Here is a 576,716-nt window from a genome sequence, read left to right on the forward strand (position 1 = left end):
TTCGCTCTCCAAAATAAAAACGGGGCGAGATAAAAAAGATAAGGCTGCAGCCCGCACCATCTTTATTTAATGTGACAATTTAAAGTGCAGCGTCATAAACTAGCTTTATGAGTTTTACAGACGGAAAATTTGTTCTGTTACATTGTACTCTGTTAGTTGTAGCGTTCTGCTTTTTGTTTTTAAAATTGAGTTTTTGTAATTTGATGTTTGTCTGTTTGTTTTTAGGTCTGTGGTATTGTGGTTTCAATTAATCATGTGTTTAAATTTTGATTTTGTTTTTTTTTTCACTTCTTAAATATATGAAATTAACTAAGACAGATCAGTGATCAAATCTTGTTGGTGACTAACCCCCACACTCAGAGACATTTAATGATTACTTAAGTCACTCCTTAGTGACGGATTCTCAAAGAAAGCCTTAAGTAACCATTAAATGTCTCTAAGTGCGTCCATAAGTATTAGGCCGAAATGCTTGCTGACTCTAGTCGACTCTAGTAATTCAATACATTAAAATAAAAATCATAAAAGATAAAAACCATGGCTGTCGGGATCATTGACTAATAATTGCACACACAGTATTCAAATACGAAAAAAACCGAGGGCTTTCCAAACGAAAGCAATTATACCCCGAATTGAATAATCCTATCACTACACATGCTAACTATTACATTAATAGAATTTATGATCGGTAACGTAATAATATAAAACCATCGTGCATATTTAAAATTCAAATCAAGCCAATCCGAATAGAATATAAATTTTCAATTTTATATTAGAGAATACAGAAATCACGTTTTAGGCCGGAAATTAAAAGCCAATAGCCTGAAAACGTGTTCTACGGACAATCGCACTCTGCCACTGAAAAAAAAGTTCGGTACATGCGTGATTGGGCCGCGACTCGCTGGGTTCAGTAGCGTTAAAATGTATATTCATTAAAGCGCGCTGGCTATGAAGTGTAGACCCTAGTATTTGTACGGATATGGTTAATTTCTTAATGTTTCAATGATTTAAAGGTGGTATTTTTTTTATTTTTCTCACCATTACTTTGAGCTGAGTAAACAAACTTTACTGTTTGGTTTGGTCAAAAAACAGGTATTCAGTACTCAGCTTCTAAACATACGATAAAACATCTATCCAAGTTTTTTTTTAATCCATAGAAAAAAACGGCATACCTATTTCATAATGTATATGTCTATGGGCCCTAGTTGCGTGAAATTAATAAAAAAGAATGGAACGGAAACTTAATTTATCTCCCTGATAGAAATAATTTATATCCAAAGAAGTTTTAGTTAGCCCTTAGTTTCTTTCATAGAAAGAATTTTAGTTCTCTAATACCTCGCAACTACCGAACCCTAAAAATACGATGTTAGCTGGGGACATCACAGGAAATGAAATGGTCTGGTTGACCGAAGCACACAGACATGTTAGACTCAATATGGCTGAAGGCGTATGAATTATTCTGAAAATGCCGTATTTTTTTCTCTATATATTCCCTTTTTGTTTTGTAAGACCGGATTTTTGGTATGTTTAGCAAGGCTTCGTGTAATTTCGTTTTCCTGACAAATCAGTCTAAAGACTGGTCTAAATTGTGGTTTTGTTTGATAGCCTTAAGCATGTCTGGTAATGGGTGTTAGGGGCCTTTTTTTTTATCGACGTAAAATCATCAAATGACCCTCCCGCTGTGGGTTAGCAGCGGTGAGTGTCGAACTCTTACTGACTAAAATCGTCGTGTTCCGTCATAGGCCTTTTATGTACCAGGGCCGCGGTATCTCTTTCGAACAACCCGCAGCCCCGGCAGTGCCTTGCCCTGCTGGGCCCGCTGGGGTTGCTGACGTCTCTTTGAGGAGCGCGTGGAACAACGCGCGCCGTCGACACGGGTCTGTCGTCTAGGAAGACAGAGGGACGATGAGCCACCCGAACTCACCGCCCACAGACCCACGCCTACGGTGGCCGGGAGTCATCTCGCGACACCCGGCGCCCATGGTGTCTACCTGGTCCAGCGCGGCGGCCGGGATGAGAGGTGCGAACTCTCTGGCGTTCCGCCTCCTCCTTCTCGAGCATGACCGCTTCGCAGAAGGAGGCGACGGCATCCCATTCCCTCTCGCCCCGGACCATGGCCTGAACCAGGGCCGGACGCGAGAGGTCGCCGCCGCCCAAAGCCTCGACGAGGACCCGGCGGTGCCCTTCCCATGCGGGGCACACCTGGACTGTGTGGTCCACCGTGTTCTCGGGGCTGTCCGCACAATGGTGACACCCGGGCGCCTCCTCACGACCGATGCGGTGCAGGTACCTCCCGAAACAACCGTGTCCGGTGAGGACCTGCGTCATGCGGTACGTGAGGGCGCCGTGACTCCTCCCGAGCCACTCCTCAAAGAGGGGACTTACCGCCACGATGGTGGCGTGCCCGGTGTTAGGGGCCTGTGTTAGCTTCAAAGCATTTACAGTGTATTAGATCCTTCAGCAGTTCTGGGAACCCAGCAAAGCATAGATTTGAACTTTAGCATGGTAAATGAGGATCAATGGTTCTATTAGTATTAGTCTGTAATCTGTGGTACGTAAAGGCAATATGTAGGTAATTCTCTATAGATCCTCTATGGAATACATAAACTATTCTACTACATTATGAGATTGGGTTAACCCCTCAATTATTAACCAATAACTCCCAACACAATGATGAAATTATTCCTTCCAAACCATTCGACCGTCCAATAATCGATACACAATAAATTACTCGAATACTTAACAAAAACCGTATAAATATTTGTGCAAGAAACCCTAATCGATTGTCGGTTCGAAGGTGGCTATTGTACGGAGAGCGATCGACGGCAGTTTCATTACATCCCACAGTCTAGCCCCTGTATAATTAATCAACGCTAGTGATGTTACGTGATCGATCGGTATGAACGATGCGGAATAATGTAGTTCGATATTGCAGGCAGTGGTGTGGAAAAAGTCAGAGGGACTGGTTGTAATTTGTTATGATTAAACCGGCCCCTGGAAGCTGATGTTTGTATTTAAAAAATATATATTTATTTGGTAAAATACAAGTATGTGGGTAAGCTTATCTATTAAACGAATCAATTGACTTTTTAATATTGAGGTACTTAGTAAAGTATTTTTCGTGCCTAAAATGATAAACAATACAACAGTCTTTTTTTCTCTGTATTGTCTGAGCGTCATCCTCAATTACGTCCCTAGTAGCCTTGGACCCCGGATTTCCTGTATTTTCTCCTCCACATAAAACAAAGGCTCTTGATTTCGGCACAACACGTAGTCAGAAACACACTTCAAAAACTTAATCTAGGCGCCATATTCATAAAAAAACTAGCGGCACGCTAAGTGCTTCGCTAGTTATTAAAATGAAAAAAATAAATAGCCACTTGACCGGTTATGTGCAAAATTCAAATAAACCTACTAAATATTCCAAACAAAGCCTAAACATTTGATGATTTTTAGATCAGATAGGTGATCCCATTCTTGAGTTACAATATTACAACGAAAAATTACATTAATTTTTAAATTCTTAGATAAATCGATAAAATACACCATGTCCCCTCACTATTGCGGTCGTGTGACTGGCTTCGGCACGTGTTAACTATGAACAAAAGATTGGGATAACCCCATTTATCTCGAGCGTCTCCCGTATGCTCGTACAAATTAAACACACATGAAATTCAGGTTATGACACGAAGGGCTGAATTAGAATTTCGTCACTATCTGCTCTGGAATCTTTGCTATAGACTTGCTTTATGCTTTTAGCCTAGCCGTTTTATGTGCCTGTCTTTTATCCCTTGATTAGTGTGACGGCTTTCAGGCTATCTGGAAATCTCGTTTTCAGTTTTCAGGTCAGTTTATAAACGGAGTAACTCTTCATATTTTTAGTTAAGCTTTGGTTTCCTAGGAAAGCGGTGCCGTCATATAGCGGCCGTAATACAGCGGTGAAAGACGTCACCAGAACGTTGTCTATGTAAACAAAATGGGGCGGTTTCCTAGAGAGCGGTAACTGACGCCGTAACTTCAAAAAGCGGTGCCGCCATTTGCATGACGGCCGTCTTGACGGTGTCAGATAGTTTGGTGAACGTTTTATTGAAAGCGGTGAAGCTGTTTTAATACGTATTTGTGTTTTTTTTTTCGGAACAACGTCAAAAATTTGTTACAACTCTTGGAGCAGCGAGGACGACGAAATTTTAATAGATTTCGTTCGTAACCACGAAGCAATATATAATATAAAAAGTAAAGATTATAGAAAAAGTCAACTAAAACAGAATTGGTGTTGTGAAATTTGAGAAATATTAAATAAAACAGGTTAGTAAGTATTATACAACTAACAAAAAGTTCATGACGGTGTGTTAAAACGGCCATGGAACTTTCCACATGTCATCACCGTAAAGACGACCGTCTATTTGCGTTCGTAATATGACGGCCGCTATATGACGGCACCGTTTTCCTAGGAAACCCAAGCTTAAACCTTGAAGTATCTTGTATACCTGGTGATATCTAATGTCATATTAATTTCTATTAGACGTACCTAATCTTTATGTCAATATCTTGCCTGAGAACGGACTTACCTGGCCTACTTTTATCCTAGTGTGGAAAGTGGTTCCCTCAGGATGAAGATAGAATCTTGGGCAGCGAGAAGTGAATACAATATTTTGGATATTCTATGTGACCGACCAAAATATTATTGAAGCGTCATTTTCATCGACCGCTGAAATATTTATCCCCCAAACAAAATACAAATATGAATGATATTGAATACGAAAGTAATTGCAAAATATCTTCCGATCTTACATCGATACCATGAAAGTTCAGAGACCTGATTCCCAAACAAGAGCGATGAACTAGAAAAAATGAATATGTGGGTAGTTTATTTATCCAAGGGGCCCTGTATGAGGGTGTGTAAGCTATTTATAGCTTAGCATCGCCAGGTGACACCTGGGGCAGATGCTCGTCTCGATAAGTAATAAGATTTATCTTTATCCGATGATAAAGGAGTTTTGTTTTTTGTTCTTGAGATTTGAAACATCTGGTTACCTAGTTGAGTAGGTACCTGAAAACAGAGCACCTTCCGAGATTATTTTATATAGGTGTAATTACAAAATTATCGAGAATACAGTATTTGTTTTTTTTTTCTATGTAACAATTTCCCAACAAATAAAAAAAAATAGGTATCCAGCTGGGCACGCCTAATCTCTACAGATAGCTATTTAGTTTTGTATGTCAGTTTTTTACAGACAGAAATCTCTTAAAATATTTACATTCGGGACTTTTTTATGTTTAACAATTACTTAACTTAAATCACTAGTTTTGAGAGAACTACAAGTTTTGATATAAGCGCCATCTACCGCTTTGAAACGTAACTTCAATGGCCTCTAGAATCCCTGTCTCGTTCCGCTTGATGTAGCTTCAAGCGTGTTTGTATTCCACATCGTGTTTTATAGAGAGTCTTAAAAGTTCAGCGTGAGCTGAATAGATGGCGCTGTTTATTATAAGATGCGTATTTTGAATTTACTTTCGCGGAAATTAACACATTCAGATACATACTCGTTTTTGAAATTAAAATTCATTTCCGCTTTTCTTACCTGAACCACTTGAATATTTTTAGATATTTAATGAATTGTTTTTCTTTTGTTTCAGATCGCCCTGAACAACGAACGAATAATTCCTCCAAAATTAGTCAGATCAAGTTCCTAGTAGATTAGTCTAGTATAAAATGTACAATTCCAATGAGTTTCTGCATAGCGCTGGCGTTAGCCGGCACATGCAAGCGACTGGTGAGACCCCGTCGCAAAAGACGAGCATGAAACGGCGATCATGCGAAGTCCCCTTAGGCGATATATCATCTAACAATTTTAAAGTCTCGTTAGGGGACCTAAGTTCTAGTGAAGGACCTAGTTACGACTGTAGGTCCCTCCGTTCGGTAAAATCCGAAGATGCCCGATCGGTTCGGAGCTACCGACCAATAGATAGCCGTAGTGTCAAGAATTTTAGGTCCTCATTAGCTGATATTTCTGCGTACTCCTTGTCGAGACCTCCAAGCTATGATCAGCTGTCGCGTAGGTCTTTAGTTGAGGGTCCAGAAGGTCAGGGTATCACGTCCAGCATCGAAGGCGTGCTGTGGTCTGATGAAGAGGAAACGGAGTACTTCTACCATGAGAATATCACTTCGGCTTGGAATCAAGGTAAGTGACAAAAACTCATGTTTTAATGTGATAGAACTGTTTATTCAATAGCTCTATCAATGTGATATGCATAAACTGAATGAGCATAATTAGATACAAGTAGTAGTATGCATAACAAGTTAGAGGTAAACAAATGAATGTAAACTTCACTACTAAATTCATTGATTAGTTTTTGGAAATAATCAGTCATAGTTAGGTACATAGGAAGTTCATTGTTTCAATTTACTTATCAGCGGCACTTGGCGAAAACAGACAAAGACTGATGAAACTCTGCCTTTTTCTTTCATCACATAATTAATGATTTCCCAACATCCAATACAACAAAAGCAGTTGAACCAAAAATCAATACTAATGCACAAAGTAATTTCGTACAGACAGACAACCATAAGGAAATGTACCTAAAAATAACCAAAGCAACCGCGGACCATACCTTGAAGTTCGTTGACCGGTCGAGTTCGGTGATCAATGTTCAACATTACCATAATTACGGGCTCTGTAATGCATCGTGTAATACTGTATCGATATCAGTAAACATTTGATTTGAATCGTGGAAGAGGAGTTTCTTGATATGTACTACTGGTCTTTCTTAGCTAGATTGAAAACGTAATTCATTTGTAAGACTTTGACAAGACCATGCTAGATAAATGGATACGTCCATTAGTAAAATGAGGTAAAGAGTCGGTGACAAACTTTCACGCATAGTACCCACTGAGGGATCATTATTTAAGACAATCCCAGTCACGGTAGGTACTTAAATACAATATCTATGATATTTAAAGTACATCTCGTATAGTCTGAAGATTTTTGTGACCGTTCAATTGGAGCTTAAGCCTTAATTTATTTCTAAATTTATTTCAAAATTTATTTCTTACTCAATAAGTCGCCTGCTTTTTACCACTAAGTAACGGATGCAGCCACCATAATTTAAAAGAAAGGGCATCCTTTTTCCATTGAAAATGATTATGGACAAGTAACACTAGTTTTTATTTTTGGAATCCTGATGATACTTTCTGTTGAACTTCCGACCACATCGCAATCGATGGTTCACCACATTAATTTTTAAGGGTAACAGTATTATGGAAGTAAGAGATATTGCTTGCATTGGAGAAATGAAATTTTATGAAGGGTTAGGCTAAAATCATCAGGTAAAATTGTCTACAATACAACGGTCAAGGGACAACATGCCGATCTAATTTTTGTCTGAGCATAGATATCGATGGATGCTGGCCAATTTTTTTCTGTTCTTTTGGAAAACTAGAGGCTAAACATAACATAGTAGTTGACTTCCTATGGCTTAGATAATGATGATAATGAATAGCAGATAATTATCCATGTTTGTCCTCTCAAGCCATCTGAACATCTATCACAAATCAGACAAAGACTCATCTCAAAACCAACTGACTAAAAGTATAATATCGATCAACTATCAAACCATCCATCAATAAACATCAAAAAAATACCTTTAACCTTGTTCCAAAAACATTTTAAAAATAATAACGAGGATGACCAAAATACGGGTTCCCACCAAACACGTCTGATGCCTCCTGACGTTTCTGGCTATCATTTTATGATTTTGCATGGTGTTTTTACCAAATTATACCGGTGTTCACGTTTTCGGGTCTTCCGAATGAAGCGAAAATATCTCTCGGCATATAAGTGGGACCGATTATAAGAACCTGTTTGACTCTGTTTTGTTTATTTATCTTAAAGTTAAGTAGTTCGTGGGTTGTCAGGATTTAGGAGCTGGATTGTTAAAAGTGTGCTTTATTGCCAAATAACTTTGCTGATCTAAAGTCCTGTGACGTCATGCGCAATGCGTTTTGTTATTAGATTTTGAGTACGATGTGGTTAATAATAGTTAACTTCAGACCAAGATATCTTAACCTAAACAATGTTTGGGTGTTGTAAAATACCTCGGGATAGCCACCCACACACATAATAAAGCCTTGAATCCTCTAATTGAAACTATAACTACTCAACAAAGCAAGAAGAAAACAACAATCGATTAAAGTTTAAACGATTAATCCGAGAACCCATTAACATGCAGGATATCGATTAACTGAATCGGAAGATTTTTAACCCTTTGAACTCTTTATCTTAATAACATCATACACAGATTCAGATAAGATGATCCATATTTTACGAAAATCTGTTTCGAGAAAACGTATTGTATGTAACATGGGTCATTAGCAAGATTTTATGAATCGAGATAAAATCTATCGGATACTCTTAAACGACAATAATTAGATGCTTTAATGGTTTCCTGGATCATCAACTTATTCCGTTAAAGTATTACCTATACTTATATCACAAATATAGCTTGTCCTCTTTAATATTTGTAGGAGATCAATTTATTGAATGCATTAGATTTTTTCTTCTTTATACAGTGTATTCTCTCTATGGTTTTTACTGACTATGTCAGGAGGATTAAATTTTTGGGTGCTTTTTGGAACAAATTGAAATGTTTAACAATGATCATTCTTTTGTAAATTTTATACACTTCTTAATTTTTTTTTCTACTGTTTCTATTCTGGTAGGAAAATGAAGGTGACCAATTAAAATGTTTTACTCAAATATCATCCAATACCGGCGAAAACATTGAAATACAATAAGCTTCACAATATGTTACTGCCTAAAATAACAATCGATGTTACTTCTCCTAAGTCACAAAGTGAAACAAAAAAATATCGAATACATAGAAAACCTGCTACCTACAGATAGCCTTTTGAAATCACATATAGAGCTCTATAAACTACTACCGGCTTCCTGCAGATTGTATCTTGATAGATGAACGGAGTCGCGGGACAAGCACTAATTGAGGACCTAGTAATGAGACTGCTCCAAGTCAACTTTCTTGTTCGAATGAGTTTTTATCAGTGCGATAGTTATGTCATTTTGTAGTTCAAGTTTTGTGACAGGAATGTTTGTATTTTATGAGAAAATTACTCTTCGAAATATGCAGCTTACAGCTCTAAAAAAATTACCTCAAATAAAGTAAGTAGTCTTGCGATTTAAAACCTGTAACTCGTACTTGTGGTTTTCAGTTCCATCATTCTCGCCTTTAAATTGAATTTAGGCTTAAATTAAAAGGGTTATTTTGTAACTCGGTAAATACAATATCTACGTTACTGTGAGTGACTTACATACAAACAGCAAAATGGGGGTATCATATTCTTACTGACTAAAACCAACAGCAAGCCATTTATGTACCAGGGCCGCGGTTTCAAACAATCCCGCAGTCCAGCGAAAGACCTTAAGTTACAATTTCTCCTTCAAAAACTAGTCCAATGCTCATAACAAGCTACATCAAGGCAATAAGCCTACATCAATCCAAGCTAATTTCTAACAGAAAGAAATCAAACCACATAAAGTACAACTAACCACGGGTGGTCTCAATAAATTTCTTATAAAAAGTCGCTCTATAAGTAATAGGGTACTAAAAACTAGCATATGAATTAACTGCGTAGTACAAGTTAAACGCACTAGACTTGGTAGAACGTAGAAAAAGTAATAGCTGGATGGCCGCTACCATTTGCTCGTAAAGGACTTTATGAGTGGTAAAATAAAGCGTGAACTTCAAAATGGAGATAATGTTTTATATTAAGTAGACATAAAATTGCATAGTAACTAATACTTTTAAGTTATAGACGCACAGTTCCATCGATTGCGGTCAATCCTCGCAAATGTGATCGGTTATCGTCTCAAGCTCCTGCGCGTTTCGGAAGGCACGTTTCATTGGTGGGTTCCGGTTCTTATTTGAATATCTATCTTTAACAATCGTCACAAACGTCGAACATCTGTATCAAAGAACAGCCTGGAAGACTGACAACTAATTTTACCAGGGGGTATCACGTTGCCCAGACAACTGGATTCAGTAATAATGGAAGCCGACCCCAACATAGTTCAGAAAAGGCTAGGCAGATGATGAGTACTGAACATCTAGTAATCTCACAACCAATAGAGATCTAATTGGCGCAAGAGAGTGAGTCGCAGCTTGACAGATAAATCGGAATTAATGAGACCATTGGTAGTTAATTGAACGTTGTTCGGTCCACCAGTTGCTTGAGAAAATTGTACTGTAATTGTGTTTGACGTTAATAAGGAAAGTGGCTGGTTAAAGGGAAATGGGAGAAAAGCTTATGAGGTTGTTTTTTCGTCATTAGCTTAGATTTTTCCTACTAAACTTATGTTGGCTTACTTAGCCTGCGGTTGAGTATTTAATTATTGTTAAACCGACTTTCCATACAGGAGAAAGTCAGATGTTTATATTTTTGTATTAGCTGTGTTGGCGATACTCAGGTGGTAGAAATAAAATAGCGGACTGTATTCTATGGTAGGTTCGTATATTGGATTGTAAGAACGCGCGCCTATGGTCCGTGTCATATGTGAGACTGGTGGTGGTGCGTTGCTGCGTGGGCGACGGCTACTCGCGGCTACTCGCGATCCTCGCACGGTCGTCGCGGTGGCCCACGGTGCGATGATGTGTGCGTTGTTTGTCACCAACATACCCCGGGTTGAAGTAGACAGGAAGGCTGCTGGTTCAACAACCAGTTTCTGGAAGGGGACAAATGTTATTAAACGCCCTTCGAATGATGGTTCCTCCTTTGATCCTTATATCGGCGACTCGAGCGACTTGATCCTGAGTTCCTGGGAAAACGGCCACACAGCGACCCAAGGCCCAACGTAGGGGAGGAAGCGCTTTATCCTTTATAAGGACTAAAGAACCCAATTTGAGTTCGCTTGATGCAGTAGGCCACTTTGTCTTTTGCTGTAGAGTGGTAACATACTCGTTGGAGAATCGTTTCCAAAAATGTTGCTTGACGAACTCGATTCGTTTGTACCGTTCAAGACTTGTTATCCTTTCTGTCAACTGTGGATGTGGAACGGACACAAGTGATCGTCCTATTAGGAAGTGTGCGGGTGTTAAAGGTGTGAAGTCTGTAGGATCAGAGTTTAAGGCAGTTATAGGACGTGAATTTAGAATGGCTTCCACCTGAGTCAGACAAGTGTGCATTTCTTCATACGTGAAATGCGTAAGTTGGAGAAGCCTACGAAGATGATATTTTGTGGAACGGACTGCAGATTCAGCCATACCGTTGAAATGGGGTGTGTAGCTCGGAATGAAGAGGAACTCTATTCCCTCTTGAGCGACTGCGGAACTGATTTGGGAACTTGAGTCCTGTAAGAAACGGTGTAACTCGTTACATGTACCTACAAAATTTGTCCCGTTGTCTGAGGTTATACTTTGAGGCTTTCCCCGACGAGCCACAAACCGATTTAAAGCGGCCATGTATCCCTCTTTAGTCAAATCTGTGACGAGTTCCAAGTGCACGGCCCTTGTAGCTAAGCAGACAAAAATGGACAAGTAAGATTTTATCAGTTGGCAACCTCGACCTTTACGGTTGGCTATCATGATCGGGCCAGCATAATCCACAGAACAATGTAAAAAGGGAAATTCCAGTTTAGTTCTGGATTCAGGTAACTGTCCCATAATGGGCTGGACATTGGTGGCTTTAAATCTGAAACATTTTATGCAACTTCTTGTTATAAATTTAGACAGATTCCTTCCTCCCAAAGGCCAATAAGTTTGACGAATACTAGACAGCAATAACTGAGGTCCAGCATGTAGAAGTTTCAAGTGATGCATGTGAAATATAATTTTTGTTAAATGATGTTTTCCACATAATAAAATGGGGTGTTTTGTGTCATAGCTATAAGGTGAGTTATCAAGTCTACCGCCTACTCTCATGATATTATTTGAATCGATGAATGGGGTCAATGATATTAATTTATTTTTCTTCGACAATGAATGACCCGATTTTAAGATAAGATATTCATTAGGGAACATTTCTAACTGAGCAATATGTATAATAAAATTAAATGACCGCTGCAATTCTTCACAAGAAAGATGATCGCGAAATCTGTTTGTTTTAGTTTTACAGTTATGAATAAATCTGTATATATAGGCTATAACTCTTTGTAAACGTGTAAATTGTGAATATTTAAGTATAAGTTTTGTAAATAGTTTATTATCATCGTCGTTTTTGTTAACGTTGTTATTTATAATAAGACAAGGTTGGAGATCCGGTAGGTCACGTTTCTGGGTCTCATTAGGCATTTGTGGCCAACTATGCTCTGATTTGAGTAGAAACGACGGGCCCGACCACCACAACGAGGCGTCGCTGATCACATCAGCCCTCACCCCGCGAGAAACGAGATCTGCCGGGTTTTCCTTGGACGGCACGTAGCTCCACGTGTGACCACTAGTGCTTTCCTTGATTTCATTAACACGATTACGTACAAATTGATTAAGTTGAACTGAAGGGGTGGACAACCACCCTAACACGATCGTGGAATCGCACCAAAAGCGACACATGGTTATGTTTAACTTAAGTGAGGTTTGCACCTTTGTACACAGTCTTGCACCTAATAACGCCCCACATAGCTCAAGACGTGGGATAGTTGTGGGTTTAATTGGCGCAATCTTGTTTTTTGATACTAAGAGCTGAACACGCACAATCCCTGAGTTACACACAGACCTGATATAGACGCATGCACCATACGCACTTTGCGAAGCATCTGTGAATACATGGATTTCAATGTTTACACAAAGATCACTAAGAATCCAACGAGGTATTTGTAACTTATTAAGACAGGGTAATGTGTTAGCAAAAGAAGACCAGAGCTGTAATATATCTGACGGCACTTCTTCGTCCCAAGAGCATTTATTGACCCATAATTTTTGCATAATTAACTTGGCTTCGACAACGCATGGCCCAACAAGGCCTAATGGGTCGAATATTTGGCTTATAACTGAAAGTATATGGCGCTTGGTAACCTTCTCATGAAGTTCAATATTAATTGAAAAAGATAAGGTATCCTGCTGACAAAGCCAGTACAAACCTAACGTTTTTGATGTTGTGTTTAAGTTGTTTTCTGATAGATCTAAAACTGTATTTGAATCGATAACTTGACCTAAAAATAGCTCTTTAATAACTAATGTGTTATTCGATTTCCACTTGCGAATATTAAATTTTGCCGAGTTTAAGGTGGCTGTTATTCCTTTACATAAATCTATCGCCTCGCTTACAGTACTGGCCCCACTTAACAAATCGTCACAATAAAAATCGTGAGCTATACTATATTTGACGCTATTATCGCTGACTGTGGATGCCAGGCTACTCAGACACTTTGTCGCAAGGTATGGCGCTGAAGCGGTTCCTTGACAAACTGTATTTAGTGTATAAGTCTTTAAACGATGCGATGGATCAAACCTAAATACAATTTGCTGTAAGGAGCGTTGACTAGGAACAACATTGATAGATCTAAACATTTTTTCAACGTCTGCCGATACTACAATTTTATGTTGGCGGAATCTGAGGAGAATCGATAAAAGATCGTCTTGGACTGTAGGACCGACCATCTGAATTTCATTGAAGGAAATTCCTGAAGTGGTGACGGCAGAAGCGTCGAAGACGGTACGCAACTTTGTCGTCGTGCTTGACTCCCGAAGTACGCCATGATGAGGAAGGTAGTAGTTGACATTGTCACTGTATGGAAAAAGAACTTTATTTTCAGTCATGTGGCCTAATTGCTCGTATTCCTTCATGAAGCTCAAATATTTCTCCTTGAATATTGGTTCTCGTTCAAATTTTCGTTCCAGCGATAAAAACCGTCGCTTCGCCATCTCAAAGGAATCGCCTAAGACCTGCGGATCTTGCTTGAGAGGAATGGTGACGACAAAGCGACCATCGTTATTTCGAGAAGTGTTAACGGTAAAACTCTTCTCACACGCACGTTCCTCCGCGGATTGAGAATGCTCAAGAGAAACACTATCTACTTCCCAAAAACGAGTGAGATCAATATCAAGTTGACCTTGAGTAAGAAGACATTGACTGAACGTATCTTTCGGACTCGAGATGTGACCAGTGACTATCCATCCTAGCTCGAACTACGTAAAATAGGTTGATGCTTGCCTAGGCTAATCCTTTTGTTACCTAGAATATCCCAGAAGATATCCGCCCCGATAAGAATATCGACCTTAGAAGGTATATTATAAGTGGGGTCAGATAAACATAAGCCAGCAGGTATTTGAATATGTCGTGTGTCAATGTATGTGATTGGTACTGCTGTGGTGACGTTGGTAAACACATAACAATCAATGTTAGTCCTATAGCTAGTATTCATTGACTCAATTGTGAGGTTGCAAGACTGTGTACTATGGGAAACATGATTATTAAAACCTGATACCGTGGAGCTCACGTTCCGCCTCGGCAAACCCAGCTTACTGCAGAAAGCTTCGGAAACGATATTTATTCCACTACCGTTGTCCAAGATCACCCTGGCGGTGTGTTTGTTGCCCTTGCCGTCAACCACCTTCACCAACGCTGTGGAAAGGAAAACACGCATCGGAGTAGTAACCGGTAGGACATCAGATGTCAATACAATGTCTTTTGAAGATGTAGATAACGAATCACGAGAAGCAGATTGCTCAGATTTTTCTAAGTGTAAAGAGTGTTGTGCTTTTCATTGCAATACTTGCAGTGTGATAAAAACATTTCTTGGGTACGTGACCGAAGCGCAAACAGTTTAAGCACACCTTAAACTCTTTTACTTTGAAATCCGAGATTCTACAGGAAGACTTCTAAACGATTCGCAATTGAACAGCTGATGTGAGTCATCGTCACACAATGGACATGATTTACGTTTATAAATTTTATTGTTATTAGTGCTACTATTATTATTTATTACTAAACTTTTGCTTTTACGGGTTCTAATTTTAATTTATTATTTTTATTATTCTCTTCTAAAGTTTCTAAGATGTTGGCTCTTTGACTTAAAAATGTTATGAACTGCGATAGGGTTGGGGAGGAACTCAATGTATTTCTATGTTCTTCCCACTCTCGACCCGTCACACTATCAAGTTTGGTTGCCATCATATAAATTATAATTGTGTCCCAGATCGGTTCATTCAATGATGCGAGAGCCCTAATGTTTTTGTTAGTTACATCAATAAGATTTTGAATCGACTTACTTGATTCTGACCGAATGGGTTCTATGTTAAACAAAGCCTGTAAATGATTATTCACTAGTAAGCGGTTATTATCAAAACGTTCACATAATAACTCCCATGCAATTTTATAGTTGTCACTTTTAAAGTCGATGTTTTTAATAATCAGAGCAGCATTTCCTTGAAGAGAAGCCCGTAAATAATGGAATTTATTAATGTTATCTATGCAATCACTGTTGTGTATGAGAGAGAGGAATGTGTCTTTAAATTCGAGCCAGTCTTGATAGCCACCGCTGAAATGTGGTAAGTCAATTTTAGGTAGCCTAACCAAATTTCTCACTCGCCCACCTGATTCTGCGTCGCTGAACTCCGCCACAGATTCACTGGCCTTCTCCCCGGCAGCAAGTAGTTTCTTGGCTCGGGCCACAAGCGTATAGTAGTCGTTGTCAAACTGCACACGCTCCGCAGGAACCTCATCGACTGGTGGCTCGTCAGATAAGACCTCGATCTCAGTCTGTAAACTGTCGAATTCCTCGTATAAGGGCTCAATTTTTCGTAAACGGCACTGTAAATCTATGATTTGTAACTCCGTTAAGGATTTAGAAGTTTCAATTAATTTAAGATGGTTGGCAAAAATAGTAAGCTTAGATTTTATAGCTGAGCGTTTTCTAATTATAGTTATAAGTTCAGACATGATAACAAAGTAAAACTCAACTCGATACTGGCAACAGCTGATTTAAACTAACGAGCTACTTGATGCACCGTTGTCACGATATTATTATGCAAGCAAAAAAATAAACTCGTTTGCTAGGCTTAATGACTATGCATTTCGATTTGAAGTAAACAAGATGATTCATACAACAAGCATTCAACGCTTGAGTTTTACGACTATGGGTAATTAGCACACAAAGCCCCGAACAAAGAAATTGACGATGTAATAAACAGCTAAATATTATTATAGATAGCAAACGCATGTAATATTTAATGAATAGTAACGAATGAAGAATGCACAAAGCACTGACTCAAGTTTTAGCAAAAATGGTAACAATGAAATTGAGAAAGGAGAATAAGAATTCTAATAGAATTGAGAAGATGGAATAAGAGAAATAAATAGGAACGAACTCACAAGATGTCTTATCCTTTGTTCACAGTGACTTGACGGTTTATTCGTCCTTTAAATATCCTTCCTTGACCTTCTCCAAAGTCGTCGCGTATTGGCCGGCGCGTGCGACTAGTAGTGCTTGATTTCTTGACACGGAATATTCTCCAAAAAAGCCTCAAGACGTCCTTAAAATCCTTCTTCACGGAGAGAGGACCACTTTTGTTGGCGATACTCAGGTGGTAGAAATAAAATAGCGGACTGTATTCTATGGTAGGTTCGTATATTGGATTGTAAGAACGCGCGCCTATGGTCCGTGTCATATGTGAGACTGGTGGTGGTGCGTTGCTGCGTGGGCGACGGCTACTCGCGGCGCCTCGTCCCCCGATCCCCGCACGGTCGTCGCGGTGGCCCACGGTGCGATGATGTGTGCGTTGTTTGTCACCAACAAGCTGTTACTCGCGGTTTTACCTCCAAAAAGTAGATGTACATTATATAATAAGATATATAGGTAACTTTAAAAATAAAATCCATTCAGAGGGCTGAAGCGTTCTTACTTCTTCAACTTGAGCATTTATAATTAATATTCAAGCAAAAATAAGCTTCCATAAGTACAGCACATACAATAAATGCTATATAGACACTTCTAAATTTTACTACGTATTTCAGAACCTGGAAGTCAGAAGGCCACCCATATTTTGACAATGGTTACCACAATATTTTTCCACTTTACAAAAAGGTCAAAAACAATTAATCTGCCAATCATTTCCGCCAAAACAAATGATTCCTTATCTTTGTTTTAAAGTTGATTAATGATAGTGCTAAGTGAGATTAATTTGGCCAATCCTTAATTAACGAGCTAGCCAAATAAGGTGCTGTAATTGCATCAAACAGAAGGTCTCTATATTCGAAGTATTTTGCAAATATTGAGCACAATAATTAATCTATGTAGCTAGGTATCAACCAATTGACTGCTGTTTATTCTTGAATTTTAAAAGAGTAATTCAGAAATTCTTCTTTTTTTTGCTGGAAAGATTTGACATATTATTTGTTTATACCGAAGGTCATCATCATCACCTGCCTAGTCTTTTCCCAACTGTGATGATCCGGATAGACTGGCAGCCGACCCCATCATAGTTGGGAAAGATGCCGCTGAGTACCAGTGTTTTATAAGGAACGATTGCCTATCTAACCTCCTTAACCCTGTAATTCGGGCATACCGAATTACGTAGAATACACTGAACTTGTATGTTTGATATTAGATTATATCATTTAGCTAACTATTTATACTGATACCATTTAAATAAACTTGAAAATAAACAATCATGAGTTTTCAAAATGCGCATGGATTTCAAGTAAAACAAAAATTCAACTGCGAAACACCACGCAGCTCAGTAAAATTCATAACTTTAAAACGCAACTTAAATTCGTTTTCATATTTACAACACATAATTTGGGATTCCATTTAAAGTGTTAATTAAGCTCGAAAGATATCTTGAAAACGTTGTAATAAACTACATTTTGCAATAGACTCTGGCAAGATAAAGATTGAACAAACTGTAATCCGATATTGGTTGACCAAAATAAGAAAACATGAAGTGAGATGTGTATCTGGATGTTGGTACTAACGTGTGCTTAATCTTATTTATGCAGTGCTGACATTGTATCCTGCCTATAAAAAAGTCTTGAAGCAAATGGTACCTATATCATACAATAAAAGTTTCGAAAACATTTTACATCGATCAAAGCTGGACACACTTTTTTCTCCTTTGATGAAAAGGTTAAGTGTCAAAGTTTTCGTAGTGAAAAGATAATACCTGTGTTATTAACTTGTGTAAAAACTAAGCCTTCATAAAAGCTGATTACTACTTGAAAATGAGTTCAAAAACCAAACTCAAAAACGTGTATTGAAATTAGGCTGACAGATTAGCACTTTTCGAACTTCAAAACCAAAAGACAGCTTCCAAAACGCCCACCTTTCACACTTCGTATGTGTTTTTGCTAAGAAGAAGAAGGGGCGCTACAAACTCCCCAGCAACTATCTCTCTAGTGCTATATTAATAAAAAAATCTGTTTTATTTTCCAAAAAAAACGTACTGCAATATTTTCTTCTACTCAATGAAAAGTTTACTCAAATCGCAATTTACCACGCAAGAACTTTCGACATAAACGCAAAACAAATTAATCTGATCTACATAACCACAGGCTTTCACATACTAAAATCAAAACTTAATATTCCAGAAAGTATTTACTTGATCATGCATCCAGTTATTATAAGCACACACGGCACTATATATGCAAATTAGGAGAAAATGATGCAGCTAATACTAGGACTTACCCTTTGATTAAGTGCACTAGCGGTAACCGTGGCAACCTGAATAAGGTTACATTAGTTTTGCTTATCTTCAGAGCCTCATTGACCTAGTGGGCGCGGCTTCAAATGTTAGGTTCTATTGATAAGACACGTTGCGTTCGATGGAAATTGCAAAAGATGCCAGATAGACAAAAGTGACGATGGCAACCGTAATTTCATAAAAACAAATTCGAGTGCACCAAAATTGAAGTTGTTTTGGCACTGTACTACACCGATCTAGAGAATCCCTTAAAAAACTGTGTATTTTAGATACATATTTACCGTAGTACACAAAAACATTCAAATCCATCGTTATTCTTTGATTTTTATTTAACAAAGTGAAGGGCCAGAAGCGGACACACTATTCATTGCCTGCTTACTTATGCAGCTTTTAGCTTCCAAATTTTTCAACAAACTTAAACTCTTCAAAGATTTACCTTTCAATACCGTCACAAATGGCTTCTAGCCGATGCTAACTCAAAATAATAGATGCTCTTGAGCAACTTTCCGGCAGGTTTCCTCACTCAAACAAAACCGTTCTCCAAGAGTTTACCATATGAAAACCTCTTTACATCAACGGCGTTTGCAATATAATATTAGCATACGCCAAAGCTGATAAAGCCACTGAGGAAAGAATGTTAACAGATATGCCATAAGGAAGGTAGGTCAGGCGCCTTCTTGTAGGTCAAGTGGGCGTGATCTAACTAGAACTAACGAAGGGTTCGGGCTCCTTGTCAAATCAAGATCAATCTGTCAAAATTTTATGATTTTATTTTGACAATAATGTTCGTGCTGTGAGCTCCAAAAAATGGCATAGCCAGTAACGTTCCTCGTCCCTTGAACACCCACTTTTTGGCGAACTACTTTCTTAGAAGATTTTGCGCTATGACATCTCCGCTAGTCATTTTGTTCTCCATGGTTAAAACCAATCAAGATTTTCACTAGTCTCTTCGCTTTCAACGTGTACAGGTGTTGGTAGCTGTCAATTGGCTATTAGTGCTGAAATCTTTTGATATACGACGGTATAAAGATTTGAATTTCAAATTAGGTGTTCGACTGACAAAATGGTGGCTCAAAATGTTTGGCGTGAGATTTGTATGGGGGGTACCTGTATAAGAAGAAAACTACGGGTACCTATAGGTATTTTCGAAGGAAATTCACTTGAAAGTACCTATCAGTGAATTATTCAATTCAATTTATAAATTAAGTAATAGCGATGAGTAAAAATTAATCATTCAAGAATCCCATGCCTTTATGGAATGGTTGAACAACAATGCTATTAATTTCTCCTCATTTAGAAAAGTACTTTCATTTATACAAACCTACCTAAATAAAATATCACAAGTAGCGGAATATAAAGAGAGAGCCTTTTAAAAATTCTTATTTTTATAACATACTCAAATATTTAACAAACTAATTTATTTTATCACAATTAGCTTTACTTCAGTAATAAACCAATAAACCTTCGTACAATATAAAGCTAGAGTCGATCTCAGGCCGACGCCAGTAGCTTTCATGTCCGCTTTCCCAACAGCACTGCTATAAATAATAACATTCACACGGTACACGCATTTAAATAAATACGTATCAACTTTCCCGGGCACCACTAGTGTTTGGTTAGAATCGATTTTAAAATCGATTTGGAAATATGAAGGATAATTTAAATTTCAAATCAAGATGGTCATGTCTTACGAGGTGTTAAAGCTAGTGATATGAGAACTGGCAGACGTACTATCGATAGAAACTCTAAATCGATTTTTGGTGTGTGGAAATGTGCGATAATTTTTCCTTCTTTATCGTCTAGAAGTGAAGATTAACATGAAATTGCATTAGTTCAAGCTTCGCAATCTCAGAAGCGTATCTGAAAACTGGGTCGGGATAACAATAGGCACTAAAATATGTTGACTAATTTCTGCTTTCCCTAGTAAATCCCTCGTAATTTCGTAAGCGTTTGCGTAAACGAAATCCCTTGTAAATACAAGTTTTCTGTAAGACGCCATCAATACTCGCTTGTTTATACTTTAAATCGGATTAAACTGCTTTGCATTCGGCCTATATTTTCCCAACCCACTTCAAAGTTCTGCGCAACGGTTCCAATCAATCATCTCAACCATTGATAGCTCTATATAACAGTGTGCCATATCGAGTAAAATTGAAATCGACTTAATCGCCAACTAATCATCGATCACGAGTAACGAGTCTATCGATGCATTTTATCGATTATGACAGGATCGATTTATCACGACTTGCATCTTGTCCCTTTACTAGTATGTGCAGAAATTCACGGAGTAAGGAATGATGAGCGGAGATGCCATAGTGCAGGAAAGTCAGGTGCCTTCTAATAGTTCAAATTCGTACGGTAGGCATAACCAAAACGATCAGTAAAGTTAAGACTGAACTAACGAGGCATTCGGGTTCTTTTATTTCTTTAATTTTTTCTTTGATTTTTAGTACTACAAAAAAATATGGTCGTTTCTAAAGAAGTCGCATAAGGGCGAAAACAGTAACGTTCCTTGTCCCCGAACACTCGCATTTTGGAGCTCACCGCTTAGGCAATTTTCCATTATGGCACCTCCGCTAGTCATTTTGTTCTCTACGGTAGAAATTACAGAAGTACTCGCGTCCTGCTCTCACATGGAAACGCGTTTGATGACATTAGAAACATACTACATACATAGTTATGTTAGCGTCAAGTATTTATTAGTTGAAGTTATTTCTAATTGCTGCTAGACTTTATAGGAATGGGGAATTCGTAATTAAGTTTTCTTGCAGTTTATTTGCTAATTAATGTGGGGAATGGATAGTGTTGTTTGTTCCGTGTTTGAAATGAAGATGTACTTACTTTCTTTATGTCGCGTTAATTGTTCATTAAATTGTGCTCGGTAAAAAGGAAAGCAAGATAATTGTAAAATGTCGTAACGTTAGTGATGTAACATTATATTATTTGAACGAAAAGTCTTATATAGGTACGGAAATCATAGAACAATAACAATCATACTAGGTATTCATTTTCACATTCGAAAATAAATCGAAGAAAAGAAAACATACTTAATTTTTTTGATAGTGTTTTAATTACCTTCTTGTGAATTTATTGACTTGCAAATAAATATAAGCCATATTAAACTAACCAAAACTTAAAGAATTTCAATCATCCAAAAATACAACCTGAGCGCCATTAAATTAACGCACTTTGAGCAAAAAATACAATAATTTTTCAATTTATTACTTCGTGGACTCGCAAAAAATTTAATGAATTTATCCGAACCATGCCTCTGTGCAGGTCGACAAATTAACAAAGACATTAATATATCAAGAAATGAGACAGGGGGAAGCACAAAAAATGACTACCGTTATGCAAGACAAATAAGTTGATTCAATCTTAGTGACTGCAGTTAGGGTAAAGGGGACGGTTATGAGCATATTATAGTAACTTTATATTTTTCAATTTTAAATATTGATATTATTTGATAAATTGTACTATGTGATACAGTTACTTAATATTCATCATCATCATTATTTCAGAGATAGCATATTTACAACTGAACGTAGGCCTCCATAAGGTTCATATTTCAAAAAAATCCAGTAAGAAGTGGCCTGGATGCAGTTCTTTAGAGTACATAATAACCATTACTGTCTAATCAGTCAACTCCTCAATATTAAAAAGACAGCTGAGCTGTTTAACTAAGATTTTCTCAAGATAAATGCATTAAACATAAAATAACAGAATAATAAACAAAAGATCTTCAGCGAACACTAAACGACTATTCCGTAATGTCACAATACAAATGCATATCTATGCAAATTTTAACTGTAAGGTAAGACATACCCGTTGACAATAGACAAGAGTTTTTTTGCGAAACCTAACCAAACAATGGTTTTGCTTAACACATGCATGCATATGATTGTGCATAACTTCGCACATTGCTCATGAATTGAAAAGCTTAAGTTAAATGGGATAAGCAGTATTGAATCTTACGTAAATAGTCCTAACTCGTTAGTTATCGGCTCATGGTATAGATGGCACCACTCGTGCGGTTACTTTTAAATCGTTATTTCGTGAAAACCTGTTGCATACATTTTTCCGAGATAAATTTGTTCAGTGTTTTTTCAAAAAAACTGTATTAAAAATTAAAATAATCTTCAGAAAAAGTTATTTTAACATTTAATGCATTTTTCAATAACTTACATAGACTTTTATTAAAATGACATTAAAATTCACCAAGATAAAATCAAGCATGAAGAAAACAAAATAAAAAATACAGCTGCCTACAGGTGCACTTACCTTACGAAACCAAAAATAACCACAATTATAATCGGTCTCAAAGTTTAATCAACAGAACTTTCGCATTGCTTTCTCCCGCGAATCAATTACTTATCCCTTTACTTAATCTTAGAACGAATTCAAGTTATACATAAGTTACACTTTGATTAAGTATGGTTTTTAACTTACTTTTGATATAAATAATATTAATGTCGTGTTTAATCGGCTACCTGCTGGTAAATTAATGTAATGATTGTGTAATTATGAAGAAACAAAATACTTTTGATAATAACTTGTGCAATACTTTATTGTAAGTCATATCACATTTGAGAAATTTAAAATTCTGTAATGCCAAAACTATTGCTAAACAAGCTATTGAAGAAAACAGTTAACTTCGTCTATATCGAAACTAGCTTAACAATATTTGATAATGTGTAGACATAAAACAAAAATAACTAGATACTGAAAAGCATCGTAACAAAACACCGGCCATAGAAGGAAATCTCTCAGCAAACGAATACTTGTAAAAGCTCAAACTTTTCATCCATTTCCTTATTTCATACAGTTTAAATGTACTACACAAAACATTTAAGACTATTGCAACACCCATAGAAATTCATGTAACACATTAATTTGACAGTTCTTCTTTGTTTGTTCGTCTATTACTTGCAATAGGATTGCGCAAGACAATAACTGAACTAATATAATAAATGTGTACAGAGCGTGAATTGAATGAATTGTTTCACGCCTCTCATGTTAATTTATAAAGTTACTAGCCTCCATCCGCGGCTTCACCCGCATTGAATTCAGTTAAATCACATTTCCAAGAGAACTCTTCAAAAATCTAGGATAAAAACTATCCCATATTCTTTTTCAATGACAACTCTATCTCTGTACTAAATGTTACTAAAATCAGTTCAGTGGCTTACACGTGAAAGCGTAACAGACAGCCAGACAGAGTTACTTTCGAATTTATAATATTGTAGAGATTTTGTTTTGTTGGTACTGGACTAAGCTTACCTGCATACTAAAGACTAAATAGTTGACCGACTGTTGGCCCGATAGTTATAAAAAAAATATTATTTTAAGAAAGTTGTGAAAACAATCAAAGTTTTTAGTCGATACCGGTCAAATACCTGCAAGTTAACTTTCTCGATGCGTAAATTATCATACAGTTTTACCTAATTCTAGAACTGTTTATTTCATAAAGGCTGTCATCGGCACTTAGTCGTACTATAAACGCGCTCACTTGCGAAATAGTAAACGTCATTATCCGGAAAAATGAATGAACGTGCTATATTCTAATCATGTCATGTAGCATACGACTCTTTACTTCAGCCAGGTTATAATTACGTATCGAGCGTGTAAACGTACAAAACTCAGAATCAGCACTCTGATCGTTGTTACATATACATACATCTCCGTACTTATCAAGCGTCTGGTTACACTGTCGGCCAACTAAAAAGTCTGCTGTGTACTCTTAGATTTATTAAAGTCATTTAAAACATTTCATTTGAAGGAATATTATGGCATGTTTTTGTGTAAAGGAATAATACAGATCAGGAAATGAAACATTTGCCAATTTATTCCGTTAAGCATCAATACTCTGTTCTTTGAAGATTCAATTTATTATTCTGTGTAGGTAGTATTGATTTTACTCTGTAAATTGTTTAACTGTATGAAAGGTTAGTCAACGTGGACTGCCATTAATGGTGATCAGTTAGCTAGTTGAAATAAGGTCTATTTATTTATTTATTTTATTATGAATTCCAACAAGAAATACACACAACTACATACATAAAAATATACTAACACAACCATGCTATATGTTTACTCACTTATAGGAATCCAAATCATGACATAATATAAAAACCAAAAAGTGACATATAAACCAAATATTTATCGGCACGGATATTGAGCCCTGACCTTCACCTGCGTAGAAGCGATTTATTGGTATTACTACCTTATGTGTACAGTGCGCAAAGCGGTCCCCACTCTTCCGCCGAGAGCTCAATATCCGTGCCGGCAACTATACAAGGTTTGAACTAGCAACTCTACGGCTAAAATTGGCGATCCACAATGACCAGTCCTATCGTAATTAGGTTAAATTGTGATCATTCCAAAATGCTCCAAAAATTACCTAACTATTAATAACTTGAGCAATACAAAAAATCATCTAATACATCTTAAGAGCTATTTACCCAAACGTTGTTGTACTCATCTTTCAGCAGACATAAATAAACAGCTCTTCATTTAGGTTAGAATGTTAACCTAGTTCAAAAACGCTTAAATTGCTAGCCCCAAAAAGGTGTAACTATAACAATGAAGCAACTTACCGTAGCTGGCTGTGATTGAGCGGATCATACGCTTGTATCAACAGAAACAAACGGGAGTTCTATATACAGAGCACCTGAGGGCTTGGCTAGGGTAACTATAGTTTAAAGTTAGGAGAAGCAAGCCCTTTGGTGTCTGCTGTCAATTTAAAAAACAAGACATGGATTGCTCTTTTATACATCATCCGGCATGACATAGACAATCCTCACTTTTTTTAAAATGAATAAGGGTAAAGATATAAAATAACATAATTTTGATCCTGGCCTGGATTTTTGGAAGGTAACTTATTAATATTAGGATAATTTAAGAGGGTTTTTAATTGAAGCTTTTTTCAGACCAGTGGGACAGTTCAAGACATTAAAATATGCTCTTGGGCATTTTATATTGTACCTACTCATTTCTTTTTACATATACCGGTCAAGTATGGGCATTTTTTGGGGTTTAGAGACTAATTCCAAGAAACGAAAGGCAACCTTTGACATGACAAAACAACAAGTCTAGTATTTTCGCTATAAACAAATTCCTGCAACCCTTTCCGCCATGGCAACCCTACAGTCCTATCACAGTTATTGGAAAGGCAATGTTCAAGCCAGATGCGCACGCGCAAGTAACGGACGTAAATATTTACACTTTTTCTTCAGCTTCCGTGATGTAATTAAAGTTAAAATAGTTTACTTCTAAGGTAGTTTTGTTTAATATTATACCTTTATGAAGATGAGGAAATCTTTGTAATATAGGACTTGGGTTACGGGGGATGTTTGTCAGTTGTACCAAATGATTTATGTTAAATAAACTTGAGTTAATGTATTTTTAGAAACTTCTTTGTGTGATGGAAATCATAAATTATGTTTTTGTTGTTTACAGGTAAGCAAAGTGTGGATTTAGACTTGAATATACCTCGACGATCGTGTAAGAAGAAGAAATATGTCTGAGTGAGTTTGATCCTCAATTATTATTAAAGTTATGTATCAACTTTCCAGGTAGTGAAAATTTAGCATATGTTATCAAATGTTTACCATAAGTTCCTGAAGGTCCTGAAGAGTCGTCTTGGGATTTTGATTCAGGACTAAGGGACTCTTATTACTTTGCCAAATAAAATCCTCTGATAAGGGACATCCTACTTCGATTACTAGAGCAAAAACCTTTACTATAGTACAAACAAAAAATTATAACATCAGAGCTCTAAGAACCACAGTCCAGATCATGGTTAGGAATGCCCATATCATCACGGAAGCCATTGAGCCATTATAAATTCTATAACGGCGTGTACTGACCGCTGCTCTTGATAAATTCAATGATTTACCACTAATCCTGCTTACTACGCTATCACACTTTCCGATCGTGCCATCGGCTGTTACAGATTAGAGATCTGATATAGAAATGGTGGGCAGAACTTTATTTTAGTTGTTGTTTAAGTATTTTTGGTTTATTAATGCCCGATATATGATTGATGAATAGGGACTTAGATATGTGTAAAGTAAAGATTGATTGAGTTTAAGCAAATGATAGAATTTCTTCAAATGTACCAATAAATAGGTCCTCTTATATTCATCACCTGTGGATACCCCATCCAGAAACCTGGACAACTTCAGACATCATAATAATGCACTCGATAAACGTAAAGATGATGAAGACATAAGCCAAATGCCAAAACCAAATCTTCAAAAAGTACAAGACAAATTGACTTCTACAAGTCATTACTTACACACATCAATCATGCAAATCACATTCGACATTTGCTTTCATAAAACTTACACGTATCAATGTTCAGTGAGTGTAAAAACAAGATCAAGTTCTTTCATTCAATTTGAAAGCTCGTAGATCAATTACTAGTGATTGAATATCTTCATGACAGATTATACTGACAGGTTGCTTATGTACTTCCTAATCTAGTCTAGTAACAGGCTTTTAATAATGTTCTACATTACCCTTTTTGGTAACCTTATTGAAATCTCTATCACTTTTGACTTTCATTTCATCCCCTATATTATATTGATCAATTTTAGGGCATTAAGTGTTAGAAACATGAGTACTAGTTTTAGCGTGTACAGACAAACTCATCAGATTGAAATATGTTTAAGACTGTACTATCTAAAACATTGTATTATTCAAGACAATACAAATAAGACAAGTAAAAACACAAAATATAAAACGAACCTCAACTCCCTTCATAATATTTCATGTTCATACCAGAATGGTTGCAAAACATATTAAGTTCATTCCTTAACATTTATGGGAAAGCACACACGAGCGAGTGATTCATTCAAACATAGCTACTGAACTTGTCTGAAAGAACAACAATGGAACAGGTTGCTGCTGTTTATAGCAAACAATTTACTTATTAGACGAGAGAAAAATTGAGCCACTAAGATGTGCTTGTGAGATCGACTCAAATCATCAAACGTTTGGTGGGAATTATTGATTCAATCCTCCTCCTCAATTCCTCTTGATCTTAATGGCCATCGATTATGGCATTCTACTTTCATCTGTTGATTTATCTTGACCTTACCGTTGGTTTTTTTTTTCGTATAAATTAACTACATAATTTTAGCAGTCTCATCTTCTGCAAATTACGTCTCAATTAACTGATTTTGACCTAGATATTTTTGTAATCGAATACCATCGATAAAAAATAACAAAACATCGGGTTAAATATCAATTTTGAAACATACCTGGAACCAGCAGCATTTTAGGATCCCACAAGCAAGTTTTTGCGTCCAACCGATGAGTCACAGAGTCAACGCACGGAACCCAACCGCGCGCCTTTGATGGCGCTTTTTACTTTAAACCTTTTTTGCAAACCCCAGACGAGATGAATTCAATATTATTTACATGAATAAATTCCTCGTTTATTTCTACGCTGATGGGATCAGTATTGGTTTCTTCAAAGTTATTGATTTTAATACAGTCATCGTGCAGGAAATTGGGTCATTTTATTGATACGTCTAAGTGCGTTTCTTTAAAAGTGTTCTTTCTGGCATTATTTTTCAAGAGCATTTTAACTTTTTCCTTTTCATATATCGTGTTTGAGAATATTTTACTATCATGAACTCTTTGCAAGCTTTTAAGCTCAGTTACCTAACAATGTTGGAGGTTTGACCTTCAATCAATTCGTTCTTATTTGAATTTGGTAAACGGGCATTCTGCTTTAGTTAAGATATTTTTTAAAGCGGCCTTTATGAAATTAGAAACGCTTTTGTGTAAAGTAGTTACGTATTAAGCCAGAAGTAATAAAATCTATTAGACACTTAAACAAGGTGGTTAACTAACTTAACTATAAAACACTAACAAACGCAGCAATATTCTTAAATCAATCGTAGATTTTAATTACAGTTAATTAATTTCACTAGAAAGTGCTATTAATGCTTTACAATCTTTTGTCTTAGTGATTGTTCGTTAAGAGAAAGACTAATCATAGCCTAGACTAGCTTACATTGCTAAATGAATTAAATGTTCCGTTTAAGAAGTCCACTTTCTTTTGAAACAATAAGATTTAAATATAATGTTTAAGTTGTCACAAAAGAAGAAGTATTGAATAAAGAATTCGAAAATGTAATTAATGTAGATTCAACTATAGCTGAGACCAGAATGAGTAATTTGCTATATCAATCTAAAGTCAAGGGTACAAAAGTAGGTTTCAATTATATTGAAAGACAAGTCAATAATTTGACGTGTGAGTAAGTTAACGTTGCTTCACCTAATTCAGTTGCAAGGAGGTATACCGTTACAAACAGCATCGAAGACGAGAATATAAAATATAAATAAATCTCACTTTAATCACGATGTTTTCCTTCACCGTTAGCCTCCGATGTCCGAGGTACAACCTAGAAAGATGTTACTATATGGTTTTGAAGTCGCCACTACGTTTAATACTTGCGAATGAAGATATTATATAAAATTTATTAGTACAATAATGATGAAAAGTAAAATCTGTAGTTCTTTTTTTAATGGTTAGATTGAGTCATCTTCATCATCATCGTCCTACCCTATTCCTATTTTTACACGCTTTTTATTAACTTCACCTGTATGTTTGTATGTTTGTAACCGACTTCTTTGGGCGCGATTTTGACCCACTTTAAACGTCCAGATTTCATTCAAACTTTGTAGATTTATTGAGGACCGATGACAATACACTAATTTGATAAAATTATTAGATTTTTAACCGACTTCCCAAAAAGGAGGAGATTTCACATACACATCGATTACTCCGAGGTTTATAGACCGATTTACGTGATTCTTTTTTTGTTCGACTCGGAATAGCTGCCAGTTGGTCCCATAGTCATCAGGTCAGGATCTGATGATGGAAACCCTGAGAAATCGAGGGCAACCTTCGAAAGTTGTAGGCATACATAGGGTAAAAACTTGACACTCAGGTGTACGCCTAAAAGCACTATTCTAACTGTGAAGATTTGGAGCTGACCTGATGATGGAGACCAGAGAGGGTCGAGGGAACTCGACAACTGAATTTGAAACTACCTCGTGTTTGGGCTTAAATTATTTGTATTGACAAGAGCTTTGCAACAGTGAAGGTTTGGAGCTGACCTGATGATGGAGACCAGAGAAAGTCGAGGGAACTCGACAACTGAATATGTAAACTACCTCGTGTTTGGGCTTAAATTATTTGTATTGACAAGACCTTTGCAACAGTGAAGGTTTGGAGCTGGCCTGATGATGGAGACCAGAGAAAGTCGAGGGAACTCGACAACTGAATATGTAAAATACCTCGTTTGGACTTATATTCTTTGTATTGATGAGAACTTCCTACTTGTATGGATAGTGACAACTATTCGTATCACTGAAAAGCTTTAAATAAAAAACTTTTTTACAAAAAAATTAAACCGACTTCCCAAAACACTAAAAAGCAAAAAAAAATAATTTTAAGTGCATCGGCCTAGAAGTCGGTGGCAAAATTAACTTAGTAACATCCATTAGACACCGACTTCTAGGGTTTTCAATTTGCAAAATATGATTTTTGTTAATTTATATAATTTACATCTACAGTCGATAAGGCAGGACTCGATGTTAATTTTTATTTCCAATAATATTATCTTTAGCCGTTTTCTCTAATATTGACAAATTTTTGTATACTAAAGAGAATTTTAATTCTAAAAAACAAGTAATAGTTTTAAAACAAACTAAAAGTAGAAAATAAATAATAGTTTAAAAAACTAAAAACACGCTTTTTATAGAAAACCGAACTAAAAAAAGGAAAATAAATTTTAATGAATTTAAATTAAGAAAATAATGTTAAAAATTTCAATGAATATAAATTAATAATAGTGTGAATACAAAAAAAAATATTTAAAAAAAGCGTGGGGTGCTTTTTAAGATATTATCGAAATGAAAATCACTCTACTCATATCTGTCAATAAAATATTTATAACTATTGACACCATGCACCCCACGCTTTTTTAAATATTTTTTTTTTTGTATTCACACTATTATTAATTTATATTCATTGAAATTTTTAACATTATTTTCTTAATTTAAATTCATTAAAATTTATTTTCCTTTTTTTAGTTCGGTTTTCTATAAAAAGCGTGTTTTTTAAGTTTTTTTTAAACTATTATTTATTATGACGTTGACTTCTCTGTCTGATGTTATCAAGCTTACCTGGTTCTGGTCAATTCATGATACTTTATCTACTTTCACAACTACTACCAACATATATTAATTAAACAGCTCCTAGTTTATAATTACTGCTATAATATAAAGTGAGTACTAGGTAAGTGCTTATCATTTTATGCGAATGTAAAATCCAATGGGATCAATAAAAAGCAATGTATTTACTTAGAGGTTGCTACTACATACACTTGATCATGTTATTTGTTAGTTTATGAGAATTATAACGGCACCTGACCACTTGAAAGTGTCACACTACATCAACTCGTGTATGCAACTTACTGTGTGAAAAATACCCTAAATAAACTATAAATAGAATCACAGTCGATTAAACATCTAAAGCTCAAAAGATCCAAAAACTACAATAATAGCAACAATGTTAATAATGAAGTCGAACAAAATCTTAACTTGCGAGTTCGTCACATAAATCCGATAAAAAAGCAACAAAAGGATCTTTTTGTTTACGAAAAAAATCTATGGGAAAGAAGCGAGGGCCGAACGCCTAAAAATGTTAGGAGCGCGGCTCTCCCGGTACGGGAGCGGAATTTTAAACAGGACTCTTTTAAGGTAACGTCGGGGATGCCTTAGGCTTCGATGAAAAACTTCCAGACGGTGAATCAGAACTTCGTCTGAGCCTCAAAATTGCTGGCATTATTGTTTTCGATATAAATAAAGATGGGCGTGATGGTATGAAAGATGTAGAAGACGATACTGCAGTGATTTAGTTCCAGTGGACTTGATTTAAAGAGGTTTGTGTTATCTTACTGCAACACCTGCAACATTATGTAGATTTAGTTAGATTTCAATGGTAACAAAATTATTCTCTTAGTGAATGAATTTACCAAAGGACGATAAAACACCCAAACAAATATTCCAGTTCAGGCTAAAAGGATAATAAGTCTAGCTGTACTTGAATACAAATAATAGGCTGAAAATAGACAAAGTTAACGGTTTGACTAAAGTAGAACAGATAATTTGCTAGATACAACAAGTGGTACAGATAGTCTCAGACTCAAATTAATTTGTTCATGTTTTTTTTTTGAAATTAATATCTGTCTTGTAGAGTAGAGGTCGGAGCACCTGCTAACAAGCCAATTAAAAACAGATAAAATAATGTAACTCAATATTTATCATACTCTTGTTAACAAATACCGTACCCAATCCTACAGAGATTCAAATCTGTAATTTGCGCTCTACTTACTGACAAAGTCTGCACTTTCAGAACTGGATCAGTTTCATATGCATACTCTCATAAAATTAAAATTTTCACTCGTAATTTTCATAAACGTGCTACCTGTAATCTGATCTTGCACAATTTTCTTCAGCATGAAGACATAATTACGTGCAAAAACACCGCACAGAGATTCCCTTGAAAGACAACGTTTTTAAACTCACATAATGCACAGGTAATTCGCGCCTACTTACATTTTAAATCATGTGCAGCTTTTATAAATTGTTCAGGTTTTCCATCGTCAATTTTATTACGTAGAATACGCCCAACATCTGTATAAGAATGGGTCATTTACATAATGATGTATAATGACAAGTGTTTGAGCCCATTAAAATAAAATGCGCCTTTTACGATCGATTTGGATCGATATAGTTCTGAAGTGTCCACCGATTGCTTTAATGAAGTCTATATAAATATCGATCTGGATTTCTTTGGAAAGCATACATTTCGCTGTCGTGTTAATTTAAAAATTATGTAACGTGACATTACGAACAATGGAGCACCTGTCAACGAAAGTGGGCCAATATTAATAAACACTTGAGACTTTATTGAATGAGGAGTTTTGTACCAGCATTAACACATAAAGCTCACTGATTACGTCCGATCCTTTTAATTATATTTTGAAAGGCTTTACCAGTCCAATGTGGCCACGAATGAAAACATATCGTTAAACGATTTCGTATGCCTACTTACAGCTGGACTGATTGTGAAAGTTAATTAGTCTGATGTTCCATTAAAGTGCTGATTAACAATAGTTTTTACACAGCTTTACCATTATTAACAGTGATCTAATTTATATTCTTTATGAATTTCTTTAAGCAATAAAACAACAAATTCAATCTGCTTAATAACCACAAAACAATATTTACTCCATGGTCATTCCAATTTTAACCATCTGAAATTAGTTTTGTGCTTAAATATGTTTGCAGTTCATCATATTCATTTTGTTTCTGTGTTCTTGTGCTATACGACCGAAAATCCAAAACCTTCAATTACAAAATTGTTGTTTACCTGACTCGGACTTTCACTGTCGGGGATCAGTTTGTCATTCTTGAATCACTCACGATGATTAATGGTGCACAAAATTATAAGGTGGTCGCGTCTGTCGAAATTGGTCGGGGAGTCATAGGGCCTTGGACCATAAAAATAAAAAAGCATGCTGGTGTGGGAACATCCTTTCCTTTATACATTACGTGAGTTTTGCCCTTTTTTTGATCGCCCGATCGTGAGGAAGCACCCTCGATCCGATCAAAGTTTTATAACCCACTCACCAATTTTATGGTTTTAATTTCAATCAGGACTGATAAGTTTTTCGATTTTGATACAGTTTAAAAGAAATTCGAAACGGATAGCGAACCCGCTTTTAAATTTGAATACAAAACGGTATTGTTAATTTCAAAGGAAGGGTGGTATTATTACTATAGTTTTGGCGCATGCGGACAGAACAATACACATTCTCGAGGGAGGGACTACCGACCCCTTTCGCAAGTAATAATTCGTGTACACCATTATCGCACAGATTGTTTGTATGTTGGTTTTATTTTATAAAACAAATTGGAATACATAATTAATTGTGCTTTTAACTCCGAAGCAGTCTTATAAACAAAGAATTATTGCGTACTCAATGTCAATAAAAGATAAGGCTAAATAAGGAACAAAATATACAAAACAATATAGAGTATGTACGTATAATCAGATTATCATGCAGGTCAGTCCGTTCAGCATGAATCTAGGCGCACATGTCGGCCCCGCGCGCAGCGTCATTCGCGTCGGTGAGACGCCGCACGACAGACGTCAGCGCGCGCGCCGTTACCGTTAAATTCAAATTTCAAACTTAACAGACCAAAATCGTGACATTATTGGAAATAAGAAAACAAAGAAAGTGTGTGATAAACCTGAAACATATATTGATTTTGTGAGTGAATTCTGTGATAACTTGGTTATTTAATCCAGTACTGGTGTGCATATAGAGACAAGTGGTTGTGACCTTCTGTGTTGTAAAAAAGGAGTTTGTTCTCAAACTTGTATGCAAAAGTGATGGAAATATGAATTCGAAAAAATTGGAATGTTTTGACGACGATGATTCCGTGGATGATAAGCCGAGTCTCAGCTTTTTAGGTAAGTTAGACATAAGTACATACGATATTACCTTATTTATGTATACAGGAATAGTTTCATTGATAGCTTCTGATATTTATGAGGTTAACTATTGATATGAATATCGTAGAAATTGAGTGTCAGTGATAAAGTATGGGGTTAGGAATGCTATTAGTAAACGTCGTATCTAGGGAACTTTACTGCAGAAATCATGACTTCGTAATATACATTATTATCTTTAGATTAGATTTCCACGTCAGTAATTTGAAAACCCATTTATGAATACCATAATTGGGTGTTGTCTGTTTCCAATTTGAATTTGATTTAGTTGATTTGAAGGGGTACCTATGTCAAAATGACAGACACTCTATAAATCGAGGAACGTGCAATCCTTTTGGAATGGTTGATTAAGATAACCTCCAGAGTGTAATTTAATGCAATAAGTAACGGTTCCAGTTTCCTCACGAGTTGAACAAGTATGTACGTATATCGTGTACAAGTGATATACTAAAAAGATCGTGTCTCGCAATTAACCTTCGCAGTGTCCAACGACTGCAATTATGATCCCCCTCCATTGAATCTGTTCTAGGCATGTATGAGTTTGTGTTTCATAAAAATAAGTTTCAACTCACGAACACTGCCATAGTTTAAGGAAACGTCCTACTTTTTGTTGAGGACTATTAAGTATCATTAACTTTTTCGATATCACAAATTCGTCTAACTGTTAGAGTTAATACCTACACATAATTGCTTCGAAGATGGGTTTGATCAAAAATTTCTCAATTCATCATCTTTGGACATCACCATAAGAGAAATTGCGAGATGATTTCCCAATATTTCGTAATGTCCTCTGAATCTGGATTTTGTGGGGGTGTATTGACTCATAGACAAATGTAGCCACGTATCCTGGTATGAGTCAAGTCCACTGAAGGTTCATAACCCACGCCCATAACTTTGCCTGTTCGCAACTGAAGAGTTTATGTAGGTAGTGCAAGTGAAACACAATATTCCTTGACAACGAGAAATTGTGGATGCATCTAGAAAGGACCAAAAGAGCAAAAAACTTCGAGACATCACGACCTGAAATTAATACGGTTAAAAGAAATTGTAATGCAAACGAGGTTTATAATTTCAAAGTGAAAATATCTGTGTATGGATTTTGATTGCTTTTTAAGTAGCCAGTGGTTTTAAGATCGTGTTTTTGTATTTTTAATGTTGAAGAATGTAATTTTATATCCGATTTAGGATTATTAGCTTTCAAATCCTGGTAATCAATAGAGACATTTGCATAGAGTGTCGTTGACACCTCGAATTTGTGATGCGAGACAAAAATTAATTAGACTAAAACGATAGATAATCTTTATACCTATATTGACGATCTAATTTCTGGACCAAGATCTTTCAAAGTAATCTCGACTTAAAGTCCAGGCCATAGAGTTGATTGCTATTGAAGGATGTTTCCACAAGTAGTTTGTATTTACAAATGATCCTAATAATAGAATCAGCTACCTCCATTTGATTGTTTGGTTAAAACATGACTTGCTGCTGAGCTTTTACATAAGTTGCGGTAAATTAAAAATACTGAAAAAATACAACAATAAAATACCTGTTCATCGATTAACATTAATGTTTTCAACTGTTACGTTGTCAATGACCTCAAAAATAAAATAAATGTACATTAAAATGGAAGCAAAACAGTCGTAAAATCTGCATTAAATGCAGTTATAATGCCTATTTTTACGACTTGGTCTGTATCATCACTTAAATGTTAGATCACTACGTCAATATCTCCAAGGTCCATTAAATTGATTACTTTTATCAATTCAAAGAAGTTAGAATTAAGTATTGCTGTTATCTGATTGTCAAAAATGTTCTTATCTCAGATTATCTGCAAGTTAAATTTTGAAGTTCTGTTTCATACAACTTAAGTTGTAAATGAGATAGATAAGGATCTGCCAAATACTCGATAGTTGAAAAAATATAGCTCTTTGATTCAATAACTTTGGTTTTTACCGTTAGTGTCTATAAATGGTATAAATTCCAATATCACCTACATACTTATGGCTCTATCTTTATCGCTATATCTTTTGCCATCTCTTTTAATCTTATGGATTGTACGAATCGTTCCCATCTCGGTAAGATGTGGTCGTATGACTCGTATGTCGTTGATACCTATACAATCTTCCCAAAAACAAGATATTTTCTTCTGATGTCAACGGCGGTCAAGTGGTCCAATTTGTTCTACAACATGGGACCAATTAAATTTATAACTGGATGTTCCTGTTCTGTAGACAAACTAACTGGCTTAGCCATTGGCGATTAATTTAATTTAAGTAATAGTCATTGATTCAAAGCCATTTAGTTTAACGGTAATTATCAATAAGGAGGTAGTAAAGTTTTATTTACGTTGTCTTGTATTATCCTTAGGCGCCTTTGCGGTGCTTTGTTTCATAGCGTTAATATGCAAATGAATTTTACTGATTTTGTTATTCATGTTATGAGATATGAAATATACTGCGCTATCAACATTTATATTACTTTGACTACTAATTGCTCTTAACACAACGTAAATAATATTGATAGTACCGTAGGCTTCTTGGGGGTTCTGAATGGAATGAAATAAACAAATCAATTTACAGGTGAAAACAAATTTATCTAGACGAGGTCAAATGTTAATGCACTAAACCAGTTTGGAGATCAACATATGCATAAAAAGTTAACTGGGTCAACAAAGATTGAGATAATATTTAAATTTGGAACAATTAAAAGACCATGAGGTCTAGTCTAGGAGGCGTCTGATTAAAATAAACATTTTTTTTTTCAAAAGAACTACTTTACCAAACGGTCATGGTCACTTGTGTTTTAACGGATTAAGATAAAGTCATAGTCTAACAAAGTTGTATCTTGTTGGTAATGAGTAGTAGAGGAAGGTATAGAACACTTGTTGATCCAGAAATGGTCTTAAATTGATGATTTTCAGTCCACTTGGAACTTTAAATATGTCTGGACTTTGTTCAACGGCAACATTTAAATTCAAAGCTTTACGTTTCTTATCAATGTCGGCATAATCCGTACCTTTATTATGGGCCTTAACTCTTACATCATACGTATCAAATTTCATTGTATTCTTAACTCGTGTTTGTGCCCCATTTTTTGCTAGACTCAATTCAAAGTTTCGTTGAAACACCTGTACATGTTTTTGCATATAAACAACAGTTAGTAAGATTTAGATGATCGACACCTCTAAAAAGTAATTTGTCATGATCAGTCTGAAGGTGACGTAATAGTCATTGTGGAGTCACTTTGCAATGACCTTGAATCAACAATGCACGGAAGTATTGTTATGGAGTTGAACAACTTTTATTAATTATGATCTTATACTGTTATATACGATTTTGGTAGATTATATTTTGTTACATGAAAGTAGAAGAAACGTATTGAAAAGTAGGATAACAGAGGACACCAATGGTGTTGCTACAACAGAACAACAACAAACAAGTATTTTAGTGTCTAGGTAAAACACAAACCTGTATAGCCTAATAAATTAACACTTTCCATAAAAACAGTTATAAAGCCACAAATTAATTCATAACTGCACAACTTGTTCTAACACATCACAATAGCAATCATCATCTATTTTCGTAACTAAATTCGAATATTCTAAACTGGGCCTAAGATAGCTCCTGTCGGCACTCCTCAAAGCTTAATTGCTAGTTCGAAGATAGCAGAGGCTAGTTTAAATACCTCGATAGGTACTTGGACCTCCACTCTCTCTACGTATCTCCGTCATGGTTGACGTGCCGAGATATGCATGTAAAGGGTGAAAGTTTCAGACCTGACGTTGAGGGGTGAGTGTACTTTCAAACGAAATAAATCTGCAGTTTTAATTACCGTATTGCGTAGGACTGTGGTCGATTGGATTTACTTTTCTTATCGGGAAAGGTTTCACATCAAGTTAATTGTTTTATTAATTTGTCACTTAGAGACAGGTACACAATTTGTTCAAATAAAACTCCTCCAAATATACTCTTAAAATTGAATTTGGATAATTGATTTAACTAAGGCATTTGAATGGGTTACGAACTGTTGTTAAATGATAAAGTAGGGCAAATCGCCAAGTCCTTGTGAAGCTTATCTTAATTCGATTTAAATGTTTCTGTTTTGTTTTAGCTGCTTATCATTTTACAATAGTTGTAAAATTTCTTTTGGAAATTGACTTTTAAAGAGCTGATAACATACTGAGTCGCAATTGAGTATAGTTACTTACCATAAACAGTTTACTGTAAGTGCTTTCTATAAATGGAACTAGCTGTGTGACATTAATTCATTACACTCAGAAATGATATTCAATCATACGCAAGTACACCATAAAATATTTAGTTTATGTACTGTTTAACCTCTCACGGTGAATTTCTTTACGTTCAGAATCGATTACAGTCTCATTTCCCATAATCCATTGAATGGAATCGAATAATATGTTTATAGTATCGATTTATAATAAGCTCTTTAATTCCCACCCGTTTGACAGATTCTTTACAAGATTATCTAATGTAATACTTTTGGTGTAATCGTTTGAGACGGTCTTACCCACGGTATTAAAACGGTGGGTAGATATTACTTGTGCTTGATACTTTTTATGTCGACGTTTACATAGACGTTTTTACTGCCTTTTGTTTTTGGTGTTAATAAAAAAGCTGCAACATGTGTTTCTTATTCATCAAGTTTAAGTTTAATTGACTGCAATTTGACTCGAGTTACTTAAAACAAAGGTGTATTAGCATTTCGTGGTTCTTCATCCAATTTTAAGACTTTACCAATTATTTTACTACTTGGATACTTTACAAAATCATCATTCAGAATGAATATTTGAATACCATTTAGTATTTGCAAAACCAACGCTTATTGCGTATAACATCCGTTCGAGCCCTATTCACTTTCACCGAGATCTTAAACCTACTTGTTATTGTAAAGTAATAAAATATTTAACTTTGCCTTGTTATTACCTAAAACAATTTTAACAGTTTCCTTGTCTTTGAGTGGTGTACTTATATGAGCTGTTTGTCTTTGGGTGTTGAATTTAACAGTCAACTGATGATGTAGGCTACTGTGTTGTTCAGCCTACGTTCACTTGTATTGTTAGTAAGCTCAAGTACTTTAGATATTATATTCATAACTGGTCTTTCTTCACTCTAGGGATCATCCAAAGTTCTATTCTATTCTTAGTTTTCTAAAGACGAATTCTCTTGGGAAACTGTGTTGTCACCATTTAAATTAATAGAAAACGTGTGATCTTTTCTTAATCCGCAAATTGTTTTTTTATAGCTTGGGTATAAGATTGCATAGGAATTTTCAAATTTGATTAACGGTTTGTTTCATCCATAGAAGATTAGCCTGATTAAAAATTGTACGGTACAGAAAAGCTTGTAATCCCACGGATTGCTATGGCTATGGGAAAATTGTTTTCTCAGTTTTGATGGGTAACAAAATAACTGTACAATCCCATAGACTTTGAAATTTGGAAAGCTACGAATTTATTTTTATCTATTAAACAGTTTCATTCAAATTCTTCCTTTCATCCTTTAATACGCAATGATATATTCCATATTTATTCCCCCAGATCCCGTTGAGCTTCCTTAAGCCTTCGTAATCCGTAAACACATAAAGCCAGGAACACATTGGAGCATAAGCATCCAGTGTGGTCCATCGCTTATCAACAAAAGGACTATTGAGTCGTGTGCCCTGCCCTTAGGGGCCGGTATCCTTGGAAATTTTTTCACGCGTCTAATGAAGTAGCGTTAACTTTGACTTTTCTACCTGGCAGTAAGAATAAAAGGACTTGTGTTTTTATCTACAAAAGGAGAATAGTTTTGACTCTGGTTTTGAAAACACTATTAAAAGCATCAGCTTACTTTGTGTTAGCCGACTTATTGGACAAGATTAATGCAAAAACACAAATTACAGATTAGTTGTCGAATTTGCTTAGGATATGAGAATCCTGTTCCCAATAAAGCCCCTGAGGCCAAACCACTGATTTACAACTATCATAGATTTACACTTCTTAATTTGGATCATTAAAATGCAAACATCTAGAGTCTTAATCAAATATTTAAATTGGAATACAAAACTAGACATTCGGATGTTTGTTTAAATCCATGTCGGTATTTAAATAATTACTTTACTATGGTTATAAAACATTTGCATAAAAAAATATTTGCTGTCTAATTCAATTTTCTGTATCAATTCTTAACAAAATCATTTCCTCAACGTGACTGCTTTCTCGTATTAATTATTGGTTTTGTAGAACTAGTAAATCTGGTTCGTTTATGTTTATTTTTATCTTCAAAATCACCTTTAATTTCGTTTTCTAGGTTACTATAATCTATAATGTCTTCATCGACCTTTTTCACACTAAAATCAGTCTTAAAATCTTTCGATATATCACTCTCATTAGCACTGCATATTCTCATGGAGTAAACATTAATTGGCCCAACGATATTTCGAATGCTAATACGTTACAGAACAGTATTGTTGACATTAACTGTGTAATGTCAATATTGCACCAGCTAAGAGTTACCTAACCTACTATTACGATAAAGCTAACATTCTGATCCTCTTACTTTCTGTTATATTCTACACTAACATCATTTTCGTCAGAGTTGTATCTAAAGGTTATAATTTAGTTTATTTTAAAGTCGAAAACTCTAATGTCATCAAAGCTTTATTTAGAATTCTTGCTAGAGCGCGGTTTTGACTGCTTTTTAGAAATCGATGACAGCTATATACATACATACATAGTTCTTACTAAAATCACATATATTTAGTACACTTAATTCATAAAAGCTTTCATGTCCATGAACACTAACTTAGCGATAATTTCTTTTACGATCAATATAAACATAATAAACTACAATGTAATTAATACCCTAGGGTATATTCAACTTTTTAGTTCTTATTTTATTGAAAGCACTACATTTAAAAGCGGTCAAGCCAGTACATAAAATATGAGTTCTTTTAAAGCAGTAGAACCTTCTGTTAATGTTCCATCAATTCTGATAGCTATGCTAACAGATAGGGGTAAAAACAAAAGAGGGATCGCGCCTAAACAAATGGAAGAGGGTCCTTCTAATTTGTTCAGTTAATATTTGTCCAACTTTACATCTACGCTTCTTAAAATAGATAATGGATTTTAGAAAGGCTACTTTTTAAGGGAAATAAAATCAAGTTTTGTTGAAATCATAAGTGGTAGTTGATAATTATCTATAAGATCTGCAATATAGAATCATGTCTTCCTTCATAAAAGTGTTACTGATAAACATCCGAGCATCTCAAACGATACTCATCTAAACGACGGCCAAGTAATTAAACTATAAAATTAATCTAATGAAAAGGAAGCCAATAAAATTGCTCTGCCCGATAATAATTTCCACTGGCAACTACCTGATAAAGACGCCGTACATGGTACCGATCTAAGGACAGGTAGTCATGTAGCAGAGGTCCCGCGCTGACCTTAGCAAATACAAATAGAAAGTTTAATCGAAGTCTGACAGTTAATGTATGGTATTAGAAATATTGTATATTGTGGAACGGTAGTTTTGTCTCTAATTAGGCAATAAAGTGTGCCTCTGTTACTGCTTTAGTTGGTGCTTTCACTGTTGTCAACTTAACTTAGTTTGAGAACTTGCGCTTGTTCGTACTGATTGCTTTACTTGAGATTATACTAGTATTACCTTTATCATATTTTTATTTTAATATCCTGTAATAGCTTAGTCTACATTATCATCTTTATTATTTTCATTATCATAATCTTATAGTTCTTAAGGTCTGCTGCCAGCGATACTAGTATCGTGACAACCAATTGTATTATAATATTCAGTAAACTCTTTATACTAAATCGAGTCTATTCGTGCCAGATGACAAGAAGGTCAATCCAATATTTCTTTTATTCCTAAGCCACCATGAAAGATACTGTTATAAAATTATATTAAGAAACGTTTCTATATTTCACTATTATTACCAGTATTTTCAATACAGTTAGATCGGTATTGGGTTTTTTATCTCTCTATTTTTGAATCCGGATCTATATTTTAGTGCACATTTTTATTTATGTTAATTAATTCATCTCTGTTTACATCATCTGATGATATAGATGCACTCATGTCTAATAAACAGTCTTAATTTACAGTTTTATGCAAAATATTATCATATATTTTATGGGGTGTTTATTTGTAGCTTATGTATTTGAATTTTAATAAAGGCTTGTGATGTAAATTTGAGTTTTTAACCTATTAAATTTAGGTCAATGTTTTAATGTTATTATTTTTCACTTCGTATTTTAGTCTTTATGCTTTTAAATACCAAGATTTTCTATGGGAAAAGACTTCAGCAGAACATATTCATCGAGCTAATCTACAAAAGGCGTGGCCCTAGAGAAATCGTGGCGCCACAACACACACAAATAAAAGTGTAAACGCTATTCATGGTCAAAGTCATATTCTGGAATTTCAACTCATTTTGGTCAACTGACCCAAATAAGTCAGACGGTACATCATGCCACAGACACCTATACAAATAAATCTACGTGACGCTTTTAGGGTCCCAAAACGAAATAAACACCCACCATCTTCGGCCTCTTCATTTGCTTTTTATATTAGCATTTCTAAAGAGTGGACTGCACTTTGGAATTATAAAAAGCTATGAACATCTATAGTGTATGCTTCATCACGAATCTCGTTGAAAGCATTTAATTTAAATCTTCTATCACTATCAAGTCTATTTACCATCAAACCAGGTAAGTCTTGGAAAGTTACGATTTCAATCAGTGTCGCCATTTTTTCTCAGCACTAAAGGATGTGTACGGTGGATAACAAGTTTGCTGAGAAGTTTCTCAGATCGAGTTCAACTTTATTACCATGCTCGTCTGGGATTGAAAAACCAGGAATATTACTTATCATTCCGCGAAATTTATGAGTCATAAGATTGTAGACTATAGTCTGCATCGCGTCTCGGCTTTAATTGAAATATTTTATTCAGATTAGCTTTATCAGGGCTTTCTTCAGTGTTCGTTCTTTGCAACTTGCAACCTGTCAATGCAAGTGGTTTTAGAAATATTATGTGAAATACTTTTAGATAAGTGTGAGTAGAAAAGTTTAAAAAAAACTACTTTATTCTCATTTGATGTGGATGATATTTACGATGGCAACACGAAAATCAAGAAGCGTAGTAAAAACACACAATATTCATATTACATATTTAATAACGGTTACAATATGATCCATATGACAGCAATCCAAGAAATAAAAATCCAATTGCCAGGCTGCAATCAACATTTCCAATTAACACAAAATTACAAAAAGTTTAACAATTAAAAATAAAATTTAACAGTAAAAGTCACATTTACAACGTAGCTAATTGAATCGAGATCTTTGAAGCCACGGGAGTCCCGTGGGCGTACGGAATTGATCTCTCACTCTTTTACTCATGTGGTGTTAAAGTGAGATAGCAGTAGGGTCTATTATTGTATGGGGACAGCAGCAGGTTTGAATAAGGGTTGCCATGCTTTGTGTGGACTTTTGTAAATCAAAGCAAGACCATATTTCGTCACCCTTGGTAGTATGCCTTCTAAATATTTTTTAAGCCGCAATACTTTTACACAACTTAAAAAGCTTCTATGATATTTACCTCCTTAAAAAGGATATATTTTGCATTTTGAACATGTTGCATTTACAATAAAAATGGAAAACACAAATTAACAGAAAACTCGAAATCTTAATAAGCTTAAAATGTCCTTACTATCTTTGAGCAGATACATGGTCACCCTAACCAGGATGCCTCGCGTCGGTTACTGGTTATAACAACACAGAAGTAAGGCCCGGTATGGTTCTTTTGTCGCCAAGTTTTATGTGACATGTTTATTGCTTTCCTCATTATGTATAGCCTCTATGATTGGAATTTAGTGCTAAAATTATCTTTAAAGAAAAAAACATATTTCTACATATGTATAGACTTCTTCAAGTAGGACTGAACCCACTTAGAGCAATCATCTAACAGAAGTGACAAATATAGAAGCAACTCAGTTCCTTTATTTGCTTCAAATGTCGTTCTTTCTCTAACTCCAATCTTTGATAACAAAAACGAATCGAGTAGTCTTATATTACCTGTCGATACTATAAAAGGTTACGAATAAAAAAGGGCTCGAAACAGCCATCTGCCATAGTTTTGTGTTTCTAACACCGCTAATTGAAAAGGGTCTTTTGAATTCGAGAAATTGTAATTATCACTTTGATAGAGGATTTTATAGTGATGAAATTGAATTTAGGTGTTTGGGTATCAGTCTTATTATTATTTGTTCTATTTTACACGGTAAAGCTTACATCTACGTATAGATAGGTTAAGTACTACAGTCGGTTTCATTTGATTTCATTTAAACCAGTTAACGCTTTGGCAAAATTGTAGGCGCACTAATTTGCCCGATTAGGTTATTCACCCGACCTGGATTTCTAATGTACACATATTAGGCACTGCCTTTGTTTTTACTTTTAAATCGCTTGGCTAAACCCATGCGCCGTCTCATTTAAACAATATTGACTGAACCAATGAGCCGGAAAAGGGCGTGGATGAGGAAGAAAGTGAGCAACTACACAAAGAAAATGAAATAATAATCTATAATGCTGGTTATTTATACTTAACTTCCGACAAGCCTAACCACTGGCCACCACTGTGTCTGCTGACCCAAATTAAACCATCAGATACATGCACCTTTCATTACCATGGGAGACTATAATTTAGAAAGCATTAAAATCTTCAGATTAGAGCTTGTAAATCCCATCCCTCCAAAATGTGAAATACCGACCATATTGCAAATGCTATAAGGTTGAATATCTATTATGTTTGTAAAGCAATTTGTCTCATCGAAGTCCTGTAGTAACGAAATTTATTACTAAGAATTAACTATTGATTACCAGGAATGGTTTGCGTTTAAACTAACAATTTATAACGAACAATCTTTGTTCTGTATGACTGCTCTATTAATAGAAATATTTTTAATGATATACCTCAGTTGCATTATGATTTATTTTTGAAGGCTTTTTCTTTTAATTGGACTTTTAGCCAATAAATCGAAGGTATTATTTTATATTTGCTTTAATGTTTTTTCTAAACATATAAGATATAAGGATCATTGGTAACCAACAAATCTACCTTCGCCGTAAATAATTTTTACTATTTTTAAAAGAGTTTTTTCCCTTAATGAATTAATGTAATTGGTAATTAATCTTTTTTGTCATTCTTATTTTGTTATTTTTTTATAGTATGTACAGTTAATTAGATTGCCAACCATTAAATTGTTTTATTATCTGTTGCTGCTGTTGCGACATTTTCAGTACTTCGGTCAGTTAATTACGTTTTGCGAAGGGCAATCATGTTTTTCACACCAATGCCATGCTTAGAAAAAACTCTAATTACTTTTGTTACGCCCTTAAGAAATTAAAGATATTTTGTCATTTAGGTATAGACAAGGTTACTGGAAGAGATTTGTCATAGAATACATATCTGGTACTGAACCTTTCACATTCAATTATACTTAACATAATTTTAAAGCCGTTAACTAACAAAAGTAGGCTTATGCCGCCTCCGCAAAAAATATAAGAAATTATGTGTGCCCTCACCATTGATTTCTGCTTTACCGTTAATCCCTCTTTATCAAAACTTTCATTCACATTACTGCATGACTAAGAAATTCTGTGAAAGAAAATTTGCAAATCATCTAAATCGTAAACCGATGATGGTTTGTGCAAAATTATCAATTCTTGAATCCCAAGTACCACGAATAAAAAAACACAATGTAATTTTATACCATGTCTGTCAAAGATAATCGCACAGAAAAAAACAACTTTCGACGCAATAATAATCTAAGATGAATGTGAAGTAAATATGGAAGTAAAAAATAATATTTATAGGCAAGATAGCAAAAAAGAACAGGCTCGAATGAATGAAAATAAAACACTATTACTTAACCAAGTAAGAGCTATAAATAACGTTAAAGGCAGAATTTCTCACAACCCGATATTACTCGACGCATGTGTACGCACTCCATCATATTCTACACCCTGAGGCTGCGCAAACGCAAAGAGGTCGATCGTGCTCCAATAAGTATTATTATGAAGATTTATTTTTTTCTGCGTCGCTATCATTTAGGTTCAAGAGCCCTGTTGGGTAAGGTCTGACGTAAACGCAACACCTGTTGTGTAGGTAATAAAGAGTAACCTTCATTAATTTAGCTTTTATGACCATTATACCATTCAGCTTAAAGTTTGTCAGTGTAAAAGTTAATTCAACTGTGACTGACTGTGAATGACATTGTATAGCTTAAGCTTTGTTAACAGTTATCATCGGTTCCAAATATCTCTTGGTCTAAGCTAGCCTAACGCATCTCTGTTATACTGTTAATTACAAAACTTGTGAGATTTTCTAGAAAACGATCTTACCATGACATTATTTTGCACCTTCCAATCCAATGATTGGTTAACACATAATTGATTTAAGTATCTGTAAAGTTCTGATGCGTGCAGTATTTATACGTCTTTTGGGTCATGTTACCTTAAAAGGTAAGGATGCATGTTCTTTAAACACATGAGAGACCTTTTCTGTTGGATTACCTTAAACATTTGCAACTAAATAAGCGTTTCCACTTTCTTGTTTAGATTATTATGTGTTGGGTGACACGTGGGTGTGAGAACAAATTTTACAAATGTGGGAAGTTGTATCGTCGTATCTCTTGAAGATTTGTATGGAATTGATTGATTCGTGTTGTTTTTTTTATTGGTGAAGTTGATTGATGTTTCCTCGTCACCTAGAGTTAATCTGCCCACAGATTCTTCACCTACGGTATAAACTAAGTATTAAAATAAAGGAGGCAGGTTTCCGAACAAAACATATTGTTTTCGTTGAACGAGGTAGACTAAAAGTTGTCGCCTTTGTCCTGTCATGTAATTCAGGTAACATGTGCAATCCTCATTTCATACACTGTTGAGGCCAGTTAAGACAACCGCCACATAAGTTTCAAAATTCGTGCCGAAACGCAATAATTCATTTCCACAGCTTCAAGTATTAATGTTACATTATTGTTAATTTAATAAATTTCTCTTCAACAAGACTGCGTTGAGTTTATTAATGTTTGCAACCAGCATTCCTTGCTTTCCATACTTGGATTCAATCTACTGGGATGAGAGCTAGCGTTTTAACACAAAGTGAAATTTGTTCCTCAGTAGTATCTCTAGGTTATTATTATATGCAAACGTCTGGTATATTTGCTTCTATATTGTCTACAAAAGATTCCTTTTCATTATACACTTCAAGTTTATTAATAGAAACTGTTTTGTTTAATAGGTCTGGTGTTATCTGAGTTATCATAGTGTTGTCTGCTTTCCCTTAGTTAAAGCAAGTTTTCATATTGCTATCACGCTGCGGTGTTGCCACCCTTGCACTTTGATAATTTCATAGATAAGTATCACATTTTAAGTTTATGGAAGAGCGAATACTGTTAGCTACTATATACCGCTTGTTACATGTGGTAGCTTCTGTCTGACAATCAGCCTATTACGGATATAGGTTAATTCGACGGTCATCCATCACTAGGTTGACATTTACGACTTAAGCGGGGAGATAAACTGTTGTATTCTAATTTTATATTTACTCTGTTTTTTCTGCTGATGGCGAAGTGGTTATTTCCGTTACAACCATTTCTACAAGCTTTATAATTTAGGCAGTTAAAATATATCTGGTAAAGATAGCAATATTTGCTTGAAAGTGGTAGCTCTATCGGCTATAATAAAGTGCTTCATATAATATTTTATCGCGTGGATTTATTTATTTTAAGTATGGTTCTACTAGTTTTAATTGTCTTCGCTACGGGAGGCAATCTGAAGCCACAAGGTTTCTAATTGGTTTGAATGTGAGGTGTATAGGAATTTTAAGCGTGGGGGGAAGAACTAATTAACAAAGTTGCAAATATATTTAGTAATTATAATAGCTTAGAACTTCAAAAACCATGTTGTATCATCAAAATGAATTTGTATTAAACAGGTTAAATACCAGACTGAGTTTCAAAGAGCAGTAATACTGGTAGGCAGTTACAGTATTAGTAGCTAAATAATTGAAAGCTACATTCATCATCACATAAAACACAATGCTACCTGATCATAAACATACTTTTTAACCACGAAGGAGAAGTTAGACGTCTCTCACTACAACAACGGCTTTTGTAAATCACTGACTACAACCCACTTCTCCAATCTCTGATGAACACCCATAAAAACAAAAACAAATCAACAATACAAAGTCCCGATTCCCATGATGCAAATTCTTTGTCAACCATTAAGTCAACGCTACGTCCGTTATTTGAAATAATTCCTCATTGTAACAAAGTCGTGTCTTCCAATACTATCGAACATCCAGATGGTACGATACGCAGCGTAATAAATTGGCTGCTGACTATCTGAATGCATACCGTTAACGAGTTATAGATAAAGTTGCTTTCACACGAACGAATCGTCGCAGCGATAGTTTAATTAATTTTCAAATTGCTGTTTTAGAGTCTAATTGGGTTGGGATTGTTTAAATTGGAGCAGTTGAGAAATGATTAATTAGAGAGCTGAATATACTTGTCATTGTTAATGTAGTTAGTAGCATTAGCAAGGTTATAATTATGTTGTTTGAAATTGTTATCATTTCATAATTAATCAACATTTTAATCATAGTTCTCAACATCAGCATTTTAATTAAGATGGTCAAGAAGCATTTCAAACTTTAATTTGACTCACGTTAACATAAAACTATAATTATCATCTAGTGAGAACACAATAAACCTTACTTTTCCATGACAATGAAAATTAATGTAAAAGTACTTATCATTAGCTGCGCCTACAACAAAGCCTTTATGAACAATAAAATTAAAATCGCATCAGCTTTCCAACCGGTGTGTAAGCCAGTTAAAGCTATATCGAAATATAAATTATTTTCCAAGACCTTTAGTAGAGAAATCCAGCAATAAGTATAAAATAAAGCTTCCACCCTTCAATTTCGCTTGACTTTCACTATCATATTGCATAGAGTTGTGGTTCAATACGTATTTCTGTCTTATGCCTTCTGGACCCATAATATCGGTAGTAAAATTGTTATGTGGAATTGTATACTTCCACGTAGTTCTACGAATAATAGATATTTCTGAATATCTTCCTACTGTAAGGTTTTTATGATCATCGATTTCGATCTTAGTGGTTTCAAAAGCTTGCTCTTATTCTCCGTCTATTGTTGCAACTGCACTAGCTCTTTCTTCATTATCTCGCTCACAAATATTAACAGCATTGCCATTACCGACCAATCGTTTTCCGTATTTAATGCTAACTTTATTTTATTCATCTTCATGTGTTTTCGCTGTCTTCATTCTAATCCTATCAGAAACTCTTATGTTAGCTTTAAAATTGACTTGTCTTAAGCTAGTAACAAATTGTCGACCTATCACTTCTTATATTGCGATATACCGCAATGCAATAGATAGAAGTATAATCTCAATCGATCAAGCTTACATGCAGTTACAAGTTGATTTCGTAATAGTTATCTACAAATAGAACTAGACTGCTTATCAGTACTTTGAAGTTTTATTTCCTGCGCTTATCTGCCGTTGGAATGTTTTTAGGTCTTGTTGTATGTCCGTGTTTGATCTTATTCGTTTCTTAATTTGTTTGTAAAATAAATAAATCATTCTATTATTTTTAATTTTCTTGCCACAACACTGAAATCATCGTCACCGTTATTCTGAATGAACATAATTTTGTAGAATTAGAATACGATTCATCAAAATAAGGTTATGTTATAGACATTCCATCTAAAATAAATGATCAAATTATAATTCAATAATTGACAAACATCATTAAATCAAGAATGTTGATTTTATTATAAGTGAAATACATAAAACTGACATGAACAGATATTATAGGCCTAGTATGTTTTAACATCAAAAGCTTGCTATTTCTGGAAAATTAATCTTCTAGGGACAGTTTACCAAAATCAAAAGTTTTTTTTGCAATAAACTTCTGCAAACTGAACCCGTTGATTTTACTCGGTAAACTGGAATATTTTGAGTACATTCATAGTTTAAACAATGCTATTTCTAGGCGTGTCAATAACAATTACAGTCACGTGGAACAATGCTTAAATTCAAACAAACATTCGTTTCAATGATTGATATCAATCGATTTAGTGACCAGTTATATAATTCCTACAATCCATAATGTCAAACTAGGTCTGAAATGAAAACTTGAATCCAAGAGAACTTAGTGCTATTAAGTTAAACTATAGTGTAGTACGAAAGGAGAGAATTAATAAAAAGAAAGATAATAAAGAAAGTTAACACGTTAATTCGCAGCTTTTTTATTGTCTTTTCTTTACCAAATAAGAAAACGTTAAACCTGAAGATAATTCCCGTGTAATTGCGTAAAAGGTTTTGCAAAAACTTGTACATATAATACTAACAATTTCACATACAAAAACTGTCATTATAATCAATTAAAGTGAAACGTTAATGGTCACAGCGGTCTTCGTCCAAGACTTTCTAGGCACCAATTAACATTGCCTACTTGTGTCTAGATTGTAAGTGAAGATACGTAAGATGAGCTATCGTGAAATTGAAATATCTGTACCTGAATGTTTGAAGCCTGTTTTCGCTCCGATACAAGTATGACCGGCGATAGCAATATTAGTTTGTCGCAAATAAGGTGAGGTTATAAACGTATATGGTGTTTTGTTGTTCGACTTTCTAGTAAGCAGGTCATACAGGATACGAGTCTAAGATATGCAAAAAAAAGCAAGTGAAAAACTGTGACTGTGACAGACGAAGTTTCCCATTTTAAAAAGGATAACTGTGCCAATTAAGCTTGGTGAAGCAACAAATATTTATTTTAACTGAAGCTGACGATAACATAGTGAATGATAACGGTAAAGATGATTATGTAAAACCAACAAATACTACTAATTCAATCTTTCCTACAAAGTCAACGTAGGCTTCAAACTGAGCTTTTATCAAGGTCGTTAAAATAAATAACAATAAAACATCTGATTACCATAATAAAGTGAGTCAATCGTATTTTTCAAAAAGTCTTGATGGCCTTAAGTTACCAAATAAAAACGGCAATTTGTTTTCCTTAAAAATAAACAAATTGGTACTCAATTATCTGAAGACTTATTTACATGTTTTAATTTGGTAAGGTATGTACATACGTATCTTGATTTATTGGGTTAAATGTCGATATAATTATTTAATTGAAGAAGTTTTACAAAATTGTTTTAGCGTAAATGGAGCCATACATCAATAAAGAACTGTTTAAAATACCTTGAGAATATTATTTCATTCATATGAGAAAAAAACTTTGTCAAAATTTACATGTCCAATGTTCTGCAAGTATTTCAATCTCTCTTCTAGAATTTCATTACAATATTTTTTCCTTTATTTATACCTAAGAAAAACATAAATAATTTATAATTTCCCATGATTTATGAGAGAGCAAACTAGATTGCCAGCAACTATTAGGTACGCGGTGATTGATTGAATTGGCACGCGATAATGGACCTTCGTGAAATGTACTAGAATCGTAAAAGCCTAACCTAAAGTACAAGAAACAACTAAGTTTTAACTTAAGACCAAAAAAATGATTGCAATGAAGCTAGCCTAAATATGAACCCTAATTTAAGTGATGGATATAAGATAACAATAATTGAGATACAAACAGATAACTTTATGCAAATGAATCCAAAGCATCGTAACCTTACATCATACACTACAAACATCGTTTCACTAAAGATTGTGGAAAGCTAACGGCAATGTCTAAGCGTAACACCGGAAACTTGCCATAAAAGGGATTGAGATATACATTTACTAATAAACGAACAAACAGACCCTTATAAGCAAATTAACATAGAGCCACGATAAAACTGTGGCAGAAACCGTTGGTCTTCTCTCAAGGAATTATAAGATAAAGAAGAAGTAATTTGGTACATTATCCGTAGATTAATCTCATCTGCTTCACTTCCTACGCAATGTCGAAGTCTGGTAAGGTAATGTATTGCTGCACGCTAGTGGGCGATGGGTCAGTTACCTTTTTTACATGCACATCTTTGACCTCTAACCCAACACTATCTACATCAACAGATTGAGTGGTTTCAATACTGTTAAGATGTACTTCTACATCGACGATTTTATTACTCAAATTTATGTTCCCGTCATCAGATTTTGTGAAAATCCTAATGCTGGTATAAACAGCTTTGAATTTAATTTGTTGGAATAAATCGAAAGCTAGAACGTTTTCTAATCGTAAAGACAGCGCCAGACCTACGGACCATTGAATCTCGAGAATCTAGATTTAATTGAGCAAGCTAATTATATTGAATGCTGTGGTCTAGATAAAATCTTTCATGGGAATGAAGTCATCTTACATAGATGGTTTAGATTAGCCTGGATGGATTTAAACTTGAGTTGAATTTTGCTCCGATGGAATCAAGAGTTTAGAATTACAAAATATTGTTTAGCACTATCATGTAATTGCAAGCTTAGATTGAATTTACTCGCAGTAAAATAGCATCACAAGATGTCAAATTTATGTGTATGTACCCCAATTCTTTTTAACTATGTTCAATTTTGATGACCAAAATACTATAAAAACGATAAACACACGATACAAATGACAATCCAAAACAGTCATCGAATTCGATATAACTTTATTACGAGTTTAATTCTAAGAAATACAATGAAGACTGTATACTTGATACTATAAAGATAACACATGATACTGTAAAACAGAAAGATATAAAGAACAACATTCAGCACGAGTTTAGTTCTTAGAAACTTTAGATTTTTTCATTTTCTTGTTTCTAAACTACTGATGGCACTGCAGATTATAATTTTGATGTGTATCACTGCTTTCTCACGATTGTCTAGTCGTCATGTAAGTTTCATTCCTCTCAGATCATTACACACGTATAACATTGTGACCTTTCCGTGTTTCTGTTGCATAAAAGCTTCATTTTCTTTTATATTTTTGACATCAATTGCTAACCAGCTCCGTAACGTTGGCAGATTTCTCAGGGATATACAGATACAAGTAGATAACAATGTACATGATACAGGTAAATGTGGTCATAATTGTGATGACATCAGGACGTGTCATAATATTTCACTTTCAAAGTAAATAAGCGTTTTAACATAAGATACACGGTAATGGCTAATAATGTTTCTTGAAATTTTAATGCTAACCATCGTTTGTGTAATGGTCTTTCCTTTTTTGGTTATAGCAAACACTTTCGTGTCTATGTCAATATCTTTATAGTTTAAATTAATTGCACCAATACTAAAAGATTCAGTGACTAGACTTTATTGGTATATACGTTTACTGTAAGAAATGATAACAATGAAAAGTAACAAGATGTAACATTAAACACGAACACAGAAGACACGTAAACAATTTACATTGCAACAGAATAAATGATGACATCAGACATAAAACAAAAATAAGAGACTTTAACAATCCCCTTTATAATAGCAACAAAACAGAAAATCTTGAATAGCATACCAACCAGTTTCTAGAAGAAATTCGCTACTTCAAGCATTGTGGTTAAAAAATTCAAAAGCAAATTACCATTGGGGATAATTCATGAGGCATTCTTACCCATAAATGGCTAGCAGAAAGTGATACCAAACGGTTTGCACCAAATAAGGTATTACGATCCAGTTTCTAAAGCAAAATGCGAATTAATGTGAACAGATAGTTGGACAAAATTGAAGATGGCTGTTGGGTAATATGTTGCAATATTGTTAGTTTTCGAGTGGGCTTGCATTGTCTTGAAATCCGTTAAGATTCTCTTCTGAATTGATTGCCGCGTTAAACTTCATTACATTGCTATGCTTTGATTTTACAATTAAAATAAACCCAATCTTTTAAAAACAATTCTCTATTCATATTGAAAGTTCTTGTTAAATTGTTAGTTTTTCAAGTACAGCTCGACTCTCTAGAACATTTCAAAATTACAATTCATCTTCATACTGAAAGCACCATATTTAATAATTTACGATATAATTTACGATTTACGATATCCACGCTTACCCGAATCTCCCCACATTTCTCATAGCCATCCATCACTTTTTATATTACTCTCATATCAGTTATCTGTACCGGATCAAACTATGTCAATGTTATTGTTTGGTTCGTGATCTTAAGCGGCATGAAGTTTACTAATCGTGTTATGGTTTGCTTGAAAATCTTTATTATTATTCTACTCTTCGGCTTATTTAGTTTTAGCTCTAAAATCGTCCAGTGATTTAGTTGATCCTGTACCGTTTATGCATTTACATCGTAAATCAACAAACGCCTTTGAGTGATGTCATTTTGTATGCTTAGAGCATATCGCTCAAAACCATCATTAATTGTGGCATTTAAATAACGCCTTTACGTACAATAATAACTACTTCTAGTTACGGTCACAAGTCATTTACATAGTTTGACATTTGTCTCTGTATGGAATGGTAAATAAGGTCTGCATGTACAGCATCATCCACTTCATTCAAAGTTGCTCTAATTTTGGTTTCAAAATGATTAATGTCAGTAACATCAGCATAAAAGCAGGATGTTTCACAGGAAGTTATTCCAACGTTTAGAAGTCACACCAAGTTAACTTTTTTGACCCCTTGTCGACCGACTGACCCTGAGCTGGCCTTACAAGTAACACTAGTTGATAAGAAGCGAACATGCTCACATTTTTTCTTGCTTCATTTTATCATTATTTTGAATGCAATAATTCGTCATGGTTAATATTCGTTTCTTTAATGAATTATAATTTTTAGCCTCTATAGTTGATTTGAAGTTTAGTTCAATCTCCAAGATAAAATTTCCCGCATATTTTAAGAAAACAACAGTCAACGTTTCTAGTCTATTTGTCATTAATATTAATAGAACAATTGTTATTACGTAAAACTGACCACCTGGTGTTTGCATCACAATAATTGTTCAAGTGATTGATACAGCCATTACTGGGCTTAAGTTTTATGAGGTACATGATCTGTCGGGTTTGGTTTCTACTTGTTAATATACGCTTGTTTAATAGCCTTGCTATAGCTTGTATCGTACTATACACGTATGTATGAGAAATGATACATGATAAATGCAAAACTGTCTCTTAGAGTATCCGGTTAGTTAAGAAGCTTCTAACCATAGTCAATAAGTTGCCATAAAATTACAACCCATACAGTGACTCGGAACCTCACATAATCATTTTCAAAGAGTACCAATCTATCGGGAAGATTAAACTGATGCAGTTACCAGCTCTCTTTGTAGACAAGTAGCTGTCAACTTAAACGTAAGAGTAATAAAATGAAGTAGATTTTATGCAATTTTCTATCAAAGAAGATTTAAAAATGACGGATTCCAGAAAACAGCATTCAGGTTTCATACTCAACGAGTTGAAGTGATCAAAGATATGCATGGGCACTTCTCATACCCTTCGTGCATAAACAGCGTCATAATATTATAACGAACAGAATGCAGTAAAGCCAGCCTGTCTGCCAATATTGCTCAATATAATTTAGTTTTCAATTGAGTTATGAATTATTTAAAACAAGCAGCAGTTGTGGTAATTCAATGGAGACAGGTAATGTGCCAATTTTGTGTTGCGAACTTGTGATTGGATGAATGATTGAACTGACAGCATAATGTTGGCTGATGTGTGTTTGTTTGTGCTTTATTTATGTTCAAAATGCCTTGTTTTCTGATTGGTCTAGTTTTCTTAAAGAATCGACGACATTTGTTCGGGGTACATAACTTCAGAATTGTCTGAAGTTATGTACCTTGTATTTTACACATAACTGCTTCATGTATGTTGAGACTAAGTAATACTGAGTTTTCTAGTCAGATTCTTACAATGTATGACACAATATGAAGCCCAGGGTCAATCAGAATTATAAAGACAAGGCTATCAATGGTAATGATGATGATTATCATAATGATTTACGTGCAAAACTCTTGCGACCTCGCTTATTTTTGAATTCATGGGCTTGGCAAAACATCAATTGTGTTTAAAAAGAACATAACTGTACACCAGATAAGAGAGAAGAAAATACTGAAGATACAAAATCTAAATAAGAAGAGGGATTAAAAATAATGTATTCATCAATCTAATAATGGACTTAATAATCTGACGGAAGGTCAGCAGGTTAAATAACTATCGAACATAAATAAAATATCTCATAAAACCGTTAATTTTAAAACATCTGCTAACAAAGACGCATAAGCCGATTACGTCAGTATCTAAGCTTGTAACGAGATAAACTTTATCTCTAAATTAAATTGCTGTTCTTGCATAATTATGCATCATTGAATTATTCCATTGCGCATATAGTCTACTAGAATAGATATTGAATAAATGTAACACGATCCGTGTTAACTGTTTTAATGAAAATGAGCCATTTGTGAGTAAATTCCAACATATTATTCATTTGGATTATGTTCCACACATTGTCACACATTTAATTGTCTTTAGAAGTCTCTTGATTGACATAGGTAATCGTCTTCTCTGATTAAAAATACCAGAACCTTCGATTTTGATATTTCCTATCGTCCCTTTGTGGTTACATTTTCCTCAGTTATAAATTCTTGTTCACCATCTTACAGTTTAGCAAGGATTCGATCTTTAAGGTCTCTGAACTATAGAGCGTTGATATGTTCAAACGTCTGACCCTAAAACTAACACGTGTCTACATATTACGAAAAGCTATTATGAAAGTAATTCAAAGCTTTTGTTACACTAGCAATAAAAATAAACAAGATCCAACTTATTTTTCCACGCTTACAACGGAACAATAACAATGCAACAGCTGTTTGATACAAAGCATGTAACGAGAGGCACTCGTGATTAAATAGGCTTACTTTTGTAACTAACAATCGAAAGATTACAATCGATAAACTGAATGAAACAAAAAATAAGGGATACCCCAAGGTACAAGAAATGAAAGCAAAATTTTAAAGGAACTCCTTATTTAGAAGAGCAAACATTTTCAAGTACAGAAATAAGCAATCAACCAGAACGTTTTCAAAAAAATATTACCAGGCCTTCCAATATTCATTCAGAATTTCCAAATTCGGGTCATATTGTCGACGCAACGAATATTTTTAAAATACAAAATACAAATAAAGAAACCGTTATTACCCCACCCAAAACATATAAGCACTTCAAAAAAACATGAATGAATATGTCATTGACAAGTTCTCAATAAAAAATCGATTCGTTCGTTCATTCATTCATTCATTAACTGACTTTACGCCTACGTGACAATATTTTATTTACACAGGCTGTTTTTGATATGTCCGTCAATATTAACTAGGTAATTGTATTGTTGATTTTGGGTTTCAACCAGTTATTAAAAGTTGGGATAATAGAGTCACTTTCCATACAAGACTTGTGTTACACAACACTGTATTAAGTGACATAAGGTTTTCTTCTCTTATATCTACAGCATTGTTCAAAATCTACTTCTCCCTACGTATTATTATGAAATTTTAGTGTACCAGTGACAATTTGCCTTTTAAAACACCATGTACAAGCTCTGATGTCAGCCAATAAATATTACTTCGATGACGTAATATTTGTTCTCGTTTTGCATAGCTATCAAATCTTGCATGATAACGAGGCCTTTTGTTTATTGATTGTTTATTTTTGTTGCAGGTAATTATTTCAAGTCACACTCTTCAACGGATTTTGCTTCTAAAGGTAGAATAGCATTAAGTTCTTTTTAGTGTTTATTTAGTTCTATATTTAATATGGTATTGCTTTTGCCTGTTAGCGGCGTACTCGCTAGTAATAATAGTTCCTCGTAAGCTTCACGTATTGACAGATTGATAGGCCATTGTATTCGAGTCCGCCAATAAGGAACCTGTTTCCGATACTTAGATTTTAATAGCTCTTTACACGACGTTTGTAAACCCTTTTTAGAAATTTATAACTTACTTAAAGTCAAGTTCCATTTTGTGAACTTGTGATTTTTTTTGTCCATAAATTAGCTTTAGCCAAAGCATTGCTTGGTACGAAACTAGTCAATGATCTGAAAATATCTACAAATCGTTTCCACAAGGCTCCACATTCACAGTAACTTTATTCATAAACAAGAGAAAATTATAATATCCGGAGGTAAAAATAGCAAACAGATAAATAATTATACTTATTTCCTATCTTGCAAATGCTATAGATGTCAACAAGGAAATAGGTTATCAGATACCAATAAAAGATGGGCTATTATGTCAATACTTACGCACGATTATAACCTTTGAACTTAATGCGTGGATTCTAATGGTGCCAACACATTTATACTTCATAGCATATGAGAGATTTTCCTTTACTGTGAAAGGAAGTCTATTTAATTATGAGAGTGATAAATTTTTAAATAACCATTTAATATCATTAGTCGAAGCTTTATGAATGAAATCATCGTCTTCGTTACCTTTGACTTTATTGATTTTTCGGTCAGTTTTTGATGTACACTTACAACTTGTAATTGCACAATTTTCAGAATAAAATAGAAACTAAACTGTTAGTAAAGTTTCATCTTTCTTTATTTCTCTAGTAAGTTTATTATCATCATTAGCAAAAGGATGTTCTGCCTTACAAGGACTGTTGCTTCGTGGAATTGATATCAGACTCATGCAATCTTCAACTTCAAGTACTCGTAACATCCGTCCACTATCTTTTTTAACGCCTCTAACAAGCTCGTAGAATTTCGCACTTTGAACAACGATTATTTGGGTTACCCAACACGGAAGGTTATCGCACAGACAAATTTGTCAATGAGCCGTCTAGAAGATAATTCATTCATAACTTTAATGCGTTAACGTGACTCGTGAATAGATAGTACATTATAAAATATTAACACTAAAACACATTAATTGAATTATTATACAGGAACAGTTTGGTGCACGTGTTAAGTAATTACTTCTGTAATAGTGTCATAAATATCTGTTTTGTAATACCTATCGATAATTTCTCTCGTAAACAAGAAAATATCTTAGAAATTGTTAACGACCACTTTATTGTAATAATCGTGTTTTGTGCAATAAAAGTTTGCTTAGCTAACGAAATGGCCGGTAGTCACACTTTCATTTAGAAGAACAGTAACCTTTCCTTTCGATGGTGTTTTAACTATTGTACTTCTATCATTCGAAAGATCGCCATGAAAATTTCGAGCTCGAGGCAATTAAAGACTGCAATAACAATTCCATTAAACTTTAACTCTCTCTACATTACAATCATCGATCCCATTACTCCATTGCTATTAACAATGCCCTGTGCCTTAGAGCTCGCTCGAAAATACACAATGCACCATACAATTTTAGCGTCAATCTACTCGACAAGCAATCTACCGCATTCTTTATAAGAAAAAGTTATCATGATCCATACAGACGTATGTCAGGCTATCGGAACGGCATTGACTCTCTCTATTGTTGAATATTTTTGAGTACTTATGTACTTTAGGAGTAACGAAGCGGAACGAATTTGTTGTTTGGATTAGATGGATTGCAAAATCGACTGTTCAATGAGCTTTGATATGAGTTATTTATCTTTTAGTTATGTATGCAAATGGCAATATTTTGTTTTGATTATGGTGGCTTCCCAGGAATCTTCCACAAAATACTTTGGGCCAGTCTTTTGATTAAAACCTTACGATGCTCCTTTGATATTCTTTATAAACATTTCTCATCACCTTTCTTTATAAGCATTTCCTGATCACCTTTCAATTAATTTACTTTGCTTTCATAAAGTATTTGTCCGTTTACTAATTCATTCCCTATTTTGCCTGCCAGTAGATTATCATCTGTTAATTCCTGATTAGGATTTTTTTCAAACTAAAACTTTTACTTTAATTTATCCTAACTTCCTTCTTTCTACATTAGCGCTACTTAACCAAAGTTTCACAACAAACTTTACATTCTAGTCTGGAAGGAAAGTCTCAAAACATTTAGCTTTTGCCCGCGAAGTGATTAACACTCAAAGTGGTTCATTTGATCGAAGCCAATGATTAGGAAACAAGTGGTGTTCGGTTAAACGTTGTATCGAGTAGTGGAATAGTCGAGTGGAGCGGAATAGATTCTGATGCAGTTTTTATTTGAAATTAAATAGGTTAGGAAATTTAAGATTAGTGATTTATGTTTGAAAACAAAAATACTGGTGCTTTCTAGGTTTTTTTTTTGTTTGAATAAAGTTTTTCGATAAATTAAATCAAAGATAAAGCTGATACAAATTTTAACTTAGTTAGGTTGATAAGACATTGACACACGCGCTAAAACCTTCAAAAATCCTGGTCACGATTTAGAATATAACACAATATGGGTTAGATACTGAATACCATAAGAATGCCATAGGAACCTATAATTAATTTAAGCATCCATAATTTGGCCAGTTCCGCTCAATTTCTAAACTTGCACCAGCAAGGCCAAGGTTATAAGGTTTGACAAGATTTTAGAATTTAATTGAAATTTTAATTGGACGACGCGAAAGTAGAGGCCCGGGAGTTCAACTGTACAGACTCTGTTTATACACTGTAAATTAGTTTGTACACCAGCTATGGTTAAACACTGTTTATTAAGACGCTTAGAAAACTGAGAAACTACAATGTATAAAGAGATAATTATTTCAATATAAAAATATATTATGTACCTACTATCAACCAATGACATGTGTGAATCTCCGCAAGTTTTCATAGTATAAGTATTACCATACTTCTACATGCCATCGGTTGATAGTAGGTAGGTACTTCAAAATAAATTCACACTATAATCACAGATGCTATAATCGTCGACAGGTAATATTTAGAAACACTGGTAAAAGTGAAATGTATATTAATAATAGAGATTAGGCTCAAGGTGTACAAAAAAATTTGCAACGGTTGCATGTATTAAAATAGCAAAGAACTGTTTATAATAACATGTAATCATAATATGTCAACACACTCTAATTATTTTGCAGTACTGTCAAAATTGGTTTAACCTTGAGTTTTAAGATGCAGATGAAATCGTTGACAATTCTTGTTATATATAATTTATATTCATTATACAATAATGTATACCTAAGGGTACCAACAAATACAAAAAAGACGATATAAAAGTGATAGTTGTAAAGAAAAAGCAATTTATTACTTAACTAGACATTCCATCTCGCAATAAAAAGCTCCCATAACAATACATACATAAAACAATAAAATGCCACCAACAGCTACACTATTAATAAATAACACGACACTTCAATAAAATCGACTGAACAAAACGGCCAAGTGAACGCAAACGCACAGTGGCCGGAAACTATCGCCCACTGGACAAAACATTTATTTTGGCAACTGACAAATTTATTCAGCATTCGGTCAGTAACTAAAGCGAGCTAGTAGTTTCAATGGCAGCATTTCGCAACACAGTGTTTGCAGACAAGCCGGCGTATTTCTACACAAGTATTCATTGATAACCGACGTGGGCGGACTCGCCGTAGTCCACTCCATTCATGAATTGGGCAACGCTTGCCCACGCGGCTAACGGTCCCCTTTAAGACATCGATGCATACAAGTAAATTATGAACTTTAATTAATATGAATTCGTGCTTTACAGAACACGGGAAGCTGTTAATCAATTTCGTGAATTGAAAGGCTTTGAATAGAAGCTTGTTTTAAAGTTTATTTGGTAGTCCGCAGATGTTTTATAAGCTGTAAGTTATTAGGTAGTTAACAAGTGCCAATTTAAATACAAATTACTTGGCTGCGCAACAACCAGAAAACTACCGTGGACATAAAAATTCTAATTAAAATTCTGTTTGAGCTGTACCGAATAATATAATACTGTAATTAGATACGCCATTTTTAATTTACATTTAGTCTTATTAAAATACTTTAACTACAAGAGTTTTTTTGGTATTACGAAAGTATTTATTTAGGCAATGATAAAAAGCTCACTGTTTCGAGTATCACCTAATTAAAATTTAATTAAACATGAATATAACATCAGGTATGCGTTTAATCATAGACAAGAGATCTCGAATCAAAACTTTTTTGTCCGGCAACTTGACACGTTTGTCACCCACGCGGTTTAAAACGACAGTTGACACTATTACAGCTGTCTATGGTGATGTAAATACTGATGTTTGTTTGAATAGTTACAGCAGTTTAATAGTTATACAATGTGTCCCGGGGATAAGTGACCGCCCGAAATTTTTTGAATATTTGTACAAAATTAAGGATAATTTCATTTATATTTTTGAAAAAAATCATTAAAAAAAATTTATTGTCAGGCCTGTTAATAACAGGCTTTGCTCTTTTTTTTCAAATTTCAACTGACTGTATTTTTGCATTTGTTTGAAATAGCAGCAAACATTGTTGTGAGCTATTGTAGGAAATATCATGTAGTTTATTAATAAATTAAAAGAAAGTGATATTAAGGGGGCATTTATTGGACTTATTTTGAAAAAACTGAAAAAAAGGCGTTATTTTCTTTGAATTGTTATTTTCTTTTTTTTCTAATAAATGTTTTATTACATTTTTGTTATGTTTGATAAACTATGATGTCGGCTAGTCAATAAAGAAAAAAGAATTTAAAAAGATGTAAAAACTTAGGAAATATCTTAAAAAAACTGCAGCACGTCACAGTATTTACTGAAAATCATTAAAAAAAAAACAAAGGCGGTAAGTCCCAAATATAAAGGAAATTATCCTTAATTTTGTACAAATATTCAAAAAATTTCGGGCGGTCACTTATCCCCGGGACACATTGTATATTGGAGATCAAATACTTTAGACAATATTCTGATTTTTAGAAGAGATAAAAAATATGCTACCATATAAAAACTTGAGCTTGAATGACTCATACATAGAATGAATCATAATTATTTTTAAATTATTCGTTATTCAAAAAAACTGCTGATTGCCGTGCCGTAACGGTTTTGTGACGTAAGACTTATATAGAGCATGGGTTATGTCATCATTGCTCCAATTAAGGTAAGGAAATGATACTTCCCTCAATTAATCAATCATTTAACTACCTCCCGCAAAGAACATACCAAAGTTACTGTTAAATATACATATGTATATGCTATTGAAAGAGTAATATTTTTATCGAAAGTAAATTCTTAATCTCATTTAGTAAAAGTGACTCTCATAAAAACATAGCTGCTTATTAATTTGCTCAAAATAAACTTCTAACTCCTGAACAGCTGTCCATATAATTATAATCAAGTTCTATAATGTAAAAATGTTGTATCAGCTTTTTTTTCTAGACGTATTATGATTTGTCACACTGTGCCTTGTGGCGATTTTATAATTTATTTGAATAGTTCATTAATCTGTGTATCTTACAACATGCTAATTTTAATACAAGTATGGTTTATAAGGTGATATTTTATAGACAACATTATTTAATCAAATAACTCATTAAGGTGGGTGTATTAATGTTGATCTGAAATCCGTTGAAAAGTATTCAAAAAGCAAGAATAAAAGAAAAGTACTAACGTATTTTTCCAGACGGTTTTACTGCAACTGACAATAAAATGACTCACGTGACCTAACGTTATAGTCAATAGGGTCGTCAAAAATAGTCATTTTTTTCCGACAGACCCAATAATATTAAAACAATTCTATCGTTACGTTCAGTATGAAGTTGTATACCGTTCTGTAATAAATTAAATCATATGAATAATGAATCAGCATGCAGTATTTAGGTCACTAATTAAAGCATCCAACAAACAAACAACTGTATCGTTCAGTGTGCCCTTAATTTTATTGCCATTCATTGAAATGATTTGGTCTAACTAACAAATACTTGTATGACATTTTTCACTGTGAGTGCAGCTAGAGGAAGTGTCAGACTCTTACTGACTAAAACCCACCATGTTCCTTCTTAAGCTCTTTATGTACCAGGGTCGCGTTAACTCTTTCAATAAATCCAGCAGCCTAATACTTGTAGGAGTTACCTTAATATATCAAAAAAGCCCTTGAATTTGACCAGTGACAACCCTACTGACAAACCGTTGGGCAGTCAAGTCCATTGCCATGCAAGCTAACGTTTCCATCGGTGCCTCATTGTCTGCAATCCCCATGGCAAACCAGTTCGGTAAATAGGCCATTGTTCTACGATATCTTAATCCTTTTCCATTGTGAACCTTTATTAGTGGCCCGTGCCGTTTTTTGTTGAAGAATGTGACGTGAATGTGTAGGGCAATGCAGTTTTTGCTCGTGAAGATGGCGAACAAAAAAAACGGTTCGTCAAAATTGATGAATTAATACCAGGGTCTGATAAACAAGACGTTTAAAGGTTAGTAGTTGAAGATAAATATGAAGCTGGACGAAATATAAACGATGAAATTAAATCTGAACATGAAACGAAAATTGCAGCTTACATTAATAATAATCTAAAAGCAACGGGAGCCGATACAAGCACTTAATAAATTGATTTCAACGACGTTCACAGCCGCCGTGTAAGCCACGTAACTTAAATATTAACATTTAACGAAAACACTTTGCCGACATAGATTGTATTAAATTATACAGGTTACAAACTTACAAATACCACTTTCACTGCTGTACACAGTTTCTGCAATCGGGCTACACGAAAACACGATAAGTCACAGTTATCAGTTGTGTATTGAAAATGTACATGAGTTTTTACTCATACAGGAATCAGATTTTAACCTTAATGGGTTCCCTTCTGATAAGGCTTTTGGTCGGGAGTGTCTAATCATTTTCAACTGTAATTATTATGATTGTGATAGTGAAATGATGACCTCATGGTATTTCAAAATGTATGGCATAAATCATTTTCGCAGAAGATACAGCTTCTATGTTAGCTGAATTTAAAACACATGCTTTTATAACAACACACAAGCTTCTGCACTTCTACATGCAAAAAGGTCAAACTAAGAAGGAGGTTTACTTTTATGTATACCTTTTTTTTCATGGCTGCACAAAAGAGTTTTGTTTATGGTATACTAGCTTCCGCCAGCGGCTTCGCCCGCGTGGTGTGTTGATAAAAAGTAGCCTATGTGTTAATCCAGGGTATCACCTATCTACATACCAAATTTCAATAAAATCGGTCCAGCCGTTTTTGCGTGATTGAATAACAAACATACATCCACAATTCTCACAAACTTTCACATTTATATTATAAGTAGGATGTGAAGACTCCAGTCTACATGAGATTCCTTTGATTACTAGTGTTTACATTTTCAAGATGAAGTTTAGCTGTGCTTATATCTTGCTTAAACCATAAAAGCTTTAATTTTTGTTTCGTATTTTTTCATAAAAGTATTTTTCACCATCTCGTGCGCACACGCAAGTTAAATAACGATTGACATTTCGAACAAGTACGATGTCGTAACGGTATTACCGGTCAGAGGTTCGACTCTGATTGGTGTAATAACGATTATTATGCTGTTCATTCAGTAACGTGTAGGTGCAAGTTATATTGCTTAATCTGAGCTTTACTATTGTTTAAAAAACTTGAACATTTAACTTTTATGAACCTTGACATGGTCACTGGCAGTTTTGAAGAAAGGAATAAAAAATAATAATATATTCAGAAGTAACTTAATTTAATTAAAAAATGTCATCCTGAATAGATAAACTGTGTGAAAATATAACCGCATATAGAACGTAACATTAGCATATTTTTAATCTTATTTTATTATATCTCCGAATTTTAACGACTCCGGTCAAAAGGCCTACACTATCTTTGTTTGAGCAATAAATTAATATCAAACTTATAACACTTAATTAAATTAAGATATTCCGCTTAACTGTGGGTGGTCGCTTAGTCGGACTATATATGGATGACAAAAATCTATTTGTAGTTACAGTAAGAGCAAAATTTATAACTGGAACACCAAATAATCATGAATAATTCAAAACACACAATATTGGTAAAATATGCAATGAAAACAGAGACATGAATGTGAAATAAAGCGATGACAAAGATATAGTTTGCAAGCTATCAAATGAATCAGAAAAATCTAAGGATTTGAAACAAAATATTGTAGACACGTGTCTAGACGCTAGTCTAGTACAATATTTTGTTTAATCGTAATCAGTTAATGAGTCTACATCACACGTGTGATTCACTTTATGCAACAATCTATGATTCATCAAACCTTGAGATCGTAATGAAGTAGGATTGACACAAAGAAAGTGAAGGCCAGTAAGTGTATCAACTTATACTCATTTCGTATTCAATATCGTGTTCGTGATCAACTTTGCTGATACATACATGAATATTAATAGAATCAAAAACACTAACTGGTTTGTTTGTTACAAATAACAAATTAGCTATTTGAAAGGCTTCAATCTTCCTAGTTGTTGTATCGTTGATAACTCTTTCATCTGCAGCTATAGGTATTAACTTATATGAGGTCATTGCTATAGGTTCAAACATTAACATCTGTCGTGAGCACTTGAAACAATCTAAAATTTCAGTACCCACGGACATTAAAAAAGTTATTACTCAAATGTTTCCGAGTATTACGTCACTTTCGACCATTCTCAAAACGTTTGGTGATAAAAAAACGGTAGCCATCTGTGCAAACATGCCACTTGAGTCCAAACTGACACGTATAGACCTGTGCAAGCAATTTCTGGGCCAACGAACTTGTGTTTGAGAAAAAAATATGTTCAGTATGTGCAGAAAATGTTTTGTTGTCTTGACAAACTGCTATTAGGTAGCCGGGATATTGTCTTGAAATATTGTTACTGCAATTTCAAAGTGTATCAAGAATGAGACTCAAAGAAATAATGGTATAACCAGTACCATTTGACTTTTATGCTCAACAACGTCCATCTGAGTATGACCAATAAAAAAGGTGGCTACAAATCTCTGATAATAAACATCCAGACTAAACATTTTTATTTTCATTTGGATAAATCTTTCTGAATGCAGTTAGATACCACCATCGGAAGTAATAAGGACCGAGTAAAAAGAAAGTAGGTAATCTTTTTAACGACGTACAAAACAAATGACTCCCCAGAGCCGAATAAGGGACAAAACAAACATCTGTTGAGCAGTACTAAATTATAACAGTGAACAAAGTGATAGAAAAAACTGAACACAATTTCATAGGAATCCCAATAAAAAGCCATGTGATAGCAGACTTCCCTCTTGTGAACACGTGGCGGATAGGAAGGAAGCGTTAATTTAGTCTGATGTCAATGAATGGTGCTCGCTTGTAGTTTTTTCGAACGTACTATAATGGTCCCCTTGTTAGAAGCTTAGTAGAAGATGGATATGTAAATGATGTCATTGAGATTACTGTTACTCTACGGTAAGTTGAAAGGAATACTTTAATATCTATTAATGGACCAACTAAAATAAAATATGAATATATTAGTACTGAAATTGATGTAATAAAAAATGTTTATTGAGCATTTCTATTAAGTGTGCACTTGAGTGTAATGGTGGTCATTTTGTAACGGTTCAATAACATATTTTATATGTCTCATAAAATGCAACCGCTTTGATACGGTAGCGACAAGAATGAATTGATTTTATAAGTTTACATGCATATACAAAGAGCCAAACAAAACAACATTTTATTTAAAGAAAACGAATTTAAAGTAACTGCAATAAATCCTTGAAACTTCCTCTTCGTATCAAGCGACAATAAACCAACGGCTGAGGCATTGACTGGCGATCGAGAGGTCGTGAGTTCAAATCCCAGCCATTGAACTATTGATGGGCTCTCGTCTAACTTTACAACAATGTTAGAAAGTCTGAACACGTTTAACATAAGATCGATTTCAGGAATGGCAATAAAAACTTTAGTATAATTAGTACCAGTTTTATTAAGTACTGTTAATGAAGTGTAGGCTGTAGGCTTGGAATCGTCGGCATTAATCTCACTTGCAATATTCTTACAAGCTAAGCCTCTCACGACCATTGGCTACAAATCATAGTTATACTAGTACATGACTGGTAATAGCCAATGTGGGTATGAAACAAAGGAACTTCCATTTAACTCGACGCTTGTTACACCGTTACGACTACATGATTTGTAATTTTATGAATATTTCAGTGTGTAATGATAAACTTATTTATGGCTCTGTGTTGTGATAAGTTCATATTTAGATACAAAATAAATCTAAGTAAATACAAGTTTCCAAATATTTTTAGGTTGTTTATGAGTGTCAAGTGTTTATAATAAAGTAAAATTGCTTATCGTACGAAAAATCTTCTGTCCAATAAAAATCTACTTTTCTCCATTATATTTTGGTGTATCCGTAAATATAAAAATAATACACATTAACTTTGAACAATTTTACCATTAGCATACAATTTCAGCGCGCATTACACGTCGGTGTAACTGTCCGAACCATTTTATCACACTTCCTATGCAAGTTTGCGGTTCACGCTGCCCTCTAAATTGCCAGTCTGATGCCTCCAATGGTTTTAGAACCACCATTGTTTTATTGTAGCTGTATTTGATGGGATTTAAACATGCGCACGTGCGTTTATGGAAATTTTCGTTTACTTTATGTGAATAATGTTTGAGGTGTTCCTCTGGGTAGTATTTCGGAGCCAGATTTATGAAAAAAATAATTGTTTTACAGCAATTACTTCGAAAATTGAAATCAAAAGTAACAAATTGATAGTGCCGATAAAAAAATATGCAACTCAGTGATAATTATTACAATCTATCAAGATAATGCTGCAAAAGACAAAACAAAGCCACCACACCCAAAAGCAGATTGGATTAAGAGATTTGATTGCAATACGTACCCAAACTAAGAATACAAAACATTACCTTAAAGAAAATATGTTAGTGAAATCTACAATAAATCCGAGGTTGCATGTTGCACTCTGTTGACCTCCTGATGTTATCTTATCAATAGCGATAAAGAAACACACTTTACCTGTTGTAAGTCGCGGAAGACTGAACCGTTCAGTATTGAGTGAAATGTTTGGTTAAAGTAGGGTATAGCTTCTGGGAACTTCACATGTGGGATTGGCTACTTTAGTTTTGGTCATGATATGAAAACTATGTGAGCTGCACTTGCTCACAAATACATTATAACCAGATAAAAAAGGACTGATGAAGAGTGAAATGTATATAGGTTTTGTTGAAACGAAATCAATATTTAAAACATTGAAACCCTTTAAGCAAAATCAACAATCCGACCAATAAAATGTGAAATAACATTTCATCCGAAGCAAAAGACATTATTAAAATTAATGAAAGCCTATAATGTATTCAGAAGATTTTACGATTTTACTCAATCTTTATAACACATATCCCCAACATAAAACAGAAGAAACACAGGTATATGACAAAAATGCCCCCCATTGGCAGAACGATCAATTCTGAAATGTCCTCGAAACTTCACTGTTTATTTTCTCCGCCATTATGCAAAATTTTTAACGCAACCTCATTGAAAAATGAGCCTTTATGCGCTGTAATTAATCTTAATTTTGCTTGTTAACCAAAAACACTTACTGAGGGGAATGACGTAACTAAAATATGAACTTTTGCGAATTGCGAAAATGTCAATTTGCATGCATTACGAGGACATCGTTAGCATTGCATGTGAGAACGATGTTTTAAAGGTAATAAATCATTGACAATTATGTATTTCCTACTGAAGTAAACAATGACACATCATCTTAGTAACTAATAATACAATTCATGCATTCTCTATTTTCATTCTCTATATTTACTTTAACACCTAGTCAATAGGCAGAATACACGTCTAATATATAATTTTTTACGAATATTATAAATCTGAAGATTGTTTGTTTGACAGCTCTAGTAGAAAATGTACAAAGGTATTAGATATCCCATGTGACGGAAGCTATAAAAAACAAATACATCAAACTGATGACTAAGCACCAACCAGACAGAGAGACAGACGTGAACAGCTTTAAGAATAACTTCTCAAAACTGTTCAGCATTGTTCCGTATTCTTAGTTCTATAAACTTGTTGCAAATTCAACATCGCGGCTCTCATGTATAAATCGGATCACATACCCATAGTTTGTCATTGTCGTGACCACAACACTGTTAGGCGAAGTGCAAGCAGAATCAACAACAAGATTATCTGTAACCGAATCAGTGTATTAACACTTATGGTTCTGGCATACAATATCTAGGGTTTGTTTTCTGCATCCTGATATCAGAATGATAGCAGTTTTCATATATCACTGGAGAATATTCTGCTTCTTTGAGTTCTTTGACATTGTGGAATCGTCGGATATACATTTATAAGCTACGTTAGGTTTACAAGAGGCTTTTTCTTATAATATAGTAGTTATGAATGACCAACCTGTGCAAAAACGTGCATTACTAAAATTGTGATCTGTGTCCATATTCTTGAATGTAAATTATAGCTTAACCTAATGTGAGCAATATCTTATAAAACAAGGTTATGCAAAAAACCTGACGTACGAACAAAAGAATTTACATCTTTTACAAGACATAGTTATTTATTCGGAATTTATACGGTCCTAATACAAAAACAGGAAAGAACATCAAGGCCTCGGATTCTAAATTATGATTATCGACCGCTAAAATGGATGATCCAATTTACTTCGGATGTTCCGAACATCGATGGGTGGTCGAAATTTACAAATCCGAATTGCAACCGATAAAAGCTAAATTATTGTTCAAATCCAAAGATAATAATAAAAGGCGCATATGTGCCATTGTTCGTGGGCTTAAGTGGATGTAACGAAAAAGGCAAGGAGATGGGTCACGTGATTAGTGTTTATGTGTCGGATGAAATCTGAGTCGATATGGTGACACCGGGGAATTTAATGACGGTCCAGCAGTTTAGGAATGCCTGTAATGTGAATTGGACGTATTTATGAGACATTATGTTGATGTTACAGGGACGTTTAAAACTATACAGACAGTTGTTGAAATAATTTTGCTAATAGATCAAGTAGACTAATTTATGGACCTTTTAGAAATGTGAATGACATCAGCACCACATTCAGACATATTACAGACAGAATCCAATTTGCCATACAATACATAGACTCAATGCAAACACAACACCATCATCCACATAAACAATAACATGAAAATTCAAAAGGCTATTGTGTGCAATAAATTCGCGAACATGACATATTCTAAAATCATTGTGCTGGAAGTGATAATATTAACCTTGCTCACAGGATGTGTTGACAATGGTACTCGGATGTACGCTTGTTTGATCTCGCGGTGTTTAGTTATGAGTCAGTTGAAATATGCATGGCTGAACATATTTTCAGGCAATTTGATGATTTTGGATGTTGATATAATTGATGGGATCCAATTGTTTATTGGTGTCATCGGTGACTACAGGATCCTGAAAGCTTTCCGATGCCCAGACTTCTATTCATCAATGCTTCTTTAGAATAACCAAATGCCCAAGATTCAAGCCAAGACAAGCCAGATCATAGCCGGTATGCTTATGAGTAATTTAAAATATGCCAAATAATACATTAAGCTACTTGTGGTTCGTATGCAGTAATAGTAGTAAGCTTGACCTATCCAACAAATGAGTCAAATGCATACAAGCGAACAGCCACAATGGTACCTAAGTCAAAATGTCATCTCAGACAAACAAAGATGAACTTACTATTGTTACTCGACTAACTATGTATGTCCGTATGTCACGATATTTATGTATGGCCCGCACCCTCCGGCTATCACTCCTCGATATTAACTTGTCACATGTAATAAGCGTTATCTTTAATAAACAGAAAATGACAAAAGATTATATTGAACATCTTTATTGACTATAGCTTTCAAGTATTCATGTATGAAAGTACAGGAACAAACAGTAGAATTTTGCTAAGGCTGGTTTTGTGCGAATCAATTTGTAGGTATCTTATGTTCTTATTCAGAGTTTTTGTAATTTGCAGTTGACGTTGTGTTCCATTTTGGTTTTCTGTCGGTCCTTCAAAATGTATTTGAATCTTCCAAATAGTAGACCATACGCAGTGGAACAAAACAAAACCTCACAAAACCTCTGTGCCAATTGTAATGTCACTATTGAAATAATTTACCTCTATATAGTAGTGTTAATTTATAAGCATTGATCGATAAAAACTGTCCAACGCCTATCCTATCCTGCCTGTTTTAGGCCAGTACAAATCTTTGCAAAAAATTTTTTTTTGTTGAGATCATAATTTTCCTAGCTGAACTACTGGTAACGTCTCGTGTAATACCTGCCTGTTTGAACTTCTAACAAACTGAATGGGAACAAAATACAAGCAAACACACTTAAAACAAGGAATTCTCTGTAATATCAGTCATTTGTGATAACACTTAAAACATAGATAATGATGTTAGTACCTATCAATGAAGTTAAGTGATGTTTCATTGATGTACTAAACGATTATGATGTAAGTAACGAGAAATCTTCATAGGTATTAATAGGATATGAAATGGGTGAATATAAAGAGCTACTTTATAATATGCCTTTGATACTTCTGAATGGAATTCCAAACTGTTTAAGTCAAGATATTGCTATCAACGCATTCAAAAGTACTCTCGCGTTTTGTGATGACAATACACTTGATTTTATTGAAACTGTAAATCATCTAGTTCTTACAAAAACAACGGGACTGCTGGTAAAAGGAAATTATTTTATATATCATCTAGTTTTTCCTTATCTTTAATGCCAAATAGAATTACCAACTTCTTTCCACCATTTCAAACTTTAGCTTCTTTTATATCTCAACATGTTTCTGCTTTACAAAAACCTGGTAGAACAGCCGGTTAGGTAATCTTACAATCGGTATCGCTGACGGCCCGAGATCTAGTGTTAAGATACCATTTTATCGACCTTAGACACAGCTTCACGTAAACTTGAGCAATTTTTTCCAGTTACTATGTAGAAAGCCCGTTTTAACCCGTGGTATATGTGGATGATGTTCTTCTTGGTCGTTACTGGATATTTTATTTTCTTGTTTAGCATACTGCAAAACTAAAGTGTTGGCCGATAGTTTTTGTTGTGTGGTAGGCTGACTGTTTTTTCTTTCTTTTAAAATAGACGGAAATATTTCTTAGGAATAAAATTTCCTCGTATGAATTCTATTGAATAAATATTGATTGTTAACAATAATATTTAACTATAGGTACTCTAAACAATCAATTATATTGATTCAACGTATTAAGTCGCCCACTTATCTAGGCGCCGGTTTCCGTAAACACCAACTTTATATCAAATCCTCAATTAAACATACCTAATATAAGTATAAACAAACCAATAATTAGAACGGCGTCTATCAATACCGCTATCGAAATATACTAAGACTCCATATGCGATACGATCGCCAAACTAGTTATACATTATCTAGAATCTTCGGTAGGCCATGCAGCTGTTGATGCAAGTGCAGAAATGTACGTTAAGCAACGCGTTATGATAAGATTAGCGGATGTGCGTCGGCGCCGATCCTGACACCTTGGTCACGAAGTTATGATCGCAATCGTAAAGTAACTTTATATTGAGAAACTTTCTTTACATGTAAAAGGAAATGTTCAGATAATTTTTAATTTGTTCCCAGTGCTAAAGTTAAACCCTAGTCATCTTGGAATTGCGGATGTCATAATATTAGATATTTTATTTCCACTATAAACATATCTTGAAACACAAAAACCATTAAAATAAAGTAAGTTTAAACGTTAGAATATAAAAATAATAAATACGGAGTTCAACAATGCACCAAAGATGGTAGATTCCTCAACGAAGTCAAAGAACCCAACAATAAGGTATAATGATGTAATCCAACAGCGAACGAATGCTCCACGGAAACAAATAATTTAATAGACAAACACTATCCCCAATCAGATTTCTTCATAAAACATTTCTATTCTTGAGGCCACAAACTCGTTGAACTAATATTTAAACGGCAAGCTTCAAGCAAAAGATCTTAAACAAAACCTATAAACAGAAATGTTAAACAACAGCCCGACTGAGATAACAGACCGAAGAAAAGGCTAAATCACGATAAACTTGCCGAAACAAGCAAAAATAAACCTTAACAGAACTACATAAGAACTTCATCAGTACACATAACAGTAAAAGGTGTAATTACAATCTGTTTTCCGTCGTATATCATCCATTCTGATAGCTTTCAGTGCTGATTAATTAAATGATAAGTAAAACAACATTGATTCATTAAGTAAATTGGTTTTTAAATTCCTCTCAAGACTACCTTATTAATGTCAAACGGGGTTGGATAAAGAACCGTCAAAAAAGTGGTTCTTGCATAAGTTCATAAGGAAATGAATCATTGGTTGTAAAATGAAAATGCAATTTGCAAATCCTATTCTTAAAGAAGTAGAAGTATCTCTGCAAGATAACCTTATAAGTGTTGCCCTCTTTAATAACACAAACTCAATAGATTCTGATCAAAATATGGCGCCTATAGCGACAGTTTCGTCATAATATAAAGTGTTGATACCATCGAAATTGATAAAGAGTTATTAAGATATGTATCTCATAAAATGTAAACGAAAACAGTGACACATCTAATCGAAAAAAACCGATGACCGTTGATGAATTTAAGTTTCAATATCCTCCTGCCTAAAAATAGCGAGAATATTAATAAATTAACAAGTTATAACATATATACAGACAAAAAGCCGTTACGGTCATAAATCAAATCATTTGAATCAGGAAACTAGAATAAAACAGTCTAAAACCAGCCATCCTTAAACGTAATAACAACCGGATTAGTCACACACGAAACCTAAGAGACTCCAATTTAATAGCAGACAAAACAATATGATTAAAAGCGTGAGAAAGCGAAGACATATACACTAATGGCCAGATAATAATGATGAATTGTGATAAACTCGATAATGTTATTTTTAAGCCAATTAAATTCTTGTCCGAAGCAATAACGGTCATCATTTGAAACAAAAGAACACTGAGAATGGAGACGAAACAGATTAACTCATTGAATATGATAACTTCGATATGATTGCGGTAAAAGATGGATCGAAAAATATAATACATACAGACATCATAAAAACAGAATTTGATAACGATGTAAAAGCTAGTCTAGACGGAAATCTAAATAACAATTTTCCCAAATCAAACAAACATACTAATGGAAACGGAATGAACTAAGTTGATAATCTATATCTATCGAGGCCACCGCTATCTGTTCTATGAAGCAATAATATCAACTTATCATTACATGTACGATATGGAGTCGTTTTACTTGAAAACTTACGTAAAATTTGTGTGACGATATCTTTGTAATCCGATTGACTTGCCCCTTTGTTGTTAATGCTCCTATTATGTCAAAGGAATTGAATTGAAAGGCTCCGAAGGCTCCGAAATGACTGAACCGATTTGAAAAATTACTTTACTGTTAGAAAGCTATACTCTTCCCAAGTAACATAGGCTATATTTTATCCCTTTACGTGCAGTAGTAACCACAGGAATCGGGTAAAAACGGCTAGTGTTGGATAAACATGATGGCTTTGGGGTCGATTTCACACGAGAGTCAATCGGTTAAATAACGGATTAAACTTTTTCTTTCGGAAACGCCGATCAAAGTTGCCGACTGCAGTTTCAAGTAGTTAAAGAGCGGATCTACCAATGTAACCGATAATGAGGAATTTGAAGACCTTATTCAAGACATGAGTATTCTTCAGAAACCAATTGAACCCGTCACTCAAATAGCTGCTAATCCTATAAGAGTAAAATGCGTGATTGTTTGATAATCGGAACATTGATCAGAGTGCTTAGTGCGAGTTTTCGTGAATTTTTTTACGGACTCACATGAGAGCGCGTATACTAAGATTTGTATGCAGTGTTGCCAACTTAGTGGATTTTCCACTAATACTGGTGGTTTAAGTCCCCTATTTAGTGGCGAAATGTTGAAAGTACTGCGGGTCAAGTAGCGAAATGTAAGTTTTGTGGTACAACTTTAAGGAGTTACTATGGAGATTTGAAGTCTCACGGAATGTCAAAAAAGCATCTACAAAACAAAAAGGTGAACGACTACTATATAATTATATTAAGTACTCATTCATTGGTCAAATGCGTAACTAAACAATTTGTGAAACTACTACGCCGATTATAATTTGTGAAGGATTCGGATCGGGTCGGATGAATTGCTAAACAGATGTAATGCTTTGTCTGTTTTAATTTTCTATCGTTGCCGAGTTACATCTTTGGATGATTAAATTGTTTTAGGTTACAATAAAATATAAACAATATTTTTTTAGTGGTGATTTTAAGTGCGGGATAAATTTTTGTTAGTGGTTTTCTGGTGGTTTTAAAAGTTGACTCTGGTGGTAAGCTTCTACAACTGTTGGCAACACTGTTTGTATGGAACAAAAACAGGTTCCAATTTTTGACACTAGGTGGAGCTGTTTTTGTTCCATACAAATCTTAGTATACGCGCTCTCATGTGAGTCCGTAAAAAAATTCACGAAAACTCGCACTAAGCACTGCGATTCTATAAAACTCGATCAACAACTCGCATTTCACTTCGATTCGAAATGTCATTTCATACTTTAGGGGAGGTAGGGGAGGGATGGGCACTTTTTCACAATTTATTGCATAAAAAATCAGATTTTACAGATCATTATCAACTTTTATTGCCATTTCTTATATTCGGCTAGATATAATGAAAGAGCTTTCCTAAAAATTATAATCAGTTTCAACATTACGAGATATTTAAACGGTTTTATTTAGCTCACCCCGTTTGTTTTATTATTTATTCTTGGATCAAATTTAGTAATTCAAATTTCACCCTCTTCCTGTCAACCGATTGGTCTGAAATTTTGTATACACCTTTAATTAAATCCAATATGGCCGCCGGCACAAAATGGCACAGCCCCCTAAATATGGGTATCAAATGAAAGGGCTACACAAGTAGAATACTGTCAGCAACCCCAGCGGGGCGCAACAGGGCCAAGGCCTGCCTGCACGTCGATTCTATAAAATTCGAACAACAACTCGCATTTCACTTCGCTATTCACTCTCACTTCGCATTCGATTCAGAACGACCTTGATTTTGCATTCTGTAAACATCACCTAATCACTTGCGAAGTGAAGTGAGCTCGACATCGACCAATGCTGTGCTAGTGACTTCCCCACTCGACAAAATGTCAACCGAGATTAATCAGTTTTTAATTTTATCAGTTTTGACACAGAATTTTAGCTAAATATGATGTTTTAGTTATAATTTGTTATTGTAAGGAATTTGAGGCAGCTTTTAAGTATAAAATAAACAGAAAAACACTTTAAAACACTTAGAACTTTATTTAAACACTATTTTAAATATAATAGTCTCTAGATCAAGTTGGCAACGGTACCTGAAACAAGATTCTATAAAGGATTTTTCGCGCAGATTTATAACCTCACAAATTTTCACTGACGAAGAAGAGCAAAAATTTACAAATTATACATTACATGGTATGTCCAAGCCTCCCTACCATAGGGAGCATTGGACACTTTTGACTTAGTTTATGAAAAAAAAATCGGTAAAAAAACTTTTAAGTTAAACGGTTTTATCTTATGTGCACTGAAAACTAGAAAATAAAAAATAGTTACTTACCTGTCAACCTACGTAGGTGGTCCCGGTCATATTAGACTAAAATAAAACGTGGGGCCCATTAACTGTTGCTGTAGTACTCTCTTCTAAAGGTATAATAGGTGTGGATTGCATCGACTTACTATAATTGTAACTGGAGATTTTGACAATCAATAATTAATAATAGAAAATACACATACCTTTCATTAGTTTTCTCTTTATAACGATCCGAAACCGCAACAAAATATTTAAGTACTTTTACGAGTGTTTGTTCTTGACAACTCACAGAAATGACAGATAGTCTATGGATGAACACCGTTACCAGTCGGTAACGTAAACTACCCAATAAAAAAAAACAAAACTATGATCAGAAATCAGAATAAAAGGACCCCCCTTTTATTCTGATTTGATCATGTCTCCCAACTGCCCATCTCTCCCTACCTCCCTATAGATAGACAGATTTTGGCAGATCTGTCAAAATCTCGACTTTGATTTAGTTCAACTTGTCAACACGCTCGATAGTGTAGCGCTAGTGTAGTTTGACAATGTCAATCACGAAACTTTAAGGTAGAATTCCGTGGGTCGCGATTGTCGCAGCCGCGCGCGACAAAAGTCAACCTATGAAAATGTATGGCACCGCTGCCGAGGGCCGCGACAGTCGCGCGCGGACGACGAATTTCGTGAGCCGCTCGCGGCCGTACGCTTCTCAACATGGTCTAGCGCTTAATAACATCTATAGAATTTTAGTAAAACCAGAATTAAATTTTTGACAATGCCGCGAGCAGCTTACGAAATTCGTCGGCCGCGCGCGACTGTCACGGGCCTCGGCAACGGTGCCATACATTTTCATAGGTTGACTATTGTCGCGTCCACGGAATTCTACCTTTAGATCGAAGTCGAAGTGAGAGTGATGTCGAAGTGAGTTGTGATATTTTATAGAATCGACATGCTGAGTTTGTTTAACGGAGCCCAATTTCGTGCTTGCTCAGCTTCCTGTGTAAGTAAACAGGATCGGTAAGTAACGCGATTGTGACTTCGGTTAAGTTTGTTTGTGTCCCGATAAACTGTTAAGACTGGTTCACTGATTTCCTAACATCTGACTATTTTGAATTTATATATGTAGCTGTTAGATCGTCATATCGTAAATATGTAGCCTAAAATTTTCGAGACAAATAAATAATTCATGAAAAAGTGACTTGTTTGTTGATAATCATATTGAGTCACGGGTAAAGATAAGATTAATCTTTCCGAATTCGAAACCAATGAATAGTCACAAGCGCCCAACGGGTGTAGCACTTCTATCCATATCTGATCAAATAAGTAAAAGTTTGAATAGAAACCTTTGAACAAACGCTACAGAAGTCTTTCTTAATAATCAATTTAAAATGCAAACAAATGCAGCTTCTAGCAACAGTCACATCATCAACACCTTCAAAGTATTTATCGCTGTTACTAATGATAAACAAAACGATATGCACACCATTATCGTTCCTTATCATTCAAATTGGCGGTCATTCGATGGCGCCAGTCTGTAAATATACGATATAAAGATTATTGATACTTAGATAACCTGCGTTGTTCTTTACACATAGACAGCTGTTTCTGGATCTGATAAAGGCGTTGTATTAAATGTATTGGAGCAACGGGTGGTCGACAGCCATGACATGTTATTGATATTAGTAGTACTGGTGCTATTCACACTTATAGACCGGGTTCTTAGTCCTACGCTTGCTGTAAAATTGCGATTAGAATTTGCTTAACCTTACCTGATTTGAATATCTGATTTGCCATCGGCACTTAGACAAGTGTGTCGTATCTACACAAATGCCTGAATTTTAAAATCTTCATGTAAATTAAGAAATGTGGTTAATAGTTTTGTTATTTTGTCTATCTCCTTTTTAGGTCAACCTTACATTGAGTTTGACGATAGTAGCTCCAAAACATTTGGAATTTGCACAATCGCTGTGTGTAATCTTCTTACTCATTCCTAATTTGTAATAGTTCCTTATGTGGTGCAATCTTTCAAATTCCTGTCTATAGTTAGAGCTCTATGTTTCTCTTCACTGATCTAATTGAAATCATCTCTTCCATTAACATTTGATTGAATTTATTCTCATTGCACATATGCTAACCCGCACATAGCTGCTCATAATTATCACTGCTCGTAAAATGATATCCTGTAGCGCCCAATTAATTACGTTAAAACCAACATATCTTTATCTATGTCAATTTTAAATGTCAGACCTATTTAAACATTCATAAGGTTCAAAATGTAAAGCAACATACTTTGTTGGATGCCTTAGTAACATTGTTAACGTGCCATCAAATGCAGTCTGATGTAATCAATTGTTTCTTATTACCTAAGGCATAAAGTCTAAAATTGGTGATGTTTTCGTTTGAAAAACGTAAATATTTTATTGTTTTTGTAATGAATGTTTTCTTAAGACATTCCTGTCCATAAATAGTATGAGCATAATGTAGCAGGCGCCGGGCGAATGTCTACCTACATACGAGCATATTATCTTTAAGGTAATGTTTTCAATAAATTAAAGGGACTGCGAATAATTATCGCTTTGCTTCTCAGGGTAATTAATTTTGTCATTTTAACGCTGATCGAAAAGTCGTTCGGGTGTCCTTTTCTGACAAATTGTAAACCCGAATTTGCATTATATGGATCGAGCCTTAATGCTCACTGCGCCCAATTATTTTAATTACCGATAAATCAATGATTTTGGACTTTCTTTTTAACTAGATGTCATCGGTTATGCAAAGTACCTGATGTTGTATAAGCAATATTTGTATTACGAGATGGTGGTTGTCTCATACAGCCTTTTTTTCCTTTACCAATTTTAGCAATTTTAAGTTCATACTATGGACCAAAGCTACATCCAATTCCTGTCAAGCGTTTTAGTCAAACCAGTAGTATCAATATCGGTAGATTAGTAACTACTATTCATAATCCCACATGAAGATTTAGCGATCAAAGAATACAATTTCCTCAAAGCTATCGAAGAACTTTCAGTACTTGAACTCAAGTGATAAATTCTAACAGCCGTGTATATAGCTAATCATTTTCCCTTATTTATTAGGAAATGCTGATGAAACTTTAATGACCAGATTCCAATTACTAACGATGTTCAGTTTATACTGTTTTTCATTGTGTGACACTAAATAAAATCGGGTTTAGAGGCCTTTGTTGTTAGCCGAAGATTACGGATTCACGGTAGAATTGTGAACATTATTTAGGTCGTAGTAGCACGGTTTACATACAACCCAATTTCAATAATGCCGACAAATTCCATATAAAATTGGCAGGTTCCATAACATTTGAAACTTATGCGAAAGACAACGTACATAGCAGTTTTCTCAGGACGCAAGATCATAAAAAAATGGACACGGTTGTTGACCGATAGAGTCTAGGTGACTCATTGCCAATAACATAGTTATGACTTTCCTGATAAAGGAACTTAAAATAAAATGCTAGAAAGACTCAAAGTATGTGAAACAAAGAACTTAGTGGACGTTATCATAACTTGCGTAAGCACCGGTCGTGCCTATTACTGAGTTACATGCTTTGATTACACCGGCACCTTTATATTCTTATCGGTTAATACTAAAAATATGAAAATACTACTTGATAAAAAATGGCGCCTAGTAATACTAGGAATGTTCTATGACTTCATTATTAGTTTACCTTCCTACAAGTATTGATTTCGTTTGCTTATTTTAACGTATACATTTATCTAAAAACTGCTATCTACTCTTGTACATTTCATATCGTGAAATTTCACGTCATAAACGACAGCAGCAACTTCATTTCCACATTTATAATTATCAATAAAATATTCAGATCTCATAAAAGTTACATTATTATCACCAGGTGCAGCTTCTGAATCTTAAAATATAACACGTCTTACGTTAATCTTTACATATCTCAAAAAGGGGTCCATAAAACCATTAGTATGTCATAAACCCAAAACGGCTTTTACATAAGAATGAAAACTTTCATTTGACATTTCGCAAATATTAGAAAACCTCATTCATACTCTTCTATATACATAACCACGTGTGTTTGTTTTTTTGTTTAGAGTCCTCAGTTCACGCGTGCTCGCGAATCTGAGCTTGAATATATTTCTAAATCCATGTCTGCTTAGCACCGGAAGATTAAATCATTTGTGCAAATACCCCTTCTGTCAGTCAAGTTTGCTGAAGAAAATAAGTTCTTAAAACGCAGAATTCTCAATCCATATAAGAAAATACAGATAGTAGCCAATGATGAGATCAGAATAAGGCTGAAAGTTCAAAAAATTATGAATCTGTAAGAAGTACTGATCTAGTTTTATTCAAATTATTGATATATATGAAACAAATATCGTCCAGTTAAAGTTAGTTTTGCAATATCCAATATTAGCCAAAGTGTTTCAATAAGACCAAAGGTTACAAGAGATACCAAAAACCCTACCGTAGACAAGAAAGTGTGAACCAATCCAGTTACAACTATAAATCTATTTACAACCAGGTAGTTTATTACCAACGTGACTACAACGCTACCTATCGTCACGCCCTTTACTTAAACACGTTCATTTGAGCTAAGCGTGCAGTAGTCTTCATAGACAGTTTCACAAGGACCAGAGTGATTAATTGTATGCTATTTGAAAGAGATTGGTACATGAACTCGTGACTTTACGATACCCTAAACGTTTATGGGTTTACACTGATTTGATTTTGGTTCAATATAATATGTAAATTGGGCAGTGCAAGCAACTTATCCAATGGTTGGTTTTGAAGTTTTCATGTTGGTGGTTGGTTTTTCTACTATGTGGTCTATATCATATCTTCTATATTTTATCAATATGGTAGCTCTTCCATCGAATTCATAGTATCTGAATGCTATTCACATATACAATAGCTCAGTAAAACTGCTGATCAATAATCTCGATATCTACATAACCTTCAAGCTCATTACAGTTTTTAATCTTACAAAGTATATTATGCAAGCAAATCATATCTACAAACAAAGCCCCAATGTTATAATTATGTAAGTCCATACACAAAGCTCATACAATCTACTGGTTATGCAAAATCTTAACCGCAATGGTATGTTGTTCTTCGAAACCCTTGTTCTTTGTTTTTTTATTGTTTTTGCAACCGTGATCGTAATTCTTAATCAAAACTTCTTTGTTGAACTCGCGGTTTCCACTGTGAAGTTGAGGGTTCTTGTGGTTATTTGCATCTCTATGTTCTTTGATATGGTTTTTGTAAAAAGTATTCTGATTGCCTTTACCGGCCTTTTCTGGTCACCTCATATTCTCTGTGAAAGATCTTGAAATCACTTTTGAACAATAGAAAGAAAGGAAGGAAAGTAAAACCTTTAGGATACTTAGATACCAACTATTTTAACTAAGCTTGAACTTAAGAGACTTGAAAGAGATGGAACTTAAATGACCTTTTACAATCCATTGCCATAATTTACAGTTTTAGTTTTGTCAATTTCAAAGGCACTCTATCAATTTCCAACTCTATTGTGCATCAGAATTTGAGTCAACCGTCTTACAAAATGATCCTTAACTCAATCGATAGTGTCATTGAATTTCTTGGTAATTTCGATATCATCATTTTTAGCAATTTAGTCACGAACTTTTTTTTGATTTCTACTCATAGATTCTTCGTTTTAAATGTTAATGTCTATTGTTTTTTGTTCACAGGTATGTACTATCGGTGTAATAGCAATCTGTTTTGTAAGTAATACGGGACATATTTTTGCGTAAAACCGGAATGTTAATGCGCTTAGAGGTAAGTAGCTTAGCATAATATTTAATGGTTTAGCTGTTGGTATTTGTAATCAAGGTGTTTCTTTCATTTGTATGTCCCGTATATTATTTACTTTAGGTTTAGTGAAAAAGAGGGTTTCTGAGTTATTTGTTTACCTTTTAATCACATAAATTATAAAAGTATATTGTACGTGACTACTCCTTCCTGAAGGTGTTGATTATTTTATATAGAAAATAGAAGAACCCACGAGAATAGTTACCAAAACACTAACGTTTCATAGAACCGAATTAAAGCCCCTTCTATTTGTCCTGGAATAAGTTACTTTGTAATCTCAACTTTATTCCCTCCTATCACTGACCTTTACTTTCATCGTAAAGATCTTATTCCTGAGAAATAAGGTCTAAAATAGAATGCACTCTACGAGTATATTTGCTAGCAGAGTTTATGTTATTTGCTGTTGATAAGTTAATTTGGTTTACGGTGACTTGGCCTCTAACGTAAAGTTTGAAGTGTCAAGCAACCTAACCGTCTTTTGAATTTCTTGTATGTGATGGATATTTTTTAAAGTCAATCTCAGCTTTACAGTAAGTCTTGGTGTAAGTTTACCCGTCTTTGTTGTCTCCCTTTTAACTTAAAAGGAAAGACAAGTCTCTGTTGACTGTTAAGTAGCAACTGCAGGATTCCTTGTTTCCAGTCGTATACAAATAGCCATTGCCAAACATCCAGTCCAATTTTGGTCGTCTTGAAATAAACATGATCTGATCCAGTCTTGTGGCTCGATCTCCAGATTTATTTCTTCTTAACAACGCTTCAAACTTTCGAGCTAACTAGAACTAGGGCTGCTAATCTTAATAAAAATAGTTACAGATTTAGCATAAACTTGAAATGAATGATCGTCTACAATATTATCGTCGTATTCCTTATCTAGGTCTTCGAAAGCGATTTCCATTACTCCAGAATCGAATTAACATTTAATAATGAAGTGTGCGAACAGATCAGATCATAAATCTTCTCCGTTGGGGAGTCAGCACAGGTCGTGACTATAATGGCATCCACGTTCGTGTTGCTGGTAATTTATTATCCAACACTTTTAAGCCGTAATTGTAAGTAAATGATTCTTTGTGTACTTCACACTCTTTGTTTTTATGCGAAAGTTAATCGATTGATGTTGAATTTTATTGACAAAGCAATTTATCTTAAGTGTCATAAAGTACATACTTATCCGTTACTGTACTTCTCTTCACTTAACTTTATTAAGTAACTTTATAGTTTGCACTACCTTAAAGTTAGAATCTAACACCTGTTTCAATTTGATGATCGATTTCTTAATTCTCCAAAATGGAAAACGAAATGGTTCCATATCCACACCGTTACGAAATAAGCTCATTCGTTAATCATGTGTGAAAAGAAATCTTCAAAGAATAGCATTATTAGTTGTTAAACTAATAGCATTGTAAAACTTAATAGAGGAAATCGATCCAGTTCCGTGGGCGAACATAAATCAAAGGCAAGTTTAAAAGCACAGTAAAAGCTAGTAAAGCAATCAACCTCTTTGTTTAATTGACGGAATATATTTTATTGCCAGTACTAACTTCTTCATTTTCTTTTCTTTCGGAGAGGCGGAAATAATATTTCCTCTCATCGTTTAAGACTAACACTTTGTCTAACTTTGTATTTCTTCAAAAAGATATTCACTTAGCACAGAAACCATATCTAATTTATTATCACCAACATTTTCCTTACAAGCTTCTCAATCCTTAATATAATCGTCTACATACAAAACCTCCTTATCATCAATTGAATCATCTTCCAACAATTAATTGTATAGCTAATATAGAAAGCTAATTACTTCGTTGACAGGCGATGACATTATCATAAAATTATTCAACTAAATACCTTCACGGTTCGCGGACAGAAAACAATCATATCTCAGATCGAGACCAATGGCTGAGTTTAGTGACCCAGCTGTAATATATAACATAAGTGTTTTTTTATTAGCTAGTGAAGATATATCATGTTTTTCGACGTCTCATTTTCCTGTAGCAAAATTTGAAGCAAATGATACAATGAAATCATTTATAGATGATGATACGCTGGCCAAAGGTGTTAGTGAAATTAGCCTAAGGAAGTGTTAACACTGATTAAAAATGACTCTTGTAATAAACAATGAGTCGCTTAAACAGCTAGACTTTCAGTAAAACTTTCGCGTAATTTAAGACTTCCAAATAAAGAAATACAATTTACCTACTAAACATAGACAGAATGTTCTTTAGTTCAAATTATGTCTCCATTCAATTCCATTCCATTACTATCACAAAGGCATTCAGTGGTTCGAGAATTTAAGGACTCTGAAATAGCTTTAAAAGATTTCTAAAATACGTTCAGGGAGAGTCGAAAAGTCTTAAATTCTTATCTCAAGGTGGATACGTAATAAATTGTCATGAGTTTCTATTCCACATTCCGCGAGTACAATAGTAGGCCTTTAACCTTTATATCTGTCGACGATAAGCAGCTGACACCCTCAATACTTATCATTTCTAGATCTGTATATAGGCACTAAGTATGTAACGACGTGCATAAGTTCTGAGTTCAATATGGCTTTCCAGCAGGTAGCTTGCCCTACAATACAGAGCATTAGATTGCGGAACAAATTCATAACGTGAGTGCCTTTACACCTGATGTATAAAATATTATTCTAATATCGGTTTGAACACTTTGAGAAAACTGTTAATTTACAAGAATAGGAATCGTGACGTTTGAGAATCTAGAACATCGTTCACCATCATCAAGAACATATCACAAGTTTCTATCTGAAACCGTCATAGTTCAAGTAAAAAAGCCAACTCGTGCCGCGATCTCACATCATCTAGTCCACGTATTTAAATCGGCCATCTTAATAGGCCGTACCACAGCTTTCACAAGCTCGACGATAAACAAAATCACAACAACGCAGACATGAATCCGCATAAATTCCCTTGCATTCAATACGAAATGTACGTTATATCTGATCAGAGGTTGTCAATGCGAAAATGGCGGAGCACAAACAATATCGGGACCGGTAAATGCCATCGGACGCACTGCGGGCGTGGTTCGCTGGACGGGGAGAAATCGAAAAACGTACAACCATTTTGTTATACACAATGTATAATTTAGATATCGTCTTAACGGTCAATGGTGGATTAGTCACGTTTTGCGATCGAGATGCTTCTGTGACCTCTACTCTCTTATATGGGCTTGTAGACATGCAAATGGGTGGAACGATACAATAGTTTGGCTATTGTCAATGAGTATCGTTTATTGGAATTTATGAAGCAATAAACACTCGAAATTAGTGGCTAGGCCTCGAATATGGTCGAAGTGTCTGCGATCTATAATAAAGTTTGCCATATATTTCTGTCAATTGATTTGTTAATATTTCTTAGCATGTTATGTGTGGGTCTTTTCTTTATCGCTTTTCCCCTGTGTATTGAATGAACCCAAGTAGGCAGGTTGATTTAATGCGCCTATAACCATAATAACACGGCGCAACAATGTCGTTGACTTTGAAAATGGCAATGTGAATGAATTGTTACAGGGTTATGGAACATAATTTTAAAGCTGAGAGTATTGTTAAGGCGTTCTTGTTATTTCTTAATTGAATATATCTCGATGAAATAATGCGAACAATTGTAATAAAAAATGCTGTCTGGTTTTGCTTGCTTGGATTTATTTTTTTGTCTCCTTTCTTTGTGTAAACGCATCCTACAAAAGAATACAATATTTCTTATTGTTCTTACCACTGTAAATTGCATTTCAAAATAATCTTTTCCTACAATCTACGAATTCAGTGAGTACTATGTTTCCTCATCCTGTGTTCCATAGATTTTAAAATCTAAAAACAGTTAACTAATGAGAACTTTTTGTAGGAACTACGAGTCAGTCACTTTCAATTTTGGTTAATTGATTCTCGTCTAGATAAGCGACGTGTCGGCTATAAGAAAGCGATCCATATCGCGTACACGATGTTACAAAGTTGTGTCGTGTGGCCAGTTTTTGTTTAACACCGGTACTTTGTAAACAAGTAGAAGTAGTTTATTTTTTTGGCCTTTATAATTTCAGATTTTCTTCAAAGCTAGTCTGGTCTTCGAAAGCTTCTATAGAGATTCAGAATTCCTTGAAATCAGTGGTTTATTTTGACCTAAAAGTTGGCTTTGAGAGCGAATCTTAATTTTTGAATACTAGGGAAATCCAAATTCCTATGTGAACCACTGCATATCTTGGCAGCTGTGACAGGGATATAGAGATTCCAAGGCCACTTGCATCTAAACTGAGTTTACCCTATATTAAGAATACTCTGTCCTATTATATTTAACTAAGTACCGTTAGCTGATAGAATAAGATAGACAGACAGACTTTTGCTTTCCCTCCAAAAACACCATATCATTATCATATTTTCTATCTTTTCCAAAAACGTTGCATCAAGTGAACCTATTACTAAATCCGAGGAGTTTTAAAAAGAATCAGAAGGAACAACAGCAAGCTTTCTCAAAACTTATCTGTCCATCAAAGCAACGGCTGCAATAAAACAAACTGGAATATATTAAGATGATGAACTGCATTCAGTTTTGAGAGCAACACATAAGACTCACGGAGTCACGAAAGTAAGAGCACGATTTATGGTTCCATAATGAGCTGTGACTTTGTGACAAACGTGGGCCAAGAATTAGGCCTTACTGTTGTTTCATTGATGATTTTAATGGACACAGGAAATGAGGTGAAAAGTCTGATAGTTCTGAAATCTAGGAGAGAGCAAATTCCCATTTTGAAGTCACTGGGTCAAATTGATGGAAGACTAAAATACTTCCATAGTTGATATCGCCACACAAAGCTTTAAAGCAAGCTTCATTACTCGTATTAAGTCAATAAACCAAGTTTAATGTAAAAATACATAGAGGAATTAAAATTGATAGAGAAAAATATACAATTTCTAAATTTGATTGATTTTGTACTACAAATGGTACAGAACTATAAAACGAAACATTATTTTATTCTGACGAAGATAAAGATTTCAAAGATAGAAAGCTTAGCTAATCAAATACGACGCAACTAACTAAACAACCAATTCTAATGACAGTAGCAACGTCTACCTATAGTCTGAGACCGGTAAAGCTCAAAGCCACGACATAATGTGTTGCATTTAATGATAATGATCGCGCATAAATTGCACCGTGTTGCTAATTCATCGCCCACGAAGTACACAGGCGTTTCCTAAGTCGTGATGATTGAATGGACTTGCCTATCACTTACTATAGGTCAAGCAAGTGACGTAGAAGGTGCAAAAATTGATGAACTTAAGGACCAAGCTTTAGCAAGATTTATACTACTGTTGTAAGATATAACAGATTTTAATAGCGGAAAGCATATGATAGGCCGAAAAAGGGCATACAAAACTGAGTCTTTAAACTTGCCCGAATGCTCTCATTTAACAAATGCGATTGATAAAACTTGATTTTGAATTATATAGTTTTTACCACTTACAGTATTTACTGCTTTATCTTTAATGCTTGATTTCTATTAGCCAATAATCTTCCTCAATTCCCAAGCATCGAAATAATCTCACCATATAAACGGTTCATTGAATATTTTTTCATCTTGTTTACACATGAGAGATTCTTCCACCTTCCTTTTGAAGAACTCGATGTACCAAATAAAGACTGGTCTACATTGACGTATTAGTGGACTAACGTTACTTAATGACTACTTAGCTTAGGAAAAGAGTTCCCGTTCTACCAATATGGCAGAGGATTTAATGTTATTGATTCCTAAGGTTAGTTTGTGGTGGGTCTTTTATTGTTTAATAAGCTGGTAATGGTGGAGTTTTTAGGTGTTTATGGGCAAAAGACGCTGCAGGTGGTGTGATATCTGACCTCTTTAGCCTTATCAGTGTTTAACGCTTAGGACTAAAATGGTGACGTATTGTTATTATATTTTGTTTTAAAATTTTATAGCAAGTAAATGCCTCATTGCATCTCCAAGCTAGACTGCAACATTATCTGTCGAAATGATAATACATTTCCGAAATCCAAACAACTTGACCTTCCCTATAACAGATGTACACATCCAACCAGCTATCTGATTTTGCTATACAATCAATACTTTCTTTGAACTAACAATGCTTCCCAAATAAACTTTATTGCCAAGCATAAACATACGAATTGTTACCTCAAATTCCATGAGGCATAATTAGAGCCTTGCTAATTACTATTTCCCATGTTCAAAGTCGAGGCTCATTAGATGCTCAATTAAGTACTGAATACCGTTACCCGATAGTCGCTATCAGATGCTATTGCAATGACATTGATTCGCATTGATTTATATTTTCTTGCTGTAGGAAGTTATGTTTTGATTAACTTGCTAATTAGAGGATTTTCTGTATCGAGTATAATAACTGATTGAGACTGTAGAGGCTGCGAAATCAATGCCTTGACATAATTTCGTGGTTGCAGTAACTAGTTAAGTATTACATGTATAAATAAAAACATATTTTAATAGTAGGGTTTAGTCGCACAATAATTTAACTGTTCAAGGTTATTTTCTAAAATCATAAAAAAATAACACGAATAAAAAGGACGATGACAATATTTTTTTCCGAGGTCATCTAAAACACCAATAAAGCAGATGTTACTCCTGATGGATCACCAATGTCATTCAACATACTCTAAACCTATATAGAACTTTCAAAGCGAACCCGAACATCTAAAACGTGTTTTTGTGTTTCACTCGGCCCAAAAATAGCCCTCAGACAGACAGACAAAAAGTAAAAAATGTATTGACAAACATAGCTGCGGCCATAGGCACTGTTTATATTGGAAACGAGAATACAAACGAACTTAATTTGAATGAACTTGATGGTATTGTCAAGGTTAAAGAAATTTCAGACGCAGCTTAAACTGATACAGAAATAAAAGTAACTTTAGCAAAAAATTATGACGTTATCAAACTGGTTAATGATAATTTCAAAACAGCTGATGTCAATTTGGAAAGGGATTGCGAGAACTGGGCTGAGGCTGCAAAATAAAAGTAATATGGTCGTGAAATGATGGTTTAAACGTCAAGTTTTTGTTTGCCAGTATATATTACCGGCTATTCAAGACTTGGTTGATGTGAATTTGGCCCTCTTTGACTTTGTAACGTCCTGGTGTGCACCTGCTGGCCCCACTTAAGTTTCAATCTGTTCCATTAAATATGAAGATATATTGAGGCGAGATTTACATTTATATTCTTCAGCACTTGGAATGATATTTCAATATTTGTATCGTTAATTTTAATAATTGAGAAAAATAACCAAAAGGAGTTGTTTGTAGAATAATACTGATTCATTTTAAAGATTGCATTTGCAGGTAATTGTGCAAGTAATTACAGGTTACAGTAACAGAATTCATATTAATAACTCAATTCTAAACAACATCTATAATTTTCTGTGTCAATATCAGTTCATCTGTTCTCACGTTTTTGTATTGTAGTTCAAAACATTTAGTTTTAGCTTCAATTATTATTCTTACACCTTTAAAGCTTATTAAGTTATACTGTTTACATTTAATAATTTAGTTTAATTTTATCTCAACTTGCCACCGTTGCATATACACTAAACCAAGGTCTTCTAGATTTTTCACTATATTAACACTTGGACTGGCTTTAGGTACCATTAATATTCCTTTCGATACAATCTCCATTTTTTCGCATTGCAATAAAATGTATAATAGCATCTGAACCACACTAGCCATTTACCAAGCAATTAAAGATATCTCAAGCCTAAACTTTATATACCTATCATACACTAAATCCCTATCCATAAGGGTACTAATGGAAATAACGTTAAGAAAACATTATTACCTGATAAATTTACTCGTAAATCTGTCCGTCTGTGCACTTATCTCGGTAACTAGAGTTTATCAGGCAGCATGTGAAAGCTCGTAGCTAAATGGAATTACCTATTGACCAACTCTTGTAATACATTGGGATAATGTTTGTGTTTGGAATGTGTTACTGCAATTTTGGGTAGGGTTAACACCATTGCAGTTCAGGGTTACGCCATTAAAGTTAAAATAACAGTATTTGAAACTCTGTTTAGAACATAAAGTAGCTATATGATAGGAATGAAAAACTTATGGCTTCCACACGTTACTGAACCCAAAATAATAATTCAATGTAGATCGTATCAAAACTATGAACAGCTTAAAATTTTAAATAACATAATTTTTCATATCTGATACCAAAACGGACGTAGACAACCACAATAAATTCAAAATCATAACAGAAATTATTAAACTAAACAAAAGAACCAGGAAACCACGTTAAAACATGGTGTCTAATTCGTGTCATAATGCTATAAGCCGAACCACTTGTCATGGGTATGGCTTCTAGCGGAACGCCCTTTGCGTTGCCGCATGGGGTCACTACCACCCCAAAGCGTGACTATTGAAACAGGTGTAATGACGAGTCAAGGACAGTAAGCTTTAGGTATCAGGCTACTCATATAATAGGATTTGATCGTTTGAAGCAGTCAACAACGACCTGTTATTGACAATGTGCCAACAACAAGACTTTTTTTGCAGTTACATTCATTTTAAAGTACTCTTATTTATTCACTCACAAGCTAATTGTCATCTTTAAAATGTTCAGTTTTCTATTGTGTTAGCTGTCCGCTCCTATCACATCAATTGCTTTGCCTGCCTTTAGTCATACAGTTCACCAAAGTCATGCGCAAATCTTTATAAGGCGAATTTTCTTTGTTATTATTTAGTTTATTTTGCTGATGACTACATGCTCCTTCAAAATCAGTCAGTAGGACGCCTATCGCGTTAAAACTACCTGAAGCATTTAAATCTGTGTCAACGTGTTCATCAATTAGTCTTGTATCCACATCACTAGATACCTTTCCTTCATACTTATATTTACTATTGGAAGCATCTTATCTAAGTTCAATAAAGTTGCCTTAACTCACATGTAAGGTGCCGCCCCAACTTCAAGATAAAGTGTACAAATATTCATAATCGATCCAGTGACCGTGTATTGAATAATAAATTTATAAGATAGATATCTTTGTAAACGCTTTTGTGTGATGGTGTCTCCACAAACGTGCTCGATTCTGTCTTAGAAAATTTGTCATGTCTTGTCAATTTGTGCTCTTAAAATAAAACGCATATTATAGAAATCTAACGACTTTTAATTAAAATATTGCCGAATCCCAATAGGTTATAGGCCCAGGCACATAACTAGGCATATATTTTAATTATTAGTTCGTTAAGAGCAAGGATTATTTCCGATATAAAAGTGACAGTAAAATGGAGGTTTCAAACGGAATGAAAATCGAGAAGTTTGATGGAAGAAATTTCAAACAATGGAAATTTCAAGTGAAATGCGCATTAAGAGCGAAGGGATTAAATATAGAAAAGGCAAGACCCTTAGAAGCCGGTTCGCAAGTGCAGTGGGATAAAGACGACGGTATGGCCATGTTTATCTTAACCTCTTCGATGGATTTAAACCAGATATCGTTAATAGAAAACTGTGAAACCGCAAAACAAGTGATGACAAAACTAGAAGCTATATATGAACAGAAGTCAGAATACAACAAGATGTTAATTCATGAGCAGTTTTATCAATACTCGTATAGCGCCAGTGACACGATGGCACAGCACGTGTCAAAGGTTGAAAGTTTGGCAAAGCAGCTGCGAGACGGGTGAGAAAATAAGTGACACCGCCATTATGACGAAGATTTTAAGCACGTTGCCGTCAACGTATCGTTCTCTTAGACAAGCATGGTTGTCACTCGATGAAGATCGTCAGACCATACAAACTCTTACGTCGCGTTTAGTTGATGAAGAAGCCAGCCTAGCCAATGAAACGAGTAATAGTAGTGAGAACGCGTTAGTTACGTCAAGAAGAAATTTTAAACCTAGAAATGAGGACAAACAAAGACGTCAGAACCAACGTCAGAACAAAGAACTCACAGATTCGTGTGCTACAATTGTAACAAAGGGGTCATTTCGCAAGAGAATGCAGGATGCCTAAGAAAAGGTACAATGAGAAGAAAACCAACAACATGGCATTCAGCGCAGAAGGTTGCTCATCTGAACATGATGAAGACGCATGGATTTTAGATAGTGGAGCATCGAAGCATATGACCTACAGGAGAGAATACTTCTGCGAGTTGAACGAATCTCAATGCAACAATTCCGTTAAATTGGGCAACAAGCAGAGTATAAAGGTATGTGGCGAAGGAACTGTATTAATAGATAAGAAGGTTAATGGTACATGGGAGAGATGTAGACTTGAGCATGTGTTGTATGTACCTGATTTACGAAGAAATCTGTTTTCTGAAGGTGCAGCTACTAGAAGAGGATATGTCATAGTGAAGAACAATAAGAATGCTATGATAATGAAGAGCAATGTTGTTGTTATGTGTGCACAGTTGCAAGAGAACAATTTATATGAATTGGATATAAAACAATCAAAAAGAATATTGTAATGTTGTGCAAACGGATATAAAAGTTTGGCATGAAAGATTAGGACACTTAAATGTCAAGGAACTTCAAAATATGTCAAAGAATGGTGTGATTCCAGTTACATTGAGCGGTGATCAGAATTTTGTTTGTGAAGCATGTCAATATGGAAAGCAAGCAAGACGCCCCTTCTTGAAATCTACCCGAGGTCCAACACAACCTGGTGAAATTGTGTACAGCGATGTGTGCGGTCCTATAGAAGAACCTTCTGTATCGGGTATGAAGTACTTTGTGCTGTTCAAAGATGGAGCTACAAGCTATCGCCATGTTTACTTTATGAAGCATAAGAGTGAAGTATTTCAATGCTTTCTGAAGTACAATGCCATTGTGAAGAATAGATTTCAGCGTGATTTGCAGATACTACATACAGATAATGGTACTGAATATGTAAACCAAGAATTCACATCTTTTTTGGAGAGTAAAGGGATAACGCATGAACGTACTGCGCCGTATACTCCACAACAGAACGGGAGAGCAGAAAGAGAGATGCGTTCTATCATGGAATCTGCAAGAACAATGTTATATGCAAAGGATATTCCTTTAAACTTGTGGGCAGAAGCTGTTAACTGTGCGGTATATTTGTTGAATAGAAATACATCAAGCCAGACGGGAGATGTTACGCCATTTGAACTGTGGCATGGAGTGAAGCCTAACTTACAACATATCAGAATATTTGGATCAATTGGTTATGTACATGTTCCAAAGGAAAAGCGAAAGAAGCTTGCCAAGAAAAGTGTGAAGATGTTGTTAGTTGGATATGACCACGATAATTATAGAATGTATGATCAAAATACCAAGAAGATTACAATATCACGAGATGTTAAGTTTGATGAATGTAGTATGCTGGAAGAAAGAAAAGATATGTGGAAATGACAGTTGAACAAGAAGAAAAAGAACATTCTACAGTATCTACCCCACTAAATGAAACCCAAACTCAAAATGTTGAACCTGAAGAAATATCATCAGATGAAAGTATGAAGAGTTTAGAAGATATGGATGAAAGTTATGTTCCTCCAAGAGGTATAAATTTGATGCAGGAAGAACCAAGAACCATCTCATTACGTCCTCGTCGAGACAAAAGATTAGAAGCAAATTTCACAGAATATGAACTTCCAAACAGTTATGAAGAAGCTATGAAAAGTCCAAATTCTCATCTGTGGAAGAAAGCTGTAGCTGAAGAGCTTCAATCACATGAAGAAAATCAAACATGGATACTGACCGACAAAAGTGAAAAGAAGCCTGTATCGTGCAAATGGGTGTTTGCTATAAAGAAAAATAGAGATGGAGAAATAGTACGATACAAAGCACGACTGTGTTCACGAGGGTTCACACAAGTCAAGGGCTTGGACTATAATGAGACCTTTTCCCCCACAAGCAGGTACGACTCCATTAGGGTGCTGCTGAGCATCGCTGCTAGAGACGAGCTTCACATCGAGCAGTTTGATGTGAAGACGGCCTTCTTGTACGGTGAGCTCTCTGAGGACATATACATGGAGGTGCCAGAGGGATTGGAAACTCAGCCTTCCAAAGTCTGTAAGTTGATTAAATCTATATATGGTCTTAAACAATCGTCGAGATGTTGGAATGAGAAGTTTAGTTCTTTTCTAACTAGTTATGGTTTCCAACCGTGTCCGTCTGATAATTGTGTTTTTGTAGGATGTTTTAACGATGTCAAAGTAATATTAGTTATTTATGTTGATGACGGATTATTATTATCGAAAAGTAAAGATGTTTTGTCAGATATATTAAAATGGTCTTAAACAAAAGTTTGATATTAAGATTTTAGAATGTAGTTCATTTATTGGTATGGAAATAACTAGAGAAAAAGATTGTATAAGTATAAGTCAGAAACAGTATATTAAAACGATTATAAATAAATTTAATATGTTTGATGCTAAGAGTAGTAGTACTCCTGCTGATGTAAATGTACATTTGTCTAAGAATACAAGTAAAGAGTCTATTAATTTCCCATATAGAAGCAGTGGGAGCTTTGCTATTCTTGTCGTCTGTTTCTAGACCTGACATATCTTATGCTGTAAATGTTGTTAGTAGGTATGTTAATGACCCAGGTCCTTCACATGTTGTAGCTGTGAAAAGAATCTTGCGCTATCTAATTAATTCTAAAGATATGTGTATTGTTTATAAAGGTAATGTTGAATTAGTTGGGTACTCAGATTCTGATTTTGCAGGTGACTTGGACACTAGGAAGTCTAATACAGGTTATTTATTTTTAATGAATGGAGGTCCTGTCACTTGGTCTAGTCGTAGACAAAGTACTGTAGCATTATCCACAACTGAGTCTGAGTACATGGCGGCTAGTGAAGCTGCTAAAGAAATATTATGGCTTAGACAATTTCTATGTGACATCAAAGAACCACAAGAGTCGATTATTTTAAATGTTGATAATCAGAGTGCAATTAAGTTGATTAACAACCCTGTATTTCATAGAAGAAGTAAGCACATAGACATTAAATATAATTTTGTTAGAGAAAATGTGGCAAAGAATGTTGTTGTTATTAAATATGTTGAGAGTTCAAATCAGTTGGCTGATTTCTTAACTAAAGCTTTGCCAGTACAAAAATTTAATACAATTAGAGATAAGGTTTTGAGAATTGTGTAATGTGGTTAGTGTTTGTTAATTAATTAAAAGTTTTGTTTCTAGAGAAAAGTTTTAAGTTGTAGTAACTTATAGTGATGAGTGTAGCCTATAAGTTGTAAGTTGTTTTTGAGATATGTGCCTGATAAATTGTAACGTCTACCTTATAAATTTAAGTGGGAGTATTGAATAATAAATTTATAAGATAGATATCTTTGTAAACGCTTTTGTGTGATGGTGTCTCCACAAACGTGCTCGATTCTGTCTTAGAAAATTTGTCATGTCTTGTCAATTTGTGCTCTTAAAATAAAACGCATATTATAGAAATCTAACGACTTTTAATTAAAATATTGCCGAATCCCAATACCGTGTAAGGTTGACCACACTTTCGTGTTGGTTGTTTTAGGTTGCTCATATGACGTGTTGGTTTTGCTTTTATCTGTTCTTTGTTGGTTGAAATAGGTTACTTATGTTTTGGGGCTTGTAAAGAATTGATGACCAATGATAATATGACTGATACGTTTATTGTTCTATGTTGATCCCCATATGTATCTAAACATGCAATAAAATATTTAATTCTCTTCTTTATGAAGAAAAGAGTAGACCAAATTGATGGCAGTATGTTGTCAGCACTCGTTTATCAAGAAATGATATCAAAATATTCATCATGCGCTTTCGAATTGTCTCTCAATCACTCACCCAGCAGACTGTAATCCACATGCTGAGCCCCGACATCTAACAAGCCCAAGTAAACTACAATAAATGCAAATTCCAACACAAATCTTATAGTAAAACCTCAGAATCTTTATCACTAAACATTTATCACAATTCATCAAATTAATTGCTTTATTAACTACTATAAATCATTACACCGTTATACGGTAGCAGTGGTTATTAGAATTTCTAAGTGAAGATATAAATCATGTGAGTTAAGATTCGGATAACATTGGAAGGCGGAGATTTGATTTTAAAATATTGGAGGACTGCTCCGATATTTCAAAATGTAATCTCTCAACATCGTATTTCATTTGAGATAAGTCGCCTAATGGGTATGTTTCTTGTTGACTTTCTTTCAAGTACAATTTCTTTAACAGAGTGCAGAGTATTGTTCAATTAAAATGTGTGTTTCTGCGATATACAGACTGTTACTACCACTGTTATTACCAACCTACCATTGAGAAACATTTCCATAAGCAATAAAATCATTATTCTTAAGTACATTTATAGCGGTGTACTCCAACAGATTATTAATTTCCTTCCTGGCCAGATCACATCACTGTTTAATATCCGTACCACCATTAAGTTTATCGATAAAATAAAATCCTTTTACATCCAAAACGAATGTTTGGAATTAAAGGCCTGCATCGTACATTTAGTCTGAGTCGATCAAGGCATCGGTCATAACGGAATGCAATTTTATTACGATATGGTATCGATCAGTCATTGCGTCTGATTAATAGTGCCCTACACACATGGCCCCTGGCGGCGTGCCATTCAATTGGGCAAAAGTTTTTATTTATTAACGTTTTAAAACTGGGTGGAGGAAATGTTAAATTGTTGGTCAATGTGGTTTGCTGTGTGGTCTTTGGTCAGAAACATACCTCATGTAAACAGAAGATGATTTATTAGTACATAAAGAAACACCATCGAAATAATAATTTGAAAGTTATGAAAAGGGCTGTAGTGTTTTAGTCAGAGAGATTTTAACATAACTTTCAACATACCCGAACAAGTGGACGACTACCCAGAAACAACCTGACTCATAATGTACAATTTCTATAATGCCACACTCACATTAAACTTCAAGGCAGAAATGCGAACAACAAATCAATCTGTTACAATTAACAATCCGCATCAACAATTCCAACACTGCATAAATGGTTCTCAGAAGCGATCCGCGATTGTAAAACATAATTGTCATAAAGAGATCGTACATGGATAGTAATTGAGCCTATTGAAGTCGTACAATATGCTATGATACGTTCCGCTATTAGACTGGTCAAGACTTGATTTATTACTTGTCGCTGAAGATGTGGAAAGTTCTACATTACGTGTCTACATTGCAAAACGTTTTGTAAACCAAACACAGACTTCATCAACATGCTATACTTTGTAGACGATGATAGAACCGGTGGACAAATGACAGACGGTAGAAATATAAAAAAACTCGTTGTGGTAAAGAAAAAAAACAAGGCTTAGCCAACACGACACCTGCCCCAAAGTATTTTGAAAAGCAAACACCATCAAGGTGCAGTGAGTAACACAAAGAAGGGTACACACAAGCTCAAACAAACGCCTCTCTGTCGTGACGGAGAATTGACGGCTAGAGAGAAAAGGACTTAGAATAGCTGAGAAAAAATATGTGGAAGAGCAATAGACAGACATAAAAGTTTGTGGCCTTAGGCATGTTTCAGGAGCAGCTTTCAACAAAGTCATTCCACTTATTGAAAGGAACTATTCATAAATGGTTCTTGAAAGACTTGCAAGCCATGAAGATGTATCGATGGACGTCTAAACGAGGCTAACATTAGTCATTGCGTCTGCAAACAAAGTTACAGGCAGTTCAAAGTACAAAACGTAAAACTAAAACAATTAAGTGCCTATTTATAAATGCATCTTATTTCATGTCAAAGAAGTATCAATGTCCAAGAGCATATTCATGAAACTAACTTATATTGTTGTCATTATAAATCTTAATAGAGTACAAGGTGATTTTAATAAATGCATCTATGCAGTGGACTTTATTACTTATGGTTTGCTTCATTTTAATGACTCCAAACGTTTGAAAATGTTCCAAAATTGCTAAAAATCTGCAATCCGAAAATATTGCCATTAAGTTGTCTCTGTCACACTCTTTGATTTTTATATAATTTGGACATCAATTATGATTTATTAGCCCTACCAGCAACTATACAATCTATCGATTGTAGAAAAGTTCAAAGTCAATGGAATCATTACATCGGACCACCATGCTAATACTGCATCGAAAGAACGTTGAAGATGTAATTCCTCCCATTAGTCTTGAGGCAATGGTTGTGAAAGTGAAAACATAGGTATAACCAGTAAGATAGAAAAATGAGGACTTAGGCAGCTTAAATATATGTTGTAAGTTTTCATCATTAAAAAAAGTGATGCTAGAGGCTTTGCTGTTCTCAATTTTGAGTACCTACTTATGTGTGTACTTTTTTCAAAGTTTTGTTTTACAACCTTCAAGTGTAATCAAAAAAGTTAACCATCGTAATTAAACTATTATAACCTGACCTTTACATACAAAAATCTATACATATAATAAATCTGTAAAAAAACTGTGTCTGTACATTGAATATATTTAAAAAATAATAATTGGGTGGGGTTTAGAAACAGTAATGGAGCACAAATCCAAAAAAAAATTCTGTCTGTATGTCTGTATGTCTGTATGTCTGTATGTCTGTATGTCTGTTTGTTTGTACACGCTAATCTTCGGAACTACTGGACGGATTTCAATGATTTTTTCTTTGTTGTATCAATATTAAGCCTGGTCAACATATAGGCTATAATTTATCTTCGAAACTTGAAGACCTGATGCAGAACACCAACAGACCAACAAAACTATAAGAGATACAAAAATGGTGCCATGGCAAAAATTGTTTCATATGATGAGCATTTTCAGCTAGGATAATAAATTTTAAGATCTGGAACACCTGATGTGGAACCCCAAGAGCCCAGCTTCTCTGTACCATATACAGGTATGATGTTTTAGCAAAAGTTGTTCAATTTGATAAGCACTTTCTATTGACTTATACAAATTGAAGATCTAAAACACCTGATGTGGAACTCCAGGGGCCCAGCTAGACTATAGCATATAGAGGTGTGACGTTTTAGCAAAAGTTGTTCAATCTGATAAGCACTCTCTGTTGACTTATAAAAATTGAAGATGTAAAACACCTGATGTGGAACCCCAGGAGCCCAGCTAGACTATAGCATATAAAGATATGACGTTTTAGCAAAAGTGGTTCAACCTGATAAGCACTCTCTATTGACGTATATACATCGAAGATCTGGAACACCTGATGTGGAACTTCAGGAGCACACTACACTTCAAATGTATAGAAATGAATGTTATGAAATAGGTGTTATGGTGAACCAAAAAAAGTAATTTGTCCGTCTTTTAGATAATCCTAAAATAATGGACACGTATTTTTTTCTTTTCTCCTTCTCACAAACAAATAATAACGAAGATATAACACGCTTGAATTTTGTGTTAAGTCACTGCTTAGTACAAATTTTACATACCTAGACGTGGCGTCACGAGCCCCCACTCTCCGAATTTGTTGCGTTATATCTCATTATTATTTTGTATCTCTTCCAGACCTCGGGACTACAGAGTTCCGAATTTTTGGGAGGCAAACGTGGGGCCGAAGCCAACACTCTGCAGCCCTTTTGAGACAACTTTAATGAAATGGTGAAACAAAACCGACGATTATTCCTTTATACACCATAGAAATGAACCCAAAGACAATCCCCGGTGGACGTCGTTAAAAAAAGACAATCCCCGGTTCTGTGCTATACCATTGCTAACTGTTGATGAAAACTACTTGGGGTATTGTGATGGGATGCTAATGGACTAGGAACGGGGAAACTACGGGAACTATGGCACCTGCCCATGACAATGTATAAGATACATGTAAAAATGGTGAAATGGAAAAAATGGCAGGTGGAGACTCGCCAGCTCACTTACTGGGCCCCCGGGAATCAGTCACTGAATAGCAAAAAGAGAGCAACAGGGACATGAGCGGCTGAAGTGTGAGGATACCTCGGCGGATTTTAAACGCAGATTACGCGCTCCCTGTGGGTCACTTACCACGAGGCACCTATCCTCCGAGCAGGGCTACGAACCCTGCTCTAGCGACTCCACTCTGGACGGCCAAGCCAAGCCAGAGGCGTGAGACCTACCCCCGTCATGGTTCAGTCCGACCGGCCGGAGATGGGGGACGGTATACTCTCCCTGGAGAACTCAGCATATATTGCCCACCGGGGTCGCTACTCCCCGTTATCAGCCTCAGATGTCCTGCGGTGCTTATATCTCATTATTATTGTCGTTATTATCTCAAGAGCCTTTGTCCCAATTATGTTAGAGTCGACTTCCAGTCACGATGCAACTGAGTATCAGTGTTTTACAAGGAGCGACTGCCTATCTGAGCTCCACAACCCAGTTACCCGCTCAACCCAATACCCCTTAGTAAAACTGGTCAGACTTACTGGCATCTGACTACCCATTACGACTGCCAAGAATGTTCAATGACAGCCGGAACCTACAGTTTAACATCCCCTCCAAATAACGGTCATTGGTATCCAAAATATACGTAGAAAGCACATACGAACTTAGAAAAGTTGCATTGGCAGGTACTTGCCAGACCTGGAAACAAAGACGTACGCTCATACTTGAGAGATTGGTTCTCTACCCACTAAACCACCACGACTTCCACTAAGTCATCACGACTTTGTCATCTCAGTAACATTTAATGTTTTTTAACGTATTAATACGTGTAACATTTTATGTTTCTAATGGCTATGCGTATTCCGTTGTTTTCAAGTCAACGGGCCCTTAAAATTTAATATCACACGGTTCAGATCTTTGATTTTGCTGACCCCGTAGTCGCTGGCATAAGGGACTTTATCCGCGTACGAAGTCGCGGGCAGAAGCTAGTAATTAATAAAATAACAGTTCAATTTGCAGCAGATCTTAATTAGCTTTCATTGCAAGTAGTAATTAGAACAGATATAACAGCTATAAATAAACCTATTTAGAAGATGCTATTGTTATAGAGAAATAAATGATGCAACTTAATGCAATCATCATTAGTGAAAGAAGTCTATAATTAGAAATGAGAAACGAAGACGGTGGTCTTAAAAGAAGTAATAATCTTACGGTTTGTATTTATTGACGTTAAGATTACCATTATAACCATTACATTGAATAAATGCAATCTTTACAGCTATGGTAAAACTGTGAACGTCAATGAAAACACTGCGCAACGAACGGTTCTCATCTGAATATTAAATTCAATAAAAAGGATTACTATAGAAAAAATAAGCTTTAAAAAAAATCTAATAATTATTTCATTTAAATGACGTTAAAAATAAAACATGTTATTTGATTATCAAAACCACAAAATCGTGATGAAATAATTAAAACCTATTCAAGCTTAATAAACTTCCAGAGCAATAAAGGTTTTATTACTATGATTATTCTTGAATCATGTCTTACATTTAGGGCAGTTCTAGATACAGGAGAGCCATTAATACTGAAAACACAAGAGTATCGGTATTAATTATTTTACAACCGGATAAATAAATTAGTGAAGATGTATCCATTGCTCTATCAGTGTCATTTATCCTTTAGTTATTATCATTGATTGACGATGGAATATAAGAAGTAGCATAAATAAAAAACCTACTAATATGTAAAATATTTGATGAAAAAGGAACCCAGCAACCAAAAGAATGTAAGAAAATTGAAACACATAGGGGAAAATATACGTCACCAACACCCAATAGCGCCCTCGTTCAACATATACTGCGAACTTATGCGAGACAGAGTCCCAATGCTGATTTAATAGTCGAAGAAAGCCCAACACAACAGGAAAAGTTTTCAAAAAATAATTTTATAACAGACGGACATGATGAGGAAGAAATAAACAGCATCGAGATCAAGTGCGATTTTAATTTGAAAACAACAAAAAAACCTAAAACACTAATTAGTTATTCGAAGTGATCGGTGAAAGTAAATATGCATAATGTTAACTTAATTAAATTTCTAATAATAGCCACCAAATAGGACATCAGTTGCAATGACTCGACGATTTCAAGTACAAAAAATATGTATGAATTTGCATGAGTTTATTTTGGTAGTAGCAATATCAGACAAGTGATTTTTAATTTCAAATAGCTGTTCCGCTCTTTCACTCATATCCTGAATAAGTTCCGTTTTAATAAGTTCAATAATAAAATTAATTTCAGCAGTGGATATATTTTCAACCTCAATATACGTTCCATAAGTTACATTATTATTATCTCGGTACAAACTATCATAAACATCTTTGTTTTCTACAAAAACAGTTATGATTCATTTAATGTCATTTGCACCGATATCTTCAAAACCAGGACTATTAGTAACATTATCTTGTTTCTTACATTCTACTTGCCTAACGCCTGCCAATATCAATACCTTCAAGAAACTGATGATCCAACTTCCACTTAAAAGTCTATTTATATAGATAACACTCTGTATACTTCTTAGTACATTATACGTTTTCACATTGACGTTAGTCGTGCGATTTTATCGTGCGACATAAATGAAAGACAAGTCCACTGTATCTTGAGGAAACTTTCTAATCTTTGACGGATTCATTACTCATGTTATGCCATTTCAAGTACGTGCTTACTGATTTATGTGCTCCGTGAAGTAAGTGGTCAGCTAATATTTGCATCATGTGGATAAGGTTTTGTGGCAAAATAAACAATTGAAGCTCAAGATTTGAAACTCCAAATTGGTATTGGAATAAGTACGGAATTAATGCTATTGGCATTCAGTCAAATATGCAGGGTCTGAATATTGACATAAACATAGCAAAAAAGGCAAATCGGATGGGGTCCAAGATAGTCAGATGAACAAGGAACTACCGTGAGAAGCAAAAGCCATGAATAATGGAAAACAAATCAAAAAGTTTACACAAGGAAAACCTCGTAAGGAAATCCGCAACTTTTATAATAAATTCTGAACGTATTGTCCATAGAAATGCGACAGTAGCGCCACCTGCGATGCGACATACACATAACGTGCCAAGCATTAATTACTTTGATTGACATTCGATTAAATAACATATGATGTAGTAACGAAAAATAACACGCTTTGAAAATATAAACACGTACATAAAACAATGCTAACATTGTAACAGTGGATGGAATTTACAATCACTTATTAAGAAATACTAATAGCAATAAAGATTTTCTAAAAAGAGACAATTTCTTTTTCAAAAACCAAGATACTTATCGACAGTCGATTAAAGTATCTGAACTCATTTCAATCGCTCCATAAAACCTCATAATTGCTCCTTACAGCAAATAGTCAATTTATCAAGGCTATTAAATTTTTTTTTTACTTTATTTGACCTAACGAAGGCACAAAATCGGTTCTAGAGTCAATAAACGTGATTTACGAGAGGTAATCTCAAAAGCGTTTAGTTAAAAACAAATTGCTTTTCATGCAGGATGTATCGAAGAGAATTTTGTTAAGGAAAATTTTTAATTATTCGTTTCTTTAATGGATTCCCTCGATAGCCGAAGATAATCAGGCTTTATTCCAGTTTTGATCTGAAGAGGAATTTTATTTAACATTGTGTGGGAGTTAAATATAAACGGAGGATACAGTATGAGGTAGTTAGCATTTCAAGTTGTATCACTCAAGTCATCGTTGGCGTATCGAAAGCCATTGGCAATAAAAATGTGAATATTATACGAGATTCTTGTTCGTCCTAGCTTTTCTCAGACAAAAGTTGGAGTACATTTTGATTTGCCAACTATCGTGCAACCATCTTGTAGGTACATGATTCGCTCTCTCAACCATGATATAGCAGGATTTCTTGATAATACTATGATGTTTTCGTAACACTTGAAAATTGTTTTGCAAATGTTTTAAATCCACAGAATTAAGCAAACTTGATCTAAATACACATTTTGCGTTCTTCCGTAACTTAGCGTCAAATATAGCCCATCATTGACCAACATCAACAAAGGATGATTTAGCAAAAATTACATACTCAGACAAAATAGTTCAAAACCTGCCAACTCAACACAACTCGGTCACTTTTGAGTAAAGATTAGCTTATCTTAACCTACTTAAGAAAGTGTCGTAAGCAAATGAACTAAAAATCTATATGAAACGAACGGCAAGGCACAATTACCTTAAACGGTGAAACTTGTCGCGGCGCGGCGCCTGCGTTGCGACCGTGGCGCCGTCTAGTGAGTCATACCGTGAACGTACACATACGCACACGAATTGCATCGTGTTTGCTTATGGTCGCTGGGTTGCATAAAAAGTGACGCGTTGATTCAAGAACTTTAAATTGATGTTGCTCTACTTTTATGATTGACTCGACCAAAATTCGTAAAGCAGACACACTGCAGTGGCATTTATAAATTTTGGTTGGATTATTTGTCATTATCAGATCTGGGTTTTCCGTAACATCAACTGTATACTTAACAAAAGGCTGATGTTTTAATCTTAAACAAGTCTGCTTTTATGACAAATTGCTACTCACGCACCCAAAAGGTTTGAACCAACCCTCGGTCTTAACAAATCATTAATCAAAAATCTTTAAAAGTACATCATTACCAGTCACTTAGTGCTAAAGCTAAACCTTAGTGATTCACACATCCTGTTATACATTTTTATGTCCAGTAGCTGGCAGTTACCGTTACACTGTGCACACAGTGGTTCTTGCTGGAATACGGGCTCAATATTAATGCTCACAGAGTATTGTACAGATGTGAATTTTGTTTTAACAGCTTTTTAAAGTTCAAAGACAAGTTTCCGAAGATCATTAAGTACAAAATCTAGATCTAAAATTGTTGGCAATGATTTCAATGAAGAATAATCTATGCTGTATGGGATAATATCTGTAATGTTGCCCATAAATATCTAACAATATCACAAGTTAATTCAACAGCACCGTAACGCTACCAATATTTGAGCAAATCTGAAAGATGAATTGCTTGACAGCATAAACTCTGGATTCTGAAAGGCAAAAACAAAATTCAAAATACTACTTAAAATGACATAAATACAAACTCCGAGGACATTGATGAATAAACGAACGAAATTGAACCTACAAATCTGCAACACAGCCACAACTTCACCAAAGATCCAGTGCATTCCAACTCGCAACATTTTGAACACAGTGTAGCTGCAATACATCGCCCGCATAACACAAGAGCTTTGCACCGCATCGAATTCAAACAATCAAGGCATGCACGGAAATGCTAATTTTTCAATGCGTGAGCGATCACGCGTGTGGGGTATGCTCTAGTGTTGGCTTAGTGGCAAATAATTCAATTTTGTTATACTGTGGGTAATGATGAGGAAAGATTTAGGGTTCATCGATTTTGTAATTTAATTTCTGTATGTCATTTTATCTTTTCTACTGCTACGGTTTTGTTAGATTCTTCATCGCTACTGATTAATTTGTCTTCCATATCAGTGGTGTCTTTTTCAGTATCGTCGAACTCTAGAACCATTCACAATATCAGAACAGCATTTCACTCTTATACTAAAACTAATTTCTTCAATAAGTAAAATCTCATTTGTACAACAAACTCTTTCCATTTCTCCATCGATCACAGCTTTATCTCATCTTAAATCAACTACAGCTGACACATCTTCGTCCTACAAAAGAGTATTAACATAGCTAAGCCCTTTCGCAAGAACAATAACCTATTTCCATCCACGCTTTAGTGAGCCACTTTACTGATGATGTTAATATAGAACAATTGAATAAGTAGCTTGTGGGCGGCCATCGAAATGCCAAAGGGGCTTTTGCTTTCATTTCACGTTTAAGATTATCCACGATAAACGTAAACCTTGAGGTTGATGGGTAAACCAATTGAAAGAAGTGCATTTTGTTCTATAAAATTAGTTCATGTCTGTAATTGTCTATACTACACTTATGAACGGTCCAATTGAGACGAGGCTAAGACTCAAGGTTTTAAAAAGACACCGCTACAGTTTAGTACTTAATCTCATTATTATTTTGATCATTGCCATCTCCGAGCCTCCAATTCGCTGATACCTCATAACTTCATATATATCTATCCACAACTACTTACCAATATTTATGATCCTCTCACCGTATCAGTAATTATGAATATATGGTAGTAACGTTTAACAACATTTTAGATTTCATTAGTCTGACAGATTTCTAACGCCCACGACGATCATTAAGAGACAGGATACTTTCTTTACTTCACTCTCGTAAGAAACCCGTGTCGAAGTGACACACTTAGAAAACTTAGTACTTGTATAAAATGTACTGATGTACTAGTGTATGTGATTTATATGCTGTGTGTATTGATGTAAAAGTATCACTAAGCGAATAGATTTTGAAGTACCTAATGAAAAAAAAAATTGAGGTGGGCCCAAAATTTTAGCATGGTGAAAATATAATTATCAAAAAAAAAACTAAGAATTATCAATTCTGTATACTTTTTTAATTCCTGGTCAATTTTGGAAGCATGTCTTGTCATTTTTTGCATGTACATGTCAATAATAACGCATTATAATTATTTACAATATTTTTTTAAAATTACTACGCCATCATTATATGTATAAAATCTCAGTCTTTTGAAACATCTTTTTCTTACAACAATTTCCTGCCAATCAGATCAAAACATCCCAATAACTACCTCAAATCGCATAATTCTTTAAATAGCTCTTTCGCAGGTCATTTAACGTCTAAAAATGCAGGCCATTTCCTAAACAGGTAGAAACATGCACACACACTGCATTTTTGAGTGAATCACCTGCATTAATGTGGCACTTATGATTCATATGAGAAATCTCTTGGGTTGTAAAATTTTGATAGCAGTAGTTAGTAATCATAAAGTTTATGTTGATCAAAGGAAATGGCTTATGAGTAGAAAGATTGTAAGAAAGTGTAGTCATCTTTTGTCGCTCTCCCTAGTTTTGTTTTTTTTTGGTGTAATCGGTTATCTAACATCGGAATAATGATGGGTAATACAAATTCTATAGTTATCGATACTGTGATGAATAATAAAATTTTTGTTAATCGACAGTTTGATTGAAATAAGGTTTTTTTTGCATTTCGCAATGCATGAAAATTGTATTAACTTAAAAATGGTTTTTGTAAAACGCTTTTGTAATGGCATACACTTTAAGTAGGTAAATACAAGTAAACACCCATAAAAGGAGATAACATGCAGTTTGACTAATAAGTTTCGGACATTATCACTCGCAATTAATTACTGTCAATCGCAATACACCATCTCTGATCAACCATGTTTATTACACACATTATTTTTCAATAAACCGAACTTTCCAATCGATAAGCCATAAAAATATCGATATATTATCGATAAAAAATAGCAATAAACGTTTAAGTAGCTTTTTTAAGTTACGCAATCTTAATTGTTAGTCGAATTTTATTAATTCTGTGACACCTTGAGAAGTAGGTGTTAACTTATTACCAAATGTCACGTTGTTTTATTTTTTTCACATATTTAAGTTAACCTTATGGTCGCCTTTCACGTAAACGAGTGCGATACCGGTATTAAATATTGTTACTTTACGATGTCGATGTATCGATAATTTCGCAGCACTAAATGTAAAATTTAATGGTTTAGTGTTGTTTTGTGTTCGTGAAATAGGGGTGTAAATTATTAATGTCCTTTATAATGTAACAACTTGTGAAAAGATATTTTGTCTGAAAATTATCTTTTTCATTATAATTTTATCGTCACGACTTTGATATACGTATCTAATTTCATTTTCACAAGTTTCTCCTATGATGAATAAATCTTGAAAGTGTTTACCCATTTCCTAAGTCAGATAGGAGCTTTTACGACTGTAAACAGATCCTAAAGTTAGGAAACTCTGTTGAACCTTAAAATAATCGTATTTATTTACACTGTACAATAACATTCATTGTTTCAATACCTATTATAAATTGGATCTAATAAAAAATAACTCGCATGTACTTACAAAATTGTTGTTACAAAATAATCGTAATTTAATCCAAATCCATTAAAATCAGTTTCAAATACCATTGAATATAAACAGCTAACAACCAATTTAACAGGTTATCTCAAATTTAATGGTTTTAACGACAGAATTAGTTAAAAACTATGGTTTAAATGCCGATAAAGTTGCGGTAATTACAAGGCGATTCGATATTGCTCTTAAGGAAGTCTGGTTTATAACTTCGATTACATGGTATCAATATTCATAGGACATATTGCTACGATACCTTTGAGGTTAGTAATTAAATAGTAATTTGAATGGCTGATCGTAAAAATCAGGAAAGGTAATATGGTGCCTTTTTATATTTATAAGCCTGTTTGGTAGGTGCTGGTTTTTCATTCAAGATAAAGTTAAATAAGAAGTTGAGAAAGGACTTCTTTGGAAGAGATAGGACACTATAACGCAGCGAACCATGTAAAGAAACTGTACTTGTAGTCAATTTATAAAAGAGTGACTACCAATTACCGAGTTAGATTGATAATTTACTCGTCTTTTTGCTACAAAAAAAAAATAGGTTTCATTCTCATAAAACTTACTAAACTACAATTTCTTCAAAAACAATTTTCATAGCTTCGCACTGTATTTTATACGTCAAAGACCCATGTGACATGTCACTACACAGCTTTGTAGATTTTTATCCTGACACAAAAATCCTGTAGGTACACCTCCCTACCACATGACCGATTGTCAGTATTAATATTTACGCAGGTGAGCGTTCGTCTGTTTGTCCAACATTTTAACGGGAGTTACAGACGTCATGTCTTACTTTGTTTTGGAAGAGTAACTTTTCTGGTTTTTGGTAGTACTTTAGTAAAGATGGCCTAATAGTCCCAATTTGTGATTAACTATCGATTTTTCCAGGAGGAGGGTTGAACTTACAACAGATAATTGTTTATTGGTATTCAGCGCACATATTCAGGCTGTTACAGAGTTTTTTTTTCTGTTTATTATAGTCTGTTTGTTCCTATGTATAAAATAAATCCCGATATAACTAATCTTCCGGAGAATTTCTCAGTATTTCCAAAAATATAACTAACATCCCTCACAAGAAGGACACACACAAACAGTTCTGAAAACTATATTATTTATTTATCTTCAACTTTATTGTTTCCTTTTGATAACTACCTAAATATAGCAACGGAAATTAAACATTCATGCCATATCTTCCTGTCCTGTTCCTTTATTTTCTCCGAAAAACCGAAAAAGTTAACATTACCTTTTATATTCGTAGGTATAATTATAATAACAATACCAAAAATATCCCAAAATCTGTACGTCTGTTTATTATAAAGACGATGATAAAAGTATTACCTACTAACAGTCAGCAATAGGTATCAGTTCATGATCACAATAAAATTTTTAAAATACTAGATATTTATTTTTTGTTGTTCCTTAACGTCCAATTACACATTTCGAGAAAGCCTGACTAATATCTGAAATCAACAATGCGGAAGGTGTGGTGATTAATGCTCAATCCTTCTCCATGTGAGAGGAGGCCTGTACCCAGCAGTGGGACGATAAAAAGGCTAATGATGAAGATGCCCAAGTTGTTTCGTTCTGTGGTCGTAACTTTGAGTAGTAGTAATTTTGCAATTTCTATCTTGCTCATGGACTTTTGTTGCTAACCATACATAAACCAGGGTTTGGTCCTTTTGAGTTATTTCTTTGAAACGTTTGGAAATGCGACTTTGAGATGTCATTTTAAATCAAAATTATGGTTCGTTTTGCAGTTGGTAGGATTATTTTTATGGTTCAAATGGCATTTATAAAGGTTGAGTTTTACCTTATGTGAGTTTCCAGAGATCTGACAGAAATTATATGGTGAAGTGTGTTCACTTTTATTATGACTAAGTATACTTTCCGCCAAACTTTGTGTCGTCCCAGAACATTGTACGAATTGCTCGGAAAATAATGTGGTTGCGCATCGCCAGTGAATTTCGTAATAACAGTATTCGAATAAAAAATATATGTATTGGGAAAATAATTAGTGTGTTCTGAAAAACCTCATTATTAATGTCTGTCTATTTTTTGTTACAGGTATGTCACTAACATCTCTTGAAACTTGAAGCTAAGGTTTGAACACTGCATGCTTATTACTGTAATAAAAGTATGTATTACAATAACGAAACTTAATAACAACCCACTAAAAAGTAAAGCAATAAAATTAAAACTTCAATAAAAATCTTTTGAATTCCGATACGATTTCTCAGCACAAAAACCTTTATCACATTCAGGGCCCAAGTTGGAGATTAAGTTTCGCAATATTTATAAATGTTACAAAATTTATATGTTAAACTTTGCACTTAATCGAATATTTATTGCAACAAGCTGAAGTAGATTAAATAGAAGGTTTAGAGCATTGAACCATCTGGAGCCGCCAATTTTGTGCGGGGAAAGGCAAAAATGTTTATAACTCCTAGATGCATTTCCATCATGTTTTAGGTCACGAGTTTTCTCGCATAAACTATAGGTACATTTTTTACGATATGTTTATCTATGCCTAATACCCATAGTAAAAGCTTTGGTTAGTTTGAAAAGACGATTTTATGTGAATGTGAGAAGAGTATATTATTTTATTGATAAAAATTAGATAAAACTTTGCGTACGCACATAGAAGTATAACCGGTAGACTCGTACCTTTAGCAGAATAAGACAGGTAAGACAATGTCGTTTCCAGTTATTTTAAAACTCGAAGATATAAAGCAACCAAGTTTTACTAAAACAGCTTCGCTAGCTAGGTGTGAATAAATACTATTAATAGTGCATATTAACATTACATGTTCTGTAATCTGGTAATGACAGGAAAATGTTCGTGTTAATGCTTGTTATGCCCAAGAAAAGTATTGCCACCTAGTTCGTGAAGGCTAATATAGACAACTCTAGTTAGCATAGATATGGGTATATAACTATTACTTGTAGAAAAAAAACTAAATGTACCTGTTTACTTTTTTATTGAATTAGTGTAAGACATGTGTTTTTGTGTGTTATAGCTAGTTCTCGCGATTTCACCTGCAAACAGTTCCATTATTATCGAACTACTTACCACAATTGAGTAATGGAATAAAATACATAGTACTTTTTGAGTCTCTTCGATTCTCTATTTTCTATCTTTATAATTATCACCTGGGAACTACTTTCTTTACCTGGGTAATGGAATAAAATAGTTGGTTTGGAACATACACACCAATTTTCCGTTATTATAATTTAGTCTTTCTTTTTTATTTAAAAATATTAAAATCGCACCGAATGAGTAGGTACGTAATATGAAGGGCCAATATATTTTTTCGTCACCATTACAAAATATAGTTTGCACATTAAATATGGTTGGTTATTAATGGTGTTTTGTAAAAGCAGTTTATGGGTTTATAAAAACTAAGTTTTACGAGACTGTCATACCATAATATGTCTGAATAGTTACAAAGTTGTGGATTGTTACGTCATTAAAGTTATCATTATTATTGGCAATGTGTTTCGCCTTTTTATTATATTTTCAAAGTTTATTGGTGTGAGTAATAAAATTACTTGTTCATTTGTAAGTCAAAAGGGCATACAGTTTTTTTACTGTCATTAAATAAATTGTTAATGGGTACATAGTCACTTGGCCACTAGCGCAGAAACTTACTAAAAAGTACTATAAATGCGAAAGAAGGCTTTTACATCAAAACTATTCAGAGCTGTATAGGGCCTGAGAAAAGACAAACGTTCTTTTTTATAGTTGTTCCTCCGGGGAGCGGGTGGATGTTGTAACTGTTCTTTCGGATACCAAAATCCCTTTTGACTACTTTAGTATTTAGTATTTACCTACAATGTTTCATAAAATATGAAGGTATCACGAACTAAACAGCTCAAAATAACTGACATCAAATCATCTATTTATTTCATTTCCTTAATTCAATCCGATCATAATGTAGTCCGAATGTAATGTTATACTTTCAATCATTTTCGCATAATCACCCCATTGGAAAATAAACTCTAACTTTAAAGAAACAAAGTTGATAATACTATAGCAAGGTTTATCAATTGTTCAAACCATAGAACTCTCGCGGTACTGTAATTGAATAATTTGCGTCTATCTGGAACAACGCTACCGGGAATTGACATTAAAGAGACAACGCTTAGAAGTTTAATATCAAGTAAAACTGAGAAATAAGATTCAATAGGAAAGTGGATCTTACCTTACTTTCACACATTCAAATAAAAATTGGTAAAGGTTTTGTCATATTACTTAGCTGATCTGAATTTGGCTACTGGTGAAATCTCCGAACCAAACATAATACTGTGTTTATGGCAGACTTCAGAGCAGAGATTCCTTGCCAAAAGGTGTCGTTTTAAACCTTATGTCAGCTAAAAATGAAAAAAAAAAAACAATGATTTATAAGAAAAGAATAGTTGAAATCAGTTGGTAATTTTAAACCAGAAATTATAGCAACCAAACATAAAAAGTATACAAAATCCGAATAAGTTCTTCTCATTTTACTAATTCTGTGTAGAACAATTCTTTTGGCGTTACTTGATCCACAAAGTCACTAGTACCTACAGTTGTATTTCTGTAAATCTTTCTATTACGACTAAATACTTTAGGGATACTTTCTAGTAGAAACTGTACAGTCTAGACCTACACACTTCCTACCGCGTCTGTCTCTTTGAACGAGCTATTTTTATTAATTGAAATGTTATATAAGTAAGATAATACTATTTCCTATATAGTGGGAAAACTTAATTGCTGCCAGAGGACATTTTTGTATAACAGAAAAGGTTTCTAGCAATCTAGTTTGGGGTTGAGCCATTAGACCAGTTTGGTAATAATTTTAACAATTATTAAGGGGTAAAAATACAGCATGAATGTTTGTCGATATAAATGCATGACCTTGCTTGAGATTTTTCTAAGTATTATAATTATAATATAAGTTTTACCAGCTTCTGCCGAAGGTATTTAGAACTTCTCATAGGATAAGTTTTGTTCCTAAATCAAAACATTGATATTCTCTAGTTTCTTAGTTTTCTTTATGACACGCTTTCCTTTCACATAATGCTATTAAACTTATTCCTCTTTAATATAAATATTTGATCAGTTTCTTAAACATTTTCATCTCTCCAATCCATCGCATTGTCCTTTCATGGTAATGCGTCCGTTTTGCTCACATTATTCATAGTACCTTCTTGCGTGTATCTTTAACATACTCTTAACCCAAAGAATGTGCAAACACAAAGCCTGAGGACAAACTATTAACATTTCGCAGTAACTTAATACTATATTGTTAACTTTTCTTGAAACAAATTGAAGATAATCATAAATACTCGCAAGTCCTGAGGGTAGGAAGAAATGGCGTTCGGAATCGTGTTTCCAAGGAATTGAAAATAAGACTTATTTTAAATGTTAAATGGGTTAAAGTAATTAGGAAGGAAAATGTTGTAATTTGGGGCTTTAGTGTCCAAAAAGGGTATTTGTAAAATGCGAAAAAAAAAAGTTGTGGAAAGAATTAAGAAAAATGTTAAAGAAATTCAGTTGTTTTTAATAAGTAAAGAGTAAACGCTACAGATAACAGGTGCATAATACTGTAATGCTAAGCCAAGTATTAATTATATTTTTTTTGTACATTCGCACCACATAATCGTATAATGTAGACATGAATCTTAACGATTACGGGTTTAAAGGACGAAAATACATTAGTAATTAGATTTTTACCTTACAAAATTTTGTTAAAGCTTTAAATTTTAAGGCATTTTAATCGCTTAATTCGTCAATGAAACAACAAAATACTTGTGTTCAATAATTCCAAATTCCCAAATTACGACCTCAATTCATTAATGCAATTTGTTTGAGCGCAACAAATCATAATAATTGACATTCAACACAGCTCCAATTACAAACAAGATATAATAACTCGTTTAGAAATAAATTCCATTGATATTAACTAAGTATATCTTAGAATTTGTATCTCAGTCTGTTTGTCTACCCGTAACTCATAAACAGCTGGCTCGGTAGTGATGCAAATGACGCCTAATAGTCTAGCTGGGACCAACTGTGCTTTAGATTGTTTGACATTTGCAGTAGTTTCTAGTTCACCATCGAAACTTGCTGGAGAGAAAAATGACCTATGTTTCTTAATTTGCTAAAACACACAAGATCTTAATGGTTTTGTTAACTAAAACTGAAATGAGCCTTACTGTATCAAAATAAATTGGTTCTCACCTAAGTCTGCAAACCTAGTCCTAAATTCAAAACAGACTTCAATGACGTAACTAAGAATTCGAATGTAGGCTGATTTCATTAAAGCGGAGATTGTTCGATATAAGATTATACAGGCGTTAAGACAGTATACATTCAGTTCATAACTAAAGTTCAATGAAACGATACAAATAAAGATATGTATGCATCTGATCCTCCTACGTACAACAGAAGGGCCGAATCGTGACTACCTATGATCTAATACATCATTAATAATCTTGAATACATTCATCTAGAGGTATATTGTAAAAACACCTACGTTTTGGAGCGTAATTATAGGGTCTAATATGAAAAGGAATTCCATTGATTCTACGATAGAAAGCGTGGATTCAAAGTACTGATAGAATTAGATGAAATCTTTGAAGTGCTTTTAAAATCACTTTCGTATTGATTTCTTGTTTGTCGTTACGGCTATTGGTATTAAGAGCGTGTACGTCAACCGCGCGCCATTTGGCCTAAAATGGTACTTTTCAAACCACTGTTTCTCAGTAACTACTTATCCTATAACTATGTTATTTTTTAATAACGCAAGGTAATTTCACTGTCTATATAGTTAATTGAACATAAATTTCAATTTGTGTAGTTTAAATACTTAAAACCCCTATAACGTAACAGATGTTTTATAAAATTCCCGTTCAGCGTCTATTTCGAAGCTTAAATTCATGTGAAAACAGTGGCAAATCTAATCATATTTATTTTTTTACTCATAGACGAAATCCCCATGCCTATAGTTAGTTGAAAACATTTTTTGATTTAGGTCTCTATCTTTCAGAAAAAAATATTTTAACAATGTGAAAAATTGTGAATTTCAAATGCTTTTTTTACCTATCTATCTTACTTAATTTAATATAACAATTATTTACTATAGTAATATAACTCTTTCTTTAAAACATAAACTTTATATTATAATTTAATCACTCGTTTTTATTTTTTTATAAATTATTTAAAAACTACTATAAAACGCTGCACGCGAGTCAACTCAAACCAGACCGCCGCAAGGCTTCACAGAGAGAGGACGTGTCGCTCCGTCACATCGCGTAGGGTGAATAACCTCTGTCGTGGATACCGAGAATAGAGTACATTTCAAGCGCGACCAACAAATCTTGATACATTACTATTTTATTTAAAGCTCAATTTTGAAGCATATTTTTTTTATCGATTGAGTTGAAATTTTGTTTGAATGTTCAGTTTTAATGACAATGTATGATTCTATATCCAATATGGCGGTATACCTAAGATGGAGAAAAAAATGTTTTTAATGCATTCCTACGATATGGGTATCAAATGAAAGGGCTTGCTATGAATAACTCGAAAAAAAATGTGTCGCGAGTCTAAATCCAATATGGCGGACTCCTTATGCTAGAAATCACTTATTGCAGATGTCTGTTACCAATCGAGCTATATTTTTTTTTTTCATTTTGGATGTACCCAAATTTTGACTTTTGATCTCGAATAACTTTTGAAGCAATGGTGAACCCAAGCTCTTCACCAATATTTGGCTTTCCGGCAATTGTTGTTATTTGACCACAATTTTTCGGTCTGGATGGACTGGACCATTCATATAAACAATCAATTTTTCAAATCGGTCCAGGCGTCTTTGAGAAATCGAGAACAATCAAATTGAGAACAATCACAAAACAATCTAATTGAAACCTCCTCCTTTCTTTTTTTGAAATCGGTTAAAATACAGAAACTCTTAACATTGTCATTAATCATCAGTCGACTATTTAGTACTGTTGAAAATTGTATGTAATATACAGAAAGTCCTCAAAACCAAGGTTTTCATAGGTGCCCGATTTTTTTGCAAAAGAGTGTAAGTATTAACGACTTATTTTCATGCTTTTATATTTTAGACATCCATAGACTTACACTATTTTCCCGCTATTAACTATTTACTAAATAATATATTTTTTGTTCTACCAATTTCACTCGAAAGGATCAAAATGGTTTGTGTGACTATACGTGAAGTATGATAGGCACGCACACAGCCGCGACGCTAGTCTGCGCGGTTTTTTGCGTTGAATTACCTAAAGTTGACATCGCGCGCCGAGCGTACACGCTCTTAATTGCTATTGATATTTGGATCATCAAAAGAATCGTTTGATTTCCATGTGTATTTCATTTTGTAGTGTTTGTTATCTGTTTTATTGGTGGTAAATCAAAAGATGTTTTTATATTAACAACTTTAACAAAGGCATTGTTTCTAATGAATTACATAGCTGCATATACAGAATTAACATTAGCATTTTCTACTATTACCATCAATGGATTATCCTTAACACCTAGATCAGATAACTCATTTACACAATCACGGTTTTGCATATTAATTCCTGTCTTGACACTATTTTCAAGCATATCAAGTAAATCAGCCTTCGTCAGGCTTCATTGATGCCCAACTGGGTCATGGTCCTCAGTAATCCATGCTGTAAGGCTTCCGTTTATCTGATCATCACACGCTACCCATACGAATCTTATACGCAACTTCGTCATCATATGCAATTGGGAAATTGTTAACATCTACGTAGAATACTAATCAGTGTGCTTCTGTGTGTAGGGTTATAAGCGGATTTTTATTTGGTGTGTTCAAAAGCGTGGGTGCATTCAACTTTTGCATTGAAAATATCAAGTGATATTGTATATTCGTCCTTACTTGGACGTGTAATTGCAAATTCAAGGCAGATTTTTCTTTTGTAAACATGGCATAAAATATCTCTAACTGTACTTACAAAATTATGAGGTTACTTGCCTAGAAATGCCATCAAGAATTCTGCAACAGTGAATCATAAAGTAGATCCTATTGACAGGTCAGGAAAACCCGATGAAGAAGACGAAAGTAAACTGAGCTGACATCATCGGCAATCGAGTTGTATTCGCGAATGGAATACTAATGAGGTGGAACACCCTGTAGTGGCTTCACTGATGCACGACGCTCTGTGACATGTCTTCATGTCATTATTTGTCAGTTGGACATCTATAATTGATAGGAAGCAGTCTTTGTAGACGAAGATTTTTACCTGCATTTGCGTAACTATAAACATTTTGAATGTTTTGTCAGAATTTAAGGTCTTGTAAAGCACTAGTACTCAGCTGAATCAAGTTAGACTGGAAGCCGACCCCAAAATAGTTGGGAAAAAAGGCTCGGAGGATGATGATGACAGAATTTAAGTAGAAATTATGTTTTTTGAAGTTCATCATCTCTTCACAGAATCTGGTCAGCCTGCTCCCTGTGTTGTATTGATTTTGGGATGCCCTTACTATCTAATTAGATGCAGCTGAGCACCGGTGTTTTAAATGTATCTGACCCTTTCAACCCGGTACCTATCGTATGTCTAATATTTTTGAGAGCTATATTCTAATTGGACCCAAACAGTAAGAGAGAAATGGGCTCCCACTGACAGAATAAAAATACACTTCATAGGTACATTTGGATTTGTTAAAAACCTGTCGGTAAATGGACTTGGGTGAAGCTTTTGATTAGTTCGATCACGATCATTAGTACTGAGAGCTACATGACTAAAACATGTTGGGAAATTCGGTAAATGCTACAAGAATACTAAGTTAACGATTGTTTTTATTTTGTATGTAATGTTGTACTTGAAGTGCATTGAACTGGTGGTTTGGGTGGAATAAAGTTTTTTTGGCTTAAAAATAGAATTGGGCCTGAAGAAGAAGGCATACTAACTGACCGCTGCAAGCATAAGTCTCAAATATTTGACAAAAAATTTGGCATATATTGTCATATTATTGTGGATTTAGATTTGTTTATCTATTTTTATTTTTTTATTTAGTGTAAGTTGCTACAAAAATGCACTTAAATATAATACCCACATTAAAGTGCAACAGTAAATACAGTGTTACCGTTAATGCCTACCATGGTCTTGTCAACCCCGCCTATCACTAGTGTTGTACCCGCTCGCTTAATAAGTGTAATCGATAGTCGATACTTGACAAGTAGGCCGCTAGTAAATAAGGTGGGAGCGGTGATATTGCGCCGAGATTCGGTTTCCAAGCTATTAACAAGTAACCAGTTCAATGAGAGATTTTATCGATAAGATGTTTTTTGTAATTTGCATCCTTAATGTAAGATGGCGGCTGGATGTAAAATGTTTGTTAATTGTATAAAATAATAATTTAATTTATTTATTCATTAGGTTTTGTTAAGCTTATGTGGTATAAATATTGATGTATTTGGACTTAATCTGTCGATTAAAACAATAATGGTTCGTAGTTTGTAACCGGTTGGTGTTGACCATTTATGGGCTTGTGTTAATGACTTTGTATGACAAGTGACGGATAATAGCAGTTATAAGATAATGTTGTCATAGCCTCGACTGTGCTACTGTTTGGAATAATTCTAATCTTCATTGTTTCAAGAACACAACTACAAGAACTATTTTCCAACTAACTATAAAACTATTTCTATCTAACTATAAAACTATTTTCCTATGTCACATTTATAGATAAGTTTGGTACTCTGTGTATTGTCTAAAATTACTTAGGTAGGTGTGTTTTTAGTACAATACTTCATTATTTTTTTTTGTAATTTATTACATTCAATGCATTAACTTTTTCACAACATTTGTCACATTAATTTTCTACAAAAATGAGACACAGCGTTTCAAAAACAAATGACGGTACTTTTTGTCAGTACCTACACATAGAAGAAGGCATAAAACAAGTTCCAGTACTTCTGAGAAACATAACAAGACCAGTAAAGCGAGTCGTTTAGTTTTTGCTAGAAAAACTGAATCCCGGTGAAAGGCTAGGATGTATATCTAGATTAGTGCGGCAGAGGAAAAACTGTGGACGGTGGTAATCATGAGAATGGGAAGATGTATGAGGATTTTCATTTTATATGTATGTGTTACTGGTACTCTGCCGTTTTTCCTGCTTGCTAGAAAATATTTTAAGTTTCTCATTGCCTTATCATATTTACGGGTTGTCTGTTTACAAGGTACGTTTGTTTCATAAAAAGAAATTATTTTGGGAGCTGCATACTGTCTGCAGTTTCCACGGAACAACAAATCGTGTCAATTTATAAAATTGATCACCACACACTGCAAACCCGACTGGCGGCTGATAGCTTGAATGACAGTTTTTTTTTAATGTTCATGAATGTAATCAAACTTTTTAGACAGTCTGATATCGGTCGGATACTTCAAAGTTGTATGTACTTAATACGCACACTACTATTCGTACACATACCTATTTCTAAGCCCGGTTAAACTATCAACCAACTATGTTTGCCGTGTGGCTCTTAAACCTACATTATTACCACACGCTCACCATTGATAACAAAATGCTATATTACCCAAACTCTAAGTCTATAATTATTGATCTAGAACAATAGTTCGACAGTTAAGTTTGAACTGTGACCTCTGAAGCCAATCCTTAGTCAACGCCCTTTAGTCTTAAGGCCAAAAATATTGGATTACATATAGAAATTGGACACGTAATTGTGCATTTAAATGGCCCAGTTACTGTTAGTTAAAATATCACGATGTCAGGATCGATTCCCAGGTCAGTAAAACCATTGTATTTAATGTTATTTTCATGAATGTAATTATCTTACAGAACTTAGCTAACTCATGTTAAAAAAAAACAATAAATATTTCTAGAATACTGAAAATAATTTAATTAACTATTTCTACGAACAGGACTAAACAGAGTATAAACCAAAGAATACCATTTACGCTCGAAATATAAGTTAAACATTCCAGCTGACTATTTAAATAAATAACATTGAAGTTCATTAATTCTATTTTTAATTAGTTAAACAAAAAGTAAACAAAATATTTTTATTGAACATTCTTTGATGAGAGTTCACATACGGTTCATTTTGTTGTACAACTTTATATCCTTGACTGACACTTCTGGGTAATAACGTTTGTTTGTTTATGGAGCTAGGAATACATCACCTGTCTTCTAAAAATACTTTTATGTACTAAATTAATGACGGAATAATAAAAATTATAAACAGACACAGTTAACCCAAAATAAACCAATCAGCGTCACGATAACTATTACTTCTCACACACAAATTATAACAAATTATATAATCCAACTCTATTTCGTTTCACTCTGACACACACTCGTTTAATTAAAAACTTTTTCGTTCCATTAATTTTGAAAACGACTCGTTAATTCGAGCGCTCATTTCCTCCCAAACATGGTTAAAAAAGTTGGAGGTAAAAAGTGAGTGTTGACCGTTCTTTACGACCGTATGTCACACATAAAAATGAAGATCGGTATGCTGTGTTCTTAACGACGTGATTTTTTTTTGTTTCTAGTACTGTTTATTGCTCCTGTCAATGATTTCAATGAATGAGTAGAAAAAAGCGTAGTGTCATACTTAAGTTTTTGTTGAAAGAAACTGATATTTTTGATGGTTTGTTGAAGAATATGTGATGTTGTTTAAATACATTAATGGGTTAGCAAATAAAGTATATTTTGCAGTTTGACATTTTTAGAGTTAAGTAGTACCTAAGTATTTAGACTGTAAATACGATATTTACAGTCTACTACAACTATCGGCCGACTAAAAGTTTGCGGTTTTCGGGAACTCTAAAGCTTTGACCAGAAAACAAAGATGTATTTAAATACATGTATTTTTAGCTTAAATAGGGAAAAATTGCGAATAAACTTAAATAAAATAAATACTGAAGAATGCAAAAAGCAAAGACAAGATATTCAACTTAATAAAGCAAAGTAAATATTGTTTGAAGAACAAAAGATGTATTATTAACAATAGAATAAGTGACTCTTAAAATTAGATATTTAAAAGCGATGTCAAACACAGAGTCAATATTTTTACTATAAGACTTTCTTATGCTTTAAAAAGGCCTCTTTTATATGTATTGAGGTTAAAATAATATTCTTATGAGAAAAGCAAAACTCCAATCAAGGCTACAAGTTTTTCGTTTAAAAATTGAACAAGTAGCGAATATTGTAAATTATCTTTTATTGCATACTACTTTCAGACTAGGACATCATAAATCCTATAAGAGTATAAATTACAGGATTATTTTGCATCAAATACCTACATACAATTCTCCAGAAAATCAATCCATTTCAAATTTAAAAACGTTTCATTCCTCAAATGTAATGTATTCTTTTCCTAACATCCCTAACTAAACAACATCAGCCACATAGTAGTTCCCAGCAGATAACACTATGATGTAAACAGTTATTTTTATCGTATCTAATTTCGGGTCGGTTTCCGCGAAACTGCACAACAACACACAGATTGTCAAGAGAAGCCTCCGCGCCGCTGATTCTACACGACCGGTCGTAATTCCACACCTTTAGGGATGGGACAGGAAACTATCGATAAAATGTTGCTTCCAGTTTTTGCGAATAATGCACACTATGAGTTGACTCAATTTCGGTGCGGAATACAGACTATGAAAGTTTGCTGTCATAATTTTTGTTGAGTTTGTGCTTTGGGCTGCAAATATTTGAGTAACATAGGTTAGGTATGCTTTATCGGAACGCGGGAATTGCCACGGGACGCATGTGAAACCGCGGTATAAAATAGAATAGTTTTAAGACACTAAAGTTACGTAAAATAAAATTGTATTTAACTGATCAGAATTCGATAACATAGAAAGCATTCGATATGTTTTCTATTACAGAGTTTATTTTATTGGTTTTTATTCAAGTGATGATACTATCACTCATGTCACTATAAGAGTCACTTAAAAAAGTAACAAAGATTGATATCCCCTCCAAAATAGGACATTACAGATTTATTACGTCAATAAACCTTGACAAATTCCAATTGTAATACTAAATTATATCTTGTTTTACTACAAGATAGATTCAAATGGACTGTTTGTGTGTTTACGTCGCCGTCGGTAATAAAACGAATGAAGTATTGTGTTTTATCGATACTACTAGTTTGTCACTGTTTAGGCTAACAATCGACTCTATTATTATCAACAATAGCTATTAAATTTCAAAATTTCCACCTATCTAGCAAATCGCCATTTTGATCAACATGCATTTTCAACTAGGAATAATAATAATAATTTGTAATTTCTATGATTTACAAGGCGTTAAACGGGCAAGTTTAGCTTATTTGTTTCAACCTGTATAATTCATGAATTATTTACAATATTTTCGAGATTAATGCAATTAAAACAGAATGCAACTCTATCGACAAAATCGCTTAAAATATTTTGTTCTATAACTTTTTGTTTATCGATATCGATGTAAAATTACGTTAATAAAAACTAGTCCATAACTGTCTGGTTATCGATGTTGTAGAACACATCACTAGCAGCCAGACAGGTATTATTAGGTCTTCCTGCTCTCCATTCGCAGGCTAACACGACAATTGTAAGCGTACCCGCTTCCAGACACTAGATGCAATGATTTGTACGCTTTACAGTTAGACTGGTTGATGTTGACTTATGTTAGGTATAGAACTAGGTTGTGGTACTTGAAGTACCGACAGATTTTGTTTGTGTTTGTGTTGTATGAACAACTAGCCTCCGCCGGCGGCTTTGCCCGCGTGGTGTGTTGATAAAAAGTATCTTATGTTCATTCTAGTACCACCAACAAATTGTTACAAAGTTTCATGATGATGGGTTAAATGGCTTTCGCGTGAAAGTGTGGCGTACAATTAACGTACTTTAGCATTTATAATATTAGTATGAAGTAGGGTACTTGAAGTACCAACAGATTTTGTCTGTATTTGTGTTGTAAGAAGTATGAGTAAAACGTTTATGTTGTATGTAGTATGGGTTAAATTGTTGGTACCTACCTATATGTGACTTTGCTTTGTAAATAAGAAGTAGGCTTTTCCATAGTGGACATTGTTGAGGTTTATTTTAAAATGTGGCCTTTTTCATGGGCTAATTTGATGGCCCTTAAGCAAAGAGTTTTCAAAGAGATAGGCACTAGTTCAAATCTCTTTGAAAACTCCTTATACCTATAGATACTTTCTCTTTTTCCGAAGCTTCAAAGAAAATACGATTTAAAGTCGTTAAGAGCGTTAAGATAAATATTATGGTAGCGAAACTAATACCCACTCATTAAATCAAATAACCAAACCCAACGCCATTATTAGCACAAAATAATAACAATCGAATCGAATGGCTAAACATCGATTAAAAAGTATCAAAAACAACACTATTACCCTCAAGCTACACGATAGTATCTAAATAAAACCACACATAATCATACAGAATCGATTATAAGCCTTAAAATGCCCGAAGACAAAAACGAAAGTCAATTCTCAAAAGTAATAATCGTTATGAAATCTCGACTCGCTACTCGATCGTATGAGCTTTATCGAGTACTCGTCGCTTTTCTCCGGTGTGTTGATTAGCTCCGTCTGTGCTAAATATAATAGTATTTCTTACACATAAAAATCGATATAAAGTGTAGTTGTTGACAAGGAATCGAATAGTATCAATTCTAAGTCCTGCTTATCGAATTGAGCTTATACAACGATTACATAGCTGGAATTTCCTTCAAACCATGCACGTACGGATGAAAAAGTCTTCTTTATATTGACGACAACAGACAAATCTTACAAACCAAGTAAAAAGAATAAAGAAAAACTCAAGAAAAATACAAATTCAATTACAAACACGTAGTAAAACGTAAAAACTTTAACCGTCAAGTTTTTACGCGACCGTTTTAACTAAGAAAACTAATTTCGCGATAACAATAGTTCTGTAATGGCTTCCGCGCGATTACGTCAGTGAGGTCGTTGAACTCTGCAATGTTGTTTGAACTTGACAGCTGATCATGTAATTGTGATCTACTGTTCTAAGAAATAATACTCATAGTATACTCAAAAGGCTACTACCGATCTATTCGTTGTTTTGCGGTAAGAAATTGAAATTTGCAAAAATTCATAGTAGCTAATGTCAAAATTCTATCTCTAATCGCGACAACAAGGGATGGATCAGTTATTGAAAGATCGTTAGAAGATGCACATTTTATGAAGATGACAAGTATCGCTTGATTTGATTGCACAGCCTTAAGTTGAAAGGCAATATTTACTAAAATTGTCTTTAAATAAATAGGTCACATACTCGTGTTGCACTAAATACATAAGAATCAGTATTTCCTTGATATTAATCAGAAAACATACGTACTTAAGTGAAAATATCCGAACTGATTCAACCTTCACACTTACCACTTATGAATTTATATGAAACTAGGTATGTACATAGAACAGACATTATGAATTTGAACTCTATTATATGCACTGACGTATGACAGACACACCCCCAATAAAAGTAGCCTTGTCCACAATCAAAAGAGCATAAGTCAATACACTGCATGGCATCAAAATTGACCACATCTCATAGAAGAGTAACAATTAAATCAATTGCTTGTTCGACGATGGCGGGTCCAAATTCCGTGGAGATGTATGTCACGCCAATTGGTTGGGGGCACGGCTGTTTACAGCCAAGTATGTTGTACTTATGTGGTTGTAAGTGTAAGTAGGATTGTATAGGTTTGATTTATTACCTTTATTAGGTTACCTAAAAAGATGGAAAGAGGTTCATTAGTTTGAATTGAATAGTTGAAATTTTGCTGGTTTTTTTTTGGGATATCTGATTATTTTATTTTGTTACTTTTAACTAAATGAAATAGACGTTTCAGTACAGTCAAGTAGGCTTTTTTTTCAATAGAACTTTCAATATGTAGTTATACTATATTGACTTTGCCTTTGTGTCTCTTTCACAGGCTGTTTTAATAAGTAAAGCAATTATAAAATGTGCGAATAGTAATTTTGTGAAGCGCGCTGTTACATAATTATTATGTAGTATTCTCTTTTTTATTGATACTAATAAATCTTCGTATCTAACAAGCCACGTACGGGTTTGAAAGTTTTATTAAGTACTTTTTAATGAACGAAAGTGTAAAAGTTTCACGGTTTTCTTTTAATGGATGAGAAAATTTAATTATGTTCAATAAAAGCGTCGTTTTCAAACTTATACGATTTTTAATTGGTTTCTTAATAAAAAATAAATATTACGGAAAAATATGGTCTGTTTCAAAATATCGTTGTAACATTTACTTTTTAAAATAATTTATGAATTCGGAGCGTTTTAACGGAGGTCCGAACCTACCTGAATCAAGGTCTGATACATAATGTATTTGGAACCGAATCTGTATGGTCTACCTAATTTGTTTACGTAATAGCCCCTACGCAGTTTGAAGGGACAACTAGACGATATAGTTACATCAGTTTTATAATAAATAAGATTTAAAATTGTTGAGTATTTGAACTACTAAATTAAATTTATTAGCTTGTAGCTGGAAACAATTTAATTCCTCTACTATTCAACATGTTTCATAAAAATGATTCCCCTCGCAGTGATACCTTTTCTTTCTCCTTTATTTTTTTAATGTATATTTTTTATATACCTTTTAAAACTTAAGCAACATAAAATCAGCCAATATACTTTTTGAAACAAGAATCTTAAAAAGCCACCCAGTGTTTTCAGACAGCTTTTTTTCCGACAAAAAATCTTCAAAAAAATAACAAAATTATTTTTTACAAAAAAGGCTTTTATAATAAGCGTCAACTTTAAAAAAATTGAAGCAGACACAATCTCACACCTGGTTTCGCTTGTAGAAAGTACACATTGTGTGCCCACTGCCGAGCCTGGGGCCGCGAGTGTTCAGCGTTTTCAATTGCAAACTCACTTGTTGCGAATTGTATGAGCTTTGTACGGTTTTGTTGGTAAGTTTATTTCAACGTATTTTCGTGGTAGTAGTGTTTTTTTTTGTTTTTGTTGTAAGTCAAGGATATTGGATGTATCCTGATCGCATCTCCGCGGTAGGGCAAAATAACAACAAAGGTTTTGGGGCACGGATTTAGGCTTAAAACTGCTGGCAACAGCGGAGTTTTAAAAAAGAAAACATGAACAATTTCGATTAGCTGATTAATACATTTATATTTGACAAATAAAATACTTAATCAATATACCTACACTCAATATTCCTTCTTAAAAAATTGTAACTCAAAAACAAATCCACGGACCGTTTAAACCATTTCATTTGAAATTGAATGTTTTCATCAATTAATTCTTATATACCATAAATAACACACATAATAACATCTTAGTAATCATATAAAAGTAATAATATATGATCATCATACAGTATTGATGATTTAACCGGTTTTTTCGGCTACCGAACTGCGATCGGTTTTTTACCGTAATTATTGAGTATACGGTTTTATAATTAAAGTATTGTAAGATTGATTGAATGTTGGTATGTTAAGTGGTTTTTGTTGCTTAATATTATGACATAGAGTGTTATAATATCTGACTTATTTCTGGTTAAAACGCAATGAATTTTCTCTATAAGGGACAGAATTCCTACAAATATACACGTACAGGATCATTTTGGCCAGAGGTTCATAAGATTGGAATTGAAACCACTCGATGCAATTTCAAACACACTTCATAAACAAAAGGCGCGAAAATTCAATGTTTTAAATACTCCAACATCTTCCAATTAAAGTTCATCTAAATCTAATTGCGTTCAGATACCAAATTTTTATCACCTACATACATTCATTAAAAAATAAGCTCTATTTTGTAAGCATTAGAGATCATATTCGTATAAAGATGTGATCAATATTTCGCTCGCAGACAGTTGTAACCATCCTTGGACTGAACAATCCCGGACACATTCCTGTACACAAAACACAGAATGCATTGTCGTACTAATGAGTTTTTAAAGTCTTTTTAAAGGAATGCCACTTTTAAAACTGGTCGCAACGACCTTTGTGGATTTTAAGATTGGAATTCCGCGCTTAAAAGCGAAAATGTGTTTTAATTTTAAATTTTATGGGTTGAGTTCTTAATTCACAGTTTGTGTTTTGCGAATTGGGTGTGATACAAAGAGGTTGAGGTTTTAATTCGTTTGATTTCCTTATTTCAAACTATTATCATTATTAAGATACTACTCTTTAAAAAACAGACGTTTAACAAAAAGAAAAGATACATAATATGTATTATAAGACATTTCTCACCATGATAAAAACATCTTCATAATAAAATCATTTGTTGACGCGTCATATGAGGCAGCCAACGTAGCAACATACCAAATATTTGTCTAATCATAAATTATTAATATTACACCTTTCCAATCACTCCTCAATAATCCACATAAGTATTTCCAATCATGACATGTTATAAAACCAAATATTATAACCAATTTATATCATAAATAACTCGCTAATATAAATATGTATCAACTTTGTTTAAATTATGTCTAAATATGCAACTTTTAAAGGCCTATAAATATAAAACTTTTGATAGAAATATAACGGATAATAAAATATTGGAATTTATTTGCAAATATTAGGCGTATTTTGACGCCTTTATTTATGACTAGCCGTTTTCCCGCGGTTTCACCCGCGTCCCGTGGGAGCTGCTGCCCGCACCGAGATAAAATATAGCCTATTTTACTCAGAAAGAGTTTAGCTTTTTGACAGTGAAAGAATTTTTCAAATCAGTTCAGTAGTTTCGGAGCCTTAAGGGTACGAACAAACAAAAAATGTTTCCTCTATATATTAGATAGAAAACATGAATCGTCACAGTATGAGATTACACGTTAAAGCATTTTATATGGTAATTACTATAACGACTAGGTTTTTATCATGTTTTTATCTTTATAACTTATGTTTTTCCTAAAGACTGCTTAAATTATGCCTCCGACTTAATTTTCAAGTTATTGATGGCGTTCTAAAACAAAAATGGCATAATTATTGTAACACATCAGGGAAATGTAAATTATCGTTTATCTTTATGTGCTATAAAAATCTTGTTTTTGCTCACCGACACTATTATTGTCAAAATAGATTTTATTTTCTGCCTATTGGTAACATTATTATAGCTGAACTGATTGAGATGAAATTATTCTTTATCCTAGGGTACGAAATCTATATGCCACAACCATATTGTTTTGTGTACTTCTTATTCCATATTCTATTTCTCTTGTTTTGTGTCACCAAATATTTTTTTGTTCTTTCTTCTAAATAATTTTCTTTCCAAGCTTGCATAAAAAAATCTATTTAATCCCTCTTAAATATACAAATACCCACAAAAAGATAAACCATTAAGATACCTTAACATCTAGAACTTTCGAAATATGGCTTCACTAGGAACAGTCTAGATGCCTCCAAGATTGCAATCTACATACACATTGCAAATTATTTAGTCTGAAAATGGCCAAAATACATTTAGCAAGAGTTGGGTAGTTTGGTAACCTAGTTCCTTGTAGGAGACAGGTAAGGATTTATAAATGGCCTCTTCATTTCCTTATTACTTGGGTAAAAGCCTTTGAGCTATTTTGTATGTAGATTTATTTTGGAGGAATACTCTCTGAATTTGTGTAATATGTTGAATAATAATAACAAATCGTTTATTTGCATTAAACATGGTATACAAAGGTGTTCAATAAGAATACAGTAGGTACAAGCATGTTAAGCTTAGATGAACATTGCACATAGCATGAGAGAGGCAGTTAGGTCAATTAAATAATATTAGGTAGTATCCAAACGAAATAAATAAATCGCTGCAATATCATTATGTACCACATTTCATAATCTACGTGTTTTTTTTTTCATCACTAAGTAAATCCTCTTGTTAAACTTTTGGTCTCATTTGAAATACCTGATATGAGTGATTATTACTTCTATATAAATTGAGATAATCAAATCTTTACTAATTTGTATTTTATTTTTGTTACAGGTATGTTCTGCTCTTTACCAGAAGTTCAAAGTAAAACCAGGTTACATTGAAGAACAGTGTAAAAGTAGATATCACTTTACATTTTAATTAAGTCATTCCATTACTTATTATAGTATAATTATTCATGCCAACAAGAATACTTTTTCCAACTTAGAATTATAATTACGGAAATAATAACAGCCTACAACACTATTTATTAGGTGTGAAATATTATTTCATTTTCCGCGTTTGTAATAACTACGTTAACTAGAATAATTTCCGTTTTTAGTAACGTATATGGTTAACAGTTTAACTAGTATGTTAATTTTAAATAGTTTAGTCGTATCTTACCATCTATGAATATCTAGGAGTAGGTACGTTCACACGACGGACAGTTAACCCATTGCTTGGCAATTTTTTTGTTTTTTAGGATAATCGGGATCCCAATCTGAATTTTTTATTCGTTCTGTTACCGGCTAAGTACCTGACCTTTGTAGTATGCGTACCACCATTCATTTTCATACTCGTTTATAAGCCCAAACAAACTATCGGCCGACTAAAAGTTTGTAGTGTGCTGTTCTAAACTATGAGTAAGTATAATGTCGCAGTTATTTTCTTTGTTTGACTATAAAAGGCAAAATTTAATAATAAAATTCAAATTAGATTAATTACAAATAATAAAATATGGTCATTGTATGATTTATGCATGGAATATGGAGCAACTTTTGAAGAACTTATCTGTTTCTTAGTTTGATTTATAAGTAGTAAAAAAATATGTTCTTTTGAAACCATGTATTGCGTAAATATAGCCCGATTTAAAACATATTTATACGTTAGGCGCTATATTTTGGCATCCAGTTTTTTTTTTTTCAAAATGATTTTTTTTTTTACATTTTTATACCTACCATCGTTAAAGATGCGACAGCAAGGAGAAAATATGCTCTGTCTTTTATAACATTATAGCAACGCACATTTTAGGCCCCATGTCTTGTCTTTCATATAAAACCAGCATAAAGCCCCTTGAAAAATAACATTTATCTAGAGAAATATGCACTTCAAAAGTAATTTACCTAAACAGGAAAACTCCCGTATTACACTGCAGACTTTACATACCAGTGACAGTTACGGCATTGAGTCAAACGGACAGTTAAGTGCGTTGAAGCCCTTAACTAGGGTCAACTAAGGGAAATGAGCCATCATGCCACATGCAGATAGGTAGTTCGTAGTAGACCACCGGGACTACCGTTAGTTAACCGTAGTTTTGTGCTGTGGTGGTATTTTTTTAAGATTAATGAAAAAACAGGGGAAAAAATATTGTGATAAATCGAGTTTTTTTTAGATTGTTTTTTTACCACGTACTTTAATACATATTTCGTTTTGTTTGAAATACCTGCGGTATTGTGATAACATTTGGTCTAGGTATACTATCACAGACGTTTTGACTATAGGTAATTGTGTAGATCTTTATTTTATGAAGCTCAATGACCCATCACACGGAAATACTACATGAAGATACATGCAGAAGATAATTATGTATTCCAAAACGGAAAATATATTTCATACACGTTCTTAATACGAATAAAATTAATGATAACAACAGCCTAATTCGACCATTACAACATTGTAAAATCGGTCATAAAATTCGATTTTCGAATAATAATTTATTGGCGAAGGTATTAGGCATTTATACGAAGCCCCCATGCTTCGGGTTTTGATAAACGAGGTCGATGACCAACCCTATCGAACCTCCTTGAATTGAATTTATTTTTTCTTATATAAGTTTGTTATTTCTTATTTATTACGTTTTAAAGTTTTTATTGAATTTTATAAATAGAGCTAGTGATGCTTTTTTATAAATTATACCAACAAAAGTCATAAATAAATTTCAAATATTATTTGCGGACATAAAAAAATAAACATTGTATTCCCGGTACAGATAATTTGCATAATTATAATGAAAGCTAAATCATGGCTTCAGGCAAATCGTAAAAATGTGAACTTAATTGGTAACAACATTACTATTATTATATCAGTTACAAATGACGATGATCTCAACTAAATAAAAAAAAAACAGTAACATAACAAACTTAAGAAAAAACTGTTAAAGTTATTTAAACATTTACTTAAATGTCCAAGATTTTAGTAAAGTTTAAACACTCGTCTGCCTGTAGTAACTATATTTATTTAAATTTTAATGGCTTGGCAAACATAGGTTGTAAACCGGTAGAACATTTTGCGACTATTTGCTACAACCTATCTTCATACTAATTAATAATACCGTTTTTATTGCGAAAATACATTAGCAGTATCTTTTAAACCTACGATGTTAAAATAGTCATGAATGGTAGTGTAATTAAAACCTAATAAATAATCACGCAAATAAATATAAGGCCTAATAAATAAATCTATATAAGGACTCGTGGTAATATTCTAAATTCGAATAAAGCCCCCATTCAATAAAATGATAAAAAAGACTCGTGGTGATATTCTAAATTCAAATAAAGGACAGAGATCAGTCAATAAAAGAGATAAAAGTACAGTTGAAATGGCCAAATATAATTAAATTGTACCAATAAAATTACCATAAAAAATATTAATTCAGCACATAGGTACTTTGGTAGTCGATAACAATTTGTTAAAATAAAGCGGTACCTATATGCATATATTACCATGTTTGGTTTGTTTGGTTGAACCCGCCCATCCCATGAACTAATAAGCCCATTAAAAATGATTCTGCGTTAGATATAGTTTTTTCATTGAAAAAACTAAAGGCTACCCTTTTATCCGCTGTGCAAAGATATTCTCTTAGGACACGAGCGAAGCCGCAGGTAACAGCTAGTTAATCAAATAGTACCGACTTTTAAAGGTAATTTTATTAATAAAATTATGTGTTTCTAGAACATAGCAGGCAATAAAATAAGCGTTTAAGTGATTTATGTGTAGTTCAAGTGTGTGTGTACGTTTGGTGTCATAGCGCATAAAATTCTTACACTTTTTATGTCAAGGAGCTAGAGTTTGATTTATTTGTTAAGGCGTTGGCCAGTAGTTTAGTTATTTTACTGTTAATATTGGTTTTAGGTGTGTTGAAATTAGTTGTAGTCAAGGGAGTTGTTAGATCAAGTTTTTGCTCAGAAGAAATATTTAAGACCCCATAAAAACACCCCCTTTATACCTAGCATAGTTAAAGTAATGGCAATTAATTTAAAAATTATTATTATTCTTGGCAGTCGGATAAATAGAACTTTTAAATCTCTTAATAACACAAAAGGACACTAGAAGTACCTATCTTAAAGAAACTACAATTTTTTTATTCATAACATACTCGAATAGTATTTCTTTTAATTTCGAACCAGTTACGACTCCATACAAGTAACAGAAAAATACAATCCATATTTATGTATGAAATAACTAACATGCCGAAGAACATAATAATTTTTAAATGTCTCAGGAAAAAATACTGAAATATCCATACTAAATAGCAATTTCTCCTAAGGACTATCTTTCTTAGAAGTTCATTAAAAAGTTCCAGCTTGACTGCGTTGGTTGTCCTGAGTTCGATTCCCATGTCTGGCAAAGTATTTTTAAGTTTTTTTTTAATGAGGAGTGGCTTAGCAAAATTGCGTTACTTATTTTTTTTTCTAAAAGCTCTTGCAATGTAAAACTAGGTGGTCACACACATTTTTTTTGCATTTATCAGCAACAGCCTACTTTAATTTGATCATCAGACATAAGGCTTCTTACCCTATATCATATCAACCGATTTATCAACAGTGTTTAATGTATTGATTTCTGTCACTTAAGCGAATATTTGAGTATAGACGGGGAGTCTGCCCGTGACCATGGATGCTGTAAGTAAAGGATCCAAAACATAGAGATTAAATAATAATATGTAATAGTATTACCGATACAAAATGATTAAAAGTAGTTTTATTTAAGTGTTTAATATCCAAGCATGGAAGCCATACTTTGTGATCACGAATGCACATACATACGTCTTTGTGTGTGGGGACGCAACCCTCCCAATAAAAATGCATGACATTAAATCAATTAAAAGTCACTTTTTACCCCAACTAATAATGGACTGAGTCATTACAAAATACCCTTTCTCTTTGACCTTTTAACTTTTTGTCGCCTGACATTTAATTTTTGCTAACTTTATCCCTTACTTAGAGGCAAAGCCACGGCCTTTCAACTGTATTATTTATTAGTATTTATGAGATTATTTATTAATATGGGAAGGGCTCTTTTTATTGCCGTATGTGTCGTCACGTTTGCATTGCAGGGTTGAATGTGCACGTTAATGGGGGGATTAGAAGTGGTTATTGTTTTATGAATTGCTTTCGAAATTTATTCTTTTGTTTCAAGTGCTGTTTGAGATTACCTAATTTCGATTCTATGATAGCTTGAAGGTTATTTCGTATTTTTGTTACTTCGTGGCGCGCATAGGTATCTGTCCAACAATTTAAGTAAGTTTCTTGTTCAAAAACTGTCATCACAAAGTCTGTTTTACAAAAGGTTTTTAGAGTGATGACACAAATATATACATACATACATAATGACGTCATCACCTCACTAACTCGAATGTCAATCAGGAGTGTCAAAATGTGGGCGTGGCTCATTATCGTGTACATTCAATTGTATTTAAAACACGAACAGTGTACGCCATAGATGATGATCATTTACTATCTTATATTAACCCATTTTGAAGACCACACACGTCGAAAGGAAATTTTATGATAATCGATTATGTACTAGTTAATAATGTGTGTTATTGCGGTGTTATTTTATGTAATGGCAGTTTACTTTACATTAGTCTTAATAACTAAAACTTAATGACAGTATCCAATAATAATGTATAGTGAACTTAACTTGGGACATACATTTTAGGTTTCCAAGAATTTTAGAAAATACTGCATTAAAAATGCAATTTACAAGCTTGCTATTATTTTGACTGTTATTCATATATTGAACTGAAGGCTTAAGTTTCAAAATTCAAACAAATACCGATATTAGCTCCTCTTCCAAATTGCCATGCTCTTCCACATTAAAACCTCCTTTTCCCTGTTGAAAAGCTACACTATTCCCAAATAATATAGTCTTATGGATTTTATGGATCAGAAGCGGTATTAATTAAAGAAAGAACTAGTAGCACACAACACCAGTTTTAATCTCTTACAAACGATTTAATTTGAATAAAGAAAAGCAACAATTACACCAACTACTCTTAAACTACTGCTAAAGTACGTAAATCGATACAAAACGATACAGCGAAACGTCCGTTGCATCCGAAAGCTAAGCAACGAATGACCCGAGTCCCACATGCGCGACGCCTTTTATACCCTTCCTCTTGTTTCGAATTTGTGGGTAGGAGAAATATTTAACACGGCCGTTCCTGATTGCGTGGCGTCCTCGACCGCGGCATTTCTCCCATTTGCATCAGATCCTTGCTCATCCGTCACAACCTGGCTTTCATCATTATGTTGATCGTCGCCAATCTCTGAAACATTACAACACACGAGTAACAAAATGACGTAACCACTACGGTTTGAAGCTTATTCAACATGAAACAACTTGTAGGTTACGGTCAACAAAGGTCAATGTCCCAGGCACAAGCGTGCACTCAAGTGCCAGTAACAAGGACCAGAAAGGAGTAATGATTTAAAGTTGAAACAGCTTGAAACCCAAGAGAACATTCAATGCATAACTACAGACAGAATCCGGACTTCCGTCAGTCGTTATACATTGTCAATGACAGAGGCCCTGACGTTTGCTTGTCGTTTTACAAACACATAGAAGAGGCCCTAACGTTTGCGTACTATGAGTTTGTAACAAATTACACGCTTCGCGTCATGAGACAGAGGCCCTAACGTTTGCATGTCCCTTCTTATGACCGCGATCGTGAAACAGAGCAGAGGCCCTAACGTTTGCATGCTCCAAACCGGTAAGTCAACAGAACCAGCAGGAACACCGGCTCAGCAGTGCTCGTGCCGCGACGAGTAGCACCGGAACAGCAGCGTTCGTGCCGCGACCAAGAGCACCGGCACAGCGACGCTCGTGCCGCATTCAGCAGCACCGGCACAGCAACGCTTGTGCCGCGACCAGGAGCACCGGCACAGCGGCGCTCGTACAGCAATCAGCAGCACCGACACAGCAACGCCTGCGCCGCGATCAGGAGCACCGGCACAGCAACGCTTGTACCGCGACCAGGAGCACCGGCACAGCAGCGCTCGTGCCGCGACCAAGAGCACCGGCACAGCAGCGCTAGTGCCACGATACGGCCGCTACACATTCTCGTATACAACTCTGCAAACAAGCACTGACGACATACATTTCGTTCGGCCACTTCTGACCATCAAAATCTGGAAAGCTTTTCGCTCTCAAAGAAATAAATTCAACTTTGAAACTACGTCTCAGAAATATCATTATTACTAATCATGTGTCAGCAATGCTCAAAACACAACTACCATTACGGTTTGATAAGTTACGTGTAGTTAACTTCACTTCAGCTTTTTGCTACACAGAATACTCATAGGTGACAATACCAATGGTTGGTACAATTATTACACATTTTTCCACTTAATACTCCTAACAGCATAATTACTTCCGATGTGTAATCAAAACAATAAAACAGATCACCTGACCTCAATGCATGATATACCAGGTCTACTATCCACTAGCTTTCCGGAGTTCCTTTTGGACCGGAGCTCATTTTGTATAACACATTTTTGTAAATACAACAAAAAGCAAAAAAAAAAACAACCTGTTGGTTATCGGCGATGGCACCTGAGAATCGAACTCAAGTTCTCATACCCTTTCGGTACGTTTTTAATCAATAAGCCACCAAGACGGATTACAAGTCATGTATTACATAAAGGCTAAATAAAACCGGATTGATCTCACCATTTACGTAGAGGTAGGTACATTACAGGATACTTCCCGTAACATCTCGAGCATTGTAGGAGCAAGGCATGTTGTTCACGGACACCACAGCAATACATAGGCAGAAACTCATTCCACCCGAAGCACATGACAGCCCCTACAGCATCGGCATACTAAGCTCAAGCTATTCTCGACTTATTCCACCGGTTCATATCCACTTAATAAAAGTGCACATGAATATAAACTCATTAGCAACCGTGGTCACACCAGAACTTCGCTCACAGTCACGTGTCGACACGACTGGGAGCGACGACAGTAACTGCTTAGTTGGATGCAACGGACTATCGCTACTAGAAGTCATGGGAAATCTACGTTTGATCACTTCTAAACTTGTAAGAATTTGATCAAGGGCGGCGTTATCACGAGACTGATCAAAAGTCCAGTACACACTGATCAACACAGAACTCACTTTTAACCTAATCGAATCAGATGGCAAAAACGGCTAGAAACGCGTGGCAATCTCACTTCTGATCTTATGGATTTTATGGATCAGAAGCGGTATTAATTAAAGAAAGAACTAGTAGCACACAACACCAGTTTTAATCTCTTACAAACGATTTAATTTGAATAAAGAAAAGCAACAATTACACCAACTACTCTTAAACTACTGCTAAAGTACGTAAATCGATACAAAACGATACAGCGAAACGTCCGTTGCATCCGAAAGCTAAGCAACGAATGACCCGAGTCCCACATGCGCGACGCCTTTTATACCCTTCCTCTTGTTTCGAATTTGTGGGTAGGAGAAATATTTAACAATAGGCTATGTTATCTGGGTACGGTAAGATTAAAAAAGTTACCCTGGTACCTTTGTGAAATCGCGAGAAATCAGGCTAGTAAATTCTCCTATCAAAAACTTATATCTAAATAATACAAATAAACAGTGTTACGCAATAATTAATTGCTTAAACCCGTAACTGCGCCTACGCACACCCGAAGGGTTTTACTCCGTATTATGGGATTACTGACACCATGCCGTTATGAACTATGGGAAAACGTGTAATTGAATGTGTATGGACGTTCACGGTGTTGTCACGGTGATCTGTTGATTAGAGAACTTTGGTAATATGATATGGGGTTAATTTTGCTTTATTGGTGACACCTAAATCTAATGAAAACATGCTATTATTGTAAAATATAGTATTGCTGAATAGGTATAATTATCTGTCCTAGTGGAGAGTATTATTCTAGAGACTATCTGGGCACAATTATTTTATCCTTTCACCTTGAACATATTTTATTGGTAAATGATCATTAGCTAGGCTCTTTAATCACTCTTACCAACATTTTGGAAAAGAAAACTTAACTAATGCACACACTAATATAACTTATAACTCTTGAACTATAAATAGGTACTGGAGTCAAGGTTCGCTTAGTTCGGTTTAATAAGTCAATGAACTTGCCCCTTTAATTAATAAATTATGGAAATATATAATTAAATAAATTAATGACGCGAAGACTACTCTTCACCTCGTAAAAAACTATAGTTATAATAAAAACGAATGATATCACTAAACTCATCATTAAAATTAAGATTATAAATCAGAAGAAGTGTGAACTTCAGTGATTTATGTAAAAAAATTAAGAAGTTGGCTTTTTCGCTAATTTATTTGCCACTTTGTAATTAACATGAACAAAACATGTTAATAAATAAAACACTTTGCCTAAAGGCTTGGGAACACAATATGTTAAAACAAAAGACGTTTAAAAATTTAAAGTACCTAAGTTATTCTATCTTGGGTTTCTTCTTTTTTAATCCCAACATGGGAAGAAGTTCCTGTATTAGGATAAAAAATGGCCTATATTACTCGAAGATAGCTTAGCTTCTCGACTGAAATAAACAAAAGCTTCTTCTGTATTATATTAGTATAGAGTATAACCAAATTACCAATGTATCAATATCATGAATACCACATTACATCCATTGGTCACTTAACAGGCCAAATTAGCACGCGTGTTGAGTGGCCACAATCAATGATATGTGAACTGATGGCCGGTTTGTAAGACTGGGTAATACTGGTAGCGATACGCGATTTTAAACTTTCCTTTAGGAATAGGGAAATTGGCTAAAAAATACACCACAGATTGATAATAGAAGAATTAAAAATATTTAAATTATGAAAGAAAAGAAAATGAAAAACAATAAAAGTAGTTAACATAAAAAGTAATTGGCATATTATTTTGAAAGTAACTGAATTGTAAATCCACTAATTATGGGCTTAATTCATACACGAAGGAATGGTGATGAAAAAAACATGGTTTAATTCGAAAAGCGTATCCGCTCGAACATAAGTGTAAATAAAATGTATCGTATTTTTATTATATTGACGTCAGTATTAAATCGCTTACTGTATTACTTCGCCCTTCAACCCAGTATCGTATTTCTCCAAAGAATTTTTATTCCATCTTATCATTTTGGCTTCCGTTTTCGCATTTTAACGAGCCCACAAATTATTATTGAAATTTAAATATTATATTTATTGTTTCAATACAAAACTTAAGACAGCTGATAACGGTAAGTGTCTTAAATAATAACTTTATTAATACAAGTAATAAAATTATGAAATGATTTTATTTTTATGATACAAAAATAAATTGTACATTTTAAGTTGCTTTAGCTGTTAAAAATATAATAAAAGGGTTTTATTTTTATTACGATAAGGTTCATTGAAAAAAATAATTATATAATTTATAGCGAAATGCTTTTTCATAAAACGTTTTTTATTACATTTTGCGTAATATTTTTTTGTTACAAATTAAATACAAAATATGGATTTAAAAATTAAAATTTTATTATCAATTTGACAAAGTCACAGTAATGTAATTTATGAAGCAGAAATCCAAGATGGCGCCTTGTTTCCCGCCTAAAATACATTGAAGATTGCAAATGGCCGTCCAGTTTTTACAGAAACAAATTAAATATCACTTAGTATCGTTTACTGACAAATTCGATTAAGTTTACATCAATATTACTTTAACTTGGTGTTACTTAATACGTACTTAAAGAAGAAAAAGGTTTTTGTTTACGTCGTAAAAACAGCGGGGTGGCCAGCGAATTTTACTGATATTAAATGTTATAACACATTATCATCAGATTGTTTTGATGGGAAAGACAGTAAAAATCAAAGCTGTCCTTTTTCTGAGTTGTTGAGTATCTAGACACACGGCAGTTGTCCGCCAAGTTCGAGCAAAAAAAAGCGACACACCGGCCGTGGGTTATATTACACGAACCATTTCGGGCCAAATTCGACCCCCCTATAACTCAAAATCTATTTTATTTACGCATATCAAATTTTCAGTATCTGTTGAGACCCCCTCACTTATCTAAAATACAAAATTTCATTAATATACCTATTGTAGGTCTTGAGATATTGACGTCAGAAAATCGCTATTTTTACTATACACTCACTGACTGACTGACTGACTCACTCATCAAAAACCTAGACCACTTCCAATGGTCGTATTGACTTGAAATTTGGCATGGAGGTAGGTCTTTATGTCAAGGTAAAGGGAAAAATCTGAAAATGGCCAAGTGTGAGTCAGTTTCAAAATTATGAAGGTGTACATTTATGCTAAGGAACTAAAACGAACTAAATTTATCTATATTTATATAATATATCTTCGAATGGTCGTACCGATCTGGAATTCGTTACAAAGGTTTGTATTTAGTCAAAGTAAAGTAAAAATCTGAAAACGGCCAAGTGTGAGTCACTTTCGAAAATAACGAATGTGTAACTTTGATCCACGAACATAATATATGATAACATGTCATGTCAGACACTTGGTAAATCTAGTCTTCTTTGTAAGAAGCATAGTGCATATTCAAAAATCTGAAAGATAGTATAAATGAGACATTTCCTTAACTAACTTAATCATAAGAAAAAAATAAAATAAACAACCTTACAAAAATAAATGAAATCCCACCCAAAACAAAAATGTGAAATAGGATAATATGGGAATGCTTCGCCTATAAAAGAAGTGAGATCTGAATAAGTACCAAGTTCCATACACATACCTCAGTTAAAAATAGTTACTTTTTAATGATGTTACTTGGCAAGTTTTAATAGAAAATTATATACTTGATTCAGTGCGTTTAGTAGGTTTATAACAAGGTGTGTAAAAACTTGCCATGTAACGTCATTAAAAAGTAACTATTTTTAAATGAGGTATGTGTATGGAACTTGGTACTTATTCAGATCTCACTTCTTTTATAGGCGAAGCATTCCCATATTATCGAACTTGGCAGCCTTTCACATTTTTGTTTTGGGTGGTAAATATTACTTCAAATTGCTCGACAAAGTTTTTAAAAATAATTTTTCGTTGCCTGTACCACGTACCTATATTAATTAAGTGGTACCGATATATGTTTATTAAATGACATTTAAATCGTATAAAAGTGACACGAGTCGAACTTTAAAATCAAGCATCAAATTAAATGTCACGCCTTACATTAGAATAACCCTAAAATGACAGCTCTATTAACCTGTAAACGCTACTGCGAGCTTAAGATATAAAATCGAAATATTATGGCTTTAAAAATACCAATAGGTTCCCGGAATGACCCACAGAATGGTCGAGTTTGATGCTTATCTCTTTGAATTAGTACCCTGGTCCTTTCAAATGTATCTTAAGATACTGCCCCCTAAGGGGATTAAAACAAAAATTATTGATGTGATACAAAAAAGGACCTGAAATTTACTAAGCATTATACCTTCTTTATTCCTTAAGAATTATGTATTAAATAGTGGATTATTTTTAACGTCATCTGGCCCAAATTAACCGACCATAATTGAATGACGTAGGTAATCAAAAATAATCGAGTTCAAAAATTAGAGCAAAAATGAACAATCTTATTAAATGTAAATCACAAATTATTCCTTTAGCAACAAAGTTGAGGCACAAAAATAACGGCGTAATAATATTTTGGGGCACACACATAAACATAAAATTAATGCAAATTATTTGTTAATTTTCAATGAACACCAATGCGTGTTTCGTAAAACCGTTTTGTATTTACGCAAAAAAGTTACAAATATCATAAAGATTCGTGTTGATTACTTTTATGAGGATTCTTTCTTAGAATTTTTCAATAAAACAGTCTGATAACCAGTCTTACCCAGGGCTATTCGGATGCCTGGGCAACAGGGTTGAGTAGGTCGGAAAGGCAGTCGCGCCTTGTAAAACACTGGCACTCAACTGCATTCAGTTAGACTGGAAGCCGACCCCAACATAGTTGGAAAAAGGATCGGGAGATGATGGTACTGAAAGCTTGATAATGTGACTGATTCATATTAAGGGTGAAATATGCACCATTTTAAACTAACAGTGTACTAGCCGCCCTTGGTCAAATCGGCGAAAAGTGGAATCACCGAACGAATTTGAAGAAAATTATGTGTTTAGATTTAATAAACAATTGTTTAGATAATAGACGATTATTTCATCAGTTGCATAAAACCATGATCTCAGATCCTGAGTGGAACGAAGAGAAATATAATACCTTCAACAACAGAAACATTATAATACCTGGCTACTGTTTAATAGTCTCTACTCCATTTAAACTACCCATAAACATGGTGACCTATGCCTCATTTCTAAACAATTTTATCAAATTCCCATAAAGTTTATTACGTAACTATCGGCTGCAATCGTGCAGTAATTGTTAAATTATACAACCTTTGCTCAACGGGTTTGTGTATTACTTGTTTTTATAATAAAGCCCTTTTCAGATTGAGTTGCGAGAGTATTTTGTAAATTGATTTTGTTCAAATTGTGAAAAATTCCAAAAATATTTTCAGCAGATGTCTTGAATTTTTTTTTTACAGTAATACCTATTAAGACGATGATAAAGAATAAGGAATAATCGAATTCAATCATATTTATGCATCAACGACGACTTGTAGCTTATTTAATTCATTATTTCTAAAGTTTTAAGAAAATAAGAAAATGTGCATGCAGGTTACACTCACGAGCATGGCTTTCCCTCTTTTCTGAAATTAAACATTTGTAACTGCCTTACTCAAAATGATCCCATTAGTCTCAATCAAAAATTCGCATCATACCGTCACCAATTCACTTCACCCACACATCAGGCCATTTCTCATGTCTGACAGCTCACAAATGACACGGCTTTTAAAATTTAAATAATGAACACTACTGAAACCATAATTGGCAGTTCTTATCTACCAGAAATAATTCTTTATACCCTTCACATCAGTCAGATTGGCCTTAATTCGGTAATACTATACCATGTTTTTTGTTGTTACAAGAAAAATTGGGACAGTTTTTAATTAGGCTTTAGTGATGGCCATGCTTGGACTCTAATCTCTGTGGTAAGAACAGGTTGCAGTCAGCAAAGAGGAGAGTTTACAGAATGTTTCCCTACGGCCAGCATTGTTAAAACTACTAAAACTAAACTCATGCTAAAGTGGTGATGTGATGTGTATGAAAAGAACGCTGGTTCTCTAAGTTGACTATTCTGCTGTGAATTTAATAGTGACATTTTTAAGCGAATGTCAAAAGTTGACTGTAAGTGACATCACGACAATTAAAACGTAGGTATAAACAAAACTAATGAGCATTCGCGACGGACCAAATCACGGATTTAAAATTTTTATTTAAAGGAAACTGGTACATTGTACTACAAAACCAAACATTGCACAGCGAGACTTCATTCTTAGTCAGCATTATGTAAAACTACCCAAAAACAACAGTAGTTACCCAGCCTTTTGTGTCGCCAAAATTAAGAAAAAAACCTCAGTAAATCTTGGCCTGATAATCGAAATAACGTATGGTAAAACTGGTTGCTGATCAAACAAGACGAGAAACCTAAAAGGAGAAAGACTAATAGCGTGAACCGAAATGAACACGACGCGACGTTGTGGCCGATAATAATTGGGGAAAATAATAGGATGTACGGGTAAGAAGTTTGGAGAGCGTGTTGGCTGATTTGTTGGGCAGTTTATTAAAAGTGCAGAGTGGTTTTGACCTGCAAACCTTATAGTAATTATAATTCTGTTCCAAGAATCGGAAAATCTTTAGCTAGAATTTGAAGCGTTTCAATTTAGGTAAGCTTGTTAGATAGAGGCGGTTCTAAAAGCTCTTTAGTCAGCACATTTTTAAAATTGCGTGAAAGGAAAAACAAAGTATAAATTTTTTTTATTTTCTTTGCGATGGGAGATTAATATATGATTTATACCCCGTTACATTAGACATTGCCAACGTCTTACTTCTAGTATATATGCAAGACATTACAATATAGCATTCCCTTTTTACAGCCTGAAAGCCTGTTCATCCATGTTGTGCATCTTAATACTCTGTTCGTCATTTGAGGAACCCGTGTGTCCCCACTATAATACTTAACATAAACTTTATTGGGTGAAACTTAACTTTTCCCTTAACCGGCGGTTGTCACGAGAGTAACTTAACGTCAACAGCTTAACTGCAGTTAATTGTATGGTTAATTTTAACCAAATAAGAGGTACATCTTGTCACGGTACATTTATCGAGTTCTCGCTGATTGATTGATCATTATCTGATATGTAAATGCGACATGGACATTTTATTGTAAAACTGATGGGCACAAGTTGATACTTACTGTTGGAAGCTTACGCATCTTTTTTTGAGTTTACCAAATATGTAATTTTGTGGGAAAATAAATACAAGCTTTTACAATTAAAACTCGGTATTTTTACAATTTACACTGAAATTAAGTGTTAAATTCTCAAAAAACCTTTCTCTTTTTTCCGTTCAAAATAAATGTAATTTGCCATCTTCTCCAGCTTTGAAAACCAATAATACAAAATATCTAGGCTTATATAGTACAGCAATTGAATGATCAATCCCTTATCGATTACTGAAACACTAACCAAGTCTTAAAAGTAGGTCACAATTGCGTATGCTTATTACCATTAGCCATAAGCACTAGCTTATTGGTAAAACTCAATCTAACTAATCGATCTATTTCATTAAGAATCGACCCAGATTCGAAAACTTCATTTGCAGGAATATAAAACATTGGAATTAAGAACCTTCCTCCTTTTCGAGAAGTCGGTTAAACACTCCTTATTTACTTGCGATATCATAAATTTTTCGATGATAACTTTGGTACCATCTCCACATTCTCGTACTAGTATTAATATTACGCCGCATGACGTCATCAATGTCTTCAAAACTCTTAAGTCAAAAAACACCGGTGATTACTGGGGTATCTCCACTAAACTTTTAAGTAATATCATTGACATTGTTGCTCCCTATCTAGCTGTTACATTCAATAAATGCGTTGATGCGGGTGTATTTCCGGACCTCATGAAACAAAGTAAAGTCGTTCCCTTGTTTAAATCAGGAACCAAGTCGGATATTGGTAACTTTAGACCAATTTCAATTCTACCTGCGTTTAGTAAAATATTTGAAAAGTTAATACTCAAGCAGTTGCTCAGTTATTTTAATGTAAATTGCCTCCTCCATAGTGAACAATATGGCTTTACTAGAGGTCGTTCGACTACTGATGCTGGTGTTGCTCTTTTAAAACATATTTTTAATGCATGGGAAAACTCTCAAAACGCAATTGGAGTCTTTTGCGACCTCTCCAAAGCATTTGATTGCGTTCAACATGACACACTTTTACGCAAGTTACGTTATTACGGCGTTCAAAACGGAGCTTTAAACGTCATAGAATCATATTTAAATCATAGATTGCAATGCGTAGACATCAACGGTGTCAAATCTTCAGGCCTACCAGTTCAATTAGGCGTGCCGCAGGGTTCTATTCTAGGTCCTTTCTTATTCTTAGTGTATATAAATGATTTACCATTCCATTTAAAAAATATATGTGATGTAGTATTATTTGCAGATGATACATCTCTCATTTTCAAAGTTGATAGGAATAGGCAGCAGTTTGATGACGTGAACAATGCACTCTCCTTAGTTACGCACTGGTTTACAGCAAATAATTTAGTTCTTAATGCTAAAAAAACCAAATGTGTTAAGTTCACTTTGCCTAATGTAAAACACTTAGGACCTAAGATAATCCTAAATAATGAAGTTCTTGAAACTGTGAAGTCAACAGTGTTTCTGGGAATAACAGTTGATGCAAAGCTACAGTGGGGCTCACATATATCTAGCCTCGCGGGTAGACTTAGTTCTGCTGCCTACGCCGTCAGAAAAGTAAGACAATTCACTGACGTAGACACAGCTCGACTAGTCTATTTTAGTTATTTTCATTGCGTTATGTCCTACGGTATTCTACTGTGGGGCAAAGCTGCAGATATAGAAAACATTTTCGTATTACAGAAACGAGCTGTTCGTGCAATATATAAGTTAGGTAGCAAGCATTCCTTAAGGGAACTTTTAAAGAAATAGGTATCCTTACTGTGGCATCGCAATTCATCCTTGCTAACATATTATACATTAGGCAGAATATTCATCACTACACCAAGAAAAGTGATGTCCACAGTATCAACACTAGGAACAAGCATAAACTGTGCGTACCCATTCACAGGCTTCACAAGGTACATGGTACATTTATGGGGCTTGGTATTCGATTTTATAATAAACTTCCTCAGTCGTTTTTAGAATTGCCTTTTGATAAATTTAAAGTGCAGGTCAAATCTATTCTGTCGAAGAAAGCTTATTATACAGTTAATGACTACATAAACGATAAAAATAGTTGGTCCTCATGTTAAACACTGGACAGCTTCAAAAGTTATCATTATGAGTTGATGTGATTTATATTATTTTATACGTGACATTTTTTATTTTTATGTATACTGACTAATTACCATCATCGTTCTGTTTTTACGATGAGTTGTTCCTTAATTTTGTAAATGGTCTACTAGCGACTGCGAATCTATTAGTATTAACTGTTTTCTTGTCGTGTAGCTGCAAGTCGTCATGCTCCCTTTGACGGTATTGCTTGCGGTAGCGTCGGTGGTCGGTTGCCTCCCTCAAAATGTGCGAGGGGCGATGGCTGATCCTCGCGTTATGCTCGTGAACGGGTGCTGCTTGTGGTACCAGGTCGTCTTGCTGACTACATATTTGTACACCCGTAATATACCTAATGTATATGATTTTGGTTTGAACGGTAGTCCTAGTTCACCGTTTTCATTGTTTATGTTGTTATTTTCTTTTTGTTTTAATTTTTCATAAAAACTGTTTGACATGTCGGTGGGTGCACCCTAAACTATATCTATCTTCACTGAATGGAGGCTTTATATTTTTTATATTTTTCACTCTCTCTTTTTTTTAATAGATTTCTTTTGTAACTGCTTGAGTAATAGGTATGGGTAAGGTGTGTACTAGCCAACATGATTAACTATTTGAATTGATTTTATATACAAATTTATGTACACAATGTTGTATAGTGATATTTAAATATTTGTATACGGTTCTTCAAACCATACAGACAGAATTGTGTTGTTGGGAGTTTGTTCCACCACTTCTTCTTCCCAGCAAAAACACATAGGAAGTGGTGAAGGGCGGGCGTTTTGGGGGCTGTCTTTTGTATTGACGTTCGAAAAGTGCTGATTTTCAGCCTACTTTGAATAAATGACTTTTGATTTTGATTTTGATTTTGATTAAGTAACAGCCTTAGAGAGTGTTCACTCGGAAATTATTTTTAGGTCCACTGTAAACCTTAAACTCCTACGCATTCTCATAAAATTGACAAGCCAATAAAACAGATATATATCCGCCATAAAACCGATATTAAACAAAGCCTAAGTATTATTACATCAGTACAAATAATCTTTGAGAACTGCCTCATAGGTCTAGCTGTCGCAAGCATGGCTACTGTACACGAGCTCTCGGGTTTGTCGGTTTAAAATTTTTTTCACAAAGCAGCCCGGAGCCTGGAAGTTGGTGATTGATACACCCATGCATCGGAGAGCACGTAAATGTCGGTCCTGCGCCTGATCTCTTTCCGGTAGTGTCGGATTGCCGTCCCATCGGGCTATGAGAGTGAAGGAATAGTGTAATATGTTCTGCGTAGCTGACTAATCTCCTTATATAAGAACAGCATCACAAATGATATTTCAACTTTTGAAGTCTCCTTTCAATATTATTACAATCTATCTTATATTCTTTGAAGGTACATCAATAAAATAGTATTGCGAAAAAGCTTAGTAACATACTCGGGATTCGAACCCGGGACGTTGCGTAAGCGCAGCTGCCATCGGCCAAACCATAAATGGTTATGGTGGTACCTATGGTTGGCAAGTTAATCTAAATATTTATATCTGGCTAACCAGAATTTTAATTTTTAAAAATTAGAAAAATAATTACGCGAGGGATGAATTCGGAAGTCCAATGAGTTCTTTCATGATCATATTAGTTGATTAATTTATAACAAATTCAATTCAGTTATATTTTAACATATGCAGCAATATATCACCAAAAATGGAGACCCGATTTTAAATGGTGATCACAAGATATATAGTACATGCCTAATTCAGAAATTGGGTAGATAATTGCCAAGGAGCTTTTGAACCCCAAAAGTCCAAAAGTCTCTAGGTAGTTTTCTCTTTACTTTCTTAGCAACCAACTCAAGAAATCATATTATTAATACAGACATCAAATACAGACAGTCGCTCAATGGAACTATTAAAAATAAAAGTAATGGATCTGAACATCCTAATACGTTCAACCATCAATCAATTCTCACTTTTAATACCTCTTTCTTTCACAACTTGGTCTTAACTTATATTTTATTAATAACGAGAGCTAACTTAACCCATAACTTAAATGGTATAACCCTAACTGTCACTTGGTATGGCCATTGACATTATATGTAATTCGTATCTCTTAGAGTATGTAACCATCTGGAGGCGCCATATCCTATAATATCTAAAAAAGTCTGCCAATTTCCGAGCTGCATTTTCGACCATTTTGCAAATGAGCTGCTCAACTTTTGCCTAATTGTTGAAATCGGCTTCCAGTGTAGTTTAGATGACCAGTGTTTAACATGGGGCAACTGCCTATCCGTCTTCATCAGATTTTTTAGCTTCAAATACCCATAACGCCTGGAATTTAACGTACCTACCGAAAGGAATACAAGCATAAAATTCACGCACACATGTACATACGAGTACGAGACGGAACCGTCGTAACTTTAGCAGAGTTTTAGCATTGCCGTATCCATTCGGTTGAATTCTCAAAGATATACCTACATACATTGTGTCTGCATCGCATTATTTAGTCAGTATAACATAATTTCTAATGGGAATATGCAACATTTAGATTTTGTACGTGAGCTGGTAAAATTAGCTGTCAGATTATTCTAGAAAGTTCCGCTGGACTCGAAAGGTATGCGCATTTAACCCATATATTATACGAACCACATAGTTTGTCTTGGAGGTATAAAATGAAGATAATACAGTACATACATAAGTACTATCTATAACATTTTGTTATGTTGATCGGTCCAAGAGTGATCTGATTTGAAAAGTTCTCTCAGTGTTTGATGCAGTCCATTTATCGAGGAAGAGTATACATAGGCTGCCATTTAAACATCTTTGGTAGTCGTTACGGGTAGTCAGAAGCCAGAAAGTCTGACAACCAGTCGTACCAAGGGGTATCGGGTTGCCCAGGTAACTGGGTTGAGGAGGTCAGATAGGCAGTCGCTCCTTGTAAAGCCCTGGTACTCAGCTGCATCCGGTTAGACTGGAAGCCGACCCCAACATAGTTGGGAAAAGGCTAGGCAGATGATGTGACAGTCCCAGTAAGACCACATTGAAAACATCAGACGGAAACTAATGTAAACTGATTAGCTATTATATTATTATTAGACATGCTTTCCAGAATAAATCAAGAAACGACAATCTCGCGTAAGTACCTGCCATTTGAAAACTAATCGTGCAACCATAACTTTTCGCCATAAAATTAATGCCAAATTAAACGAAGCGATCTCCAATAAACTGCTAATGTTAAGAGCATGTCATTAGCAACAAAATAAGCCAATAAATAAAATACATTAACAGCTTATAAGTAAGAGAAACCATAGATTTATTTGCTACCAGCATTAACCGATGTTTGAAAGTGACATCTGTTGCCTGTGAGCGCGCAACTTTCCTTTTTAGTTTTTATTACCTAGCGCCGGCTGCTGATTTATAATACTGTAATGCCTCCATTTTGCCTAGTTTACTTTGCATGATTATTATCAGATTATGCCTAGAAGGGTAAGCAAGAGTGTGGCTGTGTAGCCACCGTTTAAGAAGACCTGTTGGTATCTACTGACTTTTTTTTATTATTCACCAGGCAAGCCAAAAAATGAAATAGAACTGCAAATAAAATAGATTATTACTAAGATACCTACATCATATAGTTCTGAAATGTTCCTTCTCTGATTCGGAACACCGCAACAGTCTGTGCTTTCTCGCCCAAAATTTCATCGAGATTATGCCATGTTTATCATTTCTAAATAATCAAAAATATTTTTACCCCATTACCCATTGGCTTAATTCCACTTATGTTTCCAAAATATGAAACCCTCAACCACGGTCCCTAAGACCGACTTACCCAACAAGACGAATTAACGTCAATAACAGAAGCTAGCGAACTATTACCATTGATTATGCGCAATTGTATTCACAATGTACTACATACATCACCCGGGTTTGCTCGCTCGTCGCACTGAGAAAGCGAATGATTTATTACAAGCCTGAATCATAACACGTTGATTTTCTATAGACGTCATTGCTTAATGACGGCTGGATGTAGGTCTTGGTTGCTACGGTTTGGTAAGAGGTATGTTATAATCTGGACTGGGTACCTAGGGTCATGTATTCCTAAACCAAATTCTGCGAAATCTTTGCGAAGAAAGTGTTAGACTTCACACACACAAAATATCTTTGGCAGTCGTTACGGGTAGATAGAAGCCAGTAAGTCTGACAACCAGTCTTAACATCCAACGGAACTGGATTGAAGAGGTGAGATAGGCAGTCGCTTCTCGTAAAGCACTACCACTCAGCTGCATCCGGTTAGGAAAAGGCTAGTCAGATGATGAATTAATTTTTTTATGACTTCTGAGCTCTTAGCCTCATCCTGATAATATAAATTCAGTCCAATGTAAACCATAGATTGGGTATTTTTCTGATCCTATAGAAAGCTGATTTGACTCAATGCTTCTTTTACAAACAATATCCTTTGTATTTCTTTGAATGTTCAAGGATTTGCCTTTCGTTTGCCGTTGACACGACTAATGTCACAATTTTAAGTCCATCCTGTATTTTAATTTCGTGTGCATTCGATTTTATGCTCACGATCTAGACCTTCGATGTTCAGCTGTTTTGTCACGAAGAGTAGCAGACCTATCATGAAGTTTGGTATCAGTTTTCTTAAATTAAAGTGTAGCTAACTAATGCATCCCTAAAGGTTTTATTGGCTTTGTTGGTTCATCGCAGCTTTTGAAAAATTGTTGGTCTATACGAAAACTCTTCCTCTATTCTTCGATATCAGCATTATACTACCCAGAAACTGTTCTAAAGAAAATATTGACCCGATCAAAACGTAAGGAAGGGTCAGTGTTCGAAGGTGGAGAGGTTGCATAATAGAATTTATGATATCTAAACTACTTTTTGTACTACTTTCTGAGGAAAATCAGAGGGCAACTATAGTAGGCCATAATCAAGAGAGTTCTCATTTAAAATCTTTGTACTACCACACATTGTTAATAGCACGGTAACGCCATCTGTTAACAGTCAATATGACATATTATGTATCCATAATTTATCTTGAGCGTGTAGGCTTGTTCGCCTCAATTTAAATATTATAATCAACTTGATTAATCCTAGGTTCTATATCTGACAGTCATATTTCATATTCATTAAGTACAATCATAGAAGTGTAGGTACTTAATGATTGTCGCTTTATTTCTAACGTTATTTTGTTTTTGTTCACAGGTAATTCACGGGATAACCAATTCGTCCATATCAAGAAATTTGGTAACATTTTAATGGTTAAGTCATCAAAACTGAAGCAATTTCCTCCAATTCTAGCTATAGAATGTTGTGTGAAAATTAACATTTAAAGAAATAACTTATATTCACGAAAAATTACATCTTCTTATCGTGCAATTCGTTCTTTAAAAGTGCAATATTAATTCTTCAAAAATAAAACCAAAAGCACACAATACAAGACACTTAGCCAACCTAGACAAAAAGGTGCCTAAAATGTTCTCTGTCAAGCTGAGCGCTGCATGCAAGCTGTCAGTTACCCATGACATTAGGGTTCCGGCATTTAAGCCGCGCCTTATAATGTGTCAAAATTTTAGCGCTTAAATAAATCAAAATGTTTTAAGCGATAGTTTAAGTTTTTATTTTAATTTGTGTGGGATAGGTTAGTAAGTTTTTGTAATGTTAGGCCTTGTTAGGTACGGTGGCCAGGATCATATTTTCAGTCTTTTAAAGAAACTTGGGCACTGAAGTACTGATTAATTTAACTCATGAATTCACAAGCATTGTTTTGCAATAATTTAAAACAGAAAGTTTCTGACAATTGGTAATACGTAGATTGAAAAACTGTAATTTTTGCAAACTATGTAACTATGTCTATATAACGACAACATATGCTCGCAATGTACTGACTGTACATACTGACCAAATAACACTTCCCTATTATTTCCTAAGATACTTTATTATTACAAAATGTATATAGAATAAATAGGTTATAATGGCAATCAGCATGAGCTGGCAGTGAGAATGTGACATTTTGAAGGAGCTCTCAGTTTCATAGAAGATAAGCGTGTGAACTATCTGAAGGGATACTACTTGTTTTAGGTCATCTGTGATTGATACATTTATTTATTTAAGGTCCACCAACAGCAATGTATAACTAAAGAAACAAAAATATTCTTCCTATTACAATTATATCATGATCAGTTATGCTTGCATATCTACACCTTCATACATATATCTCTATCATTGTTGACCCTTTAATTAATACTAGCTGTTCCTAGCGATTCCACAATTGGACACATTATAATCAATAGATATCCATTTAACAGGCAGTCTTTGCACTAACTAGACCATCAAACAGTCGAATTCCCACACTTACGTACTCCTGACCGTGCTTACCTAATAATCTTATATTTCGACTATTACAATCGCCAACATGTAAATATAATTCATAGCCTCAGGTTCCCCAAACTAGACCATCAAACAAGCCTTAATAACTGTCGTATTTGTTCGAGTTCCCACAGTACCCGGATCGTGCTTACTTAATACCGTCCTCACTCACAGAGCGAGCGCGATCCTCTAATTGGTTATTCCACGGACGATTTCTCTCACCCCGGCCCTATTACGTATCATAATGTAATAATTATTGCATTCGGTTCGGTTGCTATTGCTATCCTGTTATCTATAGTATTAGGCTGAACAGTTGATTTGTTTGTTTACTTAAACGCTGACGTCTCGAACGACTGGTCCAATATCAACATTTGTTTCGCGATAGAAAACACATTTATCGAAGCCGGCTAAAGCAATTTTTAACAGGCAAATGGCAAGCAGAAGGTAGTAAATTTGTTTGTCACACTTTCACTGCAAAATGCCTATTACCATTTAGATGAAATTTGGTATGGAAACAACTGTTAAGAGCTACGTTTTATCCAAGTGCGAGAAATAATTCCCTCGAAACGCAAATGAAACCGCGGGTAAGAACTAGTATAGTATATTGCATCGTATCTTCCTGTGGTTATGTAAAAACATAAATTTATTTATGTACACTTTATGGGCTGATAGTAATCTGAAACTGGTGAACTTTACCGTGTAATGAGGTACTTCTACGGTCTTGGTAGAGATAAAGGATTGAGAATGGATGCAATATTGCTGTTTTACGTACTTAAGAGCTACTGACTAATGGAGGTACCCACTTTGAATCTCTGCGGGGTATTTTTTCTGTAGGGCGATCAACTTTGACGCTTCGAAGGTGGCTAGTGTGTTCTTGAAATGTATGTTCAAAATACGATGGCTTTAAATTGAAAACTTTGAAAGGTGTATATCATGATGAAAACTTTACTATGACATTTATTAACCAGAACCATCTTTTAAAACTGCAATAATCACCATTCGAAGCAAACTTAGAGACCTACGCAGCCCAAGAAATAAACTGACTTTTAAAAAGTTCTGTATTATAGTTTTGTCATAGGTTAGATAAATTCATCATAGAAAGTGATTTATTTTCACATTTGGCTCAGTAATATTTTTCATAATCTGGTTGCAACATCAATAAAAACACGCACTTTGCATATACCGGACCAATCTATCACTCGTTCGTGTCAATCATGATGTTAAAGCATAGCGATGCAATGTGGGAATCAATCAGCTAACGACTCAATCAAGGTAGTTCTTTTACTTTTTAATTTATTATACTTTTCCTTAAAGTCTTTCTATAACTTTCGAAGGAATCTTATGACTACTTTGTATAGTCGGTGACGTTTTTTAAGGAGCTTTTGAATTTACTTCGTTTTTTTGCCCATTAAAATTACGAAGGCAATAAAATTCATATCCGCCATGACATGTAATCATTCACTTGCAATCTGCAAAGTGCAAAGTTCGTGTTGGTACCTAGAATTGTTCCTTAATCTTTAATTACTTTGAGAATAAAAAGGATATAGGAAAAGCATTTTCTAGAAAGAAAAAGAACGAGGGTATGTAATGTATTTATCTTTTCGTCGTCAGAGCTTAAAAAGTCCACTGCTGGACAATGATGGGGGGATTTGCCCATACTCATAGGTATTGCTGAGTGCAGTTGGGATACTTTTAGATTTGCAACTTATGTACCTCTTTATTTCCAAATTATTAAATAAAGTTTGAACAGCAACACATTTAATAATTTCGTAAATTAACTGCAGATCTCTTAATCAGTAGGTGCGACATTAATGACAACTAAACCAGCGAGGCAGTTCGGTAATAATATTCCGAAGTCTAGATTTGTTGTAATGATATTTATTATTGGCTATCATTTAACTTCTCTTGCGCAATACAGTGGGCGTCCGAGGCTTGAAAATCATTTATTCAAACTTGGCTGCAAAACAGCACTTTTTGAACGTCAAAGACATGTTAATTTTTTTTTTCTGGAATGCTAGAAAACAAAGCAATCCGCCGCGTGTGTCTTTTCGCATTAAACTCAGAAATCACTGCAAAGATTTTCATGCTATTCTCTGCAATGCATAGAGTGATTCATGAAGGAACACTTATAATATACTTAACCCAGGCATACATAGGACGAGAAGCTTGATTTAAATATTTAACAATTTCCCCTTACAAAACAATCTTGCACGGTTTAAAAATTGATTTTTAAATATCTCCTCAACCTTTGCCATTTAATCCCCTCCAAACTTTCAACTCACAAATTCCCAGACAGTATTTATGAAAAACGTCGTCATAATAAAGTCTGAATGAATATCAGCAAAGTTTGCGATAACCCTGTCAGAGCCGACACTCGATTCATATCGGCCGCTATCTGACGATCTCTGACACAATGGTAGCGTCGGGTGTAGGGCTGCCAAAAATAGTTTAAGATAATTAGTAGTTAGAACAATTCCATCTCAAACTTAGTTCCGCGTCCTGTGGGAACTTCTTCGCAAACTAGTATGGGAAGTCATCTAGAGACTTCTTCGATAAATAGGCTATCTACCACTTTCAGAATTTTCCAATTTTTGCAGCAAGTCCTGAGATGATTGCTTTTAAGCAGACAAACCAACTCTTAAGCTTTGTATGTCAGTCTATGAAATCATAACATGGTGATCAGCCGCATCCTAATAGACTGGAAGCCAACCCCAACATAGTCGATGGCAGATGATGACTCATTCCTGATGTTGCTGCGGGACTGTTCAAAAGGCATGGTACATAAAGGGCTTATGAAGGAACATAGTGGGTTTTTGGTGGGTTTTAGTCAAGACACTCCCTCATGCTGCACCCACAGCGGGAGTAGTCATTTGATGATTTCCCATAAAAGAAAGATGTTGACTCATTACTATAAACAGCTTACCTAATGGATTATATACAACTAGAAAGTGTGAGAAGCTAAACCATAGAATTAATAATACTGGCGATTATGAAAGTCCGTTCGATAGACATCATAAAGTTAAATGTACAAGCACTTTCCTTGCTCGGGTATAATGTTACATAAATACGAAATTTCGCGATAACCCTGTCGCTGGCACGTGTGATACGAATCGGTCGTATCGGCCGATCAGCTGACACCCCGATAGTATCAGGGTTAGGTATTGCCGATTGATTTACTTTAAGCACGATTTTGATATAATTTATTGGTTGGTTATAGATGGCATATTATTCTCCCTTAGTAAGTGATTTAGCTGGAAGTGTCACAAGACACAGATTTCATTATGTTTAGGACATTTTATCATGGTCATGAATCACTGAATCTCGAAATCTTACATACCAGTACTACAATTTGTAGGTAGGTAGGTATATAGGTATCTAATGATAATAGATTTTTATGTTCGTCTGATATTAAGCAAAAACTTTCTCCTCGTGAAAACCAGCTAACCAGTCCCGTGCATTCAGCAAATACATATACAAACTTACATATTTGTCAGGAACGCATAGAAACAAATCTAAATATGGTTTGTACTTTTCAACGACAGTAACACGATTTTTCATTTCATGTAACAAACTTGTATTTTATTCATTAATTTAAAATACATCCTCAATTTTCCATAAACCGATTCTTCCACTCCTTTTTTATTCCGTTTCACTTAGCATCAATAACGCTCAATCGTACCAGTCCATTGCATTGCGATCGACATTGTCGTACATAAAACGTTCGGTTTCACGCTGCGGGGAGTCGCGTGACAGTTGATACCTATCTCTCGTTAGCTCTTGATTATTGACACTATAAAGACGAAATGGCAGGGCTGTCAGGCTGTAGTTTGACATTTAAATATTGAGGTCATTATTAAGTCTACATTTTGTGGGTAAACTATCTAGATTTTAATTTAATTCTTTATTATATTCTAGGCATTAATAAAAACTCAATTGTATCTCACAATCAGACAGTAGTTATATACCATATACAATACATATATAGTATAATACCCATACCTTCCATCACTGATTTAACAGCATTAAAAACATTTTTTAAAAAGTAAGAAAGTAACATCTTTACAAGCTCTACCGTCGACTATATCATCACTTACGATCACGTGATTTACAGACAAAAGCGAATCTTTCTAATAAAATAAAAAAACAATAGAATATAACCTTGTTTTTCCAACATTCCAAACTAATTTAAGTGGCATCCCTAAACCATAGCGTTGCAACAATAACAGTTCGTGCGAATCGTACGAATTTGTCGTCACGATCGTCTGATGCAGATCTTCTGGGAACTTGTAAAGCGTCAGGACTGACAACCACGCTGGACTTCCTTGAATACTATCACTTTTACTAGTTTTGGTTGAATTGGGTAAACGTTTATGGGTAAAACCAGCTTCTAAAGTGAAGGATAAAATTAACAGTGCGTACTCATTTTGAGAATGCGAAAGTAACTCCTTCTGTCTGTTTCTCTGCCACGCTTTGATGACAAAACTACTGAACCGATAAAAATACCGATATTAATTTGGTACACAGATAATCTAGACCCTGAGAATTAACATAAGTTTATTTGTCAGATCACAGAGTACATTTGTGTATACTGCGGGGATAAGCTAAAGCGACAGAAATGTAAGAAAATTATAGCTGTAGTTTTTGAGTTTAACGCGAACAAACCGATGTGGAAAAGGACTAACTACGTTTTATAACTTACAAACGGTTACGAATCTAGAAAAGTTTCCGCCGAATCTTTTGAAAATATAGAGATACGTAACTCCCTCCAACCTATCCCGTTTACATTCGCTAATACTTAACAAACTTTCGAGTCCAGTTAAAATACCGCCAGTCCAGAGTATCGGTTACGCACACAAGATAGTCACGATCGGGAACTGACTCGAATTACGGTTATAGTTTCAGTTAAATTATTATAAGCTGTAAACCGACAAGTTCCGAATACACTTTCACCGGTCTTTCTCTAGAATTGCTCGGTAAATTGGCATTCTTTGTGATTTACTTAGTGTAGGTTTTTTGTTGTTTACACTGTCAAGTATGCCCGGGTAAACGGATTGAGGAGGTCAGGTAGGCAATCACCCTTTGTACCCAAAACACTGGTACGCAGCTGCATCCGGTTAGACTGGAAGCTAACTGGGAAAAGGCTAGGCAGATGATAATGATCAGATGGTAAGGCTATGTTAATTGCCTTTTAGAATAAATATTTACGTAGTATTTGTTTTCTTCTAGTTCATGCATTTATGTCACCATCGCAAAGAAGTTGTACAACCAAACCATCAAAAGCATTGACTATTAGTGATCAAGGCAACGAGGCTCCAAGGCCCATGTTTTTGGAAAGTTTTCTCAAAACACACTCTAACCGCCCACCGCCTAAAAATACAAAATTGATAATATTTTTAGAAGCTCCTCAAGAACCAATATTTGTTGTCCTTAAAACCTCGCCTCCTTACCGGAAACCGTTTACTTTAAAAACAAACCAATTGTAAATACAAGCACTACTTTTTCTTTGCACTATCTGATATTTAAAACCAATATTTAGTTTTATTTTTCCATAATTGGAACAATAGTGCTTGAAAATGCCGCTTTTAAATTAAGAAAGCCAAAAATGGGCAGCGACATTCGTATTGGGTACCCAATTTATTTAAGTAAGTAATATCTTCACGGCTATTTCTTCTACAGTCGACAGAGATGGGAACTAATTAGAAGTACACTAATTTAGTGAGAATAAACCTCAAATAGTGATGCACTTTAATTGAACGTTCCATGCTTTCCCACGTTGAGATGCGTTTTGATGCTGCGTTTGAATTAGGATAGTAATGGAGAGAGTAAATATTCCAGTTGCATTCTACAGACATATTTATTCATCGTGTAACTTTTCAAATATTATCTATAGGTACTAATATAATAAAAAATAATCATTTTTTGAAAATGATACACAATCCCAAAAAAACATAGGCTATATTTTATCGCGGGTCAAACCGCGGGAAAACAGCTAGTCACCATAAAAATATTATCAATTTTCAAAGAGATTATAATACCTATAACAAAGTTACATACAATTATAAGGTTTACGTAATACGGGAAGCTTATTAAACGTGAATAAAATAAACAGCATCGGCTGAAGCTGTGAAAGTCCGCGAAGGAAAGTTAATCGACATTTAAGCACGCACTTAACGTCGATAACTGAGATTTACTTGACGATGGAAAACCATAAATCTATGCAAGTAGCTACTGTACTCGTGTAAGAATTTTCATGTCTTAATTTACTGACTTATACAAACTACTTATACTTTTTTAAATGCTTATACATAGCTTAAGTTATATTTTTTACTGACTTCCAGAAAAGGAGGAGGTTATCGATTCGGATGTTTGTACGCATATAATTTTTCATATTGATTAAAATTTCAGATTATACTGACCATCCATATTTTATTTCAGCCTGAGATTCTAAACTCTATGTTTCAGGGATAATCCCACAGTTTAAGTAGGTTTTAACCCATGAAAACAAATTTGAAAAAAAAAAAAACCAAGTACCTGTATTTCTTTTCGATAAACATTGAATGAAAATCATGAGTCACTCAGTAAAATTAACAGCCACTATTTAAAATATAATGTCAAAACACACCCTTCAAAGTCGTTATAACACCATAATGGCCTTGCTAGAATTAGCATATATATGTACTTTTAAATCATAATCATTTATTTGCTAGGTATGTTCACACACCTAGGTCTGAGTGGAATATAATACAATTTAGATAATATCTTACAGGCTTGGCGCTTATGTCAGTAAGTTATGGCTCCTTAAAGCGTATGTTCTTAGGTAATATTTCCATATTTGTTGTAAAATTATTAGGGAAAATATTTTCATTGAAGATTTAATTATTAGGTAACTCAATTTAGTGAGAATATGTTTTCTATTTGTAAAGTGCAAATATTAGATAGGTACTAGCTTCCGCTAGCGGTTTTACTTAATAAAGCTTAAATATTGTTCTGATATATAAGCTATGTATATTACTGCTAAGTTTCATCAAAATCGATTCAGTTGTTTTAGAAGAGGAACAAACATACTTAAAAAATACAAATTTTGGCACATCATAACATTATACTAGGACTACTATACGAATATTCCAGTCCATTATTGTCCCCCAATTAAGCTTTGATATTTCAGAAATACCGGAAAATCATAACAATCTAACCTTTAAGCAGTCGTAAAAGCAACTGCAACCGTTTCGCGTGGGCATCAAATAAAACCAGCTATTTGATAGTAACTTAATTTCGTTACTTAGTAGTAAAATTTATTTATGATACTATAAAATTTTGTAGTAATAAATGTTCCAATATCAAAATATATAAATCCAATATATAAATGTAAATGTGATCAGTAATTGATAATTCTGAGTAAGTACAGCGAAATAATCACCATCCAGCCCATATAAAAAAAAAATTTGGTGTCGGTGCAGCAAGTTTTCTCCTTCGTACTCTTCTATCTGCCGTCATCTCATAAGTCACATTCTTTCTAACCATATCGACTTTGCAGCGAAATATGACAACACTTTATTAATATTTTCAAAATTCGAACCAACTCACTAGTACGTTCAAACGCAGCACAACCCACCTACATTCAAACAGGGCATAAACTAAACGAGGCTCCGGCGCATCAAAATGCATTCGTTGATAAGTGCACGACTGCCCACGCGCTGTCAACTTTTTGTATTTTGACAGCAAAGTATACGTTCACAGCGTGATATGGAAAGCTTTTGTAAATAAACACGATTTTATGCTCAACAAATGAGCTTGAGTTGTTAAAAGAATCGTTATTAATGGAACCTTTATTTTCTGCTTCTTTTAATAATAAAAAAAGCTCAATATTTTTAGGGTAAAACTTTTTAGTTATATGGAAAATATAGTCCTGTTTAGTGATTTCTAAACCAAACTTAAGTTTACAATTACTTACTAGCTGTTTTCCCACGTTTTCACGCGCATCCCTACTGCCTGCACCGGGATAAAATATAGCCTATATTACTCGGGAAGAGAGTAGCTTTCCAACGGTGAGATTCTATAAATCAGTTCTGTAGTTTCGGAGCCTTTAGGAAACAAGCAAACAAAATCATTTTTTCTCTCTATTATACCTAATTAGTTTACTACAACTGCTATAACCAGTATAGATTAATGGCAGTAAAGGTGATAAAGATATTTGTATTAAAATCTTTTATCTCGACCTGCATCACAAAACGTGACGATGTCTCTATCATACAGCCATAAATCATTAATTTCAGATCTCGACAATTCACACTACATTTCACATTTAATATCAATATTATTAATACTATCCGATAGCAATCTTAACAGCGGACAAACCAGCTAATCCGACTTACAGCCGATCCCAATATTAAATCTATCTATAGTTTTGCCAGGTAAAGGTAGAATAGGTATAGCGAATGAAAAAAAGTTATTAGTCCTGGTTTTAGAGAGCCTCAAAATAATTGTCACGTATTTTTTCTTTTCTCTCACAAACAAATAACAACGAAGATACAACACAATGAATTTTGTATTACGTCACTTATAAGTACAATACATAGACGTGACGTCACGAGCCCCCTCAATCTTTGTTGTGTCATACCTAAGTAAATATTATGTTTAGTTAAAATGAAAATCGATATTTTTTGCCAATCTAAAATGCGAATTAATTAGAATCACAAATATTTTACCCTGTCGTCACGCCTATTTTGATATTAGCCACAAGTAACGTCAAATCCGTATCTCTAACCAAACAGTAGATAGATAGCTTATTGGGGTTGGCTGTTAGTTAAGAAATCCACAGTTTCACAAAGATGGCTTCTGATAAGGAAACCTTGTTCCCTCTAAGTTATAACTTGTTGCTTGAAGTTATCATACCATCTATTAGTTATAAAGCTGAAGATTATGACATTTTCCATTTGCAGTCCGAGTTATTTTCCAGATATAGTCATAATTGAATGTAATCTATTTTAGACTAGCTTTTTGATGACCTTAACTTAGAAGTGACATAATATTGTGAATGTAACCGTTTTTCAAGAAGAGCCTGATGGAAAAAACTAAACACACAAAAAGAAATAAACAATGTCCTTATACCTTACTGTTCTTTATGACTGTGTAAATAAACTGTTGATAAAAAACATTCAAAACTATGAAATTATTTCAATTTAAGAAAAGTAAATAAGCTCTTCAAAGCTTTTTGTAAGCATCAATAAAGTTATTGAAACTGTAAGACCAATTGTCGCAGTTTTTGAAAACTAGCCTAACGGACATGGAATAGATTTTATATAAACCACTAAACATTTAAATATGACTCACATACGGCTATTAAAGTAATTATATAAATGCACATATGTCAGGAATATAATTTACTTGCAATGTCAACTGGTAACTTAATGATTACACGGTATAACTAACTGTGTTGGGGTCGGCTTCTAAAGTTGTTATTTTATTATGAGTGAGTAGGAATTGAAGTAAAATAAAGTCACTCATTCACAGATATTTTACTATATAAGATAATTTTAAATAGAAGGGTATAAAAATGAAATTAAACGAAGTTGGTTAAAAGGTCCGCTAAATCCATTTCACAAAAAAAAAAAACAAACAAACAAACATTTGAAATGAGAATCTCCTTTTTGGTAGGTAAGTCTTTCAAAAAGACCTGTATTCTTACATAAATAGATTCAAAACTAGGGTTCATTGGCATCAATAATTCCCAGCGACTAAACACTATATTCTAAAGTACTATGCCCTAAAGTTCATTCACCTTACCACGATTTACCGTTTCGTCACTAAACTTCAACAATTGAACCATCGTTAACTTGATGAACCGGGGTTATAAGATTTAACGTTCAACATAACATTGCAGGATAATAGGATTAACTGTATACCTGTTTTAGGGTCCAATAAATACCTGAAGCTGAGGTAATGTATGCAAATGAAGTTAAATAGGTGTCAATTTATTGCTAAATTGTAATGATGCAAGCTAGGTCTTGAATTAAGATGAAATTCGAAATACTTTAAATAGCTCACACAAGGATTTGGAAGTTTTCGAATATTATTTTCTGCCTCAGTACGAAGATAAAACCCAAAAATAGGTTTTTATGGGGCATTTGAAAAGCAAAACTAAAATACGTCGTAAAAAACATTTGAGTTAAAGATTCACATTTTCAGCCAGAATTTCCTAAAAAAATAATACAGTGGAATTCATTTTAACCCATCTATACAATTCCTATAAATACAATACACAGCCATGTTTAAAATACACAAAACATCCATCTACCCTCTAATAATGAATACATAATCGCTACATGATCAGATACTACACGATTTCCATATGCAATTGTCGTCGGCGCTGCGCCTGCGACGGTATAAATCTCCCGACTCTATAGATCTGTAGATCATTCAGACAGCGAGTGATCTATGGCCGTCTATGGTCGGAGATTTCCATCTGTCAAAAAGTATGGTGTATCTAGGTGTATCTAGGTCTGTGGTTAAAATGAGGTAAGCAGAAGTGTGATAGTGAACCTTTTTGAGGTTAAGTGCAGATATTGTGATTTCTACTGTAAAAGGTTGTTGCACTTGACGCTTTTGCAAAAATTCTATACTTTTCAAATTAAAATACTTTTGTTTTGGAAAGTTTTTGTTTATATTTCTAACAACAAAAAACATGTCTTAGAACTAGCCACCTTCCGATTTCACCCGCGTCCCGTAGGAACTACTGCGGGACAAAATATAGGCTATGTTACTTGCAGATAATCCCTTCCCTGGTCCCTATCCCTATCCCTGGTAGATCCCTTCTACTGGTTAAATTCTTAAAATCGGTTCATATTTTTCTTTTGGTTTATGCATTACAAACAAGAATACAAATTTTTCCTCTTTACAATATTAGTGTAGATAAATTCAAAATGCAATCCTGATTTTTAACACATTTTTGTTTGTTGTCTAGGTACCACTGGTACGGTAGAGGAATCTCGTCTGTGTTCGTGAGTTATACATGATATTAAACTAATGAAACTCTATAATATTACCCAATAACATAAGGGTTGAGGTCTAATATCATGGCTTTACTCACTAATACAGACTTTTATAACCCTCAGAAAGTCTTCTTAAGTCTTATTCTATTTCTTTTATGATTAAGAACTACCAAAGAGTTCCTGGGTCAGTGGTAAAAATATTAAAAGTGAGGAAAGTGGTTTTGGAGTCAATTATCTTGTAACCAACAAACGCGGTGGGGTATGTTTTTAATTAGTATACACATAGAAATCTAGAACGTTCTCATAAAAGTAAACTATATTAATCATGTTATTGCAACACACCTTATTACACACCATAATCAACAAAATATGAAGCAACAAAAGTCATCAAAAAGACAAACCACGATCAAGCACCTAATAATAATAAGCTTATTACCTAACAACAACCACAAAACACCATAACATTACAAAATAAAAATATCAAACAAAGCATACATACTGATGACACCATCATTACCCATGGTTATCACCCTATCACACAACATAAATGAACTTGCCCATAATGATATGCATTCTCAGACATCATCATCAGTAGAACTGACTAATGCGTTAATCTAGTTGTTAATTGAACCAATTAATTGTATAGACGTTAATGAACAGGGACCTGTGGATCAAGTTGTGGAGGATGATGTATATTAGGATGGAGCTGGGAATGGAATAAAACTGGGAAATAGAAAACTAGATATTAAATAGATCATGCATGAGGCACCGAAAGAAACAGAATGATTAACACTTAGAGCAAATATTGGTGATTAAGCTGTAAGTAAGATGGATAAAACACTCTCATAATTACAAGGCAAGGCACAAAACATACGTATAACATTCATTTAGAATATTTTTCACATGCTTTCGTACACATGGAAAGTTCCAACAAAATTGGAATACAAAGTTCAATGTTCCTAAATTCGTAGTAAAATAAATGTTATTGCAATTAAGCAACTGGGGGTATACCGACTCAAATTGAATCCATAAACCATAGCAATCATGATTCTCCATACATGTATGGAAATTATATAAAAATAAATACACCAGACCATCAAAAGCAAATACATGACATAGAATTTAGGAATGTCTTAGAAGCAACATACGTATTTTTCCTTATTTTCTCTTCACCTAGTTCTTGGTTTACCGGATCAGACTTACTTAACATTCTAATATTCAAATTGAACTACAGGAGTGAAATTATTATAGTCAATTAAAGTATCAGTTACAACACTCAAATCTATACTGCACCTTTTTTTTTTATCGACGTAAAATCATCAAATGACCCCTCCCGCTGTGGGTTAGCAGCGGTGAGGGAGTGTCAGACTCTTACTGACTAAAATCGTCGTGTTCCGTCATAGGCCTTTTATGTACCAGGGCCGCGGTATCTCTTTCGAACAACCCGCAGCCCCGGCAGGCCTTGGCCCTGCTGGGCCCCGCTGGATCTATACTGCACCTGCCCTTTGCAGTAACTGCAACCACTAAAACTGTTAATTGGTTAATAACTACAGCATTATTTACAACACCAATTCTATTTTAATTACTAACAGTAAACACGAAAGCAAAATCGTGCCTTAATTCTGGAATACTAATTGGTTTTACATAAAATAAATGTCACTTGAACGTAGCTTACAAAACTTTTTAGAGAAGTTAAATATCAAAGGTTATTGACGACCGTATATCCATACCATATTGATTTTGACTTTACCGTAGCTTCTGGAGTACATTTAGAAAATAACAATGATTATAATAAACCTACTCCTGTAAAATACACGATCATAAAGACAAAACATAAAGTTGATATACCTAGACGACATAATAACATCTTGTAGGAGACAGCTATTGATAGCTTTTCGAAAGCAATCCCATAAACCGAGCCATAAACTTCTAAAACCATAGCATTATACAATTGTAACGGATGTACTGAGACCCACTATCGATAGAAAACAGCTAAGAATTTATTTGAAAAGGTTTGGCAGGAAATTGGTTTAAGGGACTTGAATTTGCTTCGCATAAAATTATAAGTTATTTTCAAACTTTAACTAAATTATTCCCAATGCGAGTATTTCTCTATTTTACAATTTTACACCGGAATAAAAAGTCCAGATGACCATACTAAGTTCAATTTTCATTTTAGCAGTCTTTAGTTAACACATTGACATTAAAGAGTTACTGCATGTGTACTTTAAGTAAGTATTAAGAGTGCCACACAAATAAATAATAATCCAGACAGTTAAAACATAAAGGGATAGATAAAAGTAACTGCTTATAAAAATGAAAATCAAACCATTACAACTAGCATAACTGTTGACAAAATAAACGGAAATATATGTCATGATAATAATACAAATCACCATAAAGCTGCTTATCAACGGATAATAGTTCAACTTCTCAGAACTTCTTATTATTCTAATAAAACCTAATATCGTAAAGACAAAGATAGCCCCAATCCGAATAAAAAGGTAACGCTAAATGATGATAATATAGAGCAATGTTCCGTATGTCTGATTTTTATCCAACTGCAAAAAAAGGAAGAAGTTGTGAATTCGTCCTAATCGTTTTTTGGAATGATGACAAATTATAATATCATGCATTCAGGTTGCATCGAGGCAAAAACTGATCATTTAAAAAAAAATATGTTTTTTTTTTAATAAACCTTAGAGCTAAGGTTTTCTACATAATATTGTATACTTGTGGCTCTACTACTAAAACATAAACTAAGTACACCTTAGCTTACTATACAACTTAGTCTTAGTAGTCAGCTTCTACTGACAGCAACAACAGTTCATGAAATTAAAAAATAATGAAACCACTATTTAGAAGCCTTGACTCAAATTCGCATATGATTCCCCTAAACTCGACACGGAACACTAAACCATACATCACTATCTTATCATTCTAGATTCTAAGAAAATGAACGACAAAACCCAATACTACAAACTGTCTCACTAACCTAAAATACCAAGGAAATTGATCCAAAATAAGTCTCTCACAACACAACATAATGACGCTGTCTGGCTCTCATAGACTACTCCAACAAAAAACCTTTAACGACTAAGAAATTGATGAGTTCTCTTAGAGAAAATTACTTTAATATTCCCACTGAGGCGTGACCTAAAACCCGTTTGGATACAAGATACAAATGTATCTCAACTATCCAAAAACCTTCAGCAATGACACTATCACCCTAAAAGGTGAAGGAATAAAGAACAAATTCGTCTGAAAAGTGATTGATGACGATGGCAAATGTAAAGTTGTGGCTGCGTTTGCAAATGATTTTTTACCTCCAGCCGATCTGCGTGAGTCAGCGTCCGTTCTGCCAGACATGCCTGTACCATGGCACTTAAATGGAATCCAAGCTATCGTCTACTATCAAAGCGATGCGTAGAATCCCATACTGTATAATGATGTAACTCGGAATGCGGGATTTCGTGGTACACGGAGCGAAAACAATTGACTCGTCCAATAATTGACATAGCCGACATACCGAACTACTGTAGGCCCCACGGGGTTTTTATTTCATCATGGCTGAAAATAGAATTGTTTTTATAAAGCCTAAATACTGTCTAGGCAAAAAAGTAAGTAGGTACACATGTCGATGAGAACGCGTTGGTCTTCTAGAACGTGCAAATTAATAATGTGATAAAATGCCATTTAGTATCTGACTACATTTCTAAAATGAGCAGCTAACAATGCTAATCCAGCAAATTTTCACATCAATAATAGCAATTGCACAAAAATAAACGTCTCTAAATAACTCAAAGAGGTCATAGACACAGCGGAACATGTACCTAATCAAGTCGCCGCATCTACTTCTATGAATCCTGTAATGGCTACTAAAGTGACGTCACAAACACTTGAAGCACACACGTTAGTACATCGGCCTCTCTTAAAGCCACGTGTAACAGTAAAACCAGTGCTAGATATCACAATAGCCCATAAAAAGAAACTTTATGTATAACACAAGAAACTGGTTGTTCTTGATCATCCATATTCGTAACTTCCTCTTCATGTATATCATTCTCACACGTAATTACTTCGGATAATATTTTAAATAGACGTCTAGTATGTGTTTTATGTTTCTTTGTTATTTCAAAGTCTGCCATTAACACTTCGTTTACTTCATTAATACCTTATTTAGTAAGTTGTATGGACAAATTGTTTGGCTTACAACCGGTACTATTAATGGTTAGGATATCCGGTTACGCCACCTGATCCTAAAATGGCTTTACTAATTGCTATACAGATGTGCGAGTTTATCACTTACCGGAACGTTGTTGACTGTATCTTCGGTTGTATCTTTATTAGTTGTCTCATTAGCTATAAAATGTTTTAATTGAACTCATAAATGAACAGTTTTAGCGTTTTTTAATTACCGTCTTTAAAGTTACTTGACTTTTTTTGTGACATTGCATTAAGCATTTTGCGTGGGAATAATGTTAGTTAAAAGTATTTTTCATATTTATAATTTCCCCGACTAACGGCAAAGTTTTTTTTTGTAATAAATAGACAAACAGCTTCTAGATATCTTTCCGACCTTACATAAACCAAAAGTCATTTAAAAAATACTTTTGATAAGTTAATAAATGTCATGTCTCATCTCATTTAAAATATGGTCAAAACTTTTAATATGGAGAAAATTACCGATGTCAATGTCGAGGTAAATTAATGTAAAAAACAGTGAATTTAAGATACGACAATAATATATGGCTGATGAGATTTACTGCTGTTCTGAGACTTCGAACCAAAAATAAGTGGTTTATCGTAGGAGTGAAACTTGTAGTTGAATTTATTGAAGTGTTTCGTCGACAAATCGACGTGTTAACTGTACAATTTGACTGACAAACTGTCTGTACATTCAGTCAGAAAACATTTTGTCGAACGCAATTTACCTATGAGATTTGTAACAAATACTAAAGAGTTAAATGGGCCATATTCAAAAAAATTGTATATTAAAACGTCCAACAGAGTTATTTTTTTTTAAAGAATAGCTACTAGCTAATTACTCTTAAAACAGAATAAACATTTATTTCAGCATTATGAAAAACAAAAATAACGCCCCATAATCCTCAATGAATGATTAATTTTAAAAGAAAACTACAACGTAGAACATTTGTTTTCATATAAGCAATGCGTGTCCACATTCTTGGCGCGACATTTAGAAAACATTTTATTATTCAATATTAGTATTTTAACTGACAAATAATTGATTTCTTAGCAGAGCATTGTGGAACCTGAAGGAATTTGCTAAAATTATCATGAAATATAACACGCAGAATTCAGGAATAATTAATTAAAGCAAGTCTTGATTTCACTTCATTTCTGTTATTCCTGTCTGTTACATTAGTAATTTTAATATTTTTGTAGTAGTTATCAAAAATATTTTACCCAAAACATTAGCAACTGAACTGTCAAAGAATCGACGAATCAAAAATGTTCGGTAATTTTGTTAAGCGCAACAAGCACGAAATATTGTGGTGCAGTGATTATTCGACAATTAAAAGTTACTTATTACTGTGAGACTTTTAAAGTATCGGTAAGTACTTTTACTGTTTTATAACTCAGCTTAGAATAAATGTATATTGACAGTATCACTGTACTATACAAGTTTCGTATAAACTAAGAATTAGCATTGAAAAAGAGATTTTTTTAGATTAGACACAAGCAATTTATTCATATCGGTTATCATATCGATTACTTTTTTCTGTGACGTAACAGATATGAACGGTTAAGGTTTGTTCACAGTGTACGTACCGAGATAAAACGTATTTAATCAAACCTACCACTTTTCTTTTATTTTATAATTTTATAAAGGTATCTTTACGAAAAGTCGACATGAACAGAGTAAATAAAAATCAATCCACTAATAAAATATAAAACTCGAAAATGTTTTCTATCGATATACATTTTTACAATCGATATTTGCAGGTAACATCATGTATTTTAATGGGATAAGTTTGGGATAGTTACCTACCTACGAATGGCTTTAGTTCGGGTATAAGAATTGCTGTGGGGTTTGTTTTAGAATATTTAATATTTATGTATTAAGGTTTTCTTTTTTTCACAGGCAATATGCCACTAAAACCAGGTGGACGACAGCGAAATTATAGAGAACAATTCGAATACTACTATCTACTTATTTTCTTTTAAAAGTGCGTCGTTATATACTGACCCTAATAATTCGTCTCTGTTACTTTTCTGTTATAACAATATAGCTTTCCTATCTGTTTCATATCTGTTTTTTACAATTTTTTTGAAAACGACCCAAATACAAAAAAGTGGATTTACATTCCATTACTATGTCTACTTTTGGAATCTCAACATTCTCAATTTCTCCAAAGTTCGACCAAAGATTATTTTTGGTAAACCTAACTAATTTCAAGGAATGACATCTAACAAACTATTGGCTATAAAAATTCCATTAAAAATAGTGAAACAGAAAATAAATGTCTATGTTTAATTATGTGACATTAGAGCATATATTAAATTGGTCAGCTTCGCGTTGAAAGTCGTGATCAATGGGATTTTTCTAGATTACTTTTGGAGACAACATTAATTAAAAGAGCGGATTAATTTAGCTGTCACTATGCTTTCGAACGTCTATATTTTATAACACTTTTGATGTTCTGCCTCATAGCTGACTTATTTTAAAATATGTCGACTTTTTTTATTGAAAGTATCATCCAACATTGTACTGAAAATGACCATATTCTTTTCTGCAACAAAGCGCTAAAGCGCACACGCAATTTATTATGAACATTAAAGTTTAATCTTGAAACTCATGCTCAAGAATATAAAAGAATCCATTATGATTGTAGGCGAAGGCTAGCTGCCACTTATGTATACTATCTTATCTTTACAACGGTCTTAAAGCCGCACCTCTCACACTTTTTTCAAAAGTAATGTTGCCATAAAGTACTTTCGCATTTTAGAAAAAGTACCCATTATGTCACGTCTTACATCAACGGGCTCATAAATTATTTTTAACTGGCTTCATTAACCTGTATAACGTCATAAACACGTTATGCGCCTGTCACAACACTGGGGAGTATTTTTGGAAAAGGTCACAAAAGGAAAGCGCGCTTGAACGCTCACCAGACACGTATAACTTACTCAACGGAAATTGTTTACACGCACTTGGTTTTAAAGTGACCAATTCAATTAATTGACGCCGGATTTAATCCTGTTAATTTGAGAGGGAGAAAAAAACTAATTTCGCCCACAATGCTCAGACGGCATTATAAAGAAAATAAAAAGTTGTAAAAGACCTCGCGGTATGCGCATGCGACGGTCAATCTTCTCGTAATGTCATTTGTCGATGGAATCAGGACGCGGTGCGGGTTGCGTCGTGTAAGCGAAAGGGACGGAGTATATGACCGTCTCGCCACCCCGACTCGTGAGGCAACATTTGTATTTAATTACTTCGTCTACAGACACTTGATTTACGAATCGCTTAATTTGAAAGTGTTGATTTAAGTTTTGATGAGAGAGCCTGCTTTTCCAGAAGTTATAACGACACCCACGTATAAATCAGTTTGTTTTAAACTCCACCGCCTGAAACACGAGATATGTGAGGACATTAAGATATTTATGACGGAACAACTGTAATTTTAGTGAGATAAAACTACATGTAAAGCAAGGATACATTAGTAGAATTTACCATCATAAAAACTCAGTCATTTACTGTCGCTCCATAATTCCATTTAAATTCCGACGCAACATCCTCATTCGATATAATTGGTTATAACAGTCCGGCGCTGCGTACAGCACAAATTATATTATTATCCTTAGCTAGAATAACTTCAAGGGTCGTTAATGTGTAAATCGATTGCCATGCATGGAGCGCCATGCGCTGTCGCATACTAATCGATGAACGACACAACAAGCGTTATAATCAAAACAATATTAACATTCCTCATTGTTGTTGCAGACTTGGCGGCGATACGTCAGCTGCTGGAGAGCGAGACGGGAGGCACCACCTGTCCCAGCTGTAACATGCCCTTTGACAAGGGCAAGAAGAGGAAACTGATCGACACCTGCGGGCATGAGCGGTGCTACTCGTGCATGTTCAGGAACGAAGCGTGTCCGTCGTGCGCGAGGAGCAACCAGGCGCAGAGGCGGCCGGTCATGGAGAGGTACACGCCGTCGCCGCAGCGGCAGGAGCCGGACTGGCAGTCCCCCCACCGCTTGCCCAAGCCACCGAAGCAGCCCTCCAGCCTGGCCCAGAGCTGCCCCACACCACCGCACACCAGGAGAAGATTCTTCCTGAGCCCCAAATCGTTGCGCAGTCCGTTCGGGCAGCGCGCGCGCCACTCGCACGACAACCACGTGCCCCTCTCCGGTAAGTGGCCGCACATTAGCATACCCGTGGGCCTGCGCGTGGTAGCCGCGGATTTGCATCGTTGCGCAAGCGGCTGCGCACGCAAGCTACACTTCATTGATGCCTTCTTGGGCAAAGTTGAAATCTCATTCACAAGCAGGGCGCGTAGCACCTCTCACTTCGATGGCCCGTTTTATGAGCTTTACGAAAACTGCGAGGTTCCGCTGCGCCGTAAATAACAGTGAGTGACAGTTGCGACACGCGCCCACGCCGCGCCGCCGGATGTACGTAGGGGTTCCTTAAAGGACCGGTTGTCTGTCTACTGTATTTATTAGTTAAAGTATAATTCCGTACTTTTGCAACGCACCCGCGCAGACAGCGGGCCGGCTGTGAACATTATCTCTGTATCTGTTACATTTTCCATTTCCATTAATTATATCATTCCGGTCCACCAGATTTCTTGGGTAATTGAAATATACACTTCGTTCACAGCTGTGAGTTTCTTAATAAACTATTAGTATCAATTCGCCACGGCCCTTGCCCCTTCACGTTTGTGCCCGGTCTGTCGATTGCTAACGTTTCTATCTGTCGATATGAATAATGGTATCTCTTACAATTTGTAATGGTTGGTTAATGTGCCGAGGTGCAATTAATTGGCCATTGGCGCTCGATTGGGATCGTGTGATAGAAATTTGGCTTTACGTCAGTGATGATGGATGCGTGAGAATGAACTGGGTGCTCCAACAGGGCTGCCGGAGGAAGGGCCTCGCAACGCGGCGTGGCACAGCCTGGTGTTCAATAAGATCAGGTCGCTGTGGTCCACGCACTCCTCAGTGCCGCAAGGACTCAACCAATTGACAGGCACGAAGTCTTAATTTTGCATTGGAATGTGGATTATACCGATGTTGCTCATTTAATTGCAAATGGTGACTTAGAATCGATTATTCCTATAAAACATTTTGAGGTCGTAAAGTGTTCAGCCTTTGTGGAAACGATTTAGATTCGACAGTTCGTTTGCTAAGCATACATTGAATAACTTATTGGTTTTGTTTCCATGAATTGTATCGATTGATGGATCGATTAATGTAGTATCGATTGTTGCGGTAAATGAACACATCGGTATTCAGTCCACATTCCCTGTAGCACGGTCGTCGTCTGATTTTTGCACACCTTATTGCCTGTTCGCATCGCTCCGTGCGTTTGACACATAGCTTAGAGTACCGGTTTTGTTTTACCCATGTTTATTTGCATTTTGTGTGGTTTTTGAGTTTTGTTTTATTTTTAATTTACAATAGTAACGCTTGAACGGTTTTTTGTTATTTGCATACTCATTTGTAAATAGGGTTTTATGTTTTAATTGTTATTCACTAAACTATAATGCCATGCTAACTTAAGTCATTTATATGCACATAATGTGATTAATTCCATTAACCGATAATTTTAAGCCGATTCGATCATCATCGGTTCGATTTCATAACAACACATTATTCGGTTGAAAAATGTCACACTCACGCATGAGTCATGGTCACATAGTAAATACGATGAAGACTTGAACAATCGATTCTTTGATCGAGATAAAGAATCGGTGACAAAAGTAGCATCGATTTTTGGGCGAGATATTATCCGATGATAAAACTTGATGGGGTATAGGTTACGAGATAAGCATCGAAGAAATTATAACTTTCAAATTGTGATTATTTATTGAATAAGAGTTAGTGAAAAGCAATCAATGTTATTATGTTATATGTTTCTTTGATATTTCTCTATAATGGATAAGAAAGTTTATACCTCTCATGTTTCTATAGAACAAGTAAAACTGAAATTCATTCATTGTGGTCTAAGTACGCTATCGTTTTCAAAAGCGAAACCAATGAAAATGGAAGCAATTTAAGTAACAATCATAACATGAAAGTAAGATCACACAAAAATCATCTTGTCAACTTTAACGATACAGAAATTCACACACCACATGCAGAAGAAAAAGTTGAAGAACTACACCAAAAAAAGTACAAAACAGAAAACAGACTTAACACCAATGACCTAAAATTGCCAGACAGAATCACTAAAACGTGGGTCGTGCATGACGTAGGTACATTTTACTACGTAGGCCGCAGAGCCTTGTCACCGAAAGAAACAAGTGAAGGCGGGTCATTGTGTAACTCAGTCTAGTCAAGCTAATCTATATTAGCTTGATTGGCCTTAGATAGGCCGTGTGTTCTGTGAAAGGGTTTAGCATATAATTTGTTAATGTAGGTTCAGTTTATTTAGTGTTGAGAATGGTTCCTGTGAAGTTTATTTTTGACTAGACTAAGTGTCAGTGTATCTTTCTAGATGATATACTTGTTAAGTATTAGTTTTAAGCATTAAACTAAACCTGGACTTTTAAGTCTAAATTCGCCAATTCGACTTTTGCTCTAGTTTCTTGGATGAACGATCATTCCTTCTGAGCTGTGTGAGAAGTTACCAAAAAATCATGTAGGTCTATCATATGCTGGCCACTATTATCAAATTCATCATCTCCATCTACAACCACCTATTCAATGATGATTAAAACAACAAGAACCAAACCAAAAGAGACCTTACCACATTTATCTCAACCCTTCTTTTTCCTTGACTGAGCTTTACAGTTCATATTGTCAGCCTTAGTATGGCTTCTGTGAACGTAACATTGTATAAGGTGCAAGTTATTGCAGTGTAGGTGATATTATTGATTCTATAATGCGCTCCGTTATTGGATTAGACAATCTGGCAAGGTTGGTCACTTCATTATTCAGGTGTTGAGTATATTTGTTGTCATATTTTGGTCCTTTACAATACTTTTGGTACGCAGAGCTCCGTTAGTATCCATTTACAAATCTGGGACGCATTTTGCTGATTTCTATTTCGAAGGGAACTTTAACTACAGCTATATTTCTGCCATAATTTCATTCACTAATTATATTTATTGTTGTTATTGCTTCAAGTTTCTCATGTTTCATATGACCTAATTCTTGGTAACACCATTGACACATTATGAATCATGATCTCAAACAAACAATTGTGCAAATGGAGTCCCTATTGTAATCTGATTTCGTGAAAGAAGATACATGTTTTGATTAGCAGTGTTGAAACCATTCTTAATTGAGAAACATGACTAATATTAATCAGTTTTCAGTTTTTAATGCCAGTTTTAGCTAGGAGCTATCCCTAGCTAAAACTTTCATGCCAGACACTTCCAGGGAACCATATTTTTCAACGGCCACAATGCTTGATATACTATTAAACATTAAACAGAAAGTGATTTCACCTTCGTCCCATAGAAACTACCAAGAAATTCGCTTATAATCTCCCCCAATAAATGGGAAAACAATCACACCAGTCAAGTACTTTTTAACATCGTTCAAACATATTCTTCAGCTTTAATATCTATTAAGATGTATAAAATTCCTCAAATGAATTTTACCTTAGTAACTACTCTACAATAAAGCCTAACACCTGAACCTCTGCCCATATCCCAGCTAAATGAAGTGTAAAGTTCACCACACGAGACATCGCTTCCGTCGTATCGTCCGTGTGAAATGCCATATTGTAAGGTCAGGTTTCACTACTTGTTTGGGTTTCAGTTTTGTTTATAGAAGGTGACCCTAGTGTATGTGGTAATGCGGTTGAACAATCATTTAGTTTGGTATCATTAATTTCACGTTCGTGGTTGTCATGTGTTAAATTGTCGTCATCGTATGGATTACTACCTTAAAAGTCAGCTTTTGGGTTTTGATCATGTGCTATTTCTAAATGTTAACGTGTACTGTAGTAACAATGAAAGTTCTAAGTGCGATTTTACATTAATCAGCGATTTAATCTGTGAGTCTGTCATTGTGCCCTTTTTGATACGAATTACATATATGATTACTTATGCGATTGTAACAATAATCACCAAAGTGATAATACCTCACTATCCAAGGAAGAGCCACTTTGAATCATTTTGTTGCTCAGATCAAACCGAATAGAGACTCAACAGGTACTCGAATAATGAATAAACCTCTCAACGTCCATCAATTAATGCCTTTTGAGCATCATTACGAAACAAAAAACGGTCTACAGCTCATAATAATACCTAACACGAATGTAGCCTTGACAGAGTTCGCATCAACAGGTTGTAAATGTTGTAATGTTACAACAATTATGTCATTCGTAATGTCAGTGAATTGGCAACACTGAGACGAGTCAAGGGTAACATTTGTTTGATGCAAAAGGTCATTGGTATTGAACATGACAGTGTGTGCTACAATGTTTTATGCAGCGGCTTTTACTTTAATGTTTTGTGCTGTTGTTTTGTTTCACATTTTGTTTTTGACAGTTGTATCATTGTCTTGTTTAAAGCTGTCTGATTACTATAAAGTCTTTTAACTTGACCATTTATTGATTGAAAACTATTACATGTTAGGTTTGCTTTTGAAATAACTGATCCTGTTTACCCTCATTTTATTTAGGGGCTTTTATCAGGAGCAATTTAGCTCCATTGTACCTCTTTATATTGACTACTTTCTGGTCTTAGTAATTCAGTATTATATTTTCTCCATGGGTCTATCGTCTTTCCCATAGACAGCTCTAGTGTCAATTACTTTTGCATACCTTGTAGATATCTTTCACTAGGGATTACACATGTTTTACACCATCAATTCCCACTAGCTTACCTTCCACATTACTACTTCCTGACCTTTTTACACCTTCAACAAGTTACATATCAATCTTCCCATAATTACATCATTCAGATTCCCATTCCCAGATCATCACTGAACACCAATATCTATACACAATAACGTTCTTATAGGTTTCAAGCTCAATGACTCTGGAACAGGCTTTCGATGCGTGGGAGTCGTTTTTATCCGTGTCCCGACCACATCCCATCCCTATGGATCAATGGGAGTAGGAAGTGGTATAAGTTTTTGCTTGAACTAGACTTCAATGTGAGAATTTGTTATGGATGAATGGGAGTTTATGGGATCTTTGATGATTGTGTTATATGTATGTACTAAGTTATTGAAAGAATCGTGTTGAAATATATTTTTAGCAAATCTTGCAATGTTTGCAGGCTTTCTTGAGACTGCAGTTAATAAGATCAGATGTTACAGCATTGTTTACAAGGTAGTTGATATGATCTGTTTTACTGTAAAATAGACTACATTACAGCTATGTAAATAAAGTTCGATATACATGCAATACATAAATGACTAAGTAAAAGCTGCGAAATGAAAATTAAAATTTCTGTTTTGATCGATTCGTCAAACATAAATCAAAATCAATCAAAACAGAACGCTTTTGAATTGAATTCTTATTTTTTAATTAGATACCATAATAAATTGAGTACAAAACGAGCACAGACAGATATACTCCACAATCATAATGAATGATGCGATCATTTAATTCATTCACGGATTGAATGAGTGAACTAATTGAATCCGTTCGATCGTGATGGTCTAATTATTTAAATAAATTACTTTTGCTTCTTTTATCATTCGGTAATGAATTAGTAGTTATCAATTATTCTTTTTAACTTTCATTTTCTTGTTTTCATTGATTAATATAGTTATTAGAATTAGAATGTAGGCTACTGTGGAAAGTGTGAAGTACAATTTATACTTGGTTTTGAAAGTTTAGACGTACTGTATGGCTGAGCATTAAAATTGTGCTGGAGTCATTTTCAAATTCTTATTTGTAGAAAAGAATTAGCAAAATAGTCCCAAAATAAATAAGCTCACCAAAGCTTAGGCCTCCCCTTGAATGCTTCAAATAATTGTAAAATAACGCTCTTTTAGATTGGGGCCACAAAACCAGTGATAAAAAGGTCTCAAAATTATTCATTAAGGCAAAATCCTTGAAGTAATTTACCACATTGTTAACAGCTGACTCATCTTAAGCTACACCTTGAGAACTTCATTAACCCGTCTTAAAATCACATATAATTTTGCAATTTTGTGCATATTTAGAGCTAAGATTAACCTTTCACGCTAGTGCAAAGTTGACAAATGCCAAGCTTACTAAGAGGCTGGCATTTTGTTAAATGTCTTTATTTTAAGGACGTATTAAGATATTTGAATTAACTCATTAATTTATCTTATGTGTTGGCAACTCAATACAAAGTATGTTTATTAGTTGGTTAAATACGTTCTTGTGGTAATGAGTTAAAATATACGATGACTTTTGTATGGCTTGTAGGTAAATTAGAATGCAAATTGATCCTACCTATACCATCGTTGAAATTTTCTGGTAGGTATGATGTTTTCTTATAAATTGCGAGAAATGGTATATTAATGGTATTTATTGCATAAGTATTTATTTAAAAAACATTGTCAATCTTTCCAAGACATTATTCCTAATATTAACAACTTCCTAATGCCATCAATAAGTTCAAAACTAAAATCACAAAAAAAATATGTCCCAACGAAAAAATGCTCGCTAAATCGCTTCCTTCATAGCCATACAGTAGCCGTATCGAGTGTAAATCTCGGAACTTCGCCGTTCCCACGCGGTCGCTTCCGCACCCGTCCTGAATCTTACATCGGACACCGACACGACCGATATCGGAAGCCTGCCAGTATGCTTGACAGGATTTTGTGGCGAAACTGCTTGCGTTTTAGTCAAGTTACTTCTAAGTCAACTGCCAAGAAGGGTCATGTTTTTAACTAGTACTGATTCGATTCGATGATGAGTAAATATGTATGTAGATCCTTGGTACTTAGATTATGTGACAATATTTTATGAATATAGCATTATGTGAGACTTAAACATATGCCAAGGTAAAAAATGCAGTGAACATTTAACATGATTTTACCAAAGTTTTTCAAGGCGTACCTAAAAGGTTTATTAATTTACTTAAATACATATCAATATACCTACAGATTTATCTACTTACTACACTTTTTATTTACTTAATGTCAACTTATTTCTTCAAGGTAATTTGCACCTTCAAACAGAGTCAACAATAATTCCATAACCTTTCTAAAAACTCCATTAAAACAACAATAGTATCACTATGTTTTGCTATATTACATTCCCAATCGCTCCAAGTGATAATACCTTACCTTTCCTGTGATAAAAATTTCGCTTTTAACATACAATGAGGCAAAAATCATCAGCTTTTTAATACCAAATAAGGAGTCGCTTCGACGATCTCGTTAATCAGTTTTGAAATGTCATGGGAAGTATGAAACAAAGGGTATTTGTTGGTAGAACAACGTGGGAGGTAAAGATCTTGTGGTAAGAAATTATAGGTCTATTTGTTTAAGTAATGTGTAGGATTGTATCGTCAATTTGAAGAGTTGAAGTGCAATTGGTTTTAAAGTTGGTGTCGTACAAGTAAGATTAACTTGGCATAACAAAGTAAGAAGTAAGTCTTTGCCAGACTAACAGCCAGTTTCTTCATCAAAAGTAAAAGTTAAAGTAATGTCTAAAGTAAAAGTAACGGTCAAATTCGTTTTTTCAAAGCTAAAGTGACAGCAAAACTAATAGAAAAATTGAATTTGACCGTTACTTTTATTTTAGACATACTTTGACTTTTACTTTGGCTTTAACTTTTGATGAAGAAACTGGCTGTTAGTGATCATGGTTAAACTATTAAATAAGTTCTTATTTTAAATAGATCTTTGCAGGCTCTCATGAAACGTCACAATAGTCGTAATAAGTTTTTCATATGAGGAACCGGCAAGAAAGTCCATGGAAACTTTTATTTTTTAAAACATTCACAGGTTTTTCTACATAATTCTCTAAAACTCTCTTCTGTATAATTGTTGTGTGAAAACCCATTACCATATTTATGAATACATCATTTGTTTATATCTAAATGTGTGTGTGTAAGATGCGTATTGCACGAATGTGTGTGTAATCTTAATTATGCATGGAGTTCACATAATTATGATTTTTGTTTGTTTTATCCGATCGTGTTTTGTTTGTGTTTATTGAAAGCTTGTGAAAAGCGGCATGTATTGTGTAAAAAATATACATACAAACTTTGTTATTTAAGTTTTTATGAGATGTTATTGTACGCACATTGTTTATTTTCGCACTTTCTTGTTAGAATGTTTATAGTTTGTATTTTTGAAAGCGTGTGTCGTGTTTTCAATTAGTTATTTGTACGGTTACATTTTATGAAAGTCGAAGTTGTAATGAAGTTTTGACTGAATATAATGTTCAGTTACAAATTGTTTTCTTAAGTATTCTAGTAGATAGTATTAGAATGAGAAGTGAACTCACATTATAATTCACATACTTAGGACACGAAAATATTCTTTTTGTGTCACTTATGACCGCGTATCGTTCATAAAAGATAAAACAAATGAAGAAAAAAATATAGAACGACCTGATGTTCCAATTTCAAAACCCCAATCATAATCCAAATCTAAAATTGTCTTAATTTCCTTCACAGATGACGAAGGAGGCCACATCAAACAGGCTGGTTACGAATCCAGAAGACAGAATGACTTGTACATGCGACTTGGCTTACTTCTGGGAGAGAGAAGAGGTGCCAGGAATAAAGCTAGAGACAGCTGTACTTCTTTGGCTTCTCTTGACGCACACACTCTTGCATCGCATAATACAAGCCCTGTAAGTATTGGATTTATTTTTCCTATACCCACCCTAAAATGGAGTAGGTCACAATGTGACATGTGTGGTGTGTAGATTGAAAATCAAATAAGAAACCATAGCTTGATGAACACCAATTGTAACGTTTTTAATATTTACCTCGATTACAATATTAGTTGACAATATTTATATTGAACCCTCAAAAAGGCTATATATATAGGAATATTTAATTCATATTTACTGATATTTATGTTCTCTTTACTTGAAGATGTAACTATGTATTCTCTTCCTGTGCTCCTTAGTCTTTTGTTTCCCGAATAGTATCAAAACAAGTAACTATTATAGTCTTTCGCAGAATTGTTTATCTACCTTTTTCATCTTTTGTATGATTTCTAACACCAACACAATTCCATTTCAGGTATCAACTCTCACCGGTTCATCAGAGGTGGAGGTAGCAACCCCACTGGGTCGCGACTCGCTTGGTTCCTTAGCATCCATGTCACTGTCAGCAGCCAGCAACTGCTCATCATCCAGTCCTGGCAGTCGACGGCATTCTGTTAACAGTAAGTGTACCTACCAGTAGTAAATTGACCTTATCATAATGGCTTAATTTCCCGTTTGGTAGATTCCTGTTGACTGTGGCTTAACCACTCAGCCATGAAGGGATCTTTAACTAGCTAGTCTAAAATAGCACCGTCTTAGACCATAGTAACGTACCAACCCAAGTACCTAAACAAGTAAAGTATCCTTTCACCTTTTAACTTAAGGATCATTAACAGACATCAAAGAATTCATCATTAGAGTAGCATTGAGACTTCCCATAACCAGTGAAATTAAGGATCACAATATCTTCTAATCCTTCAAGCCAACTCCCGTCACATTAACTCCCATCATTAGTATTAATAACCTATCGTTAAAGACTATTCGTCAGTCTGTTAAACTTAATTAGTGTAATGAGGTTTCGTCTATATCTAACCTACTTAACGTTTTGGAGATTGAAGTGGCCAGTCATTAAGGCACCACGCCCTTTGCTGTCGATAACACCGCTCCCTGGAAATGTTATTAGCTTCTGACACGAGGACCTTACTGCTACTCTTGATCTATATTGTGAAGGCATCAGGGCTAAAAATATACTGATTTCAGTTTGACGAAGTTGGGAGTAAAATGGTGTCTGAATTAGCAGGTAAAGAGTCAATTATGAATCCACAGTTATATAAAGTAGCTGTGTCATATCATCGTAGTGACTTACATATCTGGATGATTATTTTAGTTTTCCTTTGGTACCTAAATCTTCACCACATACCAGAAAAACTATCTCATTTCATGTTTTTAAAGTATTGACTTATTTTTTTCTAGCACTCCAAAGCGGTAGATCAGACGAACTAACACGAATGTCCAGTGGTTTCTTCAAAACAAGGAAAACAGCAGCCAGACGCTCAGCCAGGGTCAACAGCAAGCAATCAACATCATCGTCAGAAATCAAAAAAGGTTCATTGTTATAACAAATTAATATTTTTTCACCAACTGTAGTTGGACCAGCAAAAAGAGTGGAAGATTTTAATATAAGCACTCGAAATTATTTTCGTATAATTAGATTTGTAATTAAATATTGGTCGGTTTATTTTTAGACTGCTTTGGATGCAGAAATAAGTTTTACATTGTACAGTTTCATATATACAAAATTAAGCAATGAGTTGCATGAATATTTTAAGAATAGAATCTAATAACGTAGACGAATTTTAATTAAAAAAAATGCAATTAATAGTAATTGCAGAGACTTAAAAATTATACCAAGAGATAGAAAAATACAATAGCATCAAGAGGATTTAATAAAATAATTAATTTACTTGCATAGGAACCTACAGACGATGTGTATATATGAATCAGTAGATAAGTTCTAACATCATGTTATATTCCACAGTTCATCCATCACCGCAGCTGACGTTACGGCCGCTGTTTTTCGAAGTACCATCGACAGACAATCAGACGTACTTCTCGGGAAGACACTGGCTCATGAGAGATATGGAGAAAGCCCTGGACTCTAGTGCTTCAGGTTTGTATAGTTTAAAAAACATATCTAGCAGAAGATTAGTGTTTTCCATAAAATTCTCAGTTATAGTACTCGGCACGTCATGTGTTTTGTCACCCATATTTTCTCCCACGAAGCTTTTGAAACACTTGTACGTTTTAGTCATTTCCAGTTTTGTTGTTGTCTTCCTTATTGTCACAAATAACTGATTGTATTTTTTCTGACAATTTAAATAAATTGAATAACTAAGTCTCTTACATATTTATTTCCTACAGGTATCATAGTATCCGGCTGTCCAGGCACAGGGAAGACGGCACTCATTCTTCAACTGGTGGAATACTCGTGCTTTGGTAGGAAGAGGAACTTCGAGTATGAAGAGTTACGGGAACAATCAGACATCAGGGAGATGTTGCCTGAGGAGCTGACTATTGGCATCTTCACCCATCTGGCTTCGCATGTCGTCGCTTATCATTTTTGCCAGGTAAGACATATTTTAGATTAGATATCTTTCACCAATTCAGCGATAAAACATGCTCTTAAAATTTTTACACAAGGCATTTTTGTCGAACGATGAGAAATACGCCACCATTAAAAGCCCTTCCTAATTATGCTGGTATTACTCATTAATAAATTCTTTTTTTTCAGGCCGATAACAACAGTACGTGCCTCGTGGGTGAATTCGTGCACTCGTTAGCAGCTCAACTCTGCCAAGCTCCCAGACTACAAGCCTACAGGGAATACCTCCTCAGCGAACCACATCTCCTTGCTTGCCTCTCCCTCAAAGAATGCATCGCTGATCCAGACTTGGCTTTCATGAGAGGCATCATTGAACCTCTAATAATCTTGAGGAGGAATGGAAGTATAGATTCTTCAAACAGCATCATTCTTGTCGACGGGCTTTGTGAAGCTGAGTACCACAGACCTGATCATGGGTACACCATTGCATCATTCTTAGCCAGGCATGTACCAGAAATGCCTTCATGGCTGAAGGTCGTGGCTACCGTAAGGACGCAATTTCTAGAACTGTCAAAACAGTTGCCGTACACAAGGCTAAGTCTGGATGAGTCAGACAACGTTCACAAAGATCTCCTGGAGTATTTTAACACTAGACTGCAAGCTGCTCCAATTATAGAAACGAACATCAAGTGTTCGACAGGAAAGTCTGAAGGAGTACACAACTCGGTGATGAAGTTCGCTCAATATGTACTCCACTTAAGCCAAGGCTCATTTTTGTTCCTAAAATTAATCCTAGATCTACTTGAGAGAAGTCATATCGTGGTCAAATCGACAAACTACAAAGTGGTGCCTATATCACTGGCACAAATATTCTTGTTGCAATTCAATCTACGGTTTCCTACAGTACAATCGTTTGAGAAAGTCACTCACATCTTAAGTGTCTGCTTAGCAGCCCTGTATCCACTAACACTGGTTGAAATTTATTATTCAGTAAATTCGTTACTTGTCAACCAGTTCTTACCTTGGGATGAGTTCTGCCACAGATTTGAATCCCTCACCGACTTTCTTGTAAAGAGGATCGACAACACCTACATGTTCTTCCACCCTTCGTTCAGGGAATGGTTGATAAGAAGAGATGACAATGAAAGCCCTAAATTCCTCTGTGATTTAAGAGCAGGACATTGCGGTATAGCATTCAGATTATCAAGGGTACAGGCTCCTTTGGATTCAGAGAAATCAATGGAGTTGGGACATCACATATTGAAAGCTCACATGTACAGAAATATGGGGCCAGCGCAATTGGGACTGTGCCCAAGAGATTTGCAAGCAATGTTGGTGGCTACAAGTTCGGCCAATGTTGGTGAAGCTATTGCCAATTTGAGGAATATTTACACGCCAAATGTCAAAGTATCTCGACTGATGCTTTTAGCTGGAGGATCTCCGAACCAAATTACTGAGTGCCTGGGCAATGCACCGTTGTTATGCATGTATGCTTATCAAGGAATATTGGCAATGGTTGGACTATTGATAGAGTTTGGAGCTGATATGGAAATGACAAACTCCCAAGGTTGTACAGCCTTATCTTTGGCATGCCAGAGAGGACACACTGATGTGGCGAGGAGACTTATAGCTGCAGGTAATTAAACACTCAGATGTACTTATAAATAATTTTATTGTCTCCTTCATCTTTTTAGATCATTCTAACATTTCTCATGTATCATTATTCTACCATCTTAGTCACAGGATAAGGCTCGGAAGATGATGATTTCATATTGTTTTTCGTTTTTGCAGGAGCATCGCTAAGTCACACAGATACTGCAGAACAGACACCCCTAGTACACGCTGCTAAAAACGGCCACAGAGACACTGTAATATACTTACTAGGCTGTCAAACTGGCAACGACAGAAACTCCTTAGACATCGACGATGGTAGCATTGAACAACTGGTCCCAGGATCACGACATGCTTTGATAGCTGCAGCACAGAATGGGCATCTAGATATTGTGGAATATCTTTTGGATACTGCTGAATTAATTGTAAGTAGTCAACATTAACTATCCAAGATACCAATGTAGCTAGCTCCCTTAGATCTTGTGAACTATTTTGGAGGAACATAATTATGAACGCAATTCTTCAGCGTTTGAGTCTGGCAGTTGCTGTGATGCAATAATCACGTTTCTTTCTATATTGTTTCGAATAATTTTCATTTCTTTTTCCAGCCGGATGGTATATGCCCAGTAACAGGCGAGACTGCACTAACCGCAGCTTGCTCATCTGGCAACGCCGCAATCGCTGACGCTCTCCTCATTCGAGGAGCTACACCATATTCCTTGAATGCTCGTCAACTGTCCCCACTAGCACTAGCTGCCAAGAATGGAAGATCAGCTCTTGTGTTAAGGCTTTTAGATTCTGGAGCTGATGTGATGGGATCTGGAGGAAAGATTCCGTTGATATTAGCAGCGGCTGAGGGTCATGCTGATGTCGTTGATATGTTATTAAATCAGGGTGAGTTTTTTATCAGTTTATAACTATACTATATACATTAGCAATGTGATTCCATATTTTACAACATCGGTACCATTCGACGTACGGTACGATTATGTACTTTATTACATAATACATAAGGCCTGAAATATGTGTTTTCTATAAAACGTTTTATTCTTTGTATTAGGTGCTGACCCCGATGCAGTTGATGGTGATGGAATATCAGCTCTGGGATGGGCCTGTTTAAGGTCGAGACTACCAACCATGGTTATGCTGCTTGATAAAGGAGCTACTATAGGTAAGATGGCATATAGGTAGAAGTATTATGTCTCTGTTATTTACTTCTCATTTATGAAGTCAGCAATGATGAGTTGACTATTAGTTACAAATTCCTTTGCATCTGACAATAATAAAATTCATGTATCTTCCCTTAACCATCTTACACTTTTCAAAATGGATATTCTAAAGATTCTCTTTTTTCTCAGATCAACCAGATGGCAGCGGTAGAACACCACTGGGTCTTGCGTGCGGTGGCCCATCAGATCTTGTCGATATATTGCTGGAGAGAGGAGCCTCTTTAGAGAGGGTCGACCACAGTGGTCTGAGACCTTTAGATAGAGCTATCGGTCAGCGAAACGTTCCCGTAAGTATTGAAATTTTAATTATTTTAAAATGAAAATATTTAGTTGGCATTTTTTTTTAATATTTACTATTCTATTATTCTTTTCACAGGTCGTTAATTGTTTTCTGAGGAAAGGCGCTAAGCTCGGTCCAACAACGTGGGTTATGGCTTCAGGCAAACCAGAATTCATGTAAGTTACAAAAATATATCAGTAATCCAGCAAATAAACTTAAACCATTTTAAAATACAAATACAACAAATGTTATATGCTTGTACCTATACTAACGCAGCAACAAATACGATGAATTCTTAATAATACAAATTCAGAAACTTTCAATTACAATGGAGATTCATCAGCAGGAACTAATAACAATAACCTTCCCCAGGCTAATACTGCTGAACAAACTACTAGAAGACGGGAACCTACTATACCGCAAGAACAGACCTTCGGAGGCAGCCCACCGCTACCAATACGCGCTGAAGAAGATCAATCCATTGATCAGTGACGAGGGGTTAACGACCCCTATCACTCAGCCGGTGCCTCAGGAGCACGTGTCAGCATTTGTGCAGTTGAAGACTAATCTGCTGCTCAACTTGTCGAGGTGCAAGAGGAAATTAAACGTGAGTGCCTTATTTTTTATGTAGATAAGAAATAAGTTATTGCTTGACGAAATATGTATTAAGAACGTTTAGAACTTTAAGGCAGAATTCCGTGGATAGCGGCTACGACAGCCGCGCGCGGCTTACGACAGTCGTCGGCCGCGCGCGACAATAGTCAACCTATGAAAATGTATGGCACCGTTGCCGAGGTCCGCGACAGTTGCCGAGGTCCGCGACAGTCGCGCGCGGCCGACGAATTTCGTAAGCCGCGCGCGGCCGTATGCATCTCAACATGGTCTAGCGCTTAGTAACATCTATATAATTTTAGTAAAACCAGAATTGAATTGTTTTTTATTTAGTCGGCAAAACTTTCTTTTGTTTTCATTACAATACAAATGCTTTTGAATCAGTATTGGGTAGTATCCTTCATCATTTCTACTTTTTAAAAATAGGGTCGATTGGTAATCTATTTTCATAATACAGCCACAGCAATACGTCATCCTCTTCTTCTTCAAGGATATCAATTAGCACTTCGACTAGAGGGAACGGACGAACAAAATCTACTAATTTCAACACAATGCCGCGCGCTTACGAAATTCGTCGGCCGCGCGCGACTGTCGCGAGCCTCGGCAGCGGCGCCATACATTTTCATAGGTTGACTATTGTCGCGCGCGGCCGACGACTGTCGTAAGCCGCGCGCGGCTGCGTAAAGGGAATTCCGTGGGTCGCGGCTTACGCAGCCGCGCGCGGCTAACGACAGTCGTCGCGCGCGACAATAGTCAACCTATGAAAATGGCGCCGCTGCCGAGGCTCGCAGTCGCGCGCGGCCGACGAATTTCGTAAGCCGCGCGCGGCATTGTGTTGAAATTAGTAGATTTTGTCGTCCCTAGTCGAAGTGCTAATTGATATCCTGAAGAAGAAGAGGATGACGTATTGCTGTGGCTGTATTATGAAAATAGATTACCAATCGACCCTATTAAAAAGTAGAAATGATGAAGGATACTACCAATACTGATTCAAAAGCATTTGTATTGTAATGAAAACAAAGAAAGTTTTGCCGACTAAATAAAAACAATTCAATTCTGGTTTTACTAAAATATAGATGTTTAACGCTAGACCATGTTGAATGCATACGCGCGCGCATCGACCTCGGCAACTGTCGCGGACCTCGGCACGGTCATTTCTATTTCGCGCGGTTGACTTCGCGCGCGGCTGTCGTAGCCGCTATCCACGGAATTCTACCTTTAGACCATTCAAAGTAAAGAAATCTATACAAAAGCACGTCCATAAATGGTAACTGGTGGACTTTTGACTAATTCGATCTGATCTGAGCCATATCGTTGAATTGACTGTTGTTTTTAACTATATTTTTGTGATTGCATCAAATCAGGAGCTTAGTACAGGTCTTCAGGCTAACAACTGATAAAAAATTACTAGTTTCTCTCAACTTTGACTAAACCTACTTATTTCTGTCATTACAGGAACCATCAGAAGCATTAGACCTCGCAGCACGGGCTTCAGTCTTACGTCCGAATGCCTTCGAATGTGCCTACGCCATGGCTCGAGCCATCCTAGCACTCAACAAGCCTTCAGAAGCTCTTCCCCATGCAAGAAGGGCCCTTCTTCTCGCCCCAAGCACTGATCTCTCAGCGATGCGAACGCTAAAGGCTCTCCAACAAGAAATTTTAACAAGGATCAATACTGGGTCCCATAGTCTAAACGGTGATACTCGGTCTATGAGGAATTTTGACACAATCAGCTTAAATATGCCTTGATTTACAAACGTTTGTACAAACATGATTTTTTAAATTAGGACACATCACAAACCCATCGATTAATTTTCATAATTAAAATCATTTCAGTTCTCAGTATCGTTAATAACTCATATCTCGTTAAAGGAGTGTTTCTCTTCAGGATTGCCTTTAATTTTATATTTATCTCAATATTGATATATTTCACTTAATAATTCTTCAATTGAATTATTATGATTGTAAATATTATCTAGGGAATCGAACGAACGAACATTACACATTATTTTATATGTATAAAGTTGGAGTTTTACACTTTAAACATTGTTATATCATCTTTTAGTTATTTTTATGTATTTTACAATATATCTTTATGTAATACTTAATTACATTTAGTTTAAATGGTTTATTTGTTGCAGTTTTTAATACAATTGTTAATCGTGTTTTAGCAATATAGATGACGCTTTATTATCGAGCGAATTAAATATATTATTATTTCTATGAGAATTGTAATAAATATAGATTTTTCATTTCATACTTTTTTATATACGTAAATATTGTGTGGTTGTCTTAAGTTAGAGACAAATAAAATATTATCCATAATGGTTTAGCAAGTATAGTTTTTAGTGTAAGAAGATAATTTCAAGAAAATTAATTCTTTTATTTTGTTGAATATTTTCTGCGCCTGTATGTGAAACAATATTTCTATTTGTAGATAAATAATGAATTAATGATAAATAAACGTTTTATTTACGATGTGATGTAACGACATGTAAATATGTAATTCTTCCTATTAAGAAATAAGTATTTGACAATGTACAGTGTCTTACAAAATACATTAGAGTGTAGCCTCGAATATCGTGTTTATAATGAAATATTAATCGCTTGCCATTTTTATTGAAATGCTTTAATTTTGTTTTTTTTAATAATTGGTGCCTCGAAACTATAACATGCAATTTTTTTCTCTTTTTTTGTTATTTTTTATTCAACATTTGAGTTAAACTCAATGCCCAACTTCTTGCTTATTTATAATTTATTAAAAATACTAGAGTGAGTTCAAAGTATGTGAAATATTAGGAATGGTGAATTATATAATGGATTTTTGTTTGTTTGTTTGTGTTGGATGTATCTATATAAAAAGAGTGATGTATGGTATAGTGTACTAGTTTTTAAGTAATTTTATTTATTTTTGAATTCATAAAATGCATAGCCGAAACTTATAACGGTCAATTAAAATAAAATGATAAATTATTCGTCATTTATAATAGTTATTGAAATTCGAAAAAAACTTTCAAAAAATTTGTTAAAAATTTTAAAATAAAAAAACTGGTCAATTTCTTTAAAATTATTTATTAAGACTGACGATTTTGGTGAAAATTATAAATGAAACAATTACTTATAGCTATGATAGTGTAATAAGAAATATTTTAAGTACAATAGTTACTCAGACAGTACATATATTATGATTGTATTAAATATTTTTTTCATATTGCTTCAAACTTGTTTTTTATTGAACCCAATCTTGACTCCTACTGTGGTATATCATCAATTGGTTACCTTAAATGGCTTACATTAAACTGATTTTAACCGTTATGTTCACGTCTGTACTTTTACTTCAAGAAAATACATTAAGCTTGCGTAAGCACAGCAAAAAATAATCTAAGTTCAATAAAACCTACGTAGGCAAGTTCTAAGACTTACCCGGATTTCCTTACTTAGTTGAAAACTCCTTCAATTTCTAATTATGTGGCAACATTCCTATTGGAAGTTTCTTCTGAATTTTTGGCGGTAAAGTAGTAGCTACAGGTTCGGGACTAGTCTCATACACTTGAGGCGTGGTGACTGAGAAATCAGGACTTGGAGTGCTGGTACTTAAATGGGCCTTAGCAATCTGCTCGTGAAGCCAGAAAGGACTACCTCGAAAAACACCATCTCTCACAGGGAACTGACTCAAAGGACTCTGGTACACAATTTGGGAAGTAACAGGTCGTGGGTACAAAACCTGAGCCACGGGCTCGTACACTGGTACTTGGGACACATTGGGACGTTGTACCGACGTACCTTGGCGAACATACTGAGGCACGAACATTGGTACATGTCCATAATTAGGACGTAAATATACAGGTTGAAGGATCAAAGGTCTTTTGACTGTTGTCTCAGGTTTGACACTAATAACTTTGACTGGGGGAGCTTCTTTGGAATTCAGTAGACCGTATTCGAAGACTGGGGTCTTTAAGGTCTTTTCGTGTTTCTTCCTTATGACTAAGTTGGGTTTTGCGGTTGGTTGAGGCGGCATGAAGACGTGATGGTAATGTTTCATGATTTCGTCCATTTTCTCTTGTGTTACGTTTTGCTTGTCGACTGGGGCTGTGTTTTTCATGTCTGAGAATAATTTGGTGCATTGCGGCGTGTCTTTTCTCTTTGAGATTGGACAAGTCTGGAAAGAGTAGGTAAGTAATTTAATTAAAATCGACAATAATATGATTAGGTACAGTCATAGCAGTATCATTAGTTAGACGTCGAATTAAACATTTTCGATGCATTGAAAGCCCCACTTGCTTTATGACGAGGATGAAATGAAATTATTAAAATACCACACATTTGCAAATAACTCTTCTAATTTAAAATCTCTCTCACTTAATATGGAAAAACATTTACAACAGATGAACATTCAGACTACATGTAGATAATAACTTAATAATAACTAAGGTTAGTATACTCACCATGAGCATAGCATCAACCACATTCAACAGCTTCCTCTCAGAGTTACAATGTCCCTGATACATCGGCGTATTAATAAACGCACTCATATATATTTCCTGCAGTGCCGCCCATTCAGTCTGCTGTGTGAACTGACGGATCCTGTCCTTCATCTTGAAGTAATCCATGAAGTTGTACTTGTTCAATATGCCCATTTTGTTCATCATGCAGGTGGTTGGGGCTTTAGATTCTGTGCACTGAAATAATTAGATCATTCTATGATACAATTTTAACTAGAAAACAAGACGATACTTCCGGCGATCTTTATAAGGTCATCTGGCCACCTTGTTGGTGGACGTCCAACGCTGCGCTTGCTAGTTACGCTGGATGCAGGTCGCCTCCAACAGGTATCTGTGGAGATCTAAGGGGGAGGCCTATGTTCAACAGTGGACGTTCTATGGCTGAGATGATGATGAAGACGAGACTGTCATATTCATTAGACATAAGTAGATAAAGCATCTCATATAAGGGATTTAAAACTGGTTGTACAAATATTGGTTACTTTTATTTCAAATGTACATATTTCTGTTTGGTACCAAAAAACACGTCAGGCGTTTCTTTCTTCACCAACACAATGACTAAAGCGACTGCAATCAATTCTACGTTAAAAAATTCAGATAGGCATAATATTTCAGGCGCGCTAAGTTCATAAGTAGTTAGCCAACTTACCGTGAATTTAGAAGCAGACCATCCTTGCTTCCTAATTTTAGGCGGAGCAGGCACGTGTTCTACTCTATACAGAGACTGCAGTCCACATTCTGAGAGGTGGTCGTGGTGAATCAGCTCAGGTAACAGGCAAATCTCGCGACGGTTTTTCTGTAAAATATGTTTGTGAACTTGTAGATAGTTTAAGGGTGCCTATCAATAGAATGATAAACGAGGTGTAATAATTGAAGTGGATTTATCTTGAAATGGGTCCTAATTATCTTAGTTGTAAACTTACAGGTCTATACTTAGAGGAGCTAATCTGGCACCCGGTATCATGACTGCCATGTCTGAAAGAAAAGCACAAAATTATAAAAACATATTAAAACACTCAAATACATTCGTTTTAGCTATTAGTTTAGTTTATACAAAACATAAGCATATAAATACGAACAATAAACTTACTTGCAAACATTCGACTTTCTTTTATACGGGCAGTTCTGTAAAGGAAAATGATATTATTAATATATTTAACATATTACATGATCCAAAAGCAAAAAATAATTCATCAATACAAACCTCAGTAAGCACATCGAAAGTGCAAGCCAGAACATTGTTAATCTCACACTCAGCTCCATAGTTCCTATCGACTGGTTTGACAAGACATTTGGTGAGCACCCTAGCCTGAGCCTTCGTCCAAGCTGGATGGGCGTTAGTGAAGTTATGTAGCATCTTCATATAGGCATCAATGTCAAATTCACCAGATTCCCCAATGATGCCTTGCTTTTGGAAGACGCAGGTTTCTTTTTCGCACTAGAAGATAGAAAGTAATTATTGTAATTTGAGAGGACTTTAACAATAGTTCTAATATGAGGTGAAGAATTCGTGGCTACGTAACAGTCGCAGTGGTCGATTGATCATAAGGATAAGCGAACTTGACGTGGTCGGTCAATGGATGGGTGGTGATGGGATCTATGTAGGTATGTCTTGACCAGTATTGTGTTGATGACATTGGGATGCCTTTATCATACGAGAATTCGGCTATTATAATATTACCAAATTATTACACTCACCGAATGTGGAACAAGCATAACATCCTTCACAGTATCAGTTTTCTCAGTGGTAGTACTAGTAGGAGCTTCAGTGGCATCAGACGTACTAGAGATAACCAGCCTATCCTGACCTGCCCAATTAAGGTGGAAGCCACATTCAGCTTGCGCAGATGAATCAATGAACTTGGTCATTTCGCAGCAGTCCAGAGGACTAGTAAGTTCCAACGAAAAGAGTTCCTGCAAAAAATAATTTACCTTGAGTTGCGTAGACGATATCATTTATAGATTCAAATATAGAGGTAGTTAAACATTTAAATTACCAAACTCCTTCTTCAGCCTAACAGTGTTTATTGTATTATCAGATCTGATCCCCATAGATACCCAGGATATATTAAAGTGCTATATTTATGTACAAAGTAGTAAAAAGTATATAATATAGCTATAGGTCATATTCTGATGGGACATTTTGCAACTGTTGCCGAATTGTTTGCTTACTTACATCGTGAATAGGTTTGTGGGTCCAACTTGCGATTGTTGCCTTACGTTCGTAGATTGATTCAGTTGTTGGAGCAGGTAACGTCGGCGCAGGAGTGCTTGTAGATGCCTATAAAGTTACAAAAGCACCTTGTCAATAAAATTCAAAATTAGGGATAAAGATGAACAGTAGGTACCTAATGCAAATACTACTTCTAATGGGTTAAAAGGATAATGCAAGGCTAGCCGTCTCGTTATTTTTCTAATGAATCCACCTACACACCGAAAAAGACACAAACGATGATGACGATGATGATGGTGACGACGACGATGATGATGATGATGATGATGATATAGTTTTGGATAATAATATCCTACCAATTCGAAACGTGAGTTTCAGACGCCCATACCTGCATATAACAAGGTAGTCAGGAAACAATATGTAAGTAAAGGCAGAAGGTTCGTAAACGCAAACTTTACCTGAAAGTGGACCACTTGCACACCCTGGGACGAAGGGCCGTGATCGATGTAGTTCATGAAAGATGTGAAGCCACACTCTTCCAGCACTGTCGTGTTGAATATCACAGGCAGATCGCAGCATTTGGAGTCGAAGTACTGGTGAGACATAAAGCTGTAGGTTAGTGCTATGCTAGCTATAAACAGAAGTGCGAAGTTAAAAGCCTTTGGCAAGCCATAATACTTGGAATTTGGGATGGAAAGGTACAAGTTACGTAGATGCAACCTCAGATGCAGCTAGGTAGATTTTAAGTGCATTACATGTGTTAAGCTTTACATAATAGTCTTTATAGCGTCAACAGTTGGTATTCTATGAATAAATACTTAATAATTAAAAGTGACGACTTAACTTACGTTTTTCAAGAACCAAGATGGCCGATGCTCCTTTGGCAAATTCTTTTCCAAATCATCGTAGCGGCTGGAAATTAATATTATTTTTTGTGATGATGATGATGAATTAGAATAGTTTTTATTTTATTTTTAAATATGGTTGCTATATTACGACAAATCAACGTACCTTTGTGAAAACATATATTTTAAGCCAGCCAGTGATGAAACGGGGGAGCAGGCATCTTCCTTTCTTAAACTGCTTTCTGGACAAGACTGTAAAATAAAAATTGTCGTTAATCGATCCAAACCGGGCAAGTACTACAAAAACAGTTAAAATCTTATCTACAACGTAGAAATGAGTCTAAGCCATTTCTTGAGCCAAACACAATTTCAACGAGTCTCTTCTACTTAATTCTGTGAAAGGTTCTCACCTTCTGCTTCTGCGCTGATGTATTTTTGCAGTACTTTTTTATAATATTTATTACAAAGTGATGAATCTTATTGAATAACAAACATCAAAAAGATCACTTACATCAATCATCTGATCAACAACACAATGCATGAGAGCCTGTCCTGGGCACGTATTAGTGAACCGTCTAGTCCGGTTTCCATAGCAGTTATCCAGGACTTTGTCCACCACATCCTGCCAGGGGCCTTCTGGTAACACCCTTCGCAATGCTGCAGCGCTTTCTTCTTTAAGAGGTAGGGAATCCGGGAAACCTAGTTTGGTGTTGATGCAGGTCCATTGGTGACACTGTGAATGGTATTTCGATACTAATTCAATATTAATTATAATCGAGTCTTAAGCTTGAGGCCTCAAGCATTCATTTAATCTAAGACTGCATAAATTGTTTTGTGTGAACTACCTATATTTTTATGTAGTTAGTTTCCCCCCTAATCCCTTTAGAGTTATATACCAAGGTATTTACCTATGCATAGTACATCAATAACTTACCTACATACATGATGTGAATGTCCCCTGTTATATACAAGGTATTAGGTATAGATAACTTACCAAGCGAGAGTTCTTTAGATACGACCTCCCAAAACCAGATTGTCCAGAAATCTGTAAATATAGAAACACCTGTGACCATGATTTAGGAGAACTTAACCGAGTGATAAAGAGGTAGCAGGGAGTTACCCAGCATAAATCTCCCTAATAATAGGTACCTACTATTGAAAAACTTAAATAAGTAGGTAGGTAGGTACAGATAATTCTGCATTATCATATCTAATAACAACAGCCTCATTACTAAACTATGATAAGGAACAATAACATATTTTGACTGATTGTGATAACACTTCTGTTTCCTCATAGGAACTTTATATAGATTGCCATACCTTGGAACAAATGGGCCTACTATAACAACCAAGTTTTATGGTTTAATAGTTGGTACGTGAAATATATAAGCCCAAAACGAGTTGCAGGTATGTACCTATGTAGCAATAAGACATAGCAGAATGCAAGATCTCCGATAGCGATTTCGATAGTAGAGCGAAGTTCAGCGAAATGGAAATGGAAGATGAAGAAAGCTGACCGACCAGAATTTGGGATACAGGATAAGCAGAAGTAGGTACTTATGTCATCTCTTTTCTTTCTCATGTAGATGAGGGCAGTGACGAATGAATAATTCCTGGGTTCTCATATTCCAGTTCTTATTTATACATACCGCTGGCAAAACCACAAATAACCACAGTAACCACAATAACTTCATGTTTAACTGAAGAAGGTTCAAGAATAACTGAGCTGTAGCCAACAATAAGATATATTGGTCTCATAATCTGAGGTCGTGACTTATGATATCGTTTATTTTGCGTTGTTCAAATGGGGACAGGGCAACCCACGTGTGGCGCCATATTTAAAAATAATTAGGTAATATTAGGAGCTTAAATCATGGAACCCTTTTTTGTGTTGGAAATCATCAGACCCCTCTTGCAGCCGAAGGAAATGTCCTTAGACTCTTTCTGATGAAAACCGGATGGCACGTTAAACTGTCCCGGCTGTTATTGAACATCCTTGGCAGTCGTTACGGGGAGTCAGAAGCCAGTAAGTCTGACACCAGTCTAACCAAGGGGTATTGGGTTGCCCGGGTAACTGGGTTGAGGGGGTCAGATAGGGCAGGCGCTCCTTACAAAGCCGACCCCATCCGGTTAGACTAGTTTCGGAAAAAGCCTCGGAGGATGACTCTTCCTGATGAAAACCCATCATAATTCTATCAAAAACTTCCAAAATAATCACCATCACCGGATTATCAATTTCACACAGCTGGACAGATAACTGGGGCATTCCTCCATATTTCTGATGTTAGTTCCATACTTACGAATGAGAGGAGAACAAATAGGGCTCCTTGTAAAACACTGGTACTCAGCTACATCCGGTGAGACTGGAAGCCGACCCCAAAATAGTTGGAGAAAAGGCTCGGAAGATGATGATTCTATACTTACGACACATATCGCCACAGGTACCAACTCACTTAGGTATGCCTTATGCTGGTCAACAAGAATCCAACCGATGCTAGATAAGGTTTCTGGGACGAGATATGGTCGTGCTGTTCCGTAAAAGAAACGATGCAAGTTGGCCAGGATTCAAAATAAGTTTAGTAGGTAAGTATTATGATTAATGATTTCCTACTTCCGCCGACGGTTTGGTGGACATGTTCAACCAATTTAATACTATTAGGTAACGACTTGCTGTAAACTATCGCATCAGAATAGAGCCACAGAGCAATTAACCAATTATTTTTTATTCAACTTGTTTATTTAGCCTTCGCTCTCTATATCAGGATATAACGTTACAATTCAACAAAGTAATGAGCAATATTGCTTAATCATTGCATTTTTATTTAAACTGCAAATTAGGCCATACAAATAGCTGTATATATAAAACAATCGACATCAATAATCTTGATTAAAAATGGACCCTTTTTATGAGCACTAGGAATTTAGTAAGTAAATAAAAAACAAAAAACTATATCTAACATAATTTATTGGTGAATCAAATCCCATAAATTAAAAAAAAAACGTTACACATAGGTATTATATCAGCTACTTACAGAATTAAGCAAAGTTCATCGCTAAGATATACAGACAGACATACAATATTATATGTCTAGAAAATTCATACAATTTGCCTAAAAATATCTTTCAGAGAGATCAAACTTACGATATAGGGAACAAATCGCTGTAACTACTAAGTCTTATGTATTTTGTTCAATACTTAATTTAAACAATCATAACCTTATTTATTGACGGCAGTAAGAGCGATCTTCATCAAGAAAAAAATTAGGTATTACGCTAATTTATAAGTACAGAAAATTCTGTACACTAGTGGTACACTATAATTTTAGTACTTACATGTACTGTGTAAATATTGTATGTCTGTCTGTATTATCTACAAAATTTTGGCGCAAAATAACGATTGCAATTAGCTAATAAGATTCTTAGATTTTTTTTATTATGTTGTCATGGACGTGGATTCAAGGCTACTTAAGTATTTATTAATTTTATGGAAGATGAACACGACAAAAGCTGGTGTATTATTAGCGCACGTTGCGCAAACTATGCGCAAAAATTGCGCAAATACAACAAAATTGCGCAACTATAGATAATTATTTTGAAGTGCAGTTTATTAGTACATACTTTGTTTACATGGAAAATGGCTATATGACTAAGCACAGTAAAGAGATTTTAGCCCAAAAGTAGACATAGGCCAATTGGATTGAGGTAGATTCAATGGCAGTTCTAATATAACGTCTAATAGAAAATCCTGACATTAAATATTTGAATATTATTTATCTACTTTAGTTATATCTGGACAACATCAAACAGTAACAAATAAGCTAAAAACACGTATTAGTCGATTTTATGAGGATATGATAAGTTTTTCGACTAAGAAAGTGCTTAGTATAGATTGATATTAGCTAGATATTTGGAAGTATCATAAAGCCTTGAAAGCACGCCCCTTTAGCTTTTGCACAAATCGGCATAGTTATGTTATTCATCACAGTGGCAATACAAAATTTACATAAAATGAAATCCTGCATTTTATATAACTTGTCCTCGGGTGCATTCTTCATCAGAAACACTTTATGGGTAAAATTGAACCTGAAAAGAGAAACAATAAGATTTGTAAAAAATACATCACCAAAAAAGCTTTAGTGGAGCATTTAAACGTAATTTTAGAACTAATATTAGAACACTGTGAGAAAGATTTATACATATTTTATAAAATCTTTTCTTTCCAGTTGTCTTTTAAATACCACTTGTAGTCATACCATCAGGTTGGCAGATAACATTAAAAAAAACTTTCAAATTGAAAAGCTGACCCTTTTGATTAAAAAATAAAATAGGAGTTCAAGAAGAAACTCCAACACTCCTTCAAATCCCACCAAACTGTATAAATATGTTTGTTACTTCTTCATGTGCAAACGTTTGGATAAATTTTATTAAACTTGGCAATAAAATTGCTTGTAACTTAGAATAGCTCCCTCTGTACGCGAGCTGAAGCTCCCTAAGTCATATATTTACATCAAAATAGCGTAATAACTCACCTAATTAACTGTGCACATCACAGAAACGCTCCGAAGCCGAACGCTCGCTTAATACTGTCGAAGTAGTACCGCCGCCAGTTGTCGCGAGTCTGATCTACCTCCGCTGTGGGCACGAGGTCCTGTTTCACTGTCACTAGGGTGTGGTCGTCCTGGAAGGGAAGTAAACCTTAGTTTAGAATTCCACAGAGAGTAGATAGAGAGAGGTACGGAGATTTTTCCCTGAGAGATATCTACCACTGCCACTGTTAGCATAACATCTCTTATATAATAAGAAAAACATGGACAGCAAAACATATGTCAAGAAAAACTGGATTTTCATTTCCGTATTATTAATCCAGTTGAGAAGTTTACAAGCATGAACTTTGTATCTCTTTCTGTATTTTCATTTTCTTTCGGCCGGCTAGAAAATTACGCTACGAAGAAATCATTATTTTTCTTGCTAAACTGGTTTCGAAACTACTAAACCAATTTGAAAAAAACTTCACTGTTGGGAAGCTACAGTATCCCTGAGTAACAACGGCCATAATTTTATCCAGGAACGGAAAGGAGTTCCCCGGGATGCGGTTAAAACCCGGGAAATAGCTAATCTATGTATTTCTTAAACACTAAATTACCTTGCTAAACTACAAACAAAACCTGTCCTGCTCTTAAGCTTAAACAAACCCACCTTCTCATCAATAGTGAAGGTGACTTCAGAGAAGTGCTGTGCAGGCCACTGCTTGTATCTCCAGTACTGCACTATCTTCTTAGGTGGCACCAGCTCCCGGAACTCGCCGGTGATGTTGCCACCGAACAGGGCAAACTTGCCGCCCTTCTCCGCTTCCATTTTCACGTGGCCCTGAAAATGTATTCATGCACGTGTGAGTATTACATGGGACTTCAAATTCTTATTTGCCATTGATTAACAAAATTAGATCTATGATTAAACATGTCTTCAATGGAAAGAGGTAGAGATGATCAAAAGCAATTAAACCATAATAAGAATACTGATTGGTCTTGAGATATGTTTTAAATGCTGCATAACTGCATGAAATCGGCTGCCGCTGCATTACTGTAATCTATGTAGGTACACATTACGGTTACATGAAACCGTTTTGGATCGAAGTGGCAGCAGCACATGTAGTCGCCCTTAGATTATAATTATTTTGATAGTCGCTGCAAGTGCGGTCGGCATTTAGAGTGGTCAGCTTACATTCAAAACAAGCTATCCACTCTATCTTATAGTCTACACATCAGAATTTATGATAATATAATCAAAACTCTACTTATACTGCTCCTAACAAACCAATCAAATTTATTACTGCTTTAAGCATATTCGAAATCAACAAAAAAATATTAGAACTACCATACACACCTGTGTGAAAGCAGTAACCATTTCTATTCGAGTCATAGCATCATAAAACTCCTGGGCACGACACTGGAACTTCTCGGACAGCTCAATACTCTTCGTATCCAACTTGCAGCCAATCTGCTGAGCTTTCGGAGCGACTATCGGGTCCATACTAACTTTCTTATTAAAACCGCTGGTAATCATGGATACATTATCCGGTTTAACGGTTGTTTCACCTTTCTTGGGGAGGATTAGGCCTTTAGAGAATTCTTCTTTGAGACTACGGATGTACTCGGTAAGTTGGGTCCGGATTTTATCTCGACCAACGTTGTGCATAAATGCTTTGACTCTCTGAGCCTCTTCACCGCTGCCTTTGATTGTGACTGAAATCTGTAATTGAAAATGATTATTGTTTATGTTAATAGATTGTAACAGTAAATATTATTTTTCTTCTGTATGCATGTCTTGGAGATCAATGAATATTGAATAGTTTTAATGTTATAATAGAGCTGAAGAATTTATTTGCACCAGCAAATCTATTTGAAAAATTCAGAGAATGTTAGATAGCCCATTTCACATGGAAGGCTACATTTTTATATGGATGGGTACATAGCAGAGTTTCCCATAGGACAAAGGTGAAACCACTGGTGGAAGCTAGTTATAAAATACTCTTCAGTGTCAATCAACAGCTGTTTCCAATCATATAAAATCCAGCTATAAATAACGCTCTTATCGTCCTGGTTAACATTTTAATATGAATCACTTTATATAAATGGATATTACAGACAATGTAATGCATTTTATATTACTGTATTTCTATGTTCTAATAGACAAAAGGAATCTGAGAGCGTTGTTACATGAAATGAGTCATTTCTAAAGCTCAAGTTACAAAAGTAGAGAAAGTAGGTGAATTTGATAGCTGTGAAGGGAAAACTATATTTATAGAAACAAGTACGAATCTAACTGTTTTATTGATGTTGAACATGCAAATTCTATGGAAAAGGAATCTAGGCTAAAGATTTGTAGTGCTTATTGTTGGTACTTTGTTTTTAAAAGAATATGTGTTTGGTGTATAATCAATTCATTTTTGTTGTGGAATTGGTAATTATGGCAACTGCCTAATTTCTGCATAACAAGATTATTATAAAGCATGAATATTTGACCTACACATACAATGAAAACCTTATTTGTTTGATTAGAAATAGATAAGAAAAAAATATATTATCATTGAAGCATGACATTGTCAAACCACAGGTTTCCTCTGTGGTTTCATTTCCTTAGTCCATATATGAAACTGTTGTAACTTATCATAAATGCACATATTTTATGTGATAAAGATGGTTAATTTTGAAATAATTCTGCATGAAACTCTAACAATATTCTAGTTTTTTAGGTTAGATAAAACCTAATGTTACTTGAATGTCAAACAGCTAAGCTTGTGAATGAATAAGTGCAAAATTAGCATTGAATATACTCACATCAACTTCGCTAACGTCATTTTCTTCCGACAAGTTGGGAATGCTCACTTCCCCCTTCACAGTTTCCGAACTACCAGCCAGGGTACCTTCCCATTTCAACTTTATGTCCCATTCATAGAAAAATATTAGTTTTCCTTTCCTATTGTTCGCTGACGCCTCCCCATCGAGTTTCTCCACCTCCACAATCTTACAACTCACACCATTCTGAGCTATCTTATAGTTATTCAGCAATTCTTTTAGCCTCTCCTTCGACCACGGCCCCGCATTTTTCTCAGTCCAATGCCAGTTGTTCACGTTTGTGGCGTCAGGTCGCTCCTCTACGATCCATCGGGGGTCACCCTCGCCCCACTTGGCCATTTTTCAAGAATCTAACTAGGCACAAGGTCTCAGGATTTATAATCTTCAGAGTATCACACGCGAAAAGTCAAGTTACGCCGTGACAGTCAAGATTTTTGACACGTCCTGGTCACTGAACTTGATCGCAACGTTAGAGATTGATCAAACACACAATATGCTTACAAATAAACCGCGTGCTAGTTTTGAATGACTAGGGATTCTCGTAATTTTCGAGAAAAGTCTCGTAAGAAACGAACCATGCCATCACCGAATGACAGTTGCATACAGTGTTGCTATGTTATTTTAAATTCTCCCGAAAAGGGCTCTTTAAGTATAGTTTTGATCGTTCTGGTTCGTGTGGTATGTAATGGGAGTGAGTTCATTTAGAATTCGAGAAAACTACTATTTATATGCTAATCTATTTAGGTTTTGTACATAAGTTTACATTTCTTGTTCAGGTACTGTATAAATTATCTTTTTGTACTATGTGTGTACCGATAATTGCGCAAATTTAATCTACTTTAAGTTTTAGGTCATACCCATTTAAGTTAATATTTTATATTTTAAATATATTCAATCAACTTTTTATTGCATTCGGAAAAAAGCTTATCAATAAATGAAAATATTTCCCCATAAAGTGGTACTTCTCATAGCATGGCAATTATTTGACAGGTTCTGTATGATTCTAGAAAACGGGTGTGCCAACATAATGACCACTTCCGGATGTCAAATGCAAAACGTTTCAATTCACTCAAAAATCGTTTGCTGCTTCCGTCAATAAAAATAGGTAAATACATTTACTTTCACGAAAAGTAAATGATACGTGTCCTCCTGACTTTACCAATTTACCTTGCCTATAATTTACTAACTATAGACCCACTAACGTAATTTCTCTCGCCTCAGGAATTACTCTGTAAGAGTTGAAGCGCCTTTTCATTTTATCATCGCAATTGTTTCTAGAAGTTTGTTGCTATGAGATGATTGTTTGTTCGCAATAACATGTAAGCCTAGAGATCGAGCCGCGCCTCTAGAATTATAGCAAGAATGTTAGAGCGGAGTAAGAACTAAACAAGAGTTTACAAGAGCAAAGATATTAGACTAAGATTCCTACAAGTAGTTGAAGAGGTTCCCCAAACCAAAATAGGCGTTCGCTTCGCATAGTTTCAGCCCAAAAATATGCACATAAGAATTACCAAGAGCTTTAACCGGATTCAAGGACTGTCTGTTAGCGTTATCAAAAACTGGTTTACCTAATTCTTTTGTCAGCGTTATTTGATTGCCTACGCTGATAAGTAATATTAGGAAAACCTACCTAATTATGAACTTATACTTTCCCAGCATAGTAGATAGATTGCGATTAGGTAGACTTTTCTTTAAGTGGGTAACTTAGCTACTAATGATTCGAAGTTGGCTTTTGTTAACCCATATAGGTATCCGTATTATCATTTCTTGTGCAAACTTGTGATGAAAACATTTTGAGGAAACCGGAAGTGGGTAGGAATAGTCAAAAATCTCTAATTCGACTTGAACAAGGGTGATCTAACTTTAGAAGGAGCTTTTAACGAGCACATCATCTCCCGAGCCTTTTTCCCACTATGTAGGGGGCCGGCTGCCAGTCTTACCGGATGCAGCTGAGTACCAATGTTTGGAAACCGACATTGTCCATCATAGGTACCTAGGTATTACCTATATTAGTTTGGATAAAATGATTTTTATTTGTATGTTCTAGTCTCTAAGTTAGGCAAATCTCCTTTGACTAAATATTCAATAAACAAACTTAACACACATGGGGCATACTAAACACATACCTATTATGTATCTGTCAAGGTCACTGTATAAATTAAATACATAATATCATACCATTGATCACCAATTGGTCGAAACACGTTATCTTAGTGCGAGTGAGATAACAGACCGGCCTCGAGAAATAAATCCAGTACGTTTCGGAGTCCGCTCAGCGCAGGCGCGGCCGTATTCATCGCGTATTGCAAATAATAAAAGAAAAACAACAATGTTCCCATTACGCCGCGTTGGCAGCAAGGTGTGTGCATCAGTGCTTCAATTAAAAATAAATTTTATCACTATGGTCGAGTAAAAATTCGAAATTTAAATTAAAAGTTTTGCCAACATTTAGAAAACGTGGTATCCTATAGTTTACTAGTTTATTTCTATAAAAATAATGACCGGTTTTTCAGATTCTGGAGCAATGGCGGGCTCCAGTGGTTGCAGCGAAAGTGCAGAGGAATTACAGCTCCGAAGCGCCACGACCTTTGTCCGTTTTGACAGAAGAAGAATTGACTATGAAAGACACAAGTGAGTGAGCTTTTGGTCTTAAAGTAGGGTTCAATTGAAGAGGTCCGGGTTCGCAAATCGCAACTAAGTTTTCAACTAACTTTATCAGAAGTAACTAACTCAAATCCCAAATCAACATTTTGATATTAAATGAACACCAAAGTTTAGTATTAATTAATGAGGTTGTTAGTAATACAAAAACTGGTAATTCAACAATGCAAAATATAAATATAAAAAACAACAATCTTATTTTTACAAACTCCAGTCGAAAAGTAATTTCGATCAAGCTTGAAGAATTTTAACTTTAGCTTTTAATCTTATAAAATTATCACTGCCGTAAAACCATTTAATACGTTGGTAAATAATGCCTATATGTACCTACCTAAACTACGTTTTAATTTTAATTTACTCTGTCGATGGGTATCGTTATCAAACTACTGTTACAAAACCAACTCAGTTGTTGGCTGTTTAAAGTCACTAATAGTTCTATGCACATAGAATTGCTACCTAGAATTAGGAAGGGTAATGTGAGAAATCGTCTTAAAAAAAATAAGAAAAAAATCAAGAGAGCTCTTGTTATTGTAGGCACGTCTTTGTCACTTTGGACTTGTTAAAGCAAATCGGGCCAAACCACTAAATCCATAAAAAACAGGTTTGATGTAAGGGAGAACCTCCTAAAATAATTAATTTATAGGTATATTGTTTTTCAATATTTGTTAAAAATGCTGATTATTTGAGCATCACAATTTTTGAATATTATTTTTAACACATAGTTTCTACGTATCACCTACGTTTCTGATAAGAGCGATAACGATAAATTAAATAATTTTAACAAAACAAATTATGTAAGTACCAATTTACCAACTTGCTTTGAAATCTTATCAACATCATATACTTAGGTAGTTTTTGCTTACGTTTATCTAAACGATAACTAATTAAAGATTTAGGATTGCCTAGCTAGATAGTACAAAAGAATTTAGATTCGCGTACATAATTAGACAATTTTAAGCAATATCATACCACCCTAGAACCTTTATCTATAAAAAAAAGTTTTAATGATAACTTTACCCTATCGAACTATATAAATACGCTACAGGATTTAAAAAGAACACGAAAAGCTTCATCATCAGCCTATCGCAGTCCACTGCTGGACATAGGCCTCTCGAAGTGCACGCCACTGAGATCGATTTTCGGCTTCTCGCATCCAGCTCCTGCCGTCTTGCGCAAGTCATCACTCCACGAAAAGCTTAGCTTAAAAAATATAGGTTTTCCTGAATTCAAAATCTCTGTTACCCGAATAAATACAAACAAGCTTTATATTTTAAAATTTCATAACTATAAAGCAATAATAACTATAAAGTTGCATCATAATAAATTAAATAAACAATTTCAACGAGATAACGATGTCATTATATATCTGTATTTCTTTATAATCTACGTCATTTGTTCCGTTCAATTTCGCTCTCAATTATTATCTCCCGAATAATAAATACAAATAACATAAATGGGGCTTGGACTTATCATACGTTTCCTACAAGGGTCTAGCTAGCCAAAGACTATAAAACCTTATATGGATCTAGCCAACGGAGGAAGAAAATATAGTTCGTTCTCCATGGCAAAAGTAGTTCTTTATGCTTAGTTAAACAACAATTTATATGTCCTACCGTGCCAATTAAAATTGCAAATTATACCTAGATCAGTAATTTGGACGTAAGTACGTATAATTTATTACCATTTATTGTTTTATGATGCTAAGGCATAGGTATAATATTTATTAACCTCGGTTAGAATTTCTTGTCAACCCAGGTAAAAGTAGCCTTCCTAAGATAAATGTCCGGCCTGCCTAACTTCGAAACATTCCGGTGGACCAATTTGAAAAAATCTTTCAGAGTCCGCGTGCCAGTAAGTCTGAAACCAGTATTGGGTTGCCCGGGTAGCTGGGTTAAGGAGGTCAGATAGGCAGTCGCTCCTAAATCACTGGTATTCAGCTGCATCCGTTTAGACTGGAAGCCGACCCCAACATAGTTGGGAAAAGGCTCGGGAGAAGATGAGTCCGGGCGCGCGGAAGAGTTCCCATTTGACACGGGTGAAACCGCTGGCGGGGGCTAGTTATAGCACAGACACGTGCCAACAAATAAGGTTTTATTTAAGTGTCCCATTAATTTATGACGCACACACACGGTTGAGGAAAAGGGAAAACATGTTATCATACTTAACTGTTTGATAATAATATAAACAACATGTTGTTATATCGTTGACAAATTGACTTCTCTAGTTACGTTAGGAACTACGTTGTAGCATGAATATTTTTCAGCATGCTTTATTCCAAACATAGACATTTTTGCCTGATCTTTAATCGAGCTCCTAGTATGAGCAGCACTTACCTAAGTAGAAGGTGCTTGAACCTTTAGGCCAAAGAAGAATCTTTACTCAGCCGCGGACAACATTGCGGAAACCTGGTTAAGCTAATATAAAATCTGAAATTGCAAATCCGCATTAAAAATGCAATTTCTCTGGCTGATGATGATGATTGTTGTTTCTTGCTGCTTAGTTTTGACAAAACCTGTTTTCGAGCCAGTCTTATAAAGCTGAGTCCAAACAGTCCCTAATGTGACAATACAAGTCCAGTGTTCGATCACAAGTGATGTGAGAAGATTTTAAATTGGTTGTCATTGAAATTGATTCGACTTAAAATATTCGTCATCTTTCAAGTTTTATTTTACAGAAACATTTAAATATATGTTAAAATCAAATTCCTTTGTTTCCTGTAAAACAACTAAATATTTAGTTTTAGTAGAAGTTTTAGAGCCGATCAGCGGTATCAATATCTCCGCTGTGGTTACTTAATGAGTGTTACAACACAAACTAGTTGTGTTTGTTAATACATGTAAACAAGTACTTGCCTTATTGCGTTTTGATTACCCAACAGCAAACTTTAAGAAGAGTAAGAACTCTAGTAGCCATGCTGTTAAAGGAACACATAGGTCTTTGTACCCATGTGTCTTTTGCGACTACGGGGAATAGGATATCCCAAAACCCATAAAAAGAAAGTATCATCATCTCACGAGCCTTTTCCCGACTATGTTGGGGTCGGCTTCCAGTCCAACCGGTTGCAGCCGAGTACCAGTGTTTTACAAGGAGCGACTGCCTATGTGACCTTCTCAACCCAGAAAAAGAAAGGATAAACAACCAATATTGGATCAATTTGGGCCGTCTATCCCAATTTCTATGTTTTTTGTAGTTAAATGCTACCTTAGAAATAGCAAAAAATGGGCAAGGGCCATTCTCTCAGTTTATTCCTAAAGGAGAACTTCGAATTTAGACTTCAATTAATATTCTGAGCACACAAAATACAATTGCAGCGTCCCGCATCTGCAAGCGCCAACCAAACAGAATTACAATGTCGGACACACATTTTACTAGGGCCACTAGTTTTTGCTGGGACTTCGCTTGCATGAATAACGGTTTTATTTCAGAATCATAACATTCAAATACTAGCTTCTGCCAGCGGTTTCACCCGCATCCCGTGGAAACCTCTGCACGAACCCGGATAAAAAGTAGCCCATAGCCTTCCTCGATAAATGGGCTATCTAACACTGAAAGAATTTTTCAAATCGGACTAGTAGTTTCTGAGATTAGCGCGTTCAAACAAAAAAAAACAAACTCTTCAGCTTTATAATATTAGTATAGATGTCTAATTCCAGTTAATGTTAAATGATTTTAAAGTAGGTAGGTAGGTATTTATTAAGGTTAGTAATATAACGGCAGCGGTAGTGAGTAAGAGTAGACCAATACAGAAGATCATAATGTTATTATAGGTATCTCAGCACTTAACAATAGGATATTTTTTAAAACGGTAACATAACAAAGGCCGCCTCATTCTTATCGTTAACCGACCTACCCTCAATCATAATGACGTAATTAATACACTGTGTGTCAATATTATCTACCGCGCGATAATTCTGAATGTCGTTGAATCGCACAAAAATACTTGGCAACAGAAACACGTAGATAATGTTAATTTTTTAGATACTTATGTATGTAAATGTGAGTAGGTACCTATGTGTGTGTGTGATAAGATGTAAGAAGCACCGATAAAGATTCGTGGGTGTTTTAGGTTAAATATAATTTTGTATTAAAACGCAAGAATTTTAGCGTCTCTGTAAATGTTTCGTAACAAAATGTTTCAGTTTGAAAAATCCTTTATGTGTTGGAAAGTCACACTCTTCCCGAGTAACATAGGCTATATTTTATATCTTTACGGGCAGTGGTTACCACGGGATGCGGGTGAAACCGCTGGAAATTTGCTTGTAGCATAAAAAATAACACAAATGTAGCTACAATAATTGACATAGCAAGACAATGTTGCAGACCATATTAAATTAATAATAGAGCTCTCCTTCACATACCTAATTGATGGTGTACTGTCTATGACAAAGCATACAAAGTATTAACGAAAAAACCTGCTCACCAGAAAGGAAAAGACTATTATGAAAACGAGATTTAGGTCCCAAAACTGTAATAGTTACCTAGTTCATAGTTGAATATCGTTGAGGAAGAGTAAACAAAAATATGATAAGTAATATGTTAGGTATTCTGAATGTCATGGGCTTAAGATAAGACGAATTTTTGAGTTAGATAATGGTGCTTTAGTACTTCAGCTACTTCTAGATAACCTTTCCTTCGCAACTTCCATTATCTTACTATTTTGATAGATATCAATCGCTTTCGGCATGCTGATACGATAAGTCGATAACAATTAAGGCTGCCATCCGTCCGGGTTTCCCCGGATTTGTCCTCGTTTGGAGGCCGTCCGGGCGGGGTTTCAAGAAGTGTCCGGGGAAAACCCGGACATTTTTCATAGGGCCATCTTAACCCGGGCGCCTAATAATGCAGAAGTCGAAGTGTCCCAAAACTCAAAAATTTTCGCGCTCGCTTCGCTCGCGGCTTCTTTTCTTAACACGATTTTTTTAAGTTTAGCTACTTTAATATCCCAATATTCAAAAAATTTTGCGCTCACTTCGCTTGCGGCTTCTCCACTTTGCGGATTTTTTTATTATACAAGTTACGGTAATTTTTGAGTTTTGACCCAAAACTCAAAAATTTTCGCGCTCGCTGCGCTCGCGGCGACTTCACTTTGCAGTTGTTTGTATTTTTCAACATTTTTTTGTCTAACCTATCAAGAAGGTAACTCCTAGTTTCCATATGAGCTTTTTTAATTACGAACTTCGAAATACATTAAGACACAATCTTTCAATACTAGGTACTACATGAGCTAGAGACGGCCCTGACTTTTCATGTAAGGAAGGACCTCATTGTATTTAAGTAATATGGTAATATAAAAAATTTGATCTTGTTTTGTTAAACAAAAAAAATCGTCCGGGGAAAAAATGCGATTTACGCCAAATGTCCGGGTTTTTTTAATATTTGTCCGGGTTTGGCGAAATTCGAAATGGCAGCCCTAATAACAATGAATAACAACTATAATTCAATCAAACCTGCCAAAAATACAAATTACCCTTTGAGGATAAAAATATAAAACGTAGTAAATGCACGACGGAGAAACAAACAAAGTCAAATGATAGCATCAGATCTTTACAGGCTACTACGGAATAAGGGTTTTCAAAAGATTCTGTAACGATTAGACAGGACAGCACAACAAGATTGGAGGCATGCATTTCCACCATAGGCAGTCAACTGTCAATCGAAAAACATTCTGCTCTATCGGCTGTTAACCCTATGAGTCATATAGCATCCTGTCTAAAACATAATTCTAAAAATTTCCTTTTACTTTCCACAGTCAGAAAACTGGCGACAGAACAGATTGCTCCCCTGGTCAAGAAAATGGAAGATGAACACCGCATTGATGACAGCATCAGACAACTGCTTTTCGATAATGGCGTAAGTAGACTTCACTATCATCATCTGCCTAGCCTCTTCCCAAATATGTAGGGGTCAGCTTCTAGTCTAACTGGATGCAGCTGAGTATCAATGTTTTACAAGGAGCGACTGCCTGTTTGACCTCCTTCACCTAGTTACCCGGTCAACTTACTGGCTTCTGACTGCCCATAACGACTGCCAAAGTTAGCCTACAGTTTACCGTGCCATCCGAAAAACGAAATGCCGTAAGTACAAAACCGGTATTTTTTGAAGAACAAGGCACAGAGTATCTTCATGGCCTGACCTTGTAACAATCAAAATGACAGCGTAATATTACTGAATGATTTAATGTGCATAATAACAATTAAGAATGCATAATATACATTATTATGTGCTTATCATGCAACAGGAGGCAATAAACTCGATAAAGTTGATATCAGTTTGACTTTCAAATGAATTTCATGGAGTAATAACCTTCTTTTACTTCAACTACTACCTCCGAAAGTTACATAAAATAACTACACCTAACAGGATTGGAAAACCTCTTCTATTCAGAGTTCAGAGCGAAGAGGAAAAGCAAACTCAAATTGTTATGGGTCCCGAACCCTGATAACCTTGATAGATTGGGGAGCTTGTTTTGCGTTTGGGGGTTGATAGGGCGTTTTTTGGGACTCTCTTGTAATTTTGAATAAATACTTTTTGATTTTTATCGTTATTACAACTTTGAACATCTCATTCAAAAACCCATATTACCTCTACAGCTTATGGGTATCGAAACCCCCACCGAATACAGCGGATCCGGCTGCGGTTTCCTCACCATGATGCTGGTAGTCGAGGAGTTATCCAGGGTAGACCCAGCTGTGGCTGCCTACGTGGACATCCACAATACCCTGGTCAACTCACTCTTCATGAAACTTGGTACTGAAGAACAGAAACAGAAGTACTTGACCAAACTTTGCACGGAATACGTAAGTAGAATTTTGATGTTAACTTATCGAATTTTATCTGGCGACGAGTGCCTAATAGATATAGAATTAAGTAGGTACTTTAGAAGATGATAACTATGGCTATGTGAATTTCGGAAGGTCAAAATACATCGCCAATAGCTAGGTATTTGATGGTTTCAAATTTTCCAAGAAAATAATGTAAAGAAAATAGGTAGGTAACCGGTTCCTAATAAGCCAACCGGTTTGCATGTTTAACACGAAAAATTTTGCAAGGTATGTAGATTGAAGTATTTACGAATTATTCAAAATTTAAAGTTTGGACCGCCTTAAAATATTGAGCAGTAGCACAAGAGCAAGAGAACCTTGAGAAACTCAAAAAATAACCGTACCTTTTCCACATTCCAGGCCGGCAGTTTCTGCCTAACAGAGCCGAGCTCAGGATCAGATGCCTTCGCCCTGAAGACTGTTGCCAAGAAGGATGGTGACCACTACGTCATCAGCGGCTCCAAGATGTGGATCTCAAACTCCGATGTCGCTGGCGTCTTCCTTGTTATGGCTAACGCTGATCCTTCTAAGGTAAGGTGTTTTGAGTCTCACTAATATCGGTTCGTCGTAGATAGCTTAGTCTGGACCTGCTTAATTCCTATAGAATAAGTAGGGACCTTTGTCTATGTCCACAAATCTCTTAGTTTAGAAGGCCAGATGTGCTTACTTATACAGCTCACGGTTCTTTCTAGAACAATATCCTAGTAATTAAACAAAAACTCACTTTCCTACCTGATTTTGTCCCTGTGGAATTATTTTCCTTTGATTGAGTTAAGGTTTCGATCTGGTCCGGTTTTCTTTAGACTATAAGGTAGGTACTTCCCAAGCCTAACACCTAATGACCGTAAATTACCCGACCCGATTCGCTACACATAACTTTCTCCAAATATACCCATACTAAATATTCACCAACTTTTTCCAGGGCTACAAAGGCATCACCTGCTTCATCGTCGAACGCGAGGCTCCCGGCCTATCCGTCGCTAAACCGGAGAACAAGCTCGGTATCAAGGCGTCCGGCACCTGTATGGTACACTTCGACAATGTCAGGGTGCACGAGAGCAATATCCTTGGCGAATATGGGAAAGGGTGAGTCAAATAAAAATCGATTATAATGTAGGTACGCCCTTATATAGTTCCTATGTAATACACTTATTTATGACTAGGTACCCGTATTATACATGAACCCCCGGAACGGAACCTCTACTTCCTCCGTTCCCCTCTATATCGCTTTATATGCTACCCCTATCTACTCCCTTATGTACGAGTATGAAGATATAGGTAGTCTATGAATATGATTTACTTACATACACTTATGTTATGTCCTCCTCCATATACTTCCTCATCTAATGTGCATTTTCAGTCATATTTGATGATTGGGACCACAAACTTCTCCAAGGACTGGATCCGCCCCTAAAATTCAGCGGTTAAATTGGTCTCTTGCCAACTTATTATAAAACGTGGTTTTATGAAGTACCTACCCGCTTTAGTCCACCGATTTTGTTCGAGACGGTGGTTTAAAGGTGGTACAAAAGCTGTTACGTTTTTTAAACCACGTTTTATAATAAGGTGGTTAGAGTTAGGACATGTAGAAAAAGAGTTTCCAAATACCAATTCCATTTTTTTTCTCCTACAGTTACAAGTACGCAGCCGGTTTCCTGAACGAGGGCCGCATTGGTATCGCGTCACAGATGATCGGTCTGTGCCAGGGGTGCATGGACGCTACCATCCCTTACACGCTCGAGAGGAAACAGTTCGGAAAGAATATCTACTCTTTCCAGGTGAGTTATAAGTGTAACTTGATAACTCAAGAGAGATCGTCTCTAAATTGTCGATGAAGTTACACAAGTCTAGTAAGAAGAGAAACAGTTTTAAGAAAAAGTCGCTTTTGGAATTCGCTATCAGGTTTTGAGCAAAACCGTTTTTTCTTACATGATAGCAGTGCCTTCCAAACAAAACTAAAACCTTTTAAAAATACGCAATCACAAAAATTTAAATTATCATAGGTGCTAAATTTTTCGGCACTAGATTTGCTAGATTATCATGACAATTTACATAAAATCCCGTTCGTAAAACAATATTCACTGAGGCTTAAATAAAAAACGCGCTTTGAAAAAAAAATCTGCGGACAATCTCGAACTTGATGACCACTTCCTGACCTGATAATCATCAAAATGTATCCACCTTTCCTCAGGGTATCAGCTACCAGATTGCTCACTTGCAAACCCAGTTGGAAGCCGCCCGCCTGCTCACCTACAACGCTGCCAGGCTCAAGGAGAACGGCATGGACTTCGTTAAGGAAGCCGCTATGGCTAAATATTATGCTTCAGGTGATTATCATAACTGTTGGATACATAACTATGAGTACCTAGCTACTGTTAATATGATGTACCTAATCATAAGATATTAATAGGAGAAGCACTAAGATGACAAACGAAATAGACTTACAATATTTTTCATACTCAGCTATTTAAATTATATAAAGTACTTTCATAATTTTTATGGCCTTAATTAGGTTCTGAGATAAGTGATTTGTACCACTGTGCATGTCATTTATACTAATTCCTCACCAGTAGAATCCAATTTTCCAAAATTAAATCCATTCGAAAATAAAAAGGCGTAGTCTTCTAATACAAAACTGCTTTTCCAGAAATCGCTCAAAAGCTGACATCCAAATGCATAGACTTCATGGGAGGAGTAGGTTTCACCAGAGATTTTCCTCAAGAGAAGTTCTTCCGTGATGCCAAGATCGGTACCATCTACGAAGGAACCAGCAACATGCAGCTGCAAACTATTGCCAAGCTCATAGAAAAACAATACACCCAATAGAGATTATTTAAAGAAATTATTATGTTTAAGTCTCAAGTGACATAACTTGTACATAGCCAGAACTGTGTTGTTTAAAGTACCAATCACCCATTTTAAGCCTCAAAAAGTGCCTTATGCATTTACTATTATATAAACTAGGATTTATTTCCTAACTATTTACAATTGTATTGAATGTAAAAGTTAAATGTTTTTATAAGACTTGTCTTAATTAGCTCAAAGTGCAGAAAATACAGTTATTTATTGTATTTCTAATAAGAACAATGTCTTCCCTTTTGTATCAAATGTTAATTTTATATATTTTATACAAATTGTATTCCAAATAAAAGACTTCATAAATAAAATGTAAGTTTTATTAACAAATATACTGTTCTAATTTAAAAATACATTATTCTATAAAAACTGTTTACTACATAATTTTTCAGGGTTTCGGATCATGCGGCATCTTGAAACCGACCATTCTTGCGGTCTCCTCAACGCTACGTTCCCCCTTTCCCTTAAACTCAGTGTTAATTTCCTTGTACCGTCTTGAGTTGACCAGATAATCACAGTATGTTTTTGCCTTAAAATGCATCTCATCAATCGCTTTGCAAAGTTGCTGATCCGTAGTCTGGTATTTCCGATACTGGCTAAAAACATACTGGGCCATTTGATTATCAGCCAGTTTCTTTGATGAGCCTTGTTTACGCAACTCTGACAGCAACTGTCGGAGAGTTACCAATGCTGGCTTTGAAGAAATTGATGCCATCATTATACCTTCAAACAAATTAAATGTTCAGCTTCTGTACCATGAGAGACGTAATAAATTCTTCAGTATTTTCGTATGTTGGTTTGTCACCCTTTGTCCAAAAGTCTGAGTCAAGTTTCTCTAGCTTGGCCTTACAAAACTGATGTATGGAAGTATCATTGAAAATGTCAGTGTATTTAAAACTATTTTTCAAAGACTCCTCGGTAGTATGTGGATATATTTTGTATATGTATGGGACAGTTTTTGAGAGAATTCTACTGGGCTGATTGTCTATAAGGGAGCTAAAGCTATTACAAATGAGTATGCAGTTCTCAAGGTTGGGACCCCAGTTGCTCCATAGAAAGTTGTTAGTCAATTGTTTTGGACAGTGAGGAAAATACACTAGAGTGGGTCCTTTATCTGATATTACATAACTGCCTTCATTATTTATGGGTATTACTTTAAGCCCTAGCTTGTGTAGAAGCGTGCACTCCTCTTTATAAAATATAGGGTCATGTACTAACACTTTTATGGGATTACAATGTTCCTTGAGGCACAACAAGAGAGCCAATTGATGTCTAGAAATATTACATTCTGCTACATGTCCAAGTCCTAAACAAACAATTTCTACGACTTTTCTGTCTTGTAAAAAGCTACTCACGGATTTAATAACGTCCTCTAAGTAAATAGAATTTTGTAAATCCTCTACAGCGCAGTGGATCCTCCTGAAAAAGTTAATAACAAATGACACATAACCTCAAAATTGTTGACAGACAATTTTGTGTGACATACTAATGTTAAACTTACTGAATAGCTTTATCAACATCTATCGAAATGTCTTGTTTTTCAAACTTTATCTCTCTATTCGGTATTTTTGTAGGTTTATTTTTAGAATTGCGTTTACTTTTCACTTTTTGAAAACCATCACTGTCGAGTTCAGGCTTTGACATTTTGCTATTACGTGTTGCCAAGTGCCAACCGTAATTATTTATTGGACCTTTTTGGACATGCAATGTAATGGTAAAAAAATCAGCGAAAGTTATTTAGAATTAAATATATTGAATAGGGTAAATTACACTAACCCTTTTATGTAATTTGTAAAACATTAAATATATATTATTTTATTATTATAAATATTTTTCCTTGTAAGTTTGGATGCAGCTAGTTCTTTTCCGCCTGAGCCTTCAACTCTCATTACAGAAAAAAATCCTTGACGAGTCATGAGAAATTATAGCGAAATTGATACGTTAATAGCTGATTAGGATTACAATTTACTTAAATACTTGTCCATACTAGTATAATCCCCTATTTACGTCACACACCTAATCAGCTTGGATAATGACGTGAGTATGAGTAGGGTTAGCAAAACAGATTCGCGATTAGTTGTTGATTGAGCAAGATGCGATGCATCATAAGCGTAGGAAGAACATAATCTTCATCGAGATTTACCTCGTTGTACTCTACAATTCAAAAGATAAAGCGTTTTGTTTTTCTCTCGGAGCGCAAAACTTTTCGACATAACAAGTTTAAAATCGAATCTTCGCTCTATACCTACAATACCAAAGCGCACGCAGCATGAAACGGACAGATTAGAAACAAGAATAGAAAATTATCAAAATTAGGGTCCAAAAACATAAAGTCCCTTTTTATTTCAGACAGTTTTTATTTTGCGAACTGTACCCCCCTAATTCTGCTAATATATTCAAGGAGATTAATATACAATGTATATTAATCTCCTTATATATACATGTATAATAAACATGCTTCGATGTAGTTCTGTTTTATATCGTAAACTAGGTGCTACCCATGATGCGGTAGGTCACTCTCATTATTTCCCTAAAGTAGAGCAAACACTGCGAGTCCAAGAAATGAGCAGACCAGAATTATAATTTTATTGAATGAGGGCGCGTCCTAAATTCGGCATTTAATTCTGTTATGGTACCGTTCCCACACAGAACACATACGTCCTTGATCAGGTATTTGGGTTAGAAGAATTACCTACTGACAAAACGACACAGAGGACGGGCCGCCACTGCGCATATCGAGTACCTATTGTATGTTTTGTATGGGAGGGACAATCAAAATCTATGAGCACAGCATTCGAATCACGCACCCGTATTCGTTCCAACATACCGTAATACGAATAAGGCGACAATTGTACACCCAACGATATTATTAACCGAGCAAGTTTAGCCAAAGGACGACGCTTCCCGCTCGGCGGTAGCGCGCGAAAATTTTATTTTTAATTTTCCGCGTTCCAATTACGAATTTAGGCGTTTTCGTTTACTTTCTAATGTTTACACGAGACGCAACCGTAACGGCCTCCTTGGTTATTTATTCAAAAGAGTCTGTAATTAAATTCTGTTCGGTTCGTTAGTTTTATATAAGTTTATTATAATGTTTTGGTAGATAGTGTGAAGTTGTTTTTCTGTGTTTTAGTTGTAACACATTCGCGGACGGCAAACATCGTGTTATTGGTGTTTAGTGGGAAACTGTTAGTGATATATATTGACTGTTGTATGTGGACATTAAAATGGAACGTTACGTAGTAAACCGGCGTTCTAAACACAAAAGTGATGGATTGTTGACGAGATGGAGGAGGAAATGCAACAATTTGAGAAAGCGCTCTTGGATCACAAGCGGATATGATTTAAATGTAAGTATCTAATATTTTAAGGCCTTAAGGTTTATTACTTAGTCGTAGAAATATTAGTGCGTGAGCTCTCATATTCTGAGCAGTTGCGGGTTCGATTCCAGTTCCAGCGTGTGTCAACTACCGATAGATGTTACCGGTAATTTTTCAATTTTAGACACATTCAAATTATCATAATTTTTAAGGAAGAAACACTGACATGACAATATGAGGTTTATTATTCAAACAATATCAAATGGCATACCAAACTAATCAAAACATAGTATCGAATTAATTATAATATCAATATTAGGCAGATCATTTACCTACCCATGTACCTAGTTTGTTTTGTTAAATAGCTGCGTCTTCGAAACTGAGTGACCGATTTTGGTTACTTAAACAACAAATAGGTAGTTATTGGGTTTTACCGCCAGGAATTTCTAAGGAGACCGTATATGGCACATCAACATTACAGGCTAAATATGAGTGTACCTATATAAAGGTGCAAATCTGACTAACCCTTCGAGGAAAATAGGCGTACATGACTTTGTTATGGTAAGCTCAAAATAACTAAGTAGGTACATAGAATTAAAATTAGGCTTTTCGTAACCTTAAAGATGTAATCAGGACCAAGAAGTGTGATTTTTTCTAGATAAGTTACGTCACGGGAAGTTAGTATCAAAGTCCTCTGTTTTTTATACTAATGCACATGAAAGAATATAAATAAATAGGTAGGTACCTAGTTATGTACCTATTTCTGTCTCATGCTGGTGGAAGCCAGTAGTAAAATACTATCAGAACATTTATGTAGATATAAATGGAACCCTATCAAGACAAGTTTTTCGTAGAGGTAGAGACGAAAACAATAAGGTCGAATTTGGGCATGCAATGTTTTGAAAGTTTCAAACGATTTTTAGACAAAGGTATCAATAAACCCAGATGTTGATAATATCTATTGTAATAAATAGATTTCAATGGCTAAAGTAGACAATGGAAAAAGAAATAGGTATGTAATAGAAAACAATTAATTTAAATGTATTGCGAGGTTTTCTTTATTCAAAATATGAAACCTTGCAGCATGTTGAAATATTTGAGAATCCATATGCCTAATTAGATGTTTAATTAAATAAGTAGTTTGGTAGGTATAACTTCCCTTTTATTACTTAGGTAGATGGTAAAAAATCTATTAGGTTCATATAAGGGTCCTTCTATTTATCTAAGAACTTTACACTTGGAGAATTGGAGAAAATTTAGTTTTTGTAAGTTAGGGAGTAGCTGTTCCCAGCTATTAAACAGGCGTCCCGAGGGAACTTCTCTTCAAAGTCGGATAAAAAGTGACCTATGTCCTTTCTCAGGATTCATTGAAATCGGTACACTAATTTTTTCGTGAAAATGCAACGGACAGACACAGCTACTTTTCTATTTATAGTAAGTATTATTATGGGTACTCTAAAATTAAAACTAAAACTATCTGCGAACACAAATTGGGCAACAGACCTCATTATCTGTAGGTTGATTAACCTTCTCATGGGTAGATAAAGCCTCCATAAACATTGGAAAATGAGTAATGGCGTTGTTTAACAACCCACAATTAACCGAAACGAACAACAAGCCATGCACATCGAACATTTTAAACATTTGTACTAGCAAGTGTAGCAATAAATAAACTTCTTTGTTGTAAACCAAATAGATAAATGGCAATAACGTGATCGTTTATAAGTCTACGATTTTACGGACCTTCCAAGTATTGGCTTTCACTGTTCATTTGGACAATCATGGTTTGTGTAGCCTTCATACTGGCCATTACAAGCTAAAATATTCAATACAAGGCACGTACATACACAATAATACAAATGTTACGTGACTGAGGTCCGACATCTTGACCCTTTTATAGAAAGCAAAACATAAATAATTCTGTAACAATATCCTATTTAATTTAGAGACAGTTAAGTAGGTAAACTTTCAGATATCTTAACAATTTTATTTTTATAAACAGGAAGAACAAATAAATATTTGTTAGGTAATCGTGACAATATTTGTTTTCATAAAAGACAATGATCTTTTCTATTAAAATGCTTTAAGGAAATTATCAAAAACTGACAATAGTAAATGTAAACTTTTACATTTGCTATTGTCAGTTTCATGTCGTAAATAGTTCGTACAAATGCGTTTTTGGTAAACAATTTCATATTCAAAACATATCAACACTTTCTCCAATACAATTTTATTATTGTCTCTTTTTGGTGCACATTAGCATTGTGACAATGCATGTCACCTCTTTGTTATAGGAAGGCTGAATGCTAGACTCCTTTGCCAAGTAATATGGCGGTCGGCGAATCCGTCAACTGACGTTTAGGAATTCAATGTTAATTTTCGCTTTTGTTTTTCAATAAATTCCTTCGATATTAGTCAGTTGGTTCTACTGGTTGGTTCTATATTTGATTCTAGACTAATTTATTGGGAAAATGTTTCAAACAATAGCTATTTTCTTTTCCGTAGGCACTTACTACAGCAGAAATTGCATCTTTTCATTCAAATAATCACCGAGCAAAAAAAAAGAAAATAACTAAAACAACATCTACTTATAAATTAGGTTAATCAGCCACAACCAAACTGCATACCTACCTATCGTAATCCTAAATAAATATTGTATTTTTTTCTAAGAACCAAGGCATATTATTTCAAATAGCACGAATAATCATGATTCAAGTCTTAGTCTCAGTAAGGAAACTGCGTCTAAAGATAGCCTTGCATCCAGTTAGGAACGCACCATTTTGAGCTAGCTTATAAGATTGCGTTCAGATGCATACCTAGACGACGAATGAGGTTAAAGATCTGAGCCATAGTTTGAAATGGCGGGAAGTTAGTGACAGATGTGCTAATGTCATTTCTGTATTTAGATAATGGAACACAATGCTATTATGTAAATGATCCACTTTCTTTGATAATGTTCCTAAAAGGTCGCTGGGGAAATAATTAAGGATCATAAGGGATCTACTTAAGTTGTTAATGTTCGTAAAAGGCCTTTGTTTTGTGTGCTTAGAAAAAAATGTAGGGTAATACAGAGGAAAATATAATGGAGAACCAAATTCATATCCAATTGGACTTTTTTAAATCGCCCACTCGTGAGCAAGCGTGGTTATTAGTATTACCGCTCATTCCTTCTCTGTATGAGAAGATGCTTATGCAGTGGGAATTGGAATGCATAGGTATCCTACTTTGGTCTCAAATGTCCCTCAAGGATAAAAAACAAAACACAATCAATTAATCACCCAATAACCACACACAATTATAACCAAGTATACACCCAACACCAAATTAGTCAAACAATGAAGATTGTATTGAATAAGAAGTAGATATCAGTTATGGAGAACTAAATAACTTACGGAGGTGCTATGACGAAAAATCTCCTAAGAAAATAGAGCATCAAAATGCGGGTGTGCGGGGAACGAGGAACGTTACTGTTTTCACCCTTACACCTTCTTTGGACCCGATAATTTTGTGTTATACCAAAAAAAGTTGGTAGATCTCAAAGATCCCGAACGTCTCCTTGGTTCACTCGTAACTGATCGTTTTGGTTTGACTAGACCTAGAAGAAGGCGCCTGACATACCTGCATTATGGCATCTCCTAACATCTTTCCTTACTCCGTGATATCAGTACATGTCGATAGTTACTCGCAATTATTGCCGCAAAGCGCAGTATTGCGTATTTTCTCACGAATCTTAGGGAACTGTGCCGTAAGTTTTAATACTAGGTTAGCTAAGTGTGTTCAATTTGTTGTATTGTTACGTTGGTACGCTTTATCAATGAGGAGATAGACTTCATACTGCTCTTCAATTTTCGTTGAAAATATCTCCGATAGGTGGGTACATCGTCTCTTTTTAGGAGTTTGCACTTAATTCTTAGATCCACTACATAAGCTAGATACCTAAAATATGATGATGATAGTGGTAGCACAGATTATATAATAGTTACTACGTGGTAGTTTTACATTAGGTGCAGACCCACAAAACCACCCCGTTTCCTCGATCGCGGCATCTGAAATTGCACGCAGACAGATAGAGACAGAGAATAATAAAAAGCTATATAAGTAGGATCTAAACGCGATTATTTATTTCTTTGTAATTTTTCTTTTCTTTTAGCGTTAAGTGTAATGAGCTTATCAAGCAAAGTTCGTCCTATGCTATTCATATGTGTAGCTCCACAAAACAAAAGGAGGATCGGGTGTATAGAGACTAACACCTGCATAATTTATTAGGTACTTATCTATGTTAAAAAGAAAAGTGATGATCGGGGAAACCATTAAGGAGATACCTAACTTTGTGGCAGAACTCTTTGTAGCATTTTTAACTAATTTATGATCAAAGGACATTCAGGTGTAAATAGTAGATCTATACAAAGGCATTGCATCAAGTCAATACCACTCTCTTTTCCATAAGTTGATCTTGTTCGAGCACATTGAGATTTACTTATTAATGAATTCCTAGACAGGTCGAACTAGTCGCCATAAGGTTATAAATACTCGGTATTCTTGTGGTTTCACCCGCATTCTTGATTCTAAGCGAACTTTTTCCTGCACCCGGTTATAAAGTTGCCTGTAAATACAGTGTACCTAGATATTAATCTAAATCTTATACTTTTCTTACCAACCTTCTTACCAAATTACAATTCAATTAGTACAGTAATTTTATTTATCGCAAGTTACACCGAAATCCGTTCAGAATTTTAAGCGTGAAAGAGTAACAGACATACAGACACTCAAACTTTCACGACTATAATATTAGTATTATATTCTTAGACAAGTCAAGCTGGTTGCCATAAGGTTATAATAGTCAGTGTTTATTTTACGATGCGTTTAGGTGCATAATGCTCTTTTGTGCAACTGGATAGTCTAGGTGACATTTTGGCGTAGTATAAATAGGTTTTGTAAATGTCAGAAGTAGCAATATGGTTTTAATGGCTTATTAGTGGATTAGTGGCTACGAAATAATTTTTAGTACCTGTTTAAAATATCTAAGTATGTGTTAGCAGCATCATCATCCTCCGAGCCTTTTTCCCAACTATGTTGGGGTCGGCTTCCAGTCTAACCGTATGTAGCTGAATACCAGTGCTTTACAAGGAGCGACTCCCTATCTGACCTCCTCAACTCAGTTACCCGGCCAACCCTTGACTGGTTAGACTGGTGTCAGACTTACTGGCTTCTGAGTACCCGTATCGACTGCCAAGGATGTTCAATGACAGCCGGGACCAATAAAATAAAAAAATATAAATGTTATCATTTCTGGTGTAGATAAACACTAGCTTTTGCCATCAGGTTCACCCGCGTTCTGAAGACACTACTTCGCGCACCCAGATAAAGTAGCCATATCCTTAATCGATAAACGGACTATGTAACATTGAGCCAATTTTTCAAATCGATCAAGAAGTATTTTTGTGATGAGCACGTTCAGGCAGAGAAATTCTTTAAGTAGTTTTATAATATTAGCATTTATTTTAGGTAAGTTTTTCACCTCGTGAATTATCTCTGAAGTGCTCAAATTCAGACGTTTTCTCATTTTAGCACCTATTCACATAACACTGATATTTATTTCAACATAAAAGCTGACTGCACCTTAAACCGCCTGGTACAATCGAAGGTTCACCTACCATTTATGGGTATCTAATGTTCTGGTACATGGTACATAGGTACAATATCGATGTCGTAACTCATGTGGACAGGTAGATAAAGGACACTGGTAGGTATGGACATAAAATACAGTGATTACAAAAATGTCGAAGTAAAATGCTAAAGTTGAGTGAAGAATCTGTTGAAGTAAATTGACAGGTTGGTAATTTGCAAAAAGTTACTAAACTTAACGTTGTTTCAAATTATTTAGCGGTTTTCAGTTTTATTAAGTTCTTAATTTCCAAACGAATCTTGATTGAAATCTATAAAAGACCACAGCTTTCGAGTTTTTGACGAAATAAGACCAAAACCTGATTTAGTTGTTTATACGCAAAAGTGCATCTTCCATAATTATTTTCACTTTTTCTCTCTTTTAACGTTGCAGAAAACTATTTTTACTTGATTTCTAATTGTGGAGTGTCAGAATTTTTGTTCATTGCTCTGAAGGCCTTTCAAGGGTTTACTAAACGTGCAATAAACTTAGTAACTAATCTAGTTATATCTGCTTAGTACTGGTTTAAAAGCTACAGCATACTGCGGAAATTAACCGCTAGAGTGAAAAAAAAACTCATCCGTAGTAAAACTAGTTAACTTGGCAAGAAGCTTCCTTTAATTTATTCATTTACTTTATAGACTTTATCTATGATGACGATACCTAATATTAAAGCAAATAAAATTTTAATTAATAATGACAATAAACTGCTTAAGGCTCCGCACTTCGAAAACATCAGTTTTTTCGTCGGGTAGTATGAGGCCTGGATACATTCTATAGATCAGAAAATTTAACAGTGAGTAGTCGAGGATATTGACCAGAGAATATGAAAAAAACCTACTAAAAAAATAGTCTCACACATAGAAAAAAAAAGGCTTGAAAATGCCTCTCGAAAAAATTTTTCGTCAGCTAATTCTCAAAATATTCAATGGTAACCTACACATGTTTTATCACTAAACGATAGAATATTTCCTAAGCTAAAGAAAAATACCACATATTATATGGCTTTAGAAAGCACATAAGGAGAAATATTTAAAAAACGTATAAAATTCAATGTCAATTTTCATTTCATGAATTTTACCTTCTGCCAGACGGCTTTCCGCCGTGAAGACGAATGGTCATGTCGCTTTGTCATCCGATGACAGTTCATCCTTCGTATTCCCAAAAATAATATAAAAAAATATATTTGTAATAACATCCTATAAGTTCTTTTTTTATGACTGAAAGTGGATTTATTTTAATGTACTACATATAATTAGCTCCATGGAAGATGATCATGAGTGTTGTGGATGCTTTACTCTTACAAAAAAATGTTTTCAAGCGTATGATGTGAGATTACAGTTTTAGACGCCTTCCACCGGTCTTAAAAAATAGGAACATTAAGATAATGACCGTTAAACTCAGGTAAATATGTGATTCCATTCACAAAATTTATTTATTTTCCAAATATTTATTTGTATTAGATTGTTAGGTTGTTTATTGCAAAACGTAGTTGTCATGGTAGCCGAATTTAAACTGTCATTGCTTGACGCGCAAGGAGGTTTGTGTTTGTAGTAATTTATTTTGGAATCTGACTAATAACTTATTAGTAATAAGGAAATTAAAAATGATTTATTTACGATAGCTAAAAAGAATAATTTACGTGAGAACGTCGAAAATAATTAATTATTCCGTAATGAGTAAAAATATGAAGTAAACATAGAAGTTTTGTTTAGCATATCATATCAACCATTTCGGATGATAGAAAAAACGATTTATAAAATTTATATATTATTATGATACAAAACTACTTATTTGAATTTCTACCTAGGTGATCATTCTTCAGTTCAAGACTACTCGCAAAAGCAGTTGGACCCGAAATTAAAAATAAACCTTATCAAAAAGCCAAATAGAGCTTCATTGGAAGCGGTGAAACAAAGAACTAACAAAAATGTATAGCAAAATGTTGCTATGTTGCCATTCAGAAAGTAACGGGTTTGTGAAGATATGACTATTTTAAAGAGCATTTTCTCTAATTTCCTGGGTTCATGTCTTAAAATTACGATGTATTTTTCGCGACCTTTTTTATAAGATTGCTTGGAGGCAGTTTTACAACCACACTTCTGTAATGAAGCTAACGATGTGCCTATTTCTCAATATTGTGAATGTTTTGTGCAGTACACAACTGTTTTCAGTCTGTCAGTTATACAAGGCGTGGAAATGGTCTCTATGCCTATGCAAACAATATTTGGCAGGGAAAATCATTACAACGAAAAGTCCTTTGGAGTTTGGGCGTTCCTGGGCTTACGGCGGCCAGCCATGAAATTGGTACCAAACGATAGCTCTAGTAGTAATTAGAAATAACTTTTACTATGGGCGCTATCCCGCGGGACATTTAGGAAAAAAGATATTCGGTTATTTTTGCATCAGAAATGTATGAGCTGAGACATCCATTTTTTCGCAGTTTTTGATATAAAATTAACTTAATTCTGTTATTTCGTAGGTATTTGTTTTGTTATTTCTAATCAATCCTGATAATCTAATATAGGTTTCTATTTAAGTATTTTTTTGTTCTTGTATGAAAAGTAGCTCGTCGCTAAGTAGCGATTTCTTCAATGTTACAGAAAGCACTTCTAGCTAAGCTTATGTGGTCCCGGCGGGTTATTCCCGGTAACACCCTTTCGTCGACACGGTGGACGACCGGGAAAAAAGTTTCGTTCGTTCACAGTGTTGACGAACGCTACTTATTATTTCGGGTAATTCCCATTCGCTAACACCGTCGTCAACACTGTTGACGATCGGGAAAAAAAAGTTTCGTTCGTTCACAGTATCCATGAATGCTGGTTTTTATTTTTAAAATATAGAAATAAAAATAAAACATGTCATGGATTTTTAAAGTGTAAAATAGTTATTATGAACATGATAAGGCTATTTTTTTATTTTCTAGTTAATTGTGTTTTAAAAGATCTAACATAATACATTAAAACATTTAAAAAATCCAATATAGGTAAAAACCAGCATTCATGGACACTGTGAACGAAACTTTTTCCTGATCGTCAACAGTGTTGACGATAAGAACGAAAGGTGTTACCGAACGGAATTTCCGAAATAATAAGTAGCGTTCGTCAACACTGTGAACGAACGAAACTTCTTTTCCGATGGTCAACAGTGTTCACGAAAGGTGTTACCGAACGGGAATAACCCGTCCCAGCTATGTTTATTCACCTTGGACAGTTGTTATGAGTAATCAGAACCCGTTTAAGGCGTACCTTTTAACTGGGTTGTGTGACAATAGGTGGCAAAAAAGTTCAAAGTTCTTCGGTTTTAAAGTACATCACGGGGATAGAACTTCATAACAGTAATTATAGGACCACACTTATGACCACACTACATTCGTTAGTACCAAAATCATCGCTGGCCGCTGATAGCCCGGGCTCCATAGAGATTTGCCCATTGTCCTTTAAGTAGTTTTTATTCAAAATCCAAAATTACCTGTAATCTATAAAAACTCTTATCTCATACCATATTCTATTTTGACCTTCGTAGGAATATTAATCAAAATTATAAATGAGACGTCTGTTTGGGAACATATTAAAGTGAATCATTTGTTCGCGATTTCTAAAAAATCTAAAGAAAATTATTGCAAGATTATTATTTGTTAAAAAAGTTTAGTTTCCTACTGACTACCTTATTCCATCCAGTGAACACAGGCAAGGATACGAGTTATGTCAAAAATCAGTTGTCGACTGTTTTCGTATCGGCGAAAACGTGAGCGGCGCCCCGAAGTGGGCTCGTACCTCACCCCCTCAGGTTGTCGATTTTGACAAGACAAGGAGCCTTAATGTTGCCACACATGATATGCAAATAATTAAGTAAGTATAAAACCTACATGTTTCATAAAGTTTTCTTTTTTTTTCACGCTTTTCTGACTTTGTTACCATCTGTTCAATGCATCCAGTACTATCGTAAATCCAATCTGCACGTATTGAACGTGTATTGCACCTAGAAATAGACAAACTTGGCACTTGTAAGTACTCTAAGTACTACAAACAATTTTAGACCTTATTTTTAAAGCTATTAGGTTCACAGGTAAAGTTGTACGGCATCGAACTAGTATTGCGATTGCGACAGTCGTAGTCAAGTCAACGTTTCTTACTTATAAACATTATGCTTGTTGCGTGGTTTAGTTGCCTACAAAGTGTTAGAAGGGAAAGGTTTGCGTACAAATCGCATTCTTTTTTCCAATTTTCATAAACTTGTAAAACCTATTGAATAATCAGACTCTATTAAAATATTTATTTATCTTTTTTATAAATATTACCAGTGCATAAAATATTCAGTTGGCGCCAAATTTTAAAATTCAAAAAAAGAACAGTGACCATGACATTGAATCATAAACAAAAACAAAACCTAATTCTTTTGCCACAGATAAAAAAATAAGAACTAAAAACTCGTTTCGCGGATCGTTTCGGTTGACGATTTGACATTAGTGTTGTGTTGTGCCTTAGGGTCGAAGGTGATAAAATGCCCCAGATTTTCTTCAAAAAAGTAATGGTGGTGAGAGACCGAGCTGACTTCGAGGTAAGCTACTTTCACTTTTCGCGCCGGCCCGTGGCGTATGCCCCTTGCCGGCTACCGTGTAATTATTAAAAATATTTGGAATACAATTACACATTTAACCACTTCAAATTGTCTATTTTAAATGCAAGAATTTTATTTATTACAATTTCTTATTTTAATGTTAATTTTGCAATTTTCATTCAGTCAAACATAGTCAGAGAGCTATTGCATTTTTTTAATATTATATTTACGTTTTTATGTCACGTATTTTTCTACTATCTATTGATATTAAACAAAGCATGAAGGTTGCCACATAAATACGTTTCTCCTATGAGAACTATATTGCTAAATAATTTGCTGGATTTAGTAATCTTGTTTCGAGACAAGATTGACAACTTTAATGACTGCAAAACCACATGCCAGGCAAACTTTAGTTTTGCCAGATTACAGAGTAATCAGTGTACACGATTTGTTTGTCAGATGACTATTAGTCATTCTAAATTATGGTTCTGTAATACATTCACACGTTTTTCACGCGAACGTCTTTAATATTCTACCGTGTTAGGCAACTCGGAAAACTTCAACATCTATTTAGACTTTTCTTTTGAAACTTGATGTAAGTAAAAAGTGTTCAGAAAAAAAGGATCCTTCTAAACACCAACCCAAATCGAGGCCCCACTTAGATATAATGAAAAGGTCCTAGGTAGATTTGTCATGTTAAAGCCAATTTCGACAATCATTGTTAAGACCTACAAATTCGTAATAGGGGCCCACATAGGTCCAACCTATTACCATTCACTGGTCACACAAAGGTACAAATTACAACTGCTACAAAAAATAGCCCATTGAAATTTCGTCCTGATTGGTTAATAGAATCCAGAAGGACCTCATCCGTATTACTAGGAAATGGTAATGGTATAAACATTTTATGTACCCTTATACTTTTGTCTATATCTTTGGAAATAACAGGCTTGAAACGGAAAGAATTTATTAAGAAAGGATTCCCTGCTCCTCGTGGTTCCACCCTCGTCCCAAAGGAACTACTTCCAGTTCCCTGACATTAAGTAGCCAATTGAGGAAATATTTTTTAAGTTTCTAGAAGCGCATAAAGCTGTTTCCTCACACCGCGACAAAATCTAAAAGATCAATAAATATTAAAACGTTGTCGACCTCGGCAGCTCAATAAATTATCTCTGTACAGATTTTATCTGTTGCATTCAAATACTAGAGGTAAGGTTTGATCACAGACAATCCTTATCTGTGGGTGGAGCTAGCCATTGGTTTATACTTCTATCAGTTTTACGAAATCTAAAATAAATAGAATCGAGAAGGCTAATTGCATCGATTGCATGTTGATGTTATCGATTTAATTTCTTTCTGGAAGAAAGTTGTGGACTTGGTGGCAGTGTGAAAGATAATGCTGGATATTTTGTTATTATACCCAGTGTTGATATAACTGTAATTATTATACCTCTATTATTTGTTATTTGAATCTCTAGATGGTTATTGCTTTATTGACCTACAACTCTATACCTAGGTACATATATCGGGTATGTTGTTTACGTTGTAGGCTTCTAAGAATGTAGCATTGGAATTAAGGTTTTTATACACCACTAAAAACACGTGACCATTGATTTCTATGTTATCGTTTAGACAGGTTCATTATAGTGATGGCATCCAATACTTTGTCCATAACAGAAAATTATTTCATTTTGAAAACATCCTATTGTTGTAGGCCTACATTGCGCGTGCCATTTAAATACACATAAGGCGATTTATTTAGGTACAGACGCCAGCGCATCAGGCTACATAGATTTCAACTTTATTTCCAAATAAGCCGTTTTCCCGCGGTTTCACCCGCGTCCCGTGGGAGCTATTGCCCGCACCGGGCAAAAATATAGCCTATGTAACTGCTGCAATGTTGAAAATTTTAGGTACCTACAGGTAGGAATAATTTGATATGCAAAGCTAAGAATGGAGGTGCTAGGCGCTACTTAGAGTAACAATCGTCACATGTTGCAATACCTTGCTTGCATCGTGGCATCCTTGTCAATAATGACGGTGAGGCGTCTATAATCTGACAACCAATACGTGCCCAATCATTAAAGGCTTGCTTATGGTTCTCAAAATTAGGTTTATTACGAAAGACCAGCTGTTGTGTTGTGTTCTCGTGAGCATTTCTCCTTATGCTCGGATAAAATATAGCCCATATCACTTAGGGATAGTCTACTTCCCAACAATGACAGAATCTTTCAAATCGGTTGAGGCTTTCGGAGCTTTTTGGGTACAAACCAACCAACGAACAAAAAATGTTTTCTCTTCTATATGTAGATTATGTCTACATATAAAGTAGGTACCCTGTAAGGTTCCATGTTGATTGGGTTCTACAGTTGCAGTAGTTTGATGTGCTATGTCCAGATGCTACTTATAGTAACAAAGCAACACATGTTGCAACATCTTGCTTGCATCGTGGCATCCTTGTCAACAGTGACGGTGACTACCATACGGTGAGGCGTCTATAATCGAATCATTGAAGGCTACTATGGTTCTCAACATTATTTTGTTATTGTAGTGCTCTCGCAGACATCATATGGAACTTTGGGTTCATGTCATTTTGAAACTGTGAACCGCAGTTGGCTTGAGTTAAAATAAGTTATTTATACAGACTATCTTCGTGATAGAATTATAGTTAAGTCAATCGAATAGGGTAAATGTAAATAATGAATATTTAGGTACCAATGTGGACACAATAACTTTAGAAGGTGGGGAAGGTGTAAACTATCATAATTCAATAGATTAGACATTCTATTTTGAAATAGCATATTCGCAAGTACCGAAGCATAGGTTAACGATCAATAATGATCCTAATTGCCGGCTGTCTGAGGCAATAGGTACTCAATCTTAGTCTTCGTTATAATCAAATACCAAATACCTAAATGAAGAAAATAAGTAAACCGTAAAAAAAAACAAAAATTTTATTAAAAAAAACTGACATTTTTTGTCTTACATTAACTGTAACCGCCAACTAAAATATCGTCATCACTAAGTTTTTTTGTAACTTTGTTTGTAGTAGCAATTATATTATTGTAGTATGTTAGTACGTAGGTACTATGGTCCTTTAAGTGCACATCAAATGCGCACTTACATCGAAGGTCGATGACCCCCTACATTGCATCAGGTGCCAACTAAGGATCTCAGGACGATTTGAGCATCCTTAAGCAATGTTATGGCAATCTGTTCTTGAATATACGCTTATTGCTTACTTAATGTCTTATGTTCATAAATAAGTACCTAGAAAACAAAAAATAGGTTTATCTTAGCCTCTGAATGCAGGCTACAATGTTAAATTATCAATTTCATGCTTTAAAATTAGGTGCAACTAAAGTCTATTTATACAAAGGCATTGTAGATTCTTGTAATCTAGGACACAAATTACTGACAGATTTAAGATACAAAAAAAAACTGAAATTACTAATCAACCTTGAAGCAGGTTTGTTAATTGATATTTTCGTGTTTTTGCTGAGAGTGAAAAGATTTAGTAGTGAAATAGTGGATAAGCCAATGATAATGACGAAAGTTGAGACTAAAAATAGTCTAGATAGGATTTCATATTAGTAGGATAGATTGGATTATAATAAATTGGATTAGAGTATGCTGAAAAAGTAGGATTCTCCTATGAATATCATTATGTAAGTATGGATTTATGTTAATTGGCTAATGAACAGGTTTTATATACCTAATTTAGGTCGTTTTCACTATCGAAAGTTCAAAGTTCAACTTCTAAACTGTAGCTCCTTTTATCGTGAAATCATCAGATGACCCCTTTCGCTGTTGGTGCAGCGTGTCAGACTCTTACTGACATAAAACCCTCCATGTTCCTTCTTAAGCCCTTTGCTTATTAGGGCCGCGGTAACGCTTTCGAGCAATCCCCGACAGGCTTTGGTCCTGTTGGGTTTCTCCCCTCTGGAGTTTGCAAACATCGGAACAAAAATTCTGCTGATGTTATTTTGTTTTTTTTTTCGCTTTATAGAATTACTGCTATGTATAAGGCTGTCATTGAACATCCTTGGCAGTCGTTACGGGTAGTCAGAAGCCAGTAAGTCTGACACCAGTCTAACCAAGGGGTATTGGGTTGCCCGGGTAACTGAGGTGAGGGGGTCAAATAGGGCAGTCGCTTCTTGTAAAGCACTGGTACTCAGCTACATCCGGTTAGACTGGAAGCCGACCCCAACATAGTTGGGAAAAAGGCTCGGTGGATGGAGGATGGAGCATTACGTGGTTCATAAAGTTTCAGTTAATATAGTCTCGGTTAATGATTACATAGCTAACTCTTTGTTTATTAACGTAGGTTATATAACTCTAAGACGCAGTTGACGTTTCGTTTACGTAAATCACGTAATGCCAATTTTACGGTTTATTTCAATTTTATGGAAATTATAATTAAAATATTTTTATGCGATCGTTTTCAAGGTCAAGGTGATATCAATAATTGTTAATAAGTAATGAATTGTTAATCTTTTAATTGTTATTTTTTATTAGCTATTAATATCTACCACAAGGATTATTTTAGGATATGGTGTTGGGTAATAAGCCATACGCATGTTGGCGAATATATTTTTTTTTCTGTCAAAGTAAATAGATGTCAATCTATAATAGCCTCCAATCATTGATAATGTTTTCTACGTTTCTTTTTTTCATCATCACTCTTCATTAATATTCTCTGATTGTCTTGATTAAATAATTTCAATCTCTAATTTAAGGGCAACGAAAATTTATAATATGTTGTTCCCGTAATCAATAAATGATCAATGGCTATATGAAACGTGTTCATAACAATTACAGCAGCATAAATTAATATTGAGTAACTCTGTCTAGGCTTCTACTATTATACTCAAACTCACTTGATACTCGCTCAAGGGATACTTTAAGTAAATATCTGAAATTCATTGCGATCCTTACTAATTTTGGAAACGCGAAAGTAAATCTTTCCCCCTTTATGCAAAAGCTACCATTTAAATGTAGTTGTCATATAGTCTAGAGCCCCAGAAAGGAAATAGGCTTCTTTTTACCCGATCGCCTAAAGTAATTGAATCAGGGTACAGCAGCAGGGTAGCTATTTTATTTTAAAATTATTTCTGGATTTAGAGACCATACCCAGTTAACAAATTAGTAGATATGTAACACCATTTTTAATAGAATTATTCTATTAACATTTGCCTATTGAACTCGATAAAAATCAGAACGTAGAAATTTGGTCTCTATGGTAATTTATTGACGAAATTGAGTCATAATCTCAGTCATCGATGATATTATGATAATCAAGTTCTAGTTAAAATGAAAGTATATTATCGGATTCGTGTTAGGCAATACTGTGGGTTATGGCGATTTAAAAAAGGGAATAATAAAATAACAATTCATTTACACATTTTCCTAGAGAATTATACCTAGTTTCTCAAATTCTCAAACACGCGCTAACGTCAGTGAATACTTAAAATTGCAAATCTCGATTTGACCAAGGGTCTTGATGTTATCTTTCTACTACGTCTATTTCTTCTCTGTAGGAGAAAAGGGATATAGAATAGCAAAATAAATAATAGAAACTTAGCTTTTTTCAAACTTAAATGTGATGGAAATGTAACCGATGAAGCAATCAATAAATTTAAAATAAAAATACATAACCAAAATTCCCATCAAATATGTAAGCATTCTGAATACATATTTTATCCTTATTTTCAAATCGAGTTTTGACACCATGGTAGTGGCCAATGGTATGCTATGGTCACGTGCCATTGACGATTGAATCAGAGCGCGACGGCCCCGTTGCATCACCCGTGAACACTGGTGATGGGTGCGCGGCGCGTCTCCCAAACAGTGGCTCTCGATACGGTAAGTTTGTTAGGTAGCTCTGAGGATTTTTTCATTTAGTATTGGATTTTAGAGTAAAGGGGTTTGGTAAGTGTTATGGGATGATATTCATGATAAGGTACATAATGTCAATAACCATGTATTTTGTTGTTTACCTGTCCTCGACTAAGTTTAATTCTTTGTCATCTAACTAAATGTATCAAAAAGAAAAAGTTTGGATAATTATGGATATATTTTTGGCACACCAAAAATAGTCAAGGATCTTAATTCAAATTCAAAAAAATTTACTTATATTTCTAATATTAAATATGCGTCGTACTATTTTATTTCACACGGAAACCATTTAATTTCTTCAAGTCTACAAAATCGAAAGTGAACCTACGTGATCGGGATTTTTTGTAGTAAAGTCGATAGTTACGATTCAAGATAGTGACAGTATATCCTGCTTAGCGAGTTTTATAGGAAGTCTTGCTTTATGGTAATGGCATTTAATCCAGGTTTCCCTTGTATAACTTAACTGGTACTTTAAGTTAGGTCTTGAACCTAGGCCGTTGCTGGAATACTAATTCGGTGATCCATAGGTTCATGTAACATGAAGAATTTTAATTAGAACTTAATGCGTAGGCTTTTAAAAGGTTATCGGTGTGAGAGAGCTGTGATCAGCAGTAGGACGATAAAAAAGGCTGATGATGATGATGCTAACTGAGGCATGCATAGCTTAGAGTAGACGGATCTCAGGACAGAAGACGCTGAAAATGAAAGTTTTAGTCTTGAATTCCATTCTCGGCGTCGTAAATAAGTTAAATGTATTTTCCGTCGAGACCTCAGCACTCTTAAGATAGAAGGAATTACATAAGGCGCGCCTAAACGTCATTAAATTCGTCTTTAACTTAAATGATAGGATACGTTGACTATGTTACGTTGAGTACTTATGTTAATTGTTATGCGATGAATACATAATACGTAGATATGTTAGGTCTTAAGAGTGCCTCGTATGAATAATAAGCGAACAATTCCTGGCGCCAACATTGTGTTGGTGTCTTAATTGCACCTCTATTTATCAAAGAACAAAACCCGGCTTTATCATTACCAAACGTTAATCCTACGCCACCTACTTACATAAGAGTACATATCCAACAGTTACCTAATTAATCTGACAGGTGCTTGAAGGAAGATGAGAGGAAATTAATCTTCTTTTAGCGTTAATTGCAGTTTTGAAGGTGGTTTCCAAGGTTTGGTGGATGGTGGGTAGAGAGGTTATTGGCTAGATTCACCTGCACTAGTGTTTTTTGAGAAAATGTTTGTAGAACTGATGTAAGGGGAAAATAGTCACGGATGTTTTTACATACATTCATTACATACTTAGGTACATATATGTAGGTACATGGAAATCAGGCAGACTCGGAACAATTGTAGATATTTTTCTAAGGACCAAGCAACTATGCAGCTGATCCGAGTGACCAGTTATAAGACGTGCTTTTAAGTTTGAGGGTTGTCTTTGGTTTTTTATGGCTTGCAGTGATTCCAATAATAATGTTTGCAGAGTAAAGTTGTAGTACTTGAAAGGTGACAATATATAGCAACTACCTCGCAGTGTAGCGTTGCAGCGAGTCATAAAGAAGGCGCACTGATTGTATCTTATTGATTTTTAGTAAAACAAATGTATAGAATGTTTATGAAGTTCGTTTATTGTTCTTTATAAAAAAAAACAACACCTACCTTTTTATTCGGCTTTACTTTTTGGGGAAAACTTATCAAATTAAAAATATAGTCAACTTTCTTCAATGTGTTTCGTTAGATATAGACACATTACGTATTACAAGTTAGGTATTGGCTATCATGATCATGCTTTTAATTTAATTTTATAAAATTCAAACGACTACTACACCTAATTGTCCATACCAACAAACTACATATCCAAAAGCATACACAACCATGCACTTAAGATACAGTCGAGCACAAATCACTCACGCTTGTCTAAAACAACTACAAACGTACTTCCAGCCGAAGTATTTAGTCCTCCCTGTTCAAAGGGAAAGGTATTTAGTTCTTGTTCAAAGCTACTAAAATTAGCTTCATCTGAAACGGGCACAATAAGTACTTAGTAGGTATAAGTGAAGGGGATATTATTAGGAGCTAAGTTCCCTTTTGGATAAAGAGGGAGTTTTAAAAGTAGGGTTGACTGACCAAGATTTTAGTTAGCACTTTCATTCATTATCAGGGTATCAAATAGGTTCTAAAATAGCTATGATATTAGAATAGATTTAAATTTCTACGGGGTCTTACCAACCTAGTAGATAGATTTACGACAAGGTGTATATGTAAGTGCGTAGCGTCAGAAATTAACAACCGGCAAAACAGAAAAGCAAAAAAAATACAAATTTTGGATTGGTAATTAAGTATCTGCAATGACTCGTTTTGCAATAACTATTCTAGATAGTTCATGCGAAGATGAATAAAAATAGCTTTTAAGCAGCATTATTTTCTATTGGATTGCTAAGATAATAGTAGAAATTATTGCGTCAAAACATCTATGAATACGTATTTTTGTCTTTAAACATACTTATGTTGCATTAAAATCGCACGCGCATGCTTGTTTCTGAACATCTAATAACTATAATAAAGATAGTCCGATAGTTATTCTCCTACTTGTGAAATTATATTCTCAAATTATAGGTGAGAATCGAGACTCTAATAACAGGAGTGCGTAGATCTTAGGAAAATGAAATAATTCATATCGATATGTCTTGATAACCCAACAGGGTTGGTAACCCTGTTGCTAAGCGACGTGTGAGAATAAAATAAGTGTGATGTATGGTCTGTGACACATTTGTCGTGACAAGAAAGAATTCGAGAAGTTTCAGATTTCAATTATACCGTTCAATATTTCATTTTTTATATTATCATCTGTTTCAGTGTCTATTCGTAAAGGATTTGTGAAGGCACTGTAGATTTCTTGGTTTTTGGTATACTATGCTTATTGCTTAGTGGTAGGTACATTATGGGGGACATCTCCACATACAATTTAATTAGAAGATAGGTCATCTTTTTCCCTGTCAAAACCACCTTGGCTGTTTTTGCATTGATTATATTATCTATTAAAGCGTCATTTACACATAGAAGTTCTTAACATATTAAACATACTTAAACTTCTGCCTACGCCTACCGTTGACCTAATCACAAATGAACTTAAGTTACTTAATTACAAGACAATAAACTGAAATCATTCCAAAACCAACCCTATACACAAGACATAACGTCTACAATCATTTGAACATAGAACAATGACGTCAAACGGCGCCAACAGATGGCGCTTGTTGGTGCGCATGCGTCACTCGATGATTGTGTTGCACTTTTTAAATGCCGATGCCGTTAGTCAAAGTATTTTCATGTTAGCCTTATTCTTTTACAAAAGAGACTTTAGAATTGGGAATTCTCGCTTTGTTGACTTAAAAAAATATATAACATAGGGCTAGGGAAAGTTTTAAAAACCTTGATAACGAATTAAGTAAAAGGTCAAAATATTAAATATTCTTTTACAGGCTATAGGTATTCGTACATTCCGGCTGATACATAAATACATATAGCAAGGAACAAACCATTATTGACAAAGAAAGTATGAATATCTAGTATCAAGTTATTAACTCCAAGAAAAACTCCCACACTACTACAAAGCAAATACCATAATTACACACAAAATAAGTTATCATTAATTTAACTTTTTAATCATTATTATGCCGTGAAAGTTTCTGTCACTGCGTATTAAAAAACTAAAAGATGCATCACTTGTCATCTGTCAAAATTACAAACATAGTTATGCAGTTGAAATCTCATTTAGTACGTTAATTTCAACCTTATGTGCGTAGGAGTACAGTTGTGATTGTGGTGGTGGAATGTAAAGGCAAGGTTGTAAGTGGCAGGTACTTCGGTTGAGAGGTTATGAGAAAGGAGTTTGGTTACGCAATTGTGGTTTGTGGTACAAGACACTACAAGACACTGAAATCTAAAGGTAAATCTAGGATTTTTTTAATTAAAATAATCTTTAGGACATGACGTGTGGTTACAGGTAAAAGGAAAATACACGAATATTCTTACAGAACGAATTTACAAAGGTTGTTCAGACTTCAAAAGAAAGATCGATTTCTTTATGCTAATCGGATATATATAGATATTAGGTTTTGATATAAAATTGTAAATTTTGCCAGCATGCTAAATATGAGTTTAAAAATTCATGAGAATTTCAATCAAGTAGAAATCAAGATTCCGCTCCCGTAGAGTGCGCGTAGCACTCTAGTTACAGTACCTACCTATTATTTATTCGAAAACCTTTGGTGATAAACAAGAAACATCAAACAATTTATTCAGTACCTAATTGGGAGGAGCAAATGCTTGTGTATCAGAGATTAACTAAGCAATATCGCTTCGCTTATACATTAACCCACAACCAAACGCCAAATAATATCACGTTCAGTTATGACAAACTTATAAAATAATAGAGGTTTTCTCTTTTAGCACACGTGACAAAGCAATATTGAGCTATTGTCCGACCCCGTCATATTATGGAGATTTATGTTAGATTACGTCTTCCCTGGCTTTCTTATGAGAGAATTATGCGAAGTTACCGAATAGAAGATTTGGATGTTAGTTATGTCGCTTAAGTTAAATGTCACGCTATGGTTAAATAAGATAGATTGTCTCAATCTGTGACAGGTTAAAATAGCTTTCTTATCAATGTAGGGCTCTATAGCACTGATAACTTAATAGTTACTTAAACTGTGGTGACTTAGCCTAAGGTATTAGCTCTAAGTTTGATGCCATTGCAGTGTTGAGTAATACTGGTTACTATTGCAAATAGGCTGAAGCATAGAAGATCAATACAGGATATAAATAATTCACCTAGGAACCTATTATGACCAAAGCAAGCTCATACAATATTTTGATATTGTGCTCAAAACTTTTAAGAAAACTTCTACAAATACATACTTGAATAATTGTTACTTTCGTGCAGGAGGTCAGTCGGTTCAATCCGGTTGTTGACCGGATTGCCAGTTGCTTAACCGACTTTAACTATGTAAATAAGCAAATACATTTAATTAGCTAAGGACAGGTTCAGTTGAAAACAACTATCTTTCTAAAACTCGATGTGTTTCGTAAGAACTAAATACCTACTAAATTTAAATTTTATTCGCCTTGAAGTGTGGCCGGATGGAAACACGACATTTTATTACGTTATATTTCCAGAAATATTTGTAGTTAAATATTTTACTGATGTTTGTGTAATTTTGAAAGAACTCTGGCTTCTTGTGGTTATTAATTATTCGCACCATTTCCATTTTCCGATGCAATTCAATTAATTCTGCAATCATTTTTTGACTCCATAGTTGCAGAGCACCTACCCTAACATACATCTTTGAAATCACCAAGCAACAGAACAAATTCATACTTACATAATTCAATTCCTTTAGTGCTTAGTATACACTACATCCTAGTTTTCAAACAAATACAAATTTTCTAATCCAAAAAAACAGATTTCAAAATGGCGAATCTTCAATTTCGCGCCATTGGACGCATATAACAAGATGGGCGAAACAGAACGGATCGGTCACCCCTTGTGGCGTTAAATTTAAAACAATGGCAGTGAGAGTTGCAGAATTTCACTGACACTTGCACCAATGATGGTTTCATTACTGAGAATTGTTTGTTTATGTTTTTAGGTAGGGCGATTTTCACTTTCATTCGGCATAACTTCAATAGCCATTCATCTTGCATTGGCTGATGTTATATATATGGGACATCCTAGTTATAGGCGTGGCTCACAAGAAATATATAGTCAAACGATCTTCCCATCACTTGAAAACGATGATAAGCCTTCATGTATCCATGGAAGCAATTAAATTATCTACTATTTTTAAAATAAGAGGGAACTATTATGAATGTTCCTTTGGCACGCAGTTGATTATTTCCAACAGTTTCTTGATTTCAGATTTCGAAATATTCTCTATAATTTGAGTCTTACGTTAGTTCATCTATCCACTCCTACTTAAAACGAAAACGATTATTTACATCGATGATTCATTAAATGAACCCAAACATGAATAATTTGCACGTCAAAGAAAGAGAGAGTGCTCAGTGTTAACAAGCCAACATTTGCAGCCCGTTATATCAATATCCTTTCGTAATCAGTAAAAGTAAGCAACATCCAATGCAAATCCGACAAATTCATATGATTTTTGCAAACATACCAAGTTCAATTTGCATATCAAGTAATCCATTGATATCACCCTTATGTACTTCACATTACGGATCATTTAATTTATTGTCTTCATTTTCATCGTCAAATATAACTTTGTCATCGCATACGCCTTTTGACATATTTTGTACAACGATTGGTTGCGCAATAACATTACGTCTTTTTATCGTCAATTATAAAGGAAATAAAACTTTCTTGAGTCGTTCAGAATCGTCGTAAACAATCGAACACCTGTTTCATAATTTAAGTATTTATTCTCCATTTTTTTCTTATGGACTTTATAAAATACTGTCATCGGAATCAGGGAGATCGGCTGCAACATAGTGACTCGGAAATAGATAAGAGTTACAATACGAGTTATCAAGGAAAGTTTACTTCAAATTAAATCCTACGTTCAAAACATCGATAGTAAGCGAACCTCCTGTTGGTATATGTATGAGGGTTAACAGATAGTAACAAATCAACACTAAAACAAGGCGTTCTACTTATCCCTAAACTTACTAACCGTGAAGATATCAAAGAACAAGTGATTAACTACCAACGTTCATTTGTCACGGCAGGTGATAGTTTCAACGCGTCAGAACAATAGGACATTACTACAATGTTTAGAAGAAACTCACCACAAGTAGGCTAAATAAACAAAAAGGTTTGATACTCACCTTTGGAGTGGAAAACTTTGAACATAAATGTGGAAACAGATACAGAGAAAATTGGAGTCAATGTTTTTCCGATTCTGGTTAGTGCTGTGAAGTTATTGCTTGGGATTTAGGACTTATACTAAGTTTCTCATAGTACTTAAGTTTTATATCTTCCTTACACGCGACTCTTGTAAAGTTTACGAGTTACAAGGGTCATGCCTTGATCATCCATCCAATGGTACCTACTCTGTCGAAGAAAGGACCGAATATACATCCTTGTGGTATTCCCACGTTTTTAATCAGCGTAGTTGCTGTTCATGTACCATTAATATAATAACGATTCGTTTCCATAAATACATCCATAATTTGTTACTTGGTTTCTATGTCGTAAATAAATACATTTGATATCAAACAGCCTACTACTTATGCATGTTAATCTCATTCCTCATTGCTAGCAATAAGGAAATGCACGTTTGCAACAATTCCAATCCTACATAACTGTAAATAGGTTTTATTTATCGTGTTATAATTTTCTCATTACCAGTCATAATTCATCGGGCGATGCGTGCTTACCTTCAAGCAAAACTGTATCGTTTTAATCATTAATTATAATTATTTTGGCATGAGTATCCATTTCACGTATTATAACGGACTCGTAAGTTTTAATTACATTGTACAGTCTGTAAATCTCATTCATCGTGTGAAAGTATGTGTAAAAGTTGTTTTATATACTTCCTAAACCGGTTGTTTCTCTCTTTCTTTCAAGGATAAGTTTATATTGTCATCTCTGTTACACAGTGCAATGTCGTAGTACCGTTGCAAGTAGTGTTGCGAATCGAGTATATATCGAGTAATTTAATCGGTTGTTATGATCGATTACAAGCTTACAACTTGCTGTATCAATGAAAACGCGTCACGAATACATTAATGTGGTTGTCACGAGTTGATCTGGGTAACTGCAGGTGCATTTGTCAAGGAAATATTTGCCATGATCAGAACTTTAATTAAAGAAGCATTTACAAATATTTTCATGTAAAACATTCTAGCATTTGCAAACATTATTCCAAAACTAGAATCCAAATCGCAATACCAACATTCTTACATGCTTCTGCGATGCAAATTAATAATTAAGACCAAAGTAGATTGCAGTTTCACAGCCAATGGTAATCGTTAAACCAGTGAAGCGATTCCTAACATCCGATTATTCAATTCGATTGGGAAGTCGATTCCATCACTACAGTTCATAACATGAAACATGTTTTTGCGGTATTATCATGATTACTGTAACACTTCGTCGGTATTCAGCGTTAGCATATATTTCTAATAAGATTGCGGTTTTTTTGAGGTCACGCCGTCACCAGATGTTATGAAACTTGTGTCTATCGTTGAATATTATGTTGTTTGTTTTCTATAATAGGCCTCTTATAAGAGTGCCTTCTAGCTTGCTAGCGGTTTTACCCGCGTCTGCGTTCCGTGGTAAATATGTATTTGTTAGTGGCTATCTAACACTTAAAAAATGATTCAAATCGGATCAGTAATAACTGAGATTAGGCAAAACAAGCAAACGAATTCGTCAGCTTCATAATATCAGTAGGTATCATAGAAATCATAAATTAACTCTTTGTTAGCCTCCATTTCCTTTTCTAGTTTCGATTTTGTCTTTCTTTTATTTACTTCTTCAAATTTATGATTGCTGACAATTTTATGAGTCTGAAGTTGGAATTTTATGAGAAAGATGAATGAACTCTGCAAGCCTCGTTATGCAATAATCTGCATGTTTTTTGTTCAACATTTCTGCGTTCAAGTCGTGATGCGATTTTAGAATGCGCTTAAAAACAACCGCATATCAGACGTGACCATCATATCATTATGTGTTATTATCCTTTTGTTTTCCCATTTCTTTCATATCATCAAAGCTTATCTTCTTTGAAAAAATGTTTTCTACCAAATGTATTATAAGATTTATTTTTTCTTTTACCATTAAGTCACGGAATATTTAACTCCTTTTATATTATAAGCTATAATTATATCAATAATGTTTATGATCTGCAATAAAATATTAATAGCCATCTTAAACGCTCGTCTTAATCACGACTTGATTGCTTAAGTTTATCGCTTTGTAAATCATTAACATCTGATATTATAATATCTATATTATGATGTCTATCTTACAAAATTTCACAATTCCCAAGTACATATTATAAATGCATTGTGGATAGCTTTACTGAGAAAAGCGTTAATCCCATTTCTGTAGCCGTAACATGCCTTCATTTCTCAATCATCTTGGGTTAAGAATTTAAATTCAGAAATTGGTAACTTCGACAGCGTTAAAGCAAATCAAAATTGTATACCGCAAACCATCTAGAGATTACCAATTCTTTGGTCCATTTGTGTCATCATCCTCCGAGCCTTTTCCCAATCATGTTGGGGTCGGCTTCCAGTCTAACCGGATTCAGCTGAGTACCAGTGCTTTACAAGAAGCGACTGCCTATCTGACCTCCTCAACCCAGTTACCCGGGCAACCCGATACCCCTTGGTTAGACTGGTGTCAGACTTACTGGCTTCTGACTACCCGTAACGACTGCCAAGGATGTTCAATGACAGCCGGGACCTACAGTTTAACGTGCCATCCGAAACACAGTCATTGGTGTCTAAGATATACTTAGAAAGTACATACAAACTTAGAAAAGTTGCATTGGTACTTGCCTGACCTGGGATCGAACCCGCGCCCTCATACTTGAGAGTTTGGTCCTTTACCCACTAGGCCACCACGCTTTGGTCCATTTGTGTAATCTAACGGAAATACAGGTATACCACAAAGTCTGATAAGGGCTAATAGTCATAAAACTCAACCTGATTTGTCACCAAGAGGATGTAATTATGCAAGAACGGCAGTGAACGTTCAGTTTAATAAGAAACCAATAGAAGCCGACCTTAGACTAATTTAAATGGCGTAGACCAGCCATAAAGGTTTACACCTCGATAGCTTGAGTAATTTGTCAATAAATTCTAGTATTACTGCAGTTTAGACTGGCAAGGTCTTACATTCGTTTGTGGTTATTATGAAATAGTTTTATTAAAATGTTAATTCTGTATTGCGATCCTTAGTTCTTAAGCTTGGCGAAATCCAATTTGAGAGTAGTTAAGTATTGACAAATGTTGTTTCATCAGGTTCAATCGTGAAAGGAATTTGATTCATAACGTTCAATTGAGAGTTCATCATAAAATGCATTGGCAATTTGCTACGATCAATCAGTCCCATATTCACAGTGTTGTTAAAAGCTATATCTTCTATTTCATTCCTATCAATACTAATAACAAGACCGTCCCCTTTAACCATACTACAAATTCCCATATTAGGCTATCTGTCAACCATAGAATCATCTAGAACCATACAGGTTTCAAGTCTGCGATTTCTTACATCATTCGCACATTCGCTTGCTCCAGTCAGACAGACCTTGGCGTACGTTTCCTATACAAGTTAGCCGCTTGGCGCCGCTTATGTACCTACTCGGCTAGTACTTGAGACGTTACTAATTGCCGGCCTTTAGCTAAAGCTGGGTTATGTAAACCTGGGTTTGTATTACTAAGTTATAGGTAGCTTTGTATCCTGTTTGATTTATCCGGTTCTTATGTATGAAATAATTAGGGCTAAACTGTGCCTTGCAAATTGTTATTTTAGTATTTAATCTAATAAACTCCTAAAGCATGACCTCAAAGTAGGTACAACTCTAATTTATGGTCATAACTGCAAACTATTTTCCCGCGCTCTCGGAAACGACCATGCCTCACCATGCAGCATAAAAAATAATTGTGTATTATTAAATAAGTCAAATAAGACAATGATGCATATAATCACATCTTCCCTGAGAAATAAACCGGCAAAATAACCTTTTAATGATGCACTGCATTTCCTATGTGTACGCCAGTGCCCCTCCGCGCTTCGTTGGCGAAAGACGTGCCGCCATCTTGAAAAAATCGAAACGTCATTGACATTGTGTTCGTTCGAAAAAGTTCCAAAACAAAAAGGTTTTAGTTCAGAAGTTTTGAGTTCTTGTGTTGTGTGAAATGTTGGTAATTTCGAGTTAAGGATTTTTTAAACGCATTGCTTTGCGGGTAAGTTTATCTAAGGTTGTCGTTAAACTAACTATGTAACTTAATGGTAAACAAAGCTGTGTATATTCTTGGTTTAAGAATTCGCGATGATAAGTGAGAGTTGGCTAAAAAGTGGGTAGACAAATGTTTACCATCAAATATTGACAAGTTTCAATGATAATGCTTATAAAAAGTCCTGGGAAGAAAGAAACTTTTATGTTTGGATTTGGATAAGCAATTACATTTCTTCTTTTGAATTATCGTTATTAAGTCCAACAGCAATAAGTAGTAGTGTCAGAAGAAAGTGACTAATACAAGAAATAGTAGCAAAAACCTCATTTTAATGGCACACGGCAATAGTCCAAAGTTACATCAGTTTTTGTCAGATCTCAAACCCGCACTCTCAAAGACCCTCTTCAACCGCTGAGTCACCACATCATTACTATTGTGACTAATTGAAGAATAAAAAAATCTTATGTAGGAACAGTCAGTCAAAGAAGTAGTGTAGGAACTAGTGTTATATTTTTTTTGTTAGATACAATATAATCACAAAGGCTCACTTTTCTGAGTGTGACGGAAATTAGACCTTATAGTCTCATGACCTTCAAATAATTCTCTGTCTGTAGGACAGTAGGTACATACCTATATATTCCTCAGAGTATATATACATATAAGTAGGTCTATGAGAATCATCTGGAAGATTTGCCAACAGTTTTGGGTACCGCTTAGATAACAAACCTATATTGCCAAAACAAGTCTCCATCATTATCGCTTGTAAACAATAGCGATTATATTTTGCAATGAATGAATGATGTTTTTATTATTGTAACTACACCTACTTCTTGTTTATAGTAGTGTAGTTTTAAATATACCGATATTGGTCTGCTCCCTTCTGGTATGGGTATGGCTAACCCTAATGGCAAAAGTGCCAAATCAATGTCCCATCAAATCAATTAATTCCCCGCTTACATTAATACAGTCGTATAGATCCCCATAATCTAAGATTTGATTGGGATCACCATAAATAATACCTATAATCATCATTATCGTATCATAGCTGTTTTCTCGCGGTTTGTTCTGCGTCCCATGGAAACTTCCCGTACCTCGATAAAATATAGCCGAGTCCATATTGCTAGGTCACATCACCAGAGGAAAGCGTAATTTTCCAACTATGCAAGAATTTCACTTTAGGTTATCGACAACACAATTATAGTTCTGCTAATAAACGCAATTAATTAAATTTTCCACAATAACGAGCCTGTCAGACAGTCTGACGTCTGAAGGTCTAAAAACTGTAGCATCAACTATCGCTAGCATCAATGATGCAACCGTTTCAGACAGTGCACATGACGAAAACGCAACGATTTCCATACGAGTGCTGTTGTAAGATCCAATAGTAGCTTCTATTGTCTTAAGGATCGTGGGGTAACAATGAGGGCTTCATTTTGTGGAAAAAATGACTGTCAAGTTGGTATGGATGGGAAGATTGATGATAACAAATAATTTTTGGATTATAGAGTTGGGCCCTGGTAAACGGCTCCGCTACCAAAAGCCAGCAACAGATTACAATGCAATATGGGTTTTGAGTATTGCTCTTCAAATATATTGCATTATTTTTTTATTGAGCTTATGACCATAAAGCTGAAATTCCATCCCATGTGCAATTATCACCTAAAGCCACAGAAAGGAGACTGAGCAGCAACCCTAGTTATGCTGAATCTGACCAATCGTAATTTTATTACAATTAAGAATATTTGTTTTTTGCAAATCCAACTGCATTCCATTACCGTAATACCAGAAAGGATTGTACACATTACAAAGAAAACACGAAGATACAAGATTACTCTTAACATTCGTGATCACAAACAATTAATTGGTCTCGCAACACACAGCATTGCGTTTAAAAACGATCAAACACTACCGCATTTCATATCAAACACTTAGAAATCTGCTCACCCCAGATAAGAAAAGAGCGTAACGTTCAATATTGATGCTGAAGTAATATTAACTAGACAATTATCTAAACTGAGATTTCGATTTTTTTACTCGCATAAAACATGGTATACAAAAGTATAATTTGGTCAAAGATCATTCTGCTTATGACTCAAGCGTACATATGGAGGTTTGTGTATTTACTAGGTACATTAATTCTTTTTTTGATGTAGCATATAGAAATGTTGCTCAATAAACGAAGGATAATGAAAAGGATAACAGCAACCAATATTGAAGATGATGGTTAAACTGAATAGAAAGATGAACCTTAGCAAAAGAGAGATTAATTATGCAGTAGATAATAATGTTATTAGATAACAAAAACTAATCAAATGAATACCCAACAGAACTGGCATTTGCATATTCCGATTATGTGAGGAAACTCAAGCATTTCCTCACACCATTACGCCTGCCCTCATAATATTTGCAAATAATATGCTGTTTTCTTTGTTAATATGCATTTTATTATCTAACACTTCCTTAGGATCCATACCGGTTTTCTAGTTTATTATATCTTCAAACTTAACATTATTATGTCATTAAAGTTGCGACAGCATTTTTTCTGAATAGTATTAAGCTTATCGTTGTGTCTTATCTTGGTCTTTATGTATTTTAAAATTAATTCATACAGTTATGGTTGTTAATCGATTACATAGATCAGAGCTAGAAACATTTCACAAATTTGTGATTTTGATGATTCTGTTATTTGATACATGTGTTGCAATTTTCTAATTAAATTAGCCATGAAAACGATACAAACAAACAGTCAGCTTACACCAATAATTCAAATTCAACTAATAAATTATTCAACCGCCTAACATAAGCAACAGATGGACATAATAAGGCATAATACACACTCAATGTAACTGATTCCTGATTGAGTCTGTCGTTCTGAGAACTACATAAATACGCATGAGAAATGGCGCTTTGATGAGCTCCAAGTAATCAATGCAATAGTGTGTCCCACCGTGTGTTAGGTCGAGAATACACGCTTGAACAGTGTGAAGTACATAGAACAACTGTGTATCAGCAAATACAAAAACACAATTTACTAGAAAAGTTGTTATTCAAGATCATATTCAGTCACTTTGTAACTTCAAAAATAGATAGAGCCTTCTAAAGCTTATTTAATGAAAAACAGGTTCTGGTGGATAGCAAAATTATCTAAAAATATCTTAGGTAAGTCCTAAACTCGGTCAACTCAATAATGCGGTAGTCTGCTTCGAAGAGCAGAAACTTAAACATCGCTGGTCGTTAAACAAGATTTTACATACAATAATGAGCATGGCATACACCTGCAAAAATATACACAGCGGAATAATTTGTGTTCCTGATCTTTAAAATTTTATACATTACTTAAGTAAACATAATAAATTATTCCTGGAAGCCTTCGCTAACTTTCACATGGTCAAAGACCATCAAGATACTGATGAAGATGAATGACAGTTATATCATAATCATAACGACATAAGAAACTTTTGTCTACAAAAAAGGCAATAAAGCCATTACAACGAAGTATTGACAGCAAAATGATACAATTATTTCGATCAACAAAATAACGGCAATTATTGTTATGAATACGTAAATATGAATAGAATGGAAAGTTAACGATATCAATCAAAGAGAAATCATTTAATTACGATTAGGTATTTGTTGTACAAATATTACGAAACTCTGATTCATACATTGATATGTTTATTATACGTTTGTATGATAGGGACAGAGACAGAGGAAGAATTTATGTATTTATAGACTCAAAAGCTGCATCACCGAACAAAAATTATTACATAGACCAACTCACTATGGAAAACAAGACCTTACTTGTAGGAACCAAAGAAGAATATAGCTACTTTAGGTGTAGTACTATCGGGTGCTTTAAATTAACATATAAAGCCATTATCATTGATTCAAGAAGACCACACAAACATAACTTACCCTTCAACACAGGAACCAAACTACGGATACCTGATACTCCAACAGTAGATACAAGAACAGGTCCTAATTAAATTTCATCTCCTATGTATGCCGTCGGTAATCTCAAGCCATGTGGGTCACGTGTGGTTCACAACGGTATTCTAACCAGTTCTAATGATTGTCCTAATGTACGGCCATTGATGTTGCAAGCTGTGGTTTGTATGGTCTATATTTTACGATGTGTAGTTAAAGGTAACCAGTAATATGAGAGTATGTATTTTAAAGTTCATTTATATTTCGTTTGATCGAACTCTAGAGTCTAGAGAGAAAAATCTAGACGAATATTGGGCTTCACCGGTCTTATTTATTTATTTATATTAAATAAATGTTATGTTCACACACAGAATACAGACAAGAAGAAAAAATAGATACATAGTACATAGGCAACAACAAGTACAACCTCTCGAGTATGAGGGCGCGGGTTCGATTCCAGGTCAGGCAAGTACCAATGCAACTTTTCTAAGTTTGTAAGTACTTTCTAAGCATAACTTAGACACAAATGGCTGATAAAAAGGTGAAGGAAAACATCTCGAGGAAACCTGGACTATATAATCTGAAAGCGTGGTGATTAATGCTCAATCCCAGCGTGCCCAGCAGTGGGACGATATAAAGGCAGTAATAGTAACAGTACATAGGCACAGCTTATTTCATAAGAAATCTCTTCCAGCAGGCCCGTCATGGCCCTTTTTCTTGAAACGATCCTTTTTATCCATGACGTATACTTATACTTTGAGCTGGTGGGTTTAATAAATAATCCAAACATGAAACCAAAGTACACTGCAATATCATATACATTCATATTTTTATATTATCATTCAATAATGCAATACTAATTAATAATATCTGCATGAAACTAAATCTCGTCAAAATCATCAACATACCTAACATTGTAAAGCATATTCTTCCTTCAATACACGAACTGAATCCAGTCTATCCTAAGCCTAACCACAGAGCTATGTAGGCCACGCGTATCGTTCACAAACGGAACTATTCTAACCATTAGATTATCCTAATGCACGGTCATTGCTATTGCATTCAGTTTTAATGGCTGACATTCCAAATCTGTACGTAAGATGATGTTGCAGAAATATTGGGCTTTTGTAAGATCAGTGGGATCCAGTTATTAGGGGTCATTGGTTAAATGTGTAAACGGTTAACTTTTGGCTGTTAAATTGGGTGACTGGTGTTTGGATGTGTGCTTTAACTATTTGGATTACTAGAGCAACATTTAACCGTTTTATTCTAATCAAGACACACAAGGTATTTTTCGTATCAATCATTAGATTCCCTACCTAACACTCTGATTCAAAAGGTCTCATGTGATGTTTGTTCAAATAGTGCTTATCCCAAACCCTTAATTCTTCCTTGTATCTAAATAGTCAAAAACAGTAGTCCTAGACGTTTTTATAACTAGACCATTTCTTTTCTAGTCTCCAAAACGATCACAGCCAAGAACATAATTCCAGAAAATTACCCACCCTTCAATTTCACGGCACAACCAGCTTGACAACCAAACAGTTAGCTTAAGCAAAGCAAAGCATGGCGACGCGTGCGCACTTTACCGTGATTGCACGTTATGGTGTCTTAGATAATTGCAGAATAGCGGCAGCTACTAGAAAGCAGTGTGGCACTTTACCTCTTTCCTATATATTCTTAAGACTTACATTGTTGTCTGTGTCTAAGCTTTTCTTGCTAGAATTGACGATGCTGACGTTACCGCTAATCTTTTGAATGCAAAAGACGGTAATAACGTTAAAATTAAAAAAAAGGTACAAAAAAAATATATTAAAAAATAATGTTTACAAAAAAGAACACTAATCCAACAGAAACAAGTTTTCCTATTACAAGGATGATACAATTAATGTGCTTACAAATAAACTAGAACTAGAATATGAATAACGATAGATTCGGAAAATGCATTATTTGATAGTGGACCGCCCGAACTAGGTTTAATTTAAACCTGAGTTTCAGTATGGCATGGATGGTAACAAATAAGGTTTACAAAAGTACAACGGTGTAAGGAGAACTAACTGTTTATTCTTCAATGGTTTGACGTCAGTCTAAAGTAGTTACTTGCGCTAAAGCTACAAACAAAGTTGTCTCATTTACTTATTATTGTCCTTCAGTTTCTCCAGTCAGTTCGTATTAAAAACTGATAAACCTTAAGAAATTGCTTTTTCATCATTTTGAAGCACCATCATCAATTTGGTTCCAGTCGTTCACTTCATCATAGAATGAATGAATTTGGATGTAATCAACCCATCATAGAAATAAAAAATAACGCATCTACGGTCAAGATCAAAGCAAACTACACATAACACAATAAGTTATATCACATTACACCACATGCAATTCAAAGTCATGTACCATAGAATTACACAGACAAAGCCGACAATACAACAGTTCAGATTTATCTACGCCTTTGTAAAACCATCCACTGAAGACATAGTAGGAGTAATGAATTGTCATTATTTCTGAACTGATTTTATGTGGAAGATAACAAATATAGTCGTTGACACTGCTCATTATTACGTCGAAGCTAGATCTGAGATAGTTAGCACACGTGATGTTTTGCATAATGAAGGGAAATGACAAGAAAAACGTGAGAATAAAGATAAAAGTATTAAGAATATCTTTAAAGGCAATCATATTGATGTGTAGTAATAATGAACAAAAGATGTAACAAATTATTCATGACCAATTAAATGTCCAACTCTAACAATTGTTACACCATTTGATAAGATTTAACACACAGAGTCGAAGCCACTTAAATATCTTACGAGACAAATCAATCATGACATAAAACGTCAATCCCGGGATTAGTTATTTATTAAACACATGTAACAAAAAACACCGAACCCAATAAACCCAGACTACAAGCAAAAACAACACCACACAAGGCTAAGGTTACTATAATACTTATAAAGGATGTTATGCATACAGCGCATCCGATAGCCTTAGCCCACGTTACAACTATGACCACTAATTCGTGCACATTAGTTATAAGGGCTAACACAGCGGCGGATTTGCGGTCGAAATCGCCAGTTGATTTGGCTGTAGCTACAAGCATGAGTTTGATTGCTGCCTGTAGTTCATGGGCTTGAAGATGGTTATTATTTGTACCTGTTTTGTGTAGGTCATCATTATCTTTTGTTATGGTATTATGAAAATTGGGAGTTGATCCTCTCTTATTTGCTTTGATAATTTTGATAGTATTGTCTGGTTAGGTCATGGCGTTTAAAATTCCTTTTTTTGTTAGAATAGAAACTAAAGAGTAATAATGATTAATTGTTCCAGCTAAAAGAAATTCACAAATTAACCAAATTCCATAGAGATCGTAAATAAGAGAAACCACAAATAATCCTTAGCATAACTAAAGTGACAATGGCTGATCTCAGAACTCAGACAATACTAACTTGATGGATAAGAAATCTTAATGAACTGTAAAGGAATGTTAATTAGTATGAATGAGCTAATGAACAAAAAGCCAGTGTAGGCGAGCTGCTAATCAAATTCATTGTCTGGAAAGAAGAAACACATTTGTAGTATATAGGGGAAAAGAGTTACCTTATCCATTGATGATACTTGAAGTCTGGAAAAGGAATTCTTCTGTAAAAACTTGGCTTGAGTCATTAGTCATAGTCATATCTATTTTGTAGACTATTTGTTACAAAACGAATAATAGATAAAATTTTCTTTGAAGATGATAGATCAGTAAAGAGAAGGTGATAAAAGAAACTATGATAAAATATGAACTTTGATGATAAGAGATATAAATAATAAAGACAATTTATTTTTAAATAAGGCAGTTTAAATAAATCCAGTACAAATAACTAAACATAATTTATTAATTATTTCAATTCTGAAGAACATGAATGTAACAGTGACAACATTGGGGTTTTCTAAGAGGTAAGACGCGCAATATCTATCATAGTAAAGATAGATACGAGATATGATCTGACATTATCACTCACGTCAAATCTAATCAGATGTGAAGAATTAATGATAACAGAATCTTTCTACACAGGTACTTGTAGATATTGATTTTGTAATAGTCTATCTATGGGAAAGTTATTGAGAATTACGAAATCGTACTAGGAAATAATAATAGGCAATCTCGTAGTACCACGGGTAATTTTGTCTTGTTTTACGTTTGATATCACTACCATGCCTCTTTGCATAAAAGAATACATACATGAAAGGTATTAACTTGTAAGATGACGGCAGGTAGAAGAGTATGGAAGGAGACATGCGGCTCTGACCCGAAATAAAATTGAGATATTTTATATTTAAACCTCTATCTATTGGATAGAGTCCCAAGTCCCCAAAGTTCTGTCTAAACCAACTTTTCGATGACCAGAGTTAGCTTTATAGTCAGGAATACTCCATAACCTAAACTCTCGTATGTAGTCAAATTTGAAAGCTGATCAAAGGGTGAGCCTTCGCCCTAAAGGTCCAACACGCCTATTCTTATCAAATAGGTAGATACTGCACAAATTACTCCTCGCTTGACTTTTTGACTGCAACTTACCGCATATTTACCTAATGAGTTACCTTGAAGATGTCACAGGACTACAGTGATTGTGTTCGTGGGAACTGTTCGTAAAGAGCCGCTAAACGTCGATTTAACACTAAGATTGTGGTCACAGCAGCGTGGGATATGTGTGCTATGGTTTATGGCATGAGATTTTAGCGTGTTTGAATGCTCTTTATCAATTTCTGGTGTTTAGTTTTCTAAGTTTTTACTTCTTTATATACCCAGTTTTATTTCTTTTTTATTTCTCCATTCGTTTTACCTCTACTTACTTTGCTACGGTCATTGTTATTGTCATCTATTAATCGTCAATTAACGTAATTAGTATCGTTCGTTCGTCTTTTTCTTAATCGTATGCAATCTTTTCATGCCTGCAAACTTTGCGTGCCTCTAAATATGTAACAAGTCGTTTAAAATTGAGAACAAAATGGCCTCATTTTCTGTCCCTCCTAAATCACAAATTGCTACCACCTGTCTAAACCATCTCTCAACTCCACTTACAAACAATTAAATTACCATACATGAATAGCTAACTGTCTGTCCAATATAATGGGCGAAATCGCTCGTCACTCCGTCGGCTGTCATTTAACATCCTTGGCAGTCGTTACGGGTAGTCAAGAGCCAGTAAGTCTCATACCAATCTTACCAGGGGGTTGCCTAGGTAACTGGGTTGAGGAGGTCAGATAGGCTGTCGCTCCATGTAAAACACTGGTACTCAGCTGCTAACGGTTAGACTGGAAGCCGACCCCCACCTTAGTTGGGAAAAGGCTCGACAGATGATGATCGCTCGTCACTCGGGCTGTGCACTTGCGTGCATCTGCGGGAGTTTCTAATCTTATCTGTGAGCATTCAGACGCGTCAAGACGTGTCATAGCGTACATTAGTTTTTATCTCGTGAAGTATGAGGTTGATACACAGGATCTGTCTGTAGTGACGATGAAAGGAGTCTGTGTTCTTTTGTTTCTTTTGCACTTTTTAAAGGGTATGACCGTGAGAAGGTCAATTCGGTGTTGATCATTGTCTATGGTGTGAATCTTTTGTTGTAATGTTTTTCCTTTATGGAAATGTTATAACATCTATAACATTTCTATTAATAGATATAATGTTCCTATACTTATACTTGTTTGGTTGTAGATTCTAATATTATGTAGGTACTTGCTAAGATTAAAAAATATGGAAATTCATCAGCTAAATCTTTATTTATTGAGACGATACATTGAAGATCCCACTCAAACCTAATAAGGCTTAAAGTTCAAACGTAGGTGAAACATTACAAAATAAAGTCAATTAACTCTATTCACGACTAGCTAGAAATTAGTCATGTAAATGTCAGAACATTACACATAATATATTTTGAGATGTATTTTACAAGGTTTTAATATAATTAGGATGACTTGCAAACTAAAAACCGACCATTAAGATCATTAAATACATATGACTGCGATTTTTAATCTAAGTATGTACCTATCATTTCAAAAATCTAAATGTAAGATTGCCACTTGGTTCTCCTGATAACCAATTTCTTCTCTGCATCAAAATAAGCTTTAGTTTTACAAGAAAAATGATACTACCCATATAACTAAACCAACTAGAAACATGTATGCCTATGTTGGCTAATAGGTACTGACATCACGATAGTCAAAATGTACGTATAGTCAACTTCAGGTCAGTGGTAACAGTTTTATAGGAAAATCGTACTTATTACTATTGAGTTAAGGTGCATGACAGTTACCACTGATGTGCAGTCCACCCTACAAAACACTATGTATTGCTCACCCGTCAAATGACCAACTTCACACTGGCAAAGTTATTTAAAAAGAAACAAAAGAACAGCAGCCACATTTAACGACATAGCAACAAACGCATCCTAAATTCAAAACACTTCAAATGTCGTGATTCTAAATTAGTTGAGCTTCTACAAAAAACAAATGACTGCGCGTTCAAAATGAACAGTTCAAGTTTACGACCAGAAGGAATTGTAGTTCGTAAATTGTAAGGAGATGGATTTGATACGGGCTTTTTAAAAAATGAGGCATAGAATTAGACTTTTGTAACTAAGAAAATGTCAAAGGTAATCTTGATCTTTGCTAAATTAGAATTTTATGATAGGTGCCTATAGATCTCAAAAAATACATAAGGTTTGACTAGCTTATTTATTTTAACTAAAGCTTTCATTGATAATTTCTTAAACTGAAAATCTTAACAAATGCATTATTCCAAAAAAAAAGTTGATACCGTAAGGATTAAACCCAAAAATAATTAACTACAAATAAAATCGGAAGCCCAATCAAAATATTGCTTCATAAAAACCAAAATAGCTCCAAGTTGCCCCAACCTTAATATAATTTATGGCCATAATTATAAAACTATATTCAGATCCAAAATTATCTTAATGTTCGAACAAATCGTTGGTTCAATCAATTAAGATACAACAGTCTATAGACTACCATTTGTTTTAAATCTATTAACAGATCCATCTACTGAGTTAAACTTTCTAATTTAAATTAACCTCTGCTTAATTTAAACGCGTCTTCTTGTGTTTATTTAGGTAAAAGTGACCAGGATTTGTTTATAAAGAGTAAGTTTAAGGATTCAGTTATAAATAAACAGAACCATCATCAATTTAACGAAGTTTGAAAACAGAAACTTAAGTAATAGTTAACTTTGTTGAAAGAGTGTAAAAGTAGAAGTTGCTATAAAATCTGTTTAACCTTCAAAATTGTTTAATAAAATATCCAATCAAAGATCTAACATTAAATAAAATTTTGATCTGAATATGTCTTAAAGCAACCGAAGAGGGCCTTGATGGATTAAGCTAACTCTAAAATCATAAGTTACATGGTCTTTCTTAAATGGACTATTATTGATGTAAAAGAAGGCTCTTAGATAATATAAAACCACTTAAACTACTCTCACACATTAATCATATAAAAAGAACTAAATAGATAGCTTTAATTGAATACGCTAGTGATAAAACTTGTGAAGAATAACAGATGTTTGACAAGCAAACTGCTATGGACATCAATTAAGACAACTTGCATGTTAAAGTGCATTATGCTACTGATACGGAAAGAAGATAAGCTAAACGTCTGGCTTTGTTAGGGTTCAACACCCCAAATGTTGATAATGATAAAATGCAGTTTTACAGAATAATTTTTGATGTTGAAGCAAATATCAATCCTGCAATCGTTAACTTTAAAAGTAAACTAGACATAATCACAAAATTGTAACACCCTGGGCGTACAAAACACTAACATCTTAGATTTTGAAAATACTAAACATGTCCTTCAAAATGACACTACAAAGAACATCATAACCCAGCAGCAATTGTTATGAATGAAAAATGAAGATAAAACAAAAGTACACAAAATGTATGCAGTTCCGGAGTAAAGGAGTTCATGTGAAAGAGAACAGATGTTGTACAAATAAGCTATGGAGCTAATTAAGAGGACGCTTACTTCAATGGAGCCGCAGGAAGCGTTAATGAAAATATAAGGGACGATAGTTGACGCGTCCGTGCTAATAATTTTAATGTGGACAGTTAGTAAAGTTATGAAAGCCAAACAAGAAATTCTTCCCATAACAGGATAGAAAAGCGTATGTGTTATTCTTATGTATAAGCTACATTACTGGAAGCTTTCATCAAAAGTCGATCAATCTATAGGAAAGCGTGATAGAAAACTTCACATCAAACTTTCACATTGAAAATATTAGTACGATAAAGCAGATTATAATTAAATGCTAATTGCAAAAGCCATTTAATTATTTCTTCATTCATACGATTTCATGAGTGGCCATGAAAATAATGTACCAATTTTTGTAAACGATTTTTTAAATTATTTTGCAAAGTTGCACATTGTAATTGGAATCCGGTTCAGAATGCGAAATGTCATATTGATATTCAAAAATTTTCCATGAATGTTCACATACATGCGTACCCACTAGCTTTGTCTGTAACTACGTTGTATCTTTTTAACGTTTTCCGATATTGTTTTATTTATTTATTTCAGCCTTTTCATTTTTTTTCTTTAAGTGACGCAGCGGCAACGTACCAAATTCATTTTGATAAACTCTTCATGACCTTAAAACCTTTTTTTAAACGGTTTTATTTAGCTCACCCCGTTTGTTTTATTCATTCTTGGGTCAAATTTAGTAATTCAAATTTCACCCTCTTCCTGTCAACCGATTAATCTGAAATTTTGTATACACCTTTAATTCCGATGACAATACAATATAGTAATATCAATAACATTGTAAATCCAATATGGCCGCCGGCACAAAATGGCGGATAACGTAGATTTTATCAATCCCATCAATATGGGTATCAAATGAAAGGGCTCAACAAGCAGAATACAATGTACTATATAAAATTAAAATCCAAGATGGCGGCCTGTACAAAATGGCGGATAACTAAGATTTTATCAATCCCATCAATATGGGTATCAAATGAAAGTTCTCAACCAGTAGAATACAATGTACTATATAAAATTAAAATCCAAGATGGCGGCCTCTACAAAATGGCGGATAACTTAGGTTTTGTAAATCCCATCAACATGGGTATCAAATGAAAGGTCTCAACAAGTAGAATACAATTTACTATGCAAAATTGAAATCTAAGATGGCGGATAACGCAGGTTTTATCAATCCCATCAATATGGGTATCAAATGAAAGGGCTCAACAAGCAGAATACAATATACTATAAAAATTGAAATCCAAGATGGCGGCCGCTACAAAATGGCGGATAACGTAGGTTTTATCAATCCCATCAATATGGGTATCAAATGAAAGTTCTCAACCAGTAGAATACAATTTACTATGCAAAAAAAAAGTTACCGCGGCCCTGGTACATAAAAGGCCTCCGACGGAACAAAACGGTTTTTAGTCAAGAGTCTGGCACTCCCTCACCGCTGCTGACCCACAGCAGGAGAGGTCATGTGATGATTTTTGGGGTTGTTACAAAAACAAGTTTCTGGAAGGGCTATGTATTGAGGAATTAGATTGTAATAAATTGTCAGGTAAGAGACCGTGTAATAATGATGCACTAAATGAATTAGATAGAATGAGGAATATTCGGTAGGCATTTTCATTAAATACTAAAAACTAGAAAATAAAAAATCGGTAAAAAAACTTTTAAGTTAAACGGTTTTATCTTATTATTAAACGGTTTTATTTAGCTCACCCCGTTTGTTTTATTCATTCTTGGGTCAAATTTAGTAATTCAAATTTCACCCTCTTCCTGCCAACCGATTAATCTGAAATTTTGTATACACCTTTAATTCCGATGACAATACAATATAGTAATATCAAATTGGCTGTAAATCCAATATGGCCGCCGGCACAAAATGGCGGATAACGTAGATTTTATCAATCCCATCAATATGGGTATCAAATGAAAGGGCTCAACAAGCAGAATACAATATACTATAAAAAATTTAAATCCAAGATGGCGACCGCTACAAAATGGCGGATAACGTAGGTTTTATCAATCCCATCAATATGGGTATCAAATGAAAGTTCTCAACCAGTAGAATACAATGTACTATATAAAATTAAAATCCAATATGGCGGCCTCTACAAAATGGCGGATAACTTGGGTTTTATAAATCCCATCAACATAGGTATCAAATGAAAGGTCTCAACAAGTAGAATACAATTTACTATGCAAAATTGAAATCTAAGATGGCGGATAACGTAGGTTTTATCAATCCCATCAATATGGGTATCAAATGAAAGGGCTCAACAAGCAGAATACAATATACTATAAAAAATGAAATCCCAGATGGCGGCCGCTACAAAATGGCGGATAACAATTTTTTATCAATCCCATCAACATGGGTATCAAATGAAAGGTCTCAACAAGTAGAATACAATTTACTATGCAAAATTGAAATCCAAGATGGCGGCCTCTACCAAATGGCTGATAACAATTTTTTATCAATCCCACCAATATGGGTATCAAATGAAAGGGCTTCACAAGGAGAAAACTGTCAGAAACTCCAGCGGGGCCCAACAGGGCCAAGGCCTGCCTGGGCTGCGAGATTGTTCGAAAGAGTTACCGCGGCCCTGGTACATATAAGGCCTAAGGTTGTTAAAAAAAAAGTATCTGGAAGGGCTATGTATTGAGGAATTAGATTGTAATAAATTGTCAGGTAAGAGACCGTGTAATAATGATGCACTAAATGAATTAGATAGAATGAGGAATATTCGGTAGGCATTTTCATTAAATACTAAAAACTAGAAAATAAAAAATCGGTAAAAAAACTTTTAAGTTAAACGGTTTTATCTTATGTGCACTGAAAACTAGAAAATAAAAAAATAGTTACTTACCTGTCAACCTACGTAGGTGGTCCCGGTCATATTAAACTAAAATAAAAACGTGGGGCCCATTTACTATTGCTGTAGTACTTTCTTCTAGAGGTATAATAGGTGTGGATTGCATCGACTTACTATAATCGTAACTGGAGATTTTGACAATCAATAATCAGCCGTAGCGGCTTCACCAGCGAACGCCGAGCTCATGATCTACCAAAGTATAAAGATATGCTTTGCCATAGGTAGGATTTCACAGGGGCCCCACGTTTTTATTTTAGTTTAATATGACCGGGACCACCTACGTAGGTTGACAGGTAAGTAACTATTTTTTTATTTTCTAGTTTTCAGTGCACATAAGATAAAACCGTTTAACTTAAAAGTTTTTTTACCGATTTTTTTGTGTTTTATCTCCACTCATTCGTCGGGTGTATAAATAAATGGTGCAGACAAGAAGGGTGATCAGAAAGCTATAAAAATTTACGTTTATTATCCGATGAGAATTTGTTCCAGAATCTTCACACTTTATAGTTTACTTGATCTGCTTTTATGGGTAAGAGTAGTCTTTTGATTTGGGTTCAAAGCTTATGTGTGTGTGTTTTTGTCATGGCCTTGTGTCTTTGCCCATTTCGGCTTAAGTTACTTAGTAATTAATTTAGTATGTATATAAAACAGATAATATTTAGAGGTAGTTTCACGACGCCCATGTTACCCATTGCTGCTTAAGAACATTAAGGATACCAAACATAAGGATTTTAACATTTATACAAACAAATATTAAAACAAATCCCCAAGACACACATAATCAACGTCATTGAAACGAAAACAATCTTGAATGCTCAAACGATACAATCTCTGCGCCTGCGCCGGCAGCCGGCCGTTTGTAGGCGAAGGACTATTCACCTGTCACCGTTACGCACAACTGACCTTTAGACTGCTTATATTCAATAATACGCGGTTCTGATGCGACTGAGATAAGTTTATGTATTTACCTTGTTTGGGAAATGGAGCTCAGAATATAGGTACTATGAAAGGGACTTTTGAAAGAGGTTAAATAGGCAGAAAATAGTAACCCTTGGTTGCACTGACTTCCTAACAGCAGATTGCCATAACCTAACTTGCTAACTTTGCTTAGTTAAAGATAGGAATGTGACATTACTTTTTACTTTCAAAATTATATCTCTTGTGAGCAAAATAAATAACAGATATACTACATATGTTTATGTTATTGAAATCCGCAAAAAGGGAACAACTCCTCTCTCTCCAAAACCTACCAAGTATAAAACTACGTAATCTTATGAAAAATCTCAAAGTAGGTAACATGTTTTGCAAGGCAATGATCAAAAAATGCTTCTTTGTGGATTGAATTTGTTGTTGGATCGAAGAACATGGTGATTTTCATGATCCCATTAAAATCAATGGTATAAGGGTATGTTGAAATCAGAGCTGATAATTTTGTCCTGATATGTCAAGGTTAAGAAACTTTCGCAAAGGTTTCGATTAATCAAGATAAGCCCATGTTGAACCCTTTGACAAAAATACTCGATGAGTCAGGCAGCCAAGGTTGCAACTGGAATAAGTTTTATATTCACTCTTTGTGCGCTCAAAAACAAAGTATACGCAGCATTTACCTTTGTTAATAAAATTCAAATAGTCGTTAATTTTAAATAGCAGTGTTGTTTTTATTTTCTGTTTGAAGGAATGAATAGGAAGGCAATCAAAGCCTTAATTTCTTAACATTGATGATGAACCAGAACACAGCACTTAGTTACTTGTAGGATGAGGTTTCGTAACATCAAAAATATACTTATTCACTCCGCTTTATTGAGCATGACCTACACAAACAGCCACAATGTAAACTCCCGCGCACCCTAAATGCGAGTCAGTGAGGCGTAACACAAGGAGGGTCATACAAATATCTCGGCTACAGTTAAAAGCTTTTTGGGAGTGGGTCGAAATGACAATGACTTGTACAAAACTGTAATGGTCAATTTCGTGGCCAGTTTCACCTCCTTGGACAGTGCTAAGTAATTTTAAAATTGGGATTAAATGCGGTAGATTCGGTGACTCCAAAAAAGACTGAAGCACTAGCTTCCTAAATGCGATTTTTCTATTACTAGGTGAAGAACAAAACAAGACAAAAAATTGCTTTATCAGACAAGAGTAAACTGTCTGCCTACTGATTACATCAAAATTACCAATCGAAGACTTTATTCTAAGCCCAGTGCCATCAAAAAAACTTCTGGTCTTCCTTATACCTCAAAGGATCGTACATTTTTTCTTCGGTCATGAATATCATGACCTTTTTTACCCACTCCCTTCTAAAACCCTGGACATTCCACCATTGTGCACTGAAGCGTGACCCGAGGAGTGGCTTCTCAGCATTTCTTACGAGCGAGGCAGCGGAGCGTGACATACACACGACCGGGTCTCCCACGGGACGCAGGACATCCGTGAATTAATTAGCTCCAAATGGGTGGTCCAGTTTTGAGAGGATAATGATGAAATTGGGTTTGGTATTGGACCATAAGAATATTGCTTATTTACAATTTTTTGTAAGTACACAAACAATAAAGAAAGACGACAGGAAAGAAAGAATTTACAAAGTTAATGCTTATTAATGGTTCTGTTATAAATATTTTTTTTAATTTAATTGTAAGGGAGTCTAAAATCCTTGGATCCTATGATTTTGCTGCATTCGCTTACCAAATAGGAATTCTGTCAACGCTTTTATGAACTACTATTATTTTATTTTCTGAAGCTGAAATAAAACACGAAACCAAAAATTATTAGAAAAAGATCAGCATGATGATGTCACAGATGTAATAAAAGTACTGTTACAAAAACAGATAAGTTTAAACTGGAAGCCGATGCTAACAAAATTAAGATCCTAGAAGAGGTCTTGCTCAAAATTGAAAACGTTTCAATTACCATCAACTAACAAAATGGCACTTCTTAAGTTAGTGCTTTCTACGTCCCGGATGCGGGACTAAACTCGTTATTAAAAGTGCTAGAGTGGGACAGCAGTGCTAGAGAGAGATGGCTGGGTTCGTCGCACTATACCTGTTCCTCGAGCCACTCAATAGGCTATAAAACATAAGAAGCCAATGTGTTTCGTAATATCTAAGTGTACAAATTCTGTGATTTTTGAGGTATGAGCGGTAGCGGTTTTAGCTGTCTTCACAAAAATAATTTTCATAAAAAAGAAATCAGGCTGTAGAAAAAACGGTGAATAGGTTCCTATTACTATGTATTTAATGACTCACATTAACTATGGCCAGCTAAGAAACACATAAAAAGGTACATAAAAATAGTCATACTTACTTTTAATGATATTTATGTTTATGTACAGCCTTATCTTGCCGAACCTTACGCTATTTACTAACAGCACAGAAAAAAGAAAATTCATTAATATTTTGTTCCCAAAAAGTGCTAGCACATCATAGGTACCTACTGTACTTTTAACTATTCACCTGCATTCAAGTGTCAAGTTACCAACCTACTGTCACGTGTTCTAACATAAAATCTAAACAACCTCGAAACTGCATTCATACATAAAAGAGTTCCGCTTTACTCAGTTCATGATGCAGTTGTTAGTCACCCTACGTGACGATAGTGTAATTAGCAGTGGTCGGAATAGGTAGAGCTATTTTGGCTACTTGCGACATGAGGACATAACATGGATGCCAATATGGATCCCGGAATTTCTTGGAATTAAAAACATTGTTCAAGTAGTTTTATAGGAATAAGTAGAAGTATTTTTGTTATTTGCTACATGCGGACATAACATAGATATGCCAAATATTTCCAAAAATTCCGGGAATTATCGAAATTAAAAAAAAAACAACTAAGTACTTTCTTTTGTCAGTGCTTAATTAGAACATTATATTTAAATGGATAATCCACTTTTATTAGTTTACTATAGTAAATAGGAGACATGGAATATAAATAAAATGCGATGATCGAGTTAGATATATTATTTAATTTTCAAAACAGTTGACATTACTGGTTGGTCTGTCTACAACGATATATAAATATACTTAACTAAAGTAGTAAGTAGCAAATAAATTACAAAATATGCATAAAGAACTTTGTACTATATCATTCGTAAAATGTAATTATGACATTTTCAGCATTAATAACGCCGTCGTATTGAAAACATTGATAGAGAGTAGGTATTTTCACGACTCGCAGTGACGTGAAGCCGTTTCCTTATGTTAATCTTTAACGATTAGTAACAAAACTTTACGATACACTTTCTATTCCTAGAAGCTCTTGACATGCTCGTAAATGAAAGACTTCACGCTACTGCGCGTGATGAAAATAATTAACTATTTTTTTATTAATTTAATCTTTTTATTAAATTATTCTAAACCGGTAGACGATGATGTTTCATCGTCTACCAATTCTTCGCTGAAAAACCCATCACCATCTACGGAATTGAAATAAATGACCATCAGTTTTTCTATATTATCCATTTTTAATGTATTTCTTTTTACATCCATAATCCATTTATATATGGAAAATGAACGTTCGACATCTGTTGAGGTCATTGGAGCAAAGGAGATTGGGCAAGAATCTATGAAGTTTGGTCCAAATGTCCACCACGAACGAGACCTATATAATTAAATAGTCCACTTAATTTAAAGTAACTTTTACTAAGAAAGTAAAAAAAAACAATGCCAAAAAAAAGTTATAGCCAAAAATGTATTCTTAATTTTCGGTAGTTTTTGTGTGTTATCATTATTATTTTTTATTTTATTCCACTTCCATTTCCGCACTTTATCTAAAACTAAGTTAAGTAAGACACATTTGCATATAAACAGCCCATATTTTTTTGCCCGATGGATGTACAAATCACTAACCAATTGAGGCGCCAGAAGTACTTGATTATACTCAGCGGTGCCTGGATCTAAGAAAGTTCGATGTAACTGGTGGTGTCTTCTCTCTAATAATGAACAATTCTATTTTGTCAGAAGTTACTGAAAGTACGAAAATCGAACATCACGAAAAGTAATTGAAGAAATGAAATTGTAAAAATCTATAAAATGTTTTATTTGATTTTGCCATAACTTTTTTCTGGCATTATATTTTTTTTTACTTTCATAACAAAAAATGTTCTATATTTAACGGGCTATCTAGCCATATAGGTCTCGTTCGTGGTGGACATTTGGACCGGAATCGCCCAATCTCCTTTGCATTTCAATAAAATTTGGTCATCTGTTTCATTTCTTACAATTTTTTCACTCCATTCTCGTAATATATCTATATCCGGATTTCTTTCTATAACTTTTTCAATTTTATTTTTAATATTTTCTGATGCACACTCATTTATACAAGTTCTGACTGTATCTAATATTAAAAATGAATCACTTAGCGTCAAGTGGTGCTTTTGTAATTCTTTTAAAGCAAACGGTATAACTGAAAAATATTCATCTATATATTGTAACTCGTTTTGTATGTTTTCTTTTTGTAATATGTTTTTCGCGTTTCGGATAGCTATTGCATCAGAGCTGCATAAATGAGACAAAACATCTTTTATTGCATCAAAATGTTTTGCGTAGTATGATGCTGCCTCCAACCAAGTACCCACCTTGTAATAATTGGTTGTGGAGGTAGTGGTAAGTCAGGGTATTTTCTTTTAAAATGCGAACACGGCTTGGCGCTTTTAGAAATATTTTTTACATTTGATATCAAAATATCCACATCATTATATTCCATTCGAATTTGCTCAGAAACACGATGAAGTGCGTGAGCAAAACATGTTACATGTTTTAATTGTGGTAAATAGCATTTCAATTTTGCCCTGCAGATATCATATATGCTACACTATCAGTACATAGTATTAAAATATTATCAACTTTTTCTTCAAACGAGTTTTGCCATAGATTTTCAAGACACTGTATTACAAAGTTGGCAATGGTTTGTCCATTAACCACCTCTAACATCTTGCAGGCAATTAAATATGGCCGATTTGAGATATTCTCATGCAATGGTTTTATCAAAAAATGTACAATATTTCTACCTAAAAAATCTGTTGTCTCGTCTAATGATATCCACAATTTTTCAGTTTGATTTTTTTCATAAATTGTTTTGATTTTGTTAGTAAAAACTTTATCTAAATATACTTTTCGTAACAGCGACTCATCGGGTACTTTACGACTAGTACAAGTACAACAACAAACAGTACAGATATATTTCTGAAAAAACTCCTTGAATGCTGGATTTTTCATCTGCGACCAGGGAATATTGCACAGAACCAGAAACTTGATCAGGTCGGAATAAAATTCCTCCGGAGGCCGTTTAAACGTTCCCTTGTGCACGGCTCCTTCGACATGTCTATTGATGTTACATTTTTTCGCCGTTATATGGCTCTCGCACTTCGAGCAATATATTGAACGACTAGCGTGGTCGTATAACAGCTCTGGATATTCGGATATCCACTTTTGTACTGTTTCTTCCTTGATATTTGGCATTTTTGGCTTTTCTTGTTTATCGCCCTAAAACAATAGTAAACAGTTAAAATCTTTCCAATAAATAGTCGAAATAAAACGGTGTGAAAAATTCACGAAAAATTGTTCCACACACAGTTGCACAATTGCACAGTAAGTATGAGATACATAATTCAAATGCATTTTGTTAGCCGATTAAGACAATCAGATAGAACACTGTCAAGCTCATGTCCGAAAATATTTAGGTAAGAGCAGTCAATAGCCAATGAAAATGGTTATTGTGGGAAAACGCGGTACTTGAAGGGTGTGCGAGGGGAGGACTTAGTCCACCTTGTATTGTAATTGACTTAGCTTTTAACACAAGATTATATTAGAAAAAGCGGTCAGGTGCGTGTCGGATCACCTACAAGGTGTAGGGTAGCGGAAGAGCACAATTTACGTAAACAAGTTCCCTGCTACTCAGGTCACTAACGAAAAATTCCACTTCAAACTTTTGTATATCAAAATTGGCTGTGACAAACAGACGGACAAGGCAAAACTATAAAGCTTCCTTTGGAACTTCGGAAGCCTGAAAAATATGTATTTAGCAGAGGACAATTACTTTACTTTTCACTAAATGTCCTTTGTAGATATTATAAAATAAAAACACTTACCCAAATGTGGTAGGTAAATCAAATAAACAGTTTCAAATGTATCCAGTCCGCAAAAAACAAATCAAAATTCGTAAATCCAAGCCAAAGTATTCGTGTTAGTAAGATTCCAGAAACCAGTTAACAAGCCAACGTCAAATAAAATAAGGAACACAATAAATCACACGTGCGCACTCTACAAGCCGAAACAAAAGAGTGAGTGAAGCCCGCTGTACCTGTATTTGTATAAGTGAGACAGCTAATACTTTAGACGTTTTAAGATAGAAAGAGACAAAAAATAAGCGACGAAAACAGCGCTTACGACGGGTTGGCAACATGGAGCATAAACATATAATAATAAAAAGAGATAAATTGGTTTGTTCTTGATGTATCGATAACTTAGTGTAGCAGGAGCTGGTCAGGAAAACTCGTAGACTGATTTGACAATTGTGTATTACATTAATTACAATAAATACGAAATAACAAAATGCGGCGTCACCGCCGTGGTAAAATGAAGCGCCGTCTCGCTCGCAGCGGCGCAGGCGAGCGCTCGTGCCCGCCGATCCCGCGCCCCTCCCGCTGCCCGCGTAAACCCGGCGCTAGCACTCCCCTCGCGCTCCCCCTCAGCCGTCGCGTACCTCCAGCCGGTGGCAGCGATATTATCTTTTTCTATTCTGTATTGTGTAGGCATTTAATATTTCCTTGTGCAGTAAAGTATATTTAGTATCGTTTCTAACAGTTTTACTTAATTAATTCATATTTCACGAAGCTACCTCTAACAACGTTCCAGGATCCCTGTGTGTGTTTATAAGTAAGTATATACTGTTTGGGTGCTCACCTACTACCTGCTCATAACTGCCCACTTACCCATATTAACTCACTTAAATCAATCGACAATTTCAAAATCCCGGGATTTCAGAGGCATGTCCATGTTAATATCAATGTTTGCGGTCATTCACCCCAAATAGCTCTACCTATTCCGACCACTGGTTAGTTACAGAAGCATATTGTATTACCATTGTTATTGTCATTTATCGGAAAATTGTTGTTAGTCATGTCTAAGTAGGTTTAGAATTTGTGTTATGGTTTCCGAATTGGATAGGTATAAGTAATAATATCTTGGAACGTTCCAAAAGTGCTTAATGTAAATGTTCTAAAAATTTTATCATTTATACTGTTTTATAGTCCTTATTATTTGTTTAAGATGTTTATGATTATTATTATCTCCAAGATTGTCTTGTTACATCGAGCAAAATTATTTTTGATCTATCTAAATCTTTTTATAGCAATTTTCATCATTATTCTCATCTACATAGGATATTTTATGTTAATTACAAAATACATCTTTTATAAAGTAATAAAAAATTTTTTATACTAGTTTTATAATACCCAATCAGAAAACGCTCTCGGGTTACAAATGGACCACACACCCAACCTTCTGCGACCAAAAAAACGAGCATATGCATTTGTCTCGGTGCTCTGCGGGTCTGCAATAAACATTATTTCTGCTCACGTACAGTTTACAAGCAAACAGAGACAAACACTGCGTTAAATAACATAGGTATTTGTCCCAATGTACATTTAGTTTTTAATTCGGGGAACTCTTTGGTGCTTTAGGAATTTTGGTAACGGAATTTTGAGAAAAAATTTGCTGTCTGGCATGATTTTTGACATCAACCTTCCTTTCATGCGCTTTTTTGTGTCTATGTGTGAAATTACCTTCCTGAGTCATACAATGGGGAGTGTCCAGACTGAAACCCACCCATTTTCCTTCTGGAAATCTTCGTGGTCCAGGACTGTAGTGACTCTTTTGATCATTCTTGCAGCTCCAATTATTTCCTGCTCGTTGTGATTCCAATTTCGCGATTCATTCGAGTGAGTTCAATATAAACAAAGGCTTTATTGAACTTATACTACGTATTCTTATACTTTCCTAATATTTACTTTCACATTAAAGATCTCCCATCCACACTACTTTTCTCATCGATATTATTATTCAATGATTATAAACCAATGACCGTTAACTCGTGCATAATCACATTTTTATCTCACGAGAACAACACGTAGGCCCAAAACCAGAGACCGTATCAACAACTCTATTAAAGAACTCACGAAGCTTGCTATATAAACAATAACTTTATATACTATACTGTTATGAGAACAAGAATAACTTACGCTCCCAAAATCATCTGAGAAACATTTGCACAAACAAATGTAAACATTATTGTGAAGCACTAAAGTTGTTTTTTATTTGCACTTATTGTGGGAGATGGGAGATGATTCCGATAGCAAAGGTCACAAAGAAAGCGAATTGTTTTAATTTTGTAATTGTTCTTTGATTTCGTTTTCTCTGAGAACTTTTAAATGTTCCCATACTTGAGGATGCATATGTAAATAACTTACTCTAAGTACTATTCACTAATTACCAACCTACTATTTTACGCAGTCCTAAGTCCAGATTAGCAGTGCACTCGAGTCTTTCAAAGAATTGACGTAACCTAAGAATGACGCGATGCGATGATTCTGAGCCATTTAAAGCAACAAATCACAAATTCTCTTTGAAATAAGTTTAGCGTCTAGCTTACTGTCTGAATTTAGTGTATCATGTGTTATATATAATCCTAGCCTTATCCAAATTTTATTTAGGTTTGACGTAAAATGTCTTCCTCCTCCTTACTTATTTTTCCGACATCATCATATGTTAATCTCTTAGGGTAACTGTGTACCGTTTAAAATTGTCTATCAAGCAAGTTTCCTTTAAAAACATCTGTAACACTATCTCCCAACTGGAAATAAAGAAAAATCTAGAACTCTCGTAACAGATAAACATCCTCTGCAATAAAAATAAATGTACCTACATATGTACATTATTAAGGGAAATGAGTTATTGTGTCGCAGACGGTGATCTAACCGACTGTGTTTATGTGCAACACATTATAAGTACACGTGCATAAAGTATGATGTAGGAACTGCATTTGTATGCAATAAACAACCTAAAGACTTGTAGCGGTATGAGTATATGAGATCGATTTTATATTTTTACTTTAAAAAATGTTAAATTGATTTTGCTATATTTCGCTAAATATCCATTCATCCATTAAGAAAACTACTAGAGTATCGAAGAAGAAAGTGAAGTATGCTTGCCTATTATACCCTGAAAGCCTTTTCAGATTGGGGCGCATTTTCCGAGCGCCATCGCCCAGTTCGTACGGGGTTTTAGCACGTATACGCGCAAACAATTCAAAACTGCTGGTACAAAAATGACATTAATAACCGCACGACACCGCCTATATTCTTCACCGGCTCTAAAAATCTGCCAATATGAGAAGGCTCTAATTTATATGAAGCTATTGGTTGTTGAAAGCCTTTCTCGATATCCTACTATTTGAGTGTCACTAACAATAAAAATGTAGCACATGTCAACACAGTTAAGCTACATAAAGTAGTTATAGTTCCAACATACACTTCCCAAACACATTACAACTTCAATTAACTTCAGAAGCTCACAATTCACACAACAGTCAGCAATCAATTAAAAATGAAATTTATCACTCGCTAGCTCTTGTTAAAACGGGGAAATGTTAAATTATATCTAATAGGAAACTGTTAATGTTTCCCAGTGTTTGTAAAGAGCTGTTTACACGATCTTCTTGTGATACATACTTAGTATATGTTGCGTTACGGATGTGATGTCATTCATTTTGGGTATGAAAAATTATAGGACTGGGTGAATTTTCAAAATATTTGGAAATAGAACTGCTCTATATAAACTTCTAAAGTAAATATAAACTGAAATAAAGTATTTACGTCTTAAAAACTTTTTTCTGAATAAAATGATTGTACATTTTTAAATGACAGTGAAATATTAAGTCTAGTATTTTTTAAACACCACATTTATTTGCTTCATTAAAAATTTAAAAATAACTATGTACATCTATCAAGAATGTTCATCTAAACAGATTATAAATTCTTACGAAACACAAACTGATGCGCAAGATTGTCATCATATAGAAGCATAAGCTAAATATATAATATAGGTACTCTTTCATGATCTATATCATTCAGTCACGACTTACCTTACAGAAGCAGACGCTGAACCAATTTGAACTTTAATTCTTACACCATAAGGTTCACAATATTCTCTATAATTGTTAATTGGCCAATAAAATTGCGTGGTCTATTTCATTTGATTAATGTGTTTTTTTTTCTTTTGCAGGTAAGCGATGGTGTTTAGAAGATATTACGGTAAATTGCAAAATAGTTTTGATGCCAAAAAACTTTCAATTAAAATTGTAAGGTCTGTTAATCTGTGAAGCTTGATTGGATTTCTATTCCATTTAGGAGCTGGTAATTAATTTAAAAAGGTATTAAATTGGTGGAGATATTTGGTTTGGTGGCTGAAATTAAGAAATTATACTCGTAGGATAGAGGCAAACAAAAATAAGGTTTCTTATTTAAATATTTACTCAACAAAATTAGTTCTTCAGTTATTATAATCTTTGACTCTTTAACTCTTCTTAGGACACCAATCATAAATAACCGACCAGCTAAGATATGATGAATAACTTCTAACTTAATTCTAGATCATTCTTATGCCAACCAAAAAAGCATAAAAAGTTAAAATTGAAAACCTAATAAATTGAAAATTAATTCAAGTTTCTTATAGTGTTACGTGACGCCACAGAATAAACTTACACAGTCATGTTATTGACCGGAAATGGTCAATAGTATTAACAACTTTTTTTTTGAAACTTAAAATAGTTAATTAGTATACAGTTACGTTTATAGTAATTAATAACTTTTGAAGTACGTCTAAGTAAATAGTTTTATTATACATATTACCTTTTCTCACTTAATTAAATTTAATATGAGAGAGAAGTGATTTCACAATTTGAAATTAAATGAACTAAGTTTCTCTTAGAAGATGAAAGCAAATGTCGGAAATTCATTTCCACTAGAGTCTATATTATAATTAAGTTCTAGAAATCAATCCTTTCCTATTTCCTAGATAGAAACGAAGTGTCAAACATTTTGAATATTAGTCCAGCAAGATCTTAATAGAAATACATTATGTATAAATTACATTTGACACGACCGGTTAAAATTTGACCAAACCTCCCTCAATAAATGGGCTATCTAACAATGTTTTATTTTCAAATCGCGTTACTTTCAACTCCTCAAAAGATCTACTGACCATAAAATTACCGAAGCAACCTAGACCAATAATTTCTAATTCATGTAACGTTTTACCATAATAACCTCATGGTAGGCTTTTGCCTAAGGCCCATAAATTAAAGTGACTCAAGCTACGTAACCCATCGATAGTTATAATAACTACCGACCAATAAAAATGATTATTTTGTCGGCACCTAATTATATAGCTTCCTAACTTCTAGTTACGCAATAGGCACAAATAAATTATTATTTCGTAATACTGGACGACCGGAACGGACTCCACTGAGATCTCATTACTTTTTGAGGCTAGAGAAAGTCTTTAGTGTTGTTATGCCAAATAATATTGTAATTGAATATATGCCACTTCTTCGATAAAAACCTTAAAGCTTTATCTCGTTCAAGGTGTGTACTTTGATTCCCATATGTTTTAAGGAACACCCAAACTTTGATATTACAATAGAAGAACCTTTTTAGTCACTACTATCATCCTCATCTGTGTAGCTCTTTCCGATCAAATCAGATGCAACTGAGGAGCAGTATTTCATTTAGAACGAGCGACTTCAACAATCCAGTTACCTGAACATCCCCATCCCCTTTAATAAATCTATTTACTTTAATTAACACTACTTAGGCTTACATTTAACTTCTGCCACTGCCATCAGAAACAAATGTAAAGTCCAGGTTATTCCAAAAGGACAGGATGCTGAGAAACATATGAAAACCATTTGCAGCTCCTCCTTCCTTAAAAGTTATTGAATCCAGAACCCCATTCCGATTTCCACAATCAGGCAATCATGTCAGACTATATCCTCAATTATGACAATCATGTATGTCTACAAAACTTTCTACATTTCGAGGGCGTGTTGACCACCACGCGTCATCATCCAATCATAATATTTTGAAACCGTGCCAATCTTAGTCTTACTCATTCATTCATGCTTTGCACTGTGGGCTAATCAGCTGGTTCCAGGAAGAAAAATATCTTGGAATTGATTGGTCTGATAATTCAGTGAGATGTGTGTTTATTGTTTCTTTGTTTGGATTATCAAAAGATGGAACTTGAGTAAGATAAAAACATTACCTACTGATAAATAATCAATTTGATTCGACTCTGTATAAAATAAGTTCTGGGCCAAAACATATAATTTGTTTACATCACCAAACCCTAAATTGACACTGATTTCTTCCACAATAAATAAAAAATGGCCAATATCCAAAATTTATTTTTTGACTCCAAAATAAATTGCTTGGCACTTTTTATAAGTACACACCTTTTTTTGTATAGGTATCTAACTTTTTGTCTCGACCAATTTTCCTTTCATTACAAGTCACATGCTTTGCCCTGATTACCACAAAAAAGACAATTTGTTCTTCAACCCAGCGTTGTCGGCACACTCCGCATCCGGCTTTCCCGTTACTCTCTTGAGTTGCGCCCGCGCATCCACTAAAAATATCGGCCCGGCTGATGAACTCTCGGCCGATAAATGTTCGGACGGCTAATAATGCTAAATGTGTGTGTTTCCGTTCTTATTATCGGACTTTTTTCCGATTTCGGAATGGGATTCTTTTACAAATGGATACTACATATATGTAACTTTGGGTAACTTTTATCGTAGGCTGTATACTAGTTTCTAATGTTATCTGGCTATGATATAAAAAGGATACATGTTGCTACTGAGCTAAATGTAATTAAAATTGGAAGAACTTTAAAAGTTTTTTTATCTCGGAAAACTGATTTGTAGATCAAAACTACACGAATTACAAACATACGATGACGTATTCACTGACCCACAATCTAACCCAAACCCGAAAACATATTTTCTTTCTCTGAATCACAGTTTCGAGAAGGAAGCTTACTACGTGATAGTTTCTTTAATTCAAAACAGCTGAGTGTGTCTGTGACTAATCATTGACCATCAGTAGTCAAGTGCCAGTGATCTTTAGACTATGAGCTGTTCGTCTATTGCAGTCATCTGGAAAACTTAATGATCGTAAATCATTGCATCTGCAAATGAGCCCTGATTTTCTGCGAAAAATCTTAGCCCAAGACTATGACACACTTTCAAGGGACACTAAAACCTTATGGCAACATTGGCTAGTTTCGTATGAAACTTAGAACAGTTTTAGATAAAGGAAGGTAAAAACTATTCTGCACTTTTAATGTGCAAAAATGGATTCTTATAGCTTACTTGAGGGATTAAAATTATAGGACTTCCCAACCCCACTTTATTACGTAGTATAAACACACAAGATCAAGGTAAACAATACTTGCACACATCAATGGCGTAATCCAAACATGGCTTTACACACGAAGACCGCGTTTGAAGAAGAATCAACAGTACTGAGAATCAAATTAGCTTTAATTGAAGCTATTACTAATAAAACAGATCTTGAATAACAAACCATAAACGATGAAAACCACATCAAACATAATATACAAGATACTGAGCACTTACCACATAAAAGGGAGGATACAAATATTTATACTCGATATTGGATGTACTTCAAATCAATCAGGATAATTATGTTGACTTTCGTGTCAATGGTATGAATGGTCCAATATCAACAGCTTATTCACTATTTGAAGTTTTATATTTGTTTGCACATTTATGAATCACATTTGCAAATATTTACTATAAAAATTACTGAAATACTAAAACTAAAAAGCTTAAAAAATTTCACCCCCATCGCTGTCGACTGGGAGCGTGCCCAAGAGGCTGGCTGTAATGTTGTTAACGATAGCAACTTTAAAAAACCTAAAAATACTGTTTGGATGAAAAAAGCACTAGAAACTATAAGTTACTTGACACACAAGCGTCTTTATAAATAAAAAGAAACAACATGTAACCCAATATACATAATGAAAAAGATAAAATAAAAGAAGCAAAAAAAAACTGCGTGCATAGCGGTTGTACCCAATATATTCGAATCAACATTAATGAAAGAAACCTAGTTCCTGAAGCTAAAATGATACAACAAGATTTATTTCTTTATAAGAACGAAAATGACATAAATTGTCATACAAAACAAATTATGGCTGACAATTCGTAAGTTGCAGTTTTTTTTTTGTCAACCTTGCATTCATGGTCGCTTTATGATTAACTGCTGTGTTGACCATTTGGAACTGCGTAAAGAATGACATTTTTATCGTTTAGTAAATAATTTACAATACAATGTTCAAGGAATATTACACACGGATAACGTTGGTGCTAAAGTGGTTGGTAAACCTCGACTCACGATTTGATAGCTACAAATCTGAATGATAGGCAAAGACGTTGATATATGATCGTGAAAGAGATTTCTAAGCTTAATTAAGGATGCATCTTTCGAGATAGATGTTTTTGTGTATCTTAAATGTAGATTCAGGTTTAAAGAATGTAAAGCCAGGTCCAAAGATCAGAATCTTTGCTCCTTGGAGCTCTCCAAGGAGCAAAGATTCAAAGACTTTATGCTCCTCTTATCCTTAAGGGTGTAAGAGGAGCTAACACATTGAAGTTGAAATCAGTCAACATTAAAGTTCGGAACTCAACAATCAGATACATAATTAATGAATAGTCCATCATCATTATAATCTTGGCACACGCTTCCATTCGGTGGTCTTCCTAAGAAAATAACACATTAAGAGACCATTACTCATCGGAAACAAATTATCTCCTCATATACTCATATTCAGAGTACTTGGCAGGTCAAAAAAAGCAAATGCAACATTAAAGTTCAATGATCGTGTTACCTGGTTTATTTAAAGATTTTTTTTCATAATAAAAGTGGTAGTAACATTACTTGTCATTGGTTATTATTGAGTAATGATCAATTGCATTTACATACATATAGTTCGTCCGTCTTTTGTATTGGGTGCTACATTAAGTCTTTTGAATCTCATTTAAACTCTTTCATTGTATCCACTTTCATCTCTAAGGTCATTAGCTAATTGCAGGTAGTTGTCCTAACTTGCTGTGCGTGCCGGACAGGTACGTGTGGAGACGGCGGCGGCCGCCACTGCTGGCAGTGCCGGCAGCCAGAACCAATCTGCTGGCGAAGGCACCCCTCACCCGCACAATACGGGTATTAAATGAAGTGCATGCGAGGATAGATTTGTTTTCGTGCAATCTGAGGGAATTTGCAATAGTATTGTTAAATATTATTAGTTATAGTTATTAGGAGGTTTTATTATATTATTTTGTTGTAAATTTTGTGTTAATTTTTGTATAGTTATTTTGATTTTCAGTTTTGTTTTGTTTTGATTTGTGTTAGATTTAAGTAAAAATTTTATTATTTATATGTATGTGTGTAGGTATTGTGGACACCACTATCGAATTAGTATTACACTGTAATGATAGTGTGTATGTTTTTAAATAAATAAATAAAAAATAAATAAATAAACTTACTTTAATTCTCTAACACAAACCAATAAGGTGCTCTTTGGCTTCATCATACTTATTTTTCGTTTCAAATACACATGCAATATCATCACGAGTTATAAAATTGGTTCGACTACAAGGTTAAATGATGCTAAAACTATGATCGAAAGCAACTCATCAAATGCAATTCAGACGATTAACTGCAATCACATAAAGAAGAACCAGTTCAAACCAATTTAGCAACACACATGCATGACGACAGAAAACATGCAAATCACACCTTCAAACCAGTCGTGCCTTATGACCAAAACAAAACATAAACTAACCATGACCACGAGACTCAAAGACAATTACAAAAGCGAAAACATATTACCCGGAGATGCAACCGTATCTTAACGGTTCGTGAAACGCGCTTGACATACTTTTGGGTACGTGAAATTTGGCAAAAGCGTAACCTGCAGATTGGATACGTACATCCTTCATCGTGTGGTTGCTGAGTAAAAGGATGATGTCCTTAATCTATGTTTACTCCATCATCCTATATATCGTACGTTCAATGTGTAACGTTGACTAGCTAAGTGAGCATGTGTCTCTAATTGTGTAAAGATTTATGACTGACTTTCTGTCACGTTTTATTCTTAGTCTAAACTTGGCTTTAAATCTAATTACTCCTCCCTCAGATGGGTAACCTCCTTAGTGTAGTTACTTTCAGTCGACTAAACATTGTCCACATTCTCGTCTCAGACATCAGTTAAACGATAGTGACGCGGCAAAAGCAGCTACTAGTCATCAAATTAGTCATCGTCACCGACTTGATGTTTTAACCTTGAAGGACCCACTTTCTCGATGTTCATATTTGTGGTTTGATCTGTCACTTTTTCTTTATTGTACTTCTTACCATCATCGTTCGAATAGCAACTACTATTTATATTTAGAACAGTCAGTTCACTGTTCACCCTTTTATTCGTCTTCAAATCTTGCGTAAACGAGCACTTTAAATAATTGCGTATGTTGAATGCAAATATAGGAGCTTCAATGTGTTGAGACACAAGTGTAGAAAATCTGAGCCATGTCGTGACTCGTGAGTAAACCATACATAGTTAATTTGCTTACCTAATTGATCTGCTCGAAATAAACACATGTTTGCGGTTACTTCGCCCTAAATGTGTTTTTATTTAGCTAAATCGATTTCTTGGTCTGAATGTTCGTTTAATGTGTTGAGATTTGTGGCAATGGTTATTTAAGCTGTGACTTTGAAATAATCGTTTTGATGAGTTTAATTATAGTATTAATGTTTTTGATGTGAAGTGGTAATGGAGATTAAAAGATAATTTTAATAAGGTGTACTTCAGCATAGTTGAAATCCCCTGTGCTAGAGGCCAATATAGGACTTATGAAAACCTCGAAACATAAAAGCACAATACACTCATCTCAAAGGGCCTCAACTGGTCTTAATCTTACAAAAAGAACAACAACCAACTCCTAACGAGTCCCCTCGGCGAAGCAAAGAATTAACAACATAAGGGCATTCACTTCATCAATTGAGTAACATATGTCTGTAGCGTCCAACAGCGTGACAAATTGTCAGCTGACCCTTAACTTCTAAATTGGGAGTTAATAGTTTAATTCTCGGTTTAACTACATTCCCAATATTTTCTACGGTTCCCAGACCATCGTTTGCGTTTGTTAGTTTTACTGTTTTGATAACGGGTTTACGGCGATTATTCTAACTGTCAAGGGCATGTTATTTAAGACTGGAATACTGTTACTTTTATGGAAACTGCCTATCCTCTTCAATATCTTCTTCTATCGTCAGGTGACAATGTGCGAAATGAAATTCTTCCTCACGAAACGGTGTCACGGATCACTCAGTTCCTAATTTACCTATGTCCGTCCGTGTCGTGCCGGAAGCATGCGCTAAATTACAGACAAAACGGACGCTACTTTTGCCTCTGTATACTTGTTTTCACTTGTACTACTAAACTTATCTTCGCTAGTGATAGTTTCTTTACCGTAGTTTGTATCTTTATTTTTACGAGCTATATCGATGTGTGATACAAAATATAGGTCATCTTCACTTTTTACGATCATGGAATGTCGGTGAAATTTTATCTAACCACTTCAGTGGTTTCATACACTCACTTAAGTCAATAATAAAATCGATAATGATATGATATCGTAGTTTTAGGAATCCCCCTGTGTTAAGTTGTCAGAAGTCCGGCTGTACTTAGTATTAACACTTTCTTCTTCAAGTTTATTATTATTTTATGTTTCTTGTTGAAGTAGTCTGTCTAGTTCAGACACTACACATTGGTATAGAAATATCTGTTTGCTCATGTAAGTGGCCGAGATTATTTTGTTTTCATCATGGCTCACGAAAATCAATATTTGGTTCCATTATTATTTCAAGATAGCCTATCTTCATGACCAGTTCCAACAGCTTTATCTTCTCCAAATATTTCCTACAACAGTAAATCAGTTTTTGGTACAAAATTAGTCAGGCATATCAAAAATTTCAATGTCATTTGACGGTGTCAAGTTTTGTATCAGCCTGTACAAATACCAGTCGCTCGCAATCCGACACTTTCGGCGAATATCGCGTGACAATGCTAACATTGGATTTTTGTTATTATTTGAAGAATTTGCTAGAGTCATGGCTTTTGATATTACATGGTTTTACAAATTATTTCCGATTTTTGATTATAATTGTCCGTAGTCCATCCATCCTTCTTTTTCACGTCCTATGAGGAAAAGGACATATTTATGTCGTTTGTTCCTTCCCATAGCATTCCATCAACTTTCATCATCAAAAAATATTTGATTTTTACACTTCATTACACCGCAATTGACCTTCATTATTTTTTCTCTAACACTCATTAATACATGTAAGTAGGTAACACTCTATTTGACAGGTAATTAAAATCTTGTTTGACATGTGAAGGACAGTGGTACTATCTACTCTTGTACTTAGGTAGTGGTGGTATAGGGGTGTTATGCAAATGTATTGCTAAGTTATAATTTGCATATCAAAATGAATCTAGTAGATATACAAGCGATAGTCCGTTTGATGAAGAATGTGCAAAAGATAAAGATATAGTTAAAATAGTGCCAAATCAAAAATATAATGTTTATGAAAGTTCTCTTAATGATAACAAACTTCAGACTTCCAGAATATGTAATAAAACTAGCATAACTGCATTAAGAATAAAAAAGATAGGAAATCTGTCATCATCATCATCATCATCATCATCCTAGCGTTGTCCCGGTTGCCCTTCCGGGCCCGGGGTCCGCTTTCCTGCTTCTTCTCCTCCACTTCGCTCGGTCTTCGGCATCCCTGGTGGTTAGTCCATTGGCACGCATGTCATCCCTTACGACGTCAAGCCAGCATTTCCTGGGTCTACCCAGTCTGCCCCGGCCGGGCGGAGGCGCCATGGCTAGACATTTGTTCCCCACGTAAGTGGCCGGTAAGGAAATCTGTAATGCAATATAATACTCAGGACCATCACCAAGCTCATGAATTAAACATTATTGCAATATTCAATCAGAATCTAGCCACAAATGAAATGCTACAAGTGGTTAATTGCATCATAAGTCATCTTCAATGTCAAAACACAATTTGGAAGTATAGTTTGACAACCATTCTTTATTTTTACAAAGTAGTCAGTCATTACAAGCACAATACCCTTTGTTCAAGCATTAGTCTTCATTTACATAATCCTTAGAATGAAAGAACTTGTTTATCTTCTCGTGTATTGCTATTTCAAGATATGTATCAGGATCTTCATGTACTTAATATGTGATACAATGTATTTCATTAATAGGTTTACCATCTCTGTCTCATGTGAGAAATACTCTTGTATTCTCATCATTCATAAAACTAACTTATCTCTAAGAAAAACCATACTCAGAACTTTAGCGTTTAAACTATTAAAGATTAAAAACAAAGGTGTAAATACTTGCGTGATCTTCGAAATTGCTGAAATAAGATCAAAGAAATTCTGTTCGGTATCCCCGAGAACATTTTCATGGCAAAACATTGTCAAGATAATAACATCGTCGTAATCTCTGAGAGAAACATGCAAGGCTGGAAATCATTAGATAAATCTTACAGCAAGATCTGCCCAGCAACAATGAGAAACTAAAACAAAGTAACACACAACTTTGTTCCAAATAGAAGATTCATCCGCCCATAGGATGCCTTAGCATGTGCAATATCCTTCGTTTTGTTCGCAAATGTACCAGAACTTAGATTACGATCCATCGTTAGCATTTCTTAGTACATTGCTTTTATGTTCCCCTGCATTTTAATACTTACCTCTAAGCCCTCGTATTGTGTGTGCAGTAAAGCCAGATTTAGTTCAAGTGTTGGTTATGGTTCTACTGAAGTTAATGAGTTCATTTCTTAGATTTGTTTGAGAATTAATGGATGAAGTCACCACGAAGGGACGTGGGTGATTTAAAATATTATTTATTTCTCATGCATTTGAATTTAAAGCATTGGACTGCTATGGAACAGGGAAATGTGTTAAACGCATTTATCTAGCTTATAATATGATATTTAAATTAAACGTTCCAGAAGCGTTTCAAATTCTTTCAGAATTAGGACGCACGCTAGATGTAAAATATTTCACACTGAATCAGTATCTTAATGACTACCGCCCGATCACTCCTTTGACTTGGAATGCTTTTCATCTGTGTGTAATTGTGTATCGTAACGGTATTAAAATCGTGACAGGCCGTTAAACTTGCGCTAACATCTTGTTTGGCCAAGAATTTGCTCTAACAAGCCTCATTGTAACTGATTACTAAAGTAACAAAAACAGACTCAAAAACAAATTAAAAGAACATTCAAAGGAAACATAAACGGGTGAACGACAAAAGGTCGAAACAGTAAACAATAAACCGTCCGAGGGACTAGGAACAGCAAAAAGGGCAAAAGACCAGCATACGGAGGTATTGGGCACAACTGCATAGCATAACAACCATTCATAACGGCGAGGAAACGAGACGAAGTGGCGTATAGGAGAAAACGCGCGCATGCCTGAGAGAGCGAGGGAGATTGCATTCCAAATACGAGCGCAAAGTCCGGCGGCCGCAGCCCCGCCGCTCACTGACTCCCGCGCAGCGCTGCGACGCGCCGCGCGCACCTCGCCCGCTCTCGTGACATCTCGCCAACATTTCGACAATTTCGTAACCGAATCGATGATCAGTTCCGGTGATGTCATTATAAATAAAAGTATAGTGTTATGTTCAAGATATCAATGGTGTTCCTATAGTGAAGTGTTTTGTGTATAGAGTGCACCAGACTGTGAAGGAGAAGACGCCGAGGATACTTTCACTGGACTGAAAGTTTAAAACATTCTTACGGAGAACTTCTTTAAAAGGGACTTGACCTTAACTCGATGAAAAGGTAAATATTGCTGACGTTTGCGATGGGCCCGAAGCGAAACCTGTTACTGACTGATCGATAGATAAACATAACGGTAACTTTGATTCAGATAACATTTTCAAAACTTTTGCAGGTTTTATCGTTACTTTCACACATGCTTATAAACACTAAATTAATATGATCACGTCAGTTTCTAATAAATTCTAATTCAAACAATATTCAACCGATCAATTAAAAGTCGACAAAAACTAGACGGCTAATTATAGCAAAATTGGTATTGTTATTCATGAGAACATTATATTTTCTCCGTATCATAATCTCGTTATCTCGCAAAGATATCTCAGTTTCTGCCATCTCCTGCGTGCATAAGATAAAGACACTGGGAAGGCAATATTTCTGAGAACGTCACGGAATATTATTTACAGCCAACATACCTATGTATATCCTAATGTCAATTAAAAAAAATATTTTTTGCAAACCAACTATTCAAATTTAAGATAGACTACAAACAGCGATTGCTCTCATCGATAAAGAAGTTAAAGACCTACGGACGCACCCAAATTCGTCGAAACAGGTTTTAGAATTACATCTCAGTATTATGCCTGACTCTAGACTTGTATATCGTGAGAAAAAACAAGTCGAAAAGGATTCTTTGCAACAAAATATTCGATGGATCTAACTAAAGCCTTTGATAGAGTTTCGCATCATGTTTTATAACTTTCGTGATCAAGTGTAAACCGCCGATAGGTCGCAATTAGAATTATCTAACAGTTTATTGGACATAGCGTGATTGCACTCTACGCACGTTCAAACAGTTATTTTCTTCTAATAACGTTTGGTTCCTCGTTAAACACTTTTATTTTCTAAGTGAACGTACTTATTACATTATGTCATTCTTATCTTATTCATAAGAATCAAGTTTGTTAGTAACAGTTTACGCGAAAAGTTATTCAAGCGAAAAAGTTGTTATTATTATTTTTCAGAGGAATCGTTTTTCAAATTATGGTATTGATGAATACTTAAAAAAATGAGATCTTTAATTAAGTGTCTATCACTCTCATCGCTCTATTCCAGTTTTGGTTGATGAACGTCTATCGCAATATTTGATGTTATTATATTATTAGAAATGACTTAATCATTGCGGGAGGTTACAAATTACTCTAAGTTTTAATTGCTGTCCAAATTAGGACATGTAACTTTATTGACCATAACAGGATTAAAAACCGGAATGGTAAAATAATAATTTGCGTTTATCCTCTTATGCTTATCTTCCATGTTCATATTATTGTAACCAATGAATTGTTGACTTACTTCATTAAGTACGTAAATAGATTTTAATTTATCTTTGTTAGGTGCTTTGTGTTCTTCATTGACTCTGCTTAAAATAACATTACATTTGCGAACGTGATTTCAAGTTATGTTAAAACCACATCCTAACAAATACAGTACTGATTCAGTACCATTAATAGGAAATATTTTCCGTGTAACAATAATACCACTAACACAGACTTGAAAAGGTCAAATAGTAAGAACTAGTTGTCAGCACAATTCTGACACAGTTTACAGTACTTCATGGCTCACCTCAAAACTTTCGTTTGATCCACAATGACTTAGTTTAATAGACCATATGATAAGTGGTTTATGAGACTTTTAGCTATTTCCTTTTGTGTAGCATTCAATGGTTCAGTGTCTGCATGAAATTCAGTTAAGTTCTGGAAGAGTCATTATCATGCATAGTATTATTCTCTTCTGTTTCCTGGTTTCTTGATAGAATTTAAACAGTGATAAACAATACTTTAATCTAATCTTAAAATTCTATTAGGTAAACTACTTCTAAATCAATGTGTATCTTTGACTCATCATCACCCAATAGTACCACAGACTCTCTTTACGTAAAGGTATTTGATCGATGAAACATCGGTAACTGTGTGAACATTGATTACACGCTGTGAAGTCATACGGGAAGTGGCTCGAGCACTCACATCCGTTCTTACTTTTGATAACTACACTTCAAACTTTAAAAAGTTCTTACGATTATTTTAATGCAGATAGCGTTCAAGATTTGTTGTTACGTATATTGTTATTTTTAATTAACTTATTATCGAATAGGAAGGCATAACTCTTAGTATAATAGAATTGATTTTGTTGATAAGATTAATACCTAAATTATGTTTTGCTTTTGTACCACTAATGGAGTTTGAACGGTTTTCGGTACTGTTTGACTCATGTGATGATGCACAAGGAAAATCAGATTAGCTATTAAATCATCAATTGTCATATTTAATGAAAGTCAAGCTATATTTAAAACTGCAGCTAATTTAATATAGTCCCTTCACTCATCAGTAAAATTATTATCAGTCTGGAGCAATACTATGTCGGTTCTGATATAATTGTCTGGTGACCTTTGCTCTTCAGCGGAAATGGAGCTTCGATACAAAAAGATGGGGAGCCCTATTCTTGGAAATAGAATCTTTGAGCTTTGACAAGGGAAGTTTTCTGTCCGTCACAATGATGGGAGATACTTTGGATGGAGTATTTTTAGTCAAAGTAAATTAAGGGTCATGTTATTTTTCGGGCTTCTTTCGTTGTTATCCCGGAGAAAAGGCTTTAAATTCGTACTAATATTGCAAAGCTGAAGAGTTTGTTTGAGAGCGCAATTGTCAATAACTACTGGACTAATTCGTAAAATACTTTCAGTCTTAGGTACTACGTTTATCAAGGAAGACTAAAGGTAAATTTTGTATTGGATTATGTACATAGTTCCTACAGGACACGGGTGAAACCGCTGACCGAAGCTATTCCATGTCGAAATTACTCAAAAGTCGTTATGTGGTACAGTGGTTTAGTGGTTAAGCGTAATTGATTTGTAAACGTCTAAACAAAGTGCCGCACCGACTTTCACATTGTGTAGTTCTTGTGAAATTCTGTTTATCAATGAAGTTCTCATTTCCTTCTTATCATTGTGGAATGCACTATCTGAGTGGTTGTAAAGTGTGATGCTTCAGATGCACTCGTAATTTAATAGAATTTAAGTAGGTACGTCTCTATTTTTTGGAACTGCTATTCAATGAACAGTGTGGACAGCAAAGTTCCTGGAATTAAAAGAGTATTGATGCAAAAAAAAACTGAGATTGTGAGATCGTGTTGTATGGACTTTTTTGTATGGGGGTATGGAGTGATTTATCTGTTACTTAGTAACTATTAGAGTTATCTGTGGTTTTACACACAAACTTACCTTATCCTTTTTATATTACGTTCAAGCGACTCGCAAGAATTATAATTTACTAAAACCTTCCTCGTTTTTCTTTGCCTTATAGAGAAAACTTGCATGAAAATCCGTTAAGTAGATTTTTAATTTATCACGAACAAACGGACGTGGTAGAAGACTTTCTTAGTTTCTTTCATAAAATGTAGTGATAAATTGATAAGGAAGTTGTAAGTAAGTTCTTACAAATCCACATTTGTTATACGTCACAAGAACCTGTTAGCTAAGTAAGCAAATATTTTCACTGTAACATAATATTTACGAACTTATCAATGTACAGTTTAAGGTATTTATTTAAGTATTACTTGTTGTACATTACTGATTGCGCAACTAATGGACGGACAAGAGAAAGCCAGTGCTGTGCCACGCGAATATCGATGAATGATGGGGCATCGTTTTTCAAATTCAAATGTGTACAAGTATTTTTACTATTGCGTAATTAGGTAAGTGTATAAACGTGTTATTTAATTGATAGTGTGTGAGGTATATTAATTATTATTTATGCGTAGGTGTTGGTTAGGTGTTTTACGAGATCATAAATCTTTGAACATATAAAATGGGAAATCTCGCCAGAGTCTTAATTAAACTTCTTATTTCAGTTTTGCTTAGAGGTATGTAAGTTAGTGTTACTTCTTATCTTAATAAATTACATTCACACACTTCATAGTTAACTCCGCCTCAAGCAAAAGCGTAAGTGGCACGGAAACAACTGTTCATCTATTATCTTTTACTATTATATTATAATGACGTCTCACTGAAACACAAACCCACATACTCGACCATTAGATTTATGTTATTGATTGCAGCCGGATGCCCATTGTGCGTTGATTTATGAATTAATCGATAGGTTAGTGTCGATAACTATCGCAGCACTACAGCTTTTCGCTAAGTGTTAGTAAAACTGTTATTTCAGCTATAAATGAAATTAAATGGGTTTAAATACCTATTGATTTATTGTAATCTCTGTTTTGTCAGCAATTTATTGTGGTCAACAAAAGTTACAAGTAGAAAAATATTAATAGCATATTGAAATGCCAATTTATTTATTACATTAAATAACTACCCGTTCTGTCTCTTAAAAAGATTATTCATGAAATTCCTTCCTGATTTCTCACATTTAAAAGCCACTTATTATTTGCAAAAACATTCATAAGAGTCTACAAAGATACTTTGAAAGTTCTTTTTTTTTCTAAAATATCCTTCGTGTCAAGTGTTAGTGATTCATGCTTCTAACCTTAAAGTTTATAAAAACGGTTAAAGTTCAACCACTTATGGAAGTGTAAGCCAGGAAGTGTCAGTCATTTATTCCGATGTAACATTAATCTCTCTTCGAGTTACCGTTAATCATTCTCAAACAAGCTCTTTTGAGTTCTCACCACGTGTTTAACCGTTCAACATGTGTTTTACAGTTTTCTAAGGAAGTTGTTCCTTTTTTGATGTGAAAAAAAAGGTTTTTTTTTGAGAATTTACAGGTCTCGTAATGTGGTTGGGTTTTGTAGTAGTGTAGTTTTGTACTTCTGTTATTGTTTTTGAATAAGCCGATTCCCGCGTTTTTGGTCACGTTCATTCACGCATTCTGGAAAAGAGCTTCAAGTACTAAAGTGTCTTTCAAAGTTATCAAAACGACTTTGCGATTTTGTAATTAGTTTAATTTAGATTATTTTATCACATTCCTTGAAGCAAGTATTCGTTAATTTGTAAGCATTATGATAACCTTACAAATACAAACATGGAAAGGTCACGGTCGAACCAAACGGCCAGTGTTTTAAGTCCCAGAGTTCAACGCTTAACTTGCTCTACTAATTAATAATGATCCATTACAAACAAACACAAATTATTAACTAACATAAAACCACCATAAAACAAAGATTAACAATAACCAACCGTTGTTTTCCGCATAATTTTATTTAAAACACTATACTTACACAGAGCTATATTTACCTCATTTTATCGACAAAGAATGGGCACAACTCAATTTAGAACACGAAAAATAAATGACAAACGAACCAACACTCCCATTTCCCACATTACATCGGAATCAACAAAAGCGTCAGAAAGCTACATTCCTACCACATCCGTGCTATTGTTGGACCAAACATTTGTCAATGGCAGCCAACATGGCCCAATTAACACGTACAATATTAAAGGCCATTTCTAAAGTCCATTGGTCGCGTCACGCATTTCGCAGTAGTGTCTTGTTTATACAGACAAGAAATGCGCAAGTAATCATACAGCTAATTTCAGAAAAGCTAAGTTTCAGACAGCTTTTTCACACGGTCGGTTGACGGTTTCACCCGGATTTTCAATCGTCATTTCGTACCAGCAGATGTCAATTGTTTACTGTTTTCGATGTCTCTCAGTTTTTCCGCTCGGAGAATCCGCTTGGTCGAATGTTTGTCTTTATAACCAACTTGGCCCAATTGGCACGTGCTTTTACCGAGTTGGCGGGCCTATTGTCTTCGAGTCGTGAACATCGCACGCTTCATAACCTAATATGATTTATTTAGCGATTGTTTTAAAGTTCAAGAACGAAGCGTCAGGTTGGTGCCAAGTAATTATTGTTAAAGAGCTTAAATCATTTTAAAGGGCCGTTACTTCAAGGATCCCTAATAATTTTTGTAGCATCTTTAGGACATACGACAAAAGTCTGATACTTATAATGCTAAAGTCAAAAACCCAGTCTAATCGAAATTTGATGATTACCAAAAATTAAGCGTAGGTAGCGACTCTCAATTACCGTATTCATAGCCCCAAAAAACTAAACAATCAACAACACTACTAACATAAAAATGCTAAGAAAAAACTAACTCCATTACAATACATGAAATCTCCCACGCCATGTATAAGTACCTATCACACATTATGACGTATTACAATAAGATCTTTATTTCTATTTAGAAGGCACATACGTCAGTGCCATTAATAATGTTAATTAATGTCCCTCGACAATGCTTGAGCGAAAGCGCCGCGTCGGCCACACGGATGCGCCTGCGCATATGTCCGCCATATTACAATCCTGTCTGGTTTATTGACAAGGATGTTTGTATGTTGTGCTATATTCTGTATGTTCATTATTTTCGATCTGCTGTTCCCTTTATAAACCTGTCGACAGATAGTTTCTAATTATTTCTAAAATCATGTTTAGTTTTTGTGTACATTCTATCAATTTTTCTTAACGGTGTAGATATTTTAATGCAGCTTTCAAATCAGAAGTCATCATCAATTGGTCTGAAATAAGTCATTAAGTTAAGTTTAAGCACAGTTATCTTTTTACACAGAGAAGGCTTAGCGTTAATAAAATGGAATACAACACCAATAATTCACTATATTTACGACCTTATCGACGTCGTATTTAATAGAAAAGTCTAATAACCAATAACCCTAATAATAGAACTTCATAGGTCAATAAAATAGCACTAAATATAATAATTTCGTGCAGCGGAAGCGTAAATCAATAACAACAAACCCCGCATGGCGCATTATAAATGACAACCGATAGATAAATTACAGAAGTATAGCGAGAGTATCGGAACAGAACTGATTAAAATTAATAGAATACCAAGTTTTTACAGACACTTAAACTGAACACTATTCAAATGAAAAGCTAGAGAACTTCTGATTCTTATTCTGATACTTATTTTATACTTACCTTATAAAGAAATTAGAACATGAGATGCGTGCTTACCGTCATTTCACATCGGCTTCACAGTTTAGTTTAGTGTAGTTATTCAGTCTTTTTCAGTTTGTCAGCCTCTTATTCTAATTGAATAAAATAAATAGTAAGCTCTGCCATTCTCGTCTTTCTTTCTTTCACTTCTCTTTTTCTTTTATGCAAAAGTTACTTTTACAATAACCTCGCCTGAACAGTCAAAGTCTGAAACACACCAGTCTTTCACAGGATTGAACTGCTGTCAACGCCTAAGATTTCACAGAATTGTACTTCTGTATTTCTTCACACTGTGGTCACCAACTCTCTGATAGCGGGGGTCAGTTAACTCAGCTAATAATAAACTAGTGTAGTGATGTGCTATATTTACCATTTACCGATAGGGGAAGCATTTGCTCTTTGAAATTCGAGATACTTCGGGATAATATTTATTTTGTACGCATTGGGGATGTTGGAAGTACCTGCAGATGGTTATGTTTGTTTGAGTTTCGAAGCATTTTGGCTAAGAATTTGAGGAAGTTGTGCTAGTATTATTGTGAGGACGCTAATTGTTTATCAAGGGTTTCAAAAATACCCATTATTCGGGCTACTGTTATAGAGAATGAGCCTGTTCCTTGCTAGATATCCGGAATCTGCTCATTTATTGATAATCGCATGGAAAAACAAACGAAAGATAATGAACGACCCGGAAATCGAATTCAGAATTTCAAATTCAAACCTTCTGAAAACCACGAAACCAAACAAGGAAACACTCATAAAAATATCCTTCTTCCTACTAATAATCCGTAATATTATAAATGCGAAAGTCCATTTTTTTGCTACGCTTTCACGCGACTGAACCGATCAACACGAAACTTTGTACCTACACATATTCTTGGTGGTACTAGAATGAACATAGAAAACTTTAATTACGAGTGAAGCCGCGGGTAAAAGTTATGAAGCTAGCCTATAAATTAGGAAATAACTTCCTTATACATATATTTTGATAATCCCAATCAATGCAAACACCTATTCTTTCGTTATCATACAAAAGTGACGTTATTACCTTCTATCGATAATCGTCAATTAAACGTTTTATCGATAACAAAGTATGTATGTATGTGTAAGTAAACAAAGCATTATAATGTAAAGGATTTTATAAAAACATTGTTTCAGTCTATAGTGTGTAGTGTACATTGTAACAACGTGGAGTGATATTGTGTAATCGTGTAGAAGTGAATTTGTGATTCTTGAATCGAATAATATAATTATGTTGAAGGATTTCTTTCAGAAATTGAGTGGGCAGGTAATGTTATTTATTTATAAACGTACATAGGTATTTTAGATTGTGGAAAGATTTAGGATGTGAAGAGTAGTTATGAATAATTTTCAGAAACTCCATAATATTTTTTTATTTCTTTAATCAGGTGGTTCTGAAAAATACTATACTTAAAGTTGCTAGCTACAGTGGTTATATTATATTGTCATTCATTTCCTAAGGTCAATAAATATTCAGAATATCAAATTCCTGATACTGCTACAAATATCAAATATTAATTGATAATGTATAATTACAGCTACTTAATGTGTCTCGACCTCAGTCTACAGTCTAGACAATGTCATTAAACAGTCGTTGAGTAACAATCGGTGATTGTTTTCCTTTATACAGCATATTATAACCACATCTGTTTTCAGTAATACATCACATTTATAATTAACTTATTACCAAGTTATGGTACATTTAAATTTCTTAAACTACTTAAGCTACGATATTTTCTAAATCATAGGCAACTTACATCTCTACTAGTTCATCTGCTCAATATTTAACGAAAAAATGCAAAATGCGAGTCAGACTTGTCGCCTGAAATATTTTTCAGTATCGTTTTAGCGGCAAAATAATACATACTAGATATGTGAACATTTTGACTGTCTAACTATCACGGTTCGTAAGACACAGCTTTGTGAAAGATGACCACCGAAATCTTAGTGACAGGGAAATGCTTTGCGGTGATTTGTGGTACGGAACACTAAAAAAGAATTATCAGTTCACTAAATCACAAATCAAGATTGACAAGACCAGTAACGAATGAGTTTTAAACCTAAGGAAAGAATGCCTAATCAATTGACAATGCCTAATAAAATCCCCATACAATGTAGTTCAAAGAAAGTGACCACAAAAAAAAAACAATGTTCGTATGTATGTGTGTGTGTATCTGTGTATGTATGTAAGTAGATCATAATGTGGTATTTAGAGCTATGAATGTCGTTAGTAATTTTTTGTTGGTACGTTTTGAATTTTTAATAGACTGGTATTAAGAAAGTGAAATCTTTTAGTTACTGTGTCGGTTACTGGGGCCTAATTCACTGACAACATAAACTTCAGTTTTCTTACGATAACTCTTCTATGAATTTTCAAAATACTTAGTTCGTTTTGAGAAAAAGGACGTTTAAGTCAACAACTTAAACCCTTTCTACCCTACCCTTACCCTACCCTTTCTACTAAAAGAATAGTGTTTCCTAAAGAAGTGATAAAACTGTTTTATGAAAGTTTTTAGAATTAGGAGAAACATTTAGGGAAAAATCTTATAATTATTATGCAATTTCCTCAAAGATTTGCATATGATATCATTGATAGTATATCCTTATTTACAAAAATGCCGTTACAATCAATACTATGAATAATGTTTGGATGATTCATTTTATTTTTGGTATTATCGTTATCGGCAATTAAGTACCTTTTACTTTTATTATCGTACGTCATAATTATCATTTATATCAGCGCTATTTTTGTTCATATTAATGATAGACAAGCTTATACATGCGACAAATATGTTATCATTAGATATATCTTGTTTGCATAATAGGATTTTTGATATAGTCATTTATTTATCTGCATATTTAACATTTATCCTTGTTTCCACTGCATTTGATTAGTCTTTACTTCCCGTATACATAAAAAGTAGCCCATATGCTATTCTGATAATACAAGCTACATATATTACTGCCAAGTTTCATCAAAATCAATCAAATTAGCGTGAAAGAGAAACAAACAAGTAAATAAAAACACTTTTTATAGTAAAGATTCATCAATATCCATTACGAAGTTTTACGTGAAAGAGACAATATGTCTATGTACTTATATGAATGAGTATATGCGACGATAAAAATTACAGTAGCCCAAACTTGCTAAACAAAACACTAACGTCAAAATTATAACGGGTTGGCGCATGACTTAGGACATTTTAGAGGTTAACTGGTACAGTCAGACCACGTGCGGCTAACAAGACCACAATGGACCATACACTCGTCTAGTCTAAGTGGCTTTTATGTGGCACGTGATACATATTTATTTTGACCTGGATTGATGATACTAGATCAAAGAGAAGAAACGGTATAGAGAACCTATAAGTAGGTAACTTACACGATTTTATTATGATAGGTACGCTACGTTATAGCAATTACTTTATGCTATTAACATTACTAAGTAATTCGCTCTGTTTCTAATTATCCGATTGTATTAAAGAAATCTCATAGTTAAACGCCAACAAATAAAAAATAGTATTCCGTGAATGGGCTAACTAAAAACTGAAATCTTTCTAAATCGGTCCAGTATTTCTTGAACTAAAAGCTTTCAAACAAAAGGAAAAAATCTTCAACTTTACAATACTAAAACAGATTTTTTTTATTCTTTCGTATCTACAAATTAATCAACTTATTTCTTTCTTATACCTCCATACTCAAGTTTCAATAGATCAGTTGCGCAAGCGCAGACGCCGTTATAGATCATCCAGTGGTTCCGTTAGCACATCCTCTCCCACGATAGCAGAGAGTTAACTTATGAAACTGTTAGTTCATGTTCAATCATCGTTACAACTGTATAAGTTTAATTGATAAGTACTACTTTTTGTTAACTGTGCCTCAGAGATGAGATCTGTTGGGAAAATTAGTTTGAACAGTATTGCTTGGGTTATTGCGGTACTTAGCACAATAGGGATTCAAGAAAGAGCTTTCTTTAACCAACTGTCCAAAAAGGAAGAGTTCTAAATTATAATGTCTTTTAAAGAATCTGTTTATTGTGTCCCATTTTCATATTTATGGACTTTCATGCTCGAAGTGTCCTAACCTGATGGATTTAACAAGATTCTGATATAGTGTCGTATATTTAAAAGTATATTGGTCATGCTAATCTTATAACATTTACGGCCGCTTGCACCTTTTAACTATAATCATTTTCAGTTGTCAAAACGTCGTTTTAACCAATGGGCGGCAAGTACACGGCTAGTTATAGTCAAGTCATCGTTAAAGTTAGGTAACAAGCTGCATACCAGTTACTTCATTCACATGTGAAACCTTGCAATAATAAAAAACATTATAAAATTCCTCCACAGTTCTACAACACTAGTTATGGAATGATTACATTTTCTTTCATTTACATGTCCATCAATAACATGCAATGTTCAATATTTAAATATTTACGTTTTTCTGTACTGCACTGTTGTATCAATCATGCAAGTACTCTCTCATAAGAGTTGTGATACCTCACAGCGTATGGCTTAGTAGTTGATAGACAGTCAATTGTCATTCGAATTCTAATCATTCAAGCTTTAAAATGTGGCAAACAAAATTTTTTTTTTGTTTGTTTTAATTAATCTAGAAACGATAAAGGATGTTGAGCAAAGATTATGTCGTTAATAATATTTACAGAGCTGTTACTGAAGGAAGTTTACATAATACTAAAATATGCCATAAGGATCTAGATAAGATACAAATTAATTAGTTACACGTTTTGTTCGGCAATAGGACAGTAGTCAACTACATAAGTATACTACAATATAGTTGAGCTTTCATGTTAAGAAAACCTCGTCCATATTGGTTCATCCGTTAAAGAGCTGCAGTGCCACAGACAGACACACACCGGTCATTTATTTTAAGTACAGAACCCGAATTCACTCCACACTTATCTACTCTTAAAATAGTATCCTATTTATTCATAGTAACGCCTAAACATTTTATTTTAATCTACCACATCCGTGTCACCTCGTGCTGGACTGATAAAAACTGCATCACCTTGATACACCGGGTTTTTGTTCCGTGATGTCATCTAGAAGATTAGATATTTTGATCTATTATTATTGTTTTTGTGTCAATTTGTGGATAGGCGAAGACAGGATTTGCAAATATGGAATCAGTATAACTCTTTTTTTACGGGAATATATCTAAAAAAAAATGGTTTCAGTCTCTTAAAGCAGTAATTTTTGCATGGTTAGGTTAGGTTAAATTTTAACAGGCTAAATGCTTAGACAAATACACGAACGCATGAATTTACTATATAAACAAAAATTGACAACGTCTAAGGAATATAACAGAATCTTCAGCAAAGAATACCGTTTATCATATTCACCCTCTTCAATTAACAAAAGAAGAAACACGACCCTCTCAAGATGTACATATGATTAAACTACCAACTTCATCCCATAATCGCTTCCTCTACCAACAAACGCATTGTATTAAAATTATTACTCAAAAAAACTTCAACACAAACAATGTGCAACAGCTGACAGAATTCACAAGTTTCACAAAAAGTACCCTTGGCCTTGATAAATCTACGTTTTTGTGCGCACACGTCACTATCGAAAACAGCTGTAGCGAATCGGATGCGGTTTGCAATCTGATATTGCTAATATTAGGGGAGTCATTTCAAGTTGGTTGAGGGTTATTTTAACAAGAGGAACTATCAATTATGCATGTTTGTTTTTCAATTAGTGGTTTCAAGGCTTTCTCGATTGAGATCAGCCAGTTGAACAGTACATTTGTAGGCCAGCCGCAGGTCCAAATAGCTTATCATGCTCTCAAAAGCACGGAAAACTATTGAATGGTCAATTCAAGGCATTGACCTATTTTATCGAGATCATGGTAAGCCCTTGGATAAAAAGATTGTTTTCCAAGGAGTTTTTATCGATAAAAAAAATCGATTGAACGATGACATGCAATAAACAACAGTTTTCGGTTCAGTTAAATATAACAATACCTAGTAGATTTTGTCTTGATAATTGTTGACTATTAACGTGATAAAAGGCTTTTAACCTTCGAAAATAAAAAAATATTTCTTATAGCATGTTATAAAGGATATTGTTATTGTATTGCGATTGTAACTCGATTACATTTCCGGATTCTTTGATTGGTTTTATAAGGTTGACAAAAAAAGCCTGGTGTTCGAATGTTTGCATTCTTGAGCGCAGCTTGGAGTCTGTCTGTTATATTTTGTGGTTCGTTAGGGATAATTTACCCTTTATACTCAAAATACTCAAACGTTATGATATGGGATGATATTAAATGGCGTTTCAGCATTCGGCTGTAAGTCTTAAGTACAACTTATTTGCCAACCATTTACTAGCTAAGAGTTCTTTAATTGTGAAGTTCTGATAGTCAGTTGTACCTTAGAATACAGTTAAAATAATGATTAGAAAATCATTAAAAATAATGGGTGAATAATCATATTATATGCTTGCAAAACGGTTAAATATAAAACTTCTAGGTATGTAATAAAAATACATTCAAATGGTAACTATGTAAGTACATACGATTGCTCTTAGTTTACATGCTATATATAATATTTGAAATATAGGCAAATTAAATAACAGCTGCATTTACACCCGCTGTTTATACATAAATGCAGGCTATAAATAACTTCAAATGTCACTAACACCATTCACATTCCGTTAGAAACAGGTGAATAATAACTTAGGACATTTGAAGGTTTGAATTGAATTTGACGAATCGGTTATTTAATAGGTACAAATATTGAAAAACTGAAATGGGAGTTTTTTTCATGATAAAGAGTGAGTAAGAAGAAATCACGTAAAAATATTAATTTTTTCCCGCATGTAATTTTCAGTACACAAGAAATTTTAAATTGCAATTAGACATCTTTATTGTTTTTCGTATTACGAGAGCTGACCTTCGGGTCATTGACCTCCTTTTAAATACATTAAAAAACGCGTAGGTAGGTACACATCAGATACTTCAACTTATTGAATATTTAATTTTAAAAGAATTAATCTCTGCCTTGACCACAAAAAAATATTTAATTCCTAGCAACAAGGATATAAAGCTTAAGAAATTAACAATCGGCAATCACGTAAATGTCACATAGTACAATCTTTTAATTTGAACCTAAAACACTAGAAAATAAAGTTCTAAATTGCATAGCAGTTTTATAAAAACCTTTACCCACGCTTGCACCGTTTTGGGTGAAGTTGTCCAATAAACATAATTTTATATGTTCTTTATGGTATGTCATCGTCACAAGGTTATAAACCTATTTGCTTCTTGATTTCGATAAAATAACTGGAGGAAGAAAAACACAGAAAAATTTTAATGGAGAAGAAAATCCTTGTAGTCAGCCATCTTGAAAAAATGGCTTCTTTATTATATTTCTGCAATTATTTTTATCAAAATATGTACTTTTAGGAACTTTATCTATAAAATTCTATGTACTTATATTTCACAGATATTAGTAAAAACACAATAATCTTTCAGTTCTACATTTTGCAAATCAGTTCTACAGTTTTTAGATGACCAAGCTAGCACCTAGCACGTAGAAGCTATTAACATGAAATGAAATGTGTACCTACGAGTATCAAGGTCATGTTAGTGTGACCGTAGACGGTTCTACATCAATCATGACTATGCATCGGTCGAGATTATTTTAAAAAAATTTGGATAGTGATCGTCTTTTGTTACGAACGTAAAAAGATCAAATGCTTCTGACTGCGTCTATAATGATTGAAAAGGTGGTTCGAATGACAGCCGGGACCTACCAATTTATCCTGCCTTCTGAAACACGAAATGACCGAAAAAAAAGAATCAAATTCGTAATGCGTGCTGAATATAAAGGAAAAATACTATAAAATTGATACCAAACTACAAACAAGCAATTACAACAAATTATCGCACATTATTTATAATTAACAATTATCGTTAAACGTCTAACAATTCATTAATAAGTGATTACATGACATTAAACAATAATTGTTTTCTGCGCCTGATATCGCGAGACAATACAATTGTTCATAGCATAAACAATGAAGTGATGCTTACAAACTTACAATATGGTCTCTTTGTAAATGGCTGGTAAAAAAATATTGTAATATAGGTAGAAAGATCGTTGTGCCTACAATGAATTATTTCTACAACCAAAAGATTACAAAGCCTTTAAGCCCATGTATTGTAAATTGTCATTTCCCAAATATGTTGGGGTCGGCTTCCAGTCTAATCGGATGCACTGGTTGCCAGTTTTTTACACAGAACGACTGCCTATATGACCCCCTTCTTCCCCTTAAGACTGTTTGTCAGACTTTCTAACCGGGACTCATCAATTTGCCTATTGCATCTTTCGAAATAATATGTTGTGTGCTCTGCACTCCATGCATTAAGTGTTATGTTGAAACTACTTTGTAGTTCGTTCGAGTTAGTTGTAAAATCTTAGCTGCAGCCAAACTTTTATCGACCACAGTCTTCAGAACTTCATGTATCTTTGATGATTCGCATAACTCAGACAGATCATTAGCCAATGCATGGCATAGTTGGCGCGCGATGCTGTTTTCACAACCCGGTCAATGCCCTTTGGCTTTGCATGATAATGAATCATTAGTACTAATAGTCCTTATCTTGAAGACAACAGTGAAAGCATTTATCGACAACATCTATTATGATAACTGCGTATTATCTAACAACAGTTATTGGATAATATTGTTGGAAGTTGTAGGCAGGTGGACGTAGGTCATAACACAAGGTGCATTATATAACTGCCGTTAAGTTATTACGGCTGTCATTTGAACATCTTTGGCAGTCGTTACGGGTAGTCAAAAGCCAGACAGTTTAACAACCAGTCTTACCAAGGGGATGCTCGGGTAACTGGATTGAGGTCAGATAGGCAAACGCTTTTTCTAAAGCACTGGTAGGTACTCAGCTGCATCCACTTAGACTGGAGGCCGATGCTAACGTAGTTGGAAAAAGTCTAGGCAGATTGATTGAGTTGTTGTATAATACTGTAGGCTTGTGGACGTAGGTCATAACACAAGGTGGATTGTGTAACCACTGTAAGTCATTACTGCTGATTCATTCGTATTTATGGTTAGACGGTATATATGGGTTGGCTAGCGAGGAAATGTGCTAATAAAAACTGAGTTTTATTGAGGTAATTGATTAATTAGTTGTATTTGAAATGTTTTGGGTGAGTCATCGTTGTGTATCGAAGGTGTCCTAAGTGCAACATGTTTAATGAACCTTCCTTTCCAACCTCCTTGCTATAAGTGAAAAGATTCTGTATTGTAGACATTGTAGTGACACTGAAATGCTTAACATACTAGTATACTTAGCTTAGCGTCTTAAAGATCATGCTTTGCAAGATTTATAGTTTCTCTTTTTTAATTACTTCAGTTTTGAACCTTGTCAGTTAACTTCTATCATCGGTCACATACCTATATGCTTGCGTTTACAATCCGTCAACAATCGTATCAAAAGCTCTACCGATTTCTACCTTTTTTAAACAAAGTTTCCGTCGAATATCTAATTCATACTTTCAGGGAAGTGCCTGTATAATGTATCTAAATATAGATACTCAAAGTGTTTTAAATAAGTGGTCAATTTCTACATGTATATTTAACACTGGTCACGTCTAGTCGCATGAGCATTTCTATTAGTGCATTTAACCCGTACAACTAGAAAGTTGCCAGTGAAAATATCGTGGCAACTTAGTTTTCTAACCTGTCAAACGTCTAGGTTTTTCTTTTTGTTAATGTAACGGGTTCAGTTTTCTATATGGTTCGGAGCTGGTAGGCTTGATATTTTTTTTGTGTTATAAAGCGATACTTTTACTGTTTCAAAATGTGGTTGGATGAAGGTTTCAAGCTGGTATTGAACACTGGTATCCATAAAACCTGTTAAGAAAACTTTGAGTTGCTTCAATTTAATCTAGATAGTAGAAATTGTGTGATCATCATTAAACCATATTACAGCAAACAAAGAAAACAACATGTAAGATTAGAGTGTGTATAATGTTATTATTTCTACTATTTTCTATTTGTAAATTATAGTTACAAGATAAATAATAAACACCAAACATAATAATTACCGTGTTTTATTGTCGATAGCGCAAATTAATGTTCTCGATTCGTTGTGAAAGTAGTAGCTAAGATTCGAGTAGCGATTAAAATCGATTTGAATCGATCCCTGGTCGTAAATTTTGTTTCTTGAGAGCATAAATATTGTAATTCGAATGGAAATATAATTACGGTTTGATTGTCTATCAGCAGAAATGTTGAGCGAGAAATTTCTAAAATAATCATTATCATCATCATGTTTCAAAATTTTTGGATAAACGATAATTAAGTATTAAGATCATGATTGACCTTAAGTGATTTTCATCGTAAACCTTTTTAATAGCATTGTTTTTATTTGTACTAAATAAAAGTTTTATCTATCCATCTACTATAGCCAGCTAAGTTAAGACTGCATCGCCAGCATGGATTTCTTTTAAAACCACCTCTAATCTATTCTAAGTATCTCCAACCAAATTAACAGCATTAACACTAGAAATTCCCTGCGGTTTAACATTTAACATCTTAAATTCCTTTCTTAACCTTTCTTAAAACACGTGTAGAAGTCGTTAACTTCTTTTTAATGTGAAAGGGCCTTTCCACGAAGCATAATTGCTTGCAAGCCGCGGCCCGTGGTTGTATGTTCCCACAGAGTTAGAAGCTGGGGCTATTAAACTATTTTAAAGGAATTTTAATCTACTTATGTACTGGCTGTTTTGATGATTAATTTCTTTGTTTTTTTACGGTAATTATGCTGTTATTTCTGTACTTCTGGTAGCTGTTTTGATACTAATCTGGTTAGTCTTTAACATTTTTATACAAAATACTCCGTCTTCGCGTTTAAAATTCCAGTTTATTCACTCTAAGAATGAAAATGAATGCAACACTTTGTACCCTATAAATAGTTCATTATCTAAAGCCAATTATAGCAGTTCACTAAGAATAGTACCGTTTTAGAGTTCATAATGGTTCTTAAGCGGCGAGCTTTGACTTCCAATACGGAAATGTTTCAACGTTGATGGATACTCCTGTTCTCTAAAATTAGTTGCCCTTAATTTTAGGAGGAAATTCTAGGGAGTATTATAGGTGATTGTAGGTAGTGGATTTCCGTTATGTTTGTAATAGCTATGTTTATAGTTATTTATTAGTTAAACAAGTTCCTGAAGAGCTTCTGGATGTTAAAGATCGATTTTGAATCCATAATTTAATTCTAATGCAGATATTATATTAACTTACTAATTGTGAAAAGGCCGAAAATTCAACGAGTTAATTTTAATGCAAAAATTGTATAGTAATTGAAAATAATTTTCGAAAAGGAATTCAGTACATTATCCTCCCTACCTACTTATTGTCGAAAAGGATTTTCCTCCATGAGAATTCTGCATGATTCACAAATAAATACACAAAACAGTTAGGTAGCAGTTTGCCAACAGATATTGTCTGTCCTACTAACGCCCATTTGTGTATGCCAGACATTTCTCCATTGCACCTAAGTCACCTTGGAACCAAGAACCTGTGTACCCAGCCTTAATAGTCGGAGTTTATAACCGATGATCTCACCTGCTTATGTCACGAGCGGCCAGTATTATTGTTGTAACCAAAAAGATTTTATATGTTGCCGTTGAGCATAAAAGTGGATTGAGAATTCGAAAATGGAGCTCTGAGATTTTTTTATCATATCCTCGAAATACTCAAACCTCACTGAAGTTTTAAGTTCTATTTTAAAGTATGTTGTATTTACCTGACGCAGAAATTAACGTTATTGTGACTAAAATATCTGTTTAACCTTTATTAAACTTGATCGGCGTGATTGGCGAGTTTTTGGCCATAGGTCAAAAACTGCGCAGCATCGTTATCAAACGACTTCCCAAAAAGGTCGATTTCACCCGCGCTCCATTAACTTGTCAACTTACAAAAAAAAAAACACTGCCACAAAAATATTTCCAAAACAAAAGCCAGTCCAATCCTGAAACAAAATAATACTTACCTACAAGCTGAAAACACAATACCCCATGTTTCTAGGCCATATTGTCACAACAGTAGCATATAAGTGTTTGCAAAGGTGTACGAACGATTTTCACCTCGACCTGTGCCCGTTACGAAGTAATCTGGCCTGGTTAACGTGTGTGCTTTGAAGCCTAGGTTTTGTCTAGATTCTAGACTTTATGAATTAGGTTAGGTTTTTATCGTCTGCTTTCATTGTTAAAGTATGTAATTAGTTCTTAGATCTTGATGAAGAGTGCGGTCTTGGTTTAAGTGTAGTGTAAGCTTTGAATTAACTTGATAGGACGTCACTTTCTATAAAAGTAATGTTTTAACGTCAAAGATATTAAGTTACTTATTGCAATTAGGTAATCTGTAGATTTACTTAGTTCAACCCTCGTTAAAAGAAAATTCGTATCGCTTCAGGATCTTCAGAAATCCTTGAACACTGACTTCTATACCTACAATATTAAACCGTTTGAAAAAATATACATAATAAAATTTAAGCCAAGCAAATCACTAATAAAAATACTAGACACCTACATTATTAGCAAAGTATTCGCACTATATTTAGATTTTCCACAAAATAAAACCAGATCGACTTGATAATATATTCGGATCACGTGCATCGACACACTATCACATCTCGTGATATCTAAGAATAATATTTATTATGTAGATATCTCGTGTAGTATCACTCTTAAAAATATTTGCTGAGAATACAGCAATATTGGGGTGAAAATATTTGCTGTTGTTACAGTGTTAAGTGTTTCCTTTGGCTGAATAATACGATGGAGATTTCCTGTGTTTACTGTTCTTTTAATAAATAAACTGTATACTGTTGTAATTAATGGAAAAAAGCTATATTGCACTATATGAATGTAAAAACTTAACTTATTTTACTATATTTATTCATCATCATCATCATCAGCCTATCGCAGTCCACTGCTGGACATAGGCCTCTCCAAGTGCACGCCACTGAGATCGATTTTCGGCTTCTCGCATCCAGCTCCTGCCAGCCGTCTTGCGCAAGTCATCACTCCACCGTGCCTGAGGACGTCCTACACTACGTTTGCCGAGGCGCGGTCTCCACTCTAGAACTCGTTTACCCCAACGGTTATCGGTTCTTCGGCTAATATGGCCAGCCCACTGCCACTTCAGCTTGCTGATTCGGTAGGCTATGTCGATGACCTTGGTTCTCTGACGGATTACCTCATTTCTGATGCGATCCCTCAGAGAAACGCCGAGCATAGCTCTTTCCATAGCCCGCTGAGCGACTTTAAACTTGTGGACCAGCCGTACCGTCAGTATATAACTACACTATATTTATTAACTTACTGCAACAACGTATGCAATTTTCAGTTCCAACTATATTAAAATTCTTCAGAAGTCTTACTGTAAACAGTAGTTAAGTTACCCTGACCCAGTGTTAACACTTAATTCAACACACTACGCTTGCAATAAAAATATAACAATTCTTTACTAAAACAAACAGACTTAAAGTGGAGCAATCACAAAATAAACACTTAATGTAACACTTTCTTCTATTGAAGGACACAGCTTGTGGCCTCGGTAGACGGGTTCTTACAAGACAGCAAAAAATCAGAAGTACCTTTGACACTCACTCTGATATCCAGTGACAGTTGTGGACAGTCAATCATACGAACGTCTGTGGCGTTGCTGTTAACGTACTTCCGTGGACGGATTCGCAATCAAATGTGCTTCTGCGGCTGAAATGTCGGATCAACCGTTGCGAAATACATATATGATTGTATATATTTATACCTATTGTGTTATTGTGGAAAATATTTATACCTATTTCAAAAACAATTTACAAAATAATAACTTTATGTAGTTGAATAGGAACACTTTTAATTGCATAAGAAGAGGTTAGGGTAACACTGAAATTCATAAAAATATTATGGAGGTGAGAAAAGTCTACATATCTTTACCTACCTTTTTCCCACTTACTTATGATACTCGGAAAACCTAGCTGCCAAGTTTTCATTCGAAGTTGTACTTCTCCATATACCTTCTACATTGTCAAAACACCCACTTACATACATAATGAGCTATTGTTTCGTGATGAGCTCGATTGATACGCCGATGGTGGCCGATGGTGCCAGATAGCAGTCTATTAGATACTTTATATTGGCTCTATGGTAATAAGAAAACACGTGAGAGAATTTGTGGTGTTAGACTATTGATAGCACGCGTGGACTTATTCTGTTGAAAAATTGTTGTGTGTGTATTTTTATTTAAACTGGAAAAAGTATAACTAAATGATGATAAGTATAAAATTAAAGACAAAAAGATCTGAAAAAAAAAACTTTAATTTTAATATTAGAATTCAATAGAGTAGGAGATTATACTTCCGCAAAGTCATCTCAACAGCTGCATTTGTGTCAAAAAGCCTCTTAAACTAAACTGCGCAGTTTACACCTCCCTGAATCTCTTATTAATTTCTGTTGTATCTTTTAGTCTTTTCACTAATCATAATACTTATATCACGACTAAACGTAGCCTACTAACCTACCACTAATCTTGAGTTATCAGCTTAACAAATATAGCAAATCTCTAGCACATCAGAGCATTTGTTGCAAGCCTCATAAAAGAAACATCTTACGCTTACAAATTGGTAGTTTACCTACTTTAGCAACTATCTATGGATTCCAAAGCAGTTCAAGTATAATAGCACAATATTAATATTAATGGCTGAACCCGATTCTGACTAGATTACGTGTTTACTGATGTAAAATACTCTAATAGCACTTAGAATCCACGTCGATACTTTTGCAAATGGAGCGCGAAGATAATTGCGGTTTTTTGCTACCTATGTTTTGTAAATTAATGGAGAAACAATTGAATATGTTCTCCAAACTGCATGTTTAGTTCTTTGTGTGTGTGTTTTTTTGTAACGATGCGTTATTAATTTCTAAAAATATGACCTATATCCTGATTTAAGTAATTTCTTACAAAATCTTTGAAAATCTATCACAGACGAGAGCGTCAAGCCAAGTTCAAATAACAGAACTGAAGAACAGCACGGTTTGTTATATTCCACTTATGACCTTTTCCTAATTCAGAAAACTATTTTACATAAACATGTCATATAAATTATTACTTATTTTTTTTTTTTGCTTAAAATATTCCTATCTCATTACAGGTACTCTGTTGTTAGCACATTACAATTATTTTCCGCAACGCGTCACGTCGCAAAAACCGATGCATCCTTATAACTGCACTGACAAATCTGTAGTGCACGTTGTACACGATGCGATGTAAATAATCCTTGCAGTGCATGCGTCAGAGCGTGTCATGTGCACAGAGATTGTGTTACTGGTTTTACTGCTAGACATTTTGTTTGTGCATTTTTTAAAGTTGATCATAAGATCAACTTTAAAAAATGCACAATGCACCGAAAACAGATATGTATACCTAACTTCATAAGAAGTTAGGTATACATATCTATTTCATAAGAAGTTAGGTATACATATCTGTTTTCGGTGTTTGTAGAATAAAAATGTGATAGTAGTTTTCATAGCTCTGATTAGAGTTAGATTAAAACAACGTGTGTGGATGTATTCCATTCTAATATAACCTTAACAGAAAATAGGTGGCAATCAGGTTTTTTTTTGAGACCAAATATAAATAAAAAATCTTGCCTAATTTACATTTGTTGCTGATTTCCACTAAAATTGAAGATAAGGTGATAAGTAACAAAACATATCTAATTGCATAAATGGTTGTAGTCATAAATTGCTTCAGATATTAACTCTTTAACAATGGTATTGATTGATATTATTTCTAATGAACCTCGCTAAGGCTGCAATTGTAAAAAACCTCCATATTGAACATAGAGGAAAAAGTGCTGTCACCACAGATAATACTTTTAAAGTATGTCTAGCCAGGATTTGCGGGAAATTCAAATTAAATTAAGTGTGAAAGAGCTTCATTTACATGCAGTAACATCCTTCAAATCTTTTAAGCAAAAAAAAAACTTGACTTGAGCTCACTTATCAATATATCTTACAAATACACTTTATCATACAACCTTGCATAAAACGATCAAATTCGATCAGCTGTCAACATTGAAAGCATCCATATTGGTTTTATTGCATGATTGATACGGCCATCAAACGCCAATGGCTTTTAAATTGAAAGAATATTACTTGCAAGTGCATATTGTCATGCTATTATTATTATTCGATCAGAAACTAAATGCATATCGTGTGCAATTGAACTTGAATAACTGCATGACATTGAAATAATTTAATTTTTCAGTGTTCTAGATTTTTCTTCGAACATCTTTCAGTATTTGAATTCGATAAAAAAGATGCATACCCACATACATACATAGGCTGATAAACACATAACCTTCATTGTCATAGCGTAGTTGGGTAATTAAAATATAAATATCTGCCGTAGTGTCCCTAGTCTATACAATACTTTTTGTCAGGGCTTAAGCTATCTCCAAATCAAAATTAATGTAAATCGCTTCAACACTTTACAGAGAAAGCGCGACAAATACACTATTCTACGATGGTATTGCACATACATAACTAGTTAGGTACTACATAATACAACAAACAATGTATTCAAATGACCATTTTCCATCTATCACGTAAATGTATGAATATTTTATCAGCAGTGTGTGGCGACATCCATACTCGGTATAGAAAGCACATACCGCTACTGTTATGCACATTGCGCTCAAGGTATAAGCGATAGCGGGGAAAGTGTAAACGACAGCGGGGAGAGTATAAAGGACAGAGGGGCGTTTTAAAAGGGATATAGATTTTATCAAATACATCGTGGAAGCTAAAGTCGAAGGGAAGAGGGGAAGTGGTCGTTCAAGGTATAGCTACATCAAGCAAATTAAAGAGAAGGTGAATGTATGTGACGTATAAGGAAGTTCAGGAGTCGGCGCTAGATAGGTGTAAATGGAAGGAGCTGCACCGACAAGAGCTGGGCTCTTAAATTAAAGATGAATAGGACAATGGAATTATGGTTATTTGCTTGTTGATAAAGCCTATTGGCTGTGTTTATTGTGATTGAAGTTATTAACGCTAATTAAAAATCCTTTTTATTTCGACAAGTTTTATAAAAGTACGTCTTAGTTTAAGAGATTTTAAAACCATTAAAAAATACAGAATTGACATAAGAGTTCAAAACCTAAATAAATATATATCCTTCCTATTAAGTTTTGTGAAAAGACAAAAGGTAGGTATTACCTAATATTACCTGATATTGTGTTTCCTATACACTAACAACGGAACCTTTATTACTATTTACTGATTAAGTAATAATCAATTTAAAATTCTAATTAATATCAAGAGAAAGTGTTCTAAAACAAACGTCTAGATTGAGACACAGGTTTTTTGTGAACTTTAATAACCAATTAATATTATAATCGCGATTATATCATAGTGTCTGCTTCCTTAATATTTGAACTCTGAAAACAATATTATTATTCAAGGGTCGTTTATATAAGCTGTAATATAAAACACAGTTATAAATTATACTATTAACTTTTGACTATATGTAAATAGGTCGTTGACCTCATCAATCTGTCTGAATTAGTGTCATTAGTTGCGGATTAACGTATAAGTTAATATTCTTGGAAAAACCTTAGCTATAAGTGAAGAAATAAATTGGACCCTTTTAGTACCGGCTTATATTAATATATAATACTTAATGAACATATAACTTTTTAAACAACGTAATTTTGGCTTATTTACCAAGTCACATATTATAATAAAGAAATTATCATAGAAAAGATTTTCCTGAAAACATTACCATCTTCTCTAAACTTGGACCATACAACAAAACGTCCACTAGGGATTTATTCCACTTCTCGTACCAATTCGATAACAGAACGTGACTCGTTAAAGAATCGAGAATCGACTCGGAACAGGTATCGATTCCCGATGAAACTAGCGTTTACGTAAGATTCTGATCAATTAGTTAGAGCACGCACCATCATTATTATGTAAAAACTAGATTCGTATGTAACTGTGGTAAATGTTGGCAATAAAAAACGTAGTAAAAGTTTTATTTGTTTGGTTCGACCTTTTTTTATTTAGATCAATTTCATACTCTATGTGACAAACGCTTTTTTGATAAATATTACGCTATTTTTAAATGACTTCCTGAAAAGGTTCTCAATCCTCGGTTATTCTTTTGTAAGACTAGATACTATCGCAAATTAAAATAGACGTCAAAAACGCTACTTATTTCACACAAATACCTATATATATACCTTATGGTGTAAATTAACATACTGATTGACATAAGTCAGTATGTGTTTAATTTTACCGTAACAAACGTGACCTTTATCACATAAACCTCTAAAAATAACCGTATTTCTCGTCTAATCGTGAATTGCCTATTTAAGAAACCTCGTAGGTGTGTTAGCGTTAAAATTAGCACTTTACTATGAACTAACGGTAGCTATTTCGCGCTTTGCAACCCGTCTGCAAGATTCCGTTCACGAGACAAAGCTATGATTACTTTTTCTTCTGGTTACATAGTCATCTGCGTAGAAACTTCCGTAACAGCTGTCTTTCCATACAATTCCTTCTATTTCCCATACTTTACTCGATGTTCTTTGAATCAGGTGAACTGCGATTACAATCGTGCTAACTGTAATGGTCTTTTTATTGCGTTATTGTTGTTACATTGATGAATAGGTTATAAAGATATGGAATTGCTAATAACCAATACTATTACTACACTATGTCTTCAAGGTTTTCTAAGTAATACCTGTTGAATTGTCATCAAATTGTAAAGAGAAAATAAAATATTAAAATTATCTTTTCGCTCTTTCCAGAATGCCAGTTACGTGATCAACAGACGATACTCGAAAGACAAGATGTCACCGGTGTGCCACAACTTCGTGCAGAACGCCTGGAAGAAGGACTTCTGTTCCAACTGCTTCAAGTCTCGCGAGGAACACGTCAAGCAGGACCGGACAGATGGCGGCAAGTACCTCGCCACACCCTTCCAAAACAGAGGCACATACTTCAAGAAAACACCCCCAAGCATACTTAAAGTACACACGAAAAAGAAAAACAAACGAAACGTCACATTCCCCGAAGAAGTATGCAGTGTTATAGGCTTCGGAGGCGACGACTGGTCCGATGGGGAGGAATTCGAAATGTCAGAGGAAACTGAAGACGAAGACCCGTTCCCTGATACTGAGGAGGAGAGAGAACTTCACAGAATCACGAAATCGAACACAGATTTCAACACAGTTAAAGCTAATCTGTTAGCAGACTCAGCAGCTAAATCATACACTTCGCTCCTGCTCGGTAAAATGCAAACAGATTCTGAAGGCAAAAAGAAAACTCTGCTAGTATCCGTCACGCCTTTTGGTCAGGATAGTAAGCCTAATCATAAGTCACACGTCCGTAAACCCGCCGTTATTCACGTATCAGAAGCATCTGTTGAAGATACGTGTAGTAGTTATAAAACTAATATAATTCTATCGTCGTATAAAGAAACAGAAACTATCATAAGTGCAGACAATAGCAGTTCAACTATTTGCACTGAAAAGTCGCTGTTAGAGGAAATATCAGAGACGTTAGAACAAAACCGAATGACTAACGGCAATGATATCCATCTGTCTAAAGATAGCAGTAAGCCTACTGTGGTTGACGAAAAAATGAAGGAAAATATGCAAGATGAACCCGAGAAGAAAGAAATGTGTGAAATTAAAAAGAGCGCCATTGTTAGACAATTACCGTTACAAAAAACTCACGAGCGGCCGAAAGTAAACTTAAGTCGGTCTGAATTTAAGTTTTGTAAGATTAATATTGAGAGCAGCAGTGTTGATTCAGCTGTAAGCACTTTGAACTCAACTGCTAATAACTCGCTAGCGTCCGACGACGAGAGCTTCAGTGGGCGGACAGACTCGGACAATGATGACAGTGGTCACTTTTCGGAAACCCATAAATGTGAGGAAACCGTTAAGATAAAGGTATTTAGCGATGGTGATAAAAACATTAAAATGTCTCCAATCGGGCAGCTTAGGAAAGTCGACGGCCAAGCTAACAGCGGGTATTCTACATTCCAAAGTCCGATCATTGACATGCCGCCAATTATTCCAAAACAGCCAGATAATATATTTTCTGCTGAAGCCAGTCGCGAGTTGGCAGGCGAGCCAGACGGCAGAGCCGATCCGGACGACACTACGGAAGCGCCAGCTCTACCGAAAAGTCCAATCCCCACTCTAGACCCGCGACCGTCATTCTTGCATGGCATGATATCTGACATATTGCCTGCACACAAACCGGCTCTACCAGAAAAACCCAAGCTACCAGTCAAGCCGGTTATCAAACAGACAACAAAAAAAAGTGTTATCACAACAACTCAGCAACAAATAAATATGTACATGCATACAAAAAAAGATGAAGATGAGAAAATTATCGGAGCGTTGAGTGAAGAAAAAAATAATGAGATAACAGAAGTGCACGAGGACAAAGCTGAACCAATTTATTACGCCCAACCGGTGTTGACTAAAGAGGATAGTGACTCGTCACTCAATACTCTCAGCAAACGAAAAGCGCCAACTCCGCCATCATCGCCTACGATTGAAGAATACCCCAACATTTACCAAAGAAACACTGCTGGATTCATGAAGTCGGACTCACCCATCGTGAGGGAATTGGAGAAAAGGGAAAGGGCGACATCTGGGGGATCTGCAACAAGTAAAATGCGACCGGCAGAGGAACCGATTGAAATTAGAAAAGTCGAAACTACCCCCGAACCAGCCCCGCGAAGGAATATATCGCTGTCTCACGACAACTTACTTTTGGACGACAAACGTAAGGGAAAACTTAAATTCTCAATCAAGAAACTGCTGCGGATAGGTTCATCAAAGGATCTAGACAAGAAGGAGCTAACAGTTGCAACGGTAACAAAGATGTCACACAAGCCTGAAGAAATATACGATCTGACTCCTAAGCCCAAACCTCGGCTCGTGATCATCCATCCTTTGGACATAAACGGATCTAACGGAGTGGAAGTTGTGAAATCGAACTGTGAAATTGCAGGGAACTTGCGTCGTATGAGTCATGATGATGTGTCCTCGATATACAGTGGTTCTAGTTCTGCGACGGAGCCAGAGACGCCGAAGGTGGTGAACAAGCCTCCCCCTCCTCCCCGGCAGTCGAGTGAAGAACACAAGACAGTGTCCAGTTTACCGAAGCCTGCGCGCCCACCGCCGCCCAAGTCAGCTGCCTTGCAAAAGAAACAGAAACAACAGACGTGGTCATCTGCACCCAAACAGGCTGACAGTATTTACGCTAACTTAGGTGAGTGAATTTAGACATTTTTTAAATATATTTTCTCTATTTCATCATCCTCAATAAGTTATTGGTGTATTGCATAATTATGGTGATGTCACTTTTCATATCTCACACATATTATAATTTGAAAGTAAAATCTTGAAAGAAAGTAATATGTATGACCACATCACTGAAAACGTAACAACACATAATTTCACTTTTCATGCAAAAATAACAATTTCACGTTATTAAATTAATTTAACTAACAAATTATTCAAATTCGCAGGAGAAATCAGATCTGCGCTCGCGCCGAGAAAACCGGAACGGACGGCGAGCATGCGCGAGAGAGAAGCGCGTTTGGAGCTACCCAAACGTAGGAATCAGATAGACGATGACAAAGACGAAATAGACGACGGACCCCAGGAGTTGGTGCAAGCTACCAACGAACCAGTCATCAACAGTTACGACGACGTTTACAACTCCGCTAAATACGACGAAGAAAACTGTGATTCAGCCAAAAACAGCGACAGTGATTACGAATACGTGCACCACGCTAGATCGAGCTCACCTGAATGCGATTCTGCCATAAAACCCAGAGAGTCAAACACTGAAATCGAAGCTAGAAAAAGTGAAGACAGCAGCCAAGAATATCCTAAATACAACAACGGGATATTTAACAGAACATCCTTACCATACTGTGGTAGTGAAACGGAGTCAGAAATCTATTCGCCATACAGCTTCTACAGTTCGAATGATAACATGGACAGCCCTGGCAATGAGGACTACCAAAACGAGCTGACTCCAAAAACAACGACGAATAAACTTCGAGTCAGGAAAGGGCGAAGCGTGGTGCATAGAAACCTAGAAGACAATTACGGTGCAGTCGTTATAGCAAATCACGAAGCGCTCGCGCAAGTTTTAGAACAGGTAATTTTATCTTGTCTAACTGAGATTGCATAAAGTGGTAAATTGTTTTGCGTTCCCTTCGCAAGTTGGATTTAAGTTAATTTATGGAAGTCTGCTGGGTATTCGTGATCCGAAATCTTGTTTCGTTAAGTGCTTTGCTTTGATATCGATCTCATTAATTTACTTTGTTTTAACGGTAGCTAAAACTGTTTAAATCTTGGAATAAGAAACAAAACAAATTAATTTCGCGTCTATTTTGGGTTTATAGTCTCATACTAATATCTTAATCTAAAGGTCAAAGACTTTTTAATGAAACAGGAAAAGAACTATATTTTAATAAACATGCGAACACAAATTGTATAATCCTGATAATAATTTACATAATATTTATGCATTTGTGTTCGATTTCAAAACATAAAAAGCGCATATTAATGCTACATAAATTCTAAAATATCGCGTCTCTTACAAAATCAATTAAATAAAATTAATTCTACCCACAGGTCCAACAAAGTGCAACAATGCAACCATCGCTCCGGGGTCTGAAGGCTTGCACCAACCTTCGATGGAACGACTTCGCACTCCAGCAACCCAAACCAACCCCAATCAAAGCTGGCAAGCGGTTCTTCTACCCAGCCATATGGAACTCCAACCAGGGCCCTGTGAATGTGACCCTGATGGTCTACAAAGAGCAAATGGCTTCGCAAATGGTCTGCCAACAGTCCGTTCAGCCGCAAACGTTGAGTCTGAATGCTATTACGGAGTTCTGTGACTTGGTACCGCTGCAGCAGTTTGGGGAGGAAGGCGAAGATTTGGTGCAAGGTAATTTGCTCTTAGATTTACATACTTACTTTTTATTATTTTTTCAAAACGAATGCCCATCTTGATGAGTAGGTATATGGCCCCCCAGTAGACGTCATTTAGCTGTGATGACGATTAAGATCATGATGACTTGTTTTTCCACTGTTAAATCTGCTAGTCTTTAGGACTACTCGTGAAAGGCATAAGTGTATGCTATACCTGCCTATACTTAATTCGCGCTAAATCTCCTATTCCTTCAGCAAGTTCTACCTATATAATTCGTATGTTTCTGCATAATGCAAATAGACCATCATTATTTATATTCCAAAATGCACCCTTCGCAATAACAGACGGCATAGCATTGACAACATGACGCAATGTTTAAATAATAAGCCCGTGTTCAATACCTGTTTTGTCAAAACATTGGATCATTAGGAAGCATTATCTGCCATGAAAGTACAAAAGATAAGAAGAATGGATGGTTTTTCATAGCACTGATTATTTTATCAAGAATAATCTTATCACAAACTTTCGCTACTTTCTTTATTTTAAGAGTGGTAGCCAAGTTGCGTAGGCGCAATGTAATCTGAGTTATTTAGGCCGGTACTCACAGAGTAAATATGTAGTCCGTCTAAATACATAATCCAATGTTTATTAAAACTAGTTTATTATCTTGGTTGGAACATGGTTATTACTTATTTGACATGAATACCTTTTGCAACCTCGATATTGAGTGGACGCCATTAATGTTAGGCCTCAGGCTAGACGTAAATGTTTTTATTTTGCTTTATTGCTGTAATATAATGACGGCTACTGTAATTTAATATGGCAGGTTAACCTACTTGTGAAAGGGTATCCGATATTATCTAGATTGACATTTAGTTTTTGTTCTGTTTGCGGCTGAATTTGAATGAAAGGTGTCTTCAATAAACCTTGAAACTACCAGACAGCGGCCTTACTAGATATAAAATTTCTATAGATCATTTAATTCAAACATAACTTAGGTACCTAATTGTATTTGAAATGACTCTTGTAATATTCTCACATATTCCAAACTCACATAGATCCGAGATGGAAACAGATAACTTTAAAATCTTTCTTCTAATAAAAAATAATAATCAACTAACCTTTTCATCATCTTCTCATATATCTAACACTACAATCTCTTTCTATTCCAGCCACAATAGTAGTCCTAGCCCACGCCCAAGTGGATACCATCCACTCTTACGGCGAAAACCTTCACGCAGCCGAAGGTCTCACCACGAAGGAACACCAACTGGTGCAAACCGAACAGATCCATGAGGCCATCTTCATGATGCTGCAAATGATTAACGGCCTCAAGTGCTTACAAGCGCGAGGAGTTGAAGAAATTCCGGAGTCTTTGACTTCTTTCATAGCGTTGAAGGAGTCGCAGCCACTGGCGTCTCATGGAAGCCATGGAACCCTGAACCTGCCGAGCTCGCCTGATGATCGGTTGAACTCCCTTTGGGCGCCGAAGACTAACTCTTATGGGAGACTCTGCATATTACAGGGGTAAGTGTACCTACCTACTTCTAAGTTTTTCTTGGATAAGTGTTATGAATATTGAGGTTTTTAAATCCTAAAGGAAAGGTGAACTTTCTGCACGTGAAAAAGAATGTTTACGGAACTATACCGGTTTTTGTGATAGCCTTTGTGCCTTGCCTTCGAAGCATATTGATAGATAATCCTTAAAAACAAGCAAAACTAGGTAGAGAAAACCATCTCAAGACTTATCATTAAACAGATTTTTAACAATCACCTTTTTCTATTCCAGATTGAGCGACGAAATAAACAGCAAATCGACAGACGAGGGTCATCTCAATTCTCTCTGTAAATGTGCTATAAAGGCGACCGAAATTCTCCTCCCTGGAGAGAAGCTAACCCCCCTTCTCAAGGAAATATTGCACGAGGAACGTGCAGTATCCCTTAATCAGGCGAAATCTGTCCTGGAATTTATGCTTTGGGGACCTTTGGACGTTGTTCAAGGGGTCCCTGTAGAAGAAAGGGAGCTGTCACTACAACGGTGGCTGGACCTCGAAAGGGCCACAGTCCTACACGGTTTAGTTCGAACAAGGGTCCAATTGAACGTGTTTGAACAACTCCATCTCATGTTCTTAGTCCGGTCTACCGCGAAAGCCATGTGTGATGCCTCCGTGCTTCTCGAAAAAGCCAATGTTTATTAATATTATTGTACATTTTTAAGCTTTACTTTTAATGGTGACCTCTGCGTTGATATCCAGTTTTAATTTTGTAATTTAAATATTAAATCATGAAGTTTTTTTTGTAATTATTAGGTACTGTATTTTTGTCTATGTTTGGTTTGTATCACAGATAACGTAAGAGGCATCTAATCCTTATTGTAAAACTTAGCTTAGTTAGGCACCAGAAGACTTTTATTTAGACTGTGTAATTCTAATGTTTGGGTATGGGACATGCTTGTAAAAGATATATTAATATGTTAATATAAGTAACGTCGGCTGATGTTTTGAGATTGTGTATATTAAAATTGAATATATTATAAACTGCCATTATGGGACCAAACTGTTCAAGACTTGGTCGAAGTTATTATTATCCATATTTCAAAGTACGGTCAATATTTTGCTTAACAAATAACACAGATTTAAAAGTGACACAAAATGTGTTACAATTTTCAATAATGTTGCCAGTTAAGCAAAAATTCCTACTGTTTTGGTAATAAATAAATTCAAGCATTTTATGTTTTTCCAATCAATGTCTAGAATGGTGCCAATTAATAGAACTGAAAGTATAATATACTCATATACTAACTCCGGTGCCTTATAATGTAATATACGTAAGTGCTGTATCATATCGAATATAATTTATACTTACGAACTCCGTTAGGATTAAGAGTTCAAATTATTAATTTACCCTTTGTAAGAGTTCATCGAATATTAAAATACATATTTCTTACTATATTTTTGAATTTTATTTAATTTAATTTCCCCACTATGAGTAAACCAGCTTCCAGTATACTTAGGGCTGCCATCTCGAGTTTCGCCAAACCCGGACAAGCATTAAAAAAACCCGGACATTTGGCGTAAATCGCATTTTTTCCCCGAACGAGTACCTACGATTTTTTTTAACAAAATAATACCTAATTTGTTTATTACATTTACTTTATTAATATGTATATACTTAAATTCAATAAGGCGCTTCCTTACATGAAAAGTGTCCGGGTTTTCCCCGGACACTTCTTGTAACCCCGCCCGGACGGCCTCCAAACGAGGACAAATCCGGGGAAACCCGGACGGATGGCAGCCCTAAGTATACTGCATGTAATAATTTTACAGTCTGTCACGAGAGGATAACACAGGCTAGATATAGCGGACGTGCTTGCTAGGCGCGAGGTGGAGTGTCTTGAGATTTGACGACCGAGCTGAGTTGCTTTTAACTTTTAGATGGACGTGGGACTTAGTGGTTAGTACATAAGAGAGTTAACCATTATTTCCTTTAACTTGGATCTACTTTATGTCATAGTTTCATCAGGTAATACTATTATGTAAGTATGTGGTAGCAATTTGAGGATTTATTTAGTAAAAACTACGAATAATTTCTAATACTTTTATTGTCTCGGCATTGCAACAGATATACTACTAAGTACTAGAACTAAATACTACAGAATATCATAACAACTAATATCGATAGTTTACGAAAATAATATAATACATTTGCTGCACAAATAAATGGCACTAAATAGAGAAAGCTTTGAAAATGCCAATTTAAATAAATGTACAGATGCCAGCATATCAAGCTACACCAATCTGTTTTTTTCCTCAATCAAAATTGAATCTTATACTTTAGAGATAGAGTTGAAAACCTATTGAAGTTTGACAGATTGGTAGCTTGATATGCTGACGTGTCTTACATAGTTTTACAACAATATTTTTGCGTTTTGTGCTTCATAGAATGAACTCATTTTAACATAATTTATGTACGTATGATTTACAGTAACACACGTTTCTTTAAAAAAAAAATTGCTCTGGTCTAGCTATATCGTTTTTTTTTTAATTAATTAAATAAAGATGTAAGATTAAACAGTTACATAATAACAAAATGGAAACATTCAGTAATATCAACGTTTGTCTTATTCAAATCAACTTAATTTGGGCGTAAATAATATCGCTTGGAACCCTATTACAAAATGAGGTTTTCTTTAGTCCACTGTCCAAACATATTTAACTTCAAAAATCTGCGTTTTAAGGCATCACATTCATGCCGCCAGATTACTCACTATGTATTTCTCATCATCCTCCGAGGCTTTTTCCCAACTATGTTGGGGTCGGCTTCCAGTCTAACCGGATTCAGCTGAGTACCAGTGCTTTACAAGAAGCGACTGCTTATTTCTCTTTCTAATATATTTGAAACTTATTTTCCGTTGCATTTAAGTTCAAAATATGTACAATAAATCACATCACTATGATATAAGGACAGGACTAAAGATAACCAAGTTCTGTAGAGAGGTATAATAATTAACACAATACATGTCACCCGTCTTCGCTTACAATTAAATGATATTTTTATTGAGCTTATGTAAATAAATTGATGTCACAGTTTAAGAGGCAGTGGCATTCTTAACTTTGGCAGACCGCTGCTATTGAAAAATGCTTTGGTGAAATTGAAATGACCTACGGTGAGTTGCAGCCATACATAACCGAACCGTTTTCTGTTGTCAAATTTGAAGGCCTATGATTAAAAATGCAGACTCAGAGCTGCTAAAATCTGACAACATTATTAAATAATGAACCTTACTTAGGCCAACTATATTTTTATAACAGTTCACAAACACGAAAATTATAGAATTATAAATAAGTAATTGTCATATTTTTCTTTTACATATTGCCACCGCCCCAAACCCAAAATACGGGACTAGAAATTAATGTATACAAAAATATAATACCTTAACATGTAATGCAAAAAGCAAAAAAAAATACAATAAAAGCAATTGGAAACCGGAATGTATATCGCACGCGTAAAAAAAATAACCAAAAACAATTTCTAGAACATTCCACAAAAACAGATCTTAAATATTTCGCAATAGAGAAGCTTAAAACAATAAAGTATGATGTAAATGAATATGAAAATAAAGCATTTTGATTTAGCAAACTTTTTTACAATGAAAATTAATGCAATAATATCCATAAAATAAAAATACAAAAAGTTTGAACAGTCGCGCACGCGCATTCAAGGATAATCTGCATTTGTTTTTCTAAATAAAGCTTATTTATTTTTAATTTTACAGAAAACAAAAATAATACGTTTAAAAATTTTAACAATACTTGATTTTAGAGAATCGATTGAAAAAAATAATACAAAAACAATATATCGGTTAAAAAATAACGATTGATAACTTTACTGATTCGAACCAGTGGTTGTAGTTATAACAAATTGACTTCATACAAAGTATTGAAATGATCAAGAAGGATATTTTGAAAGCCAATATTAATTCTACATGTTTTTATCACAATTTTTAAGTACCAAGCCTTTTAAAGCAGTGCTGAAAATACATACTCAACCCACTATTACGTTTTTTCTAGTCTAGGTTCCGTTTACCCTTAAAAAACTGTTTACTTTGGAAATTGAACGTGAAAAATCATAGTAAAAAGTTGTTTAAAAAAGGGAACTATATTTTTTGTCACCAAAATTTATTTTTGTCATCAAGTTGTATCACCTAATAAATAGATTTATCGCCGCGAAATATTTTCGTTCTCAGATAAAGAAAGAGTGTTCCCATGTATGAATTACCAAATTATTGTCAATATAATGTATAAAATATGAGATGGATCACCAATAAAATTGTAGTGCATTACATGAATATAAACTTCGTTCTTATAATAATAGTTTTATTACTTAAATAATAGCTTGGTGCTCAAAATGGTAGATCTGTCACCAAATAAATCGATTAATCGATCCCTGACTGCGACTGCTTTTTATTTGTTATTTTGTCACCAATACAGTAGTTACATTTTATTATGTTCAGTTATTAAAATAATGTATTCGTTACCAATTTAATACATCAGTTTATAATTTTAATGAAAATATTTTCAAAGGGAAGAGGAAGGGAAGGGAGACAAATTGGCGCGCTTTCGGCCTCAACGAATGGGTTGTAGGTTGGTTGTAGGTACGATCATACGATGCTTATTTTGACTTTAATTAAGTGTTTTATTTACTATTCAGCTAGAAATTTAATTTAAATATATTTATATTACCTGTGGAAATTAAGACCCTTGGGGGAGGCACATGGCCGGTGAAGTAGTAGACTCTTTTGGTTGAAAGGATGATGACGACCACCCTACATTTTAATACAATTCATGAAATTTTCTAGTGATATAATATCTGATTTATTGGTGATCTCTTTAAAATAGTTTGCCTAAATACTATTAGGACAAACCTATTATAATACATACAAAACCATTTATTTGGTACTTGACCCCATATCTCCATGATTTTCGGTAATTTATTGTGGAATTGATTTTATATTGTTTGGTGATACATTTTGGTGACAAATCTACTATTTTGAGGGCAAACCCTATTATTTAAGAAACACAAAATGAATTAAATTGGTGACAGCTTAAATCATACCCTTTAAAAAAACTAGCGTTTATGCTCAAAGTAAACCATCTTAAGACTGATAAGACTTAAAAAAATACTAATTAAACAAATAAACTTCTGCCTAGTAAATTATTCAATTGATAAAGTAATTATTAACAGTTCTACTCAAATGCAGTACAATACATTACTTCTCAAAACATGCACTTTAAGTTCTAATATTATAATATTATTCTTGATCATTCAACACTTACCTCACTGGCTACATATAACTTGTATTTAACTCTTATATGAGAATATTTCACTTATAAAAACTAATAGTTTACAATCCCTTGTTGAAGTACACGTATTCTGGCGGCTTACCGTTTGTGTTCTTCAAGATCTCTTCATAGTTGTCCTTTTCAAAACGTTTGATTGTGTCTATGGATAATTTGCTGTGGAAGAAATGGAAAATATACGTTAGTTCATAGATATAATATAATTGTACAACTCTATTTTTTGTAACTAAACGGAACACCCGCTCGCGTCCAAAGGGCACACCCAGATAAAAAGTCGCCTAAATTACAGAGAGAACAATAGTAAAAAATGTTGTGTTAAAACATACGTTTTATCATTTATTACGTACATATTACATATGTAATAGGCTAATAGCAATTATTACATACCATCTCTGTGGGAAGATTGCACAGGCAGTCGGCACCATAAATGTTAGGCTGAAATGTAAAAATGTATTTTTTCTTAACAACCAATCAAGACAATTTTAAATCGACATTCTATCACATCGACAAAATCAATTTTGTGTTATTATCATGCCATAAATGTCTCGAATCTAAAATCTATCGGTACAGAATGCTGTATTATATTTCTAGAAAAATATTCATACTATATTAGTTAACTTCGTATTAATTACAATTATTAACGTTTACGTACACGTAAACGGGTAAAAATAAAAGGATATAGTTCACTCGCGCAATGTACCGTGACGACAAAAAGTTGTGTGAAAAGTTTGGTGTGATACTCACAACATGCCGACAATAGCTGTTTGTATGCCGATATGTGCCCAGCGTATGCGCTGCATCCACGGCTTCGGCTCCAGACGCTCCATGATGACCGGCAGGAGCAGCATGCCCGGGGCACACATTGCTATCCTGGAATATGCAGAGATAGATATTAATAATTTATATAAGTAGAAAACATGAAAATAATAAATTGTCACTTATCACCAAGCCCTAGTGTTGTAAAGTAGTAGTACCTACTTATTATATTTTTTTGTGTACGGGAAGGTATACCTAGATAATATACCTAGGTAGGCGTAGACGAGTCTACCTAGGCATAGGATATAGATTACCAAATCTATACAGAGAATAATAGGTGTATAATATGCTACATTGTTTCTGGCTGCATCAAACAAATCACATTCATATGCCTCATTTGCTTTCCACAATGTTTTGACAAGTATTACAATGGGTTTAGCTAGAAAGCATTGATGGACATAGGTAATCTAATAGGTCACAGCAATCTTTATAACCGCAATCCGTGTAGAATTGTTGCAAGCACATGACGCTTATTAAAATACTCTCAGTTTCTCAGTTATTTGAGTGGCATGATAAAGATTACAAGAAAAACGTTCAAAATGCTGTCATTACTCTTACCTTGAGGTAACAACTTGAGAAATTCCTTTAGCGGGCGCTATCTGAGATTTGCCTATAACTTTTCCATTTTCATCTGTCACATCCAGACCTGGAAATTATGAAGTTGACAAAATTAATTACATGATTTAAAATAAGATGAACCAATTTTATAACCAACTACGGATATTTGCATCAATCAGAAATAGAAGTCCGTAAAAAATAGGATTAATTTAAGAACACTAAAATTAACAATCCTCTCTGGCATTGATCTTTGCTTAATCAATTCGACATTCCTCAATAAACAAACATCATCATAATATACATCTATAATGTTACAAAGACCATTGATGCACGCAAGATGCATACAATACTTCATTCAGTTGACAGTTGATTAAAATTAATTAATGCTCATACAATATGCTCATACATCAGTCTATTCCATTTGAGTCTAGTAGGCATTTAATAAAAGATAAACAATTACTTTATCGTCATCTACCTAGCCGGCTTCCAGTCTAACCGTATGCAGCTGAGTACTTACCGGGACGACTGACTATCTGACCTCTTCAACCCTGATACTAGGGCATCCCGATACCCCTTGGTAACATTGGTATGTATTTGTGTAAAAAGTATAAAGATTTATTTAAGGGGCCACTGAAGTGGGGTGGGTGTACTTACCTAATAGTATTTCATTTTGTCTCATCAGAGGAATGTTCACCCAGTTAGCGGCCGCCACTGCTACGAATGGGACGAAACGCTGGAAATATATACATGGAAAATTAGTATTTTTCTATGTCTGTCTATCAAGACAGTTCTACCTTGTGTACATAAGAGAGTACAAAAGAGAGTACATAAGAGGAGTACACGAGAGAGAGGAGTTTATAAGAGAGTACATAAGGTAGTATATAAGGGAGTACATAAGGGCAGTACATAAGAGGAGTACATAAGGGAGTACATAAGAGGAGTACATAAGAGAGTATATAAGAGAGTACATAAGAGGAGTACATAAGAGAGTACATAAGAGAGTAAATAAGAGAGTACATAACATAAGCACATAAGAGGAGCACATGAGTACATAAGAGAGTTCATAAGGTAGTACATAAGGGCAGTACATAAGGTAGTATATAAGGGCAGTACGTAAGAGAAGTTCCGTGACGATCCCGGATCAGAATAGGACGTCCCCATCTCTCTCCCGCGGGTGTCGTAAGAGGCGACTAAAGGGAACCTAAAGGCCAGTGCATAACATCTGTACTTTGGGCCACCCGCACGGTGACGGGTAAATCACCACAATAGCATTCCCAAAGAGGGTTGGTGTCAGGCAGGCATCATCATTAATTTAAGAGCCCAGCTCTTGTCGGTGCAGCTCCTTCCATTTACACCTATCTAGCGCCAACTCCTGAACTTCCTTATACGTCACAACCTTCACCTTTTCTTTAATTTGCTTGATGTAGCTATATCTTGGACGACCCCTTCCTCTCTTTCCTTCGACCTTCCCTTCCACGATGTTTTTGATAAAATCGTCGTGACGTATAAGGTGTCCTATCATTTTTCCTCTCCTATTCTCTATATTTTGCAATAGTTGCCTCTTAGTTCCTACTCTGTTTAGTACTTCCTCGTTAGTAACTCTTTCCGTCCAGCTGATTCTCTCCATCCTCCTCCAGTCTGCTTATATCCTGCTTAGTCAGTGTCCAAGTTTCACAACCGTATAACGCAATGCTCCAGATGTATGTCCTTATGAAATTTCTGCGATTTTTTTTGTTTATATTAGATCGAACTAAATATTTTTTGCTGTAAAAGGCTTGTTTGGCCATTGCTATTCGGCATCTGATATCAGGCAGGCGGCCGACCATAAAACTTAAGCCGAAACTTCTGCAGCATGGGGAAAGAAGAAAATAGCTGCGCCGACCCCAAATAAAATTGGGATAAGGGCAGGAGGATGATGACGTAAGAGAAGTTTATAAGAGAGTACATAAGGGAGTACATAAGGTAGTATATTAGGGAATACATAAGGTAGTACATAAGGGCAGTACATAAGGTAGTATATGAGGGAGTACATAAGGGCAGTACATAAGAGGAGTACATAAGGGAGTACATAAGGGTAGTACATAAGGTAGTACTGTACTTAGTCCTTCAGGACGAGAATCTATAGGTAATTGAGAATTTATTAAGGAAGGCTTTGAGCAAATTTTTTCCCAGGTGCGCGGAATTGTTACCACGTCTTAGGTGAAACTGCTCGCAGAAGCTAGTAGTCTAATATAGATGTTGATACAAAAAATATTCTGTAGATATGTACAGATTAGAAGCGCTTAACATTAAACAAATGACGCCTTCCTAATCATGTGTCATAGTTTTTGCCAATTAATCGCTAGAATCAATGAGACAGACTATCCGATTTGTCACATCCTTCAAACGAAAATCGATTCATTATTTGTGTCCAAAAACAAACACTATTCATTCGTTTTACCTAAAAAGCATGATCTAATACTTCTTGCTGTAAAGTACCTGAATGATTGTCACTACACGAATTTGATTGATGCAATTTGAATATGACTATGTAACCTTGATTGATCATTTGTTTGATATATATTTTCGGAACTAAAAGACTAAGAATTTAGGCGAAATTTATAAATTGTCTATTGTAAGTTAACAAAAACTTCAGGAAAAATAAATTGTCAAAATGTTATCAATACCGGTTTTGTCTATTCTACTATCACACTATTAATTAAAATGTAACTAGATTATGTAGCGTTAACTGTGAAATTTCAATAAGTTATCTGTTTTTTTGCATACCAGAGATAGAATTTTGACATTCTGTCAAATTCCTACATGTAGTAAGAGAATCAAAAGATAGATATGGTACTAGAATCCACCGTAATTTAAAATTTGAAACAGAATTTGAACCTCAATTCTATGTAGTAATCAGACAGATAAAACACTTGTAATACCATGGTTATTGAAGTATTATTACCATTATCTTATCGATAATGTATCTAAGCCGCTATTAATATTATCAGATATCAAGATATTCCGTTTTATTTACATAATACGAACATTTTAACTTCATCATTATTATCATAACTGTATACTTCATACTACCCACTTATTTTTAGCTGATCAAGACCCCTCCTCAAACGAGAAGACATACATATTGATCTCAAGGTGGATTGGTGATTTCAGACTGAAATCCATCTGACCAAAACGATATAGGTGGTGGAACAAACTTAAGTACTGGATTTAGTGCTACATGATAATAAAAATAACCCACCCGTTTCCATCGGTCAACCTATATACCATAACTTTCTTTACCATCTTGTACTCTAACCAACTTATTTTACAAATAAATTAATTAATATAGACAAAACATAAGACAATGTTCAATATCTGGGTGAGAGGAGGCCTGTGACCAGCAGTGGGACAGTAAAAAGGCTGATGATGATGATAACATAAGACATACTTACAGCTAAAATGGGGTTCTTCGCTCTCTTCTGAACGCTAAACTTGAAGATTAGCGCCGTAGTCATGGCGGCTGATGTAGCCGATACATAAGCGATGCCCATCTGTGTGGTGGTGAGAGGGGAGTTCGCGTTACGGTTCGTGTAGTTCACGAGAGCGTTGAAGGATTGGTTCACCCATTGCCAGAATACTACTGCTACTGGTGTTCTGAGGAAAATATGGGTAAAGATGTTAATTTGTCACGATTTTAATGCATATTCTATAGTAATTTCAAAAAGAGGTAACATTCTTTAATTTCTTACTGAATAGATTTCAAAAAAATTTTTCAGTTTTAGATAGCCATTTATCGAGGTAGGTGAAACCGCCAGCAAAAGGCTTAAGAAATGTTTCGTTATTGGCTTCCATGTTCAAAATATTATAAAGCTTATTTTTACTAATAGGTAGTTGGACCTGTGAGTAGTAGGTGATAGGAACAATGACATGACTAATTCTCAAAGGAAAATTAGTAAAATTAATCATTTGGAAGAATTCTAGTAGTATTGACCTACATGCAAAGAACGTTGGAGGAAAAAGTGACATTTTACAAAATAGTAATATGTACGGTATGCATGTACACATATTATTTGGTGTCATATAATTACAACGATTTTGTTGACTGTTTTTAATAAAGAAACTCCAAAACAAATCTCTTGAACAACAAAATTCCTTGGCAACACGTTGTCGTGACGTTGGCTATAAAAGTTAATATCCAGTATTTAGGTGTTTACATTATTAGAGTTTTGACCTACATTGGCCGGTCGCCATTGCAACTGCAAATTATTTCTACGTAAACGTTGTGCACTTGCTGTATAATTTTAAAGAAAGGTTAATAGAATACTCTCTAGAAGGATAAAACTAAAATATGCGAAATTTTAACGCTAAATTGCTTGTACTTTTAAGACAGACCTTTGCGCGAAGATGCGCAATCTATTGCGCTAAAATGCACAATTTATGCGCAAACATTTCAAGTAAAAAAAAACGTATGTTTAAGGCATTAAACATTACCCGTTCCAGAGAAAATAAGAAACCTTATTTAACCAGGGCTTTCAACGCGTTGTGACAAATACAATAATAAGTTTCGAGTTTATGATTTTTATTTGACTTACCTATACCACTGCAACATAGCTCCCGTAATAAGACATCCTCCGGGCATCTGGAATGACATTCTGCCGAACACATTCTGCAACTCCCCGCTGTCGGGATGAAAGGCCGACTCGTAGAGTTGCTTCGCTCGCACTAGTTGCTCGTACTTTGTGCCTGCTGGCTCTTGGCCTGCTCTGGGAGAAAGTAGAGGAAACATGCATTTAATTCAGTCGTGATACAAAATTAAATGGTCCGTAGAGGAAGACGCTGAGGAAAGTGTGAATGTGAAAATTGTAAAATACATAATAGATCTCATTTTAAAACAAGATTTTTAAAGGAACATATTATGTAAGTTTCTGAAACTATGTAAACCAGAGGTTTTTCTATAGTGATATTGTTATAAATATACTATTCAAAAAAAATAATTTCACCAGTTGTTTAATTGAACAAGGAGTTAGCGAGTTTTATCATTCCTTTAAAGCCCCTCCTTTTTTACTATAGGCACTACTACAGTCCACCGTCTTTCTAGAGTTAGTTTAAAGAAGTTTTTAAAATGTTCTACATTAGCAAAATTATTCAACTTACTTGTACTTCAAATAAAGGTCCTTAGCAGCATGCAGCTCACTTTCTGAAGCGAGAGATAGCAGAGGGTTGGAAATGAAGGCGAAGTGCTTGAACCGGCCCACAAATGTGCTCTGATCCCAGAGAGGCTGGGTAATGTCTATCCTCTCCATTGCCATGACCTGTAGGTAGATGATGCGTTAAGACAGGTTTTGAATTGCTACTGTATTTGTGTAGTTATTTTCTTTTCAACTCAAGTATTTTTTTTACTTCAAATAGGCATATAAAAGGTCTTTTGAAATGTTAAACATTATTGCAAAGGCCACAGCCGAATATGGGAAACTGGCCTGATCCTATTGAATTAGTTACAAACTGGGTACTTCTATTAACAATGAAGAAACTAAAAGTTATTACTTTTGTAAAAAAAAATGTGTATCCCTGAAAATCGGCAAAAATTGTAAAGGCAAAATAAATCAAGCAAATACAGTGCACCAGACTTTATGGAGAGCAAGATACTTATATCAGATGCTGATATTGAAATAATTGACAAAGGTCATCATAATTATCATGCTGTTCTCGCATAAAAGAGTTGCAATGAATTTGTATGGTACAAAGGTTGTTTTATACAATATACAGAGATAAGGCTATACTATATTAATAAAAATAAACGTTTGTGTAAAACAGTGGTTCTTAACCGGTGGTCCGCGGACCACTGGTGGTCCCTGGAGGCATTCCAAGTGGTCCGCGAAGCTTAGCTTCGTGATGTTGCTATACGTTATCTAACTTAATTTTTATCGACTTATAATTGCGAGCGAGGGTTTTCGCATGGACGTATATCGGGTGTGTCGTACCTAGTCCCCCCATTCATGAAAATGTATGTTAGGGCTACATTTTACGTAATTTTGGTTTTGAGTCTTAAAAAATAATTAAAATTTCGTTAATTAATACCATATTATGGTCCTTATTTTTGCATTTGTCAACAAACAAAACGTTAAGTACGTTTGGGCTAAATTTTACGTAATATTTGGTTTAAGTCCGATAAAAGTTTCGCGCTCGCTTACCTACACAACTGCCGACACGCGTTTGGCTTTGAGTAGAACTGACCCAAAAATTAAGTCTTTTTTTTTATAAATAATAAAGAAATGAGTGCCAATTTAGGTAAACCGATGAGGTGGTCCCCGGCAAGACAAACTTTAGTTAAAGTGGTCCCTCATGTCAAAAAGGTTAAGAACCACTGGTGTAAAAGAACTGAAGGAGTTTGTACCACAAAATTTTATTTTAATATAAGTAAGATAAATTGTTAGACTTAAATGTCTTTTCTAAACCAATTGAAATAGAATTGGCATGTAGATAGAGGCGTTTACTTTGTCCACAGAGATAAACTGCTTTTTATATATGTAAATATTATAAGTAAACAACATTCCGGTTCTCTTATAAGTAATTCAGTTTCTATAAAAGTAGTACTCATTCATCATCCTCCGAGCCTTTTTCCCAATCATGTTGGGGTCGGCTTCCAGTCTAACCGGATTCAGCTGAGTACCAGTGCTTTACAAGAAGCGACTGCCTATCTGACCTCCTCAACCCAGTTACCCAGGCAACCCGATACCCCCTTGGTTAGACTGGTGTCAGACTTACTGGCTTCTGACTACCCGTAACAACTGCCAAGGATGTTCAATGACAGCCGGGACCTACAGTTTAACGTGCCATCCGAAACACAGTCATTGGTGTCTAAGAAATACTTAGAAAGTACATACAAAGTTAGAACAGTTGCATCGGTACTTGCCTGACCTGGGATCGAACCCGCGCCCTCATACTTGAGGTTGGTCCTTTACCCACTAGGCCACCACGACTCATACCACTAGTACTCATTGAATATTTGAAATAATTGGGGTACAGAACACTTGCAGGGCTAAAGAATTTAGCAGAAAAAAAATTACACAATTTTCATACTTTTTAAACCAATAATAATTAAGTAATTAAAAATATGCATGACAGAGGAGGGAGCTGTAATTTTAAATACAATGAACACATCTTACATACACTTTGTATGCTTACAACAATGAAATATTTTAATATTTTCACGTGCCTATATTTATTTTAAGCTCTCAAGGTTTTTTGCAAAGAATGTAACTAATTACCTGTGCTAATTTTCTGCGGTAGTAAATAGGAACTATAGTAAGATCAATAGAAATATAAAATAGTGGTCAGACAACTTAAGACAACAACATTAATACCTTGGCCTTGACTGAACGATGGTCAAATAAAGCTGCGACGAAAAACAGCTATTTAGCAAATAAGAAAATCAAAAAAGACGAATTTCGCATAGATTATGTAAGTCCGCGCTTATAATAATGATATCCGTATAATATGGTTCAGTTGTAGGGCATAATAAGTCGTCATTTACTTACTGTGAGTGGCTTTTAATTCCCTGACGAATTAATTACGAATAAACGTATTTTATTGATACAAAATGCTGAACAAAAAGTGTATCGGCGCCGCGAAGCTAGAAACAACTGTCAAGCACGAACGCGGAGCCGGATTTTGGAGTCCACAGCACAGCTGTCAAATGCCAAAACAATCAATGAATCTGACATTTCGCTGCTAGCAGGTTTGGCAGCGAAGCGAGCGAAGCGCAAAGCATTGGAGGGTTGAGGGACAGTGGTCGAGTATGGGTCGAGTCGAGTTATCAAATAACCAGCAATCTTTTTAAAAAGGTTGTAAATATGTTTATCGAAAATTAATAAATCATGGATTTTAAGGCAATGGTAAATGTGTATGTAAAAGGACGTAAATATATTGAGAAAAACTAAAATTTTGAAAAAAAATTGCTATACGGCTACATATGATTGACCATTGCCAATTTATTTGTGAAAAATAACTTAGTCTACCAATGGTCGTCTATGATTTAACAAAATATGGCGGCTGTCGTAGCAACAGCCGATATGACGATTCAAAAGAATTCTCAGATTTTAGTAAATGTTGAAGAAGCGCTAGCTGATTTAATTGTTGTATCGTACTGCACTGACGATAAAAAGTTCCAAGGTGTGCTTCTGGACTCCAACAAAGGGTAGGTAACCGAGATATAACCAAGTGTGCCTTTATCGATTAATGGAAAAACTTTATAGAATTTACATTAATTTCGCTATATTTTTACAGTAACTTGCCTTTTGGAGTGTATAGCCTCAACCCAGCATTCTCAAAACAGGCTGTGCCTACAAATGAAAGCGATAAATTGCATTCCGTTAGTCAAAGGTTCACATACCAAGAACCCCAGTATGAGGGAGAAAACTCACAAAAATCAAAAAAGCCTGGTCCTAAGGGTAAACAGCAGCAAAAGATGACCGTCCGACTAAGACCTCGGAAGGTCTTATGTTCAAATTGCCAAGGGATATGTAATGAGAACAACGAAAACGTAGACGTGTCTAAAAAACGTAAGATGGAATCTGATGACGATACGTCTCGCCTCTCTGAGTCATCAAGGACAGAAAAAAAGTATTTGATGGGTAGCATGCTCATACCCAAGCTGTCCAGGCTACAACCAAGCGAAATCACAAGTGCTGTGAGAGGGGCACCAAAAGTTTCCAACAAGGCTAGTGAAAAACAAATTAAAAGTGAGAAATCTAGTAATGAGACAGTAACACAGGAATTGGCTTTTGTCAGTGTTTCTGACGACTTGGACGCCGATAAAGAAGAAGATATGAAAGACGAAAATGATATTTCTTTCAGCTCTATGTTCTCAAGTGCAAAGACACTTAAAATATGTTTTGGGGAAGGTGAAGGGACAGTTGTGAAAATACCACCACTTACTGGCGACTTCAATGAAGACTCAGGTGTATCTTGTGACATGGGGAAGCCAACGAAACCTGATTCCAAAGCAGCTAAGAAGGCACTAAAGAAAGCTAAAAAACAGGCAAAGAAAACTAGCTCAGTAGAAAAAAGTCAAAGTATGCAATCACCCAAACATATAGGAGCGTTATCACCTCATAACAATGCCTCCAGTCCAACACTAGATCCTTTAGAAAAGAAACACAAGCATAAAGTAAAACACAAAAAGAAGTACAAAAATCAGAAGAAGCGTGATGAGAACACAAGTAAATGTACTGACAGTGAATCTGTGGACTATTTTAGTGATATTAAAGAGCATTGTATGAACCAGAAGTTGTCAATAAGCTTACGAAGATTAAGTAGTAATTCACATGAGAAGCAAATTGAGAATGATCCAATAGAAAGTGGTTCGGATGACTGCGACAGTGAAATGGTGCCCGATTTCCCTACAAATGGTACGGAAGGTGTTGGTGGTAGGTTACTGAGGGTGTCTCCAGGGGATGTGGTGTGGGGTAAGGTGGTAGGGTTTCCCTGGTGGCCGGGAAGGGTTCTCAGTGTCACACCCACGTCAAGGGCACATGTGGCTTGGTATGCTTCAACCACATCGTCATTAATGCCATGTGATAGCTTGAGTCCATTTTTAGAAGATTTTAAGGTGAGCTAATATCATTTTCAGATTAGATATCATATAACATGTGTTTTGCTTGCAGCCATCAATAACCTTATTTCAGCATGTTTCACAAATCTTCATATTCATGAGGCAAATGCTTACTATTTTTTTTATTAAAATGGTTAACACATTGAATTGAATCTCTGAAAATGTATGTAAATACAAAGATACCTATTTCATAACCACAAGACAAACAAATAATATTTTTCTAGAATTTTTCCTTATAGTTTATTTTGTGTTACAATACATAATGCATGATGACTGCATTTAAAAATATACATAAACAGTAAAATGTGAGGAAAACTACTTCAGCAACTTACTGAAATAAATATGAATTGTAAGCTTCTATTTCAGAAAATAATAAATAGTGAAAATGTTTCAGATACGCTTCTTAAAGAAAAAACGGGGACCATACAAAGAGGCTGTGAAACAAGCTACAATCGAAGCTAAGAAAAATGAATCTCACGTAAGTGATCCGCTTGCCAGTCCCACGCACACCCTGGCAACTGTCTCACCCCGACCCATCGATGTGTTCTCCTAGACGTAAGATGCATCCGAATTTATTCAAAGTCATTGTGATATTTAATAATTACTTGAATTGTCTGCACAAATAGGTTCTTAATATTAGGGGTTAAAGTATGAAATTGCCGTTTTATTCTAGTAGGTTTTTGAATTGCCATAGAGTCTTCATGGTTTGAGGTTTTCGAATGAAACTTTTTTCACGTGGTTTCTGTGATGTTCTTCTTTTAAAAAATGTGAAACATTTGATTATCGATGTTCAATTGTTTTTGTTATTCAACTTAAACAAGAAAGATGGACACTGCGAAAATTTGAGTAATTTTTGAATATGAGTTCCGACGCGGAAGTAAACGGCAGAAACAGCCCGCAATATCAATGCTGCATTTGAAGAGGTGTCTGCTAATGAACGCACCGTGCGATTTTGGATTAAACGCTTTCGTGGTGGAAACTTCGACTTGAAGAACGAGCCATGAAAAGACCGCCTGACAGGTGATTAACGAGAAATTAAGAGACGGCGAACGCCGATCCTGAATCAAACTACCCAGATACCCAGCCGAAGACGAATAATGTTGAAAAAATTAGCAGTAAAACAGCCACGACTCATGAATCGACCTTCACCGTTATTGCTCCATGACAACGCGAGGCCTCATACAGCAAAAGAAACCGTTTTAACTCTTCAGGAACTGCAGTTGGAAACTATTCGTCTTCCTCCATATTCGCCAGACCTTGCTCTAACGGACGACCATTTTTTTTTGTGATTTGGACAATTATCTGCGTCACAAGAAGTTTCTTCCCAGGAGGCAGATCAAAATTCTTTCACACAGTTTGTGCAGTCTAGATCCTCAGAGTTCTATCGTAACGGCATAAATGACCTTCTTATTAGATGGCCGCAATGTATAGATAATAATGGCAACTATTTTGATTAAATAAGTTTGTTAAAAATTAAAAAAAATTACAATTTAGATTTTCAGTACAAATCGGCAATTTCATACTTTAACCCCTATTACTATTTAGTTGTTGCACTGAAAATTTATTTTTTATGTCTTGAGATAAAATTGTTATTTTTGTATAGACTTCTTGAACATATAAACCAAATTACCAACTACCTCTTTAGCTGTAAAAGATAGGTAATCTCAAAAATATATGTATTTTACATTGGTTTCTTGCTTTTGGGATAAGCAGTTCTAATGTTGCAATTTTTTTTCAAATTATATCTTTAATCTTATTTTGTTATTTTGTAATTTAAGATTTCTAATCAAGAACAGCAATGATATCTTTTAAATTATTTCAAAAGTGACTTCATTTTCAGTGTAGCAACTATTCAATTTAAATGTTAAAAATATAAACCAACAATTTAAACAAGTTGGTTTTCTTATAAGGCTGGATTATCATTATCTTTGGTCATTGCGAGAACTTGGCAGGTATCCTAATAATTCTCACCAGACTAAATGGTGGCTCGCAACTCACTTCCGAGAGGACAAAAGCTTTCGCGTACATCCACTGCCTGCTGATACCTAAGGGACTATGCACACCACGTTTTTTAAACGCGCCGTCGCGTCGACGCGCGTTTGTAGCGATACAGACGCGATACGCACGCAAATCAGGACTGTGCTGCAGGATAAAAACTTGGTGTGCATAGGCCCTTAAATGGTGTACACCCCGCGCGATGTTCCGAAGCCCCATTAAGTTTGGCCCATACTAAACCAATATTTCAGACACAATGGACTGCAAAGGTAGCATTCTCTAGTTTGGCTTTCAGTGTAAGAAATTAAAAGTGTGAATAGATATTTTGCTGTGTATTCAAAGTGTTCACTATCACAAATATTGTTCATTACTGTTGGACTGATATATTACAAGGCACTAATTCTATGTAGAATAAAAGTTGATAGATACTACCATTTAAAAGCAGACAAGTTATCAGAATTGAATTTTAATTGAATAACTATGAAAAAGTACTAATATAAGTGTGATAATTATTTTATTCTGGCAAATTCTAATTATAATCTTATGTGTGTAAAATTTCCAATTTTACATTATAGAATTGAAAAGACGATATAAAATGGTTTAGTTCATGGGGCCCTTTTACTTTTTACGAAAACAATAGTCATAATTTGTGGTATATTTAGTATTGTTTAATTGTACTTATGAGTGTGCAATAATGAATGATTAAAATATTGGTTTGCACTGTTATTTGAAAACATAGTCTCGTATATTTTAATGATAAAAACAAAAGTTAGTTTGAGTAATTTGCTCATTAATCAAATAAAGGACAATGGGCGATTCCGGTCCAAATGTCCACCACGAACGAGACCTATATGGCTAGATAGCCCGTTAAATATAGAACATTTTTTGTTATGAAAGTAAAAAACAATATAATGCCAGAAAAAAGTTATAGCAAAATCTAGTAAAACATTTTATAGATTTTTTCAATGTCATTTTTCAATTTCCTTTCGATTTTCGTACTTTCTGTAACTTCTGTCAAAATATAATCATTCATTATTAGAGAGGAGACACCACCAGTTACTTAAAACTTTCTTAGATCCAGGAACCGCTGAATATATTCAAGCACTTCTGGCGCCTCAATTGGTTAGTGATTCGTACATCCATCGGGCAAAAAGTATGAGCTGTTTATATGCAAATGTGTTTTATTCATCTTAGTTTTAGATAAAGTGCGGAAATGAAAGTGGAATAAAATAAAAAAAATATAATGATAACATACAAAAACTACCGAAAATTAAGAATACATTTTTGGCTATAACTTTTTTTTGGCATTGTTTTTTTTTTAGTTTCTTAGTAAAAGTTACTCTAAATTAAGTGGACTGTTTAATTATATAGGTCGCGTTCGTGGTGGACATTTGGACCAAACTTCATACATTCTTGCCCAATCTCCTTTGTGTTAATACTGAAAAATTAAAATGATTAAAAATAAAATTAATCTAAATATATATTGCACCATTTTTACCAAGACTACGGTAAAGTACGTAAAGTTGGTAATTATGTAACTGAGTTCTCATAGGTATTTTAGATCCTATCTGTAATCTTTCGTTCTGAACAGAAAACTCAAAATTATTTCCTATAGCAAAAAAAGGTTGAAAGTCAGTGCCATAGACAGTACATTTCTGAAATACTATTCACCCAAATATAAAAAAGTGTTCAACATAAAAATCCTATTCTGGTATTACTTACAAAATAATGTTCTATTTTCATTATATTTTTGTTTTAATATTATTGTTTCCTGTTTATAGTACTGCTGAAATAATGACTGATGTCAATATTTCGTATTATGTTGCAGTTAAACTATGTTACAAACTTATGGCCATTCCTTTTATTGTCTGACTCTTGGTTTTGACTCTAATTGTATAATAAATACTGTACTTTTTAATACACAATAAATCTGTAAATATTATTTTTATAGTTTGATATTAAAACCAAGAGAAAGACTTTGTTATTTACTTTTTAAGAATTTTTAATTGCTGCAGAAAGATTTGTATCATTGGTTACTATATTATGATATTTTATATTTTATGGTTTTATGAAACATTAATAACTGAAGTGCTGATATATTTCTGCAAATTTTTTTCTGTATGTTGTATGATTTTAGGGAAAAGTTACTCGTTTTTTATTCAGGGCTCTTTTTGTTTTGGTAACATTCATATAACATTTTTTAAATGCTGTTTAAATTAAAGTCGTTTAAAATTATATCTCTAACTTTTCCCAAAATGTGGAGGTATATACTTAGAGGCACTTGAAAAAAGGGAATTCTGCCAAAGATGAATGATCTTTGTCCAACTTATAGTGATTTAACTTATGGTCAAAACTATTATAAATAATTGTGTACATATTCAGAATAAAGCCGTATTTTATTAGTGTAGTCTGCTACAGTGTATCATCTTATCATTACAGGAAAATGTATTTTTAAAATATAAATTCTTCACAAAATTATATCCTTTTATTTTTTTCGCAATCCCTGCCAAAAGTTCATAAAGTTTTTACATTTTAGTGGAGTTCATCTAAATTCTAAAGGCATACATATGCCAACGTTACGAAACCTATTTGTTTTTTGTATATTGATGGGAAATCATCAAATAACCCACCATGTTCCTTCTTATATTTATGTACCAGAGCAGCGACAGCTCTTTTGAAAAATCTCGCAGACCTCTATCTAGTCTTGGTATAGGTCCACTTTAATTGAGCTAACATTCTCATATTTTTGCAGTAGTGTTGCATTTGTATGTAACTTATGTAAGTATATACATAATGGCCGTTTAAGGAAGAATTTGGACACACAGTGACGCACAGGGCCAGGGATAGTTTTATCCGGTAAGAATCCGCCTCGCCACTCCGTGTGCATAATTTCCTCCAGTAAAAAAAGACTACCTCAACCATGTGCATATCTTTTATCTTTGTAAAATGAACAAAAACCTCTTGCTAAATGGGTAATTGTTTTTTTCTTCATTCGATATACAGATACCAGAGGCAAGCTCGTGGCTGAGTCGTTAAACTATACTCCAGCTTCAAGCCAACTTAACTTTTGTTTAAATCTTCCCTCGATGCCATAGAGTTAAGTTATAAAAATCCATTTAAAAATCTAAAAAATGTGGCAACTTCTAAGCTCGATGGTGGCAACAGACAGCTTACTTAACTGTCAAAATCATTTAGACGTTGACCGTTCTCGATTTTCGGTTTTTCGTTTCGAAAGTTTGAAAACATGTTTGTTTATTTTCTTCCGGGCTTATTATTTATTTATTTTAAGTAGTGAATTAGTGTTTATATAAAATGAGACGAACGTATAGGTCTAAGAAAGACACCGGTGGTGGTGTAGACCGCAGAGATTTGTTATTAAACTTGGATGAAAAGAGTACAGCGCATGATGCGTTCTTTATACAAAATATCAAACAAACTAAGCGTGAACTATCTTCTATGGGGTCATCTAACGCTCTCGGAGTTGCTTCCAACCGCGTGCGAAAGAGGAAATATGTAAAAAGGATAATAAAAGAGGTCGAAACTCCTTGTCGAGAGAGTATGTCCCGATCGGCTTACTTGACTCCAGATAAGTCTATTCGTGTGAATGGGAAACCTATGGATCCTTTTGATATGCTGCTGAATTCATCACCTGTATGTCCCGTGGAAGCCCCACAAAGTAAGACTGAGTCTGTGACCAGCAAAGTGGAAAGTTTCAACAAAATTGTACCAAAAAAGTAAGTTTGTATTCCAAAAGTTATTTTGAAAATACTTCAGGTAGTTTTAATTACTAATACCTAGGCTTGTATTCATCTGTGTAACTACCAATAGTTAAATCTAGACTGATTTAGAGATTTGTATTTGAAAATCCTAAATGTATCAATGTTTTTTTCAGAGAAGGAAAAACTTACACAAGAAGAAAGCCAGTAAAACCTAAAAAAGTTAATTATTCAACTAGTGGCAGTGATGGTAATATATTTTTATTTATATCAATATCTAAAGAACAAGTTAAAATTACCCAAAAACTTAGTTTTAATATGAATTTTGATTTCATGAAGGCATTTTAAACCACAACTTATAAAAGCCTTCTAAATAAATGTTTCAAAATTCAAATGTGCAATTAACTGTATTAAAATTTCAGATTCTGACAAAGAGAATTCAGAAGAACAAGAAAATATCACCACAAACAATTCCAATATAAAGGCATATCAATTTCTTATAGAAAATGAAACCGGTCAGACTCCAAAAAGGATTAATGACTCCATAAATAATATAGTTAACAACTTATCTCTACTAAATAAATTGAAGCAGAAAAATAGCTTAAATGAATCTATGAAAAGGCCTTTAAGTTATTATAAGAATAGACTGAGTAGAAATATTCAATCACCTATATTACAAAAGTCTCCATTTTGCAGTACTCCGTTCAGAGCCAAGTATAGAGGTGAATCTATATACAAATTCTCACCAATTTCAGCTACAAATGATGATAATAGTCCAAAGCATACTACAGTAGTTGAAGATAATGATAATAGCATAGTTTTTGTGGGTCAGAATGACTCAGATAGTCCTAAAAACCCTAAAGATAATACTCAGGTAGATGCTGTAGATTTTGTTCCTAATAACAGTATTAAGAATGATGTAGAAAATGAAATGATACCTGATATAGATACAAATGTTGAGGTTTTAGATAAATATAAAGTTGAACATGAAACTCCTGAAGCAATTAGCAAAAGCAACACAACTCCAAGTGTTGAATTAAGTTCTCTACAAACTACAGAGGTAGAACCATTTCTTGGGTTTTCTAATCATGGAGATCAGGAAATTCTTGCTGTTGACAGTGTTCATAGTCTGTCACAGTTAGATGACAGTGTAAACAGCAATGATGTGACTGAAATACCAGCTAATGAAAGCATTCAAAATATGGAAGATTGTCAGTATGACAGTAATACTGAAACAAATAATGTAAAGGAAGATAATAATATGTCACTAGATTGTGAAAATGATGACAAAGATTCTTTGTATGATACATGCAATAGTGACCAAAGTTCTATTGAAGAAAAAGAAGTGGTAAGAGAACCAATTGTAAAGATCCATCGCATGGATGATTCCTCTTTTATGAGGTATTATGAGAAAATGAGTAATTTTGATAATGCTGAAAGTGATGGATCTCATGAAATTTCGAAAGTAGAAGAAAGTGACGAAGCTAGTAGCCTAGAAGAAGAAGAAATTAATGAGAATAATATAAGTGAAGATGACGAAATGAATTCCCAAGATGATGAATTTGCCAGTTTTGAAAATAGTCAAACTTCAAATGAGCAAATAACTGCAGATAGTTCTAGTACAGATTTGAATGAAGATAATATAATTGAAAATGAGGCTGACCATATTGATATAATTTCATCAAATGATGATGAAGGAGATGCAAATGATGACGAGAAATGCATCAGTTTTGTTACAACAAGGAGAAGAAATGAAGTCACAAATAACTCAATTATATCTATTTTTGATGATTCCTATGCATCATCAAGCACTGATTGTGATAAGACTGTTCTTAGCTATAATAGAGTACCCAAAACTGAAATTGTAGATGAAGAGAATACATTAATGGATATCAATGCAGATGACAAAGCAAATAGCGATGCTGATGATTTATTAGATAAAGTCCCTACTGAAGTTTCTCAGGAGAGAGAAGATACCAGAATATCATTTGTTACAACACGAAACAGCAATATTACAGATAGGAAAAGTTCTATAAGAACTAGAAAAAGTTCTATGAGACCAAGAAGAGATACAGTTTTGAGTCAAAGTAGTCTACTACCTAGAGAAAGTATGAGACATAGCCCAGTTGCTTCTAGAACAACATGTTTTGAGAAACCATGTATAGTACTCCAGCCTGGCAAGAAATGGGAGAGGTCTCTGAGTATTTACAGAAGAATGACAATGATGAATGATCATTTTGATCATTCCATTCTTGATGATGAACCAGTTGAGAAGAAGGGCAGGAAATATAGACAGAGTGTGATAAGCACTATGGAGATGCAAGAGTTAAATGGTGGGTGTATTTTAATTATTTTTTATCTGATTTTTGTACACCAAAAGTCATTATATTTTGGATGGTAAATTTCATAAGGAGTACACTTTCGATTATTTTCTGAAGTATAAAAACTCTTTAGTAAAGGTGATACTGGCACGTAACAAAGTAAATAATTATTTACAAAATGGAACAAAATTGACACTTCCATCCAAAGTTTCAGTGTAATGTCAGGTTTGTGTTTTATTCTACGAAAATTTTTATAAAAGTAATTTTATCGCTCTAAAGCATTGTGTATTTTCAGGTTCCCTACATAATGAATCAATCAATAGTCGCAGAAGTACATTTGTATCTAAGCCGAGTCGATCTACAATTCGAATTGTGAAAGTGAGTATTGGTAGAAAAAAATTACACAAATGTAGATTTTTGATTGCAAACTACATAATATCATCTCATTGCAGGATCCTGATATTTCTAGACTTAGTCTATGCAACACGACTGTATTTGATGACCTAAAAGGTAAGTTGCTATTTTTTCATTAGGATCCTTCTTCTCTGTTTACAACAACAAGAAACATGTAAATATCATCAAGTCTCACAGCCCTAAAATAATCTTTTCGGCGTTTTAAACCAAAAAGATAAATCATGATTTATTTCAGTAAATAATTATTACTATGCCACTACTAACTTATTTAACTGACAACATTTTTAGAAGTTTCTCTTGAAATTCTTGTGGCAACACTGAACATCTTTGAATTTCGATTCGTTCTCAATAATCTGTGGTCGTTCTGTGCATTTCGTGGAAGAAGACGCTGCGTGGTCTTTGTCCATAACAATTTTTATTTTATTTTTTATTTGTAACTGCGTGTTTCAAATAAAATAAGTGTACTCAATATTTAATACTATTATACAATAATAGTAGAAATAACATTTAATAAGTGACAATTAGTGATTGAACGCTAAACGAATTTGTGTCTGCCATTGCGTATCCGTAACGGGATAACAGCTTGGTTCTACGCCCTTTGTTCTAATAAAGTGTTAAAATAGCCAAGTGCATGCATCTTTCCCTGCAATACACAGGTTAGTGCTCAACTCGTGATATTTTACGAGTCGTAGATCTTGCCGTAGCGTGATTTCGTTGCGTCAACGAGACGATTACGCACGGGGGGAAAGTACGTACTTCCTACTTTGTGTCAAATGCCTTGGATCGTGAATGACGCGTTGTATTTTTCAGGATTCTTGAACGAGGAGTGTGATGATACTATTATCGAATTATCCAAACTCTCGATCGCTGATCAGACGCATGAGGTCACTGTATTAGATACCTTCCATGATACTTCGAACCGTATAGCTACAGCAAGGGATTACGTGTTGCGTCGATGCGGTCAAACAGACGCGATACAATTTGATGAATGCTATCCGGATACGTGAGTACCCCAATATCAATTTTTTTTTGCCTCCACCCTCAATAATATTTTTGAGGAAAGAACCAAATTGGCGGTTTAATAGGTCACTCAAATACAAGATGGTGGCATTGTTATTAAACATCTGTAAATTGTAGGTGTTGAGACAGATAAGTTGTTGTATGAATGACTGTGCCCTACATTTTAAAACATTAATATTCAATGACATACCAATATGAATTAGGTACAAATTGTTGCGCTGCCCTACTTTTGGGATATCAATGTGACTGACAATTTGATCTGTTACACAACTTTATACCACTGAAAGTAATAGATAATGCCATCTGAACCAAAAAAAATGGTTAAGTCTGAAGCAAAAAGTCTTTATGTAATCATTACTGTCTCAGCCGAGTGATTTAAGAGTTGAAGCAGAATAAAAGTATTCAGTTGGCCTTATTTAATACTTGCAAAGATTAAGTGAATACTAGTTTTCGCTGTAATATAATACAGTTTATTAATTTTAACTTACACTGAGTCATAGACTGTCTTGAATTGACCTTTCCAAGGTAAACTTAAAGTACAATGTCCTTTACATTTCATGTTTGTTGAATTTATCTACTTCATTATAACAACATAATACAGTATGTTATTGTTTGTTCATTACTCACACAAACTGCGAAGTAAGCTTGAAGGATGTTTTTTGTTTTTCCCTTGAAAGAGGAAAGACCAAAGAGTATGTATATGCAGGGTTATTCCATGCATTATAATTTTTTGGATTATTTTCTAACATTTGATAATTTATCTATTCGAGGAAAAAAATTACTACATATAATATTTATTAAAACAATTTAATTTAAATGCTCTATAATTCTATGCTGTCTCATATTCCGACAATGACAGGTAAGATTTGAGTGTTTATAGATGTTTTTGCAGTCAAAGGTTCAAAATAAAATTATATTCAACCTCTGTGCATGAAATCAATAGGGTCATTTCGCCTGTTGGCGACCATTTAGTGCAGTTGGCAAGTTTGACGGCGATAATAAAAATGCTCCAGCACTCATTTCCATGTCAAATTTGTATAATGTATTCCTTATATAGTCTATTTTAAGATTAACTTTCAGTTGTATTAGAAATATCTTACGTTTTCTATTTAAATCGATAAACCTCAAAATTAGGCGTTTTACCCAGTTTGCGTCCACAAAATCCAATTCGCGTCCACCCATGGTCCAGTTCGCGTCCAGTAGCTTAGAAAAGGAATATAGGGGTGATTTTTTTAAGAATTAATAAAGAAAGATTGTATTAGATCAATTTCTTTATTTAACAATAAACTTAATTATTAAAAGTCAACATTATCATCATTTAAAATTCACTTTAAAAAATAAAAATAATTCTTCTCAACATTGGTTTATTAAGTAACTTAAAATAAGATTAAACAGTAATTTTTTTATTAAGATATATACGTGGTTATAATTAAATTATAATTTAAATATTTAATTATAATTTAATTATAACCACGTGGTTATACGTGGTTATAATTAAATTATAATTTAAATATCTTAATAAAAAATAGAAAAATTATAATTTAATTAGAACCACGTATATATCTTCATAAAAAAAATATAATTTAATTATAACCACGTATATATCTTATTAAAAAAAATGTACTGTTTAATCTTAATATATTAAGTAATTTCATTTAAGATAAGTTCTTCGGATACAGGAAAAAAGAAGGAAAAGACAACATACACAGAAGAAGACTTAAAGAAAGCATTAAATGATATTCGAGAGAAGAATAAATCGATAAAAAAAATATTCAAAGAATATGCCTTGTCTGATAATTTATTGACTCAACAATTCTTTTAGTTGTATGTTTAGACAAAATTGTTATATTGTTTTGTTAATTTAATATGGCCAAAACTTACTATAATCACGCGGGTCTTTCCTGTGATTTTAGGGTAAAATTAACAGAACTGATTACTGTTTATTTTTCAAGTTGCAAAATTAATTGCCTAATTTTAAGTTACTTAAACCAATGTTGAGAAAAAATTTTTTTATTTTTTTAAAGTGAATTTTAAATGATGATAATGTTGATTTTTAATTTAAAATAACAAAAGAAATTAAAAAATTTACTGTTTAATCTTAATATATTAAACAGTACCAATGTTTTAATTATTTTTTATAAGCAAGTATTTAACGAAAACAGTGGACGCAATTTGGTTTATTAGTATAGAGGATAGTTTTAGTTCGCGTCCATTGTGGACGCAAAGTGGAAGTTTTGTAAAATTCGATGTAGTAATTCGCGTCCACCTTATTTTATTCGTTAAATATAAAAAACATTACCAAATTCATAAAAAACATTATACCTTTATTCATCATTAAACTGTAGAAATAGCTATCTATCCTAAAATTCACATAAAACAATATAAAACTTACCATCAAACACACCGCTGCACACTAATTTTTATCTAAAATTCAACGTGTTTGCGCTTTCTTGTTGAAGAGCCTAGACTAATTATTTTTTCTAAAAGGATTGGTTGGACGCACAGAACTTTTGTCTATCTGTGCGTGCCTCTTATACATTAACGTATTAGCGGTAATGATCTTTCGTTTGATTGGTGTGTTAATTATCTTGTTTTCGAAGTTTTTTTAAAGGAGATCGGCAAAATGGACGCGAACTGGGCGATGGTCGCGAACAGGCGAAATGACCCTACAATTTTAGCCACATGCATGAATATTTTATTCTGAAATGCAATGAATCATTATGTTGTATGCTAGTCAATGTTTAAAGCTATCTGCAATGAGTCTGCTAACCTAATTTCATTATCTCCAACAAGTTTCAACTTACATGCACTCCAATTTCAATAAGAGTAGTTTAAAACCTCATTTCATTGAAACATCAATGAGTATTTGTTCTGATACAAGGTTGTCCGTGTCACAAGACATAACCTTGGCGACTGACTTTGAACATCATATCATATTTAATTCAGCAAATGTTTTCACAAATCATTCATACACCATTTTTTGTGTCATTCGCAATTTGTTTGTACAATGCATGGAGTGAAAGTTACACAGTTGAACAAATCTTTGAATAATAAGTACAGTCTTTACCCGACTGCCAAAGAAGGAGGGTAATGTTTTTCGAGTGTATGTAAGTATGTATGTATGTATGTATGTATGTATGTCTGTTCCTTTGTGACCTCCTGTAGCCTAAACGGCTTGATGGATTTTGATGTATGAGGTATCGTTAGATTTGTCTTGATTACGGGAGTGTCATAGGATACATTTTATCCTAAAGTCCCACGGGATATTTTTCTAAATTTCCTTTAAAAATATGTATGCGGTATCATAAGATTCATTTCAATCACGGGAGTAATAATTAATATAGGATACGTTTTTTCTCAAAATTCCCACGGGAACATGTTAATTCTGCGTCAACGCAAAGCAACTCATGCGTTAGCAAGCAAAAAGATAGGGCGTGGCCTGGCATGCGGCGCGCGGCGCGGTGCGGAGGGGGATATGCTCGAGTATACAGCCGATAATCATAAGTAACATCACTCGTAATCTAAAGCCAAATGTCGTCGAAATAATTTAAAATGGTACTTACATATACATAGTCTTCTACATCTACAACATTTTCGTTAAATAAAACAGCTAAAAGTTATAAATAAAAATTATTATTAAAAACAAAATACCCGACTGCACACTAAAAAAGTAAAACAAGCCCCACAATAATATTGATCAATCAAATGCTAATTATTGATGGAAAGCATCGCAGGCGGGGACCACCTTGACCGCCACCAACGAAAATTCTGCTAAATGGTGCACAACCGAAATGACTATAAATAAGCCTCTGTTGGTCCCCGCCTGCGATGCTTTCCATCAATATTTAGCATTTGATTGATCAATATTATTGTGGGGCTTGTTTTACTCTTTTTTTAGTGTGCAGTCGGGTATTTTGTTTTTTAATAATAATTCTTTTATTTATTTTATAAATGAAAGCACAGACACGAAATAAAAAATAGAGAGTATGAGCGAATGTTTGTTCTGTAATTATGTTCATCAATTTGTAAAACACTTGTGTATTTATTTGCTTTCCTGATAAATGATAATACAAGCAAAGTTAATTTCTTGGAATTTCATAATTCCTTGTAACTGTTGTATCATATTTTATGCATGAATATTAATGTTTTAGAATTGATAATTCAGTCATTATCACATAAAACACCAATTAAATGTTGCTGGTTTTCTGTCTATGCAATACTGCACATAGACAACCAATAGAATAGGCACCAAGAAGGTTGTAACCTTACGTTATTTTGTTTTAATAACACAGGGTATTGAAAAGAGTTTTTGATATTTGTTATTGGATATCATGGACTGCTATCTGTCTCACAGTCATAATATTAATATAAACACACCTAAGGTTCCATCCTAATCTAATCAGGAAATGTATATAGTGAATTCAATTTTATTTGTTTGTATAAAACAATGCTTATCATTATTAGCACAAGTTGTTGTAAATGGCAATGATTGTTCTAGTAACATTTGAGATGATATTTAGCTAGTCTTAGATTCAATATTGCTAGGCTTTGCATTTGATCAATTATGCAATATTGTTTGTGAAATATACATTGTGTAATAGATGTTAGATACCATGTAACTTTAGATATACTGGATGATTTTTGCAATGGATAACAAACCATCAAAGGCTACTTTGTTACCTGTGGAATTATGTTTTCATGACAACTATAATATTGCCTACATACCATAGTTTTTTCAGTTGCTAAAATTCGTAATACTATCTAGTGATAGTTTTTCTTTTTCAAGATACAAGTAGGCAGTAAATCTTTATAAAGGTCAATTTTCCACAATCATCCAGCATATCTGGCGAGCTTACACTCCCACATTTCTATAACATGTCCTTAAATTGTAGGGTGTTGAAAAACTGCCACAAAATCGGCGAAGGGGTCTACGGCGAAGTGTTTCTGTGGCGTGCAAGAGATGGCCGGGCTCGCGTGCTGAAGATTGTGCCCATTGCAGGAACGCTCAAGGTCAATGGGGAGAGTCAGAAGGACTTCCACGAGATCATATCTGAGATTGTGATTGCTATGTAAGTATTTTTTTCTTTACTAGATTTGATAAACATGTTTTGAGCGTATTTTTCGAGGATTTTCGAAAAAAATATCTTATACATTTCTGAACAGCTTTCAGTCACCCATCTGAAGTTATTCACATTTTTTTGCTACTCATAATTTAGTTAGAATATGGGATCCATATCAATTTCACCACTTTAAGTCAGTCCAATCAGTAAAGTTGAACTCAATTGAGGTCATTGTCCTGAGTCCTACAGATCAAATTATTTTTCAAACACTATTCCTGATTATACATTCGAATATCTATACCTACATATTTCATAACTATACAAAATGTTGGTATTTATGTCCAATCAGTTTGAAACAGATGTCTGCTATCAATTTACCCTCGATATTCAGTGAACAGTGTCTCGTGACTCGATGACCGACCGTGACACACACGTGAACGACTGTTCAATGTACAGTAATGATATACTGCAGGAAATTTTGTCCTTTGTCCAATGTATGCGCCAAAAAATACTGCAAAGGTTGTAGGAAGTCTTGAAGGATATATTAAAGCAGCAAGCAACTATAGGACATTATTTTCTTCCCTGGTTCCCAATTGAGTTGGGGTCGGCGCAAATACACGACATGTCAACTAAAATTACATTCATTTTGAAGCAATATTACTCGTACCATTCGTTCCCGACAAGTCTTTCATTGAAATGTTAGACAGATACAGTCATACGATAACCCAACTATATTTATATTAAACATACATACATATATCATACTTCCGACGCTTGTCCTAAATGCTAAAAGATTGGTACTGATAACTCTTCCAATAGGTTCGCCCAACATACGGAGCTCGTCAATTTGTTATTAGGTCAACGCGAAGACTTGAATGATCTCTATTGTATCGTATCGGCTGCTAAACTACAGTTTGTATAACCTTTGACATTACAGTCAATAATGTAAGCTTTAATCGCGATGTCACGTGTTTGACAATATATCTCCTTAACTGTATTTCTTTGTAAAAAGGAGTAATTCTATGATTGCATTAGCATATAAAGATGAATTTGAGGTCAGAGATGTCTTCAGCTATTCTCTATGAGGTCATACATGCAGTTATGAGCCCAGTAATAAATTGCAAGTAGGATAGGGTAATTGAACGATCATAAAATCCAGTATTCAAAACCTTGTAGAATACTTAAACGGCTATTTGTAACAACATTTGGCTCTCAATTCAAGGATTTTCACTGATTGCTTCGAATAAGGGCACTGTAATCCTGTCTCGGGTTATTTTAAATCGAGTTTTTGAGCTCAATGTCACCAACACAAACTGTGGTAGATGTAATTTTCTCGAACATACACGTAACGATTGGAGTCATTTGTAAGACTTTCACTTTGAAAAAAATCGAGCGTCTTTGTATTCGAAATTGTTGCAACATAGTGATTATGAAATCGTTCGACGTTCTTTACTGCAATGACTAACAAAAATAAGGGGAAATAATATGAATGTACCAATTATTGGTTTTATTGACTACTAGAGCTTATCTAGTCTGCCGATATTTCTCTTATCGTAATTTGATTATTTTTCGATCATAATATTAATGTCCTTGGTCATTAAATTGGCGTAAACACTTCCTAAAGATACAAATCATTTTTAACTATCATTAGACATCTATATAATTAACTAATTATCACAGTTACCAAGAAGCTATCGTTGTAAAATCTAGGTCATTTTATCAGTTTCATGAGTACATTTAAATTCTAAATACCTACGCGTTTGTTAACGTTATTCATAGCTGCGTTTGTGACCCATTTTCCTTGAAAATGAAACATATCGTTTGCGACTAATCAATGCGTCGCGATCTTGAACAGAATGGCTCACTTCCGCATTACGGCTTAGCAACTCGTTTTATGTAATATTATTAATTCAACACTTATGTATTCTCGTGTATTTTATGTATTGGACTTTGTACCTGATCTAGACACACGGCAGTGTGTCCGCCAAGTTCAAGCAAAAAAAGCGACACACCGGCCGTGGGTTATATTACACGAACCATTTCGGGCCAAATTCGACCCCCCTATAACTGAAAGAAGAAAGAAAGAAGAAGAAAGAAAGAAAAACCATTTATTTTACACACAAATGACGCAGAAAACGAAACACACACAAATACAAACAAATAAATCTAGGGACAAAACTAACAGTAAAACAAAAATAAAAGCGCTGCAGCTGCGTCACTTATGCGTGAAAAAGGGGCAGCGCTCAGCATAAATGCTGTGTCACGCACACGCAGGCACGAGACAACAGCGCTGGTTTTCAGCGCTGACCCACACCTATTTTATTAACTCAAAACCTATTTTATTTACGCACATCAAATTTCTAGTATCTGTTGAGACCCCCTCACTTATCTAAAATACAAAATTTCATTAATATACCTATTGTAGGTCTTGAGATATTGACGTCAGAAAATCGCTATTTTTACTATACACTCACTGACTGACTGACTGACTGACTGACTGACTGACTGACTGACTCACTCATCAAAAACCTAGACCACTTCCAATGGTCGTATTGACTTGAAATTTGGCATGGAGGTAGGTCTTTATGTCAAGGTAAAGGGAAAAATCTGAAAATGGCCAAGTGTGAGTCGGTTTCAAAATAATGAAGGTGTTTTATACCCGGTGTAAATTTATACCCCTAAGGAACTAAAACGAACTAAATTTATCTATACATATTTATATAATATATCTTCGAATGGTACAAAGGTTTGTATTTAGTCAAAGTAAAGTAAAAATCTGAAAACGGCCAAGTGTGAATCACTTTCGAAAATAACGAATGTGTAACTTTGATCCACGAACATAATATATGATAACATGTCATGTCAGTCAGTTGGTAAATCTAGTCATAGTTAATCTAGTTCATTTCTTTGTAAGAAACATAGTGCATATTAAAGAATCTAAAAGATAGTATAAATGAGACATTACTTTAACTAACTTCATCATAAGAAAAAAATAAAATAAACAACCTTACAAAAATAAATGAAATCCCACCCAAAACAAAAATGTGAAAGACTGCCAAGTTCGATAATATGGGAATGCTTCGCCTATAAAAGAAGTTTCATACACCTTGTTATAAACCTACTAAACGCAATGAATCAAGTATTAAATTTTCTATTAAAACTTGCCAAGTAATCATCATTAAAAAGTAACTATTTTTAACTGAGGTATGTGTATGGAACTTGGTACTTATTCAGATCTCACTTCTTTTATAGGCGAAGCATTCCCATATTATCGAACTTGGCAGTCTTTCACATTTTTGTTTTGGGTGGGATTACAAATAACATAAGCTGTGATTTTCCCTGGTTATTGTTATGTAATCATATTTTGAAAAGTTTTTGGAAAACGTGAACAGTTTTGGGTTATTTTTGCTTTTGCGTTGAATGATTGTTTCGCAATAATTTTGGAAGGTCTCGTTTTAACTTCCGTCTTCGTCATTAATAATTGTGTAGATATGATCTTATGTAATGTTTTCATTAAAATACCTCGTACATTTAATTAATGTATACTCTGAGTATCTTATATATCTTGATGATTTATTATGAAATAAACAAGTCAATAAGTACACGTGTACTGAGCATTTAATGGTCTGGAATCGTGCCCAATTCATGGCGAAATGACGAATAAATTAATGGAATATCATTTGTTTAGTTTTATCTATGGTGACTGAAGCTTGTTTTGGTTGCCATACATTTATATGGTTACATTGTTACCTGCCTTTTTCAGGAAGTGTTTATGAACATGTGAAATTAATAAGAATGTCTTTGTTCACAGGGAATTGAGCGCACTACGCGCTCCCATAGCCGAAATTAATCGCCATTTTGATGAAGGGAAGGACGTTGAGGCGCTCGATCTGCACGCTATAGAGAATGCCACTGATATATTTAATGAGGTAAGTCAATAATTTAATTTTAATTCTTCTAAAACCATGTAAATAAGGAAGTCTGAATACAGTGCTCAAATTAGGTGAAAAATTTCAGTCTTATCTCAGAAATTCCGACTACTAAGTCTTTGTTTAACCAACTGACTTTGACCTCCATTCATTATAACCTTCGTTTCAGTCTGAATTATATTCAGTAATTATGTTCTACGAATCTAATTCGCTAAGCATTCAGACTACAATACTCATTTGTCAGCAACCTCATTCAATCTCGCATTATAACTCTTTGGTCAGTTCATAAGTGCAGCCATGACGTAACGCCTTCGAAATACGAGACCAAAGACAATGGGGAGTTACGTAACGTTATTGTGATCAACTGAGATGTGAATTATTGGAAAACGACAAATGACGCGACTTATCGCATAGTAACTGAGTGCATTCTTTGATATATTTCTTACTATAGATATAGATAAACAGACGTGCGTAGATAAAGTTGTAATTGTGAAGAAATAAGGTCCGAAGTTCGTTTGATAGTCACGCACAAGTAGTACCCCTTTCCTGCTAGAATCTGGATGAATAAAAAAATCTGTTTGATCAAATAACCATGCCCAAAGTATCGATCTCAAATAAATATTTGTGCGACCTACAAATATTTACCCAGACACAATTGAACTCTCAGAAAGCAGACGCCGCTCAAATTAGGTCGAATAAGTCAATACTTTCAAAGGTCACAATCTCTATTACCATTTTCTTCCCAACAACTCATAACACGTAGAATATGAACAGTATGAAGGTGAAATGAAAAACACTACGTAGTCTATAATCTAACTACAGTCTAACACGTGTAAACTCACTATCGAGCGTAGTATCGTTGTTTTGATAGTGCCAATACGCACTAATTGAACTCTCATATCTATACTATTGTTTATGCATAGTGTGGGATAATGTTTATTGCTTGCTGGTTGTCAGAGTGTCCCCATTTCAGTTAATAATGACGCCAATTCACGGGAAAACTGAACCATTTATTTGTCTGACGTCCTTTGTTCGGAGAAGTTATTTTGATATTTCGTTTTCCTCTTAATAATATAGAAGATGTAAACTCCAATTTCTGGGTTGTATACCTAGGTATTTTTCTCAATGACCTGAGTTGTTCTTGGGTATTTTGGGAAGGTCATTAACCGATGTTCATTGGTCCTGAATATAATTAGTGTATCAACTCGTCTTTGGAACGCTCCAAGCATTCCAGACATTCTTCAGATTTCGAAATACACTCGTGCATGAGCATCGTATCTTAAACATGACAGTCGCTTAAAGGTAGAATTCCGTGGATAGCGGCTACGACAGCCGCGCGCGGCTTACGACAGTCGTCAGCCGCGCGCGACAATAGTCAACATATGAAAATGTATGGCGCCGCTGCCGAGGCCAGCGACAGTCGCGCGCGGCCGACGAATTTCGTGAGCCGCGCGCGGCCGTATGCATCTCAACATGCTCTAGCGCTTAATAACATCTATAGAATTTTAGTAAAACCAGAATTGAATTGTTTTTTATTTAGTCGGCAAAACTACCTTTTGTTTTCATTACAATACAAATGCTTTTGAATCAGTATTTGGTAGTATCCTTCATCATTTCTACTTTTTAAAGATAGGGTAGATTGGTAATCTATTTTCATAATACAGCCACAGCAACACGTCATCCTCTTCTTCTTCAAGGATATCAATTAGCACTTCGACTAGAGGGAACGGACGAACAAAATCGACTAATTTCAAGACAATGCCGCGCGCTTACGAGTTCGTCGGCGCGCGACTGTCGCTGGCCTCGGCAGCGGCGCCATACATTTTCATATGTTGACTATTGTCGCGCGCGGCCGACGACTGTCGTAGGCCGCGGAATTCTACCTTAATGATAAAGGAAATAATGCGGATATCTCAGCCAATGGAATTCACAAGTTGTTCCCCTAATTTTATTCTCTGTCTGTGGCCCTTTTTACCTGTTATCCCCGGGTTTTTGATCTTTTGAGATTTATTTTACCTGCTATTATTTGTACGTCATCTTTGCCCTTACAACGCTTTTATTTCTTTCTTACTTTTATACTATCTTTTTTTATTATCAGCCAATCGTCTAGTGTTGTAATAATAAAGAAATACCTGCCTTATCTCTATAGGTATGATAAATAGTTAAAAGTCAAGAGAGTAAAACTGATTATTTAATCTATCATCACGTTTTTGAGCGATAAGCTTAGAAACTGCGGGTGTGCATGCAACGATTCTACTTTACATGCTGTTGATACACGGATGCCTTATTTAATATCATTATCGTGAAAGTAGGTACTTATGTTGTGGAGTTTTCACTGTAATATAAGAAACTCTTGCTCCATTAATAACAGTATTTTTTATCCTGGTAGGCACTTTTTGAGGGCAACCACAGGCTACGATAACTTCCCCTAATTAAAAACATTTAAAAAGGGCTCAAAACAATAGCCCATTATCAAAGTTCTTAAACAACAGTTTTATCATAACATGAACCATAACAAATCCCAGAATGTGCCTAACATTCGTCATGGATCCATTTAGCATAAATCATAAAAACCTATAGCCGTACAGAATGAGGTCATAACGAGCGCGCGTCATATGCCACTTCTAGGTAAAATGAATCATCGGAACACCACGTGAAAAAGTTTTACTTTCCAAATCAATGAATCATTATTGTGTTCACGAAATAACGTCTGTTTGTTTGATAACGTAATTAGGCCGCGCTGTTATCAAAGACATCCCTATATTGATACAGCTGGCGCATAATTGGCGTTTGTAAAACCAATTATATAAATTATGATTAAAACGAGTTTTTTTTGCTTCTTTTTTTAAAATACGCTCATTGTTTGAGTTTCATTCATTATGCGGTAGGTCTTTGTAGGTTGTTTAGTTTTTGTATGAATGCGCGGTGCATTTGGCTTGTTGCCAGCCAGAATTTTAGATCCTGGCACGAGTATTTAGAGGTTGTCTTTGTGCGATTGTTCTGCGCTTTTCTTAAAATAATTAAAGTTTACATTAACTTTGGAAATCACCGCAATGCGCTTTATGTTTAAGAATGAACATTGTTTAGTATTCAAGCCAAATATTCAAAGCCATTGTATGATAGTGATGACCTTATGCCTCGGATATTGCGGTTCTCAGAGGATACTAATGGATCTTAATATTCCTTTTAAACACGAATGGCAATACTAAAAATAAAAACAAGTGTCGATTTTCCTGTCGTTGCTAGGATATCCACCTCACGTAACTGACATTTTACCTCAATGCAGGATATCTATTTAAATATTCCGCATAGCAACACCGGCAACAGGTTGCAAGCCCGTAAGACGCACATGTTACTTCCTTTCATCTAAAACGCGATAAACCGACTAATGCGAACAGCTGCTGCGCAATTTTTTTCTTTATTTTGACAAGTGGGTCTTACGTTTTTATTGGCTACCGGCAATTTCCTTGCATCTAGCTTATGTTGAGTTTGTTGTTCTACTCAACACGTTTGCAGTTTAGCCGTTAGATTTTGTTTACGTCCTTTTCCTTCTGCGTAACTTTTCCTGCAATCAAATACTTCTTATTTGTCTCATGGGAGGTTGGTCATCTTTGACCTAAAACCGAATCCAAAACACCCTATAAAAGCTTGGCTATCGGTGAGTGATATGCTTTATTTTGATAGCCCTGTAAAAGCGGAGCGTGCCAGATAGTTTATTTACGGAAAGAAAAACAGTTCTGTTTATCAAAGTAATTTAGAATCAGTTTATCGCTCTTAAAGTTCTATTTGCATACAATTTTTATACAACGAGCCACCCAGAAAAAAACTATCCTACGTTACTTAAAATGTTCCAGATTTTAGGGAAAGAAACAGAATTTGAACAAGACTTTAGTGGAAGGTATACAGAATTTATTTTCCACATTAATTTGGACCACTATCCTGCCAGACACTATACCCCTTAAATAACCCGTTTCGTTCCTATCTTTACGATAAAATTGGTCTTTTGTAGGTGCTAGCCGTGAGGTGCGTATACGGGAGCTACCCCGCTCGTTTGCTGGACCTTTGGGACCTGTACGACGAGTGCAAAGGTTCTGAGAACGACAACCCCGCCATACTGCCGGCAGACCAGCAGTTCATTGTGCTGGAACTGGCGAACGCGGGCCAGGACTTGGAGAGCTACCAGTTTAATAACGCTGAACAGGCTTATGCCTTGTTCCTGCAGGTATGTTTGTTTGTGCCTTTATTTTATGTTGTTTTGGACACGTGGACGATCAATTAAATTGCGCAATATTGGCGGGCTGACACAGTGTAGTTTCACTATAAGACATGTCATTGACACGAAAGAAGAAAAAGAACAGTAAAAGTGTTGTGCAATAAAAAAAAGTCGCTAAAAATTCACTGCTATACAGTCATTTCGCGGAAGGCATACTTGAAGTAGATTTTGTATAAGACGAGTGTGCTGATAACGGGAAAAATACCAGAATGGTCAAATTGACTCCAGTTTTTGAGAAAAACGCTTCTAACATTTTCCATAAAATGCTTCAATAAATGGGCCAAAAGATGTATTTAAAATTTATTTTTATTGTTTACCTTTACAAAAATACACAAAAATAATAATAGTTTGGGGTACCTTTAACTAGAATAAATAAATGAAGATCATGAAAAACTCTTCCTTTGGGATTTTCTCTTATTTACTTTGTTTTGAAAGGAAAAATGCACTTTAACACAAAACAACCGATTTATAACTGATAACTTCAGGGTCTGATAGCTATAAAGTTAAGTTGTTGCAAATAAATCCCTGAAAAAATAACAAACGTAAGTGAAAACAAATCAATGAACTACAATGTTTGTAGGGTAGTTTGAAATTTTTTTTCTTTTTATCTCAATAACCAGAGTGAATCAAAAATAAATAAGCATGCAGCGTGAAGGTCTAATATGAGTATTAACAAAAACCATTAACAAAATCCCTGCCGCAGATTTTTTTATTTTTTTTGTATAGCAGTGAAATCATTGCGCAATTAAATTGGTCGTCTCTAGGCTGTCCTTTAGGCTAAGCATGTTTTTTTTTTAGTTGCAATGTTGTTTTTTTTAGTTGTGTTTCTAAATTGTTTTTTTTTTGTAATACCTATAATATTGCACAATAAAGTTGTAAGCTTTTTTTGATATAAGTACACAATTCACTTGCGTCTTATTGTTGCATAATCGTTTTCATATTGCGCAATAACATTGCAGGTGTATGGCACGCCGAACAATGATTTTGTGAATAAAAAAATGTAGTGCTAAGTTTTATTTTGATTGATTGAATAGAAACTGACTTTTATGACTGTAATAAATTGATGGTCGTGTAAATAGAAAGTTGACATAATGCATTTGTTTTCTCATATTGGCGCCATATTTGTTTGGTGTTGCCATCTCCAAACAAATAAAAAAAAAAATGATGAGTATTTTAAAGAGATGGTTTACAGTTTTTTTTCTTATAAAGAGACGAGTACTTAGTCGAAATGTTTTTATTTATTGTGTTTTTTTTCTTTGTGTTTTTTTTTCAGCGTGTCAACTGCATGCAAGCAGCCGCCACGGAAGATAAGCGATATTCTAGTATCAAGTTGTTTGCGTATCTTGACTAGATTATCACTTATCCTCTGAGGTCGCTTTCGCCCGCTTTACATGTGTACCAGTGTGTGGACTTTTTATTTTTAACTTGTTTTTTTTTTTTGTAAGCATGTGTATTTTCTAACTTTATTTTGCATTGTTATTTTTTTGTTGTTATTTTGTGAGGTCTGTAATACGGAAACTGGATTAACGTTTCTTAAAATGGCCTTGCTGATCTTAACTGTGATTATTTTGGGGCCATATTCAACGGCCCCAAATATGTGCTCAAGAAAGTAAATACTTTTCAGAACTCCATTTCTGTAATGCAGAGCTAATGAATTTTTGAACCGACTCCAAGAAGGGAGGTTCTTTCTCAAATGTGCATATTTTTATGTTTGTTTACATTGTTTTTTGTGTAATATTTGTAGTATTCATCATATAATTGTATTGCATTTAATTATGTTTATTATATCTTGTACTTTCATCGTCAGGTTGCGTATGGTTTGGCGGTGGCAGAGGAGGCGTTCCAGTTTGAGCACAGAGACTTGCACTGGGGCAACGTGCTTATAGCGCCTACTGAGCAAAAGGTAAGACATCTTTTATTCATCAATAAAACGGTTATAGACCCATTTCTCCTCAGGTACCTAACAATTTGCCCAATATCGATAAAAAGGTCTTGAAATACACAATACCATTATAATTGGGATTTAGACATGAGGAAAAGCGTAAGAGTGAAGACCAAGTTAATACCGCATTTATATATATGTATTTTTATTAATTTGATTTTTTCCATTACATATCTGCTTTTAAAAGTTAGGAATTAAAAGAGTTATAACTACACTGAAAATCCAATTCAACATCAAAACTATCAATGAAATCTAGTGAAAACAAAACCCAACACCAAGACATGGAAAGCTAACTTACATCACAAAAGTACCATTGTCTGTCATATCATTACGATATGCATTGTACCGAGACTTCGATTTATCGGTATATCGCCGCGCCCACTAATGTCACTCGATCAATTGTCTTTCATATAGAGGTACCTACTTTATCTGGTGTTTTTATCTAAGTGCTTTTCAGTAGGAATTAAGGTCTAGACTGATTGAGAATGCTTGAGACAGTAATTAGATTCAGTCTGATGGGTGTGTGGCTAAGATATTATGATAAAATTGTCGCTCTGTTATAAAAAGGCAGTTTGACAAGCTTACTTACCGAATCTGGTCTTGCCGAGGGGTATTGAGTTTACAGGGTGTCTGGGTTGAGGAGGTCAGATAGGCAGTCCTCCTTTGTGAAACACTGGTACTGTATTCGGTGACACTGGAAGCTGACCCCAACATTACAGAATCTGGTCTTGGGTAGATAATCTGGCGAATATAAAAACTATCATCAGAATTTGCTAAGTCATAGTGTTACTTTCTCTATATAGGAGTAGCAATAGGCGAAATTAATTCATTAATCACTCGTTTCTTCCATATTTTCTAAATACATTCAATATTGAGATCTTACACACATTGCGTTGTTTGAACAATACAATGTTAAATTCGGCCTAGCTATTTTGGAAATACAATAACAAACGTTCACTGACGCATGAACCGCTTACAATGAACATAAGTGTATTTAATTTAATAATGGGTTTTCCCTCTAGCTTTAATAATATTTAATTAGTATAATAACATCGTGGTAGACAGTTGCCAAGAACGTAAATAGTTAGCTGTCAGCAACGTAAATAGGTAGCGACTAAAAACTTCTTTTCCTCAATTGCCATATCATTAGGTATGCCAGAATAAAAACGGGTATTCCATTTTTCGAATTTCAAATTGCGCGCCAAAACTACCAGGCCACATTGTGTCGTAACCTTTCTTTGCACCAAGAACGGTTATGACCTTGCCGAAAGACCAGTCACCTTTTAGGGAGGTGGATGACTTACCGGACAAACGTCTAGTCTACCAGGCACGTTGTACCAACCCGGGGTGACGGGTCAACGACCTCACCCAGATAGCCCCTACGAATTTGTACTCTATCGATAACAATATCCTAACGTTTTCTCCCACAGTTACTATACGAGAATATTGATATTTATATTTTTAAATAAGAACAATAGTCTTAACAAAATGTGGGAATTTTCTTACGAGTGTAAATGTTATGCATAACAGATATATTATTTACGATAATATTATAATATTGTGAGTACAACTCATCATCATCTTTCGAGCCTTTTTCCCAACTATGTTGGGGTCTCAGTTGTGGTCGACTTGTTTTCCAGTACGAGTCTAGACTTTCTTCATGCTATCATGAGTTATCTATTTAATTTTAGCTGATATATCAGCATACTCTGATTTACTACTATCAACAACAATATAAAATAAAGATAATGATAATGTCCGACCGGTAATGTGATATTTAGATAACCTTGTCTAAAGCCACCTGCTTTATTTATTTCTAGAATCATTCTTAGTCATGATTTTTACAACGAAAGTCATATAAATTACCTTTAATCATTTTACTCTGGTATTAACAAAAATATTTTAAAATTATGAATCAGAGATAGTAAAATGTATCTAGTATGATTGGATATAAGTTTTTTTATTACTAAAATATTGAAGGCCTCTGGTTTAACCTAAATTATTCAAGTTTCCAGTAAAGAAAGGCAGACGATTTTACGCATGTCATCTAGATTCGACCTTCAAGGTTGCCGAAAGAAAGGTTACAGGTTCAAGTACCAGCCTTCATTTCAAGGTCATTTCACTGTGCCAATACTTGCGGGTCAATGGTATTCATTTATTTTAGGGACTCGTTGATTTGCATATTACATTAGGCAAAGTGCTCTAGTTAACAATGTTTTAAAAATAATGTCTTGGCAAGGAGTATTAAATTAAAACTTTGATTTGATTTTCTTTACCTAGACTGAAAATGCGTTTCTTTAGAAAGTATTTCATTTAATAATATCCATGTTTTTATGATTGTGGAATTTGCTATGGCAATATTTATAATTATTTTATATTTGTAAATAAATATGATTAACATATTTTCATAAATAAATACTGTAACTGTCTAGAAATGTTGATGGTATTGTTTTTATGTTGAATCTTATGTCATAAATGCAAAATTAATTATCTGTCTTCAGTATTCAAATACCTATTGTTTTCATAGCATCAACTTTTTATGAAATCCATTTATTGACATAATAAATGCTTGGAAAACATACCTAGTTTATGCTTAGACGTGGGCTTAAGAAGTACAGAAGAAGACATCTTGGTACTCCAACCCCAAATTGATCTTATAGCACCAAAGACAGTTTCCGCACAGACTGGACACAAACAGCTGTCGATAGGGGAAGCTTGGGAATGAGGGTAAATATGGGGTATGGCTATGGGAGAAACTTTTGCCCACCAGTGGAACTGCATAGGTTAAATAACACACATACACAACAAACACACACACACACGCACGCACGCACGCACACATAATAGGATAAGAATATGTGTTAATTTACATGTTAATTTATGTATTTAATAAAACTAAACTAGGTAATAATGATAAGTACTGCAAACCTCTCCTACCTCTTTATGCTGTGCCCTACCGGGTCCATATTGTTTAAACTTTTTAAAAATACCACCTGTATCACATATGGAACGCAAATAAAGAATTGAATTGAGATTACTTAATTAACATTTTTGTTGGTCAGTTCGCAACATTCGTTCTCCGCGGGCGTTCTCACCGGGTGCCTCGCTGCGGCGTGTCGGCCACGATCATCGACTACTCGCTGTCGCGCGTGTCGCTGCCGCTGGCGGGCGGCGAGCGCGGCGCTGTACAACGACCTGGCCGCCGACGACTCGCTGTTCGACGCCGTCGGGGACTACCAGTTCGAGGTGTACCGCCTCATGAGAGATAAGTTGGGGTAAATATCCTTCACACTTCAGTTTTATTGGCTAAATTTGCTGTAAAGTTAGCTACGTTGACAAGTTAGCCGGTCAAATATCACTGACTAGCCAGTGGTAGCCATCTGCGTCTCGCGGGAACTACTTCGTCCAGATAAAAAAATTCCCGCTGTAGCCTGCGTCGATAATTGGGCTATTTAAGAATGAAAAAAAAAAATACTTAGGATTAGTAGTCCCTCAGATTAGAGTTGAAGGAAATAAACTCTTCAGTTTTTTAATATTAATACATAATAAGATGGGTAAAGCATACTCATCATCATATTATCAGAAGTCAGGTAAACATTCATAGCCGTCGTCAATTCATTTATGGAGACATGCATTGGCAAGCATGCTCTGTAAATAAAATATAAAACCAAGATTAGGTATAGCGTATTATGACATGACCTAGTCACGAGATTTTGAAATCAAGATCACAACATCAATCCATAAATTGCAAAACCTATATTTTAGCAATACACAGTGGGGAAGGCCCCAACCATTAATGCATTTACCAACATCCTGCTCATTTTCCTCCCTCAAGACGTAACTTAGCCATGAATAAAACATGCTATGATAGCTATATCCACGTGTAGCAAAATGTATAGATACGTCACTAAATGACGCATGCTTTACAACGATTGCATCTGATTACGTTGAAATAGGATCTTTGACACATGCAAATATTTACTGATAAAGCTATGCTGCTTTATCAATGGCGTTATTGGTTTAATAGTGATGAAAATCTCGTTTATGATTATGTAAATGTGATGCAAGATCCATACTTATTTTCCATAATTATAATTATTTTCTAACGAGTTACCGCTTGCAGTTCTAACCCTAGACCTGTATGCTATTCCAATTATTGGAATCCAATACATAAGCTATTTTACTACAGTCAAGTTTCATCAAACTCGATCCAGCAGTTTTTTCCATGAAAAAGGAATAAACATCCATACAAACTTTCGTTTACGTAATATTAATAGGATATTTATCTATTTGTTTACAGAAATGATTGGAAGAACTTCGCGCCCTACACGAACATCCTGTGGCTGCATTACACTGTTGATAAAATGATAACGGCCCTCCGCTACAAGAGGACAAACACGAAGATTCACAAACACTACATTGACAAGCTCAAGGGAATCAAGAGTAGAATACTAGATTACGGCAGCGCGGCGCTTTTCGTGCTCACAGACAACGAAATATAAAACGAACAAACTATGATAATATACAAAACAATTTCATATGTAAATTAATTCAAACTAGTCTTTAATAATGGTTTTAATAAACTGCTGCTATTGCTATAAATCTGACATGACAATGAATCGCATAAATTATAATAATGTAAATAATGTTTGCTTTGATAAATTCGTTGAAATGATAGACGCTAAAAGAGTTACTTACAATGTTGTCGCATTATTAGAACAGTATCAGAAAGGTGCCTTTTTAGATAAGGTAGTGCCTTTGTTCACATTAATAAATTCATATATTGTGTTCCGAAAACTTGGTTTTATTTATTCTGTCACAAAATGTGTGTTTTGGCCTGATCTCAACTATATCCGGAGTCCAGGAAGATGTCACTTGCACTCAAATTGGTTATCACGAGGTTTTGAAAGCCAAGGATTTTTATAAAAATTTCATCATGATTGGTTCAGCTGTTTTCCACTATAAAGCCGCTTATACAAAGACGCCGAATATGGTTCACCCACGGATAATGAATTCTGTTCCATGGTTAAACCTTTGGATACACGGCCCTGCTTTATACTATGTCGTCTGGCGTTCACTAGACGTCCACTAGTCTTCTGCTTGCAGCCTTTTGTGGACCGTGCCAGTGATGCTAGGATGCCCTGGCACCTGCATTGCATACAGGGATTGGGATGCAGTGTGTTATTTAGGTAGTCTTAAAATATTGGCCATATGATTTTTTATTGTGCCGATATCGATTTGACGATTTCAACATTTCCTAGCCTTAAAATAGGAGGTCGAAAAGGACTACATATTCTGACATGTCCCAGCGATTTCTAAAAGGGTCTCCGTCCAATGCCTACCCATGAAGTTGTTGGCCGTCTTAAGACTCGCTAGCCTATTTATTAGAGGAGAACGTACGTATAGAAGTTTAAAAAAACGAAATTGGTCACTGGATATTTTTTAACTGACTACAAAATGTAACGAGACTTCTAATAATTTCTTTAAACATAATACCAAAAATCTCAATGGAAGTTCTTAATTATTATTTAGATGTCTTAATTTCAGAACTGCAACATACTTTTGTGTTCAAAATTTGATTTCTGAACGACCGACACACCTGTCAAGTTGTCAATCGACTTCGCAGCAGTCAATCGTTATCAGTTTTCCATTTCTGTTGCCTTAAATCTTCAAAAATTTACGAAAATAGCAAGAATAAACCCAAAAACAAATAAATTTAAGTACACGCTGTTTCGTTGTTGACGTTTAAAAAGTTCGATACTTGATTTAATAATTATAAAGCGAGATAACATATTTGTTTAAATATTCATCCGTAGCACCCTTTTTTATGTGGTTTTCTTCAAGCTGTTGACAAATAGACTAAATGAAAAGCATACTTAGTGTAAAAATGGAGGCTAGCAACGATTCTTTATCGGGTAAGTTGAGTGTGATGGTTGAAAATAGTTATGTAAAGTTGTTGTGTTACAATCGCGTGTTTTGGTGTAACGCAGTGCTGTCTCCGCCTTTGACGGGGTCTCCTGCCGTTCTCCTGACTCCTGGGCGGACGAGGAACATCGCACAGGACATGGAGGCTCTAAGGCTGTCGCGTCAAGACAACCCTTACCTTCAGGTGAGCTTATATAATTTATGAAAGATAACTGCGCGTTGACGCGGAAACATCTGTAATGAGATGCGTTTTCCGCGTAGATTACATGTAAACACTGCTGTAAAAGTACAAGGAAGTCTTTATGGCTTACGTTTCTAATATTATTGGTACAAACATCACATATGGAAGGTTATTTTCCATGTCTATGAATGTGTGTTAAGCTATTAGGTTTAAACGTAAATAATTAATTCATGTTACCTATTTCTAGTTGTGTAATGTGTACACAAGAATTTCTAGTTGTAGTATTAAATAGTTTACATAATGGTTGTGTACTGTATGGTAACAAAAAAATGTTAGCCTGCTTTGTTACAAATAATTTATGATTGAAGTCTTCATGCTACATAGATATTGATCTTGCTTGAAAATTAAACAGTTACCTATAATTCTGTGCTTAGTGAGCTCACAAAGTGCACAACTTTATTTTTGAAAGTATTCATACATGTTGAGCTCTATCAGCCACAAAAACATTTATATTCATTATAACATGTACCTTCTACACTTCATGAAATATAAATGGATACAAAAAATAACTGTTTTATGCTAAAAATGGCTCAACACTCCAACACCTGTATTTATTACAACATCAAACTCTTTCATACAAAGAAAATATCCTTCTAATATATGTTGATTTTTTGTGCTAAATCTTAAATATTGTCTCATATAACTGCCTATATCTGTCTATGTTTGTTACCCATATGTTTAAGATAGTAAAATTATCTTCTCATACCTTTTCAGCAAGTGATGGCTAGCAGAGAAAGTCTGATTGAAAGCCATGCAGAAGAGTGTGAATCTGATGATACTATCCTTATGTCACAGGTAAATATTACTTACTATTACAGCTTTTTTATCATCCCACTGCTGGGCTCAGGTCTCCTCGCACATGGACAAGGATTGAGCTTTAAAATATTACTTATTTCACAATTTTTACCATTAAACTGTAATGTTTACTTTTAATATTAACCTGCAAAGAATACAAATGTAACTAATTACTACCTACTTTTTCAATAATAATTGAATAATTCCCAACTAGTTAGTAGGAAATAAATAAGCAGTTAATTACTTAATTAATTCATTTTGTACTACTTATAAATTTTTTCAATAGTCTAATAATTTTCCTGTAGAATAAATGTTGTGATAATATTTATTCTTCTTTTTTATTGAAACTGAATGACATAAATGAGATTTATTCCTTATTTGATGATTAAAAAATTATCTTCACTATATGGGGCCATGGTAGTGCCACTGCCTACCTTTTGTTTTAATTGAACAAGTGACTACTAAGAAATCTTAGAATTTGTATTATAAACATACAGTTAACACCAAATAATGAAGATTTTTGTGTGCTTATCTATTGACTGAGTCATAATGACCAATGCAGTAACCCAAATCAATTTAATGCATTATAAGATATTACATTGCCAATTGATTCAATGATAAGATTGTTTTTTTAAAATCTGATTTTTCAAGTAATCTGTGCTATATAATACAGAGGAAACAACTTTTTGATTGTTTGCACCTTAAAGGCTCCTAAACTACTGAATCGATTTGGAAAAATTCTTTCACTTTTGGAAAGCTACAGTCTCCCCGAGTAACATAGGCTGTTTTATCCGGGTATGGTCTATAGTACCTACGGGACGCGAGTGGAACCGCGGGAAAACTACCAGTATTTAATAAAAATAATGTTAGCCAGTCTTTCAATCAATTTACTATGTCCCAGCTATTGTTTTCATAGTGACTACTATATCGTGGCGTGCGTACAATAATGAATGTTCGTTATTAGAGATTATTATGCTCTATTGTAAACATTAGTAGTCGGAAAATACACGCTACGGCGATAGAAATGTGTATCTATATAATGTCAATAACTTTGTATATCCCATAAGGCAGGTAGGTCTGGTGCCATCTCTTAGGTCAACTATATCTCTTCTCTTAGCTCTCTAGGAGGGCATTATCAAAACGATCAGTTACTAGTGAACTAACAAGACGTTCTTTGAGACATCTATCAAAGATTGGTCTTGATTGATTGGTGAATTGGTTTAAAAAATAGGCTGCTTCCAAAGGACAGTTTCTCGTCCACCCCAAGTCATTATACCGACGCTACTTTCTTAGGAGATTTTACATTATGATATCACCGCTCGTAATTTTGTTCTCCATTACTTTATTCAATTTTTTCTATCATTTAATATTAATATTGTAATAATTTCAGGAATTCGGAAGCACAGCCTTAGACTTCATAGAAGATGATCCCCTGACCTTAAAGGAGGTCCATGAACACATGATACGGTCGCCACCGCCAACCAGTTGCTGGCCACATGGTAAAGAACCTCATTCAAAAAACAAATTCAGACTGGTTGCTGCCTTAACGCATAAAATAAAAAAACTTCTTGTGCTAACTGTTTCACATTTCACTAAAATTCTTAAGAGTATAATTAACAATTAACTAATTTTCTGATTAATATGTCTTTACTTATAGATTATTTTACTTTTTTTTTATTCTTATTTAAATGATAGGAACCTTTTTTATGATACAGTCTGTTCTATTTTTAAATCTCCTCCTAATAAAAGTTTGGAATAGTATTTCAATTTCATTTTAATAGCGTAGTATTTTGTACATTGTAGTAGCGTATAGACAAAAAAATAAAATACCAAGCTTGAATTCTAGTCCATATCTTTTTAGGACAGATGTTTTAAATCGATTTCATACACGAAAAATGTCTGCTTTCCATTTAGATTACAAAGTAGGTCAGAACAGGTGAATGACTGATTATCTACTACATTTTCACACGCCATGACACGCTATCTAACGTGAATTACATTGTTTAGATAGCTAATAATTATTTAAAGTCTGCTTGATAAAACTTTGAACATACAAGTAAATATTGCATCATATATTTGCTATAGCAAAATCCCGCCATTATTTTGTGAAGCCATTCAGATTAATCTTATTTAATTAGCAATTGTTTTAAAGCAACGAATACTGTAAAGTGCTTAGTCCGATTTTAATTTTATTTGTCTCTAGCATTAGTAAAGATTAGCGCGTTTGTAATTGAAATCACGTTTAGGGTTGTCAAGACTTACAAACAAATAAATGTCAAGATTCAGAAAGAGAGTCTATCTCCATAGGTATTATTTTACATTCAAAACTAAGTGAGACATTCAATTACAAAATGACATAATAGGTAGATGATTCAATATTTTATACAGCTTAAGATATTTTAGGTAACTATATTTAAATGATATATCTTTCTATCACTGCTTATAATACTAATAAATCACATATAAAACCTTCATAATAATATTTTTGCCGTTTCCCGCTCTCCGTGAAGACACACTGTCGTACCGTGCGTCCAGCGCTTTCGACTTCGCAGCTGACAGCCCTGTGTCGTACAGCGCTTACTCGGTCAATTCCCAGGAAAAGGTTACTAACATTACTTTCTAAGCGTGCTGTCCTATGTGTCTGTGTGTCACTGTTGCTTTGTGCACTGTTCGTTTTTTGAATTTTTGATTGTTTTTTTTTTTGTTGGATTTTTAGTTCAATGCGTGAGTAAAAAGGTTCTACAAATAAGTGACATTATGACCGAATAAAGATGATGAAAGTATTGTATTGAATTAAAAATCGAACTACAAAATTATTTCAGTATGTTGTAAATAGGTACTATTTACCAGGTAAATAAAACTTACTTGATTTTCATGGTAACTAATTTAAACTAATTCGGGGTGAAGAAATACTACCATGTAATTTTATGGACCTGTTTCTGTATTTTATTCCTTTTATTGGCCTTCATATTTTGCGTCTACTATAAAATCAGTATTTATTTTGTCAAAAATATGATTTTCCTGTATATTTTTGTCATTTGTAAATAATTTGAGCATTTTTCAAGGTCATTTTGTCACTAAATAAACATGTTGTTTCCATGCCAGGAGCTGCTAGGAGGTAGGTCTCCGAGACGCAACACGCGATGCGACGAGTCTCGCAACAACAACACTTCGAGTCGTCCGCGCTCTTCCCGCTCGGCGTCCCCAAGGTCACACGACCTCACGCTGTGCGGGCGACCTCTTTCCTTACCAGGTAATTTTAAAAGAAAATGGGTAGCTTACGGGAGATATTATGTCGTTTTGGGCATCGCATCTCAAATTTCTCTCATCTCTCGCCTATAGTTTATCCAATTCTAATTTATTTAATTATTCTATTCTATAATTTGAAATGTGTAGATTCAGTGTCAGTCAAAGTGACGGTGTTTAAGCAGCCCAATATATTTCCAGCAGCAGCCTCTTTATTCAGGAGCTTGGTTAACTATATTATCATAAAAGTAATGCGCTTGTAAAGTAACAGGGATTTTAAAACAAACTGAATAATGTCTCTCCTCTCATACTCTTTAAATATTTTCCAGGAGAAAGCCACCTCCGCAATGCGCTGAGCAAAAAGCAGACCGGCAACCAAAGCGAGAGGTTCTCTCTCCTGCAGCACCCGCGACCGCTGCGCCGGCCGCACGGCAGCCGACGCGACGACGACAGCGTGCAACTTGTGCCAGATTGTGATAAGTAATGCCACGAGATATTATCTGTACTCAACGTGCAGACTATAAGGATATATCGGTGATAGGAAACACGCCTGAAAAATTTCAGGCTTTTCGGGCGACCTTTTCCAGTGACCTTGACCTTGAAGCCCAAGGTCGAGTTAGCAAATCATACATCTCAACAATGCAAGCGGTGAATATTTTTGTGAAAAATTCGCAGAATGTTTGCTCGTGACCTCGGCTAGGTTATTGTATTTTCAAGGTCAAGGTAAATTCAGGTGTTCTTTGTAATGTGTACGGAATTGAAATTGGAATGTAATTGGCGGCATTTCGGCATTGTAAGGGCAAACGCACAATCGTTGTGCCGTTCGTTTTTCTTGATATTTCTTCTAAGTGATGGGTTTTGGTATGCCTAACCTTTTAATTGTAAGGTTAGCATGAAGAAAGATGAGGCTAGTTTATTTTTCAAAACTAACAAAGTCATAAATGGTAGTGGCTGATTCATTTAAAAATGTGGCATGATTTCCTAAATATTAAATGGACTTGTGAATTGTATAACAGAAAAGAAACTTAATTGAACAAAAAGTATTAATTTGTATTTAAGAGAAAATTAAATCTTTTGAAATTACGAAAGAAAATTTAAAAAATAAGCACCCAGAATAGCAAGTATAGAAAAAAGCACAATACAATCAAAAATGTTGGGAAACATAGACCGCAAAATTATAGCTAGAACTTTTATATAACCGTTTATTTTAGAAACTATGTTTGTGCTAATATTTAACCCTAAAAAAATAAATGATTTTTAATCAAAAATATTTACACGAAAAAAATTACCAAGTATTATTTTTAACTTTGTCGAATGTTACCGTCTATTAATTTTACGATTTAACTGTTTTAATAAATCGTTTAAAGACTAAAATATAAATGTCACGTTAATAATATATTTCGTTCCAAAAATCCTTATTTTTAATGAATTTTAGAAACGTTACTGCGTATATGCGCGATATTTACGAGTATTACCGAACAAATATTATTGAAATTGCCGCGTCTTACCGCGTTACTGCCGTGTGTTACCGCGCTTTACCGCGTCTTACCGCGTAACTGCCGAACATTGCCGAGTGATCACGAACACCACACGAATTCCTATTAAATGCTCACTGTAGTTATAATTCGCTGTCCTAACCAAATTAGTAAGATTTAGACACCTAGCAACTAGTTAATAGTATTATTGTTACTAAATAAGCTTTATTAGTTAAATTCTAGATTAGTGCGAATCGCTGAACTAGATAAAAATCGAGGGAGATAATTTCGTGACGGCTAAATAATTATAAATAACTTTGATTTTCAAAATAATGATATTTTTTTAAAAGACAATTTTAAAGAAGTACTCTTTTTTCGTCGGATTATTGTTTTTATAATAAGTAAATATATTGCATGTGTCTTTAGTGTTAGATAGTAAAACTTATAGGAATGTAGATATTGAGTTACCGAATTATTATATTAGTGCAAATATATCCCACCATTATATTATTTTTAGTCCCAATAGTACAGTCAGCATCAAATATTTGTGTAAAAGATAAATAAGTTATAAACCTACAATATATGATGGTCCACAGTTTTTTATACACTACAAAGTTGAATTGCAACAGACACTTGCAGGCAAATATTATATTCATCAATTTGTATTGGATTGCATAAATGTACCAATTTTGAAGTTCAATTCGTGTCTATAAGAAAAATATTTTAATTCTGAGTAATTATAAAATAATTCTATTGCTTATGATGTTGATTGTACTTATAATATTATATATAATTATAATTGTTTTTTCTATAAAATCGCTACGTCACGTGGTATTAAGGGTAAATATAATTTCGATGTTTAATTGTTAAATGTTTATTATTATTAATTAATAATTGTATGTAAAGAGTCAAACCCCGAAAAGTATATTTTGTTGTGTCTCTATGTCGTTTGAAATCTAGTCTAAATTGTCTATTCATTTAAATTCAGAGGCTCCTTTCATTGGTCTTTGGCCGCTGAATAAAATCCTTTCCTGATTTGGGAATTGGTTAAAAATAAAAATAAATATTAGTGTTTCCGCGGCTATTATAAAATATTAAAATATCTGAGAACTCGCTTTGTGGGTGTACGAAAGTACACCTTTGCCTAAACCAGAGAGGTGTGTAGGCGTTCCGGCAGTTAAAACCTTATTCCTTTGTCAAATATTGTGAAAAAGTATTTAATTAGACGAATTTATCGTTATGATTTTAATAAAATTAATTGAAAATATCTATGTTATTGCTGAAATTTGATTTTGGCTTCTGTCTTCTTTCTAAACTTAGTTTTGTTTGTTTTTGCTCAACAATGAAATCAAATTATCTCTATTTATATTAGTTGTATTCTATAGTAAATAATTACGTTATTCTGTCTATTGGTCGGTGCTCACGACTTTCGAGCTTAAGTGTGTCATATTATTATATGAATTTTATGAATATTCTATTACTTTGTTATTAAGATAATCATCATTAGTGATTGAAAAAAAATCGCCATAGGGAAACAGACCACTGTTTTTTCGGTTATGACAACCTAGTGGCAAGTAAATATGTCTAATTGAGAGCCAGAAAACAATGTGTTAAGGTCCAGACTGCAGCAAAACGGAGTGGAACGGATAAGTTTTTGACCAACCAATAGAATTTCAGTATTCAAATATCTCGTCTCCACTCTTAAGTACCAAAATAATTCCAGCTTATTTAAGTCTGTTTAAATAATATTAATCTTTTTTCACACCTTGTTTTGTTTCTCTAAACACATGAACTCCAATCATAGTTTAGCCAAGCTTCTATGATTGTCTATGGATGAAACCAATATGGCCGTGGTTTTTCTTTCATTCTTGTAAATTAATAAAATTGATATTTAGTATCAAAATATATATTCATAGGTTATTTAGATTAGTAGGGGAACTCAATTTTGATTTTGAAAGTTGTATTTTACTCCTATGGATATTATAATTGTTAATTTTAATATTTCTTAAGTTTTTATTCAATGACATTCCATAATAAATACTCCTGTAGTGTTAAGTTTTTCGTGAACTTTTAATGGTTTTTTAGGCAAGATGTTTGTGTTGTGTTATGAAACTGAAATTGATTGGCAAAACAATATTTTATTAAACTATAGTTCAACCAGTGGCGTAGCGTGGGGGGGGCAGGGGGGGCAAATTCCCCGGGCGGCAGCTTTTAGGGGGCGGCAAAATTTACCCAATTAAAAAAAAAAATTTTCGCAACTACATAAAACTGTCTAACAAACATTAAACAAGAAAGTTGAAAATTTTTAAACTTAAAATTAATTATTGTCAGGTACTTAAAACACACGTGACACTACATTTTACGTAATTTTAGTTTTGAGTCTTAAATAAAAAATAATAAAAATTTCGCGCTCGCTTCGCTCGCGTATTCAGAAACTATATGCGCTTAATTTTGAATTTGTCAACAAACAAAAAGTTAAGTACGTTTGGGCTAAATTTTACGTAATATTTGGTTTAAGTCCGATAAAAATTTCGCACTCGCTTCGCTCGCGTATTCAGAAACTATATAATGGGCCCTTATTTTTGCATTTGCCAACAAACAAAACGTTAAGTACCTTTGGGCTAAATTTTACGTAATTTTTGTTTTAAGTCCGATAAAAATTTGGCGCTCGCTTCGCTCGCGTATTCAAAAACGATATGCCCTTATTTTTGCATCTGTCAACAAACAAAAAGTTAAGTACGTTTGGGCAAAATTTTACGTAATTTTTGTTTTAAGTCCGATAAAAATTTCGCGCTCGCTTCGCTCGCGTATTAACAAACGTTATGTCCTTATTTTTGCATCTGTCAACAAACAAAAAGTTAAGTACGTTTGGGCTAAATTTTACGTAATATTTGGTTTATGTCCGATAAAAATTTCGCGCTCGCTTCGCTCGCGCATTTGGAACTTTAAGAACTTCACTCACCGCTGCTAACCCACAGCGGGAAGGGTCATTTGATGATTTTTAACGTCGATACAAAAAAAAACCCTGTTTTTGAAGTCGGTTAAAAATGACAAACGGCCAGTAACACTTGTTAAAAAAAATACACGGGAAGGGGCGGCAAAATCGACAACTGCCCCGGGCGGCAGATACCCACGCTACGCCACTGTTCCAAGTAATGTTAGTTACATTAATTTCTTTAATGATTGTTATTTTTGTTTTATAATAGTTTTTACTCAAAGTATTGAAATTTAAAGGGATGATATTATAAAACAGTGTTAATTGAATTTAAAAAAATGTAAGCGCCACTGACACTTCTCGCTTACGCCTTTTGTGGTGAAAATAACACTTCTTCAAGCCCAATAAATATGACGGATGATCTTTTCCTAGCTGATGCCTAGATGGCGCTGATCTAGGTACGTTACTGCTAGGAACGGATCTTATCAACGTCTTATAATTTTGAGGCAGTATAACGAAACGTACTTGTCTTTAAAAATTAAACTTGTTTATTTTTCTAAAAGAAAACCTCCCATTAAAAAGTAATTAAATATAAATAGTTTAATTTATTATTTACTAGCCGTTTTCCCGCGGTTTCACCCGCGTCCCGTGGGAGAGAATATTTAAAATCGGTCCAGTAGTTTTTGAGTTTATTAATTACAACCAAACAAACAAAGCTTTCCTCTTTATAATATTAGTATAGACAAACTCGGTCTTTTGGATATTTTGTTTTAATTCAATGCAATTCAGTCTTACTAAACCGCCAATCAATTTTAGTTTCCCTTCAGGTGCCATTTTCTCTATGTACAGTTAATATCTATGGGTTTCCTAAACTTTTGATGTTGTTATATTATTATGTGTATTATAAATACTGAAAAGCGGCTGAGAATGACTTTTTTACTATTTTTGAGTTTCATGTGTCTTAATGAGAGTTGCTTTTTGTCTTTTAAAGATTGACACTTTATTTTTCAACCATGTTTATTTGCTAAAAACTTCCACTTTTGAAAACCAGACAGATGTAGTTATTAAGAAACAAAATTATGTTGTCTGACGTCTTCCATAAATATCAATACTGCCATATTTTAAAATACATAAAATATAATTAGATTTTCTGTTTTTTTAGAACGAAGATTCTTCGTAATATACTTTTTGTCATTCTCAATCGTTTTCCAAATAATTGTGAACACTTTTCGGTATGATTGTACCTCAAACCAAAGAGTAGGTCAATGTTTATACTAGTGCAGTTATGTTTTGTACCATATTGTAACTCTGGTCATTCGCTGGTCGATACAGCCAGATTATCTATAGATTAATAAAGAAATATTTGATTCTGAACTTGTGGTTTTATTTTTTCTATTATTTTGGAACTGACTGTCAAGAAGGGGTATGCAAGGCATCATCTTTTTCCTATTTTGGGGTTGGGTCTCAGTCTAACCAGACGCAGCTGAGAAAGTGTTTTGCATGGAGCGACTGCATATCTGACTTCCACAACCCAGTTTAACTCGGGCAGTTGTCGGAATAAGTACTCTTAGCTACTAGCGCCATCTATTACATCTGAGCTTAACCGCGGCAGCGCCGCCATATTATTTTATTGTTGTCATTGTACCATCGTTTTGTATTTATTATTTTATTATTGACATTGTATTACTTGAATACAAAGTTGCAAATCGAATGTTTTGGACAATATTAAAAAAAATTGCTATAAGCTATAATACATTTTATACATTTTTGCATGCCTCATGGTAGAATGTACTGGACTCTACTTTCACTTAAAATAATATTTTTGTACGTAGGTACATTCCTTTGATTATATATGTCACCGTAAGATTACAAACATCGTTAGATTACAATCTATCTCGAGAGATTGTAAACTGTCGAATTATTGTAAACCGTAACACCTGATTGCAATTTAACGCATTATTTTTCGCTATATTATAATCTATCGATGAGAAATTGTCAAATTGTCAACTGTCCGAAAGCTCTCCCTGATTGGTCAGTCTTTTTGTAAGATCGAGAGCGATGTAGAGCGGTCAAATTGTCAACTGGCGTAGAACGGAATGCATCTTGCGCGCTGATTGGTAGAACGTCAAAAAAGACAATGTTCTTTGCAACTCCCGGTGTCACAGCTCTTTGACGTGCAAAAATAAGTGACGGTTTAATTTTTTATAAAATCAAAAATTGTACTTAATTTTTAAGACTCAAATTACACACAATTAAAAATTGAAGTTAGTGACGAAAACGAATCGCTGCAAAACCGACTCCACGTAGTCTTGTCTGCCCTACCCCTAGAGTGCAATTCAAAACCGCGTAGGCGCGGAGGGCGAGGCGGCCTGCGAGCTGAGGCGCAGGTAGTTTCAGCGCTCGCCGCCGCGGCTGAGGCTGGCCGGCGGAGCCGGCCAGCAAGCCGAAGCTGCGGTGGTGAGCGTGAAAACCATCTGCGACGATAAGCTCGCATGGGACCGCCGGAGCCCCGCAGCGCCGGAGCCGTGACAGAAGTTATGCTTGCTGCATGTTGCATGCTTACTTCCATGCTGGGTCAATTAATATGGGATGTGTTATATTTTAAACAAAAAACTCAGTAGGTACGAGTTAAAAAATTAGAAGGTAAATATATTTTTATGATGTCATTTAATAGTATTTAAGAAGTTTACTGTTAGAATGCATGCTACAAATTTAGATGCAAAAAAATAACCATCATGCTGAGTTGTATTTAGAGTGGAAGATAACTCGTGGCTAAGATAGTATTATTTAGATGCTCGACGCTTTATTAATTGTGGCTGACTTAGTAATTTAGAAGGTAACATAAATTTTTGGGGGCGAATAATGATATTAAAAAGAAGCCTGTTTAATTAGCACCCCTTTTATTTTATTTTTAAATATTAGTTTGTATTTGAAGACAAAATACCTAACTGTATTTTTATAAGAGTTATTTTTATATAAATTTAATACTTGAAGAATTTTTGAAGAGCATTTATTTTATTTAACTGACACCTCTATTTCATTCCTAACTCTACGGGAACTCCATGGGAACAGAACGGCTGGTCGTGATTGGTCGATCTTACAAAAAGACTGACCAATCAGAGAGAGCTTTCGGACAGTTGACAATTTGACAATTTCTCATCGATAGATTATAATATAGCGAAAAATAATGCGTTAAATTGCAATCAGATGTTACGGTTCACAATAATTCGACAGTTTACAATCTCTCGAGATAGATTGTAATCTAACGATGTTTGTAATCTTACGGTAACATATATATGTCTAGAGGGAGTGTCACCATACAATCCCAACAAAGAAGCAGAGACAAAATTGTGCGACAAAATTGTGCATGTGTGCGTGTAGGTGTCATTTTACACTGCGCGTTGACGTAAATAATGATACCAGCTTCTACGATTCTCCCATAAATAATGAAAAAAAATTGACTAATTAAATAAGTTTGCATACATAGTGTTATTCGGTTTAACTATAACTTTATAGAAAATTGAACCTTGCTTGGCACTGCTCCTATTGTAAGTCTTCGGCCCTATCTTGTCGACAGTACTCATGTCCTTGCTGCGGAAGTGTTCGGAACACACTACGGTATTTTTTGTTGGTGTCCACATCGCTACTCCGCGGCTTTTTTAATGCAGTCTATCCACTGACTCCTAACAATAGGATTACTTGAAATTCTATTAAAAAAAAAATCGGTAAAAAAACTTTTAAGTTAAACGGTTTTATCTTATGTGCACTGAAAACTAGAAAAATAAAAAAATCGGTAAAAAAACTTTTAAGTTAAACGGTTTTATCTTATGTGCACTGAAAACTAGAAAAATAAAAAAATAGTTACTTACCTGTCAACCTACGTAGGTGGTCCCGGTCATATTAGACTAAAATAAAAACGTGGGGCCCCTGTGAAATCCTACCTATGGCAAAGCATATCTTTATACTTTGGTAGATCATGAGCTACGGCTGATTATTGATTGTCAAAATCTCCAGTTACGATTATAGTAAGTCGATGCAATCCACACCTATTATACCTCTAGAAGAGAGTACTACAGCAATAGTTAATGGGCCCCACGTTTTTATTTTAGTCTAATATGACCGGGACCACCTACGTAGGTTGACAGGTAAGTAACTATTTTTTTATTTTTCTAGTTTTCAGTGCACATAAGATAAAACCGTTTAACTTAAAAGTTTTTTTACCGATTTTTTTATTTTTCTAGTTTTCAGTGCACATAAGATAAAACCGTTTAACTTAAAAGTTTTTTTACCGATTTTTTATTTTCTAGTTTTTAGTATTTAATGAAAATGCCTACCGAATATTCCTCATTCTATCTAATTCATTTAGTGCATCATTATTACACGGTCTTTTACCTGACAATTTATTACAATCTAATTCCTCAATACATAGCCCTTCCAGATACTTTTTTTTTTAACGACCCCAAAAATCATCACATGACCTCTCCTGCTGTGGGTCAGCAGCGGTGAGGGAGTGCCAGACTCTTGAATAAGAACCGTTTTGTTCCGTCGTAGGCCTTTTATGTACCAGGGCCGCGGTAACTCATTCGAACAATCTCGCAGCCCAGGCAGGCCTTGGCCCTGTTGGGCCCCGCTGGAGTTACTGACAGTTTTCTACTTGTGAAGCCCTTTCATTTGATACCCATATTGGTGGGATTGATAAAAAATTGTTATCAGCCATTTGGTAGTGGCGGCCATCTTAGATTTCAATTTTGCATAGTAAATTGTATTCTACTTGTTGAGACCCATCAACATGGGTATCAAATGAACCTAAGTTATCCGCCATTTTGTAGAGGCCGCCATCTTGGATTTTAATTTTATATAGTACATTGTATTCTACTGGTTGAGAACTTTCATTTGATACCCATATCGATGGGATTGATAAAACCTACGTTATCCGCCATTTTGTAGCGGCCGCCATCTTGGATTTCATTTTTTTTATAGTATATTGTATTCTGCTTGTTGAGCCCTTTCATTTGATACCCATATTGATGGGATTGATAAAACCTACGTTATCCGCCATCTTAGATTTCAATTTTGCATAGTAAATTGTATTCTACTTGTTGAGACCTTTCATTTGATACCCATGTTGATGGGATTTATAAAACCTAAGTTATCCGCCATTTTGTAGAGGCCGCCATCTTGGATTTTAATTTTATATAGTACATTGTATTCTACTGGTTGAGAACTTTCATTTGATACCCATATTGATGGGATTGATAAAACCTACGTTATCCGCCATTTTGTAGCGGCCGCCATCTTGGATTTTAATTTTATATAGTACATTGTATTCTACTGGTTGAGAACTTTCATTTGATACACATATTGATGGGATTGATAAAACCTACGTTATCCGCCATTTTGTAGCGGCCGCCATCTTGGATTTCAATTTTTTATAGTATATTGTATTCTGCTTGTTGAGCCCTTTCATTTGATACCCATATTGATGGGATTGATAAAATCTACGTTATCCGCCATTTTGTGCCGGCGGCCATATTGGATTTACAATGTTATTGATATTACTATATTGTATTGTCATCGGAATTAAAGGTGTATACAAAATTTCAGATTAATCGGTTGACAGGAAGAGGGTGAAATTTGAATTACTAAATTTGACCCAAGAATGAATAAATAAAACAAACGGGGTGAGCTAAATAAAACCGTTTAATTAATAAAAATGATGTTACGTTGATGACCATAATTTACTAATCAAATAATAGTAGATAATATTTTGGAGAATCAGAAAATGTCTATCCGAACAATAAAAATAGAAATTATACCGATATTTTTTTTGCGCAATGCCAAAAAAAATATCCTTTATACATAACATAAACACGTGAAGTTGGGAAAATGAAAAACAGAAACTGGCAACACTGATACAATATGGCGTGATTTAGTAAACATAATTACAAAAAACAAATATTTATTTTCTGGGTCAGTTACCAATGATAGGTGATGTTATTGGCGCTTTTTAGCCTTCCTTTATAATTCCGGCAGACTTTAATTGCACATGTCGTCATTTTATCTCTGTTATTTGTATTTTAGTTAGCGCGCATAATAACACCGTTTTCCCCCCGAAGGGTAGAAAACGAATATTTAGGTTCCAGCGTAGCTAGACCCACTTTTGAGATTACCTCTTGGATTTTCGCAAGTGACAACACTGATTCCTCCCCTTCCCCGCTCGTCGCGCCCCTCCACGTCCGCTCGCACGTCATCGTGCCGCGCCGGGCTACGCTCCTCAGTACATTCTCAAGCCGGCAAGGCCTGGTAGGCCTTGCCGGCTTGAGAATGCCGCCACCAATTTTTCTTTAGGGTAATCTCTAGAAGATTGATAATTTTTTGAGTTTTGAGCAATGGAAGGCATTTGAGATTTTGGTCTGTTTTCCATATGATTCCTAAGTATTCTATTACTCTTCTACTCAGTGTCAAAGATCAGTTTTATGAAGAACTTTGCCAATGCCTTACCAGCATACGTTCAAGCGAACAAATACTGCTGCTAGGCGATTTCAACGCGAGGGTTGGCAGAGATTCTGAGTCGTGGCCGGGCGTGATTGGAAATAATGGTGTGGGCAATATGAATAGTAATGGACAATTACTACTCACACTCTGTGCCCAATTCGACCTCACCATCACAAACACTCTGTTTAGGCTTCGCGACAAATTCAAAACCACCTGGATGCACCCGCGTTCTAAACACTGGCACCTCCTCGATTACGCGATAACGCGACGAAGGGACATCTCCCAGGTGCATATCACACGCGTTATGCGCGGCGCGCACTGCTGGACAGACCACAGGCTTTTGGTAACTAAGTTGAGACTCCGCCTTCGTGAACCACGAAGACCCTGCAGGGCTAAACCAATATCTCTCAACTTAAATCGACTGGATTGTAAAGATCTTCAAGAAAAATACCAGAAAGGCCTAACAGATGCGCTAGATGTGTTTGATGCCCAGCAAGGTGACTTAATATCAAAATGGAAACAGATCTCATCCACCGTACTGGCTGTGGCTACGGAAACCATAGGATACAAAAAACGAAACAACGAGGACTGGTTTGACCAGAATGATAGGGCCCTAACTGAAGCATTCAAACAGCATCGTGTACTCATAAAGCGTAATGAAGGAAATCATAAATCCAGTCAAGAAGTCCGAAGTAGTGGTGATTCCTTAAGGAAATTAACGAGGAAGATGAAAGATAGATGGTGGCTTGAAAAGGCAAAAAAGATACAGTGGCTTGCAGATACCCACCAACTAGGCGCTTTCTATGAAGAAATGCGTAAGTTGATTGGCGTTTCCATAAAAAACTGCACTCCGTTAAGATCCCCAGATGGTTCCCAAAAGCTCACTGCTAAGCAGGATATACTTGATCGTTGGGCAGAGCACTTTAACCACCTGCTCAATGTAGATCGATCAGCAGATCTTGAGCATATAAGGCGTATCCATCCTCTGCCGCCGAATGAGTCGCTTGCTGAACCACTAACTTTTGCTGAAGTTGTTCAAGCCATCAAAGAGCAGAAAAATAAAAAAGCAGTTGGCGTTGACAACATCGCCGGAGAACTGCTGAAATACGGAGGAGCAACTTCATACTTACATCTGGCAAATTTTGATCGCATTTGGAACGAGGAAACAATACCACCTGAATTTAAAATATCCCGTATACAGACACTGTATAAAAACAAAGGAGACCGTTCCGACTGCAACTCCTACCGGGGTATATCGCTCCTCTCTGTCCCTGGGAAGATATTTGCCAGAGTTCTTCTCAACCGGCTTTTACCAGTCTCCGAAGCCATATTGCCAGAAACTCAGTTTGGGTTTCGACCTAACAGGGGCACCGGCGAAGCCATCTTTTCCATTAGGCAACTCCAGGAAAAAAGCCGAGAACAAGGCCAACCTTTGTATATGTGCTTCGTGGACTTAGAAAAAGCTTTTGACTGCGTGCCGAGGGAAGCCCTCTGGACTTTACTGGCAAAATTAGGTTGTCCTGAGAAGTTTGTGAGAATGATTCGCCTTCTGCACGACGAGATGACCTGCTGTGTTACCTATAATGGTGACCAGTCAGAGTTCTTTCCTGTCACCTGTGGGGTCAAACAAGGTTGTGTGCTTGCGCCAACACTGTTTGCTCTCTACTTTTCTGTCGTTGTCAGTGAAGCACTCAAACAAACTTCTGCTGGAATCAAAATACGTTTCAGAACTGATGGGGGACTTTTCAACCTGGCCAGATTAAAAGCATATACTAAAATATCTCATGCTCTTATAACGGAGATCATGTACGCTGATGATCTGTGTTTTGTTACCAACTCTGCACAAGAGCTCCAGAACCTGATGACTAACCTTCAGGAAGTCTGTTGTCGTTTCGGTCTAAAAATCAGTGTTAAGAAAACTGAGGTAATGGCAAGCGACTCTCAAGGAGCTACAGAACCTATCAAAGTAATCATTGGCGATACTGAACTGAAGCAAGTGAATACCTTCAAATATCTGGGCAGCACAATTACATCCAAGTGTGACCTTGATGCCGAAATAAACCATCGCATTGGCGCTGCATCAGCTGCTTTCGGTAAATTACGAGCCAAGGTCTTACACACATGATTTGAAGCTTTCGACAAAATCTCCGTTTACAAGGCCATAGTCCTCCCAAATCTTTTATACTCGGCTGAAACATGGGTCCTCTATCGGAAACATATACGGGCGCTGGACCGATTTCATCTAAAGTGCATAAGAGACATTCTGAAAATCAAATGGTCGGATCGGATTAGAAATACTGAAGTGCTACGACGCGCGAATGTCTGCGGTATAGAAGCGTACCTGATGCGGCGACAGCTCAGATGGTGCGGTCATGTTTTACGCATGGATGATGATAGGGTGGCCAAGCGCATCTTCTTTCTGAACTCCAGAACGGCAGACGGAAACAAGGTGGCCAGTTCTTACGCTTCAAGGATGTTCAGAAAAGACACATGAAAAGGTGCAACATTGATCCTCAGAACTGGGAGACAAAAGCCATTTGCCGCCCTGAATGGAGAGGCCTACTTAAAAATGCGATCAAAGATTTTGAAGAGCAAAGGAAATCCGCACTGGATGCGAAGCGTGATGCTCTTAAGGCTAAAACACCAGTAGCCATTCATTATAACTACGTGGACGGTATCCTAACGTGCAGCCAATGCTCGCGCACGTTTACACATAAAATAGGGTACTGCAGCCATCAAAGGGCCCCCACCGAGGGTGTCTCCACGTTGTCGTCGTGGTGGGGCTTGCGTGCCTCTATGATCCTGAAGCTCTGCCGGTAGAGTTACTCATGCCGGAAAGGTTCAGGGGAGAGGCTAGACAAAGAGGGACCCAGGGAGGGGCCGCTCTTGCAGAGTCCACGCTCGCGGACCTGGCAAGGATGCGGCCACACCCGCAGAGGTGCAGGCGCACCGAAGCGGCGCTCGTTTGTCTCCTCGTTTATCGAAGAGCAAACCGTTCGGCGGGTCTGTTGAGCCGGGATGGCCGGACAGCAGACGGAGGCATGTCTAATGCCGCCGCCGAGGGCTTGGTTTAACCGCCCGGCCCAGAGGAAGGACACCTCTAAGATAAAAAACCACCTAATCCCAAGTTTCGGGAGCGCGGCGAGGGATGAATGGCCGTGGGGGCACGGTCGTTAGCGCTCCCACCTGTTGGGGCCAGCCGCCCCCAACAGTATGTAGGCTTGCCCCGGTATGAGGCCACTGCCGGGGAAGGACGTTTTTTTATGCTCTCATGTTCGTGGGATTTAATATGGAAAAATTCTTACAAATAAAAAATAAAGGAAAAGTTAGTAGTGAAGGTGAAAAAGTACCTCAGGTACTGGTAGAAAGCGTGGGGATATTGTCGGACTCCGACAACGAAAGCCTCATGAGCACGACGAGCATCAGCTCATCTCAAGCTCAAGCGCCTCAGACCAGGCGCTGACTCAGGATCAGACACGACCCTGAGCGAAGTGTCGGTGCCGGCTCTCAAAGCCGGTGCCAAAAGGACACAAAGAGGGTAGGCCAGCTACAACCGGCAAATATGTTGGTATTAGCCTGGCCCGGCGGGAGGCTGCGGCTGCAGAAGGCGGCAGTAGCCGCCAGCAAGCGGAAGACGAGCAGCAAATTGCTGCTCTTACGAGAAAAGTAGCAGGAGGTAGGGTCAACCGGCTTTCAGAGTCGTTGTCTGCCGCCTCAGAGGTGATCGTGGAAGCAGAAGAGCTGCCTGCCATAGATCTCAACAGACGAATGATGGACGCCGTAGCGGCCATCAAAGTGGGGAAAGTCTCAAAGGGACTCAGTGGCGTCTGCAAAAAGGCACTTAAAGAGGCTGTAGCCTCAATACAGGAGAGTGCTGAGGCCCTCCTCACCCGTACGACAAACGAAGAGGCGGCATTGTTACGGGCACAGAATGCCAAACTAGCTGCTCAAATGGCGGAGCTCCGCAAGGAGCATGAGGAGTTCAAGGCGGAAATGGCAAATTTCCGTCGTGAGCACCTCAGAAGGGAGGTGGGTTTGCCTCAATTGCAAACACAGACGCTGCCAGAACTACAGCCCACAAAGCAGCAGCCTCCCCAAGAGTCGGAGTTAGCCGGCTTGATGCGCCAGATGGCGAGTTTTAACGCTCGGTTCTCGGTTCTAGAAGGCAGGATCTTGCGCCCTCCTCTTGCTTCTGATGAACGCAGAGCTTCAGCGCCGTCCTATGCGGCAAAAGCCACAGCACCCCGTGTTCAACATGAGGCGCAGTCGGCTACGGTAACCCCGGGGGTGATACCCCCAAATCGAAAGGGGAAGAAAAAGGCGAAGATTACGGAAAAGTCGAGCAACGGGGCTCCCACCGGAGCGTCGCTAATACAAGCGACTCGCCCAATACCGTCGAGCGCCACAACGAATGAGGTGGAATGGACAACGGTTCGACGAGGACGTCGGAAGGAAAACGCCCGCCGCAAGGCTAAGCCAACAGAGTCGGCGGTGAAAAAACAGGCTGTGAGGCTACGTGCCCCTCGTTCGACGGCTGTGGTCATTACACTACAGCCTGGGGCGGAGGAGCGGGGTCTCACATATGCTGAGGTGTTAACACGGGCGAAAGCGAACATCTCGCTAAGTGACCTCGGCATTTCGGGCATCCGGTGCAAAACAACCACAACCGGTGCCCGACTACTGGAAATTTCCGGTGCCACTAGTGGCCCTAAAGCTGATGCCCTTGCTGAAAGACTTAGGGTTTCACTAGGACAGGAAGACGTTCGAGTTTCCAGGCCCACGAAGTGTGCAGACTTACTCATTTCGGGCCTGGACGACTCTGTCACCACAGACGAGGTTATCGGGGCCATCTCAAAGGCCGGAAACTGTCTGCCAGAGCAGATAAAGGCGGGAAGCATTAGAAGAGGAGCCTTTGGCCTAGGGAAAGTTCTGGTAAGCTGCCCCGTATCGGCAGCCAACAGGATTTCAAATGGAAGGAGATTGATTGTGGGTTGGGTCTCAGCACAAGTTTCGCTTCTGGCACCCAAGCCTTTTCGGTGTTACCGTTGCCTGGAAGAGGGACACGTGGGGGTACAGTGTACCGCGGGGGTCGACCGCAGTCAGCTTTGTTTCCGCTGCGGCCAACTTGGGCACAAGGCAGCCTCCTGCACAGCCAAGCCTCACTGCGTACTCTGTGCAGCATCCGGCAAACCAGCCGACCATCAGACTGGGGCAAAGGTCTGCGCGAGGCCCAAGTCAAACAAGAGAGGAACATCACGAGTCACTACCACACAGTCGGTTCATCCGCCGGCTAGTAGTAACTCAGATAACTCGCAGATGGAAACGAGTGGTCCCTCACAGCCGGTTCACCCATCGGCTGCGGCACTGGATCCACCGGCGCTCGAGGAGGTTACCATGGACACACAATAATGGCCCTAAGTCGTAGATTCCTCCAAGCAAACATCAATCACTGCGCCAGGGCTCAGGATCTATTGCTCCAGAGCATGGCGGAGTGGATGATCGACGTCGCAGTCGTCGCCGAGCCGTATTATGTGCCACCTAGGGATGACTGGGTGTGCGACAGCAACAGTTCGGTGGCGCTCATAGCAAGAATTGCTGTGGACACCCCATCCTTTGAGGTCGTCACCCGGGGGCGGGGCTATGTCACAGCAGTGTGGGGTGAATTATTGATCGCGGGGGTGTACTTTGCCCCCAGCCTTTCTCTCGCCGACCTCGAGGTGATCATGCTAGAGTTGAGCACGGTTATAAGTCGTAGTCGACCGCGGCCCGTTCTCGTTTTGGGGGACTTCAATGCAAAGTCTACTGCCTGGGGTTCCCCGACTACAAATGTGCGGGGAAAGTTAATGGAGGAGTGGGCGGTCGAGCAAGACCTGCTTCTCCTGAACCGGGGTTGCGTGCAGACGTGCGTGCGACAATTGGGTGGGTCTATAGTAGACCTCACTTTCGCAAGCCCTGTGCTCGCATGCCGCGTCCAGGGCTGGCACGTGTTGGAGGAGGTGGAGACGCTGTCTGATCATAGGTACATCCGTTTCAGTATCTCCACTCATACCTCAAGCGGGCCGGCTCAAGCAGCCCGGTGGGCACTGGAGAGGCCCGCGCTGGGCACTTAAACGGCTGGACCGAGAGGCTCTCGTGGAAGCCGCTATTGTGCAGGCCTGGCTAGACCATCCGGACAGGCCTGCAAACATCGAAGAAGAAGCGGAGTGGTTACAGGAGAGCATGTCGCAGATTTGCGACAGTGCTATGCCCCGAGTACATCCGACACCATCCAGGCGCCAGGTATACTGGTGGTCACAGGAGATTGCACAGCTGCGCATCACATGTGGAAGTGCGCCGCCAGTATGCCAGGTACCGAAGAAGACGCCGTCGCCCTTTACAGCGACGGCCGAAGAGGCGGAACTCTACGAGGCCTACAGGGAGGCAAAGAGCGCTCTCCAGCTGGCAATCGGGAAGGCCAAAGCAGAGGCTCAAAGGGAACTACTGGCGACATTAGACCGTGACCCTTGGGGTCGCCCCTACCGTATGGTCAGGGGTAAGTTGCGCAAGTGGGCTCCCCCACTGTCCCAGACTTTGCAGCCACAACTTTTGGAGGATGTGGTTGGCGCTCTATTCCCCCTGAGACCGGAGCATAACCCACCCGCCATGGTTCCGCCTTGGAGCATGCCCAACGCAGAGGTCGACGACGACGACGTGCCTGAAGTGACCCAGGTACAGTTGAGAGTGGCGGTCGCTCGTATCAAAAACACCGCCCCAGGGCCCGATGGCATTCCAGGCCGAGTATGGGCTCTGGCCATAAAGGCTCTCGGACCCCGACTTGCAGGACTCTTGAGCGCATGTCTGCAGCAGGGTCAATTTCCCCACCAGTGGAAGATCGGAAAGCTGGTACTGCTCAAGAAGGAGGGACGCCCCGCAGACTCACCATCTGCCTACAGGCCCATTGTGTTGCTGAATGAGGTGGGAAAAATCTTTGAGCGAATCATCGCCGACCGCCTTATTCAGCACATGACCGGAGAGGGGCCGGATCTGGCGGACAACCAGTATGGTTTCCGTAAGGGGCGTTCAACAGTTGACGCGATCATGCGCGTGAGGGTCCTGGCGGAGGAAGCAGTCGCCCGGGGCGAGGTGGTCTTGGCGGTGTCGCTCGACATCGCCAACGCGTTCAACACCCTGCCCTGGAATACCATAAAGGAGGCGCTCCATTATCATGGAGTGCCAGAGTACCTCCGTCGCATAATCGGGGCCTATTTGTCGGAAAGAGCTGTCGTGTACCCGGGTCGAGAAGGTTGGGGTCGTCGAGAGATGACGTGCGGTGTTCCTCAGGGGTCGGTTCTCGGCCCTCTCCTGTGGAACATTGGTTACGATTGGGTCCTGCGCGGTGCGCTTCTCCACGGCGTCAGCGTGATATGCTACGCTGACGACACGCTAGTTACAGCACGTGGGAAGACGTACCGACAGGCGGCCATTCGGGCCACAGCCAGTGTCGCGCAGGTCGTGGGTAGGATCCGGCGTCTTGGCCTCGAGGTGGCCTTGCACAAGTCTGAGGCCCTCTGCTTCCATGGGCCGAGGAAGAAGCCACCTCCGGGGTCTAGCATCGTAGTAGGAGGGGTCACCATCGCTGTCGAATCGACGATGAAATACCTCGGTCTCGTTCTCGACAGTCGGTGGGACTTCGGGCCGCATTTCCAACGTCTCGCTCCCCGATTGTTGGCCGCAGCTTCTGCGCTCTCACGCCTACTACCCAACCTCAGGGGACCCAATACCTCCTGCCGGAGGCTCTATATGGGGGTCGTGCGGGCGATGGCGCTCTACGCCGCGCCAGTATGGGCGAACACCCTGACGGCCCGCAATCTTGCAGTGCTGCGAAGACCTCAGCGAGCGATGGCCATCAGGGTCATAAGGGGATACCGTACGATCTCCTTTGAAGCGGCATGCCTCCTAGCCGGATCCCCACCATGGGACCTAGACGGGAAAGTCCTCGCGTCACTCTATACATGGCGCGAGGAAGCAGTGCAGCGGGGTGAGTGTCTCGTGCCTCGACAAGTTGAGGCACGCAGGGCAGAGCTCCGCCAGGTGTTAATGGTGGAATGGGAGCAGCGACTTGCGCGACCCACGGCAGGGCACGCCGTTGTCGCGGCGGTCAGGCCCGTTATGAAGGAGTGGCTGGAGAGAAGCCACGGTGCCCTCAGCTTCCGCCTGACACAGGTTCTTACCGGACATGGGTGTTTCGGAAAGTTCCTGTGTCTCATAGGCCGGGAGCCCACGCCCGAATGCCACCACTGTGGGATCTGCAGCGAGGACTCGGCGCTGCACACGTTGTTGGAATGCCCAGCATGGGCAACGCAGCGCCGTGACCTAGTGGCAGTAGTTGATGCTGCGGGAAGTCTTTCGCTGCCGGCTGTCGTGTCCTGCATGGTCGGCAGCGAAGAAGGGTGGAACGCCGTCGCCTCCTTTTGTGAGGATGTGATGGTTTTAAAGGAGGCGGCGGAAAGGGAGAGAAACTGCTTCCTCTCTCCCCGCCCGCAGCAGACGTGGTGGGCGTCGCAGGGTGGCTGATCTCCGGCCACCATAGGGCGCGGCCTGCGGGCGATAGACTAGGGGCGTCTGTCGTCCGATCAGTAACAGGCCTCGAGACGGTGGCGTTGTGTTGCGCGCGCTCTCTTAGTGGAGTTTGCTGTGGCCGCTGGGTGACGGCCACAGAGGCTGACGGGGCCCGCCTTCGAACATCTGGCGGGCCAATACCTGTCGGGGGTGCGGAAGAATGCTTTGGCGATACCCGTGCCCTCGACAATAGGTAATAGAAGGCAACACTGGGTGGGTTTTTAGCCGGTAAGAGTCCGGCACACCCCCTCCACCGACCCCAGGTGGAGGGAAGTCCATGAGGATTTTCCCCAAAAAAAGCCATCAAAGGGCGCATAGAAGAGCTGATCATCCTAGTTCTTCTCTCAATGATAACTGAAAGCAGTCACCATAGCCGAAATCGGCAGGGAAGTATATATATATTACTCTTGTAGGATTTGTAATTGATTTTTCTAGGTTCACACACCAACCCAAGTTCACGAGATGTCCAAGTACCTGCTGTGTCTGCTGTGACAACACGTATGGATTTGTGTGCATTATCAAAAAATCGTCCAAATACACTATGATGCGGATGCCTTCTTTCCTGAAATGATTAGCCATCCAATTAGAAATATTTGAAAAGGTACATGGAGCGTACATGGAGCGGATAAGTTGCAGGAGAGCCGATTACGGTGGTATGGCCACGTAAAGAGAAGACCACCAGACTACGTGGGAAATTTGGCGCTGCAACTTTCTGTCCCCGGTCGAAGATCACGAGGCCGCCCTAAGACCAGATGGCGGGACGTGGTGTCAAAAGATATGAAGGAGTGCCAGGTGTCCGAGAACGATGTCGTAGATAGAGCGAAGTGGAGAAGAAAAATTAGGAAAGCTGACCCCACCACCATGTGGGATAAATAGCTAGAAAGAGAGAGAGTACATGGAGCAGTAGCCAAACCAAAGGGTAAGCATGTCATCTCATAGATATTGTTTTTGTATGCAAAAACTAAGAATCTGCGATGTGCTTTGGCTATAGGAATATGAAAGTAGGCTTGTGATAAGTCTAGTTTTGTCATGAAATCTGAGGTATTTAAACAAAGCGGTATTCTAAAATGATTAAGCAAACGAAACTTTGGCGGTCGTAAATAGCGATTCAGATTTCTTAGGTCAAATATAGGACGGTTGGAACCGTCAGATTTTTGACGCAAGAATAAAGGAGATAGAAAGCCAGATTTGCTGTTACACTTTTTGGCCGCACCTGACTGCAGCATTTTATCTATTTCTTGGGACATCGCCGCAGAAGTTTCTGTTTGATAGCGTAAACAAGTTTCGTGGCTGAATCTGTATGTTGGAGGACGAGTGACAAAAGGTATCCGATACCCTGATAATATTGATAAGATATTTTTGGGTGCCCCAAGTGTTTTCCAGGTATTAAGGTATTTACAGACCTGCCCTGCACGAAATTTAATATTTTTTGTTCCTGATCCGCTTATCGGAGGCTCGTTTAGTTTGATACCGAGATCTTTCCGGTTTCCGAGCTGCCGCATTTTTGTTTTGGTTATTTTGTTGAAATCCTTCCTTAGCTTGTGACGCCGAGGGTTGAGGACGTCTGTCTCTATAAGTCCTTGTGGTCGTCGCTGAGGTATGTGCAGCCCTCCGAAATTTCCCAGGAAAAAGTTTCACAATGCCACCCTGTTCCTTCACAAGCTCCGAAAGTTGTGGTTCAGCAAAAAGACAAGTTTCTGAAGGTGGTATTGCATGGAGCAGGTCACTCAAAATTTTATTTTGTGGTTTATATAAAGCTCTTCTTTGTTGAATGACTTCAGCTCGTTTACCACAGGCGTATTGCAAGAGAGAATCCGAACATTTTCGAAATTCTGACTGCGAATCTAAAAACTTTTTACTTATGTGTGCTTTTACTGGAGCTAGTGCGTCTTCATATATCAACTGGAATGTTCGACGCTGTTGCAATAGACCATGCGTGACTGCGCCTAGGCACAATTTCATTTTCTCCAACACTGATACGAGTTGCCAGGAAGGAGTTACTGTAGCTAGGTTGCTGTTAACCTTTAAAGCTGTAAAAGCTGGCGATGCCTGGAATTGTTTTTGGACTTCGGAATAAAGTATATGTTGCCAGTTCTCTGAGTTGAATCTTTGACAATCGACCCCTTGTTTTACGAGCACATCATCTGCTTTCGTAATTTTCGCCTCAGTTTCTTTCGTTCCAGGGTTAAAGTCTTGCAAGGGTTCTTTATCCACATCTTGCCCATCTTAATCCTCGTTCTGCTGTGGTTCAGTAATGAGAGGCGGTGCGTACCAACTATCCTCTTCAAAGTACGGAGTAGGGGACTCTCCATCGAGACTTTTGTTAGAGTCTGGAATTGGCGTTATAGTACCTTGGGAAGAATTTATGGAATGGGAATCTTTTTGAAGAATTAGTCTCACGTTTTCGTTCGTGGTCTGCGCTATAGAACATAGCTTTTCTAAAATTAAATTTTGTTGTGCCATAAATTCACTAATTCTTGGTTCTTTTGAAGGAGCCAGAGGTTCTGGGCTATGACTGCGCTTAGTAGCTCTGGAGCTGTTAGAGTTGGAGGATGTGTCAATGTCCACTTCTTTCTTCAAAATTTCTGACGCCTCCTGGCGTGAAATAAGCAAGGCCTTTATCATATTGACAGTTTCGCTGAATTTATTATAAGCCTGTACCGGGTGAACTTTTGCCGCTATTGTTAAAGGAGCATAAATCAGAGCTCGACCCAATGGCCAGGTCAATAAAATCCTCTTAATCTTTTTGTAGCGACGTTCACTCAGTGTAGTCTCAGTGCTGTAGGCCTTTGCCAGTCTGATCGTTGGAATGGCAAATCGTAACCTGCACTTTAAATCCGAGGAGATATGTTCCCCGAATAGTTCATTATAGGAGGGTATGTTGATAACCCAAGCTCTTCAGTTATCTGGGAATACTTCATCCAGAACCTGCACGACATTGTTGAAGAAAGCTTCTTCTTTTGTCGGAGGTCTCCACTCGGTCAGGGAGCCCAGCGTATCTTGCTCCATCTGCAAACAGTACTATATATAAGCCTGTGTGTTCTGCTGGTGTAATGCACGCAGCGGTTGTTCTTAATAAGCTATCGGACAGGCAGCCGCCGTATCGTCTGTGTGGCAGGCGCCAGTCGTCTGCTTAGCAGACGACGTCGGCTGTGCGCTCAGCCGACAGTCGGCTATCGAGAGCGAGTTTAGAAACAAAATTTACAATAAACTAAGGGCTTTCCTTAGTAGTTTGCTTTATAACTGTAGATGGGCCGTCCTGAGAGCGGGCAAATCTACTAGATTAACAGGGCTTTCCTGTTTTTATTAGTTTCGATGAAACTAAATAGTAATATATATCACTTACCTTTAAGATTAAATTTCAGTGTACGGAACAGAAGTATTTTATTAAATAACAATTCTACTGTGCTGTTCCAACGCACGTGTTCACTTCGATAAAATCCAAGACGTACTGAGGAGCGAAGCTATTCGCCCGGCGCGGCACGATGACGGGGAAGGGGAGGAATCAGTGTTGTCACTTGCGAAAATCCAAGAGGTAATCTCAAAAGTGGGTCTAGCGTAGCTCGGACACCTAAATACGTTTTGACAGTTAAGCGGCACGATCTGTTCTGATTGACGGGAAAGCTCCTGTCGATGAACAGTACATCGACATTTTTTTCCACGCTTGCGCGCACTCGAAGCTACATCTAGGCATATATACAGGGTTACTGGGCCCCGATTCTCCTAAGTTAATAATGTCAAAATCGAATAGAAATCGAATCGCAATATGATCGTAATAGCAGTTTTAACCATATCGGGCATTCTGCTACTAATAAAAGACCAATCGTATTCGATTGACATTTGATTGGTGTGCGATTGGTCTGCTATTTTGATGATTTTGGGCTATACGGTAGTTTGCTGTACAATCATTTTGCAATCGTAAATCATTTGTAGACAAAATGATTCATTATTGAATGACAGAAAAGGATAAAAACGTTTATTTCAAAGAAAAAATAGCGGAATGCCACATACGCTTCAATCGTAATCGAGACGGATTGGATCTCAGTCGAATCGAGTCGAACGTCAATCGAAGGGCGCTTAAGTAAAATTAGGAGAATCGGGCCCCAGGTAAGTAGACCGCATCCTTTCAGGAGATGATAGTATAGGTCAATACGGACAAATTTGACCCTGGGATACACTGGGCAAAAGTTAACCCGTTTCAAGATAATCGAATTTCAAGATCAGTCGTCTAGGTACATGTATAAATTTTTATTATTAGTCAAAAGTCTCGTTTTTGTGGATTTTTGTGTGTTTTTGGATAGAAGATGAATCATTTCATAATAACAAACCATAAAACTGTACAAATCACAGAGGAAATTATAGCGAACAGCAATTACTTTTTTAGTAGATATTTTCTCAAAAATATTACTCTTCATTTTTTTGTGCAGAATACTTGAAAAAACATCTACTTTTATCTAGCTATCCAAAAAGCCACAAAACACACAAAAATCCGCAAAAACGAGACTTTTAACTAGTAATAAAAATGTATACGTGTACCTAGACGACATGTAAAGAAAAGATCTTAAAATTCGATTATCTTGAAACGGGTTAACTTTTGCCCAGTGTATCCCATGGTCAAATTTGTCCGTATTGATCTATACTATCACCTCCTGAAAGGATGCGGTCTACTTACCAGTAACCCTGTATAATCAAAGGTACATTCATCTTCTTCTATATAAAAATGAATTGATGTTCGTTAGTCCGACTTAAACTCGAGAATGGCTGGACCAATTTTTCTTATTTTGGTTTTAAAATGTTTGTAGAGGTCCAGGGAAGGTTTAAACGATACGAAGTCTGTTGGGTCAGCTAGTAGTAAATAAATAATTTAATTTAATTAAAGGTTAGGTAAATAAAAAAACAGGGAAATTTTATTTATAATTTTATTAAATTAATTATTTCTATAACTTTTTACATATAGTAAATTATATGTGCCACGTTTCGTCAATTACATTGAATAATGCTGCCATGTCACATCAGCATAGTCACAATGGTACCTAATGTTTGCCTCTACAACCCGACAGTGTGCCAGCTCGCGACACAAGCCGGCCGACTCGCCTCCGCGCACAACTTGCTCCAAGAATATATTTATGAAATAATTTGTATAAAAATTTTGGCTCCAATATTTACAAATGCACTGATATTTTTTTACAACGCCGGACTAATTTTTACAGCGACTAAGTTGAGTAAAGGGCGGCGGAGGCCAGCCGGCGCGCGAGCTTCACATTATTGCAATTCATTTCTAATAACACATTTCTTATCTAAAGTGGGCGCGTACAGTGCGCGAACATTGCAATACCCTATCGTTACAGCGGACTCTACGACCGAAGGAAGAGACGCAACTAAACGCACTGTAGCCATAGGATACAGACATACGAAATAACGAAGAGACAACACCGAAGGCAGAGCCGAGTGGTTCCCTGGGCTGACGTCGCCCGCGCTAACTATTCTATTCTGACGATACCTTCTCCCTGTTTCGTGTTTTAAAATTAACATTTAGATTAACACACAAGTTGAGGGGCTTATACAGAATTTGTACTCTTAAAGCGTCCCGTCGCCGCTCGCACCCAGACTGTCCGCGGGACGGCAGCCGCGACCGGGACACGGCGACACTTGATCGAAGCGAAACACTGGTACGATTTAAACGACAAAGCACTGTTCTAACAATAAATTAAATTTTTGTGATACATAAATAATAACCGAATGATAAATATATTTTAGTTGATATAAATATTCTGACAGAGACTGCAAGTGTGAGCGTCGATAGCTGAGGAGACGTCGGCGATGCTCCACGGTCGCTTACCGTGGCCGACTCGGGGGACCTAACATTACGCTCAATATTTGAACTAACGGATGGATGGAATCGTTCAATACAACAGAGTCAGTCAGTCGACAGTCGAGAGATATCTTAACAATGTAACACTTAGACATTCAACAATGTGATGTAGTAAACATACTTATAACTGTATCAACATGAGTACCGCCACGGTAAGCGGCGCTGGCCCCGCCGTCGCATACATTACCATAAGAGATCAAACTGTCATTAAAACAAACATTATACTTACAAATGATAATACGTTTACAACTATCCTTATTATAAACATCCATACCTAAAACAATTTACAATCATATTTTATGCAAATTATATTTAGATAAACGTAAGTCATTCAGTCGGGCACAGGAAGTTATGAGATTGACTCGAGCGAGCCCCACCGAATGCCAATGCATATTTACTGAAAATTAATATAATACAATGAAAGTTCAGTCGTTCATTTCAGAAATGAATCAACAATTTATTACAAGATATAGTCATAACAAAAATATATGTGTACTCATCGAGATGTTATCTGTGCAAATTTTGTAACACACTGTATTGTCCAGCTCTAGTCGTGTATAATATATTACTTTTTTTTGGTACATGAATGTCCACATAAATTAGAATCGCAACCAAATAACTGTGTCATCACGGCTGACCGGTGACGGCGTATGTGAGGGATGCGCGATAGTCAACTAAATAAAATATCATAAACATTTGTGTTCTGTACAAGTCAAGTGATAAAATATGGTTTAGTGCAACATTTAACTATAGAATATTGGGAAAGGTTTATAGACCTTACGGGCACATAGCCCCTGAATTATTTCACTGTTCGATAAAGTTCCAGTATCAGTAAGTAGGTGTATGACACATTTACTCAGCCGATATCGTGTGACAATGAAGTGAGATCATTAATTATAATTCATTATTAATACTTAACAATACGATGGTTAGTGGGTGATGTATTACGAGCAGTTGGGTGTTATGAGATTTTGGACTGTATACTTAAAGTGATAGAGTCAAAAATAACATAAAACGTAATATCGTATTGTCTACAACTACCGCGTATTTCATTAAAATATAAGAAGTACATGAGTGAACGTAAGGGGTGATCAACACGTACGCGTGCCCGCGCGGTCGAGCGGATGCATCACGCGGATCGCACGTGCGTCTGACGTGAGACGAGAAATATGGCGTAATATGCGGCGATCTGCGTGATTTAAACGACGATCTCAACCACCTGGGCCTTCAGAGCATGTCATCCATAAAGAAAATTTGTATACTTCGGTTCGCGAACATTTGTTGCCAACATAAAATTTTAATTCAACAAAATAAATTACAAAGATTACATTTGATATTGCCACAGCCAGGTCACGCTCATGTCGATCAATTATAAACTAATTCTCATAGCCAATTTGTTAGTACCTGAGTTAAAATGGAAATCATCGTTAAAATTCATTTAATAATTAAAAAACAATATATTTTTGGTGGTGGGTTCCCTTTGTATGTGTTAGACCCAATCATAAAAAACTTTACTCCAAATCGGCGCAACATTCACAGATCTAATTCTATTTGATTAATTTTTACAAGAAAAATAATTATATACAAAATATAAAATTGATATATCTATACAACATACACTATAATAGCAACTTGTTTTTTTTTGTGGAAATCAATAACAATAAGTACCTAGAGAGTTTTTTCGAAAACGATTCTTCTAAGACCGTCAAAATTTATATTCGAAAATGTCCAATAGAAAAATTTAATAATAAATACAAAAATAACATGTCATTTGAAAATGAGGGCGTTCTGGGGGCATAAGTTTGCACAAGTTGTTAAGAAATGCGAAGATCGCCCCCCGAGGCATACATAGTAAAATTATAGTGTGATAAAAAATATTAAAATTATAGTGACATTATGTAGGTAGATAAAGATTTGCACACATTGCGTGTTTTCAACACAGTGGAATAATGTGCCGTCGATGTAAGATCGGTAATGGAATACACATCGCGCCACTAGACTACACAATATTGCAACTCATCCAAACGAGCCAGGCTCGGTACAATTAAATAGAAAGAAATAAGAAAAAAAAATACAAATTTGTCTGAAATGTGAAAAATAAACTTTGAATATAAATTTTTGGCAATTTTGTACTTAGTGATGGTTCGCAGAGGTGTGTAGTGTGTTCACGTGTACGAGTGGTGTGTGTGTGGCGTGGGTGTGTGCGGCGCGGGCGTGGGTGTCGCCGTCGAGTCACTGTCGCGTGGACGTCGCGTCGCCGGCCTCGATTCAGTCACAATAAACAACATTCGCCTTAGTACATGTATCAACAAAATGTCCTACGTTTGCGTCATGAAGTTACAACGTCAGCCGGGAGCCGATGTGGGCCCCAGCTCGCCCCGCGCCGCGCACCGCCCACCTGGAATCAAAAGAACACTGGCGATTACAATTTAAAAAGGACACAAGGCCAAAGACATCCGGTTAGACTGGAAGCCGACCCCAACATAGTTTGGGAAAAAGGCTCGGAGGATGATGATGACAAGGCCAAAGACAAGACCTCACAGGATTTAGCCCTATTCTCTTACAGAAAGGCGTCAATCAATAGAATTCAGTGTCCTACATAAATTTTTTGCTGGCTTTAGATGCTTATTTGCAATCACCAGAAGTGGATATGGTGGTCTTATAACATGGGACATCCCGTATTTTCTCTGTCCATTGCAATTTTGAGGACAACTGTGGGAGGCACTGAAATTATCTATCCTCCCAAGCGTGGTGATTCGTATGAGAAAAGGCCTGAGCCCTGCTGTGGAACAATGATGATGAGTATCGTCTATCCTTCTAAGCCTGGTAATTCGTACGAGAAGAGGCCTGTGCCCTGTAGTAGGATAGTGATCATGAGGACCTTATAGAAAGGACCAATATATAAGTCAGTAGAACACTCACCTAGACGACCTTCGTGAGTCGTGCGGCACGCCGTGTCCGCGGCACGTTGCCGGGCCGCGTCTTGAGCGGGGTGCGGGGTCGTCGCCGCGCCCCCCCGCCCACCCCGCTGTCCCCGCTGTGGCCTGACACCAAAGACTCGCTATCGCTCTGGTTCGACGTGTAGCCGATCACGTCAACCTCATCTGGAATTGAGAAGAGAATATATTAGTAAGGGTGTTTCAAAGGACTTGGGTCCTATAACACGGGTCTCACCTAGCTCAGAAGCCAGGGATTCCAATATAATTGTACCTCTTTTTATGCCAATAAAACATTTATTATTAGAGTTATTTATTAAGGGAGTTGCAGTTGTCTTTAGATGATTTTGTAGCTTTTTTTAGGAGTATGGGAATCTAAAGTGTTGAACTATTCAATCTAAATCTTTGTACTACTTTTTGTTATTACTTCTTCTGTCGTGTGTTTCCTGTATACACAAATGGATAAATAAATAAACTAAATCGGAATTCTGATACCAGAAACATGAGATGATGCTCGTTAAAATTAGAAATCATTGTTAAAGGTTTCAAGCTACTACATTGTAAAACGGCAATTTCTAAAAGCATTTGATGTAACTTTCAGAGCGTTTATGAAAAGACGATCTCTTCATGAAGTTGCAATAAAGTCAAGATTTTGAAGCCAGTACCAAAATAGGTGTCCTAATTACATAGAAATCGTGTTCCTGCCTCGGAAAGTCGCCGAAAAGCGTGTTAGCTTTGAACTGCTTTTGAATTGCATCTTTAATTACTAGCTTGAGACTTTCATATTCCTAGAAATTCTAACTAAAAGGTTCAAGGGGATGATGTTTCATAATAATATTTTATAAGAGTTCCATTCAGCTATAAAGAACCTGCGACCCTTTAAGGCGCCATTTTTCAAAACAACATCAATAATTTAAAACATGTTTAACCGACTTCCCAAAAAGGAGGAGGTTCTCAATTCGACAGTATTTTTTTTAATGCATAAGGACAAGAGAGTTTTAAAAATATTTTCCAAGATCTGTACACAGCAAATATCTTGCAGCTGCCAGTTAAACTTGAAGAGGTTTATATTACGAAAGCGCTCAGCGCTGGATTAAAGCGTTCACATTTTCGACGCCCCTATATTCCTTGATAAGCCACCAGATTTGGGACGTGCACTATATGTATAGTTATAGCTTATAAGCAGTTATTTATAAGTATACACGTGCAGGATGTAAGAATCTTGTTACTTTACTAACACCTAATAAGGACTATCTTTTTTGATTAAATTTTCTGGAAGCCCAAAAATTGGTTTTAATCATCATCTGCCTAGCCTTTTCCCAGTTGTTTATATATTGCTATTTGCAGATTTAGAATATAAAGAAATTATTTACGAAATAAGAAGCTTTTTACTATCTTTAAGTACTTATACACGAATATACAAAGCTGCATTAATTCGAAAATATAAATAATTTAGAACAACGCTAGAAATTGCTTGCACCCGGTGCACTTACAATAATGCATAGCACATACGTCCACTGCAAGAAGCTTGTTCAAGAATTTAAACGCACTCGCGTTCTGTTCTTGCTTTTAGCCTTGAACAAAGTGGCTAGTCTAAAGTACTGGTTTAAGTAATTTCAATTTATTTCGTTTGTCAGCTAATAAACTCGTTTCTATATCGATTTAATGACATAAATCCGAAATATTTATTGGTGAAGCGTAGGGACTTAAAAAAATTACGTTTTTTGTAGTCCTTACATAGTCTTAAAACCTCAACTTTGACCTCAGACGAAATAATATATAACCACGCCTTTTAAGGGACTTATAACAAGAAAACAAAACAATAATTTCAACCTTTCTAAGACACCTACATAAAACGAAGAAAATAACTTCAAGCTTCAAAAATATACCCTAGCATATTGAAACACATTTCCACATTGAATTTGTCAAGTAGCATCCCAGCACAAGTTTGTAGAGACTAATTATAACACAAACGGTACAAGCGAGCTGGCAGCAATGGCGGCGCGCGCCAATTTCCTGCAATACATGTTAAATGGCGGCCAATCGTGCGCCGACCGTCGACCGGGCCACACGCCCCTTCCGCAGCTCCGCACTTGAAAATTACACTACACACTCAGAAAGTATAATTTGCTTTTAATTTGTTCAACGTGTATGGGTTTCTGCTTGAATTGCGTTGTGTGTGCTGTTTTGTATTTCATCATTCTTGTATAAAGAAGTATGAAGGTATATAATTAATATTTGGTTTTATCCACGTTAACAGGTAACGAGCATCCTAACAACGGCTACCATTAATAGATTTCGTTAAAACAATATAATTTTAATCAACAAACTAAAATTAGATTTTCAATTCCACCAAACACGCTTTAATATCCGAATCTATTATTAATGTAAATCCGATAATACAGTTTTAATTATACACCGAAACACAAAGGGTCGGAAACGCTAATGGCACCCAACGTGGGCCCAGACTGACATCATAATAGCGGCTTGTAGACTTAATACGTAATCAATACGAACACTGAACATCCCGCTAGTTAAAGCGCAATGAATAAAGCTCAAATGCCATAGGGGTCTTTGTGTATGACACCTTTGATCAAGCATCCGTAAAACTAATTACATGGGAGTGATATCACTTTTGGTTATAGAGCGAAGACCAAGTTATGACTGAATCTACAACAATTTACGTTTTGAAAATCACATAAGACCTTCAGTTAACACAACACACCTGCCATTCAGAACTTACAAAAGGCACCACATTTGCATAAAGGCAGACACCTCAATAGACCGCAAAATAAATCCTTGCAAGTTATTACGAACGCATAAAGAACATGAATCACTCCACAGTCCTCGCATGGAAGCATGGAGCCTGCATCGCAATATTTCGTCACAGGAATTTATTTCCGCCAGATATTGAAAAGGACCAAACTGTGTTAACGTGTTACATGCGAGTGTTGTGTGTTGGTGAAATTATTTTTGGTTTCGGGCTGTTTTGTGGGTATTAAAAATGAATGTGTTAAAAATGGTAGGAATACCGAAAATATTCTGTGCAAAGGAATTGCTGTCGTTAAGCAATTTCCAATGCGAAGTTATTAACAGAGTAATCTTGTTTTAGAGACAGAATATGGGTAGTATTTGTGATCACTAGTGGATGTTTTCTGTTTGAGTATAAGTTTTCATTTCCATTTTTGAGAATCTTTTCCAAAGGGTATTTATTACTCGAATAACATAATATTAAGTTTAATATATCATCTCTTGTTAAAATGCAAGTAAAGTACAGCGTGAAATTTCATAGCTTAGTCTACTCCAAAACTGAATACTTTAATAATACCCCGTAAAACACAAAACTATTATTCCAGTATCACTATCCGAAATGCAACAATGTAACTGATGATAGCACTATTAAAGTCTCAGGTGCGCACCGCCGGTTCTAAACCGCGCTATTTGTTATCAACGTACAATTCCGAGGGTAGTCGAACAACAACGCTTGTTTTGATGTTACCTAACAATTAACTTTGAAGGTTTTCTAGTAGTACAGTTTGTTTTGTCAGATTTCTACTTAGTTAACTATAATAGCTATTGTTTAAGAAAGTAGATTTTAATATTGATTTGGTTTAATTTGAAATGTTAATTCGTTTTAGTAATGTCGTGATTACGTAAGGATTACGTGGGTAGTATGAGTAAAAATAGACTTAAAATTACTCATCAATTAAGCAATACACCGTTTTAACATACTGTCTACATAATTACAATAATGAGCTTCAACAGACAATTTTGTTGGCGCCCACGTGGGCCCGTGAGCTGATAATGACTAATGCCAATTAATCAGCGTCAGTCTACACACAATATATCAACATTAAATTCTTAATGCGATTACTCCAAACATAATTAGTTTCAACACGTCATAACTTATTTAAGCTCCGCAATGTACTAACATTAACTTAGTTACGTCATCCATTGCTTAATTTGGAACACTTCGGAGTTTTTACATTTCTGAAGCCTGGTTTCATTTGGCAACAGAATGTAATCTGTCACATAAATAGTAAAAGGCTCGTTACGTTGAGACCTAACACTAATTGGCGAAAAGTGGGTAGACGAAAGTTAAACTCTGGGGATTTGATGACGGTTGGGTCTGTAATGGGCTACAGACTTCATTACGAACAGAAATCCGAACGCACTTTGATATAACATACACTTAGATACAGCCATTAAACTGGATCCCTGGCCTGTTAATCTATTAGTTGATGTGTTCGTGAATACTTAATGCTGTTTGGTATTTAGGCATTGTTTGAGCATTGCTTTAGTATGGGGAATTAGTTCAGGGCTGTGTTGTATAGTGAGGGTTTATTGAAGGCTTTTGTGAAACATCTTTGTGTTAGGTTATGCATATTTATTACGTGAATTTAAAGTTTGGGAAATTCCGTAGCTGTTGTGTCTTAAAAGCTCTTATATATCTATGAAACTACTAAATAGATATTCAAAAAGTCAACAGTAAGGTTGAAAGTGTATTTTGCATGAGGGTTAATAGAGGTACAATTGATTCGTAGCAGAACCACAATACAGCAGAAACGTGTCTCAAACTTGATACAAAATTAATAGGCATTCTCACATTTCAGCACCGAATGTAACATGTATAATGAATGAGTTATTTATAGCCATATTATACGAGGCTAAGACACCTGTCCCCTTCGAGAGCGCCAATAAATCTCCTGCCGATAATTTACTGATTGTTTGTCCCGGCACATAAATTCTACCGTGATGTCACAGACCTCCGCGTTTGCACCTCCACAACTTTAAGTTATTTATTTGTTTTGCTTCGGGAATTTATCGAATCATTTGACCAGGGTGTTAGAAAGAACTATCATTATTGAGAAAGGGGAATGATAATAAAATCCTAGTTGAATATTAATATCACGCTTTTTAAGTTTCGAGTCCCACGTTGGGCGCCATTAACGGTTGGATACATTTTTAATTAAATGGAATATTTACTCGTTCGCTCGGTTGGTTTTCACATTATTTTCTGTATTTACTCGCAGTTTCATATCAATGAGCACATTATATTCACTTTAATGTTCTCCTTGAAAATAACAGCTTTTGTGAATAATATTATCTTCGATATATCATATCAGGTCTTTTCAATTTCGAGCAGGTATGAGACGGGAAAAATAATCATAAAGATATTTTCGTCACACTAGGATCTTATAAGGCGCGTAAGAAAATTGGAATCTATTCAAATCGAAAAGCGAAATAGATCGCCTTCAGGTTATGAGTCTAGTCAACTAGGGTACACGAACATTTTCAGAATAGAATATCGTCCTATTCAATTTACATAGTTAATATAAGCCCTGAATTGTATACTGATTTCTTAGAACGTGAATATTACAGTTTGTCCTTTTCTCTTAAATTAGTTTTCCAACAAATTGTAACTTGGTTCATTAATTTCAGTACTTGAATTGATAATAACGAATGTACTCTTACTTTTGTTTATTGTTATGTGGATAGTAATAGAATTTACGATCACACAATTAATTTATTGTAAGGCACTTGCGGTAATATCTGAGCCGATTTATTACAATTTTCTCATACAGCTGAACATTTTCGCTGAACAAATTTTATTTTGTATGAAAGTGAAAGATTTTCCGAACCCTAACGATCAGATAAGCAGTTCTCCTTATATTTAATGCTCCTAACACTGTTCACAGTTTCATCTATCTTCATAATACCACTCTAGATAGCGGTACTGCAAAATAGATTTCACGAGCTAACATTTTCATCTCAACGGAATTAACGCTGTGCCGTGATTACATCACATTATGTGTCCCTAAGTCGTGTATCTTGTTACAGATACCGACCATTATCTTAACTAGATTGTTGCTGTATTACTCATAGTTTAGGTTATTTATTTGAAGGGTTTTTGGTCTGAGTGCTTATGTCCCATGTTGGGCGCCAACTTTTTTATTCACTTTTAAGAAACTATTTTTATACTGATTTTGGTAACATTACTTACTTACCATTTCCTAAAAATGTGTTACTTACATTACTATTCTATATAATTAATTACTTAAACACAATTCCCAGAAAACTTAACCATGTTTTCGTTTCGACGAAAATTTTCCACCTTCTTCGCATTAAATTAGGAGTGCATACGAAAGTGTCCCAACAAGGCCCACATAAACAGTGTGTAGCGACCTAATTAAACTTGGATAGTCGTGGTAATTAGCGCCGGGGCTCCGCTACCCCCGGGCCACTGATAATAGCGGAACACGGAAGGCTTATCAGGCCAAGGGTGCTTCGAACCAGCTACATGGTATTCGGACACGCGAAGTGTGAAACTTGCCTCTAGTTTGGAAGAAGGGTGATGGGTATCAGGTGGCTATTTTTGTAAGAAAGGATGTTTGAAGAAATGTGTTTGTTAGATTGGTGGTAGTATCTTTTGTTTTTGTTATTTTTTTCTACAATACACTGTGGATCAGTTTGAGTATAATTAAATTAGGTCAAGATTCTGAGAGTATGTGTTATGAGACAGGCGGTGAACGTAGCTGTAAATTGAGTATTTGAGCAATAAAATATTATATTCTTTTGAGCATATAATAAATACGAGCAGCAAATACATACATAATTGAATACACCTCAACATTTCGACGTGCTGTCAGTTACCTCGTATAAAAGAAATTCAATAAGTGGGATCATCGGAGGTTTAGCCCAGCGCTGGGATAAAATGAATTCTGCCTAAACTGGGAAAAATCAGCATCAATTATGCTTGACTTTGACATGGGATGGGTTGGTATGAATATCCGATATTTTGATCTGCGTTTAATAATTCAGGTTCGTATAAATAAATCCAAGATGGCGGATGAATGGAAATTCTGCTGGTAAATATAGTTAATACAATAAAACAGTAAACAGCTCAAATGTATTTATTCAAATCTATATTTTTTGTTGTAATTGACATTTTGTAAAACAGGAATATAGAATGTGGATACGGCTGTTATTGTGACGATTATCAAGACGGATAATGGTCTAATAGCCAAGAGCCTCGGTCAAGGGTCTGATTTAGAATACAGTACTTCTTAATACGCCGCGTATTTAACTTTTTGAATTTGATATTTAAGATTGCAATTAATATGTTGTTAAATAAATAAATCTATTTCTATATTATTACTATTAATTTACGAGCTTTATTTCCTACCTCTCTTTCGAATAAGTATAAGTGTATCTTGACGTCTTTTCCTAACGTCAATATTCTCATAGTTATTATCTAAGTTTGCTCTTTGCTTGAGATATAGCAGTAATTTTTTCCCGGTCCTGTATCGGCAAGACTGAGATCTGGTAATTTAGCCTTAGGTACGATGAGTCGGGCAATTTTTCCGAAATGATGATAAGGAACGATATTTCTCGGTAAAAGAGATTTTTTGGGAGGCAAGATAGATCTGAAACTTTCATGATTTTAGCAAATGTACCTAGTCTTCTCTGTGATAAATATTTAGGCTAAGATTAATTTAGGGTCACTTCGAAGATCGATACAAAGCGACTCAAACTGATTTTTTTCAGTATACATTAAAGTACCACATATGTAGTCTCACGTTCTTCAATCCTAATGTATTTTTACGTATTTTAACAAAACATTGAGCTATCAAATATGAAGAGAAGAGGGATGTTTTTTCAAAAGGCTACTTCACAAGATTAGAGCATCAAAATTACTATATAATTTACGGTTGGTTGCACCATTTACTACCGATAACCAAACCATAAGCTGTGTACTTGCCACCCATTATTGGTCAAATCGGCGACTTTACTACTGAAAATGGTTCGGTTATCATTATAATAAAAGTGCAGCTCATCCTCAGTAAACTATCATAGAAGGTAGGTCCTAAGGACCAGAACCCATAAGGACCAACTCCCCTCAAGGACCAACACGTATGACGGTCACACGCGCCGTGTAATTAATAAGCGGCGGCGGGAGCGAGCGAGAGGGCGATAAACGCGCGCCTCTCGTAAATCACCCGCGCTAATGATGCTTTGTACAAGGATAGTGGGTTGCTGGATTTGGTTGGGAGAAGTTGATGTGTAGTTTGTGTTGTGTACTAAATGTATGGATAAATATGTATTAGGAGAAGTGTTTTCTATTGGTGTTTAGGCAGATATCAATAAACGCTGTTACGGCATATGCTACTACAATTGGTTATGCGTCTTTATAAAATTGGATCCTTTAAAAAGGTTGTAAAATTATTTATCCCAGCGTAAAAATGAGCAGTATTTTAAAATTGCAATTTTCAAGGACATATCTTTGTATCCTTAGTAGAAAATATTATATGACGTCCTATCCACTTATGTACACATATATGTACGTTTAAATAAACGAAAGAAAAACACATCCTCCCATGTTAAAAGCCAGATATATTTCTTTCAAGTCACTTCCATACCTCTTATATCCTTGTTAAGTCTCAGTGCCCCGCTCTCGAAGCCCGCAAACAAACAACACTTCACACACACAAACACACACACACACACACACATACACACAAACAATATAAACGTATTTACAAATCGCTTCCACACGATTTATGCTGAAGTAGGTAGTTTTTAAATTATCGCGTGTGAATTCGGACAGTTGAATTCAGCGTCAACGGTAGGAAATGTCAATATATTTCTGTTGATTTATTACAACGTGATCAATGGTAAAATGTTTTTAATTAAAGCCCTCTTTTTTGGTGATAAAATACTGATGTTGCTAGAATTAAAAATAAAGCGATTTGTCTCTTTTCGTTGCTTGTGTCATTGCTCTGATTTCGTGTTTAGGATGAAAGAAATTTTTCAAAATAATATTAGGGTCGGCTTCCAGTATTCAATCCCAATGGAGTGACATGGAATATCATGAGTTTAAATTTACCTCTAAAGATTGATATACTATTTGCCTACTACCTACATTACCACAGACATGTGTAATCAAAACCCGTGCCAACAAAAATCCCAGACAAAACTAAAAAAAAAACAAAATTAAAAAAAGCGTCCACATTTTACACACATGTCACCCCAATATTTTTCGTGCAAATAGTCTATTTGCAAACGCATATATCCGCGTAACGCAATATATGCACCGTTCGGTTCGCGTCACTTCACATACGCGATTACCGTAATACGATTGCGCTTCGCCGTCGGCCGTGTGCGCCCGCCCTTAATTAGCGAGGCTGCCCCCACGGTACAACACACAAAATTACACCCTATTTTGATAACCAAAAGGTCGATGTTCCTACAAACAATATGCTTCAATAGCACCATCGAAGGCAGAGTTAATTATGTGATCGCAAAATCACATTTGACGGTATCGGAAATCATTAAACGTGCGTGTTTTCATCACGGAATTTTAATTAATGGGTCGAAAGGGTTATCGTGGTGTTAAGAAATTTTTGGGAACAATGTGTTTTCGACACGGAGAAAATTATATTAGGCTGCCCATAGCTACAGGCTACATAAATATTGACTTGATACATTTATAAGTCCATACTACGGTTGGCTACATAATGCTACGATGCCTACGACGCTACGAAGAGATGCTACGATCCGCATCCTATACTACGCGACTGGTCCTTTCAACTTGGTCCTTTGCTACGCCAGTGCTACGAACCGTAGTCATCAATGCTACGACCTTTATTCCCCATAATATCAATTCACTACAATCGTTACGACATAATGAAACGATTAATAGGCTCCAAATAACTATTTATTGGCTAAATAAAGACCATTTATTTACCATATCAATTGGATACGAATAAAAACGTAATAAAGGACGGTGTTAGAAAGACTGGGGAACTTTTGAAGATGGCGGTCGACAATGGATTAGGAATTTATGTGGCTTTCCCGCCCTGAGAATAAGTGTGCTCGAGACAGTTATATTGCTTAAGTTAATGCATAAATAAAAGGTAACAATATAGGCTGGTTTTAGGGTAAGGAAGTACGTCGTAAGGTAGAATAAAAATAATGACTGTAGTCTTTGAGAGAGGTAAGTTTGGATTTATTTTCTTACGGTTATATAGAAGTTTTAAGTTAGCACGAGCGTACCCAATGAGTGTATTTTTTAAGGAAAATCAAAGGACCACAATGTTTTGATTTGAAAGTCGGAGAATATCTTAAATGCTAAATACTATAACATTTAAAACGTTGTACGGTGTTCTTTAAAAACAATGTAGTTAAAACTTTTAATTGTTTTTCTAACTAAAAGGCCCAAGGGACACAAACATTTTTGCTACATTACATGTCTACATCGCTGCAAAAATTCAAACTTATTTTACCGAACATATTCCACGTTACAACAAAAAATAATTTCACTAATTAGTCAAAAACAGGCCTGTCAACAAGTACACTAAGCCTTACATGGCCTTGAGGGTTCAGCAGCTTAAAGCGCTTTCGTTCTGCGGCATCCAGCGGCTGTCAAGTTAGTACTCTAGTACTGACATGGAGAACAAAATGACTAGCGGAGGTGCCATAACGGATAATCTCCCAAAAAAGTACTGCCCCTAAGAAAGTATGCGGGGGACGAGGAATGTTACTAGCTCTACCCTTAGGCGATTATCACACGGTACCGCGCACCGCCACGGAAGGCGGTGGCGCTCGAACAAAAGAGCACCGCTCGAACGCGCGGTCAGGCGGTGTACGTGTGTTAGGCATCAACGAATTTAATACAGGTCAATGCGACATGAGATCCGCTTCACCGCCTACCGCGGCGGTGCGCGGTGCCGTGTGTTAATCGCCTTACACGCCTTCTTTGGACCCGACCATTTTTTGTAATACCAAAAATCGTTGAAAGATGTTTCAAAGAACCTAAAAGTTCACTCGTAACTGATCATTTTGGTCATGCCCACTGTACGAATTTGACCTCAAAGATGGAGCCTGACCTACTTTTCTTATGGCACCTCCGCTCACGTTTCCTTACTCCGTGGGTACTGACTTCGCTGTCTAGAGGTTTCATTAGAAGCTCAGCGGTAATCAGCTTTGCGCTACCGCCGTTTTTAATTTTCAAAAAATCCCCACTCCTTTTGTTTCGGTAACAATTGCGTGTTTTGGCGTTGTAGCTTGTCATTTGTTTAGGGACTTTTAATTTAGGGTTCGGCTGTGAGCTATTCAGTCTTGAAGGATATTTTTTGGATGGGGAAGTGAAATTGATGCTGTGATTGTAATACGAGAAATATTGGTACGAAAGTCTGTGTTTTTAGAAGGGGAGAATCAATATATTTTTCGATAAGGTGAATATAGAACAATACTTATTTAAAAATAATTTTAGATTAAGTGTCACCAAAAAATCTAATCTAACTACATCACAATCTCACTCGAATCTTTCCCACGTAATTAATTTTATTTTTTCAAAATTTAAACTTTATAATATTTTACAGCAGCAATGTTTCAGCCATTATCAGATGTTGAGCCAATAAATTGAAAAGATACAATCATATTTATTGTTGGCATAAGTCGGTACACTGGTGAGGAAGACGGTTATAACTTAACTCGGATCGTAAACGCTTGAAGTATTTTATTGTGTACAAGTAGTCAAAACACTTCATTAGAATTTTATATTATTTTTGTTGAGGAATAAAGGTATCAATTAGTAGGTTTAGTTTAGGATTTTTATGTTGGGAAATTATCTTGTCTTATGTGAACTGATGATGGAAGATTTTTTTAAGAATTGTTAACTCTTATTGTTCGTCTGTATTATCCTAAGTGTTACTGTTTCTAAAATCTAGAGCGAAGTTTGTTACCTAGCATCTTCTGCCTAGCTTTAGGTAGGACTAAATAAATTGAACTTGCAGACTTTGTACCTAATATGGCGTATTCTTCCTTATATAGCCTATTCTTTCTAATATGACTTATTCTTCCTTACATGGCCTATTCTTCCTAATATGATTTATGCTTTACCATTTATCTTTAAATATGCTCCTGCGCAGAGAAAGCTCCATCTTTATTTGTTTAACCGATTTCCCACACATTACTAATACTATACAGGATCTTAAAAATTTCAGAATGAAAGTACAAAACTCACCACTTTCAGAGACTGACGAAGGCGACCGTTCCGCCGTCGAAACACCCGACGACGATGACTCTAGCGACGAAAGCGAGTCAGCTCTCGTTGTGTGCGTGTGGGTCATTGAACTCTCCGATAGTCTTGAGTCTCTCGGCGCGTCGCTCAGCTGGTTTAACCGCCGCTGTAGGTAACGCTGTTCCCGAGCTAACTGCTCCTTGTGACTGACGTGCCTCTTCTCTCGTTCTTCCAAACTCTGCAACAAGAGAAATGACACTGGTTAAACTCTGTAGGTTCTGCAAGGTTACCGCGGCCCTTGTATACAAAAGGCCTACGAAGGAACATGATGGGAGGTCTACAGGTTTTGCAGAGTCTGCGGTTATTCGGAAGAGTTACCGCGACCCTGGTACATAAAAGGCTTAAGAAAAAACATGATGGGTTTCAGTCAGTAAGTTTGTCAGTAAGTTTGACGTCATCACGCTGCACCCATAGCGAGAGGAGTCATTGCTTAAAAATATAATGACAGTCTTTGATTAAATTTTCATTCATGATCTTGTGCAGTTTATAAGCAGGCTCAATTCTATAGATAACCGTTACAATAACAAACTTTTGGACTTCCGATGAAGTCCGTTAGATACTGAGATGCACTGTACACACAATACATGACCGCATAATACATCAGTTTACACAGCTAACTTTGAACAAGCATTAATTAAATAACTTCAACAAAAGAACTTCAATCAGCCATCAAAGCGAACAAACACCAATTTACTTGAAGTTTCCATATAGTAAAAGCCGAACACGTCCGAATAGTTCCGAAATGTTCCGAAAGATTAATAGTATCAATAACAAGAAACTATTGGGTAATTAGACGCACATAATGTGCTAGGAGAAACACATTAATCACTAACCACTGATTTACTAACTTAGGATTTGACGTTTAACGTTAACCAGTCATAACTGGAGTTGTTAATGGTCTGAGTTGAACGTGCGACGGCGAATGGGAACTATTATTATTGTATTACTGGGAACTTAGTACTTTAGTGTATTTAGTACAGGGTTAAGATTGTGTTGAGGTTTGAAATTACAACTACTAACTACAATGTTATTCGTACATATTCCCAACTCTAGTTATTGCCCTTGTTTAAAAATCATTAGAAAAATAACAATTTTTTCTCCAAAAGTTGATTTAACAGGAATTGAAATAACGACTTCAATAGTATACCTAAAACCTTCACCGAAGTCTAACAAATACTATGCTGAAAATAGCATCAAAATCGGTTCAGCCAAACGCGCACAAAAATTCATACAGGTTAAACCGAGAATCCCGTTTTTTTATGTCTGCTAAATACACACGCACTTATCTCACATCACATTCGTTGAGCCTAAACTACTCCCCTTCAATGGATCAATATTTAAAAAACAAAAGCTTAACGCAACTCCTGTCAATAAATTCTTAATGGCATCCACAGAACATTTATAACTCTCAGCTAAAGCATGCCACGTGCATTCGCCCTTACAGAGACCAAAAGTCTGCACACAGCAGTTTTTTGTGAGGCTCTTAAGAAAATGGCTTTTTCTAGGGCCTCAAGGGACCCGCGGGAAAAAATGAGGATTACGTACAAAGTTCGGAAACTTACTGCAGGCAAGTCGATGTATTCCCCACCTTTTGTTTAACTCTCATTGTGTTTATGCGTTTATCCAACGTACACTTAAATGGGAGTTGGAGTTTCTTACCGAGTTTAGAATTAATAGCCCTAATGTTGAATAATTCAGGTTATTTTCAGTTCGAAGCCCGTAAGGGTTGTGTAATTTGAAACGCTACCTTAGCTGTTGATTTATTTTTGGGTCAAATTCGAGCGGATAATAAGTTGTGTAACGAATTTGTTTTCCAAATAGATTGCATTTGATTGCTTAATGATTAAAATTAGCTTTGATTACAGAAAAGTTGAATGCTATAATGAAGCTATTCAGTATAATAAACCCACCATGAATCTCTTGTAAACAATACAGAGAGGAAAGCTCACGTATTCTTTTTAATTTTTGCGGTATCTGGCAACCTTTAGGCATTACGGCCAGGCAGGCCTTAGATGATATATCTGATAATAAATCTCCGGGAAGTCACCGCTGCACTGTCCTTATTTTGCAGTCCAAATGTTAAATGCTTTTGGGGAGAGATTTTAAAATTCCGCCGCTTTTGCGAATGATTAAATTATGGATGGAGAGAAATGGGCGTGAAAATTGTTTGCGGGTGATGGATATACGGCACTGTGATTTTATTTTTGTGAAAAATTGAAGAATTAAATGGGAATGTCAAAATTAGAAGTCGGCCTTTAGAATGATGTTGATGAAGATTTAATTCTAATTGAAATAACAGAAGGAGGTCGTCAGATATCTTGCGATATATGTATACGTAGTAGTGTAGAAATTAACAACACAGTTACGAACATAGGTAGCTTTCCTAACGTGTACAGCTTCGACATAAATCAATATAATTGCAAATTGAACCTCAACTCAATATACCGTACATACACAAGTAGAAATTATCCAATTCATACGTCTCAATGGACAGATTTCCAATACACCCGCACATAGGCGCAAACCACAACCTTTGCTTTATCGATTTCCTGTCAGGGCATTTGAGCGTCGAACGATTCCGAATTATGTCATATTGCTATACGCTATAATGTTCTATAACTATATATCACGGATTACTGGTGCCGTCGAACTCTCGTGTTATTGCACACTATTTATTTTTTACGACCCTCTTTTGATAGCAGTAGATTTGGCCTCTCCAAATAATCCAGTCGTATTGCAAAACCGGTGATGCTGAATAATCTCTGCACTCTGCATTCTCGAAATGTTAATGCTTTTTGAAGGATTTTTGCGGAATGCGGAAATTAAATGTGAAACGACGCCTTTTTCCAGTAGGGTGAATACAAATGGACACAAAAATGAGTGTTTCACTCTTAATGATGCGGTAGTAAGTGACAATCTGGATGGTCGATTTAACACCGTTCTTCCCAAAGCATTTGGTACACAGCTGACCTATTTTAACATAATCACGCCCGATTCGAAAGAGGTTCGTGTTCAATTAAAACAGGGCTTCGTAGAAAGAACAATACTGACAGCGGCCGTAATATGACCCTTAAAACATGTAAATTTTGAAGCTGATGAATTTGAAACAACATTTCAGAATATCACTTATAAGTTAATTGGTTATTAGAAAACTTTTCCAATCTGCATGAGGAATTGCTCGGTGGTCGGAATTTTTAGCCGCAGTAAAATATAGCCGACATTGTTTATTTAGGCGGACTTGATGGAAAACGCCTGAGGAGTTCGCTCAGCAATTTGGTCGGTTTTTGACCTTTCGCTGTGAAAGTTATTTGATCTTGCAATTTGGAGTTAGTAACAATAATTTCTTGATACAAGAGATATGAATTATAGCTGATGCGAAATGGAGGGTTTTTGATAGAAGGTATAACTCACGTGAATTTCTTACCTATGCTATATTTTTTCTTACAATCATAGTCGACAGGCGATCACCGAGTGGAAAATTAGATGGACCGCTGACCTGGAAACGCTCGCAAGGATCCGTTGGATACCAAGCCGTGTACCGAAGCAGAGTATTATGTAAGCGTCCGGCTTTCAGTGGACGTCTTATTCAATCAATACATTTGGATTTATAACAATTTTATACAATCTGATCTTGCAACTTTGTTTCTATAATTTGGGTTCCTAAAATCTTGCGTACCGTTTCTATTTAATAGGAACTCTCTCGTTTCATCAATATCAAAACGATCCACGTTCATAGCTTTATTCGGGCCATCGTTTAATCCGTGTCTCATTCCTCAAGGCATTCATCCTTTAGAGTCGTTTTCAGGTAAAATTGCCTCAAGAACATTTTCAAAGGACACACGTGTCTTGAATAGATTTGGGCAATTCAAAAGTTTGCTCATTGAGTGAACTTTGTTGGAGTTTAAAAACAGAAAGTATTTTTTTGAAACTGGTAAAGATTTATTTTAAGAATTGCACGAGACTGTACATTCAGTAGCTTTCAAATCTAACTTCACACATAAATTTAGAATACAACGTGAGTATTTGTATGCATGGCCGCTCAAAATGATAGACTGTATTTTGAGAGAGTAATTTTGTGGAACTTTCCGAGTGTATGTATGTTGTATCTGTGTCGGTGTTGTCTCAAGTTGCCGGCAATTCGCTGGCTTATCGCCTCACAGGGGCTGGGCCGGAGGGCTGTCAGACGAATATAGCATTTATCTTCGGAAATATTTTTTTATTTGGGGCCCTGACAGATCTCAATTCTGTACAAGAAGCATTAGAAGCTACTTTAATTTAGTAAGTGACGATATTAGAATGTAAATTTGTATTGGTACGCCGCCTACACTAAGCTTCGTGTATTTATTGAAAGGAATGATCTAAATCGAGCAGGCAATCAATTAGAAATATATTTTGATTTCGGAGCTCAACCGATAGCAATTTACAATTAATTTCATTATAATTTTAACGAACGTATTCATTGAATATGAAATTTCAATTTAGGGTATTTATAGCTACACGGCAAAGCTTGATAAGATGTCTGCTTATTTATTTACATTTCTCTCTTGTATCTTTACTTTATTTCTTTAGCTGCTCATTCCAATTCATCTTGATAAAGCCCCTGACTTATATTTAGAGTTATATTCGTTCTATCTGCAGTTGCACCACCCCTGGTTCCGTACGGCTCATTAAAACGTTCTCGGGCCACGTAATCGTGGATTTACGAGTCGCGAGCCTCTATGCCGTATCACTCGCGAATTCATCTTAATTATTTCACTAGGCTCGTAGGCTAGATGATGAGGGTCTGATAATTTTGATCGTTATTACGTTCTTGGTTCGCAGATAGGTATGTTTTGTGGAATAAACTTCCTTAAACTAGACATAAGACTTGAAAATGGGAATAATAATAATGAAATCAGTAAAAACAAATAAAGTATCTCGACTTAGCGCACGAGGTTGTCGCCATGTGGAGTGTCGACACGGCTGTTGTTGTGCCGATTGTCGTTACGGCCAATGGTCTAATAGCCAAGAGCCTCGACGAACACCTCAGGAGGCTCTCGTTGGGCGGCTGGATCAAGGGACTGATTCAAAGGGCAGTACTCCTTGATACGGCACGTATTGTGAGGAGGTTTCTGTCTCTGGGACCCTAACCACCGGTACCTTGGACCCTGTGCCTGATATCGGTGGCAACCTATTTTTTATATTTTTAAATGTTTTTTATTTTTATATTTAATATTTAAAAATGTAAATTATATGTTCTAAATAAATAAATGACAAATGAAATCATGTATAAGGTTGAATTTACTACATATGTACTTTACTATGCAAATAAGAATAATGAAATCATATATAGGGTTCAATTTGTTGCTTTTCAAAACACCACCGTACCTGATGTTGCGAACATAAAGTAGGCGTCAAAATCACACAAATACATACGTGTACGTACAAAGAGGAATATTTATCATGAAAGAACTCAAAAATCTTCAAAGTATTCTAACAGCGAAGTTATTCGCAAGCAACATATTCCATTGTCATGACATTTCCAATTCGCAGCCATCACAACAATTTGCCTAAGCCGTGAATGTTTTCCGGGAAACGCAAATGAAAAGTGGCGTTGCCTTCGTTGGCGATGTGCTGGCTTTAACTACGATGCCTTTTAATTAGTCCTGCATATTAATCAGACTAACGGTCTAAGTTTGAAAATGTACTGGGTGAAGGTTGGGACGGACACTCTTACTTAATTGACAAGAGGGTGAAATTTTGGTGAATCAAAAAGGTTTTGGTTAATCAAAATTTTCGAAAAGATCATCTTCTCTAGACAAAGTTAGTACTAACAAATTAGCTTGTTGTTAATCTTCTATTTATTTTAACGTCATACAAAGCTCAACCTTCATTAAAATAATTCGGTTAAAATCATACCGGATAGTAACATAAATGTATTATTAATTTATAAAAAAATAATTTAGTAAAATAATGTAGGTACAATTAATAATTGATATTGTTTTAATTAACAAAGAACACAATACCAATAATTACAATGCCAAACATAAATTAAAGGCTGTCAATGTCGAAGATACCAAAGCCGTATGTTTTCACGCGAACAATAAATTCGCTAAACTAAACAAAGTGCGCGACCATTAACATATTAGATTCGTTCAGTCGAGAGCCTATTTACGACGCCGGTTTTAATTACTTACACGTTTTGAATAATCCAAATGAGTTTTCGTAATGAACATCAAAAAGCACGAACAAAAAATCTTTAATAAAAAGTCTCACTAATTGAACCAAGCTTACGTTTGCTATATCTATTATTGAACTTGTTATATTCGTATAATCTTCAAGAAAAGTACAGAATGAATCTAATAAAATCCTTCGCGGAAATTGTCATTTAATTTTAACGCCAAGAATAAACCAATTGTCAAAGGAAATGACTGAAGCAGTAAGTAAGTTTGTACTATACTCTATGAAAATTCATATAATAATAAAACGCTTGCCATAATCCGGTATTGGAATCATCACATGAGACTTTACTGCTAAGACATAGAGTTGAAATTCCTTTGAAGGTTTTGGAAATAATATTTGGTGAAGCGAGTTTGGAATAATAACGCATCGCTTCATTGACAGCGGTTTACTTTACGCTCAATTAGTGGAACGACACACGTGACGTGCCTGAGCCTTACACCCCCCCCCCTTCACCCCTTCGCACCCCTTTAAGTGTCTGATCCCAGTTTGGGTGCGGTGAATGTTGTGGTGTTTTAAATACTCACACATGTGTATGTAAATGTGTGAAAACAGAAATAAAAGAAACGAGAATACGTAGAGTTGTTTTGACTTTATTTAAATAATCATGATTGTTATATAGCTTTAATTGTGTACCTTTTAGAAGAGATATCAAGTCACGAACCTAATAAATAAATTAATTTCGTCACGAAAATGTGCCATCAAACATTTACTAGACATAAAGTTGGTCCAAGATTCGCACCTTGCGGTACCCCCATACCTGACGCCACTAACATCGCCTGATAACGCAATAAAGCGAAGTTACAACCGAGACAGCGGTCCAAACGCCTTGATAAACCATCCTGCGAACATCCCGCACCTCTCCGCACCCGATCTCGCATTGTTTCACCCTAGCGATATTGTCGAATGCCACCTGCCGATCCTTTTCACAAATGTTCACCAGTTATCTCAATTTAACGATAGGTAGGCGTGTTATGTCAGGAAGTGAGCGCTTTAAGGCGGTTAGGTTAGTCTAAAATACGGGACTATGGCCCTTTATGGACATAGTTGTGACATTATTATTACGATTACTCTGTTCAACAAAAAAGGAGTTGAAACTAATTCGTAATAATTACGATCCCAACTAAACCGCAATGTACAAAGTAGAATTGTAACTGGGGGTCACAGAAGCGTGACTACTAACAATATTCTCAGTGCCTGTACGGTGAATTATAAATAACAGGAGATTAGAACGCTTGTAATTGGGCAGATTCCGTCTAATGATAACACATCTGACACTCGGTCACGTTCGGGAAAAACGGAAAACGGTTCACTGTTCAAGGGGACTTATTTGCCATCGTTATTGCGCTCCTTCTATATGAATTACATTGTCTTTACCCAAAACTGTTTGACTTTAATTATTTTACATGCTACTGACTACTATAAAATGTTCGTCGGGTTCCCATAGACTTTTTCATTAACTTAGAGAACGCTCTAAATGTACAAATGAATTCTTCAAGTCCAGCTTTTTGTTGTCTAAATAAATAATACTTTTCTCAGAACTTTTATTCTCAGCGAGAAAAAAGTTTAAATTATACTAGCTCTGAAGGTTTTTTCCAACTTGGCTATGAAGATATAATTTGTTTAACGTTGTGAATACTAACTTAAAAATGGCTAATGAGACTTTCTTATAGTCAAACAGCGTATTATTTTCTTGGCGAGAAATATTAAAAGCACAATAAGCTTCGTTACGTTAGTAATATTAACATTGTTTCAGCTGTTACAAAAGGTAACATCAGTTGAATCAGACTATTATTTTCACGCACGTATAATCAATACTAAAAGCTCAATCGCCGAAGCAATTAAAAGCAAAGCTCCACAAAAACAATTACATATTTTTCAGTACGGCGGCAGGTAATTTTTTAAATAAATACCACGTACTGCGCGGCACGGGTGAGTCATTATAGGTTTTATGGGCCATAACGCGGTCCCAACCTTATAATTCCGACTTATTCAACTACGTGAAAACAAAAATAAATCACGCCATCGATATCGCGGAGGGAATGATCGCAGGGGAACGAAAATGTTGCGTAAATTTCTATGCTGCGGACGTGTGCGATGTAAGCCACAACACCAAATGTCGGGGAATTTTGATTACATCGTTTCGAGTTTCGATTTTTTTAGCCCGCCCTACAAAAGTTTCGCTACCATCTTTATTGGTTTTGTCATCTTCCTCAACAGTATCAAGATATTTCAATAGCTCCTATCTTTTGTTTTGTTTCGTACCTAAAGCTAAGGCAAACAATTTCCATCTTATTTAAGAATTTCATTTTCGCTACAAAACACGGACATTTACGATTTGAATATTTATTTCTATTTAAATTTTCCCTTTGTAGGTATTGTACTAATTTTCTTTGTAATCATTATGTTCGTAATTTCATTGAGCCATCCGTGTTAATTAGAACAATTTTCTCTCAATCTCGTCTTAAACGGCAGAGGGTTCACAAAATGCTTTGTCTACCTTGCAAAGATACCTACATAATTTAGCTAGATAATTTGGACGTTTTGACAAGGGTCTTATTTTGATTATTGTGTACGACATCTAAGTACCTATCATCGATATAATATATGAAGGTATCTAAGAAAACAGTAAACACTCGTTATATGTGATTATTGAAGCGTATTTTTTTGTTCTACGATTTCTTTATGAATATCCTTTTCGTGCTGTATTTGGGTAACGACCAATGATACAATTTTTGGATACTGTTACACAGGAAATGATTATATGAAACGATTCCTTTGTACGTACGTTGTTAGAGCGTAAAAAGTTTAAAGAGCCCTTTTTGTAAATTATGTTTCATGTCGATTCTATAATGATGTATTTCAACTTTGTTTACTTTAAAAAAGCTAACATCGTTATAATTTCGCGCATCACTTTTAGAGTCAAGTTCGTTAAAATTGCTAATAATCTAATTAAAATCTCTTCTAATCTTGTCACTTAATTACGAAATTACATCAAACTTCAACTTAAGCCCCGGCATTTTTGTAGCAGAACGTCAGTTTTTGAGTAATGCGACGAAAAGAATGGCGGGGTCTTATGGCGCTCCCTTGCTATTGATGCCACGGCGCTTATTAAATTTCCAATGAAAAAGTGTCGAGCGAGGGACACAAAATGAATCGCCCTTTATGCTAGTTGAAATTAGCTTAATTTTTTTTGCTACGAGGCTGCTTAATATTAATAAAGTTAACGACATTATTTTAATACGAAGACTTTTTGTAATTAATTGTTAAAACCCAGAATTAAAAAAAAGAACACACAAAAAACAAAAGCATTCTTATTTTCCAAATTCAAATCTCAAACAGTCCACGATCAACTACCCGAACATTCTAAAATCAAAAGCTCCAACCGCCAATATCGCATGACGTGACGCCACGTCAGCGAAACGGGGCTCGCTGATTGGCGTTCGAATTTGATACGACGTTGAAACCGAACTGCAGGATGACGTCACTCGATGCGTCGTTGACTGAGCGATATACTGACGTTTATTGGTTCAGTCCCGGAGATTTTATTAGGACCGGGAGCGATGCTGATACGGGTGAAACGGGTGGAAGTGGAAGATGAAAAGGGTAATAAGCTTAGTTTTGCATTTCAGTTGCATAGTGTAGTGTATTGGGATTTAGTTAGCTATGGGGTCTGCTTTATTTTAAAATGATGTATATAAAATCTACAAACGAAATTTGAGTAGAAAGAAGTTAATTTTAAAACACACGTAGAAGACTAAACACTTAACACAAATGGCAACCGCAGCATTTAACCGATGCTCAAAATAATAGGTAATAAAGATATAGAAAATATCTTATATGCTATAACTTCAGAATATAAAAATCAAACCAAAAACTTGATTGAGAAAAGTCTATATGAACAAGAATAACTAGGTACAGTCACACACTTAATAAAAAGCAGACAAGTAACAATATATTTAATAAAAACAGCCTACAATACCTCTATAAGAAACAATAATAGTTTGTCTAGACATAAGGCAGACATTACATCATGGCTCAGTCTAAGTCTAATGAAAACGTGTCCACAGTATTATATTTCACTTGACGCAATAATTTCGGGACAAATTGAGAAAATCGTTTTTGCTAAGCGAGGAATTATTATTGTTTAGGTCTAAGAGAAATGGGTAAGAAAATTATTTATGGGTCACCTAAGACATTAGTCTACAATAGAGGAATGAGAAGTAAAATGTACAATGGCTTAAAGTATCGCATATAAGGTGTAAAATCAGATTGGAGTTCAAGATGAAAATAATTTTGTGTTAGAGCACAAAATTGCGTATGTAGAGGCAATGCTAAAAGAAAACGGAGTAGGTAAAATTATAACTGAAATTATAAAAATTAAATTCGAACAGTATACACCGATATTTTTTACACTTAGTATATCTTGATACTTTTTATGCCTCGTTCACATTTCTGTCATAACAATCAATACAGAGGAAATTGACAAAATTACTTCACAGCTACCCTACACAAACCTTTAATGAAATGAAAGACCGAATGTATTCAAATTGCATCCCTTTCGTGGTCTTTAATCAACCCCGACCGCAAATAATTTCATCCCCCTTTACACTAACTAAATAGGAAGTTACGTCATCACTGATAATTGAAATTGCAGAACTAGTTTGCTACCAGTATTTGGTAGAATTGCCAAATGAAAAAGTAAAATTCAATGCTGTAACAAGTAAAAAGATTTCTAATTTACACACTTCACTCTTAGCAGGTATATGAACACAAGAATCTAGATTTAAAGTTTCTATCCAAAACCATTTGAAGCTATGTATTGTTTCTATCGTTTATGAAATCTAACAATTTGAGAGTCAAGATCAAACCTTACAATCAAATTAAACAGCAGTACTAGAAAACACTCACTACTTCATCGTTCATTTCTGCAATAGATCACAACAAAAATATAGCAAGAACGCTATTATCCGTCTCATGTCCCGCAATAATTCTATCAGACAAAACCGAACTCATCTTACAATATAAATTGTCGGTTCCTGTGCGAACATGATCTACGACAGCGATCAGTATTGTGCGTACTGCCACATATTAATTTGGCCACAATGCCAAGATCGTCATTAATGGCCGCAGTGTTCCCTAGAGACCTCTTGGCTTTATAGCACAAATTTTCTTTATTACGGACTTATGAATGCTAGGGTCAGGCCTTTGGTACTAATAAAAATGTGGTAATTAAATCTTTGGATGTTTTGTGGTCGTAATATTATGGAAACGAGCTTCTTAATGAGGCTTTATTTTTTTTGAAGTCTGCTTTTTGCAGTATTTCACTTTTTATAGTGTTTCTAAATTCTTATTAGATTTAGAGAATTATAATTTCGTCCCTGGCATCTAATAAAATGTATTCCAATTTAAAGTTTCCCAAAGTTTACTTTTTAAGATTCTCCAACTTTGCTGGACCTCATATCATAGTTGTATTTTGTAAATCGCAAAATTTTTGTTAATTTAAGAACGTAAAATACCGAAGCAAATGTCCAATCGACTTACACCCCCATCACGGAAAATATACGACTCAAAACTCCCCAACACAGAAACTAAACCAAACACCATCAAAATCTCAAGAAACTTAAGAAGCCAGAACCCAACACTGATTACTAAACACATATTCATGAGTACAACGATCGTACAAGTAAACGTCTATCGACTAAGTGCAAACTGGATTTGAAGGCGGTTATTGGCTCTCTAGCTCTCAAGTTCGCTCCAGTTTAAATATTGGTTCTTGAGATTAAGCTCAACTCTTATTCCGAGTTCAACATTTGTATGGCTTGCTATGTTGCTGAGTGTAAGCGTATATCTTGGTTCTTAATATGATTAAGTTGTAGTATTTCTTCTTCAGTTTTATTGGCTGTGTTTTTAGGATCAGCTGTTAAGTTTGAAGTATTTTCGTTTGTGACAGGAATATGTTTGTCTCTGTGATATCCCCGAAACATATCTTTTGGACTTCTTCAATCTATAGTATTAATATTTTCAACAGTGTCATTGTCTACATTTATAGTTAGGGACTGTTCGGAAGTGGGGTTGGTGGCATTTTGGCATTATGCTAGCTTTACTTGCTTTTACACTTTCCCAATCTTAATAAAATTCCTTGAAAACCAAACCACTCAAGATATTTAATTTAACTCCACATAAATAAACACTTAACAGCCAAAACATCGTAAACGCAACGAGGTGCCTATTCTCATAATTAAATCTTAACACTGTAACACGATAGCTAATATCTATTGACAGTAAAACGTCAGTTTAGTGGCGAAGCGTCAGAATAACGGTCCGTTTATTCGTCATAAATTCGTCATTCGTCATAAATACTGAATCGATCGGTGTCGTGTCGTAAACGTCGCGTGTGAAATCCGCAATGATATTTGAAACCTTTGACTTTGTAAAGATGAGTTCAAAAATGTTTAGGTATTTTATTTTAGGCGTGTATTTTTAAAGTTTGTTCTTTAGTTTCATTATTCGTTCTATATAGTGTTGGAAACTTAAAATGAGTTTAGTTTTTGTTTTTTTAGGTTACTTTTGTATACAATTTGGCCTTGTTCAAATCTGTTCACTATTTGAACTATGCACCTAGTCAAACATTTAACCAACTACTCGCCTTTATCATTTCTATCATTTATAAGATATTCTTCTTGTTTCTTCAACTCTTTGATGGTGGTTCCAACCAATCAAGTACCTACCAATATCTAAATCCACCAATTTCATTACGCGCAATAAAAGCATTTGTTTATTTATCAGCAAACCAAGCCACACGGACTCATTCATGCAATCAGCCCATTGTCATTCAGATACTCCAATCAATTCATAACAAAGATTATCTTTACGACGCAACATCGGAAATGAAACAACAAAGGGAAGAAATAGCTCCATTTAAACGTTACTATCAGTAGAGAGTTTACGAGTGCTCGTAAATCAACATTGTATTGCTAGCAGAATAGGAGCCGTGCACTTAAATAATTCATGTTGTTGGTAGGCTGAGGGTGTTGTGTTACGTCTGTGAGGGTAAGCAGGGATTTAGGTCTTGTTGTTATCATCACCTTTTGTGAACTGGGTATTTTAGGTACATGTACATGGCTATATGTATTTTAAAAGCGTTGCTATAGAAACTGTTTATATAAAAAATTGTGGGGCGAAAGTTGTTCTACTGTTGGGAAAGTAGAGTGTAATATAGTAGAAGAAAAGTCTACACTAGCAGTGTGTTTTGCCTAAAAACTACATTTAAAATACAATTGTTTTCAGTAAAATTGTATACTCATGAAGTTAGTTGTAAATACAGCTACAGTTGATTAAACAGAACTCATTTTATTTTACAAGCTATAAAAACAGTTTTTCAGCATAAAAACGACGCATATTTCCCCGAATATTAATTGGAGTGGAAAATATTAAAAATTCATAAAAAATATGGATATTGGAAAATTGTTTATTAAGGTAGTGATGAGTGCTTTTCGAAGGAATTTTAAAAGGTTTAATTATTTTCGCTTAAAAGTACGTATTCATTTGCGAGGACTATACTTAATTATTTAATTTTCATGTATCTACCTTTCAGACTTTATCGGCAGTTATAGAATGAGCCTCGTTCAAAAGAAAATTCTCTGCTTTGTTTCGAACCCCATTTATTTCTAGGTATCAATGATAAAGAGCTGAAACTTAAAAACTCTTCCAAAGACCTTTAGGTTTAACTTGTTCTTAATAACTTCTCAGAAGGTCTATTGTGCCTATTTTGTAATATAACAAAGGGGAAAACTTTAAGTATAATTTTCAGTTCATTTCATTCAATCATTTCTGAAATAAATGTATTTTTTGCCGATCCATTGAATTCTTTGTCTTATAAATTCAGACGAAGGTACATTTTAAATAGTTAGAGAGATTTGTGTTCACCGTTAAGAACCTGTGGCTGAAATAAAAGCTATACCTATAAAAATATATGGATAAATTGCTTTAAAGTCTCAGAAATCAATGAATTAGTTTAGACTAGAAGTTGATTCCATCATGAAAAAATACACTGGATGATGTCAGACGGCTAATGACGACGTGTATTCTTAAACGCCCAAAGCCTTTGGCGACATTCAAAGATTACGCATAGTTTAGCCAAAAAAGTATGTAGGTATATAATATATTCTTTATACAAACAAACTAAAGTAACCACTCCATATAGATACGAAACTTACAAAAATACATCATTTTGTGTCCGTTTTTATTGCAGACGCCAAAGATTTATGATTTCCGAGTGTCCTTAAGAATAATCTTTTCATAAAAAATGTTTTAAAAAACTTTTATAATGAACTGTTTTTGTTGAGCATCCCTTTCAATAGGTAGCGAGCGTCTGTTTATACTTTGAGAAGTGGAGAAATATAAATTGTATTCAAGGAATGTCTGTCGTGTTTTATATGAAGAGTACTTGAAAGAAATGGCGTTTACATGTCTATTTTCATTGTAGCTTGGTATTTGAAATGCTTTGTGAATTTAATGAGCCATGTAGAGTAATATTGATTTTAGTTTGAGTAAGTATGAAATTCTAGTTAGATAAAAACGATTTAGGGAGGCTTTACTTGTCAAAGTAAAAATTCTGCTTTACAATGTTACTTTATATTTTCATAACATTTTAGTTATTTAAAAATCTGACATGTATTGTAGCCACTAACTTGACCTGATTACATAACAAAGTATTCAATTAACATAATTCTATTATTAAAACAAATACGAATGAAAACAAATAATAATATAAGCTTTATATCGGGTGTGTCGTTCATAATCACATTAAATGAAATGCTTTAATATACTGGTTAATATATGTCGATTAACACAAAGATAAAAGAAAAATACGTAAAAATAAAAAAATGTGTTTTTCAAACAAAGTAAATGGAATAAAAATGTGCAAAAATTAGAACACCATATAAAAGTCAGTCATTACAAACAACTGAAATTCTCCCTTGAAAACTGACAGCTGTCAACTGACCAAAACATACAATACTCTTAACTTTATCTCTGCTTTACACATGATGTTGTAAATTATAAAAACGAAAAATGACTCCTGTGGTTAAACCACTGAATGGAGTAGGTTATTTTTTTTACAATCCGCTATAGAATATCATAAAGTATATGCGATATGATTTAATGTGATTGTGAACGACACACCCGATATATTCATGTAAAAAAACTACCAATTAATTTAAGCTTTATCCATTCCCCTCACGTAAAAAAAACTATCAAACGGAATATAACTCTGTAATATTTGAGAGACTAAACAATTTGTTCAGTTCATTGGGTCGGCCTATCGAATAAAATTATTTTTGAGCACTTTTTATTACGTAAGCAATGGACGAGAAAGAAAACTGCTTTTAATATTTTTAGGGGTTTTTTAGTGCCTCAAAGACTTCTTTGAAGTGAAAAACTAAAGAAGATTTTATTTAATACTGAAATATGTTAATGATAATGGCTTAGGTAAGAGCAAATTTGTAAATACTTCTCTTTTTGCTTACTCTCTTTACTTTCTTTCTTTCTTTGGGAGTAATCGTACTTCTCCTAAATGTCTAGTCCTACAGGGTTGCATGTTTATTTCAATAGAATCCATGCCTTTGAAGCATACAAATCAATTTAAAAATTAAAGTAATAATTTCATGGAAATAACTTCATCCTACTAATATTATAAACGCGAAAGTTTGTATGTATGGATGTATGGATGTTTGTTACTCTTTCACGCAAAAACTACTGAATGGATTTTAATGAAACTTTACAATAATATAGCTTATACGTCAGAATAACACATAGGCTACAATTTGTAAACATATTGTTCGAAATACTAAACCTGCGCAGACGAAGTCGCGGGCACCAGCTAGTATTGTATATATTTCTATATATGTTTTGGTACTACATAATAAATACGAGAATTGGGTTATTAACGAGCATCTTCGAAACGATAGCATGGACTTGTATAATATTTGATACGTCTTTATTTTATATCCTTCTTATATCATACTCTAAGGTTTGTAATCACCATACTTCACGGGTATTGTCAGTTAATTAGCCTGCGTCAGTTAATATTTATGTGCGTGCAGAGATCCTAACCTCATTGTAACTGTACCTAGCAGAATAGGAGATGACCACGGAGCAGGGAGTTATGCAGAAGCCTCACGAAGGTAAATTATATGTAAATAGATAGATAGTTACAAGTTAATATTGTGATTTAAGAAACGAATATAAAAAAAAAAAGAAAACGAACAGAGATAGTCAAGAAAATGTGCTTTTGCAGTACTAACGAAACCATACCCAAATATGTATAAATATTTTTAATACCAGCAATCCATTGGTTTATAGGGAAAACCGCATGAAAGAAAACTCATGCTTTTGTTTTTGATTTTATTGAAAACTTAAGCAGCGCAGGACTGGACTTTCTTTTGTTTTACAATATTTAGTCAGGTTTAATAAGTTCTGACTACCCAAGTATTTTTCAATGTGATATTTCTGACATTTTACTATGTAGTGTAGTTAATTATGTTGGTGATTAATACCGCAGACCTGGATTAGGACGCGGTGAGTCTAGCTCTTATTAATGGCGAGTAGGATGGTCAGATATTTGTTATAGTTTTTATATTAAATTATAAGTTGGATACTTTAAGTTAAATATTAGAGGGCACTTTTGGATATTGGCTGTTAACTGGGTTTTTGGTAATATGTATTGTTTTATGTATAAACTATTCTGCGATCTTCCTCAGAATCTACCATCATGCGAAATTTCATGTAAAACTAATCAGGTTTTCAACCACAAAAGCATTTATAGTTAGTGTTAAAAAAGGGCACTAGAGTTCACCCTAAAGAATAACGACAAACGGTATTACTTCAAAAATGAAGGCATAAAACATAAGTACAGCCTAAACCTGAACAGCTGAAATAAAAAACTTCATCCCATTTTGGCAACTAAAAAAGCTCATAACTGGGGCTAAAATCTTCAAAGCGGTGTAACACTGCCTAAAACGAAATAACCTCTCAGAGGTATTTTATCAAATTCAAGATGATAAACATGGTACGTACCTGAATATTTTCAGTTTATATTACCTTTTTTAGATAGGACCGTAATGGAGTAACTCGTAAAGACCTCTTTTATATTATATAAGAACAAAAAGAAATTTGTTATAAGGAAAGAATAATATTTTGGCGAAGTTTTTGAGTTATTTTGTGAAAGGTTTATTATAGGTATAGTATTTAAAACGTAAATCAAATCAATTTAAAAATGATTAACTTTTAGAAAAATTCTCATATTATTTGTGTATATCAGATAAATGCTCAGAATATTTTTTGCCTTTTTTCCGTGTATGGATCCTGAGAGTCGATGAATGGTAAACATTTACAAAAAAAATTGCCATATATTTTACCATACACAACCTACCTTTTAGGTCATAATATTTTAGGTTATAAAGCAGGCCTTACCTAGACAGTAGAACACTCTAGAAAATTGCCCGTGACGTCACCAGCGTGGCTTACAAATTGACACTGACAGTCTCATTTTACGCAACTAAATTGAGTTGTCGGAAAAAATAAGGGGGAACAACTGACTGTTTTTTACTCTCTAATATTATAGGGTGAAGAAATGAGGGTGTACAGTATTCCAAGCGCTTATCAGAAAGTGAGAATTTAAATTGTGAAAGAATGTTTAATTTTTAATGAACTTGATATCTTTTTTTTTTGGAAGCTGCTTGAAAGGTCGGATTTGCATCCTTTAATATTTTAAATGGTTAAGTAACTTTATTTGTGCTTCAGTTTTTTTTACACTGTCACAGTAAGCTAAGCTGATGTAGTTGGATTTTGTTTTAGAAGTATAGATCGAAACCTGAGGACAAACATAAGCATTTTTTTCCCAGATACATGTTCTAGTTCCATCTCTTAGGATAGGAAGAACATTCATACTGAAAAACGAATTTCAATAAAGCTGAATTGTTTCGCAAAAATATTTCTGCTAATATTACATACTTGTGACAGATTGAACACCGTCACACTAAAAACTTTACCAACAATCATACGACAGAAATGAGATATTAATCCCGACCGTTCCGCACAAGAACACCCAAAGAAAAAAAGGGGAAATCCCCATTCAAAGAAACTAAGTCACGCACAAAAAGTTACACAACTTTGACATCCACTAAATCTTAGTATCGGATAAAAGGCGATATCGACCATAAAAGGCGATATAAGGCAATACAAACTGGTACTGAATGAATGCTGGCCATCACTCAACGTCTTCACAAATCGACGAGATATATATATAAGTTATTCTTTACCTAAGAGTCAATGGTGACATATTACTGGAGCATATCAATGTATTGCGATTGTTATTTGAGGTGAGCTGAATTCTGAGTACTTGGAAATGTTTGGTGGTACAAGTTATAGGTACATATGTTTTCCAAGAAGGTGTATAGTGATTCAGGGTAAAGGATTTTTGTCGAAAGTTCAAGGGTTAAAATGTCAATATCTTTTCTCAGAAAAGCGCAATATAACCAATGAAACTTCGCTTGGTCAAATGTTGAGAATCTGAATATTTTCTTACCAGATAGTGTAGTGTGTGTTAGTTCATAAACTAAGTGATACACTAAATTGATAAACTCAAAAAGACCATTTAATTTCTGAACCAATAAATAGTACAAAAATAATTCACGTTAATGTCCACATTGAACCAACAAATACATTAAAAACAAAAATAAATATTTAGTTAGCTAAATCTTAATTAGCTATTTGGCAAATGGCTCCAATTACCAGCATTTTGTTTGTACGTTCTGCTGTAATAAATAGCATTTATTTACGTAATTATCTGTTGCGTATATTTCGTATTTTGTATATGACTACCTATTAAAGCGTTAATTGACTAATTCTTGTTATCCATTTATTTTTCTCTTAATATTTTCTTGCTCAGAATTTCGGATTTTTGATTCGCATTGCACAGGATCTGTTTTAGATAATAAAATTCTTATGTAACTCTACAACGACAAACCCTGCATTTTTTTTTACACAAATAAAACAAAAATATTTGTCTGACCCGAGAATCGAACCCAACACTATGCTATAACAATTCACCTATATAAAAGTTTCAGTAGGTATCACCACCAAAAATGACGTCACAAAACACTCGCGGCCAGAAAAAACGGGCACACTCACCACACATTACTAAGCAACGTAGCGAAACCGCCATACGTCAAATACACGGTTTTCCACAAAAACATAGTGAGCATTTTTGTCGTGAATCGTTGCATGATAGCAGAGCCACATTTATCATGGGACGGCTATTAATTTGGTAGACAACGCATATACACACGATATGTAAGGGCTTTCGTGTTTAGGTATTTGTATGAAGAATATGTAAAAGTTAAACTTATTATTTAGTAGCTATTTCTCGCGGTTGAGGAGAACTCCTTCCCGCACCCGTATAAAAAGTAACTTGTATGTGATTCTGATGTATAGGTATTATTAACCAAAATCCGTTCAAGATTTTTCACGTGAAAAAGTAGGTAAGACATTCACGCATGTAATCTTTCAACTTTATAATATCAGTGTGATTTTCAAATATACATAGGTAAAGGTTAAGTTAGGATTTTATCAAGAATTCGGTCTGATTGGACATATAATAAAAAAATCATCCATAGGACACTCAGTTGCAACCCTGACCAACTAAAATAATTCAAATGAAACCCATACTTTAATTAAAATAAAACGTTCTGTCTGACTATACCTATCTGTTTACATACACTAATAAATAAACAGTTCATATAACATTAGTGTTAGACTTGAATAATGACTTAATTTTGTTACTTTTAAGGACTATTTGCACGCAAGTGTACTACTTACATAAAGTGTGATGAATGGGCGTTGTAGTTTTTTATAGTGTGTTTGTAAACAGAGGTAAATGTAGTTATTTAATGGGTTAAATTTTTAAGTTATTAAAAATCTCTGTGAATTGAAACTGAAAATATTTTTGAATATTACTTATATTGGATTTTCAAAGGTCGCCTCATCATCATCATCATCATCATCAGCCTATAGCAGTCCACTGCTGGACATATAGGCCTCTCCCAAAGGTCGCCTTCAGGAATGAAAAATAATAAATATATATTGATGACTAACTAAAATTGTAAAAGGTATATAGAATGTTATTGAATTAAAATATTTTCCGGTCTATATATTTTTAATCGACTATACAAGTAATAAAATATCTATAGAGCTATACTAATATTTGCTTTTGTAGTATTTTTAGAAAACTAGGTACAAAATAGTTTTACTACATATCGGTCTTACATTTTAACTTCAATATGGCACGGTAATTTTACCACGCGCGAAGTTAGCCCAGCATTTAAGATAATTATGTTAATAGCATATTCACATGTACACAAGCAAATGTGTATACTTAATTATTGTTTAATTGAAAATGTTGCCAGCGCATAAAAACTAACGCGTCCTTCTACGTTATTTGTATGGTAATTTGTGGGTAGGAATACTCTCCCTTTAATTAGGTACGTCATATTATGTGGGTAGTTGTGTTTTCGAAGAGAGAGATTAATTTATTTACTTAATGGATTGTACACACATTCTAATATAATTTCTTATATTATTTTGTTTTGGTATAAAATAAGTAAAATATCTTTGAATTGTAAGCTATGCCATCAGGGAGTAAAGAAAGCACAAAAAGAGGCATCTAAGCCATATTCATGCACTGTATCTCCTATAAATACTACCGACACTAGAGCCACTTTGCAACAATAATGTAACAAAAACACCACCAATTTTCCCCACCACTCTACCCATTTTCCGGGAAAACGATACATTAATGCGGCATTCGCATTAACATTTTTGTCCAGCCACGAAGCGGAGGTACATATAAATCATAAGTGCTGCGATAGTGTAATCTAACTATAATCTATTAGGAACCGTCGGGGCGGCGCGAATCTGTAAGTTTTCCGATTAGCGCACCATCCCCCTACGTCCGGACTCACCCCGTCCCACCCCACCCCTCGGAAATTGTAAATCTTGGTGTTGGCTTCACTGCAAATTTATTAACCATAATGGTTAAAGGGGAAATTGATAATTATTCTCACTGCTCTTCTAATGTAGGTTGGGATTAATGTTGTTTTTTTATTATTTCATTCAGCTGTAACGTACATTTTTGTTTCTATGAAGTTCCTACCTAATACATGATTGAAATAATCATCACCTCCCGAGCTTTTTCCCAACTATGTCGGGGTCGGCTTCCAGTCTTACCAGATGCAGCTGAGTACCATTATTTTACAAGGAGAGACTGCGTATTTGACCTTCTCAATCCAGTTACCCGGGCAATCCAATACCTCTACGTAAGACTGGTTATCAGACTTACTGGCTTCTGACTACCAGTTAAGTTTCCATTCATCATCAGCCTTTTATCGTTAATTTACCTTCTATCGTTACCACCATAGAATTACGAACAAAAATAAATCTATTAACATACATACGCAAACACAAATTCCAATAACTCAACCAAAGCGAGCCAATCTGATCTTCTTGTAACTGTCACTGCATTGTATCCAAATTGGTACAAGCTCTTACGTCACTCACCTAATGAAAGCGTATGTGCTCAGGTACACCGGCTAACCAATACGGATGGTCCCAGGGCGCAGTGGATGCGGAACCCAGCCTCCAATTTTCAGCTAAAATCCAATTTGTCAGCGTGTGTATTGAATAAGGCTTTGATGAAACGGGATTTTATAAAGTTTTTTAGGGCTGCAAGTGAAATTACAGAAAAAACCGCAAAGTTTTTAACTGCAAATAACATTCTTATAACAATGTTCCTGATGTCTCTAGCAATATAAATTTAACGTCAGATGTAGGCTACATGTTAATTATTAGCAACTTCTCGGAAAAAATCTACTAAGTATGGAACTGTCATTTCCTTAATTATATTTTACAAAACACTTCAAAATATTAAATACTATTCACAACCTTTCATACACAAAGAAAAACATTTAATTACAGCACAAAATAAAATCAGCCGACAATCAAATAAATAAAAGCCGCGTAATTAAAAAAGTCTTTCGCATTAAAAAATGAAACAGGACACAAATTCCCGTGCACCGGACCGAACGTGTAATTTAAGTCCGGGAATTCCGGGAAACGCCGGGAAAGCGTGCAGGTGACAACACTAGGTAGGGGTAGTGTGGCCTCTAATTGAACGCGACGTATCCGCGAAGAGGCGGGGCGAATGCATTGACATTAACGCGATTGTAGCGATGTGTACTGAGCTTTATACTGTTACAGGTAATTGAAATTCCAATTGACAATTTGTATTAGTTACTGTGTTTGACGGCTAAGCTGGGAATTTGTGTGTGAGTGTGTGTGTTTGTCCCTTTTTGTGATTTGTTGTAACTGACATTTACATGTAACATACATACATATTATGTATGTATATGTAACGCGAGTTTTTTATTAATGGATGAAAAAAATAGATAAAGCAATTAATTAACCACTTCACTGCCCAAGAAGTAGACACAATAGTTAAACAGTCTGTGTATCACATATGACAGGGAAGTTATTAATATTGAATAATAAAATTAAGTTTAACATAAAAATACTCTGACATAAGGTAGTTTTGGTATGTTAGTTGATTGATTTCTTACATTTTTATGTTACATAATTATCTGATTAACTGTAATGAATAAACCACATTGCAAAGCAAAAGATTTTCAGTTCCTAAATTCGCAGAGATTAGTACCCATGTTAGGGTTAAGGTCCCTTAAAACCACATAACAGTTACAAGGGTTAACTGCGTACAATGGGACCCCGTGACTGATAGGGCAGTAATCTTATAGTAATTGTGACCACTGCTTTTAACCTGAAGAGAAAGGTTAAGATTACCGGTTGTGGTCATTATGGGGTTTCTTTAGTAGTTATTGTAATAATTGGAAATTGACCAAAATAGCTATTTAGTTATGTACACTCAAAATGGGTATTTATCATATACCTACTCTAGCTGGTGATTCATCATTATCGTCCTCCCTTCCCTTACCCCAAGTTTATATGGTGATTATCGACCAGAAATTTCATAATTATTATAGGGGAACAATATTCAATATTCATTGATCATTGATCATTATAAGTCAGTTTGTAAAAATCAGGTCTGGTTATCTCTCAGACACCATTATCAAGTCCATAATCTTCGTATATATAAAAATGAATTGCTGTTCGTTAGTCTGACTAAAACTCCAGAATGGCTGGACCGATTTGGCTTATTTTAGTTTTAAAATGTTTGTAGAGGTCTAGGGAAGGTTTAAACGATACGAAGTTCGCGGGATCATCTAGTGACTTATAAAAAATGTTTGTATGAAACGCCAAAACGTACTATCATTTACGTTCACTAAAACAAATGAAAATCAAAATTAATTCCAACCACCACAATTAATTACACTTAAGCATCACACAAAAACAAAACACTAACAAGAAAAATACCACATACGTAGCGTCAGCAAAAACATCGTCCGCACTTATACTATCTCCGTATATCGTCGTACAGTCAGCAGCGTCAAGTTTAATGTGACGTGTAAAACGAATAGTGTCGGGAGGTAAGAGAGGGGAGGGTGTGAACTACCATGGGTCAGTTGATACAGGTTTTTCATTTGTGAGATGAGTGTGAGTTTTTTGTTGTTATAATGTGTGTGAGTGTGTGTTGTGCTTAAAAATGTATGACAAATTGATTATATAATTTGTGTTCTTTAAGAAGATAATAGTGATCACATTGATCCTATACAATTCATTACACATGTGATCGATTCGTAAAGTCGTATTAGAAAAACTGTGCTGTGGCCATTTATTTAACAGTTTGTACACAGTTTTTGAGAAAAGGCAAGAAAAAATACAACAATAAAGTACTTCAACAAACTATGTAGATATTTTACAATGCATTATGTGAGAAATCAATTCATAAAAATACATATTAGAAAAACAGAGACTTCTATGCACTGTGCACATGATTCTGCACAACCTTTGGTTGCATTGTCCCTTTGACAACACTAATCCCTACGTACCTTCAGTCCTCTTTTGTTCTTCACTAATAAATCAGACATCAATATTAAAATTCCAACCCTTTATCTACCACACATACCTAGTACAACAGACAATACAAAACAGATTCCAATTGAACCCATAGTAGCGTCGACACAATGGCTTGGTGACGAATGCGAACTGTGTCCGGTTTTCGGCCATCGCTCACTCCGGACGGCCGGACGCCGGACGCGCCGTATAACACCGAAACGCTGCGACACAATATACGATACTATGCGTAGTCAATGTTCGGACATCGGTCATATTTGACACGTTTTGTGTGCGACTGTACTTTGGTGAGGTTCAATGGGCTTGGTGAGGGCTTATTATATGTTGTAGCTGAAGTTTGCTATACATGGTGAATAGATTTTTAAATATCAATAATACAATTTAAAAATATACAAAATTGACTACTGATATCGGGAACAGGGATGCTACATGTAGTTGGCTTCAGAGACAGAAACTCTCATTTTTATAAATGTAAATAAAATCCAATGATTTAGATTGTTTGTTAGTCTTCATTTCCATTGTTGGGCCCTAAGAACTAGGCCATACAATGCCCTGTAATTTTGACTTAAAATTATATTAGAAAGGTTAAAAAGATATCGTTCGTAACAAAAGCAAAAAATAAAGAGTGATAATTCAACACCATACTTCAGAATTCTAACCATCTTCCACTCCATAATTAGAGATAATATTGAGTTAACACAATTAAACATTTAAAATAATTTAATTTAACTGTTCCTATTAAAACAGTGCCCTAAATAAACTAAACCAAAGATACAGGGTGCTGTTAAAACGAAAGTAACTTTCGCACAAATTGAATGTGAAAGTGTACTGAAAGTTTAAAATTCAATTAACTAACAATTAGTCTAACATCATTTGAAGTTCATAAATTTTATAAAAGTTATATAATGTCGGTCGTTGTACTGAAAAGTTTTGACAAAATTAGTTGGTGTTATGAAAACCTGCGGCTTAAACGATGGATGATAAAGGAAAGAGTGGCTGACATAGAACACCAAATAAAGCATCATAGAATTTATGTGAAAAGGGTACTGACCCCAATACAGTTGGAAAAAGGCTAGGCAGATAAGTACATACCAAAGCTAGATTACTACCTTTTGCAAGACTTACTATTTTCTGATCAAAATGATCTAGTAACAGCCAGAGTAACGAAACAATCTTCAAAATCAGTTTTTCAAACAAGCAATTATACCAAATCATTACAAAGACACACTGCACACGCTCTATCCTTTACAAAGCATATTTATTTCGTGTTACACAACACATAAATTCACACATCAACACCTACACACAGACACACACACAAACAAAACTCATCCCTACAAGATATTTCTCAGAAGTGAACGCCAAGTTTCTATGACAAAGCTCTTACCATTTCCACTGAAAGCATACGTAGTTGAAAAAAAAACATCCCTCCGCAAGGGCGTAGTACCTCCGTACCTCCGGAGCCTAAGAGAGGAGTGGGGGGAGGGGAAGGGGGAACGGAAGTGACGGGCCGGAAACGGCGCCGGGCGGAAGCGCGGGAAACCCTTTTCCTTGCCCTTTGTTTGTGGACCGAGTTGGAGCAGTAAGTTAAGCTTGCGATGTCTTTGGTCTGGGCTGACGATTAGCCCCGATTGTCGCTTGTTTGTCGACCTAGCCGACTGCTGAGAAGGTGGTAATGTTGAAGTACGTGATAGAAGTAGTGTTTATGGTTTGAATGATAATTGTGTGTGCATTGGTGCATATTGATATACTTTTATTATTTGCAAAAAAATACTGTTTTTAATGTATTTGCGATTCATAAAATATTTTCTTCAAATAAATTGATAAGATACTTTGACACCATTTCACATTTGAGATGACCTAATTAACAGTCGACAGTATTAGTAATTAAAAATATCGTGAACAGTCATAATCACAATTTCCTTAAAGGTGCAATAATTAACCTACTAGGTACGTTTTACCTCCAGAAAACTTAAAATAGCATTATTTCGTTAAAGGAAATGAGACTATTACATAGAGATATAAATCTTACAAATGTATTTGTTATGATTGCAGCGGATAATTTACGTTTCATTTCCTTTTGTTTTAATCAAAGAAACCATAAATTAATGGGCTTATTTACTGTTTTAATGGCACAACTATTATTTATCAAGTTAAATTAGAATGAGAAAATGTCTTTAATTGGCTGTATCCCGGTGATTACTATACTTGATTTATTTATATTCCATCCTTACTAATATTGTGTAAATGCGAAAGTCACTCTCTCTGTTTGTCACGCTTTAAGGTCAAAACTATTGAACCACTCTACTATGTACACCAATTTAAATGACAAAAAAGTACTAAAATATGAAACAGGTGACACTAAAGGCACTAAAAACGAACTCTTACAAACAGCCTTTATATGGATTGAGACGAAAGTTATTGTAAGTGTATAGTACAGATATTCTAAAGCCTCAGAACGAACATTAAAACCACAGGTTTAAGTACTTTTACAGATATTAAACGTCAAATGACGCCATTAACACTATTCGAAGCACAGCTCACAAAAGCTCTCACAACTATTACCGAAAACAGGAAACGGATGTCGTTCTGATGCGCCCAACAGCCTCCGTTTTAAGGGCGCCAAATAATCCCGAAATTCTCCCTTTTCGCCCTTTCAGCAAGTCTTTAATGAAAAAAGTTAAAAAGAAAACTTGCCCTGTAAATTACTTATTTTTGGACATCAAATATTTAAACAAGGAGGAGTTTCTTGAGCACTCAATAATTATTATACTTTGCTTCGTGAGTTTTATCTTTGGTAGTAAAGGATGGACTGGAATCGGTATTTTTTTAAATCTAAAGTTTATTGGCCTGATACCTACGTATTTATACCTCTTTGGTCAAAACAAACTCGAAATACTTTTTCCTTTCGATGGATTTACCAGTGTCATAAAAATAGTGGGTTACTTTCACGTGTCCCGTGCAAAGTTTTTAGCTAATAAATTATTATCCAACGTTAATATTGAATGAATTACAAATTCAAATGACGAAACAATCGCTCGTTATAATTTACACAAATCAACAAAATCTATTTTTAACCGACTTCCCAAAAAGGAGGAGGTTATCAATTCGGCCGGTATGTTTTTTTTTTTCTATGTATGTACATCGATTACTCCGAGGTTTATGGACCGATTTACGTGATTCTTTTTTTGTTCGACTCGGAATAGCTGCCAGTTGGTCCCATAGTCATCAGGTCAGGATCTGATGATGGAAACCCTGAGAAATCGAGGGCAACCTTCGAAAGTTGTAGGCATACATAGGGTAAAAACTTGATACTCAGGTGTACGCCTAAAAGCACTATTCAACAGTGAAGATTTGGAGCTGATCTGATGATGGAAACCAGAGAGGGTCGAGGGAACTCGACAACTGAATATGTAAACTACCTCGTGTTTGGGCTTAAATTATTTGTATTGACAAGACCTTTGCAACAGTGAAGGTTTGAAGCTGACCTGATGATGGAGACCAGAGAAAGTCGAGGGAACTCGACAACTGAATATGTAAAATACCTCGTATTTGGACTTATATTCTTTGTATTGATGAGAACTTCCCACTTGTATGGATAGTGACAACTATACGTATCACTGAAAAGCTTTAAATAAAAAACTTTTTTACAAAAAAATTAAACCGACTTCCCAAAACACTAAAAAGCAAAAAAAAACTATTTTTAGGTGCATCGGCCTAGAAGTCGGTGGCAAAATTAACTTAGTAACATCCATTAGACACCGAATTCTAGGCCGATGCACCTAAAAATAGTTTTTTTTTGCTTTTTAGTGTTTTGGGAAGTCGGTTTAATTTTTAGCATTTCAACATTACATAATTCAAAAACGAAATATTTCATTATGTTTATAAAAAATACACTTTACACAAATAACTTCTTTGAGTGTTAAAACGTTTTTCTAATTCCGAGTGGCAAGCTGACGTGTCAAGGTTGTTTGTAATAAAATCGTAGAAAATAATTAAATATGAAAGTTTTGGCGAGTCGAGTCATTTATCAGTTGTCTTGTACAGCGACCTTCGGAGTGACTGATGATACGTTTTGTTTTAGAATTGTCTGTGTATGCGCATATTTTGTACTTTTCGCTTATATTATATTATATGTTGGTTATGTTTTGTGAGAAGTAAATAAGTTAACATAACCTAATTTTAAACTCAATTTAGGTAGATATCGTTCTAGAAGTTTAAATCCATTTAATGAATATTAATTAACTGTAATAACAGGAATCCCATAATATCTATAACTACATATATAGGAGAAAAAACCGGCCAAGTGCGAGTCGGACTCGCGCACGAAGGGTTCCGTACCAAACTAATATTCTATACGTACATATGTATTTATCGAAATCGAGCAAAAAATCACGTTTGTTGTATAAAATATTTATTTGATTCTAGTTTTCAGTATTTGCAGTATAGCGGCAACGGAAATACATCATCTGTGAAAATTTCAACTCTCTAACTATCACGGTCTTTGTGCACGATGGTTACAAATACCTTAAGAACCTTTTAGCTACGGAATCCTAAAAAACACCACCTTTCCTATTATGTATACTCTTCAAAAAACACATAGCACTTTCCAAAAATAAAACCTTAAATATTTCCTAATCTCAATCCATCCGCGACAATCCGATCGTTAAAACCATCTCCATTTAAAACATATACAACAGGCGTCTATGTAAACTACGTTTCAAGTTGTTCCGCTAACTTGGGAATGGATAGCTTAAGTTAATGCTGACTTAGGTCAACTTATATTAAGGACGAGCGAAATTAGATGCTGTATTGGACCAGACAATCTGACTGGGCAATGCAAATACTCCGGATTTAACTTCGCCCGTAGTTCTAGAATAATAGTTTGAGAACTTTGAATAAGATCTCTGAGGGTTATTTGTTTTTTTAGGTAATTTGTTTGTTAGTGTCTGATTGTGAAGTTTAAATAATATCTTGTGTATGAAAAATGAATGCCGTTTTAGTATATTTTATGTAAGTTTAGATAATTCAATTTTAAGTTTACAAAACGTAAGCTGTTGTAATATAGAATTATTACGCTAGGCTCCGTGTAAGAAATTTCTTCTTTTTGGAAAGTTGGTTAAAATAAACTTACCTTTATAAATCTTTTGGCTTTCGTTAATAATCCTAATGTTGTGTGTCGTGACGCTTCGGGGCCTAGGGGTACCATGTCCTTTAATTTTTCCAAGCAACTTCTTAAATGTGCTCTCCTGTAACAAAGAAAAAGTTCATTATTAATATTTTGTATATTTAATATACAAAATATATGTAAATATATACCTATTTAATAGGTATATATTTACATATATTTTCAGACAAATAAATAAAATTAATTTATTTCAGGTAAAAACCCAAAGAAATTATAACTTGATTTTATTATATTATGTCAAACTGTCCGTTTCAGGTCAAAGTTTGATAAATCCAACCCTAGTTTGCTAACGAAGTACACTATAATATTTCAGTATGTTCCAAGAATATATATATTTCTCAAAACACCTTAAAAATAACACCATATAGTCCAGTTTCTTTGCATCGTAATAAATCCCCTTCCTTCCCATAAGGAAGTTCCAATGAATCCACATAAATAACAAAGACAAACACCATAAGTGCTTTTTTACGAGGAAAATTATTTACCCTCCTTTATACTAATTACAGAGAATGCCAACATTGGCACAAATAACTGGAACTTATACTTTTAGAGTAACCGTAAACTTTTTGTCGGCCGATAGTTTGTTTGAGCTCATAAGTCAGTATGAAGATGAATGGTGGTACGCACATTGCAAAGATCAGGTATTTAGTAGGTATCAGAATGACTGAAAACTTTGATTTGCAAAAAGTTTTTTTTTTAAGAAATGGCTGACTGTTTAGTCTAAATTAAAAATCTTAAACTTGTCTATAGAAAGACAGCTAGCTCTGTATAAAAGTGTTATTTTTTACACAGAGTGTTTAAACGTTTAAACGAGTAACAAAAACAAACAAAACACAACATAAACATACTAAACCCAAGTTATAATATAACAATAACATACAATACATACATAACAGATAAACTGGTTGTGCCCGAATTCTCTTCTATTTCTCTCATAATTCTCTCCCGTACTTAATAGTGCTCATACATGATAATATAACGCGGTTATATTTCAGCCACTGAGAATATAATGTTACTGTTACGGGTGTTTTCGCGTTTCAGTATAAACGTACGTTTTGGTATAAAAGCGACAGAATCGCTCTTACTAGAGGTTTTTTTGGTACTCTTCAAGCAATTGCTTTAGATTAAGCTGATTTAAATGTATATAAAATGTTGGTATAAAGTGTAAAAAAGATTTTTCTGTACAGTTTACTATAAACATACATTTTGTCTTACAAAATTGTGATACCATACCTACCATACGTTTGAGTAAATGCCTATTCACTTTCGTGAGAAAAAAACATCCAGATCAAAATCTATTGCAGAAAACTTGTAAGCTTCTACAAAAAGCTAAATAAGGATCAACAGCCAACGAGTTTTTAAAAACTAGTTTATAATCAGAGAAGCAAAACACATTCGTAACTTGATTTAACATCATACAGATAAGAACATTTTTTTTGAAAATAATTGGTCAACAAAAATGAACTCGAAACCCAATCTTACTCGAAACATTTCGAGTTTCCCAAAAGCCGAAATTTTCGACTTACGTTAGTATAATCGCAAATAAGCTTTGTTAAGGCAACTCGGCGCGTGCCGGCCGCGCTCTCGGCTTCGCTTTGAACTGCGCTCACTAATTTCATACCACTATTGTATGAACTAACTATTGTTATTGTTACTGAATTTGTAGGTTGTTTTTGGAATTTCGAAGGTGATACGTGTATGTAGTGAATACTGCTGTAATATACTTATTAGGATGAAAAGTATCATTGAAATAGTAATTTATTTAATAACAATCTAAACGGGAATTGGAAAGTAATATTCAAAAAGTATCTAAAGAAATTAATACTCTCATCTAAAAAATACTTGTATCATTTGAAAAATACAAAATCAGTGCTCTGTAACTCCGATAAGAGAGATAAACAAAATATTATAAAAATATTAATAAGAAGATTTAATTTCACTAAAATTAACTGTATTTGTTACAGTAGTACAGTCAATAGCTAAAAATATTATAGACTAGTTCAAGTAAAAGCGTAAATCTAACATCTTAATTGGTTTTCAACATAACTGCAGTAAGTACGAGAACATTAACGGGAGATAAGCTCAAATATAGCCCAATTTATGTCCCGAAAATAATATCTCTGTCCCACTATTCGACCATTAATATTATCTGAGGCGATAACACCCGCATACCACAAAATCTATGGTTTATACTCACCTAATTATATCTGCCTTACCTGCGAAATCTTTATAAGAAAATCGTGAATTTATAGCTGTGTTATTCGAGGAAAAAAATACTAATATTTTTATCGTAAGAGTATGAGCACACAGCAAATTTTTAGTCGGCCGACAACTTGTGAACTGTGCTCATAAATGAATGGTAAAAATAAATTACTCGAAACCCAATCTTACTCGAAACATTTCACATAACAACGACCAGGTATTTGGCTGATATCTGACCAACTAAAAACTTTCATTAAATTCACGAATTTATTTAAAAAATGTATGTTTTTAAAACCGATGGTTGGCCCGATGGGCCAACTGGCGGCCAACTTTTTTAGTCTCCAGTGTGCTACTCTTACTGGGATATAAAATTGTTGGTACTTGGCAGGTACGGTGACAGCGAGAGGTGGGGAGCAATAAACACGAAAATAAACAAACAGCTCCGCGTACGATATATTAAAAATACATTAGGCTTCGTGAAATAATCGGAGAGAATAAAGTAGGTATTTTGGGCGTCAGTAATGTTGTGGTAAGTAGGTAAATCGAGTGAGGTAGTGAGGTCATAGATGGTCATAGTTTACGTTTTGTTTGAACGACTTTGTTACATAATTTATGTTACAAAAGTAAGAATTCGTCACAGGTAGAATTGATTACCTACTTTTAATAATCTGTTTAAAATTTAAACGACTTTAGGATTCGGAACGGTAAAAATAGTTTACCCTTTAGTGTGATACTGTCTATTTAAATCAAGAAGATTTTACAAACATTAGGTGCTAATACATATTTTAATGGTTTTTTAGTGTTTATATGGCAGCTTATTTTAATACCCTAACAAAATTGTTTGCCCGTTCTAATTAAATTGTTGCTTTTTTGTTGTGAAATAAATTATTTGACTTTTTGACAAATTCCTTTCTATAAAATTCACAACAATGCTAGTAAAATTACAGCTGAATATGATTTGTATTACCCCAGCCCCTCGGTAAGGTATCGCGTGGCAATTCCCAACAATATCTTAACACATTGTTATCACAGCGATAACCGAATGTTTACGACAACATAAATTACTTTATTTAGCCTACTGCGCGGTGTTGGCCCGGTTAAATAAAGCAGCTGGTAGTTTATATGGGTTATGTTGTGAAAGCCATTTCAAAGCATTTTTTAATAACAAAGTCTTCTGTTTAACAAATAAAATTATTATTTAATAAATCAATGCAGCCTGAACAACCTAGGAGTATGCTTCAGTTATATGGTCGAATTTTCAGTGTTTTTTTTATTCATATTCATGGGAACTACTCTCATCACACGAATAAAAATTAGCCTATGTCCTTTTCCAATGTTACACATACTTTCAATCGGGTCAGGTGTTTTAATGTAATTTTTTAACATAGACAGAATTTCTTTCGTATTTATAATACACTAGCTTTCCGCCCGCGGCTACGCCCGCGTGGAATTCGGTTATATTGGACACACAGCGCCATCTACAATCAATCCATCAAGCAAGCAAACAATATTTTTGTTTTCCCTCGGGAATATCTATTTTTTTCGGGATAAAAAGTACCCTATTATTTAATCCGGACTTCTAACTTTACGTCTGCAAAATTTCAAAGCAATCGGTTCAGTAGTTACGGCGTGAAAGCGGAACAAACAAACAAACAAACAAACAAACTCACTTTCCCATTTATAATATTAGTAAGGATTGTAAAGCATGGTACAGACTAGGCGTTATAATGCAGTCAGCTAAACAAACATAGGAACAATATTTCAGTACCTACACACCGCCTATATGAGCACGCGTGTTTCTCAAAGCCTAAAAGCCACCACCTGCCTCAAGACATCAGAAGCAATTCACTAAAATACTTCAGTACATTGTTATCAACGCTATATAGTGCTCGGTGAGTTTACGACCTCGTAAATTACTTACGAGTCGAAAACTCGTAAAAAAGTCGTCAAGCCGAAATTGGACGTACTTCACTATGATAATGTTGAAAACGGTGTAATTACGACGGGAGTTTAAGGGTGGGCGCAGAACTGGCGGTTTTTTAAACCGCGACAACACACCTGTGTCTGTTTTGTTTATGGGCAAAATGGCGGCTGGTGGGGTGTGTTGTGTGACACGAATCGGAAGGGTTTTTTATTTGACTGGGTAGAAAAATGTGTGTCTGATAATTTACAATACCAGAGGCTTTTGTGTTGAATAAGTTATCTATGTTTTTCATAACATGAAATAACTTAAATTCGGTAGGTATATAGCATTGCTCTAAAGTCGGTTAATTCAAAAAACCATGGAAAAAAATAGTTCACACATAGATCGCGAACGAATTTGTACGCCTGATTATGGCTGAGTATGGTTAGAACTGGATAACGACAAACTAACAACTAATTCTTACCCATATTCTTACAAATGAATGTTTCTTTTTTTCTAAACAGTTATATGTTTAAAAATACTCACTTATAATACCACAAGAGCTTCAAAATTATCGGGTATTTCCCGATAGGTTCGTTGCAAACAAATGAAGGAGTCAAGTTTTTCAGGTTAAAAAATCACGAGCGCGAAGCGCGAGTGATTTTCCTGAAAACTTGACGACTATTTGTTTGCAGGGACCTGAGGGAAATAGAGAATTTGAAGCTCTTATTCGAGATTATTTTTCCGTCCCAAATGTCGGCCACAACCTGTCAGTTTGACATAGCAACGACCAGAGAAAATATTCAAAAAATTATCAGTATAATACCATGTAGGTTGTACCACGTGACGTCGAATGGTGCAATTCTATTGGTCGATATTTGGGTCGGAAAAATAATCTTCTAAATTCAAATCTCAAATTATCATGTCTAGAAATTTTACTTTGATAATTATCAACAGTAATGATTACCAACAATAATGATTACCAACAATAATGATTACCAACAATAATGATTACAACACATCTAATTACCAACTTATGTAATACATGTAGTGAGACCGCAGCCTAACCGAGAGGAAGCTTTTGTAAATAATTTCGCGCCAACTATCAAACATTAAGGTTTATGTGGGGTAACAGATAAAACTAGTACGTTCATGTTATGTACTGGATTAAGTACAAGTTTTTATATATATATGTAGTTGGTTTTGTTACTTAGTTGTATTTGTAGATAATGCCTTATTTTAGGAGATTACATTTCATTAAGGAATCAAGATTTATGAAATATTTTTAAAGCTTTTGTCCTTCAAAGCTTTACTTCAAGAACTAAGATTTTATGAAAAAAAAAATGATTTAAAAAATATTTTGTGCTTTTGAAAAAAAAAGACAGAATTTTCTATTAAAATGGCACAAACGTAATTCTATATTTTGTGTAAGTGTAGTATGCAATAAATATATGTATAGATATAGATAAAAATATCAATAGTAATTGAAATAGTTTGTAGTGCGTATTCTATATTTTGTGTAGTTTTTTAAAACAAACAATTAGGAAATTCCGCACAAAAAACATACACAACATTATCTCTCGTACCTATAAAATGTTACTATTTGTAAAACGTTAACTAACCTTCAAGTTATAAGTTTATTTCCTTCGAACAACTGTTAGTGAAGTGTCGAACTCTTGTCGTATGTTTGTCGTATACATGTCGTATCCGTGTCGTAACGTTACAAATGTCCTCGTTATCGTGATTGCTAGCTTCTGTCTCTACATATTTCTTTGTTACAAGACACTACTGAACAAAATAGATAAAAACTTACTTACAGTATTTTTTTATTACTTTCTCTGTGTGTGTGTGTGTGACTTTGTGTTTTGTTGTTGAGGCCGATATTGAATTTATTAAGTAATATTCATATATGTGTAAGTCAAAACACACTATTAAATATCATTAGCAACCCTCTAATTGTAAAAACACGTAGTCCGCCATTAAATTTGCTACGGACTACGATTATCGCTACGGCAATCGGCGTAGCTCGCTCGAGCCATATTATTCAATAATTACATTACCGTTACCGCCCTGCGTAGCGCCGCCGGTTACGAAGCGCTACGACGCTACGAGCTACGAGCTACGCGCTACGTTCGTAGATTGAATTGTTTGCTACGGATTTTGTAGAAGTTATTTGGGAATTACGTAACGTTTTTCTCTCTATACTTTTGGTATCTCGTAGTGGAGGGATTACATTTTATTTTAGTGAACTTTTGTGCTATATTTTTGGTGTGGTGACAGAGTATTATCACTAAATAGTATAAAACAAAGTCGCTTTTTAGTCCCCATATCGCTACGTCCCTTTGTACGCTTAAATCTTCAAAACTACGCAACGCATTTTAATGCGGTTTTTTTTTTAATAGACAGAGTGATTGAAGAGGAAGGTTTATATGTATAATAACATCCATTAAATAGCAGAGAAATACTGTTATCGCTTGCGAACCCGAGGCTGGTCGCTAGTTTCAAATATAATACAATTTTTAATACACAAGAATATCTCCTCTATTCAGCCAAAACAATATCACACATCCTCCCAAAAACAGCGCAATCATTCCCTAAAATTCCTTATATTTATCACTAACAATAAAAAGGAAATGAGTCCCCTTACGCGTCGGTGTGACACACGGCTCTAATAGACCGCCGGGCGCATTTACACCGTCACGAATCAATGTTCGATCAATCATGGTCTGCGAGCGATAATGTCGCCCTGTGAATAATCGTTCGTCACTCTACCGTTTAAAGCAGTGGTTCTTAACCGGTGGTCCGCGGACCACTGGTGGTCCCTGGTGGCATTCCAAGTGGTCCGCGAAGCTTAGCTTTGACGACGTTGCTATACGTTATGTAACTAAATTTTTATCGATTTGTAATTGCGAGCGGGGGTTTTCGCATGGACGTACATATATCGGGTGTGTCGTACCTAGTCCCCCCATTCATGAAAATGTATGTTTGGGCTACATTTTACGTAATTGTTTTGGTTTTGAGTCTTAAAAAATAATTAAAATTTCACGCTCGCTTCGCTCGCGTATTCAGAAACCGTATTCCGCCCTTCCCTTTGCATTTGTCAACAAACAAAAAGTTAAGTACGTTTGGGCTAAATTTTACGTAATATTTGGTTGAAGGCCGATAAAAATTTCGCGCTCGCTTCGCTTGCGTATTCAGAAACTATATACATATTTTGGCATTTGTCAACAAACAAAAAGTTAAGTACGTTTGGGCTACATTTTACGTAATATTTGGTTTAAGTCCGATAAATTTTCGCGCTCGCTTCGCTCGCGTATTCAGAGACTATATGCCCTTATTTTGCATTTGTCAACAAATAAGTTAAAGTACGTTTGGGCTACATTTTACGTAATATTTGGTTTAAGTCCAATAAAAATTTCGCGCTCGCTTCGCTCGCGCATTGGAAACTACATAGGCAAGTTTTTCTTTAATTGCATTTGCACACAACTGCCGACATGCGTTTAGCTTTGAGTAGAACTGACCCAAAAATTCAGATATTTTTTTTGATACATAATAAAGAAATGAGTGCTAATTTAGGTAAACCGATGAGGTGGTCCCCGGCAAGACAAACTTTAGTAAAGTGGTCCCTCATGTCAAAAAGGTTAAGAACCACTGGTTTAAAGTTAAGTGATTTTTAAAAGGTTTATACTGGCTTATGTTAAGCCTTCTGTGTGCGAGATTTTTATAAGTTAATTTTTTTTTGTATGTGTTGTAAGAAAAAATTTGGGAAAAGGCTGTCATTGAACATCCTTGGCAGTCGATACGGGTAGTCAGAAGCCAGTAAGTCTGACACCAGTCTAACCAAGGGGTATTGGGTTGCCCGGGTAACTGGGTTGAGGAGGTCAGATAGGCAGTCGCTTCTTGTAAAGCACTGGTACTCAGCTGAATCCGGTTAGACTGGATGCCGACCCCAACATGATTGGGAAAAGGCTCGGAGGATGATGATGATGATGTAAGACATTTATACAGGACGGTGTAAGTAAATTAATTTGAGCTTCAGCAGTATTGTTTTATATTGAATAACATTTCAGATTACAAAAAAAAAAAAACTAGTGATTCATAAAATAAATCCTCGTAATTTTCAGTAAAAAAGGAAACAAACTATTTGGACGTTTTTTTGCTAAAAGAACCATTAGTTTTTGTAATAAATAAAATTAATTATTTCAGGAAAGAAACCTATAGAAACAAGAGTTTATACAAAAACAATAAAACATGCCACAGTATGTCTAAATATTTGTCATATTACCACTAAAAACCACCCCCACAACGTTACCTAACCCATTAAAAATTCACCCATTCACCTACGCATTATTACCATTGTTTCAAACCTGTAAAACTGAAAGCCATTACATTTCAGAACTCGGAGTTAGGTCCCAGGTGATAGGGAAACCTATACCAATTTATTGGGACCCCACTTTTTTAAACCAACAAAATCCAATTATACTTTTGTACGGCTGGGAATTGGTATATCAAAGCTGGGTTTCAGTCTGTATTTTAAAGCTAGGCCTGTTTTTTGATTAGGTAGGTCCTGGCATTTTATTTAGTAGGAGATTTTTTTAGAAGTGATTTTGAATCTTATGGTTATAAGGTTAAGGATTGAAATCCTTCGTGATAAACTATTGAATAGCAGGCGAAAACATATTAGGGTTTCATTTCTGTTGCGTAATCATCATCATCTGCCTAGCTTTCAGTAACATGAAACTTAAACCTTAAATTTTAAATGTAAACAAACCAAAGTTTAAAACAAGACTTGTTTGAACTCCAGTCTACATTATGCAGATAGGAGAATAGTCGCATTTAAGAGAACAACGGAGCGCCGGTCAAACGGTAATGTACCTTCAATGACCACCGACCTCTTTTAAAGCTTCGAACACTGTAACCCATTGTGGTACCACTGTGTACGTATGTATATCTAGGGATATAAGGTAGCTACTGTGAATTCGGACAGGGACTGAATGTTGTACATCATTTTCATTGTTGTATAATATGTTTAAGGAGACGGTATCTAAAGTTGGACGTAGTGGTTCTGAAAGACACCAAATGCTAACTGTATTGAAAAAATAATATGGCCACACCCTCACACACTGTTAGCTTGGCCCATGGTAAACTAATTATTAGCTAGTGCTTGGAATATCGTGCTTTCATTAAAAACGGACTCCAATTAATAAATCCGTTAACTACAAATTAGTGAGAATCTACTACTACAATACTTAAAATTCAAAAATATCTCAAAAAATACCGGTCCAACCCTCCACAGCTCACGTCTCAACTGCGGGCCCCCAAAATACGTATGTCCCCATATCTGACGGCCGGCGGTCCAACCCAATCTGTATGCAAAACGTCCCGAGGGGTGGGATCTCATTTCCTACCCCCCCACCCCCCGGCACGTCCGTCGTCTAACTGACCCACCCCGGCCTGTCAAAAGATGGATGAATTTGAAAGAAACTTGCACCCCACGGCAATTGTAGGGCTGTCAAGTGTTTCTATTTAGGTCCAGATGTTGGTGTTTGCAGTCTAGATGTGAAAATGTTCTGTCTTTGAGTACTGCTTTACCTCTATAATGTCTTATGAACGAAAAAGATTACAAACGTAAAGGAAATCTCCGACACTATGCTACAGATCCATTTCTCATTCAGAACACTCGAGGCCTATTTACATTAATATTCAAAGAACACATGGTTTTTTTTTCAATTTTTAAATACTCAAATAAGTCCAAAATTTTATATATAAAAAAAGTAAAATTAGGTAGGAAAAGGGCCCCCAATTCCGGATTGTGTTGTCAACCCTGTTTGTCCGCAGGATCGTCACGTTAGGGTTAAGCATATCTTAACATTTTTGCACGCCTGACTTCACTTTGATTTATTTTTTTATATCTTCATTGTACCCCTTTTTATGGAGATCCTTCCCTTTTATTTTTTGGTTCTGCATGATTTATGGTTTAGAAGGGGATTAATTAATTACTTTATGACTATTCCAAATGTTCATTTATTGGGAAGTTAAAAATCTATTTTATTTTACTTACTTTTCAGAGATTCTATTTCCAATGTTAATAAGTCAAGATAAAACGAGAAAATATGTCACAAAATCCCGTTTCATCTAAGTATGGAACGATAAGATGAATTGTTACAAAATTCATAGTTGTAGTAAGTGCAGTGTAAGTGATAATAGCCAGAAATAACACTGATACACTTCACTTACAAATTCAAGTTTAGCTTTGCAACACAATAAACTTCAACAATCCACTAACTTCCGCATAATACAAAATTCCTTAGCAAACAAAACAAATGGCCACGTCTATAAGCTGTTCTCAAGAGTGATCACGAACCGACTTGCGCGAAGACTCGACGAATTCCAACCACCGGAGCAGGCTGGGTTTCGGAGCGGATACGGCACCATAGACCACATCCACACAGTGCGGCAGATTATACAGAAGACCGAAGAGTATAATCAGCCCCTGTGTCTAGCATTTGTGGACTATGAGAAGGCCTTTGACTCGGTTGAAATCTGGTCTGTTCTGGAGTCCCTGCAGCGTTGTCAAGTAGATTGGCGATACATCCAAGTGATGAGATGTCTCTACGAAGCCGCTACAATGTCCGTCCAAGTACAAAATCAGCAAACAAGGCCCATACCGTTGCATCGAGGAGTGAGACAAGGGGATGTTATTTCCCCGAAACTGTTCACTAATGCAATGGAGGATATGTTCAAGACGCTGAACTGGAAAGGACGTGGCATCAACATCAATGGCGAACACATCTCTCACTTTTTGCTGACGATATCGTCATCATGGCAGAAACGCTGCAGGACCTACAACAAATGCTGAACGACCTGGCTGAATCTTCTCTACGCATCGGCCTACGGATGAACTTGGACAAAACCAAGGTCATGTTCAATGAACATGTTCTACCGGAACCGATTGCGATACGGCGCCGTTCTCGAAGTTGTTCGGAAATATGTATACCTCGGGCAGACATTGCAGTTAGGTAGAAACAACTTTGAGGACGAGGTGAATAGGAGAATTCAGTTGGGTTGGGCTGCATTTGGGAAGCTACGTCGAGTCCTAACATCGTCGATCCCACAGTGCCTAAAGACGAAAGTCTTCAATCAGTGCGTTCTACCTGTCATGACTTACGGAGCCGAAACGTGGACACTGACGGTACGGCTGGTCCACAAGTTTAAAGTCGCTCAGCGGGCTATGGAAAGGGCTATGCTTGGCATTTCTCTGAGGGATCGCATCAGAAATGAGGTAATCCGTCAGAGAACCAAGGTCATCGACATGGCCCACCGAATCAGCAAGCTGAAGTGGCAGTGGGCTGGCCATATTAGCCGAAGAACCGATAACCGTTGGGGTAAACGAGTTCTAGAGTGGAGACCACGCCTCGGCAAGCGTAGTGTAGGACGTCCTCAGGCACGGTGGAGTGATGACTTGCGCAAGACGGCTGGCAGGAGCTGGATGCGAGTAGCCGAAAATCGATCTCAGTGGCGTGCACTTGGAGAGGCCTATGTCCAGCAGTGGACTGCGATAGGCTGATGATGTAAATTCTCAGTTAAACTTCCTGTTAACACAGAAAGTTTAATTTAAACCGGAATCTATAATAGCCGCTCGTTCAACGTCTAATGAAATTAACGATCGATACTCATTGTTGTGGGCTATTTTTAATTGAGCTTGAAGGAAAAACATGTTTGTTTTTTAATGGGATTTCTTTTAAATAAACATTTATTAAAGTTGTTTATTGGCTGGCGGGATGGGCGGTAGCTATAAAGTGATGTGACTGGGTCTACATGACTTTTATTGTCCATATTTTTACCATCTTATTAAGTATGTTGGAGTCGTGTTTAAGTAAAGGCTACCAGATTTTAGAGACTGCTAAAGATGCTAGTTAATCCCCAGTGGACGACTGCCTGGGTTTTAAACGAAGTTTGTAAAATTAGAGATTTGTGCCATATTTTTGAGAGCTCAGCAATCATCAGATATCAGACGCTTGCTATTAGGAAGCTACAATTAAGGTTTATTTATTTATTTATTCTTCAACAAATTTACATTTGTGTCGAACAGTTGGTTTTGACAATAAAGGTACATAAGAAAAAAAAAACATTAAAAAGTCATTACACAAATAGGTTTAATGCTTATCTAGCAAATTCAGACAGTCAGAAATAAAACTGAAATAACTTCATGATTAATTACCATAAACACTGTTTTACATAATAACTCCGCAATTAATATATTACAAGCTCTAAATAAAATATAAACTCACAACGTACAAAGTAAGCTCTTTTTAAACAAGCAACTTTGAGCGGTCGGATAAAAAATGCATGTGTAATATTTCTCCGGGATAAACGGGGTGACATGTGTCAATGTGGCCGGTAAAGGTCAAAGCCCACTATGGCATAACGTTGCGCGAACATGACGGGGATTCGTGTCGAAACTCTCTTTTGTTTTACACGTTCATATTTCAGAATTGAAGTCTTTTGAGTCAAAGTAAATGTTGTTACGTAAAAAGTGTGCAATGTCAATTTACTGGGCTTTAAAAGTCAGTTTGAACTGTTTTTTGATTCAAGGCATGGTTCCTACAACTGCGTTTATTTACATTGCACTAAACTAACTTGTCATGATGTGTGTGTGTGTCAGGATTTTATGCGGCCCAATTTTGTATTTTATTCGGATAAGTATTATATTTTAACTGACTGATTTTTACAGACGTGTTGGTGTAAACACCAACACGTCTGTAAAATAGGTGTGACTTGCCGAATATAGGTGAGGGGTGTAAGGCATCCGTGATCAGATAACTGATAGCCTCTGCATCATTCATGAAGCCTTCAGCCATGAAGTCGCCTGAAGTGCTGGCGTTATGCTAAGTCTGTTTATATAACGCGTGGCAGGGAAGATCTATAGTACTTCATGGTCAACATAGAATGTGAAGACTGGTAATACTTCTATAAAGGAGGTGGTAGGTATATTTTGTCAAAATGTGTTTAAATGCGGTTTTATGTTATGTTAATAAAAGTAATTTATTTTTTTGTCAATAATATAAGTACGTACCTATTTTGTGGAAAACTATAGATAATTTTTGAACTATCGCAAAATATACTTATGTATTCAAATATTTTATCAATCTATGCTACGATATTGCACTCTTATTTTGTTACTGCTAAAAGTAAAGTGAAGTAGTATTTATTGCTTTATATCAGTAATTAGAGAAGTTATATCACATCAATCAACACATTTGGGCATACAATAATTTATCTCGCTCTCAAGTCTACAATGTTATTATGAAATACATACTTTTACTTCTGTAGTTACACCTACAAACGCAAACTTCATGAAAGCATATCAGATATGAACAGAAACTAAACTTCACTTCGTAAACTACAGTAACACGATGACGTAACAACACATTACATGCAGTTAGTTTTACTATTTACAGGTAACTTAGTTTATCGCTTAAGAGTTGAGTTAATAAACCAGAGTTGTAGAAACATGACGAGTGTTATGTTGTAGTTAAGTTAAACTTTATGTTTTATATGATGGTTAGTTTTACTTTTTGTTTGTATGTGCCAGGTTTTATGTGTAAAAGTAATATTAACACACTCTACACATTAATGTTATAAAGGTCACATATCATCATCTTCTTTCGAGCCTTTCCCCAACTATGTTGCGGTCAGCTACTATGTTTTTAGGTATATGGTAGAAAATCTCTGAAACTACTAGAACCTTTTCAGACATATCCAATTTTGGCAAGCTTTTGAGCTTTTAGCTACGTTACACAATAAAGTTTTAATTTTACAAAAAAAAAAAATGCCCACAGAGAATCGTTTTACAAAACGACACGAATATTCAGAGGAATTTCCATTAAACAATACCATAAATATGAATCAATGTTCACAAATAAATCATGTACAGCCCAATGATATATTGCACCTATTTGTTTTATCCTCACAGCACTTCGATATCCAACACGTATTTCCATATTCCGTATCACCAAAATACGGGTTTGGGTAATACGGTCTAAATGGCTATTTTGCGTATCGAGTGTTGGAGATTACTTAGAAATTTATATTAAGTGAGATGTTAATTAATAACTTTTATGTTACAATTTGTGCAAATATACACATAATGTCATGAATAAAAATAAAGATTCGTAATATATGTTGTCGGCTCTGGCTCAACTAACCAGATACTATCTCTAAGATCGGATCTGACTTAAGAAGTTTCAAACCACTAAGTAAGTAAAAAAATAAACAGCCACTTTGTACACATAATAAATAATTTGACACACAACAAAAGCAATCCAATTTAGGTATTAAATAACAAGACAACAATGTTTTCGTACATTTTTTTTTTGTTTTTGTGATTTATTGTGTTGATAAGTTATATATCCTGTAATTATTTCTAAGTAATGGCCAAATTAATAAAATGAATGTCAATGTTTTAGTAACAATGTCAGATAGAATTATTAATAAGACCTAATAATATTTATTAACAGAATTATTTCGCACGTGTAAGTGAGGAGTATTGAAAATATTTTGTTCCTCAGAACCGTATTTCAAGATACGTATCAGAGATCTTTGAGAAAACAGTAAATAAGCAAACATTTGCTTTTACTTTGCACTCGTTTCAAACAAAACAGTGCATTACCGAACGCGAACAAATTCTCTGAGGACGCGCCACCTTCTTGCACTCCATGCATAGGGCTGGCGCGATGCAACACGGATATGAAGAAGAAAAGTAAATTTTGACAAGTGTCCTAAAAATATAAAACTTGTTACTTGGGCAGATTGCAGGCAATAATTAAGTTCAATCTTTATTATTGGAGAATGAAACTTAACTACTATAATATCGCGCTACATCTCTAAACCTACATGTTGTCACATGACTGGGAAATCTAGTAGGGAAAGTTATTTAAAAAGAAGGAAAAAATATAGAAGCCAAACCATAACCATACTAAAACTACTACTTACTTAACTAGCATTTGCCGAAAACTATACAAATGCAATAATAACCTGGCCTACCTACAAGAACACCAGACTTTGAATTGTCAATAACCATTTTTATTTAAAACTTCAACATTAACAAGAAAAGTACCCAATTCATTCAAATTAAAACGTCCACAGAATCAGTGTGGCTGTCAACCCTACAAACACGTACATCTCCAATTAGAAGCGAAGTGTTTTCCTATTGTTACCATACCCTTGAGGTAATGGAACCGTATTGATGTTGTAAAATTGTGTGAACTGTGACTGAATCGTGCTATTGTTAATGTTAAGTTATTTTGGGATAAATGTTGATAAACGTATTTAATGGAAACTCTTGATATTGTAATTTAGCTTTTGAATAAAATATGGCATACCTTATGTCAGAAAAAAGGTCACATTTTTTTAAAGTATTTTTTTAAGGTAATGTAATATGGTTACATAAGCCAACTTGGGAGGTACTTACATAGAGGTACTAAAAATAAAAATATAGCGCCTCAGCTTTCAAAAAGGTTCTTCAGGTAATTGCCGATTTATGACACTTTTAAGCCTCATAAGACGTAAAACATTACCGCCTTCAAACAGCGACACATTCACAGCTCATAAACAGGAATAAAAACCATAAAAATATAAAACGTAGTAAAGCTACTTTCCTTCCGTAATTTCATGGGCAATAAAAATGTACTGGTACATTCGGTTACAAAGTGACGGGGAACAAAGAGGTAATACCGGTGCCGGATATCAATGCGAGTTCAATGGAACGCAGGGCCCAAGTAGTGGGTAGTGCAACTGTGTACGACTACGTGTGTTGCAAATTGGAAGGCGCACTTCGAATGGGGAAATAAGCAGTGAAGATCTGATTTTGTTGGAAGACGATTGTCGATTATGTTTTTAGCGAGTGTTCGTAGAATTTATTACATCTGTATAATTTTTGTAGTGTTGTAATACAATATTTTTATGGACGAAACCTATTTCCATGAAAAGTGAATTGAGATATTGTGAGAAGCTTTTATTTTTCCTATATTTCAAGCAAATAAATACATCTCTGTTAAGTTGCTCCAGGATATTAAGAGTGGCTCACTTGAGTTTCTTCAACGCAAACATTACAACGAAATGAAATAGAAACCTAAAATAAAAAGACGCCCCAAACGGACCCCTAAAACGTTAATCAATTAACCAATCTGCGAAAAAACCCAAAGTAATGTTACTACAAAACGGACTTACAAAAGCAAATTTACTCAAAACGAATCCGCCGGTATTATTTACACTATATTAGTAAAAAGCGAGCGGATCCGAGCGTGGGGCGGCGGCGGAAGCGCCCCGCTCGCCGGAAATGAGCTTTCGATATCCGCCCCACCCCCCCGCGCCCACTTTGTCCAAATCAATTTCTCTTTACAACGCCCCGCACCGTCGCCCAAAAAATGCATCGCAAATGTTTGAGCGAATCCGTGTAAATTTAATTATTGCCTTTTCGGTCCATTTTGTATTTTTTTTTGCACTAAAATGCCTTTGTGTTCGATGCGTCGCATCCAATTGCAGTTTTTTTGCGTGTAATTATTTATTTTATTTGGGCGGAAGAACCTTTGTTCGTTTGTTCGATCGATTTGAAACGGAATGGTGCCGTGATTCATAACAATGTTTTATTATATGTATTTTTTTGAATTAATTGAATTATCCTCGAATAATTATGAGAAGCAACACCGCAAGAAAAAAACAGTTTGAATTTACTTAGCACATTATACCAGAAACTATATTTTATATAATGTGTAGAACAAAATGTTCCATCATTTGCGCGTTACCACTACGCAACTTTTCAACCATATTCATTGAAAATTATTGGTTTCCCCAACGATTCATATATCTTTTGTCGAACCAAACTGATTGTTTAACTGAATCGAATTTTGGTAGCATTATAACGAAAATCGTAATTCTCTTTGTTGATGTTAAAATTGAATAATAAACTTACATGTTTATTTAAAGAGGAAAATAAAAGCTTGCAGCGGGTATGCACATTCGTACTAATAAATTAAATTTTGCTCGCATTACATGAGCGCGATTGTACTGAATAAACCGAGTTATATTTTTGTTGAAACCGAGTTTTAATTATAATATTATTTAACAAAAGGGATTGCGTTTGTTTCTATTTCTGAGGTTTTTTAAACTCCGTTACTTTGTTTATTTGTTGGTACAGTACTGTAGCTCTTTACTTCATGTAATTATTTCATTTGACTTTATAACGATACGATGTAGTAAAACAAAAAAAAAAAATAACAAGAGAAAAACATACTGTCCAAAAACAATCAATAAACACCACCGAAATCAATATACATGAAACTCTAATAAAACCCAGTGAGTCAAACCAAAATGAAGCTAGAAAAAAAAGTACACAATATACATACCTATCGAAGTCTAGTCCAAGTCTCGAGCGCTCACTTAACTTCGAGCAGAACTCGACCTGAGGTAACTACAAGCCACCAACTTTTAAATTCAATCTACTGGTTAGAAAATTCCCTACAAACAAACACTCTTAGCCTTTTTTTTCTTTCTATACAGCTGATTTTTAGTACCACGTTCAGACTTTGGGCAGCTTGTTAAATTAAATTAGAATGGATCTCGTGATCTGCTTGAAATTCGATCGGGATTAGAACGGATTCAAAGTCAAATTGTATCGAAATGGTTTGGAATTAAATGAGCTCTAAAATAGAGTGAGTTTTGAAATGTGGCTTAGGAATTTGTGTTATAGACGTAGTTGTAATTTGACTTATTGATCGGCAACGCTTATAACAAGCTTTGAGAAAACAAAGCATTTTTTTAGATTTAAAAATAAATAAACCTTTATACGTGAACTTAGTGTCACATCACTTTTATTGACGTTAACTATCCAAGGTTTTTATTATCTTGTAGAAATGATGTAAACGATAATATTCACACTAAAAGTACAGCGAGATGCAATCTACGTACAATCTTGGTCCAGCTTCCGATCCAAAAGTTTTAGAGCGATCTTTTTGAAAATTCGCAGTGCGGTGGCTGAGTGGCTCCTATCTCCGGCATCGTCGGCATTCACCGGTATTCCACTGCTCACGGTTTTTATTCGTGGAAAAACGTTGAATACTTTGAATGCCTCAAAGTGTATTCAATTAAGAGTTCGCTGGACATTTTTAAAAAGAATTTTGTTTATGCATACTTTTTTCTGGAATGTAAGTCGATTTAGAGCACTGGGCGGTTGTTGGAGCAAATTTTAAGAGTGATATTGAAATTTGTTTTTAATTAAGGCTTGGTTTTAATTTGTACAATGTAAGACGTTAAATCGTAGTCTAGAAATTCTTGTACTGAACGAGCAACTTTAAGTAAGGAAAATTTCTTTTATATTTGGCGTGGTGGCCAAATTACAGGGCGTTTCACTCCGGATTGATATTATAACACGAACTGACACTTGACAGCAGCCATTACTACTGATATTCGGGAGCAATTGACTGGAAGACGCTTAATGTGCCTAGTGCGACTTCCAAACTCAGGAAATTAATGAAAATGCGACTTCGTGACTTCGACTTTGTTGTTTTTGTAAAGAGTAGGTCTTATTGAAATGTATTTCTGGGAAAAAAACATCTGAACTTATAAAAATAAGGTAACTTTTTAGACACGAATATAAAAACGAGGAAAGTTGTACCTAATGTTATTTTATTTGTTACGGATAAACACTAATTTGGTAGATGTGTTTACTGAATAATAAGGCCGAAAAAACTTGGTTATAACTCATATTAGTTGACTCTTACCTTTCGATAGCCGGCAATAGAAAACTAAGTTATTCGTAGGCGGTTCGTTCAAACATTAATAGCTTTTTACAAAACATTCCTAAAAGAAAACCATTTCATTTATACCCCAAATAAGTAATAGGGTACTAGGCGCCCAAGCAATCAAGGAGTTGTATTTTTTCTTCTACAGTAATATATAAAGGTATGTTTACACAGAAAGCCATGTTTTTCGCAACGTTAGCGTTCCCAGGATTGCTCTCAGGAGAAACATTCGTTGGTAGCTCGTTAAAGTCGCGCCAATTTATTAAATGCGATATATAGCTTGTGTTCGTAGGTAGTGTCCTGTCGGACTTTAAGATTTAATGCTACAATTTGCTAACTTTCTCTGAGATCATGCTTGCCTGGTAGATTGTGGCTGGAGATTATTACGTTCTTTGCTGTGAATTTTATTTATTATGTAACGTACATTAATGCATCTTCCTGGTCCAACCTTTATTATATTTCCTTAGATATATTACTACACATAGCAAAATATCTTGATACTAATTAAGATAAATACAGAGAAAAAGTTTTTTTTTTTTCCGCGAAAAGCAAAATATCAAGCAATGACATTCAAATGTAGTGTAAACAGTGTTCCAACCGAGTTGGATTACGACTGTAATTAATCGAGAGTGTGCCTTCGCGACAAGACAACCCCCTCCCCCCGGCCTCCCTACCTCACCCCTCTGTCGCCCACCGACCGAGGTTTATTTTTACACGGCAGAGGTCCTCCATTTCATTAGAAAGCTACAAAAGACTTGAGAGAATAGTTATATTAAATGCTCAATTGCGTTGGATTTTTATAGTTCCCCCTTTTATTGTTTTTTGTAATTCTCTTTGGTAAGAAGGTTTAATTTTGTCTGGATAGGTCTGCTTAAGTCGTCATGTCGCCCTAATAGGCCATCGAGGCATATTCTTAGTTATACGGACATAAACTTTGACTTTTCTTAGTTAAAAGAAAAACTTGCCTGTGTAAAACCTAATTTATTCTATTGGAATAAATATACTGTAGATTACATAATTATCTATTTTTTGTACGACAAAGTCATAAAAAAATTATCTCTACTCTCTTCACCAGAGGTCAAACTCCTAACATGAAACCATAAAAACGTAGTACCAACATAAACAACACAAAACTGCACCGTCGGTCATAAGCGACGAACTTTAACTGTAGTACCAACATCAGAGCGAAAAACTAATTTCCAGAATGTTCGTTAAAATAATCTAATTGGTGAACTGGTGGTGTCAGATAAGAATGCACTGACCATTACTTTTTACTGGGAACACACTAAAGATAGAGGATATCGGCTGTCTATTACACCGAAGTGTAATACCCGATTTGATCGGTTAATTTTAATATACATTTTATTATAAAATAATATTTTTGAGTGTAAAGTGAAAATTAATGGATGCAGTTAGGATTAATTTTATATAGAGATTAAAGGAATTCAATGAAGTCTGAGTTTTGGTAGCACATTATTCTTTACAACGTTATTGAAGTGAACAATTCAATTTTATAGAATATTATTGGAAATCTTATTGCCACTTATTGTCTATGTTTTCAATTTCTTTATAATATATTGTAACTTCTAAGGAACCCCTAATATGTGAATCGTCGCGGCTCACAGCATACATCGTCCGCACTCAACACAAGCGAATGAACATCAACGATGCGCATTTGTACTCGTTCCGCAACTACGAAGCGACAATTTATGAATGTTGTTTAGTACACGACGTGCTAGATTAGTGTGAAATGTACCGTTAACAGCGACATCTGTAGCGCTTATTAGTTTAGTTTTTTTGGGTGAGTTATGAAAGCAATTTATTTGAGTATGTATTTTATCAGTTTCTAAATTTTTTTCTCTTACACGTAATGCGAAAAGCCCACTTATATGTGTAAAAAATCTAATCTTGGTAAGGCCTATTTTTTGCTAGCCTATTCTGTCACTTTTCTAGACAAAGCCATCAATCTTTTTTTTGCTTCTAGTAATGTAACATTTTCTGTAACAGATTTATCAATACCAAGATTTCTTCGACGCAATTTTTATGTAATATTTTTATTAATTCATTTTTTTTTTCAATTATTTTTTCATAATGTTCGTTTTGGTGTGAGATGCGGCCGGCGTCGGCACATGCCGCTAACTGCCGCTATTGGCGAAACGCTACGATTTATCGCGCGATGCTCTCGCGTTACTTTTACGATTCGCATTCGTCGACGAAAACCGTTCGGTGGCCAGTTTTAACGAATATTTCATAGTTTTTGTTAGAGTTTCAGCTTGATTAAATGCGCTATAGATTTTTATTTTGACAGATATTTGCTGTGAATACTGTGTTGTGGAATATATCATATACATTTATGACACTAAGGACTTAATTTTCTTGAATAGGTAGGTTAATGTTGTCGTGAAAAATCTACATTTACTCTACTCGTATCTAACTGTATTTACTCTTATTATAAAACTCTTAAGTTCCTTTAATTGAACGTGCTAATCTCAAGTATCACTAGACCAAATTGAAATATATCATTATAAGCACATCTTACTGCCCAAAAAACATACATATTCCCAAAGTCACCATCCCTAAAGGATAACTATGAATTTATAAGGATTTTTAAAACCGCGATCTCCGGCCTGGCATCACGCCAGTGCTCATCGGCCCTCTTAATGTCAAATTATTGTGCTATCATGACATCTGTTGCGGGCTTATGGAGGGAACTGTCATTGGTAGCTTCTTTTTTTTAATGTGTGTATTTTTTTTAAGTTTGTAAAGAGTATTCACGTGTGTGAGGTTGTGTACAAATCCAGCCTCTTATTTATATTGTGTGCCGGCTAAATTACATTTAAATGCAATCACTCTTTACAGTAAAGTAACAATTATTTAATATAGTACTTCGATTTTAAAATGTTAGTAAGCTGTTATATTTTCCAGTTCGTAAAATGTATATAATTCCACTAAAATATCTACATGACTAAAAACCTGCAGCGCAACTAAAACTCAAACCACCCCAATTATTGCGTCAGCTTCCTACATTTAAAAGCAATTCAGATAACAGTTTAACAGCTCGATTTACAAGCAAAACTATGAACAACAAACAACACAACTTCTATCTGTTTACCATAAATTTGGGAGCAAACGAAAACAAAGCTAAATGGCAACGTTAAATACACTTTAGCTTTCATATAACAGGTCACGTCGAGAGCCTCGCGCAAGCATCGAACCTGCGGCCCGCCGGAGCACGTACCAAACTTAGTAACGACCACTCTACACGGAAATGCTTGGAAAATTGTAACTAGCTATGCGATTTGAAATATTTCAAATGCTTGAACCTGCTCGCTTGAGCTTAGTCGTGCTAAGTTAGACTCAAGTCGAGCTAAGTAATGCTAAGAATTTGAAGGGGGTCTAGTAAAGGTGTTATAAAATTGTAATATAACGCCTATTTTGTAACGGCGATTACAATAACTTATCTATCTGGTTAAGCATCATCATCGTCCGAGCCTTTTCCCAATCATGTTGGGGTCGGCTTCCAGTTAAGCAACCAGATAGATAATACTAGATAGAGAGAAATACTAGAGAGAGAAAATGGGCATGCACTGTATGTGAAAATCATATCTCTAGTAAGCGAATCTACTAGATTTCGCAAGAGATTTTTAAAGCCAGTAAACATTTTACTGCCAACTTGGATCCCATAGTACGATTGTGGAATACTTGTAGCACAAAATACTTTATTACAAAAAATACATGACAACAAAGATCAAAGTCTTATAACAGAGTTTAATAGGTACTATAAAATCAAGTGACAGTCCAACCTAATCAATAGGCAAAGCCTTCAAATAGCCTCTAATAGGCGCTGCCATTTTGTGCCGTGACATTTTCTAGCAATAAATATTTAATTGGTATGGAAGGAAATCGCGAGGAAGTCCACATGTGAATATGTAATGGCTTGGTGGATGCGCCGTGGGAAATGCGACAAATGGTGAGTCCGCAACTTATTAATGGTACCGATTTATTGATTGAGGTAGTTGCTTTTGTGCTGTTGAAGATTTTTAGAAGGCATTCTAGGTACAGATATTTGTAAATACAGTACTTGAATATCATAATCTTGGTAAGGGAAATCTGAAGTCCTACAAGTACCTGTTTATTCTTCAAGCTAAGGATGCATTTTCAAGATTTTTCAACTTACAGAAACAGCGAATTATCACAGTTGATGAAAATGATGACGAAGAGCCTACGAATTGGACGCAAAAATGATCAAAATACCGAATCCCGATTATTTTGAACGGAACCATGAAATACAAATATAATGGAAAATAATACCTACTCCTTCAAGAAACAACCTTGTTTAGGGGCCAAGAAGGATAATGTAAATACCATAGCAACAACACCATAATAAGCCGACCGTGACACAGCCCCGTAACATCGGGTAAAGGTCGCCTTTAAAATAGACGAGCCTAAAATTATCAAAGCTTGGCATATTGTAAATGCGACTGAGATCAACGGTGGAGTTAGTAACGCTCGTGTAGGTTATATGGCATTTTATGAAGCTTGTTTTTGTTCCTATACAATACTAAATTGGTTATTAAATCTGCAGTACAAATAAGTTTATGATACAAGTGATTTTTGACGCAGAATTTCTATCGAGACAAAGCTACGTACGAGATATTAAAAATATCATCAACAGTCGAATATAAAAGCCTTTAAAAAGAACTTACATAAAAATTTAATTCGAAGTAAAGTTCAAGTAGTATTTTAGATGTTAATATAAAATTGAAAACGTAATGACTTGTAAAACAGAACAACTAGAAGAACATTTCACCGAAGCGTAACATTATAAATCACAGCATAATGAAAGATTAATTCTATAAAACAATAATTTATTTTAAACTAAAATCACCAGTGTATTAATAAATTACAACGAAAGTAATTTATCAAAGAGATTTGATCTACTTTTAGTGCAAAAACTACCAGCATTTTTGGCGTCGTCGTATCATTTCGAAAGTTTGAAAATTAAAGTAGGTATGCGGCAAAATATGACGGTTTTAACAAAGACAGTTGAAACAAAGAAGATTTTAAGTAAGTAGCCCGCAAAGGGGTGACAAGAGTGTGATAGGCAAATTACGTAACTTCATGTTGAAAACTGTAGCTGAAGATAGAAATGTGGAATATTTGTGAATGATATGAGTAACCTAGTGATATGATATAATGTGTACTGTGTTATATTTTGACGTTTGCACATAATGTAATCTTCAACTGTCTTCAGGTATGATATAATGTTAGTTATAAATGTGCATTTAAATATAATATAAAATACGTGCGCTGAAAAAGCTTATGCGTTTGTGTTTAACAAACAGACTCATAAACTTAGATGTGTCAATCTGATAAAATAAGTTTAAACAATACCCAATAAAAGCAATTAAAATGCCCGCCATACACACCGTATATCTTAAACCGCATAACTTAAAACAATTCTAGACCACCCACAACGGTAGTCCCCATTTAAAACACGACCACATACCTGCCAAGTATTTTACATAAATTCGTGACAAAAATCCATTAATTACAAAAGTAAGCCGAAATGTTACGCTACGGTGTGATAGGAGGACCAAATCCTTAGATAACTGTATTATAATAAAGATAAATTGGTAGTGCTACTAGATTTATTATTATAGTTTTATTTAAATAACATTTAAATTGACTGTAAGTTATACTAAATGCTTGAGTTAAGTTTATTTAAAGCTGATAGGATTAACTTTTGATTGTGCGTTCAATATATTTGGGTTCTTTAAAATAACATTTAGTTTTAGCCTTTTCGTCTTCTTTATATTATGATTTATTTAAAGTAGGCCTGTGTAAAGGTCGCAAGTTTCTAGCTATAAAAATATTATAATGAAGTAGTTACATGATTATTAAAATTATTTTGCCATCGGTAAAAGCTAAAGGAATATATGGATGTTTACAAAAACTACTGTGCAGATTCAATTGCAATATAATACACCGGACCATGAACTAGATCACTCAATCAAAATTAATCGACGAAACTTTTGCAAATGATTACCTATCAACCATTACTAGACCTACACGATTAGCTCTAATTCAAATCTAATCAATATCAGTCCTTAACCCATAATCAAGAGGTAACTACCGCGGCTAATCACGGTGACTGCCACGGAGCAAAGAAAGATGAGCGGAGATGCCATAATGCAGGTAGGTCAGGCGCCTTCTTCTAGGTCAAATTCGTACGTACCAAAACGATCAGTAACGAGTGAAATAACAAGGCATTGGGCTTCTTTGACACCTCTGTTAACGGTTATTAGTCATACAAAAATTTTTGGGTCCAACGAAGGCGTATAAGGGCAAAAACAATAACGTTCCTCGTCCCCTGCTCACCCGTATTTTAGCGCGCTGCTTTCATAGGCGATTTTCCGTTATGGCACCTCCGCTAGTCATTTTGTTCTCCATGATAGCTACACTTTCACCGTACCTGGTTGAACTGGTCTAAGGTTCCAAGAAGTGCGTAAAAGCGGCGCGCAAGCAAATTGCTTTGAACTCGCGTTTCACTCGAGGGTAGCGGCGTGGGAAGGGATAGCTGATGTTTTGTTTTTACTTTAAATGTTCTAGAAGATTTCGTAGTTGTGGAGTACTCGTCACGTAACTATGAAGCTCTGAGGTTACCTACTATATGTCTTCATGATGGTCAAAATCTATAATCATTATAAGCCTTTTTATTGTCCTACTGCTGAGCACAGCTCATCTCTCGCGCTGCACGTTTGAGCGTTAATCACCAAGCTTGCTTGCTTGGTAGGATTTGACAAAATCTTTCAGTATTAGATAACCCTTTTATCGAAGAAGGCTATAGGCTCCTCTTTATCCAGATGAGCGGAGAAGTTTCTACAGAGCATGTTAGTGAGAAACTCAATGTTCATGAGCCCTTGCTGCATCAATAACAAGGCCATATATCGATACCACATACTTCAAATTCCCCTTTAAATAATAAAGCAACGACAGGCCGAAACGTCTCATATTCCACAATGCATGTCTCAAAAGCAGACATACTAATCTAATATAAATGAAACAGCGAAACTATAAGTGCATTAGACGGCCATGCTGTCTATGTGTGTGTGAGATTAGGGCTGCCCCTAGAACATTCTGGAAAGAACCCGAAAGAATACATGTGATGACAGAGTAAAAACATAGTGATTCCGATTAGTCCGCATTTTAGATAGGTCGAAAATATTGGACACGTATTTTTTATTTTAACAAAATATTAAATATTTACTAAGACATAATGTAACAAAGATTGAGAGTGGGGGCTCGTGACGTCACGTCTATGTAAAAATTGTACTTGTGCAGTGTTTTATCTTTATATTTATCATTGAGAGAAAAGAAAAAATAACTGTCCATTATTTTAGGGTTGTCTAAAAGACGGCCTAATTACTTTTTATCCGTGCCTTTTAGTAGTTCCAGCAAAAGTTTTAACAAGGCATACAGATTCTTTCAAGAAGTAAAAAATAATAGATTCGGATGGTGTAGAATTTGAGAAAAGTGTCCAGTGAACCGTTCTGAAAGGTTCCAATTGGTCCTGACATAAAAGCTAGGAAACTGCTAACGACACGCTGACTAGCTTAAACTTCTACAAAAGACTATTTTAAAGGAGACAACTAGAATTCCCTTGAGAAAGATAGAATAGTGTACATTTTTTCTTTGGGTGGTCAAAAGTCAACTAAAAAATTGTGACGCACTTGCTTGTGCACTATAATATGTCCTGCGCAGCTGGCTGATCTCCTTAAATGAGAAAAGCCGCTGTAACTGACAATCGGCCTGGACGCCAATATATCATTCATTACACCGAATAAAGTCAAATTTACACGACCATAAGCGATGACCTGCAGCCAATGTTAAATGCAAACACAAGACCTGCATACAAAACTATAGTTCCACCGTCCTCTCAGAATTCATCTCATCCAAATCGCATATATAATTACACAGGCGTATTACGTCATCATCCTCTCAAAATCTCATCGGTGCCAGCCCTGAAGCTCGTGAATAATTGAGACGTTGAATAGGGTTGTCGCGCTATCATTTCTTATGGACAGTTTTCTTGGTAATGTCAGATTTCTGTGGCTTATTTCAGAACATGACATTTTCGATTGGTTATCATATGGTTCTGATTTAAAGTGAACTGTCGTGATTGTGGTGGTTGAAGTGATAATTATGGTAGGTAATTTCTTCGTATTGAAGGCGTTTTGAAATAGATTTGCTTATGTACTATTTTAGGTAAGGCTTGGGTAAATTGTTTTGTTTGATTATAATGAATTATTACCAATTTACAAGGTTTTATTGTAATCATAAGTTGCCATATTTTCTCCTCGCTATTTGACTGACAGACATTGAGAATATTAAGTATAATTTTATTATTGTCTTGTAGCTTGACATTTCAGGACACCTAGACATCATAATGTGGAATTGTAGGTACAATTTTCTCTGAATTTGTTACAAATAGTTACAACTACGTTGCAACAAATATAAAGGTGAAATTGTCATTTCTATCAATTTATACCAAAAAACTTTAGTGCCAGCCCTATAATCAGTCCGTTAGGGCAGTCACACATGGTGTTTCACACACGGCCTGCAATTTGCGACGGCCGACCGATTAGCCGGCATTTACTATGGAAATACAAATAGCATTTAATCGGACACTGCTATACTTGAAACGATATGTCCAACTTGCATCACAGAGCGTTCTTTGTTACTAATTATGTCGGTCAAAGGCTGTAGATAGATGCTCTTTTGTTTTTAGGCAGTACTTAGACTTTTATGATGCTTTTTTATTTGGAAATGTCTTAATTGTTACTGGTAATCGTATTGATTTAAAGTGATGTCATTGGGTAGATTTCCAGCTTTACAGGTTGGTGAAATTTAGTGTCTCGCTCGGAATTATTGTCTATGACTACGCCAAGCCCCATACAGCTTCGAAATTCACAACGCCATCGTAAATCAAACATTAGAAAAAATAATGGAAGAAAAATAAATAAAGGAATATACTTATACCAAGTCATAAAAGGGAACTCGAAAAGAGACTCGCATCGGCAGTTATTATCAAGACAACACTTGTATTCTATCTTTAAGATGAAATCATAATTACCACTAACTACAAAAATAAAACTTTTCCCCTATAACACCGATAACTAAACTAAGAAAAGCTTTCCACTACAGAACTGACGTTAATTCTTGAGACGCCTTTTACAGCGCTGAAACACAATACTTTGGAATTTGTTTTTCGCGTCGATACAAAGGCTGGATGGACAGCGAAAGGTATTGTTTGTGATGCCCATCAGGTATCATGTTCAGGGTATTTTTAAAAGGATTGTTTGGAAGATTATTTATTAGTTATTTACACTGTTAGGTATCTGTATAAAATCTTAATAGTTACAGGAGCAATGAAAACTATATCCAGAATTGACATGTTAATTGAAAATACTGAAAATCAGTCATTTTCTTGTAGAATTTTAAACTAATACTATCGTTATGAAGCTGTTAATTAACTTTATGAAACGCAGAACAGATTCCATTTAACAAATGAATAACTGATCCATTCATTACATTAAAACACTGACACAGAAAGATACACACACACACACACGTGTAAATAACACACGAAATTTTAATGTGAATATCGTGTGAACAACAAGAAAAATGATCACAATAACCAACAATAAATATTAATCAGTAAAAAATGCTCGCCAAAACACATCATAGTTGCAAAAATAAATAAAAACTAGTTCCGGGCCTCGATAAATCAAAAGTACATTTAAATTATGCAAGCCGGGGGTGGCGGGAACACGATACAAAAATTACTATTTGGTACACTGGGCGAAATATGCGAACCTTTTTGTTAGGCTCGGTGTACATGAGCAATGTCGGAAACTCGGAAAAGTCGAAAATTCAAAGAAATGAATTTTACTGTTAAGTAATACAGGGACGAGAATAAATCATCAGAATTCACCTGACAAACAATTTTTGTGAGGCCGAAATATCGGGACTGGATGGTAATAAACTTGTGAGGTGTCCGTTAAAGAGTCCTTAAAATCATTGCTTTTTTTTTCCTTGAGAAAGATTCCTTAGATTTGGAGTCAGAGGTCTCCTAATATCTAAAAGGTCTCCTAATAATGTTACTACAATTTTATGGAAACTAAATACTTAGGTGTGGTACTTAATTAATTTAAATAAGGACGTAATCAAATAGTTCTATTAATTGAAAGCTTTCCAGGTCTTCGCAGGCTGTAATCAAGTTTATTAATAATGTCTTGTAATCGGTAATATTTGATCAGTTTCCATTAGATCTTACATTATTGGTAATTCTAGTGAAAGGCTTGGTATGGTTTATTAAGATACTCTCGATAATTATGCGTGTAATGTAATTTAGTCGTAGTTGCTAAGTTGTTTAAGGTAATCATTTTCTTGAGTAAGACATGGTTAGTTTAGGAATATTTTCAGTAAAGAAACTATTTTACGTAAATAAATTTTAAGAAAATATTTTTTCGACATTCGAAGTCGCCGCTAGTGTCGACTAACCCTAACAAGCGTTCGCGTGCTATCACTTAATAAATATACATTAATGTGAATAACGTTACATACATTGGTCGCGTTTTTTCGAGTTTAATCAAATCGCTTGCAGTGTGCAGTTTCGTGCATAATCCGAGAACGCTATGCCGACATCAATTTACGAGTGTGTTGCACTCGACTTGTTTGTACTCACATTTCGGACCGCGAACATGTTTCGGTAAGTTTATGTGCGCGAAAATTGCTGTTTATTAGTTCTTGGTATGCAAGCATGGGAGGGTTAATGAGGGTGCAACTGTAACCTAGTTATTAAAGGTAAATATGAATATTTTCATGGATTCGTGACATTGTTAGCAAAAAATATTTTTCCAATTAAACGAACTTCCGAAGTATCATCGATAAAAAAATACAGAAAAAAATATGGCAATAAAACAAACGCCACGCGTCGCGTGCCAGCGATCAACACGAAGAGAAATAAAAAAAACACCCTTCCTTCCGTTTAATTTACGCATCCGTTTAATTGGTAGGACAAGAGTCCGCAATCAAGTATAGTACTGAAACTGACGTACAAATAATGAGCTCCGGTTTTGAGCGTCATACCATAAAACTGGGTTTTATTACGAATTTTACGAGTTTATTTGAAGAGCTAGCGGGGTGGGGAGGCGCGCGCGCCGCGCTTAAGTGATTAAAATCGCGACTGGTGCGCTCAAACAAAGAGGACGTAATGTTCGGATGAATTTAAATGGAGGAGCGAAACAAAAGAGTACACCATGTCTTGCTGGGGCGAGGTCTGGAGTGAGACTGTCTGAGCTGTACTCGCACCTAAGTGATGCTTAAATGTACTGGCCATTCACTAAATGCACGGCGCGAATGGATTTGAATATGGAATATCGTTTGCCTGGCAGCTTTTTTCGAATTTCGAATCAGCACCTCTTTTTGTTTTTCATTGTCGAACAGATGGATTATTAAAAATGAGGTCGTATTGTGTTGAAAGTGATAATGAGTGTTGCTTTTGAGTTTCATAGCTGAACTGATCTTCACGAAAATTCGAACATAGCATATTATGTTTAGCAACAAATATTTCTAGTTACATACAAAAGTATAAACACAATTACCGCTTATAACCAGACAGCCTACAAAGTCCGTAGTTCCTGGTATCAGCCCCTATGCACTTTACGGTGCCATCTTGTTTACAGGAACGCGTTCTAAAAACGTTTTTGTCAACAACGTGTGTCGTACATTGTTAGAGGATTTTCGGTCCCTCATACTTTAGCGTTTATTTTTCTTTGGTGATATTTTTGTGGATTATATGCGCGATATGCTTTGCAAACATGTAATGGGTATGTGTTAGTTTCCTTTTCGGTGGTTTTTTTAGCGTTTTGGAAATGGGGAGCGTCTTCAATTTATGTAACGTGTAAAGGCGGTTTTTATAGATACTGAAGCTATTTTAAGTTGCACATTGGGTAACGTGCTTTTTGGTAGAAATAAGTATTTGTCTAAAGCGAACGTATGAGACACAAGACTTCTTAAAAAGCACTATTATACAAAGTTTACTCTTCGAAGAGCAAACAATACATATATTGACAACATCAGCTTTTCCCTCAATCAGCATGTAAAGCTAATGGATATGACAGTAACGAGACGGCAGACAAGTTAAGCCGAGCTCTTTGTGATGGGTGGGCGTACAGGCGTGTCAATACCTTTACAATGACGAGCTGATAAATGACTTTTGTACGTATTTTTGACAATACGGGCTTTATAGAGAATTGTAGCAAATGGTGCATGCATATTAAAATGTACTACATATATGAGTGGGATTGTTTGTATGGAAAAGCTTAATGTTAATGGTTGCCAATGGGCAAAGTAAAAATAATATGAAGGGAGATCAAATGATGGGTGTAGATTTGAAAAAAAAAGACTTATCCTGGCGACAAAATTTCTAAGTAAGGAAAAGCATAGTATCGGCACGGATATTGAGCTCTCGGCGGAAGAGTGGGGATCGCTTTGCGCACTGTACACATAAGGCAATAAATCGCTTCTGCGCAGGTGAAGGTCAGGGCTCTATCCGTGCCGATAACTATACTTATTTTAATTTAAATCAACCCCTTCAGTACCATACTTTAAGATTTTTTCTACACCCATAAAACAAACACATTATTTATTGAAACAACAAAAATGTCCACATCTCCATACGAGCCAGCTACCAGGAGAGCATAACTACACAGCATACAAATTAAATACGAAGACACTCATCGTACGCCCCGAGCGTCGCGCTCAAGCGAGCCCGTCGGAGTGGCCCGGCTAATGATTTGCACACCACTACAGAACGCTATGTATTTATGTCGCCCTGGTACTTGTGACGCTCTTCGAATATGGTTTAATTATTCATTCGGCGTACGTGGTACGTTTAAACTGAGATTTTTTTCTATTTTTCTTCTAGGTGAATTTTTCTTCTATGCGTTTTGTCGTGTAGTAAGATATTTTAAGTTTGCATGTAGTTGAAAGATTATCTATTTTTCCAATTTCAGGATGGCAGTTAAAGATTCTTTACAAACCTACATTACAGACGTAAAAGCAATCCTTATAATGTCCTTAATTTTATAAGTTTACAGCATTTCTTCATCCCATTGTTTTCAACATCTCTCGTCTATAATCTCCATACAATATCGAGCCATTAGAAGTACAAGTAGGCACCCTTGTTCCCAAGATCTGGGCAAGACACCTATATCACGGATATCCGCAGTTTAATTATCAACGGTTCGGTACCCCAGGGTGGAATGTCCTTTGTTGTATGTCAAACGTTATCGTCCGTTCCTATAAGTTCCAAGGGACGTATAGATTAATTTGCAATAACATTCTTGGAAAATTTCTCGCTGTGAATGGGCCCTGACGGTTGGGAGTGGTGTTACTAATTTTGTCAGAGAATGCGGCTGACTAATTGTGTGATTAGACAAGGGGTAACGAATTGGAAGTGACTGAGTAGTCTCCTATAGCTATGGCGATTACTGGCAAATTGAGCACAAAAAGGGCTGAGTTATGTAAGCATTCGGTCGTGATGGTAATACGAGAATTTTAATCAAGTTGTTAGTGAGTAACGTTTTACTGACATTCGCAATACAATAAGCTATTTCTAATTTAAGATGCCATCTTCTTTTCAATTGGGATGCTCGTATTATCTAACAAGCCCTGGCGTAAACCTGAAGGCCTTTAATGAGGAATTTGATAGACAATGTTAGTCATTTTTCAATCTTTTATTTTAGGTGGTAGACATTGAAAATAATGAAAGAAGCTTCCAAAGATTTTGTGTCCGAAATCAGAAACTACTCAGATCTAAGGATATTCACAGTTGAAGGTCTCAAATCGCTGGAGATTTTCAGGCCAGTTGCGTTGTAAGCGGGTGTGTACGTCGCGATAATTAATTCATGGCGGTCTGTGGAGGTGGGGGGCGTTGGGGGTGTTGGAGCAGTTTGGAGGTGTCTGGAGGTGTTGGGTCTGAGGACTGCCGAACTACAATTAGTTGCGGCATTCGTTACGTCATGCATAGTTTTCGTGGTGTAAGGGTATTTGATTAAGTGTTGCAAACTATTTTTGTATGGAAATTGTTATGTGAATTTGAAAGTCTTTGTCTTTCATCACTGTTTTGCAGGATTCTCAGAAACCGAAGATTGATTTTCGATATTTTAAATCCAAGTCTTAAAATTTAATTGGATATCTGATTAATCAAGAGCTCCACTACATTTTTGCAATGAAATCAATAGAAGCTGATTCAAATAAAAACACAAGGTGATAAATGATACCACACTGAAAAACAAGAAACAATACAACCAACAAAAAGAATTCCTCACCAATCCATTACAACATCAATTCCAAGAAAACAACTCTATTCTATTACTAACATATCGTATAACATATTTCCTGACAATAACAATAACAAATAACATACACTATTAAAATAACACAAAAACTAAGAGAAAGGTAACAAAACGGTAACAAAACCAATCCGTGCGTTATATTAAATTATGGGCACCTTTTCAATGACCTTTTTCAAAGGTTAACAAAGCTACGGAACTTGAGGGGCACACGTTTTGATATATTTCACGGTGACCGCAATCCCATTTGGTAAGGAACCCTAATTCTAGTTCGACAATGGACGTCCGAGATGTTTACGTTTAAGGCTGGTGGAGTAGTGATAGCGAAGCGAGAGCTATGAAGTTTCCATGTGTGCGAGATGTAGATTTTAAATGTAGTGTAGAATATATCACGCTATCCTTGCGACATAGCTGAGAAAATCGCGTATATTCTTAGCTTTTATTTGGTAACTTATTTTCAGATACGTTTTTAGCTAGTTTCTATAGAAAGTAAGTACTGCTATTTATTTAATGTACTTTATTTCGAAGTAAGATATTTCTTAGACTTATTCAAAACAAAGTAGAAATTTGTGTCTAAAATATTTAAGTATCTACGTAAATTAAGTAAGTCACCTACCAATTTATAAAAGAAGAAATGTCCACAGACCTTTGCACATCGCTTAAAATAGTATAGCATAGCTAACTATGGACCTCAGAGGACCCAAAACTGAGTAATTCCATCGTGAGTGACGGAGCCGGGTGGGCAAAATAACAAATAACATTTGTCGCCCGCCTCGTTTAATGAAACCCTCCTATTGTTGCTTTAATACCTTATAGACTACTTCGACTGCCTACGGGTACACCCTCCTCGGATTTACAAAATTGAACTTTAAAGCTTAGCCGTCACGGATGAGTTTTCCTTGCATCAACGTCTGGAGATACGTCTAACCGTAATTCGATCGCATACTTGTTTTGAAGTCTCATATTCGCCCGACGATGTTAGTTTTGGTATTTAAAAGTCAGAATTTTGAACGTACCATATTTTTCTGAAACGGGGTACGCATAATATTTGAATAAAAACTAGAGCGTGCGCTCGGATAAAAATCTTTTTTTTATACAGCAGACAGAAAAATTAAAAAACACAGCATAACAAAATTTTTTGGTAACGGAAAATATTCGAGAAAATCTCTCGTGTTTTTTTTTTTGTTAAGTTGTTATAACAAAGTCTCGGAAGTAGGAACTGCACCCTTATAAATGTTTCGACTTAAAAACCTCGAACTTTTCGCCAAAATTCTTTTGTGTAAGCGTCCACATTGATTTTAAAGAAGACATAATGTACCGTTTATATTTAGAAGAAGAAAAAACTTTTCCTTTTTGTGCTATTAAAACTCAAGTGTTTACTGTTTGTAGAAAAACAAGGTACTTGTGTATATAAAGATGGAATATAAATATATAAAATAAAAGGAAGGAGTCGGTTGCCGTGGAGCGTAATTGGTGCTCAATGTAGCCTGAGATTTAAAAAAAAAACAGAAAATACACGAGCAGGATATTATTTCCGCAGGGAACAATGAAATAATTGAAGTTGTGAGATGTTCAGGCGTAACATAAACTTCGATAATGAAGGTTTTATTCAGTACTAGGTAATAAGTACGGAAACTCGTTTGTTTTCCGATGGTATTTCAAAGGGAAACAATTATACTGGTTTGCTATTCAATTTTATTATAAGAGAAAATGTTTTATTCTACACTTGATACGAACCTGAAGAGCTTAAGAAAATAACTGATCAATAAATACCATGCCTAGAATGGACTATGCATTAATTGGTATACTTTGTACCTCTCTAAAAATGCTTTACCTCCACCAAAGAGTTCTATACCTTTCAGAAAATAATGTTCCAAATTCAAAATAAAATATGCAAGTGTACAGGTTACTACACACATGCTCGATAGCACTGGCACAAAACACAATATCGATACAATTCAACTAAAATGTCGATATCTCGATACAAAGGAACGGCATCGACGTTATTTGAATTGACGTACAAAGTGCCAATATGTCTATATCAAAGACGAAGTTATTTACTTACCTGCAACTTTGTGTATACAGAGTATATTATGTTTTACATAAGGCTGAGTGAATGTGTCTTTGTTCAAAGGGGATAAAATATGATTTGTCTATTCGATTAAATAAATCATATCGATATTTATCAAGGCGATTTAAGTTTTCCAAATCTACATATATCACATAGTGTAGAAATACTCTTACTTTAAACTCAGCTTTTAAAAACCAAAGCAATCGACCATACTTCGCAAAGCTGACTCGAACAGAAAAACAGATCATGCGGATGACAGCGCAAAACATTTCAGTAATATCTATTTCTCGTCGCTATATTATGTAGGACAAGCAACGAGGACAACATTCAAGTATCTTTGTCCTGTTGAATTTTCTGAACACTATTTGTGCTCTTTGGTCACGTAGGCAAATACGTAGCCTTAGCTACGTTTGTTTTGGACGAACACAACCCACTGCTACTATTCCAAGCTTAGTACGATAGTGCCTTCGGGCCCCCTCGGCTGTTGTCGGCAAGCTTCGTGTAATGCCTTGTTGGGCAAATACGAGTTGACAAATACTTGTGGCTAGAATAGTAATGTGGGATAGCCTTTTCAATTTATCCGGTCTTGAAATTATATTGTTTGGTATTTGTTTTAACTCTGCAGTATTTATTTTTCAAGATAAGGAAATTGTGATAAAGATATAAATAGCATAAAATACTTAAGCAATGTTTTGATAACACTCCACTTTTAATAGAACATACAAACAACAAACATTTATGAAGAGAGTTTTCAAATAAACAATTATGAACTCTCATTGGCTGTCAACAGTTGAGCCTCGTTACACTACCCACTACTTGGGCCTCGCATCTTTGTAATCAATAGCCGCGGGACGTGAATCAAAGCGTTTGATTGATGGTGGGGTAGCGGTCATTTGAATGGGCATTAATTAATAGTAGAAACCGTTCCTGCGTAATTGGACTAACTTACCGACACTACCCAGTTATGGTGATGTTTAGACATTGATATGTACCTGGAAAGAACAAATGTTTCATTAGTTTACAATCAAAAAGTCAAAGGACAAGTAAAATTACAAATCTAACAAAATTGTGAGAAAATATGATGCTGTAAGATAGGATTTTGGTCAAGAAACCGATATTCAAAAACCCCACTTTTTACGCCAACATTTTCCGATTTCAATATCTCTTGAAGTTCTAGCATAAAGCCTTCAAAACTACAAAGAACTTAATCGATTAGAAGGGGCTCGGATAACCGCAACGTTGGCAAAAGCTATCGATGTCGTCCGCAAAGGAAGCCTTGTTACAACCCTTTGGTTTATGGTCGATAGTTCGTGTGGTCATATTCAAATAAGGTTTTATGCAGTTTTTGGTCTAGTGATTGTGAGTTGCTGAGTTAAGGGAGTTTTGGTAGAAGACTGTTTTAGAGATAGTGCTTTCGATTATAATGAATGGGAATGCCTTTCATTAGGTATAGTAAAAAGATGGTGATAAGAATACCTAATTTTGTTTTTAAGTAGCTTAGGATAAAGTCTGTCTATTGCTAGGTTTTCTATTCATATTTTAGTCTCATAACTAGGCTGCACATTTGCTTGTGCAAATGGTAATTTATTTCTGTTTTATAGTAGGTATGTGACCAGTCCTAGGCAAATGATGAATATGTGTGCAAACAACCCTTTTTCATCGTCAAAATACCCTTTAAATGTTACCAAGAACAATGTTACCTATATTAAAAAATATCCCTTGCTACCTAAAAGTGCATCGCAATAAGGCTGCAGTTACCTATGCACCTATGAACTGAGCGCAACTTATTATAACTTGGAGAAGAAGCGACGCGCCGCCAAAGTACTGAATTAAGTTATCCTGTGAACTTACGTGGCCATGTAACTTGAAGGTTTAGATTTATGTTAATCTTTTTTTACTTAGACTTTTTTGTAGGAATTTCTGTTCTGTATACGTTTTGTTATTAAATATACAGCTGTGAATGTCGTGATTTGTACGTAATGCGTGGTAAGTCATTCGGATTTAAAAGCAAGTATAAACTTAATATAGGTTTTTTAAATAAACTAATTTATTTTTTATTTCATTTTGCGCTCTTTTGCGTAAGATAATTTAAAGTTACTTTATCGGAAAAAAATAATCGATCATTTGACCATTTGACCTCAAATTACAGGTAACCTTATAAAGAGGCTAGGTGGGTACCTTTTAAAACCACAACTCTTTTTAAAAACATATATAAAGCTAGAAAAACGACCTCAAAATAATACAAAACCCCCACCAACTTCATTCTCCTTCGTTCACAATGTTCAATAAGTAGGTAACTTCCTTGCTTCCACAGAATTTCCTTAGAAATTGAAATAGCGAGTCCAGACTCAGATCGTATTGCTTGAAGTTAGGGAGCCGTGGTCTTGTACAAAGGGGTCGTCAGTATTTGTGAGTTAAATACTTAGTTGAGTGGCTCTTATTGTGTTATGTTTAAGGTTTGTTTTCGTTTAAATAATGTTTTTTTAAGGGTTAAGACTAGCTGTGGTATAACGTTGTCTATTTTATGTAAGAGGGGGTCCTGATCTTCTTTATGGTCTAGAAAGCCATGTGATAATTTCTTGTAAGAATGAAATCTCAGAAATCGGTAAGCTTTAGACACTATTATTGCTTGTGAACTTAACAAGCAATTGGTTAAAGAAAAAATGTCCAATGTGTAAAAGAAAACTATATAACTATGTATTTTCACACTCAGATAATATTTGTTATACTTACGAATATATTTATGAATACTGTAATGAGAGCATTTCGATACCTAAACAAAAATAATAACTCACTTTTACATATAAATTATTAATAGAACCTACTGGAAAAACACCCTTGATAAAAGTGCCACTAATAACCGACCTCTTAATGATAGACTGAATGTTTCATACTTTTTCTAATTGCGCCGATAATTTCAAAGTGTATCAATTCTTTTAAAAGAACTTAATCGCGATAACTAAACGGGGCACGATAATAAGTCTTCTTTGTAAGTGTTAATAGGTTTTAATAACTTTATTGCTGGTTGGTTGAGTGTTGGGCGATATCAGAATTTTTTCCTGGATTCGCGTTGCGTTTTAGACTTAAATATAGATGCGACAAAGCGTAAGGACACGTAAAGAAATGTACACGGAAAGAACACTACCGTTTTCCGTTTAGAAAGTAATGGTTTTCAAAAATCAGCAAATCTCATCGTTTAACTATTGAATTTATGTGTATAGATGAAAGCATAAGCTAAACAGCAATTATATTTTGAACATTAGGTATTCACAGGCCACCATGTGTGTAACCATTCTTTTGTTTCTTATTTTTACTACAAAAACATACAACGAAATGACCTTCTACTCTCTACAACAGTACGTACAAATGCAGTAAGTCGCAATATCCTTTATCGGCGTGTCCAATACACCGCAGTGTTATCACTGACGTTACCGAGATATTTCTGATAAAACTTACTTATAGGTCATTCACCTATTTGTTGCGAGGCTATTGAAAATAGGTGGAAAAAAGACTCAATTAAGGAATAATCTAGGGAGACCTGCGTTCAGCAGTAGATGACAATTGTTTGATATGATAATGATGAACAACAGCTAAAATACAAGTATCCTTTCACAGCATTTTGCATGTGCAATACGAAACGAAATGTCCCAAGAATACAAAACTATTTTCAGACATCATCAATAAGAAAAAACAAGTCTCCGATCTAAGAACAATTACACTAACATTTCCTTAACACACAAGAAATAAAGGCCTGTCTACACACTATCGACAACTCATTCAAATGACAAACGCAGCAAAATGCCACCTTCACCCCTATTATAAGCATGACTTTACATTTTAAGCCGTGTCTACACAGTACAGGCACCCGTGGCCTTTACTGAAATCCATTAAGCTTGAGACCCATGATATATAGCCTGAAACTGTCACAATTGAATTATCTACGTGTGCAAATTGTACTGGAATACGCCTATCTGTAGGATTAGTGGTTTTTGCGTCATAATGTTGGTAGTTAACGTGTTATGTGGCCGGTTTAGAATGGAATTGTAATTGGGTTGTGTGGTTGGTAGTTGTTTGGAAAGAACTTATAGATGTCCGGATTTAGAATCTTCGTTTTAGGAAGTCGGTTGAAAATTTAAGTTTTGTAGGTGGATAGATATAAGTACATTATTAGGTACACTATATTTGATCTAAGAACTAATTAAAGTAGATTACACAACGGGCAGTCTTATTGCTAAGAGCCTAACAGATGCAGTATTCATTTTTGAACGAAATATTTATAGTAATAATGAGTTAAAGGATATGGAATCCTTAAAAGTGTACGTCAAGTCTGAAAAATCCCAATAATTTCTCATTTTTCGCAACAAACTAATTCAAAGCGAGATAATTAAAAATAGTTTCCTTCACCACATGTTGCTCTCTAATGATAAAAATAAGCCATACGAGTCTAAGTATCCGCAGAATCGAGTAGTACCAACATAAAAAAATCAGCTGGCAGTTGGTTTATGCAAAACTAAAAATAGAACTTTAAGAGAACCGTACCTTGGAATTCTAATTACCTGGAAAACGAAATGGAAGCGAATTTACTGTTTTTTTGCATTTTTTACTCTTTTTGCATTTTTATGATGCAGAATTAAATTCACCGCTGCACTTTAGCGGACGGGAGTTTATGCTGTTTTTGACATCACTCGTAATTAAAGGAATTCGTCTTTTGCGTTCGCGTTGATATTTTATGAGTTTAATTACAGTTTTCTGAGATGTCCTGTCTAATTTGAGGAAGTCGAAAATATTTCTGTACTGAAAAACTTTAAGTTTAAAATCTCTTCATATTACCAAGTCCCAGTTTTGATTGTTACCTGCTTGCGATAATTATACTCAAAATCACAAACGGACAATGCATGCGGTTTTCCGCAATAAGCAAACATGTAGAGTAATTCATGATACAATAAACATTTTCTTTACATATCCTAAATAAAACCGGAAAGCTAAATAGATAAATAAATATATCGTCACAGATACTGCATAGTTCTTAATTTAATATTCAAGTGACATTACAAACTCCTTGGCCTCTGTCTTACTATCCTTTGCTCCTCTGAGAAATAACTACAACTATAACTATAATTTAATAACTACAAAAGCCAGTCTAAAACAATACACAAACACAATACTATACTAAACATTATTACGTAGTTAAGCTTGAGTCGTGACCAACTGAATGTTACTAACGGAAGAGCAGTTTTTATTGCCCTTAGATTGGTACCACTGGTCGGTACTTCCGGTATTAAATGGCTGTTAAGATGTTTGATTGTAACTGTCTGGTGTATGTCCGTCTGCGCTATAGAATTTTCTAGTCAAATGCTTCAAGATCATATTCGAAGATGTAAGGGTGTGTTTAAACCAAGCAAACAAAGAATTGACCTAAACTAATGATATTATTTCGCAGCATTTAAGCATTAGGTATGTATTAAAATTAATTATAAAAACCTTATTATTTTCAGCAAGGTACTACATACGCAAATTAATAAGCCATTGAACCACTTGCATGCGCAATAGTCTTTTGTTTTGACTACAACTACGGAACTTACTTCTTTCATGAATAAGATACCGATATGAGCTATCCCAATAAAGATTTTTAAGCTTTCGCGATTTGTACACATACATATTTCTAAGCAATTGGGACTTCAAGATTAATACAATTATTGATTTAAATATATTGTTTAGAAATATGAGATATCCCAATTCTTTCAAGCAAGTTTCAACTATGATTTTAGTGTTCCTCCCCAATACAAACATTAACATTTAACCTGTCACTGCTTCACATTGCCGCCACTGACGGGAAATTGATATAAATATGGTAATGAACACCATGACACGAGTTCCATATAATTGTTCGTTTATTAGTGGAATTTGGCAAGTCATGTTGTTATGGTGTTTTGTGATATTGAAAGCAAGGTGAGTATGGTAGTGTAATGGGAAAGAGTAATTAATTTGAATTTGTATTCTTTGAGATAATACTTAAAATTAATTATTTTATTTGAGCATGATTTTGGAATGTAGCTTAAAACTGCAAAGTTAACGATGAGAAAGTTTGTTTTTGAAGTTTAAACAAGTTAACATGACTTAAAAATCATGTAAAGGGGAAAAAAGTAAGTTACTTTAGTTGGATTATTTTCTAAATCTTCTAGATCCAAATCAATTATGTCTGTTAATGTTAATCAACATGACCTTTTATACCTTTTACAATACAACACACAAACTTGTTTGCTTCTATGTTGTATTAAAAAATAATTACAAATATATTGTTACAGCGTTTTTATCGTCTTACTGCTGGGCATAGGCCTCCTCTCACACGGAAAAGGATTGATTGATTGAAGGATTGGAGGAAGGATCACAAATATATATATTTTTAATCTAAACAATCCAAATCCAATAGCTCAGCATTTTGGCAGCCCTATAGCCAAATATGTAAATTCAGTCTGCATTAGCCAAACGGTACAACGCCAGCAAAATATTCCCCAAAGTGTAGGTAGCCACTTTGTGCTATACTGACATCGGTGCGCGGCTTCACCCGCCTATCTGATTAGGGATAAAGATATCTGGGTTCAAGGCTGACTTCTAGAACGTTCTAAGGTTTTCTAGAAAAGGGGTTCCAAGGATTTGAAAAGAGCTTTGTGTTAGTGAAATCTGGATTAAAATTAACAGCCTTACTTATAAACGTGAATTAAATAATAAGTAATACTGAAGGCCTGTTTAAAAAAAATCTTGCTTATAAACGTTGCTTATGCATGTCTTACCTAACATTTAACCACTACTTAAGGCTTTAAATAGTAATTACATAGTTAAAATGATGCTTAGAAGATGATTAGAGGTTTTTATAAGTAAGGCTAAAATAGTATAAGTATGCTCACAAGATCAACGAATTAATATATAATTTAAAGTTTCTTTGAAGATCAAAAAATGCACCACTTTTCACAAAGGACTTCATACTTAAACGCTTTAAAAGAGTATTAAGGTTTAAAAGAGGTTAAATCACAGAAAGATATAGAATTGAAAAAAGGTACGCAATCTCTTTCAATATAAATCGTCGACCAGTTCACTGAGTCCTAAGCCGAACAGACGCCCTAATTTTCTATAGTACTGTAATTCCCTTAACTTAAGAGCTCGTAATGAACTCAACATATAAATTTTCGTCCAGAAATATAAACTTTTTTATATTGACGCCTTTATTATCGCCGTTTCAAAGTTTTACTGATGCCTCTAAAGCGCCTGGCAACTCAGAACTGGCTGAAATAATTTTATTTTTAAACAGAATTCGTATTTGGAATTTTTAGGGTTGAAGTTGGCTTCTGTTTTTAAAAACGTGGGCGTTTAGTCTAGACTTTTGTATGGAGGTATAATAGCGTACTCAGAAATATTATACAATGTTTCTTTTACCTACCTAAGGTGACAATAATGCTTTGTTATACTTAAAACTCAACGTTTTGAAGAAAGAATAAACCGCTAAAAATATACTATATTTATCCAACCTCACATAGGCTATATTTTTTTGCCAAAATATATCATATATGTTTCCGGAAGCTGTAATAAAGATGGTCATGTATCATATACGTAGTCTGTCAGGCTTAATGATAACATTAACTTGTCTATCGTCTGAAAGCGCCATCAACTCGCTTCCTTCGTACCAAACTCTTGGGACAGCGTATACATATGTACCAATTTTTTCTTTCTAAGAAAATGTATGGGCTTTGCGGCTACATATTAGTAGGCATGATTATTCTTTCTGATTTGTGTGGTATATAAAAGAATTATTAGTGTAAAGTGTGTGTTTTCTTTAAATAGTATTTTTACTAATAGGTTCTTTTACACGATTATTTTGAGTGGTTGCATGGTTTTTTTTATTCAAAATCAAAATCAAAATCTTTTTATTTCACATAGGCCTTTGCAGGCACCTATGAAACGTCACATTAGTTGCACGGTTCCAAAAAGTTGGTCTCATGGAGAAGAACCGGCAAGAAACTCCATAGACACTCTTTTTAAAAAGTAATATAGTCACAGTACAAACAGTCTATTACATAACAATAGTAAGCTAACAGAATTATACAATGCAAGAAAGTTAAACTGTAAATCTATACAATGCAAAGGGAGAAGAAAAAGTCGTTTAATTGCCAGGGAAGCCACACATGGAAAGATGAGTTATCGCCATATAATATCTTTATCGTCAACAAAGTCTTGAATTTTATAATAAGCTTTTTTAATTAGGGTGGATTTTAAAGTGTTCTTAAATTTTATATCCGTGAGATCGGTTACACACTTAGGCAGCTTGTTGTAAAAACGGACACAATTCCCTAAAAACGATTTATTCGATTTCGTTAATCTGAATCTCGGAACTACTAGCTTGTGTTTGTTTCTTGTATTAATGGAATGTTTATCACTTTTAACACTAAATTGATTTAAGTTTTTGCGTACGAACATTATATTTTCTAGTATATAAAGAGAAGGTAGTGTCAGTATGTCAATTTCTTTAAATAATTCTCTTAATGACTCGCGAGGGCCGAGGCCATAAATTGCACGAACTGCCCTTTCTGGAGAACGAAGATTGAGTTTACGTCAGCCGCTGCCCCCACAGTAAAATGCCATAGGACATAATGCAATGGAAGTAAGCGAAATACACGAGCCTAGCAGTAGCAACGTCAGTAATCTGTCTTATTTTTCTGACTGCATAAGCTGCGGAACTCAGCCTCTTTGACAGTGTTGAGATGTGGGCACCCCATTGCAATTTAGAGTCAATGGTGATGCCCAGGAAGACGGTTTGACTAATAACATCTAGTTTATTATCGTCCAGAACGATATTGAGCCCTACTGGTGTTACATTAGGTAAAGAGAATTTAATGCATTTCGTTTTGGAAGAATTAAGAAGCAAGTTATTCGCGGCAAACCACTTGCTCAGAGTAACCAAGCTATCGTTTACGTCTATAGGACTAGATTCCTTTCTGTTAATTTTGAAGACAAGGGAAGTGTCATCAGCAAATAAAATAATATCAGAGATCACAGACATCATATACGGGAGATCATTTATGTAAGCTAAGAATAAAAAGGGACCTAAAATTGAGCCCTGCGGCACGCCCATTTTTACTAATGACCCAGATGAAGTTGAGCCACTTACGTCCACTACTTGCTGTCTATTTGACAGATAAGAAAGGACGAGCGCGAGCTTTACCACGAATTCCGTAGTGGTTCAGCTTACAAATGAGAGTGTCATGGTCAACGCAATCGAACGCCTTAGAAAGGTCGCAGAAAATGCCCACAGCATCCCGCGAATCTTCCCAGGCGTTTAAGATTTGGGTGATCAATCTTGCACTTGCGTCAGTGGTAGACCTACCCTTTGTAAAGCCGTACTGACGGTCATGAAATATGTTGTTTAAATTAAAATGACTTAACATCTGATCGAGCATGATCCTTTCGAAGATTTTGCTAAAGGCTGGAAGGATTGAAATAGGTCTGTAGTTGGAAGGGTTCTTCTTACAGCCTGATTTAAAGATAGGAACAATTTTGCTGAGTTTCATCAAGTCAGGGAAGATACCGTTGTCAATGCAAAGGTTAAAATTTCACTAAGTATTGGGGCAACACTCTCAATAATGGAATTAATGACTGTGACAGAAAAGCCCCATAAGTCCTCAGTCTTTTAGATTTAAAGACTTGAATGCTCTTTGATCGTGTAATCAGAGACATATTTAAATTGGAAGTCAGGTATATTTCTACTGAAGTTCTGTCGAAGTAACGTCTCAGCTAATATTGAAGATGAATTAAGGGACTTGGTAACCTCTACAGGAATGTTTGAAAAAAAGGTGTCAAAAGCATTGGCAACCTCTACCTTATCTGAGATAACAGCATTATCAATAACTAACCGCGGGTCAGCATCCCGCATTTTAGTTTGGCCGGTTTCAACATTTATAATATTCCAGACTGTTTTAATTTTATTGTCTGATTTGGCTATTTTATTACTAATTGATTTCGACTTAGCCAAAATACATACCCTTTTAAATATCTTCGAGTAGTTCCTTCACAAGTCATGAAAATGGACATCAATGATACAATTTTAGGACATCCCTGCTTATCCTAATCCCTTTGTAGACCATTCACTGAATTTAAATTTTGAGTGATTTTAATAACATGAGTATTATTGGCAGAGTGTATTAAATAAATGTTTAAATAGTTTATTTGGTTCTTTACAGTCCATGTTAATAGAATTTAATTTATCAGAAGTATTATCTTGAAATGTTTGCAAAGTTTTTTTGTTCAATGGTCTAAAAGTAATTATCTTATTTAATGAATTTATTTTATTAGTTTTAAAACTAACAAGCTGACCTTTGTGGTCCGACCGTACACCAGATATTAAGGAAGACCAGATATTAATTAGGGAAATGCCAATTTTGAAATAAGTAACCACTGATTAAAAAGACCACCGCTCCAAAACACCCGGTTCCCAGTCCCCGGAACTCCCCTGATTGATAGTGATGAGGAATTGAAAGGCCACGACTTCCCACATACATAGACTATAAAGCCAAGTCTTCAATCACTGGCCGGCTATAAACTGGATCGTTGCGAGCCGGTCTATGGAGATTAAATGATCGTAAAAACTCTATGCCATCGAGGGACTCTTGTCACGAAAATTGCCTCCTTATAAAATGGTTTTGTTTACTTTGTTGCGTGTTTGAAGTAGTGGGTTTTTGGGTAATTATTTAGTGGAAAGAAAGCCCGAAGAAGAAATGAATGAACTGGGTAAAAAAATAATTTAGGAGGATTTGGTATTCTTGATAAGAGAAAGTGAAATCATAAAAAAAATCCACTCTTCTTTTCTCAACTTTTTTTGTACATGAAATGCTAAGAATAAATCGAAGCACAAGACATAGCTAGGGGTGTATGCTTATTAATTCCTGATAATTATTAATCCACTTAAGTAGACCTTAGCCTTCTCTTACTATGTTAACGGAACAATTAACTAACTCACTAAACTACTACACACTTACAAAAACTAATCTTCTCTCAATTTACTAAAAACAGCAGTCCAGCCACGAGCCATAAAGCCCCATATTTCCAGTTAACCCCTTTAAGTGAATACTTAACGGAATCCGATGCTATTTGCATGCGAATGACTGCTGCCGAACCTTAATAGCTTTATAATGCTTAAGTTCAGGTCTTAACATATGCTATCAGGTTTAAATAGTGATAGTATGAGATTGATGATAATCATTCTTTAGGTGTGTTAATTGAATTACCTAGGCCGAAGTACACCGACAGTATAAATGTCAGGTTTCTTAATAAAACTGTCTGAAGATTGATTGAAAATTCAATGCGATCAGTTTTTTAAAGAAACAGAGACGATTAAGTATGTATGTTTTGGGCGAACATGGTTAATAGTTCAATATTATATCAAAAGGGAAAGTGAAATTCTGCATTATTTAAATCCATAAGTATAATTTACGTTGCCATAAAGCGTGCTACATAAAGCAATTTGCTTGTACAGCATCAGCCTACAATTCACAGTAATTTTCACCATTAAATTGCCCTGACTGCCGAATAAAAGGCAATCTACGCGCGAATCTATCCGAATTGATTGAGCAATTTCCGATATCGCCCTTCTCATACTGACATACACATACGAAACAATGATGAGAGCGAATGACAGATGCATCGAAGTTAATGGCGTGGAAAGGAGATACTGAACTATATATCATATAGTCTCCCTTACATTATGTCATTAGATAGAGAGGTATAATTAGCGAAGTTTGTGAGTTTGTGAGAAAGTTTGTGGAATCGATATCATTTAAGTTTGGTTGTGGTAATGGCTCGTGGCTGGAGCGAATGGCCGATCAAAGTTGCAGCTTTCGAGTCACATCTATTTGTGTTGGAGCTGTATTAATTAGTTCATTTGCAAATTAATTTGAAAGCCGATGTGAAGTTTGCGATATTTCTTGCATTTGTAAGGAAATTAGTACACCATGTGGTATACATTTTCAAGCAATGTTTACCATCAAATGATGAAGAAAACCACAAGAATGAGTAGCACTGCAAATAGTTACCAATCCCGACACAGACCACTCTTGAAGTGAAACTAAATATTCAATTGTCTCAAGAAACGAACAAAGATACAATACCAAGTCAAAGATAATTCGCCAACAAAAGAAACATCTTGAATCGAAGAAGGTATCAACTACAGTCAATTGGTACTGCAGATAACATCTAACACAGGGGTACAATTTACCCCCATCTTGAGACACAGAAAAGAAGCCGGTTATGAAACACGAATAAGCGCTATATCACTTAACCCATCAGTGGCGGTCGTGCGTTGTTTGTGCGGCCGAGGGTTGAAGTACCAGAGGAAAGCTACGTTCGAAACGCAAACAACACGCCACTCGAACGCAGGGGGAACTGTTTGATACCAGCCAGTAACAGAAATGTAAGTTTGTCCGTAAATGATAATGATGTGGAAGAAATGCAACTCATTAATAATGTTTGAAGAGGTAAAGAATAAATACAGCGTTTAAAAGGGAATATGTATGAAAAAAAAAACAGCTAACACCATTATCGAGAAACGCTTCAAACGGCTCCGTATCGCTGTAAAAAATAAAAATCTGATGTAGAAATCTCGCCGCAAAGCTGCGTAGTTAAACATCGGCAGCTATTTACGTACGTGTAGGCAAGTGGCAGCGAGCGCGCCGTATCGACGATACGAGTGCAGCGAACAACACTTGACTCGCCTACCGGCTCCGTAATGACACCGTATCATGTTTATTCCACGTCTAAAACTTATCGTTTCTACATCGTTAACGCCGTCGACGAATGAAGCACTAAACGATCCCCCTAAAAGCTGTTTAAGGTCCATTATGAGCGAAAATACCGAGGCACTTAAGGAGTGCGGGATTCGCGTTCGGGGGCGGGCTGAATTTTCCGGAGTACTTTTTCAGATTAAAATTTTGGCATCGGGGAAGCGGTCGGTAATGAAAGCAGTACGGGCCATTAAGCAGCGGCTCGGCCAGCCATTACTTGTTCGCGTTCACAATTATAGCAGTCGGTGAGTTACGATTGTAACGCGGTGGCCACTCGCGACCGGCCCGCATCGATCGCAGGGCTGATCGCAGGGCTGACCGCGGTACTGACCTTGCTGCAGACCCTACTTTTACAGACCTCATATTAACTTACCTTCTAAATTCAAACTATCTTATTTAACCGCTCCTATCATCTAATTAAAAAAATGCTCCATATAGAATTTTCCCTAAAAATCCCGCTCATTTTTCCAACTGGCAACCCTAACAGCTACCTGGATGGCAGAGCGGATTCAGGCACGAGGTTCACCGCCCATAGCAGTTATAAGCCGGATACATTATCGCTTTAAGCCGATAGCTAAGCACAAAATACTACCACACTTTATCAGCGAACTGTCTTAAAATAAGATAACGAATATAAATAAACGATTGAGAAAAATCTTTATGCTCACTTAATTTTTTTTTATATACGCATAATTCTAACGTATTTCTTTTGAAGTATTCAAATAATTTACTACGAATCTAATCTTCCTCTTAGTATATTCTGCATGTTTTGTAGACTAGATACCATAATATGTCACCTTTTCGTTCAAAAAATTGACCCCAGCTGGTCACTACAGACCTTTATGGATAGACAAATTAGTTAGGGAAAGCTTTCATGAACAGATTACACAATTTCTTTAAAAAAAGCATGATCATAAAATAATAACCTCCTATATTCAGAAACTAAAAACACAATATAAAGGCACATTAATAATACCCGACATAGATACAACAGAAATGTTGAGCAAGACATTCCCCGCGGCGATGCTCGTTTTACTAAAAACAAAATATGTTACTGTAACTAAATTCTATTCTTTTCTGGGGAATGGAATACAGAAGGCTTGTTATGTATGAATCTTCTAAAGGAAAGGACGTAAGATAGTTTGGAGAAGGTTTGTTATTAGTATTTCTCAAAAAATCCCTCGCTTGTGAATATTTTGTGTGATTAGAGTTCAGAGGTCTTAGCTTTTGAAATAGTGTGTGCAAGATATTTTACCCGGAAAAACTGCTATGATCCTATAGTGCTATAGATGATGCTAAGAAACTTAGTTTGGATTACAATTATGCACCCCAGGTAAAAAATTAAATTAATTTAGGGCAACTGATGCTGATAGAAAAAATAGGTTGCTAGGAAGCTTGCCGCCACTTCTTCCCAGATTTAACATCCTAATTTGAATAAACGTTTAATAGAAAATTACCGTAGATCTAGACACACGGCAGTGTGTCCGCCAAGTTCGAGCAAAAAAAGCGACACACCGGCCGTGGGTTATATTACACGAACCATTTCGGGCCAAATTCGACCCCCCTATAACTCAAAATCTACTATAGTTACTTTTTAATGATGTTACTTGGCAAGTTTTAATAGAAAATTAAATACTTGATTCATTGCGTTTAGTAGGTTTATAACAAGGTGTGTGAAAACTTGCCAAGTAGCATCATTAAAAAGTTACTATTTTGAACTGAGGTATATGTAACTATGGAACTTGGTACTTATTCAGATCTCACTTATTTTATAGGCGAAGCATTCCCATATTATCGAACTTGGCAGTCTTTCACATTATTGTTTTGGGTGGGATTAATAATTACAAAAAGCATACATCTATACTGCTTAGGGATAAGAATATAGACCATCTTACATCCTCATCCTCTCATCCCAAAGCCATTCCGTCAACAGACAACAGGTCCTGCCAATAGCCTAAACAATAGAGCATCGATGCGTTCCTGCACTAAGCCATGTCACGTAGAAGTGTGCATCTAAGCGGATTATACGATACTAGCCTCTGGTAGCGGCTTCGGCTGTATCTTGTGAGGAACTACTGAGAGCACCTGGATATGAAGTAGCCTATGAAGCCTCGATAAATGGGTTATTTAATCATCTGCCTACACTTTTCCCAACGTTGTGGTCAGCTTCCAGTATAACCTGATGCAGCTGAGTGCCAGTGTTTTAAAAGACCTAAAAGAGTTTTATCTGCCCTTCTCAACCCAGCTACCCCGGCAACAAATGAACTATGTATCTATAAATGCGTTTTTAAATGGGAAGGCTCCTGGGCTTAACGCGTTTAAGCAAACCAACTCTTTAGTTACTGGGATCTAAACTGCGGGCTAAATGACAATTAATTGAAGCGGTGGTCTTATTGATTGATTTTGATACAAGAAGCTGTTGTGTAGTGGCCTTTATTGAATACTTCTACCAAATTAACACTTTTTTTACCTTTCTCAAATACCTACAGTTATTTTAAATCAGTACAAAGTCTCGTACAATAGCCCACTTTAGAACAAGCGCAGTGTAGTTGGAATTACTTTCAAGTGTCGGGACTCCCTGCTGACTTCATGATGATAAATTGTGTTTTAGGCTATAATAACGTCTTATGTAATTACTTATAATTAAGAGAAATGGACGTTGGAAAATAATAACTTTCAACGTTTTAATTGATGCGGAACAATGGTTAAAAAATCTTGAGAGTAAAAAATTATTGTTATGTACTTTTCTATGGTGAGGTTAACTTAAGTATAATTTATATGATTACGCTTACTTAATCAAAAATTCAGTATATTTTAAATAAATATAATTAAGCATTAAATGAACATAAAATTCATTCAAATTAAAAATATAACGTCCCCTAACGACACCGTTAATTTCATACAAAAACACCTTTACTCAAACCCAAAATTATTTTTTCAACCCACCTTAAAACTACCCGTCTCCAAAAACCGGGTATCCTGATAATATAAATCCCGCTAACAAAGAAACCTCGGCCTTACGCAATACCGGCTGATCGTAAATAAAACCGATTGTCACATATTTCGTGTAACATAATAACAGCGAACGTTAGGGTCCCAACCGACTGCGACGCAACAAAAACTACGATTGATACCGAACAATGCAAGCAAAGCAAATAGGCGAAATTTTAATTTTTATAGCATTTTTATGGTATGTTAAATTAAGGGTGTTTTGACATGGTCATGGTGGTTGTAAGGAATTGCAACGATGGTCTATTGTTGGTGAATTTTATGTACTTTTTATGGGTCTTCTACATATTGTAGTAGAACGCTTTGTGATAAAGATCGTACGGGATGTGCTACTTCTATACAATCTTGTTGTATTTTCCCAGCTGTGTTCAAATTAAATGTCACACAGCTTATCTTTCAAATAAACATACGGAGACACCCTTACTTAAATAAACTGGTAGGGTAACTATTATTTTATCTTATTCTTATAGTTTAATGTAGATATTTGTTTATAATGGAAAAAAGTATTTTTCTTTAAATCTTGTAATATTTTTCCACGTTCGTAAAAAATAATCACAAGTTGTGTAATCAGAGCAGTCGACAATCGCCTTTAAACCTTTAGTAATGGCGTATTTTATTAAATTCGTACAAATTGTGTGCGCGTGCGCTTATTCCAAGTAAATCTAATAAATCCTCGCTCGCCTAGTAATGTGCTGTTAAATTTGTTTCATTACGTATTACGGAACTGTTACAAATAAAGAATATAACGATTTTATTGGATAATAATGGATTTACTCGTATCTCGTGAGGTTACAAAGACTCACTTGATTTCTTACTTATGTTACATATAGTGTTAGAATATTTATACATACATAAAATTGATCCTTACTAAACCCAAAAAGTAAAAATAATAATTTACCTTTTTCACTAACATCATAACATGATATTTACTACGATCATAGAATAACCCAAAATTGAATATCAGTCATGTACCCGTCAAATTACTATCAGTAATCAAATTAATTTAATATACCCATTAATAAATCAATGTAACGTTACACGTGCTAGACTAAAACCTAGAAACTCCATTTACGAATAACACAATTAACTATAAAACTATAAATTCGATATCGAAACAAAATCTACACGTGTCGACCGAAACGTCAAACTCAATTTATTTACAACAAAAATACTGATGAAAGTCGATTTTGGAAATCGAGTTCTCGATTAACGTAAGACTCTAATTCGGAACTTGATCGTCTCGAGTCACGGGATAACCGTCCCTAGGGTGCACACAATTTCAACGGGAAATGACGGAATTCGAGAGATCTACAATAATAATTATTTTTATTATTTCGTTTTCTTTTCCATTTTCATTTTCATTTTTCCTTATCTGATTTTGATTGTATTCGAAAAATTGTAAGTCGATTTTTGTGATAATTATTTAGCGATTTACGGGGTTTTCCGGGTATATTGAATTTTGTACGCAATATTTCCTGATTATGAATAACTCAATGAAGAAAGGCGTAATTATGATAAATTTTACAAAATCAACATTAACAAAGACTCGCATTTCGATAAAAAAATATAACTAACACCAAATATAAAAAATACACTACCGAGATGTGTAATCATAATAACTCCAGATAGTTCGACAGAATTACCACTAGCCTTAAACGCAAATAAACACAGCTTTAAATGCTCCAATAAACTAGGCCTAAGTAAAAACAACTAATTCCGAACATTCAACTACATATACGCAACATTCAGACAGAACGCTTACATTTAGAAACTACGTACTTTTTGTTTTAATCATCGTAATAAAAGGTTAGCAGTAAAAGGTTCCGACCCATCGTACATTCACTGAAGTAGCATTTCCCTTTGTTGATATTTTGTTCAAGTAACAAGGAAAGGCATGTGGAACATAAAAGTAAGTTTTATCGAGATTAGAACTGAAATGCTCTGGAAAAATGTGCTGACTTACAACATTCTCCTAGAGAGTATAGCACAACCAGTATTCTTATAAAATAGAAAAATAATTGAACAAAATAACCAGGTTCTATATTTTTTATATCATTTTAACTTTAAATTAGAATTGAAACACGGCTATCCAACACTCGACAGTCACGGCTGATTAGACCAAAACATTATCCGTCGCAACGTTACCCCCGAGTCTCATCACAACAGCACACCACGTGCTTAATCTTAGGCTACAATTACACCGTCTATTTGGGCGAACACCCGTTTGTCAGCTTCCTAAATTGCGTACGCCGTTGGACGTATATTTACTGCGGGCCGGCAGCGTGGCCACGACGTCTCTATCGATGCCCGCCGGGGTCTCTCCACGTCGTAAATTAGCACCCTCTACAATACAGCCCGCCACCGCACCGCAGAATTAACATAATAAAAAGGGAGCATTCATATGCCGCTCGTAAATAAACTTTTATGGCCATCGCTCTAATGCGTCGAAAAATGTCGCCGAAGGGAACTACCGGCCAACGAAAATCGTGCAAACTTTATAACACAAGAATTCACACTCGCCCTGGGGTTACCATAAAATATTCGCACGGAAAATCCGGACGTTCTCTACACGTATGCATAGATAACGCGATATAAAACGACATTAAATTTACGACCATCGATGTGTACGCGCGTCAAGTCATCAAACATTTTTATGGATATAAATATGTACATATTTTTTTCTGGTGCTCACATTAATTTCTTTATTACGCTACCCATATTTTTATATAAACATGTAATCTTTGGGAGAAATTCATGAATACATTTCCTACGATCATAAAAATACTTCGTACGCTGAATAAACAAAAATTATCCTACACATTATATGCTAAAACGGAGGCTTGGAAGGAGCAAAGATGTTGTGCTTTATTTTGTTAAGTCAACATTATTTTTGAGGCAATATAAAGAAGACTTTAGTGGCCTAATTTGACGTAGAAGTCTGCACCGCAAAGTTGCCTTTTCGACCTTCATAAATCTTTTGCTTCGCTCGCTTTATAAAGCGGTGTCCGCCGAAATGTAAACTTATGGCCACCGTCGCGTGTATGAGCGATTCGACCGTGGTTTAATGACGTGCTGCCTTCGCTATATACCGCGGTAAATAGCCTGGAAAACGATATTTTTTACAAAAACCCGAGTCCGTTTCATTGATAACATCAACATTGTCACATTTTGCGAGATGTAGTAATTTTTCGCTGAAGTATATTTTTGAGCGAATAGTGGTATATTCTGATTTTATTATCTCTTTCTATACATATGTATAACAGCCAAAATCCACTTCGAATTAAATTATCTTACACAAATAATTTTTCTTTCACATAATTTTCGAGGACATGATTGGGAACACTCGAATCTACAGAAAAAGGACATTTTGCCCAATTTACTTCTAGTTTTTTCAAGCTCAGGTGGCCCTTTGGAAACCAATTTGTTTGACATAGGCCTTTTATTATCTCGCCTAGACTTGTTTAACTTCACTGTTCATTAAATAGCAATATTACAAACTTCAGTCTAAGCGTTTTAATTAAAGCCAAGAAAGTAAAACACGTCTCCGTTTCGATAGCGAAACTTGTTTCATTCCAGACTGAAGCAGGCACTAACGTAAAGACAACAATAAAATCAAACAGATCCCAGCTATTGCTTACAGCAACACTTACAAAAACACACAAACGCGAGAATTTCAATTTCGTCTCCATTTCTTAACAACAACGCTAAAAGCAAAGAATGCCGTAAACAGAAAAGCGAAAAAATGCCGTCGTTAAAGCAAAACCAAAAACATTTGACACTTTCATTTCTTTGCAAATGAAAAATAAAGAGGCCGCGGGAAGCTTAGCAAAGTCGTTTCTGAACGAATTATGCTCTTAAGTAGATAATAAACGCGGCAATATCGCGCGACATGCGCACGACGCAACCGACACGACTTTGTCGCGCGACTTGAAAGCTTTCCACGAAATATCGCGTAATTACCGGCTGTTGTGTACGACGCAGCTAAGCATAAACACTGAGACAATGCTGAGGACTCTTATACACAGAACAATGCATCCATCATGCAAATAAGTAGTTAAACGTAATGGAACTTGTTCAAACTAATGCAAGAAGCTTGTTACGCCTATTAAATCGGTACAAGACATGAAAAACCATTCTGAGGTAGGCAAATGAATATTCTATTAACGTTCCACATTTATTGACGACGACACGTGTGTCTGTGTGCGGCGCAAAGCCGAGCCTAGCGCACGAGAGCCAATGAAGAGGCAATAGAATCGAAAGGCTTCAATCCCTTACACTTCCCTTCCCTTTATTTGTATAGTTTTCTTTGTACGAGCGCTTTTAAGCGTCTACGTCCCGGCGATGTCGTGATACGTCATACTTAATCTCCATAAGTTTCGCCCCCTTTTTATATTCCTCTACTTTCAACGCAGTAATCCGAGCGTCACAAAAGGGAATAATATGTTTCATCGGTAGATTCTGTCTACATGACAATAGGGGCAAACAGCCGACTTCCAGTGTGCCGTACAAATCACATGCACCCGGAACTGCATACCAGCGAACAATTATTTGACGAACAATACCGTGTTGATTTACTGAATGTCCGCGCACTGTGACTTGTGTTTAGGGCTGTAGCAGCTTTGATCTATCCTGTAATTGTGTATACGTCCACGAGCTGAGATAAAGACGTCGATCCTCCGAAATTGGTATCTATATTTCTTTGTAGGCATCGATTGTCTTGTCGTATTACTCCACCTTTGTTACTGAGATATTACATGCATTAGACCCCCCATTCCTCTTAGAATGGGGACTTTTTGTCGGGAGCGGGGCCGTTCTCATAGCTTTGCGCCGACAGCCCTGGCTGTATGTGGGTCGGAGTTGAGATAAGGGGTCGCTTTGTTCCCCGACGTAAATATAAATTGCGCCATAAATGTCAAATGGACACAATTGCTCAGCTGGCCCGTGATTTTAACCGATTTAAGTGGGCTTCCTAGCACGTCGGTGAAGTTTTGAGCGCGAAAGTATTTTGTTTGGAATCTGTGGGAGGAATGGCGCATTAAAAGTATCATCGCTTGGTCTGCGGTGTAAGCGGGATGTTTAATCGAGTGTAAGAGGCTCCATGTATCCGCGCCGCGGTCCGCTAGTTCACCGCTAACGTTTTAAGTGGTGCCCTGAATCGCTTTTGTTCAGATTTCAACGCAATGTTTTGTCGAATAAAACAGAATATCGAACTGCTTCAACATGGCTAAATATAATTTTCTAAAGTCAATTTCTGTACATAATTTTCTCTAACATCAAATTCTATTTCACCGAATGCAATTCCAATTCAATAGCAAAGACCATCGAACCAATTTACAGCAATCTCTCACTAGATGTCGCCACTGCCGGCCGTATATAAAACCCATACATTTTTCTCAGTAGAAATGCAAGGAATTTCTTCGAAGCAATCCTGCCGATTCGGACGGGCCACGCGACAACTAGAAAAAGGGCACGGTTAAGATATATCTGTATCTTGTATACAAAGGAATTTTTGTACAGGAACGTCTCAATAAACGTTATTGGAAAACTGTTTAGGAATTGTATTGTTTTTTAAGGAAATTGAACAGTATTTTTTAACTTTAAAACTGTAATAATCATTGGGAAATACAATAACGATAGCGAAGTAGAACACTGAAATGCTTTCTTGCAATAAATACACGATTTTCTTTAAAAACTATTTCGAGATAAAAGAGGAAAGTACTTGGTATTAAAAATCTTTCTCAAAAACATTGATCCTTAAATTTTCTCCTCCATTTCGTTCTTCCCAATAACACGTAAAACACAGGTTTTACAGCATTTTCACATAACGATAACTTAAAAATTATTTGCGTAAACAAACCCAAGTTGGAATATATTAAATCGTTGCCAAATAGTATATCAAAAACTTTTTAACTGCCGGCAAAAATTATGAGAAAGTCCCACGATATATTATGCTGAAACTTATCTTCGGATAAACGATTCACGTGAATTATTATCTGAAGATAGAACGCAGGATATCTACCTCGTGTGGTAGAGACTTAACGAGCGTGCGATGATTTTATGCTGAAATTCATCGAACAGTGGTGCAGTTTGTAAGATTTATAATGTGATCTTAAGTTCCTACATTATTTACAGTTATTTTTCATACTACTATAATGTCTATCTTGTCTTGTCTCGACTGTCTGCGGAAGTCTGTCTTGAACTTTCACGACAAACTACTGAAAGAAACATATAAAATTGTTAATACACAGATGTTCTTCTAGAGCCAGAGAAAGGAACTACTACTTATTAGCATAGTATCCTTCTGCAAAGACACAGTCCTGCTTATATCACTGAAAACGCTACCTCTACCTCTGATCACCTTACCATATACAGTCCACTAAAACCCGCTACCGCTTATCACTACGTCCACTGCCCCACGTGCACCGGCCATCAGTTGCAACGACATCAAGTGCGGAACTTTCAGCTATTATAATCAATTACTTACACGCGCTCGCTGCACCTACCTCAGTGCGCTACCTAATGTCCACCGGTTCACACATGGCTTTGTTTTTAAAAGGGTTCTGCAGTTTTTGAGGTAAATGTAGCCATGTAGGACTCTGGGCTGGTTAGAGTTAGGATTGGAAAAATTGTGTGGGAAGTTGGGTCTCCTCACTTAGATTGTATAGAAGTATTATGGTAATATTGTTCCACTAGTTTTTGTTATAGGTACAAAAGTATTATTTACCATGTAACGATATAAATTCTTTAAATATTTTTTTTAGACTTTCGTTATCGTAACTTTTGCCAGGCAAAAATGAAGTCATCTATTTCAATAATGTTTTTGAAGATAGTATGCTGAGTTCTTAGGGCATAAAGGGTCAAAACGCAGCAAAACGATAATGTCCTATTTTACTAGGGAACAATTTAAAACTATGCATTACAAAACAGCCTCTCATCTCAGGCACTCTATACTTATTAAGATAAAAATAAAAACACAACCAGAACATCATCAAACAAAGAACCACATTCAAAACTTATTTGTCCCACCTAATGTCACAACGGCTTCATAACGACCCATCAATTATAATTGACAGCGACTTTCAAAAAGACATCGACTTCCAAACTAAAGTCATCGACTTTGACAAACGACGTTCATAAGTCAGCCATTGTCTTCAACGTGGTGACACGTCATGATCGGATTAACCCTTTTATTTTATTGCAATGAGAGTATTTCTTTGTTTCTTGTTCAATGGACGATGGCTTAAGATTTTTGTGAAGTGACTGTGTGAATGTTTGCTTAGTATGTTTAGGACAAAAGCACTTATGTCTTCTTATATGTTGATTACATATACTGCAGACTAGTCAGTCAGTGCCAGATTCAGTCTATTGCTGATCATTAGTGCTGATTGTAGCAATTCAAGTTACATAGAAGTGGGTTTCCTTCCTTATTCTTTTAGGGACAAATCATCATCATCCCGCCCTTATCGAGACGATGATGCTAGTTTTCTTTTGCAGTATTCTTCTGTCAGCAAAACTTACTTATAACATTATTTCCAGCCTCAATCGTCTTTCGTACAAACTTTAGTATGTTCAGTTTACCAATAACTATGTATTTACAATCTTTTCAAAACTCTTCATCATTACTATTCTTTTTTTCCAAATATAACTACGTATAGCCAACATTCCAAGTCAGCCATCGCTCACTCCCACAAATTACCGCCAATAGACCGTCGGAGCAGCTGGTGTAATCTCACAGAAAAAACGATAGCAGTCAAAAGCTTCATTCCAGACATTTAATAGACAATTTGAGTCACTTCAAAGGAAAAATCCCCCCCCCACTACCCCCTCAAAAAGGTTTGTTTTAGATAATTATTCGACCGCTCTTAATGTGGTTATGAAAAGTGGATGTTCAAAGACTTTTTTTCGCGTGGGATTTTATTGACCGACTTATCTTTGGGTGGGTATGTATTTTTGTATATGACAGGATTTTTTATAAGTGGTAAGTGAACGTTTAAGTTAAGGAAACAAGTATGTAATGTTGATGTGCTTTGGAAAGGAGCTCAGATCAATGAATATAACAGATAAGAGATAGAAATCGAATAAATTACAAACTGTCTGAGTTTCTATTGACACTTCTGTTATTCAGTGCAAATTAATATAATACCTCTGCAAGTCTTTTTTCCAAGGCACATTCTTATTACGAATATTTCAAATTATTGTAATTTCTACGTTCCAATTCATCAATACAATAAATAGAACATTTATGAGTTCACCCAAAATCCTTTGTAAACAATGTATCAATCACAGCAAGAATTTAAACACTCAATTAATTTTAGGTTTTAAAAACACATTCCTTTATCGCTTAACAAACAAATAAATATCTCTACTTGGGATTATCGCGGATAAAAATAACAAATCGACTGAAATTATCGCGCTATTAATAACATCGAGGAATTTTAATGTTGTTTACATACTCAACCTTTTTATAAGTATCAGTATATCAGATGTAATGGCGAATTGTGATTTCACTTATAATCTACTTATATTCTGTAACCAATTGACATTTACAGGACAAGAGAAGCGATATAAGGATGCCTCAGCCTTTAAGGAGATCCTAAATGAGATTTCATCATTGGCAGATCAACAATTCAACTGAGATTTTGAATCAAACTGACAGTCAGAACTATTATGGTTCTACATAAATATGATGTGTTCATGTTCTCATCAACAATGAAATGAAGATTAGTTTTAAAAAGTCATACGCTACCAAAGAAATTTTCATCACACATTTTGAATTATATATCGATGATAATATTTGTTCAAAATACCTATTGCAACTAGCTTAAGGTTATTCCAATTTACCTGAACACTGGCGTAAGAGCAAACTGGATTACATGGCATAACTTGTCGACTCGACTATAACCTGATTGTTTAGAACTATTGCTGCTTATCGCATTAGGATTTAGTAAGACAAGGTATTGTATTCATGTTGTTGGTGGTGGAATGTCGATGGTATGACAACATTATTACTTAACGATATGGAATAAATAGTGGATTATTTCAACTATGGTGAAAACTAGATCTTATTACGGGGTCAACTGGTGAAACTTTCCCTGATCACTAAGGCAACTACGATGACATATTTTGGGACTTTAATCACTCAATTGCTAGCAAAAGGCTCTTTAAAATATATTATCGGTTCTCAAAAAATGCTCAACATTAGAATGCAACACCACCACCACTCAAAAAACCGAAATTAAAAAACGAAAAAAAAAACGCATTCATCCTCACCCTGCAATGACTAGCACGCAAAAAGAAAAACAAACACATTACTTCACCATCGGAATCCTAATGTGGTCCAAACTCAATACCAATATTCTCCCTTTCCCAAAAAGAGCTGGGAAATTTAAAATTTTAATAGCAACACCGCTCTTGGTGGTAATTTTTCCGGCTTGTTCCCATGTTTTTGTTAGCAAAGTTTTCATACATTTCTTGCACTCGGGTCCAAAATATAAACAAAATAAATGAATTAAAATATACCTTCTAATTCCTTCCGTTCTGAACCAAATATTAATTATTTTATTTTGTTAAAGGTGTTTTGACATACAACATGTAATACACGCCAATTAAAATAACGTACCTATATTTTTGTGTTGTCTGTAATTAAAATCTTTTGGAGCTCAGGGGAAATGTTATATCATTTTTTAAAGAATTGTTTTTTTTTGCTAAATTAAAGAATGATTAGACTTTGACTTTGTTGGGAAGGATTTTGTGGACCAATTGAGAACAAGCCATTTTTTCGACAATGACTTGCACACAGGCGTCATTTGTTCGGGAAATGGTGTATTAACTCCAAGAGGCGAAATGTCGGCTAATAAACAAGGTCTAAGGGACCTTGGTGCCATGTCATGCCACGAGAGGGGTTAAATTTGCTGTAAGTGTTTAACAGTGATGGACGGTACAATGGTTGAGGTGAGGAAATTATTCGGTAAGGAGTTCTGTTTTAAGATGATGAGTTTACAAAGTTAAGAAGTTTTGAGTTGGTAATGATTTGGACATAAGTCCTTAATATAAGGTAGTGATCATATTTTCTGTCAATACAATTAATTTTCGCGCGGTCGTTCCTTGGATGTGTGATCAACTACGTTGTATCGAGGTCCATGTGAAGCTCTGGGACTCAGCGGCACCCAGTTAAACTCGAAACTGACTCCTAAAATAGATGAGATAAGGCTAGGTAAAATGAGAAATAACTCTACTTTGAAAGGACGTTAAAAATCATCTAATTCAAAACCAGTAAAAAAAGCTAGCTTCCACATTTGATAATTTAAATCAAATGTTATATGGACCCCTATTTAAAACCCTGTAATACGCTTTTAGCGTCATCAATGTCCTTCAAGTCCATCAATTAGTAAACTTTCATAAAACAATTTTGCAGTATTACAAGGTCTTCTATAATAAAATAAAGGCTATTATTCCCACCAAGGCTGACCTGACATCAAGTAACAAAGCGTCCGAATACATTTGTATGATTAATTGAGCTCATTCATAGTTGTTCTTGATAGATTTTATGCTTTTTACTCTAATTAATTTTTGAGTAAGTTCTTATAGTGAGGGTGAAAAGTTGAATAAGTGTCTTTTTTCTTTGATTTTTTAATGTAAGAATTATCTAATTCTTCCGAATAAAGTATATAATTAGGTAGTAATCTTATCAAGATCTAGGCCTAATAAATGAGTAATTAAAGATAAACAAATCACTTATTGAATAAATATTCTTGAATAACTTCGTTGTAAGCAATTACATCTTGATAAAATCTTTTTTTATTCTCAAAGACCGATTCAATTGCATTAACTTCCAATACCATTAACACACAAATCTATAACTTTCTTCACAAACTTAAAGTCATCACTCACAAGTCGCAATAATGCCTTTTTAAAACCACATTTTTAAATTCCTCATAAAACAACCAACAAAACAGAGGCAGTACCGTACAATTTTCCAGCAATACGAAGCCCACTGAAAGCTATCAGTAATTTATCAGTTAATAGCATTTAATTCAGCCATTGTGAAACAATGGTCGGTAGATAATGCACTGCATACGACGGACATTTATATAAACGCTTCTGCATCGATCTTCATGACCTATATTGTGCTGATGATGTTGGTAAACTAGATGTGGCTGGGTTGATTCGTTTTGTGTCGTGAGCGTAGTATTCTTTTTTTCTTTTCAAACATGCATCGCTTTGGAGTGACAACCGATGTACATCTGACTAAGCCCAACTTGTAACGCTTGACTTGAAATAAATTAAATTTTTCTCTTATCAAAAAATATCCTCAAACAACAACTGATTTCATTCTTTGCGTAAAAGTCACCTCTTTCCGAAATATAAGCTTCCGTTTAGAAAAGAACATGACACCCGTTAATGACTGGGTATATTTTAAGATCTACTTTTATGAAAGTAACAAGTGTTTCGCCAATAAAAACATTTAATTATTTGCATTAATTTACAAGTCTAGAAATCGGTTCTCCGAGTCTCTAACCGTCAGTTCAGGTCCATTCAAACTAAAGCTTCATTAAATCTACTGTTAAAACTTTTTATCTTGCTGACAAAGAAAGAGTCAGCAATAGAATGAATCTTTGTGCAACTGACGGTAAAAGCACAAACACAAAGCACATCCAGCTACCTACCGATCATTGGCAATCACCGTAACCCGCATGATAAACACAGGCTTTAATAATGAACGCGGCCTTTGAAACGCAATCAACTATCAATTGTCTCATTAATATTCACTTGACCACCTAACTACGAGCTAGCTTTACTACCAATATTTCTATTTATATCCGATCTGACTTTACGGGGTTTAGGTAAAGATTGTAAAGAGTAAAGTGTCGATAGAGGTGTGTAATAATTTACTTAGTTACTATCTTATATAGGAAAGCTCGGGAGCACTCAGTAGTGGTCGAGACGTCGAGTCACACAAAGACATTGTGCATTTTTATATTAACACATAGAAGTATGCCTAAGCCGCTTTTTTCGGGTATGATAAAATAAAACATAGATTTTTATCATATCGTAAGTATAGTTACTTATTTCACTTTATTTAAATCATCGGTCGGAGGAACTTTCAAGGTAAAGTAACTTTAAATATCTGAGTTACGTAAGTTCCAGGGTAGTTTCAAACAAGAGCCATACGCTGGCTCTTTCAGAAAGCACAACCTTAAGAAATAACTAGTCTTTGTCTACCCAAAATTCACCATTTAAACTATAAACAGTCTCACTTAATACTCTCAATAAATCTTCCGCAACCACCTTCAAATTCAAATATGAATGTCTCAATTGCATAGTAAACGCAGTAAAATAATGTAACGAGTACAGAGCAACGGTTATCAATAGTCTCATACATTATGTAGACACAAATGTGTCGATAGCCAGACGTGACAGTTCAAGAGGTCATTCACCCTAGGGTTAGCAAACAGGTTCCCAAAATGAGGTCCGAGTTAGTCCATCTATTGTTTATTATTTTGTAAGGGTGCATTTAAACTAAACGAGTGAATACTTGATCTATCTGAACCTTAAAAAAAATGAAGAGTGACTCGAAATAATGTTCAAATTATGTCGGAAAGAGAAAAACTGTTCTTATAAATAGGTACTGAATTTTATGACAATGGCAGATCAATGCGAAAAATGATCTTTGTGCTGAGTGATCCTTTTGCAAACAACAAAATCCCTTGCAAAACATGACACGTGAACATCAATTCATTGGTAACCAGATCGAATAAACTGAAGGTCTACGAAGTAAAACTCAAAATGCCATTAATCATCTTTACGATGACACATCTAACTCTAATCTAAGTTTTTTTTAAAACAATGTATCATTCTTTAAAACCCGCCTACTACGTCTTAAGCCACTCGGTTAACACAAATCGCTTCCATTTCACATTGTCCTGAGCAATGATACCGATTCGATTTAACTTACTCGATTAGATTCATGAAGCTGGAATCGACTTTAAGGTATGACTTATGGACATCCAGTTTATTTCCATCTTTGATTTCATCGCATTAATGCCACTTGTATTAATAATTTAACTTGAATAAGTCATCAGCTTGATTTATTAGCTTCAAGAATGTCGAAACCGGTATCGAATTAACCCTATCGAAATTCGATGCAATTTTGTTTCGAGTAACAATCGGAATTTTAATCGAGAAAATTGCAAAAGCGTAATTAAACCGAGTTCGGCTCTATTACATAGCGCCGAACTCGATACTTCTACTCCTATTTTAATTTAACCCCCTAATACAAAGTCAAGGGAATTACAATGTATCCCGACTTCGGTACACAAAGAAAAAAGAAAGCGAACAAAGCAATTACCGTTACAAGTTTTATTGCAAGCGAGACGTGAAACTTACATATGACAGCCCTACTGTTTTACTATGAATAAATCTATTCACATAGGAAACTGGGGGCACAATAAAGAGATACCTTATTTATGGGCCAGTGTAAAAATGTTTTTCGTGTTGACGCAAACGCTGCTGAAGATAAATCAAATTCGTAAGCGTAATATTGTTGATGTAACGTCTGTCAGAGTAATATGAACTTTACTTACAAGTTTTGACGACCCTGGTCCAAGATTATTAGCAAGCACATATTTGCTATCGCCTGCCTCGCTTGTTTTATGAGAAAAGTAAAATTTGCAAGTCGCTCAGTGTTCGGCGATTTCGCTGGCAGTTGGAAATATGTTTAACCTAAATAATTTATATGACGGTGAATAAAACAAATGCCTTTTTTTATACGGTTGTCAATTTTATGCTTACAATGTAAGTCAGTTGTTTTTTGTTTGTTTACCTTATTTCTTTGAAATCGATATGAATAATTTAATGAATTGTAAAACAGTCAACCTCAGACTTCTTGTAACTGAAAGATAATAAGCATCGATCACCGAGCTTGTTTACTGATTATTTAAATATGACAGACACCAGTATGGAATAAAATCACAACAAGTGAACATAGGGACTTTTTCCCTCCTCCATACTCTTCTATATGCTCTATCGCACAAGTAACATCCTTTACATACATACATACATTATCAGCTTTAATTCGTGGTAAGTAGTTTACTGCATCACGATCAGGGCATATCTATCCACAGTCTCTGAAGGGAATTAATTACATTTTAGTACAATCAATTTTCAGACTTTTCTTCAACTATTTTCATGTCAACAATAAAGTTAGTTTCCACACTTAGACACAACGAAAGGGTTACGCAAGTTGCGTGGTAAGGCGACATCTTACTGATCATTAGGCACTAATGTACTGAAATTATAGGCCACATTGGAGCAGTGGCATACTGGTAGTTACCGCGGCTTTATGCAGTATTGTTCCTGTAATTATTGATAATCAAAGCCTTTTAGTGAAGGGTTTTAATTTGAGGCTTGTATTTTACGGTAGTATTGTGAATACTATGGTTTTTAAGGTGTAAGGGTGGTAGGAACATTAGGGTTAGAAAGGCTTGCACATCACGAGCCTGTGAATTTTTTTATCATACAAATTGAAGCATATCTGTTAAGATTACCACTAAATAGCAGCTATGTTATAAACGTTAACATATTCATCAATTTTGAGCACAGATAAGCATCTATCTTATAAAACAGACAATCAATAAACTACAGCAAAATAATAAACATCAAATACATAGTCACGTCGTACTTCTACCACGTCTCGATGCCAAATGTCGCTTAACCCCCTCCACCGTCACATCCCCACTACACGTGCGAGCGCAATAATAGCCGTAATATCGAAGCCGATTTAACGACATGCAATGAAACACGGACAGTGCAGGGTTAAATGTGAAATGTCCTGTATTGTTTTAACCTTTAAGCTGCGACCGTTTTTGAATTATTGGCTCGGTCTGTCTGGTTTTGTGAGAATGGTTTTTGAAAGTTACCTATACTGACTGTGATTTTTATGCCTAAACCTAAACCCTATTTTATATTAGATACTCGAAATTATAACAGGAGATTTTCAAAATACATACGTCAAAATAATTTGAACAGCCGCCTTTTTACTACGCCACACAACATCTCCTGACATCCCAAACCCAAACAAGAAACCAAACCCAATCACAGATCGCAAACATTCAAACTTACATTTAGAACGCATCAAACATTCAAGTGAACCCCAAACTGCGCGGTCAAAGTCGCCCGCAAAATAAAAAGCCGCAGCTTGAGCTTTTAAAAGAAAACACCAGTTGTTAGCTGACCGCTTGCCTATCGCGATAGCAGTGACGACGTTGCGGGGGATTTATCGCCGGCCACGCTGCACACTTAAGTCCCCGGGAGCTAAAAAGGAAAGTTTAAAGTCGCCGTCGCCATCGCAGGGTTAAAAGGCCGCTCGTGTTGTATGTGTTTTTATGTGAGCACGGGTGATTGGGAAAAAAATGGTTTAGGTACTCTGATTTATAGGCTATCGTTCTTGATAGACTGAGCTACTTATTGTAAGAAAGAATATTGTTATTCATATCATTGTAGAACATCATAGACGACCCCTGCGTGTGTCAACTCATCATATTAAAAAAAATAATCAATATTGACACCTATAGACATCTATGACAAGTCCTAGGCCATCGAATGACCTACTCTGACACTAGGTATTCAGAACAAATGTGTTTGTAGAATAATTTATAGCATATTTATGCAAATGTCGGCTGGCATTCAAATTCTAACAGCACATTAACGCTGCACTTTGCAAAATAACACGTAATTTATTTGTTTTGAAATGTCAACGGATTTTACTGCCATTAGGAATAAAGAGATTGCAATAATTGCAGTTAGTCTTCATTACGAATTGTGGGAGCATAATTGACTTTAAAATACAGATCTTCGTACGTTATCTAAGTTTGTTGATCAAAAGAAACTTGAGGACAAAATGATGAATTGTAAAAAAGTATAAAAGTCTTAATTTACCAAGACAACATGCCATCAACAAGACAAGGATCAAATTTAATACAAGTATTACATATTTCTTATTTCTGTTATATACTTATTGAATTACTCTTATCCCATTAAAATCCCAATCAAAATCTTACAAAATTACCGAACAAAAAACTATAAATTACTAACACATTTCTTAAGCAAAAAAGCGTTAAAGAAGCCAGCGTCAGTATCCACGCGGCTTATTAACCAGATAATTGAGACGATATCGCGAGTGCACCGTCTGGCCGACAACTGCCAAATATCAGACGATAGTCCCACGAATCGCTGCTCTTGGCACGAATGGCAAGAAGTGGTAGGGGTGACATTTATAGGGTTAAAGAAAAAATATAATTATTTAGAATTTGTTTTGTCAGTTTCTCTTCCAGTTTGACAAGATACCACTTCAAACGTCTGGAGTTATATTATTTTATTGATTTGCACGACATCAAAGGCAATAAGTAAGTAGGTAACTGAGTAGTTAGCAATAATAGTTTATTTATTAATAAGTTGGTCTAGTACCTATTACACCGCTATATTATAGCATATTATGGTTGTACATAATTAAAAAAAGTATATTGTTTTAGATCAATGTTCTTAGGTCAAACTGATATTAAATCTAATGATGTATGAAGACACATAGACTAAACAAGGTCGTTAGATTAATTAACCTTTCTTTTTGTTTAGTTTTATTGAAATAATAAAGCCTGACACGTATGTGCCTTGTCTATTAATTAGCATCTATAAAAATAAATTATATAATGTGTTGCTAAGGCTAGATTGGCTTGTACTTGGAGAGGCCTATGTCCAGCAGTGGACTGCGATAGGCTGATGATGAATGATGAATGATGATGAAGGCTAGATTTCGAAACAGTGAACCAATATCAATGTATTCAGACTTTGGAGACATTTATGTATATTCTTCACATAATTATGAGAAAAAGTTTCAGGCAATATGGTACATTCTAGACGGATAAACCACAGATCCTATCGAAACTTAACACTAGAACTAACACATAAATCTCAATTCACTCAAAATTCTTTCTCTTTAAACCAAAACGCATTAAAGCAAAGTACCCCGAAACCAAAATACAAATTTTCTAATTTAATCAGCGCAAAATAATCCGTCAAGTGGATTATTTGAATGCAGCGTTCGCGTGAACATCATTAAAGATTAACTGTTGTATGTAGGTTAGAGGCGCACGCGACCACGTGGACGGAGCACGCGATGCAATGATGATCATTTGTATACGTTTTTAGTTAGTGCAGTTTTTTTTATGAAATCTGTAACAGATCGGGTGATTTAAACCCACATTCTCTGACAATATAAGCCTCAGTTTTTTTTTAAACAACTGTTAAGTATGATTTTTCACGTTCAATTGTCAAAGTTGACTGTTGTTTTTAGTAGGGATGATGAGTAAAGAAAAAGGATGTTTATGTGTCGGTGAGCTTGGGCCTAGGATCGTAAGGGAACTGTTTAAATAAGCTATGTATCTGTTGATTTCTTTGCTTGTATGAGGGTAATGTTAAATTCCTATCTCCAATTATTAAATCCATAGATAGATAAGTTATTGAAATCGTTACTCTTATATCCCAGAGTCATCCCACACAATTCCAGATCTCCAAAGAAATTACATGCAGTCTTTGGTAGCAGTTAACGAAATCATGGGAAGTAAAGATCATTGAGCCATTTATGACCTCAGATCCGCACATCTCATGTGTACTTTCTCAGTAGCAGTCTGAAAGCTTCAAGCTTTATTTTATAAGGTCTCAAAAATGTGAATATAACTCGTCTGAGAACTATTTTAAAAGATTTTCTTCTGAACAAAGTTTTATAGAATCTGCGTTTATCGCTTGATCTACGAAGTGATTCATTGCAATATTGCGAGCTTAAAAGCCATTTAGATATTTTTATAAATAGTAGAATTATTAACACAGGTTTTAGGTTGGTGGTAATTTATTTAGTGTTCAGATTATGTGAGATTAATACACCCAAGAAATAGTACAGGCACAGATAAATAAGCTTAGATCGAATAATCCCATAACCGCTTGTAGGGTTGCCGTACATAGTTATTAAACTCTTAGGAATAGAATATAGCCTAAATTATTTTAATCAAACCATAATTTTAAGACCAAGTAACATATAGCACACAAGCTAGGGAAGAGAGCTACATATTTATTATTCATAATTAATCTTTAGAGAAAAAACATCAAAAACGATACTAACATTACCAACATAAGAAACAAGCAATTTCTTTTCCTACGGAGGTAGAAAGATTACCTGATACAACTACATATAAAGTTTAAAATATTCAAAACCCAACTTCAATTTGAAAACTCACTCCCACACACTACTCTCGATAAACCCAAGATAAACTTACCCATTTAATTCTAACAATATGACAGCCCTAGCCTTGAGATAAATTTACGCGATTTCGACATGATTAATGCGAGCCCAGTCCACTCTTACCCGATAAGAAATGCGATAGTCGTTCCTGCACTGTGATGTCCCACAAACTATTTTGTGTAACATGGTTCAGTACGCTGGCGGAATAAAATCGACCATTAGTTTAGATTTGACCGCTGGGACGTACGATATGGTTGGGTTTAGATAAGGGTGTAAAACTGGTGGTATCTTTACGCCTTTGGGGCTGTAGGGATGTAGATGTACCTAAAAGCAGAAATGCAGATGGACAAAACTAAGAATGGTGCAGTCACTACCACCATTTCAAAATGAAAATCGTTACAAAATATTATTAAATAATCTAAATGAAACCCACTTCTACAAGATAAAGCAGACCTCAATTCAATAAAGAAAATATCACGCAGTATTATCCACTTTACCAAGCACTCAACATAAAACAAATTAATTCTCCGCAATAAACTGCAATCTGCTAACAGTTGATTTAGTTATAACAGAACAGCTCTCAACATTATCATTGGCTCGGCACTCGACCTATTTTATACAAACATTTATTCAGAAAAACATATAGAAAGAAATATTCGACGTCTTGCAAAGTATACCTGAAGAGACAACAATGCGTCTTTAACACAATGATCGGCAGACGCTCCGCCAAATATACATTTAAAGCGAGGTGAAGGAACTTGAAGGGAGGAAAAGAAATCTATAAATTTTTAGCGTAGGCCGAGAAATCAGTAGGACATAAATTGTAAAAAGCCGACGTCGAAACGAGCAGAATCGTCAAATGGTGCGGACGAGATACATTTTAGATATAGATAGGGTTGCGCCGGCAACTTGATAAACTAGCTGCGGATAAAACGAGCAGATTTTCTTTAATATTGGAGAGCTGGTCGCACAGTTTTGATTTCGAATCGGGGAAAATATAGGGTTTAAGCGTGGTAGAGTTCTTTTAAGTTTTGAGCGTATAAAACTTTTTAAAGTGAGCTATGTCTACGTTGAATAAGGACTGAATGTAGGTAATTGGCTTTCAGAAAATGTTTCAAGTACTAACATCAAGTTCATACTTAAAGCATTTTCTAAATCCCAATGCCAAAACCCCTATTTGAATTTTAATAATTTTATGATGCAAAAAAGGTTAAACAATGATAGATATTTAGTGTTTTGCTTTTCTAACATGTTTTTTCAATAAACACAAGTTTTTTGTTCAGATTTCTTACCTAAAAAGTTCGTAAACAAACGTGTTTGACAGCCCTAGAGTCGGTAGTGAAACGCGCGACGCTCGGAAACTCGGCAATGTAGGCAGTAGGCAAGCCAAGATTTATGCTTGAATCTGGTTACCGGTAATACAACCTCGTTATACACTACATATTAACAACCCCTTTTATATTTGTTTAATTTATTTGCTTAGGAATTTATTTTATTGCGTGTTTCCTAGTTTTAATTTTTAGTTATGTCACTTAAGCAAGCTGTTGTGCTACAGGTTTAACTTCTCAAAACATACTATTTATGGCTTTAAAGATAAATATTATGAGCAGTAATTTAGAGGTGATTTAATGACAATTTTTTTCTAATACTACCACAAAGTCGGCGTAGCAACTGAAAGCTGTCTTTAATTGCTAACGAAAAATTAGTAATTTAAATACATAGGACACTAGACCAATTTTCATTTTAACACAAGAGTGCTACATACTCGTATGAAATTATCAAACTTTATTTAAATTCCTTTCATAAATTTTAATATATTCACATGAAAAGGCTTCAACATAAAACATGACATAACCTTTTCAATTAGACAGCAACTCGCTTTGCTTTGTAACTACGGATCAACATCAGAAAAAAGTAGCTTCATGTATAAAAGTTTGTAGAACTTTATAAAACTGTGTTGAATTAACTAGCGTTTTAAAAATATATAATCATTATAATTTTCATTTACAAAGTAGAACTAACTAGCTTCGGCCAGCGGCTTTACCTAGGTCCAGAGAAAAGTACAGGAACCTTTTCCCGCACCAAGATAACAAGAACATGTTATTCTGATGTGTAAGTTATATTTTGCCAAGCTTCATCAAAATCCGACCGGCCAGTAGCGCGTGAAGAATTAACAAATATACACACTCGCACAAACTTAGACTTTTAGGTATTAGTGTGATGTGAAATAGAAATCATTTATTTCCCAAACATGTATGTTACAAATGTGATATAATGTTAGTAAATAACAGCCTAACCCTTACACAAAAAACACACGTAACACTCCTACAATCCGGCTCAAAGGACCAACACATCGCCTTAAAACACTTAATCCTAACACCAACATGAGGCAGCAATCTTGTTGTCATGAAGTATCGCAGTAACTCACGGGTAAGCTGATAACGAGTGCTTATCGTGTCTTGTCGCTTTGTTGTGATAGCGGACCAAGGGGACGAAGAATGAAGAAATGACGTAAGGAGGTTGGTATGGTGTTCTAAGTTTGAAGTTGGATGATGCCTTTCTGACAATAAAAGAAATATCTTTAAAGGAACAACGCATCCACCAATCTTTACAGGTGTACCAAAATCAGTTGTAAGTCTACCAAAGATGTAATAAATAAGAATATTTTAGGAGTATATGAGCCATTTCAAGATTGTTCGAAAGAGTTTCAGTGGCTCTGGTATACAAGGGGTATATAAAATGGTATATAAATTTTTACACTCTCTCGCTGCTACTATAAAATAATCATACCACTAACTAGCAAGACCTTGATATTGACTCATTCCATTCAGATTTGCAAACTAAAACTAAATAGATGATGCCATTCAGTCATCTCTACCTAATCTAATGTCTTCAAACACTTATTAACAAAACCTTTGTAATTTTTTGCTCTTAAGATAAGAAGGATTATATGCCATAAATCTTTATAGTAGTGGTTTAAGTTCTTAAGGTATCATTCATCATGTTAGCACTTTGACATATTTAACTTGCGCTGTGTGGATTTTAAACTTACAATATTAACGCTGTTGGTGTTGATAGATCGAATCTGTATTCAGTAACATACCTGTAACAAAAATGAGACATAAGGAAGTTTATTTTAACACATGAAATACGGCAAAAATACACAGTAAGTTTTTATTTAACCAAATCCTCCCTGACTACAAGGCTTAAGAAAAATACCTTCTAAGACTTTAATATAGAATAACGTCGAACAATATAGAAAAACTTTCAAAGTAATCGCTCAAAAAACCTTGTTAAAAAGAAGAAAAAAAAATTGGTCCTTCCGTACTTCCAAAAGTAGGTAGCAAAGGACCAGTTTTTTACCCGTACTTTATTTATTATTAAAACGTTTCAGAGGCTTCTGAATTATCTATTAGCGGGTTTAATCAGTGTTTTAAAAAACTTTTGGGTAGTTAATTTGTAGGTAGTCGGTACTAGAATGTTTTCATTGTTATATTATATTTACATCGTGTAGGCAACGTCCCTGTTTTTCCTTTTTTGTATACATTCAATCATCATGTGTATTAACTACTAGCCCTTTTCCCGTTATCCAACTCGCTTCTAGTGGGTATACTGCCCGTACCCGGATGAAATATAACAAAACCTATGTTACTCAGGAATTATGTAGCTTCAGAACAGTGAAAGAATTTTTCAAATCAGTCAAATAGTTTTTGAGTTTATCCATTACAAACAAACAAGAATACAATTTTATCCTCTTTATAAATTAAAGTAGAGATACATAGATTTCACTAACCGTGATGCAGACACAATATTTAACCTGTATATCACAATGACCCAAAGCCCAAAATAGGGTAGTTTCCAGGGTCGAAATAATGAAATAATATTTAGTCCGCTTTTTAGATAATTAAAAAATATTGGATATGTATTTTTTCTTTTTTTAATTAAACATAAAATGACAAAGATAATACACTTCAAAAATTAGGAGTGGGGGCCCTTTACGTCACAGTGTCCTGAAAATTGTAGCAACTTGTGACGTCACACTCAACTTCAACACGCTATATCTTAACAAGTTCTGATCCAATTTAAAAAAGAAAAAATACGTATCGCTTAATTTTGGCCAATCTACAAGACGGACTAATTATTATTTTTAAGGAAACTAGCCTATTATATTAATCCTAAAAATAAACAAGCTAAAAACAAAAACACACATCCAAAAATAGGCCCTCCCACTCAAACCACTTTCAAAGTTAAAATTTAAAACGAACCCCACCAATAACTGTCAGTATTACAATGAACGCAGCTTATTGATCTCCATACGAGATAATATTTACGTCCATTGTCGCAACCTGTGCCAAGGAGTGAACGTTGCAATAAAAATAACGCTCTGAGGTGCGTCGGTGACATGTAGGAACTGAGACGGAGTGTCTATTACACCGTAGTGTAGCAAGCCACGTGGTATTGGTAAAAAAAATACGTAAAGATGCTTGTTACTTTTTCTTTGATGAAATCATTTATTTTCTTTAAATTAGGTTTGACAGTGTGTAATTTATTCAATTCCTTTGTAAGATTAGGTTGATGTAAGATAGTTGATGGTGTATATGAAAAGAAAATAAAAAAACGACATAAATGAGTCGATAGAGATGCATCCAGAGGCTTATTCAGTGCTTTTTTCATTTAAAAAAACCACTGAATCAACCAGTTTAGTAAATAAGCGACACACATTTCTATTTTTTTAAAAGTAAACTCAAACCATAATTGGAATATTGAAAAACAAACACACATCACATTTCCATACGAGTTTCTTTTTAATTATTATCTAATAAACTAAATACATACAAGTTGAAGCAAATATTACCTTTGATAACGAAGTAAACAATTTATTTGTACAGTTGTATTACAACGTGCGCTAGTCAAAGTTTTGTTTGTTCTGCTTTCCAGTTATGACTTTTTTTTTATTAGATGGTGAAATATGTACAAATAGTTTGTAATTAGTATTTATGATATTCCCAGATGTCATTTGAACATCTTTGGCGTTACTGGAAATTAGAAGCCAGAAACTCAGACCAGTCTTACCAAGTGGTATCGTGTTGCCCGGGTAACTGGGTGATGAGTTCAGACAGGCAGTCGCTCCATGTTAAACACTGGTACGACCCCAACATATTAGGGGAAAAGCTAGGCATATGATATGATGAAGTATTTAGGGTGCGTAAGAGAAAAAGTTAATTACAAGTGAGAACCTAATTTAGACATAGTAGCTCATTAAGATTACATTGAATAACGAACTTGAACATCTTACCCATATGATTCTCATCTCCCTTATTACATTTAACAGTAACCAATGAACTTAAATCCTGGCAACATTACCTTATAAAACTCACCCCCAGATACGAATCTACAACACGGTGTGACACGGGCCACGATAACATCACATACTGGCATAGCACGCGGCGCTGCCTGCCAAATTATTAACATAAACACCGCGCGATGCTCACTGCTCGTGCACTTGTTATAGACTGTCGCAATATTGTTCTTGGCGTGTATTGCGCTCCAATTTAGAATATTTTGTATGTATTTTAGAGAGATAAGTTGGTTTTTTAAAGTTAGGTAAATGGGGAATTAAAGATATGACAAGTTTACGGGTTGTAGAAAAGAAACAGATATTATAAAAGTCTCTGTTAAACCATCTATATTAATACTAGATTACGTTTTAATGCTTTCAAACATTTTAAGGAGAAATTGAAACAATCAAACGTAATTTGCCATTTTAAGTAGATATGAACACCACCAATTTGCAATATTTTTTTATAGTCCTGGGACTGATTGTAAATACAATAAAAAAATAAGTATCATATTAGCAAGAATACTAAAATATTTAAAGCTGCTGCTATCAAAAAACGAAACTAAAACAATATAACCAATTTCCCAAACCGACTCAAAGATAAGCAAAAGAATTTTTCCTAAACTACACACCACCAACCAATTTGCATCACCGGAAAATTCACTCAAAAATCAATAGGAACCAAACCTGAAGGAAACCAGTGATTTTTCCCATAAATAATGCAAAAACCCACTGCAAAGTCTTCGTAAATAATAAAATGCAAAATGTAATGATCGATAGGGGTTATTGGCAGGGGAGATTCCCCCATCAATGTATGCACTTATAAGGTACACACTGGACACTAAACAGTCGCCCGACAGTTGACCCGATAAATGGCAAAAAAGTTAAAGAAAATCTTGAATCTCCAGTCAGTTTACAGTCGGTCTGATACCGTCTAAATACCTGATCTTTTTAAAGTACACACTACCATGTGTGTACTGTGTTTCGGAGGGCACGTTAAACTGTAGGTCTCGGCTGTCATTTAACATCCTTGGAAGTCGTTACAGGTAGACAGAAGCCAGTAAGTCTGACAACAAGACTTAAATTACCAAGGTGTATTGGATTGCCCGGGTAACTAGGTTGAGGAGGTCAGATAGGTAGTCGCTCCTTGTAAAACACTGGTACTCAGCTGCATCGAGTTAGACTGGTAGCTGGCACCAACATAGTTGAGAAAAGGCTCGGAAGATGCTGATGATACCGGCTAAATACCTGATCTTTGTAATGTGCGAACTACTATTAATCTTCATTCGTATGAGCCCAAAAAAACAATAGGACAACTAAAAGTTTGCAGTCTGCCGGTACACTTACATGGCATGTCTGTTACAACGGATTTTCCCTCAAGTAGATAGTAGGTTTGAATTTAAATTCACTTTGCTAGCTTTTAACGGTTGATTTCGTGAATGGGAAGATTGGCTGTCGTAATTCAAGGGTGGTTTATCGTTTGTAAGAGTTTATGTTGCTGATAATAATTTTGTATTAAGTAAAGTTAGCTTTATTGGGTATGTAATAAAGGTCTTGGAAATAAGAACCAAAATACTTGGAGACGTGCTTACAAAATTATCTTCTGAATTAGCTGTAAGTAGCAGTAACACAAATATTTTCTTTACTTCTGTTGTTTTACGAACAATCCCTTAAAATTACGAAAATGTGTAGTGAAAGGCCATTTTATTTACCTGTTTGTAAGGTTTTATACACCTGATAGAAAATGCACTCATTACCTCTGACCTATGGTCATAATAATTATCTAGATGCATTCGAGGTTAAGTGAAGATAGCAGACTTTCCCATACATATTATAAAGTACTTGTCAAGATAAAATATAGACCACATTCTCTCATTCAGGTCATGATAGATCACTTCATAGGTCTTTAACGGTCGTTCCCAATAATCTATCTCTAATAAGTAAACCTAGATCAATAGAATAATATTCTATCTATCAATACACTAAAGAAACTACTAATTGTATGTATCTCAAGAAAGACTTTATTTGAAAGAATTTAATGGCTAATATTTTAGTACACCGATATTATAAAAACTAATTCTAGCAACTTGTTTACTATATGGATTTCCTTTGTTACATTTTACCGAGTATAATTTATTACAATGATTAGGGTTGTCGTTTTCAGGACAAAACCGGCTAGTGGTAGATTATTCCGGTAATTTATGGCAACAAAAATAAAAGTACTAATAAAGGATAAAATGTTATAATATAATTTATTACAAGGTACGTCCTACATGGTTCGTTGAAATATTTAATGGTAATATAAATATTAACTCTGGCAAGGTTTTATTTGGTTAGCTTGGAAAACATTAGTCTTGTATTAGTAAATTGCTAATTAGGGTTTACCTTTATTATTTAAGTTATAAATGGTATGTTGCTAACCAGTATTTGAGTATAGAGAGTTATTTAATTCGTTGCTAAGTTAAATAATTGACCTACATGGCTGTCGGGATTATATCTAATAGATACTTAGGGGATGAAAAGGAACCTTAATTCAGTTTTAAAATTGTTACTGAAAGAAAGTACGATTAAATGATATTTAAATACAGCCCTCATATGGGTAGTCTTTTCCCAACTACGTGGGGATCGGCGTACATTAAAATCGAATGCAGAAAATTCCTAATTTTTTGCAAGGAGCAACTGCCTATGTGACGTCCTCAACCCAGCTACCCGGGCAACCCAATGTCCTTTCGTAAGACTGAATATCAGATTTCTATTTCCAAACAGACATTCCTCTACTAAATTATTAGTAGGTAAAGATCCTTACACCCAACCCTGAACAATCGCTCACGTTCGTGTATTTCCGTATGCGCTTGCCTACTTAAAAATAAACTACAGGGTGTATTTAATTAGCCCCTGACTCCCACTTAACTAGAATGGTTGGAAACTTGATTCTTCAGTAGAAACGGCTAGCGAGAAGGTAATTGCATTTACTGGTGCATGTTAAGCGGGTTTTAATTTTAAAAGGATTTTGTTTTTCTTTGTTTTTGAGTTACGGCTATTGTTCTGTAGTAATAAGGTTTCTGAGATACTGTTAAAAGGAAATTCGAGAATGAACATTTAAACTTAATTAGAAAATGTTCATACCAAAATAAACTGAACATAGCACTCTAACAGCAAATATCGAAAAGTTGCAATGTAACTTTTTTCATAAAATGACGTAAAACAACGTAGTAAGCCACAAAATATTGAATAAAACCCCTCATAAGCTGTCACCGAAAAACATCACGCGCCACCAAAAAGATCTTACGAGGTCACACTAGTGGCGCCCCGCGACGGTTCTCGGGTTGCCAGCCATAAAAAAAGCGTCGACACGTTTGAACAAGTAATGCTTGCGTCAACATCGCGCCTACTGCAAAGAAAATCTCTTTTTACCAACAGGGATAATATTACTTTCTTGAAAACGGCGAGAAATGCCAGATTAAGTGTTCGCTAGATTTGATTTATGAAGATTTTTTCGGGCATTCATCGTAATGGCTGGCGGCAGTTTTTTTTTGTACATGTTATTTTATTATTGCAAAAAGCCCCGAGATATTAGAGAAAGGAATTATTTCGTTGACGTTGGCAATTTTGTTACTGACTTTTTTATGCTGGCAATAAAGCGCCTTGTTCTTGAGAGCTTTATCGAATGTGGGCTGTTGAGAATATATTGCTCTGAATTACATTAGGTGGAGGAGAAACTTTATACAAAATGCACTATAAAAAACCTTAGAAGCTATTTCTACCCCTGTTCACAAATAGGCTTGATTAGTTCTTCAATACATTATGTATGTTTTAATTTCCCTATATCGACGCAAAACTGCCCCTTTCATTCTTATATATTTTATACATTTAGACATAGATTTTCACTCATACATCTTCAGGCAAAAATGTTTCTTCAATTTCCACATCTCAGCTATCTAATAACCCGCAACAACATTCGATGGCCGTAACAGCATTACCATCGACAAATCCATTGTCGAGACAAAGACAAATCGTGGACTCAAACTCTATATTGTTTTTGTCAACCTTGATTGTTTTTGGTAAGCGAGAGATCGCCTCATTTGTCTTCCGAATACACGTATGTCGTTACGAAAGCAATTTGGACGAATCGGGGTTATCGATACCGATAAAAAGTATTTGCCATACGTTAATCTGTGAGGCGAAATATATTTGTAACAATGATTATTTGGGAAGGAAAAGTTTGGGAAACTTTGTTCTGTGGTATGAATAGTCATTGATAGTGAAATATAGGCGTGACGGTAGGGGAACGGTAGAAGTTGATTATTTGTTTGTGATATAAGGTTCTTGCTGTCCAGTGATGTGTGACTACCATTATGAATTAAGGTTATATTGAGTGACGATCTCGGTAAATCAAGACAGAAACTTTGATTTGATTGATTGTATAACAACAATTAAGAATATAGTTGAATGTGTCTGGGTTGGGTCATGTCTAGGGTTAAGTAGGTTTAAGGACCATAGTTGAGAGTTAAGGCAACATTCAAAAAAGCCCAGTACCGTACTATTTACTAATTAAACAACGACTTGAAAAGTGCCTTTCTTACAATCTTAATTAAAGTCATACAATATGCCAACAATTCTTGCATTTACCAGTAAAAGCTATAAGACACAGATTTACAACTCACCACGCCAGTGTAAAAGACTTAAAACAAAACTTTGAATATTCAGCCACAACCGCAGAACACGAAACGTCAAAACATAAAATTCTAACTTAAAATTACCTTCGTTTATATTTGTATAACCAAGGTTTAGTAAACATAAACGGGTCAGAACATTACAGAAAACAACTACAACACTACATCTAGTTCTAAAACCTGCTGTAAACTTCTAAAGGTACAATATGAATAAACTCCAAGTGAATTTCATAACGGGAGCGCAAACACCTCAGGCTCGCGTTTTCCAACTACACGCCAACACTACACTTCACCGAGTGTTTTAACACAGTGTTACAACACAGTGCTCCAGTGTGCACCCTCATTTGATATTTTGTGAAATGCAAGCTATATAAAGCCGTGCTCGTATTTGGGAACTTGAATCACATTAATTCCATATGAAACATATGCATGTAATATGCCTTTGATGTCGGTAATGATTTCGAATTCACCACTTCGGGATTATCATTAAAATACTTGATATTCATATCGTGGTCGCGTGCGTAGTTATAATGAAATATTTCGATTTGTTTGCGAATATGTATTTCGGTAATTTGCGATGAAGGACCGCAATATTATTGCATTTTGAGGACTTTTGATTGCGTTTAAGTGCACTTGTTATACCGCAACTATTTTGGATTGCGGAATTGTTTGAACAATTTTGCGTTGTTTGCAAAGAATAATTATTTTGAAGCAACAAAGGCTGTCTCTGATAATTGTCTTGGTTTCATTTCAAATCAAATAAAAAGTCTGTTTTTCAATGAAAAGCTGTCTCTTTGTTCATTGTTTTCGTTGCAAGAGACAGTTGTGGTATGACAGCATTTGCATGTAGTTTTATTTGTTTCATGCAAAATGCTTTTGTAATGCTATTTCTTGGAACAGTCAAATGCTCGATTTGAGTCTGACGTCCACAGATGTGAAGTCGTAAAGCATTCTATTCTAACATCTATCGAATATGCATAAAATGTTTTATTGTACACAGAAACTGGAATATTCATATTGCGATGTACCTTCGTGTGCGGTCCATGTATACCTGTAGAAGTAGAACTCTAAATATAATCATCAGTGTCCTCTTTTATTGTACCAATTTCATTTTGTATAGGCTCACTATGTCTTTCTCTACCATAGATCTCTGTCGAAAGTTATCTTACAAGTGGCATTAATTCTAGCCACATTGTCTTTCAAGCAATCCATACACCACTTCCTTATAAAATTATCCTTATTTCACCACAACACATACCATTACACCCAGTTTCCATATACATAACTTTTCGTTTACCGGTGACATTTCATACTTCCCCATATAATACAAAATGTATGGACAACTTATTTAATATTATGTTGACCGTTAATCCTGCTAATTGTAGGGGCGCTTTTCGAAGAAGAACCCTGTTACATGTTTCATAAAATAAGTGGAAATGCGAAGTCAAACAAAGTTAGTGACACGCGACATGGTCTTTTAGACTACTTTGTTATTTGTTACTCTTTATCTATACATAGGTTAATGTATGGTGCCTATGTAGGAAAATACCTATTAATGATACGCTTTAAATAACTATCATACCTACCAATACTAACTACTAGATGTTCCTTCATTCGTAATTCGTAAATTCTAAAGCTTAACATGACTTTAATTCGTCAATGGCACAAGCTTTCTTCTAGTAATTGCTTACATTCTTATCTGATAAGTTTATGACAAGACCATTTTTATATTAATCATCATCATTCTTCAGCCTGTGTCCCATATCTTATTCCGAAGTCCTATCTGACATCATGTCCAAATTACTATCAACAAAACATATCTACTCCAAAAATTCGTCCAAAAATAAAGCTAAATTCCATCGATGGGTGCACTAAAGCTGCAGCATCATAAACCGACAGCGGCGAGTGAGGGTCGTAAAACGTTTGAGCGCATCGTGACCAATCGTGACCAGATGTCTTGGATTGTTCACGTACCATTGTAGGTACATTGTTGCTGATCATGTCGGGAATTCAGTGCAAGGCTCAAATCTTTTAGGTGGAATTGGATCTTAAAGATGGTGGAGATATTTTAGGATTTACAGTGTTTGGAAGCTAAGGAGAAAATATAGTGCGGCGATCCCATATAAAATTGGGACAAGGACAGAATGATGATGATAATGACGATGAAAGTTGTCGATTTCGATCTTCATTTCAAGGGTCGGACACTCGGACACCAGTGTTTGTCGTGTGAAACACATGCTACAATAGTGTGACAGAAATGAACAGCAATCTAAACTGCACACCGCTTTACAAAATATTGCAACAACTACAAATGCCATCACTTAAGAAGTTAATTCTTGACCGGTCATGTAGATACACTTGAAAAACTAAACTAAACCTTTTGGTGTCCTGATTCCCAAAACCGTCATACATTTCCACCAAAATATAACTTAGCGATTAAATATCTCGCTAAATAAATAACCAATAAAGAAAATCACGGCATAATACCTCAAACAGTAACCTTCCAACATTGAAATTTATATATCATCCATAATTTCGTATTCAGCTGAATTTATTATGAACAAATTAATTTAGCCGTAGCCTTAATCCAAGCACATCTGCGCTACCCAAGGATACTTCATAATATCGATATTAAAAACATTCTTCAGTACTTTTACAGTTAATGTCGTGTACTTTTCAGGGTTATGGGGGTTTCGTACTCATATTTATAGGGTTATAACTTAGCTCTGGATTATGTGCTTTATTATTTTTAAGGTTAAATCTAGATGGGATGGTGAGAAAATTCTTTTTCAGGATCTTAAAGGATGCATGCTTAATATGCAATATTAATTTGCTTGTTGAAGCTTTTAATTCATTTACATCCCATTTATTTCAATTCAGTTGGCGCAGTTAGTGTTCCTATTCTATCTATCTTATTATCTCTGTCTAACTTCATCATAAAACACCATTACATTTATATCTGGAATATTATTATTTCGTGTTGATTTAGTAAAACTCAGAATCGCTTCAAACAAAAATCTCATAGCAATAACACACATTTGAGCAGATTGCTACACTCAAAGTCAATGACCTCATCAACTAGAAACAAGAAACATCCAAGCAAACAGTTCAATGTTTCTTTTAATCACAATAAAATGACAAACGATCTCAAGCCAAAGAACTCATGAACAACATAGTAGTAAAAACTTGTACTTAATTAATTGTACGGACAAAGGATTGGATGTTTGTTACTGTTTCCCACAAAAAGTAATGAACGGATTTTAAACAAGGAAATACATACATCTAAACTAATATAATAGAAGAAACTACTTAATCGATTTGAAATATTCTATCACTATTGGTAAGCTATACTCTGCCTGAAAAAAATAGGCTTTATTTAATCCCGGTACGGGCAGTAGTCCCCACGTGACGCGAGTGAAACCACGGGAAAACGGCTAAAGTACAAGATACACACGAAAAACAGTCTTCCCTTCTCAGCAGTCGAGTAAGAACTTAATTGTACATTACACTTCTCAAACATACTGGAAATCAAAGGCAAAGATCAAACCATCTGATCGGTTATTGCTTATAACCATTACCGATTGCTATATCATAACCACATAGCGAATCGAGTAATCAAGCTTCAAAGACATGTAATACTAGCTACGATTATATACAAGCCTATTACTCGATATATTATCCGATTCCGAAACGTCTTAACAATCGATAATCACGTTCTCGAATCAACAATCGATAGCATAAATTTAATCATTTAGATTTAGAATCGAATCCGAATTGTAGTTTCGTAATCAGATTTCGATTCCAAATCGAGTACATAACAATCGATATACTCGAATAATTGGTATAAAGCTTTGTATTCTGTAGTGATATTAGATTTCAATTGATGTGCCTACTTCCATGATTATTGGCCTAATAGTTTGATATATGGGGCATGTAATGAATTATCTGAATTCCAGTACAGACATGTTTGTATGTGCATAGGGATAACATGCATAACACCGTTATCGCTGAATAAGTGCGAAATAACTGGCTTTGTTTAAGATAGCAGTGATAAGTAGTTCTGGGAGAAACATGAGGAAAACCAACAGATTTTTTTGGAAAATGCATTTGTATGAACCTACTTTAATATGTCATAATACGTTCCTTTACGATTAATTGTTACTTATCCGAAGTACGAGATTTATACATATTTATTTATGCAATACTTCTTGCACATTGTACTACGGTGGACTTTTCTACCAGACTATTTTTAGTTTTGATAATGAAATTGGTTCTTAAAGTTAAAGATGACGTTAACAGTCGCTTGATACTAGAATCTACAAAATTTACTTTACATACGAAGAGTTGACTCTATGAAGTTTTATAACATATACTATTATAAAAAAGGGCAAAAACAGCATCCACATTTCCCCAAAACCTTAATACAGGCGCTAAAACCCATATTACATTACAATCTTATTTCCAAGCATAACCTTTTACCCAAATTGGGCCACCAGTTTAGGCGTTGGCAGCTCACCAAGCGACAAACAGTCTTCTTAAGATAAACCGTTTGCATGGACACGTACGCAACGGTAAGTGAGCACGGTATTATTGTAGTGGCTTAGCTGCCTTTGTGTGCTTGTTCGACTCGCACTTAACCTGTTTTATGGTGTTTCTAAGCTGGTAAGTTGGGTTAGTCTAACGCTCTGTAGATGCAATAGGTATTACGTATTGTGCAAAATTGACAGTGTAGGGATAATTTTTATTGCTTTTTATTCTTGTGATTTTGCACAATGTTAGTGTAGGTCTAGGTATCTTCTGTAGTTCCACTGTAAGTTCATTTTAAAGCTACATTCACGACGTTCTCATCAAATTAGTTTAATTTCTGAAGTCACATATTTAATGGCTACGATTGATGGATTGTTAAGAGCCCGAAAGGATAAAGGCTACTTTTTGTTCGGGCGGGAGAAGTGCGCGGGTGAAATACCAGGTAACTAGGTTTATATTTTTCTCCCAAAAAATAGTAGCTGACATTTATCAAAATATAGCCTGTACATTCACTAACACAATTTCCTTTTTGACGTCACATAAATGCTTTTAATGTACATTGCACTTTTTGTTTCAGCGTACACTTTCATTTTAATTTAAAAGCGGGATGTACTTCGAATTTTTCCTATTTTAGTTACTTTTTGAATATGGAATGAACGGATACATTAAAGTTTTTATGCACAAAAGTCGATTTCGGGAAATCGGGTTTCAACGAAATATTGTTACGTTAATTCTGATTCTATGTAAATGGCTTTATGCTGCTGCTAAAGGCTTTAAAGACTGGTGAGAGAACCAATTCCCGCAACTGGGTAAGAGGTAGCCTATGCATCGCCCATCAATAAATTCATTATAATTCTCTTTCTACAAAACTGCTTACTGAAACCTAAAAGAATATCTATACTAATATTATAAAGAGGAAAACTTTGTTTGTTTGGTTGTAATGAATTGGCTCAAAAACGACTGGACCGTTTTTAAAAATTCTTTCACCATTCGAAAGCTACATTATCCACGAGTAATATAGGCATTATCCCGGTACGGGCAGTAGTTACCACGGGACGCGGGTAAAACCGCGGAATAAAGGCTAGTGTTTTTTTATAAGACTTGATTAAAAATTCTTTATCCTCACCTTAATTTTTAGTATTCGAAGCAAAAAAACATCTAATACTAAATTATTTTGAGCACTAAAATGTTCACAAATACCAACTGTAATGGCCGACCATCTTCGTGAGTCATAGCCTACGTGACAACTCGAAGATACCTCTCCAGGTTGTCTAAAAGGCATGAAATACCTAGACAGTAGAGAACGCCTATCAATATTTCATAACCTAAGACTCTTAGTGGGTAATACATGGGAGAAACACTTCTTTGAAAGATTGTTAGGAACGACGCTACGTGTCAAAAAGTAGTATTAAAAAAAAACACTTTTTCTGACCCTCAATCCCTATGTACGCTTAAGCTTCAAAACTACGCAGCCGATCTTAATGCGGTATTTTTTAAATAGCTAGAGTGATTAAACAGGAAGGTTTATATGTGTAATAACATACATAAAATAGTGGGGAAATACTGTAATCCCATGCGAAGGAGCGGGTCGCTAGTATATTATAGCTACAGAACAAAGTCACATTGTCAGGCATGGTGCTAAGGATCGATAGGTGCTCTTTGTGGATATTGTGTCAAAGGCTGTCGTTAGTTCTACACTCGTTAGCCATATCAAAGGCCTTGTTTGTGGCTGTAATTATGTGTCTAAGGATATTGGTGTTATGGGCTTTCGGGAGCAACGTCTTGGAATGGTTGGTAATTTCCGAAATATAGTGATCGCTGAATCGTGAATCAAAAATTAAACTTTACTTCTAAAAAAGCAAATGTACTGATTTAATTAAAGCTAATGTCGACTTTCGTTAATGCGAACTTAAATGCCGCGGTAAAAAAATATTTTAACGAAAATGTTTCTATTCTAAGGTTCCAATTGCATAATAATATCTTGACAATTCGTATTTTGTTTGTTTTAATTTATAATTAGATCATTGAACACCTTCTAAAAACCTGCCAGTAACAAATAAAAACTCTTTTCACATTATGTCGAGCTGTCAATTCCAATTCTCATTTCAAATCACCCGTCTTTACGATCTCAAGTTACCAAAGACAAACCAAAACAAAGTTTTTTGGCAGCCTCTAGATGCTAACTGCATTACACTTCACTTTCGATGCTGGCTGGAAATTGAAACCGTCTGGAGACTTGTTTCCCACGGAGGGAGGAAAAATAGCGGAGATGCTATAAGAAAGGTAGGTCAGACGCCATCGTGTAGGTCAAGTGACGCACGTTAGGCGTGATCTATCGTGACTTTCGGGTTCCTTGTCTAAGATTTGGCTTCATTGATTTGTGATTTTATTTTGAAAACAAAACGCGGGTTGCATAGAAGGTGTGTAAGGGTGAAGCTAGTAACGTTCCTCGTCCCCCGAACACCAGTATTTTGGAGCGCTACTTTCTTAGGAGATTTTGCATTATGACATCTCCACTATTTTGTTCTCCATGTTTCACAGTTTCCACATTGCCAGATTGTATTCAAGCGGATCAGTTACATTGTAGATTATAGACTAGTACTGAAAGCCTGTTAAAATGTTTCATGTTGTACGTCTAGACGAGATTTACGTAGACGAATCAGATGTTAGAGTTTTATAGGATTGGAATTGGATTGAAAATTAGAGAACCTAAAAAATAATAAGCAATATTGCTTAGTAGTGTAATTTTCTTAAGGCTAAGGATGCTTTAATTTTCAACAGGTTCTAAATTTTTGATAATTTTGGAGCGTTTTCGATACGCTATCATTATCCTTAAATCGCGACAGATAGAACTAAACTTATCAAATAAATTTAGTTGATTCCTGCGGTTCGACTGTCATCCCCTTAGCCCGACTTCCTGCAGCAGGATAAAAAGTTATTTTTGCACTTAGAATATTAGCAAGAACTCCCTTTATATCACCAAAAAAAACTACACGGAACTAGCAAAACAGTCGTTAACACGTTATCCTCAGTAGTTGTCACGTCACGACTTAATGAGGTGATGTACTGACTCTGACGAGGGTACCGATTGTGTCACATCGAGCCCTGACGACTGTTGGTAGGAAACTCGTTACTCGATACTATCGAATCGATTGATCGATGTTTGAGTGTGAGCTGAGGAGTTTTGGTGGTGTTTGGTAAATAATGGATGGGATGTTGAGGAATTTTGTACTATTTTGTAGAAAACATATAAAAAGAAGTATAATTAAACCGGTGTCTATGGAGATTGATCCCCTTCCCCCCCGGACCACGATAGTGACTAGACGTGTGCACATTTACAAGTTTTTATTTAAAATATTACAATTTTCTACAAAATTAGAACTAAAAATCACTAAGTGAAGTACCAGGCGCACATAACTTAACAAGCGACCCGGAATAACAGTGCGAAGAAGACGGCAACAACTGAAACAGAGATAATCGGTGAGCTACGCGGCACTGTCATCTGCCAAAGTGAACTGTCATCTGCCACAGTGAGCTGTCAACTTTCACGGTGAGCTGTCATCTGTCACAACAAACTAGCATCTGTCAACATACGTCAAAACAACTGTCAGTTTTCACCGTACGTCTAACCAGCTGTCATCTGTCAAGATACGTGATCAACTGTCACTCGATTTGACATTGATCACCCATCAGAGTTGCCATATTACAAAAACAAAAATTATTTGCGGGAGAATCTTTCACCAGTGAATACTCTAATACTGGATCGACACGATTTAACCATATTCACTTTGAAGTCTGAAAATGTCACTCCAACGGTCTCCTCCTAATGCATCCACGTCTGTTAAAACCACAGAGCATTCAATTACACCATCTCATATTACCCAAAGAGCGCAAAAACGGAAGCAGGGAGATGATCTTGAAGTTTTTATGTCGAAAATGGAATCAATGTTCAAAGATTGGGCTGAAAAGCAAGATAAAAAATATCAACGACTTCTAGATTCTGTTGAGGCTATTAAAGTCCAAAACAGGGAAATGATGGCGAGCATGGATGCAATCTCCAGTCAGTATGATGACATCAAGCTGAAAATTGAGAAGTTGGAAGAGGAGAAAAAGTCTGACTTGGCATATATTCAAAGCCTTGAACACAGGATTGAATATCTAGATAGGATCTCGAAAAGCTCGTGTGTCGAGTTAAGAAACATCCCACTTTCTAAAAATGAAAACATAGATAATCTTTTTACTGTAGTATCCAATTTATGCAAGACTCTGGATGTCCCTATAGTACCTGCAGATATAAGAAACATTTACAGGGGTTACTCTAAAAATGATTCTAAAAAACCTATAATCGTAGACTTCTCTTCTGTCATGTTAAAGTACAAAGTAGTATCCTCCTTTAAACTATATAATAAAGAACACAGCACTAACAAGCTGAATACCACTCAAATTAAACTCGATGGGCCATGTTCATTAATATACGTAGCCGACTACCTTACACCAAAAATGAAGAGATTGCACTTTCTTGCTAGAGATTTTGCCTCTACAAACAATTACAAATTTTGTTGGTCCACGCAGGGAACGATTTACTTAAGAAAAAAAGAGGGAGATCACCCCATCAAGCTTAAAAATGAACTAGATTTAATTAATTTAAAAAACAAATTGTGACTATGCTTAGTCTATTCCTTAAATTTTATTTTGAAATTATATCCAGAAGTATTATACAATGTTAACTCTATAAAAAATGTATTAAAACTGTGTAATTGCATGCTAATTAGCTTAAGATTTACCACACATACATACACATATACACCCATACACCCTCATACCTCTACAGACACATCAACCACACAACCTATACTTGATAGTCTTCTTATCCATTCCGGTGCAAAGTAACTGTAACTAACCTATCTATTATTTACAATTATCAATTGAAATTCTTACGATACTCTAATTTAATTAATTTATTATATCAATTTTACGTACTTCCTTTCTTGTCAACCTATAAAATTCTCGGATATTAACAATTTAATTAATCAACTTGACAATTTCAATGCAAGCGAATCATTTGTCTGTAATCCTGAAGACTGTGAACATATAATTATTAACCCTCAATCTTATCTAAAAATTTTGCACCAAAACATCCGAAGTGTAAATAAAAACTATGACAATTTTTGCATCTTATTACAACAACTAAAAATAGACTGTGAAGTTATAATACTGACGGAATGTTGGCTGTCTTTTGTAACAAACTTACCTATTTTGAATGACTATTACTCATACAGCAGCTCAGACCATTACAATCAAAATGACGGAGTGATATTATTTATTAGTAAATCGCTTGAGCATAAGGTGGAGGAGCCGACATTCCTCGATGCGAATTGTCTACTTATTAAGACAAGTGCTGATACTGTAATTATTTCAATTTATAGGCCCCATTGTTTCAAAAACATTGATAATTTTTTAAATTCATTAAATGATATTCTAAACGATTTATCCTCTTTTAGACATATATTTATTATAGGAGATATCAACATCAATTTAATAGACTCCAACTCTAACACATCACGCTATTTAGAATTGCTATCGTTTCATGGCCTACTCCCCGCTTATGACTCCACAACCAGAAGTAAAAGTTGTATTGACCACGTCATTTTGAAAACCACCTTGCCATCACTGTCGTTTGTACTTAACACAGCTATTACAGATCACGGATCAACATTATTTTGCCATAAAAATAAAAACAATAACTTCCATAGTAATAGAGCAATTTGTAAAATCAATTTCGAAAACATCAGTCAGGAGTGCAAAAATACTGACTTCAGAAAGCTTTTATGTAACCAAAATCCAAACTCAGCAAGTAGTATCCTTATCAATTATCTACAAAATTTAGTTCATCTTAACACAATTAATATAAAAATACCCCGAAATAAAGCTACTTTAAAACCCTGGATTACAGTAGGTTTATTAAGATGCATAAGAAATAGGGATCGAATGCATTTAAAACTAAAACGTGATCCTAATAATGTCACACTTACTACTACTTATAAAAGATATCGAAATTTTTGTAATTGCTTAATTAAAAAATGTAAAATCAAATACGAAAAATATGAATTAGAAAAGGCAAAAAACAATAGTAAAATGCTCTGGCATAGCATTAAAAATATTACCAACTCGCACAAAACTAAACCTCCCAATCAGGAATTATTATCTATTGAGGGAACGCCGGTTGATTCTGCTAATCTAGTTAATGGGTTCTTTGCTTCTGTTGGTGCAAACTTGGCTGGTAGGATACTCCCCACATCGTTGACATCTGATGCAGGCACTGAAGGTGCCTCTGCGGATTCTTTTGTTTTGCTTGAAACGGATGTTGATGAAGTGAGGAATGTTATCAACAACTTAAAGTCGAGCAGCAGTACTGGATATGATGGCATCTCGAGCCAACTGCTTAAACTGATCCAAGAGTTCATTGTACCCCCCCTGACCGACCTCTTCAATGATTGCTTGAATCTTGGTGTCTTTCCGGAGGTTTTTAAGCAATCCATAGTTATACCCATTCACAAGTGTGGCGAGAGAGACTGTGTCAACAATTACCGTCCAATATCTTTACTACCGTCTTTATCGAAGGTCCTAGAAAAGATTATTAATAAGAGGCTCGTCAAATTTTTAGAATCAAAAAATTTGTTATCTGACGCCCAATATGGTTTTAGGCAGGGCAGATCAACCGATGATGCCGTACACACATTTACAGAATTTGTTGCAAGGAAGCTAGATGCCAAAACTAAATGCCTAACAATATTTCTGGACCTTGCAAAGCTTTCGACACAGTCTCTTCCCAAGCTTTTAGCTAAGCTTGAGAGTCTCGGTATCAGGGATAAACAACTTTCTTTGTTTGAAAGCTACCTCCTGGGTCGGACACAGAGGGTAAGGATATCTGACACATTGAGCGGGAGTGTTCTGTTAACTTTGGAGTCCCTCAAGGAAGTATTTTGGGCCCTACCCTATTTTTATGCTACATTAATGGATTATGTCAACTCAATCTTCAAAATTGTAAAATAATCTCCTATGCTGATGATACAACCCTCACCTTTTTGAGACTCGTGGTCAAGCGTATTCGAATACGCCCAACTAGGCTTAAATAGGGTATGTCATTGGTTATCTAACAACTCACTAACATTAAATACAAATAAATCGTACTATATAACTTTTCTCTACGTAATTCTGTTTCACCACCGCATAAAATTATAGCGCATTCATGTGATTTAACCCAAAGCACAAATTGTTCCTGTCCACAGATTCAAAAACTAAATCTATAAAATATTTAGGGTAACCATTGACGAAAATCTTAATTTTTCAGAACATATAAGTAATGTTGCAAAAGAGTGCGAAAATTAGCATATATATTTAAACAACTAAGACATGTAGCGGACTCTAAAGTTATGAGAACAGTCTATTTAGCGCTTTGTCAATCCGTCCTTGCCTACTGCATTTCTTCCTGGGGTGGAGCAGCTAAGAGCCACCTAATAGAATTAGAGAGGGCCCAAAGACTTATACTAAAAATTAGTTTATTTAAACCAAGGCTTTTCTCTACCTCGGAACTCTATGAACTAGCTGAGGTACTAACAGTTAGGCAACTGTATGTTCTTTCCGTTGTTCTTAGGCAACATAGGCTTCTTCTATTTAACCCAAGTAACCCAACGTTGTCTCAGCGTCGTAAGTATCAAATATGCCCTACAGAACCAGCCAGAACAGCCTTCAGCAATAAATATTTCTTTTTTAAAGGTGCACGTTTATATAACTATATTAATAGAAAACTTTCAATCTACTCAAATACAACTCTAGAATGTAAGAAAAAGTGATCAAATGGCTCTTACTCTTAAGTATGAGGAAACAGAGGAACTACTTAACACGCACAAAGATATCTAACATCCACACACAATCACAAACACAACACACTCACACTTCGCACGCACAATCACACACACCCCAAAACATTTTCACTTCCATAACTCACTCATCTAGCTCACTCCCAAACTAACTGTTCTTTATTTTGTTAGAACCAACATTTGTTCGTCAAGGAGGCCAGGAGACCCATGTCACAAGTTTTTTACTTAGTATGGGCTCCTGTCTCCCTTCCTTACATTAACATTGTTAAAATGAACGGCATTTGTATTATTGGGAGAAATAAACATATTTTATTATTATTTTGGGGTAAACATTTCTGTTTCTTAGCCTTTTGGCTAGTTTCGACTACATTTACGGGCGGGTGCCAAGTAAATGCAGCGTGTAGTGTGTATGTGTGTGTTTATGTGTGTTGAGGTGTTATGCCATGTTCGTCCAATTGCATGAACTTTCGTACTATGCGACACGTGTTGAGGATTGCGGCTTTTTGTAGTAAAATGTAGGTGGAGTCTTTAAGTTCTATTAGTTTGAGGCTGTGGTGGAGGTGATTAGGTATGACACCCGTGGTGGAGACGACTATTGGCACTACGTATACTTTATCTTGTCTCCAAATTCTTGTGACCTCTTCTTTAAGTTCTTCATATTTGCTTATTTTTTCTATTGTTTTTTGTAAGTTATGAGTGTTGGGTACTGCAATATCTATAAGGTAGGTGACTTTGTTTATTTTATCCTGAAGGGTTATATCTGGTCTATTATAGTGGACAGTTCTATCTGTTAGTATTGCGCGATCGTAGTAAAGTTTATGTGTATTGTTTTCTAGAACTGTTTGTGGTGTGTATTTGTAGTATGGTGTGTTTGTGTCTTGTATGAGTCTGTGTTTGAGTGCTAGCTTTTGGTGAATGATGTTTGCGACCTGGTTGTGTCTGTGAGTGTAGTCTGTCTGTGTGAGTGTTGTGCATGCCCCTGTGATGTGCTGTATGGTCTCCGGTTGTGTGTGACATTTGCGGCATTTATCGTTGGTGGCTGTGGGGTCTTTTATTATGTACTTTCTGTAGTTTTTAGTGTTGATTATCTGATCTTGGATTGCTATGATAAATCCTTCGGTTTCTGGGAATAGGTTACCGATTTTTAGCCACTTATTAGAGGCTATCGTGTCTATGTGTGGGTGTCGCCCGTGCAGAACTTTCTTCTTCCAGTCCTCTATTTTTTGTATTTGTGGGTCAGTAGTGTTGTTGTGTTGTGTGTCTGTTTGTTCGTGTAAGTTGAGTGGAGTGTAGTTGTGATCATTTAGTGTAACCGGATGATACTGGTGTGTGATTTTGTGTGGAAGAATGCTTTTAGCCTATGAATTTGTTTCTGCCATAGATAGTTGATGTCTATTAAGCCTCTCCCTCCGTTTTGGCGTTTAATGGTGAGTCGCTCTATTGCGGATTTCGGGTGTAGATTATTGTGTTTGGTGAGTGTGGTGCGTGTTGTTCGTTCTATTTGTTGTATGTCAGTTTTGGACCATTTTATAATTCCAAACGAGTAGGTCAATATAGGAATTGCATAGGTGTTCAATGCTTTGATGAGATGTTTTCCAGAGAGTTGTTTTTGCATATTGCGGTCACTCCGTTTATACTCTGTAATTAATGTGTTTTAATAGAGGTATGGTCCAATCCTTTGAGTTGTTTGTAGCCTAGGTATTTGTACAGATCTGTTGGTTCCATAGCTGCAATTGTGTCTGAAGTGTTAACGGTGTAGTCTCCTGGTTTTACTTTGCCCCTAATTATGTGAAGTGTTTTGCATTTGTCCAGTCCAAATTGCATGTTGATGTCTGTACTGAATTCTGTGGTGATGTCTATTAATTGTTTCATTTCTTTCTCTGTTTTTGTGTATAGTTTAATGTCATCCATGTAGATGAGGTGTGATATTGTGATTTCGTCTGTTGTGGTGTGTTTAAGAGGGTATCCAGCTTGACAGTTGTTGAGTAGGTTGGACAAGGGGTTCAGCGCTAGGCAGAACCATAATGGACTCAGGGAGTCGCCCTGATAAATACCTTTTCTAATAGATATTTGTCGTGTTGTGATAGTGTCGTTGTTGTAATGTAAGTGTAAAGTTGTTTTCCAGCGGGCCATAATGTGATGGAGGAAGTCTATTATTTTGTTTATTTTGTAAATGTGTAATATTTGGATTAACCATGTATGTGGGATACTATCAAAAGCTTTTGTAGTCTATGTATGTACAGTGCAGATTTCTATTTTTGGTGGTAGCGTGTTTGTGTATTACTGAGTCTATAATTAATTGTTCCTTACATCCCATGTGGCCTCTTCTACACCCTTTCTGTTCCTCTGCTATAATGTGATGGTGTTCAATGTGTTTGTTGATTTTATTTGTGAGTACGGAGGTGAGTATTTTGTATATTGTGGGAAGACATGTGATTGGTCTGTATTGGGAAGGTTGAGGTGAGTATTGAGCCTTTGGTAACATATACGTTATTCCGGTTGCGATGAAATCAGGTATGTTTTGTTTTCCTAGGACTATATCTGTGAAGTTTTTTGCGATAATTTTGTGTAGTGAGTCAAATTTTTTGTACCAGTAATTGTGTATTTTGTCAATACCAGGCGATTTCCAGTTGTGTAATTTAGCTGTAGTGTAATTAATATCTGTTTCAGAAATGTTTGTGAATTCCATTTCTTCTAGTGCATTCCATTTGGTTGTTTCCTCAGTAATCCACCTAGCTTTATCGTTATGTTGAACCTGATCTTCCCAAATACCAGCCCAAAATGATTCTAATTGTTCTGTTGTTGGCAATTGTGTGTTAGTGTTGATGTCAGTTGTTGTGTGTATTTGTGATTTGTGTAAGTTTCTGTAGAAGTTCTTTTCGTTAGTAGCAAACATGGTGTTATCTCGTTTGCGCTCTTGTGCTTTATTGTATCCTTAGCCTATGGACTTTTAGTGCGAGCTTCTGTTTTAATGTGTCTAAGAACTCCTCAGGTTTTCTGTTGTCGTTCTCGTGTCTAGTGTGTGGTCATGTTCTTGAAAATAGCTTCGACTCTTTTAACTACTCTATTAGATCTATTGTTGTTTATATATTGCGTTAGTCTACCGCAGTCGGCTCGTAATTTTTCGATATCTCTTTCGAGTCTTTGTTGCCATGGTGGTTTATTTACTGTTCTTGGTCTTGTGTTGCCAGTGTATTCTGTAATTTTATAATTAAGTTCTTCGGATATGACTAACGCTGTGCAGTATATCAGTGTGTGTACGTCTATAATTGTCATGTTTTCATCTATGTATTGTTGTAGTATGATAGTATTAAATATACGTACTAAGTGAGTCAGTTTTGGTGTGTATTTAAGTTTAGGTAGCTTTGGACGAACTGCTGGGTCCATCCCCGAGTACTGTGTTAAAGCAGTTTTAAGTTTTTCGTGTATTTCTTGGATGTACGTGTCTGATAACTGATTTTGATGGAAATTTTCTAGCGTGTCGATATCGTTTTCTAGCGTTATGGTAATGTTTTCAGTTTGTGTGGATGTATGTGTGCCTTGTGAGTATGATGGTGTGTGAGTGTACGGTTGGGATTGTGTGTTCGTTTGAGATTGAGTAGGTGAGTGTGATTGTACTTGTGTTGTGTTTTGTGTTGCCGTGTGTGTTTCTGTCATAGAAATATAACTTAAAGTCTCTAGCTGTTCCCGCACTTCTTCCTTCAGTTTATCTATTTCTACTTGGGATAGAAGTTTATTCCTAACTATTGTTCTTCTTTGATCTGAAATGCGTTGTTCTGAGACACTAATTTCGGGGTACTGTCGTGTGAAAAGTTCATGCAACTGTTGGCGGTAAGTGGTCATGTCGGTCTCTAATTTGGTGATGTGAAAGTAGGTTCGCATGATAAAGGTATTCACTTCTTTGCTCCATCTCATGCGAACTTGGTTTTCCAGCCTTGGTGGACGCGGGCAAAAGGCACTTGCCCCCCGCGCAACATTCAAAGCTGGTAGTGGTGGATAATATCTCATACTAGTATGAGGTGGTGATGAGTGTGTGGGAGGTGACGATGGTATCGATGGTGATGATGCTCTTGAGGGTGTGTAAGAAATGGTACTAGGGCTAAATGGTTCTATTGGAGTGTCTGTACGGTCTGTATGTCTGTCACCATCGTCACTGTTGTCGGCTGTAGTATCTTTGTCGGTGGGAGCCCGCCTGTTCAACTCCTCACCGCTGACGGTTCGCATGCTGTGACACCCAGCGTCAGCTCCAGGTGTGCCCCGGCGATCGCCCCCGGGCAGCGGCCCGGTTTACTTTTAGAACGAGTCTCCATGTTTATGGGTTACCTTTGCCTTGTTAGCCGTATAAGTTTCGATAGTATACGTGTCCGCCCCCCACGTGGTCTGATGTTCGACGCGGACGTAAGGTAGGGATTTAGGGGGCTTATTATTATTATTATTATTTTATTATTCATCGACTTGGCTCTGAAGTTGGCAACTTTCTGCCACAAAAATAACCTGCAGTGTTCATTTTGAGATTATTACGCCTACTGAAGAGCTAACGTGCTCTTCTATTATCTTGGTCAAACGCCTATCTTCGGTCATCTCGGAATGCCTTCCCATCAGACTATGATAGAGAGGGAATATAGAGTGCCCCAATGTCTGTTAAACTTCAGAGTGCAAAATTGATATAGGTATTTTAGAAAATTAGTTTGTAAATACAAGACTTATACTTTAAGACGCGTTATCCTGTCCTCATTGCAATATCAGCGGAAACCGAGGTTATCTAGAACTCACAGTTTATTTCCCATAAAGGATATCCGATGTGCAGTTAATCTGACCTCGATATGATAAACTAAACAGCTGCAACTCATTTGTGCACGTCATATCAATGAGAAGATACATACATAATAATATGTACCTCTACTTATATCCATTTGGACTTTATCCTTAGGTAGATACTAGGTACCTAATAGAATATCATAAATACGAACGGAGTAACTCTGTATTTCTGTCTCACGAAATAACTACTGAACCGATTTTTTTCAAGAGGCCGGAGTTTTTCAAGTTTGTGTCTAAATGACAAACTAAGTGACTGAATTTCTAGCTATATTATCCTAAGACGCAAGAATACGTCTTATATATCCACATTATGTGCGAAAGGCTTTATAAAATAGTCAAATAAATCTCAAATAGGTATTTTAAATTTTTTTCCTCTAGAACCAACTCCATAATTTATCGGGTAGGCCGTCAATTTGCAAGTATCCCTCGACCAATAGGCGCGGGGGTCACGGGAGGTCAGCGGCAAGGTCGCCGCTTGCGCAGCCGAGCAGACTGCATCTCTCGAAGGCCGCGCACGTGGTCGCACGCACGTATAAATACATGATACGTTTTATTATTATCGATGATGTACTTTAAATAGGTAATTTAATTTTACGATAGGTATAAGATGTTTTTTTTCCAACCACTAAACTTACTAATAATCTTCAACCACCTGTTTAACTAGTTCAAACCGGTTACCTGTAACAAAAAAAAACTACATAAACTTTTTGTTAGTCATAAATAAGCATCACTTCTAAACACCGTGTTACGCAAATGGTTTTAAAAAAACTTAAACCACGTGTTCAATAAATTTAAAAAAACCCCCGACCCAAAAAAAGTATGCTATAATTATGACAAAAGGTTAAAAACGCTAAACCCTATAAAAAGCAAAAAATAACTTTTAACACTAAGTAAACTAAATTTTGTCGTGTCGGGGGACCGCTCTAATTAATTACTTTAGATACGTGTTTTTTTTAAAACGAATGTTGTAATTAGGTAGGTATCATTTGATTTATGTAAGTATTTATGAAGGTAAAAAGCGGTCCCCCGACACGTCAAAATTTAGTTTACTTAGTGTTAAAAGTTATTTTTTGCTTTTTATAGGGTTTAGCGTTTTTAACCTTTTGTCATAATTATAGCATACTTTTTTTGGGTCGGGGGTTTTTTTAAATTTATAATTTAATTTTATTTCATGCTTTTTAAAGGAGCTCCTTAATTTTTCCTTCTTTTATTTAATTTATTTTATCTTAAGATGGGGTCGCTATATGCGATCTCGGCCAAAGGAAGCTGTTTAACAACCCTCATGACAAACTGGCTCTGGGAGAATTGCACAGATTGAGAAACAATAAAGATTAACCTTTGGACATTCTAGATTTTCAGCAAAAATATAAATCGGTTTATCCGTTTCATTCCGGCATTCCAGGGTTTCATCCGCCACATCCCATTTGCAGCATTAGGTTCTCGTCAATCAGAAACATGAAGAGAACTCGTCAAGACAAATTCAACGAGCCCAAACTCGATGGGTTTACTAAAAGGCAGTTCAGGGTTACGTCTCCTACCTTCGTGCCCTAACAGCAGACCAGCTCAGTGGTTCCAAAAGACATTAGTGTTTCAAATTTCAGATCCCACACATACTTGCAAGTAAACTGAGCGTGCAACATTCCTATGACATCTAGCAAACGAGCTGATGACCTTGAAGACCTGAACCGATTTCCACCAAACATAGCTAAGAACACTCCCGACTGACATACCTTTTAAACAAAAAAAACCGCATTACAATCGGATCATCCGTTTGGGAGCTACGATGCCACATACACACACACACACACACACACACACACAGACACGTCAAACTTATAACACCCCGTCGTTTTTGCGTCGGGGGTTAAAAAAGGGTATAAGTATAGCTAAGGTAAGGTTATCATGTGATAATGATATTTTTATTTGACTTGTTCTGTATTAATTCTGGTTCTTCCAACTTAGACAGACATGTGTTGCTGGGGAGTTAGTTGCGCCACTTCTTCCCAGCAAAAACACATAGGAAGTGGTGAAGGGTGGGCGTTTTGGGGGCTGTCTTTTGTTTTTGACGTTACAATAGTGCTGATTATCAGCCTTATTTGAATAAACGTCTAAGAGAGAAAGAATGACGTGTCATTCACTCGGCGAGGTCGGAGCGCGCGCATTCAGAGAGCGCATGCGCGAACTGAGGAAAATCATTGCACGCATACAATTATGTATCTAGAATCGTGATACGTCGTTTCTATTGAGTAAAGTGCATAAGTAAATGTTCTTGTAAATGTATTGTGATTTATTGTATGTCTGTATAGGTAATCTTCATTTCTAGAAATACGATTACTGAAAGTTACAATATAGCAGGAAGTTAGGCCAATTAGCCATTCATTGTAAAATTGACGGGGTTTTTTGACAGACTCACAAGTGCAGAGGTTCTCAAATCACATGATTATCCATCCAAGAAGGCTGTTGCACCTTTATGGCAAACTTACTGAACCAATGTAAATAAAATTTGGTTCCCAGATAATCTAGAGCCACGGGCTTTAACTTTATATTAAACTTTTCACACAGGTGATTGCTTGTTCAAAATAACATCCTATTTTTTTTATTATTTTAATCTTCAACCTTGACACATCGTCAAAGCTATCTTATAAAGTTATTAAATTACGAGCTAAAAAGCATTCTACAACCAAATAGATAATTTGAATCAATTTAACTTTTACAAAACACCCAAAAACACACAAAAGTAACTCGTATTACCAAGTTTTAGCATTTATTATACATAATATTACTTATTTATGACCACTCTGTATTAATAATTTCGAAAGTGATAAAATAAATTAAACACGTGTTCAAATAATAAATATTAAAAAATAAACTAACTAAATATTATTTTCGTGACATTTACATGACTGTAAGTATTTAAACAGCACTATCAAGAATTTTGTACTCATTAGTCACCATATTATACATGCCTATAGCAATAAAATTTATTTTCTACCTATTTTGATATCTGTATAATTATGTATTTTTTTTTGTTGAGTCATTTTTGCTGACATTTTTACCAATGTGATCAAAGCCTCACGATTTTCTCGTTTTAAAAAAGAAATTAGAATCATGTTAAAGATGATACGATGACATTTTACAAGATGACCATAGACATACTGTCAAATTAAAAAAAGGAATAATAACAACAAGGTCACTTTCAAAAGAGTTAATATGCCATCAATTTAAAAAAGGAATTCATAAAAAAGTTCTATAGGTAAGCTAGTTTAGTAAAACAATTCACGCGAACGAACGCCAGTAATCTAAACAAATCGTTTATACGTAACAACCCTAAAAATACAGACTGACGTAATCGCGCCAAAACTATAATGAGTTCGTATATCACATCGAGGTAGCTCAATGTCAATGTCAAGATCGTTTCACGCTACATATGTTACTGTTCAAACTATTTATCAGTCAAAGATAGATGTATCTAACGAAGTAGGTCACGAGTAGTTACTTTTGATTGGAAGCATTTGTTGAAGAAAATCGCACAAGAGAATTAACTGTAGAATTGACTGTTAGCAAGTATGACACCTTTATATACCTTGTACTACTGCTTACCCATTGAGAGAAGTCGACATTTTAGCCGAAAGACATTTACTAATACATTAAGATGGCGAGTAATACACACACAGTTAGGCCCAAAACTACACTCAAAATCTTTGTTACGTTAAGGATTTTCAGAGAACGACCATGCGTCAACACTACAGTTGACTCTTATCAGTAAAAAAAAACATTTCCCGATTACGAACTTCGACAGCAACATTCGCAAACAAATGACATTAGCATTGCCGAATTATAACAATATTTTTATCAGAAGCGATAAGGTTTGTTGGTACACAAGGACTGATTCAAACATGTGTTTTGTTTATATAACGCTGTGTTTTTGATATGACTGTTGAAATCACGTTGCAAGTGAGTTGATATCAGTTGAAATCTGATTGTTTTGACTTTTTTTAAGTTGTTAATTTTTTGCAGTTTTGGTATGGTAGTTACAAATGTTATCCAGCTTAGTAATAAGATAGGGCTATCCTTGTTGGATGACCACTATTTACGGGTTGAGGAGAGGAACTTAGAGGGGGCAAATATCTATGACAATCCTAACTGCTTAATAAAATTGAAATTTATACAGTGGTCGTCATAAAAATAGCGAATCGTTATTGATGGACGCGGGCTGCCCAAGACCTGACTGGTTAGCGTTTATTTGGGAAGACCTCTGTTCAGCAGCAGATTAACTAATATGGAATGATAATAGGGAACTCTGAAGAAGAAAATACTATTCTTGAAAGCAGTTTCCTCAACACGAATTTCCTTCAACAGTAAAACCCTCACTCCGAAACACCGTTCACAAGCCCTTGAATTTCAATCGATTGTCAAGTGTTTAGACAAAATAGACGTATTTACGTTAACAAGTATCAGATGTAAGATGTAAGGCGGTTCTGTTTCGCTGTGTAATTGATACATGTTTGCCTACATGAGGCGTAGCTTGTTGATTCAGAGAAGCATCCAGAACATTCGTGTTTCTACTTAAATTGAGACTGTTTGGTGCCTTATGTTAGGTATTTTGATAAGCGTTTTTGTTTAGATATGTCAGTTTTTTAAATGCTGATTACGTAAATCATGCAATTGTGCTGTTACTGTTGCTTGCTTCTCATCATATACCTAGCCCTTACACAACTATGATGGATTCGGTTTTCAGTCTCTCGGACGTATAAGAGTTAGTGATTAACCCAATTACCTGGGAAAACTGATATCCCTTGGTAAGGCGAGTTGTCAGACTTTCTGGTTTCTGACTGATGAAAGATGTCCAAATGACAGCCGGGACCCACCAATTCATATGCCTTCCAACGTTTATCGTGCATGTATGGCTCATAAATAGACTGCAGTCACTCAAAACAACCAAGCTACGCAACCATTTGTTGACATCATTTAAATAACCGTGAACGAAATCAAATTGGCACATCGTCGTTCAGAAAATTAAAAACGCAATTGATACATAAATCAATTTTATACCTTCGAAAAAAGAAAAAAATACATTTGACACACGTCATTTCTCTTGACGTTTCATCTTGACATTGTTATTTTGATGTCACCCTAATGAATAGTGATGGTACAACAGCTGTTTTCTGTCAGTCAGTAGCAAGTAGGTTGCGTAAACGCAGGTTATATAAGTGACGTTAAAATTATATTTTATTACGTGGAATCGTTGTAGTGACTGGTAGACTTATTTTTTAGGTTTCATGTTACAGTTTGTTTTGTTTATTTTTAGTCTGTAATTTTAAACCGTGGGTGTTATTGTAAGAAGCCAGTATTTACGTAACAATGTTCGAATCAAAGTTCGTTCATCTAGCATAGAGAAAAATTAAGATAACCAACCTTTTTCCAAACCAGTCATACATTTTCGTATTCCTAATCCAAACTTGTCGGGAGCAGTCGAGTATGAAGGCTACACAAAGGAGGTAGTTATGCTGAAGGCGTTATGATGAATTGAAGGAACTGCCTTCGTATTAACCCGGGGCCATCAAACAATTTTACGACGAGGGAACTAGCACCTGACACTGTTTTTTAGATCATGGATGACAAGGGAGAAATAAAATGTGTTTGGGAAAACTGCATATTGGTTGGATCATCTAGAAAAAAACTATCAAAATTGTTTTGATTGCAATTTAACACGAAGAGACGTAGGTAAAAATGTTGTTTTTGCCAAGACCACTAAAATAACAACTGAAAGTAGTATAAGTACAATTAATTTTGCTTATCAGGTCACCTACAATCCCTATCAAAACAAAAGTGCATCAGTGATATACCTTAGTACAGTCACAGCCCAGCCCAGTGTTACCTCAGAAACCCTTGAAATGACTTTCTTACTATTACATAAACACGTTATCTCCTTAGTAACTGTCTTGCTCGTGACATGCTCGACAAATGTAAGATTGCATTCAGTAAACAAATAATGTCGATTGGTGAAAGTTGATACCCATATCAAGAAGATAGCGTCGATAATGTTAGATAGCGGACTCGAATTAAGTGGTTTTGTTGAGTGTTTATTTGATCACGTTTATTTCGATTTAGAAGAGCCTAGAACGCTGTGTGACATGTGGTCTAGACTTTCCATAATATTGTCATTTGACGAATGTATGCCATTGTATATTACACTTTGTTATTTCTAAAAAAAAAAATTTTCTTTTTTTTTTCATTGGGCAGACAAAAATTTATTTTTCTACGCAAATATAGACAGTCAGTAAATAACGATAGGATCATCTGGTAAACTTATTATGGATTGTGGTCTAGTTTAGTTAGGTATATTCCCAATTCTATATTTAAATTCACCAATAAATAGTACACAAAAACAAGACATCAACAAAAAATTACCAAACTAAACAAATGTTCTAGTTAAAACCGATTTTAAACGTTGACATTTGACACGCACGATGTCTAATAAATCAAATCTCGACTTTGGATTCGGAATGCTAATTCGAGACATATAAATAGCTGAATCATGTTCCGAACTACGGAATTATTTCTGCCAGTAATATGGTTACATAAGTCAATGGGATTTGGGTCGCGTTTTCCTTATATATTCATGGAAGTTTGAAATGGCAGAATCCGGGGCTTGTCCCGAAAACAAATCTTAATTACCTCGGAAATAACAGGTTTCGTAAACAGATTACTGAAGAGAACACATAGATGGCACTGTGGGATCCTCGACTAGATTAGGGAGGATTGTGGTCTGATGATTTATTGAATAAGTGCTTTGATTGTTATAGGATTCTGTTTATTAAATATTGGATCGCTGTGGGAATGGCAGACTAATAGAATAATTGCTGTGAAAGAATCTCATATTATTTTTCCTTTAACTTAGAAATACTAAAGATGACTTAGATTTGATATCAGGAAACCATCACACAAAGGGTGTTTTGGACAGTTTTTTCGGCATAACCTAACCGAAGACCAAACACAACCATTTCATATTTACCACTACCTGTACGCAAAACAAAATATTATACTATTATATTATACTATACTGAAATGATAAAACAAGACCAAACACCACAATTGTCCCCACAAATCTAAATCTAAACCATCACCTGACTCTTAACCCAAAGCATGAATTTCTTACAACGAAGCCGGCTCCACAAGGCCGTCCCGTCACACTGCACGACCGTAACGGCCCGCTACCCATAGTGCCACAGAACTGGGTAGCAACTGCAACTGTCTCATGAATTGCTCTGTAATTTCCCTGACTCATTGTAATAGAACGGTCGTCATTTGTGTCTTGGAGCGTTTAAACAACTGAAGACGCTATAAACAGAAACTTCTTTGAGTCTGACAATTTACAAGGGGCTAGGTAACATAAAATCGTCGTCGTCATCGTCGGCATAAAAACGTCCACTGCTGGACAAAGGCACCCCAAAGCTTCCCGAACATTTGCCCTTACTCGCTGCATTAGGCATGCGTGTTGTTGAGCGAAGTATTGGATATCTATTAGCTTTGCAGATGCCCATCTCTGAACAAGGCATTTATTATCCCAATTGGTGATGTGTGGTGGTTACACCGTCACCAGATTTGTCAGATCCTCGTCAGTTCTTCAACAGGTCAACAATGGCCATATTCGCATAGGCACACAAGCATAAAGTTGAACACATACATGTTTGGTAGAGAAGGCACGGCAAAGGCGTCTCTAGTTGGTTCAATAATCTAAGACCGTGAATTATGGCGACGACAGTGGAAAAGAATTAGAGTACCCCCCGTTGAGGTAAACGATATGAAAATGATGACCATGAAATGACAGGACACAAAAACTGTGTATTACAAGGCTAGGTTAAACATGATGTCAATGTTAAGAAAACAAGAAAAAAATGGACGACACGATGTAGACAGCCTTAGAACCTTACTATTATTATCAATAAGAGAAACTCTGTCTAAGCAGCTTTCTCACCTAAATTAGACAATCGATTTCAATAAAAGATACACGGATAGTCTAGAGCCTGAAAAAATACCTAGACTACTTTTTAGCAGGGTACGGAAAGTACCTAGTTTTCTCGGTACATGGTTGGAACCTAGTATTCAATAAAAATATTACAGCTTATTCAATATAAGAGTCCACAGTCCAAAGAAAACTAGATAAAAGTAAACACAGATATAATCTAGAGCCTGAAAAAATACATAGACTACTTTTTATCCGACTGCGAGAAATAGTTCCCTGAAAACGCTAGCAGAACCTAGTATTCAATAATAAAATGCCAGTTTGTCCTCAAGTCCACAGTCCAAAGAAAACTAGATAAACGTATTGGGTATTTTGATAAAACATTATCAGTTGACGTGGACTGCAAGATTGAGCGAATGCTGATCTTGAAAAGGGCAGGAGCGATACGTACGGAATACTAATCATATTTTTTACTAGGACTGGAAAAACAACATTTTTGCACGCAATGTTTACCTGAGACTTTCTGCTGGTATTTCTTACACATCTTTCTTTCTGTTTTGGTTTTAGGGTTCCGTAAAAAATGGCAGCCGTTAACAAGAATTTGCTGTCAGTCTATACGTCTGTTACCAGGCTGTATCTTATGAACCGTGAAAGTTTGACAGTTAAAATTTTAACATAGGAACGTTGTAACTGAAAACTGCAATTAAATAATATCTTAGGGAATTCTTTTATCAGATTATACTTTATTTCTGTAATAGGGACCCGCCCCAGCTTCGCACGGGATAACAGTATTTCCCCACTATTTAATGAATACGTATACGTATAAACCTCTTCAATTACTCTACTATCTATTAAAAAAACCGCATGAAAATCGGTTGCGTAGTTTTGAAGATTTAAGCGTACAAAGGGACATAGGGACAGAAAAAGCAACTGTGAACAAACAAATATGATTTTTAGCCGTTTTATAGATGAATGATACAGAACCCTTCGTGCGCTACTCCGCTTCTCACGTGGCCAGTTTTTTTTAGTTCAATATGTTCTCGGTTATCCTCATAGTCTGATTTATTATCAGTGTTTTTTTCTAACTTGTTGCTACCTACTTTATTTCCATAAGGTAAGACAGTAAGATTCTTGGAAGTTACCTCGGATTTTCATATAATGGCAAGTTATGTAGCACAAAAATAAAATATAAAAAAAGGTCGAGGATTTTTAGAACGAAATACTAGCTTAACCTATGTAAAAGAATACATATATGAGAATAGTTTTTTTTATATATTTTCCTTTTTACTTGCAAATAAAAATGTGACTTAACACCTTATCAATAAAGTCCAAATTACAATGTAACAAGGCCGTAAGAGTTCAAAAACCTGAAGTAAATTAGGTCTCGGACTCATTATTACAGCTAACTGGAATCGAAGCTCGTTTTCTTGGAAATATCCCACGAATTGTTTCAGAAAGCTCTTGGAGTAATGTCAGATTGCTGGCAATGTTGGCTGTCAGTATAGTGTAGTCTAGTCTTTATTTTTAATGTCATTTCAATATGAGTTTACTTTTTATTCTGTTAACTTTGAAATGGTTAATGTTTGTGCGTTTTGCTGAGTCATCCTGGTAATAAGTTTATGATTGACTTAGCTAAAGGTTGAGCTCACAAATCGTATGTGTTATGTGATGTCTAGAATCACGAAGTTTCAATCTTTTTTGGAAATTAGAGTTACATAAGCTAAATAGACATTTCATCTAACCTAACCTAAAAAAACAAAAGCCGACCACGTTCCATTCGAAATTCAAAAAACGCGAAGAAAAAAAAACACAATTATACTTTCACCAGTCAAAGAGCACAATCTCCCGAGACACTCGAAACAGTTTCCCAGTTGATTGATAACATCAATTTGTGCGCGACTGTACATTACTCGATCACGATCGATCCTTCGCCCGTATTTGCAAATGAAAGCTTGTACACTCGTCGACAAAGGGCCGACTCGAATGTGTGTCATGCATGGAGAACAAAATGACTAGCGGAGGTGCCATAACGGAACGTTGCCTAAGAAAGTAGCGCGCCAAAATGCGAGTCAGCGGGGGACGAGGAACGTTACTGTTTTAGCCCTAATGGTCTAGCCGTTTTTTGTAATACCAAAAATCGTTGACAGATGTCCCAAAGAACTGGGATACCTCGTAAGTTCACTCGTAACTAGTCGTTTTGATCATGATCTCGGTGCGAATTTGACCTACCAGAAGGCGCCTGACCTGCCTGCATTATGGCATCTCCGCTCATCTTTCTTTACTCCGTGGTGTCATGTATTTCTGCCCCTAGAGACAGGTAGAGGTGAATCTATTTGATTATATTGAACGGATATTGGTATTAATTTCGACTATGTACCCGGAATAAGTAATACAGTTCCGAGTATTACACCGATTTATATGCCTTTGACTGAGTTACTGGTAAATTAAAGGGAAATGAAAAACTTTGGTTGGTATTCGTATGAATTTTCGATTTTCAATCTAGTGGGAATTGGGGCAGATTTTGTTTGTAGCCTTTATAAAGTAGCCTGGATATTGGATATATGCTGCTTAAGCTCGCCATTGTTTTTGTACTTAAAATTACCATTATCTTCTATGTTAACAAAGGTTACTGAAATATAACATAATGAGTTAACACATTATAAACTCCACTATTCATAGTTAGTTGAATACCATTTGAAGGAGTCGTGAACGTCCATCTTTGTATTTGTGGGATGCATACGACATGCATTGCGATTGCTTTCGCTAACAGCTGGTAGTATGAGGATCTAGACAATATGGCGGCTATGCCATAGTATCTAGGAAAACTATAAAACTACATGAAAGTATAGATTTTGTCAAGGATTCTGCTCTTAAAGTCTGCCTTAAAAGAATTACATTCTACAGTATTATTTTCTGACATTAACTCATAAACTTTTTAAACTATGTTTATAATATTGGTTAACTAGTAATACTTTATAAAGATGTGGATACAAAATTGCACACACAACATTTCGTCATTACTTAATTCAACAATAAGTTACGACAAGCAAGAGGCCATCACTTGCAAAATCAATTCGTCACGATTCATTCACAAACCTTGTACTTCATCAAACCAAAAAAAAATATTAAACTAGCTTTAAGTTAAGAAACACAATCTAAAATATGAAATAACTTAAAAGATAAAACAGATAAATAACTTAGAAAGTTTCTAAAGTTTTCTATTCTTATCACAACGTTAGATTAATACTCATAATAATACAACACATCACAAAAATCTCCAAACCCAGCCTAAACCTAGAACCATTGAACTTCATTTCCTCACTGTACGTACACACTATAGTTGCCTATCTATACAAAAGGCTGGCTACGTTCGCGGCGGTAGACTGTGTGGCGGCGACGGCCAACTGTATACATACACGAAGTATACAAACATGGTTGTGCCGCGTGGTGTAAGGAAACTGTGGGACATTTTTGTAGAAGTCAAGCTGGAAGTCAGTTTTTAGAAAATGAGAATGAAGGGGAGAGATATGTTATGAAATGAGAGTAAAGGGGGGTTATTTAATATGCCGTAATAAGAAAGAGTGTAATAGGTAATTTGTACAGTAAATTGAGCACCTATACCAATATAAATATTTTTTTTTTGTGTTCTCTAACAGTAACGTGTCTTTCCAAAATTAATGAAACTTAAACATACTATTTTACAGTATTAACAAAGCTACCTACAACCCCATTTTTCGAAAACTTTATTTAGCACAGCTCTTCCTTAAACTTCGTCATTAACAAGGCTAAGTTGCCAGACTTACTCAACATAATAAAGAATTGAAAAAAATTCAAATTACTTATCTCAGATGAGCGGGCAAAAATAATTGAGTGAGCTCTTAGCCGAGGGGCGAGGGGGGGTTCACGCGTGACTGACCCCAGCGGAGAATCCCGTATCGGATACTTTTAAGCTAAAAATGTTACAATACACAATATTGAAATAGAGGTATAAGTGCGAAGGTTAACTTGTAAAACGATTACGCTAAGTTTTGTGTTAAGTTCGGTAGAAGTTGCGCAAAAATTGTACCGACTTTTTGTACGAATTTATTTTCTCGCGTTGTGGTCATGTGTCCACTGCTTATTAACACTGCAAGATTTGGTCGGATTGGCCCAGTTATTTCCGACAATTGGGCATTCATACAAACACACAAACCCTTTAGCTTAATAATATTACTATAGAAGTACCTATAGATTATTATATCGACAAGTTTCACCATCAAAACAACAGCTTACAAACAACTCGGCCATCAAAGTACACGATACTTATTCAGGCCGCGCTGCGTTCTGTACGGCGAATTACACTTCTAGCAACAAAACGTACCGCTCGACGGACGAGTTCCTAAGTACTCGTGTGCACAACACTATGCAGTTCAAAATTTCATGAATGTTTGCTCTTTTGCTGTAAACTGTAAGTGCTTACAGTTTGCCTGGCTTTGGCTTTAAACAGCTATGCTGATATTTGTGTAGGTAAATGGTAAGGGTGGTTTACAGCCATCATAGTTGTAGATGAATGGCAAGGGTAGAGAGTCACCGCAACTACATCGGACATCAATTTTTCTTCTTCATTTGGCAAGAACTGTTTTCATATCGTCCATTCATAAAGGCACGATGAACAGTTGCATTTTTAAGGGTCCTTAAGACGGACATCAGGATGCTATTTGAATTTCGATTTGGGTTGTAATGATATTTACTAATCCATTTTGTGCACTAAAAAATAAATAATTCCCGACTTGTCTCCCTCACGCCACTGCACCAACCACAGATAAACACGGAAAACACCGTGACAATTATGCAAATACATTAAAATCCATGCATTGTCCCGTGGCACGTCAACTAGAACAACTTGTCTATGGTGTCGCTATGGTAAAAATAATATGGTGGTAATGATAGACTACAAACTTACAGATAAGCAGCTGTATTGTATGGTATTTTGGAATAAATAAATTTGTCACCCTGTATAAAAAAGATGTGGTAACCAATAGGACACAACCACAACCGATTTGAACTCTGCCTAACTGTAAAAATTGATAAATGAGTGTCAATCTTCCTAAACGAATCAGTGACCCAGTACTTCAAAAAATCATCTCGTAAAAATAAAATATACACATTTAATAAAAAACTCATTAATCCATAACACAATAACAAAGCGGAATTAAAAACGTCCCGCAGCGAAATCGCTTAGAACAATAACGTTACACAAATCCCCCAAGTCCCCAACAAAAACAGGGAACTTCAAATGAAAAGGACAAAAGGGGGACACGGGACTCCTCAAGTCCATTAATTACGTTACAACTTCGTCCCAATCGAATTAAAATTTTGACCATTAATCCATAACACTGGTTGATAACGATATTAGTTGAAGTTAACTTGCCTAATTACCTTTGCAAAGTCGTTTACAAAACTTTTTTGGATGGCCTTATTAATGATAATTATGTTTTAATTGTCTGAGACGGTTCCTAATTTCTGTGTGAGACAGACATTTTGATGGACAATGCGTTGAAAGATAATTGCTACTGGCATAGCCTCAATATAATTCAAGTTTGATATACCTAGCAATCGCAGTAAACTTCTGTCTGTACTACAATATTAAGATCACGCTGTAATTTTCGCATCTATCGGACTTAAGCCTAATTTAATCTGACGAGTAATTAGTACAACCAGTAACATAGTAAGTTGCAGTACTTTCTACAGCAGTCTTAAAACCATTCTAAAGTTTCAGACTTATATTTATACCGTAGACGTTTTTGATTAGCTCACTGCAGATAGAGCAACGAAGAACTTTGTTTTATAATATGTAGCAGCACTACTTCACCGCTTAAAACTTTGTACAGCAATGATACAGAGTTTAAATGTTCCATCTCAACTTGTAACAACTCATACCGCACAAAATTAACACGATTCCATTTTACGAATTTTAACGCATGCATTCTCTTTACAATTTACGACCAACCAAAGAGTTTCCACACTACTTCTCCATTGTGATTAAAAAAAACGCGCCAGTAACACAATTTTCGAATTCCGAACACAATTTGCTTCTAAAAAAATTGTATTCGCGAGTTTCGCGGCTATCGAAGCGGAGTGCATAGACAATAAATCGAGTTGATTGTTGAGTGCAGTATTTGCGTCAGAACGCTCATGCAAGGAGGTCGTCAATCACTTTGGTGCTCTTTAACTGTGCAAAATCAATAACAGGAGTGTGGCGTGTTATTGAGTAGCGTGTAGGGGATGACGTATTGCTGTTGTCATTATTGGGACTTCAAGTTTTTGTTGCTTTCAAATAATTGGATTTTCGAGCTTTGTTTTTGCGTTAGTCATTTGTTCAACGATAAACTTACATAATGACTCAACAGGCCATTATTTCTGACAGCTCCACATACAAATTCGAGTGCCTACTACCTAAACCCTAGGTACTTTAAAAACCAAAACAAATTCAATAGTAATACTATTATCGTAAAGCGTGAATCATCGAATGAGACTGCACTTAACACGGCAGTCACAGGTCAGTGGTATTGTAAGCAATAATCGGAAGTTAATTAATGCTAATTGCCGTAGCCACGATACACAACTCAGGCATACATATTCATGGTTTTTATTTTAATTTTATGTGCATGTTATAACATTTGACAGTTTTGTCTAGTCTAGATCATCAACAGGGTGTACAGCTCTGAACATAGGCCGCCCGCATAGATGGCTTGTGGCTTATGGCCTTGGATAATGTGAAAGTTTGTTGGAATAGATGAATTTTTCTAAGACAATAGTTAAGGCATTGCAGTGTAAAAACCGTAAACATAAAAATACTATGTTCTGGACGAAATTATAGACAGAAACCTAGTCTTTTTACGACTACAACCCTAAATTAACTTAAGTACAATCTCAAAATAGCTCTAAAACCACTACTTCGTATAAATCTCGTAATTATTTCCCCAAATGCCCCAGCATTCAATAATTTGTACAACATCTCCTTAACAATTGCACCGCGAGTCGAATTAACTGCATAGCAAACTATTCATTGCACTTTCAGTTCGCGGACTTATAACAATGGCGCTCTCAAATGAGGAAATGCAAATCATTTTGTGTAATGAAGCCGTTTGTTGTGGCTACTCAGTGGTGAAATCATTTTAGCTTATTTCAATTCTGTTGCCTTGGTTGGTAGTAGTTGTAGCTAGCTTTTGTTTTGGGTTGAGAATTTTGCTTGAGTTTTTTTTATAACGAATGAAATAGGAGAGAAAGTAAGATTATCGTCTATACCTAGCTCAAAATATGGTCGTTTTTGAAATTATTCTAAATAAAAGACTAAAGAAGAAATTGCGCAACGCTGAAACTAAGTAAAATAGGACGTAAACCTTTTCTCGAGAAAGAAAAAGAAATGATATTTGACCACCACGCTTGCTTATTTATAGCTTCTTTATCACTTATCATCAAACATTATTTGGATCATTGATACTCATGTTTATATTTGTTATCATTTTTAAACAGTTTAAAGTAGTTAATAGGGTGTGTTAAATTGTATACTTTACTTAAATGAAACAATTATACATTGATTGAAATTTCACTGTACATAGTTATAACAAACGCCATCAACCATCTAATTACCATTTGACTAGTCGTTACATACACATACCTAAAGTCAAACAATAGATCTATTATAGAAAGGTAACTAACCACATATATACATACATACATTATATACGTAGCTAGTAATTAGTTCTCGCTATCTGCAAACGCGATAGATAATTATAATTGAAAACAATAGAACATGAAGTCTAATTAAGCCGAATAGTACCATTTGTGTTCTACAGTAACTAGCTTGAATTGTTTGCTCTTACAATAATCGTTAAGCCAAACAACGAATCTCTGACATCTGTTATGGAAATAGGGAATACTAATTAAATTATTAGTAAAGCTTCTATGAAATACCTAGATCTTTGTTCATGTTTATAATACAGAGAGAGGATTTTCACCATGGAGAACCAAAAATCTTTCCTAGTCGTTGTTTTACCGCACCCAGATGACAAATAATGCCTTATCCTTTCCAAAATATTAATCTTCACTAAGGTTTTCTACATGTATCATCAAAATGTAAGAGATATTACAGGCATTTTTTTTATGGGAAATTGACAACCATACGAGGCATACACACTTATTATACATATCAATTCTTTCAAGACATAAGCATTTACTATATTCTAGACTCTTACTAAATACTAAAACTACCAAAACGCAAGCACTAAACATAAATACGCAAGCAATTTCTCCATCATACATCGCTGTAAAGTCCTTTCAGACTGTTATTAAACGTCGTTATAATAACCAAGTCCGCTGTAATCGCTGCAACATATTCTTAAACAGCCACTTAAGCGCTGAATTGTGTTAGCACATGGAGAACAAAATCACTAGCAGAGATGTCATAGCGCAAAATATCCTAAGAAAGTAGAGTGCTAAAATGCGGGTGTTCGGGGGACGAGGAATGTTACTAGCTTCACCCATACACGCTTTCTATGAACCGGTAATTTTTTTTGTAATACCAAAAATCGTTGACAGAGGTCTCAGAGAACCCGAATGCCTGGTTAGTTCACTCGTAACTGATCGTTTTGTATTTTCAAAATAAAATCGCCAATCAATCGAGACCAATCATTGACAGATTGGTTTTGATTTGACAAGGACCCGAACGTCTCGCTAGTTCCAGCACCTGATTACGTCTACCGTACGTAGCTTGACCTATAAGAAGACGCCTGACCTACCTTCCTCATGGCATCTCCGCTATGTTTCCTCTCTCTGTGTGTACAAGTTAGTTCCTTCATATAGTTCTTAGTGCCTTGAAAGCTCTTGTAGTCGTTACGTTGAATCATGGGACGATTTACAAAGGACTTGTATTAAATGTTAGCTGCTTTTTACTTATTTTGCCCGTATCTGGAGTAACTGCTTCAAAGCACTAGCTAATTTCAGGTTTTTTATATGTCTCCATAATAATATTTAGCAAAATATCAGGCGGATAACACAAAAAATCTCGCAGCCAAATTGAAAGCTTCTTCCGTTTTTAGCAGACACAACCTGATTGATTCGTCGAAAGAGAAGATACCACTCAATTTTATAACCTTATGTACTTTCGAAACACGACACACAAGGGAACACCCTAAACAAAATACGAACATACAGATCCTATTTGGGAAGTCGTTTAAAAATATAATAACGCGAACACACCATACCAAAGCCAACGTAACTAACTTAATACCCAAAAACCCCACAATAAATACACGTTACTTAAAAAATTAACTTATTAATATTTATTAAGACTGTTATTATTTTATTCGGCAGTAAATTAATTGTGGGAGAAGAGTAACGGCCAATTGGGGCTCGGGAATTAACCATTATATTAGGAAGCTTAGAAATATGGCCTAAATATTCGGTACACCTGAAATTGTGCATCGTATTTCCTTTTATAAGGTACCCTAATATAATTAGTGTTATCTACACGCTGGTGTATTTCATTAGGTTATTATTTGAGATAGAATAAGCTTTCTCTGTTGAATTTATCATTATATTAGTATTGTTATTTTGATAAAAATATCGGTTATTTATCTGTATTTCTGTAAATTCTACATTAGTCACATTCCATTAACAGAGTATGATATTTCAACAATAAAAGATTGCCTAAATAAAAGACCTTTTGCTGACTGGGCCAGTGCTCATTATCTTCAATAATTTCTTTTAGCACATTAAAATTGGTAATCAGAATAAAACTATAGTTAGTATAGTTCTTTTCAAGCAAAACTACAAATGTCAGTACAAAATCTATCCAAGTTTCCAAAAAAATATTGTAGATAATAGACTATTTTATCACCTTCAAAAGAACTACAAAAACTAGCTTCTCACACCAATCGAAGTATATTCCTTATTCAAACAAATAGTAGTGTTGTATCAGGTATCCGGAACCGATTGGAACTCCATCGACGGTGTAATATCGGTAGCTTTGTGCTCGCATTTATTATGCTGCGCCTCACTATAAGCGTTATTGCGACTATCGATACTTAATGCTAGGGTTGTCCTGAACAGTGGACTGGGCTATTATGATTTCATTTTGTGATAGTCAATACGAAGATTTAAAATCAATTGGGTTTTGCGTATTTAATCTAAAGTAACAGAGTATACAGAGGATTATATTTGTACCTAAAGGCTCCGATGCCACTGATCTGAAATACTCATCAATGGGAAGCTACATAGGAGACATTTTTCTTTTTTTTTGTGTTTCCCGATATGAGGGAAAACCTGCGAAAATCAGCTAGCTAGAATCTGATCAAATCAAGTTACGGTAAGTAGGTACTAGATATACATCTTTCAAGAAAACTGTTCAATCACTACTGACTCCTCTATCGAACTATTCTAACATTTTTATACCCAACTTTGCGTACATCGACAATCTCTTTCTATCAAGTGAACCCAACCAACTTGTATCTCCACACACCCCTAGCAATAATATGATTTATTATTTTTCTCCAGTCACCTGGCTATTGTTGTTCAAACCGAACGATATTAATGAGCGATAGTTCCCGTTCCTGTAAATATATTCGATACCATTCGATACTACACTGCATTGAAATTTATTGAATACTATTGCAATACCCGCTTTAGTTCGAATGCTAATGTTCCAAGTTGCAATGCGATTTTGAATAAAATTATGCTATGTTTTAACGTGTTATGAATGTGTGTTGGTTTGTTTATTTGCTTGTTTGTTTGAGAGGGAAAAATCAGTTGGTAACTTTCGAGGAGTTGTGATAATGACGTGGTTGGTTACTGTTTTTTTCCTAAATATACGCCTGGTACCTATATAAATTTTTTAGTACCTGTCGAGGTCATGATCGTACATTTAATATATCTGCCACATGGTTTCAATTTCCATTTTTATCGTCCTACTGGTGGGCACAGGCCTCCTCTCACACGGAGAAGGATTGAGTAATTTCCTCAATATAAAATAAAATATAAATGTCACTCGTTAATATCCAATTAGCTGAAGTGAACAATAAAATTGAGACCTCAAAACTTTTACATCATAAAATAGCTTTACAACTATAAAAACTTTAACTCACTCCAATTTTAACTTATTTCATAAAGACATAAAAAGACAATAACTTGTAATATTTGTTGCTAACCCAATTCCATTGCCCCCGAGTGTATTAAGCAATGACATCACCTATTATAAAAGTGAAGCTGAAATAAGGTTCTGGTCTTGGAGAACAAAATGACTAGCGGAGGTGCCATAACGGAAAATCTCCTGAGAAAGTAGCGCGCCAAAGTGCCGGTGAGCGAGGGACGTTACTGTTTTCGCCCTTATACGCCTTCTTTGGACCGTAAATATTTTGAAATCCAAAAAAACCGTTGAGAGAGGTCTCAAAGCACACGAAAGCTTCGTTGGTTCACTTGTTTTGGTCATACCCACCATACAAATTTGACCTAGAAGAAGGCGCCTGACCCACACTATGGCTTCTCCACTCATCTTTCGTTGCTCCGAGTCTAGTCTTTTATACGCGTCTAGACTGAGTCGTAAACATTTCTGCCTAGCCCCTAAGGTCACCTATTTCAAGGTGTTAGCATTTTTATTGGCTACCCACGTAACTTGAAAGTTCAGGTTTCTAAACGTTGAAAGTTTTTTCTGCGAAAGATAAGCTTGAGTTGTAGTTTTGAATTTATGGTAGAAAAGGGCGTAAAAGTGTTTTATTTTGACTTTTTTATTTTATGATAAATTTTGAAAAATAGCTCTAGTTTTATCCTAAGTTCACCTACATAATTGTCCAAATTATAAATTACTGTTATTAATTATAACGCTACAACAACAGAACCAGGTTTTATTTTTTTTATTCTGAATTTTACCAAAATATTTCACACCACCATAACTCACGGCGTTCTAAACTAATTCTCACATTTCAGAATAAAAAACCCATATTTAACGCGACCCCATTCAATCTGCCCTTTGGACCAAAACAGGTTCGTACCTGGACAAAAAAAACAATATTTGAGTCACTCTATCAACGCCAAAACCGAAAAATATGGTGCCCAAAACAAAAGTGCTTTAATTTATAGATCATGATACTGGGCCCTTTCTCTATAGCGTGACCGTTGGACCCCAGTATGACCCCAAAAACACGTTTTAAATATGTTGCATTCATTACCGAACATCTGTAGACGAAGTCAACGCTTTGGATCTATTAAAATTGTAATCAGCTAGTCCTATCTATGGGAAATGCAATAAAACCGTATGTTAATAGGTGCATTACCGTTTTTAGACGGTTAAATAGGTGATAGTGGTTATTAGTTAAACAGAAAATAATTAACTTTTGTTTTTTTGTAATAAGCTTGTATAATAAGGTCACACCTGTTGTTCTGGTTAAGTAGTTTTATTAAGGCATTGTTTAATGTTTTGTTTAATTTACACGTATCTATGTTGTGACTTTATCTGTGCTAACAGTCAATTATAAAGGGCAAATAAAAAAGGAATAAATTATATGTGATAGATTTATCAAGCTTTGTTAAAAAAAAAATCGGTAAAAAAACTTTTAAGTCAAACGGTTTTATCTTATGTGCACTGAAAACTAGAAAATAAAAAAATAGTTACTTACCTGTCAACCTACGTAGGTGGTCTTGGTCATATTAGACTAAAATAAAAACATGGGGCCCATTAACTGTTGCTGTAGTACTTTCTTCTAGAGGTATAATAGGTGTGGATTGCATCGACTTACTATAATCGTAACTGGAGATTTTGACAATCAATAATCAGCCGTAGCGGCTTCACCAGCGAACGCCGAGCTCATGATCTACCAAAGTATAAAGATATGCTTTGCCATAGGTAGGATTTCAGAGGGGCCCCACGTTTTTATTTTAGTCTAATATGACCAAGACCACCTACGTAGGTTGACAGGTAAGTAACTATTTTTTTATTTTCTAGTTTTCAGTGCACATAAGATAAAACCGTTTGACTTAAAAGTTTTTTTACCGATTTTTTATTTTCTAGTTTTTAGTATTTAATGAAAATGCCTACCGAATATTCCTCATTGTATCTAATTCATTTAGTGCATCATTATTACACGGTCTCTTACCTGATAATTTATTACAATCTAATTTTAAAAAAAGTCATTTTTTTTAACGACACCAAAAATCATCAAGTGACCTCCCTGGGTCAGCAGCGGTAAGGAGTGCCAGACTCTTACTGACTAAAAATAGTTATGTTTCGTCGTAGGCCTTTATGTACCAGGGCCACGGTAACTCTTTCGAACAATCCCGCAGCCCAGGCAGGCCTGGCGCCCTGTTGGCCCTGCTGGGGTTGCTGACAGTATTCTACTTGTGTAGCCCTTTCATTTGATACCCATATTGAGGGGGTTGTGGAAAAATATGTAATCCGCCATTTTGTGCCAGCGGCCATATTAGATTTACAATGTTATTGATATTACTATATTGTATTGTCATCGGAATAAAAGGTGTATACAAAATTTCAGATTAATCGCTTGACAGGAAGAGGGTGTTTGAATTACTAAATTGGACCCAAGAATAAAACAAACGGGATGAGCTAAATAAAACCGTTTAAAAATTGTTATCAGCCATTTGGTAGCGGCGGCCATCTTAGATTTCAATTTTGCATAGTAAATTGTATTCTACTTGTTGAGACCTTTCATTTGATACCCATGTTGATGGGATTGATAAAACCTAAGTTATCCGCCATTTAGTAGAGGCCGCCATCTTGGATTTGAATTTCATATAGTACATTGTATTCTACTGGTTGAGCACTTTCATTTGATACCCACATTGACGGGATTGATAAAACCTACGTTATCCGCCATTTTGTACCGGCGGCCATCTTGGATTTGCAATGTTATTGATATTACTATATTGTATTGTCATCGGAAATAAAGGCGTGTACCAAATTTCAGATCAATCTGACTACAGGAAGGCACTGAAATTTCAATTTCTAAATTTGACCCAAGAATGAATAAATAATAAATAAAAAAAACAAACGGGGTGAGCTAAATAAAACCGTTTAAAAACGTGTGACGTTAAGCCCCCAGACGCCAATGGCTCCACTGCGCCAATCCCGCTGTAAACCTACTAGAATATTCGTTACACCATTACCAACGTAATTAACACTGACCGTATGCATTCTATGGAACAACGCGATTATTTATTAAAATATCACATTACAAATGCACATGAAACTCTATTTTTATCGCGTATTTTATCTCCGCTTTATCACATGTAACTACAACGTCCCACAGTGCAGTTTCATATTTAATTACATTTTTACAGCAAAAACCCCGTTTTTACTGAAGTGCACTGTTTCCATGGCGGCGATAAAAACTGCACAGTGGGCTATTTCGGGAGTTAACACAGTGGAGATTTTGCTTCATCCATCGTTCATAAATCTGATGTTTCTATTTACGATGCAATGAGCAAACAATCTTTGAGATGTATGGTACTTAAGATAAGTGCAGCATCCTCTGAAGATAGTTTAAACATAACATGCATCATTATGACTGATCTGGTAGTTGAGCCAACTTACGCCATTGTTACTATGTTAGCATTGTAAGGCGTCGTGCTAATTGTTTGTGAGACCGATGCGATTTTCTTGCACGACACATGAGCTATTATTAAGCGGTACTTTAAACTCATACTTTTAGTTTTTCCGATATAACTGAAGTAAAGTTATAAAATGATAATATTTCTGTACTAATTACACTTGCTCAATCATTGTGTAAGCACTAAATAATTTTCACTGAAATAATCGTATTACCAGTGTTACAACCATCACCCGATTCAAACATCCCCTTACACCAGAACAGCGTTATTACAACAAATACTAGCGAAACTATCCATTGCTTACCTAGAATAATATTCAAAGGAAAGTCAAAACAAATTCCTGGTACGAATTTCTAGGTATTTGCAAAACACAAAGGCAGCTAGAATAGAAACTATAAACAAGAATACGTGACCATTATCTGGAGTGTGCATTCAATGTAATGGGGAATTTGCAAATATTTTACCTATATGCTTTTGGTATAATATGCAATAATAAGGTTCCTGCCTGTAGAATATAGCGATCGATAGGGAAATGATCTTTATTTTTGATGTGGATTTTTCAGATCCAATTACCTTTATTTTCAGGCAGTATTATGATAAAGACTAACAGACATATTATTTCACCCGGCTGCCTTCCCGAGTCATTAATAAAATGTTAAAATATTTTATGACATAAGAAAAGTAATAGTATAAGTACACAAGAAATATGAATAAGGTACCTATTTTCAGTGATGTTCTTCACAAAGATGTATCAAACCCTATATTCATAAATGTCGTACACTTTTGTACTAGCCAGCAATTCCGCCAATGTATTTGAGACATCGCCAATTTCGTTCTGACGGCCATACCTGAATAGCAAGATATATTTCAATCAAAATTATATAACGTATCACAATACATATATATTTTAACGTAGTATGTATATCATAGTACCGAATTGTGTCCGACCTAATCGTGTAATGTGATACCAACTCTTGAAGGTTGGTTCACAAACGTTTTTGGGTAAAGAGTTATTGTAATTTCCTTGGCAAAGATCTTGTGAATGTTCCATAGTATTTGGCTTGATTCACACATCTGTCGATATGGATATTTTTGGTGCTGATACAAATATTGTATCAGATACGACTTTTGATTCAATTGAATTCTGAAAATCGGTGGTTTATCTTCATGAGAATTCATTTTACCAAAAAAAATTACTGGAACAGGGATATTGTATTCTGATTTATGTTTTTCTGCAAGCAAATGTAGGTAGGTAAGTCATAATTACAGTTAAGTCACAATTTTCGAAACAGCTATTAGTTGCTATGGAGATAGGGCACTATAGGTATATGTTCTTTTCATAGTACATTATAGTAATTGGTGTATCCAAAGCCTCAGTAGATCACATCAATTGCTTGAAAGTGCTAATCTCTGGAACTACTGAATTATTTTAACAATTGTGTTACATAGCCCATCTATCGAAGAAAGCTATTTTCAGGACTACTTTTTTCAGGTGCTGAAAGTACATCGTTCCCTAGCAATGTGGGTGAAATCACTAGCGGAAACTAGTCATAAACATATGACGGCTTCATATAACTACAACCACACTACCACGTACCTACTTCAACAAATCTAATTGGAGTCCACAGTTCGCAAAGACATTCACTCATCCATGATCACTCGGGCCACGGTTCAAGGTCCAATGATGGTCAACTTTGTCCTTGTTCGAGAACAATATAAGGCGTGGCTTACTGCTTACATAGTAACATAGATTAAGCGGTATAGATTATTTGCTAATGTGTTTGGACTGGTCATTAGGTAGGCAGGTTATGGCAAGTTTTGTGGCATAGGTTAGTAGAAGCATGTCCCCAACATTGTTGGTAGGGAACATGGCATTGTTTGTTGAAAGTCTAGTATGACCTATCCTTACCAATATTAACAATGCTAAAGGAACTGTGTCTGTCTGTTTGACCACATAACTACTGAATCAAAACTAGACTCTGAGAAAAGAGGAGGTCTTCTTTTTGTCCAACTGTTTCCTAGGGACGCCAGCGGTGGATAACCTAACTACTGAATCGAAACTAGACCCTGAGAAAGTAGGTTTCCCTTTTATCCAGGTGCGGGAAGTAGTTCCCCAGGGTCGCCAGCGGAAAGATCTCCTAACTAGCTAGTAACGCCAAAAAGCCAGAACTATCCATCATCCTTTATATTTACCACAAATACAATTAGAATCCCAGCATAACAAAAGGTTTTCAATCCTTTCCACGCAACGCCCGAAGCCTTCAATCATAGTTATAGGATTATCTAACACGAAGGAATGTCACCAACAAATGGATCCCATTGACTTGTTTTTCGCACGTTCGCTTGGATTTCAAAGAAAAACCAATTCGCATATTAAACTAAGGGGTATATGGGATTGAAGCCTGGAGGTTTTTGAAGAGGCACGTGGAAATTTGACACATAATGTCGTTAAGGATTTTTTTACTGTGAAATGGATTGTGATCATTTTAATAGAGTGACTCATTAAGTACTTAAGTCATAATGCGTAGTCTAACGCGATTAATTTGTAAATGAAATATGCATTTTTTTATTAAAAACATTGCTAAAGCAAGTTCAGGCACAGGTATTATAAAGGCAGATTTCAAGTTCTTTAGGAAGAACACAAGAAAACAGCTTTCGTTCTTCCTACTGCAAAACTGCTATACATACATTCCACATAGCTATTGCAAAAAATGAATTTTACGATATTTTTTTCTAGTTTTCTGAGAACTGACCCATCTACCACATAATCTATGTCCGGGGGCGGGGTGTGCCGGTGCGCGGGAGTGCGCGCGCCGAAGCGTGACGCGTGCGCACCCAATGTCAAGGTCACGCCGTGTTTACACAAATAGCTCACACACACATGTGTATACCACGGGAACGGCTAAACTTGCGCGTTCTAAATACCTAAGCTTTCTTTTCAGGAGTTTGGGCGAGTTAATTTGTAGTGAAATGTTAGGGGAATAAATTGTAGTTACAATTATTTTATGATTTGCAAAAAACATGGTGTCGTTAATCAGTACATGGTTCGATAACCTCAAAAGATTCAAGGCAGTTTTTCGTGGGTTTTTATCAAGCGAGATGGAGTTAAAAGACTAAGCAAATGGGTTAGCATGAAAGTTTGGGATACGGTTCATCCCCCAATAAGGCTGGAAACAGGTCACTGGTTTGCGAATTATCATCTACAGCTCCCTTAATTTTCTATAACACAGTATTTTTATCTTTACATTAACATTTGAAATAAGCGCCATCACTACAAATTAGTCATTGAACATCCCACTATTTCGGTGCCACCATGTTTACTTACGTAACTGTCACTCAAGAGCAACACAAACATATTTATAGCTGACATCAATTTAAAAGAACACATCTCAACAACGTAAAAAAGAAAAAAAAATGTATTTCACAATTCTTAGATTACTAGCACACTGCAATCTTTTAGTCAGCCGATAGTTTTTAAGCTCATAAATCAGTATGAAGATGAATGGTAGTACGCACATTACAAAGATCAGGTATTTAGCCGGTATCAGAGCGACTGAATACATTGATTGGAATCAAGACTTTTATAAAAAACCATTTGCTTACGATCAAGTCAATTGTCGACCGACTGTTTAGTCTCCAATCTGCACTCTTATTGTAATGATCAATCTCACTATTCAGATTTTTTAAGAAAATGATAATCGTCTTTGGTGGTCGTGACGATAGTATTTTTTCGCATGCATTAATGCACTGAAAATGCGTCAATGATTGCGTAAAAACTGCAATAATTCACATTTACGAGATGTTTGTTCTACGTCTTGAAAGAAATATTTCGGTTTGACTTGACAACTGATAATTACTTGCGTGTTTTGTTTTGATAATAATGCTCGAAGGATGATTTTAAAAGCGTCGTGGTGAGAAAAGCCCTTAACTTGAAATTACAATGCAAAACTAAATTTGAGAATACATAAAATTCACCTTAAATGTCAGTACGATCCCCATTTTTGTTTTACATTTTTCGTATTTTCAGAACTCATATTCATAGCCATATTATTTCGAGTATTTGATCTACTCTTTATTAAAAGCTTTTTCCTCCTAAACGTGATATTTGAAACTAAATTGGTTTCTTTAATAGATTGTTTGTCGTAATATTAAATATCACATTGAAATCAGATAAAGCGCCCTTGGTTGTCAAAATAATACTGCCTAGTGTCATTTTTATGATTACGACTTCGTAATTCGCTTGGTAACCTTGAAAGTCGATATAGGTAACATTAATGTTGCGTGGGCCATAATTGACGTAAAGTTATAAAGACCAATTTGTAAACTTACTAAAGAGAATAATAAAACAATGAAAACAGCAATTTTCTGCATTGAACACAACGTTTCTAGGAAATGAAAATCATTATGAATTCTTGAAAGAAATAATGCATCCGCCTTGTAGTTGCTATGCAAATTACTCGTAGCGATATTGATATTTACCGGATCGTAGAATAAATACGAATTTCAGAGATAATGATGACCAATAAGCACATTTCTGGCACAAGAGCCAGAAATAATAATGCAGTTACTCCATCATGCACTGTCATAAAAAGCTGCCTCATCAAAAAATCATAAGTCGTTCCAAGACAAGACAGCCAAAGTCAAGATATCATTCAATTTGTAGAACATAAAACACTTTCAAAAGAATTTCCAACAGCTGCATTTGCACTGCAGATAAACAAATTTGCAATTTGCAGCGTAACGCTTGTCATAATGTATGTTTGTCAAAATGCTGCAGCGCTGTTTTGTACAAATTAATTTACATTCGACCTTCATAGTTTGAGTGGTTTGCAGAAAAGCGGCTTTATTTTAAATTTGTTCGTAGTGGAGCAATTTGTGCTGAGTGAGTGTATTATGTAACTGTTTTAGTGGAAATTGTACTAAAATGTTTGGTAAGAGAAGAATAGTGATATATTCAGTGTGAATTTGTTAATGTCTAGCGCCGGGAAATTCTACAATTTTGTCTATTTTAAACAGGACTTAGCAACAATAACGTTTAAGGTAACACACGTACAACCAAATTGAAGGTTGACAGAAGACCATACAAAGGTAAACAAAGTACACTAGGTAGTCGTGCGTATATCAGAGCGGAGGTCAGCACTCACGTACCCTTAGTCCCTAATATCATTCGTAATACGTGACACTGTTTACATATTAATCATCACTAAAGTACTGACGTACACGATAATAGATTCGAGTACAAAGAAGCTTTTATCATTTCAATCATGAAACACAATGTATTGTATGAATATTTATGATGTATAGTACTAATGATTCTTGGAATAAGTCTCGGTTAGATGGTTGGTCCAGATAACTTGCACGTGTGGTTACAGAATTGGGATGAACTGTTTTTGTTAAGCACATTCACAGTTCTTACATTGTAGAATTTCTTAAGAGTACTCTTAACAATAACTAAATAAATTGTAACGATGCTAACTCTGGTGCGTAGCGTGGGAACGGAAGTATAAATAAAAATAAATAATTTATTGAAATAAGTTAAACAAATATTGATAGAGTACCGTTGATTGATGAATGCAAGGACTTAGATGGTACAAATCAAGTACTGCAAGGCTTAAAAGCAACGGTGAATTCAGGACCCAACTTAGGGTTTTCAAGAATAAGCTTTTGCTGCTAGAAGCCTTGTGTAACTTTTCCAAGACGTGAATATTTCTATTTTCTGATGTAATGTGAGATAGGGGTGAAAGACTGTCATTGCAATATCTGTCTCTTGAAAAATTCCATCCTCTTAAACTTCTATACCTAACTCATAATAATAGATGCTAGATAATAAAAGCCCAGACTAACACTAAACATGTCTTACCATAGACTATAGTGTGGCAACTTGTCGATACTTGTCTGGAGTCATAACGTCTAAAGGTTATTGCTACGCGTGACTCTAAGGTTGACACGCCTATAAGTGACATTATGGATGTTTATCATTTTAATATTAATATACCAGTCAATATCGTTAGTGAATTAAGTGAGTGGAATAATGGATTGTCTATTAACTTTGAGAAGATTAAGAAGAGTTGGGAATTTGTAGTTGATGTCTAAGCAGATGCGGCTAGATGAAGTCCAGATTTCAGAAAAAGTACGACTAGAATTTTAAACCAAAGAAAATTGTCGAAAGGAACATCATACTTTTTGAAGTGGCCAATTAGAAGATTTCAAGTCAATTGAGAAGACCTTATCTAAGAAATCAAAGAGCAAGTCACAAAATAAAGCATAACTACATCATTGAAGACCAAATAGAGCACAAACAGCTTCTAGCAATTAATAAATTAACCACCACATCACATGTTAACAAAACGACAGAACACGTGGTAGGTATCAAATCGCCGAATCTCAGCTACCATGTGATCGAGAACAACCGAGATTTTTTGCTCCTCAATTAAAGATTCGCTCAAAAAACGAACAAAAAACTGAGCGTAGCTAGCGCCATAATAGTGTCATCTTATTCACACATTTGTGTTGTAATATAAGTGAAGATCGGATCTAGAAGGCTTGTTGCTAGCCTAAAAGATTTGGGCATTTGGGATTCCTGTTTGGTATCTTCAACTTTTGTGATTTTATTTACTGCATTGCAAGAAAGTGTTTGTTCATTATTGTGTATTATTTGACCATTTCTTTGAAGTTCAGCCACTGTATGACCATTTGTGGCAGGAAATGAATTTTCTTTTCTGAGACATCGAAATTCAATTTAAGATAATCTTATGCCTACAACCTATACGTGCGCAACTAAGGAGCCTGTCGCCATTTTTAAGGGTACATAGGGTTTATATGACGATCCAAATTGACAGAATTTTCATGACATAATCAATGTAGATAATTTAGTAGTTAGCAAGGACAGACAAACCAAAAACCAGCTGTTACTGGTGACTTACTCGTGTCATAAAGCTAATTATAATCTGTTTATATCAGACGCACATTAAATATAACGAATACCTTTCAATCTTGTGAATAATAGATCACTTCCTCAACATAGTTGAATGACTGCCAAATTGATAAGTTTCTTTCGGTTTTAACTGGTCATAATCAACGTTGTATTTCTTACTTGCCGTTTTCTCGCGGCTTTACCCGCGTCCCGCGGGAACTGCTGCCTGTACCGGGATAAAATGTGTGCCTATGTTACTCGGGAAGAGTGTAGCTTTCCAGCAATGAAGGAACTTTCAAATCGGTTCAGTAGTTTCGGAGCTTTTATCCTCTTTTTAACCGACTTCTTTAAGGAGGAGGTTCTCAATTCGGCCGGTATGTTTTTTATGGTGGCATAGATATCAATGTTATTGGCATAATATCAATGTTAGTGGTACCTACTCTGTTAAATTGTTACTGTTAAAAATATTAACATAACTAAAATTTCCGGACAAATTATTTACTCAAACCTATTTTATACCTGAAAAGTTCAATTTCCAGCACAGTAAGTAACCCTTACACACAATTCTAAAAGCATTGAAATCCGTCGTCAAACTACTAAAGACCTTTACTTTATGTACACGAACTTAGACATTGTGAAACGCGCCTCTGACATCCAGTAACTCGACTAAACATATACTTGAACAAATTGGACGGACGCTACAAAGAGACTCAAAACGAACCTCCGTAAAATGCGAATTATATTTGCTAAGGTAGAACCAAAGAGGAAGAAAAGAGCGGAGATGCCATAATGCAGGTAGGTCAGGGACCTTCTTCTACGTCAAATATGTACGCTGGGAATAACCAAAATAATCAGTTACGAGTCAACGAACGAGGCGTTCGGGTTCTTTGAGACATCTGTCGTATACAAAAAATGATCGGGTCCAATGAAGGCGTATAAGAGCGAAGACAGTAACGTTCCTCGTTGCCCGCACACACGCATATTTCTTATGAGATTTTCCGTTGTGGCACATCCACAAGTCATTTTCTTCTCCATGGGTAGAACGTTGACACACACACACACACAGATACACACACACACACACACAGATACACAAAGGTGTTAAAGCACGTGTAAAAGGGAGATACGATTACTGATACACATAACACACACTATTGAAATAAAAAGTAATGTCTTATATGTTTGCGCGGAGTGTCGAGTGAAAAGGGGATTGAATGTTCCAAATAATGTTAAGGTATTTATTCTGTGATATGTAAAATAAGGCATTTTTTCTTTAGTTGGAAGATTATTTGAGCCCTTTTAACATCTCATTCACACTCGTTGATTTTCAGATATGATTTTCTTCTCCTGGGATCTTATAGACGTTAGGGAACAATTGGCAACTGCCGTTTCAGACAATTAATGAATTAGTTAATCATGTGAAAGCGCGCTAAATTGAAACCATGATTCGACGCAAAATATCATTTTTGTTAGACACAATTTAAATAAAACTACGATCATTTTAATACCCTTCTTTTTCGAAACCTACCAATGCAAACATCGTTGCGTACACTTTGTTAGAAAAATCGAGGACAGATTTCCGGGAAGTCCATATATCATACACGGAGCGTGGCTACTTTGTATTTGGACAAGCCATTCCTGTATTTTATTACCGAATTCGGTGTCACTATTTTATTACCGGCCGTAGAACTCTTGAGCATATGGTTTGTTAAGATAATGTATGAGATGACCAAATTGTGGGATATTCAGTTATAGTTTAAATTATAGGCGTAGGGGAGAATAGTGGGCACAAATCCAGTTAGGTAACGAGCAATTGTTGTAGGTAGTACATAATAAGCTGTGAATGTGTAAAAGATTTTAAGAGACAGGCTAAGTCCTCAAAGACTTTTCTCTATTTTAGAAGTCTTGAAAAAAAGAGAATTGCGTAAAAAATGGTTATGAGAGATATCGTATTTAGGGTCATATGGTATTTCCTTTTCAACCAAAAACGCTACCTAGCTAAATCTATTCCGAATAATGTCATAATCAAATCCATATAAAGTGTAAAACAGTTACCCACAACACCAAGATTCAACTAAACACAAAACGCCAAACGGGGCGTAGCTCGTAAACCGTGGGTTCAATTAAGTAGGAATGTCGTATCGATTGTTTAAACCGATCGTTAATGTTAATCGTCGCTGTTCGGTCAGGTCATGGCTGTCCGTTTGTTTATTGGGCCGATGACATCAATCTTGGGGCTTGTGTTAAGTGTTTTATGTTCTTAAATCAGATAGCTGGATTGTTGCAACACTGTCCCGGGTTAGGTTCCTGGTTCGAGCTGGACAAAGTGGGTTTAAGAAAACCTTCTCAAAGCAGTCCATAGAATAGAAGTTGGCGGTGGTACACCTCTTATATAGCAGAGACAAAAAGGTTGCCTGAGCGCGAACATCGTAGGTTCGTTAACGGGATAAGACAAAATGTTATTAAGATATTTCATGTGCTTTTGATCCTTTATTTTTTGAGTATCAATTATCCCTATTGTTTCAATTCCTTCAAGGCCAGAAGCACGCTTTTATCTGAGCCTAAAATGTTAAAATGTATTTATACTCTTCTAATTTCTTCAGGGAAAACACGCCTTTCTTTATGTTAAATACTCAAAACAAAGTAAGTTCAAAGTTTTTGACACACGCTAAACCTTGGTAATCCACGAGATCTGTGCTCCAACGGGGTCATTAAAATAAACGAGGGAATTTGAGCGAAACCGCGGGGCAAGCATAGCAGTGTCTAATTTCTGTCGCAAATACAAGTTAAGAACACATGAACATGGAGTATGAATTGAACAATGTACGATATGGATGTGTGAAGCGTCGACTTAAAATAGTTAGTTTACATAAAGGGTTATATGGGAGAATTTTGAATTGGCCACGGAGGTTCTCCTCGATTGATATTTTTATTTAATGAAACCTGAAGTTTTAGTAGTGTAGTGCATTGACCTAATTTTACATTATCTATTGTTAAATTATGAATTTTTCATAATATGGGAAATAAATTCGCAAAGCTGCATTATTAAGTAGGAAAACGCTTAATCCGGTGGATTAATTTTGCTTTGTAAAATAGAAATGATTTAAACCTAATGGTGCAGAACAGTCAAAACTAATATTTGTATCCAATCAAGAACCTTATTAGGAAGTTGGTTAAAAGCCGCGATTTCTACTCCCTTACCAAGCGCTCTACCTCATTAATACTGCACCGTCTAATTTGAGTCGCGAACGAGCTAAGTCTAAGAACGCATAGTAAAGCCATAGTAATTACTGTTACAAAGGAGCGTATACACGCGACTCGACTACTGGATAATCCACGCTACTGGTGTTATCCTTGCCTAATCCCGCCAACTACCGCGGTTTGTGACATAAGCGGGAGCGGATAAGGGTTCCTACACATACAAGCGGGCCGGCATTGTCGACTTCTTCGACTTGTGTCAATCAAGAACTACCTTGATCGCTAAAAGCGAACTCCTGCGGTTCTTAAGATTCGACAGCCGAGCGCATAGAAACTCCTGAGCATTCATCTTTATACATATACATATATTCTTTCCTTCCTGTCTTCTTTCTCTATAATTAATTATGTTTACACGAAAGTGTAAACATATTTTATTTATCTATCTATTTAGAAGTGCATTTATGACAGTAATAATATTAATTGTTGAGTACAAGTGTCAATAAAAATGTTATATACTAACTGAATTTAGAAAAAAATGCTGGATAATGTAAGATACTGGTGTTATCCTTGCCTAATCCCGCCAACTACCGCGGTTTGTGTCATAAGCGGTAGCGGATTACCGAACCGGCTTAGAAGAAGCGATTAATTATGTACGTGATTGATGTAATATAATCTTGTATAGAGATAGGTGTATTAATATTTTGTTCATAGATCTATATGGATGTTTATTTATGATAATGTTAATATTAATGGTTGATGGTTGACCACAAGTGTCATTAAAAGTGTTATATATTAACTGAATTTAAGAAGAAACTGAATATTAAACATACGCAAAAGTAATTTAATATTTATAAAATATAAATTGTAAGTAATATAAATTAGTTCCATACATAATAAGTTAAACTATAATTTTGACAGCCAATCTAATTAAAGCATTTCTAAAATAAATATTGCAAGCAATAAATTAAACTGATTTGATTTTTAATTAATAATTTAACTTTTTGCTCTAATCTCGTAAGGTTAAAAAACCAATAAGTTATTTTTTTCATAACTGATGTCTTATTTTTAATCTTTATAATTTCTTATTTATTTACAATGTAAATATACTTACCTCCAAAAATAGAAGCAAATACCTACATACATAAAATCCAAAAAAAAAGCGCTCATCTATCTCCTATCACGAACACCATAGATCACAAAAACAACAGACAGGACATTCAGACTCACTATTAGCTACATTAGAAACAGGTTGGTAAGCGCCAGCGACCATAGCTTGGGCCGCGTAACGGTCTCGCGGCCACTAACCCGGCTACCGAAGTACGCGACCAGCGACCACGCGCGTTACCACGTGGACCGTGGTTCTATATCCGAATTATTTTCTAGGAGATGTATTACCGCGGTTTCACTTGCGTCCTGTAGAAACCACTGTCAGTAAAAGGATAAAATGTAGGCTATGTTACGCGGGAAAGATTTTCCAAGCTTTATAAGAGCGAAAGAATTTCGGACCCTTTAGAATACAAACAAAAAAAAAACCTTTTTTTATATTTTAGTATAGATTTATCGCCGTTGAATCGATGGTTTGAAAATCGAGATTGGTTATATAACTTTGAGCTTGTTTAAGAAAGTTTTTGTGTTTTTGCTTTGTGCGGTGAGTGAAAGTGTATCAGCAAATAAGAAGTAGTAAGGATTTAGGGGGAAGTCCCCCAGTGGCGGACACCTAAGGTTATTTATAAATAACTCAAAAAATAGTTTAAGAAATGTTTATTAAATTATGATTTATACAGGGTGTTTGGCGCATGGACCGACACAATTTTTTGGGGGATTCGTGAGGCCATGTACTAGTTTTCACTCATAGACCCAATGTCCTATATGTCACTGTATTCGAGATACGATTTTTTTTGTTTGTTTTTAAAAATTACCGGAACTATCACCTTTAAAACGCTATAACTTTTCAGTCTGTTGTCGAATTTACACCAAATCACTTTCATTGCGTTCTCTGATGTATTATTATTCCAAATAAAACATAAATTCATAGCACTAGATGGAAAAAAAATACTTGTTGAGCTTCCAAAGTCTTAAAAATGAAAAAACGTATGAAAAATGTCAAATTCAAAATTAATTATAAAAAAAAGTATAAGCTTTTATGAACTTCATTTAATAAAAAAAAAATGCCTACTTAATACCCTTTCCAACGATATGCCACATGGGTGTGAAATCATTAATAATGTCGTCACAAACCTAAAGGTACACATTAACCAGTGCCAGGGTAATGAAAACACAAAATGTTTTAAAATGTTTTAATTAAATTTAAGTTATAAATTATGTTCAAAATGACTGCCTCTGTTGCGAATGCATGCACGGCATCTTTTTCTAATTTCTACAGTCGTCGTCCTCAGTCGCATTTCTGCTTTCATAATTTCAAAGGCGCAATTTATTCTTTCGATTAAAATTTCTCTTGTGGGTACTTCAGTCGCATACACTTTCTGCACGGCCCCGACATAAAAATCCAAGGGCGTCAGGTCTGGTGAACGTGCAGGCCAAGGAATTGGGCCGCCTCTTCCGATCCATGAATTTGGAAAACAGTTGTCCAAATGTTCTCGCACGTCTCGCTGGTAATGTGCTGGACAGCCATCATTTTGGAAAATAATTGGTTCTCCATCTAATACTGGTAATACCAATTCAGGTAAATCTTCGAGTAAAAAATTCAAATAATTTTCTCCGGTCAGGCGCTCTGGTAAGAAATGTGGACCGATCAGGTGTCTTCCAATAACCCCGCCCAAACGTTTACACTAAACTTAGTTTGAAAGGAACTTTGTCTTTCTTGCGGGGATTTTGTCTTTTGCGCCCAATGGTGAAGGTTGTGGAGATTCACAATTCCCTCGTGATTAAAATTGGATTCATCAGTCCACAAAATTCTTTTTAAAAAATTTGTATCATCTACGTCCGTATGCATCATAAATCGGCAAAAATCGAGCCGTCTCCTGTGATCATCATCTATGAGACCTAGAACAATCCATTAAAGACTGGTAAAATTCACTTTTGAATGGCAAAACTAACATAAATTTAAAAGATAAAATTAGAAAAATAAAAGTTACTAGGTATTTATTTGAAAAACGAACCAGTAAAGCTACAAGGATATTTGTAAACGTTTAAAATAAGTGTATGGTTAAAACCATTTTAAAATACAAGTTTTGGGTGCAAAATTTCAGCACAATAAGGTCGAAGATAACTGGTTCAAAATTTAGTTTTACGATTTCGCCTGATAAAATAAATAAAGTACTTAACGTACCTTGAACAGAAGTGTAGTGATACGCATGCTTTCCATTTTCCCGAAGAACTGACCAAACTTTCCAAACCGACAAGTGAAGTCTTTCAGCTACAACTCGAATACTTGTCGTTGGATCCTCATCAAAAGCTTGCAAAATGCTTTCATCAATTACAACATTATGTTGCCTCACATTAACGCGAGGCTCTTGGAAATTTATGTTTCCAGTCTCCCTCAGACGTCGATAGGTTGTAAAACGTCTCGTGGTGTGGTATACGCCGGGGATAACGCTGCTGGTAAATTCTACGCGCTTCACGAGCGTTACAATTACGCTGCCATATGCCAACAACATGTCAGCATACTCTTCGTTGCTGAAGTTAGGCATTGTAACAAGCACGGTGAATACACCAACAGTTTAACAGAAAAGTTCAACAAACAAAACTTAACAAAACAAACTTTAACAAAACAACAAAGGAAAACGTGAAATACACGGACACTTCCGATAGCAGAGATAGTCAAATCTCGACTAAACAAGGATCACATAACAAACTCCAACCCAATGATAGACAAAGACAAGAGATATTTTTCATGCGTAGACAGGCAGTTTACCTGCCAATTACCTGCTTACCATTGTTCTATCAAACGGGTTCGTTGTTAGAGACGTTAGAGTGCGTGTTCGTTCCTGCTCTGATTTTGACGACATTATTAATGATTTCACACCCATGTGGCATATCGTTGGAAAGGGTATTAAGTAGGCAATTTTTTTATTAAACGAAGTTCATAAAAGCTTTTACTTTTTTATAATTAATTTTGAATTTGACATTTTTCATACGTTTTTCATTAAGAGTGAAGCTCAACAAGTATTTTTTTCCATCTAGTGCTATGAATTTATGTTTTATTTGGAATAATACATCATCAGAGAACGCAATGAAAGTGATTTGGTGTAAATTCGACAACAGACTGAAAAGTTATAGCGTTTTAAAGGTGATAGTTCCGGTAATTTTTAAAACAAACAAAAAATCGTATCTCGAATACAGTGATATATTGGGTCTATGAGTGAAAACTAGTACATGGCCTCACGAATCCCCAAAAATTTTGTCGGTCCATGCGCCAAACACCCAGATGACAAAGTTAGAAATCAAATTAAATTATCAAACTCTGCTGCAAAATAATTAATACTATCAATCAAACCTTGATAACAAAAAACGTAATTTTAAAAAGTGGCACCTAGTACCGGACGGCTATTTGCGCCATACCCCTCGCACTGGAAATTTCAAAATAACCAGCATATTTAGCCATTTTCACACTCTAGAATGTCTTCGCATACTTCACGTATCCACCCACGACAGGACGAGCACTAGATCCAGTCTTCTAAGCAAACTACGAAAATTGTCTCGCTTTTTTTGGAAAAACCTCATTAATAGCAGATTGTAAGCTCTGTGGCGCCCAGGATCCGTTCTTTTTCTTGTCTTCCATTTTAATTATCTTCTTTCTTCTATAATCTAAAACAAATTAAGTAATTAGAATGAATGACGTAAATTCTCATAAGAAATATTCATATGTTTACTGTCCGGCGCTAAGGGACGACTTAGTGTCCGGTGCTAAGGGAAAGACATTTTCGTTCATTAGGTGGTACCTACCAAAATTGTTTAAAAGATCTAATAATATTCTACCATTTTACGGATAACAATCAAGTATTACTTTTATCTTTGAATACCACTCAAATGTAAATGCATCAATATACTAGAATTACTTACATTGATATTTAGCTGTCGCAGTGATTTCGCACCTAAACCAGCTAACGGTTGCTCCTGCCGTGGTCGTGTGCATCACAGGTGAGGTGCGGCGCGTGATCCTGTACCTGTGTGCCCCCCGCGCCCTTTTCACTTGTATTTTGAATCGAACAGATTTATACACGCTTAAATAGTACGAGTGTCCGGCGCTAGGTGCCGCCCGGCGTTACGGGACTTCCCCCTAATTGGTTAAGAAAATAAAAAATACGTCTCCATTATTTTAGGGTTATCTAAAAGACGGACTACTTAATCACTTTTTTTTCATTCACCATGCCTAGTGAAAATTCGAAATAAACAGTTGTTTTTTAAAAAAAAACATGCGTTTATGTTGTCAGTGAACTTGGGCCTACCTATCAATACTTCCTATACATACGTCTCGTTAGAGCTACTCCCACGCAGTTACTTTTACGAGCTGTCGTTCTAAACTACGAACCGAGTTTGTTTTGTTTTATGTCATAACATCCTGGCTTGGAGCCCTAATGAATCGCCCACGAGCTGTTTGTAAGTTGGAAAAAATGTTACTTATGTATGTATGTAGAGGAAACTGATGAAATGATGATGTAACTAGAGGGATTTTAAGGAGACTGATACCTACTTAAAAGTATTAATTATGATATTTTTACTCGACCCATTGGCTTAAATTGGGCGTTTAATAAAAACAAAAATCTTTCCATATGTCTCGTATAAAATAAAATTGCTAATATACCTAAATACATATTATGTTATCAAAAAAATATCCTATTTCTTATACCAAGTCAAGCTTAAGCTATACCCTCTTTGTTTTACCTAATTCCACCAAGACACTCAACAGTTTGCCTTACATGCAAGCGAACTACATACACAGAAACATACACAGAAACATACACAACTTCCCGTATGTCACATCAAACTAGCATTTAAAACCACACCACACACATAAGGTCTATGATATCTAACTCCGCCTGTCAGCCACAGTCCTATCCTATCCTTCTATGCACTGATTTCCTACCCGCCTTTCATCACGGTCCGATTCTCAGGACATTGTCCATATTGACAGTTGATTTGCAAACTGATGGTTTGTCCGTCAATACAGGTTATGTGCAGAGAAATTGTAGATTCATAAGATTATTGCATGCAGTTTTAAGTGTAGAAAAAGGAAAGAAGAATAAATATCCTTTCCAAAATATCATATCAATGGATCATTGAATTATTCTAACAGAGCTAAATTATGTCTAACCTTAAGTATGTTTGGTATGTCATTTTCTAAGCAAAAGACAGGAACTCGAGTACTTAAGTTTCCCTATAACGAATCGGTATTTGAAAGTAGTCGGTTTTAGAAACGTTTCACGACGAACGCATCGCAACACTATAAAATAGCTTACAACAAAAGAAATAGCATTCAAATCGCTTGCTATAAAGACATCTTTTCATAACACAAAGACAAAAGATAAAAGAAAATACTTCGCTAAATCACTTGTCTTTCCTTTAGAAGGCTGAATCTTTTTGTGACTCTATTATGATAATTATGGAGGCCCCAAGATTTTATGTTGAATGAAATTAATTTTGAGACACTGGGATATTATGATAAAATGTTATTAGATACTTTGGGTAACGGAGTGGCAATATTGTTTGCAGATATTAAAACACTTTGTTACTTACAAGTAATAACACTTAACACTATATTCTTATGTATGTAATTTCGCAGTCATATCGTAGTGGCGTATAATTTGCTTAAATAGTAATATTTAATGCTTATTCTGTCTTTATTAAATCATAACTGTTTACTTCAACTCAAATATTGCCCGCGTTATATTAAATCATAGTCAAAATTAATCCATGCAATCATTTTCAAAATTATATATCCACTTATACATATATTAACATTTAAAAGAAGCACAAAACGAAATCATCTCTATATCAAAAAGCATTCTCACCATCACGGTAATTATATTTCAACATACACTCCAAATTCCCATCGATATTTACCTGAAACAGAAAGAGATCAACCATTAGAACATTTCCTTTACTCAATCTAGCACTTACTCTGCATAACTGACTAACAAATATTTATTTTATTTCTAAACCTTCCCATGTTACTCTCAAGACGAAAAAACATGTCATGAAAGCGAGTCATCCATACATATGTTTGTAAATTCACACGTACCTTATCTTTGTATTATTGTCATTTAACATCTTTGGCAGTGGCTACGGGTAGTCAGAAGCCAGTAAGTCTGACAACCAGTCTTACCTAGAGGTATTGGGTTGCCTGGGTAACTCGATTAAGGAGGTCAGATAGGACAGTTGCTCCCTGTAAAACACTGGTACTCCGCTGCATCCGGTTGGACTGGAAGCCTATCCTTAAAATGGTTGGGAAAAGGCTAGTCAGATGATGATGTCTTTGTTCGACTCGCAGACTCGGTCACTACTGAGCGTTCTCGAGCTTACGCATACAAACACATCATGCATGTACATGTACACACACATGTAAAGCTCACCCGCTTTCGTGAGATATAGCCATGGAGAACAAAATGACTAGCGGAGGTGCCATAACGGAAAATCTCTTAAGAAAGTAGGGCGACAAAATGCGGGTGTGCGGGGGACGAGGAACGTTACTGTCTTCACCTTTACGCCAACTTTACCAAAAATCGTTTACCGATGTCTCAAAGAACCCGAATGCCTAGTTAATGCACTCGTAACTGACCGTTTTAGTCATGCCCACCGTGCGAATTGGCCTAGAAGGCGCCTGACCTACCTGCATTATGGCATCACCACTCTTTCTCCACTTTTACTCCGTGGGATATACCTTACATAAGTGAAAATAAACAATAGTACCTTTACAGTTGCTTTAAGCTGGAGTGAGCAAACATTAGTGCCCGTACGAGACTTATCTATTTGTAACAGATACACGAGTATTGATTTAGCGACATTTTGATAACGTTTGTTTGTGTGTGTGTTTATTTGTAGGCTTGTATTGTGTGTAGTGGATGGATTACATGGGTTCTGTCAATGTACACGGTAGTTGTGTCATTGAAGGACTACGCTGGTAATTTTATAGGAGATAGAAGTGTTTTCTGAAAGCAGAGGATACCTACTATCGAAACACTAACAATGTTATATATGTAGGATGTGCTTGATATTACCTATATTTTTTCATTTTATTAATCTTGCGTGTGTATTACTTTACAATATTTGTGTATGTCTTCAAACATGTTTAACATCAAAAACAACATAAGTACGACATTAATACAATCCAAATGAACAAACAGTAGGTACTGTACCAAAAATGCAAACCATTACAAACCAATGTTTAATCAAACCCATTTACAGAAACATTAATATTAATGCAGCGCCACGTTTGCATTTAGCGAATAATTTAGTAAATACTCGATAGCAAACAAAGCCGGGAGAGAGGCCTAGTGTACAATGACGCCATCGTAAATAGAAATTCAAAGGCTTTTGTGAATTAAGATAACAAAATATCGAAATATAAAGTTACATGCCGACGAAATCCCTTGGAGACAAAGCGACGGACAGACTTCAGCGACGATGGGGAGGGTGCAGGGTTGCCACAAGGAAATGAAGAAAGAAAAGTTTGGTATCAAACGAAATATGAACAACAACGGAAACGTTTCTGCAATTCGCTAACAAGGACAGTTAAAAACGACTTCAAAACCGACATAAATTAATTATCCTAACAGAACAAAACCCCATAACATTTCTCACATATGAAGGCAAAACTCAGTCGAAAAACAATTCGCTCACACAAATTGTTAGAAACAACAGCAGCTTGCAAAACTCGACACACGCTTGCAACTTCTTCGCTGACAAACATTAATGCTTGACAAATCAATGTCAAAAACAATTGGAACTCCAAGAAGTCATTGTTGTAAGTTAGTCGACAGCCCTACGCGCGAATGTTGTTTCCCTCGACGCGATTGCAGCAATATTACTTATGAAATAAAAGAGGTCGGGAGCTCCTTTCGAATTGCAAATTTCCGTAACTTATGCGCCTCCTCGAATCTCCATTAGCAAATTACTGGTGTCTTCCGCGTAGCTTTGCGTAACACTTACAATATGTCTACAGTGAACACTGGCTGTATATCATCTGGAATCACTTTCCTACCTTATGATAATAGACGGAACGGCCACGATGGACATCAATCTTTGTTTTTTCGGCGCTCGGAGTCGCTGATAATTTTATGATCCCCTGGTATTATTTATAACTTCATGTTATTCACTTCGGAGTAAATACGCTCACTTGAAATAATTAATTCTTCAGTTTCTTTGTCGCGCCTTACAACAATGCTTTCGATAAAGATACGTATTTCTTGTTGACGTCTTTTTGTTAGGGCTCCCTTGCGCAAACAAGTTGGGGCGCGTGGCCGCCGTATTATCGTGTCGGGTGTTAGCGCATAATACCCGTAAGAATTAGTTTGTGCAGGCCGCACCGCGGGGTGAACGTATAGCGTCCCGGGCCCCTCCACTCGCTACAACAATCTTCTCAAATCGTTGTTGAAAATTCAATGACATTCGCTCGAGGCGAACGCTTGCGATATCTTTTTACGAGTCACAAAAAAATGGCAGAAACTTTTTATCGGATCCAATTTTGTTCAGTAACTATGCCGGGTGGATTCGTGATAAGCTTTTTATAACAAGGGTGAGTTTGTCAGCAGTCAGCAGTGCTGGCAGTCCGTCTCGGGCGACGCATCGCGATGCCTATCGCAGATGGATCCCGATGCTCAATGTAGAAGGAATATAAAAGCTTTAAGATGCTGCAATAAAGTTGATGGCAGTGCGCGGTGCCCATGTCTGAATAGTTTCAGTATTAGCCAGTAAACGTGTCGTGTCTGTAGCGGAGCCAATCTGCGGCAGAAATAACTTGATACAACGCGAGTATCTCACGGGCCGCGACAAATTCCATCAGTTCTGTATATGAAAATATATAAATATGTCAGTCAACAGAACGCCGTATCAATAAGTTGTATTTTCTCGATATCTGTCGCGGAGATATTTTTCTTGGATGTACGTTATTTTATTTCTGCTCGGTACTAAAATTTTGTTTTGCAAAAAGACGCGATAACGAAGTTATTCTTTTCGATCTCAGTTTATGTTCTCAATCTCAAGTGGCAATATTTGGCTTTTGATTTTGATCCGAGCGATTATACTGAAACGTCCCCCGAGTGTATTCTTTTATCGTAGCAGACTTCATAGCACTCCTCAACCAACCTAAGAGAAACATATCTTCACCGAGCTTGATAATCTCAAAGTCATTAATAACGACACTTAAAGCCACCAAATTAAATAAACCAGTTAAATATCAATAAAAAAAGTCCAGAATGACGTGTCGGGCCCAGTAAAGGCCCTGTTGGCCACATAAGGCGGCGTTCGTCACTCACAGCTAACTTTATTGACATTATGTATTCATAGAACAGTTTTATTAATTCCAACAGTTCACTGATATGAGGTGAAGGTTACTGGCAAGGTTCAAGTTTATTTCCTAAGTCAGACTTTTTATTGGTGTTTGAGATGGTGGCTTGAAACAGATGGGTCCTATGAATACATTTACTATGCGTAGGGTATGTAGCGTGGTCATACTCATACGTGTAACAAATTTAAGAGTAGGACTATAAAACACCCAAAAAACAGTGACAGATTTTTCATACAACAATATCGCACAAAGATAATATTGAACCTTCAAAATGTTCCCAAAACCAACATCTACACCATCGTCTAATTAGCCCTCAAGGGAAAAAACCTACCCAAATACATTGTTTCAATTCATCGACGCGAAATACTTTTCATATTCGACATAGCGAACCCCAAGTGCGAGGGCTGAGCCGCGGGGCGTCGAAAATTAAATGTGGTTCCGAGGTGAATGACAAACGAGCCTCATGCTGGATACGCGGGTTTCCATGTACCTTCCAGCCTCACGGACACCTTAAACTGGCGCAAAATATATTATGCAAATTGAGATTTATACCGCGCCGAAGGGAGACTTCCCAAAAGTATCTGTGTTATCTTTACCTATATAAAGAGATTGCTTGTTTTTCTTCTACATAATCCGGGAAATTATTTTCTGTATTCTTTCGGTATTTGACGACGGAGCAAGACAATATGGCGCTCGAGCTGTCAGTATTCGCTACTGAACTTTGATCATCTGACACGTATTTATTTTGTTGCGGAGCGTTGACCTGACGCGCAGAACTACAATAAACTTGTTTTTCGTGTTTTACTTAATTAATATTCATACAGATATTTAAATGTGAGAATGTAATCCATTAAGATCTCATTGTATTTGATAAAAGATTGTTCGCCTAAAAGTAACCCATTAACAAAAGGGACGGCGGATCCGGCTCGTATAAACTAAAGAAAAATAGTTAACCCCCGAAATGCGAGCGAGGGACAAAATTACCCATCCCAAAAGTATTTGCAGACGGCTTAATAAGAAGCGCGTAATTATCCGCAAATCCTCCGACGGCAGAAGAGCCCATATCCGTAAAGGACTTGAGCAAACTCGGTTTGGGTACCGCCAGTAATAACTTTTTGCGAAGTATGCTAACCTAACCCAACATAGAAGGCGAGTTTCTCTGTACATAATATTGAAAACATCGTATATCTGTCGATATGTTTGCATTTCCGCTTGGTAACTGTAAAATCATTCGGATTTATCGCGACATTCGTATTCATGTGAAGCTTTATACGTACTCGTGTAGGTAAATCTGGTAACACAGCTTTTAAATAGAAACCTAATAAAACGGAAATACTCTCGACTCGAAGCAGTTTTCACTTGCCACTAAAATCTGCACTAAAATTAATACGTTAGGAAAGTGTTTGGGAAACAGTTGTACTTTCTTGAGTCATTTCAGTACAAAGTTGCCAAGGACGGTTCCGTAGGAAATGGCAGGAGCTATAAAAAGTGAAACACCTTTTAAAGAAATATCCTCATATGAAGTGAAATCTAATAAAGTGTAACCGTCGAAAACTTAGCAAGTTCACCACATAAGACACGATTGCCACTAAATTATGAATCATATAAACACGAGAACTCGAAACTTGCGAGTTATTACGTAGTTCATATCAAAATTTTAAATTGAACTATAAACTTGCTTAATTCAACCGGGGTCGGGAAGGGGTGAGCTATATTTTGGAACGTAAATGTGGCATTAAGCAGTGGTGCGAGCGAGAGGGACGATGTGAAAACTCTAGCTGTGACGTAAATTGCTACAGCGATGGAGATGATTCGTGGAGACATTTTTATTTTGCATAGCGCAACCTTGCCGACTCGTGACTGTTCTTTATTAGGTTAATCTGTAACTACGTCGTGTAATCAGTTCATGGAATAATTAGCCATTGAATGCAGAGCGCGTTTGTAACGTTCATTATGCTTCCGTTGTGTCATTCAATAAGTACATCACTCGTTCGCGTGTCATCCGGAAATTAATAAAAAAGCTCAATTGGATTTTCATTGAAATTAGTCAAGTATTTAGCTGAAAATATAGCCTACTTTGTGGTTAATGGGGCCTATTAACCGTTAATACTCGTTTAACCAACATTGGTATTTTACGACGGTAGCGGAGTGGGTGGTGTATTAAGTAAAAATATAACGCACATGGAACCCTTTGAATGCAGAGTGCAAGCTGAAGCTTGGCGGTCGTCGATCAGTGAACAAACACGCTCCCGCGCCGCCCCGTACCCCCCCCCCGCGC

General features: G+C 35.4%; 13 protein-coding genes and 1 long non-coding RNA gene across 27 annotated transcripts; 6 read left to right on the plus strand and 8 right to left on the minus strand.

Moving 5' to 3' along the window:
- The first annotated feature begins 5,648 nt into the window (after positions 1 to 5,648).
- LOC110371964 (protein TANC2) lies at positions 5,649 to 190,755 on the plus strand. Of its 4 annotated transcripts, none has more exons than XM_064035398.1 (16): positions 5,649 to 6,179; positions 172,369 to 172,779; positions 173,506 to 173,619; positions 181,160 to 181,338; positions 181,736 to 181,880; positions 182,674 to 182,805; positions 183,239 to 183,370; positions 183,622 to 183,827; positions 183,992 to 185,438; positions 185,594 to 185,838; positions 186,022 to 186,307; positions 186,474 to 186,584; positions 186,772 to 186,929; positions 187,019 to 187,098; positions 187,295 to 187,529; positions 188,990 to 190,755. In XM_064035398.1, the coding sequence occupies exons 1-16, from the start codon at positions 5,711 to 5,713 to the stop codon at positions 189,281 to 189,283; spliced, it is 4,644 nt and encodes a 1,547-aa protein (XP_063891468.1). In that variant the 5' UTR covers positions 5,649 to 5,710; the 3' UTR covers positions 189,284 to 190,755. The 4 variants fall into 4 exon arrangements, with proteins under 4 accessions (XP_063891468.1, XP_021184127.3, XP_063891469.1 ...); XM_064035399.1 differs by lacking the exon at positions 5,649 to 6,179 and adding an exon at positions 33,829 to 34,207; XM_064035400.1 differs by lacking the exon at positions 5,649 to 6,179 and adding an exon at positions 164,384 to 164,405.
- Positions 10,693 to 16,735, minus strand: LOC110369750 (uncharacterized). Of its 3 annotated transcripts, none has more exons than XM_064035591.1 (3): positions 16,316 to 16,735; positions 15,538 to 15,710; positions 10,693 to 14,566 (listed from the first exon to the last, which is right to left on the minus strand). In XM_064035591.1, the coding sequence occupies exon 3, from the start codon at positions 13,864 to 13,866 to the stop codon at positions 10,720 to 10,722; it is 3,147 nt and encodes a 1,048-aa protein (XP_063891661.1). In that variant the 5' UTR covers positions 13,867 to 14,566; positions 15,538 to 15,710; positions 16,316 to 16,735; the 3' UTR covers positions 10,693 to 10,719. The 3 variants fall into 3 exon arrangements, with proteins under 3 accessions (XP_063891661.1, XP_063891660.1, XP_063891659.1); XM_064035590.1 differs by lacking the exon at positions 16,316 to 16,735 and adding an exon at positions 15,905 to 16,298; XM_064035589.1 differs by lacking the exon at positions 16,316 to 16,735 and having other exon boundaries at positions 15,538 to 15,865.
- LOC110371985 (uncharacterized) lies at positions 190,587 to 196,832 on the minus strand. 2 transcript variants are annotated; one of them, XM_064035402.1, is made up of 14 exons: positions 196,704 to 196,832; positions 196,049 to 196,099; positions 195,566 to 195,787; positions 195,221 to 195,306; positions 195,058 to 195,121; positions 194,668 to 194,802; positions 194,213 to 194,317; positions 193,735 to 193,950; positions 193,241 to 193,474; positions 193,127 to 193,161; positions 192,960 to 193,011; positions 192,686 to 192,832; positions 191,980 to 192,213; positions 190,587 to 191,693 (listed from the first exon to the last, which is right to left on the minus strand). In XM_064035402.1, the coding sequence occupies exons 1-14, from the start codon at positions 196,746 to 196,748 to the stop codon at positions 190,995 to 190,997; spliced, it is 2,325 nt and encodes a 774-aa protein (XP_063891472.1). In that variant the 5' UTR covers positions 196,749 to 196,832; the 3' UTR covers positions 190,587 to 190,994. The 2 variants fall into 2 exon arrangements, with proteins under 2 accessions (XP_063891472.1, XP_063891471.1); XM_064035401.1 differs by having other exon boundaries at positions 196,049 to 196,117; positions 196,704 to 196,779.
- Positions 196,833 to 198,002: 1,170 nt separating this feature from the next.
- LOC110372451 (activator of 90 kDa heat shock protein ATPase homolog 1) lies at positions 198,003 to 203,022 on the minus strand. Its single transcript, XM_021329188.3, has 5 exons — positions 202,392 to 203,022; positions 200,938 to 201,303; positions 200,251 to 200,421; positions 199,584 to 199,732; positions 198,003 to 199,137 (listed from the first exon to the last, which is right to left on the minus strand). Exons 1-4 carry the CDS (start codon positions 202,746 to 202,748, stop codon positions 199,601 to 199,603), a joined length of 1,026 nt encoding a protein of 341 aa, XP_021184863.1. The 5' UTR covers positions 202,749 to 203,022; the 3' UTR covers positions 198,003 to 199,137; positions 199,584 to 199,600.
- Positions 203,023 to 204,607: 1,585 nt separating this feature from the next.
- On the plus strand, positions 204,608 to 215,058 carry LOC110372345 (short/branched chain specific acyl-CoA dehydrogenase, mitochondrial). Its single transcript, XM_064035460.1, has 9 exons — positions 204,608 to 204,768; positions 204,923 to 205,040; positions 210,820 to 210,920; positions 211,661 to 211,867; positions 212,252 to 212,422; positions 212,814 to 212,977; positions 213,525 to 213,669; positions 214,083 to 214,218; positions 214,539 to 215,058. The coding sequence occupies exons 1-9, from the start codon at positions 204,739 to 204,741 to the stop codon at positions 214,715 to 214,717; spliced, it is 1,251 nt and encodes a 416-aa protein (XP_063891530.1). The 5' UTR covers positions 204,608 to 204,738; the 3' UTR covers positions 214,718 to 215,058.
- A 77-nt stretch (positions 215,059 to 215,135) lies between these two features.
- Positions 215,136 to 215,465, minus strand: LOC135116579 (protein FMC1 homolog). The gene has a single exon (XM_064035639.1). The coding sequence runs from the start codon at positions 215,463 to 215,465 to the stop codon at positions 215,136 to 215,138; it is 330 nt and encodes a 109-aa protein (XP_063891709.1).
- An 11-nt stretch (positions 215,466 to 215,476) lies between these two features.
- LOC110372355 (SRR1-like protein) lies at positions 215,477 to 216,407 on the minus strand. Its single transcript, XM_021328987.3, has 2 exons — positions 216,249 to 216,407; positions 215,477 to 216,166 (listed from the first exon to the last, which is right to left on the minus strand). The coding sequence occupies exons 1-2, from the start codon at positions 216,389 to 216,391 to the stop codon at positions 215,482 to 215,484; spliced, it is 828 nt and encodes a 275-aa protein (XP_021184662.3). The 5' UTR covers positions 216,392 to 216,407; the 3' UTR covers positions 215,477 to 215,481.
- Positions 216,408 to 217,619: 1,212 nt separating this feature from the next.
- Positions 217,620 to 314,877, plus strand: LOC110371884 (uncharacterized protein DDB_G0284459). Of its 5 annotated transcripts, none has more exons than XM_021328314.3 (6): positions 217,620 to 218,097; positions 307,759 to 310,243; positions 310,503 to 311,143; positions 311,623 to 311,941; positions 313,099 to 313,453; positions 313,716 to 314,877. In XM_021328314.3, the coding sequence occupies exons 1-6, from the start codon at positions 217,975 to 217,977 to the stop codon at positions 314,122 to 314,124; spliced, it is 4,332 nt and encodes a 1,443-aa protein (XP_021183989.3). In that variant the 5' UTR covers positions 217,620 to 217,974; the 3' UTR covers positions 314,125 to 314,877. The 5 variants fall into 5 exon arrangements, with proteins under 5 accessions (XP_021183989.3, XP_021183999.3, XP_021184024.3 ...); XM_021328324.3 differs by lacking the exon at positions 217,620 to 218,097 and adding an exon at positions 228,165 to 228,292; XM_021328349.3 differs by lacking the exon at positions 217,620 to 218,097 and adding an exon at positions 244,933 to 245,140.
- Positions 266,276 to 267,367, minus strand: LOC135117171 (uncharacterized). The gene is made up of 2 exons (XR_010276677.1): positions 267,035 to 267,367; positions 266,276 to 266,429 (listed from the first exon to the last, which is right to left on the minus strand). It is a non-coding gene; the product is annotated as an uncharacterized LOC135117171 (long non-coding RNA).
- A 632-nt stretch (positions 314,878 to 315,509) lies between the features above and the next one.
- LOC110372391 (sideroflexin-2) lies at positions 315,510 to 327,837 on the minus strand. Its single transcript, XM_064035461.1, has 9 exons — positions 327,681 to 327,837; positions 325,297 to 325,454; positions 324,735 to 324,905; positions 323,595 to 323,796; positions 320,815 to 320,893; positions 320,161 to 320,248; positions 319,531 to 319,656; positions 319,174 to 319,221; positions 315,510 to 318,942 (listed from the first exon to the last, which is right to left on the minus strand). The coding sequence occupies exons 2-9, from the start codon at positions 325,449 to 325,451 to the stop codon at positions 318,831 to 318,833; spliced, it is 981 nt and encodes a 326-aa protein (XP_063891531.1). The 5' UTR covers positions 325,452 to 325,454; positions 327,681 to 327,837; the 3' UTR covers positions 315,510 to 318,830.
- A 271-nt stretch (positions 327,838 to 328,108) lies between these two features.
- LOC110372378 (PWWP domain-containing protein 2A) lies at positions 328,109 to 334,228 on the plus strand. Of its 4 annotated transcripts, XR_010276630.1 has the most exons (4): positions 328,112 to 328,339; positions 328,429 to 329,752; positions 330,150 to 330,389; positions 331,291 to 334,228. XR_010276630.1 is itself a non-coding variant. In XM_021329028.3 (3 exons), exons 1-3 carry the CDS (start codon positions 328,188 to 328,190, stop codon positions 330,215 to 330,217), a joined length of 1,362 nt encoding a protein of 453 aa, XP_021184703.3. In that variant the 5' UTR covers positions 328,109 to 328,187; the 3' UTR covers positions 330,218 to 330,756. The 4 variants fall into 4 exon arrangements, 3 of the variants coding, with proteins under 3 accessions (XP_021184703.3, XP_021184714.3, XP_021184695.2); XM_021329028.3 differs by lacking the exon at positions 331,291 to 334,228 and having other exon boundaries at positions 328,109 to 328,339; positions 328,429 to 329,570; positions 330,150 to 330,756; XM_021329039.3 differs by lacking the exon at positions 331,291 to 334,228 and having other exon boundaries at positions 328,110 to 328,339; positions 328,429 to 329,552; positions 330,150 to 330,756.
- Positions 334,229 to 334,954: 726 nt separating this feature from the next.
- Positions 334,955 to 359,222, plus strand: LOC110372369 (uncharacterized). The gene is given in 13 exon segments (XM_021329008.3): positions 334,955 to 335,484; positions 335,643 to 335,716; positions 335,889 to 337,799; positions 338,083 to 338,165; positions 338,240 to 338,297; positions 339,012 to 339,204; positions 344,114 to 344,290; positions 348,093 to 348,210; positions 352,220 to 352,432; positions 354,291 to 354,386; positions 357,488 to 357,591; positions 357,593 to 357,700; positions 358,726 to 359,222. Coding segments are annotated over 13 exon segments (3,759 nt in total). The 5' UTR covers positions 334,955 to 335,062; the 3' UTR covers positions 358,928 to 359,222.
- An 810-nt stretch (positions 359,223 to 360,032) lies between these two features.
- On the plus strand, positions 360,033 to 367,608 carry LOC110372399 (uncharacterized). The gene is made up of 7 exons (XM_021329077.3): positions 360,033 to 360,340; positions 360,416 to 360,534; positions 361,306 to 361,386; positions 362,777 to 362,885; positions 363,897 to 363,988; positions 364,492 to 364,639; positions 364,962 to 367,608. The coding sequence occupies exons 1-7, from the start codon at positions 360,289 to 360,291 to the stop codon at positions 365,114 to 365,116; spliced, it is 756 nt and encodes a 251-aa protein (XP_021184752.1). The 5' UTR covers positions 360,033 to 360,288; the 3' UTR covers positions 365,117 to 367,608.
- Positions 367,609 to 389,040: 21,432 nt separating this feature from the next.
- On the minus strand, positions 389,041 to 493,406 carry LOC110371910 (max dimerization protein 4). The gene is made up of 5 exons (XM_064035422.1): positions 493,402 to 493,406; positions 434,487 to 434,604; positions 404,972 to 405,206; positions 392,930 to 393,111; positions 389,041 to 392,405 (listed from the first exon to the last, which is right to left on the minus strand). The coding sequence occupies exons 2-4, from the start codon at positions 434,559 to 434,561 to the stop codon at positions 392,930 to 392,932; spliced, it is 492 nt and encodes a 163-aa protein (XP_063891492.1). The 5' UTR covers positions 434,562 to 434,604; positions 493,402 to 493,406; the 3' UTR covers positions 389,041 to 392,405.
- Between the last annotated feature and the right edge of the window lie 83,310 nt (positions 493,407 to 576,716).

The sequence above is a fragment of the Helicoverpa armigera genome, chromosome 7, assembly GCF_030705265.1.
Source record: "Helicoverpa armigera isolate CAAS_96S chromosome 7, ASM3070526v1, whole genome shotgun sequence".
Classification (NCBI taxonomy): domain Eukaryota; kingdom Metazoa; phylum Arthropoda; class Insecta; order Lepidoptera; family Noctuidae; genus Helicoverpa; species Helicoverpa armigera.

Excerpts from the sequence above, each read along its gene's own strand:
- LOC110371964 (XM_064035398.1), top strand. The coding sequence starts at position 5,711 with ATGTACAATTCCAATGAGTTTCTGCATAGCGCTGGCGTTAGCCGGCAC. Across the intron at positions 181,339-181,735 it reads CATCGCATAATACAAGCCCT|GTATCAACTCTCACCGGTTC; the intron begins GTAAGTATTGGA and ends ATTCCATTTCAG. Across the intron at positions 182,806-183,238 it reads ATCGTCAGAAATCAAAAAAG|TTCATCCATCACCGCAGCTG; the intron begins GTTCATTGTTAT and ends TATATTCCACAG.
- LOC110369750 (XM_064035591.1), bottom strand. The coding sequence starts at position 13,866 with ATGGCGAAGCGACGGTTTTTATCGCTGGAACGAAAATTTGAACGAGAA.
- LOC110371985 (XM_064035401.1), bottom strand. The coding sequence starts at position 196,748 with ATGAAGTTATTGTGGTTACTGTGGTTATTTGTGGTTTTGCCAGCG. Across the intron at positions 193,162-193,240 it reads CTTTCGATGTGCTTACTGAG|AACTGCCCGTATAAAAGAAA; the intron begins GTTTGTATTGAT and ends TTTCCTTTACAG. Across the intron at positions 193,012-193,126 it reads AGAAAGTCGAATGTTTGCAA|ACATGGCAGTCATGATACCG; the intron begins GTAAGTTTATTG and ends CTTTTCTTTCAG.
- LOC110372451 (XM_021329188.3), bottom strand. The coding sequence starts at position 202,748 with ATGGCCAAGTGGGGCGAGGGTGACCCCCGATGGATCGTAGAGGAGCGA. Across the intron at positions 201,304-202,391 it reads ATGACGTTAGCGAAGTTGAT|ATTTCAGTCACAATCAAAGG; the intron begins GTGAGTATATTC and ends TTTCAATTACAG. Across the intron at positions 199,733-200,250 it reads CCTTCACTATTGATGAGAAG|GACGACCACACCCTAGTGAC; the intron begins GTGGGTTTGTTT and ends CTTCCCTTCCAG.
- LOC110372345 (XM_064035460.1), top strand. The coding sequence starts at position 204,739 with ATGTTCCCATTACGCCGCGTTGGCAGCAAG. Across the intron at positions 205,041-210,819 it reads ATTGACTATGAAAGACACAA|TCAGAAAACTGGCGACAGAA; the intron begins GTGAGTGAGCTT and ends TACTTTCCACAG. Across the intron at positions 212,978-213,524 it reads CTTGGCGAATATGGGAAAGG|TTACAAGTACGCAGCCGGTT; the intron begins GTGAGTCAAATA and ends TTTCTCCTACAG.
- LOC135116579 (XM_064035639.1), bottom strand. The coding sequence starts at position 215,465 with ATGATGGCATCAATTTCTTCAAAGCCAGCATTGGTAACTCTCCGACAG.
- LOC110372355 (XM_021328987.3), bottom strand. The coding sequence starts at position 216,391 with ATGTCAAAGCCTGAACTCGACAGTGATGGTTTTCAAAAAGTGAAAAGT. Across the intron at positions 216,167-216,248 it reads GATGTTGATAAAGCTATTCA|GAGGATCCACTGCGCTGTAG; the intron begins GTAAGTTTAACA and ends TAACTTTTTCAG.
- LOC110371884 (XM_021328314.3), top strand. The coding sequence starts at position 217,975 with ATGGAACGTTACGTAGTAAACCGGCGTTCTAAACACAAAAGTGATGGA. Across the intron at positions 310,244-310,502 it reads CAGTATTTACGCTAACTTAG|GAGAAATCAGATCTGCGCTC; the intron begins GTGAGTGAATTT and ends TCAAATTCGCAG. Across the intron at positions 311,144-311,622 it reads TCGCGCAAGTTTTAGAACAG|GTCCAACAAAGTGCAACAAT; the intron begins GTAATTTTATCT and ends TTCTACCCACAG.
- LOC110372391 (XM_064035461.1), bottom strand. The coding sequence starts at position 325,451 with ATGGCAATGGAGAGGATAGACATTACCCAGCCTCTCTGGGATCAGAGC. Across the intron at positions 323,797-324,734 it reads GCTATGTTGCAGTGGTATAG|AACACCAGTAGCAGTAGTAT; the intron begins GTAAGTCAAATA and ends TATTTTCCTCAG. Across the intron at positions 320,249-320,814 it reads ACAAAATGAAATACTATTAG|GTCTGGATGTGACAGATGAA; the intron begins GTAAGTACACCC and ends CATAATTTCCAG.
- LOC110372378 (XM_021329020.3), top strand. The coding sequence starts at position 328,188 with ATGGCGGCTGTCGTAGCAACAGCCGATATGACGATTCAAAAGAATTCT. Across the intron at positions 328,340-328,428 it reads CTTCTGGACTCCAACAAAGG|TAACTTGCCTTTTGGAGTGT; the intron begins GTAGGTAACCGA and ends ATATTTTTACAG. Across the intron at positions 329,753-330,149 it reads CATTTTTAGAAGATTTTAAG|ATACGCTTCTTAAAGAAAAA; the intron begins GTGAGCTAATAT and ends AAAATGTTTCAG.
- LOC110372399 (XM_021329077.3), top strand. The coding sequence starts at position 360,289 with ATGAAAAGCATACTTAGTGTAAAAATGGAGGCTAGCAACGATTCTTTA. Across the intron at positions 362,886-363,896 it reads AACCAGTTGCTGGCCACATG|ACACACTGTCGTACCGTGCG; the intron begins GTAAAGAACCTC and ends CTCTCCGTGAAG. Across the intron at positions 363,989-364,491 it reads CGGTCAATTCCCAGGAAAAG|GAGCTGCTAGGAGGTAGGTC; the intron begins GTTACTAACATT and ends TTTCCATGCCAG.
- LOC110371910 (XM_064035422.1), bottom strand. The coding sequence starts at position 434,561 with ATGGTACCCCTAGGCCCCGAAGCGTCACGACACACAACATTAGGATTA. Across the intron at positions 405,207-434,486 it reads AAGCCAAAAGATTTATAAAG|AGTTTGGAAGAACGAGAGAA; the intron begins GTAAGTTTATTT and ends CTCTTGTTGCAG. Across the intron at positions 393,112-404,971 it reads TTCGTCAGTCTCTGAAAGTG|ATGAGGTTGACGTGATCGGC; the intron begins GTGAGTTTTGTA and ends TCTCAATTCCAG.